The sequence below is a fragment of the Pleurodeles waltl genome, chromosome 7, assembly GCF_031143425.1.
Source record: "Pleurodeles waltl isolate 20211129_DDA chromosome 7, aPleWal1.hap1.20221129, whole genome shotgun sequence".
Taxonomy (NCBI): domain Eukaryota; kingdom Metazoa; phylum Chordata; class Amphibia; order Caudata; family Salamandridae; genus Pleurodeles; species Pleurodeles waltl.
In genome coordinates, this window is record NC_090446.1 from 106,334,501 (window position 1) to 106,911,216 (window position 576,716).

Genomic DNA, 576,716 nt, shown 5'->3' on the forward strand with positions numbered 1-576,716 from the left:
ACGTGGGTAAGGCCGTTTGTGGCCGTTTTCCCCATCAGAGCAGGAAGCGGCCGCAAGGCTGCTTCCTGCTCCGATGGGGAAATCAACATTGTAACGTCAGCGCGCCGCGACGTCACAAAGGGGCGGGTGGGGGGTGGGGGGAGACACAGAAGAGCTTCCGTGTCTCCCAGGGATAAAAAAGTAATAATAATAAATCCTCGGGTGCAACGCACCCGAGGATTTATTAACCCCCTCCCTGGTGTCGGCCACTGGTCGTGACCCGCACCAGGGAGGTAGTGTGGGCGTCAGTCAGTGGCCGACGCCCGCACTTAAGCGGTTAAAGAGCCCGCTGCAGGGTGTGGTGGTGGATTAACGGGTCCAGTATCCGTCATGGCGTGTTTGAATCAGAGTGACGGAGTGTGGGGGAATGGGATCGACGGGCGATCGGTTCTCGCCGTTGCTCCATTACTCTTGAGATGAGATCCAAGCTTCCTGGTTCTAGTCTGTAAAATCAAAGACATTTTGCAGTCGATAACAATTCTATTTGAGTACGAGAGTCTTCATAAACATCCAGTGGGTGGTCTGTCTAGTATACAAAGTATGCAATATACTAACAAAGTATACAGGAAGTGTGCCCGTGTTGTGTGTGTGTATGTATGTTTGTGTATTCGTGTTTTGCGTGAGTCCGTGTTTTATAAGTGTGTGTGCGCGTGCGCCCGTGCGTGTGCATGTGAGTGTTTGTTAGTTTTTTTGGCCTGAAAGGTAATCTTTTCATAATAGTATTAAAAGACAAAATCGTTTGCGCGTCAATGCACCCTCACTTGTTGCAATATTTCTTGAATAATGCACATTGGATAACCGTGATGCTTTGGAGGAACTGCGGAACTGGACTGCTAACAGTATATTTCAGGAATGTTGCATCATTTTTGGTGCCAGAAGTAAAAATGAAAATTTGCCGTTTTTGCACACCCTCTGCCCACAAAAAAATGTTAGGAGACGACAAAATAATCATAATAATGACTTGTTTCAATGTAGTGTTTCATATCGCGCACATGCTGTTTCTAAGCGCTGTAAGTAGCAAGTGTTACTGTTATTCAATTTAATGACACTTATGGGGAGTGATACTTCGGGGGAGTTGGTAGTAGGACAATCACTGTGGTAGTCTTGTTTACGCCACTAAGCACATGCAAACACATCAAAAAGTTCGACCTTGGAAAGAAACGCTTGTGATTCGAACTGACATAATTAAAAAGTTGGTAATCTGTATAGACCATGTAAAGACACGTGCAAACTTTGTAATTATCATGAAAATAGCACAAAATTCTAAGCTTGGGAGAGTTTGGTTATGATAAATCTATTCTGGGGTCTATACACCTACAGGTGGAAGGACTGGCAATGAATTAAGTGAACCTCAGACTGAGTCCCTCATTATGGCTTTGGAGGTCTTTTTCCAAGACTGCCAAAGCCGCCATAGACCGCCAGTGCTGGTGGTCTGCAGACCACCATATTACGACTGTTAGCAGCTTTCCGCCATTCTTCAGGTGGAAAGTCACCAGCAGTCGTGCTGGCGGTCGGTGGTGCAGAGGCGGTTCCACCGCTAGCCTTGCCTCGCCAAAAGGACTCAGCCAGCGGCATTAAGACCTGTAATACGGCCTGGCAGTGTCCTGATGGCGGGGCGCTGCTGGCAGTGGGAACGCCTGGTCCCGTCCCCTCAGGGAGGAGCACCTCGTTGCACGTGGTTAGTGTCCTATGCTAGAGTATGTGTATGGATGTGTGTGTGTGTGTATGTGTGTTATTAATAGGGGGAGTCAGAGGGAGTGTTTGTGCATGCATGTGTGTGTCTGTGTATAAATGTGGTGATGGCGATGCATGTGTGGGTGAATGTGAATGCTGGGTCGGGGTGGGTGTGTGCACGCATGTGGACATGGGTGGGGGTTGTGTGTGTGTATGTATGTTGAGGAAAGGAGGGGGTGGGGGATGGAGTGTGTATGCGTGTCAATGGGGGTGAATGAAGTGAGTGCATGTGTGAGTCGTCTATCGGCGACAGGAATGTAAATTTCTGTCACCGGTAGCCTTTCCACCATGGATTTCATGGTGGTGCTACCGCCATGAAATCCTTGGTGGAAAGGGGACTCGTAATACCGCCAGCGATCTTTGGTGGACCACCGGGTCAGAGATGCTTATCTCCGGCCCGGCGGTCCTATCGCTCTGGCGATAGGATGGGAAAGTGGAGGTTTGGCACAGGCCAAACCGTCACACCAGTAATCTAGTGGTCTTGATCCTCAGCCAGTCGGCGGTGGGACCGCCACTGCAAGCCTGGTGGTCAGTAGACCGCAAGACTCGTAATGAGGGCCTGAGTTTCTAGAACATCCGTTAATGCCCCCCAAATCAACCACCTACATAGATATGGAGTATCCATTCAAAACCATGAAATGTTAGGACTGCATAAGGTCAACTCAAACAAAGGGTCTGTTTAAATCTTTACAGACTGGGTTACTCTGTCACAAACATGCCAGATATCCCATCTGCAGTATTATGATTCCATTATATCCTATAGAAAGTGTAATACAGCAGACTGAAGATTAACCTTCACATTTGTGACAGTCACCTATCTGCCAAGATTTAAATCAGGCCCAAACTCTTGGCTGCTCAAGTTAAAGGGCCACATCAATCCAGTAATCTGGGACAGGTATCTGAGCACAGGCCCTGGGCATAGAAACCAGTTAAGGACTCATCTTGTGTCAAGTCTATGGAAGGAGGCCGAGTGCTATAAATCCTGCAAAAGAGCTGTGAAAAACCTCTTAATGTTTCCACACAATTATGGGAAATTTGATGAAAATATGCTTTTAAAACAGAATGTGGTTTGCCAATATCTCAAATGATCTTTTTTTCATGCAAGTGCACAATTCACATAACAATATCTTCTGAGTTACTGACTGAATGACTGCCAAGAAGAAAATGCGTCTCAGTGAGACATTTTCTCTCAAAACGAGTTCCCCACATACTAAAATGTGTGTGAAATGGCACAATAGGTAATTTGAACAAAAATTGTGAATTGTTTTGTAACTTTAAATTCATGGGTTCAGTGAATTTCTCCTGTTTAAAAGTATTTTGTCAAGGCGAGTGCTACGTAGTAAGACATCATTAACAATGTGTCCTGTGGCTTCCAATCTTCAGGGGTCTATTATTTCAGCTGCCTAGGAGCAGTCACACATTTTCCAGTTGCTGAGCAGTAACGCCCCTCGAGCATCCACTCAGCCAATGATAGACTAGTAGTGACTATGAACGGGGACTTTGCACCTGTGATCACACTTGACTTCAAATGTGCATATCCTCGGAACATTTTGGACTAGAGAAATTATTCAAATGGTTCTAGAAACAACGTGAGCAGCCACAGCCAACACAGAAGAACCCCAAGACAGGAAGGATGAAGAGAGAAGAACTGTTAGGGCCTCATTTACAAAGATAAACTTACATGTTCCTGTAAGGTTACTATTTTGTGGTATTCACAAAACTGCAATATAATAGTAATTGATGAATCTGGAGACTTTGCAGTCAAAGCAGAGAACTCCGTACATAAAAAGATGACAGATCTATATTTTTATGTGCGGAGTGGTCCGCCCCAAATGCAGAGTCCCTTCAGTTGTAAAGTTACTATTCGATTGAAGTTTTGTGAATACCGAAAAAGAGTAAACTTACACAAGCTTTTACGTTTATGAATCAATCCCAAAGTCCCTGTAGGCATCAATTAGTCACATATAGGCTACAGTACACTGCTGAGGTCAGAGAAATGCGGGCCCACCACAGATGATGTTCTGGAGAGTGTTTCTGCAGCTCCTCAACCTTTGGTGATGCATCCTTCCTTCTTGGTGGGTCTGGCCAGCAAGGCAACAAGTGAATCCTAATCAACTTGATCCCTTGAGGCATCATCATCACAGAGTACGATAGATTCATCACAGAGAATCAAAACACTGAGGGCCTGATTACAACTTTGGAGGAGGTGTTAATGTCCCAAATGTGACGGGTATACCACCAGCCGTATTACGAGTTCCATAGGATATAATGGACTTGTAATACGGCTGGTGGTATATCCGTCACATTAGGGACAGATTAACACCTTCCTCCAAAGTTGTAATCAGGCCCCGAGTCTTATGATGGTATTCTTTTGTAGATATTCAGAGATGAGGAAGAAGTTGATCGAAAAGTTGTAATTTTTATTAGCATTACCAGGACAGACAGTACATGGCCTGAATGCAATAAAGAGCCACCCTGGAGAATGACCACACAAAAAAAACCTTCAATATTATACTCTGAACCATAACAGAGCATGTGCTCCAGACACAGACGCTTTTGAGTAATGGAACACTAGACCCAGGAGGCAACAAAACACCCTGTCGGATCCATAAAGATAAGGACAATAGTTAAGGAATTAAGGGCCAGATGTACGAAAGGATTTTACCCATTCTGTGTCTATGGGAAAAAGCTTTCGTACATATGACCCTAAATCACCTCCCTCAGGGACAAGAAACAGGCTAGATTAACACATCTAGACAAAGACAAACATGCCCAGGTTGAAATAAAACCACAAAAATCAATACAATAAATTAACACTTAATCTTAAAGACATACTCCACCCACAAACACCATCACCTCCACTCAAGGCCAATCTGTTTTACTGTCCACTAGAGTTCATCTGCAGGTATCTTTATAAACTCGCTGCTCATCACCTGCTAACATATCTGCACTTCATGCGGAATTACATCCACTCTTTAACCTCTATAAATCACAATTTTCCCTCCCACATATTTAATTCTAATTTAATAAATAGTAATCTTATGCATATTCCACTTTTGACTACACAACCACAGGACTCATCTTTAACCAACACTGTTTCTAAAAATAAAAAAAAACTAGCTGCTCTATTGCATTTTTCTACAGTGGGCTTTCACTTTACTATCACCATACAAACCAAAAATGCTTTTATGACAATAGAATTTTCTGCTTTTGATTTCCATCCTTAACCATGTGTGGGCAGATGTTTTAAGCAATATGTGTAGACTGCAAGGCACCTCAGAACAGCCTCACATCAGAAACTGATCTCTATTCTTAAATCTTAAACTGTGATTTCATCTTCTTCCGTAAACTGATGGATAAACGGGGGTGCTGCTCTAGCGGGGGAGGATACACATCAGTTTGTAGCTCATTCTACCAGAGGTGCTCTAAACTCAAAGTAATTTTAAGCCTGGGCGAAGTTGGAGAACATACTCAGCTCTGCTAATTAGTCAAAAGTTACTACTTCCAAATCATTATACTGCAAATCGACTCAGCTTGCCGCAATGGCAGTAGTAGATATGCTTTAAATTTGTGTAATAAAGGTTCCTACCCAGTTGGTAAAAGACAGTCCACATTGTTAAAGACAAGGAGGAGACTAGTATTCCTCCTCTGACTGTGCAATCCTCCCTGGGCTTAGAATGTTAACAAGTTCTCTGTTTCTTCCTGGGTCCAGCCTCGACTACACAAATAGATTGACAAAATGACAAAGTTTATCTCTTTTATGGAGAAAAATTCACGGTGTAGATTGTTGTGTTCCATATGAAGATCATAGGAAGAAGGACGTCTTGTGGTTACTTCTGGGATTCTTTTTGTTGTTTATTTTTTTTTGTTGCTTTTTACATGGACTCTGATCATAATCATCAGGAAAATATGGAACTATATATAGGGGACAGCATTTATATGTATTTTATGATGTCCTTTTTTCTGTGTTTCTTTCGTAACGGGAGCAATATTATGATGAATGTGGCGTTACTTTGAGGTTTGTGCTACTATAATAAAACAGCAAAAGAAAGACTGCATAATATTCACCTCCTTGTCTTTAATAAAATCAGGACCCTCGTTGGCCGGCTGGATAGGAGTATCTGTAATTTCCTTGGTTTTCCTTTAGCCTTGAAATAGATTACGTTTTAAGATGAAACACTTATACATTCACAGATTTGCTGAAATTGCTCCCTTGTGAACCACTACGACAGGGGGCACCCCTAAAGTGCATCATTGTGGACATTGCGTGACAGCAGTAGGTTCAACACTGCATGCACACCTACACTGAAGCCTGCCTGGGCCTCTCTCCACAGCTTGAAAGAGGATCACTGACAACAAACGGCGAAAGTTGCAAAGCAGATGCACTGATCCGCCATGTACCAACCACCTGCTCACATCCTGTCTCGAGGTTAAGAGTGAGGTGTGTCTATGTGCAGAGCACAAGCTTCCAACATGGGCCCTCCAACATAACTGTAGAGAGTGCTGTAGTAATGATAAAAGCCTCCTCCTCACCAAAGTTCGGAAACATTGTGTAAGTAAAGATGGAACTTCTGAGTATTCTGTGGCCAGTGTACTTTTTTCTAGTCTAGGCAAAAAGTGACAATTTTCCTGGGGTTCGATTGTCTATTGATGCAGTGCAAGTCAGGGCAAACCCATTACCAAAATGATGTGGCTTGTTCACAAAGGTAAAAAGATGAAAATTGGGGTTACCCTGCAGTTCTTGGAATCCAAGTATGAATAATACAGCAGAAATGACTGTTCATTTGTCAAAAGTGGTAAAATCACATCAATTGAGCTATACCCACAGAAACTGAGTGTAATCAGTTGTCCACACCACAGTTCTTGTCAGAATGTTGAACAGCCTGCAATTGTCATTGTGATAAATGTATATTGCTCTTGATACAATCCTCAAAACATTTTTTTGATGAGTAATTTAGGTGCTAAGCCGATCAAGCAAGCTGACAGCGCAGCCCTCAGGACGACACGAACAACTTCAAGAACAATGGATTAGAGGGAAAGAGCATGTGTGGCACAATATGGATGCATCATTAATTTCATAGAGAAAATGGTAAGTGAAAGACAGACTGGTCCAAAGGCAGAGAAGTGTTTGCTGGAAGGCATTCCGTATCCACTTTTGTCAAGGTTTCAATTTGCACATTTTGGAGGTCTCTATCAGGACAAGTGGACAACCTCAAGGCAAGATGTGCAGCATCCTAATGGTAGAGCACTCAGGGTCCATCGTGTCTTCCAGAAATCAACATGTTTATTTCAGACTCAATTTTGCACCCAAAAAATTGTAACAGAAACCAGAAGAACAAACTTACTCTGGTTTCACGCTTAACAAACGGTGTGATGTAATTGTGTTTCCATTTGATTAGTGGAAGGACAACTGTCCCTCTTCACAATGTACTAGAGAGTCCCTTGTTCTTTCACTGCACTGATCACATTGTTACCACTTAAACTATGGCCAAATGTGATGTTTTTGCCCAGTCGTAGGTTCTGTTGTGTAGCCATTTCGGCTATAGCTCCATGCACGTTATTTGAGCACATTAGGCCTACCGCTGTGCACTTTCACGTAGATATATTTTATTCATCTTTGTTTATTATTTTAACAATAGCCACATTTGAGGTCTTGTTTTATTTATCTCTATCTAGCTATTCTTTGCTTATGCCAGCACTGTGTTCTTAAACAAGCACTATGTGCTTCTCTCAAGGCTACAGTAAGATAGGGTGCGGGTAAAAGTGGTAAACATTTTGTCTCTGGTATACATAGAAACACACACATCCTTACGTAGGGATATTTTCTCAGAACATCAGTTGTTTTTTTATAAAAACACTTCCCTGTCCCAAACACGTTACAGGGAGATTCCAGCCAGAGGACAACGACTGTATGTGGATTGCTGAACGCTTCACTACAGCTGCTTATGCAGACTTCAGGCCTTTGCTCAGGTATGGGGGATGATGTCTTCCCAGGGGAACCTGAAGGGCAGAACTAGAGCTTAACATGCTGTGCTCTAATGTAGCCTAGGTAGGAATTAGTCTATTGACTCTAGTGACAATATGGTAGCGTTATTTCAATGCTTTACTCTCCTTGTCACCATTTTAATCTTGTCAAGCTTTATCGTTCTGGTTATTGCAGTACATGCTTTATTGTCTAAGATGCAGTCGCTTCATTAGAACCTTATTGAAACATATACTGCCTCTGCTTGGCATTGTATATGTGAGACTAATGTAACTGAGAGAAACGGATGAGACCTGAGTAACCACAATTTTCTTGAGGAGTTAATCGTTTAATGCGCTCAGCTGCCCAATCATCCCTGCTTTTGTTTAGAGATGAGGCACTGCCAGTTAGCCGGAGCAAAACCCTGATTAGAGCGACAGGTGCCACCTGTAGTGGTTTAAGACTCAGTCTCCCACACTGCAGTCGATTCTGCCGCTCAAATCCAGTAGTCTCATTACAATAATGAGAGCCTACGCGACAGTTCGATGCTTGGTATGACTTAAGAATAAAGCTGCATCTCACAGATGAGGTCCGAAAAGCCCAAAACCATCATGGCATTGTTTATGTTCCCTTCTAAAGGGGACCTGGCTTAGAAGTTTGTCCTGAACTATTGCTGTTGGATCAGGACCAAGACTGATTTGTAAATGGCTGGTCCATAATGGTCAAAAAACAGTAGACTACAATGTGGCCTGAACATTTATCAGTGGTTTAGGTTAAATCAAGCATTCCACCCTTTATTCTCTGTTTTTCTTTGTTGTACTTTCGACAGGCGTAGTAAGTACACCACACCACTAACTACACATCATTCCTGATACATCAAGAATGTAACATCAAGGTTTAGAGAAAGTGACCCTTTTGGATCCCATAAAAGATGCAAAGTCATATCACACCATAAAATCAGGGGGGCACTCAAGTGATCTCTTGAAGGCTCCACTGGATAGTGTAACTTGTCTTGTGTTCTGCTCCCTGTTGTACACACTTTGATGGATACTACCGCAGACTTTAAAATCTATACATTGTGTGGCATTTTTCTTGATTTAGCCCTGGAATTATTAATATATAGGTATATTGTGGATGCATTGATGCATGCAACACCATGGAACGTGCATTCCTTCCCTCAACCACTGATCCCATTTCATCTCTTGAAACACAATGTGCCAATGCAGACTGTTTTGTAAAGAGACCAGGAGTCAGATCTGTGGTCTTAGGCTCCAAAGCAAATTTAATTATAGCTTAACATAGCCATTTTAATTACCGCTTAATAGATTTCCATGGTACGGTTCATCCCAGAAGAAAGTGGTCTTGGCTATTCACAGCTGCACTCTGTATGTTTATTGGATGCTTTAGTCATCCTAAATAATTTATGAGCTATTCTTTGATTAACACATTTCCACTTTAAGTGGAGATATTTAGGGACATTGTTGAAGTAATTTGATTCCATTATAAGTAATAATTTTTCGGCACTTGTTTTCTTTCCGTTCATTAACGTTCTGGAATGGTTGCATTTTATGTTAATTGGCATTCTCTGAGTTTGAAATTGAAGCTTTCTGAACATGCCTACTGATGATTCCGGGATTCTCACAGTGGGCTTGCCCCCCCCTTTCAAACACTGGACTTTTTTTGACCGGCCTCTTTCAGGCACTGGCTTGTGACTTTGTCAGTGGCATCCTGCCTTAGACCAAAAGAGTATTTTTCTCTCACTTACCCCCATATTTATACCTGCTTTGATCGGAATTTGCATCATTTTTATGCAAATTCAGCGCAAACCTAGCTCTAAATGTATACTTTGGCGCTAGGCCTGTCTAGCGCCACAGTTTTGGACTTAAAGTAAATTTTTGTTAGCTGAAAAATACCTTGTGTTGAGGAGATGCAAGGTAGACGTTTCTGGGCAAAAAATGATGATATGGCCTTCGCACCATATTTATCCCCTTTGCTAAAATCAATCATGGGGGCCTTAAATAATGGCGCTAGAGCTTTCTTAGCGCTATTATTTAACGCCTCAGTCAGGGCAGGTGTTAGGGGACCTGTGAGCCTATTTCCATGCTCAGAGACCATGGAATGGGCCCACAGGTGCCCTTCCCTAGCCTCAGGGATACCCCCACCCACACCAAAGGGATGCTAGAGGATAGGGGGGCCCCATCCCAGGTAAGTGAGGTAAGTACAAGTGAGTAGTTTCATCTTTTTAAGTGCCATAAGGGGGCCTTAACTTGAGCCCCCCCTACATGGCAATGGGCTCAATGGCAATGCCCAGGGGACATGTGGCCCCTGGGCATGGCCATTGGGGTGGTAGGCATGACTCCAGTCTTTACTAAGGCAGGAGTCATGTCCATGGGGGTCATGCGTCAAAGGACGACACTAGTCTGGTTAGAGGCCTCTAACTGGACTAGATTCATCCTTAGATGCACAACCTCCTGTTCCCCCTACAACTCCCCCACCCAGATAGCATCCCTTTTATTGACACTAGCTGGGACTTAACTCCGACTGCCGTCATTCCATAAATATGATGCCCAGCCAGCATCATGGAATGGTGCTAGCCGGCGGTATACTTTTTCATGCAAAACTGCGTTGGTGCAGTTTTGCGTGAAAAAGTATTAGGATGCCCCTAAATGTTTTTGGCTTTTTGATTGTCTCTTTCCACTGCCAATGAAGTAAATGCACTGCAAAGCATGGGGGATTATTTTATATCACCATGCATTTTCTCTGTTTAGCTTCTCCTTGCTAATGCCTGCACAGTTGCACACTTGTGCATGTCCTGAACATGTCTGGCTTGATGTGTGTTAGCACATTAAGCCCAGGCCGAATGTCTTTGCTAATGTATTTTATTGTCCTCATGTCACTAAGTACAAGATGCCAAAATGTGTCCTTAACCATCTAACCTTTCATCAGGATGATAGGTTGTATTGCAGAAAAAAACTTAGGCCAACAAGGACATCAGTGGTCCACTATCAGTCTGTAATCACTGGACTTAATGAGTCAAGGTACTGAAATCTTCTGAACCTGATGAAGCAGTGGAAGCACAATATTAGTGCCAGTGTTGTGCATTATTTCAAGGATAACCACTCCAACATCCCTGCTATCCATTTAATGAATGTGGCATGTGCATTTATTTTCTTCTGTTTTGGATGAAAGCACTTGGCAACAATATTAGATATAATAATAATTCACATTTAGCCTTCTTAAAGCCAGCATTATGTTGTGTGACCTGCAAAATAATTAACATTCTACACACCCCAACATGTTTCCTAAAATTTTACAGGTTACTTAACCAGCCTCAGAGCAGTATTTTTGAAGATCATGATCGCTGCTAAAATCGTCATCAGTATCTTCCAGACGGCATTTAGACACTTCACCAGCAGACCCGGTTGTGTATTATGTAGTCCTTTTGGGGAACAATATAATCTAACAAGCATTTGCAAAGCAATAGGTTTTGCATATTTCAAACATGTTAATCGTCATCTTTTGACAACAGCTCCAATGAGCAAAAACAAAAGAAAACATGAGAAGAAACTGAGAAAAGACGACTTGGCAAAATAACAGAAAGTTAGCATTAAAAAATAAAACTTCGCAATTTTGTGCCTGCTGGGAACATTTTTGCCAGTCACAAGCCTTCCGTTTTCAGGGCGCTCGAAGTTACAAGAACAAATAGTACCTCAATTAATTTGCACCAATTAGTGCCTGGTCCCTGCTCCACACAGAGAAACAGAGTTGATGCCAGGGGTACCCTGACGAATTACAAGGCCGTAAAGAAGAGTGCCACACAAACCAACAAATGGTGAGCGACAGGCGGGCTCCAACCCCTTTTACAGAACACAACAGAGTCTCGCAGGCAAGATGCATGTGTTAGCGCCTGCACTCGCAAGCTCGATCCTAACAATGGCACAAAAATTGACTCTTTTTATCACAGATGGCTGAACAATTCTGTGTAAATAATTTGCCCATAAAAGTGACATAATAGTATTGTTTCAGGAATTTTGCAGAAGCATAACATTAACTTCCCAAAATTACTCTAGAATATAGCAGTGAAAAAGGAATTTCACCAGGGCCTATTCCTAAGCTTGCTTGTCTCTGTCAGGACCTCTCAGGTTCCTTCAGTGGATTTTCCGACAGCCTAGACCTGAGTGAAGAGCGCAATTACACTGCACCTTGTCATGGCAAATATTGCTGAATGGCTACTAAATATTACATGCTTATTGCCCACTTTTGGAATGGTTCAGTAGGTGCCCCGTGTGAGCCTTTTGTTATATTTTGATTTTTACTGTGCAATTATGAACATCACTCATTATGCAGTTTAATGTGGCATTCTTACAAGCAGAGTTGTGCCATTCTATCATTTGAACACATCAATATCGTTTTGACAAATACTTCGACTAATTATTCACAATTTAAACAAATGGATACATCAATCATCAACTGAAAGGTGACCAGTTAAGCTTTACAAGGTGCCCGCCACCCTGTGGTTTATATGTGATGGCTTTAAGTAACCTTTGATCCATGGAGCCTGAAACAAATGTTTTCATTGAAACCTGAAAATTAGGCTGCACATTGTGGATTATGTGCCCAGTGCTGCAAATCTAGCAGTAGTTATTCATTGTCCCATGGTGTATTATCAAACTAATGTACAAAGAAGCATTGCCCGATCCAATAGGCCGGGCTCTGCCAGCCCTTGTATAGTTGTCTCTGTTTACATTAGGACTGTATGGATTACCTATGATTGATGATGATGCTGTTATATATCTCTGGGACTCCATTGCATCAGGATCCTAAACCATTAAAGAATGTCTTTGTTTTCACTTTTATACGAGTATAACTGTCTCCAGAGAAGCGCTATGACTGAATTTGTTCTCCAGGACGTCTCAGTGGAAGCACCTCCATGGAGCAGTTAACACAAGACACTCCGCAGCTTTGATGATTCTAGGAGTTGATGAAAAAGTTTGGACCTGGGAATAGTTTCTGCAATTGGTTATGTGCAGCCTGCTTCCAAAAATGTATAAACAGATTTTGTGCCATTCTCTGATTCGTTGCACATTTTCATTATTTTTTTGAGTTGATGTATTCTGTGGAAAATATCTTTGAAGTTCTTTCAAGATGTTTGGACCATGTAGAAATCCTCATTCCGGCGACTTAGGGCCAGATGTATCAAAATTCAATTTTTAATTTCCTAAATAGCGACTCCATAGAAATTGCTACTTAAGAAGTGCAAAATGATATGTATGTAATTACCGATTTCCTAATAGCGATTTCTACAAAGTAGGAATCGCTATGAGGAAACAGCAATTAGGGAAACCCATTGCACTTGTTTCAATGGGCTGGTTTTGCAATTACCAAACAGTGAGAACCTGTAAAAGGAAAAGCAGTGGTCAATGCCTAATGTTCGCACATCAGTACAAGAAATAATGGCTGATCGGTAAGTCTAAAGACTCCTAGGTTTCTCATTGGTGCTGAACCAGGTAATGATACCCACCACTAAGGGTATTTCATGCACTAGATGAAAGAAAGAACAAAGGAACTTTCATTGAACTGTATTTTTAAAGCAAAATACCAGGGCACTCCTGAAAGCAGTCCGAGGAATAAATTCCAAAATGAAAAGAAAAGTCCAGAGTTCCAAACTAGTTGTTTTCACAAATGTTTAGATTTTAATTCCTTGTGTCAATAAAACATTCCAACATTGATCCTGAATCTGAATTATCCAGAATACAGCCAACACGTGTTTCGTCCAAGGGACTTTTTCAAGGCTGCAAGAATTCAAAATCAGATTTTTCTTATAGTGATGCATCAGAGAACAGAACTAGTAAAAAAACTGAGATACACTCGTTGAACATGAAAAGACAGTTTGTTGAAGACTATGACGGAGAGTAGTAAAGAAAGAGAGAAGAAATGATAAAAGCCAGGGGCAGAAAGAATAGAATCCATACTGCTTCCATAAACCGGAAAAGATGTTGGTTCCAAAAGAAAGGAGAGACTAAAGGACGATGTTCCAGATGTATAAATAAACAGAGTGGTTGGGAACTACGTAGTTGGTAAAAAACATGCAGGATTAACAAAGTGCTCACGAGAAAAGTCACTCATGTTTACAACCAACAGAGGTGAAAAACACCACCCTAGATTAGAGAACCAAAGCAGTAACTTGAAGTATATATTGTGGCAGAATCCCATCAATGTGTGCACAAGTGTGACTAAAAAAAGATGTGAAAAAGGACGGCATCAATGGTGATGATTTTTTAAAAACGGGTATAAAAAACATACCGAAGATGCGCAAGATGCGGAATTCCTGTGTAAACGGTTACGCAATCAGGTGGTCCAGAGGCGGTCTAGTAGTAACCCCAAGTTGAATGTTCAGAATAGTCGTACTGCAGTAAACGTAGGAGTGATGGTTTCTGAAGTCATATTTTCTTATGACATTAAACGGTGAGAGGCCATGATAAACCCATCAAACTACAAAGAATAGGCAAGTTTAAAAATTGTATCACATTTTGTGATTCCCTAAAGGACCTTGTACATCTCAAAAGCCCATTTAGCATTTCTTAATGGCCCAAAATAGTGATTCAGACCACTAAGAAATGCTAAAAGGCTTCGTACATCTGGCCCTTAGGATCAGTTAATTTACATAACTATCCACATGTTTCCATGTACTCACTTACCTATTAACAATTCCTGCATTTATTAACCATATCCACCCATCAATTCAATTGTGAAGCCAATCTTTTACCATTTTTTCCCTTCTATTGATCATTCACAAAATCACGTAAACTTGCCTAAAGTACAAAATTGTTAGATCGATTGGCTTCACCAATGCGTGCTTTTTAGACAAATGAATATTAAGTGATTTGCCAAAAATCACATGTTGAGCAGAAGTTGGAATGAGAACTTGGGGTAGACAATAAACTTTGCTCTATTGGCCAAGTTCGCTGAGTTTGGGCCACTCCACATAAAGCATGTAACACGGAGTTCCAGCCAAATTCCACTGGCCATGTGTGGAGAGATTTTTCTTGAGCGTGGCTATCCAACAGTAAGTTGGTGAGTTTGAGCGAAAACTGGCACCCCCTAGAGTGGTTTTTAGGTGCTAGAAAGGGACCCAGAAAGATTTTCCCAATGTGGGTGTTCGCAACCTTTAACGTAGGAAAAATTGCCGCTCGAGGAGAAAACCTACTCAAGTGGCAGTAAAACCAGCTCGAGCACCAATGCCCTCTGGCTTGCTTTGTGGTGCTGTTTGTGTTGATTTTTTACGCAAAGAACAAGCTCCTGGTGCTAAATATCAGTGTGAAGTAACGATGTGTGCCCGCTCGCTGAACTCCATGAAAGCGTGTGGAATTTTTATGTAAATCTGTGGAATTCCACAGAGTGAAACTCTGCAAATTCCACCTAACCCTAATGAGAACCTGGCCCACTAGCTACAAAGTCCGCAGCCCTTGCCACAAATCCTCCTTTAATTTGTTCCTACAGTGATTAACAGGCATGACCAGTGAGCAGAGCCAGGAGGACTTAAACCCAACATCCCCAGAAAGTGAGCACCCTTGTCTGAAACAACTTTTATCACTGACTGGGAGGGTACACACCACCACATACACCTGACAATCATCCTGCACAACCACAAAGACTAACAAACACTTCTTTGGTTCATGCACATGGTATCCAGCACTGTAGCGACGTGCCCTTGACCAGTGTTGAGAAGTCACTTTTTCTTACTCTCATTAACGTCACTGTGCCCTGGCCAAACTTAATAAGATTTGTGCAGTTCTTGCCACTGTCTGCGGCAGAACATGAGGTCAGGAGGGATCATCACACATTAAAGGGCAAACAATGAAATGTTCCCGGAAGATACCACGGAACATGCTCAATGTCATTGATTTCTCCAAAGGGACAAGTGCTGGAGGAAACACTAGGCTTTTTATGAAGTAGTCGGCATTCTTGAGAAGGGCGATTCATCTTCTAATCTAAAAAAATATTCTGGTGGCACTTAGTGTGGCTAAGAATATTCCTCTGCTGGTTGGGATTCCCAGTGGTATTTCAAACATGCACTACTTTCCATATGGAATCGCAGTAACGGGCTAATAGTGTTTGGGGACATACTGTATGTCTAATGGCATTACTAGGAGGCAATACATAAACCACCACCAGTTAAAGTATGTTCACTTGCTGCCCCCTTAGAGCAACAGCTGCAACACGTGTTGCACCTGTTCCCAACATAGAGTCTTTCATAGGTGTGTTGCAGGCACAGTGGTGAAGCACAGGGACAGTAACAGGGCACACCATGAACGGCCAACACTTTGTTTCTTTTTAATTCGGGCCTAGAGAGGTTTAACTGTATTGTCAGCCTCAGGTTATAAAAAAGTCTACAAAAATTGATACAAATATACAGTAAGACATAAGGGGGGTTTGGTCAGCCATCTTTGTCAATTGGTCTGTTCAACTGTACTTTATATTTTGTTTCCCCCACAACTGGGTGGGACGAAGAATCTCCACTTCAGCAATTGGCCTCTTCCACTCTGATTAGTGGCATTTTCCCCTGATCACATGTGCACTTCAGAGGTACAGTTCAGTATTATGGCTGGTGGCCAATGCTTTCCTATGCCAATGCTTCTTCATTCCATTATGTATTCTTTTTTATTTATTTCAGACATTCTTGTGTTTTTAAACTATGTCTTCAAGTAACAATAATTCAAAGGCAGGAGTACCAGTTCTTTGTACCAATAGGAATCATATGATCATGAGATGTGCATTAAAGGTTAAAAAAGTGTGTGTTTACCTGTCTTAAGTACACCTGCCTGCTAAAAACATATGTATTGTTCTATTAAAAAAAATTGTGACAATTTATTTGTGGTACGTTGAAGTCCTGCTGTCAATGCTGTCATGCCTCTTGTCATATGCTGTTGTCTTGCAGCTGCTACTTGAGGTTGCTCCTACTGCTGCCATTCACATGTTCATTTGTCAAGGAACCTTGTATCTCACAGACTTGAGCTCCTGATAAACCAACAAAGGAATCTTTTATACTTGTGGTGTGAAAGTTGTGGATCGAACAGGGTGCAGTCCATTAAAACCATTTAAAAATAAAGCAGAATAAACAAAAACATAAACACTTACTGCTTTTCTTTTCTCCCTCCCTGACACCTTCTCATCTCCATTTTAACTCCTTTCCTATCAGATATTTCCTCACCCCATTCTTGTTATATCTCTGTCCGTCTTCTCGTTTTGTATTCATTCTCTCTCTTTCCGCCCTTGTCTCTATTCTGTGTTATTTAGGAAAAAATATGCGAGTTAGCTCACCATTAACACAGAGCTTCTATGCTTCAGACCAGTTTCAGAGATGCTGATGTGGTACTTGCTGGGTGCCTTACCTGGAACTGACTTTAGAGACTGTTTTTGTGTTTTAATGTATTCATTTTGCAACCTATGTCATCAATAGGCCTTTATGGTGTAGTCTGATAGCCCAGCTGTTGCCTGAAAATTATCTGGGCATCACTAGAAAGGGGCTTTGGCTCTACCCACATGTTGGCAGCCATGAGTACATGTTTTGATTAGGCAGACATTGGGGGTCATTCTGACCTCGGCGGTAAAAGCCGCTTTCCGCCGGTCAGAAGGCCGCCACAATACCGCCGCGGCCGCGGTCAGCCGCCACGGACATTCTGACCCACAACTGCAAAACCTCCGAAAATCCGCCCTCCACTGCAGTCCGCCACATCAGCGGCCAGCGGTAAACTGGAGAAGACCAAACCTCCACCGCCACGCCAACAGAAATACGCCCATCCCATTATGACCCGCAAATCGACGCGGCGGTCATTCAACCGCGGTATTCCATTGGCGGTACACACCGCCGCGGTCAAAATACACACACCTTTACAAACCCCTACCACATTGGACAATTTGAAAGGCACACACCTGAAACACATACACACACCACTCCAACACATCCAATACCATATAAAACACACACCCACATCACCCACAAACCCCTACCAACAAAAACCAGAGACGAAGGAGAGAGAGAGACACATCAGAGAACAGAGAGCCAGACACACAGAGGCACACCGCAACATCACACACACCACATAGAAGCACAAAGCACCACACACCAACACACACATCATCACATACACCACCCCACACCTCATACACACCACCCCATGGCACCACAAAGGCACCCACGCTTTTCGGACCAAGAACTCCGGGTCATGGTGGAGGAGATCATAAGAGTGGAACCCCAGCTCTTCGGCTCACAGGTCCAGCACACCACCATAGCAAGGAAGGCGGAGCTCTGGCAGCGGATCGTGGACAGGGTCAACGCGGTGGGACAGCATCCCAGAAATCGAGAGGACATCCGCAAACGATGGAACGACCTACGGGGGAAGGTGCGCTCGATGGTGTCGCGACACAACATCGCAGTGCAGAAGACTGGCGGGGGACCCCCACCCACTCCACCCGAATTCACAACATGGGAGCAAGAGGTACTCAACATCCTGCATCCCGATGGCCTCGCTGGAGTACACGGAGGAATGGACTCTGGTAAGTACAAGGCCAACCACTTCACCCCCCCCCCCCCCAGCATGCTAACCCCCACCCTCACCCCCAACCCCCCAGCACACATCCTCCCTGAGAATGTCTCCCCAGCACAACCCACCCAACACCAACCCCTGCATGCCACCCCCAAACTATGGACACCCATCACCTAAGCATGACCACTGCACATACCTATCACCCCCCCCCCCCACAAAACACCCTCACAACACCTCCCCCAAGGGAATGCCAGCACTGGGGGACAAGGGCACCCATAAAACGCAAGCTAATGCACACACAGAAACAATAACCATACCCTCTTACCCCATGCAGGACCCGAACGACAACACACCGGTCAGGAGGGACCAGAAATGTCCATCCCACCCCCGGAACAGGCCCCTAGTGATGACAGCAGCTCTGTCGACCTGGAACCTGACGACCAGCCCGGACCATCGGGGACCTCTGGGCAATCGGTTCCCCTCACCCAGACACAGGCCACTGCAGACCCAACCCCCTCTGGGAACAACAGCACAGCTCCCACCCAGCGGGCCCATGCCTCTGTCTCTAGGACAGGTCAAGCAGCGGTGTGTCTACCACTACAGGGCCCCCAGGGTAACCCACCAACCCAACAACAACAGGGACCTGGGGGCAGTGGGAGTGGGCACACCGTCCAGGGGACAGAGGCCCAGGGAAACAGGGCAACTCGGAGGGCTGCTGTGCGACAGGGGGGGAGGAGAGGCCCAGGGAACCCACTCTCCAAGAGGCCCTCACCACCATCATGGCAGCCTACCACCGCTCACAAGAGACGATGGCGACGGTACTGGCCAGGTTCCAGGAGATCCAGGCACAGCAGGAGCAACGCTACATGGGGTTCAGCGACCAACTCAGCAACATCTCAACCGCTATGGGGAGCAAAGTCCAGGCCCTGAACCGTATAGAGGACACGTTTGGGGACCATGTGGCATCACACAGGGCCCCTGTCACTAGCCAGGAACAGCCTACCACCTCCGCCGGCGCTAGTGGACAGGAGGCCCCACCACAACGACAGCCCACCAGAACCCCACCTCCTGCTGAACAACAACCGCCCCGCAAAAGGAGCCTGAGATCAAAAAAACCGACAGAGTAGGATGTCAAGTCCCCCGCCAGCATCACATACCCCCTGAAGTCCTCCCACTGTTCCACATTGCCACCCTGTCCAACCTTGAACTGCCCCTGCTCCATCCTGCCACAGGCATATGGACAATGCACCTGTGAGACTGAGAACTGGACTCCGCCATGGACATTACTCCACCCCCACCCATCACTGTTTCACTATCATGTACCAATATCTATGCACTAATAATAAATCACACATTGCACTGAAATCAATCAGGACTCAGCCTGTCTTATTTACAAATGTATGACACATTACATATCAATTACGTATAATTAACATTGTGAATTACACATACCGAGGTAACTTAGCATTAGTCCATGGGCCAACCAAGCCGAGGTCACGAAGTGGCTCATACAGCACAGAAAAGAGAAGGGAAAATCAAACATCATGTTTATAGGTCTGGGGGGAAATCGACAAAGTTGAGATGCAGGAGGCTTTCAGGAAATGTAAAATGGCATGGGTGATTATTACCTGTGTGCTACTGGAAATACTGTTCTATTACTCTGTCCCTGTTGTCTGTGTCGTCCTCTGAGTCTTCTTCCTCTTCACTCTCCGCAGGCTCCACAGCTGCTTCAACACCACCATCTGCACCATCCTCCTGCAGGAAAGGAACCTGACGTCGCAATGCCAGATTGTGAAGCATACAGCAGGCCACGATGATGTGGCACACCTTCTTTGGTGAGTACATCAGGGATCCCCCAGTCATATGCAGGCACCTAAACCTGGCCTTCAAGAGGCCAAAGGTCCTTTCAATGATCCTCCTAGTTCGCCCATGGGCCTCATTGTACCGTTCCTCTGCCCTGGTCCGGGGATTCCTTACTGGGGTCAGTAGCCAAGGCAGGTTGGGGTAACCAGAGTCACCTATTAGCCACACACGTTGTCTCTGTAGCTGCTCCATCACATAGGGGATGCTGCTATTTCGCATCACATACGCGTCATGCACTGACCCTGGGAACTTGGCATTTACATGGGAGATGTACTGGTCAGCCAAACAGACCACCTGGACATTCATCGAATTATAACTCTTCCTGTTTCTGTACACCTGCTCATCGTCTTTTGGGGGTACCAAAGCCACATGGGTCCCATCAATGGCACCAATGATGTTGGGGATATGTCCAAGGGCATAGAAATCACCCTTCACTGTAGGCAAGTCACCCTCCTCTGGGAAAATGATGTAGCTCTGCATGAGTTTCATCAGGGCAGACAACACTCTGCTCAAAATCTTAGAAAACATAGGCTGAGACATTCCAGATGACATGGCCACTGTGGTCTGGAATGACCCACTTGCCAAAAAATGGAGGACTGACAAAACCTGCACCAGAGGGGGAATCCCTGTGGGTTGGCGGATGGGGGACATCAGGGCTGGCTCCAGCTGGGCACACAGTTCATGGATAGTGGCACGATCAAGTCTGTATCGAAGTATTATATGGCGTTCTTCCATTGTCGACAGGTCCACCAGCGGTCGGTACACGTGAGGATTCCTCCTTCTCATCGCAAGTCCCAGCGGACGGTGCCTAGGAAGGACAACATGGAGCACAGAGTCAGGCAAACCACAGGTACGTACAGACAGCTTGCACAGTTAAAGAATGGCAATGGGTTGAAAGGCGTGTATGTGTGGCAATGCAAGGCCTAGGCCTGTGTGTCGCAGTCAAAATTAAGCCATGTAGGCCCTTGAAATGGCGGCTGCCTGACCTGTGAAGTGGGACAATGGGATGTGAGGTCAATGCGCTGGCGGGGCACACCGTGTCGGTAGGCGGTCGAAGACCGCGGCGCAAAGCCGCATTGGTTAACATTGAAGCCTATGGGTTTCAGGAGCCAATGACGATACGCACCGCCGTGGGCGTGACCGCCATTTTCTATCTGCTTAATCACTCGAGACCTGATCATCCACAGGAGAGGACCTATACTGCAAATGCTGCTGTGACCTCGGTCTGGAAGATACAATGGCTGCTGCGACTGGGGAAAGGGCCCCTGCCTTCACGTCTGAAGAGTTGGAGAAGCTCGTGGATGGGGTCCTCCCCCAGTATGCGCTACTCTACGGTCCTCCAGACCAACAAGTGAGTACACCGGGTGCACATGGAATGGGCTATGCCTGTGTGGATTGGGGTGGATGTAAGTTGGTGGGGTGGGGGGCGAATGAGGAGTGCAACGCACGACAGATGAGAGCATGTGCCATATGGCAAAGTTGGTGGGGGGGGCCAATCACATCTAACATGCAGGTCATTGATGATTTCCTCCTTTCCACCCTGTACATGTCAAATAGGTCAGCGCCCATCAGAAGATCGAGATTTGGCGTGCCATCGCCAAGGAAGTCCGGAACTTGGGGGTCCACAACAGACGGGGCACCCACTGCCGCAAGAGGTGGGAGGACATCCGCCGCGGATCAAGGAAGACCGCAGAAACACTGCTGGGGATGGCCTCCCAACCTAGGAGGGGTGCCAGTCGCACCATGACCCCCCTGATGTCCCGGATCCTGGCGGTGGCCTACCCTGAATTGGATGGGCGCTCTAAGACATCACAGCAGACACAAGGGTGTGAGTATCAGCACATTCTCCTATCTTTCTGCGCAGTGGAGGCATCTGGGTGGGGGAGGAGGGCTGTGGGTGACATTAGGCCAGGGCGCTTTCTGTAGTGTAGTCCTCTCCCTTAGGCATGGCCCTGTGCCCCCGGCCCCCACCTCTGTAGGGTGACAAGTACAGCCATTGAAGGTCCAGCATCTCCCATGTGCGCGTTTGACGTCTCTTGGCCTGTTGTCCTAGTCAGTAGTACTGAGTAGTGTACCCCGAATGCGTGGCTTAGTGCATTAGGCTCCTGTGTCTGTCCTCTCCGCCAACGGTGTTGACATTGCATGCACTCAACCTGGTCTTCTTTTTTCTCCCCCCACCCTTTCTCTTCATCTTCTTGTGCATGTGTGCATTAGCATCATCAGGCGGAGGAGATTTGGCATCGGAGCACGAGGGAGATGCAGGACACAAGGCCCCGGTGGGCCCAGGAACAGACACCGAGGGCACCAGTGATCCGGAGGGCGAGGGGAGCACCACGACGGGGACCGCTGGTGAGAGCAGCGACAGCGACACGTCCTCGAATGGGAGCTCCCTAGCGGTGGCGGCAACATCCGTGCCCCCCGCCTCTACAGGTACAGCTGCCACCCAGCGCACCAGCCCCGCCCTCCCAGCAGCCCCTCAGTCTTCGCTCCGTGCCCGTTCGCCCAGGAAGGCGCGTGTCTCCTTCGCCCCAGGCACCTCAGCCCCTGCCCCTGTTGCCCCTGCTGCCCTCAGTGCGGAGCTCATTGACCTGGTAAGGACGCTCATTGTTGGGCAGACGACCCTTTTGAATGCCATCCAGGGTGTGCAAAGGGAGGTGCAACAGAGCAATGCGTACCTGGAGGGCATTCATTCGGGTCAGGCTGCCCATCAACGAGCATTCACTGCTCTGGCCTCAGCACTGACGGCAGCCATTGTCCCTGTTTCCAGCCTCCCTCTTCTTACTGCCTCCAGCCTTTCTCTGTCTCCTGTTCCTCAACCTATCCCATCCACACCATCAGACCAGCCTGCACACACCTCAACACCCAAGAGCAGCTCATCCAGACACAAGCACCACAGATCCCACAAACACTCACCCAAGCAACACACAGATGCAGACATGCCAACAGCCACTGCCACCCCTGTGTCCCCCTCCTCCTCGTCTCCCTCCTCCCTCCCTGTGACGTCTACACTCACACCTGCATGCACCCCAACATCAGCCAGTGCTTCCATCACCACCTCACCCTCCAGTACAGTCCACACTCGTGCAGTCACCACCCCCACTGCCATTTACACGTCCCCTGTGTCCTCTCCCACTGTGTCTGTCACCCCCTCTTCCAAGACACACAAACGCAGGCAGCCACCCACCCAACAGCCATCCACCTCACGACAGCCTACAGCACCAGCACCTTCACCCAATGACAGCACACCTGACTCTCCTACAACCACCTCCTCTTCCTCCACTTCCATCTCCACTTCTCCTACCCTTTACCTTGGCCCTAAAAAACTTTTCCTGGCTAACCTTGACCTCTTTCCCTCCGATGAGCTCCCCCCTCCATCTTCAAAGAGTCCCAAGAGCACCGCAGCCACCACCAGCCCAGCTTCGGGTGTCACTGTTGTGCATGGGTTCTGGAGCCCACCCTTTGCCAGCAGTGACACATCGATCAGCAGCAAGGGCACGTCCAGCCCCCCCCGGCAAGAGGACCCGCAAAAACAAGGGCCGCCGTGCGAGGACCGACAGGGCTGCCCCCAAGGAGCAATGTGCGGCCACTTCACCACCCACACCATCTAGGGGATGCAAGGGCCCGAGAGCCCCATCAAAGGAGCAGAAGGGCAGCAGGAGCGCGGAGAAGGTGGACCCCACATGTCACATCCCAGCTGGGAAGGAGGACACTAAGGAGGCCAGGAGTCCGTCCCCGAAGGGTCCAGAAACGTCACGGTCCGAGGGCGACTGAGCAGGGAGTCCAGGCCAGGTCTGGCTCCCTTGACCTGCTGGATGAGCACCGCTGAACAGGGCCCGCGGGGCAGAAGAGCACCGCTGAACAGGGCCCGCCGTGGAGAAGTGCACCGCTGAACAGGGCCCCGCCGTGCAGAAGAGCACCGCTGAAGAGGGCCCGCCGTGGAGAAGAGCACCGCTGAACAGGGCCCGCCGTGGAGAAGAGCACCGCTGAACAGGGCCCGCCGTGGAGAAGAGCACCGCTGAAGAGGGCCCGCCGTGGACAAGAGGACCGCTGAACAGGGCCCGCCGTGGAGAAGAGCACCGCTGAACAGGGCCCGCCGTGGACAAGAGCACCGCTGAACAGGGCCCCGCCGTGGAGAAGAGCACCGCTGAACAGGGCCCGCCGTGGAGAAGAGCACCGCTGAACAGGGCCCACCGTGGAGAAGAGCACCGCTGAACAGGGCCCCGCCGTGGAGAAGAGCACCGCTGAACAGGGCCCGCCGTGGAGAAGAGCACCGCTGAACAGGGCCCGCCGTGGAGAAGTGCACCGCTGAACAGGGCCCCGCCGTGCAGAAGAGCACCGCTGAAGAGGGCCCGCCGTGGAGAAGAGCACCGCTGAACAGGGCCCCGCCGTGAAGATAGGCACCGCTGAAGAGGGCCCCGCCGTCTCAAGCACCGCTCCGCTGGGCCCTTCTTCTCAAGCACCGCTCCGCTGGGCCCTTCTTCTCAAGCACCGCTCCGCTGGGCCCTTCTTCTCAAGCACCGCTCCGCTGGGCCCATCTTCTCAAGCACCGCTCCGCTGGGCCCTTCTTCTCAAGCACTGCTCCGCTGGGCCCCGCCGTCTCAAGCACCGCTCCGCTGGGCCCTTCTTCTCAAGCACCGCTCCGCTGGGCCCTTCTTCTCAAGCACCGCTCCGCTGGGCCCCGCCGTCTCAAGCACCGCTCCGCTGGGCCCCGCCGTCTCAAGCACCGCTCCGCTGGGCCCTTCTTCTCAAGCACCGCTCCGCTGGGCCCCGCCGTCTCAAGCACCGCTCCACTGGGACCTTCTACTCAAGCACCGCTCCGCTGGGCCCCGCCGTCTCAAGCACCGCTCCGCTGGGCCCTTCTTCTCAAGCACCGCTCCGCTGGGCCCTTCATCTCAAGCACTGCTCCGCTGGGCACCGCCGTCTCAAGCACCGCTCCGCTGGGCCCTTCTTCTCAAGCACCGCTCCGCTGGGCCCTTCCTGTCAAACACCGCTCCGCAGGGCCCCGCCGTCTCAGGCACCGCTCCGCTGGGCCCTTCTTCTCAAGCACCGCTCCGCTGGGCCCCGCCGTCTCAAGCACCGCTCCGCTGGGCCCTTCTTCTCAAGCACCGCTCCGCTGGGCCCCGCCGTCTCAAGCACCGCTCCGCTGGGCCCTTCTTCTCAAGCACCGCTCCGCTGGGCCCTTCATCTCAAGCACCGCTCGGCTGGGCACCGCCGTCTCAAGCACCGCTCCGCTGGGCCCTTCTTCTCAAGCACCGCTCCGCTGGGCCCTTCCTGTCAAGCACCGCTCCGCTGGGCCCCGCCGTCTCAGGCACCGCTCCGCTGGGCCCTTCTTCTCAAGCACCGCTCCGCTGGGCCCCGCCGTCTCAAGCACCGCTCCGCTGGGCCCTTCTTCTCAAGCACCGCTCCGCTGGGCCCCGCCGTCTCAAGCACCGCTCCGCTGGGCCCTTCTTCTCAAGCACCGCTCCGCTGGGCCCTTCATCTCAAGCACCGCTCCGCTGGGCACCGCCGTCTCAAGCACCGCTCCGCTGGGCCCTTCTTCTCAAGCACCGCTCCGCTGGGCCCTTCTTCTCAAGCACCGCTCCGCTGGGCCCTTCTTCTCAAGCACCACTCCGCTGGGCCCCGCCGTCTCAAGCACCGCTCCGCTGGGCCCTTCTTCTCAAGCACCGCTCCGCTGGGCCCTTCATCTCAAGCACCGCTCCGCTGGGCACCGCCGTCTCAAGCACCGCTCCGCTGGGCACCGCCGTCTCAAGCACCGCTCCGCTGGGCCCTTCTTCTCAAGCACCGCTCCGCTGGGCCCTTCCTGTCAAGCACCGCTCCGCTGGGCCCCGCCGTCTCAGGCACCGCTCCGCTGGGCCCTTCTTCTCAAGCACCGCTCCGCTGGGCCCCGCCCTCTCAAGCACCGCTCCGCTGGGGCCCGCCGTCTCAAGCACCGCTCCGCTGGGCCCCGCCATCTCAATCACTGTTTATGGTTCACTGTGCCCACCATGCCTCCTCCTTGACCAGTGGAGACTGTCATCCACCTGATGGACTGTGGCTTTGCACTCCCCAGGATGGTACAGTGGGCAGCCCACCCACTGTAGAGACATTGAGGGACTGTGGCTTTGCACTCCCCAGGATGGTACAGTGGGCAGCCCACCCACTGTAGAGACATTGAGAGACTGTGGCTTTGCACTCCCCAGGATGGTACAGTGGGCAGCCCACCCACTGTAGAGACATTGAGAGACTGTGGCTTTGCACTCCCCAGGATGGTACAGTGGGCAGCCCATCCACTGTAGAGACATTGAGAGACTGTGGCTTTGCACTCCCCAGGATGGTACAGTGGGCATGGTGGCTCCTCGTGGATCTGGCGTCGTGGACTCATGTGGCTGTGGTGCCCCCCACTTCCCTTCCCCCTGAGGTGCCTGTAGTTTTTACATCTGATGCCCCTGCAGTGTTCTCTCCAAAGGACTCAGGTCTCCTGTGTGGGCTTTGCCCTTGTTTCTCAAAACTTTGGCCCACGGACATGATGAATTCGTAGGATGTGCAGGACTTGTTACTTCAGTTATACACTGATGTGTATGTCATTTGTTTTCTTGTGAATATCTTTCATGGTTGTACGATATTTTTCAGGAGCTTTTTGGTACATAAATATTTATTCCAAATTTGATTATGTCCTAGCATTTTTCAGGGGTGTTTGGGTGGTGTCACTGTGACTTGTTGCTCTGCATTGGTGTGTACATAGTTGGGGGGGGGGGGGTCGCATATGTGTGTGCCCGTAACCTTTCGTTCTCCCCCCTCCCGTGTGTCGTAGGTGCAGTACTCACTGTTGTCATCTGCGCCGGACTTCGTACTCGTGGTAGATGAGAAGGTAGACGAGAGCAGGTAGGATGTTTAATTCGGGTTCCATGCTGTCCTCCTTCCTCCTGGAGTGCGTAGTGGTGAGCGTTTTCCCGTTCGTAGTCTGTTTCCGCCGTGTTTTTATCGGCGGTGCTCCCGCCCCGGAAAAGGTGGCGGATTGGTGAGTTGTGATAGGGTGGGCGGTACATTGTCTGCCGCCTGGCTGTTGGCGGTGACCGCCGCACTGTTTGTTTGTACCGCCGTGGCGGGCGGAGTGTTAAAGTGGCTGTCTGTGTTGGCGGTTCCCGCCAGGGTCAGAATTCCATATTTTTTACCGCCAGCCTGTTGGCGGGTTGGCCGCCGCTTTAACACCGACCGCCAGGATTAGAATCACCCCCATTGTGTGCTTCCACAAATTAGTGCTTGCATCTGTCACTTGACGTTTTAACCTACATCAATATTATTTTGCAGTTCTTTGCTTCCGCACATTAAATATCTATTCCCATGCTATTTACTTGTCATGCAACACATTACCATACACCATTCCTTCATAGTCAGACCCATTAGCCTTGCCAATGCTTGTTGTTTTTGGAGTTTCTATATATTTTTAAAGCTGCACAGGTTATATGATGTCAGCCCAAAAACCATAGTCTGTGAAGCATCAGTAGAATGCTGAGTGCAGCCTGGCAGATTTGAGCAAGGGAGACCCCAAAGGATGATTTGAGATGGAAGTTGGATGCTTAATGAGGTATGGCATTCAGAACTGAATTCTATGTCAGGACCGGAGGCTTTGGATTATGCTTCTCTTTCTTTTATTGTCAACACACAGCAGCCATTGAAAAACAATGTAAACAATAAACTACAAATCCCATCAGCCTACAGCCTCTCTATGACCCCCACCAATCAGGGCCTACCATCCCTTATATTGCCCTTCAACACTATCGTTGTTCCTTTTTCTTTGAGAAGTGGCTGGGGAGGCCGCACTATTTGGGAGTCATCTACTCTCTGCCTCCAATCCCACGCACGCACACAACACAGTTTTTGGATCGGTGTGTGTGTGTGGATCATTGGCAGAGACAGGACAGGACCTGAGTTCCCTGCGGCCCCCGTTCTATGCCCGGAAGGTCTGCAATAAATTTAAAGATCCTGGCTTTAGGGGATTTGATGCTCCCTCCTCCATAGAAAATTGTTTCATACCTTCAAGGGCCCTCTGGACCCCTTTTAGCACCTAATTACAAGCAACTAATGATCTAATGACTCTTCGGATTTTTCTACCTCCGAAAAGCAGAAGGGCGAGCACAAATGTAAAACACAGCATACAGAGCAGTCAGACCCTCCTCCAAATAGGATTCTCCATTTTAATCCTGAGTATATTGTGCACCCCAGATCCAATGTCAGGAAGTAGCATCCTATGTTCAGTCATGAATTCTGAAAAGTTTCAATAAAGATGTCCGCAATACATTGCGCTCGGATTGCCCTTGCCATGCTCTTGCAGGTAAAGTTGCGGAGACCCCAGAGTTAGATCTGCACATGGTCACTTTCCTTACACAAATATGCAAGAGATCTAAAAAAAGGCATTGATAGAGCCTGGCGGGGTTGTCTGGACAAATTACTGGACATTTCAGGCCCCCTTACCAAGCTCATAGATCTCGCTGTGCAGGCTAAAGATTCACAGGAAACTGACAATCAACCCAGATGTGCTGTTAGAATGGGCCCAGAGAGCCATTTGCCTATTAGAGAATGCCAACTGTTCTATTTTAATGGAAAAGAGGAAATCTCTCCTACACATTGACCCCAAATTGGCCGAACTAGCCCCCTCAGATGCTGGCGTGGCAGCTAATGGACTTTTGTTTCGCAATAGGTTTGTCATGGACTTAACCAAATATGTGGCCACTTTCTTGGCTTTAGATAAAGCCCAAACTTCCATCAAAATGTTTTTCAACAGTAGCCTTTTTCACCTGGCTGGACGCTTCAGAGGTCGAATGTCTGGCCTGTTCAGCTCCCAGACCTCTCGACCATACCAAAGGGTCAGAGGAGACGCCAGTTCTCAGTCAAACAACAACTTCTATCCAACAAGAGGGAGCGGTTAAAGAAACCATAATCCCAGAGCACCGCATAGAGGAGGATATACAACCAGAGCAACTCTCAAACAGGAAACAATTGTTTGTCCTGGAGAAGTTCTTCTGGGGGGAAGAGTGAGTTTGTTTGTTCAAAATTGGTCGTTGATTATGCAAGATGCATGGGTCCTAGACACAATAGTAGGTTACTGCCTAGAATTTTACTCAACTCCCTGCCAGATGGAGATTCCTCCTCCTCTCAGTTTTTCCCATCAAGAGAGTGTTTTTTTGATCTAGAGGAAGAAGCCCTCCTTCAGAAAGGAGCCATTGTCCCTTCTCATCCTCACCACAGTGGGTTTATCAGTACCATTTTTCTGGTTCAGAAAAAGGGAGAAGGCTCTCGCTTGGTGCTCAACCTCTGACAATTCAACTCTTGGATTGTCTACAGGCATTTCAAGATGGAAGGGATTCACCTTCTTCAAGACCTCTTACTAGAAGGAGATTGAATGGTTCATTTGGATCTCAAAGATGCATATCTGACAATTCCTATATTTGCCCCTCACCGCAGATTCCTTCAGTTTTTTGGTGGAACCAATGTTACGAGTTCCCAGGCCTTCCATTCGGGCTCTTGTTCGCCCCTTGGTGCTTCACCAAAGTCATGCACCAAGTCATGCAATGGCTCAGGGAGAAAGGTGTGCGTCTAATAATCTACCTCGACGATTTCTGATCATGGCGCAAGGGGAGAGTTTGGTCCTTCTTCATCTCTCTTGCACAATTCAAATTCTTCAAGACCTAGGTTTCGTAATCAACAAAGAGAAGTCACAGTTGGACCCTGTCCAGAATATAGACTTGGTTTCAAGATAGACTCCTTGCTGACTCAGATAAAGCTTCCTTTGACCAAAAGTCTACATATCAAGAAGGAATTGATGAAAACATTGTCTGCTCCTTCGATTTCCGTGAAGGTACTTGCCTGATTGGTAGGTGTTTGAGCTTCATCTATCCAAGCCATTTTCCCAGTCCCTCTACATCAGTGGTTCCCAACCTGTGGTCCGGGGACCCCTGAGGGTCCGCAAAGCCTCCTCTGGGGGTCCGCGACAGCTTAGAAAATTAAACAAATATTAACAGATTAGGTCCCCAGTTTATAGTAATGACTTAGTGGGGGGTCCCCGGACTCCAATAATGAGTCAGTGGGGGTCCCCGGGTCCCAGTAATCATGAAGTGGGGGTCCACAGAAGTCAAAAGGTTGGGAACCACTGCTCTACATTTTCGAGCTCTTCAGAGGTTAAAAATTCTTCATCTCCGCACAGGCCTTGCCTATTCTGACTTGATTGTATCATCGCGGAAAGCTCTGACAAAGCTGCAATGGTGGTTGACTCATATGGATGCTTGGAATGGCAAGGCAATTTTTGCCTCAGTTCCAGAAGTGGTCATAGAGTCAGACACCAGCAGATGGGTCTGGGGAGCCAGGTGTGAATAAATGGAGATGGGGAACTTCAACTGCATATCAATTGTCTAGAGCTTCTGGTGGGCTCTTTTGCAAAAAACACTGTGTCCCCCTACAAAGCAAAATGTTGTATTCTCTTGAAGATGGGTAACATTTCCACAGTGAGGTACATCAACGAGTTGGGGGGAACACGGTCGTGCGTGCTTGCAGAGATAGCGAAGGACTTTTGGCATTTCTGTCTGGAACATCAGATTTCAATCCCAGCAGAATATATTCCGGGCAAAATAAATGTGGTAGCAGACTGGAATTCAAGGTATCTTTGGGTCGCCAGCGGTTGGTGTCTCCACCCCAGAGTATTTCAGTTTCTGAATCAGCTTTGAGGTCCAGGCAAGGTGGATCTATTTACATCCTGCCTGAATGCCCAACTTCCTCATTTCAATAGCTGGAGACCGGATCCGCAGGCTATCAGCTCGGATGCGTTCCTACAGTCCTGGACAGAGGGATTGAACTACGCATTTGCCCCTTTTTTCATGATTCATTGAGTTCACTCACAGGTCCTTCGTCAGGGAGCGGAATTAATTCTAGTAACACCTTGCTGGAAAGCGCAATCATGGTTTCTGGTGGCATTGAGCCTATGTTCTGCCACCCCGGTGCGGATCCTCACGTCAGAGGATCCGACGGGGCGTCCACATCTGCTGATTGTGGAGGAGCAATTGTCGCTCATGGCGTGGAGGATTTCAGGGAATCAGGATCTGACGCACGAACGTCGGGAGACACTAGGTTCTTCCTCTCTCAATCCTTGGTACCTAGTACACATAAGAGATATGCCTCTGCATGGAAACAACGGGTGGATTGGTAAAGTCAGAGGGGTGTGGATCTCTTGGGGACCTCAATGCAGATGATCTCAAATTGTTATCTCATTTGGCAGCTTAAGGGCTAGCCTACAGGACAATTAATAATGTTAGATCGGATATTTCAGCCAAGCACCTTCAGATCGAAGGTAAAGCAGTGGGAGAGCACCTGTTTATTTGCAAACTCCTTTGGGGAGTGTGGATGCTTCACCTTCCTTTGCCAAAATATTCGTCTCGTTGGGATGTTAATGTGATTTTAAGGTTCTTGGTGGCTTGGCCGGCCAATGAGTGACTGTCACGGAAACATATGTCAGCGAAATTAACCATTTTGCTTTGCTCGATTTCCTGCCGGAGAGTCTCTGACGTCAAAGTATTGGATATTGCAGGTAGAGTTTTTACTCCCACAGGTGTTTCTTTTCGTATTTCTAAATGCACTAAATTAAATTCAAAATGTATTAGTTATCCAAGTTTTAGAGATAATTCTAAGTTGTGTGTGCTAAACTGCTTAAAAGTATAGGAACTTGTTACTCGTGTGCTTCGCAGAAAGCATGCTGGACAACTGTTGATTTCCTTGCAAAAACCATTTGGACCTGTCTCCTCAGCGACTCTGGCGAGATGGGTCAGATGGTTGTTGCAGGAAGCGGGCATAGATACTTCCATTTTTGGGGCCCATTCTGTAAGGGGTGCTATGGCGTCCAAAGCATTTAATGCAGGGTCTAGCTTAGAGGATATAATGGCAGCGGCAGATTGGTCATCAGATTCTACTCTTAAATTGTTTTATCACAAACCCATTGTGGATGTGGCTTCACGGGTTATCGCTCAGGTTTAAACTGGCATAAGCCGAAGCCTCCGGTCCTGACATAGAATCAAAACTTTTCTAGCAATCGCAACAAGAATTTTCAATTCTATTAAGGATACGGAGGCGAGGATGAACCCGCTCAAGACATGATTTCTATTTTATTTACAGATTATATCATTGTGAATGTTTACCCTCCCGATGTTTTCTGAATCTATGTTTTCTGGGTGTGAGTTTTCTTTTTTGCAGAAGACAAAGCTACTTGAAGAGATGCCTGAAATGTAAAGGATGAACTCTCGATTCTATGTTGCACCGGCTGTGCTGATTTTCACCTCCATCATGAAGAGGAACTTGGGGACAGATGTATCAAAGCTTTTTGCATTCGCAAATGGTCCGAATGCCTGTTTGCGAATGCAAAAATCCCTTTCAGAATGTATCAATTTGCGATTTCTAAAGCACATGTATGAAGCAATTCCTTAATACGAATTGGGCATTATGGAATCGCCATTACCACCAAGTTGAACTTGGTGGTAACCATGTGCAAATTTTAAAAATGCATTTAAAATGCATTTTAAAAATGTACATGTAAAGCACACATGCCCTTTTGGCATGTGTGCACCTTACATGTGAATACAAAATGTTTTGGGGTGCAGCAGAGGGGGCCTTAGGCCCCCAGCACCCTGGACTTTGCATTTCCCAAAATTTGGGACATGCAAAATATATGCAAATATGGGCCGACAGGCCCATAGATGTGAATGGGGGCTGTATCGCAATTTGCGATTTGGTAATAGCATTTGCAATTTTTAAGAAATAGCTATTACCGAATCGCAAATATGATACATTACGTTTTGCGAATCAGAAATATGGATTTCTTAAAAATCACTATTTCCGAATCGCAAAAGGCCTTTTTCATACATCTGGCCCTTGGTTCTGTTCCGGAGTTCGTTGGACTGTGCGATGGTTCTTTATTAGGTTATCCTTAACTTTTAATGCACAAAGAAAGAGGAAGGACTATAGTGTTGAAGAACTATATAAGGCATGACAGGCCCTGATTGGGGGGTCATAGAGAGGCTGTAGGCTGATGGGATTTGTAGTTTATAGTTTATGTTGTTTTTCATTGGCTGCTGTGTGTTGACAGTAAAAGAAAGGAAAGCATAATCCTCGCCTTCATGTCCTTAATAGAATTGAAAATTCTTGTTGTGAATGCTAGACATGTTTTGATTCCCTTACAAAATCCCCTGAGGCTTTTCCTAGTGAAAGATCTGAAGGCAGTGCATGCCTAAAGAGTTATCTAGGGCGCTCTTCTGTGTCCTACGAATAGGTGGACCCTTGCTGATATGTTCATTTTTTCACATTGTCAAAAATCCGTTCAGAGTGGATTCTTGTAATCAAAGAATCACAGAAGAATTATTATAATGCCATCTTTGGAAGCCTGATACCATGATGGCCACACACTCATGACACATACCAGAAAGTTCTGTGAATGGGAGGTGTACGAACCCACGGGATGGGTTTGAGATTGGATAAAGGTTCCTGAAAAGAGAATTCATAGGTTACAATCCCTACAAATTGACATAAGCTTTGTTAACTTTTCTTTGTTCCGTTCTAAACAGCAACACGCATTCAGTCAATCCCAAGAAATATACAGCTTTGAGCATGAAGATGATCTGAGGAAAAGAGATGAAATGAAAGCAGCAATGTTTTTTATGAAAATTCAGGGGGTACTTTGTTAGCGGTTGCAGGTGGGACCCACCAGCACTCATTCTTGGGGACCGGAACACATTTGTCATCATCGGGCTTTGACCCAGAGCAAGAGGGAGAAAGGCAAAAAAGGGAGAAAGAAAGAGGAAGACATACATTTTCAAAGAGGAACATATGGAAAAAGCAGAGGTGAAAAGGACCTTGCAATAGTGAAACCGAAAGTGGCTGGTGGTGGATGAAATAGGAAGGCGGTGCATTCACGACCAGTGAGCCTCGGTACTGGGCAATGCTGGCATTTGGTAGTACCAGAAATTAGTTCCTCATAAAACCTTTGGGGCCAGATGTAGCACACAGTTTGCACGTCGCAAACAGAGAATTTCGCTGTTTGCGACGTGCAAACTGCACTTGGCAATGCACAAAACCCTTTTTGCGATTCGGTAACGGGGTTATCGAATCGCAAAACGGTTTTGCAAGTTGCAGTTAGGAAGGGGAGTCCCCTTCCTAATTGCGAGTCGCAGTGCAATGCCAGATTGCGTTGTGACCGCGAACGCGGTCGCAAACCAATCGCAGTTTGCACCCATTTCAAATGTGTGCTAACCCATTGCCAAAAAGGAAGGGGTCCACATGGGACTCCTTCCCCTTTGTGAATGGCATTAAAAACATTTTTCCAGAGCAGGTAGTGGTCCTGGAATCCCTTCTAAGCCGACTTTCATATTGATGTCTATTACGTCACTCACAAAGAACTGGCGCTCTGATTTTGCTCTCTGCAGACAATCATGCCGACTTAATGAACTGGCTGCAGTGATTTAATTATTTCGGAAGTTTTCATTGCCTACAAGTAGAAAGAAATGTTGCTGGAAAGGTTCCCAATCCCAAACCAATTAGACTGAATGGCGTGCACTGATGAAACCTTATTGCAATATAAACCTTGAAAATCAGAAACAAAGGGAAAAAGGCTACCTAGATCTATTGATACAAATGTATAAACACTGTTCTGGGACTTAAAAGAAAGCATGCATGCAAGTAACATACATTCATCAGGACGTTCAAATGTCATGGTTTTCAGACATCTGAATTTAAATGTCCCCACTAAATGATTTCACAGGTTACTAATAAAGAACCTGTGATACCAGCAAGAAATGGTTGGACAGAAAATGCCTTTCTCAATTTTACATGCCTGCTCAATTAGTCTTCTTGGTAAGAAATAGGTTAGGTAAGGGGTACATTTTAATTACGCCAGCATAGTTTGCATAATTTCAGGAATTTTGCATTATGCTTGCTACTGGATGTTCTGCCATTACCCCAATTCACCTAATTATGCAATATTCACGGTAAGAATTTGGGTCCAGATGTACAAAACTTTTTGCACGTCGCAAACAGCAAATTTTGCTGTTTGCGACGTGCAAAAAGCACATTGCGAAGCCCAATCCCCGTTTTGCGATTCGGTAATCTGGTTACTGATTCGCAAAACAGGACTCCGAGTCGCAATTAGGAAGGGGTGTTCCCCTTCCTAATTGCGAGTCGCAGCGCGATGTTGTATTGCTTTGTGACCGCTAACGCGGTCGCAAAACAATCGCAGTTAGCATCCATTTCAAATGGTTGCTAACCCATTAGCAAAATGGAATGGCATTGACAGCCAATAGGACCCCTGCCTGCTCTGAAAAAATGAAACGAAAATTTTTAATTTTTTAGTTTTGTAATGCATCTCGTTTTCCTTTAAGGAAAACAGGCTGCATTACAAAAAAAAAACAGTTTTATTTAAAAGCAGTCACAGACATGGTGGTCTGCTGTCTCCAGCAGGCCACCATCCCTGTGAGTGCCCAGTGTCTCAAGTGGGTCGCAAATTGCTACCCACCTCATTAATTTTAATGAGGTGGGCCTTTGCGATCCCCTTGCGAGTCGCAGATGGTGTCTGGGACACCATCCTACATTCTGAATTGCAACTCGCAAATTGCGAGTCTCTCTGACTCGCAATTTGCGAGTCGCAATTCAGACTCTACTTACATCTGGCCCTTACTGTGCATGGTGACATTTGTGGTATAAGTGTACTCTAAACACACAGTAAAAGCACGAGGATGCATTTCGTGCTAAAATATAGAGCATTTTGTGTAATTACCCAAATGTCACACACCTGACTACAAAATGGAGAAAAAAATGCGGACATTCAATAAAAGCTAAAAAATGAATTTCTTTGTATCTGGGCGTAGCTTGGTCAGTAAGATTGTGGGTGGGGGTCATGAGCATCAGATTTTAATGTTAAAATACAATATAGGACAAGCAGGGTGCACAAGAGGGGTTTGAGGGCAGTGGAAAGGGAGAGGAATAAGGCCGAAATGTATACTTTTTCACACAAAACTGCGCTAACACTTGAGCCATTCCAGAGCACCAGGCGGGCGTCATAGTTAAGGAATGGCTCAAGCCGGCGCAAAGTGTGGGCTAATGTCAAGGAAAATTCCGTTAGCTGGGTGGGGGTGGTGGTATGGGGGGAGGGAGGGGTTGCACTGAAAAATGACATTAGGTTGGTTAGAGTAAAATAAAATGCCTCTAACCAGCCTTGCGTAATTGCTGAACGCAAAACCTACCATACCACATGACTCCTGTCTTAGAAAAGACAGGAATCATGTCCACCACCCCAATGGCCAGCACAAGGGACAAGGGTCCCCTGGGCATGACCATTGCACCCAGTGCCATGTTGGGGGGCCCAATTCAGGGCCCCCAATGGCATTAAAACAAAGAATACAAAATACTTACCTGTGATGGGTTCCCCATTCTCCGCTGTCCCTCTGGTGTGGGTGAGGGTGTGCCTGGGGTATGGGGAGGGCTCTTTTCATGGTATTCCAACATAGAAATGGGCCCACAGGTCCCCTTATGCCTGCCCTGAACCCGGCAATAAATAATGGCGCTAAGCAAGCTGAGCGCCATTATTTAGGCCTGCCTGCCTCGCTGCTCATCATCTGCTAACATATCTGCACTTCATTCGGAATTACAACCACCCTTTAACCTCTATAAATCACAATTTTCCCTCCCACATATTTAATTCTAATTTAATAAATAGTAATCTTATGCATATTCCAATTTTGACTACACAACCACAGGACTCATCTTTAACCAACACTGTTTCTAAAAATAAAAAAAAACTAGCTGCTCTATTGCATTTTTCTACAGTGGGCTTTCACTTTACTATCACCATACAAACCAAAAATGCTTTTATGACAATAGAAATTTCTGCTTTTGATTTCCATCCTTAACCATGTGTGGGCAGATGTTTTAAGCAATATGTGTAGACTGCAAGGCACCTCAGAACAGCCTCACATCAGAAACTGATCTCTATTCTGAAATCTTAAACTCTGATTTCATCTTCTACCGTAAACTGATGGATAAACGGGGATGCTGGCCCTAGCGGGGGATGGTACACATCAGTTTGTGGCTCATTCTACCAGAGGTGCTCTAAACTCAAAAACAGTTTGAGCCTGGGCGAAGTTGGAGAACATACTCTCTGCTAATTTGTCGAAAGTTACTACTTCCAAATCATTATACTGCAAATCGACTCGGCATGCAACAATGGCAGTAGTAGATATGCTTTACATTTGTGTAATAAAGGTTCCTACCCAGTTGGTAAAAGGCAGTCCACATTGTTAAAGACAGGGAGGAGACTAGTATTCCTCCTCTGACTGTGCAATCGTCTCTGGGCTTAGAATGTTTACAAGTTCTCTAGGTCCATTCTCGACTACACAAATAGATTGACAAAACCACAAAGTTTATCTCTTTTATGGAGAGAAATTCACGATGTAACGAGGATTGTTGTGTTCCATATGAAGATCAAATGAAGAAGGACGAACTGTGGTTACTTCTGGGATTCTTTTTGTTGTTTAATTCTTTTTGCTTTTTATATGGACTCTGATCATAATAATCAGGAAAATAGGAAACTATATGTAGGGGACAGCATTTATATGTATTTTATGATGTCCTTTTTTCTGTGTTCCTTTCTTAACAGGGAGCAATATCATGATAAATGTGGCGTTACTTTGAAGTTTGTTCTACTATAATAAAACAGCAAAAGAAAGACTGAATAATATTCACCTCCTTGTCTTTCATAAAATCAGGAAGCTCGTTGTCCGGATGGATAGGTGTATCTGTAATTTCATTGGTTTTCCTTTAGCCTTGAAATTGATTACGTTTTAAGATGAAACACTTATACATTCACAGATTTGCTGAAATTGCTTCCTTGTAAACCACTACGACAGGGGGCACCCCTAAAGTGCATCATTGTGGACATTGCGTGACAGCCAAGCCTGCCTTGGCCTCTCTCCACAGCTTGAAAGAGGATCACTGACAACAAACGGCGAATGTTGCAAAGCAGATGCACTGATCCGCCATGTACCAACCACGTGCTCACATCCTGTCTCGAGGTTAAGAGTGAGGTGTGTCTGTGTGCAGAGCACAAGCTTCCAACATGGCCCCTCCAACAGAACTGTAGAGAGTGCTGTAGTAATGATAAAAGCCTCCTCCTCCTCAAAGTTCGGAAACATTGTGTAAGTAAAGATGGAACTTTTGAGTATTCTGTTGCCAGTGTACTTTTTTCTAGTCTAGGCAAAAAGTGACAATTTTCCTGGGGTCCGATTGTCTATTGATGCAGTGCAAGTCAGGGCAAACCCATTACCAAAATGATGTGGCTTGTTCACAAAGGTAAAAAGATGAAAATTGGGGTTACCCTCCCGTTCTCGGAATCCAAGTGTGAATAATACAGTAGAAATGACTGTTCATTTGTCAAAAGTGGTACAATCACATCAATTGAGCTATACCCACAGAAACTGAGTGTAATCAGTTGTCCACGCTACAGTACTTGTCAGAATGTTGAACAGCCTGCAATTGTCATTGTGAGAAATCTATATTGCTCTTGATACAATCCTCACAACATTTTTTTCATGAGTAATTTAGGTGCTAAGCCGATCAAGCAAGCTGACAGCGCAGCCCTCAGGACAACACGAACAACTTCAAGAACAATGGATTAGAGGGAAAGAGCATGTGTGGCACAATATGGATGCATCATTAATTTCATAGAGAAAATGGTAAGTGAAAGACAGACTGGTCCAAAGGCAGAGAAGTGTTTGCTGGAAGGCATTCCGGATCCACTTTTGTCAAGGTTTCAATTTGCACATTTTGGAGGTCTTTATCAGGACAAGTGGACAACCTCAAGGCAAGATGTGCAGCATCCTAATGGTAGAGCACTCAGGGTCCATCGTGTCTTCCAGAAATCAACATGTTTATTTCAGACTCAATTTTGCACCCAAAAAATTGTAACAGAAACCAGAAGAACAAACTTACTCTGGTTTCACGCTTAACAAACGGTGTGATGTAGTTGTGTTTCCATTTGATTAGTGGAAGGACAACTGTCCCTCTTCACAATGCACTAGAAAGTCCCTTGTTCTTTCACTGCACTGATCACATTGTTACCACTTAAACTATGGCCAAATGTGATGTTTTTGCCCAGTCGTAGGTTCTGTTGTGTAGCCATTTCGGCTATAGCTCCATGCACGTTATTTGAGCACATTAGGCCTACCGCTGTGCACTTTCACGTAGATATATTTTATTCAGCTTTGTTTATTATTTTAACAATAGCCACATTTGAGGTCTTGTTTTATTTATCTCTATCTAGCTATTCTTTGCTTATGCCAGCACTGTGTTCTTAAACAAGCACTCTGTGCTTCTCTCAAGGCTACAGTAAGATAGGTTGCGGATAAAAGTGGTAAACATTTTGTCTCTGGTATTCATAGAAGCACACACATCCTTACGTAGGGATATTTTCTCAGAGCATCAGTTGTTTTATTATAAAAACACTTCCCTGTCCCAAACACGTTACAGGGAGATTCCAGCCAGAGGACCACGACTGTATGCTGATTGCTGAACGCTTCACTACAGCTGCTTATATAGACTTCAGGCCTTTGCTCAGGTATGGGGGATGATGTCTTCCCAGGGGAACCTGAAGGGCAGAACTAGAGCTTAACATGCTGTGCTCTAATGTAGCCTAGGTAGGAATTAGTCTATTGACTCGAGTGACAGTATGGTAGCGTTATTTCTATGCTTTACTCTCCTTGTCACCATTTTAATTTTGTCAAGCTTTATCGCCCTGGTTATTGCAGTACATGGTTTATTGTCTAAGATGCAGTCGCTTCATTAAAACCTTATTGAAACATATACTGCCTCTGCTTGGCATTGTATATCTGAGACCAATGTAACTGAGAGAATCGGATGAGACCTGAGTAACCACGATTTTCTTGAGGAGTTAATTGTGTCATGTGCTCGGCTGCCCAATCATCCCTGCTCTTGGGTAGAGATGAGGCACTGCTAGTTAGCTGGAGCAAAACCCTGATTAGGGTGACAGGTGTCACCTGTAGTGGGTTAAGACTCAGTCTCCCACACTGCAGGAGATTCTGCCGCTCAAATCCAGTAGTCGCATTAGAATAATGAGAGCCTACTCAACAGTTCGATGCTTGGTTTGACTTAAGAATAAAGCTGCATTTCACAGATGAGGTCCGAAAAGCCCAAAACCATCATGGCATTGTTTATGTTCCCTTCTAAAGGGGACCTGGCTTAGAAGTTTGGCCTGAACTATTGCTGTTGCATCAGGACCAAGACTGATTTGTAAATGGCTGGTCCGTAATGGGCAAAAAAGAGTAGACTACAATGTGGCCCGAACATTTATGAGTGGTTTAGGTTAAATCAAGCATTCCACCCTTTATTCTCTGTTTTTCTTGTGGTACTTTCGACAGTCGTAGTAAGTACACCACACCACTAACTACACATCATTCCTCATACATCAAGAATGTAACATGAAGGTTTAGAGAAAGGGACCCTTTAGGATCCCATAAAAGATGCAAAGTCATATCACACCATAAAATCAGGGGGGCACTCAAGTGATCTCTTGAAGGCTCCACTTGATAGTGTAACTTGTCTTGTGTTCTGCTCCCTGTTTTACACACTTTGATGGATACTACCGCAGACTTTAAAATCTATACATTGTGTGGCATTTTCTTGATTTAGCTCTTGAATTATTAATATATAGGTATATTGTGGATGCATTGATGCATGCAACACCATGGAACGTGCATTCCTTCCCTCAACCACTGATCCCATTTCATCTCTTGAAACACAATGTGCCAATGCAGACTGTTTTGTAAAGAGACCAGGAGTCAGATCTGTGGTCTTAGGCTCCAAAGCAAATTTAATTACAGCTTTACATAGCCATTTTAATTACCGCTTAATAGATCTCCATGGTACAGTTCATCCCAGCAGAAAGTGGCCTCAGCTATTCACAGCTGCACTCAGTAGGTTTATTTGATGCTTTAGTCATCCTAAATAAGTTATGAGCTATTCTTTGATTAACACATTTCCACTTTAAGTGGAGATATTTAGGGACATTGTTGAAGTAATTTGACTCCATTATAAGTAATAATTTTTCGACACTTGTTTTCTTTCCGTTCATTAACGTTCTGGAATGGTTGCATTTTATGTTAATTGGCATTCTCTGAGTTTGAAATTGAAGCTATCTGAACAGACCTACTGATGATTCCGGGATTCTCACAGTGGGCTTGCCCCCCCCCTTTCAAACACTGGACTTTTTTTGACCGGCCTCTTTCAGGCACTGGCTGTGGCTTTGTCAGTGGCATCCTGCCTTAGACCAAAATAGTATTTTTCTCTCACTTACCCCCATATTTATACTTGCTTTGTTCTGAATTTGCATCATTTCTTGTATGCAAATTCGGTGCAAACCTAACTCTAAACGTATACTTTGGTCCTAGATCTGTCTAGCGCCACAGTTTTGGAGTTAAAGTCATTTTTTGCTAGCGGAAAAGTACCTTGTGTTAATGAGATGCAAGGTAGACATTCCTGGGCAAAAAATGATGATATGGCCTTCGCGCCATATTTATCCCCTCTGCTAAAATCAAGCATGGGGGCCTTAAATAATGGCGCTAAGCTTGCATGGCGCCAATATTTTACGCCTGGGTCAGGTCAGGTTTTAGGGGACCTGTGAGCCTATTTCCATGCTCAGAGACCATGGAATGGGCCCACAGGTGCCCTTCCCTAGCCTCAGGGACACCCTCACCCACACCAGAGGGACGCCAGAGAATGGGGGACCCCATCCCAGGTAAGTGAGGTAAGTACAAGTGAGTAGTTTCATTTTTTTAAGTGACGTAGGGGGCCTAACTTGCCCCCCCCCTACATGGCACTGGGCTCAATGGCCATGCCCAGGGGACATGTGTCCCCTGGGTATGGTAATTGGGTTGGTGGGCATGACTCCTGTCTTTACTAAGGCAGGAGTCATGTCCATCGGGGTTGTGCGTCAAAGGATGACGCTAGTCTGGTTAGAGGCCTCTAACTGGACTAGCATCATCCTTTGAAACACAACCTCCTGTTCCCCCTACATCTCCCCCACCCAGATAGCATCCTTTTTATTCACACTAGCCAGGCCTTAACGCCAACTGCCTTCATTCCATAAATATGACGCCCGGCCAGCGTCATGGAATGGTGCTAGCCGGCGGTATACTTTTTCACGCAAAACTGCGTTAGTGCAGTTTTGCGTGAAAAAGTATTAGGATGCCCCTAAATGTTTTTGGCTTTTTGATTGTCTACTTCCACCTCCAATGAAGTAAATGCACTGCAAATCATGGGGGACTATTTTATATCGCCATGCATTTGCTCCGTTTAGCTTCTCCTTGCTAATGCCTGCACAGTTGCACACTTGTGCATGTCCTGAACACGTCTGGCTTGATGTGTGTTAGCACGTTAAGCCCAGGCCGAATGTCTTTGCTAATGTATTTTATTGTCCTCATGTCACTAAGTACGAGATGCCAAAATGTTTCCTTAACCATCTAACCTTTCATCATGATGGTAGGTTGTATTGCAGAAAAAAACTTAGGCCAACAAGGCCATCAGTGGTCCACTATCATTCTGTAATCACTGGATTTAATGAGTCATGGTACTGAAATCTTCTGAAACTGATGAAGCAGTGGGAGCACAATATTAGTGCCAGTGTTGTGCATTATTTCAAGGATAACCACTCCAACATCGCTGCTATCCATTTAATGAATGTGGCATGTGCATTTATATTTTTCTGTTTTGGATGAAAGCACTTGGCAACAATATTAGATATAATAATAATTCACATTCAGCCTTCTTAAAGCCAGCATTATGTTGTGTGACCTGCAAAATAATTAACACCCCAACATGTTTCCTGAAAATTTTCAGGTGACTTTACCAACCTCAGAGCAGTATTTTTGAAGATCATGATCACTGCTAAAATCGTCATCAGTATCTTCCAGACAGCATTTGGACACTTCACCAGCAGACCCGGTTGTGTATTATGTAGTCCTTTTGGGGAACAATATAATCTAACAAGCATTTGCAAAGCAATAGGTTTTGCATATTTCAAACATGTTAATTGTCATCTTTTGACAACAGCTCGAATGAGCAAAAACAAAAGAAAACATGAGAAGAAACTGAGAAAAGACGACTTAGCAAAATAACAGAAAGTTAGCATTAAAAAAATAAAACTTTGCAATTTTGTGCCTGCTGGGAACATTTTTGCCAGTCACAAGCCTTCCGTTTGCAGGGCACTCGAAGTTAAGAAGAACAAATAGTACCTCAATTAATTTGCACCAATTAGTGCCTGGTCCCTGCTCCACACAGAGAAACAGAGTTGATGCCAGGAACCCTGACAAATTACAAGGCCGTAAAGAAGAGTGCCAAAACCAACAAATGGTGAGCGACAGGTGGGCTCCAACCCCTTTTACAGAACACGAGAGTCTCGCAGGCAAGATGCATGTGTTAGTGCCCGCACTTGCAAGCTCGATCCTAACAATGGCACAAAAATTGACTCTTTTTATCACAGATGGCTGAACAATTCTGTGTAAAGAATTTGCCCATAAAAGTGACATAATAGTATTGTTTCAGGAATTTTGCAGAAGCATAACATTAACTTCCCAAAATTACTCTAGAATATAGCAGTGAAAAAGGAATTTCACCAGGGCCTATTCCTAAGCTTGCTTGTCTCTGTCAGGATCTCTCAGGTTCCTTCAGTGGATTTTCCGACAGCCTAGACCTGAGTGAAGAGCGCAATTACACTGCACCTTGTCATGGCAAATATTGCTGAATGGCTACTAAATATTACATGCTTATTGCCCACTTTTGGAATGGTTCAGTAGGTGCCCCGTGTGAGCCTTTTGTTATATTTTTATTTTTATTGTGCAATTATGAACATCACTCATTATGCAGTTTAATGTGGCATTCTTACAAGCAGTGTTGTGTCATTCTATCATTTGAACACATTAATACCGTTTTGACAAATACTTCAACTCATTTTTTACAATTTAAACACATGAATACATCAATAATCAACTGAAAAGTGGCCAGTTAAGCTTTACAAGGTGCCGCCACCCTGTGGCTTATATGTGGTGGGTTTAAGTAACTTTTGATCCATGGAGCCTGAAACAGAATGTTTTCATTGAAACCTGAAAATTAAGCTGCACATTGTGGATTATGGCCCTCATTCTGACCTTGGCGGGCGGCGGAGGCCGCCCGCCAAAGTCCCGCCGTCAGGTTACCGTTCCGCGGTCGAAAGACCGCGGCGGTAATTCTGACTTTCCCGCTGGGCTGGCGGGCGGTCGCCTTCAGACCGCCAGCCAGCCCAGCGGGAATGAGGCTTCCACGATGAAGCCGGCTCGGAATCGAGCCGGCGGAGTGGAAGCTGTGCGACGGGTGCAGTTGCACCCGTCGCGTATTTCACTGTCTGCACAGCAGACAGTGAAATACATGTAGGGGCCCTCTTACGGGGGCCCCTGCAATGCCCATGCCAGTGGCATGGGCACTGCAGGGGCCCCCAGGGGCCCCGCGACCCCCCCCTACCGCCATCCGGATCTCGGCGGTCCGACCGCCGGGATCTGGATGGCGGTAGGGGGGGTCGGAATCCCCGCGGCGGTGCAGCAAGCTGCGCCGCCGCGGAGGATTCAATGGGGCCGCGGTACACTGGCGGGACCCCGCCAGTGGTGCCGGTCCGACCGCGGCTTTACCGCCGCGGTCGGAATCCCCATTGGAGCACCGCCGGCCTGTCGGCGGTGCTCCCGCGGTCCTCCGCCCTGGCGGTCAAAGACCGCCAGGGTCAGAATGACCACCTATGTGCCCAGTGCTGCAAATCCAGCAATAGTTATTCATTGTCCCATGGTGTATTATCAAACTAATGTACAACGAAGCATTGCCAGATCCAATAGGCCTGGCTTTGCCAGCCCTTGTATAGTTTTCTCTGTTTACATTAAGACTGTATGGATTACCTATGATTGATGATGATGCTGTTATATATCTCTAGGACTGCATTGCATCTGGATCCTAAACCATTAAAATATATCTTTGTTTTCACTTTTATACGAGTATAACTGTCTCCAGAGAAGTGCTATTGCTGATTTTTTCCTCCAGGACGTCTCAGGGGAAGCACCTCCATGGAGCAGTCAACACAAGACACTCTGCAGCTTAGATGATTCTGAGAGTTGATAAAAAAAGTTTGGACCTGGGAATAGTTTCTGCAATCGGTTATGTGCAGCCTGCTTCCAAAAATGTATAAACAGATTTTCTGCCATTCACTGATATGTTGCACATTTTCATGATTTTTTGGAGTTGATGTATTCTGTGGAAAATTTCTTTAAAGATCTTTCAGGATTTTTGGAATCCTCATTCCGGCGACTTAGGGCCAGATGTATCAAAATGCAATTTTTAATTTTCTAAATAGCGACTCCATAGAAATTGCTACTTAGGAAATGCAAAATAATATGTATGTAATTACCGATTTCCTAATAGCGAGTCATACAATGTAGGAATCACTATGAGGAAACTGCAATTAGGGAAACCCATTGTACTTGTTTCAATGGGCTGGTTTTGCAATTACTAAACAGTGAGAACCTATTAGGAAATCGGTGTCTTGGAAATGCAAAACCAAGGACGGCTATGGGCAATAGCCTCCCCGTGATACACCCCAAAAATAGGGGTGCACATGTAGAGCACACATATGCCGTAGGGACCTGTGTGTGCTCAATTGTACTTTAAATCAAGCATCTTTGGCTGCTTTTTTAAAATTTTACATGGTTACCATTTCCTAAATGACCATTTTGCATTTAGAAAATGCTTTGTAAATATGCATGTCCCTATTTGCCATTTCTATCTCTAAAGCCCAGTTAGCATTTCTTAGTGGCCCAAAATAGTGATTCAGACCATTAAGAAATGCTAAAAGGCTTCGTACATCTGGCCCTTAGGATCAGTTAATGTACATAATTATCCACATGTATCCATGTACTCACTTACCTATTAACAATTCCTGCATTTATTAACCATATCCACCCATCAATTCAATTGTGAAGCCAATCTTTTACCATTTTTTCCCTTCTACTGATCATTCACACAATCACGTAAACTTGCCTCAAGTACAAAATTGTTAGATCGATTGGATTCACCAATGCGTGCTTTTTAGACAAATGAATATTAAGTGATTTGCCAAAAATCACATGTTGAGCAGAAGTTGGAATGAGAACTTGGGGTAGACAATAAACTTTGCTCTATTGGCCAAGTTTGATGAGTTTTGGCCACTCCACATAAAGCATGTAACACGGAGTTCCGGCCAAATTCCACTGGCCATGCGTGCAGAGATTTTTCTTGAACGTGGCTATCCAACAGTAAGTTGGTGAGTTGAGAGAAAATTGGCATCCTCTAGAGTGGTTTTTAGGTGCTAGGAAGGGACCCTGCAAGATTTTCCCAATGAGGGTGTTTGCAACCATTCAAAAATTGCCGTTTGAGGAGAAAATCTACTCAAGTGGCAGTGAAACCAACTCGAGCACCAATGCCCTCTGGCTTGCTTTGTGGTGCTGTTTGTGTTGATTTTTCAGCATAGAACAAGCTCCTGGTGCTAAATATCAGTGTGATGTACCGATGAGTGCTCGCTCGGTGAACTCCATGGAAGCTTGTGGAATTTTTTATGTAATTCTGTGGAATTCCATCGAGTGAAACGCTGCAAATTCCACCTACCCCTAATGAGAACCTGGCCCACTAGCTACAAAGTCAGCAGCCCTTGCCACAAATCCTCCTTTAATTTGTTCCTACAGTGATTAACAGGCATGACCAGTGAGCAGAGCCAGGGGACTTAAACCCAACATCCCCAGAAAGTGAGCATCCTTGTCTGAAACAACTTTGATCACTGACTGGGAGGCTACACACCACCACATACACCTGACAATCATCCTGCACAACCACAAAGACTAACAAACACTTCTTTAGCTTCTGCACATGGTATCCAGCACTGTAGCGACGTGCCCTTGACCAGTGTTGAGAAGTCACTTTTTCTTACTCTCATTACCGTCACTGTGCCCTGGACAAACTTAATAAGATTTGTGCAGTTCCTGCCACTGTCTGCGTCAGAACATGAGGTCAGGACGGATCATCACACATTAAAGGGCAAACAGTGAAATGTTCCCGGAAGATACCACGGAACATACTCAATGTCATTGATTTCTCCAAAGGGACAAGTGCTGGAGGAAACACTAGGCTTTTTATGAAGTAGTCGGCACTCTGGAGAAGGGCGATTCATCTTCAAGAAATTATTCTGGTGGCACTTAGTGTGGCTAAGAATATTCCTTTGCTGGTTGGGATTCCCAGTGGTATTTCAAAACATGCACTGCTTTCCATGTGGAAACACAGTAACGGGCTAATAGTGTTTGGGGACATATGTCTAATGGCATTACTAGGAGGCAATACATAAACCACCACCAGTTAAAGTATGTTCACTTGGTGCCCCCTTAGAGCAACAGCTGCAACACGTGTTGCACCTGTTCCCAACATGGAGTCTTTCATAGGTGTGTTGCAGGCACAGTGGTGAAGCACAGGGACAGTAACAGGGCACACCATGAGCGGCCAACACTTTGTTTCTTTTTAATTCAGGCCTAGAGAGGTTTAACTGTATTGTCAGCCTCAGGTTATAAAAAAGTCAACAAAAATGGATACAAATATACAGTAAGACATAAGGGGGGTTTGGTCAGCCATCTTTATCAATTGGTCTGTTAACTGTACTTTCTATTTTGTTTCCCCCACAACTGGGTGGGACGAAGAATCTCCACTTCAGCAATTGGCTCTCTTCCATTCTGATTAGTGGCATTTTTACCTGATCACATGTGCACTTCAGAGGTACAGTTCAGTATTATGGCTGGTGGCCAATGCTTTCCTATGCCAATGCTTCTTCATTCCATTATGTATCCTTTTTTATTTATTTCAGACATTCTTGTGTTTTTAAACTATGTCTTCAGGTAACAATAATTCAAAGTCAGGAGCACCAGTTCTTTGTACCAATAGGAATCATATGATCATGAGATGTGCATTAAAGGTTAAAAAAGTGTGTGTTTACCTGTCTTAAGTACACCTGCCTGCTAAAAACATATGTATTGTTCTATTAAATTTGTTTGTGACACTTCATTTATTTGTGGTACATTGAAGTCCTGCTGTCAATGCTGTCATGCCCCTTGTCATATGCTGTTGTCTTGCTGCTGCTACTTGAGGTTGCTCCTACTGCTGCCATTCACATGTTCATTTGTCAAGGAACCTTGTATTTCACAGACTTGAGCTCCTGATAAACCAACAAAGGAATATTTTATACTTGTGGTGTGAAAGTTGTGGACCGAACAGGGTGCAGCCCATTAAAACCATTTAAAAATAAAGCAGAATAAACAAAAACATCAACACTTACTGCTTTTCTTTTCTCGCTCCCTGGCACCTTCTTATCTCCATTTTAACTCCTTTCCTATCAGATATTTCCTCACCCCATTCTTGTTCTATCTCTGTCCGTCTTCTTGTTTTGTATTCATTCTCTCCCTTTCCGCCATTGTCTATATTCTGTGTTATTTAGGAAAAAATATGGAAGTTAGCTCACCATTAATACAGAGCTTCTATGCTTTAAACTAGTTTCAGAGATGCTGATGTGGTACTTGCTGGGTGCCTTACCTGGAATTGACTTTAGAGACAGTTTTTGTGTTTTATTCGTTTTGCAACCTATGTCATCAGTAGGCCTTTATGGTGTAGTTTGATAGCCCAGCTGTTGCCTGAAAATTAACTGGGCATCACTAGATAGGGGCTTTGGCTCTACCCACATGTTGGCAGCCATGAGTACATGTTTTGATTAGGCAGACATTGTGTGCTCATACAAATTAGTGCCTGCATCTGTCATGCAAATGGCTCAGGGAGAAAGGTGTGCGTCTAATAATCTACCTCGACGATTTCTGATCATGGCGCAAGAGGAGAGTTTGGTCCTTCTTCGTCTCTCTTGGACAATTCAAATTCTTCAAGACCTAGGTTTCGCAATCAACAAAGAGAAGTCACAGTTGGACCCTGTCCAGAATATAGACTTCCTTGGTTTCAAGATAGACTCCTTGCTGACTCAGTTAAAGCGTCCTTTGATCAAAAGTGTACCTATAAAGAAGGAATTGAGGAAAACGTTGTCTGCTCCTTCGATTTCCTTGAAGGTACTTGCCTGATTGGTAGGTGTTTGAGCTTTATCTATCCAAGCCATTTTCCCAGGCCCTCTACATTATCGAGCTCTTCAGAGGTTAAAAATTCTTCATCTCCGCACCGGCCTTGCCTACTCGGACTTGATTGTATTATCGCTGGAAGCTCTGACAGAGCTGCAATGGTGGTTGACTCATAGGATTCTTGGAATGGTAAGGCAATTTTTGCCTCAGTTCCGGAAGTGGTCATAGAGTCGAACGCCAGCAGATGGGGTTGGAGAGCCAGGTTCGAATAAGTGGAGATGGGGAACTTCAACTGCATATCAATTGTCTAGAGCTTCTGGCGGGTCTCTTTTGCAATAAAGACTCTGTCCCCCTACAAAACAAAATGTTGTATTCTCTTGAAGATGGGTAACAGTTCCGCAGTGAGGTACATCAACAAGTTTGGGGGAACACGCTTGATCATGCTTTCAGAGATAGCGAAGGACTTTTGCCATTTCTGTCTGGAACATCAGATTTCAATCTCAGCGGAATATATTCCAGGCAAAATAAATGTGGTAGCAGACTGGAATTGGAGGTATCTTCAGGTTGCCAGCTGTTGGCGTCTCCACCCCAGAGTATTTCAGTTTCTGAATCAGCTTTGGGGTCTGTGCAAGGTGGATCTATTTGCATCCTGCCTGAATGCCCAACTTCCTCATTTCTATAGCTGGAGACCGGATCCGCAGGCTATCAGCTCGGATGCATTCCTACAGTCCTGGACAGAGGGATTGAACTACGCATTTGCCCCTTTTTTCATGATTCATTGAGTTCATTCACAGGTCCTTCGTCAGGGAGCGGAATTAATTCTAGTAACACCTTGCTGGAAAGCGCAGTCATGGTTTCTGGTGGCATTGAGCCTATGTTCTACCACCCCGGTGCGGATCCTCACGTCAGAGGATCCGATGGGTCGTCCACATCTGCTGATTGTGGAGGAGCAATTGTTGCTCATGGCGTGGAGGATTTCAGGGAATCAGGACAAGACGCAGGAATTTCGGAAGACACTAGGGGCCAGATGTAGCAAGTCGGCAATTTGCGACTAGCAAATTGCGAGTCCCTGCGACTCGCAATTTGCAAGTCGCAAATTGCTATTCAGTAAGGTGTCTCAGACACCGACTGCGACTCGCAATGGGGTCGCAATGACCCACCTCATGAATATTCATGAGGTGGGTCGCAAATTGCGGCCCCATTGCGAGTATAGGCGCTCGCTAACATGGAGGCCTGCTGTCGTCAGCAGACCTCCATGTTCGCGACCTGCTTTTCAATAAAGCATTTTTTTTTTTGAAGTGTAGCCCGTTTTCCTAACAGGAAAACGAGCTGCACTTAAAAAAAAACGAAACCTTTAGTTTCGTTTTTTTTTCAGGGCAGGGAGTGGTCCCTTGGACCACTCCCTGCCCTGAAAAAATAATTTGGGGTCCAGTCACAAACTGGAAGGGGTCCCATGGGGACCCCTTCCAATTTGCGAGTGGGTTACCATCCACTTGAAGTGGATGGTAACTGCGAGTACATTTGCGACCGCGTACGCGGTCGCAAATGGAATTGCATCCCACTGCGAGTCGCAAATAGGAAGGGAACACCCCTTCCTATTTGCGAGTCGGAAATGCATTTTGCGAGTCGGAGCCGACTCGCAAAATGCATTTCTGAATGGCAAAGTGGCTTTTGCGCCTCGCAAACGGCGATTTTCGCCGTTTGCGAGGCGCAAACACTTTGCTACATCTGGCCCTAGGTTCTTCCTCTCGCAATCCTTGGTACCTAGTACACATATGAGATATGCCTCTGCATGGAAACGATGGGTGGATTGGTACAGTCAGAGGGGTGTGGATCTCTTGGGGACCTGAATGCAGATGTTCTCAAATAGTTATCTAATTTGGCAGCTTAAGGGCTAGCCTTCAGGACAATTAATAATGTTAGATTGGCTATTTCAGCCAAGCAACCTCAGGTCGACGGTAAAGAAGTGGGAGAGCTCCAGTTAATTTGCAAACTCCTTTGGGGAGTGTGGATGCTTCACCTTCCTTTGCCAAAATATTCGTCTCGTTGAGATGTTAATGTGATTTTAAGGTTCTTGGTGGCTTGGCCGGCCAATGATTGACTGTCACGGAAACAATTGTCAGCAAAATTAACCATTTTGCTTTGCTCGATTTCCTGTCGGAGAGTCTCTGACGTCAAAGGATTGGATATTGCAGGTAGAGTTTTTACTCCTACAGGGGTTTCTTTTCATATTTCTAAATGTACTAAATCAAATTCAAAATGTATTAGTTATCCAAGTTTTAGAGAGAATTCTAAGTTGTGTGTGGTAAACTGCTTAAAAGTACAGGAACATATTACTCGTGAGCTTCGCCTAAAGCATACTGGACAACTGTTGATTTCCTTGCAAAAACCATTTGGACCTGTCGCCTCAGCGACTCTGGCGAGATGGGTCAGATGGGTGTTGCAGGAAGCGGGCATAGATACTTACATTTTTGGGGCCCATTCTGTAAGGGGTGCTATGGAGTCCAAAGCATTTAATGCAGGGTCTATTTTAGAGGATATAATGGCAGCGGCAGATTGGTAATCAGATTCTACTCTTAAATTGTTTTATCACAAACCCATTGTGGATGTGGCTTCACGGGTTATCGCTCAGCTTTAAACTGGCATATTCCGAAGCCTCCGGTCCTGACATAGAATCAAAAAATTTCTAGCAATCGCAACAAGAATTTTCAATTCTATTAAGGACACGGAGGCGAGGATTAACCCGTCCGAGATATGATTTGTATTTTATTTACATATGATATCATTATGAATGTTTACCCTCCTGATGTTTTCTGAATCTATGTTTTCTGGGTGTGTGTTTTCTTTTTTGCAGAAGACAAAGCTACTTGAAGAGATGCCTGATATGTAAAGGACGAACTCTCGATTCTATGTTGCACCGGCTGTGCTGATTTTCACCTCCATCATGAAGAGGAACTTGGGGCCAGATGTATCAAATCTTTTTGCATTCGCAAACGGTGCAAAAGCCAGTTTGCTAATGCAAAAAGCCCTTTCAGAATGTATCAAAGGCATTCTGAATGCAATTTTAAGGAATCGCTAAAAGAGCGATTCCTTAAAATTGTGACCCTGTTTAGAGAGTCGCAAATTGCGACTATCTAAATAAGAAATCGCAAATAAGGAATCCTTATTTGCGATTTCTAAAGCACATGTATGAAGCAATTCCTTAATTCGAATTGGGCATTAAGGAACCGCTATTACCACCAAGTTGAACTTGGTGGTAACCATGTGCAAATTTTAAAAATGCATTTAAAATGCATTTTTAAAATTTACATGTAAAGCACACATGCCCTTTTGGCATGTGTGCACCTTACATATGAATAAAAGGTTTTGGGGTGCAGCAGAGGGGGCCTTAGGCCCCCATCACCCTGGACTTTGCATTTCCCAAAATTGCGAATTCCAGTTAGGAATTCGCAATTTGGGACATGCAAAGTATTCGCAAATATGGGCCGACAGGCCCATAGATGCGAATAGGGGCTGTATCACAATTTGCGATTCCGTAATAACATTTGCGATTTTTAAGAAATCACTATTACCGAATCGCAAATATGATACATTGCATTTTGTGAATCAGAAATAGAAATAGCGGTTTCTTAAAAATCGCTATTTCCGAATCGCAAAAGGCCTTTTTCATACATCTGGCCCTTGGTTCTGTTCCGGAGTTCGTTGGACTGTGCGATGGTTCTTTATTAGGTTATCCTTAAATTGCAATGCACAAAGAAAGAGGAAGGACTATAGTGTTGAAGAACTATATAAGGCATGACAGGCCCTGATTGGGGGGGTCATAGAGAGGCTGTAGGCTGATGGGATTTGTAGTTTATTGTTTATGTTGATTTTCATTGGCTGCTGTGTGTTGACAGTAAAAGAAAGGAAAGCATAATCCTCACCTCCATGTCCTTAATAGAATTGAAAATTCTTGTTGAGAATTCTAGACATTTTTTGATTCCCTTACAAAAAATCCCCTGAGGCTTTTCCTGGTGAAAGATCTGAAGGCAGTGCATGCTCAAAGAGTTATCTAGGGCGCTCTTCTGTGTCCTACGTATAGGTGGACCCTGGCTGATATGTTAATTTTTTCACTTTGTCAAGAAATTGCCCCGTTCAGAGGGGATTCTTGTAATGAAAGAATCACAGAAGAATTATTATAATGCCATCTTTGGAAGCCTGATACCATGATGGCCACACACTCATGACACATATCAGAAAGAGCTGTGAATGGGAGGTGTATGAACCTAATAAGAGAATTTGAAGGTTAGAACCCCTGAAGTTGACATAAACTTTGTTAACTTTTCTCTGTTCCATTCTAAACAGCAACACGCATCCAGTCAATCCCAACAAATATACAGCTTTGAGCATGAAGATGATCTGAGGAAAAGAGATGAAATGAAAGCAGCAATGTTTTTTATGAAAATTCAGGGGGTACTTTGTTAGCGGTTGCAGGTGGGACCCACCAGCACTCATTCTTGGGGACCGGAACACATTTGTCATCATCGGGCTTTGACCCAGAGCAAGAGGGAGAAAGGCAAAAAAGGGAGAAAGAAAGAGGAAGACATACATTTTAAAAGAGGAACATATGGAAAAAGCAGAGGTGAAAAGGACCTTGCAATAGTGAAACCGGAAGTGGCTGGTGGTGGATGAAATAGGAAGGCGGTGCATTCACGACCAGTGAGCCTCGGTATTGGGCAATGCTGGCATTTGGTAGTGCCAGAAATTAGTTCCTCATAAAACCTTTGGGGCCAGATGTAGCACACAGTTTGCACGTCGCAAAAAGAGAATTTCGCTGTTTGCACGTGCAAACTGCACTTGGCAATGCACAAAACCACTTTTGCGATTCGGTAACCTGGTTACCGAATCGCAAAACGGGTTTGCGAGTCGCAGTTAGGAAGGGGAGTTCCCTTCCTAATTGCGAGTCGCAGTGCAATGCCAGATTGCTTTGCGACCGTGAACGCGGTTGCAAAGCAATCACAGTTAGCACCCATTGGAACCCCTTCGTGAATGGCATTAAAAACATTATTGTCCTATGGACCACTGCCTGCTCTGAAAAAAAGAAATGAAAACGTTTCATTTTTTTGTTTTGTAATGCGTCTCGTTTTCCTTTAAAGAAAATGGGATGCATTACAAAAAAAAAACTGCTTTATTTAAAAGCAGTCACAGACATGGTGGTCTGCTGTCTCCAGCAGGCCACCATCCCTGTGAGTGCCGCGAGTCTCAAAGGGGTCGTAGTCAGGGACACCATCCTACATTCCAATTTGCGACTCGCAAATTGCGAGTGGCTCTGACTCGCAATTTTCAAGTCGCAAAATGGAATATACCTACATCTGGCCCTTGGTGCCCTGTGCGTACACTTTATTCTTTAAAAAAGTGCGGGTAGAATCCAGCACCTGGAATCCCTTCTAAACCGACTTTCATACTGATGTCTATTACGTCACTCGCACAGAACTGGCGCTCTGATTTTACTCTCTGCAGACAATCATGCCGACTTAATGAACTGGCTGCAGTGATTTAATTATTTCGGAAGTTTTCATTGCCTACAAGTAGAAAGAAATGTTGCTGGAAAGGTTCCCAATCCCAAACCAATTAGACTGAATGGCGTGCACTGATGAAACCTTATTGCAATATAAAGCTTGAAAATCAGAAACAAAGGGAAAAAAGCTACATAGATCTATTGATACAAATGTATAAACACTGTTCTGGGACTTAAAAGAAAGCATGCATGCAAGTGACATACATTCATCAGGACGTTCAAATGTCATGGTTTTCAGACATCTGAATTTAAATGTACCCACTAAATGATTTCACAGGTTACTAATAAAGAACATACATGTGATGCCAGCAAGAGGTGGTTGGACAGAAAATGCCTTTCTCAATTTACATGCGTGCTGCAATTAGTCTTCTTGGGAAGAAATAGGTTAGGTAAGGGGTAGATTTTAATTACGCCACCAGAGTTTGCATAATTTCAGGAATTTTGCATTATGTTTGGTACTGGATGTTCTGCCATTACCCCGATTCACCTAAGGACCACTGCCTGCTCTGAAAATTGAAACGAAAAAGTTTCATTTTTTAGTTTTGTAATGCATCTCGTTTTCCTTTAAGGAAAACTGGCTGCATTACAAAAAAAAAAAAAACTGTTTTATTTAAAAGCAGTCACAGGCATGGTGGTCTGCTGTCTCCAACAGGCCACCATCCCTGTGAGTGCCGCAAGCCTCAAGTGGGTCGCAAATTGCTACCCACCTCATTAATATTAGTGAGGTGAGACTTTGCGACCCCCTTGCAAGTCGCAGATGTTGTCAGGGACACCATCCTACATTCTGACTTGCAACTCGCAAATTGCGAGTCTCTCTGACTCGCAATTTGCGAGTCGCAATTCAGGCTCTACTTACATCTGGCCCTTACTGTGCATGGTGACATTTGTGGTATATGTCTACCCTAAACACACAGTAACAGCACAAGGATGCATTTTGTGCTAAAATATAGAGCATCTCTTGAAACACAATGTGCCAATGCAGACTGTTTTGTAAAGAGACCAGGAGTCAGATCTGTGGTCTTAGGCTCCAAAGCAAATTTAATTACAGCTTTACATAGCCATTTTAATTACCGCTTAATAGATTTCCATGGTACGGTTCATCCCAGAAAAAAGTGGCCTCAGCTATTCACAGCTGCACTCAGTAGGTTTATTGGATGCTTTAGTCATCCTAAATAAGTTATGAGCTATTCTTTGATTAACACATTTCCACTTTAAGTGGAGATATTTAGGGACATTGTTGAAGTAATTTGACTCATTTATAAGTAATAATTTTTCAACACTTGTTTTCTTTCCGTTCATTAACGTTCTGGAATGGCTGCATTTTATGTTAATTGGCATTCTCTGAGTTTGAAATTGAAGCTATCTGAACAGACCTACTGATGATTCCGGGATTCTCGCTGTGGGTTTGCCCCCCCCTTTCAAACACTGGACTTTTTTTGACCGGCCTCTTTCAGGCACTGGCTGTGGCTTTGTCAGTGGCATCCTGCCTTAGACCAAAAGAGTATTTTTCTCTCACTTACCCACATATTTATACTTGCTTTGTTCCGAATTTGTATAATTTTTTGTATGCAAATTCGATGCAAACCTAACTCTAAACGTATACTTTGGCCCTAGACCTGTCTAACGCCACAGTTTTGGAGTTAACATCATTTTTTGCTAGCGGAAAAGTACCTTGTGTTAATGAGATGCAAGGTAGACATTCCTGGGCAAAAAATGATGATATGGCCTTCGCGCCATATTTATCCCCTGTGCTAAAATCAAGCATGGGGGAAGGGGACCTTAAATATTGGCGCTAAGCTTGCATTGCGCCATTATTTTACGCCTGGGTCAGGGCAGGTGTTAGGGGACCTGTGAGCCTATTTCCATGCTCAGAGACCATAGAATGGGCCCACAGGTGCCCTTCCCTAGCCTCAGGGACACCCTCACCCACACCAGAGGGACGCCAGAGAGTGGGGGACCCCATCCCAGGTAAGTGAGGTAAGTACAAGTGAGTAGTTTCATTTTTTAAGTGCCATAGGGGGCCTAACTTGCCCCCCCTACATGGCACTGGGCCCAATGGCCATGCCCAGGGGACATGTGTTCCCTGGGTATGGTCATTGGGCTGGTGGGCATGACTCCTGTCTTTACTAAGGCAGGAGTCATGTCCATGGGGGTTGTGCGTCAAAGGATGACGCTAGTCTGGTTAGAGGCCTCTAACTGGACTAGCGTCATCCTTTGAAACACAACCTCCTGTTCCCCCTACATCTCCCCCACCCAGATAGCATCCTTTTTATTCACACTAGCTGGGCCTTAACGCCGACTACCGTCATTCCATAAATATGACGCCCGGCCAGCGTCATGGAATGGTGCTAGCCGGCGGTATACTTTTTCACGCAAAAATGCGTTGGTGCAGTTTTGCGTGAAAAAGTATTAGGATGCCCCTAAATGTTTTTGGCCTTTTGATTGTCTCCTTCCACTGCCAATGAAGTAAATGCACTGCAAAGCATGGGGGACTATTTTATATCGCCATGCATTTGCTCCGTTTAGCTTCTCCTTGCTAATGCCTGCACAGTTCCACACTTGTGCATGTCCTGAACACGTCTGGCTTGATGTGTGTTAGCACATTAAGCCCAGGCCGAATGTCTTGGCTAATGTATTTTATTGTCCTCATGTCACTAAGTACGAGATGCCAAAATGTGTCCTTAACCATCTAACCTTTCATCAGGATGATAGGTTGTATTGCAGAACAAAACTTAGGCCAACAAGGCCATCAGTGGTCCACTATCAGTCTGTAATCACTGGACTTAATGAGTCAAGGTACTGAAATCTTCTGAAACTGATAAAGCAGTGGGAGCACAATATTAGTGCCAGTGTTGTGCATTATTTCAAGGATAACCACTCCAACATCGCTGCTATCCATTTAATGAATGCGGCATGTATTTTTTATTTTTTTTCTCTTTTAGATGAAAGTACTTGCCAACAATATTAGATATAATAATAATTCACATTTAGCCTTCTTAAAGCCAGCATTATGTTGTGTGACCTGCAAAATAATTAACATTCTACACACCCCAACATGTTTCCTGAAAATTTTACAGGTTACTTTACCAACCTCAGAGCAGTATTTTTGGAGGTCATGATCGCTGCTAAAATCGTCATCAGTATCTTCCAGACAGCATTTGGACACCAGCACCCGGTTGTGTATTATGTAGTCCTTTTGGGGAACAATATAATCTAACATGCATTTGCAAAGCAATAGGTTTTGCATTTTTCAAACATGTTAATTGTCATCTTTTGACAACAGCTCCAAAGAGCAAAAACAAAAGAAAACATGAGAAGAAACTGAGAAAAGACGACTTGGCAAAATAACAGAAAGTTAGCTTTAAAAAATAAAACTTTGCAATTTTGTGCCTGCTGGGAAAATTTTTGCCAGTCACAAGCCTTCCGTTTGCAGGGCACTCAAAGTTAAGAAGAACAAATAGTACCTCATTTGCATGTGTTAGCGCCCGCACTCGCAAGCTCGATCCTAAAAATGGCACAAAAATTGTCTCTTTTTAACACAGATGGCTGAACAATTCTGTGTAAAGAATTTGCCTATAAAAGTGACATAATAGTATTGTTTCAGCAATTTTGCCGAAGCAAAACATTAACTTCCCAAAATTACTCTAGAGTATAGCAGTGAAAAAGGAATTTCACCAGGGCCTATTCCTAAGCTTGCTTGTCTCTGCCAGGAACTCTCAGGTTCCTTCAGTGGATTTTCCGACAGCCTAGACCTGAGTGAAGAGCGCAATTACACTGCACCTTGTCAAGAGCTACTAAATATTACATGCTTATTGCTCATTTTTTTAATGGTTCAGTAGGTGCCCCATGTGAGCCTTTTGTTATATTTTGATTTTTACTGTGCAGTTATGAACATCACTCATTATGCAGTTTAATGTGGCATTCTTACAAGCAGTGTTGTGTCATTCTATCATTTGAACACATTAATACCGTTTTGACAAATACTTTAACTCATTTAAACAAATGAATACATCAATAATCAACTGAAAGGTGACCAGTTAAGCTTTACAAGGTGCCCGCAACCCTGTGGCTTATATGTGGTGGCTTTAAGTAACTTTTGATCCATGGAGCCTGAAACAGAATGTTTTCATTGAAACCTGAAAATTAAGCTGCACATTGTGGATTATGTGCCCAGTGCTGCAAATTTAGCAATAGTTATTCATTGTCCCATGGTGTATTATCAAACTAATGTACAAAGAAACATTGCCAGATCCAATAGGCCTGGCTTTGCCAGCCCTTGTATAGTTTTTTCTGTCTACATTAAGACTGTATGGATTACCTATGATTGATGATGATGCTGTTATATATCTCTGGGACTCCATTGCATCAGGATCCTAAACCATTAAAGAATGTCTTTGTTTTCACTTTTATACGAGTATAACTGTCTCTAGAGAAGTGCTATGGCTGAATTTTTTTCTCCAGGACGTCTCAGGGGAAGCACCTCCATGGAGCACTTAACACTGCAGCTTAGATGATTCTGGGAGTTGATGAACAAGTTTGGACCTGGGAATAGTTTCTACAATCTGTTATGTGCAGCCTGCTTCCAAAAATGTATAAACAGATTTTGTACCATTCACTGATATGTTGCACATTTTCATTACTTTTTTGAGTTGATGTATTCTGTGGAAAATATCTTTAAAGTTCTTTCAAGTTTTTTGGACCATGTAGAAATCCTCATTCCGGCGACTTAGGGCCAGATGTATCAAAATTCAATTTTTAATTTCCTAAATAGCGACTCCATAGAAATAGCTACTTAAGAAATGCAAAATGATGTGTATGTAATTACCGATTTCCTAATGGCGATTTCTAAAAAGTAGGAATCGCTATGAGGAAATTGCAATTAGGGAAACCCATTGCACTTGTTTCAATGGGCTGGTTTTGCAATTACCAAACATTGAGAACCTATTAGGAAATTGGTGTCTGGGCAATGCAAAACCAAGGATGGCTATGGGTAATAGCCCCCGTGATGCACCCCAAAAATAGGGATGCACATGTAGAGCACACATATGCCTTAGGGACCTGTGTGTGCTCAATTGCACTTTAAATCAAGCATCTTTGGCTGCTTTTTTGAAATTTTACATGGTTACCATTTCCTAAATGTCGATTTTGCATTTAGAAAATGCTTTGTAAATATGCATGTCCCTATTTGCGATTTCCTATTTGGCAATTGCAAAATTTAAGTTCCATTGGGTAGAAATCACATTTTGTGATTCCCTAAAGGACCTTGTACATCTCAAAATCCCATTTAGCATTTCTTAATTGCCCAAAATAGTGATTCAGACAATTAAGAAATGCTAAAAGGCTTCGTACATCGGGCCCTTAGGATCAGTTAATTAACATAATTATCCACATGTATCAATGTACTCACTTACTTATTAATAATTCCTGCATTTATTAACCATATCCACCCATCAATTCAATTGTGAAGCCACTCTTTTACCATTTTTTCCCTTCTACTGATCATTCACACAATCACGTAAACTTGCCTAAAGTACAAAATTGTTAGATCGATTGGCTTCACCAATGCGTGCTTTTTAGACAAATTAATATTAAATGATTTGCCAAAAATCACATGTTGATCAGAAGTTGGAATGAGAACTTGGGGTAGACAATAAACTTTGCTCTATTGGCCAAGTTCGATGAGTTTGGGCCACTCCACATAACGCATGTAACACGGAGTTCTGGCCAAATTCCACTGGCCATGCGTGGAGAGATTTTTCTTGTGCATGGCTATCCAACAGTAAGTTGGTGAGTTTGAGTGAAAATTGGCACCCCTTAGAGTGGTTTTTAGGTGCTAAGAAGGGACCCGGCAAGATTTTCCAAATGTGGGTGTTTGCAACCGTTCACGTAGGAATAATTGCCGCTCGAGGAGAAAATCTACTCAAGTGGCAGTAAAACCAACTCGAGCACCAATGCCTTCTGGCTTGCCTTGTGGTGCTGTTTGTGTTGATTTTTCAGCAAAGAACAAGCTCCTGGTGCTAAATATCAGTGTGAAGTAACATTGTGTGCCAGCTTGCTGAATTCCATGGAAGCTTGTGGAATTTTAATGTAAATCTGTGGAATTCCACAGAGTGAAACTCTGCAAATTCCACCTACCCCTAATGAGAACCTGGCCCAATAGCTACAAAGTCAGCAGCCCTTGCCACAAATCCTCCTTTAATTTGTTCCTACAGTGATGAACAGGCATGACCAGTGAGCAGAGCCAGGGGACTTAAACCCAACATCCCCAGAAAGTGAGCATCCTTGTCTGAAACAACTTTGATCACTGACTGGGAGGGTACACACCACCACATACACCTGACAATCATCCTGCACAACCACAAAGACTAACAAACACTTCTTTAGCTTCTGCACATGGTATCCAGCACTGTAGCGACGTGCCCTTGACCAGTGTTGAGAAGTCACTTTTTCTTACTCTCATTAACGTCACTGTGCCCTGGACAAACTTAATAAGATTTGTGCAGTTCCTGCCACTGTCTGCGGCAGAACATGAGGTCAGGACGGATCATCACACATTAAAGGGCAAACAGTGAAATGTTCCCGGAAGATACCATGGAACATACTCAATGTCAGTGATTTCTCCAAAGGGACAAGTGCTGGAGGACACACCAGGCTTTTTATGAAGTAGTCGGCATCCTGGAGACGGGCGATTAAGCTTCTAATCTAAGAAATTATTCTGGTGGCACTTAGTGTGGCTAAGAATATTCCTCTGCTGGTTGGGATTCCCAGTGGTATTTCAAACATGCACTACTTTCCATATGGAATCACAGTAACGGGCTAATAGTGTTTGGGGACATATGTCTAATGGCATTACTAGGAGGCAATACATAAACCACCACCAGTTAAAGTATGTTCACTTGCTGCCCTCTTAGAGCAACAGCTGCAACACGTGTTGCACCTGTTCCCAACATAGAGTCTTTCATAGGTGTGTTGCAGGCACAGTGGTGAAGCACGGGGACAGTAACAGGGCACACCATGAACGGCCAACAGTTTGTTTCTTTTTAATTCGGGCCTAGAGAGGTTTAACTGTATTCTCAGCCTCAAGTTATAAAAAAAAGTCAACAAAAATGGATACAAATATACAGTAAGACATAAGGGGGGTTTGGTCAGCCATCTTTGTCAATTGGTCTGTTCAACTGTACTTTATATTTTGTTTCCCCCACAACTGGGTGGGACGAAGAATCTCCACTTCAGCAATTGGCCTCTTCCACTCTGATTAGTGGCATTTTTCCCTGAACACATGTGCACTTCAGAGGTACAGTTCAGTATTATGGCTGGTGGCCAATGCTTTACTATGCCAATGCTTCTTCATTCCATTATGTATTCTTTTTTATTTATTTCAGACATTCTTGTGTTTTTAAACTATGTCTTCAGGTAACAATAATTCAAAGGCAGGAGTACCAGTTCTTTGTACCAATAGGAATCATATGATCATGAGATGTGCATTAAAGGTTACAAAAGTGTGTGTTTACCTGTCTTAAGTACACCTGCCTGCTAAAAACATATGTATTGTTCTATTAAAATTATTTGTGACACTTAATTTATTTGTGGTACATTGAAGTCCTGCTGTCAATGCTGTCATGCCCCTTGTCATATGCTGTTGTCTTGCAGCTGCTACTTGAGGTTGCTCCTACTGCTGCCATTCACATGTTCATTTGTCAAGGAACCTTGTATCTCACAGACTTGAGCTCTTGATAAACCAACAAAGGAATCTTTTATACTTGTGGTGTGAAAGTTGTGGACCAAACAGGGTGCAGCCCATTAAAACCAATCAAAAATAAAGCAGAATAAACAAAAACATCAACACTTACTGCTTTTCTTTTCTCGCTCCCTGGCACCTTCTTATCTCCATTTTAACTCCTTTCCTATCAGATATTTCCTCACCCCATTCTTGTTCTATCTCTGTCCGTCTTCTTGTTTTGTATTCATTCTCTCCCTTTCCACCATTGTCTATATTCTGTGTTATTTAGGAAAAAATATGCGAGTGAGCTCACCATTAATACAGAGCTTCTATGCTTTAAACTAGTTTCAGAGATGCTGATGTGGTACTTGCTGGGTGCCTTACCTGGAACTGACTTTAGAGACAGTTTTTGTGTTTTATTCATTTTGCAACCCAAGTCATCAATAGGCCTTAATGGTGTAGTTTGATAGCCCAGCTGTTGCCTAAAAATTATCTGGGCATCACTAGAAAGGGGCTTTGGCTCTACCCACATGTTGGCAGCCATGAGCACATGTTTTGATTAGGCAGACATTGTGTGCTTCCACAAATTAGTGCTTGCATCTGTCACTTGACCTTTTAACCCACATCAATATTATTTTGCAGTTCTTTGCTTCCGCACATTAAATATCTATTCCCATGCTATTTACTTGTCATGCAACACATTACCATACAGCATTCCTTCATAGTCAGACCCATTAGTCTTGCCAATGCTTGTTGGTTTTGGAGTTTCTATATATTTTAAAAGGGGACTTTGCTGCTTCACACGAAAGATAAGTGCCTTGGTTTCTGCTTAAATCTTTATTGTGTATTCCAAGAGTGTTTTGACGTGGCTTTTTGCCTTCAGGTGCCTTCCGATACTAACAGTTTCATGCATAGCGCGTCTCGTTTTACTTTAGTAATAAAATTCCGCCTGCAGCATCCGTTTTTGCCACGATCGTACTCAGGCCGGTGAGGAGTGGCTCGGAAAGCCGCACTATTTGGGAGTCATCCTCTTTCTGCCTCCAATCCCGCGCACGTCCACAACACCGTTTTTGGATCGGTGTGAGTGTGTGGATCATCGGCAGAGAAAGGACAGGACCTGAGCTCCCTGCGGTCCCCGTTCTATGCCCGGAAGGTCTGCAATAAATGTAAAGATCCTGGCTTTAGGGGATTTGGTGCTCCCTCCTCCATAGAAAATTGTTTCATACCTTCAAGGGCCCTCTGGACCCCTTTAGCACCTGGGTGTCCCCCTCTCAAACCTTGCTATGCAACAGTGGCACCTCATATTATATATATATATATATATATATATATATATATATATATATATATATATATATATATATATATATATATATATATATATATATATTTAACCATATTTCTGCACTTCAAGGACATGGCCCAATTCCCAGAGGAAGACCAGTATGGGGAATATGCTAGTGGCTTGTACAACCAGCAGATAGAAGAGCGTCTTGTGGAAGCTTTGGACTTTCACATACAGGACTCAGTGAGGAAAGCAGTGGTTAAGGCTTTACATCCTTTTGCACAACCTCTATTAAATTTTGGGTTGAGGCACTTTGGTGCAGGCTCGGGGAACCCCACCCCAATTAAGTTCAATATAAATGAACCTGGCCGGTCACAGTTTGATCACTTCAAACAGACCCTTAGGTCGGTCCTAAATGATCATGAATATGGGACCTCCCAAGATCGACACCGCCCCCTAATTACAAGCAACTAATGATCTGATGACTCTTCGGATTTTTCTACCTCCGAAAAGCAGAAGGGCGAGCACAAACGTAAAACACAGCATACGGAGCAGTCAGACCCTCCTCCGAATAGGATTCTCCATTTTAATCCTGAGTATATTGTGCACCCCAGATCCACTGTCAGGAAGTAGCATCCTATGTTCAGTCATGAATTCGGAAAAGTTTAAAAAAAGATATCCGCAATACATTGCACTCGGATTGCCCTTGCCATGCTGTTGCAGGTAAAGTTGCGGAGACCCCAGAGTTAGATCCGCACATGGTCACTTTCTTTAAAAAATATGCAAGAGATCTGAAAAAAGGCATTGAAGAGCCTGGCGGGGTTGGCAGGACAAATTACTGGACATTACCAAGCTCATAGATCTCGCTGTGCAGGCTAAAGATTCACACAAAACTGTCAACCAACCCGGATGTGCTGTTAGAATGGGCCCAGAGAGCCATTTGCCTATTAGGGAATGCCAACTGTTCTATTTTATTGGAAAAGAGGAAATCTCTCCTACACATTGACCCAAAATCGGCTGAACTGGCCTCCTCAGATGCTGGCACGGTAGCTAATGGACTTTTGTTTGGCAATAAGTTTGTCATGGACTTAGCCACTTTCTTGGCTTTAGATAAAGCCCAAACTTCCATCAAAATGATTTTCAACTGTAGCCTTTTTCACCAGGCTGGGCGCTTCAGAGGTCGAATGTCTGGCCTGTTCAGCTCCCAGACCTCTCCACCATACCAAAGGGTCAGAGGAGACGCCAGTTCTCAATCAAACGACAACTTCTATCCGACAAGAGGGACCGGTTATAGAAACCATAATCCCAGAGCACCGCATAGAGGAGGATACTACAACCAGAGCAACTCTCAAACAGCAAACAATTATTTGTCCTGGAGAAGTTTTTCTGGGGGGAAGAGTGAGTTTGTTTGTTCAAAATTGGTCGTTGATTATGCAAGGTGCATGGGTCCTAGACACAATAGTAGGTTACTGGCTAGAATTTTACTCAATTCCCTGCCAGGTGGAGATTCCTCCTCCTCTCAGTTTTTCCCATCAAGAGAGTGTTTTTTTAGATCTAGAGGTAGAAGCCCTCCTTCAGAAAGGAGCCATTGTCACTTCTCATCCTCACCACAGTGGGTCTATCAGTACCATTTTACTGGCTCTCGCTTTGTGCTCAACCTCCGACAATTCAACTCTTGGATTGTCTACAGGCATTTCAAGGTGGAAGGGATTCACCTTCTTCGAGACCTCTTACTAGAAGGAGATTGAATGGTTCATTTGGATCTCAAAGATGTATATCTGACAATTCCTATATTTGCCCCTCACCGCAGATTCCTTCAGTTTTTTGGTGGAACCAATGTTACTAGTTCCCAGGCCTTCCATTCGGGCTCTCGTCCGCCCCTTGGTGCTTCACCAAAGTCATGCACCCAGTCATGCAATGGCTCAGGGAGAAAGGTGTGCATCTAATAATCTACCTCGACAATTTCTGATCATGGCACAAGAGGAGAGTTTGGTCCTTCTTCATCTCTCTTGGACAATTCAAATTCTTCAAGACCTAGGTTTCGTAATCAACAAAGAGAAGTCACAGTTGGACCCTGTCCAGAATATAGACTTCCTTGGTTTCAAGATAGACTCCTTGCTGACTCAATTAAAGCTTCCTTTGACCAAAAGTCTACCTATCAAGAAGGAATTGAGGAAAACGTTGTCTGCTTCTTCGATTTCCTTAAAGGTACTTGCCTGATTGGTAGGTGTTTGAGCTTCATCTATCCTAGCCATTTTCCTAGGCCCTCTACATTATCAAGCTCTTCAGAGGTTAAAAATGCTTCCTCCGCACAGGCTTTGCCTACTCGGACTTGATTGTATTATCGCGGAAAGCTCTGACAGAGCTGCAATGGTGGTTGACTCATATGGATGCTTGGAATGGCAAGGCAATTTTTGCCTCAGTTCCGGAAGTGGTTATAGAGTCGAACGCCAGCAGATGGGGCTGGGGAGCCAGGTGCGAATAAATGGAGATGGGGAACTTCAACTGCATATCAATTGTCTAGAGGTTCTGGCGGGCTCTTTTGCAGTAAAGACTCTGGTGATCATTACAACCCTGGCGGACGGTGTTAAAGCGGCGGTAAGACCGCCGCCAACAGGCCGGCGGTAAAAAAATGTGAACTACGACCGTGGCGGAAACCACCAACAAAGACAGCCACTTTAACACTCCGACCACCACGGCGGTACAAACAAACAGCGCGGCGGTCACCGCCAACAGACAAGCGGAAGACAAAGTACCACCCACAGTATCACAACCTACCAATCCGCCACCTTTTCCGGGGCGGATTCACCGCGGACAAAAACACGGCAGAAACAGGACTTCAAAGGGAAAATGCTCACCTCTACACACCCCACGAGGAATCCGGATGCCATGGAGCCAGAGCTGCACATCCTGCCAGCCATTATCTTCCTGCTCCTCTACCAGGAGCACGAAGGCCGGCGGTGAAGACAACGGTGAGTACTGCACCTACGACACAGGGGAGGGGGGAGGGAAAAAACAGGGACACACACACGCAACACCCCAACCCCCACCCTCACCCACTACAACACACACCAGTACAGCATGATACATCACAGTTACACCCCCCAACCCCCCGGAAGAATGCAAAGACAAAAGCAAATGAGTGTAACCATTGTAATATATTAAAATCAAGTACGCAAAAATATATATATACACTATAAACAAAATATACACCAAGCTTAGTAGTCCAGGCAGTGCTCCAATGAAGTCCGTGGAACACAGGGCCATCACGGTATGGGCTAGGCCCACACAAGATCCCCGACCATGACGGAGAGAACACAATGCAGGGGCATCAGAGAGCAAAAAAACAGGCACCTCAGGGGGAGGGAAAGGGGGGGCACCTCAGCCGGTTGAGTGCACAATGCCAAATCCATGAGGAGGGTGGTTTGCCCACTGTGCAATCCTGGGGAGTGCAAAGCCACAGTCTCTCAAGTCTCTACAGTGGGTGGGTTGCCCACTGCTATATCCTGCAGAGTGCAAAGCCACTGTCTCTCAAGTGGATAACAGTCTCCACTGGTTCTGGAGGGGGCTTTGTGTCCAGAGTGCTTCATCCTGCTAAGGACAGAGGTAGTGGATGACAGTCTCCACTGGTTCTTGAGGGGGCTTTGTGACCAGAGTGCTTCATTCTGCTCGTGACTGACTCAGTAGTGGCAGTGCCCTTGGCGCTCATAGGCCAGCTGTGCTTGATGCGGCAGTGCCCTGCTCAGCGGTGCTTGATGTGGCGGTGCCCTGTTCATCGGTGCTTGAGGCGGCGGTGCCCTGTTCAGTGGTACTTGAGGCGGCGGTGCACTGTTCAACGGTGCTTGAAGCGGCGGTGCCCTGTTCAGCGGTGCTTGAGGCGATAATGACTCATCTGCTGGCGGTCCTCTCTAGCCCAGCGGGGCTTGTGCTGGCGGTCCTTTCTAGCCCAGCAGGACTTGTGCTGGCGGTCCTCTCTAGCCCAGCGGGGCTTGTGCTGGCGGTCCTCTGTAGCCCAGCGGGGCTTGTGCTGGCGGTGGCCTCCAGGGCAGCAGGGCAGGTGCTGGCGGTGGCCTCCTGGGCAGCGGGGATGATGGCGGTGGCCTCCTGGCCAGCGGGGATGATGGCGGTGGCCTCCTGGGCAGCGGGATGATGGCAGTCTTCTCCGCCGTGCTGCTCTTCCCAGACTTGCCGGGTTTCTTGTGGCCCTTCCCCACCTTGGAAGGTGTCGCAGCTGACTCCACACTCCCACCTGGACCCCTGGGAGCGGCTTTGGTGGCTGGAGTCTCCCCCCTCTCCCGCCGGGCACTGGCCAACATTCTGATGCTTGACAGGTGGGGGACTGTCCGTACTGTGGCTCCGTGCCACACTGGCTGCCCTGGTGGCCGGTGCACTCCATATTCTGGTGACTACAGGCACCACTGGTCCCGGAGATGTTGTGGCTGAGGTGCTAGTTCGGGACCTAGGAGATGGACGGATTGGGGGAGGTGTGGGAAAGAGGTCAAGGCTGGACAGGAAAAGTTATTTGGAGACACAGGGACGGGTAGCTGGAGGGGGTTTGGGAGTGGAGGAAGAGGTTGTGGTTGTAGGAGGTGTTCGTTTGGTGACTTTGGGTGAAGGTGCATGTGCTGGAGGCTGTAGTGAGGTGGATGGCTATTGGGTAGGTGTGTGCCTGCGTTTGTGTATCTTGGGAGGTGGCGTCACAGACCCACTGGGAGAGGACACAGGGGACGTGTGAATGGTGGTGGGGGTGGTGACTGCACGTGAACGGGGTGTAGTGGTGTGTGTGCTGGTGATGGCAGTAGTGGCTGTAGATGTAGTGCATGCAGGTGTGAGTGGAGATGAGACTGGGAGGGAGGAGGGAGTTGAAGAGGAGGGAGACACAGTGGAGGCAGTGGATGTTGGGGTGTCTGCATGTGTGTGATGCTTGCGTTAGTGCCTGTGGGATGTGTGGTGCTTATGTTTGCCTGAGCTTCCCTTGTGTGTTGACGTGTGTGCATGCTGGTCTGAAGGTGTGCTTGGGATAGGCTGGGGTACCGGGGATTGGGTCTGGGTGGAGGAAGTTGGAGGGGGAGGCTAGAGACGGGGACAATGGCTGCCATCATTGCTGAGGCCAGAGTCTGAAAAACTTGCTGAAGGGCCGCCTGACCAGAATGAATGCCCTCCAGGAATGCATTTGTTTGTTGCAACTGCCTTTCTACACCCTGGATGACATTCAAAATGGTAGACTACCCAACAGTGAGGGACCTGAGGAGGTCAATGGCCTCCTCACTAAGGGCAGCAGGGGTGACTGGGGCAGGGCATGAGGTGCCTGGGGCAAAGGTGATGCCCACCCTCCTGGGTGAGTGGGCACGGGGCAAAGGCTGAGGAGCTGCTGGGAGGGCGGTGCTGGTAGTGGGGGTGGCAGCTGTACCTGTAGAAGCGGGGGCACAGATGGTGCCAGCACCACAAGGGAGCTCCCATCAGAGGACGAGTCCGTGTCACTGGTGTCAGCTCCTGTCCCCGCCGTGGAGCTCCCCTCGCCCTCCGTCTCACTGGTGAACTCCGAGTTTGTTGTCTCGCCCTCCAGAGCCATGTGGGATGCAGCTCCCTCCTGCTCCGGTGCCACTGCTCCTCCGCCTGATGATGCTAATGCCCACAAGAACAGGGAGACCACAAAAAGGGGAGGGACAACAGAAGAAAGACATGTTGAGTGCATGCATTACCGCTACCGTTGGCGGGCACGACAGACACAGAAGCCCGCTGCACTAAGCGGCGCTCTTGGGCTCCACTGTTCAATCCCTGGGACATGGCCTACAAGGCTATGGACGACATCTGCACACATGGATGACACAGGGACATTACTAGGTGTACGTGGCACTCTACAGAGGTGGGGTGGGGAGCCACATGGCCTGCCTTTCGGAGGGACCTTGCCTACTAAACTCGCCCTGGCCTAGGGAAACCCACAGCCCACCTCCCCCACCCAGACACCTCCACTGCGCGCAAAATCAGCAGGATGAGAATGTACTCACCCCCTTGTGGCTGCTGTGATGCCCTCAAGCGCCCATCCAACTCCGGGTAAGCCACCGCCAGGATCCTGAACATCAGGGGGGTCATGGTGCGATGGGCACCCCTCCCACATTGGGAGGCCATCCCCAGCTGAGCCTCCGCCGTCTTCTTGCTCCAGCGGCGAATGCCCTTCCATCTTTTCCGGCAGTGGGTGCTCCATCTGTGGTAGACCCCCAGGGTCCGGACAGTCCTTGGCGATGGCACACCAAATATATTTTTTCTGGTGGGCGCTGACCTACATGATTTGTACAGGGGGAAGAGAAATTGTATTACCAACTGCACCGTCACAGTCATTGGCCCCCATCCCTACCCTTGCCATATGGCACATGCATTCATCATCATTTCATGTACGCCTCATTCTCCCCCCCCGATCTTTCATCCACCCCACTCGACACAGGCATAGCCCATACAGCATGCTCCCAGTGTACTTACCTGTTTGTCTGGAGGACCGTAGAGTAGCGTGTGCTGGGGGAGGACTCCATCCACGAGTCTCTCCAACTCCTCCGATGTGAAGGCAGGGGCCCTTTCCCCAGACACTCGAGCCGTTGTCTCTTCCAGACCGAGGTCACAGCAGCACTTGCAGTGTAGGTCCTCTCCTGTCGAAGATCAGGTATCGAGTGATTGAACAGATAGAAAATGGCGGTCACGTCCACGGCGGTGCGTACCGTCACCGCCGGCGTACATCGTCGTTGGCTCCTGGGACCTATAGGGTCCAATGTTAACCAATGCAGCATTGCGCCACCGTCTTCGACCGCCTACCTCGACGGTGTACAATGCCACCGCAGTTACCTCACATCCCATTGTCCCACTTTAGAGGTCAGGCAGCCGCCATTTCAGAGGGCCCACATGGCTTAATTTTTAACTTCTTCACACATACCTAGGGCTAGCCTCACCACACATACAGGCTTCTTTTCGGATTATGATTCGTGTTTTGTGTAAGCTGTGTGTTCGTACCTCTGAGTTGGTTGACTCTGTGCTCGCTGTTGTCCTTCATAGGCACCGTCCGCTGGGACATGTGAGGAGATGGCGGCATCCTCTGGTGTACAGACCGCTGGAGGACCTGTCGACAATGGAGGAAAGACATCTGATCATCACCTACAGGCTTGACCATACCACAATCCATGAACTGTGTACCCAGCTGGAGCCAGACCTCATGTCAGCTATCCGCCATCCCACAGGAATCCCCCCTCAAGTGCAGGTGCTGTCAGTACTCCATTTCCTTGCAAGTGGGTCATTTCAAACAACAGTGGCCATAGCATCAGGGATGTCCCATCCTATGTTTTCCAACGTGTTGTCCAGAGTGTTGTCTGCCCTGCTGAAACACATGCGGAGCTACATCGTTTTCCCTCAGGTGGAGGATTTGCCTACAGTGAAAGGTGATTTCTATGCCCTGGGACATATCCCCAACATCATAGGTGCCATTGATGGGACCCATGTGGCTTTGGTCCTCCCGCAGGAGTGAACAGGTGTACAGAAACCGGAAGAGTTATCATTTCATGAATGTGCAGATGGTGTGTTTCGCAGACCAGTACATCTCCCATGTGAATGCCAAGTTCCCTGGCTCAGTGCATGGCGCCTACATCCTGAGGAATAGCAGCATCCCTTATGTGATGGGTCTACTCCAGAGGCACTGTGTGTGGCTATTAGGTGAGCTCCTGGAAGCCAAAACAGTGGGAATGGTTGTCTGGGTCTGGGGATATCCCTACAGGTTAGTGTGTGTCTAACAGTTGTCCCTTGCCATTTGCAGGTGACTCCGGTTACCCCAACCTGTCATGGCTACTGACCCCAGTGAGGAATCCCAAGACAAGGGCAGAGGAACGCTACAATGAGGCCCATGGGCGAACTCGGCGGATTATAGAACAGACCTTCGGCCTCCTGAAGGCCAGGTTCCGGTGCCTCCATATGACAGGTGGATCCCTATTCTACTCACCAAAGAAGGTGTGCCAGATCATCGTGGCCTGCTGTAGGCTTCACAACTTAGCTTTGCGACGACAGGTGCCTTTTCTGCAGGAGGATGGTCCAGATGGCGGTGTTGTTGCAGCTGTGGAGCCTGTGGACAGTGAAGACGAGGAAGCAGAAGAAGAAGACATGGACAACAGGAACTCGGTGATCCTGCAATATTTCCAGTGAGATACAGGTAAAAGTACAGACCTGCCCATTACATGTACTTTAACACTACTACCCCTTTACTATCTGTCGTTTTCGGCCAGTGTATGGTCACTGAGTTGTCACTTTCCCTTACGATTTCACAGATGTGGGTCCCACTGTGTGCCATCTGCTTTGTTTCCTCATGGACTAGAGCTGTGTGACATAGGTATGCTGACATTACATTTGAAAAAGCATTTGGTCACTGTAATTGCTAATACACAATTTCGCAATCACAGATTGACTCCAGATTGTTTTGTGCTTCAAGGGTGTTTATTTAAGTGCTCAATATTGGATGGGGTTGTAAAGTGGTGAGGGGGGATGGTGGAGGAATGTCCATGGCAGAGTCCAGTCTATTAGTGTCACAGGTGCATTGCCCAAATGGGCATAGGAAGTGGAGCTGGGGCAGTTTGAGGATGGACAGGGTGACAAAGTGGGACAGAAAGATGACATTCAGGGTGGTCTCATTTCTTGGCGGGGGTCTTGGCATCGTTCTCTGTCTTTGTCCTGGATCTCAGGGACCATTTGCGGGGTGGTTCTCCCTCTGCAGGGGGTGGGGTGCTGGTGTGGTGGTCCTGTGGCGGGGCATCCTGTCCACTAGCGCCGGCGGAGGTGGTGGGCAGTTCATCGTCCATGCTAGTATTAGGGGCCCCTTGTTGTGCCTCAGTGTCCCTCCTGGTGTTGAGTACTTCCTTCTGCACCCCTACGATGGTGCTTAGGGTGGAATTGATGGTTCTTAGTTCCTCCCTGAAGCCCAAATACTGTGCCTCCTGCAGCCGCTGGGTCTCCTGAAACTTGGCCAGCACCGTTGCCATCGTCTCCTGGGAGTGGTGGTAGGCTCCCATGATGGAGGAGAGGGCCTCGTGGAGAGTGGTTTCCCTTGGCCTGTCCTTCTCCTGTCACTCAGCAGCCCTCCCAGTTCCCCTGTGTTCCTGTGCCTCCGTCCCCTGGACCGGGTGCCCAATACCACTGCCCCTAGGTCCCTGTTGTTGTTGGGGTGGTGGGTTAGCCTGGATTCCCTGTAGTGGTGGACACTGCTGATTGACGTGTCCTGGGGACAGAGGTATGGGCCCGCTGGGTGGGTGCTGTGCTGGTGTTTCCAGAGGGAGGAAGGTCTGTAGTGGCCTGTGACTGTGTGAGGGGAACCGACTGTACAGAGATCCCAGATGGGCCGGGCTGGTCATCTGGATCCAGTTGGACAGAGGTGCTGTCATCACTGTGGGCCTCTTCTGTTGGTGGTGTGGACATGTGTGGACCCTCCTGTCCGGTGACGTTGGGCAGGGGTCCTGCAGGGTTATAAAAGTATGTTTATTACATCTGTGTGTGCCATGGTGTGCAATGGGTGGGTGACCGTGTACCCCAGTGCTTGCATTCTTGTGTGTGATGGTGGTTTATGGGGTGTATGGGTATGTGCAGTGACCATGCTTTGGTGATGGGTGTCCATGCTTTGGTGTTGCATGCAGGACTTAGTGTTGGGATGGGTGGTTTGTGATATTGGGACATTTGTGAGGAGTTGGAGTGATGGGGGTGAGGGTGGGGGTCGGGGTATGTGATGGCATGCAGGTAGGGTGGGGGATGTAATAGTTAAGATTTGATATACAGAGTCCATTCCTCCATCTACTCCTGCGAGGCCCTCAGGATGCAGAATCGCCAAGACCTGCTCCTCCCATGTTGTTAGTTGTGGGGGAGGAGGTGGGGGTCCGCCGCCAGTCCGCTGAACCGCAAGGTGGTTTCTTGAGACCACGGAACGCACTTTCCCCGGTAGGTCGTTACACCTCTTCCTGATGTAATTCTGATTTCATGGGTGCTGTCCCACTGCGTTGACCCTGTCCACTATTCTTCACCATAGCTCCATCTTCCTAGCTATGGAGGTGTGCGGTACCTGTGCTCCAAATAGCTGTGGCTCTACCCGGACGATTTCCTCCACCATGACCCTGAGCTCCTCCTCAGAGAGCCTGGGGTGTCTTTGCCGTGCCATGGGGTGGTGTGGGTGATGTGTGGGGTGGTGTGTGTGGTGATAGATGTGCTGATATGTAGTGGTGTGTTGTGTGGGGTGCGTGGACGTTCTGTTGGTGATGGTATTTTGTGCCTGTGGATGCTTGGTAGTTGTTTGTGGTGTCTCTCTCTGGCCTTCCTTCGGAATTTTGGGTCGTAAGGGTTTGTGGGTGATGTGGATGTGTGTTTTATATTGTATTGGGTGTGTGGGAGTGGTGTGTGTATGTGTATCAGGTGTGTGTATTTGGACTTGTCCAATGTGGCTGTGTTTTTTATGTGTGTACGTATTTTTAGCGCGGCGGTGTGTACCGCCAATGGAACACCGCGGTTGAAAGACCGCCGCGTGGATTCATGGGTTGTGATAGTGTGGGCGTATTTCTGTTGGCGTGACGGTGGAGGTTTTGTTTTCGCCAGTTTATCACTGACCTTTGGTGTGGCGGACTTGTGTGGGTGTCTGGACTTTGGCAGATTCCGAGCTGTGGGTCGTAATAGCTGTGGTGGATTTCCGCGGCTGCGGCGGTGTGTTGGCGTCTTCTGCACGGCGGTAAGCGGCTTTTACCGCCAATGTTGTAATGACCCCCTCTATCCCCCTACAAAACAAAATGTTGTATTCTCTTGAAGATGGGTAACATTTCCGCAGTGAGGTACATCAACAAGTTGGGGGGAACACGGTTGTGCATTCTTGCAGAGATAGCGAAGGACTTTTGGCATTTCTGTCTGGAACATCAGATTTCAATCTCAGCGGAATATGTTCCGGGCAAAATAAATGTGGTAGCAGACTGGAATTCAAGGTATCTTCGGGTCACCAGCGGTTGGCGTCTCCACCCAAGAGTATTTCAGTTTCTGAATCAGCTTTGGGGTCCATGCAAAGTGGATCTATTTGCATCCTGCATGAATGCCCAACGTCCTCATTTCTATAGCTGGAGACCGGATCCGCATGCTATCAGCTCGGATGCATTCCTACAGTCCTGGACAGAGGGATTGAACACCGCATTTGCCACTTTTTCATGATTCAATGAGTTCACTCACAGGTCCTTCGTCAGGGAGCAGAATGAATTCTAGTAACACCTTACTGGAAAGCGCAGTCATGGTTTCTGGTGGCATTGAGCCTATGTTCTGCCACCCCGGTGCGGATCCTCACTTCAGAGGATCCGATGGGGCGTCCACATCTGCTGACTGTGGAGGTGCATTTGTTGCTCATGGCGTGGAGGATTTCAGGGAATCAGGACAAGACGCAGGAATTTCGGAAGACGCTAGGTTCTTCTTCTCTCAATCCTTGGTACCTAGTACATATAAGAGAAATGCCTCTGCATGGAAACGATGGGTGGATTGGTGCAGTCAGACGGGTGTGGATCTCTTGGGCACCTCAATGCAGATGATCTCAAATTGTTATCTCATTTGGCAGCTTAAGGGCTAGCCTACAGGACAATTAATAATGTTAGATCGGCTATTTCAGCCAAGCACCCTCAGGTTGACGTTAAAGCAGTGGGAGTGCACCCGTTAATTTGCAAACTCCTTTGGGGAGTGTGGATGCTTCACCTTCCTTTGCCAATATATTCGTCTCGTTGGGACAATGAGTGACTGTCACGGAAACAATTGTCAGCGAAATTAACCATTTCGCTTTACTCGATTAACTGCAGGAGAGTCTCTGACGTCAAAGGATTGGATATTGCAGGTAGTTTTTACTCCTACGGGGGTTTCTTTTCGTATTTCTAAATGCACTAAATCAAATTCAAAATGTATTAGTTATCCAAGTTTTAGAGATAATTTGTGTGTGGTAAACTGCTTAAAAGTATATAAAGATGTTACTCGCGAGCTTCGCAGAAAGCATGCTGGACAACTGTTGATTTCCTTGCAAAAGCCATTTGGACCTGTCTCCTCAGCGACTCTGGCGAGATGGGTCAGATGGTTGTTGCAGGAAGCTGGCATAGATACTTCCATTATTGGGGCCCATTCTGTAAGGGGTGCTATGGCATCCAAAGCATTTAATGCAGGGTCTAGCTTAGAGGATATAATGGCAGTGGCAGATTGGTCATCAGATTCTACTCTTAAATTGTTTTATCACAAACCCATTGTGGATGTGGCTTCACGGGTTATCGCTCAGGTTTAAACTGGCATAAGCCGAAGCCTCCGGTCCTGACATAGAATCAAAACTTTTCTAGCATTCACAACAAGAATTTTCAATTCTATTAAGAACCCAGAGGTGAGGATTAACCCGCCAGAGATATGATTTATATTTTATTTCCACATGATATTGTGAATGTTTACCCTCCCGATGTTTTCAGAATCTATGTTTTCTGGGTATGAGTTTTCTTTTTGCAGAAGACAAAGCTACTTGAAGAGATGCCTGAGATGTAAAGGACGAACTCTCGATTCTACGTTGCACCGGCTGTGCTGATTTTCGTCTCCATCATGAAGAGGAACTTGGTTCTGTTCCGGAGTTCGTTGGACTCTGCGATCGTTCTTTATTAGGTTATCCTTAACTTGCAATGCACAAAGAAAGAGGAAGGGCTATAGTGTTGAAGAACTATATAAGGGATGACAGGCCCTGATTGGGGGGTCATAGAGAGGCTGTAGGCTGATGGGATTTGTAGTTTATTGTTTTCGTTATTTTTCATTGGCTGCTGTGTGTTGACAGTAAAAGAAAGGGAAGCATAATCCTCGACTTCATGTCCTTAATAGAATTGAAAATTCTTGTTGTGAATGCTAGACATTTTTTGATTCCCTTACAAAATCCCCTGAGGCTTTTCCTAGTGAAAGATCTAAAGGCAGTGAATGCTCAAAGAGTTATCTAGGGCGCTCTTCTGTGTCCTACGAATAGGTGGACCCTGGCTAATATGTTCATTTTTCGCATTGTCAAGAAATTGCCCCGTTCAGAGGGGATTCTGGTAATGAAAGAATCACAGAATAATTATTATAATGCCATCTTTGGAAGCCTGATACCATGATGGCCACACATTCATGACACATACCAGAAAGTTCTGTGAATGGAAGGTGTATGAACCCACGGGATGGGTTTGAGGTTGGATAAAGCTTCCTGAAAGGAGAATTCGTAGGTTACAGCCCCTGTAAATTGACATAAACTTTGTTAACTTTTCTCTGTTCCGTTCTAAACAGCAACAAGCATCCAGTCAATCCCAACAAATATACAGCTTTGAGCATGAAGATGATCTGAGGAAAAGAGATGAAATGAAAGCAGCAATGTTTTTTTATGAAAATTCAGGGGGTACTTTGTTAGCGATTGCAGGTGGGACCCACCGGCACTCATTCTTGGGGACCGGAACACATTTGTCGTCATCTGGCTTTGACCCAGAGCAAGAGTGTAGGAGGCTGGACTGGCTTGTAGTGAGTACCAAGGGATACTTGCACCTTGCACCAGGCCCAGTTATCCCTTATTAGTGTATAGGGTGTCTAGCAGCTTAGGCTGATAGATAATGGTAGCTTAGCAGAGCAGCTTAGGCTGAACTAGGAGACGAGTGAAGCTCCTACAGTACCACTTAGTGTCATATGCACAATATCATAAGAAAACACAATACACAGTTATACTAAAAATAAAGGTACTTTATTTTTATGACAATATGCCAAAGTATCTTAGAGTGTACCCTCAGTGAGAGGATAGGAAATATACACAAGATATATATACACACTAGCAAAAATATGCAGTATAGTCTTAGAAAACAGTGCAAACAATGTATAGTTACAATAGGATGCAATGAGGAAACATAGGGATAGGGGCAACACAAACCATATACTCCAAAAGTGGAATGCGAACCACGAATGGACCCCAAACCTATGTGACCTTGTAGAGGGTCGCTGGGACTATTAGAAAATAGTGAGAGTTAGAAAAATAACCCTCCCCAAGACCCTGAAAAGTGAGTGCAAAGTGCACTAAAGTTCCCCTAAGGACAAAGAAGTCGTGTTAGAGGAATAATGCAGGAAAGACACAAACCAGCAATGCAACAACTGTGGATTTCCAATCTAGGGTACCTGTGGAACAAGGGGACCAAGTCCAAAAGTCACAAGCAAGTCGGAGATGGGCAGATGCCCAGGAAATGCCAGCTGCGGGTGCAAAGAAGCTTCTACTGGACAGAAGAAGCTGAGGTTTCTGCAGGAACGAAAAGGGCTAGAGACTTCCCCTTTGGTGGACGTATCCCTCTCGCCGTGGAGAGTCGTGCAGAAGTGCTTTCCCGCCGAAAGAACGCCAACAAGCCTTGCTAGCTGCAAATCGTGCGGTTAGCGTTTTTGGACGCTGCTGAGGCCCAGGAGGGACCAGGAGGTCGCAAATTGGACCAGCAGAGAGAGGGGACGTCGAGCAAGACAAGGAGCCCTCTCTGAAGCCGGTAGCACCCGGAGAAGTGCCAGAAACAGGCACTACGAGGATGTGTGAAACGGTGCTCGCCGAAGTTGCACAAAGGAGTCCCACGTCGCCGGAGACCAACTTAGAAAGTCGTGCAATGCAGGTTAGAGTGCTGTGGACCCAGGCTTGGCTGTGCACAAAGGATTTCCGCCGGAAGTGCACAGGGGCCGGAGTAGCTGCAAAAGTCGCGGTTCCCAGCAATGCAGCCCAGCGAGGTGAGGCAAGGACTTACCTCCACCAAACTTGGACTGAAGAGTCACTGGACTGTGGGGGTCACTTGGACAGAGTTGCTGGATTCGAGGGACCTCGCTCGTCGTGCTGAGAGGAGACCCAAGGGACCAGTAATGCAGCTTTTTGGTGCCTGCGGTTGCAGGGGGAAGATTCCGTCGACCCACGGGAGATTTCTTCGGAGCTTCTGGTGCAGAGAGAAGGCAGACTACCCCCATAGCATGCACAAGCAGGAAAACAGTTGAGAAGGCGGCAGGATCAGCGTTACAGAGTTGCAGTAGTCATCTTTGCTACTATGTTGCAGGTTTGCAGGCTTCCAGTGCGGTCAGCAGTCGATTCCTTATCAGAAGGTGAAGAGAGAGATGCAGAGGAACTCGGCTGAGCTCATGCATTCGTTATCTAAAGTTTCCCCAGAGACAGAGACCCTAAATAGCCAGAAAAGAGGGTTTGGCTACTTAGGAGAGAGGATAGGCTAGCAACACCTGAAGGAGCGTATCACAAGGAGTCTCTGACGTCACCTGGTGGCACTGGCCACTCAGAGCAGTCCAGTGTGCCAGCAGCACCTCTGTTTCCAAGATGGCAGAGGTCTGGAGCACACTGGAGGAGCTCTGGACACCTCCCAGGGGAGGTGCAGGTCAGGGGAGTGGTCACTCCCCTTTCCTTTGTCCAGTTTCACGCCAGAGCAGGGCTAAGGGGTCCCCTGAACCGGTGTAGACTGGCTTATGCAGAATTGGGCACATCTGTGCCCAACAAAGCATTTCCAGAGGCTGGGGGAGGCTACTCCTCCCCTGCCTTCACACCATTTTCCAAAGGGAGAGGGTGTAACACCCTATCTCAGAGGAAGTCCTTTGTTCTGCCATCCTGGGCCAGGCCTGGCTGGACCCCAGGAGGGCAGATGCCTGTCTGAGGGGTTGGCAGCAGCTGCAGTGAAACCCCAGGAAGGGCAGTTTGGCAGTACCAGGGTCTGTGCTACAGACCACTGGGATCATGGAATTGTACCAACAATGCCAGGATGGCATAGAGGGGGCAATTCCATGATCATAGACATGTTACATGGCCATATTCGGAGTTACCATTGTGAAGCTACATACAGGTAGTGACCTATATGTAGTGCACGCGTGTAATGGTGTCCCCGCACTCACAAAGTTCAGGGAATTGGCTCTGAACAATGTGGGGGCACCTTGGCTAGTGCCAGGGTGCCCTCACACTAAGTAACTTTGCACCTAACCTTTACCAGGTAAAGGTTAGACCTATAGGTGACTTATAAGTTACTTAAGTGCAGTGTAAAATGGCTGTGAAATAACGTGGACGTTATTTCACTCAGGCTGCAGTGACAGGCCTGTGTAAGAATTGTCAGAGCTCCCTATGGGTGGCAAAAGAAATGCTGCAGCCCATAGGGATCTCCTGGAACCCCAATACCCTGGGTACCTCAGTACCATATACTAGGGAATTATAAGGGTGTTCCAGTAAGCCAATGTAAAATGGTAAAATTGGTCACTAGCCTGTTAGTGACAATTTGAAATAAATGAGAGAGCATAACCACTGAGGTTCTGGTTAGCAGAGCCTCAGTGAGACAGTTAGGCACCACACAGGGAACACATACATATAGGCCACAAACTTATGAGCACTGGGGTCCTGACTAGCAGGGTCCCAGTGACACATAACAAACATACTGAAAACATAGGGTTTTCACTAGGAGCACTGGGCCCTGGCTAGCAGGATCCCAGTGAGACAGTGAAAACCCCCTGACATACACTCACAAACAGGCCAAAAGTGGGGGTAACAAGGCTAGAAAGAGGCTACTTTCTCACACAACCCCCCCCCCAAACGAAGGACAATAAGGCTAACCTTGGCCAGTTGAGACTTTATTGTCTAAGTGGTGATATGTAGAGAGTAGCTCTGCAATAGACTGGTTACTCCCTTTATCATCCACTCTATGGTTACTTCCCTGTGGGGATGTAAACCACCCTGTTTGAAGTTTTTTAGCTAAGCAACAATGTGAAGATGTATTTTCAGAGTTTCTATCAGTAAGTTTTAGTTTAGAGCAGTGGGAATTGTCCACTGAACCTATTTGTAGTGATGGAAATGCCAGACAGGGATGCTGTCTCAGAAAAGTCATAGCTGGGCAAAAACTTTGTCCATATGGCTGGAAGAGAGAACAGGGATGCTGTTTCTCTTGAGTTGGAGCAGGGCAGGGATGCTGTCCTATGAGCTCCACACTAGGGCAGGGATGCTGTCCTAAGTGTTGTGAGGCAGTGCAGGGTTTCTGCACTAAAGTTTCTCTGGGAGGGTTGGAGGGATGCTCCATGTTAACTAAAATGGTGCTCTTTTTGTCACCAATGTTAGTTATCCCACAGAGAGGTACTTCTACCTCAGGGAGTCCAGCTTTGCCAGCTGATGATTCCCTTGGAACAGGTGCCACCCCAGGAGAGGTTTCTCTCACCACAGGAATGGTATCCTGAATGGTAGGGTGGTTAGGGGATACTGTGATACCCTTTTTACCTGTTGATGGAGAGGGATCCTGAGTTTTCAGGCCTTCTCTCCTTTGCTTTTTCATTTCAGTAGAAATGAGAGGGAACAATTCCTCAGGGATGCCCAGCATGGCTGCATGGGCATAAAACTCTACATCAGCCCAACCTGAGGCCTCTAGGTCATTACCTAAGAGACAGTCTACAGGTAAGCTAGGTGATTCCACCACCTGCTTAGGGCCAGTAACTCCACCCCAACTAAACTGAATTATAGCTAAGGGAAGAAACTTAGTGGAGTTATGGACATCAATAATCTTATACTGTTGTCCAATGATGTGTTGATCAGGGTGCACTAGGTTTTCAGTCACCAAAGTGATACTGGCACCTGTGTCCCTGTAGGCCAAGGCCTCAACACCATTTATTGAAACTGTCTGCCTTTACTTATCCATTGTAAGGGGACAAGCAGCCAGTGTGGCAAGGCCAATGCCACTAGGTGTGACAGAAACTGTCTTGGGACTGACTACCCCAGTTTCTATGATGGACCCATAAGTGAACCCAACTACACCCTTTGCTTGACTGTTGCCAGCAGTCCCACCACTAGTACCACTACTGCTAGGGGCACTAGAGCTTGATGTATTAGTGGTGGTAGGCTCAGGGGGTTTACCTGGACAGGACTTATCCCCTGGCCTATGGCCTCTGTTTTTACACACAAAGCACCAAGGCTTTTTAATGTGTGCAGGTTGAGAAGAAGAGGAAGAATTAGTTTTATCCCCACCCTCTGAAGAGTGTTTAAGATTTGAAGTGGGATCTTTGGTTTTACCCTTATCCCCATGCTTATTTTGAGATTTTTCACCATCTTTCTTCTTATTGCCATCTTTGTCACCCCCTGTATGAACTTTTCTGTTCACCCTTGTTCTGACCCATTTGTCTGCCTTCTTTCCCAATTCTTGGGGAGAGGTCAGATCAGAGTCTACCAGGTACTGGTGCAACAAATCAGACACACAATTATTAAGTATATGCTCTCTCAGGATTGTGTTATACAGGCTTTCATAATCAGTAACTTTACTGCCATGTAACCACCCCTCCAAGGCCTTCACTGAATGGTCAATGAAATCAACCCAGTCTTGTGAAGACTCCTTTTTGGTCTCTCTGAACTTTATCCTGTATTGTTCAGTGGTTAAGCCATAACCATCCAGGAGTGCATTCTTAAGAACTGTAAAATTATTGGCATCACTTTCTTTCACAGTAAGGAGTCTATCCCTACCCTTTCCACTAAATGATAGCCATAGGATAGCAGCCCACTGCCTTTGAGGGACATCCTGTACAACACAGGCCCTCTCAAGTGCAGCAAACCACTTGTTAATGTCATCCCCCTCCTTATAAGGGGGAACTATCTTATGCAGAGTCCTGGAATCAAGCTCTTTTGCAGGATGACTATGGGGAATACTGCTGCTGCCACCATGGGTATCTAAACCCAACTTCTGTCTTTCCTTCTCTAATTCAAAAGACTGTCTATCCAAATCCAGCTGTTGCTTTTTAAGCTTCAGTCTGGTTTGTTCCACCCTCAACTTATTGAGTTCCCTCTCTAACATTCTGTCATCAGGGTTGGTGGGAGGGACATTCCTAGAAACAGAGGTATGATGGGAATGAACAGAAGGAGACCTGTCCCTTACAGAAGCCACCCTAACAGCTTGGCTGACAGTGTAATGTGAGAGCACATCATCTGGATGAAGTGACTCCACCTCTGGACCAACTATGCTAGATTGTCTAGTAAGGGGCAGGCTAGGAAGTTTCTTTCCTGAATCTTTTCCTGGGGGAGTCCCTGAATCAGATTGGGAACTATTAGGTACTTTTTCAACAGATGAGGCACCTATGGCCTTATCCTGTTCTCTAAGCATGTTAAGTAACAGTTCCAAGGAAGGATTCTTCCCTACACTCAAACCTCTCTCTATACAGAGACTCCTTGCTCTTTTCCAGCTAAGGTTGTCATATGCAAGTTTGGACAGATCAACATTTTGGCCTGTGCCAGACATTTTTAGAGAGAGTTAAAGTGATAGTAAAAGATAAAAAGTTTGTCAGAGCTTTTAGAAAGACAGAGAAAAAAACTTTTTAAACTTTTTAGAACTTTTTAGAAAGTTAGAAGTACTTTTCAGCACTTAGAAAAGAGTGAAAAGAGGAAATGCAAAACTTTTTGGCTATGTGTATATACACTGACCTTGTTTTGTATATTTTTCTCTTATGAAAAGTACAATGACAAGAGTGGTAAGTAGTCTCAAAGCACTTATCCCACCACTGCACAACCAATGTAGGAGGCTGGACTGGCTTGTAGTGAGTAGCAAGGGGTACTTGCACCTTGCACCAGGCCCAGTTATCCCTTATTAGTGTATAGGGTGTCTAGCAGCTTAGGCTGATAGATAATGGTACCTTAGCAGAGCAGCTTAGGCTGAACTAGGAGACGAGTGAAGCTCCTACAGTACCACTTAGTATCATATGCACAATATCATAAGAAAACACAATACACAGTTATACTAAAAATAAAGGTACTTTATTTTTATGACAATATGCCAAAGTATCTTAGAGTGTACCCTCAGTGAAAGGATAGGAAATATACACAAGATATATATACACACTAGCAAAAATATGCAGTATAGTCTTAGAAAACAGTGCAAACAATGTATAGTTACAATAGGATGCAATGGGGAAACATAGAGATAGGGGCAACACAAACCATATACTCCAAAAGTGGAATGCGAACCACGAATGGACCCCAAACCTATGTGACCTTGTAGAGGGTCGCTGGGACTATTAGAAAATAGTGAGAGTTAGAAAAATAATCCTCCCCAAGACCCTGAAAAGTGAGTGCAAAGTGCACTAAAGTTCCCCTAAGGACAAAGAAGTCGTGTTAGAGGAATAATGCAGGAAAGACACAAACCAGCAATGCAACAACTGTGGATTTCCAATCTAGGGTACCTGTGGAACAAGGGGACCAAGTCCAAAAGTCACAAGCAAGTCGGAGATGGGCAGATGCCCAGGAAATGCCAGCTGTGGGTGCAAAGAAGCTTCTACTGGACAGAAGAAGCTGAGGTTTCTGCAGGAACGAAAAGGGCTAGAGACTTCCCCTTTGGTGGACGGATCCCTCTCGCCGTGGAGAGTCGTGCAGAAGTGTTTTCCCGCCGAAAGAACGCCAACAAGCCTTGCTAGCTGCAAATCATGCGGTTAGCGTTTTTTGGACGCTGCTGAGACCCAGGAGGGACCAGGAGGTCGCAAATTGGACCAGCAGAGAGAGAAAACGTCGATCAAGACAAGGAGCCCTCTCTGAAGCCGGTAGCACCCGGAGAAGTGCCAGAAACAGGCACTACGAGGATGCGTGAAACAGTGCTCGCCGAAGTTGCACAAAGGAGTCCCACGTCGCCGGAGACCAACTTAGAAAGTCGTGCAATGCAGGTTAGAGTGCTGTGGACCCAGGCTTGGCTGTGCACAAAGGATTTCCGCCAGAAGTGCACAGGGGCCGGAGTAACTGCAAAAGTCGCGGTTCCCAGCAATGCAGCCCAGCGAGGTGAGGCAAGGACTTACCTCCACCAAACTTGGACTGAAGAGTCACTGGACTGTGGGGGTCACTTGGACAGAGTTGCTGGATTCGAGGGACCTCGCTTGTCGTGCTGAGAGGAGACCCAAGGGACCGGTAATGCAGCTTTTTGGTGCCTGCGGTTGCAGGGGGAAGATTCCGTCGACCCACGGGAGATTTCTTCGGAGCTTCTGGTGCAGAGAGGAGGCAGACTACCCCCACAGCATGCACAAGCAGGAAAACAGTCGAGAAGGCGGCAGGATCAGCGTTACAGAGTTGCAGAAGCCGTCTTTGCTACTATGTTGCAGGTTTGCAGGCTTCCAGCGCGGTCAGCAGTCGATTCCTTATCAGAAGGTGAAGAGAGAGATGCAGAGGAACTCGGCTGAGCTCATGCATTCGTTATCTAAAGTTTCCCCAGAGACAGAGATCCTAAATAGCCAGAAAAGAGGGTTTGGCTACTTAGGAGAGAGGATAGGCTAGCAACACCTGAAGGAGCCTATCACAAGGAGTCTCTGACGTCACCTGGTGGCACTGGCCACTCAGAGCAGTCCAGTGTGCCAGCAGCACCTCTGTTTCCAAGATGGCAGAGGTCTGGAGCACACTGGAGGAACTCTGGACACCTCCCAGGGGAGGTGCAGGTCAGGGGAGTGGTCACTCCCCTTTCCTTTGTCCAGTTTCGCGCCAGAGCAGGGCTAAGGGGTCCCCTGAACCGGTGTAGACTGGCTTATGCAGAATTGGGCACATCTGTGCCCAACAAAGCATTTCCAGAGGCTGGGGGAGGCTACTCCTCCCCTGCCTTCACACCATTTTCCAAAGGGAGAGGGTGTAACACCCTCTCTCAGAGGAAGTCCTTTGTTCTGCCATCCTGGGCCAGGCCTGGCTGGACCCCAGGAGGGCAGATGCCTGTCTGAGGGGTTGGCAGCAGCAGCAGCTGCAGTGAAACCCCAGGAAGGGCAGTTTGGCAGTACCAGGGTCTGTGCTACAGACCACTGGGATCATGGAATTGTACCAACAATGCCAGGATGGCATAGAGGGGGCAATTCCATGATCATAGACATGTTACATGGCCATATTCGGAGTTACCATTGTGAAGCTACATACAGGTAGTGACCTATATGTAGTGCACGCGTGTAATGGTGTCCCCGCACTCACAAAGTTCAGGGAATTGGCTCTGAACAATGTGGGGGCACCTTGGCTAGTGCCAGGGTGCCCTCACACTAAGTAACTTTGCACCTAACCTTTACCAGGTAAAGGTTAGACCTATAGGTGACTTATAAGTTACTTAAGTGCAGTGTAAAATGGCTGTGAAATAACGTGGACGTTATTTCACTCAGGCTGCAGTGGCAGGCCTGTGTAAGAATTGTCAGAGCTCCCTATGGGTGGCAAAAGAAATGGTGCAGCCCATAGGGATCTCCTGGAACCCCAATACCCTGGGTACCTCAGTACCAAATACTAGGGAATTATAGGGGTGTTCCAGTAAGCCAATGTAAATTGGTAAAATTGGTCACTAGCCTGTTAGTGACAATTTGAAATAAATGAGAGAGCATAACCACTGAGGTTCTGGTTAGCAGAGCCTCAGTGAGACAGTTAGGCACCACACAGGGAACACATACATATAGGCCACAAACTTATGAGCACTGGGGTCCTGACTAGCAGGGTCCCAGTGACACATAACAAACATACTGAAAACATAGGGTTTTCACTATGAGCACTGGGCCCTGGCTAGCAGGATCCCAGTGAGACAGTGAAAACACCCTGACATACACTCACAAACAGGCCAAAAGTGGGGGTAACAAGGCTAGAAAGAGGCTACTTTCTCACAAAGAGGGAGAATGGCAATAAAGGGAGAAAGAAAGAGGAAGACATACATTTTAAAAGAGGAACATATGGAGAAAGCAGAGGTGAAAAGGACCTTGCAAGAGTGAAACCGGAAGTGGCTGATGGTGGATGAAATAGGAAGGCGGTGCATTCAAGACCAGGGAGCCTCGGTACTGGGCAACGATGGCACGTGGGAGTGCCAGAAATGAGTTCCTCATATTATTTTTAAAAAAGTGCGGGTAGAATCCAGCACCTGGAATCCCTTCTAAACCGACTTTCATATTGATGTCTATTACGTCACTCGCACAGAACTGGCGCTCTGATTTTGCTCTCTGCAGACAATCATGCCGACTTAATGAACTGGCTGCAGTGATTTAATTATTTCGGAAGTTTTCATTGCCTCCAAGTAGAAAGAAATATTGCTGGAAAGGTTCCCAATCCCAAACCAATTAGACTGAATGGCGTGCACTGATGAAACCTTATTGCAATATAAACCTTGAAAATCAGAAACAAAGGGAAAAATAGCCACCTAGATCTATTGATACAAATGTATAAACACTGTTCTGGGACTTAAAAGAAAGCATGCATGCAAGTGACATACATTCATCAGGACGTTCAAATGTCATGGTTGTCATTTTCAGACATCTGAATTTAAATGTCCCCACTAATTGATTTCACAGGTTACTAATAAAGAACATGCGATACCAGCAAGAGATGGTTGGACAGAAAATGCCTTTCTCAATTTTACATGCCTGCTTCAATTAGTCTTCTTGGTAAGAAATAGGTCAGGTAAGAGGTACATTTTAATTACGCCAGCATAGTTTGCATAATTTCAGGAATTTTTCATTATGCTTGCTACTGGATGTTCTGCCATTACTCCACTTCACCTAATTATACACTATTCACGGTAAGAATTTACTGTGCATGGTGACATTTGTGGTATAAATGTACCCTAAACACACACAGTAACAGCACGAGGATGCATTTCGTGCTAAAATATAGAGCATTTTGTGTAATTACCCAAATGTCGCACACCTGACTACTTAATGGAGAAAAAAATGCGAACATTCAATAAAAGCGAAAAAATGAATTTCTTTGGATCTGGGCGTAGCTTGGTCAGTAAGATTGTGGGTGGGGGGTCATGAGCATCAAATTTTAATGTTAAAATGCATTATAGGGCAAGCAGGGTGCACAAAAGGGGTTTGGGGACAGTGGAAAGGGAGAGGAATAAGGCCCAAATTTATACTTTTTCACGCAAAAATGCTTGCGCAATTCCAGAGCACCAGCCGGGCATCAGAGTTAAGGAATGGCGCAAGCCGGCGCAAAGGCTGGGCTTTATGTCAAGGAAAATTACGTTAGCTGGGTGGGGTGGTGGTATGGGGGAAGGGGGGTTGCACTGAAAAATGACACTAGGTTGGTTAGAGTAAAAAAAAAAATGCCTCTAACCAGCCTAGTGTAATTTCTGAACACAAAACCTACCATACCACATGACTCCTGTCTTAGAAAAGACGGGAGTCATGCCCACCACCTCAGTGGTCAGCACAGGGGACAAGGGTCCCCTGGGCATGGCCTTTGCACCCAGTGCCATGTAGGGGGGCGCATTTCAGGGCCCCTGATGGTATTGAAAAAAATAATACAAAATACTTACCTCTACTTACCTCTAGTTACCTGTGATTGGGTCCCCCATCCTCCGCTGTAGCTCTGGTGTGGGTGAGGGTGTCCCTGGGGCCTGGGGAGGGCACCTGTGGGTTCTTTCCATGGTATTCCAACATAGAAATGGGCCCACAGGTCCCCTTATGCCTGCCCTGACCCAGGCTTTAAATAATGGTGCTAAGCAAGCTGAGCGCCATTATTTAGGCCTGCCTCCCTCCCGTGCACCATTTTTGCACAGGAGGATAAATAAGGCGACTGTGCCTTATAGTAATTTTTTGCCCGGGAATGCCTACCTTGCATCTCATTGACACAAGGTTGTTTCCCGCTAGGAAAAAATGACTTTAACTCCAAAACTTTGGTGCTAGATGGGTCTGGCGCCAAAGTATAAATTTGGAGTTAGGTTTGCGCCGAATTTGCGTAAAAAAAAATACACAAATTCAGCACAAAGCAAGTACAAATCTGGGCCTAAGTGAAACAAAGCACAATATTTTGTGAAATAACCAGCATTTTTTTTAAGTCTTTCCAAAGAGAGTGAGGGAGAGTTTGTGTGAGCGTTTTATTTTGCGTGTGTAATATTCATGGTGAAATCCGACGGACATCCCACCATACCTGACTAAAAGCCACTGTACCCAACTATTTATCACAAGGTGCATTTGTTAGTGGGGTTGTAACACCCCTCCCCCCGAAACTACGCCCCTGCAGACACTTAATAATAAAAATGTCCCCATGTGTATTGTTTTGTGACAAGTTTCCTTACTAAAAGCCTTTGTAACCAGAGGCAAGATGGAGGCATGAGAGAATATAAAGGGACAAGTGATAAATTTGCAAATGTAAATGGATAGGGCGCACACCAAGGTTTTTTTTTTCAAGTAGTCATGTTTCACCTCCGAGTGCAAGCCATTTATGCTCATTCTGTGAGAGTGCTTCACCAGTCTTCTGTCACAATCCACAGTGCTGAGTGAGTGCTAAGGGTGCAGGTCCTAAGAACCACAAAGTGCTTGTGGCCTAAGGATTAACAAAGGGGAGATGCAAAAATAATCAAGAAGCTAAACAAGTAACAAAAAGGAAAAACACTCACTGGATATGTGCTGTTGAAAAGCCAATTATAATAGGCAAAACGTATACCTCTCCCTGGGCCGTTAGAGAAATAATTTCTCGCCTGAACCAAAGTAATAGCAGCAGCGCGTGAACAATCAGTTAAAATGTGCATGTTCGCATCTCTCCATGTGTCCTGAGTCTACATCCTAAAGTGAAGTTCAATGATGCGTGTGTGTGTGTGTGGTGGTGTGGTTCGGAGGAGGGTGGGAGGGAAGAGTGGGAGAGGGGAGATTGCTGGGAAAAGGCAGATGTTATGATATCACACATAAACAATTATACTTGCTGGCTTATTTTTATGCATTCTTTTTAGTTCAAGAACACAGCTCAGTATCCTGTTGCAAAAGAACTACTGTGAGTTTGACAGAAGCTCACATGAGCTTATAGCCCACTCATTTCTTACCATTGGTTGGTTTTGTTGTCACTCTCATTTGCTTGCTTCTTATTCCATGGCTTTTCGTGATGCAGCTTGCATAGCCTCTTTACCATTGTTTCCTTTGCGTGCTCCACTGATGACTTTACGGGAATCATTTTTTCTTTTTTTATGTTAATCACTCACTGTGAGTGCAGCTGGTTTTGCATCTGTCTTCCTTGTGTGCTTTACCTCTCTAGGGTTCTCTCTTCCTCTCTCTTACCTGTGTGCTTCTCCCACATGCTGCATTCCATGTTACTCTCTCTCGCGATGGTGCTACTATTCTACCACCTGCACTGCTATGTCCCCCCATGTGTCTTCTTTGTTTTTCCCCCTGTTGTCATAATTCCCAGCTGTTAGCCAGCTCTCACATCCTGTATTGCTAAAATTCTCACCCACCCCCCTGTTGCTGCAATGCCAACCTGCCGTCCCTCTATAGATGTCACTCTCTCCATGCTCCCTTGGCCTGCTCCTGTGTTTAAAGAATTTTTAACAAAAAAAAACGTTCTTAATTACTTCACTTTCTTCTTCTCTTTCATCAATCCCACACAGAATTTGCGCTGCTGTGCAACATAGCAAAAAACATTAACAAAGTCAATATGTCATGTAAGCCCGACACAGTGGCTTTGCCAATACATTTTTAGGTCGAAGCCTGCCAGTCAGTGCAGCTGTCTGGTTTGTTAAAGACATCTTGTAAACATTCAGAAAGCTGACCTAGGAATTTATTCCGCCTCTTGCTTACCATTGTCTTTATAGTTTGTAACTCACATTTTCTGTTTTTCTATTTGCTGCCTTTATTTGCTTTAGGCTGTCTAGCTTAAGTTTGTCCCTCCGGTTGCCCAAACCTTGTTTACTGCATTCTTCCACAAACTTGGCCTCTAAATCTTGTTCTTATCTTGATACATTTGCTGTGCATTCAAAGACAGAGGTAAATGTCAAGTTCTCTCTTCTGATGGAGCTTGGTGTTCACTTTTCATTCTCTGGCTTTAAAGTGAGAGAATCTATGTGACAATCCTGCTGAGTACCTATGTGAGAAGAGAGGGTGTAGGAATTATTTTTTTTCCTTGCACACAATTACAAACATGAACTGTGCTGATGTTTCAAAACATATGTGAACTAGTACAAATGAAGCACATTTTATGTGCAATTCTGAAGTGAGGTGGAAACAAATATTTGAATAAAATCAAAACACTTCAATACACTGCGTGATGACATTTGCACACATTATTGTTTTCGTGCAGTAAACCTGTATTTCAGTGCAAATATAATGGTAATTTCAATTGAAGATGTGTGTCTGTAATGGCAATGCACTACCACACCATGATTATTCCACACTACACCACTCCATCCCATTCTATGCCCTTCCACTCTATGTCACACCACACCTTTCAACGACATTCCACTCTATGGAATGCCATGCCACTGGACTTAATGCCACTCAATCCACGGTACTCACTCAACAACACAACACATCACTCCAGTCTATGCTCTTCCACACCACACCACTTACCGAACTCCACTCTACCCTACCCCAATCTAGCCCACTTCACTTCAATCTACCCCACGCCATTCCACTCCAATGAATCCCAATCTACCCCACCCAACTCCAATTTGCTACAGTTTTCCCAATTCTACTCCACCCTTATCCCACTCCACTCCTCCCAATCAACCTCATTCCACTCCAATCTACCCAATTTTGCTCCAATTTATCATGCTCCAATCTACTCACCCAATTTACCCATCCCACTCCTTTTCACTCCAATCTCCCCATCCCACTCCAATCTAACCCACTTCAATCTACCCACTCCAACCCAATCTACCGCACTCCACTCAATCTATCCCAATCAACCCGAATCCAATCTACCTCACTCCACTTCACACTACCACACTCCACTCCACCCCAATCTACCCCACTCCACTCTAGTTTACCACACTCCACTCCATTTCAATCTGTCTTACTCCACTCTGAACTACCCCACTTCACTCCAATCTATCCCTCCACTTGATCTAACCCATTCAACCCCATCCCACTCCAATCTACCCCTTTCCACCCCAAACTACCACATTCCATTCAATTGTACCCCACTCTGCTCCAAGCTACCCCACACTACCTCACTCCAATCCACCCAATCTATCCAACTCCAATCTACCCCACTCCAGTGTGCCATAATCCATCTCCTCCACTCCAATCTACCCAACTCCACCCCAATACTCCCGAAAGTACTCTACTCCACTGCAATCCAATCCACCCAAATGAATTCAAATTTACCCCACTCCACTCCAAACTCTGCTGCAATCTATCCAACTCCTCTCTCCCTTAATCTACCCACTTCAGCCCTGTCTTCCCCACTCCACTACAATCTACCCAACTACAATCTACCCCACTCCAATCTACCACAATCTACTCTTCTCTATATACCCCACTCTAAGCTACCACCATACACCCGACTCCAAACTACCACACTCAAATCCACCCAGTCTACCCAACTTCACTCCACTCTAATCAAACTCACTCACTCTACCACATTCAACTCCAATCTACCCCATTCCGTTTCACTTCAATCTACCCCATTCCACGCCAATCTAACCCACTCCTCCTTCTTCCACCTCATTCTAATCTACCCCACCCCACTCCACCTCAATCTTCCCTACTCCAATCCATTCCTCCCATTCTACCCCACCCCAATCTATCCCACTCCAATCTACCCAATCTACTCCACTCCAGTCTAATCTACCCCACACTACCCCAATCTAAACCAGTCCAACCTACTGCACTGAAATCCACCCCACCCCACTCCACTCCACTCTACCCCTCTCCAACTCAACCCACTCTACTCCTGCTTCCCCACTCCACTCTAATCTACCCCACTTAAATCATCCCTCTTCAATCTACCCCACTCCAATGTACCCACTAAAATATCCCACACTCCATTCTACCACATTCCATCCCAATCTACACTACTCTCTTGCACCCAATCTACCCCACTCTAATGCACCTTACTCTACCGACTCCTCTCCACTCCAATCTACCCTTCTCCACTCTTCCCCAATCTATCTAACCTCACTCTAATCTTAACTCCAATCCAATCTAGCAACTTAAAAAGATGATGGATGGAGTGCTGAAATCTTTCAAACACTCACCTCCCATTCCCAGATCTAAGTTTAATCCATCATTCTTTTGCTCACTATCCCACCACAGTTTGGATCCAGCCATATGCAAATCAGTCTTGACCCTGTTCCCCACAGGAACAGTCCAGCTTGAACTGCCAGGTCCGGTCCTCCCTGGACTGGAAACAAGCATTGTGGGACTGGTTTCAGGGGATCACCATTATCAGCCAGGCTAGCTTGAATCTACAGGCACAGTGAGCATTGGGCACACGTTTGGGTTGGACTGTTTCCATGGGGAAGAGAGTCAAGATTGATTTGCATATGGCTGGGTCCAAACTGGGGTGGCATGCTGAGCAAAAGAACGATGGATTAAGCACAGATCTGTGACTGGGGGTGAGTGTTTGAAAAGTTTCAGCACTCCGTCCATCATCCTTTTGTGTTGCTAAAGTTGCCTTAAGTGGGAAGGGTATACCCAGACGTGGGGCTTGTGCTCACTGTGCCACTGTATATCAAGCTAGCCTGGTTACTGCTTTCACCCCCCACTCTTCAACATTAATTCTCCCCCACCCAGCCTCCCACTTTGATGCTTTCAACTCTGCACTACATTCTGGTGAGAAACAAGCATTGGCAAAGTCAATAGATCTCGCCGAAGTGAGAGCTATTGGATAAGTCAATTTGTTTTAGCCATTATGCACACCAGTGTGGCTGCTGTTTAGCATGGCTAAATGTTAGTGGTGTGGGGTGTGGTAGACTGGAATTTGGTAGATTGGGCTAGAGTGGAATGGGTTACATTGGTGTAGAGTGGAGAAGAGTAGATTGGCCTAGAGTTGAGTAGGGGGTAGAGAGGTGTAGGATAGAGTGGTGTGGATTGGGGTAGATTGTGGTAGAATGAAGTGGAGTTAAGTGGGGTAGATTGGAGTGGGGTAGATTGAAGTAGGGTAGATTGTGTTGAGGGAGCTGGGTAGATTAGTGTGGTAGATTTAAGTGGAGTAGATTGTACTGACATAGATTGTGTTGGAGTTGGGCAGATTGGGGTGGAGTGCAGTAGAATGGAGTGAAGTAGATTGGAGTAGACTAGAGTGGAGTAGAGTGGAGTGGAATTGGATAGATTGGAGTGGAGCACAAAAGGATGATGGACGGAGTGCTGAAACTTTTCAAACACTCATTCCAGTCACAAAACTGGGTTTAATCCATTGTTCTTTTACTCACCATGCCACCCCATTTTGGACCCAGCCACATGTAAATCAGTCTTGACCCTTGAAAGCAGTAACTGTGTAGAGTTGGGTTGAAATCTGCAATGTAGGAGCATGGTGATGGAGCTGAAAGCAGCAATGCAGGAGTGTGGGGGATGAATTGACCAGTATGGGCCTTCTTCAATCGCTGCTCATAATCTTGCAGGGATGCCATCACACCATTGCATCCCACATCAGCCATAAATCACACAAAAAGAAGGGGCAGAGCATGGCAGAGTATTTCTTCTTCTTGTGTTCTAGCTATAAAAGCACACCTCGAAGGGAGCATCACAGGGTTTCATCATACAGCCTGGAGACAGAAGCACTGCTTGCCGTTGTGACCACCTAATGCACTTCATGTATTTTTCTCGTAGTAGCTCAGCATTAAAAGAGCACACACCCTTGTTACTCCTCACGACCAGGAGACAGAACAGTGCTGAAACTAGGCATTTCAAGGGGAAAAGAATAATGAGAGATTATGAAAAGTGTGGACCAGTGGCGGCCGGCAGCTTTAGGAGGGAGGGGGGGCGGTCGGGAAGTACACATGCACTCATTCTTTCACACACACACGCACACACATCCATTAACAACACTCATAACATTCAAACATTCACGCACGCACCAAACATTCATTTTAAAAGATCACACACACACACACTCATTCTTTTCACACACACACGCACGCACATCCATTAACAACACTCATAACATTCAAACATGCACGCACGCACCAAACATTCATTTTAAAAGATCACACACACTCATTCTTTCACACAAACACACACACACGCACATCCATTAACATCACTCATAACATTCAAACATGTATGCACGCACCAAACATTCATTTTAAAAGCTCACACACACACACACACGCACTCACACACTTACCTTCAGCCTTGGAGGTCCCAGGAGGGTTGGGACGGCTGCCTTCCTCATTAGCTGACCTTAGATCCAAGCCTCGTCACAGAGTGGGATGGGGTCAGTGAGACTGCTGACCCCACCCCACTCTGTGACGAAGTGTCACTGAAAGACACTCACCCTGGGCGCTTCAGGGCATAAACCTGAAGCGCCCAGGTCAAAGTCAATGGGTGACGCTTTCCTCGTCACCCAGCGGAGGGCCTCGAGGCACCTTTGCTGAGCCGAGGAGGTCATGTCCATAGGAGCTGTGATCTCCTCATCCCAGCAAACTTCAGCTCAGGCAGCCAGGAGTCTGCGCATGTCTACTCCTGGCTGCCTGACCTGAACATGAAGAGTGTTTGTCAGGCTGACCTTTGATCAGGGGCAAAAGGTGGGGGGGCGTGGCCCCTCTGCCCTAAAGGATGGGCCGCGCCTGGTGTGGACCATGCCCACAGGGAGAAGACAGGAAAGAATTTCACATGCACAGCTTCAAATCTATCTTTTAAGTGAACACACCTATGGGAAACCTTTATGGACAGACGAAATAATGAGTTTGAAAGAACAGCTCAGAAGTAATAATAATACAGTACTGATGTCTTTGTATAGTGCCTAGCTCTAAGGTGTGGGGACTACACCTCTTCTGCGGTGTCACCAGATGTTCTTTGTCACTACTACCAGGATAGCTAAGTGCAGGAAATGACACAGCTGGCAGATCCTGTCGCTTCTGAAAGTTGTGGCGCTTGTAACATGTTAAAATAAAACAAGAATAAAAGCGCAATGGAGGTAGCAGCAGGAAGAAAGAGTGGGTGGGGGGATGAAATAGTACCTCAATCATATCAGAAGAAGCGGATGGGCACTGATTAACATGAATCAATCTGTGCTTGGTCCACATGCCACAGCAAGGAATGGAAGTGATGTTTGCCCTGTGCTGGACAATTAGAAGGCTGAAAATAAGAGTGACACCAGAGCCAACAAATGGTAAGCAAGGAGCAGGTTCCAAGCCCTCTTTGTAGACAATAGAGTCTTGCAAGCGAGATGCAGGCACTAGTGCATGCACTCATAGCTTGACCGTTAAAAAAAAGCATCAACATTGTTTTCCTTTCTTAAATTATGCTGTACAGCATCGCCAAAAAACATCGGCAAAGCCAGTATGGTTTTGCCAATGCTTGTGTATTTCTTATTTATACCTGTGTTGTATAGCGCAGATTTATCACTTGCTTATTTCAGAGAGTACACAAACGCCCCACATGAGGGGAAAATTTTGAAAGTCTTCCAAGGGAAAATATTACTGACTCTGGAAAAACATGACGGTAGACTAACAAGACAAGTTCAGGACTAAGGGAGTGATTATGAATTTGGTGGTCCTAGGACCCCCAAACCTGCAGTGGCTGTCCAACCACTGCAATCCTGGAGGTCCGACTGCCAGATTACGCACCTGGTGGTTGGACTGCCGCCACCGCCAGGATCAGGGATCCTGACAGGTTGGCGGCGGTCAAAGTCATGGTCAGACGTGGCGGTGCCGAGTTCAGCACTGCTGTGCTGATCATGACTCTCCTTTCCAACAGCCTTTTCATGGAAGGGTCCACGCTGTGAAAAGGCTGGTGGAAAGGCAGAGTGGAGGGCCACAGGGGGGCCCCGGCACTACCTATGACCATGTTGTGGGCCCCCCCTACTAGCACCCTCAGTATGCACACTGTCTGCTGTGGCAGGCAATGCGCATCCTGAGGGTGCTGTGTGGGACCGCATTGGCCTCAGCTCCCTCAGGGAGCCAAGGCCAATGCTGTCGCACTGTTTCCACCAAGCTGACCGGTGGGAACATTGTAATACAACATTTCCGCCAGTCAGCCCACTGGAAACATCGTAATCTGACAGTGGTAAAGTTGTCGGATTGACGGGCACCTCACCACAGCCGTATAGGAGTTCGGGCGGACACACCGCTCCACTCGTAATCGACCCCTAAGTTTATGAATTTTCCAGGGAGAGTTGGACCTTTGTGCTTTGGGGCTTGAGAGGTTACTTGTTAACTTGGTGTAGTAGTAGTAGAATTATGGATTTTCACAGAAAATTTTACTTCTGTGGAATGTCACTGTGATAATGAAAGGCAAAAGTTATCATAGTAGTGGTAAAGTCCATAGGCCTATGATATTGCATTGAAATGTTCGTTGATGTTGAAATGTCTATTGAGGTGTCAATCTTTTATTTTCATTTGAAAAAAGTGTGCTAAACCAAGGCATCTGTTTTTTATAAGAAATGGCACCTACTTGTTTTGCTAAGGAACATTATACGTTAGTGTTTTTATTTACATGACGCATTGCCAAAGATGGTAGGAATGAGCTGAACATTGTGAACACCCTTGCGAAAGCCAGCAGGCCTAACATTTCAATAGTGCATAACTCAGTATAGGTTGGTGTAGGTACATGCTGAGGTTGTGTTTTTAGGGGGAGGCGATTGCTGTAGCATGAACGGTCAAAGGTACCGCAGAAAAATCAGGTTTAGTCTAGGTTGACTCTGATAGCTTCCCACTAAAACCTTTCCTAGGTTGGTTTTTTTTCTAACGTTGTTTGGAGGCCTCAAGCTTTAATTGCTTTTTCTACCTGCCATTTTATAAATAGCTGAAATTTTGTATGAACTAGTTAGTTGTTCGTGTGTTAAAGTACTTTTCCCTTTCAGACAAAAAGCACCAACTGCATAAGTAGCATGATTTGAGAAATTTCCCATTACTCTTGTTATGGGAAATTACAGAAATTATGGCATTAAGCCATTTTGTGTAGTTACACGCCACTCACAGTAAAAATTTACGACAAATGTGCAGGAACAAAAAAGACAAATGACAGTTGTTTGTGATGCTTTGTTTAAATGCATCCTCATGCCTAAAATTGGCACAATCCCACATTCCATGCTAAAATATAGTGTAAAATGAGAGATTTGATTTTCTTATAGTTACCCATAATGTTTCTTAGTGAGAGATTTGATTTTGTTGTAATTACACATAGGCCCTCATTACGACTTCGGCGGTCTTACAAGAAGACCGCCAAAGCCGCGGGCACCACTATACCGCCAGTGGTGGCGGTGTATGTGGCTCCCTATTATGACTTTTCCGCTGGGCCAGCAGACGGAAACAGTGTTTCCGTACGCTGGCCCAGCAGAAAAGTCACATCAACATTGCAGCCGGCTCATAATAGAGCCAGCAGCAATGTTGATATGCAGCGGGTGCAGCAGCACCTGTCACGCATTTCACTGCCCGAAATTAGGGCAGTGAAATGCGCGATGGGGCTGTGCCTGGGGGCCCCTGCACTGCCCATGTCAAGTGCATGGACAGTGCAGGGGCCCCCAGGGGAACCCCGAGTCCCCCTTACCGCCAGCCTTTCCATGGACAGGCTGGCGGTTGGGGACTCATAATTCCCAGGGCAGCGGTGCTTGCACCCCTGCCCTGGGGATTATGACCGCCAAGCGGAAGCCTGGCGGTATGTTGGAGGGGCCGGCGGTATGGCCGTGGCTAATGCGCCATGGTCATAATATGCTGGCAGTACACCTCCAGCGTGTTGGTGGTGTTACCGCCAGCTTACCACCGGCCGCCAGGGTCGTAATGAGGCCCATAATGTCACTTAATTTTGTGGAGATTTTGTGTGATTACGCAAAGTAAATTACATACATTTTGCACACCACTATTTATAAGTTTCTATTCCACTGCACATCACAGCCTCACCTTTGGACTTCTTTGCCTCACAATCTTAATAGTCAAGTGCTTAAATGGATATTTGATTCCAGTTTGAGGTTCCGCAGTACTAGGACCTCTCATCCAAATTTTCTCATTTTTTCTGGTTTTGTGGAGGAAGAAACTGGAATATTGATGGTGATCAAAGAGTTATCCTGTGTTTTGTGCCATTTATTTGCAGTTGATGTATGTGTTTGGTGAGAGTGTAGGGTTAGGGAGTAATCTACAGTGGCGTAACTAAACTTGAGGGGACGCCCTGCAAAGTGCATGGTGGGGCTCCACCCTCCAGACTCACTCAGGAGCTCTCAGCCAGGATACCAAGCTGTGGGGGTCCTCAGGAGCTTGGGACCCCCTGCACCACAGGGTCTGCAGGGGTGTTTGTATGCCACTGGTGCTCTAACACTTATTTTAGATTTTTGGTAAATAGTTTTATGGTTCTGAGGTAAGGAGCAAATATGGGTTTGGCCCAAGATTGATGCTTGATTTAAAAACATTTTCCTGTTGTTACCCTGGTTCGCCGACCTTCCATCACTACAACTCGGAGACCCTCCACACGGTGAACACAGAATGCTCTGGTGCCTGCTATTTCACATCACCTAGGAACACTCATGGACCATTTTCTTGCCTCTACTCTCACCGCACCCTCGCCCTACAACAAGCTCCAAACCCTCCCACCACTGAGCCACTAAACACCAACCCGGAGCACCTCAGCTGTATCCTCCTCAACGTTCGATCCCTCCACAAAGACACTATAGAACTCTGGGACCTTCCAGACTCCACCCTCCCAGGCATCATCTTTCTCACGAGACATGGAAAAACCTAGCGTCAGCACTGGACATCGCCATTGCCATCCCCAGCCACTGCAAACTGCTCTGAAAAGACCGAACATTTCGCCCAGGTGGCGGCCTGGCCATTGTACACAAATCCACCCTCTACCTGACAATCAACGTGGAAGAACACTCCCTACTCATGGGGCACCTCCGTTTCCAGATTCACATCACCCCCAATTCTACCTTCCTTGGGCACCCTCATCTACAGGCCACACGGCCCCTGCTCACCCTTCAGAGACTCCATCGTCGACATCATCTCTCCTTATGTTCTCGCCTCCTCAAACTACTTCCTCCTCAGTGACCTCAACTACTATGTTGACAAGGGCAACGACACCAACATCGCTTCCCTGCTTGATAACCTCACCACAATAGGACTAACACAACTGGTCACCTCGCCAACACACGTCTCTGGGCACACATTCAACACCATCTTTTCCACCAACAATAACATCACTGTCGACAACACCTCCACTCTTCACTGGACTGACCACCACTGCATCCATTTCACCATCACCTCACCGACCATCCACCTCCGCACACTCCGAGCCCCATGCAGAAAATGGAACCAGATCACTGAGGAACAGCTCACCAACACCCTCAGCAAGTCTCCTCTCCCATCACCACAGATGCTAAAATCTCAGCAAGGAACTTCTACCAATGGATCTCTGAATGACCCAATTACCTAGCACCTCTCTGCAAGACCTCAGTCAAGCACCACCTCAAGAAGGCCAGATGGTTCTCTCCCGCACTCCAGGACTCCAGGCGCACCTGCAGATGGCTAGAGACAAAATGGACAACCAACAAGTCCCCGGAAGACTTTTAAGCCTTCAGAGCTGCTACCAAATCCCACCTCCACCTAATCAGAGTCACTAGGAAAGCTGCCCCGCTGGACCGTATCAGCACCACCGCTCACAACATGAAAAAGCTCTTTGCTGTGGTTAAGGAATTTGCCAAACCATAACCGAAAACAGCAAACATTCCTCCATCTTAAGACCTCTGCGACAGACTAGCCACCTTCTTCCACCGGAAAATAAAAGACATATACAACAGCTTCAGACCCCAAGACACTCTGAGCCCTCCTAAAACCCCCCAGCTCCGACACCCCGAACCATCGCAGATTCTGCACCACTGGACCACCCTTACCACGGACAAGACCTGCACCATCATGAGCAGCATTCACTCCGGAGCCCTTACGGACCCCTGTCCTCACTACATTCTCAGCAAAGTAAACACGTCCATATCACCCAAACTCCGCCACACCCTCAACTGCTCCATAGATACAGCCACCTTCCCAGAGGACAGGAAGCACGCCGAGATCTGCCAGCTCCAGAAGAAACCCATGGCTGACCCTCTGGATCTCAAGAATTACCGCCACTTCTCCATGCTGCCTTTCTAGCCAAGGTCATCCAAAAGGCCATCTACACTCAGATCCGCAAGCACATCGAGGACAACAACATCCTGGACATCTCCCAATCAGGTTTCAGGAGCAACCACAGCAGGGAGACTGCCCTCCTTGCCCCCACAGATGACTTCACTCCTCGTCCGTGACCACACAGCAGCCCTCATCTTACTGGACCTATTGGCCGCCTTCAACATGGTTTCACATCTCACCCTCTGCTCCAGACTCCACGCAGCCAGCGTCTGAGGAAAGGCCCTATAATGGATACATTCCTTCCTGTCTGGCAGAACCCAGAGAGTCAGACTCGTGCCTTACCTGTCAGAACCTATGGAGGTCAGCTGCGAAGTTCCACAGGGCTCATCCCTGAGCCCCACACTCTTCAACATCTACATGGCCCCGTTTGCATCCATCATCAGGATCTACTGGTTGAACATCATCTCCTATACCGACGACACCCCGCAGGCCATCTCTCTGACCGAAAACCCCACAACTGCCAAGAAGAATTTCCACAATGAGATGTAAACCGTCGCCGCCTGGAGGAAGGAGAGCTACCTGAGGCTAAGTTCTAACCAGACAGAGATCCTCATCCTGGGACCCTCTGCATCAACCTGAAGCGACTTCTGGTGGCCATCCACCCTCGGCACCCCCCCTACATGCCACACATGCAACCTCTGCTTCATCCTGGACTCATCACTCACCATGAAACGCCAAATCAATTCAGTTGCATCCTCCTGTTTTCACACTCTCAGACTGCTCTGGAAGATCTACAAATGGATCCCAAAGGACTGCTGCAGAACCATGACCCATGCCCTGGTTACTAGCAGAAATGACTATGGCAATGCCCTCTAAGCCGGCACCACCCAGAAGAAACTAAAGAAACTACAGCACATCCAAAATGTCTCCGCCAGACTCATCTTTGACAAACCGCTCTTCTCCACTCAACAAGCACTAGCCACCGTACCCCACATATGGAAGACCTCGGCTGGTGGAAGGTTCTTTGCCTTAGTCGCGGCAAAGAGCTGGAACACCCTGCCCCTGTACCTCATACAGTCACCATCGCTGCATCAGTACAGGAAGGACCTTAAAACCTGGCTCTACAACTGAATCTCAGAGGACAAACCCTGTCAGAGCCTTGAGGCCCTTACGGGTGAGTTACTGCGCTTTGATGTGATTTATTTGATTTGTTGTAGGTGGTATACATTTTTAATAGAAGTGCTTGACAGGGGTGCCTCAGCTCTATTCTTGATTTTTGTGGAATTTTGCTGTTGAAGTTGTAGAATAGTGGCACTGTACGGGGGTACCCCAAGTTTTACATAACATGCACCCTACCCTATGACCTGTTAGTCCTCATTTCGGGTGACTTATAAGTATTAAAATATTAAAAATAAAATTCAACTGAATGCACAGGCCCCAAGGGCATGCTTGTAGACACATTTGCATTGCAAGTCTAGTGAGTGGTACAATGAGTACTTGTATAATTTAATTTACAGGCCCGCTTTCACGGTCGCAAATGAAATTGAATAGCATTGCGAGTCGCAAATAGGAAGGGAACACCCCTTCCTATTTGCGAGTCGTAAATGCATTTTGCGAGTTGGATCTGACTCGCAAAATGCATTTCTGCATAGCAAAGAGGCTTTTGCGCCTCGCAAATTACGTTTTTCGCTGTTTGCTAGGCGCAAACACTTTGCTACATCTGGTCCTAACTTTGTTCTTATTTGAAGGCTATGCCACAAATCAGACAAAGACCCATGTCAGCACTGCTTTCTGTAGACATGCAGTTTTGCTGCTGCTTTGAAAAGGTTGATTGATGCATTTTGTCTTTCATGGATGATCTTGACCTGGGCACTAGTCAAACCTATGTTATGATCTGAGGACCTAGACCTTCAAAGTCAAGGGCAATAACCTTAATGGTTAATGTTCTTGACAACTGCTACTTTCCTTATCCTCACCTGTTTTTTGATTCTTCATGTAGTTGGGCTATTCTTGTGTTAAAAAGGAGGATTTATTTTTCACAATAATTAGGTACTGTTTTTATATAGGTAATAAACCTCTTAAGTATGTGGTAGGAATATCTAAAACCAAACACCTTTCTCTATCTTGTTATGGTGCTAGTATTTGGGGTATGTTAACACAGACTGTCTCCAAATTGAAGAAAACTGTTCCTGCCGGTGATTATTAGCTCTTCCGCCAAGCAGTCCTCGTTTTGCCTGTAATGAGGATTTAGGATTAGACTTCTTGGAGAACATTTTTAAGTCAGTTCATATACCCTTATGGTCACCTACTTGGTCCAAACCTGCATCTTTTCTTTCTGGGCCCAAAGAAACTTCGATCTCAATTTCTTTTATGTTTTGCCATATTTCAAAATTAAAACATCTTTATCAAGTTCTTTATAATGCCAAAGTTTTCAAGGTATTAAAAATGCATAAAAATGACAAAAGACAACTTCAGAAATGTTGCGCACCCTGCTTAGGTTTGACTAGACAGTTTTCTTATAGCCATATGTCAACTGAAGAAGGAAGAGCACATTTGGTTCATCCATCTTCACCCACTGCACGTAGAAATTGTCATTCTTTGACCCCGGCACTGGAATATTTCCCAATATGACCTTAATTCTCCTTTTCACTTTAGGGGATAACAGTCTCAGTGTCAGCTCGCTGCATTCACTATTGATGATACCAGATCCACAAGAACAGCAGTAGTACCCCCAACCAATGCTGGGAGTGGACATTAAAAATATTAGAACCTACATGAAAGAATAGCAGCATTCTTGTGGACATGCCCAGGAGAAGATAGGAATATTGTAGAGACATCTTGGTCACAATGTCACTTCTCTGTGGTCTAATGGAGTTAAAACATAGATGTGAGTTTCTGTTTAAGTGAGAAATTGCATTACAGATTAACATGAAATTGGTATTTATGTATGTAATATGGAAAAATAGAACAAAAGATCAAAACAGGTATTAGTGACTTTCATATCATCAAATAAATAGAATGCTATGCACTTATTCCAGTAAAGTGGACAGTGATTCATTGACTAAATGTTAGGATTGAAAATCAACTCCTATCGTGGTGGCATATCGATTATTACTTATGTAATGCATTAAAGTTCAGAACCGGAAACCCTGAAAATATTCTGGCATCAATAATCTATCATAGTCATATAGAAAAGGGCTGAGGTCGTCTTTGCCGCAGGAGAATCAGAGAGACCGCTTCTCCTGTAATTTTAATACGTCATCGAATGTTGTGTACATAGCATACTCCATAAAAAGGGAAATTGGGTAGTCTGTACGAATATCAATGTCATGTCTGTCACTATTTGAGTGAAATGCAACTGTTCGTTCATCTACACCAAGATGTCATATAGCTATTTAAATTTCCCTGTGACTCTTTAGAACAATAATCCTTCTTTATGTTTTTTTAAAACTAATCAGAAGGTTTCAGAGTGAGATCAGAATGGGTGCAATATGGCCTTACACTGACCACTTCTTCTCAAGATTTCCACAATCTAACACAGTTGAGTGTGAATTTTAAGGAATTCTTTGCTTCATGCTTCAGAAGCAGCAAGGCTCTCACTCCACCCAGCTAAGAAAAAGAGCAATAGATATTTTGTCACTACCTCCTTCATCTGGGGGATTGTACACATCACGTGTACATTTTTCCTTGCCATGTCATGATGAAGAAGCCTTCTCATGACACAGCTGATGCGTCTAATATTCATGCACTACTCAGATTGCCTTGCTCTGTCAATGCCCACTGTGTTGCCGGGCTTTGCGGAGTGTAAGTACATGTAAGACTGGTTAGCCAGGCTTTGACCATTTTTCTCTGATGTCAAATTGGCTTTCTGCCTACTGGGAGTTTGATTCAGAATAACCTTCCCCCCACACACATTTTCCTGTTCAAGAGGGCATAGTGACTACTGAGGCAATTATGACTGGGAGCAATGTCTCACAACCTGGAGGCCACCCCCCCTTTGTTTTTTGTTGACTATTTGCTCTGGGGCCTAGTGGTATTTTTATTCACCCCCTACCACCTGGGAGCCTGCTGAGGAGACAGAGAAATGGAAGCGCGGCACAGCGTGGAGGTATGTTTTTTTCCTGAATTTAATGTTTTTGTTCCCACAGCGCATACCACCCTGCCCCTTCAAAGATTTGCGAGCCATGACTGACTGTGGCACGATTTTCTGTGTGAAATGAAAACTATGTCTTTCTAGGAAGAGCTTTGTTGAGTTTTATGTGTACAGGTGGGTGGTGTCAAATGTCTTTCCATTTTTCTCTCAGTTTGTTTGGATCAATTGTTCAGTGCTCTGCCATAGTGCAGTGTTTCTTAAACATGTGTAATAATTCAGGTCGGTGTCCTGTGATGTGTTTTTGTGCCCCTGAGGGTGTGTTATCTTTATGCTACTATTAGCTGTGTGTTTCTAGGATTTAGGTTTATGCCCTGAATGACAATGCCCTTGAGTTTGTGGTGCGTTGGGAGTTATAAGGCTTGGTGTCGCAGAGAGAGCAGGATGGGGGGTGTTCCATCTAGTGTGGTGGGTTTTAGTACCACCATTAGCAGGTGAGTAGTGATTTGTGCCAGGTTTATCTGGAGGAGTACCCAGGGGTCATCACTCCCCAGGTCACATGATTTTTTTTTTTAGGGCCTTCAATTGTGCTGCAGCATTTATTTACAGATTTTAGACCAAAATTGCAGTAGTTATTAAGAACTAGGCCAGTGGCGAAACAAAACTTGAGGGCCCCCTTGCAAAGTACATAGAGGAGGGCCCCCCTCTCCGGCCTACCACCAGTCACTTTTGCTGACTGCACTTGCTGGAGCTTGGCCCCACACACCGTCGGGGCTTTGTGAGGTTATGTTACACCACTGAACTAGGCAGTTAACACGGCTTCTGCCGCTAAATGCTCGATCTACAAATAATATTTTTATTTTGCCTCCAGAATTTTAATTCTCGAACTTTAAATTATCAATCTCATATTGTTGCCCTGTGCCCCACCAAAACTACCGAGTTGCTTGATGTATGGTGCTGTAGGTGGAGAGGGTGAACTCTTAGAAGTCTGATTAAAGTCCAGATATGCACGGTGCATTTCAATTTCTATGCATTGTCAGCTAGTCTGAGTATATTGTTCAATAGATGGTGGCAGTGATTAGGTTGGAAAAGAATAAGTGCCAGTGAACAGAACTTTGATTAGAAGCCTGCTGCAGGTGCTACAGAATGTTGGGGGTTCAAAATACCTAAGTAGCATAGTCTTGACTTCACCTCATACCTCTTTCCTCCACCACCCTACACTCTCTAAATCTTTATCTCACTCTGGCAGGCTCCTTCTAGGGGTGGGCGGTAAACTCTGCTTTGCTGGCAGAGCTTGAAGAGTTTTTCTACTCCACGCTTTTCTTGGAGCACAGAATTTGCCAAAATCTTCGCCAACCGCAACGTGGCTGAGTTTACCTGCGCACACTGCTAGTTATTTGTTACTTACTAAGAAACACTAAATATATGTCCCATCTTTACTACAACATTTATCTTTAGTTGTTGCAGTAAAATAAAACAGGTTATCATAATGCATTGTATGATATTCTATCCTAGCTTCGCTCCATGACAGAGGTAGGTGGAAGAACTGTGTCTACTCTAGTGCTCCAGCTACACTGCTCAGACCAAGACTGTGTTGCTGACATCCAGGAGGAAAGAAGCTGTGTGTCATCAGTTTCTTGAGATATAACTTTGAATTTCCATGGTTTTGTGTATGTAAAATCAGAAACCAACTATAGCGTTCCTGTAACCTTTGGGTTTTTAGTGAATTTCTAAGGTTTTTTATGCTATTTCTTAACTATAATGTGCCTGTAACCTTTTGTTTTTTTCAGTCAAAAAAAATAAATATATATATATATCCTCCAACACTCCCTTAGATATCAGGAGAACCAGGACACCTCCAATATGAAAATTTAAATTTATTTCAGCGCAAACATCCAACGCGTTTCGGCAACAGCCTTACTCATGGATAAGTCATTGCTGGAGTGCTCCACATAAAAACCAAGTTAATCATAAACATAAAAAACAGACAAATTCTGAATTCATTCACCATGAAACACATATTGCAGCGGCCATCTTAAAGTGCATCTATACACCAATTGCACAGTAGTTCGTAACATAAACTTGCAAGTTGTTGATCCAATTCGACTCCAATATTTGTTCAAAATCTGTCATAAAAATTCCTTATGATATCATTAATCAGCAAATAAAATCTAATAGCAAAAGTACAAAATTGTAAAATCATTCATTATAATCTTAAGGTACATTAGATATAAATATTTCCAGAATTAAAAATTTAATATATTATTTCTTATAGATCTTAAATATTCATACCCATGTCTCAATTGCTAACATTGGATCCTGTAACTCCCAAGTGGGTACATAAGCATACAAAGGACTCCCTAAAATGATATCATACTACTCCAGATGTTATTCACAAATTTATCTCATATTTTGGAACTTATCTACCCAAGTGGGTAGACGTACAAGATCTTCTACTGTTAAAACCTACTAAACCCCAATAGCTCATAACTTAAATACATAAATCAAAAATATAACATATAAATCACCATCACACAAAGTGCTAATCTAATAACCGGCCGCCCTATTCCCCCAGCTCATTTGAAGAAATACATCAATTACCCTAGATGGATACTCAACTCTTCACTTGAGTTCAGCCCCACAGGTTCCAGTGTCTCAAAGTCTATTATATATTTAGACTCTAAAATATGCAACAACCTCTCTCTGTCACCACCCCTTTTACTGATCTTTACTTGATCAATGACTACAAATTTCAACAGATTTTCATTACCAAAGTGTTGTTTGAAGAAGTGTCTAGCTACAGGGTAATTTTTGTCATAGTTCTTGATAGCTCGTCTGTGTTCCAGAACTCTTTTTTTAGCATTGTGTATTGTACTGCCCACATACAACTTATCACATGGGCTCTATGAAGCACCTGCTTTCCGGGACTTGTTTGAGAGTTATTTGTTTATAAAAGCGGGAGCCCCTATATCGTATCTGCAACGGGACGGAATAATGGTTACACACGCGAGGCTGTGTTACTATGGAAGGAGTGTTCTTCGTATTTTAAATGAGGCGTCAGTAACGAGCACATGCGGGCCGGCACGGCTGTGAAAATACTGGAGAACGGTACTGTCCAGGTGCGGGACCCAGGAAAAAGCCCCACGAGTAAGGTCTTTAGTTTTGTTTACATCGAGCCGTGAGTTTGTGACATGTCTATACACCGCGTTTTAGATGCCGAAGCGGGGAATAAGTGCACGGGTGAATACGTCTGCTCCCCGAGCTCTTTAAATACACTCACTGTCTGTATACTGCATTGCTGTTTGGAGGTACACGAACGGCTGAGCTGAAACCTGTTCTAATTACGGAGAACAGACGTACAGTTGCGGCGTACTGCTGGCGCACTACGGAGGCTAAATTTAAACTATACGAGCGAATGCGTCGGATCTCCATTAAGATTGCGCTTGTGGATATAATCATAGCGCGTTACTTTGTTTGTGCATGCTAACTTGCGGCTGAGCTTGGTTATCAACATACGAGCTTTCGTGGTGAACCGGGGGGCCGAACAAAGTGCATATTGACCTGTTAGAGTCGCATGTGGTTCGAGGGGTTCTATGGAGCCTTTCTCAGGAGAGAAAAACTAAGTAAATGGGACACTGACTTAGTTAATTTAATAGACACTGCAAATATATGAGCTATAGAAATTCCTTATTTCATACAAAGAAACTGTGGTGCCTTGCTTACGTTGAACCAACTCCTGAATGATTGGAGATTATATGAGTGCCCAGGTGTGAACCTCTTCCTGGTAGTATTACGATATAGGAACAGAGTGGAAGATACATCAGATTTTGTGTTGTATAGTCCACATCCATAAGAATAGTAGTGACATTGGTGTCTATTTGACTTGATTGAAGCGTTTAATTTATCTCAGCAATTATGGCTTCCGGATGGGAAGTTCGACGAAAGGAGAAATAAAAGAAATTATTTTTTACCCAGATGGATGAGGGACCTAATGCTCAGCCCGGTCGTGGGAGTATGGAGGTGGAAGTGAAACTACAAACCCTATATGACAAAATGGAAAAATTGCACAGAAAGGAATTGTCCAAATGGTGGGAGGTCGAATCACTACAAAGATATATTGATGTAGAGCGTGTCCCAAGAGGACTGAGGATTTATACTATACCAACTTACGAGGATCCCGATCCGGAAATGCTTGAGGAGTGGGCCGAGAATTCGAAGCAGAGTTCATTGAACATGATGCGTATATTAATCAAATATGCAACAAAGGACAGGAGTAAAATCTTGGAGGAGATGGAAAAAGTTAGATTGGAGTTACTGTCACTAGTCACACAAGAATCATTTGATGATTATATAAAAAGTTTAGAGAAAAAACTCTGCAAATTAGAGGAAGAGATCACCGGCAAGAAGTAGAGAAAATTTATACGGGACTTTAAGGATTATCAAGCCGGTCGTATTCTAACCTTTCAAAGGAAATATGATCATATGTATAGTGAGGAAATCACTGAGCGGTACGTGAGAGATTCTGAACGGGCGAGTCAACCAGCTGAGGAACAGGAAGAAAGCGACATCTCGGATGGAAATCTGTCAGATGTACCAGATACAGTCCTGTCTGGGGCTCCGACATTAGACAAAGAAGTAGACAGGTTGAATTTTTTTAAACAATTCAGACTGTTGAACCAGGGAAGGATGGAACAACACAAAGGAACTCACCCCCAGAGGGGCAGAGGACGAGGAGTCAGGGGAAGAGGAAGAGGAACAGACAGGCCAAGAAGAGGGGACGCAGGAGACGATGCAAGGCCCTTGGGAGTGGTAACTCGAGCAAGCAAGTAGAAACTATGAACGTTGTAAATCTCTCCAGCAGAGTGTTGTCTGCTGTAGAAGAGGACCTCTTATCTCTGGGTCCGTCGTTCTACCCAACTGGCTGTTTTAACTATACCCAGACTAGGATTGATACTTTCAAATTCATTAGGAAATTGAAATTGAAAAAGTGGTACCATACTAAGGTTAAAAGTGACGAGAGAGTGGGGGTGAAGAAAAATGTGAGCAATCTATGCATCTCTGATATTGATGTGTTACATACAGCAATGGATCTATGTGAGGGGGTGACTGCCCATGAGGATCCTATTTTGAATTTGATGGGAACAGGTATTGCCCTGGATAGTAGTTGTCCAAGTAATTTTAAACCAAAATCCACCTTTTTACCTGCCATTCATTGTGATGCTCTTGATGTTTTTGAACGAGTAATGACTAAACAATTGAAGAAGTTGAGATATGGTGTGATGAATTTGAAACACAGTAATTTATCAGGTGAACAGTGGCAAGCTCTCCAAGAATTGAAGGAAGATCATACTATTGTTGTTAGGCAATCAGATAAGGGGGGCAATGTAGTCATTCAGGATACCATCAAATATGTGGCAGAGGGAGTGAGACAACTTAGTGACACTCAGTGTTATGAAGAAGTAAGTTGGGAAGATGTTAAATTAATGAATGAGAAATATTTTGACATGCTCACTGATTGGAGAGATCAAGGAATGTTAGAATGGGATGAATTCCTGTTTCTTAAGTGTGATCATCCAAAAATTCCAATACTATATCTCCTCCCAAAAATCCACAAGGATAGAGTGAATCTACCGGGGACACCTATAGTATCGGCTATGGAGTCTCTCTTGGAGAATACATCAAAATACATTTATTTTTTTCTACGCCCCTTTGTTGAGTCAATACCTTCCTATGTGAGAGATACCACACATTTTGTAAAAATCATTGAGGACATTGAATGGGAAGATGATTTTCTACTGTTAACCCTAGATGTGACCAGCCTCTATACAAGTATAGATCATGATTTGGGGGTAAGAGCTATCAGACACTTTCTCAGAGCGAAATCATTATCTTTCTTTTTCCATTCGGAAATGCTGTGCACTATGATTGAGTTCTGTTTTAAGAATAATTTATTCATTTTTGACAATCATCTGTACAAGCAGCTACAAGGGACAGCTATGGGCACATGTTTTGCCCCCAGCTATGCAAACTTGTTTATGGGCTGGTGGGAGGAACATGTGTCAGAAGAGATTACCCAATTTAACACCAATGTAGTCCTTTGGTGTCGTTTTATTGACGATATCTTTGTAATCTGGAGGGGAGATGAAGAAGCAGCTATGCGTTTTGTGCGTGATTTGAATACTAATGAATTCAATTTAAGATTTACCGAACATCTGGACTCTAGGTGCATTGAGTTTCTTGATGTAGAAATCTCTGTAAGGGACAGGAGGTTGATGTCCAAATTGTACAGAAAAGCAACGGCTGGCAACAGTCTGCTATGTGCTCCCAGTGCACATCCGGTGACCCTGATATGCAGCATTCCGTTTGGAGAGCTGTTGAGAGCCCGGAGAAATTGTAGCGAGGCAGCTGATTTTCAACAGGAGTGTGAAATAATGTGTGAGAGGTTTAGGAACAGAGGTTATGGGGTTAAAACTATTAACCAAGCCAGACGGAAAGTGGAGACTTTAAGTAGAGATGAGGTCCTGTATGGGACGAATAGGGGTAGGAGAAAGGAGAATGACTCCATTAGATTTATTACAACTTACAGTAACCAGTCCTATAATATACGCTCCATTTTGAGTAAGAATTGGCATATCTTATAGACTGACCCTATTCTGACCAACTGGATCGATGATAATCCTCAAATAACTTTTATGAGAAATAGATCTCTTAAGGATAGTTTATGTCGTAATGATGTAACATCGAAAGGATACATACAGAATACCAAAGTGGGGGGTTTTGTCTGTTGTATGAAATGCAAAGCCTGTAAAACCAGCAATAGCTGCAAGACATTGAGTGTTCCAGGAAGGGCAGACACCTTTGTAATTAGAGGTAATTACAACTGCAATACGTCCTATTGTGTGTATTGTTTGATTTGCCCATGTGATAAGTTGTATGTGGGCAGTACAATACACAATGCTAAAAAAAGAGTTCTGGAACACAGACGAGCTATCAAGAACTATGACAAAAATTACCCTGTAGCTAGACACTTCTTCAAACAACACTTTGGTAATGAAAATCTGTTGAAATTTGTAGTCATTGATCAAGTAAAGATCAGTAAAAGGGGTGGTGACAGAGAGAGGTTGTTGCGTATTTTAGAGTCTAAATATATAATAGACTTTGAGGCACTGGAACCTGTGGGGCTGAACTCAAGTTAAGAGTTGAGTATCCATCTAGGGTAATTGATGTATTTCTTCAAATGAGCTGGGGGAATAGGGCGGCCGGTTATTAAATTAGCACTTTGCGTGATGGTGATTTATATGTTATATTTTTGATTTATGTATTTAAGTTATGAGCTATTGGGGTTTAGTAGGTTTTAACAGTAGAAGATCTTGTATGTCTACCCACTTGGGTAGATAAGTTCCAAAATATGAGATAAATTTGTGAATAACATCTGGAGTAGTATGATATCATTTTAGTGAGTCCTTTGTATGCTTATATACCCCCTTGGGAGTTACAGGATCCAATGTTAGCAATTGAGACATGGGTATGAATATTTAAGATCTATAAGAAATAATATATTAAGTTTTAAATTCTGGAAATATTTATATCTAATGTACCTTAAGATTATAATGAATGATTTTACAATTTTGTACTTTTGCTATTAGATTTTATTTGCTGATTAATGATATCATAATGAATTTTTATGACAGATTTTGAACAAATATTGGAGTCGAATTGGATCAACATCTTGCAAGATTATGTTACGAACTACTGTGCAATTGGTGTATAGATGCACTTTAAGATGGCCGCTGCAATATGTGTTTCATGGTGAATGAATTCTGAATTTGTCTGTTTTTTATGTTTATGATTAACTTGGTTTTTATGTGGAGCACTCCAGTAATGACTTATCCATGAGTAAGGCTGTTGCCGAAACGCGTTGGATGTTTGTGATGAAATAAATTTACATTTTCACATTGGAGGTGTCCTGGTTCTCCTGATATCTAAGGGAGTGTTGGAGGATATGTTAGGGCCTCTCGGAGCCCTTCCAGGACCGCTGTATGAAGCACCTGCTTTCCGGGACTTGTTTGAGAGTTATATATATATATATAATATATATATAATATACATATATATATATATATATATATATATATATATATATATATATGCGTTTTCCCCATATATTTGCCCTTCGGGTCCTTAGACACAACTACAACCTAATCCACTGAACAGAATTACACTAAATTTGGCAGGTAGCTAGATCTTGGTGGGCAGATCGTGCTTTTTGTTATTTGGTGTAAATCTGTTCAGTAGTTTTGTGGGTATTAAAGGAAAACCAAATTTGTATATCTAGGGTCACAGAGGGTCTGCGGATCCCGAAGATCTTATCCTGAGATCTGATTGGCTGCCAATACTTCAACCAGGAAGTGTTCGCATCCATTTTCGGACTCAACTGAGAAAAAGGGGAAGAGTAGGAATACCCTGACTCCTTATCCTTGGTGCTGGGATCCCCCTGGAGCCCTGCCAGGAAATCATGGAGTATCCCCAAATCTGTCAAATCTTCTGCACTTGTTCACAGTTGAGCTTTTAGTTTGAGTAGGCCAGGTCCTGGGGGCATGTGGCATTATAAAACAAAAAGGTGTGGGGTGCACGGCCTCCTTCCTAGGTCTCTTTTGAGCCCCAGGAACCACAACCAAACCACAACCACCCTTGGGCATTTTTGACATATTGGAGGAGGTCCTTACAGAACCCTCTCCATGGGCTCCTTTGAGCCTCAGGACCACCACCTCCCTGTTGCTTTATTGCTATTATTATGTAAGGTGGCTGCGTCCTGTGGCTCTGTGGAGCCCCAGGGACCACCACCACCTCCTCAGGACTTAATTTGATTGCTTGTTGTTGGCAGTGCAGACCCCCCAAGGACATATAGAGCCCCAGGAACCATCACCTCCCTTGGGGAAGACCCTGTGATATCAAAAGAGAGGGCCATGCATTCCCCTTACTGGAACATTAATGACCGTCACCCCCCAGGGCCAGCTACTGCTATCTACCAAGGTGTTCACCCTTGGGAGATAGCAGTTTACTTTCCCTTGATGTTAGGTTTGACAGCTTGCGCCTATCGGGAGCAAACAGTAGTTCCACTCTAAGTAAGCTGGAGCAGGAAAATGGTTCCCGCTCACTGGGAGCAGTGTTTTCATCTGTTCCCTTGCCTGCTGTGAAGCAGGCAGGAAAACAGATGAAAGGATTGCACCCGCACAGGGAGCTGCATATTTAGCAGCTCCCTCTGTGCAAGGGCAATGCTGGGTGGGGCAATGTGTCCCCCATTAAGGCACTTCTCCAAATGTCAATTAGGAGACTGAAAACAGTTCATTAAATAAGGGGGCACTCAATAATTGATTTCTAGATCAATTAAATTGTAAGGGTATTATTACAAAAATCTAAATAAGCACTACAGAGTCAAAGCCATGAATGTTTTCAGAGGCAAAGTTATAGAGAGTATGTAAAAAGTCAGAAAAATATTCTAAATCTCAATGTGCAGCAAAATCATAAGAAATCGGACAGAGTCCCTCGAGGAATAGTCAGGTCTTCTAGTTCATCCCTAAAATAGAGAATTTGTATATACAGTTCATGCACAGTAAATTAGAAAGCTGCAATAGCACCGCGGTGTGGGCAACAGTATTATTTTTTTTAGCAAAACAGAATACAAGAATAATACACGTCTTTACCTCGACATATAAGCACCATCCCATTTCTAAAAACCTGTTCAACACCTCTATGCTAATGTCATCTGGATATGTTTGAACAAATATGAACAATTTAGACAATACAATCTTCTCCTAATGAAAGAACCCAGTGAAGAAACCAATGACATAGACACTTGTTGCAATTTTAAGACGGTACCATCACAAGTTCAACACTTGCAAGGCAACTGCAGTGGGAATATACCATTATGTCATCAGCTTTCTTTTTTCTGCATAGCCTGTGGGAAGAGAATGACTGGAGGTTAGGAGATTGACTGGAGGGGAAAGCAAGAGTAAGTGAGAGAGAAGGCATCCATCTTGTTTAAGATGGAGGTTTATACAGACGTGGTTTAAATGCATTTAAAACTTCATTTCTATACATCTTAAGACAATATTTATGATTGCAACTATATTAATTCACTCTGTTTTTGCTGGATCATGTGTAAATTTGTGTCTCAAAAAGTTAATATTAATGCAAAAAAAATCTTTAAAAATTCCACATATGTGAGGTACTCTTTCAGCTATATAAGGTTTGGAGACACACTATAAACATGGTGTGGTGCATTCAGCAAGAGCAGAATCTAAGATAATTTATTCAGCTCATATCACACGGATGCTTGACAAAATCCGTTAGTTACCTGTTAAAAATGGGTCAAATTTAAGATCTTTTTTCAACTGGCTTGAATATGAATATGAAACCCATTCTTTTCTGAACAGTACAATAACAGAATACCCTCCTATCCCGTTGTTGAGTGCCTCCTCAAACATATTACCACTGATACGTCATTTGCTTTTGCCGCACTTGTGCAGGTGGTCATTCATTCTCTCTGCTTGATCCTCAATTGTGGCATGCCCTCCCTGCTAATCTGAAATTAACACAAAATTATATTAATTTCCTCCAAAAATCTTAAACCAGGTTATTTGTTCAATCGTCCAATAGTGGGTCCACACACTTTCTGGGTCATGATTCTACTTTTTTCACACTGTACTGAAAATCACATAGGCTTTTCAAGGATTTACAAAATTAAACATAACAAAGAGATATTTACCAAGCGAACAAAAATCACTACATGAAAACAAACCTTACCACGCCCAACCACACAGATGTCTGTGATAATTACAGAATTGTATGCTTGTCCTAGGGTCTTTCATTCCATTAGAATTATCTGCTTAGTGAAGTCACGCATGGGATAAGCTACTACAGGTTCAATGGTCCTGATTTTTAAAGCCATTTGTCCACCTGAGATCCATTAAGTTTGTAATGGGATGATTTATGCCTAAAAATTCACATGGGCGGATTCACAAAAGGTGAATTTACACTCATAGATCAATTTAATGAAACGTAATCACATGCATTCTGACATAACACAATGGCAGAGTACATCTGTGTTTAGTGGTTGGTGGTGGGAGCTCATTATGAAGTACAACAAGAAAGTATGAATCACCCAGAAATTGGTGAGGGTGCCTTGGAAAGAGTTTCCCTTTAGGGAATAATATTTTCAACAAGAACAGATTAGTGTGTGCTACTGCGCGATTCCTAAGCATTTACACGTCAGCACGAACATTTAAGTATGTATAAATGCTCAGGCATGTAAGTACTTCTGAATGCTGCACCATCCATCTGGACCTGGAGTACTCCCTGAATTTCATAAAAAGTTACGAAATACCAGTAACTTTACTCCAAAAATATGTGTAAACCATGACTGTATGTTTATAATATTATGGGAATACTTTAAAGGGGTAATTCGGCCTTCTTGCTTTTTTATACCATTCATACAACAATTGGCCATCTTAGTCAAAAAAACAAAAAAACTCTTGCCTCCAAGGAAAGTTCCCATATAATTTACTGCAATAGGGAAATCCACATACCCTAAAGATAGCTTGAGGAGAAGGCTTGGAACAATGCAAAGTTCAGTCACATTGTGAAAATGGGCTTTGTACTGCCAGCAGACGTGTTGTACTTTCACTTCTGGGGGGTTAGGGGTTGGGGGGGGCGGTTCAGGTAAAGGAAGCCATCTTTAGTTCGAAGCATGCTAGACAGTGCAGCTGTCTGGTTTTGAGCTATTAATTGGGAACACATTACTAGCTGACCTTGAAAGCACCTTTGCCTATTACAATCCACTGGCTTTTTGCCTTGTCACTTTTATGTTCTTCCTTTCTGTTTTTTTATTTTATTTGTCTTACCCTTTCCATCTCCTGTTTGTCCCTCGAGTTGAGCATAGCCTGTTTACCATTATTCTGATTGGCTCCTTTAATCCTTCCACACGTGTCCTGCTTTAGGGAACTTTTTATTCTTTTTGTTAAGAGTGCTCAATGAGACTGCAAGAGTGTCTCCCATTCTCTTTGTTTCATACTTTTTCCACCACATACTTCAATGCTAAAAACATCAATCTCACATTTCGTACTGCTGTCAGTACAAGCCGTTTTTCTCTGAATATTTTACTTTATTATTTCATTTTTGCAAGTGTTACCTCACATTTTTGGAATCGTACTTTTTTTTAATTGTGTGAGATTTGGTGTTTAATTCTTCTAGTATGTGGTGTCTTCCTTTTTACATTTCCTAACATCTTCTAACGAGGTTTTTCTCTACTTTGTAATATCATAATATCACCACGACCTTATTCAAGTTTTACTTGCCCACACATACCTTAGAAATGCCTACAAACACAACTACAATCCTTGATTACAAAGACCATAGTTTGCATTCAGCACACGCCAAAGGCCTGTGCTTGCAAGCAGCGCTGTTAGCCATGCTAATAGTGTCTGTAGTCGTTCTCTGCTTAGAAACACATACTGCCTGTGATTAAAGACAGCACACAGACGTTTACACTGGTACAACAGAACATGCCCTATGGGTCATGCACTCAGTTCTGGTACCTCCTACGACCAGGTACGTCCAGGTTTTGATCATGTTTGCAGGTCTTGATATGATTTTTTAGTTTTCCTTTCCTTTTATTTCCTTTGCTTTGTGTTAATCTCCAGGGCCCTGTGCACAGCCTTGCCTCTGGCCGTCACCTTATTGGCAAGCAGACCCTGCCAATCCCCACATGCAACACCCAGTCACGTTTCAACCCTCAGCTCCCAGCACCAGGCCATGACACAACCAGCCGTACACTGTGAGAAGTCACAACAACACGAGAATCGGGCCAAGGAGGCCTGGTGTGGTTATGGCAGTCCACCCTGCTCTGCACTTCATTGGGAGGAAGCCAGACTGACAAAACGGCAGAATGGCTGCTCCAGCCCCAGTTTTTACACATGAACGAATAATGAGGAAGATGAAGATGTTCTCCCACGTGGTCATGCTCTCCCTCCCAACAAACACACACTTAGGAAATTCCACATTCTATCTAGGTTCGAACATTCCCACTGTTACAGCACTTCAAAATGACAAAAAGCAAACATGACATACTTTGTCTGTGATTGTTCAACACATCTAGGGTATTTCTCTCTCTGACTGACAAAGTCAGATTCAAACCAATAGGTCCTGCCTGCAGTCCATGGCATTATTCCAAGCTCTGCCTGGAAATTCCAGAGGACACAAAGCGACTATTTCTCCAGTAAAATGTGCACATCGCCAACTTCTGCGCACACCTTGACTCAGGTGGCATTAGTCAATACATTCTAAAGTGGCTGAGTTTTTCTCATTTTTATTACCATACCCTAGGAGCTCATAAGTACAAAGATGCCGTGATTACGTTTGTTTATGCAAAATTAAGGACATCTTTGGAGTAGTCTCCTAAAGCCCTGACTTCTACCCTGAATGTTCTAGTTAAACATATACCATGCATGTTCTACAGCCTGCGCCACTAAGATGCAGAATGAGTGTATAGGAGAATGATCTGACTAATTATGACTTCTAGAATACTGACTATTGCTATAACAACATGGTGCGGTGTTAGTCCACTTTCTCTCTTAAAATCTGCTACCCCTCAAATCACAAGTTGACTCTGTCTTTGTGTTGGATCCTGTAAACCACATGGCTGACTTTCAAGTAGTTTTACACTTTATAAATGCTGCATGCATGCTTACAACATGATTACTAGAAGCAGCTTAGTTACAAAGCGTTATCGAGAAATGTGCACTTGACAAGCTATGTCAGTTGGCAGCCCTGTAGTGCGACACCGTGGTGAGAGCGAAAGACACAAAGCAACTGGAGAAGCAATGGCACTCACATGTTCCATCGGTTGGTGGAGCAGTCTTAGATCACAAGGTTCACAACTCATGAAGTATGTGTTTATCAGCAATTATAGACCACAGAGTAAGCTTTCAGAATGTCACACCATGGGGTGCGTGGTATGCTTGGTGACAGATCTTCCAGGATGTAGCATCTTTACCACCTCTGCCTCCAGAAGCAGCTGCCGCCATAAAGCCAAGAAGTTTAGAGCAAGAGCATCCTTTACCTGGATAGTTGCACTCTTTACACATTCATTTTATTCCTACATTCTGAAGCTTGGCCATCATACACCCACTCTGGCTTCGCCTCATGAGATCAAATGATGTTACTTTTTTGGTCTCTACTAGGACAAGGACTGGGCAACCTGTTGCCAGCCATATTGTTAGTTCACAATAGGCTTAGAACCCACCCATTGCTGGTCACAGATTGGCTTTATTCTCACTCTCATTTTCTAGCTACTTTTTCATCATCTTCCGTGGGTTGTCTTTCTTCCTCAGATGTATGTCCTCCCCAACCCGAAGCATGGTCCCATTACTTGTCTCCTTTCACTGCTCCGTTTTCAGGTGCTACTTTTTTTGTGAAGCACTTTACGAGATAGCTGTGTGCTGCTCTTTCTCGCCTGTTTGTTTCCCCACTCACCCTCCCTCTCTCAGTTGCTGTTTGTGGTTCCTTCACCTTCTCAGACGTCCCTTTTCTTGCTTCCATCCCTCCCCCACCCTCTTTGTCTGTTTCTTTTCCTGTCACCGCCTGTTCATCAATCTCGGAATGGTAAATATAAAGACAGAAAAAGCTCACCGCATTTTGTAGACGAGGATTTGTGTTGGCATGCACTCACAGAATGACACGATAACCAGGTCATAACACTTCTATGACTAAAAATCATTGCCAATAAGTCTCATGGGCGAGACCTATTGGTTTGCCAATGCTTCTTTGAGGCAGGTCCGATCCACTCTGATCAGGAAAGGGAGAGAATGGTCAGAATACAAAAATGTAGGTAGTACTCCCCAGGACAGAAAAGTAATAGAAACAGAGTTTTGTAACTGGAGTCACGTGGCTTGTCTTTTACAAGTTATTAACTCCTTCATTTTTGAGTTATGTCTCAGGATATTTTGTGTTTGTACTGATTTCTTTGGAATCCTTCCTACTGGAAGTGCTGAAAACAGACTCACAGCAGTACTTGGGAGCATTAACTGAAGATCATTGGACCAGGGTAAAACAATGACACAGTTGTGATGGTGATACCAGGCCACAGACAAATGTCGATGGGGAAGAGTCACAAGAAGATTTTTTTTTTCATTTAGTAGTTTCCAATGGCATCAAATGCAGCAAGAAAAGATCTAGAAAAAGAGTCTTGTATGACCCCCCAGCCCCAATTATCTGGTCACACACCAAATAGATAACGATAACCATGGTCCTACCATACTGCCAAACCTCCCAGGACATCTCTCCTTTTCATAGTTGTTAAATTTAAAATAAAATGTCAATTTGTCTACCCGCTCCAACCCCAACTCTGGCTGGTAATCCCCGACTTTCTTTTAAATGTACAATTACACACTGTCACTCGGTGTTCTTCTACCCTCCGCTGCCACCTGTGTTGGTTCCATTGGTAAAGCAGGTGCAGTGGCAACGGGATCCAGAGGGCTGAAGGGGACATTGAACCATCATTATTGCTGTATTTCCCAGTTCACATCTGCGTCCAGGAGGGCCATTTCCTTCCTTCCACCAGAGCCCATGTCACACTGGCTATGCCACTGTCCCCAAATCTGCCTAGGGCTTCTCTCCTGCTCTCTTCCGAGGTGTGTTGCTCTCTTCATTTTTTTAAACCTTCGAAAAGTTTTAAAGAATACATCATAACTCTACAACCTGTGACTTTTTGCTCTGCCATGTATGAGTAGAATCTTCGTTTTACTGCAATTAATGCCATATGCATCACTTAACACTAGCACAGTGGTTCAGTTGAAAATAGGACAGAGCTGCCCAAAGGTTTTAGAACCACAACCCTATATTTAGAGCCACAAACTTCCTCGGCCCACCTAGCTTTAACAGGTATGAGGTAGGATGATCTTTTTTACGTAATCATAGACATGTTTTCAAAAATGCTGTGAATTACCAACATAGCATACTGTTTGGATTTTTCTGCGTTCCTCTCTAGCACCAATTGTTTGTAAATGTCACAAATTTGACCAAGTCCTTCAATATGTCTCTATCAGACTGACCACTGACCAAGATATGGGTCAGCCCATACAGGTGGCAAATGGTGAACTACACTGGAGCTGAAACACTTTTCAGAGCGGATGCTGGCCTGTGGCATCTGTTCCCTAAAATCACAAGACTTCTGAAAAATCTTAGTGTTAATACCAGTGATTTTTGGATATTTGACAAACCCTTCCAGCAATCTGATGGCTGGATACATTTAGGGTGAAAACCATAGTGCAAAAAAAGTAAGAGTGTCATGAATAACAGCCACTCATGCTCTGTTGTTCCTATGGATTTGCAGTACATTTTTAATACAAATGATGTGTTTGCAGTACATTTTTACCTTGAACAGCAAGTAAACACATCATTTTGAGAATTTAACAATAACTAATTAATTACAAATTACATGAATTGCACTGGTGTAATTTAAATTTCAACCAGGCCTACTAATTAAATCCTCACCTTGACCACAGGTACGCCAGAGGTGTGGAGTGCTCAGACAATAATCCTGTTAACAACATTACCATCCTAGCCACCTTCATACCAGAGTCTCAAACATGGTTGAGACACATGGAAATGTATTAATAACATTGTCACACTAAAGATGGTGAAGGCATGAAACTGAACCAATACTGTTAACACATTAACCAAATATACATGAGGGGGCAAACATGGGTGAGGCGTGAAACTGCACTAATGACATCCTGTTAGACCTGACATGCCTTAGGGTGGTCACCCCTAACTTTTTGCCTGCCTCCCTCCACTTTTTTTGGACTCTGTTTTTGCTGGCTTTTAGACTCTGCGCACTTTACCACTGCTAACCAGTGCTAAAGTGCATATGCTCTCTCCCTTTAAACATGGTAACTTTGGATCACACCCAATTGGACTATTTAATATACTTATAAGTCCCTAGTAATGTGCACTGTATGTGCCTAGGGCCTGTAGATTAAATGCTACTAGTGGGCCTGCAGTACTGGTTGAGCCACCCACTCAAGTAGCCCCTTTACCTTGTCCCAGGCCTGCCATGGCAAGGCCTGTGTGTGCAGTTTCACTGCCACTTCGACTTGGCATTTAAAAGTACTTGTCAAGCCTAAAGCTCCCCTTTTTCTCCACATAAGTCACCTCTAATGTGAGCCCTAGGTAACCCCTAGAGCAGGGTGCTGTGTGGGTAAAAGGCAGGACATGTACCTGTGTAGTTTACATGTCCTGGTAGTGTAAAACTCCTAAATTCATTTTTATACTACTGTGAGGCCTGCTCCCTTCATAGGCTAACTTTGGGGCTGCCCTCATACATTGTTGGAGTGGAAGCTGCTGTTCTGAAGGGAGTAGGAAGGTCATATTTAGTATGGCCAGAATGGTTATACAAACTCCTGCTGACTGGTGAAGTTGGATTTAATATTACTATTTTAGAAATGCCACTTTTAGAAAGTGAACATTTCTCTGCACTTAAATCTTTCTGTGCCTTACAATCCATGTCTGGCTAGGTTTAGTTGACAGCTCCTTGTGCATTCACTCAGACACACCCCAAACACAGGGTACTCAGCCTCACTTGCATACATCTGCATTTTGAATGGGTCTTCCTGGGCTGGGAGGGTGGAGGGCCTGCTCTGACACAAAGGACTGCCCCACCCCCTACTGGGACCCGGGCAGACAGGATTGAACTGAAAGGGGACCTGGTGCACTTCTAAACCACTCTTTGAAGTCTCCCCCACTTCAAAGGCACATTTGGGTATAAAACAGGGCCTCTGCCCTACCACCTCAGACACTTGCTGGAGAAGAAACCTGAACCAGAACCTGCATCCTGCCAAGAAGAACTGCCTGGACGCACAAAGGACTCACCTGTCTGCTTTCTACAAAGGACTGCTGCCTTGCTGTTGGCCTGCTGCCTTGCTGAACTCTTATCTGGCTGCCAAAGTGCTCTCCAAGGGCTTGGATAGAGCTTGCCTCCTGTTCCCTGAAGACTCAGGACCGAAAACACTTCTCTTTTTCATTTGGACTCTTCGTGCGCTGAAAAATTCGACGCACAGCTTGCTCCGCGGTGAGAAAATCGCTGCACGCTGACGCTGCCAGACGCGACGCCTACGGGGCGACCGGAACTTCGGCGCACGGCCTCGCATGGACAACACCTCCCGGCTTCCAGAGAGGAAATCGACGTGACGCCTGCCGTGAGAAAGAAAATTCCACGCACAGCCTCCCGGAACGAAGCGCAGTCGGATAACAAGCCGAGGAATCCACGCACAGGCCCTGGGACATCTGGTAATCCAGCGAACCATAGAATGAGTTGGCCCGCGTGCCGGAAAATGACGCACGTCTTCCCCGAGGGAAAAATAACGACGCAAGTCCGTGTGTGAAGGGGCGAAACCGACGCACACACCATTTTTCCACGCATCTCCTCCTCTGCGGCCCTCTGCAGAGATTTTCCACTCAAAACCAGGTACTTTGTGCTTGAAAGAGACTTTGGGGGTCATTCCGACCCTGGCGGTAAAAACCGGCAGGGCCGTGACCGGCGGAAAGCACCGCCAACAGGCTGGCGGTGCTTTCCTGCCCATTCTGACCGCGGCGGTAAAGCCGCGGTCAGAAAAGGGGATCCGGCGGTTTCCCGCCAGATTACCCCTGGCTGGGCTGAATCTCCATGGCGGCGCTGCTTGCAGCGCCGCCATGGAGATTCTGACCCCCTTCCCGCCATCCTGTTTCTGGCAGTTTTTACCGCCAGGAACAGGATGGTGGGAACGGGTGTCATGGGGCCCCTGGGGGCCCCTGCACTGCCCATGCCACTGGCATGGGCTGTGCAGGGGCCCCCTAACAGGGCCCCAGCATGATTTTCACTGTCTGCTTAGCAGACAGTGAAAATCGCGACGGGTGCAACTGCACCCGTCGCACCCCTGCAACACCGCCGGCTCCATTCGGAGCCGGCTCCTGTGTTGCAGGGCCTTTCCCGCTGGGCCGGCGGGCGCTCCCTTGGCGGGCGCCCGCCGTCCCAGCGGGAAAGTCGAAATGGCCCCCGCGGTCTTCTGACCGCGGAGCGGTCTTTTGACGGGGGAAGTTTGGCGGGCGGCAACCGCCGCCCGCCAAACTTGGAATGACCCCCTTTGTTTGCTTTTTAAAGACTTAAGACACTTTGGCCCTCATTCTGACCCTGGCGGTCGGTGATAATGCGGCGGCCAAGCCGCCAACAGGCCGGCGGTCCAAAATATGCAATTCTGACCCTGGCGGGAACCGCCAACACAGCCCGCCGCATTAACACTCCGCCCGCCACGGCGGAACAAACAAACAGCGCGGCGGTCCCCGCCAACAGCCAGGCGGCAGACAATGTACCGCCCACCCTATCACGACCCACCAATCCGCCACCTTTTCCGGGGCGGGAGCACCGCCGATAAAAACACGGCGGAAACAGACTACGAACGGGAAAACACTCACCTCTACGCACTCCACGCGAGATTCCGGCAGTATGGAACCCGAGTTGCAGGTCATCCCCGCACTCCTATACCTGCTCATATACCAGGAGCACGCCCGGCGGCGCGGAAGACATCGGTGAGTACTGCACCTACGACACAGGGGAGGGAAAAGATTACCGGCACACACCCACCCACCCATACCCACTACAACACACACATCAATGCATTCCCACAGATCACTGTCACAACCCACAAACCCCCCCTCCCGAAATAATGCAAAGACCAAAAGAAGAGATCATAAACGGGCAGATATATTGAAATATGGACACCAGTAATCCCAATAAATAAATAAACTATGTACAAAATATATACAGCTACTAAATGTAGTCCAACCACTGTCCGTGGACCACAGGGGTCCTGTGCAAAGGGGCAAGGCCCAGACCCACGACAAGAACTCCACGGAGAGAACACTGCAGGGGCATCAGAAAGAAAATAGGACAGGCACCTCAGGGGGAAGGGAAGGGGGGGCACCTCAGCCACTTGAGTACACGACGCCAGATCCACGAGGGGACTCCATGACCACTGGGCCATCCTGGGGAGTGCAAAGCCACAGTCCATACAGTCCATACAGTGGGTGGCCTGCCCACTGGGCCATCCTGGGGAGTGCAAAGCCACAGTCCATACAGTCCATACAGTGGGTGGCCTGCCCACTGGGCCATCCTGGGGAGTGCAAAGCCACAGTCCATACAGTCCATACAGTGGGTGGCCTGCCCACTGGGCCATCCTGGGGAGTGCAAAGCCACAGTCCAAACAGTCCATAACAGACCCCACTGCCACTGGAGGAGGCATGTTGGCCAGAGGACATCCTGCAGCCCTGCCCGAGATAGATCCTGCCCTGCCACGTCTGCCAAAGGGCCAGCGGTTCTTGCCTGGAAGGGCCCAGTTCAGCGCTTCTTGCCTTGAAGGGCCCAGTTCAGCGCTTCTTGCCTTGAAGGGCCCAGTTCAGCGGGTCTTGCCTTGAAGGGCCCAGTTCAGCGGTTCTTGAGACGGCGGGGCCCAGTTCAGCGGGTCTTGAGACGGCGGGGCCCAGCGGAGCAGTGCTGGAGACGGCGGGGCCCAGTTCAGCGGTTCTTGAGACGGCGGGGCCCAGCGGAGCGGTGCTGGAGACGGCGGGGCCCAGTTCAGCGGTTCTTGAGACGGCGGGGCCCAGTTCAGCGGTTCTTGAGACGGCGGGGCCCAGTTCAGCGGTTCTTGAGACGGCGGGGCCCAGCGGAGCGGTGCTGGAGACGGCGGGGCCCAGTTCAGCGGTTCTTGAGATGGCGGGGCCCAGTTCAGCGGTGCTGGAGACGGCGGGGCCCAGTTCAGCGGTGCTGGAGACGGCGGGCCCAGTTCAGCGGTTCTTGAGACGGCGGGGCCCAGTTCAGCGGTGCTGGAGACGGCGGGGCCCAGTTCAGCGGTGCTGGAGACGGCGGGGCCCAGTTCAGCGGTTCTTGAGACGGCGGGGCCCAGTTCAGCGGTTCTTGAGACGGCGGGGCCCAGCGGAGCGGTTCTTGAGACGGCGGGGCCCAGTTCAGCGGTTCTTGAGACGGCGGGGCCCAGCGGAGCGGTTCTTGAGACGGCGGGGCCCAGTTCAGCGGTTCTTGAGACGGCGGGGCCCAGCGGAGCGGTGCTTGAGACGGCGGGGCCCAGTTCAGCGGTTCTTGAGACGGCGGGGCCCAGTTCAGCGGTGCTGGAGATGGCGGGGCCCAGTTCAGCGGTGCTGGAGACGGCGGGGCCCAGTTCAGCGGTGCTGGAGACGGCGGGGCCCAGCGGAGCGGTGCTTGAGACGGCGGGGCCCAGTTCAGCGGGGCTTGAGACGGCGGCCGGTCTATGGCCAACTGCTCATTGCCTGGTGGTGCCCTCCTGGGCAGCGGGGATGGTGCTCCTTCAATGCCCACCTGGGCTGTGGGTGGTGGGGCCCTCCTGGCCAGCTGGGCTGGGTCCTCCCTGGGCAGCGGCTATGGGGGTGGTGGGCTCCTCCTGGGCAGCAGGCCTGCTGCCTGACCTCTCCGACTTGCTGCCCTTGCCCTCCTTAGTCGGGAGTCTGTGGCCCTTTCCTCCCTTTGGAGCTGTGGCTGGTGACTGTCTCTGGGTGGTGTCCGGGGGGGATGTAGAAGCCGGGCTCCTGCGGCGCCCCTTCCGCCTTCTGCTCCTCTTCCCAGGGGGTGGGCTGGCTGTCCCCTTGCTGCTGGGCGAAGATCCAGACATGCGGGCTGGTGGGCTCCAATACCCCTGCACCCTTGTCAAGGGGGCTGCAGGGCTGGTGGTGGCTGAGGTGCTCTTCTTACCCCGACGAGAAGGAGGGGGGGGCTCAGGGTCAGGAAAGAAGTTAGCAGTGGCGAGGAAGAGTTTCTTGGGACAATGGAGAGTGGTAGGTACAGTGGGAATGGGAGTGGAGGGAGAGGATGTGGTTGTAGGTGAGTCACGTTTGCTGTCTTTGGGTGCAGGTGCAGGAGGGATAGGCTGTCGTGAGGTGGATGGCTGATGGGTGGGTGGGTGGCTGCGTTTGTGTGGTGTGGAAGAGGGGGTGACAGACACAGTGGGAGAGGACACAGAGGACGTGTAAATGGCAGTGGGGGTGGTGACTGCACGTGTGCGGACTGGAGTGGAGGGTGTGCTGGTGATGGAAACACTGGCTGATGGTGAGGTGAATGGAGGTGTGAGTGTAGACGTCACAGGGAGGGAGGAGGGAGACGAGGAGGTGGGGGTCACAGAGGTGGTAGTGACTGTTGGCATGTCTGCATCGGAATGTTGCGTGTGTGAATGTCTGCGTGATCTGTGGTGCTTATGTTTGGATGAGCTTCTCTTGGGTGTTGAGGTGTGTGCAGGCTGGTCTGATGGTGTGGGTGGGACAGGCAGAGGAACAGGAGACTGGGAGGAGGGAGTTAGTAGAGGGAGGCAGGAGACAGGGACAATGGCTGCCGTCAGTGCTGAGGCCAGAGCCTGGAACGATCGCTGATGGGCAGCCTGACCCGAATGAATGCCCTCCATGTACGCATTGCTGCGATGAACCTCCCTCTCCACCCCCTGGATGGCATTCAAAAGGGTAGTCTGCCCAACAATGAGCGTTCGGAGGAGGTCAATGACCTCCTCACTGAGGGCAGCGGGGGTAACAGGGGCAGGGCCTGAGGTGCCTGGGGCGAAGGAGATGCCCGGCTTCCTGGCAGAGCGGGCACGGGGCGAACGCTGAGGGGCTGCTGGGAGGACGGAGATCGTGCGCTAGGTGGCGGCTGTACCTGTAATGGCGGGGGGCACGGATGGTGCCACCCCCGCAAGGGAGCTCCCTTCCGAGGACGTGTCCGTGTCGCTGCAGGGTCCAGTCGTCCCCGTTGTGGAGCTCCCCTCGCCCTCCGTCTCACTGGTCCAGTCTGACTCTGTGGCATGGCCCTCCTGGGCCATGTGAGATGCAGCTCCCTCCTGGCCCGATGCCACTTCTCCTCCGCCTGATGATGCTGATGCACACAAGCACAGAAAGACAAACAAAAAGGGGGGGGGAGAGAGAAATAAAGGGATATTGAGTACATGGATCTCCGGTACAGTTAGCGGACATGACAGACACAGATGCCCCCTGCACTAAGTTGCGCACTTGGGGTCCGCTACGCATTCCGTGGAACATGCCCTACACGCCTAGAGTTGACAACTGCACCCATGGATGACACGGCCCAGGGATGGCTGTACTGACAAACGACTGAGGGTGGTGGCTGGGGACACAGGGGCTTACGGGGGTGCCCAGCCTACAGATATCGCCCTGGCCTAGGGGGACCCACAGCCCTCCTCCCCCACCCAGACACCTCCACTGCGCGACAACAGAGTAGATAATGCTTGTACTCACCCCCTTGTGTCTGCTGTGCTGCCCTCACGCGCCCATCCAAATCAGGGTAGGCCACCGCCAGGATCCGGAACATCAGGGGGGTCAGTTGACGGCAGGCACCCCGCCTACGTTGGGAGGCCATCCCCAGCAGAGACTCGGCGGTCTTCTTGGTCCCGCGGCGGATGTCCTCCCACCTCTTGCGGCAGTGGGTGCCCCGTCGATGGTGGACCCCAGGGTCCGGACTTCCTTGGCGATGGCACGCCAAATCCCGATCTTCTCATGGGCGCGGACCTATGTGACACGTACAGGGAGGGAGAAATACCACGTTCAAGTTTGTCTGCATTTTCCTTGCCAGTGGCCCAACGCCCCCCATCCCCGCCAGGCCCCCCGCCATGCCCCCCACCAGGCCCAACATGCCCCCCATCCCCGCCAGGCCCCCCGCCAGCCCCAACATGCCCCCCATCCCCGCCAGGCCCCCCGCCAGGCCCCCAAGCCAGGCCCAACGCCCCCCATCCCCGCCAGGCCCCCCGCCAGGCCCCCCGCCAGCCCCAACATGCCCCCCCATCCCCGCCAGGCCCCCCGCCATGCCCCCCACCAGGCCCAACATGCCCCCCATCCCCGCCAGGCCCCCCGCCAGCCCCAACATGCCCCCCATCCCCGCCAGGCCCCCCGCCAGGCCCCCAAGCCAGGCCCAACGCCCCCCATCCCCGCCAGGCCCCCCGCCATGCCCCCCACCAGGCCCAACATGCCCCCCCATCCCCGCCAGGCCCCCCGCCAGCCCCAACATGCCCCCCCATCCCTGCCAGGCCCCCCGCCAGGCCCCCAAGCCAGCCAGTGGCCCCAAATCCAGATTGAATTAAACTCACTTGTTGGTCTGGAGGACCGTAGAGTAGCGCATACTGGGGGAGGACCCCATCCACAAGTTTCTCCAACTCCTCTCCAGTGAAGGCAGGGGCCCTTTCCCCAGGCGCAGCAGCCATTGTCCCTTCCAGACCGAGGTCACAGCAACACTTGCAGTATAGGTCCTCTCCTGTGAAAGTTCAAGTCGCAAGTGGATAAGTAGATAGAAAATGGCGGTCACGTCCGCGGCGGTACGTACCGCGGCGGTGCGTCCCGCCACCGCCGGCGCCCTTCGCCATTGGCTCCTGAAACCCATAGGCTTCAATGTTAACCAATGCGGCTTCGCTCCGCGGTCTTCGCCCGCCGCCCGCCGCGGTGTGCCACGCCAGCGCATTGACCTCACATCCCATTGTCACACTTCACAGGTCAGGCAGCCGCCATTTCCAGGGCCCACATGGCTCAATTTCAACTGCGTCACACAGGCCTAGGCCTTGCATAGCCACTCAGACACGCCATTCACTGCATAGAGAATCGTTTACTGTGCTAGCTGTGAGTACGTACCTGTGGGTTGCTTGACTGTGTGCTCCATGTTGTCCTTCCTAGGCACCGTCCGCTGGGTTTGGCGAGGAGACGGATGAATCCTCCCGTGTACCGACCGCTGGTGGACCTGTCGACAATGGAAGAACGCCACATTATCCTGACCTACCGTCTTAACCGTGCCACTATACATGAACTGTGTGCCCAGCTGGAGCCCGACCTGATGTCCCCCATCCGCCAACCCACAGGGATTCCCCCTCTGGTGCAGGTCATGTCAGTACTCCATTTCTTGGCAAGTGGTTCATTTCAGACAACAGTGGGAATTGCTTCTGGGATGTCTCAGCCCATGTTTTCGAAGGTGTTATCCAGAGTGTTGTCTGCCCTGATGAAATACGTGAGGAGCTACATCATTTTCCCTGAGGTGGGCGAATTGGCTGCAGTGAAGGGTGATTTCTACACCCTTGGACATATTCCCAACGTCATTGGTGCCATTGATAGGACCCATGTGGCTTTGGTTCCCCCAAGAGACAGGGAGCAGGTGTACAGGAACAGAAAAAGTTACCATTCAATGAACATCCAGGTGGTGTGTTTGGCTGACCAGTACATCTCGCATGTAAATGCCAAATTCCCTGGGTCAGTGCATGACGCCTACATCCTGAGGAATAGCAGCATCCCTTACGTGATGGAACAGCTAGAGAGACACCGTGTATGGCTATTGGGGGACTCTGGGTACCCCAACCTGTCGTGGCTACTGACCCCAGTAAGGAATCCCCGGACCAGGGCAGAGGAACGGTACAATGAGGCCCATGGGCGTACTAGGAGGGTGATCGAACGCACCTTTGGCCTCCTAAAGGCCAGGTTTCGGTGCCTGCATATGACAGGTGGATCCCTAATGTACTCACCTAAGAAGGTGTGTCACATCATCGTGGCCTGCTGCATGCTTCACAACCTGGCTTTGCGCCGCCAGGTGCCTTTCCTGCAGGAGGATGGTCGAGACGGTGGTGTTGTGGCAGCGGTGGAACCTGAGGAGAGTGACGAGGAGGAAGACGACGGGGCTGAAACAGACAACAGGGACAGAATCATTGAACAGTACTTCCAATAGGACACAGGTAACAATTCAAAGATAATTTAGTAAATGTGAACTACTCTCCTGCATCTCTGCTGCCTGTCTATTTGCCCCAGTGTATGATGACTGAGTTGTGGCTTTTCCCTCCCTATTTCAGATCTGGGGTCCCCACTACGAGTCCTGTGCTTCGTTTCCCCATGGACTACAGCTTTGTGGCAGCTGTTTGTTGACTTCACTATGTACAAGGACATATTTGCACTGTCATGTCAATTACAATATATTGAAATCACAGCCAGACTCCAGATAGTTTTGTGCAAAATAGGTGTTTATTTAAGTGCTCAAAATGGGATGGGTGGTTTCAAGTGGGTGGGGGCTATGGTGAAGGAATGTCCATGGCAGAGTCCAGAGTAACAGTCACACAGGTGCATTGTCCAGAGGCCTGTGGAGAGATGGAGCATGGGCAGTTCAAGGATGGACAGGGTGACAATGTGGGACAGTGGGATGACATCAGGTGGTATCCATTGCTGGCGGGGGTCTTGACATCCTACTCTGTCTTCTTGCGAGATCTCAGGGCCCTCTTGCGGGGTGGTTCTTCTCCTGCAGGAGGTGGGGGTCTGGTGGGCTGCTGCTGTGCGGGGGCCTCCTGTCCACTAGCGCCGGCGGAGGTAGTTGGCTGTTCTTGGTCCAGGCTAGTGGCAGGGGCCCTTGGGTGTTGTTGAGTGTCCGTCCTGGTGTTGACGAGGTCCTGCAGCAGCCCTACCATGGTAACCAGGGTGGAGGTGAGGGCTCTGATGTCCTCCCTGTACCCCCGATAGTGTTCCTCCTGCAGTACCTGGATCTCCTGGAACCGGGCCAGTACCGTCGCCATCGTCTCCTGGGAGCGGTTGTATGCTCCCATGATGGTGGTGAGGGCCTCGTGGAGAGTGGGTTCCCTGGGCCCGTCCCCCCCCTGTCGCACAGCTGCCCTCCGAGTTGCCCTGTTTCCCTGGGCCTCTGCCCCCTGGCCGGTGTGCCCACTACCACTTCCCCCAGGTCCCTGTTGTTGTTGGGGTGGTGGGTTATCCTGGGTGCCCTGTAGTGGTAGACACACCGCAGATTGACGCGCCCTGGAGACAGAGGCATGGGCCCGCTGGGTGGGAGCTGTGCTGGTGTTCCCAGAGGGGTTTGGGTCTGTAGTGGCCTGGGCCTGTGTGAGGGGAACCGACTGTCCAGAGGTCCCCGATGGTCCGGGCTGGTCATCGGTGTCCAGGTCGACAGAGCTGCTGTCATCGCTGACGGCCTCTTGGGTGGGGGGTGTGGAGAATTCTGGGCCCTCCGCGGCGGTGTGTTGACGGTCGGGTCCTGCAGGGGTATAGAGGTATGGTTATAGTTTCAATGTGTGGCATATGGGTGTATCTGTGGGTTCCCGTGTCCCCAAGTGCTGGCATTCGTGTGTGGGGGCTTTGGTGAGGGTGGCTTGTGGGGGGGATGTGTATATGCATTGGGCATGCTTTGGTGATGGGTGTCCATGCTTAGTGGACGCATGCAGGCCTAGGTTTTGGGATGTGTGGGTTGTGATGGTGAGACATTGGCAGGGAATAGGTGTGCTGGGGGTGGGGGTGAGGATGGTGGTGGGGGTGAGGATGGTGGTGGGGGTGAGGGTGGGGGTGAGGATGGGGGTGGGGGTGAGGGTGGGGTTCGAGGATGGGGGTGAGGGTTGGGGTATGATTTGGCATGCAGGCGGGGGGGAAGCAGTAGTGAAGCTTCAACTTACCAGTATCCATTCCTCCGCCGACTCCTGCGAGGCCGTCAGGATGCAGGATGTTCAAGACTTCCTCCTCCCATGTTGTAAATTGTGGGGGTTGAGGTGGGGGTCCTCCGCCAGTCTTCTGCACGGCGATGTTGTGCCTGGATACCATGGAACGCACCTTCCCCCGTAGGTCGTTCCATCGCTTCCTGATGTCTTCCCGATTTCTGGGGTGCTGTCCCACAGCGTTGACCCTGTCGACAATCCTCTGCCATAGCTCCGTCCTCCGGGCAATGCTGGTGTATTGTATCTGTGTGCCGAACAGCTGGGGCTCTACCCGAACGATTTCCTCCACCATGACCCTGAGTTCTTCGTCTGAGAAGCGGGGGTGTCTTTGGGGTGCCATGGGGTGGTGTGTATGATGTGTGGGGTGGAGTATGTGTAGTTAAGTGTGTTGAGTGTGGTGGTGTGTGTTGTTTTGTGTGTGGATAGTGTGTGGGTGATGGTGTGGAGTGGCTGTGGCTGCTAGTTTGTGGATGGTGGTGTCTCACTCTGGCCTTCTTTCAGAATTTTTGGGCGTAGGGGTTTGTGGGTGATGTGGGTGTGTGTTTTATATTGTATTGTGTGTGTGGGAGTGGTGTGTGTATGTGTATCAGGTGTGTGGAATTCAAATCGTCCAATGTGGCTGAGTTTTGTTCGTTTGTGTGTATTCTGACCGCGGCGGTGTGTCCCGCCAATGGAATACCGCGTTTGAATGACCGCCGCGTGGATTCGTGGGTTGTAATGGCATGGGCGTATTTCTGTTGGCGTGACGGTGGAGGTTTTGTCACCTCCACTTTTCCGCCGACCGCTGGTCTGGCGGTCTGTTGTGGCTGTCGGATTTTCGGAGGTTTGCCTTCTGCGGGTCAGAATGACCGTGGCGGGTTTCCGCGACCGCAGCGGGATTATGGAGGATTTCTGACCGGCGGTAGGCGCCTTTTACCGCCGAGGTCAGAATGACCACCTTTATATCACTTTTCAGTGATACTTCTACAAATTCTTATTGCATCTTTTATTGTGTTGATCTACAAATATCCAGATAAATATTCTATATTTTTCTAAACACTGTGTGGTGTATTTTTGGGGTGCTATATGGTGTTATTGTATGATTTATTGCACAAATACTTTACACATTGCCTTCTAAGTTAAGCCTGACTGCTCGTGCCAAGCTACCAGAGGGTGGGCACAGGATAATTTGGATTGTGTGTGACTTACCCTGACTAGAGTGAGGGTTCTTGCTTGGACAGAGGGTAACCTGACTCCCAACCAAAAACCCCATTTCCAACATTGGTGATCAGCGGTGAGGATAGGACTTGTATTTGTGTAGTGACATACAGTAGCTAAGTATTTCACTACCTACCCACAGTTGAAGGTCAACTTGATTTTTTCTGTTTTTGCAAATTTGTTTTTCCTGACAATTTTCAAAAACTAAATCCTCACTCAACATGTCTCTGGCTGGGTCTCAACTAGGAGATTTGGACCTAGCCCTGTTGGAGACATATACTGTCAAACAGCTAAAAGGGTTCTGCAGGGTGATGAGAGTACCCACCCAAGGGGCCTCCAAAAAGGAAGACTTTCAAGTGGCGCTGAGGGCCTGGGCAGAATCCCATTTAGAGGAAAGTGAGGAGGAAGAGGAGCCAGAAAATGGCCTCTCAGAGGATTTATTGCCATCAGTGGGTAATGTTACCACTGCAATTGTGCCCCCTTCCAGACCAGGGAGCAGTGTCTCTGAGCAAAGCCTGACTGCAGAGGAAAGGAGAGAAGAAAGGGAGTTCCAATTGCAAATGGCAAAACTGAAAATTGCGGCCCAACAGGAGGAAAAGAGGGCAGAGAGAGAAGCCAAACAAGCTGAGGCTGAAAGAGCAGCCAAACAGGTGGAAGCTGAAAGAGCTTTTGCTGAAAAGAAACTATTGTTGGCTCATGAACTGAGTCTCAAGGAGCTGGAGATCAAGGCGAGACAGTCTGAATCCAGCAGTAATGGTGGCAGCATACAGACAGGACCTGCTGGAGAAAAGAAGGTTTGTATACCCAAAAATGTGGTGCCCAGTTTTGTGGTGGGAGATGACATAGATAAATGGTTAGCTGCTTATGAAGTTGCACTAAGGGCTCATGAGGTTCCTGAAGGGCAATGGGGGGTAGCTATGTGGGGTTATGTGCCGCCATTGGGGAGGGACACACTTCTCACATTGGATCAACCTGATCAAAACACATACCCACTTCAGAAAGCCACTTTACTTGCCAAGTTTGGGCTGACCCCTGAGGGATACCGTCAGAGGTTCAGGGACAGCACCAAACAAACCACACAAACATGGGTAGATTTCTTTTACTTTTCCAGTAAGGCACTGAATGGATGGGTGCGGGGCAACAAAGTAGATAATTATAAAGGGTTATATGACTTGATTCTGAAAGAGCATATGCTCAATACTACTTTTACAGAGTTGCGCCAGCACTTGGTAGATAGTAAGCTGACTGATCCCAGGAAGCTTGCTGAGGAGGTGGACCTCTGGGTTAGCACCAGAGAGTCCAAAAAGGTACCTGGGGGGAACACCCACAAAGGTGGTCAGGGTTCCCAACAGAAGAAAGAGGGGGGAGATAAACGTACAGATAAGGAACTCTCCAAAGGCCCCCAAAAGAATTCCCAGGGAGGGGGTGGCAACCATTCCTTTTCCAGATTTGGGAAAAAGCCTGGGACTTATGATAAATCAGGGAGATCCAACCCCAAATGCTTAGAGTGCTACCAGCATGGTCACTATAAAGGCGACCCCCAGTGCTCCAAGAGGGCACCGTCCACTACTGGACAGACACCTGGGTTGACTAGTGTAGCGCTCGGGGGGAGATGGACCCAGATAGCTTTGGGGAGCAAGTAGAGATTTCCCTAGTGTCCCTGGGAGAAAGAGAAATGGTGCCCAAAGCCCACATCCCCCAAAATACTTCCAAGTACAGGCACTGGTCACCATTGATGGGCAAAAGGTGGAGGCTCTGTGTGACACAGGAGCCAGTATGACTACTATCAAGAGTCAGCTGGTGTCAGCAGAGCAGATAGTCCCTAATACATTCCACCAGGTCATAGTCGCTGACAATCGTGAGAGTCACCTGCCGGTGGCTCTGGTTCCCTTTGAGTGGGGAGGGGTCTCTGGTTTTCTGAAAGTAGCTGTGAGTCCTGCCATGCCTGTAGATTGTCTGTTAGGCAATGATCTTGAGCATACTGCTTGGAAAGAAGTAGAGCTCAGATCTCACCTGGAGATGTTAGGGTTACCTGAGTGGGTCTGCATGACCACACGGTCCATGGCTGCCCGGGAAGGGATTCAAGGGCGTCTGGAGCCTGGAAAAATGGCCCAGACAGCTGCAAAGAGGAAGGGCAAGAGGCACGGGAAACCCGTCTCAAATGTTCCCACGGTGGTGGACGAGGCCCTGAGGAGGAGGCCCCTGAGCCCACTGGGGAGGACATAGCTGACCTGGGTAACCTATCTGAACTTGCTGGCTGGCAAGTAGAGGGGGTCCAACCAGAGCAGAATTCTGCAAGGCGCAGAAGGAATGCCCCGCCCTTGAGGGTCTGAGGCAACAAGCCACAGCCCAAGCAGCAGGTGACGCCTCTGGCATTCACCATATTTACTGGGAGAATGATCTCCTTTACACTGAGTGTACGGTTCCAGGTCCTGGGGCAGCCCGTGTGCTGGTGGTCCCCCAGTGTTACCTGAACTTCCTACTGGGTCTGGCTGATGACATCCCCGTGGCAGGACACCTGGGCCAAGACAAGACCTTTAACAGGCTTAACACCCACTTCCATTGGCCCAGAATAAGGACAGCCTCAGATAACTTCTGCAGAGCTTGCCCCACCTGCCAGGTTAGTGGGAAGACAGGGAAACGTCTTAAAGGTCCCCTGCTCCCACTCCCAGTCGTTGGCACCCCCTTTGAAAGGGTGAGCATTGACATTGTTGTTCCCTTGGAGCCCAAAACTGCCTTGGGCAACAGGTTTATCCTGGTTTTGGTGGACCATGCCACCCGCTATCCAGAGGCAATCCCTCTGAGAACAGTGACTGCACCGGTGGTAATCAGAGCCCTGTTGGGAATATTTACCCGTGTGGGATTCCCTAAGGAGGTTGTGTCTGACAGGGGCACAAACTTCATGTCTGCATACATTAAGTCCATTGGGATGAGTGTGGGGTGACCTACCGGTTAACCACCCCTTACCATCCTCAATCCAATGGGCTTGTTGAGAGATTCAACAAGACCCTGAAAGGCATGATTAGTGGCCTGACTGAGGCCATGAGGCATAAGTGGGACGTCCTCTTACCCTGCCTGTTGTTTGCTTACAGAGAGGTGCCCCAGAAAGGGGTGGGGTTCAGCCCCTTTGAGCTTCTCTATGGTCACCCTGTCAGGGGACCCCTAAGCATTGTGAAGGAGGGCTGGGAGAAAGCTCCCAAGTCACCTCCCCAGGATGTGGTCAGCTGCATGCTGGCCCTCCGCAACCAAACCCAACGCTTCTGGAAGCAGGCCCAGAGTAACCTCGAGGCCAGTCAAGAGGTGATGAAGGAGTGGCATGACCGGAAGACCACTCTGGTTGCGTTCTCACCTGGAGACAAAGTTTGGGTGATGGAGCCAGTAGAGCCCAGGGCTCTCCAGGACCGCTGGACTGGCCCCTTTGAGATCAAGGAGCATAAAGGGGAGGCCACTTACCTAGTGGACCTCAAGACCCCTAGGCACCCCCTAATGGTCCTCCATCACAACCGGCTCAAACCTCACTTTGAGAGGTCTGAGGTCAGTATGCTCCTGGTCACAGATGAGGGCATGGAAGAGGAGAGTGAACCTCTCCCCGACCGCCTCTCTGTCAAAGAAGGGGATGGGTCAGTGGGGGGTGTCATTCTCTCTGACTCCCTGACTCCAACCCAGAGAGGAGACTGCTATGAGCTGTTAGAGCAGTTCTCCCCCCTGTTCTCCCTCACTCCTGGACTGACCCACCTCTGTGTTCATGACATTGACACAGGTGACAGTCCCCCTGTGAAGAACAAAATGTACAGGTTGTCGGATAAGGTGAAGGCCAGCATCAAGGAGGAGGTCTCCAAGATGTTGACTTTAGGGGTTATTGAGAAATCCAGTAGTCCCTGGGCCAGCCCGGTGGTATTGGTTACTAAGGCTACTGCCCCAGGTGCGAAGCCAGAACTCCGGTTCTGTGTGGACTACCAGGGTCTCAACTCAGTCACCCGGACTGATGCTCACCCCATCCCCCGAGCTGATGAGCTCGTTGACAGACTCTGTGCTGCCAAGTTCCTGAGTACGTTCGATCTTACTTCAGGGTACTGGCAGATCGGCCTGACTGAGGGGGCTAAAGAAAGATTAGCATTTTCCACCCCTGATTGCCATTACCAATTCCGGGTGATGCCATTTGGACTGAAAAATGCCCCCGCTACCTTCCAACGGTTGGTTAACGGGATCCTAGCTGGTAAAGATCCCTACTGTGCAGCTTACCTGGACGACGTAGCTGTCTACAGTTCCAGCTGGGAGGAACGCCTGCTCCACCTCAAGGAGGTGCTTCAGGCTCTGCAACAGGCAGGCCTGACTATCAAGGCTAGTAAGTGCCAGATTGGGCAGGGTTCCGTGGTGTACTTGGGACACCTAGTAGGTGGTGGCAAGGTGCAGCCACTCCAGGCCAAGATTGAAACTATCAAGGCCTGGCAACCACCTAGAACACAGACTGAGATGAGAGCCTTTTTGGGCCTCACTGGATACTACCGCAGATTTGTCAAGGGCTATGGTACCATTGTGTCCCCCTTGACAGAACTCACTTCCAAGAAACAACCTAGGTTGGTGAATTGGACAGAGGCTTGTCAGAAAGCCTTTGATTCTCTGAAGGAAGCCATGTGAACGGCCCCGTGCTCAAGGCGCCTGACTACTCCCAGGAATTTATTGTGCAGACAGACGCTTCAGAGCATGGCATAGGGGCTGTTCTAGCACAGCTAAATGAGGAGGGCTCAGACCAACCAGTAGTCTTTATTAGCAGAAGACGATTACCACAGGAACAAAGGTGGAGTGCTATTGAGAGAGAAGCATTTGCTGTGGTCTGGGCACTGAAGAAGCTAAGGTCCTACCTGTTTGGGACTCACTTCCGGGTTCAGACAGACCACAGGCCCCTCAGATGGCTCATGCAGATGAGGGGTGAGAATCCAAAACTCTTGAGGTGGTCCATTTCCCTACAGGGGATGGACTTTACGGTGGAGCATCGCCCAGGGGTTGACCACGCCACTGCTGATGGTCTCTCCAGATACTTCCGCCTTAGCGATGAGAGCTCCCAGGAGGTCGGGTAGCTCTCCCCACTTTCAGCTGGGGGGGACACATGTTAGACCTGACATGCCTTAGCTGCTGATCTGAAGGGAGTAGGAAGGTCATATTTAGTATGGCCAGAATGGTAATACAAAATCCTGCTGACTGGTGAAGTTGGATTTAATATTACTATTTTAGAAATGCCACTTTTAGAAAGTGAGCATTTCTCTGCACTTAAATCTTTCTGTGCCTTACAATCCACGTCTGGCTAGGTTTAGTTGACAGCTCCTTGTGCATTCACTCAGACACACCCCAAACACAGGGTACTCAGCCTCACTTGCATACATTTGCATTTTGAATGGGTCTTCCTGGGCTGGGAGGGTGGAGGGCCTGCTCTCACACAAAGGACTGCCACACCCCCTACTGGGACACTGGCAGACAGGATTGAACTGAAAGGGGACCTGGTGCACTTCTAAACCACTCTTTGAAGTCTCCCCCACTTCAAAGGCACATTTGGGCATAAAACAGGGCATCTGCCCTACCACCTCAGACACTTGCTGGAGAAGAAACCTGAACCAGAACCTGCATCCTGCCAAGAAGAACTGCCTGGCTGCTCAAAGGACTCACCTGTCTGCTTTCTACAAAGGACTGCTGCTTTGCTGTTGGCCTGCTGCCTTGCTGAACTCTTGTCTGGCTGCCAAAGTGCTCTCCAAGGGCTTGGATAGAGCTTGCCTCCTGTTCCCTGAAGTCTCAGGTCCAAAAAGACTTCTCTTTTTCATTTGGACTCCTCGTGTGCCGAAATATTTGCCGCACAGCTTGCTCTGCGGTGAGAAAATCGCTGCACGCCGACGCTGCCCGACGCGACACCTACGGGGCGACTGGAACTTCGACGCACGGTCTCGCATGGACAACACCGCCTGGCTTCCAGAGAGGAAATCGACGCGACGCCTGCAGTGAGAAAGAAAATTCCACGCACAGCCTCCCGGAACGACGCGCAGCCGGATAACAAGCAGAGGAATCCACGCACAGACCCTGGGACATCTGGAAATCCTGCGAACCATAGAAGGAGTCGGCCCGCGTGCCGGAAAACGACGCACGTCTTCCCCGAGTGAAAAATAACTACGCAAGTCCGTGTGTGAAGGGGCGAAACCGACGCACACACCATTTTTCTTCCTGCAGAACGATGCACGTCTCCCCGAGTGAAAAATAACGACGCAAGTCCGTGTGTGAAGGGGCGAAACTGACGCACACACCATTTTTCCACACATATCCTCCTCTGCGGCCCAATGCGGAGATTTTCCACTCCAAACCAGGTACTTTGTGCTTGAAAGAGACTTTGTTTGCTTTTTAAAGACTTAAGACACTTTGGCCCTCATTCTGACCTTGGCGGGCGGCGGAGGCCGCCCGCCAAAGTCCCGCCGTCAGGTTACCGTTCCGCGGTCGAAAGACCGCGGCGGTAATTCTGACTTTCCCGCTGGGCTGGCGGGCGGTCGCCTTCAGACCGCCAGCCAGCCCAGCGGGAAAGAGGCTTCCACGATGAAGCCGGCTCGGAATCGAGCCGGCGGAGTGGAAGCTGTGCGACGGGTGCAGTTGCACCCGTCGCGTATTTCACTGTCTGCGCAGCAGACAGTGAAATACATGTAGGGGCCCTCTTACGGGGGCCCCTGCAATGCCCATGCCAGTGGCATGGGCACTGCAGGGGCCCCCAGGGGCCCCGCGACCCCCCCCTACCGCCATCCGGATCTCGGCGGTCCGACCGCCGGGATCTGGATGGCGGTAGGGGGGGGCGGAATCCCCGCGGCGGTGCAGCAAGCTGCGCCGCCGCAGAGGATTCAATGGGGCCGCGGTACACTGGCGGGACCCCGCCAGTGGTGCCGGTCCGACCGCGGCTTTACCGCCGCGGTCGGAATCCCCATTGGAGCACCGCCGGCCTGTCGGCGGTGCTCCCGCGGTCCTCCGCCCTGGCGGTCAAAGACCGCCAGGGTCAGAATGACCACCTTTATATCACTTTTCAGTGGTACTTCTACAAATTCTTATTGCATCTTTTATTGTGTTGATCTACAAATATCCAGATAAATATTCTACATTTTTCTAAACACTGGGTGGTGTATTTTTGTGGTGCTACATGGTGATATTGTAGGATTTATTGCACAAATACTTTACACATTGCCTGCTAAGTTAAGTCTGACTGCTCGTGCCAAGCTACCAGAGGGTGGGCACAGGATAATTTGGATTGTGTGTGAATTACCCTGTCTAGAGTGAGGGTTGTTGCTTGGACAGAGGGTAACCTGACTGCCAACCAAAAACCCCATTTCTAACACATCCTCACCCACACCATGTGTATACCGGAGGTTCAAAGATGATGGATGCATATAACTGGACTAATAACATCCTCACTCTAATCACGAACAGACCGGGGACTGTATTATGCATACAGCACACTTTCCCTGTTTGCACTATGCCACACCTTTCGAAAGGTGAGCTGGTTACAAACAAGGATAGTGCGTTGTAGTAGAAAGAAGGCGCTACATCCAGGGGAGCTGCAAATTCTCACTGCATTTGGCGCAGCACATTCAAGTGAAATACGGAGTGACTGCTTCAAAGCCACTCCGTGCTTCACAGTGCAGACAGCTAGAGGTGGGTGGAATGTTTCATTCCATCCACATTCCGACTGATGTATTGGTGGAATTTGGCGAGTTCACATTACAAGAGCTCTTGTATGTTGCCATGTGGTGGATTTGTTTCCAGTAAGTGTTTAGAAATGAAATGCAAGTGAGATTTGGCATTCCATGGCTGCCATTTTCCAATTCAGACAGTCACGAGTGGTCACAAGTGGTCTCAGTCAGAGGGCTGCTTCTCGAGTAGTGTTAACACTCAAGTAGATTTTCTATTCAAGCGACAGCAAAATCAGCTTGAATGGCCGTGTACTCTAGCGCATTGCATAGTGCCATTCATGTTGATTTTTCAGCACTCTTCACGCTACTGGCGTTAAATTGCAGCTAGACGTGCATATTTCTACCCATTGGCAGAACTACATGGAATCTCGCAGAGTTTTTATGTAACTCCATGGAATTCTGCTGAGTGAAACTCAACAAGTTCTGCGCACCCTTAGTGAGGCAGCATCCTGATGGCACTTTGAAGAGGGTAGATAGATCCCCTTGCAGGCAGGTGCAGTGAGTGACTTCACTCACTTGCAAGGGGATGTCTAGGGGGTCCATGGAACCCTCTCCCCTTCCACAGAGGGCTGCCTTTAGGAGGCGCATTGAATGCTTTCAGTGAACCTCCTAAAGGCATGTTTGTCTCTGTGCCCGCATTTATAATACAGCGCGGGAGCAGAGGTAAAGTGATTCCCTCATTTGCATGGGGCCAAGCCCCCATGCAAATGAGGGAATGCCCTCGCATGATAGCACTGCCACTACATGTGCGCCAGAGATGTCAGTATTAAAGAAGGAGATACACACGCATCTGCGGCCCCTTCTATAAAACCACTGGGTCCCGAGGGCGCACAAAGAGGGAGCACACACCTGTTGTGCCCCCAAGACACAATATATAATATAGCCCATGTGGTCCAAACATGGCTGAGGCATGACATTTCACTAATAACATTAACCCCCTAACCACATGGATAGCAAACCTCTAAACACGGCTGAGACATATGAAACTGAAATAATAACAACCTCATCTACCCAGGTATATATCAGAGGTCCGAAAATGGCAGATACAAATTAAACTTCACTAAAAACATCCTCACACTCGCAAAGTGCATACCAGAGACCTAAAGATGGTGTAGGCATGAAATTGCACTGAGAAAGTTTTCATATTAAGCACGTGTGTACCAGAGGTACAAACCTTGCTGAGACATATGAGATTGCACTAATAACATTAACACCTTAATCGTTGTGAACTCTAGAGGTCCAAAGATGTTTGAGTCAATTATTATTATTATTGTAATTTTTAATATTATTATTATCATTATTATTATTACCATTTGTAAAATGCAACTGTCACCCGAATGGTGTCCTCGTGCTGCAACAGCAACAACCCACTCAGCAGACTAACAAGTGCACAACCAGGTCTTAAGAGTCTTTCTAAAACCAATCAAATCAGAAATAGAATGTATAAAAACTGTTAGATTGTTCCAAAAATTGATGGCTTGGACGGAGAACGCTCTGTCCCCAGTCTGAGAGCATTTGAATTTAGGCTGCATGAGATGATTGGCTTCTGAATAGCGCAGGCAGTGGACCGGATAATAGCGCCAGAATTTGTCCTGCAGATAGCTGGGACTGAATTGAGAAACAGGTTTGTGCAAGAGGGGCAAAGATTTTAAAAAATACTTTTAAGTACAGGAAGCCAGTGAGTTTATCTGAAACAGCAGTGGCTGATGCATGAAAAGTAAGGCTTAGAGCAAGCTGAGCAGTTGCTAACTGACATCTGCACAGGCACTTGATCAACTGATCTGGCACCCTTACAATAGAAAGTTCCTATAATTTAATCTACTTACCACAGTAGTTAATTCCACTAGAGGACGGTGATATGGTGGAAGTAACAGTAAGATTTTCTGCAATGTTTTCAATAAAGAGAAACATGTAGATGTCAACTTGTTGACTTGAGAAGTTAGGAAGAGATCCCTATCAAATTGGAATCCCAGATTCCTCACAGCTGTAGAGAAGAGGAGGGAAATTCCCCAAGAGCAGATCAGAATTCACCAGGGAGTGGCTGTGGAATCTTACTACTAGAAAAACAGAAGACCTCTGTCTTGCCTTCATTGAACTTCAGGGCATTATGATTCAGCCAGTTGGTTATTTTGTGTGTGCACTCTTGGAAATTATAATAGGAAGCAGGAGCTGATGAATCCACTGAGATGATACACCGGGTGCCATTGGCAGAACTCATGAAGGTGACAATGGTCTAAGATAAATGGCAAAGAGAGAAGGGCTTAGTGATGAACCCCAAAGGACCACTTGTCTGATGCACCTGAACTCAGAAAGGCATGATGGACGGTGGATTGCTTGAGCTCCTTTGTTGAAATTACAGTTCCCTGTAATGGTCTGACTTAGTTGTACCAAATCATTTATTGCTTTCAAGAAAATATTGTTTTTACATGTTTTTACATGATTTTAACCTGAAAAGGAAGACGTGAGATTGGTCGAATATTGCTAAGTGTGGTACGCAGTGGATTCCTTTAGCGAAGGCATCAGCATGGCTTTCTTCCACTCAGAGCATGTGAGAATATATTCTCAACCTAACTATGTGCATATCAGGAATCCAATGATGCTGCACTACTAAAATCCTCACTCTAACTATGTGTATGTCAGGAGTCCAAACAAGGTTGATATATGAACTATTAACATCCTTACCTTACAAACAAATAAACCAGAGGTCCAAAGACAACAGAGACACATGAAACTGCATTACTAACATCCTCACAATATCCATGTGTATAGCAGAGGCCCAAAAATAGCTGAGCCATGAAACTACCCCAGTAACAGTAGAACTCTAACCATGTGTGTGTACCCGAGGTTCAAACATGTCTGACACATATGAAACTGCACTCATTAATTCCTCACCACATTCATGTAAATACCAGAGGTCCAAATATGGCTGATGGACGAAACTACACTTCTAACATACTCACAGTAAACATGGTTATACCAGATGATGAAACATGCCTGAGGAAAGAAACTGCAACATCAACAGCCTCAATCTAACCATGTGTTATAAGGAGCACAAACCTGGCTGAAGCATGAAGCTGAAGCTTAATCCACTAAAACAGAATAACTATTCTTCTCTGTCAAATCCTACTACCAGCTTCCACCAGGAAGGGCTAACCTTAAGAAAATCACAGGCATCTTTACCAAGTTGGTCACAACAATCAAATCTCTTGCTGATCAAGAAATATGTTTCAAATCTACACCTAAACCAGCCAACTACTGCTCAAGAATGATTCTAAATATCAGTTGCATTCTCTCAAAAGCAGATGTGAAGGCCATCATACAGCAGTCATCTTGCATTTTTTCACATGTTTTTATTGGTGTTTTTAACAAAACATACAAAAACAACTTCTTGGTAGTTCTACCCCTCACTACTCTTACCCCCCTGCCTTCCCTTCCGTATCTGCTCCTACCATACATCCACCATGACAACTCTTTCAAGACTTCCCATATCATTGTGTGGGTTCAGAGGCCAGGTTCCGCAGTTTGATTTTGTCTGTGCTTTTCTTCATGGTTGGACTCAATGGAAGGAGTGGATGAGTCCAACACTCCGGTATCTGGCTCCTTTAAACAGTCTATCAGACGGTCCCATTTTCTTGCTGCCTCTATCGGGCTACAGCCCCTTACTGCTTCTAGATGTAGGGCCCTGCCCTCTGCTTCCCCCCATCTTAATAGTGTATCCCTTCATTTACTGAGGTGTGGTCCCCCTTGATCCTTCCAGTGTAGTGTGATCTCCCTCTTCGCTGATACTAAAGCCTGGTCAATGTATTTATTTGTGACTTTTTTGGTATTAGGGCGGGGAAATTCTCCCAGTAAATCCACTAGTGACGAGACAGGCAGCCTCCATTCTGTCATCTCTGCAATGTTTTGGAGCACTCCCTCCCAAAATTGCTTGATTCGTGAGCACCCCCCCAGCATATGTTCGAAGCCTGCTTCCTGTTCAGTGCAACAGGCACACCCACTATCTGCTGTTTCAAATATTGTGGCTAACTTCTTGGGTGTGAGGTATGCCCTGTGGAATATATAGAAACTAATCAGCTTGAAGTGGGCATTTCTAGATACTGTGTATATGTGTGATGGAATCTGGCCCAATGTTGCTCATCTATGGGTGCCTCTTTGTCCCCCCCATGCTAATCGTAAAGTATCCGATCGGAGAAATGTGTGCTTCCTCAGTGCTTTATATAAGATAGATACGGCCTTTCCCTCCATGCTAACTGTGCAGATAGCCTGACATCCCGCGTGTGTGGGTGGTTCCGTCAGTCCTAGCTTCCAATGACGTTGTATGAGGGCTATCAGTGATCTGTGAATGAGGAACAACCCGGGGAGAGCATCAAATTTTTCTATAAGGGTTTCAAAGGACAATAATATCCTGTTGTCTTACAAATCCCCATTTTAGAGATATTGTGCTCTGCAAGTCTAGATATCCCCATTAGGGCCTGGCCTCCTTGGAGTATGGAGAGACCAATAATTGGTATGTGCGGTGCATATGGCAAGGAGGTTCTAGTAGCCAACAATTACACAGTGTGTGCATGCCTAGTTGGCTCATTGGGTGTCGTCCTCCGAGGTTCAACAGGGCCCTAAATAGGTATTTTCCAGAGTTCTCTGATTGATGCCCCACATTTGGACATGGAGTCACTGTATGCATCTCCCGTGCGAGCCACTGTAACTGGCACACCAGATAGTAGAGTTCCACATCAGGCGCTGCCACCAACCCTCGTCGGTGGGCCATTGGAGATTAGTCAGGGCTACTGTGCGTCTGCCCGCCCCCCAGATGAAACCGACCATTATGAAGTTAATTTCCTGACATAGGGAGCAAGGAGGGATTAATGCTAAAGTTGCAAAGTAGTACGTTAATCTGTGCTACCATTTTAATCAGTGCAATTCTCCCCACCACCAACGATGGGAGCGCTTTCCAGAACAGGACGTCTGGTTTTAACCTGCAAATTGCCCGACCCACACTGCCCTACCGTAGGTCCTCGGGTACATGGTATATTTGTACTCCCAGATATTGAAAGGTAGAAGGTATACACATAAGACCCTATGTATTCCCCACTGGTGGAGCGTCTTTTCACAGAGGGAAAATGTGGGATTTCTGCCAGTTAATATGTAGCCCAGAGAGGTCCCCGAACTTCTCAAGCAGCTCCATTATACCTGCCAGTTTTTCCTCTGCGTTGTGTAAGAAGAGAACCATATAATTTGCATAAAGTGTTGTTCTGTGAGTCAGACCCTCGATACTTGAAGTAGTCACCCTTTCTCGCTGCTTGCGCCAAAGGCTCTATTTCTATGGCAAATAATAGGGGTGAAAGAGGGCAACTTTTTCTGGTGCCTCTGCCGACTACGTAAGGCTCTTATATCGTACAACCTGTTCAGACACAAGCCGTTGGGTTTGTGTATAGTAGTTTTGTCCACTTGATAAAGCCCTGTCCTAAACCCATCCGTTCCATCACTTGGTATAGAAAGTCCCATTGAAGACTATCAAAGGCTTTTTTATTGTCAACTGCTATGATTGCTGCTTTCTGTAAGTCCGGGGTTTGATGCTGAAGTACAGAGATCAATCATCTAATGTTGATAGCCGTGTTACGGCACGGAATCAATCCTGTCTGTACTGGACGAATCAACTTGGTCATGTGGGGCAGAAGGCGCGTGGCTAGGATCTGACTTAGTATTTTATAATCCATGTTTAGCGCGGACAAGGGGCAGTATGAACACACATCTGTTGCGGGGCGCCTGAGCTTTAGGAGTGGTATAACTACGGCTTTGTTAGTAGATGGGGGCAGTGTTCCTGTCTTCAGCACCTCTGAATAGAGTGCAATAAGTTGAGGAGCTACAAATTCAATATATGCGCTATAAATTCCATCGGGAGTCCGTCACCCCCGGTACTTTTCCCCTGGCCATTGCCTTCACAGCTGTGTTAATTGCGAGGGGAGAAATTACATCCTCCAATGCCAGACGATCTACCTCCCCTAACTTGGAGAGTTGAAGCTCCGCCAGGTTCCATAGTTGGGTGGGAGATATGTCCTCCGCCGGAGAAGCATATAATAAGGAATAATAGTTTGTAAATCTATCATTTATTTCCTCTTGCCCAAACGGCCGAACCCCCCCTCCTTGTTGTCCTCTATCTCCATCACTAAAGAGTGTTGCCGAGGACGGGTCGAGAGCCAGGCTAATAGAGCCCCTGCTTTGTCCCCCTCTGTATATATTCAGGTCATGTAGTTCTTATTATCAAAACACCTTAATCTTTCTATTGCTACTGCAACCTTTTCCTTAGCCTGTGTAATCAGAGGGGACAGTTCCGGGGCACCAGGTCTCTTCCGTTCCAGCTCTCTGAGTTTTTCTTCATTGTCCCCAATTTCTTTCTCTAGGGTCTTCTTGAGCCCCATCACCCTGGCCATGCACTGACCCCTGACTCCCATCCTCTAGGCCTCCCACTCTAAGGCACGAGAAGACGCATTTCCCCAATTGTGCTCGAAATAAGTCCGAATTGTGTTGCCAATTGACTGCCGGAAGGCGCCATCTTCAAGTGTTTCCACTCTTAGCTGCCAGTATGGTATTTGGGGGCACTCCCAGTGCCAGGCTAGGTAATGGTCTGAGACCATGTGGCAGAGGTGCTCTGCAGCAAGAGCCATGGTATTGACTTCAGGTGATGCCAAGAAGACGTCAAGTCGGGCATTTAGATTATGCAAGCTTGAATAAAAGGAGTAATCCCGCTCTTTGGGATGTAAGTGTCTCTAACAGTCTGTGAAGTCCCAGTGCTGTTAACAGTCATCTTTCATATTGAATGTGGGAGGCCCTTACTTGCTGAACTCCAAAAACATGACTTGTTCCACTTCAAGCCATATTGTCTGAGTGATCACTAGAAGTAGAAAACCCGACATTTTGTGCCAGTGCTGGGTTGTCTGAGAAAGTACCTTCACAACATTTGCAACACAGGTAGGACAGGTCACATCACCTGTACGGTGAAGCACACTGTACATAGGCACCCCAATATCTAATGAAAAGAACAGAACCCCAAGTAGGAAATGGCTTTTTTTCCTAGAGCTCCTAAAGTTTTGGACAATTCCTACTGAACACATCTTTCCCTGGGGGTGTCTCCAGGAACTGGAACTCTCTAGCAGCCTATCTCTAATGCTAACCCACTAAGGGAGGAGATCAAAAGTAAACCAAAGAGCTCATCCTGGTCTTGCCACAGTAACCCTTGAATTGTATAAGACACTTCTGTTCTGTTGAAAGCTCATACATGAGGTGATGAGCCTTAGGATCCTTCTGAGCACCTGGAGACGAAGCTAGGCCCTAAATGAGTGATTCCACAGAGAGAACTCACCTGTGTCTGTGCTCATCTAGAAGTAGTGAAGCTATTGATGGGTCCAGCCAGATACCTGGCTCCTCTTGATGTCCTCTTGGACCCCTGAGCCCAAAATGAGTCAAGCTTTCATATGGCTTGAGCTTGCCACCTGCACTGTAACCTTATGCACCAATAATTAGGAACAAACCATAATATGTGGATGTAAAACAGGAGAGAGGATAAGTGGCTGAATTGCACAATGTGAAACTAGAATATCTGCGATGAATCTCAGCTTCCACACTTCACCAAAATGGGTAATCCTAAGCAAATTCACTATTTCGCTGTACCTCTTTTTATTCATTATTACATAAGAGCACGCAGTTAAATTTATGAGTGCATGATTGTGCGCTGCACAAAACATCTGTTGTGCTACATTACATGATTATGTGGTTACTCTATTTACGTAAGAACCTAAGGAACTTATAGTATCTATCTAATAACTTACTTGCCTCCTAGTTCTCTAATAGCAGTGTTGTCAGAGTAGGGGACATGGCTGTTTCTAAAGTCATGTTTAAAGATGATCATTTTTTAATAAATGCCTCTTTATGCAGTGATATAACCTGTAATCTGAGGTACTAAGGAAAAACACTTCAGAGTCTTAAAGAAATGCACTTTTGGAACTTTGAGGAGTCCTTACCTTGTTTTCACAAGATATTTGTTGCACGATTTGCATGCCAAACATCTCCAACGTGTGCATGGGCTCTTAAGAGAAGCAAGACCCTTGGTTTGGCTGTGACCAGCTCTAATTTGTAGGTGCTCTAAACTTCATTATCAACTCTGTACAATCACCATACAGATCCTCCTTGGCATACATCACTGTTGTGTTAATCTGAATCCCTTTCATCTGTCTAATCATGATCTCCTTAAATGGACTTGATATTTTGTTTGTTTTACTGTTGAATTTTATTTTTTGTATTTCTTCTGTTGAGCTGCTTTATAGTTCCCTGGTTGTAATGTGCTCTGTCACTCTAGCTGGAGAATAGATGGTGCTGTCGAAACATTTTAAACAACATAAAACTGAGTAGCACTGCTGACACTCAGAAACACCCTTGAACACAACAACCTCCCTAGGACATAGAAATGCTTCCTAAAATGCAGAGAAGCCATGCTAGACACAGCACCTTACCTGACACACAGAATCACAATCTTTCTGGTGCACAAGGAGTTCCCTCTCATACACAAAAATATCACAGTGACGTTACCAGATATAACAAAACACTTCCCGGAGTCGCAGTTCTCCATAGGACATAAAAGCTTACAGTACATAACAGCATCTCAAGGACACAAGCCCTGACTTATATGATATATCTTTATTATTCAGAAGTATCCCACTGGCAAAGAGGAGCATAGGATGGCACACAAAACCCCTGGGACACAGAAACCCTGTCTTGGCACAAAGGAGCATCCTCAGCAGCTCCCCCTTCTGTACACCGAAACATCTTTTTGATACACAGCAGCGCAACAGCATCCAGGCACCTAGTAACATCACCACTAAAAAATAAGCATCCTGCGCTCTCATCCCTATCTGTGCCTCATTGTCTGCAGAGCAGCGTGCCTCCTAACATCTGTGCCTCATTGTCTGCAGAGCAGCGTGCCTCCTAACAGCTGTGTCTCATAGTCTGCACTCCAGTTCTATGCACCGAGTGCAGACCTAGAGATAGTATTCGTAAATGCCCTTTGTTAATTCCCAAAGTCGCAAATGTATACTTTTGGTCTAAGTTTAGCCCACATGTCTATGCTTACCTATGTGAATCGGCGCCCCCATGTGGAAATTGGGTTACAGTGAATATTTGTTATTTGTGTATCACCAACTAAAGTTTCTTGATCTGTTTTGATCCTAGTGACATCTTTGTTTCAATCACTCATTAGAGTAGAAAAAAAGTTGCTTCATTTGTGCTTTCCTGTATATTTATTTAGAACTATTTGCACAGTTCATTAATAAGTATTTACATTTTGATTGTGTAGAAGAAAATGGCAAGGAGCAGCCTTTCAGTTCACACTGAGGTGTGCTCAACAGTTCAGCTTGTTGTGGTCTGGAGTCTCCTTTCTCCTCTGGCTTTATCCAAACATGTCAACATTACAGAAGAGGAAAGTGGGAGATTAAACAAAATAATCAGTAGGATGTATTTCTCCCATGTACTTCTATGAAGGTCTGAAAATAGTCTACTGTGTAGCGTTTGGATTGGCTGGAGCACCCAGCCAGGATGCTTCTAGGCAGAGTGAAAAGCTCTGCCTGCTCTTTCCAACCCTGCAACTCAGTGCCAGGCTGGAGAGAGCCCAGTGCGCATGTGTGTTTGGCCGGCCCGAGACGGCCGGTCAAACATACATGTGCACGGAGGGGGAGTGCTGTCCACTCCCCCTCCATCCCTGTCATAGCCCATGGCCCAGCCCGTTTTACCTAGTTTATTATCATTTTATAGTAAAAGGTTTGCAGCTGCTGACAGGGGGGCAACACTCCTTTACCCTAATAAAAGAGCTGTGCCTGGGACAGCAACCCCTACATCGCTGTTCCCTCTACTGACACCCTATGTTTGGGATGTCAGTCCAGCAGCAGTAATTTAGGTGCTCAGACTCGTGCATTTTCCAGTACAGGTGTAATATAGGCCCCTACATCTTCTGTAGGACAGGAGAGTTTCCACCACCATAAATCACTACCATTTTTGAGACGTTGTCTGTCTGAATGCGTGCGACCCTGGGCTCAATATTTTAGTCTCCTTTAGCCTAGAAAGAGTAGCCGGAATCTGGGCCTTTTGTAGATTGTGCAGTTTCTGCTTGGGTTGCCAGCTTGATTGCACTTCCTTTTTTTCCCCCTTCATGGTGGTGCATTTGATCCACAGTAGGTATCATCCTTTCCTTTAAGAAGTGCATGACTACTACTCAAGTCACTAATTCCAGTTCTTGCTCATTTGGCATCCTTTTGCTCAGTTGACACTGTCTCTGACTGGCACATGTTGTCATATACGTTATTGGGTCTTCTTTTTCATGTACACACCCTGAGTATCACACTGCCTTATGACCATGTTGGTGTGTCTACCGGCCTATATGTTTCATCCATCATTACAATTATAATTTGTGTATCTTCCTCTCACATCCCTCATCCGTTGCACCACCAGGCACTGCATCCCATAGCACGATAACTGCACCTTGGTGGGCACCATGCACTATATGAAAACACTACCCACATAGGCTCAAAACAAGAAGTACAATCTTCCAACCATACACCCAACGTGGTGTGACTTTGCTGTCCTTTCTTGTAAGCACTCAGTGCTCCACATCGGGGTAGTAAGTCCTATATAATAAATGCTACTATATAATACAGCTTGTATTGCCCCCTTCTTGGGCTTTTCATGTAGGAGGGAGTGATAGGGGGTGACTCGTGCGCTAAGCTCCTGTTTTCCACACATGTACCACCTGGGATGTGTTTTTTGGTAGGAAACGAGATATTACGTTTTTGCTAGAGTTTAACAAAGTCAAGACACTGCATATTCTCAATATGAATCACAGGGAGTTCATTCATCACCTTAACAGTGTTTATTGCTGGCTGGTTGATGACCCGCTCTCTTGAAGTCTTCATCTCCGCCCCGACGCCCCTAACAGTCAGAAGAATGGAACATGCCAAGTACTCATTTGTTTAGGTCTGGCTCAGGAGATGACAATCTTGCAAACTAAGAGGAGGTTGGAACGCTGTAAGCAGCCCGAGACGATCGGGCTTCTTGGAAACCAGCATCCTCGGCGTGAAGGGATCCAATTAGTCACCGCGTCGACCTGAGAGGGATTTGAATGTTATGACAGGGGGCTGGAGGGCAGCGTGTTCGTATCATGCGCCGATGCAATCATCCACGCTGTGTTTATGTAAGGGCGGCAGAAATGCACTCTGATGACCGACTTCGTATCCGAGACCGAAATATCAGGTCAGTAGTGCATTAGGTTCTGCAGACGCTGGTGGAAAAGTTAGTTTTATTAAAGTGGAGAATCACACCTTAGCCAGACTGGTTGTTAAGGAAAGAAGCTGGGAAAAGTGGTGGATTTTAAGCACAAGCCAAGGGAAAAGTATGTGTTGGCATGAGGGACATACCAATTTAATTTAGATCATGAAAAATGCCCTTTATTGAAAGTTAATTCAGGGATTTCAAGTGCAGGTCAGCCACCTCTTACTTAAAGTCAGCCTGGGTGAAATTTAAATTACGCCAGATGAATTTGCATAATTTGGGGAATTTCGATTTACGCTTGTTATGTAAACTTGCTGAAAGTATGCCATTATGCCACTTCTCCAGATTACACGCCGTTCACAGTACATGCACAATTCATGGTGAAAATTCACTGCGGAACTCACAGCAACAAAAGAACGTGGACAGATGCAGTTTGCGGTGGTTTTGTTTAAGTCCGTCCTCCCGGCAAAAGCTGATGTGATTTTGCAGTAATATTTGGTTATTACATAAATTTAAATGACACACATTTTGCGCATCTCGAACCTAAAGGGCCTAACTTCAGGTGGAATGGGTAGGAAAATTATTTACCACATCTGGTAAATACCAGCACAGCAGGGTTCTGTGTTTACCTGGTACAGTAAGTACCTCTTATTCCCAGTTATTCCCTGATAAATGAAGGATTGCACATGGAACTTGGGGCCTCATTTATGAAGCCCTAGCGGCACACTGCCCCATCAATCAAGTAGGCAGATGAAAATAAGTGACATGGGCCCCATGTTTCTTGCCTGGTGGTGACATTCATCACTTTAATTAAAACACTCTGGTCGTTTTTACCATAAGTTCACTATTGAACCAAATGGCACATTTTCTTCTAAAAGGGAAGCTCAGGACAAGAAATGTGGGGTGGAGTCCTTGTATTTCAGATTCTTTAAAACTGGGTTGTTGGTTGAGGGGTTGTGAACCCTGCTCAAGCAACAGCCACAGTCCTTGTGCAGGTGAACCACAAAAGGCAACAAATTGACCCGTGCTTAACCCTATAGTAGCTTGGCACAAAGTCAGGTTTAACTTTGAGGGAATGTGTAGAGTATTTACGCAGTGCATAGACAGTAATAAAGAGAAAACGCAGCACAAGAAAAATCCTAAACTGATTTAGAAAAATAAGGTAAAATGTAATAAATTATTTGAGATCAAAACAACAAAAACCCAATCACTAGTAGTGGAGATTTGCAATTTTAAAGACTTAGATAAAATTAGCGCCAAATGGTGCGCAGTGCAAACTGAGGGTATCTGGTTGTGCTGAAATTGGTCAAAGTCTTAGGTTTAGGCCAAATGTGATGGAGCACAGGTCGGGCACAGGACCAAGTTTGGCATGGTGAGGATTGTACCTTATGTCTTTGGTGTGTGGTCTGCGTTGCGTTGCTTTGTGTGGCTTCACGTCATCCTGCGTTGATTTGCGAAGCTTTGCTCCATCCAGCGTATGTTCCGATGAAGCTATGTGGTGAGGCTTTTCAGGGCTTTGGATCACTCTCCATGGGTTCTGGTGAGCAGTGCCGTGAGGCTTTGCGTCACTCAGGATCAATTCCAATGAAGCTAGGCTTTGTGGAGCTTTCCGTCACCTGGCATCAGTTCCAATGAAGCTTGCAGCTGTGGAGTGAGGCTTTGCATCCTTTTGCATTGATTTTGCTGGAAACCTTCAGCTAGGCCAGGAGGATCTCCGCATGATACCAGCCAAGAGCTCAGGACCTTGGGAGGCATGACTTGAGGATCAGGAATGCACTCCAGCATAGATCAGCAATGCTCAGACAGGTCTAGTTGCAGGTCCAGAATGGTTCGTGCAGCAAGTCATCTGGGCAGTTAAAGGAAGGCCTCTGGAGCTTATTGTGTCCCTGTAGCTTAGAAAAGGTCAATCAGCTGATCCTTGGAGTCACTCAGCCTTGGCAAAAAGGAGCAGGTTCAGTGTTCCTTCTCAGCAAGCAAGGCAGGCCTCAAGCAGCAGGGCATGCTTCTTCTGTAGTATCCAAAGGTCCAGGAGTGAACTGAAGACTGGGTCTGAGGGTCATATTTTTTATACCAAATGAATTCTTTGAAGTGGGAGAAGCTTCAGGATTTTCACTCCATAGAGGTTTCTGGTATTTCCTTCCTCCCCGCCCTGGCTACAGATTGTCTGGGTCACAATAAGCTAGTGTGAAGACCTTTGTAAGAGTGCTGAAACAGCACCCTTGTAAGTGGATGTGAGGTAGGTCAGAGATGGCCCATCTGGTCAACACCTATTCCCCCTTTGTATCACTGTCTGGGAGGAATACACAAAGTCAATTTGCAGCTGCACCTAGTCATGTGACTCAGAATACATGCTGTAGGCACCAAATGGTTAGGACAAGAAATGCTAACTTTCTAAAAATGGCATTTTCAGAATTGTAACTTAAAATCTGACTTTACCATGAAAGAGTGTTTTAAATTATAATCCCTCAGACATCAAGCACACCATCCTACCTGTTCCCATACAATGTTATTCTACAGTTGAGGTCGGCCTTGTAGTAGTGAAAAATGAATTTAGGAGTTTTTCACTTCCAGGACATGTAAAACTTAAAACTTCATGTCCAACTTTTTAAACACAGTGCACCCTGCCCCACGGGCCAATTAGGGCCTACCCAAGGGGTGATATGTATTAAAAAGGAACATTTAGACCTGGCAAAAGATTTATTTTTTCAGGTCGAAATGGCAATTTAAAACTACACATACAAGCTGCAATGACAGGCCCAGGGCATGTTTTAAAAGGCTACTTAAGTGGGTGGCAGATTCAGCTGTACAGGCAAACTGGTAGTTTTTAATTTACATGTCCTTGGTACCTGTAGTACCAAGTTACTAGGACTTACTAGTAAATTAAATGTGCCAGTTGGGTGTAAGCCAATGTCACCACGTTTAAAGGATAGAGAACAAGCTCTTTTGTACTTGTAGCAATGGTAAAGTGTACAGAGTTCTAAGGAAACAAAAATGAATTCAGCAAAACAGGAACAGTGAAAGCAAACAGCTAGGAGGAAGACCATGCTAAGTCTGACAGATCTAACACAGGTCAAAGGTTAACAAAGGTTATTAAGGTTGTCTCCCTAGCTGTCTAGTTTTTGTGCTTTGGGTGATGATACTCCTCGACTCAAAAAGTCTCATGGGGGGAACAGCTTCACTTCATAAGGTTATTAACATGACTTAATGGTATGGTACCAAAATATTGTTTCCGATTTTGTCCAACATAGATATTGTGCCCTGTTAGAAATGGGGTTTTTGGTTAGCAGTCAGGTTGCCCTCTGTCCAAGCAAGAACCCTCACTCTAGTCAGGGTAAGTCACACACAATCCAAAATCAGCCTGTCCCCACCCTCTGGTAGCTTGGCACGAGCAGTCAGGCTCAACTTAGAAGGCAATGTGTAAAGCATTTGTGCAATAAATCATACAATACCATAATATAACACCACAAAAATACACCACAGAGTGTTTAGAAAAATATATAATATTTATCTGGGTATTTGCAGGTCAAAACGATAAAAGTTGCAATATGAATTTGTAAAGATATCACTGAAAAGTGATATAAAGTGTCTTAAGTCTTTAAAAAGCAAACAAAGTCTCTTTCAAGCACAAAGTACCTGGTTTCCGGTGGAAAATCTCCGCAGAGGGCCGCAGAAGAGGAGATGCGTGGAAAAATGGTGTGTGCGTCGGTTACGCACCTTCACACACGGACTTGCGTCGTTATTGTTCACTCGGGGAGACGTGCGTCGTTCTACAGGAGGAAAAATGGTGTGTGCGTCGGTTGCGCCCCTTCCCACACGGACTTGCGTCGTTATTTTTCACTCGGGGAAGACGTGCGTCGTTTTCTGGCACGCGGACCGTCTCCTTCTATGGGTCGCGGGGATTACCAGATGTCCCGGGTCTGTGTGTGGATTCCCCTGCTTGATCTCCGGCTGCGCGTCGTTCCGTGGGGCTGTGCGTCAAAATTTCACTCTCACGGCAGGCGTCGCGTCGATTTCTCGTTGGAAGTCGGGCGGCGTTGTCCTTGCGAGGCCGTGCGGCGAAGTTTCAGTCGTCCCGAAGGCGTCGCGTCGATCAGCGTCGGTGTGCAGCGTTTTTCTCGCCGCGGAACAAACTGTGCATCGAAAATTTCGACGCACGAAGCGTCCAAGTGAAAAAGAGAAGTCTTTTTGGTCCTGAGACTTCAGAGAACAGGAGGCAAGCTCTATCCAAGCCCTTGGAGAGCACTTTTACAGCCAGACAAGAGTTCAGCAAGGCAGTAGGCCAACAGCAAGGCAGCAGTCCTTTGTAGAAAAGCAGACAGGTGAGTCAGTGGGGGTGACTTCAAAAAGTGTCTAAGAAATGCACCAAGCCCCCTTTCAGTTCAATCCTGTCTGCCAGAGTCCCAGTAGGGGGTGTGGCAGTCCTTTGTGTGAGAGCAGGCCCTCCACCCTCCCAGCCCAGGAAGACCCATTCAAAATGCAGATGTATGCAAGTGAGGCTGAGTACCCTGTGTTTGGGGTGTGTCTGAGTGAATGCACAAGGAGCTGTCAACTAAACCTAGCCAGACGTGGATTGAAGGGCACAACAAGATTTTAGTGCAAAGAAATGCTCACTTTCTAAAAGTGGCATTTCTAGAATAGTAATATTAAATCCGACTTCACCAGTCAGCAGGACTTTATATTACCATTCTGGCCATACTAAATATGACCTTCCTGCTCCTTTCAGATCAGCAGCTGCCACTTCAACAGTGTATGAGGGCAGCCCCAATGTTAGCCTATGAAGGGAGCAGGCCTCACAGTAGTGTAATAATGAATTTAGGAGTTTTACACTACCAGGACATATAACTACACAGGTACATGTCCTGCCTTTTACCTACACAGCACCCTGCTCTAGGGGTTACCTAGGGCACACATTAGGGATGACTTATATGTAGAAAAAGGGGAGTTCTAGGCTTGGCAAGTACTTTTAAATGCCAAGTCGAAGTGGCAGTGAAACTGCACACCCAGGCCTTGCAATGGCAGGTTTGAGACAAGGTTAAGGGGCTACTGAAGTGGGTGGCACAACCAGTGCTGCAGGCCCACTAGTAGCATTTAATCTACAGGCCCTAGGCACATATAGTGCACTCTACTAGGGACTTATAAGTAAATTAAATAGCCAATCATGGATAAACCAATCAATAGTACAATTTACACAGAGAGCATATGCACTTTAGCACTGGTTAGCAGTGGTTAAGTGCCCAGAGGTCAAAAGCCAACAACAACAGGTCAGAAAAAAATAGGAGGAAGGAGGCAAAAAGTTTGGGGATGACCCTGTCAAAAAGCCAGGTACAACATGACACCCTACCAGCCTATAGCCAGGGGAGAAAAATCACTATCCAGATGTACTTCCCTGTTTGAGGCGACAGAACAAGGACCCAGGCCCACAACAGCAGGGGCATGCTCCAGTTCTTCGCCTTCCTGACTCCAATTGGATCCCTCTGTCCATACTCTCAGGGCTCACTAAGCCAAACCATGGGGAACCTTTCTCCTTACCTGCGGATCCCATCTGTGCAGCACCTAACCTTACTTTGCTCACAGATGTATCCCAGGAGCAGGATAGTACCACCAGGACCAACACAGTGGTGTTGCCCACTCTACCCTCGGGGTGTGACACTTGTCCCCTCCCCAGGGATAACTCTGTCCATCCGGACAGCAAGCCACAATGGTTACTGACAGCTGCCAGGGATGAGAGCCAGGCCCCAGGCCTCTCAAAGCTCTCCCACCCCTGTGGCTGTGGAGAGTGGGGGGCGGTAGCCCCAGGTGCTGGGCACCCTTTAACCACTCTCCCTTCCACCAGGTCAGGGATGACAGCCTGAACCTGGTCCTCCCCTCTGGGGCTCTGTACCCTCCCTCCTGGGGCGGTACCCCCAGAGTCCAACATGGTCAGGGTGCTTATAGAAGTCGCCCTGTACCATTCCTCCACCAGTGCAGGGCTGTTAACCTGCAACTGGCCCTCCAACCTGGGGTCTGTACCATCAGGTTGGAGTAGGGCCCGGGGTGAGGCTTCCCTCCCCCTGCCCTCCCTTCTGGGGTCCAGCACCCTCCAACTAGGAGTGGCCTCCTCAGAAGACAACATGGTATGGGCACTGTTATCAGTAGCCCCTCCCTCCAGGTCCGGGGGGACACCCTGAACCTGGCCTTCCAGCCCAGGGTCTGTACCCTCAGACTGGATCACTGCCTGGCAAACCAGGACTTTCTGGGGGGCACACCTACCCCCCACCAGGTCAGAGTTTAACCTCTGCACCTGACCATCCAACCCAGAGTCACCACCCTGAGGTTGAACAATTGCCTGGCATACCAGGACTTCCTGGGGGGCACACCTACCCCCCACTGGGTCAGAGTTTAACCTCTGAACCGGGTTCTCCAACCCAGGGTCACCACCCTGAGGTTGGGCAATTGCCTGGCACACCAGGACTTTCTGGGAGGCACACCTACCTCCCACCAGGTCAGAGTTTAACCTCTGAACCTGGTACTCCAACCCAGGGTCACCACCCTGAGGTTGAGCAGTTGCCTGGCACACCAGGGCTTTCTGGGGGGCACACCTACCCCCCACCAGGTCAGAGTTTAACCTCTGAACCTGGCCATCCAACCCAGAGTCAACACCCTGAGGTTGGACAATTGCCTGGCATACCAGGACTTTCTGGGGGGCACACCTACCCCCCACCCGGTCAGAGTTTAACCTCTGAACCTGGTTAGCCAACCCAGAGTCACCACCCTGAGGTTGAACCATTGCCTGGCATACCAGGACTTTCTGGGGGGCACACCTACCCCCCACCAGGTCAGAGTTTAACCTCTGAACCCGGTTATCCAACCCAGAGTCACCACCCTGAAGTTGAATCTTTGCCTGGCATGCCAGGACTTCCTGGGGGGCACTCTTACCCCCCAGAAGGGACACACCGTCCCCAAGGGCCACACAAGAGTCTGGTTGGCGCAGATCTCCCGACCTCTGCCCATCCGGCAGAGTCTGGGTTTCCCCAAACCAGAAACGGTTTCACCTGGGTCATTCCTGGGGGGCTCTGCTCTCAGAGCTGACCCCTGACTCTCAAGGTCCTCCACTGGGGTCTGCAACCCCCTCTCAACCCTATGTCTGGACTTTTGCACCCCCTCACTAGAAGTGGTACTGCCAGACACCAGAACTGTTGGGATGCTGGCTACAGTCACCCCCCCAAGTTCTTCTGACACTGCGGGGCTTCCCTCAAAAGGTGGCCCTATGGTACAGGCTAGGCTTCCCTCCTAGTGTTCCCCTTATGGAACCCTCTAGGACCTGGGACCTACAATCCTCTCCCACCTCACTTGGTTGGGAACCAGCTAGACCACTCCCTTCAGGAGCACCCCCAAATGCCTCTTCAGACTCTCTGGTACTCACCCAGAAGTCTGCCTCCATTGTAAGTTCCCTGGGGTCAGAGAACTCACACTCCACCTGGTGTTGGCGTAGCTCTGGAAAATAAGGACCAGACATATGCTCTCCAGCAATTACATCACTCTGCCCATCACATGTATTAACCACAGTACCCTTCACCCAACCACCCAGTAACTCAGCCTTGGAAAAGCACTCTACATCACCCTCTTGAGACTGGTGAGACAGTATCTGCCTGTCCCTGACACTCAACCCATACTCTTCTGGGATGTCTCTACACTCTATATCCAGGACTTCCACCAGGGGGAACCCTTTTCTCTGTCACTCTCTGCTAGAGTCAGTAAAGTGTCCCTCCCCCCAGTAGGAATATGACTCCCTGTGCCAGTTCCCCAATCCTTCTCAGGGACCCTGTGCATAACGGAAACTACCTCATACCCTTGAACCACCTGGGGTGTGTCAACTCCCTTCTTCAAGTTGGGCACCACATCCCTGGGCTTGTGCCCTTCTTCAGCAGTACTGGATGCAAGATTTTTGCTGCCACCATCTGAACTGGACTCAGCCCTTCCGGCCTCCAGTTTCAGCTCTTCACAGCTCAGCTCTTGAGCTGCAGTCCTTTCTTCTTCTAGGGCTAAGAGTTTTGCTGCCTCAGCCCTTTCAAGCTGCTCATCTAGCTCTTCCATCCACCGCTCTTGAGCTAGGAGCCATTCATCTCTCACTGGTTCTCTTTCCTCATCTGAGTAGTCTTCCTCCTCATTTGAGCAGTCCCCCTCCTCATCTGAGGGGTACTTAGTCATTTGTTTTTTTTCTGCCTCTCTTTCTGCCCATCTTTCTTCCCCCCAGACTATGTAGGCATGTAGCATTTCCATCTTAGTAGATCTCCTTGAGACAGGAAGGCCCCATTTTCTGCAAAGCCTCCTTAGGTCAGCCTTAGTGAGGTGGTCAGTAGGCACAAAGAGTGAGTAGGTAAGCAATCTCATTGCTGATAAGGTCTTACCAGCAAAAAACAAAATCCAAAGTCCAAAATATCAATAGCATATCCAGGAGGACATCAGAGAACCAAAAGCAAAAAGATGAAAAATCAAGTTGACCTTCAACTGTGGGTAGGTAGTGAAATACTTAGCTACTGTATATTACTGCACAAACACAAGTCCTATCCTCACCGCTGATCACCAATGTTAGAAATGGGGTTTTTGGTTGGCAGTCAGGTTGCCCTCTGTCCAAGCAAGAACCCTCACTCTAGTCAGGGTAAGTCACACACAATCCAAAATCAGCCTGTGCCCACCCTCTGGTAGCTTGGCACGAGCAGTCAGGCTTAACTTAGAAGGCAATGTGCAAAGCATTTGTGCAATAAATCATACAATACCATAATATAACACCACAAAAATACACCACACAGTGTTTAGAAAAATATATAATATTTATCTGGGTATTTGCAGGTCAAAACGATCAAAGTTGCAATATGAATTTGTAAAGATATCACTGAAAAGTGATATAAAGGCCCTCATTACGACCCTGGCGGTATAGAACCGCCAGGGCCGCGGCACGCGGGAGCACCGCCGACAGGCCGGCGGTGCCACGTGGGGCATTCTGACCGCGGCGGCTTAGCCACGGTCAGTAAAGGGAAACCGGCGGTCTCCCGCCGGTTTCCCGCTGCCCCCAGGAATCCTCCAAGCCTGCGCAGCTTGCTGCGCCGGCTTGTGGATTCCGACTCCCCCTCCCGCCATCCAGTTCCTGGCGGTTCTCCCGCCGGGAACCGGATGGCGGGAGGGGGAGTCGCGGGGCCCCTGGGGGCCCCTGCAGTGCCCATGCCAATGGCATGGGCACTGCAGGGGCCCCCGTAAGAGGGCCCCTATAAGTATTTCACTGTCTGCTTGGCAGACAGTGAAATACGCGACGGGTGCAAATGCACCCGTCGCACCTTCCCACTCCGCCGGCTCTATTACGAGCCGGCATCCTCATGGGAAGGGAGTTTTTCCCTGGGCTGGCGGGCGGTCTTTTGGAGATCGCCCGCCAGCCCAGGGAAAAACTCATAATACCCTCCGCGGTCTTCTGACCGCGGAGCGGTATTACGGAGGGCGGAATTCTGGCGGGCGGCCTCCGCCGCCCGCCAGAGTCGTAATGAGGGCCAAAGTGTCTTAAGTCTTTAAAAAGCAAACAAAGTCTCTTTCAAGCACAAAGTACCTGGTTTCTGGTGGAAAATCTCTGCAGAGGGCCGCAGAAGAGGAGATGCGTGGAAAAATGGTGTGTGCGTCGGTTACGCCCCTTCACACACGGACTTGCGTCGTTATTTTTCACGCGGGGAGACGTGCGTCGTTCTACGGGAGGACAAATGGTGTGTGCGTCGGTTGCGCCCCTTCCCACACGGACTTGCGTCGTTATTTTTCACTCGGGGAAGACGTGCGTCGTTTTCCGGCACGTGGACCGTCTCCTTCTATGGGCCGCGGGGATTACCAGATGTCCCGGGTCTGTGCGTGGATTCTCCTGCTTGATCTCCGGCTGCGTGTCGTTCCGCTGGGCTGTGCGTCGAAATTTCGCTCTCACGGCAGGCGTCGCATCGATTTCTCCTTGGAAGTCGGACAGCGTTGTCCTTGCGAGGCCGTGCGTCGAAATTTCAGTTGTCCCGAAGGCGTCGCGTCGATCAGCGTCGGTGTGCGGCGTTTTTCTCGCCGCGGAACAAGCTGTGCGTCGAAAATTTCAGCGCACGAAGCGTCCAAGTGAAAAAGAGAAGTCTTTTTGGTCCTGAGACTTCAGAGAACATGAGGCAAGCTCTATCCAAGCCCTTGAAGAGCACTTTTACAGCCAGACAAGAGTTCAGCAAGGCAGCAGGCCAACAGCAAGGCAGCAGTCCTTTGTAGAAAAGCAGACAGGTGAGTCCTTTGAGCAGCCAGGCAGTTCTTCTTGGCAGGATGTAGTTTCTGGTTCAGGTTTCTTCTCCAGCAAGTGTCTGATGAGGTAGGGCAGAGGCCCTGTTTTATACTAAGTTGTGCCTTTGAAGAGGGGGTTACTTCAAAGAGTGTCTAAGAAATGCACCAAGCCCCCTTTCAGTTCAATCCAGTCTGCCAGAGTCCCAGTAGGGGGTGTGGCAGTCCTTTGAGTGAGGGCAGGCCATCCACCCTCCCAGCCCAGGAAGACCCATTCAAAATGCAGATGTATGCAAGTGAGGCTGAGTACCCTGTGTTTGGGGTGTGTCTGAGTGAATGCACAAGGAGCTGTCAACTAAACCTAGCCAGACGTGGATTGAAGGGCACAACAAGATTTTAGTGCAAAGAAATGCTCACTTTCTAAAAGTGGCATTTCTAGAATAGTAATATTAAATCCGACTTCACCAGTCAGCAGGACTTTATATTACCATTCTGGCCATACTAAATATGACCTTCCTGCTCCTTTCAGATCAGCAGCTGCCACTTCCAACAGTGTATGAGGGCAGCCCCAATGTTAGCCTATGAAGGGAGCAGGCCTCACAGTAGTGTAAAAACGAATTTAGGAGTTTTACACTACCAGGACATATAACTACACAGGTACATGTCCTGCCTTTTACCTACACAGCACGCTGCTCTAGGGGTTACCTAGGGCACACATTAGGGATGACTTATATGTAGAAAAAGGGGAGTTCTAGGCTTGGCAAGTACTTTTAAATGCCAGGTCGAAGTGGCAGTGAAACTGCACACCCAGGCCTTGCAATGGCAGGCCTGAGACAAGGTTAAGGGGCTACTGAAGTGGGTGGCACAACCAGTGCTGCAGGCCCACTAGTAGCATTTAATCTACAGGCCCTAGGCACATATAGTGCACTCTACTAGGGACTTATAAGTAAATTAAATAGCCAATCATGGATAAACCAATCAATAGTACAATTTACACAGAGAGCATATGCACTTTAGCACTGGTTAGCAGTGGTTAAGTGCCCAGAGGTCAAAAGCCAACAACAACAGGTCAGAAAATAATAGGAGGAAGGAGGCAAAAAGTTTGGGGATGACCCTGTCAAAAAGCCAGGTACAACATGCCCTAAATATCATTTACAAAAATATTGATCCATTGAATAATTAAATCAACAAATCTTATTAAATCAACACATAATGGAATGATCTTTTTGGAAACAAAGTGAGACAATATTCCTGCACACAATATTCTGCGGGGCAATCAACTTAACATAACATGCTGCTCTAAATATTTACCTTACCTTTATCATGTATTAGTGTAATTTGACCACGATCATAGGGGCTTTGACTAGCTGCCCCCAAGAAACTGTGAGATTTTCTGTGGGCTTTAGAGGAGGGCTAATTCTTTTAGGATTAAAAAGGTCATCTATACCGGGCTGCTACAATTACAAGAAAAAACATTGGCTTAGAGCAAAAACATTTTTGGCCTCAAAAAATCACACATTACCATAGCATACATGACAGTGAAAGGAATAACTATGGGGAATATTTACAAGGCCCTACCACCTTCCTGCGTCACATTGGCATCATTTTTTTATGCTAATGTCGCGTTAGGAAGGCTTTTTTGCTGCGTCCTATTTCCAAAGTGTGCTCAATGCTCACATTGTGCCACTTTGCACCCCCTTGCTCCACATTATGCCTTTGTCAGACATAGTGTATGCAAGGGGGGGCATTCTAGCATTAGGAGGCCCGCAAAACTGGTGCAGTGAAATTACAAGATCTCTGCGGCATTTTTGCCATCATGTTTAATGCATGCTTAAAGCAGGCGTTAAAATGACGCACCCGTAGAAACCTGTGGCCCTCCTTGCACTTTCCTGCACTAGCATCAACATTTTTGCCACAGTAGCATCAAAGATTCTGACGCTATTGTCCTAACGACCGCAATGGTGCACTGTATTGTATATACCTATGGTATCGTTAGGTGGGGCAGGGGTGACGCAAGAAACTGGTGCATCAGCACTGATTTCTTGTAAATATGCCCCTTTGAGTCCTGATGCTCTCCTTGTGACAGAGCTGAATACTATTACTCATGGTGAAGTCAACCAGTGCCTGCAATCGACTGACATTTTGCAACATGCTGTGTGATGTAGTGGCCAGAAGAAAAATTTAAATGACACAACAGACCAACAAAATAAAATGGGTGACTGAAAGCCCAGTTTAGTAAGTATACTTATAAAAGACATCCCAATTCCTATTCGTTATTTAAGACTTTTGGTTGTAGTGTGGCGAGGCGCATGATCCAGAGAATTTCTCTCTGTAAGAATTTTTGTTCACAATCAACCCCTATCCCCACCCAATTGCAATTCCAGTACAATCTACCCTATCTAGTATTTCAGTAAGTTAATATTACGTCCCATCTCCTGGAAGAATGTGGCCGTTGATAATGTTGTTATGTAACTATATGTCACTTGTGTGGTTCTATAAAGATGTCTTGATTTTCCCCTCAGTTTCACTAACCTAAGCTTCCCCACACAGACTGTAGAAGCAGACGTTCGTGCCGCAATTTTCACCTTGCGGATGAGTAACAATGTTGCCTTTAATAACAGAACTGCAATGTCTACACTGCAAACCTAGGAAAGTTCCCATCTTCTATTTGTTATTCTGGATTTTAGTAAATTGCCTCTTTGTTATCTGATCCTTTATGCTCCTCCTTCTTTCGTAATCAATAAATGGTTTCCTTTTCTATAGCTCTTTCATGCTCGGATGCACCTCTATCAGCTTACATTATTTTAAGATTATTTTCTAAAACTCCAGTCTTTGTAATTCGTTAACTAGGATTAGATGTTTCCAGTTCTGTTTCTCTACTTAACTCTCTGCTTCTACAATTACTTCCAGTCTATGACCTGCTGTGAGAACTTTAGCCCCATTTATTTTATTTTTTTCACATAATACCTACAATCTGTCTGCAGGCTGCGTGATTGTGGGAGAAATGTGTAGAGTGTCTCTGGTGTGTAGGGAAGACTGAGGAACCTGGTCAGTGAGCATTCTTAACTGGCAGTGGGAGGACCATTTAAGATGCATCCGAGAAGCCATGATGGTGAGGCCGGCGTCCACCATGAAAAATGGATCAACACTTATAAGCTTTCTTATGTATTGAATGTAATTCTTCTAGAATTGTAGACCCAATGGGACATCCAAGCTTACAATATAGAACCTTCCATGAAACAGTGGTTAAGCTGTTCCCCTCATTTACCTTGTCTCCCGCAGCATCCACTGCATGTTCTTTCAACCAGAGGTCTCCACTTAGGGGTCAGCTCACAGTTTTCATGTTGCCAGAGGTTGTTGCTATCCCCAAAGCTCAGAACCTGGACTCTTTGTCCAGAACAAAGAGCCACAGTGGGTACCACAGCATTGCCAGCTCTGGAGAGCGCCTGTGAATCACACCTCAAAGTGCTGCATGGTACCACATTACTGGCAGTTTCATGCCACAGAAAGGCCTGGCTCTGATCACAGATTCCCCTTTATTAACAACACATCATATAGTTTGGGATTGGTGACCACCTTTGCTGGCACCTTTGTGCCAGAGTGAATGATACAGGATGCAAGTTTTACCCGAAAAGGAGTTGTGGAGGGGACAGCATTGAGAGTGAACTAGAAATGAAGATATCTCAATCAATTTTTGGGCCTAATATGTGGGCAGCAGCATCCAACAGGACATACTGCCCTCTTCTTTCGAAGGCAGATGGCATAACTCCCGGCGAATTGAGCTTCTCGGGTTGCCATGGGAGGGATGATAAACTCGGGGGTCTCATTGGGGGGGACAGAGGAACCTCCTGCAAATGAATCTGCAGTAGCCCATGCAGAGAGGCCATTACTGCGATACTGAGTAAAAAAAAGGCACTGTACTGTCAAAATATTAACAGGTGCTACCCAGAGAGGCGGCAGACTGGCGCCAGTGAAAAAAAGGCCATTTCGAAACGAGCTGTCACCAGCAACAGTTAATGTGTGTGCTTAGCCGTGGAGGCCGGTGGAGAACAGCTTCACCCAGGCGCAAAAAATATTTTTTATCTGTAAAAGACACATTTGCGATCTCTGCACCACTCAGGATGACGGCGCCCATCTCTCGGCAGAAAATTGATCAAGCTTGGGTGGGTACACTTTTTTTTTTACCAGTGATAGGTTCAGGGAAGCTTTTAAAACGGATTCAGCACAACTTTTAAACTAGTGAAAAATAGTCTGCACGTTGTCCTCGGCCCAGTTCTGAAAATTCTGGAGGAAACTGGATTTTAAGAACTAAGTAAAAATGAGAGTATTTGTAACAAAACAGGATTCTGCATTGTCTTGGGAAAGTTCTAGTTTTGTGCGAGGGATAAAGGCCTAGATGGAAATGCAAACTGTCGAAAAATGCAGTTGTAAATTGCACACTGAAATTTTACAACCAGTATTTTATGTTGCAACCTTGCCTCTGTACTAAGTCAGTTCAAGTCAAGTCAAGAATTAGTTTATTCGGCCTACACAAGGCTATAAATGTTCAGAATAAAAAACATACAATACGCAGATTACCATCACAATAAATATAATCCTATATCAATCACTCACAATATATATGCATTCTAATTAGCCCACATAATACATGATACATCAAAAAGTTAATAATTTTCCTTGTTAAGAAAGACATTAAAAAAAAGATTAAAATGAGCCATCATAAGGTAAAGTGCATAGTGCAATAACACGCTCAAGAAGACTCCTCCTGCACATCTTGAAGTTTCCTCAATCTCAATGAGGAGGCTAAAAAGCTTGCATCTTGAAGTAGCTGCAAGAACATAAGTGCGGGCCTCACTTGTACAAACTGGGTAAATTTCAACATTCTGTGTGGAATCTCATAAAAACTACAAAAGAACACAAAGTGCAGCAGATCTTGCAGGGAGAAATTGTCACAGGTACATAGGCCCAGGTTGTTGCTCCACAAACCAGGTTTAGCATATACCAGTAGAAAATGATACTGATCAGATCTAAACCTAGATAAAAGAAAATGTTAGTGGAGCTTAAAAGTATTAAGCAAATAAGCTTCAATAGTGGTAACATTTGCAAGCAAGGAATGCCTGTGAACCAAAGATTTCTTATGCTCAATTTGCTTCCCTCCACAATAAAAAAGTCCAAATAATTTCAGCCTTCATTATGGAGAAAGGCAACTCAAACAAAGCAGGCCTTCCTAACTTGGCAAAGGTATCCCTAATATATTTCAGCCAGCTGATCCATCTCCAACCATCACCACCCAAACATTCCTTGACAATCTCCCTTCCTTGGTGGTTTTCAGCACACACGCAGATGGCCAGTCACCCAATCAATGAGCATAGGGAAATAATGTCTGATAAAAATCGTAGCCCTAGCTCCTCGTGAACCATTTAAGCCGGTGCAGAGGAAGGAGCTGCTAATAACCACCTGCAAAAGTCATGTTCAGCTACTTGAAGATCTTTAACATTGGAATAACCTCAGACATCGCTGCCATAGGTAACCACTGAAACTGATTTGGATTAATAAATCTTCAACAGGGCCCCAAGGGGCTTACTCCCTATTTTTGCAGAAAAAGAAAACAAGGCACCAATAGTATTTGATAGTGCCAACTTCTTAGCTTTCATCAAAGACCCCCACATGATTTGATTGCCAACGCCCAAATAGGTGTAAGTTTGAATCCTGGTCAGCCTAGTGCTCTGCACATTAAAAGATCTTGACCTAGTCTTTTTGGGCCCCCCACCATCACCTGAGATTAACTATAATTAGTTGAATGATCTAAATTATTTGTATACTCTACAAACCATCAAGTAATGTTTGCAGCCTCAATGCAGTCCTTGCCAACAAGACAGCATCCTCAGCACATAAAAGAGCAGGGATCAAGCGAGAACCTACACACGGGCAATCTACAGGCTGATCAAGAAGCCTAGTCCCAAGATTGTTCACCTACAACGTGAGCAAAAACGGGGCCAGTATGCAACCTTGCCGAACTTCACTCTGCAGACCACAAGAACCAGTGCAAGCCCCATCTCCATTGTAACACACGACCACCCTCATATCCCTATGAAGGTCGGCTAGGAAACCAACAATGGCCAGATCTATACCCATAACCAAAAGGATCTGCCGTAGTTTAGACCTATTTACCTTATCAAAGGTGGAGGAAAGGCCCATATATGCAACAAAAAGCAACCAGATTTTACTACAGTATATTTGTCAATTAACATATACAAATTTAGACACGCATCACATGTGCCTAGTCCGGGTCAAAAACTGTACTGAAAATCTGACAAAATAGACCCCTCCACCCCCAGGTCATAACCCTCTCACGGATCACCCTAGCCATCACCTTCACAACAAATATATTAATGAGATGGGCTTGTAATAACTGGGAAGATGTCTAGAGCCCTTCTTATAAACAGGAACAATAATAGACTCAGGCCGCCACGAATGTGGCAACCCCGTTTGGAGGGCTAAATTAAATAATCTAGAGCCCATAAATTGGGTAATGTTTTAAAGAGATAGGCGGAAACCCCGTCCGGGCCAGGGGCCTTGTGACTAGTCATTCCCTCAATTGCTTGCTCAACCTCCTTTACATCAAGGGTTAAATTATTCTTACCATATATAACAGCCGTAACAGGAGGCACAATCAAACCAACCTCATACTCTTGCCCATAAATACCTTCAAAATGCAATTGCCTGCCTATAGGCTCTACGTCTGCTAGAAATAAGGTGACCGTCTTTGGGTTTAGCCTTCAGTGCAGACAATAGCAGATTATGACTTTGGGAACAATTTTATCAAACCACCTGGGTTTATAATTAATGAACCTTTTGGAGGGAAGTTACAATCTGTCATATACATCCGCTGTGTCTGCAAGCATGCATTTCTGCATGCGTTTGGGTCTATGTGTATGCATACAAGAACATGCATGCGTGCATGCATTTATGAATGTATGTGTGACTGCCTTACCTTCAAATACGAAACCTAATAGTCACACCCTTTTTAGAACATCTTCAGGTATACACTTTTAGACTTGCACAGAGAATCTAGACTTTAAACTTCTGCATTACCATTATCAATTTACCATGGTCCAGCTTTCTCCCTCACAGGATTTTGGGGAAGCCCCAGGGTTGCATTTAGCTCTTAGAACACAAAATGCCACAACATAGCAGACTCCTACATAACACAATATATCAGGCCATGACATAATATAGCAAAACAAATTAATGGGTAACATTTTCCACTGTGCTTAATTTGTAAATAAAAATGTGTCGTGCCCAAAGCTCTCTTCTTAAACACGCGGCTCCTGCAATGAAATATGCGAGCACTGAATACTGAGGCAGCGTAATCGTGAAGCCATCTCGGGCCTCTTTAATCCATTTACAGCCACTCCCTGCCCCTTCAGTTCACTCTTACAGTTTTGTGCTTTCTCGCTTTGTGACGCTTTTTCGTTTTTCTTTTCCTCCGTCTTTCCCATATGTGTCTTTTGTTCGCAGTAAAAGCTTGAGGCAGAAAAATAAGTTCCGGCCTTCAAAAATAAGGGCCGGTGGTCCTCCACGGAAACCACCGGCTCAAATTAAGCACTGATTTTCCAGCATCATTTGAGGCAAGAAAGAAAGTCTCCTACCTGGAATGTTTGAACTTCAATCCAAGAAGCTCCTGCTTCTCCATTAGTTGTGAAGGGGATGAACGATGTGTGTAGGAAGAGCACAAGGGCCGGCTAGGCATGTTAAAACATGATGAGTGCTGCGCTGCCTGGACGGAAACAGGATTAGGAAATATTTAATGCTCTTCTAGTGCACTCAAATCACTCCTGTTCCTTTCCCCTAAGCACAGTCTGTCTATTTCGCTTGATTTATAGAGGAGACATGAACTATTTCTGCCTTAATAATTGGAACAAATTGCTAGGAAAATAAAAGAACTTAAAATGCTGAGCTGCATTAACCGGAGGTAGCTGATGTTTCTGTACTCACTGACAGACGTTTGAGAGCATGAGCAAAGTGAGCAATAGCCCAGAGCCCCCCAACTTTCCAGAAGCCCCTGGGGAAGGGGACGATTTTCTTTATCACACTTTTGTCTATTTCTCCATCTCAACCTTTAATGTATTGTTCAATATTGTTTGGCACCATGGGGCTTCAATTAGCAGAAAATGGGTGATAAAAGTCAAGCCACAAAATACTTCTAGCCAAGAGCCCACAAATTCCTCAGGATTGCACCACTCACTGGCAGTTTTTTTTCCTGATCATCCTTTGTTGAAGGCAACCAAAATGTGTACATTTTGGGGATAGATGCTACATGAAGAGACCCCTAAATACACCAGGCGGATGTATTAAGAGATGTATAGACAGGGCTGTGATCAGAAAACTAAACCACAACACAGGAAGCCTCCACACGCCTTACATGTCTATACCTATTTCTAAAACTCTGTTGTATGTGTGTATGAAACAAATATCAGGAGCCTAGATACAGAGCAATGCAGCATTGTACACATTAGTGGTTTTATAAATGGGAGGGGGAACAGGAACACAGCATCGAGAGGGGTGACCATTTACAGCAGAGATGAGAAGGAATCTGGGGTGAAGCTTACACAGATAATCTGGGATGTGGCAAGCTGCAAGTGGGAGGGTCAAAAGAATGGGAAGGGCTGAGAGTGATAACTCTTCTGGGATGTTCCTCATCCAGGTGGACGCCTTGATATGAAGTGATGGTTGTGGACCTGATTCACAAAGGTAAACTTGCACTTTAGTGTAAGTATACACTTTTTTTGTATTCACAAACAAACAATTTAATAGTAACTTTACAAATGCAGAGAACTCTGCAGTTGGGGCGGAGAACTCCAAGCATAAAATTATGGACCAGTCCTATCCTGTCCTTCCTGTTTTCTGCCCAAAGACTGGCGATCACAAACAAATACAGAGGTGCATGTGCATTCAAAATACTGGCAATGCTATCCGATAGAAGTACAATTTCTGGCAGATTTTACAAATAAGTCCCATCACTCAAGGAGCTGTGGGCCTACTGTATTTACGAGCCAGGGGATGAGCCCAGAGATTGCAAGTGACTAAGGTGAAAGGAAAGCAATGAATGCAGAGGTGCATCTCTCCACTGCACTAAGGTTCTGGAAGATGGTGGTAGGCATATGGGAAATAAGCTGAGAGTTGGAGTAGGGGATGAGAGATGGTCAATCACAGGTCACATCGTCTGGTGGGCCTCTGGTAGGAAAACAAACAACTGTAGATGAAAGTAAGACAAGGTATGTAGTGAAACTAAAATTCCTGATGGGCTTTCCTACCCAAAGAGACCCTTCCACATAAAGAGCCCTCGTTCTACTGACTTGACAAGTCAGGAGTGTCTGCACTGCAAGTGACTCAGATGAATAGAAGTGACTGAAGGCATGGGTTCGTCTCTCCTCTTACTCATACAATGTTGCATACAGAACTGGTGATGTCCTCTGCTGCATTAGTAGGTTTGTCTTCTGCTAGTGTTGTGGGTTGGAACAATTAAGATAGCCATACTGCTCACTTACAATGTATGGACACACCACTGTCCATGCACTGCAATGACAGCACTCTTTATGTAGTTTTACACAGCTGACAGTTCAAATCCTGAGCTAGTATAGAGAGGCTTATCAACAAAAAGATTCAACCACACTCTCTCTCTCTCTCTCTCCATGTATATATATATATATATATATATATATATATATATATATATATATATATAGACTCTTTATGTCTTGATAAAAAATTGAGCTTTGTCAACAACATTGCCTTTAGCATGACCTAATTAAATATGCAAGTCCTTCTCTACTTTCTTTCTTCTTCCTGATTGTGCTCCAAATTACAGGGTTTTTTTCTGTATGTAATTGTGTCTGACTCTGCATTTGGGTGCGACTTACTCCTGAATTACCATTGGTAGATGGTTTGTACCAATGGAAAACAAGCGTTGCTAATCGGTCCATGAGGTATTTAAAAGCCAGATGGGAAAACTGTATGATGGTGCAGTGTGCGAAGAGGAGAATACTGATGATTATGCTGAGTAGTTTCAATCTGCCAGGCGGAGAGACTAAGGTAGTCATTTTATGAGTAGGCACTTATTGCTGTTTTGGAAATATGACAAAATGCTGCAGGCTACATGAGCAGATGGTGGCTTCAAGGAGTGCTGTCTATGCACACCAGTGAATCATAAATGTGTGTGCTAAGCATTTTCATTTTTTATATATATTTACGCGTACTCCGCACAACTGGTGCTGGAACAATTTTCAGAGTAAGGATATTGCCATCTATCAATGTTACATCACTGAAGTCTTGGGGACTGTGAAAACTTTAAGTGTCATACAAAAAACAATTATAGCAAATGACCCATGTCCATTTAGCAGGAGAGTGGTAAGGGTGTGGTATGTAGCCGGTGATGTATATTGGAGCATACTGTCACAAATCCATTACCAAATCATGGTGTGAAATTGCACTGTCATTTACAGACAGAACATTTTTCATTGAAATTGCCACTAAATTGAACAGAGTTACAGCTTTAGTGCTAAAACAACAATATGTGTAATATTTGGTTACAGTCAATAATTATCATTTGCACATTGCATCCTACAGCCTTGTTTTCCCACTCCCTCTACTGCTGCAATATTCATCTATAGTTTACTTTACAAAATACTCTTCACTGTTAGTGGAGAAGGAAAACTGAACATCAACCTCCATGTTAAAAGAATAAGCAACAACCTGTGAAAAGACGTAGCCTGACATTTGACCTCTGTCTTTGAAAGCACATAAACATGACAAGATAAAGACAAAACTTGTAGGCATCTTTGGTTTATTGCTCATTCCAGCATGATTATTTCAGGTGGTGCTGCAGAAATCCACACAAACCGCCTTCCATCACCTTTGGGCACAAGGGCACAGGAACCTGTACATGAGCACTAGTTACATTACACACGGTCATACTCGTTTTTTAGGCATGGTGAAGTAACAGAAAGTTGAAAATCACAAAATGTTGAGCCCACGCCAGGGTTCGAACCAAATGCCAAATTCTCTCCCAGCATTTTGCTTAAAACAAAGGTGCATTGCTACACATTTCAACACAGATAACCACAACCAACCTGGCATACCAGCCTAAAACTGGGGCAAAGGTTTGCTCATCCTCTTAATAATTAAAAGTTTCAGTGAGCATACTTCCTTGTAGAAGGAGAGGTCAGAATGACTTAGATTACTACATAAAATGACAGCAATTTGTCACAAGATTTCTTTTATTAACATATATTATGTAAAATTATTGTGTCTTTGAAAATCTAATCAAATATGAAACAAAAAAGGATCACCGCCCCATAGTAGAAATGCAAGGAGGTTGAAGATACAAAGGCACATCTATGAGGCACTGTTCTCTGGGCGGGGGCACCCACACAGGTCTGTTGAATAAGAAAATAAATTGAATCCTAGGCCCTCATTACAAGTTGCACGATACTGTTCTGAGGAAGCTCCACATCTCTAATTACCGGTACAGTGCTCTAAAACCCCAACAAAGGAAATTTCTGAGCAGACACAAATATATTTGGTGAAAATTCCATGGAATTCCTTGTTCTCTGGGGCTTAATGCTAACAATTACCACCTGCTTTATGCAGGTGGTAAATGTAACAGATGGTAAATATGAGCTGGGGTCAGGTGCTTTGAGTGGGCGAGGAGGAAGTAGAGGTTGAGTAGATAAAGGGAAGATGGAAAAGGTATCCTGCCAAAGGGGAGTGTGTAACTCCACCCTTGAAAAAAATAAAATAAAAAAAAAAGAAACTAGACAGGGAAGAAAACAGAGGTGTCAATAATGTTGCAGTCAAAGCATCAAGGGATTTAATCAGCAGGGTTTTCCAGCCAGTAAAATTGGTTCTGGTGTTCTTACATGTAGGAGAAAGGGATTCAGGAGACGTGATCACTTGTGCAGAGTGGAATTCAGCATTGAAATTCTGTTCTGCCCAACTTGTAAGTAGGGCTTAAGAGTCAAGGGAAACTGAGAGGTTCAGAAAAATTAAAAGGTGACACTCTGAGAAACATTTGCTGGTGTGAAGGTAAATAAAGGCCAACCACGTACCACTTAGAGAGACACTTAGGCCCAGATTTACTTAACAGTCACGCAGCGCAGATCAGCAAGAACTTTTGCTGCGCTGCGTGAGAGAGAAGGAGAGGGCCGGAGAGCACCATATTTACAGGAATAGGGCTCTCCCTTCCCATCTACTTCGAGCCAGCACTGATTTTAGCTGCTGAGAGCCACGCACACACCTTAGCACCATAGTGCTAGGGTGTGTGCGTGAGTCCAGCATAGATTTTGTACTGGAAGGTAAAATAATATGCGTAGACGCACTTTAAATCGTTTCCTACATTGTATGTGTTCTGCACAGTGCAGCACGCATGCAAAGTTGAAAAGCAAAGGAGAAATAAAAACATTTCTCCTTTTAATGGCGGCTTTAAGTGACATTCATTTTTGGCACTAAACCCAGTCTAATAATGTTAGTAGATAGAGTTTAGCTCAAAAAGCAGGTTGGTGGCATGGGAACGCCCATGTACACCTCTGTAACACTCCCTTGGCACTAAGCAACGCAAAGCTGTGCTTCACGCTGCTTTGCATTACTTTTAGGGTACTTTCCAGTGAAAAACATGTTCTGAAAGTAAATAGGTTAGAAACAAATTGCGCCAATTTGAGTCACTTTTGTGATGCAAACATGACGTAAACTCTCAGTAAATATACCCCTTAGAATCAAGTATTCAGAATGATCAGCCAAACACTGAAAACAGTTTTAGCTTAGCCCCTCCCAGGTTCCTTATGAGTTATTTAGCATTCATTAATTTTTGCAAGTCTCCTGCTTCCAATGCAGAGCGGTATCTATGCATATCTTTACCCTGGAACACACTCAGGTAAGCAGTGCAGTCCTGTCACTCGTTAGTGACAGCAAGGGACGTAAAGCTTAAGCATGAGTGACACCTAGTCCTATCAGGAAATGACAGCATCCATTGTAGACTCAGAAAGACCATTGTTCACTGAAAAGTCTGTGGTGGCGTCAAATTAATTGTCCTTGTCACCATGCATAAATGTCTATGCACTTGCTTATCTGTGCGTGCCCTGCACACTGACAATGTTACTCTATTTTTTATCTATGCCTCTTGGCACACCATATATAATATAAATGAGTTTTATTCAGTTTACTTATTTTTGTCGAGCAGACACGGAATTGTAATTATTTAGTCCATTATCTAGAGTTAATATTAATATTCACAGACTTCTTCTGAAGGATCATTCATCACACTTGAGATGTCTGTGGAATTAAAGTCATGCACTGCTGTGTCTTCTGCAGCCAAATAGCTTTTGTGGATAACATTTTTATTCACTTTGATCATAGTGAATATGTTTATATTTTGAAGACACAGATTGTTCCTTCTGACCAAGGCAGTTGCCACAGCTACACTGAAAAACTGCTGAGGGGATCTGCTAGATGCTAAATACTTTACTACAAACTTGCTTAATTCTGCCCCCTTTTCTTCATCATCTGCCAACAAATCAATTGGTCTCCTAGGCCTTAGCAAAAGGTTTGCAATTTCCTTTGTGAAAATCACGTATAATGTCAAACATGCAAAATTATGCATTAATGCACAAAATACAGATCTGGCATTTTCCAATATTTTTTACCATGAAATGCACCATCGTCTTTGGAGAAAAGGAAGTATTACAATCGCAAACGACAAGAACAACAGCAGCTCTTGTTCTCTTCGTTTACGTGGTTCTTGTGTTCCCCTGATAAGAGTTTTACTTGGACAAAATCTCAATTACAGGACGTGGTGTAATCTCAGGCATTTCGCGCAACTAGCGTAATGCCAGAAATTGCACGCAATTATGAAGGCATAAATTTAATTTCACCCAGGCATAGGCTCAATTTACTTGGTATTTTATTTGGTTATCCAAGTACTCTTACGACGTTCTCCATTGTAATAGCTGACATTTTCTGCCCCCGACTTTCCTACATCTGTGTACTTTGTGCGAGCCCTGGATTTAAAAACATACTCTAGAGCCCTGGAAACAGAATTGGAGAAGTGGGGACTGATGTAACGCTTAACTGACGAGATTTGAGGAATGCTGTGGAAAGGATGACAGAAAGAAAAGATAAATTAAGTCAAAGACACAGTAAAATAAATATAAAAGGCACTTCGGAAAGCAGCAGACACAACCAAAGTGGTGCTAGAAAGAGTGGAGAATGCAGAAGGATGAGCACCTCAAAGTAACCTTCACCTGATTGGCTCCCTGGAAGGAGCAGAGGGTACCCAACCAGACAAGTGTATCGATGACTGGCTCATGTTCAGAATGCCAGAGAATGGATTGTCAAACTGCTTTGTGATCGGAAGGGCTTACAGAGCCCTGACCCAGAGACAACTGCCAGGAACCCCTCCCCAACATTTGTAGCCAAGGTGTTAGACTTAAACCATAGGGTTGCTATGGTGCGAGAACAGATCCTTCCAGATATTGATATTCACGGACTATACAAAAAAATCTACCAACAACTGAAAACAAGAGAGTTAAAAAACTTGCAGGCTCTAAATCTTGAATATGGATTGATAGAAACTGCTAAACTAAATGTTATCTTCCAGGGAAGAGCACAGTTGTTGACACTCCCAAGACTGCTTGGAAATGGGCTGGAGAAAGTAAAGAACTGAGCATAGTCTGGGGTGGGGAGTAGAAGACTGAGACACTGGGTCCTAAAAAGTGGGTCAGTTTGTCAGCATGGGTACCAGAAATGAACAGACGAAGGAAAGATCCTGATCTAGGGGTAACAGAGGAGATAACCTCCTGCAAAGTGATCCACATCGGAGGAGACCGCAATCACGAAGAACAGGAATTGGTCCAGGTCCCCACACCGAGACGACGGACACTGAACTGACCAGGATGAAAAGAGACTGCTAGAAGTCCCTGAGGTGAAAGACATCGGTGGTTTTGTATTCTTACTGAAAATGCCACACACTCCAAGTAGATTAAAGTTTAAGTCTGATAGACACATAATCATGATTTACAATTAGTAGGTGCATGTGTTGTACTCCACCATGAAGTATTTATGATAGAGAGTAAAGTAAAGACAACATGTGATGGCAGTTAGCAACAATGCAGCAATGGATGTGACACTGTAAACGCCTCTAATCACAGTTTATTTATTTCATTTTCTTTCTGGTTTTACAATTCTCATCAACTCGATATTGGCACCTGTAAGGGAACCCAGTAAATGAAATGAGAACAGATTCAAGAGTCAAATATTAATTCTAGAGGGAAGACTATTGAATGGTAATATTTTTTGGGGGGTGAGGAAGTTAGGGTAATGTTACTTTGTTTTAAACAGGCAGTGGGCCTGGTGATGCAAATCATATATCTAATTCACGCCCCCATAGATACTGACAAATAAAGAGGAACCTAGATAATATAGGCATATATAGCTCAATGACACATACACTGTTATTAACACTGAATATCAATGGGCTGGGAAATAAAATTAAAAGTGGGCAGTCTCCAATGCATTGCCACATCATGAGGCTGACCCTCTTTGATTTATGAGTGGATGTGGGGAGATCACAATATTAATAACAAAATCTGTAGCTTTCCACCCCTCCCAAATAACGGTCAGAGGCGAATGGGAGATACTAGCTGTCCAGGGAGACTGAGAGGCAGAAACCATATTGTTGGTGAATGTGTACATTCTATCTAGTTTGCAGAATGACCCACTATTTACACCATTGCTAACTGACCTACCACAAGCATTGGCAGTATTAGGGAGAAAACTTCAACATGATTTTACATCTGAGTCTAGACAGACTTAGCAGTAGGCGCATATTGAGTACCCAAACTGAGAGACTGGCAAGTTTCGTTCAGACAATGGGGCTGATAGAGCGGAACGTGGTAACAATTTACCTGCGTTCGGACGCTCTGTAGGTCGATTAATCTTTTGACTAAGTGGGAACTCTCTGTACTCTTAATCGATCAATCACCTTAAATCGATAATCAATAACGAACATAAGCAACACCTTGAACAACATAACACTTAACAATTAATCCAGAATACATTTCGGCGAACCCTGACCTTTCAGCCAGGAATAACCACACCAGTTTGTTGCAAAGTTAGTGAATTTATTTCCCTATATTAACAAAGCTAGCACAATATAAATGTGTCTCAACACTAAATGATACACTTAAATGAACATTAATAGCTGTCCATATCGTCGAAACAAGTGTAATCTATGTAGCATTTGAATCACAAGGCATTCGATAGTGGCAATACAAAGCACTAATACGATAATCTGTAATGGGCTAATTGCGTACATCTAGTCAGCATAACAAGATCTCAAATTGCATCGTGCGACATATGGAATCCTCATCTAACCTCAAATTAGCATCAGCATGTGGGACTTCATGCAAAAGCAATTTAGCAACATTAATTCAGAAAACTCCTAGCTAGGGTCCTTATCAAAATCAGCAGTTGGTTACCTAAAAGAAACACAATGCAATTTTACAATTTCCTTTCATAATTACCAATTCCGATCAGCAATCAATGAATTCTTCGTCTCACAGGTATCGTTTCTCGATCAGCATAGGGCCGGGACAAAGGGGCAGGGGTGAACGGGGCAATTGCCTCACGGCGGCAAGAAAAGATTACTACTTCATGCAAAGGGGCAAATCAAAGTTAAAGTCTCTAGGGCAAGAATCATTAAGGTCTCTTTCTCTCGATTAGAGAAAGCATCGAAGTCTCTCAAAATGGCGTCACAGCAAAGTGGGCCATAATAGCTACGAAGTCAAAATGGCGGGATGTCCGAAGAAGAGAGAGAGAGCTTTCCTCTCGTGCACCTGGGTTTTATAGACAACAGTTCAAGTCCAGTAGGGTCTCCATTGGTGGGTTCATAGGTTAGCTTCAAATTGACCAAACAAAAACGACAGTTCTCAAGCTTTTACTTAAGCATACATTGTCCTTGGAGATGGGTACGTAATTTGCAACATTGTCTCTCGATTAGCTTACTCTCAGAGCCTCCATTGTCCGCACCTGCAAGTCGACCTTGAATTAAAGAGAAAATATGCCAGGCTGGCACCAACTTTAAGATAAGCATGTGAACAGTTTCTGTGGAAAAGTACAGCTTCAAGCAGAACTACACGTTTAATAGCACAGTGGAAAAATACAAACATCTAAACCGTGAGACCAGGCAACTAGGCCAAAGCCTCCGCTAAAGTAATGCTAAGCTAAAGCATTTCAAATAAGCAAATCGTAGCACACGTTTATGATTATGTCGGATTAGTGCAATTCTAATACACCACGTTATATAAAGCACGCGTATAAATGATGGTAAACTACTCTGAGGGCACATTTTGTCCCCGTACAATCTTTATTAATTCGGTTAATGTCACACATGATTATGTCAGCACTACGTTTATGCGTTAATAAATCGAAACCTTCATTTTCTGCTTCATCAATCCCTCCTCTGATGACTACTTGTCATCACACAAATTTAGCCCACAAATTTTATCCCATTAAAATTCTGTCAGCTCCCTTTTCCTTTTAGTTCCCCTAGTTTGCGCTTTGTATTCTTCTGCCATTCTTTTCATTATTTTCTCCTCCTTTCTTCTTTTAATTCTTTCCATAATCATTATTATTCCCCTTTTTATTCCCCAAATTCCAAATACACAAATTATCACTATTAATATTCCTTCTATTATTTTCAATAATATTCCATTCCAAATTCCCCCAATCCAATGTCCCACTGAAGCAAGTCCCTTTCCAACCTTTTCCCACACTCCTGGTTCTTTCAGTTCTTTCAAATCTGCACTTTCTTTGGTTAGATTAGCAAGCATAGTTTTAATTTTCACACTATTATCAGGTATATAGGTGCAGCAGTGACGTGCACCAATCATTTTGCAAACGCCTCCATCCTTTGCTAAAAGAATGTCTAAAGCAAGCCTATTTTGAAGAGTCATAGCTCTTTCCGCTGCAAGTTCAGCATCCATCAGGATTATAGCACCTGAAAACTTTGTCAACATGTTATCCACTATAGTAGACAACTTTCTTATTTTGATGGAATTCAGCACAACTCCCAATGAAGGAATCATGGCTCCAAATATGTCACCTACCACAGCAGCTGCGATCTCTCTTTTCTGGATACGATGGGATCCAGGTGTCTTTTCAATCATCGATATGTCATCCAGCTGATAAACCTTCGGAAACACTATACCCAAATAACATCTTCCCCACCATCCCTTTGGAAGACGATAATAGGCATTATGCCCACAAATGTAATACACCCCTGGAATGACAGGGTCAAGTCCGTCCATCATGAATGTCCATTTGGCCTTAAAGATAAACGTATGTTTGCATTCACTCGCTCCTACAAAAATGTTGTCATAGTAAGATTCACCTCGATATATACAAAACTTCCCTACATGCCAAGCATCTAAAGCAATTTTCCCTTGTGTCTTTATAGCAGCAAAATCATAATTATCTACTGAAGTCCTCTTATGTAGTTCTTTTTCTAATTTCGCCTTCATTTGAGCCCTTCTATCATCTGTGCGATCTAAAAAGCTTATTTCTACAGCAGAGACGGAGCAAGTAAGGTTCTCCCTATGGGCATGAGCCGTTTCAAAAGGTTGCATTGGCTCGAAAAAGTCCCTCATAATTTTGTAATCCCAATATTTTGCAGTCTCGCTTAGCTGTGCTATTATAGGGACATAAGCAAAGGTAACATCATAATTTGAGAAAAAATACTGTATATTAGATTGACCATAAAACCTAGACATTACTATACTACATGTAATCCCATATGTAAGAGGCATGTGGTGATAAGTCACCCCTTCCTTTACTGATGTCGGTATCTGGGTACACACATAACAATCTTTCGCATCCATAGTCTCAACATACTCTGTTAGTAAGCGATAGAAAACGTTATACGAAAGCTCTTTCTTATCATGCAAGAGCCTCTCATCCATTGCTAGTCTTTTCAATGGTGTTAGTTCAGTGACAGTAATAGGAACAATAGTAGAAGCAGCAATAGTTTCCTTCTCACCCTTCCCATGCATTCCAAACACAATTGCCATTATTATTAGTACACATGTTAGTACCAAGCCTATACACACGTATTTACAATATTTCTTTCTATTATTCTGCATAGCGTACCTAGGCATGATCTGTATAGAATCAGAGAGCTAGAAGCACTTATAAATGAAACTACTTAGCAATTCAGTTACAAAGCTGAACGAGCACAATGTTCACACCGTCTTCTTCAAAAGGCCAGTCACTTATCGGTTAGCAGCATTTGTCTCAATTCGGTTTAACAATGTCTCAGCTGGTTGTTTGTCTCACGCTAGATTGCAGCAAGCAATACCATTTACTACCGTTTCAATCAACAGAGTCTATGAAACTTTTCTTTTCTATTGGTATCTCTTCTTCTTCTTCGTTCTCGATGCTTAGAGATACAAACTCATCAGTCCAATCATCGTTTACTGCATATGCCCATTCAGGACCGGAATACCTCCTGTTTGGTATCCTTTTCCTTTTCAATTTTGCTTCTCTTTTCGATTCTGCTTTGCTGGCACTCTCCTCCTTCGCCAAGTCTTTTTCTTCACTTGACGATTGTTCCACGACAGTCACTTCCTTTCTTTTCTCTTTCACTTTTGGCCTTCCTCCCTCGTTCAAACCTTCTTTGCCCTTTTCTTTTATCGGTGAGATACTTAGTCTTCTTTTTGCACCGTGTCCGTTTGATGGACCTGCGATCTTTTCTGTAGAGTTTTGAGCTTTTTCGTTTTGCTCTTCTTTGTCCCCACCTTCAGAGGAATCAGTCACGGTTTCCTTTTCTTTTTCTGTATCGTCTGTTTCCGGGAAAGCCCCCTTCTGCTCAGGCTCTCCTGCCTTCTCACTCTCTTCGAGCCCTTCGTCACCGTTACTTTCTTCAGGCTCTGTATCACTTTCAGCTGCTTCAGGTTCCTTGTCACCTTCAGCTGCTTCAGGCTTTTTGCTACCCTCAGCTGCCTCAGGTTCTTTGTCACCTGCAGCTTCGTCGTCGCTGTCTGAACTTTCTCCTTGGTCTTCCCCAAGTGAGTCGGACTCTTCGTTCTCCAATAATATCTCCTTTTCTCCTGCTGTTGCTTGTTCGCTTTCAGTTCGCTTTTGTTCTGTCTCAACACTCGGCACTGTTTTATCAGGCACTGGTAATTTCAGCGCTTCAACTTCCTCATCTGTGGGACACAACACCTTCTTTGTATGACTGGCGTGAATCCAGTTGGGAACCCCCGCGCACTTCACAGCAGTAGTTGTCGTCAGGATCACTTGGAAAGGGCCTTTCCAACGGGGTTCCAGGCACGACTTCCTCACGTGCTTCTTTATCACGACCCAGTCACCTGCTTTCAGTGCGTGTCCTGGACCTTGGATCGGTGGCAAGGTGGTCGCTTCCACCTGGTGAGAGAAAGAGCGAACCACGTCAGCCAGACCTTTGCAGTAGTCTAACACCATATCATCTGTAATATTCAAAAGCATGTTTGCGGGAACTGCAGGAAGTCTCATAGCCCTGCCCATGAGAATTTCGTGCGGAGACAATCCAGTTTTTCTATCCAGAGTGTTTCTCATTGATATTAGCACTAAGGGCAATGCGTCAGGCCATTTCAAATTTGTTGATGCACATATTTTTGCCATTCTCGACTTCAGCGTACCATTCATCTGCTCCACCAGTCCTGATGCCTCAGGGCGATAGCTGCAGTGCAGCTTTTGCTCAATGTTCAGTGCTTCGCAAAGTAACTTCATCACCTCGTTATTGAAGTGACTTCCCCTATCTGATTCTAAAGAGATCGGGAATCCGAAACGTGGTATTAACTCCCTCAATAATAGCTTGGCAACTGTAAGACTGTCATTTCTACGTGTAGGGTATGCCTCAATCCAATGACTAAAAATGCACACAATCACCAACACATATCTTAAACCTCCATGCACAGGCATCTCAATGAAGTCCATCTGCATACGACTAAAAGGACCGCTTGCCCTACCAATGTGACTCGCGTTCACAACCGTCCCCTTTCCTGGGTTCATCTGTTGGCAAGTGACACATCGATGGCAAACTGCTTCTGCAGCTTGACGAAATCTGGGGTTAAACCAATCAGTTTTGAACAATCTTATCATGGCATCTCTCCCTAGGTGAGCTTGCCCATGATAGAACCGCGCAAGCTGTGATAAGAGACTATTTGGCAGAACAAATTTTCCCTCATGTGAAACCCATAGCTCGTCTTGTCTCTTTATACATTGTGATTTAATCCAGGAATCTCTTTCATCCTCCCTGACATTATTCTGTAGTGCTTTTAGTTCTTCTATTGTATCTACGACCTTCAAGGCAAATGCTTCAGCTGGTTCGAGTTCTGGTTCACTTATTGTATTCCAATCATCCCTTAGCAATATACAGTTCAAAGCGCAAAATCTTGCGACTTGATCTGCATAGGCATTTCCCAGAGACACATAATCCTGTCCTTTCGTGTGAGCACTGCACTTTACCACTGCAACTTCAGCTGGCACTTGAATGGCATGTAACAACTCCCTTATTCTCTCCCCATTTTTCACTGGGGATCCTGAAGAAGTCAGGAAACCTCTCTGTGACCACAGTTGTCCAAAGTCATGCACAATCCCAAACCCGTATTGGCTATCAGTGTAAATGGTGACTTTCATCAATGCAGACAATTGACATGCTCTAGTAAGGGCTACAAGTTCTGCTACTTGTGCAGAATAGACTCCTTGGAGCCATCCCGCTTCCAAGACCCCTGTCACAGTACATACAGCATATCCTGCTTTCAAAATTCCCACCCCATCTCTTAGACATGAACCATCAACAAAAAGAATTTGGTCATTTTCATCAAGTTTTGTATCCTTGATGTCCGGTCGGGGTTTTGTGCAAAATTCAGTCACCTGAAGGCAGTCATGCTCGACGTCTTCAGCGTTCTCAATTTCAGCATTTTCTCCAGGAAGCAAGGTAGCTGGATTCAACGTAGTGCACCTTTTCAGCTGCACATTCGGTGAGCCCAGAATAGTCGTTTCATACCTTGTGAGTCTTGCTCCAGTCATGTGCTGCGTTCGGGAGCGGGTCAAAAGTATCTCAACTGAGTGAGGGACCATGACTGTTACTGGGTGTCCCATCACTATTCCTTCACTCTGAGTGAGGCTGATACCAACTGCTGCTACGGCGCGCAAACACCCTGGGAGTGCTGCTGCAACCGGATCCAGAGTAGCTGAAAAATACGCTACTGGTCTGTTTACGCCACCATGGGCTTGAGTCAAGACAGACAAAGAACATGCATCACGTTCATGACAAAACAATGTGAAAGGCTTCGTGTAATCAGGCATACCTAAAGCTGGAGCCCTACACATGCACTCCTTTAATTCAACAAAAGCATCCATCTCATCCCCTTTCAGTTCGATCTGATCCAAGGCATCCTTCTGGGTCAATTTCAGCAAAGGCTTCGCTAGAGACGAGAAGTTGGGAATCCACTGGCGACAGTATCCCACCATTCCCAAAAACTTCCTCACCTCCTTCCTTGTTTTTGGTGGACTCATTTGAAGTACACTGGTAATTATTTCCTTCATTATTTTCCGTGACCCTTTTTCTATTTGGTGACCCAAGTATTTCACTTTCTTCTGACAGAACTGTAATTTGGAAGGAGACACCTTGTGTCCATTCCCTCCCAAATGGTTCAACAGAGCAATGGTATCGGCTGTGCAGCCACTTTCTGTCTTTGATGCAACCAGTAAGTCGTCAATGTACTGTACTAAGGTTGACTCGAATGGCAACTCTAACTCTTCCAAGTCTTTCTTTAGAACCTGATTGAATATCGACGGTGACTCAGAGAACCCTTGAGGAATTCGACACCAACTGTATACTCTGTCTAGGAATTTGAAACAAAAGAGGAATTGGCTATCCTCATGAAGAGGCACAGAAAAGAATGCTTGTGACAAATCGATGACTGAGAACCACTCAGCTTCGCAAGGGATCTGAAACATTATCACAGCCGGATTCGGTACGACAGGGCAGCACTTGATTATGATGTCATTTATTTTCCTCAAATCCTGTACAAGTCGGACTTTCCCACTTGGCTTTATTAGTCCCATTATCGGTGAATTACATGGGCTGCTTAATACTTCTTTCAGTACTCCCTGCTTCACGAATTCGTCAATAAGTTGGGCAACTTTCATGAGGGTATCTTGTGGCATGTGGTATTGTGGGGTCTGGGGAAAGATCGCATTGGGCTTTACCATCACTTTTACTGGTTCTACTCCTTTCATCAATCCCACCTCTTTCCCTGTCATGTCCCACACTTCCTTTCCGACTGTTTCCCGTAATTCTGCTGGGATATCTTCTTCAGTTATCATTGGTAAAAGACAGATCAGAGGATACTCTTCATCAACTGTTTCTATCTCATCACCCCCTTCACTGTCTCCTTCTTCCCCATCACTGCTCGTCTGTATTGTTATTCCCTCGTTCGAGCACATTATCGAACAACCCAACTTGCACAATAGGTCTCTTCCTAACAGTGCAATCGGGCTTGAGTCACATACTACAAACTGATGTACCCCTTGATAGTTACCGATGTTGACTGGTATCGGATCTGTTATGGGGTTCGTCAGATGTCTGTTTGCTACCCCCACCACTTGAACTGTCCTCCCTGAGAGTGGCAAATTTGGTACTTCACTGCTCCTAACAGTTGAACGTGTGGCTCCCGTGTCAACCAAGAATGAGACACGATGACCCATTACTCTTCCCTCTAAGTACGGACCCCTTTGATCAACTTCTAGGGATGCCGCAAGCACACAATCTCCTTCCTCTTCCGAGCTTTCACTCTCCCATACATTGTTTATTCCACTCTCACTGTGTAATGGGAACTGTTGTACTGTGCCGTTTGTGCTCATTACCTGACCCGTTACCTGCGGAGGAACCATCATTTGCTGCTGACTCATTGGTGCCAAAGGTATTTGCATTTGCTGATTAGGTACCATAGGTAACTGCTGTTGCATCGGCTGCATTTGCGTCATTTGCACACGGGGCATCTGCATCTGCTGCGGCTGCATAGGTTGTAATCCCTGCAATTGATTTATGGTCTGAAAATTTGGGTTTGAACCTCTCATTTTTGGTCCTCTCATTGTCTGAAAAGCATTGACATCATTGTTTTGCTGACCAACACCTACACCTGCACCTACACCTTCCTGCACCACCATCGGACACTCGCGTTTCCAGTGACCTACGTTTCCGCACGCGTGACACGGCATCACTTTCTTCATTGCCTGCACACCTGTCACAACAGTGTTCAAATCCGGACCATTATTCACAAAACCTCCTCTGCCTCTGCCTCTGGCCTGTGGCTGAAACGCCATGTTTCCTTGCAACTGCGGCTGCTGTTGCTGAAACACCATGTTTCCCTGCAACTGCGGCTGCTGTTGCGGTACCTGCTGTTGGAACCCTTGCATCCCTGGCAACCCTTGCAGTCCCTGCAGACCTTGCAAGCCTGTCTGAGCCGCCTTAAGCTGCATCATCATCACCTTCTCTTTCAGCTTTTTCTGTTTCACCTCAATTTCGTCGCTACAGTATTTCGCATAAGTCAAGACTTCATCAATCGGTTTCGACTGCCAGCAGATCAAATGCGATTTTATCATCTGGCTTATCTCTGGTCTCAGCCCTTCCACAAATCTGAACACAAAATGAAGCATATCTTTCGCCTCAATTGCTTCCGTGCCACTGTAATTCTTGAACGCCTTCAACAACCTCTCATAGTAACTATGAATCGATTCTTTAGCCTCTTGGGCAGTTCGATCCATTTTCTGCCAATCCACATTTTTCGCGGCAACCTTCGTCTTCAAATGCTCAATCACCTTATAGTACAGACACATCACCATAGGTGATGGTGCACCCGTCTCTCTGTCTCTCTCTGGTTCACTTGTCGGCCAACCTACAGCTCTTTTGCAATCCTCCCACAAATCTGCCGGAACCACAATCTCGAATAAAGTGTTCAGGTCTTCCCAGAGACATTTGGCAAGCTTCACAAACCTATCAGTCTGTTGATACCATTCGATCGGCTTCTCCCTCAGTTTGGGAAAATCATTCGTAAAAGACTGAATATCACTCCTGTGCCATGGTACATGTACTAATTTTCCCCCTGCTGTCTCCCTCATGGGTAACATGGTTACGGTCTCGCTGCTCTGCGGTCTTTTCTCATTGTGCTCTGTGGCACTGTCCCTCCTCTTATCCTTCCTCTTTACCCATCTGCTTTCCCACTTGTCTAAGCACCTCCACACTTGGGCACTCTGCAACAATTCTCTAAGGTGTGCCTTCATGCCTGCTGATCTCATGTGTTCAAAATCTGTGGTCCCAAAATCCAACCTATAGCTCCTGCTCAAGTGTTTCGTCTTGCCTATGTCAATCCCGTTCCTGTCTGCTACTTCCTGCAAACTTTTATGTACCTTGTTTACCTCTTTCGTGATCTTTGGACATAGATACCTCAATTCCTCTTCCGTGTAGGATTCTAACCTGTTCACACCCATATTCCCTTCCACCAATTCTTGTGCTTCCATGTTCAGCCTCATCCTGCTCAAGTAATCGTCTCCTTTCCCACTGTCTGAACTTTGTGTGGAATTTAAACTGTTGAACCACTGTGTCAGCTGTTGCGCATTTACCCCCATCAGTGTAGCATTCACATCGACTGCCATCGATGGTTGCGGCAACTTTTCAGTGTTCGATGTTAATGGTATTATCAGTGGGGGGCTCGACCTCACCAGTGTTGATTGAGCGCATACGGGACTAAACTCCATCAAGGACCCGGACCCAGTTGGCTGAGTCGCTATCGGGGTTATCCCTGGAGTATTTTCTATGCACCTTCTTTCTGTCCCATTCTGCAGCATTTGTCCCTGACTGCTCATACCTAAGTTAGGCTGACTATACAAAGGTACCACTGGACCTACAGTAATGGGCAGTGATATTGCATCTGGATTCTGTCCATTTCCCATATTCTGAGGCATGTTCATCCCCATATTATGGGTCATCATTGCCGGCATGCCCATCTGACTCCCCGTCATTTGAGAATGAGCGTTTCCTCCCTGCATCTGCTTTTGAGGCATCATAAACTGAGTTGATTCAGCTTGTGCCATTGTTGGGTTGTAACCATTCTGTACGCCCCTTACGGTTGGATCTAGAATCATTCCTCCACTATTATCACTGCTGTAGTACCCTGGCATCTGCGGCTGATAATGTTCTGCTGGTTTCAACACGGGCACATCTGGATACATTCTCCTGACCTGCGGTATCTGTGGGGTGAGCAGTAAGCTCGGATCCTTAGATCCCGATGGTACTCCTGTATTCTGCGTTTCACTGTTCTGTACCGATGCCGGAGGGGCAGAACTGGTACTTGGACCTTGTCCATTTTCTGCATAAGGCGGTGGACGGTCGTTCAGCAATTGCATTATCAACTCCTCGTCCTCTAACTCCTCTTCTCTTCTCAACTTTTCCTCGTCCTCTTTGTCCTTGGAACACTTCCTGTCTGTCTTACAGGTAGCTTTCTTACCTGTCTCCTCTTCATCTTTAGTAATTGCGGGGAACAATTTTATTCCCTGCAATACATCTGACCTCCACACCTTCTGCGCATTATCCCACCTAGCATCCGCTAGTGTCTTTTCTACCTTCCTCATCCTTGTTTCAAACTTGTTCTTCTGTTGCTGTCTAGCCATGAGTTCCCATATTGCTAGAGCCTCAAACTGTGCTGGCCTTGGAGGTACCTTCATGTCATACATCGTGAATCTCAAATTTTCTAGGACCCTTATATTGAATGTCCCATGTATCGGGAATGCTACGCTCCCATGTTTCTCTGTCCACTTGTGCCATTGCTTTAGCCAAAGACACGGAGCTACCCCTTTTTCCTCCATTACAATGTAAGCTGGTGTGCCCTCGGGCGGCGTCTCTTCCCCTACGCTCGCTTTGATGTATGACTCTCCCTTCATCGCGCTCCTGAATGCTTTAAGGAATTTCATTTTCTCGTCTTTTAATTCACAAAGTTTATAATCAATAGGTCACTTTTATTCCACAAAATTCGTAATCAATAGGTGACTTTAATTCCCGGAATACTCTTCACCTGCCTTTCCCCTTCCAATCGAGTGCCACGGACTGCGTCCAATCCGTGCGCGACCCTTCTCTCCAACCAACCTATCCCAGCGCGGCTCTTAGTGACGTCACACTCACACACACTGCGGCTGACAAAGCCTCGCGGCTAGTCCTCCTTCACTCAGTTCCTCCCGTAACAACTTTTTGCATGTATCGCGAGCTACCAAAAACTAAAACAGATCTGTCGGTTTACTACAGGAAGGGTAACGTAATCGCTTCAGGACCTTAGGGACCTTTCACTAACCTCGGCCACTATTCGATCTCTTTCACCAGCCTCGGCCGCTATTCGGTCTTTCTCAGTCCCCACATTCGCAAGCAAATCTGACCCGCAGACCTACTCTCAACTTGTCAATGATCTGTTCTAGTGCACTTAGAATCTTGTCAAAGCCCGAAGTCGAAGTTTCTATCACTCCCTAACACACTTACCCACTCGTTGACCACGCCCGATCAACCTACTAAACCGCCCAGACCACAACATGGATCAACATACTCCGGAGTCTCTTGACCTCGCAGGGCCCGTCTCAACAACAACAACCACGTGGACCTTTTTATGCACAAAGCGCCAGACGCACATGAAGTTCGACGACTTCCCTACTCTCACACTCGGAGCCGCACCTCCGCTAACTCTATGAAGTTCGACGACTTCTCTACTTCTACACTCGGAGTCGCACCTCCGCTATCCTTAAAAAGAAAATCCTCGCAACCTTTTCACACACCCTGCGGCAATAAGCTGTGCAAGCGCAAAACCCTAACCTCACTCATACCATCACTAGTACTGCCAACGCTGTTTCCACATCTCCTTTCTCTCCATTCGCAAGCTTCGAGATCCCGGGAAGGTCGCGGTGGACCTAGCCCAACATCATCTTGTCAATCCGTTTTATCCAAGAAAATCTAATTCAACTTTTCGAATGGGGTCTCAAAATGCGTAACCGTTAATTCGACACCATGTACTCTAATGGTACAGGGTCCCAAAAGACGTAACCGTCCTCTGCTACCATCTACTGATAGAGCGGAACGTGGTAACAATTTACCTGCGTTCGGACGCTCTGTAGGTCGATGAATCTTTTGACTAAGTGGGAACTCTCTGTACTCTTAATCGATCAATCACCTTAAATCGATAATCAATAACGAACATAAGCAACACCTTGAACAACATAACACTTAACAATTAATCCAGAATACATTTCGGCGAACCCTGACCTTTCAGCCAGGAATAACCACACCAGTTTGTTGCAAAGTTAGTGAATTTATTTCCCTATATTAACAAAGCTAGCACAATATAAATGTGTCTCAACACTAAATGATAAACATAAATGAACATTAATAGCTGTCCATATCGTCGAAACAAGTGTAATCTATGTAGCATTTGAATCACAAGGCATTCGATAGTGGCAATACAAAGCACTAATACGATAATCTGTAATGGGCTAATTGCGTACATCTAGTCAGCATAACAAGATCTCAAATTGCATCGTGCGACATATGGAATCCTCGTCTAACCTCAAATTAGCATCAGCATGTGGGACTTCATGCAAAAGCAATTTAGCAACATTAATTTAGAAAACTCCTAGCTAGGGTCCTTATCAAAATCAGCAGTTGGTTACCTAAAAGAAACACAATGCAATTTTACAATTTCCTTTCATAATTACCAATTCCGATCAGCAATCAATGAATTCTTCGTCTCACAGGTATCGTTTCTCGATCAGCATAGGGCCGGGACAAAGGGGCAGGGGTGAACGGGGCAATTGCCTCACGGCGGCAAGAAAAGATTACTACTTCATGCAAAGGGGCAAATCAAAGTTAAAGTCTCTAGGGCAAGAATCATTAAGGTCTCTTTCTCTCGATTAGAGAAAGCATCGAAGTCTCTCAAAATGGCGTCACAGCAAAGTGGGCCATAATAGCTACGAAGTCAAAATGGCGGGATGTCCGAAGAAGAGAGAGAGAGCTTTCCTCTCGTGCACCTGGGTTTTATAGACAACAGTTCAAGTCCAGTAGGGTCTCCATTGGTGGGTTCATAGGTTAGCTTCAAATTGACCAAACAAAAACGACAGTTCTCAAGCTTTTACTTAAGCATACATTGTCCTTGGAGATGGGTACGTAATTTGCAACATTGTCTCTCGATTAGCTTACTCTCAGAGCCTCCATTGTCCGCACCTGCAAGTCGACCTTGAATTAAAGAGAAAATATGCCAGGCTGGCACCAACTTTAAGATAAGCATGTGAACAGTTTCTGTGGAAAAGTACAGCTTCAAGCAGAACTACACGTTTAATAGCACAGTGGAAAAATACAAACATCTAAACCGTGAGACCAGGCAACTAGGCCAAAGCCTCCGCTAAAGTAATGCTAAGCTAAAGCATTTCAAATAAGCAAATCGTAGCACACGTTTATGATTATGTCGGATTAGTGCAATTCTAATACACCACGTTATATAAAGCACGCGTATAAATGATGGTAAACTACTCTGAGGGCACATTTTGTCCCCGTACAATCTTTATTAATTCGGTTAATGTCACACATGATTATGTCAGCACTACGTTTATGCGTTAATAAATCGAAACCTTCATTTTCTGCTTCATCAGGGCCATGGGACATTTGGAGGATGTTACATTGGGGAGAAGAATGCTTCTAAAATCATTCCGGAGAGCACAGACCTTACATACATGTACATTATAATTTTACACCCTAGATTAGATTGTATAGATTTGCTAGGGCAGAATCGTTGGTGAGAGAAATTTCTGATCACTACCTGCTTCTCGCTGCATTAATTACACTGAAAAAAAAGCGCAAATGGAGAATGGCAGCTTGGTGTGTGACTAACCTAGAGGGGGTAAAATAAACAGTAGGGACTGCCCTTGCAAACTTCTCAGAGAATATCGGTATGGTAGAAAGTGCAGGAACATTATGGGAGTCATACAAGGCTACAGAAAATCACATCAGGAGAAGTAGTAAATGAGAGAGAAAGGGAGTGACAAATCCCTGACATAGATCAGGAACTACTAATCTTAAAAAACAAATATACTCTACACCTCACAAAGGAAAATGAGGTACATTCTGCTAAATAAGGAGGAATACCAAACATTGGCAATCAATGTGGTGAAAATGTCCTATAGGACCAAGTAAAAAAGCCTATCTGAAGCAAGTGACAAAGCAGGAAAACTTATAATGTAGCGTAAAGGCTAGTAAGAGAACCATAGACATGATTGGGAAATCGTTACTCCAGGTTTCCATAGTATAAAGAGACCTGAAAAAAACAGAAATATATAAATTCCTACTTCAAAGGCCTTTTGGCTGTAAGTACTGGGCCTCTGACACCATATAATGAGAACACTTTTGTGCTGAGAACATTCTACCGGGAAGAAGGACTGCTGTACTGTAAGGAGGGACAGCCATTTTGCTGTTTGCTTCGCTGTGTTGGCCTGCTGCTTGCTGTTTCTTGCCTGGGAGTGAGTAGACTGGACTTAACCCTCTACATCCTGCCATCTAAAGTTTCTCCAAGTGCCTGTCAGAGCTTCCCTCCTGTTTCTGAAGTCTCAAGGACATCAAAGACTTCACCTGCCTTTTGCTACCAGCACCTGGGCTCCCTTGATGTGAGTCCTGCTCTGCCAAGTGGTGCCAAATCTAGTCCTGGGTTCTTGGAGGTGAGTGTGGTGCTGCACCCCAAGAACCCGACACATCTATCCTGGTGCGTCAATTGGAACGATGCATTGAACCCAGTGTGTTGATCAGAACAGACCCATCCCACTGCAGAAACAATGCATTGCCACTGTCTGCACCAAAGCCATGGACACCGCTCACCAACTGTGCGATGCAACAACCCCAACTTTCAATGCAACCCCGACCTGGCCGATGCAGCACCAACGCTTCAGAACCAATACTCATTGTTTCTGGATATCGATGCATCCATGACATTGCCCAATCAGGAAACAATGCATCGCCTGCAAGTGTGAAGCATCCCTTTATTTGGATCAACACTTCATCACTGAGCATCGATGCAACCAAGGTATTGTCAGTGGATCTGTGTGAGTCTTGTACACAGCCCACGCTCTTTTCGCAGTTGGACTCAACTTTTGGATTTTCCCAGGTTCAGCATGACCAGATAGCCCCGGTTGGAACGCTTGTCTTCTAAGCACTATATTTTGATGTAATCTTCGAAAATTCATAACTTGACTTCTGTATGTTGCGTTTTTGTTGTTTTGGTCTTGTTTGACTCAGATAAATATTGGCTCTTTTTCTAAATTGGTTTGGAATCCTTTGGTGGTGTTTTCACTGTGTTACTGCATGCACAAATCTTTTACAAGTTGTCTCTTTAGTTTAGCTTGACTGCTCTGTGTCAAACAACCAGAGGGTGAGCACAGGTAAACCTTTAGTGTGTATCTCACTTGCCCTGACTAGGACTGTGGTCCCTACTTGGGCAGCGTGCAAATCTGTGCCAACTAGAGATCCAATTTCTAACAATAGTGATTAAACCATTACATGACGTATACACTCAGGCGTTCCACACAGGGAAATTATCAGCAGGCCTAACAACTGCAATAATTGTGATGAATCACAAAGAAACAAAGCCTAGGGTACTAAGTGAATTATATCAACCAATATCACTATTGAATGTGAACAGTAAAATATTGGCCAACATACCAGCAAAAAGGCTACAGGTTGCAAAACTCAAGTGATCGACCTGGATTGAATTGGCTTTATGCCCCAGAAATCAACTATTCAACCTCAAGTGGCTATACAAGCTAGACGATCCTGACAACTCCGTTTGTAGACAAAAGGGCACATTTTGTCACGACTCACGCGCTGTTTACGCCTGGAATCCACAGATCGAGTGGCGTGGGTCTTGAATGTTCGGCTTTGGCCCAGATAGGGGCGACTCTTTCTGGTAGCCACGGTGCTGTAGGCAATGGAAATGCCAAGAACAGGCCGTGCCCTTCAGAAATAGCGCCAGAGGGAAAAAAACCCTGAAAAGGGGAAAAAAACTCCAAACAGATAGATTCCTGAAACAGGAACAAAAGAACAGGAATCAACAGAGGCAAAATACAGGAAATACACTGAATCGACGAGAACCAGCACAGAAAGGCAAAGAAACTGGAGCGAAGACACCATCCAAACAGAAAGTGTTGCAGCGCAAGGAGAGAAAGAATCACAGTCCTTAAATACCAACAAATAGGAAGCGACCGACAGGAAGTACAAAGACAGCATCTTAGATAGGGAAAAGATACAGAGAATAGAATGAACTAGGAACCATAGAGAGCAGGGAACAAGGAATGTTGGGAAAAGAAGGGAGATATGGGAAGGGAGAAAAAACATAAAGGAAGGCACAACAGATAGCCAGGGAAAAGCAGAGAAGAAAAGAAAAGAACAGGTGAGTGGGGAGGTTCAGACCTGCCTGTACGCGTGTGCAGAAAAGGAAAACGAGGCCCCATGCCAATTCTGGGGCCTCGGAGAATGCAGAGTAGTCTGGGGGCGCAGCTCGTCATGTGGCTGTGTTCGGCGCCCCGAGCCGAATGTTCGGCTCGAGACGCACGCGGCGGCGCGACAGTAGGTCCACCCCCGAAGATCCAGGTTTGTGAGGAAACAAGCGGTGAAAATGGCGAATCAGAAGAGGTGCGTGAACAGAAGATGCATCTTCCCAAGAGCATTCACTGAGAGGATAACCCTTCCAATGAATCAGATACTGAAGACGTTTGTGAAAGATACGAGAGTCACAAATTTCTTGTACCTCATATTCAGGTACATCATCCACTAACACAGGAGGAGGACAAGGAAACTGACGAGAGTAAGGATCAGGTACGTAAGGTTTGAGCTGGGAAACATGAAAGACCGGATGAATTTTCCATGTACGAGGCAAGTGAAGACGGACAGTGACAGGATAAATCAGCTGAAGGATATGGAAAGGACCATAGTAGCGGGGTGTGAACTTATTCTGAGAAAGGCGTAAAGGCAAGAATCTTGATGAAAGCCAGACTTTATCCTGAAGGTGATAGTCTGGAATGTCCCTACGTTTCTTGTCTGCTATTTTCTTCATATATCTCTTGATGTTCAACAAGTTAGATCGAATTAATCTATGGATCTGTAGAAGTCATCTGGAAAGGGAAGTAACAGCAGGCAGAGGAGAGGTAGACTGAGGAGAAGTAGGAAAAGAGGTAGGATGATAGCCATAAGAACAGAAAAAAGAAGTGACCTTGGAGGCACTATGGACAGTATTATTGTAGGAGAATTCAGCAATAGGGAGGCAAGTGTTCCAGTTGCTCTGGGTTGAATTACAAAAACAGCGAAGGTATTGCTCTAATCCTTGGTTAAGACGCTCAGTCTGTGCATTGGTTTGAGAATGGAAACCCGATGATAGTGCTATATTGATTTTCAGTGTCCTACAAAAATGTTTCCAAAACCGGGAAATGTAATGAGGTCCTCTGTCAGATACAATGGTATGTGGAAGTCCATGGAGACGGAAAATATGATGGATACATATCTGACTTAGTTCTTGGGACGTAGGTAACTTTTTCAGGGAAGTGAAGTGAGCCATCTTAGTAAAGGAATCGATTGTGACCATGATAACCCGGTTTCCTGCTGATGGAGGGAGCGAACACATGAAATCAGTAGAAATGGTGTGCCAGGGAGATGGTGGAACAGGTAATGGTTGTAGTAATCCTGCAGGTCTGGTACGGGGAATCTTTACTTGAGCACATATGGGACAAGCCTGAACGTATCTTTCGACATCCGACTTCCAGGTAGGCCACCAGAAAGATCGCTAGAGAAGTTCTTGCGTGGCCTTGATGCCTCTATGACCAGCAACCGGCGAATCATGGCACATTTGTAGTGCTTTTTCTCTTACTCTATTAGTAGGGAGGAGCAACAGGTTCTGGTAATAATAATATCCTTGCCTTTTACATATAAGGGGGTTTAATTTCTCTAATTCGTGATCAGACAGGTTGGAGTATTCCAGTTGTACCTCATCCAGGAAAGACTGAGATACTCCGTTGATCTTACTAGGCTCAAGTAGATACTGTGATGGGGTGGGAGTACAATCTGGATAATGGCGAGAAAGAGCATCAGCCAGAATGTTTTGGGATCCAGGAATGTAGGTGATGTAAAAATCATACTGACTGAAGAAAAAGGCCCAACTAGCCTGGCGACTATTCTGGCATAAAAAATTACTTAAACATTGTAGATTACGATGGTCTGTTCTCACCTCGAAAGGCTCCTTGGAACCCATAAGGAACTGTCTCCACTCTAGGCAGGCTGTTTTCAGAGCTAATAACTCCCTTTCTAGTACTGAGTAATGTTGTTCCGACATAGAGAGTACATGGGACAAATAGAAAACAGGATGTTCAAGACCGTCATCTTCTTGTTGTTGGAGTAAGACAGCTCCGATGGCTCTTTCGGAAGCATGGTTAACAACAATAAATTGTTTGTTGGTATCTGGGTGTCTCAAGATAGGAGCTTGAGTGAAAGCCTTCTTTAGACCTTGAAAAGCTGTTTCAGCTGCCTTAGTCCAGACAAAACCTTTCGTTAAATTTTCCTTCTTTAAAGTTTGACTTATGTGGCTGGTTTGTTTTGAAAAGTTTAAGATAAACTGCCGATAAAAATTGGCTAAACCTAGAAAACATTGTGTTTCCTTAATAGAAGAAGGAGAAGGCCAATCTGGGATGGCTTGTACCTTTTCTTGGTCCATAGCTATGCCAGAGGGACTTAAATGATAACCCAGATATTTGACTTCCGTCTTGTCAAACCCACACTTTTCTGGTTTACAAGATAGTTGATGTTCCCAGAGTCTTTGAAGGACTTGTTTCACGAGAGAGGAATGCAGTTCAGGACGTCTAGAATAAATAAGAATATCGTCTAAGTAGATGACAACCGTTTGGTTCAAAAGATCAGAAAACACAGAGTCCATAAATCTTTGGAAAATGGAGGGGGCATTAGTGAGACCAAAAGGCATAACTCTGTACTCATAGGGACCAAATGGGGTCCTGGAAGCTGTTTTCCACTCGTCTCCTTCTTTAATACATAAAAGGTGGTAGGCTCCCCGTAGATCCAGTTTGGTAAAGCGTTGAGCCCCTCTGACTGCCTCTAGTATATCCTTTATGAGGGGCAAAGGATAACGGTCCTTTATAGTTATCTTATTCAGGCCTCAAAAATACAGGCAAGGACGAAGATCCTTCGTCTTCTTGGGTACAAAAAAGAGGGGGGCCCCTGCCGGAGAGGACGATGGTACAATAAGACCGCTCTGTAAGTTTTCTTCCAGATACTCCTTTAGGACTTCCCTTTCGGGTTCCGTGAGTGAATACATCCTCCCAAAGGGAACAACAGTTCCAGGTACCAAGGGAATAGCACAATCGTAATCTCGATGTGGGGGTAACACAGGTTTGGATGGTTTTTGGAACACATCTTGAAATTCTAAATGGTGTTCAGGGACTCCTTGGACAGTATTGATGGAACGTCCGGTAGTAATTTTAGTAGGTGCCAATCTCTTAGGTGACCAATATGTGTCTGAAGCAAAGCAGTTTTCATGACAAAACTGTGAAGACAAGGAAATAGTCTGGGTTTCCTAATTCACATACGGATTATGTCTTATGAACCACGGAATTCCTAAAATGATGGTATGGTTGGGGGATGATATGATATCAAAGGAGATGTGTTCTTGATGGTTACCAAATTGTAAACTTAATGTCAGGGTGGTAGTATCGACTGGACCAGAGGATATTAAGGATCCATCCACTGTGTGCACTTGTTCTGGAATTTCTTTGGTTCATGTTGGAATTTGTTGAGTAGTGGCCCACGTCTTATCCATGTATATACCACTAGCACCACAATCTAGTAAAGCCATTGTTCTTTCTTGCCGGCCGTCAGGTAGCTGTAACATGACAGGTAACATGAACAAGGTCGTGGCATTATCCTTAAATGAACTGATGGAAGGTATAGCTGATGATCCCGTCCCCTCCCTTCTTACAGAGGACGGGAAGTGGCATTTCCCGATGGCCTTTGAGGACGCACAGGGCAGGTACGAAGCATGTGGCCAGCAGCACCACAGTACAGGCACAATCCTTTCTTACGTCTGTCTTCCCGCTCGCTAACGGAAAGTGGGCCTCGAGTGGTATCCACTTGTATAGGTTCTCCCTCTATGTCTCTAGCAGGAGGGCGAGGTTAAACCCGTGAAGTGCTTGGCTGGGAAGATCCTCTACTCTTTCTCTTCTCCAATCGTCGTTCTTAGAGACGGTATTCAATGGAAAGTGCTTGATCCATCAGACCACGAAGATCTTCAACTCGGGTGGAGTGTACTACTTCATCTTTTATTTCTTCTTTAAGTCCTCTGTGAAATAAAGTCACCAGAGTTCGTTCCACCCAGGTGGTCTCCGCCGCTAGCTGTCGAAAGCGAGTAATATATTGAAGGACATCTTGTGAGCCTTGTTGGATGTCACATAAGGCTTCTTCCGCAGAGGCCTCCAATCCTGGACGACTAAACATTTGTTTAAACCGATTCACGAAGGCGGAATAGTCCGACAATACTGGGTCGTTGGATGATACCATTGGGGTTGCCCAGGCCAAGGCAGGACCGGATAACGCACTGATAAGATATCCCACCTTTGTCCTGTCATGGGAGAATTGGGTAGGTCGGAAGGTGAAATACACAGTTAATGTATCAAGGAATTCACGCAGTTTAGTTGGTTCACCAGAGAAACGAGGAGTAGAGGCGGAGACAGTCGGAACATCGCCACTGCGGAAAGCCAAAGCCTGTCGTAACGCAGCATTCTCATTGCATAATTGTTGCAGTTCCTGAGCCTGTTGCTGAATAGTTGCCAGAAGAGATTGATCAGGATCTGCAGCAGCCGCCACTGTATCATCCATGGTGTTAGATGAAGTCGGAAGAATTTGGCGCTGCAATCTGTCACAACTCACGTGCTGCTTATGCCTGGAATCCGCAGATCGAGTGGCATGGGTCTTGAATGTTCGGCTTTGGCCCAGATAGGGGCAACTCTTTCTGGTAGCCACGGTGCTGTAGGCAATGGAAACGCCAAGAACAGACTGTGCCCTTCAGAAATAGCACCAGAGGGAAAAAAACACCTGAAAAGGGGAAAAAACCTCCAAACAGATAGATTCCTGAAACAGGAACAAAAGAACAGGAATCAACAGAGGCAAAATACACTGAATCGATGAGAACCAGCACAGAAAGGCAAAGAAACAGGAGCGAAAACACCATCCAAACAGAAAGTGTTGCAGCGCAAGGAGAGAAAGAATCACAGTCCTTAAATACCAACAAACAGGAAGCGACCGACAGGAAGTACAAAGACAGCATCTTAGATAGGGAAAAGATACAGAGAATAGAATGAACTAGGAACCATAGAGAGCAGGGAACAAGGAATGTTGGGAAAAGAAGGGAGATATGGGAAGGGAGAAAAAACATAAAGGAAGGCACAACCAGATAGCCAGGGAAAAGCAGAGAAGAAAAGAAAAGAACAGGTGTGTGGGAGGGTTCAGACCTGCCTGTACGTGTGGTGCAGAAAAGGAAAACGAGGCCCCATGCCAATTCTGGGGCCTCGGAGAATGCAGAGTAGTCTGGGGGCGCGGCGCGTCTTGTGGACGCGTTCCGCGTCCCGAGCCGAATGGTCGGCTCGAGACGCATGCGGCGGCGCGACACATTTTGGAATATTCTAGGTCGAGTATTAATTGGGAGAAACTCTTACTTTATCCAGTAGAGCCGAGGACTTTGGGTGAGGACATGCCACTGCCCCTGGGGGTAGAAACTCACCATTTTAAGACTGTAGGGTTGTGGGTTTCCCAAACTGAACAAGCACTCTATGAGGATAATTTCATCCCCTTCTGAGTAAACTAGAGGCAGATACTTTGCACTGGCATAACATTCCAGTTTTCCTGCTGGGCCAGCCATTATAAATAAAATGATTGTCTTACCCAAATTCATTTATATATTATAAATTGCTAATTAAATAATATTTAAATAGTCCGTAGAAGATACCTAAAATTTTAAATTGATCACATAACAAGGAGGTGATATGGACAGGTGGTTCACGACAAATAACATTGAAAATGCCGCGATCGACCTATGAAGGGGGAATAGCACTCCAAATATCAAAGTATAGTATGAAGCATCACAGACCTGCAATATGGAAGAATGAGCCTATGTCCCATTGCATGACCCGGTGTGCAGAATGAACCCACTAGCAATATTCAGGAAGTGGTACATGCGTATGCACCCTTTCCTAAAACAAAAGTGAAAGACAACCCCCCTGCCACAAATGCAGTAATTTTAACATATTATATTCTGGATGTAGAAATGGGATGAGAAAAAGGTTGACACCACAATCCTCCTATGGGCGGTCACACGGCTGAAAGCAGGGGCCTCATTAGCTGGATTTAGTAGTTGGGACACAATTGATATTTCATTGCTGGAAGATGTATGGGATGCAACTGGGATATTACCATTTTCCCAATTATAGATTGAGTATGAGATGTCAGCATACCAGAAATTTAAGTACTTGCAGTTGCAACATGCACTGCGATGCAGAATATCAAAAGAAGAAAACACAGAGGCCTGAAAGGGATTTCTGGATGGACGAATGACCGCAAAGCCATATCGCTCACCTATAACACATTAATGTTAAACATAAAAAAAGAACTGCAAGGGCTAAGAGGGAAAAAGACATTGACGAGTTTAGAAGATTATATCGGAAAGATGCACTCAGATTCCCAAGAGGTATCACAATAAAAGCCAACTTTAGATATACCCAGCTGGAAGTTTTTCATAGAATATACTACATTAGATCCTTAGTGCACAAAGTAGACTGAATCATCAATGATAGGTGCGTGTGTGGATGTGGGCAGAAGGGCACATTCCTGCATATGAAATGGGACAGTCCCAAAATTAAAAAAATAATGGAGGGCAGTAGCAACAAGATTGAAAATTCAACAGAAATTGTTTTTGAGAACGATGCGTCCCTTGAACTATTGGGTTTTTTGCAGAGACACAGATGCAATGAGTTACAAAATAATATGGAATTGCGGTCACAAAAAGAGATTTTTCTCGTAAATGAAGGAGTGCAGATGTGACTCGAGTGCAAGAGTGGGAGAGGAGAATGCACAAATGGTTGACCATGGAAAAAAATATATATATTCTGCAGGGGATGCCCCAAAAAGTTCAAGAAAGTATGGGGAAATTGGACACTTGACTGGGATGGAAATGTATGAGGGATGGATTCTTTAAGCATGGCATAATATCCTGGGTCCATGAGGAATAGTGCTGATGTCCCCTTGATTGCAAGCTCCCACTCTTTCCCAACCAGCTGGACTTCCTGGAATGGAATAGGGAAGAAAAGGACCAAGACTGCAATTGGGAGGTAATCTGATGAAAAAATTTAATGATAAAGTACAAAACTGCACTACTGGTTGGTGATATATTATCAATGTATATAATTATGTTATGATCAATGTAAGGGAAAAAGGGCAAATTAAGTAACTGCTGGTTTTATTTTCATGTTTAGATGTTAGATTAAAACCAACTAAAATATTATTACAATTATTTGCCCATGATAGCCTTCCTTGCTAAAGTCCCATGTGAAATTCTCAAAATGACCAAGGGGATGATTTCTAGTTTGGCAGAGAGGGTACTCCATTGCATGGTGATGTAGTACTCTCTCTGTCAAACTCTTGATCTGTCTGTCAAATTTACAGGTGGGAGGACCAATAGTATATTGATGATGGAGCCTATGCTGCCTCAGTTGAATCCACGCTCCAGCAGCCTGACTGAGTACAGGTCGTTGCAGGTAAGCCATGCAACTGTCCATGTAATTTGGAATGGGCTCTCTTATGGGTTTTTTTGCTGCCTGACTGAAAGTAAGTATAAAAAATGCTGACCTCACAACATGGAAGAACTCTCCATGGCATGAGGGCCTATAGATTTACGTTTTTTTTGTTTTTTTTTAAAAAGACTCCCCCATTGCATTTTGTTTTTGAAAAATGTAAAACTTTAGAAGAGTTTGATGGCCGACCGTCATGTTTGATGGAGTCGCCTGTCAAACTTTTCCAAAATTGAGAGGATCTGCCATGATGGCTTTTCATGCCAGTGTATAGAGTTGTTTGCAGGGCTGGTGGACGTTACTCAATTTTGTAGCTTAGATGCCCATCCATGAGACTGGAGTAGAGTACTATGTCACCCTGACTGACTTTATACCATCCGTCAAGCTCTAAATCAAGCCTTGGAATTTTGATCAGACACGGTATTAGAACCCATTTGTCAACAACCATTGACGTGGCTTTGTTAATAACTTTGGCTTTGCATTTTAGCACATATTCATTTACAGACGTCCACTGCTCATACAGGTGTTGCAGCATGTGCAGGTGGCTTTTGAGCAATTGAGAACCTCCTGGATGGGGGCCTTTACAAGGATGTTATTAGTTAACTAAATGATCCGCAAATATTTCCTGGCTCTAAAGGAGCGGCTAAAACATCCTCTAAGAGGTGAAAAATATGTTGTGGTCTACTTTTTTAAAAAGACCGCCACAATCAGACTGAGGCAATAAGACCGACACAACACTTTTTCATTAGCCATAGCTTTGAAAATGGTACTGTCATTGTCAGGGGCAACAAATTCAATCTTGACCCCCACGACTTTGAAATGTGTATAGTTTTGGTTTTCAATTATTTCAGAATGTTAGCAGCTGTTTGTCCATGGACAACCTTGCAACTAATACATACCGATGCATTTCTTGAAAAAAATAATTACTGACAGCACTGAATGACAGTTTCCACTTATCCCTCTTAAAGGCGAGCAAATGTACAGGGAGGCACATACAGTCTGCATTTTGGCAACTGATTTCACAGTAGTGAGAGCAACAGTGCTCTTCATCTTTACATCGGGAACTAAATCCAACACTTCACAGTGCAGTTTTGGGAAAATTGACATTTGAGATATAGGTGCAACTCAGAACCTTCTATTTTAGACAAAAGGCCTCCTCACAATTCAAAAGCTCTACTTGTTTCTCAAAAGAAGAGGAGGTCAAGTGCCACCAACTGGGTCATTTCCCTTTGTATAAAGGGTCACAACTATGGGTTCCGTGGTATGGTTCAGCCTTGCCAGTGGACTGTATTTTTTAATGATCACATATCTGGTGACTTCTGTGGAGGCAGGCTGCTAGATGCTTTGCGGTGACCATGAAATCCACTTTTTCATTGTGCCAAGCAGTCGTTGTACTGAACACACACTATTCACAGAAAAGTTGCTTGCCCTAACAATAATACCTTCATTATGATCATCTCCTAGCAATTTGAGTTCTGTCTCAGGGTGTATTCTCAAATGATTGATTTTCATGTGGACCAATTGGCCACCCGATAGCATGGTGTCTGTCTGGCCTCCTGCGGCACAGCAACTGCAATGCCTCCTCATTCAGAAGGATGTCCCACAATGGGAAGAAGAGGTTCCTAAAAGAATCAAACCTAGACAGACTTTACGTGAAGATGGGCTTGGTTTGCTTTTGCTTGTGGTAGGCAGGGACAAAAGTGGGAGTTGTTCATGCTTGTTATTGAAATTTTGAGAAAAAGGAAGCAGGTTGTGGTGTTACAGGAGCAGACTGAATTAAGGTGATTTGCCTTGTCTCAGTGACACTCCCTACATGAAAAATGACCAGTAAATCTTCCTACTACGAACTATGATTTCTGTGAACTTTATTTTGTCCAGTCTCTTACAGCAAATCCTTGGCATCCATCTAATGTCATTTGAAAGGGGTTTGGAGCTGACGGGTTGGAGGGATCACATTCTTGGAGGGAGAGACGGTGAGGACAATATGCAATATGAAAGAGGCGGCACAAAATTCTGCTATATTGCAAGACAAACTTCCTAAGCTGACGTAGGAGACTATTGTTAATACCCAGTTGGTTTGAGTGACTCTGTAGAAAACAATCTATTTCTGACTTACTGATCTCAGCCATGACTACAGTCATTGCAGCATGTGAGGCATATAATTTGATGACAGTATAGTTGTTGATCCAAAAGTGATCACAAATTCTTCACAGCTGGATTGGCTGGTACACTGCACTGTGCACCTTAGCAGGAAAATAAAGATGGTTTGATGTCAGTGCTCTTTCAAGTGATGGTGACAAAATACTTTCTCTCACTGACCACTCTCTTGGTATAACCCTGTGTCTTAGGATGGTATCTTCTTGACTTCTCATTGCTAGACAACGAGTAGAGAGGTCCTGGTCAGTTAATTCACAGACTTGTCTTCAGATCAGTCTTGTTCAGCTGCATGCTATAAAAATAAGCAGGAAGACTGTCATACATTGCCATTTTAATTAATGCAATACATGTCTTTGTAAGATGCAGCAATAATGCCCATATGTAAACAATTGCCAGAGAAGTTAAACAAAAATCAATGAGAAACCAATATTTAAAAAATAGTTCAAAAATATTTTTTTCAAAACTAAAATCTGCCTTGATAGTGACAGTTGGTACAATTTGTCTTACAAAAGCATTCCACTGGTGAATAAAATTCATGTAATTTGCCTTCATGTAATTCCGAGAAATATTGGCAAAATTATGCATAATTACCTGAAATGCAAATCCATCAATTAGCTTTATATTTTAGTGCAAAATGCATCTATGAATCAATTTTTCACAAAACGGTGAGGTTGGCTCTAAACCATAGCACTAAAAACAATAGTAGCATTAACAACCAACACTTCTGACATTGTAAAATGGCATTATGGATGTCATTACGACCTCGGCGGGGCCGCAGGAGACAGAATACCGCCATTGCCGGCGGTATTTCTGTCTCCCTATTATGACATTTCCGCTGGGCCAGCGGACGGTAACAGTGTTACCGTCCGCTGGCCCAGCGGAAATGTCACATCAACATTGCAGCCGGCTCGTAATAGAGGCGGCGGCAATGCTGATGTGCAGCGGGTGCAGTAGCACCCGTCGCGCATTTCACTGCCCGAAATTCGGGCAGTGAAATGCGCGACGAGGCTATGCCTGGGGGCCCCTGCACTGCCCAGGCCAAGTGCATGGGGAGTGCAGGGGCCCCCAGGGGCACCCCAAGTCCCCTTACCGCCGGCCTTTCCATGGCGGTGTGTACCGCCATGGACAGGCCGGCGGTCGGGGACTCATAATCCCCAGGGCAGCGGTGCTGGCACCGCTGCCCTGGGGATTATGACTGCCAGGCGGAATCCTGGCGGGAAAGTGGAGGGGCCAGCGGTATGGCCGTGGCAATTCCGCCACGGTCATAATTGCTGGCGGAGCACCGCCAGCCTGTTGGCGGTGTTACCGCCAACATACCGCCGGCCGCCAGGGTCGTAATGACCCCCTATGTTTTTTAATTTCATGTTACAAGCTGAAAGTCAAATTGGCCTCATTACAGAAATTACAATGCATAGTTTAATTTTTACCAGGGCATATACCAAACCAACAGAGGGCTGTGTTATACACCAGAGACAATATCTTGTGCCCTTCCAGGACCCACGGACCCAACATGAAAGTGAAAGGGAGAATTTGGTAAAAATCGATAAAATGTATAAAAAATAACAACCATTACCCAGTGGGCCATATATATATATATATATATATATATATATATATATATCCTACTGGTGGTTACCAGTAGGTAGTTATAGTTAGGACCATGTTTTCATAGGAAAAGCTTGTTTTGACTTTCTTATATTTTTGGCGCCATTTGACAGATCTTCACAAAATTGTCCAAAAAAAGTGTGCCGACAATTCTTGTTGCACACAGAAAGTTTCGGGGTAACCTGTCAAGAGAAGGCCAAGAAAAAAGGTGGGGGGGTGAAAAAAGTCAATTCCCATGTTAATTCCTGTAGGATTTTTGAACACAATTATAGCCCGAATCGCAAAATGGAATTACACCAAACTTGTCAGAAGGTAGATTTTGCTCCATAGATCATACGTTTTGTTTTTTGGTGTAAATCTATTCAGTAGTGGTTGAGAAATTTAAAGAAATCCAAATTTGGATATCCCTCCACAACGACTTTGCGAAGCCTAAAGTGATCGTCCAGGGAAATGCAGAGCTCTGATTTGCTGCCAACACGTGTACCAAGAAGTGTCGGCAGCCATCTTGGGACTCAGCTTCAGCTGAGTTTCAAACCTCAAAAGTAAGGTGAAAAACTGAAAAGGGGGCAAGGTAGGAATACTCTGACCCCCAAGCCTTCATCTTGGATCTCAGAGAGACCCTGGCAGGTCAAAAAAAGCATTTATTTAAAAAAAATGTGGAAGCAAATTTGTGAAATCGAAGGAAATATGAAAAAAACACAAACCGCAATCTCCCATACCTGTTTTTATTAAGGTCTGGGTGAGTCCCAGGGGCATTCCTCCTTTATTGAACTAATGGAGGGGACACATGTGGCCCCTCTCCATGTGCATTTGTATTCCCCAGAGACCACCACCTCCTTGGGGCCACAACATAAAAAATGCAAACCCCGGCTCCTGGGAACACCACCTCACCGGGGCCAAAATTGAGCAAAAGAAATTGAGGTGGCTGTGTAGGTCTTCCAGGCCCCGGGGACCACCACCTCCCAGGGGCCAATTCAATTTAAAAAAACTAAGAGTGGGGGTCTTCGCGGTCCCCCTCCTGGGCTACATATGGCCCCAGGGGTTACCACCTCCATGAGGCCAGCCCATGAAAACAGAAGGAGTGGTGCCACACAGCCACCCTCCTGGACCCTTTAATGGCCCTGGGGACCACCATTGCTCAGGGCCGGCTCCTGCTATGTCCCAGGGTGCCCACCCCCAGGACATAGCTGCTTGTTCCGACTTGGAGGGGAGCTTTGACAGATCCCACCATGTCAGAACAAATCCTCTGCTTCCAGCAGGCGAGAGCTGTCAAAGTGCTCCCACCCGCTGGTAATAGAGGTTTCATCTCTTAAAATGGCATTAGAGATATGGGCAAAGAAAGAGATGAAGCAATTGCCCTTGCACACAGAGAGCTGGAGAGGGGGCCTGTGCAGCCCCCTACCCGCATTGAATTGTGGTGGGCCATATGGGATGGGTCCCCAGCTGCCAAAATCGGCCCAGGGAGGTTGGCCACGCAAACCCTCCCCCATTGAATTGTGGTGAGCCCGAGGGGATAGGGTCCAAATTCAGCCCAGGATCCCTTCCTCTTCTAATAATTGGGCAGGCTTCTTTGCCCACCTTAGTAGTATGCATATGTCTCACTGCCTTTTGCCATGATGAAGGGCAGGTTACCCAGAAGCCCCATGGCACGTTTACCGCTGATTTTGATGGTGTGTTCTTGTTCCTGGGGAATATGAAGACATCTCCACAAAACAAAGAAACACTTATGTCTTATAGCTAAGCAGAAGGACCCTGGTTTGGTGGAGATTTAGGTCTTTGTTTTTATAGGAGGATTCATGTTATCACAGAATTCTGGAGAAAGATACACGAGGATCAATTACATTGCAAAATGCATACAAGCTTGCTGGAGATATTTCCTCGTGGTTCATTATGCAGCTGTAGTGTAGAATACACACTTAACATTTACCCAACAAGGTAGCACTTACTAACTAACCAGTAGAAAGTATTTCAGTTGGGTAGACATTTGTTGGAAAACTGTGGACTCTTGTTGGATAAAAGGGCAGGTGCAATTGCTTTGTGGCTGAGTCTCTCATGCAGCTAATGACACACCCACACAGACACTCACACGCCAGCTCACAGACAAACTTAGACACTCATGCACCAACTCACAGACCCAGTCAGACTCTAATGCACCCACTCATTGACCCACTTAGACATTAATGCACCCACTAAAGACCCTCTCAGACATTCATGCACCCACTCATAGACCCACTCAGGCTCATGCAGCTACTCACAGACCCACTCAAAGATTCATGCACTCACTCAAAGACCCACTCAGAAACTCATGCACTCACTCACAGCCACACTCGGAGATTCATGTACCCACTCATAGAACCTACTAAGACTCTCATGCAGCCACTCACAGATCCACCCAGATATTCTCACACCCACTCATACGCCTACCGAGACACTTATGCACTCACTCACTCACTGTCAAAGGTGTGTGACTACAGTTAAGAAATACAATTAAAAAAACCTTAGAAGTTCATGAAAAAAACAAAGGTTAAAGGGACATTACAGTTAGGAAACACCATTAAAAAAACCTTAGAAATTCACTCAAAAAACAGTGGTTACTGGGATGTTATATTTAGACTCACATTTTACCTGTACACAACCAGTGAAATTCAGCAGTTATGGTTACCTGAGCTAACTATAACTTACATCCCCGCAGTGCACTGCTTATGACTTCACACATTACATCACTGACGACATGGTCAGTGACATGGTCAGTGACATCACTGATAACACTGAGGATATCTCAAATTACATCACTGATAACATCACTGATGACATCATCCATATAAGTACTCACAGCCCATACAGCCTCTCATACACCCACTCATGCCCCCACACAACTACTCACACACCCATTCACAGACCCATACAAATACTCATACAGCCACTCACTCATCCTTACAGCCACTCACACACCCACTCACGCACTCCTACAGGCACTCACACAACCATACACTCACCCGTACAGCTATTCATACAACCAGTCACGTACCCATACAGCCACTCACAGATCCACATACTCACCCATACAGCTACATACACCCCATTTACTCGCCTATATAGCTACTCACACATCAACTTACTCATCCATATAGCCTCTCAACACAGCCACTCACTACCCATACAAGTATTCACACAGTCGCTCACACACCCACACAACCACTTGCATAACCATTCACACATCCATGCAAGCACTCACACATACTCCCACTCACTGATACATCCACTCACACAGACACTTACTCCACAATATAGCCACTCACACACCAACTCACCTAACCAAATAGCCCCTCAAGCACCCACTCACTCACCCATACAGTAACTTACAAAAACACAGTGAGCTCACTGAAGAGGTGGTAAAGAGCCATGACAAACTCACTCCATATCATAGAGAGTGAGAAGCGAAAATTATGGACTTGAATCCAGGCAAAGATCAGCTGGAGATATGTAAGCGCTGGTACGATTTAAGTACACAGGCAAAGGAGAGGGTAGAGACCAGGCTTCTGGAGGCAAGGAGCACTGGCAGAGGCTCCTCCACTCAGACACCATCCACCCCCTTGGAGGATATGGTTGAGGCAACTTTGCAACCTGAAGTTATTGATGGGATCACTGACATAGACACCTCAGCCAAACCAGGCACAGCAAAGGTAAGGACAACAATTAATGAATTACCATATGTGCAGGGAAAATTGTCTCCTCGAGAAAATCAATGCTAAAACATACTGATGAAAATAGACCATGCAACACATTACATGCAACCCAACAAGGCCTTATTGGAGTGGTAGTCCATATTCCAACAGTGAACTAAGAGCAAACATTGCAGCATTGTGCAACCTCACACAGATAGCCATGACAAATGACAAGCAGAAACACTATGTCATGGAAACTTTTTACTTCAAAATTAAACTTTGACCTGAGACATACAAAAGTAATTTGTAACTGAAATACTACTCATTGATGTTTCAGATGTCCCTGCACCACATGCAGCAGAAACAGAAACTGGGGGAATGCGGAAAGCGAGCCACGTCTGGGGTCAAAAACGTTGTGTCCATACCACTCACACCACCTGCACAACACAGATGCTGGGCAACAGTGGAACTACTCCCTGAGTTCTACTTAGAGTCAGATAACATGACAGAAGACATGCATACATCACCTTCAGAGGATAGATGCACCCACAGACGTCAGTCCCCTTTCCAGTGCCAATACACTCCCCTCAGGAGATGTAGAGCAGAAGTCAGGCAGAGCTCAGAGGAAGGTGGCGGTCTGGAGGCATCAATGTTGAAGGTGCAGCATCTTCAGTGTAAACACATGAATTCAATGCACAGGCAGTTGGTGACTCTCAAACACAACATGTGCCAGCTGAATAAAACAGTGGTGGAAGGACAGAAAGCAACAGCAGACAAATTTAAGGGAGATGACAAATGCCATTAAGGAACTCTGCACAATAATGCAGCAGGACCAGGTCACCCACTGTAGGTGCCATCACCAATTGATGGGTAGATTGCCTGGGTTTGGCAGATCTGTCCATTGCCTCACAAATGCAACTGTTTTACTGTCACAATGTGGTGTTGGTATGCAAGTGGAGATGGCACATTGCAGTGGAGATGTTGCACGGGGATTGGTGCAGGTTACCAATGCTTTGGAGAACATGCAGGCAGCCCAGATCACTGTGAAAAGTGGCCTAAGTGGTGGGAATAGTGCAGTGTTCTCTATCCTCAGTAGTATTACTGTCCCTGTGATGGAGTATAGGTGTTGCACTTCCAGACACAGTACTGTCTCAGAAGCCTCAACAAGAGATGCTGCTGAGCCCACTGCCTGTTCAAGTGGAATGCGTGGACACAAAAGTAATGGGGACATGTTCCGGGCTTGTTGTTTTGTGACATTGGAATACTTATATCATGTTTATGGGGAAGCATTTGATATAAGTACAGATAGTGCTCTTGAACTACCTATGTGGTATGCCCACATAATAGGCCCGAAGTTAAGTCAAAAATTGTGATACCTGTAACAATAAGGAACAATATGTGACCTCTTTGTTCCTTATATTAAAAATAATTGAGCGTAATTTCAGCATGTCTTTCTCTGTGTTTTGCTGCTCTTCATCCGTCTGCTGGGTGGTGAGTGGTAATGGGTCGCCATCCTCATCAGACTCAATATCTGAGGGTTCCTGGGGTATGCCTCTTTATGTTGTGATGTTTTGCAACATAGCACACATTGTCACAATCTTGCAGCACGTCTCAGGACTGTATTATAGTACCCACCACTTTTGTGCAGGCATCGAAAGGGACTCTTCAGTAGGCTGAAAGTCCTCTCAATCACACTTTGCGTTCTCCTATGGGCAGCATTGTAACACCGTTCACTTGGTGTAGCTGGATTGCGGTATGATGCGAGGATGAAGGACCGCACTGCAAATGCACTGTCGTCTACAATGACAGGAGTGAATATTGAGTCATTGCGGCCAGACTCTGTGGCCAATCCCTCGAACCTCCCAACCCCATGCTGCACATGGCCCTTTGGCTGTGTGTGACGGGAGTTGGCCGCGGTCTGTCTACCCTGGGTATGGGAATTGGTGTGAGAGGGTGTATCTGCTGGTGAGGGTGGCTGAGAGAGTGTCTATCTGGGTGTGAGAGTGGATGCATCAGTATCAGTGGGTGCATCAGTGTCTGTGTGGGTCTGTCAGTGGGTGCATGAGGGTTTCAAGGGGTCTGTGACTGGGTGTGTGAGATTCTGAGTGGGTCTGTGAATAGGTGCATGAATGTCTGAGTGGGTCTGTGAGTAGGTGCGTGAGTGGGTGTGTGAATGGGAGAAAGAAACTGAAAAAGAGAAATTGAGAGAGAGAAAGAGAGGGAGATTGAGAGTTTTTAGGCTTTGATGAATGATATACTTAGAATGAGATATTTCTAGATAAATTGAAAAAAAAATATATTCGGCAATTAAAAGGAGTGAGATCACCTTTTATTATGAAACTTGAAATTTTCAAGTTAAAAATATATTAAAGTAGGGAAAAAGACAACACCTAGACTAGAACCTTCAACTTTTAGGGTAAGGATTTGAGACTGTAACCATTATACCACAGGTGACTCATTAGTGTGCTGTGCCTTTTTTTGTTTTAGAAGTCATTACATGGAGAGACCATTGCACTGATGCTCTTCCTCTCTTCCATCCCAAAATAGGATGAAAGAGAGAGAGAGAGAGTGACAGACTAGGAGAGTAATGTTTTCATCTGTCTTCTCCGCACACATAGTTGCATGCAGGGAAAACAGATGAAAACTCCGCTTTCTATAACTAATAGCTGTTTGAAAGCTCTCACTTACAGAAAGTGAACTTTGTTTGCTTTTGATTGGTGGGAGCTGTCAGCTCTCACCAAGCAAAATCAAACAGCTATGTTCCAGAGGTGGGCACCCCAGAACATAGCAGGAGGTGGTCCTGGAAAGTGGTGGTCCCCAGGGCCATCAATGACTCCACGAGGTGGGCTGCGCTGCCACTCTCCAATGACCATTGCCCCCGGGGAAGTGGTGGTCCCCAGGGCTGCGGGGTGGGTGGTCAGGTGGCCCCTGCACTCTTTGTGATTAATGCCCCAGAAAGGTAGTGGGCCTGGTGGCTGGGGGGCTGGGCGGTTTAGGGTGGGTATGGGTTTTTGGGTGGCATGTGAAATTTTAGGGTTTAGGCTGGAAATTGGTTTTTGAGTAGCAAGGGTAATTTTAGGGTTTAGGCTGTGTATGAGTTTTTGAGTGGCAAGGATAAATTTAGGGTTTAGGCTGGGTATGGATTTCTGAGTTTTAAGGTGTTTTTAGGGTTTAGGGTGTGTATGGGCTTTTGGGTGGTAAGACGTTTTTAGGGTTTAGGATGGGTATGGGAGGTGGTTGGATTAACGTATAATACTTAAAATTACTTTACATTAAAAAAACATAGAAACTCAATGTAAAAATCAGAGGTTACAGGGACATTATAGTTAGGGAATAGAATTTAAGAAAACATAAAAATTCACTTGATGAAACACAGGGCCATATGTATACTCTGTTTGTGCCGGAATTGCGTCGTTTTTTTTAACGCAATTCCGACGCAAAACTAACTCCATATTTATACTTTGGCGTTAGACGCGTCTAGCGCCAAAGTCCATGGAGTTTGCGTCATTTTTTAGCGTGGACACCTACTTTGCGTTAATGATATGCAAGGTAGGCGTTCCCGTCTAAAAAATTGACTCCGAGGCATGTGCGCCGTATTTACACTCCCGGGCAAAATTCACGCCCGGGAGTGGGCGGGTCAAAAAAAAATGACGTCCGGCCGCTTTTGCGCCGTTTTTTAGCGCCTGGTCAGGGCAGGCGTTAAGGGACCTGTGGGCTCGGAAGGAGCCCAGAGGTGCCCTCCCAAGCCCCCAGGGACACCCCCTGCCACCCTTGCCCACCCCAGGAGGACACCCAAGGCTGGAGGGACTCATCCCAGGGACATTAAGGTAAGTTCTGGTAAGTATTTTTTTTAAAAAAAATTGTGGCATAGGGGGGCCTGATTTGTGCCCCCCTACATGCCACTATGCCCAATGACCAAGCCCAGTGGACAGAAGTCCCGTGGGCATTGCCATTGGGCAAGGGGGCATGACTCCTGTCTTTGCAAAGACAGGAGTCATTTCAATGGGGGTTGGGAGTCGAAAAAAATGGCGCAAATCGGGTTGAGGCGAAAAATTTGCCTCAGCCTGACTTGCCCTATTTTTTGGCGCCCAAGCTCCATATCCCCCTACGCCGGCGCTGCCTGGTGTACGTCGTTTTTTTTCACGCACACCAGGCAGCGCCGGCGGCTAACGCTGACTAACGTCATTGAATAAATTCGCCGCCCGCATGGCGCTTCAGAATGGCGTTAGCCGGCGCAAATTTTTTTGACGCAAAACTGCGTTAGCGCAGTTTTGCGTCAAAAAGTATAAATATGGCCCACAGTTTCTTTGAGTTCCTATGAATTTTAGGTATCAGGTACAGTACAGGCAGTTTGGGGGTGTCCTTCCATATCTTGTGAAAGAAGACCATTATTGTGCCACTCCAACAGTTCTAGATGAAAGACTTGATTAACCAATCTAGCTGAAAAAAGATCTACCTTCTCATTACATCATATGTACTCTAATTAACATAAAGCCTCTTCCATGTACATTTTTAATCGCCACAGCACTATGGTGTCTCCCTTGTCTGCAAGCTGATTTGATTATCATAAGCAGTTCTGTTGGGCATGTGCCTGCGCATCTGCTTTGCTTTTGCACTGTATAAGCGTTTTATCTCTGGGGAGACAAATTCTGCAAACTGATCTAATCCATCTTTGACAAGATTAGGAACAAATGTAGATGTCAGTTTGAAAGGTGTGAGAACTTCCTGGTCTACCACAAGATTTAATACTGAAATAACTGTGTCTTATGTTACTTCTTCAGAGAGGCCTACATTTTCATTCTCATGTGCTTGGAGTTTTGCAAGTAGTTTTATATCAGCCACTTGTAAATTCTTGTTGGCAGTCAAGTACACATTACTTTCTTGTGTTTTAGTCTGAACTTGTGTGACATAGATTTTTTTTAATTTGAGTTTTTTTTACAAATGTGTACAAGTCCACTCATAATAACGTTTTCCTGTTTTTTAATCCTTGAATTCATGGTATCTACAAATTTGTTTTTCTTGATCTTGACCTTCCTCCTGTGCCATATCCTTATTTAGTGCCCCAATCTCTCGTAAGGCGGTGTGCCTGCCACTGTCAGCATATTTAATGAGAATATGTACCAGATGCATGGGGGCTTCTATATTGCTCTGGGCCATTTCAGGATAGGGATTTTCAGAACTAGGAGCGACAAGAATGCGTAGCCCCCTGAATCCCATCCCAGCATCTACATATCACTGCAATGATTTGCTCTCCCACCATTTGTTGAATTTCGTTCTGGTGAGTTTTTGAAGTCTCTTCAGTTTGGCATCTTTGAGACCGCCTCCTCTTGTGTGGTCACTGGGAACCTGCGTGGTTTGTAATGCTTCATTAAGCACTTTCCTTGCTTTCTCTTCCCGCTCTCTTTCCATGTCAGCCGACATCATGAATTATGCAATTACTTAATGTAGTTTTTCTGACTGCAGCCACTATGCTTTATAGTTTCATAGCGCCTCTCTCCCGCAAGGCAATAATTCCTACATGAGGGAGCAAACCAGCAACTGTGCGTCTTCTGATTCTCCAACTGCCAGCATTTCACCTTCAGAAAAGTTCCATGCATGCAGAGGGGTTCCATGGTATCCTTACTCCGTAATCCACATGAAATACCAAAATGCCATAATGCCCAAGCAACGCGACCCTTATAACACAATAGCCAAAGGCCTGCTACGAAAATCACCAGCCGGACGGCGACACATCAGGACTGCATAGCGTTTATTTTTCTTGCAAGATGTCAGCAATGAAGCATTTTGGGCCTGGAAGGCATTGTTCACTTTAAAGCAAACAGCGTCAATGGTGTCCATTAACTTGCTGATGTTTTCATCTTAACCATAGACATAGAAGAAAACCTACCAGTTGAGTTTGCCTAGCACCTTTTTTCACGGAGTTCAATATAATGGGGGGGGGGGGGTAGGGGGGGGTAGGGTGTGTGTGTGTGTGTGTGTGTGTGTGTGTGTGTGTGTGTGTGTGTGTGTGTGTGTGTGTGTGTGTGTGTGTGTGTGTGTGTGTGTGTGTGTGTGTGTGTGTGTGTGTGTGTGTGTGTGTGTGTGTGTGTGTGTGTGTGTGTGTGTGTGTGTGTGTGTGTATATATATATATATATATATATATATATGGACACACAGATGAATACATGCATATATATACATCAAAACAAATCCCTTTCAGGGTTAGAGTGACGCATACATTATTTAAAAAAGAATAGAGAACTCTGGGTAGTTCCCAAGTTTAGGTGGAGAGCAGCTCTAGTAAGGAAAACCCTGCAACATCAGGGACACTCTAGATTTGCTCACCTTAAATGTCTGTTTATCTAACAAAGTTTTTCAGCATAGGATCAGCACAGTGCTATCCACGCCAAGCTAGATAGTGACAAAGTCTTTTGTCATTTATACAGCAAAGTCTTTAAGAATAGGTTTGACACAGTGTCATCCTTGCTGAGCTATAAAATGACAAAAGCCATTTACCACTCCAGGCACAGTATTACAGCTTTGGACTGGTAAAATACCGTCCAAGCCAACCTGGAATGAGTAAAAGCAACACCTGACATGTGTTTCGCTCTCATTAAAGCTCATCAGAGAGGTTTAGCTTTGTCCAGACACAAGAGAGCACCCAGTATAAGTCGAAACTAATCCCTTTCAGGGTTAGAGTGACGCATAAATTATGCAAAAAAGAATAGAGAACTCTGGGTAGTTCCCAAGTTTAGGTGGAGAGCAGCTCTAGTAAGGAGCACCCTGCAACACCAGCGATACTCTAGATTTGCTCACCTCAAATGTCTGTTTATCTAGTAAAGTTTTTAAGCATAGGATCAGCACAGTGCTATCCACGCTGAGCTAGATAGTGACAAAGTCTTTTGCCATTTATACAGCAAAGTCTTTAAGCATTTTCAAATCTCCCACCAAACGGGAGCAAACACCAAGTCTGCTCCCAGCGGGCAGGAGATTTAAAAATAAACCTGCTGGCTGAGAGCAGAACTGAGTTCTGCAAAAAATTATACATAAAAGTAATATGGTAGTTACCCGCCACTATGTAAACTATAAAACAATGTAACACACTCATTGGAGGATTTCATCAATTATATAATTTGAGATGTCATCAGAACGTCATAAATGATGTAATAGAACGTGTCATGAGTGATGCAATATTTGAGGTCATAAGCAGTGCATGGCGGGGGCACAAGGTATAATTAGCTCTGCTAACTATAACTATTGAATTTCTGATGAAGGGAGTTCAAGCGTTATTGTTGTCATTGTCACTGGCACACTCTTCACTTTAACCTTTGATTTTGTGGTGATGTAGATATAGATAGATAAATAGATAGATAGATAGATAGATAGATAGATAGATAGATAGATAGATAGATAGATTGAGGAAAAAGGAAAGGTTTAAATAAAGTTATAGTTAGGTGAATTTGTCATTAACAATGTTGTTTTGGAATTAAAAAAAATACAGAAATTCAGCAGTTATTGCATCACAAAAATGAGTTAAAAACAATATACATTTATTGTCTTCCCAATAGTTATCCCTTGGACACCTCCTCTCTAAATCTAGGTGGACAGCATGCCTTTCTGATGCCCCATAGAATTAGCTCGGTACTCCCCTCTACGCCCCTCTAGTGTATGTCACTCCACTGAACACCACTCCATTCTGCACTATTCCATTAGACAACACGCCACTGTAAACCACTCCACTGTATTATATTGCACTCTTTTCCCCTTCAGTGTATGGCAGTCCAGTGCACACTACTCTATTATAAGCTACTCTACTGTATACTACTGCACTGAATGCTTTTCCACTCAATGCCTCTCCACTGTAAAGCACTCCAATCTGTGTTAATCCACTGTATGCCACTCAACTCTACGTCAGTCCACTGTATGCTATTGCTCAGCTTGACACTCCACAGTATGCTGTTCTACTCCACACCACTCCATTATATGTTACTTCACTGTACGTCAAACAGTTCTACACCATTCTATTGTACGCTACTCCAGTCTATAGCACTCCACTGTATAAAATTCCACTTTTTCCCACTGCAATGTACGCAACTCCAGTCTATGGCACTACATTGTATGCCTCTGCACTCTATGCTACTCCATGGACTACGGTCTAGTGGAGTAGCAAACAGTGGAATTTCATATATCATAGAGTGGATTAGCAAACAGTGGAATGTCATAGAGTGGAGTGACATACACTGGAATGACAGAGTGAAGTGGTGTTCAGTGCATGGGGTAGAGTGGAGTAGCTTAGAGTGGAGTGGCGTACAAGGTGGTGGTGTACACTACAACGCTGTACAGTTGAGTAGGGTAGAGTAGAATAACATAGTGCAGTGGGGTAGAGGTGTGCAGTGGAATATTGTAGAGTGTAGTGGCGAATAGGGGAGTGGCAAAGAGTGGAGATGAGTGGCATACATTATAGTAGCGTAGAGTGGAGTGGCATAGAATGTAGTGGTGTGTAGTGGAATGGAGTACTATGGAATGGAGAGGAATATAGATGTTGATGAAATTAGGTAGGATTGAAAAATATGGTGTAATGAAGACAGATTTGTGCTACCTTGTGTTTATCCAGATTTACCAACCAATGCACTGTCATACATTGCTTTGCAAATCCCACTTAAGTATTGCATTGGCCATGCAATAATATGTGTGAAGCAAGAGTGACACTATATAAAAATAAACTTGGTGTTAGTGATACATTGTGCCATGGTATACCGTAGTACATTTGTGGCTTACCGTGGTACATGCTGATAGTAAGTTATTATATCGTTATTCCCACATTTTGGTTGTATTTTGGGTTAGGGCCATTTATTTTGGTAACTAGTGTTTTCCTATTTTTTGCTGCATATTACCACTTTATTGCTGTGTTAATAGTTGTAGAAAATAATTATTTTTCCATATATTTTTGAAAGAGTTTACGATGTAGCATGCTAGTAAGTAGTAAGTACCTGTTTATTTTTTAACACATTTTCCTCTTTCCTTTAGTTTTTTTTAACTTGTGCAATATTTTAGAGCAATCTACACAATACATTGTAATTTTTTTGTAAATACTGTTAAATCTAGAAATAACACCTGAAAACACTATGGCAGTCATTCTGACTTTGGCGGGCGGCGGAGGCCGCCCGCCAAAGTCCCGCCGTCAGAATACCGCTGCGCGGTCAAAAGACCGCCGCGGTAATTCTGAGTTTCCCGCTGGGCTGGCGGGCGACCGCCAGAAGGCCGCCCGCCAGCCCAGCGGGAAACCCCCTTCCATGAGGATGCCGGCTCCAAATGGAGCCGGCGGAGTGGAAGGGGTGCGACGGGTGCAGTTGCACCCGTCGCGATTTTCAGTGTCTGCTTGGCAGACACTGAAAATCATGGTGGGGCCCTGTTAGGGGGCCCCTGCAGTGCCCATGCCATTGGCATGGGCACTGCAGGGGCCCCCAGGGGCCCCACGACACCCGTTACTGCCAGCCAGGTTCTGGCGGTCAAAACCGCCAGAACCAGGCTGGCGGTAAGGGGGTCGGAATCCCCATGGCGGCGCTGCTTGCAGCGCCGCCATGGAGGATTCCCTTGGGCAGCGGGAAACCGGCGGGACACCGCCGGTTTCCCGTATCTGATCGCGGCTGTACCGCCGCGGTCAGAATGCCCATGGGACCACCGCCAGCCTGTTGGCGGTGCTCCCCAGGGTCAGAATGACCCCCTATATTACTTAAAAAGATAGTGTATTACATACTGTTTTACTTTTTAAACATATTTATTTCTTTTTACGTTTTTTGGTACTGCAGTACTCCCAAGGCAGTACTGCAGAACTCTGTAACATATTTTTAAAAAGTATAAAGGTAAAAACAAAAAGTATGAAACATTATAATTGTTTTTCCCTACCTATTACCACTTTAATTAAGTGATTATAGGTAGGGAAGATTATTAAACCTACTACTTACCTGTGACCCCCCCTGCATCTTATTTTAATTGTCTCCCTGGGGAGGTGGTTGTCCCTGGGGCCTGGGGTCCTTGCAGCCCCCTGCTTTATTTTATATTTGTAGCCACAAGGAGGTGGTGTTCCCCGTGGCTGGGGGCAGTGGGGTTCAAGCACCCCCCACATAATTTGTTTTAGCCACGGGGAGGTGGTTTTTCTTGGGGCCAGGAGGGTTACATACAACCCCTCACTTTATTTTGTTATTTTAGCCCGGGGGAGGTGGTGGTCCCATCCCCAGGGCCCGAGGGGGTTTACGTGCCCCCACCATAATTTGCTTTAGCCCCAGGGGAGGTGGTGGCCCTGGGGTGGTCTGAACTGCCCTGCAAAAGTGTAGTGTTGATGTCCCATGGAGGTGGTGGTATACGGAACCAGGGGGTCCATGACCCCCCCCGCACAAGAATAAATTCTAGTCTCCGGGGGCTTCAATAAGCCATAGGAAGGGGGCCCAATGTGTCTCCATTTTATAAAATATACTAAAAATCCCCTTGGTACCTTGCCTACTTGGGGGCTACATAACCAACAAGGGCAGGTGGTTGCACTCTTTTTTAAACAATAAAATCATTGAATCCGTGGCTCCAGCCGCAGATTTTTCTGAGAATTTAAAGAAAATGCTTATTAGTCTTGAGGTGTCCCACAGGAACCCCTGGATCAAGGTTATGGGTTTAGGGTATGCATACCATGGCCCTTTTTCATTTTTTTTAAACATTTTTTGGTTTCTTGTTTAAAGTGTTGGCACCTAATCAGATCTCAGTAGTGGATCTCTATGGATCAGCGGCCCTAAATATCTCAATTCCTTTTCCCATTATTATCTCAAATAATACTGAACAGATTACACCAAATAAAAACAAGCGTGATCTACAGACCAAAAGCTACCATTTTGCCAAATTGATGCAATGCCATCCCACGGTTCGGGCAGCAGGCATGTCTAAATAGTCTACAGGAAATAACATGGGAAATGCACTTTTTTTATCCCCCAATTTTCTTTTTGTCTTGGCCCCTGCTTGACAGATAATCACAAATTTTTTAGAGCACAACAAGACCCTAGAGGCCGCTTTTTTGCAGAAACTTTCATGAAGATTCGTCAAACGGTGCAAAAGATATAGGCAAGTCATGGAGACTAGATCATAACAACAACAACCTACTGGTGACTGGCTGTAGGTAAAATACACACATATATATGAAAAACCCAAAGGTTACAGGGATGTTATAGTTAGGTTCTGAATTTACTCATACAAAACCATAGAAATTCACCATTTATAGTTAGAGTTCTTTGAAAGTAACTATAACTCACACCCTAAGTTAACTATAACTTGCGACCTTGCCATGCACAGTTTTCTTATCAATAATGTTATTGCAAACGTTGCAGTGATCTCAAAGATGCCATCAATGACATAATATGTGGCGTTATTAGCTGTGCATGGAGAAGGACGCAAGTTATAGTTACTTGAATTAACTCTAAATATAACTACTGAGTTTTTATGGTTTTGTACAAGTAAATTCAGAACCTATTACTTCGCTGTAACCTTTGTTTTTTTTAGTGAATTTCTATGGTTTTTTAACATAAAGTAATTTTAATTATTATACATTATTCCAACCCCCGCTGCGCATGGCAGAAGGCCATTTGCAGCGGGGGTTGGTCGCAAGGCCTGCCCTTGCAACCAGGCCTTGCAGACTAGCCCTTGAAACTACCCAACCCTGCACCACACATGGCCTTTTGCCGTGCGCAGCGCAGGTTGGCCACAGGGCCTCTCTCTGTCAGTGGATGTGTGAGTGGGTGCGTGATCATCTGAGTGGGTCTGAATGTGGGTGTGTAAGTCTAAGAGTGGGTCTGAGTGCCTTTGTGGGTGTGTGAGTGGGCGCCTGAGCCTCTAAGTGCATATAGGAGTGAATGAATTAGTGTATGAATGAGTCTGTGGTATTTCTTTCAATATTTTCCATCATTGCAAATATTTTGCGAATAATTCATGGAAATTTGTGAAACTTTGCAAATTTTCACAAATATCATGCGCTGTGATACAAAATTATATTAAACCTATTCTTCATCCCTAAAACACAACTATATCACACCCTTGGGTCAGGGTTCCTTCAACCTGACTGCTTATGCCACTTTCAATTTGAATATTCACCCCTGGGGACCATGTCCTGTGAAATAAAATGGCGGTTGCAACTTTCTAGTCAGGTTGCAGTCAGCCAATTGCAACACTTCTTTTTGCATGTGTATGAATGAAAATTCATGAATGTTCATGAATTATCCATTAAATTATTGTGAAATATTTGCGCCCAGAGATGTAGACATTTATTTGCCCTTAAGTATCTTCGAAACTACTGAATGGATTTACACCAAATAACAAAAAGCACAATCTGCACACTGGCAGCTAGCTTTCTGCCAAATTCAGAGTAATTACGTCCAGTGGTTTGGGCTGTAGAAGCATTGACAGGTCCTAAGGGAATTAAGATTGTAAACACCACGTTTTTTAAGGCCTCTTTTTCTTGGCCCCCTCTTGACGGATCACCCCAAAACTTCAGTGTGCAACGAGAATCAATGGGCTACTTTTTTTTTTATATATTTCATGAAGAATCGTAAAAGATATAGGCAAGTCAAAAAACGCTTTTTCTATGGAAACATGGTCCTAACTATAACTACCTATATATATATATTTATAGCTTACCTAGTGGCGATATATATATATATATATATATATATATATATATATATATATATATATATATGAAAATGAAATTTCTGCCACTTCATTCAAAAGCAGAAAAAGAAAGTCACACACAAAGTGTCTACTTCTCAAGCACAAGGCTTTATTTGAAATGACAATTCAAAAAGCAATCTGACTTTAAAAAAAGCGTATATACTCCTAAAATGGCAACGCGTTTCAACACCAAAGTGTCTTCATCATGGCCGAATTGAAAAAAACCTACGCACTTTTCCCTCTGACCTTATGTTAACCCTTGTTAATAGACAAAAAGAAAATACTACTATATACAGGGTAATCCCAACTACACAACAAGGGGAAATAAATTAAATGATCAGAATAAATTAAAATAAAGCTAAAAAAACATTTTCGAGCATTTAGTATATTACTTAAATAGTATTTCCAGCATCACTATCACTTATAATGTAGATTTTCCTAGTCTATGACGGAAAGTCTTAATTTTATTAAAGACACGGAGGCGAGTATTATGCGTTCTTTTCTTGCTTTATTTAATGAGCAGCAGTCAAGAAACCACAAATCCCATGAGGCTTAACACCTGTAGCCAATGGGATTAAAAACGTAGTTCAAAACACCAGAACCAATAGACATCACGATATGCTATTATGATGTCACTTGACTGAAAGCAGCCCTCTTTTCTTGCAAATGTAGTCAGTTAGCGGTGAACAAAGGAAGTAATAAACAGAGAATAAACAGTGCCATGAGGAAAGCGAAAACATCCGAGAAAAAATCCAGGAGCTTGCAGCGGAAAAGATGGTCCGGCCAAATCGACAGAGATGATCCGAATCCTGAAGGAAGCGAAATGATTGGATGGTCCGACGAAATCCGATTAGGATGTTGTCTGAGTGGCTGAAGCCGGAACTAAAGGAAGGGAGGGATAAACAAAGTTATACAAGAGGTGGGATAATACTCGCCTCCGTGTCTTTAATAAAATTAAGACTTTCCGTCATAGACTAGGAAAATCTACATTTTATGACAAGACCGGAGGCTCCTATTATGCGAGTTTAAAGCATATTAATCACATTCAATGAAGCATTATCAATTGGTTTACAATAGAATACTTTAAAAGTATTATCATTGGACCAATCCGCAGATTTGAGAATATCCTCCAAACGAGATCCAGCCCAGAAAGCTTTGGAAGCCATAGCCCCTCTAGAGGAGTGAGCCCCGAATTTGGAAACGTCTATACCAGCCAAGGACATGATTAGTCTTACCCAACGGGCTAAAGTAGCAGAGGAAACCGGGTTATGGGGTTTCCTGAAAGATATGAGAAGCTGGGAAGAGGATGTTCTCAAATCTGCGGTCCTGTGTTCGTAAACTTTGAGACACTGTCCCACACACAATTTTGGTTGAAGCGGAAAATATGGATAAAAGACTGACGACAAATTGGTCTTGGTACGTCGTACAACCGAAAACAGCACTCCCGACGGAGTGAATTGACGGTTGGAGACGTCCAAAGCCTTAACATCTGATAAACGTTTGATAGAAACTAAGCATAGTAACATTGTTAATTTGGCAGATAAAAGCTTTAAAGATAAACTTGAATTATCTGGTAATGCAATCAAATATTTCAAAACAATATTAACGTCCCACAATTGATTGTATTTTGGTAGCGGAGGCTTGGAAAATTTTACTCCCTTTAATAATCTGCATACCAAGGGGTGTTCGCCTACCGGTTTCCCATGAACATGAATATGGTTGGAAGAGATAGCAGATCTGTAAAGATTAATAGTATGAAATGCTTTACCTTTACTGGCTTCTGAGGCTAAAAAATTTACGACAAAAATTACATCTGCTGAAAAGGGATTAATTTGTCTTCCCACACACCAGCAGTCCCATAAAGGCCAGGCTGCCTTGTAGGCTTTTTTGGTGCCTGGGGCCCAGGAGTTTGAGATATAATGGGAAGCTTCTGCCGAAATGACAGGGGAAGATTGGGGATCCCTGAGATTTTCCAAGCAGATAGGGTTAGAATATTGTTCAGGATAAGGGGATAAGAACGTTGAAGAGGGTCTAGTAGCAGATCCGGAAAGGATGAAATTAACAAGGGAAAATCTATTGACAATTCTAAAAGAGTGGGGAACCAAATTTGGGATTGCCAAAACGGGACTATGAGAGAGAGAGAGATGCGTGTTGAAGTCTGGCCTGAGCCAGAACCCTGTTGATCATTATGAAGGGGGGAAAAGCATAATTGAGGGAATGAGACCAGTCTTGAGAGAAAGCATCTGATGCTAAGGCTAAGGGATCTGGACGCCAGCTGTAAAATTGAGGGAGTTGTGTGTTGAGACGGGATGCAAAAAGGTCTATGGAGAACGGGCCCCATAAGGATTGAATGTTGTGAAACACGGAAGGATGGAGTCTCCAGTCGCTGGAATCTCGAAGGTGCCGAGAATGCCAATCCGCCACCATGTTGAGAGCTCCAGGGAGATACTCTGCATGTACCGAAAGATGGTTTGAGAGACAGAACTCCCAAAAGATCTTGGCTAGGTCTGCCAGGGGTTTGGATCTTGTACCCCCAAGATGGTTTATATATCTGACCGCAGATATATTGTCCATCCTGAGCAGGATTGCACAATGTACTTTGTGCTTTGCCAGACTTCTGATTGCAAAGGAGCCTGCAAGCATCTCTAAACAATTGATTTGCAATTTGGACTCCTCGTTTGACCATGTACCCCCAGTCGAGATGGGTCCACACCGGGCTCCCCAGCCTTGATGGCTTGCATCGGATTCTAACACAAGATCTGGGGCTGATGGAAAGATACTTTTCCCGTTCCAAGCGTCCAAATGGTCTATCCACCATTGAAGCTCTGTACGAGACTCTATGTCTAAAGGGACGAGATCGGAATACGAAAGCCCCTTTCTTAGGTGTTGAATTTTTAATCTTTGAAGAGAACGGTAGTGAAGGGGACCCTGAAAAATTGCTTGGATAGAGGAAGAGAGAAGACCTACCACTCGGGCTAGATTTCTGAGGGAAATGAGGGAATTGCGGAGAATTTGCAAAATTTCTGATTTTATGGACTTTATTTTTGACGAGGGTAGAAGAAGAGAAGCTGTAAGAGAATTGATTTGAAATCCCAGGAATTCTACGATTTGGGAGGGTATAAGCAGGGATTTTTCTTTGTTTATCATAAAACCCAAATCCTCCAACAGGGAGCAGGTTGTCTGTAAGTGGACTAGGAGAGTCTGTGAGGATTGATTTAGGATGAGGATATTGTCTAGATAAATTAATAATCTTATCCCCTGAGCTCTTAGAAAAGCTACTACGGGCTTCATGAGTTTGGTAAAGCACCAAGGAGCTGACGATAGACCGAAGGGCAGAGAGGTAAAGTGATACATTTTGTCCAACCACTGGAATTGAAGGAATTTCCTGCATTCCGCATGAACCGGAACTACCAAGTAAGCGTCTTGTAGATCCAGCCTGACCATCCAGTCGTTCTGGAGGAGAATGTCTCTGAGATGGAGAATTGTCTCCATTTTGAAATGCCGGTATACTACGAACTGGTCGAAATGTTTTAGGTTGATGACTGGACGCATCTTTTTGTTTTTCTTTTGAACAAGAAATATTGGGCTGATAAACCCCGAAGAAAGGGGAAGAGTGGGTGCAATCGCTTGTTTCTGTAACAATATGTCTACCTCTAGCGAGATAAGGTGAACCATTTCTGTGGAAAAGTGGGGAGGAGCTTGGAAAAAGGTTTGTACCGGAGTAGAATAAAGTTCTATTTTGTAGCCTAGAACCGTGTTTAACACCCAAGCATCTGTTGTTATTGCTTGCCAATTTGACAGAAAATGGGAAATACGACCCCCTGTCGGTAAAGAATCGACTAGGAGGCTTACCTGTTGGGTTGGCGGCTCTGGAATGTCTGGCGGACCTGGCACGGTATCCTCTGCCACGTTGGGGGTAAAATTGAGGTCTGAAGTCTTGTTGGTATGGACTGTAATAACCTCTGGAGCCTTGATAGGTGGATCTACGGCCGGTAAAGCGACCCCTTCCTCTACCGGCCCTGGCAAAAACCCGATTGTGAAACATTTTCCTCATTGACTGTTGGGCTTTGGTTAGAGAGGTGAACGTAGCAACATATTTGCTGAGGTCTTTTATAAAGGAGTCTCCAAAAAGTTGTCCATCTGATTGGAGCTGAGGTTGAACGGTTGCCAATTTTACGAGTTTGGGATCAAGTTTGATAAGGAGGCCTTTACGCCTCTCCTGTATAAAGGAAGAATTAGCATTTCCTAAAAGGCAGAAACAACGTTGTACCCATAAAGACAACTCCTCTGGATCCAGGAAGGAACCGTCTAGTCTGGCTGCCTCGACAAGATCAAAAATCCTAGTAAGCGGTCCCGTAACGTCTAAGAGTTTGTCCTGACAAGCGGACCACGCTTTGTCCACACCCTTGCGAGGGTCTTTACCTTGTTTGGTGAAAAACGTCAACATTTGTTCATCAATAGTAGGGGTAATGGTGGCTTTGTTGGAAAGTACGGGACGAGGACATTCGGACTTTAATTTAGATCTAGTTTGTTTGTCCAAGGGAGAGAATAATTTTTGTGCCACATATCGACCCACATGGTCAGCTGGAAACCACTCCATAGAATTGGGATGATTAATTTGAGAGGGATCAAACATAGGAAACCCTTCTGAGTCGAAAAGAGAAGGAGTAGACGAAGCAATTTTTGATTTTTTTGGAGGAGGAATAGAAAAAGAATCATCATCGTCTTTGTCAGATATGTATGAATCTGAATCTACATCAGGCATGTCTTCGTCCGAATCTTGAATAACTGGAGAAACAACAGGAGGAATATTACGTTCCTTAAATTTCCGTTTTAAAGAAGTTTTAGAGGTCATATTATTATTCTCCTTGGCAGGAGCCTTGTGAGGAACCGCGTCCTCTGGCGTGCGTGAGAAGGTCTCACCTTCCATTTGCGTCCCCATACCTGGCTTTGTTGGCGGACGCTTACTGCTTTCCCCCGCAGTCTGGGCCGATTTGGATATTAAATTAGAAAGGTTGTTCTCCAGATTTTTTGATAATTTTTGTAATGAAGAAGATACTGCCTGATGGACAGAACTTCTGATAAAATCACAGAGTTCATGTCTCATATCTTCCAATTCAGTGGAAACACCCTGTTCCATAGAAGCGCCAGGTTCCATTGTGTCCAATGTCAACAAAATATTTATATAATTTAAAATATTTGTTATGTTATTAATAAAAATAGAAATACATTTGTATAATCTACTTTGTAAAAATTAAGAGGATTAAAATAAGAAAAAATGGGGTCCTTTTAGGAAAAAAAGGGAAGGGAAGGGGTTAATAGAAGGGTAATTGTCAAAAAAATAGCAACTAAAGTTGCTCTGAATGAAGAATTTGGAATGTGCCGGAAGCGCTCTTCACCCGACGTCTTTGCCTCAGGAGCAATCCGAAAGACGGTTGCTGCCTGAGGCAAAAGAATGTTTGGAATGCGGAGCGCGCGGCGCGCGTTTAAGAAGAAAACCGATGCGAGAGCTGAAACGCTCAGCTGTAGATAACCGGAGCGCTGTACAGGGCCGGAACATTAATAAATATGCGGAAACTTGCCGCCGGTCAGAGAGGAATGCCAGGAATCCCTGAATGCGAGGCGCGCGTTAAATACACAAAGTTAAAGTGAAAACTGAAGCGCTCAGCTGAAATAACACGAGCGCTGCACCCGAGGGACCGAGTCCGAAAATAAACATGCGGCAACCTGCCGACGTACACAATAAATTCAACAATGCTGTATGTTTATAGAACAGCGATATTCAAGCAATATACAGTAAAATTAATTTGGATAAACGAAAATGCGACTTATCTCGACTGCAGCAGCAAGAAAAGAGGGCTGCTTGCAGTCAAGTGACATCATAATAGCATATCGTGATGTCTATTGTTTCTGGTGTTTTGAACTACGTTTTTAATCCCATTGGCTACAGGTGTTAAGCCTTATGGGATTTGTGGTTTCTTGACTGCTGCTCATTAAATAAAGCAAGAAAAGAACGCATAATAGGAGCCTCCGGTCTTGTCATAAAATTTATCATATCATACGTTCCAAATAAAGTTATCAAATAACAAATATAATAATTGCACTTCATAATGTTATAAAAAAGAAAAGAGAAAACATTTCACATTCCATTTATTTGGAATGTAAGATATGATCAATTATAAGTGATAGTGATTGGGAAATACTATTTAAGTAATATACTAAATGCTCGAAATTGTTTTTTTATTGTGTTTCTATCTCTCCTGCCAACCAATCTAGGTGGAGGGGAAGGCTGTTCCAGGACTTTGAGGTGAGGGAGGAGAAAGTATGGCCTCCACAGGGGCTTTGATGTGTGTGTTGCATCTGCGCAATGGTGAGAGTGGTGGAGCACAGGTTTCTCGTGGGTTGATGGAAGCTCAGACAGTGGTTGATGTGTGCTGGCCTTTGGTTGTGGAAGGCTTTTTAAGCATGTGTCAGAATCTAGAATTGGCATCATTTCTGGATAGGTACCCAGTGGAAGTTCTTGAGGTGGGGTTGGTGTGGATCTATTTGGGATGATTGAGGATGAGTCTGGCTGCTTAGTTCTGAATGAGTCTCCTCATGAGTTGGGCAGTGGTTCTTGCATACAGTGTGTTACCATAGTCCAGACGGCTGGTAACTAGGGCTTAAGTAATGGTTTTCCTTGTTTCAATGGTGAGCGATGAAGATTTTTTGGTGCATGAAAGCAGGTGGAGGAGACTAAGTTAATCTGTTGTCTCATGGTGAGCTTCCTATCTAGGAAGATGCTGAGGTTGCAGACATGGTCTGTCGATGTGGGGTTGGGACCAAGTTCGGCAGACCACAAGGTGCCGTTCCATGGGGAGGGGTTGTTCCCAAAGATCAGCACTTCGGTCTTGTCTGTGTTGAGCTCAGAAAATTGGTCTTCATCCTTTCGTGACCCTATTCATGCAGTTATAGAAGTTGGCACTCTTGGTGGAGGGGTCTGCTGAGAGCAACAGAAAGAGTTGTGTGTTGTCGGCTTAGGATATGATGTTGAGATTGTAGGTTCTGACGATGTTGGCAAGGGCAGTCATGTATCTGTTGGAGGGGTTTGGCTGAGGGATGAGCCTTGTGGGATGCCACATATGGTGCTCTTTGGTTCCAAGGTGTAGGGGGATAAGCAAATTATATAGGTTTGTCCCATGAGGAATGACATGAACCATCTGAGGGTGTCTCTCTGGATCCCAATGTGGTGTAGTCTCTTGATAAGAGTGGGGCGGGATAAAGTTTTGACTTTCACATCAAGGAGGATGTGTGTTGCCACCTCTACCCTCTCAAGGAGGGTGTAGATGTTATTAGTAGCAGCGATGAGGGTGGTCTCAGTGCTGTGGTCAGTGTGAAAGCTGGATTGGGAGGCATTGGGCAGATTGTTTTTCTCCAGGTGTTTGGTGAGCTGCTGGTTGCTAGTTTTCTTGAGGGCTTTGATGGGAAACGGGAGCAATGAGATATGGTAGTAGTTTTGGAGATCGCTGGGGTTGGCGTGGGTTTCGTGAGGAGAGGTCTGACTTCTGCATGTTTCCATGCATTGGGGAAGGTGGCTGTGGAGATGGGCACATTGAGGATGGCGACTTATCTCCTTGCTTCCAAGGTTGAAGAGGCAGTGGGGTCAAGGGTTCAGTGATGCACCTAAATAGATGGTTGTGGTGCTTTGTGTGGTGAGTTGTTTCCATGCAGTGAGCAGATGGTCTGGGTGGCATCTGCAGGAGTGAGGAGGCTGTGGAAGTCAGTGAGTTGGGATTTGAAGGTCCAGTAGATGATGGATATCTTGTTGTGGATGTGGTTTGCAAGCTTCTCACAGAGATCTTGTGAGGAAGGGATGGAGTTCTTCATGACAGTCTGACAGGAGAATTCTTTTATGATGCTGAAGAGTTCCTTGATGTCGTTAGTCCTTGCTTCTATGGGGTTTGCTAGGGCTTCTTTCCTTGTGACATTGAAGGTTGACTTGAAGGTGGCTTCTCTACTGGTGCGCCATTTTCCCTCCAGTTGTTTGCAGCTGTGTTTGATTGTTCTAAGTTCTGGTGAGTACCAGCTGGCATGTTTGGAGAGTCTGCAGGTCTTGGCAGATTTGCTGGGGATGACTTGGTCATTGCAGTTGCTAATCCAGGTGGTCAAGTTCTTGACAGCCTGGTCTAGGTTGGTTGTGGGGTCAGAGTCGGTGGTGTTGAGAGGACTTCAGTATATTGGGTCTGTGTTACTTTGCTCCAGCTGCAGAAGGCAAGGTTGGGAGGCTTGGTGGCAGTGCACAGTGGTCTTGAGATGGTGAAGTGGACGGTGGTGTGGTCAGTTCATGTGAGTTCTGCAGTGTGAATGTTTATGACTGTCGCTAGAAGTGAAGATAGGGTCAAGTGTCTCCAGTGGTGTGTGAGGGGTTGGTGACCAACTTGGCTAGGCCGATGTTGCTTATGCAGTCCAGGAGGTTGGCAGAGTTGGTGTCTTGGTGGTCGCTGAGGTGGAAGTTGAAGTCGCCAATAAAGATGTAGTTCTTGGACTTGATGGCTAGTGGGGATATGAAATCAGTGATGCCATCGCAGAAACTGTGGTGTGGTCCTGGTCATTCTGCTGTTGTCGGTGTGGAGCAGCGTTCAGGCAGGAACTGGAGCCCAAACTGCGAACTCAAGCGGAGCAACTCAAAGACGGGCAAAAACCCAAGGCAAAGTAAAGGTAAGGCAAAATAAACTCAGATTAAGTCAAAGAGCTATAAACAAAAGATAACAAAAGTTAACTGATAGCAGTGGTCAGTACCAGGCAACTTGGCAACCAGGCACACAGTGGACGTAGGCAGAGAGCTGACACGGTGAAGCTTATCAGGGATCTGCTGGGACCCATTTTGTAGTAGATGTTGCCCATTTCCTAATGGTTCCTCTTGTCCCTTCTACATTTACCCCTAGAATAGAGACCTTCCAGTTCTTTATAGTCATGTCAGAGAACTCTGACTGCTGAGTCCTCATCGGAAAACTCAGCACATAAGAGACTGGGCAAGGAAAGGCATAGACCTCCGGACGCAGATTTGTAAATAGCACTTATGAGTAGGTAAAGTAGGATTACAGGAGTAATGCTTGATGCACTCAAAATAAGCCTCCAGCCGCCACGTCCTCTTTCTTTTTGTCTCAACCTGAGGCCCAGAGCCCCTTTTTACCATTTTCATGTTGCTTCTTGTGGACATGATTTCAAAGCTTGCTTTGTACTTCAGAATATTTCTCCTTTGGAGCTCAGGGTCGAAAATAACGACCCAATTACTTGGAATACGAGTTTGCTACGGTTTTAGTACCAACGTACATATAAACCTATGATACGAATAATTCCCTTACTATTTAATTAACAAATACAAATCCAACATCACCAGAACTAATGATGGATGCAGGACGGGTCCTCGCCTCACCAATCACAAAGGACAAATCCGTAAGGGAGGACTGCAGAAACTGTCATATTTCAGGCGCTTTTTTTTCAAATCCACAATTAGCTTTACTTTTGTGAGCCTGTTTTACTTTTGGTTAATTCAGCTATCAGTTTATTAGCTGTTAAAAAATGCAAGAAAATGCGGAGTTTTTTCTTATTCAATGGAAAACTTTGCAACTTCACGCCACTGCAAAGTTTTATGAAATTCCCATTTTTGTGTAAACAGTCCTAGCATGACCAAAAGCTAAACTTGAAGAGCAAACGTATGTTGTATTTTTGAACTTGTAAAGAAATATTTTGCGCAATTTTTCATGTTGGTTGCATTTTTTAGAGTGAAAATTGACTTGATATGCTTGAGTGGTGTACCTAGTGTCCATTAACGGTTATAAAGTGATACAAGTTGGGCCTCGGACATAAGACACCAGAGTGAGGCGGACGTCGGACGTCGTGCAGCAAGCAAGGTGTTTTTTTCTTATTATTTACACACACCACTCACCTTGCATGCATGCATGCATGCACGCATGCACCAACACCACATTTGCCTGCCCCCTCCACTCTGCCTACATGCCAGCAGCTGCTGGTTTACATGAGTCTTGGGTTGACATTGATTGATATAGAAAGTTAGTAAAGCATACAAGCCCACTTAACTGGGGGATACTTATTGTTGGTTAAGCTGTTTCTGGTGTAAATTGTTGTGCCTTAGTTGACACTTTTGTGATTGATTGTTACACCTCACATCAGAATGCAAAAGGGGATTTTGGTGTCTCTGTTTTTTCTTCATGATCATATACGAAAGCACATCCAGATATGTGTACCAGTGTACAAAAATAATACTTTAAATAAGTACTTTTCAATGCAATGCTATATTTGTGCCTATTAGTGGCAAAGCTTCCACGTTTAAGAACAGTAGATGTTGTAGCACCAAGGATAAGGTTTTGCTATTTCTAAGTACTTATAAGGTCCCAAAGGCGAAACCTATAGTCTATGTCAATGCTTGACTCATTACTGTGTCTGCATACTTTCTCAAGGGCTCTGTTCCCCTGTCTAAGCTCATTTGGTCCCTGCCATACCACTTCCACAGTCATGCTGGCTCCACCCTTTACCACACATCACAGTTGCTGTCTTGTGTCAGCAGTCACGTTTTGATTTTTCTGTGCTCCGACCTCTGCCTTTCTTCATCTGCTCTCTAATCTTTTGTAGTGTTCTGACACCCAGGCCTTCACATAATTTCATGGAACACTATGGTACTTGAGGTTCCCCGGGGCCTGTTATATTCAGATAGACCTTGGTTGACCTACTGATGACTCCTGGTGGTGGGTCTGTGTATGTATATAACTGTGCACCTCTGCTTTATGTTGAATAAATACATTTAAAACCTACTGTCAGTCCCTATGTTGTTGTCACCAACATATATCACAACATTGGCGGCGAGATTAAATGAGCCCACTGGGGTACGTGGCCCAGAGAGGCTGTGAAGCAGCTGAATAATGGACATGAAAGGCACTACCACCAATGCAGAATGAAAGGAGGTGTTTTCAAGTGTTTATGGCACCACCAATGCTACGAAACACAGAAAGGTGCTCTTGTACTTGAACCTGCATCCACAGCAAAGCATTAGCTGCATCTGAACCATAGATTTTGAGGGTCAAGATGTCAAGAAACTCATCAGGATTCAGAGGCTATGCCATCGTCAAAATTAGAGTGACCTTATCCCTCCAAGCCATTGCAGAGACTGTTGCCAGTCTTGGACTTCTGTATAATAGCCGAGTGCACTCTGGTTTTTGTAATCTTGTTTTGTTACGATTCAGCTAATTAGACCAACACACTTTACATCAATGGTTTGTAGGTGAAAATACAGGGTTGGAGGCAGTATCTGTAATGAGTAGAGTGAGGTGGTCACTCTAATCAAAATACGTATAAGAAAAGCCCAGTGCAGCGCCATTGCAGCACCACTTTTCTTGCACCCCTCAGCTACCCCTACCGCCACCATGTATGCAGTATTTAAAATAAGGTGCACCATTGCGCAGGGTAAGGGGCAATAGTGTCAACATTTTGTGACGCTATTGATGTACTGTTCATGGTTAGTGCCAAAATGTTGGCACTAACCCTGAAAAGTACATAGGGGCCTATTGTAATCAATGGTGTGCCCCCTTTTAACGCCTGCTCTGAGCAGGCGTTAAAAGTAGCAGCAAAAAAGGATGCAATGGCATCTCTTAGATTCCACTGCGCCATTTTTGGGGTCCCCCTAATGGGGAAACGCTCCCTTTGCATACATTAAGCATGGCAAATACATAATGTGACGCAAAGGGTTACAAAGTGGCGCAATGCATACATTGTGCCACTTTGTGAACATGGGGCAGCAATTTTTCAAGTCTAACGCCACATTAGCATTAAAAAAAATTACGCTAATGTGGCGCAAGATCTTCATGAATCTGGGTCTTAGTTGGTTATGGAAGCAGATTTTGAAAGGAAGGGAGATGGCCAAGTTCACAAAGTGTGTGATGAGTTCTTTGGCACTTTTTGAATTGTGGAGAAAGATATTAAGATTTTTGTTCCTGTGAGACTGCACAAGAATGAACCACACTTATGTTGCTATGAAACTGTTCATGGATGACCCACAGCTTCTGTTTCCATGAGCATGTACATGTGTGAGCTACAACTATGTGACACTGGAAGCATCTGCCATGTGGCGGAGAAACTGAGTATAACCCTTGTGTTCACTTCAATTGAGGGAAGCTTTGAAACTTAATGGGAATAATCACTTCAATTATCCCAGGTATTCTACTTATTTGTTCTCCCTTTGCATTGTTCCTGGGGTGCTTACTTGAGCACTTCCATCCAGATTTACAAAAAAAAAAAAAATCAGTCAACACTACACAGTAAGTAAGGTTGCAGCGCTGCATGGCGGGAACGGGAGACACCCTCGTGTCATAATACAATGGAACCTGCATCGTAGTAAGCATCATTTTTGTACAGGAAGGTGTCCATTCCAATCCAGACTATGGTGTAAGGCTCAGAGCTTAAATTTATTGTCACATTGGACAGAATCCAGCAAGATAACACAATAATACAACATATTTGTATTTTAACAGTTGACATAAAATAAGCTTAAAAATATCAAATACAACAATAAAACAGATGTTCCCTGCCAATATTTGCAAGCAAGTTCATCTCAGAGTACCAATTCTAAATCGAATGACCCAGTCTCAAAACTCCTGATCCTATACACCAGGCTGATTCTAGAAATTTTGAGACAGCAGCTACCATGTGTGGGCAAGTATTGAATTTACATATTCTTAGTGCTTCCTTATAATGTGTCGTTCTCAGCATACTGTAGATTGATACAACCCACCAAGCTCTTTGTTTTAAACAGATAGGGCACAAAAAATGTCCTTGCTTTCTTAAGTTAATTGGGAAAGAGGAGACCTCTTAATTTCAGGGACTTTGACCTATCAACCAGGGGTAAAAGAGGCTAGCTAAAGAATTCTCAGTCTCAGTTTTAGATTCAAGAATCTGGTTATTGGAGGATAAATGTTATTTAAGAACTCTTTAAATCTGTATTCACATTTCAGTGCCAGAAATGTCCTGGACCAACTTTCCAGGGCTGAGGATATTTGTAGATTCTTCCAAAATCATAAATCATGAGACTTCCCTCCTGTACAGTTACTTACCAAATTGTATCTACCATAAATACAATTTGGTAAGTAACTGTACAGGAGGGTCATTTCTTGATTTATAATTTTTTATTTGTCCCGTCTATTCTGATTTATGTGGATAACTCTCTCTGTTACTGTAGATTCTTCCAAACACTTTGCCAAAATCTTTCTTTCACACCATTACTACTACCACAGGAGATAGAGGAGGTATTGTACCAATAGTAGGTCAGACCAAGGTCCATCAACAATGCCTTAACAAACCAGAGCCAAGGGATTTTAAGTGTGTGTTGCTTTATAACATTATCAGATTATATTATATACAATTCTAAAGGGTTCCAGCTCATCAATGGGCCATATGTAGTGTGAAGAGAAAAAGACAAAAAATGAGCCAGATATCTGAATTCCAAAGTAGTCAAATTCCACAATACTCTCCATAGCAAGGTTGACCAATAACAGTTTGTCCCTGTTTTTTAGTATTTATCTCTAAACCATAAGTACTCAAAAATGAGGAAAATATATCTAGAAGAACTCGAAGCCCTCTTTGAGGTTTGGAGGGTGCAGTCCGCAAATGGTCTAGGCTGGGTCTTTTGACCAGTCATAACAGGTGAATTGTTTTCACAACTGAGTAGATAGTCAACACAACTGTATATGAAAGGAGAAAGCAGATACCAGTATGCAGTTCTGTCAGATGCCTTTATTAACTACAATTTTCAGGCTAAGTTTCCCATTTGAGCCTCATCGTACCTGAATAAAATTCTCTATATGTAAATAAATAATTATATGTAAAAGATCAGAGGTGGGTCCTATCCCGGAGAGCACCTTCCAGAGCTCCCCACTCTGGACTATGTCAAAGGTAGGCTTTAGATCAACAAAGTCTACGTAGAGATTGCCACAGTCAGTATCTACTGTTTTCCACCTGATCATAAGAAAATGAAAAACCTGGTTGACCGTTCCAGTCCTTGATCTAAAACCTGCCTGGAAGTGGGTCAGGATCTCTTTCTCACACATCTAATCTGTCAACTTGCTGAGGGCTTGCTTAGAAAATATTTTTTAGGTATTATCTAGTAAACTGATGGAGAAGTAGTGAAAAGGCATATTATGACACTCTTTCTTGAAGATTGATGTTATCTCTGCCTCCTTCTATGGACTGCACACTATTGCAATTATCACAGCATTACAATACTGGGAGCCATATAAAAGATATTGGACGGAACAAGTCAACATTTTTAGCCCGTTTGCTTCGCCTGGTCTCTGGGCATAGGCAGTTGAAAGAGTGCCAGGCATAGAGAACATAGGCAGTATGCTTTAGGGGATGTAGAGTCACTACTGGGCATTTTTAAGAGTGAATTGATATTAGAATCTTCAGAGGAAGATTTTGTATAAAAAGCCTCAAAATGTGCCTTAAAATCTACTTACTCTGTTGAATATGTATTTCCGGTCTCAGAAGCTTAATATGAACCACATGTTTTACTAGGTGTCAGAATTTTTTTCCATCTCAAGTTTTTGCTGCTTCTTTTAGGGTCTTACATTAACCCGATTCCCGGGGATGATTTAGTTTTTCTTAGATTATGCTTATTAACTATTCTGGCTATCTTTATTCTAAATTGATTGCCTTATTTATTTGTAGCAATACGCTGGTTATTTGTTGCCCGACAGGTAATGTTGAACCATTCCTGTGCTCTATATATTCTATTCTCCACTTTCATGTTTTTAAGAAAAAATCTTTTAATTTGAAGATAGATTTTATATCCATATTGTCTCTGAAAGATAGCAATATCGGAATTAAAATTCTATAGAATGATTGTATAATCACCTGGCACTGTAGCATGTCCAACCACTTGATGCTCCTTCTATTATTGTTTGATTAATATACTACATTCTCTCCTTATAGTAGGATTACAAAAATCCCTAATCAAAGTTTTATTGAAATAGAGGAACAAAGGATCATGGTTACTCTCATACATTGTGATAATTACCATGTTGACAATTTCACCACGTAGAGGCAAATCGAGCAGAATATAGTTAATGTTGTTTCAATATGAGTCCCTCTTAAAAGTAGGTGCTGCATTGATGTCCAAAGGGAAAACTTTAAGATGTTTCCCACTTCGTATGTCTGTTGTAGAATGTAGCACAGAGGCAAAGTGAGAAAAATTAAGAGAAATTAAATGGTCCATTGATGCAAAGTAATGCAAGGCAATGCATTGCACAGATTTGCTTTACTTTTGGTTGCAATCTAATGCAAATCATGATTTATGTAGGATTGTGGCTACCACTACTGCACTTTGCATCTGGTTTGCATAAAAAAATTAACACAAACCCAACACAAAGTGTCCGTAAACCTAGGCCTTTGAATTTTGGAAACTGGTGTTGCACAAGTTTAAACCTGCTCGCAGCTCCACTCAATGCGAGCAGAGGAAGGTCGGGATCAACATGCATGGCTGCCAGGTACTTCGAACAGCGCCGGCTTTATCATCTGTGCTCACTTTCGAAGTTTTTGACAGGTCAAGGGCCACGTGTATGAAGTGTTCTTGTCTTTGTAAATGACCTGATTTGCAGAATCAGCCCATTTGCAAATGCAAAAAGGCTTTTTTAAATATACAAAGTCCTATTTGCGAGTCAGTAACCTATTACAGAATCGCAAATTGGGTTTGCAATGCATATTTACGGCCCTCCCCTTCCTAATACTGAATCGTAGTGGTATGTAAGAATGTTTTAGAATCAAAATGTGATCACAAAACATTCGCATTTTACAATCTACTTCAAGTACATGGTAACCCATTGACAAATGGAAGGGTCCCTAAGGGACCTCTTACCCTTTGTGAATGTTTGCAAAAACTCTTAAAAAATGAAAAGAACACTTTTCCTTTAAGGAAAACTGTTGCATTTCGAAAAAAAGATTGCTTCATTGAAAAGCAATCAAAGACATGGTGGTCCGCTGACCCTAGCAGGCCGCCTTCCTGTGATTTTATTGATTCCCAATGGGTTGCAAACTAAGACCTACCTCATTAATATTCATGAGGTAGATCTATCTGCAACTTACTGGAAATTGCAAAATGTATCAAAGGCACATTTGTACATTGGTATTTGCAATTATCAAATAGAGAATCACAACAAATTGCTATTAGGTAATCGCAAACGATTACCTTCGTACCTGTGGCTCCAACTTCCACGTATGCCACCGAGCATCTCCGTCTTTAGCTTCATCGTGAAGTCTGGATTCCGTGCCAGCCAGTGCTGACCTGAAATGGAACTTTGGAAAGCTGTCACTTCGGTTTCCTCATTTGATGTAAATAGTGTTCAGGTCTGAAATTTTCATTAGGTGATGTCACAGTTTAATTCATGATGCTATTTTTGACCAATAGATAGAGTCTCTCAGTCTTTAGAAAATATATATTTGTGTCTTCAATACATACAGGTTTGTTTTGTGACATGTATGTGAAGAATTGAAGTTGGGGTGTTTAACGTAATGACTCAGAACTCGAGAGCCTGTCACAGTGTCCAACGCAGTGTACAGGTTACATTTTATATATATATATATATATCAGCGTTTTAAAACAAGAAAAGAAAACAACAAGAAAGTATACAATGGATTAATGCAGCCTGTGTTCTTGCAACCTGCATGCCAGTTCTGTATGACATAAAATCAAATTTTGGGATTTTAATTTCCTCCAACCATTACTTCATCTTTTATGGAAAATGCTTACCTTTTCTTCCAGATTTGTTTTTCTGCTTTTGTTCTTTCTTTTTTTTTAATGGGGGAAGAAGAGTATAAAATACATCACAACTAAATACCATAGACTTCCATGTTACTTCCCAAGGTTCATTATAATACATTTGAATTCTTCATCATCACCATAGTTACTATTATTCCCTCCTTGGCTTCAAAAGTGCCCAAATCTATCCCATAACCTTTTTTCCTAAATGCATTTTGTTTATTTTGCTGAAAGTGTAAACTTACATTGCTGCAAAGACAATTAACAGTGGCTGAACATAAACAAAGAGAAGAAATTAGCAAAAAATGAAAAACATCCCTCCCGTAATGTATACCCCCCCCCACTGCACAATACTAGGTTGCAGGTTCTCAGCTAAAACTGCATACTAATCACAATTAACATCCACAAGATCAAGGTAGTGCAATGGTGCACATCTTTCTTTATCAGTCTGCCATGCGGGACTCTCCCTCTGGCCTAGACAAACAAATTCAGTGCACTTAATTTTGAAGGGCGGTGGTTTGGAAATGACGAAGGAGTGTCGCCCCTCTGGCTAGAAGCCAGGAGCTGTCAAATAAAACAATATTGAATTCTTGTTTTATTTTACAGTTGGCTGAGCCAGCAGCTGTAATTGTAATTTCAGGGAGGGGCAGAGCTGGGCCATGGGAAGGGGAGAGGAAAGGGGGAGTGGAGTCTCTGCACTTTAAGTGCGCATGTATGTTTGGCCGGCCGTCTTAGGCGGCCCAAACACACATGAGCACTTAGTTTTCTCAAATCCAGCTGTGTTTAACAGCCAGGCTGAAGAAACTGCACAGATCCCAGGGCTGTGACTGAGTAGCAGTCCAAGCTGCTCAGACCAATCCTGACGCCACTTTCATGCTAGCTTTAGCCCCAAAGGAAGAAGGTCTGATTTAGAATGATTCATTTTGTACCCCAAGAGGTCTCCTTATTAGTTAGGAATTTGAATCAGTGGGGTTAAAATGTATCAGGATGACTCAATTAAGAAAAGCACACCGCCCACAAACAAAAAGATCTTATGGTCCACACCTCCAAAGAGGATGACCTTCACTTCTGGAGACTGACAAATATTCAAAGCCAGGGGTTCTGTGACCAGCATATTTAGGAGGGGGAAGAGGGGAAGCCCTGTCAGGTACCTTGTTGTAAATGGTCATTCTTAGAGAACGATCCATTAACCAAGATTTTGGCCATAGGTGGCTGATAGGCCACCATGAACATACAAATAAAAGTCTCACCCAATCCGCATTAAACTGCCTCTAAAAAGTGTCAGTCCACCCTGCTAACAGGCTTTTTCAGTGCTTATTCGACCAGGTCAACTATGCATCAAATGTTACCAAAGTTTTGCCTCCCTGCCACAAAGTCCAATTAATCTTCATGAATAAGGTAAGGGAAAACAGGGGTCAGTCAGGTAGAAAACACTTTCATGTATATCTTGATGTTTATGTTCAATAGGGTTATTGGTCAGTATGCTGTGCAATCTGTGTGGTGCTTACCTGGTTTGAGAAGCACTATTGTGGCTTCCTCCATGAATGAGATGATAGCTCAGAAGTAGTTAAAAATCTCTTTTAGTAGTGGTGTCAGCCTATCTTCATAAATTTTGTGAAATTCTACCTATAACCAACCAGCCCGGGGATGGGTGTTATTGCTTTAAGGGTTTTAATGGCTGCTCTAATTTCATCCTCTTCAATAGAGGAGTCCAAATTCTTTATCCTCAAGAGTGGGAGGTTGCATAAATACTATTGTATTGCCAATTGAACTCTCAGACCTGAAGTGCTTTTTTTGTTTTCCATGCTTTCAGCTTGTTTGCTAAACAGTGGTGTGTCTTGTCTCCTACCGCATAGTCCTTACTTTTCAGGGCACAAAGGGCCTGTTCTGCATTGTTGACCTGTAGCATTCAAGGTTGGCCTCTGATAGTCATTACTGCTTTAAGATCAGGTTTAGACCATGTTTGCTTGTATTTGTCTTCAGCCTGTTTCAACATTTTCTCCAGGCTAAAGGCAACCTACTCACATTCCTTTTAAGCAGAGGCCACCATCGAGATAAGTATTCCCCCACAACACAACTTTAAAGGCACCCCCGTATGTACTAGGGGAGGTGTCAGTCATTTGATTATTTGACCTAATAAACAGTGGGTCTCCAATCAGAGTGGGTGAGAACGTGGTCAGTGGTCCTGTCATAAGGTGGGGGCCATTATTTGGTCTCTGAATCATTCTCTCAGTGTCCTGCATGGAAGAGGCAATCCTCCAGGGCAGTGCTGCAGAATACTATGTGTTTCAAAGCACCATAGGCCTTTCAGTGCAACTCTCACTGCCTTGAGTTCCTATACGCTGACAGCAGCCTTGTGTCTCCCGCCTCCCATCCTGTGGGGCTGCCACATCCTGGGAGCATGCCGCAGGGGGTGAGAGGTTGGTCCTCGCAGCAGTACTGTGAGTATGCCCTTAAAATCTGCTCTGGGATAGGCCATGGGATGTATAAACAATACACACAGCCTGAAATGTGCATCTAAGTGAAGTCCCTATCCAGTATGCAGCCTTGGCAACCTTTAAGTTAACCGTTTGAAAAATTCAGGGTCAAAACATCTGAGTAGTGCACACTTAAGAGTCGTTACAAAGTTCATCTGAATTATTTTCAATATCTACATTCGGTCTGCTATAGAACTTGTTTTTTAGAACAGCAGTCGAATAATAAGGTTTGAAGTCAGGTGGGGCCCATCACCCTCTACCTTGTGGCAGATCGTAAACTTTTAATGAGTTCGGAAAAAACAGAGGAATTGACCGAAACACATATAAAGATGTTGGGGAAAGGCATTACACAATATTGCATGTAACCACAAATGTGTGTGTTCATTTCTTCCATGCCTAAGTAGATGCCTCCTTCACAATGTGATAGTCGGTTTTTTATTGTAAATACGTTTTCTCAGTATTAACTTATACACGGATGCATAGCCAAACTGTTCTGTATATTTTAAATTAACTTAATTACCTCTTAAAGTCTTGGGAATTTTTTGCCATACCGTTTCCGTTCACAGAAATCTTAAACTGCACCCCATTTAATAGCACTGGCTGGAGCTTCTGATAGTACTTTTGAAATTATTTTTCTATCAGCATTAATTAAAGAAATTAGTCAATATGAGCCACATTTGTTAGCCAGTTTGCTTTTATATAAGAATATTTCTAAATTAAGGAGATTCCATGATGGTGCTACCTCCTCGCCACCATCAAACCCAGCTGCTATCAAACCATAATGGGTAATAAAGGAATCCAAAAATGTGTTGTAAAATTTAAAGGGCAAGCCATCTTCCCCAGAGGCTTTTCCAGATTATAGGGACTTTATTGCATATTGAATTTCTTCTATGGTCATCTTATTAGACAGCTCGCTCTTCATGCCACTATGTAATTCTGGTAGACAGCTCTCTTGAAGATGCACATCCAAAATATTCTATGAGTTTCGATCACCTCTGTATATAATTTCTCATGAAATATCCTGAATTTATTAGGTATCTAATCAGGTTCCCTAATCAAACTGCCTTGCACATACTCTATTTCCTATTTTATATTTGAGTTATTTCAAGTCTTATTATATACAGAAAGACAGCCAATAGACTCACCTTATTCTAGCTCCTTTCCACTTTACTGTATACATTTAGCTGCTGCTTTCTTCCTTACTTCACCTCCAACGTCTCCCAATGATACTAACTGTTGATGAATATTTTCTTCTTTATCTGTAGATTCTTGAATTGCTGTGGCATATTCTCTTTCCAAATTTTAAATTTTATGGCATTTTACTTGTTTCCTCTGTGTATCCTGTCGTGCTTTTTAGGCTACAAAGTGAATGGCACACCATCTGATTGAATACTTTAAAACATCCCAGATGATGCCTAACCCAACTTTACCTATATTGTTGTTCATATATTCGATTATAGATGATTTAGAAATTCAATTCTAGAGTTCAGGAGTGACCTATGAAGTGTCCATTTAAAGAGCCTAGCAGAGTAATATAAATTTTCAAGCCATCCCTTAATGGATATAAGATTGTGATCAGGAAACATCATTGGTCCAAGTTGAATTTGAGTGACTTAATATTCTACAGTAAGCAAAAATCATGTCTATCTGTGAATATTGCTTATGTACATTTGAACAGAATGTAAAGCCTGGGCCTTTAGGATTCACATATCGGCAAAAACCCACTAAGCTTAATTCTAAGCTAATTCTTTCAATTCTGTTTCTAACTCTAGACATGCACTGGGGTACCTTACTATTTATGGTATATAGTTTAGAATTCATAATGCAAATAAAATCACCCAATAGAATCATTTTCCCTTCACGTCTACTTATTCCAGGGCAAATGCATTTAAAATTGTAGTATCATTTTCATTAAGCCAGTAAACCACACAAATATTGACTATTGTTCGTTGAACTTGTATCTGGGCAAGATACCAGCTGCCATGTACATCGGTTTTAGTCCTAATTATTTTGACTTTTGTTCCCCCCTTTCCAAGTATGGCAACACCCTATTATTGATAGTGGTTGTGCCATATGTGTGACAACATTACATTCTAATTGCCTAAGTCATGTCAGGGTTATTGAGCCCACAGACATTCTATGTCAGTTGTTCCCAACCTTTCGACTTCTGTGGACCCCAGATACCCCTCACTGACTGCTGGGAACCTAATCTGTTAATTGTATCTAATTTTCCAAGCAGTTGCGGACCACCTGAGGAGGCTTTGTGGACCCCCAGGGGTCCTCAGACCACATGTAGGGAATCAGTGTTCTATGTATGAAGAGTTAGATCTGCCATAGATGATTTCTATCTTTCTAGTAGGAGCAAAGTCTAATATGCCTAACATCAGTGTTTCCAAAAACTTTGGAGTTCATATTCCTAAACATTTTTTAAGTTTTTCCCAACTTATCAACCACGTTTCTTCTTCTCCATTTGTGATGCATTGGTTCCTTTTCTTTTCCACTCCCCCAGAGACAGTCTTAGCCAAGTCTTTTACATGCTGGATTCAACAAAAGGAAAATCAACCCCACCTGTGCCATTGACCCACTCCAAAGGGCCATGGAACTAGCCACCCCGTCCCACCACCTGTTCACACCGGAGAAACCCCTCCTAATAGCTGCCATAGTCTAACTTAATTCAACGTAGATCATAACTGTACTAATCAAGTGGAATCACCATTTTACCATCATTGTGACAGATCTTTAAAAAAGTATATGCATTTTAATGATGCAACACTGTATATTCAATCCCTAAACAAGCAGTGATTTGTCTTTTTTTTATAGAGCAATCCTACTCTATTTCACTCAGGTTATTGAAAGTAATATTCTTGTGTTAGAGATTATATTAATTTTTTCAGCAAGTACTGAACTTTAGCCTCATTATTTATAAAATATTAATTTAATGATATAAGGGACCAGAATCAAATTACAAAGCCGGTTCAGCATCAGTATTTTGATGGCCACTCTTCCAGTTATTTTCAGGACTTTGATGGTAAACAAGCAGAGAAATGGGTTCAGACCGACTACCAAAGAAAACACAAATATAGCTAACAAAAAGCTGAAACAAGTTAAGAGACTGAAAGCAGTGAAAACGCTGAAGAATAGGGTTGGTCTTTAAATCTCAGTTTAAAAAGAAGAAAGTGGCAGCACTTTCTATGGAACATGCCTCATCCACTAGAAATACTTCTGCTGTACCGGACTTCGGCAAGACAGTGCAATAGAAGTAACAATAGTGCATCAGACTCTCCAGGGGTTTCTGGTGGGAGTCTAACTTATAGTTTCAGACAGATTGAGACTAGAGATAAATCATGTAAATCCTTCTGATAGGATTTATGATTTAGATGTATAGATTGAGGGGATATATCACACACCATTTTTTTTTTTTTTTTTTGTAAACAGATTTTATTAAGGAAAAGAAAGAAAAGGCAGATATAGAAAACAGTAAACAAAATAGGGCATGGCGCCTCATAATGCATAACAGGATTATTAACAGTAGATCATTTCTTTACAGAACTGCAATCACTGCAATCACAGCAGCTGTGTTCAATAATAATTTCCATCCACCACTGTAGAAACTGTTAGGGTTGCTATCCCTTCTATCAGTGTTAAGGTCGGGCTGGTCTGCTGCACTCGCCAGGTGAGTATATGTATGTTCGAGGAGTGGTGGCGAGATCGAGATGCGTCTAACAACTAAAACTGTGCTTATCTATTGAGAGTGCGTATTGCTCGGCCTATGTGTTGATATCCCCCTCCCTCCCCCCTCAGCTTGCCTCCTGTAGTGGCGATGTATCATGCCTAGTCGTGCGTGGCCGCAAAGTATCCTAATCGCCTTGCTCGGGGATCCGCTCTGTCTGTGTTGGATGCAATTTGACCTCTGTGAGGGTATCAGTCTTCAGGTGCGTTGGCCTGTGTGGGGCTGCCCCTGCCCGTGTCCAAGTGCTCCCTCTCTCTATGATAACCTGATCCCAAGCCTCCTTCATCTCAGAGGGACCCCGATCCCCTTCTTAGTTCTGTGTGCAATGCCGTTCCCTCACTATCTGCCCATTTCCTAAGCTCCCTTTGCCGGTCTCTGAGCTGTGGGCCCCTGGGGTTCTTCCAGTTCCTTGTCAGCTCTCTCTTTGCTAAGATAAATGCAAGGTCTTGGAATCTTCTATTAGCCTTGTTTTTGGGTGTGTGAGGGAACCAATGAAGTAGGTACCTAGCGGGTGTGCGGGCAATCTCAGTCTCAATAATGTTTGCCACCTCCACAATCATTGTGTCCCAGTAAAATTCCAACCGGGGACAGGACCACAACATGTGGAGAAAATCCGCTGCCTCCGTGCCGCACCGGGGGCATTCCGCTCCTCTTACTCCGAAGTGATCTCGCAATCTAAGTGGGGCTAGGTAAGCCCTGTGGAGCACATAAAACTCTATGAGCTGGGACCTAGCGTTCCTGGACACCTTGGGTGTTCTTTCTAGTATGCGCTCCCAGTTAACATCCGGTATCTTAGTCCCCAGGTCATGCTCCCACTTCTGCTTAAGGCTAATCAGGGGAGTCCCCTCCTCTGCCCCAACCACCCTGTAGAGTATGGTAACTGCTTATGTGTGTATCCTGTAGCTAGTAAATAAGTGCTGAGGCCACATTGAGGCGGTTCAGTAGCTCCCGTCCCCCAGTGCCACCCAACAGATCACGTGAGAGCCTGGTGTAGTAGGAAGCAGCCCTGTGGAAGATTGTGTTCTTGCCATAAATCCTCAAAGGGTAGCAAATTGCCCTCTCTATACAGGTCCCCCATCTGCGTAACCCCTGCCTCTATCCACGTGAGTAGACCCCTCCGCTCCCCCGCCCTAGGTAGACAGCGAAGCCAAGATAATGGAATGTCAGGAGAGTACGGCGTGTCCAGTCCCGCCCTACCGAGGCGTTGCCTCCAGCACTTATGAATAACGGCAGCCTCAGCAGGCAAAGTCGGACCTCCCCCTGCTGTATTAAAAAGGAGTCCGGCCAGCTCAGCAGCGGGGGGAACCACCAGGCCCTCAACATTCTCTCCAGCACCGCCTTCCCCCATCTATCGCGCTAGCCATTGCAGCTGTGCAGCGAGGTAATAGGCTGCAAAATCAGGCACCGCCATTCCGCCCCCTGCACTGGGTCTCTTCAGGGTCGCCTGCGCCACTCTGCGTCTCCCCCCCATATAACCACGGTGATCGCTGTGTCTAGCTCTCTAAACAGGGCATTCGGCACCCAGAGTGGTAATGCCGCAAAATAGTACATCAGTCGGGGAAGCACCACCATCTTGAGGAGGGCAACCCGTCCGGCCACTGATAGCGGGAGCGATAACAAAGAATCAAAGCTCGACCTTAGAGCCCCAATCGCCCTTCCGATGTTGCCATCTAGAATATCTGTCTGGGAGTGATATATTCTCACCCTAAGGTGCGTGATAAAACACGACTCCCATGTCACTCCGCCCAGCACCGCTGGTGGCGCAGCCCCAATCGCCATCGGAAATAGAAATGATTTTTGCCAATTGACCCGCATTCCAGCTAACTGTCCGAAGAGTGCCAGTAGGGCCTGCACCTCCTCTCTTTCCGAGCCAGTGTCTCGTAAGAATAAGAGTAGGTCGTCTGCGTACATCGCGATCACGTATCGCCGGTCACGCCTGGTCAGGCCTTGGTACCAGGTGGCCGTCCTGGCCTGAGCAGCCAACGGCTCCATCACCAGAGCAAACAGCAGTGGCGATAGCGGACACCCCTGTCTGGTGCACCTGCCAACCGAGTACTGTGCCGAGATGAATGTGCCGTCTTAACCCTAGCCTTGTGGTCTGCATAGAGCAGCTTTGTCCATTTAATGAAGCCTTCCCCGAGGCCCATGTGTGCGAGCACCATTTATAGGTAATCCCACTCCAGGCTATCAAACGCCTTATCTATATCTATGGCGAGGACTGCGGACCCCATCTCCGAGGAGGCTGCTGACTCCATAAGAGATAGTAGCCGGCGTACATTCTGGGCAGTGCCCCTAATAGGGATGAATCCCGCTGGGTCTGGGTGAACCTACTGTGTCATGTAGGGCAGTAATCTCGTTGCTAGTACCCGACTCAAAATTTTATAGTCCGAGTTAAGCATGGAGAGGGGCCTATAAGCCCTACTATCGTCAGGAGGCTTGCCCGGTTTGAGCAATGGTACAATTAAGGCTTCACCCGTTGAGGCCAGAAGGTGGCCGGTCGCACGTGCCTTGTTATACAACTTCGCCAACTTGGGGGTGAGTGTCCTTACATAAATTGCATAGAACTCGATGGGCAGTCCTTCCATTCCAGCAGTTTTCCCGCAAGCTAGACCCGCTATAGCAGTCCCGATCTCCGATACCTCGATGTCCCCGCCCAGGACTCCGCGTGCCTCCTCGGTTCAGAACACGTGGCGGCAGCACCGACAAGAAATCCTGCAGCTCCGCTCTTGTCCCAAGGCACGAGTTGGTGTAAAGGGTAGTGTAATAGTCACGGAAGTACGAGTTTATGTCGGCTTGGTGATAAAGCTTTTCACCCAGTGGGGTAGTGATCTCTACCATGGAAGTTCCTCTCTTGGCGGGGTTAGCCAACCATGCCGGCAGCGCCCCTGACTTATCCCTTTCAGAGTGGGCCCTTGCGGTGTACTGATTATAGTCGATGCACCTTAGCGTCTCGGTGTGCTCTGCTCCTTTTTCCCTCGCCGCGCGCTCCTCCCCTCGCCTCTCCGGGTGATCCAGTGAGAATTTCTCCAGCAATCTAAGTTCTTTTTCTGCTACAAGGATATCTTGCAGCAAGGACCCTCTAATCCCAATGGAAGCTGCCATGCAGCAACCACGCACCACCACCTTGAATGCTTCCCAGAGTCTCAGTGGTGAAGGGGTGGTGGATTCATTGTCCTCGAAGTAGTGGGTTACATGTTCTCTAATCTGTTCTCGGAAAGCGGGGTCCAGCAGCGAGTCAGGCTTAAGCCTCCAGGTAGGTATGCACGTGGCAACTCGTGTCCCCAACAAGTGCAGTAGGATCGGGTTATGATCAGAAATGGTTTTCCCCAGATATTCTGCTCCTGCACCTGTGAGTGCACCTCTGGGGTGTTCAAGAAGGTGGCAAGCCGCACAGGGAGATCATGGGCAGCCGAGTAATAGGAATATTCTCTGGCCATAGGGTTAAGAGTTCTCCATATATCTACCAAATGCCACTCTGCCTGTCACTCAGTGAACTTTTTAGCAAGCGCATTAATCGGGGATTCCCGCAGCGGTGGGTGGACTCTATCTATGCAAGGGTTAGCTACGCAGTTAAAGTCTCCCCTGATCAACGGCGAGTGCAGCATGTGAGGCACCAGCATGGTTGATAATTGGTTAAGGAACTAACCCTGTTCTATGTTAGGAGCATATACGTTGATCAGTGTTATATCTCGCCCACCCAGGTGGCCAGTGGTCACTACATATCGCCAGCCAGGGTCCGTTAGTGTTTTAGTAACCTGGAACGGGACCCCCGCCCTGATCCATATCAAGGTGCCCTCGCGTATGCAGAGTAAGTGATGTAAAATAGTTGACCCCTCCACCTCTTGTGCAGGGCTGCGCCCTCGGCAGCCATCAGGTGGGTCTCGTGTAACATTGCTATATGTGCCCCTCTTCTACATAAATAGAATATACCTTGTACCGCTTGGTCATATTATGCATCCCTCCTATATTCCAGGAGATCACCTTATATTCCTGCAGATCACCCACTGCAGAAGCCCTCCGACCAACCCCCCTCACGCAAACGCCACCCGACCAGGGGACCCAGACCAGCACTTCTCGTGAGCATTGTCCCACTACAGATAAAGCTGATAACATTTCCCTCTATAAACAACCAATAGTTCCTCAACCCCCCTTCCCCAGGAGGTAAAACAGTTCCCCATCCAAACTGTTTCAATCATAAGTCAGTTCTAGGTGGGCAGGCGGAAGAGATCTCTCAAGCCAACCAAGGAATCAAGCCCATGGCCCGGGGTTAGTTTCTATATCTTGCTGCCTGCCTCGTCATTCGCGTGGCCCGCGAGCCAGGAGACCTATGAAAGTTAGAATGCCAGATGCCAATTGCAAGGGCTGACCATCATATAATGCAGTCCGAGGTTCCTGGTGTCACTACCGGTAGTTCCAGGCTTGTTGCAGCCGAGCCTGCAGACTCCGCCTCTGAGTCCGATCCTCCGGTTCCCCTCGTCGTGCCAGTCGAGCGCGGGCTGCCACCTCCCTGGCTGAAGGAGGCCACCGCCGCCTCGGCTCGGTTTCTCTCCACCTGTGCTTCCTCCTGCGTGGGCGCCACGGTTCTCCGCCTGTTTCCTTTCACATCTCGGCGTCTGCTGCGGGGTCTGGGTTCTCGGGTGGCCCCCGCCTACATCGGGTCCCCACGTTCCTCCAACCAGTCTCTCTCCTCCTGTGGTGTGCGAAAAAAACGCGCTCCCCGGCAATCCGCCACTATCAGTGTGGAAGGGAACAACATTGTGTAGGAGATATTCAGTGGTCGGAGGCGCTTCTTAATTTCAGAGTACGTTGCCCTTTGTCTCTGCACCTCTCTGGAGAAATCAGGAAAGATACGGATCAGGGAATTCTCAATCTTTATTTCTCCAGCCTTTCTGGCCTGGGCGAGTATGTGGTCCCGGTCTCTGTAATGCAGTAGGCGGGCCATCACCGGCAGTGGTGCAGCCCCCGGAGGGGGAGCCCATGCAGGGACCCTATGCGCCCTCTCAAGGGCGAAAAAGTGCAAAAGGTCCTCTGGCACAACAGTTTCCGAGATTCAACGCTCCAAGAATTCTGGGAGGTTGCGCTGGCTGATTTCTTCAGGGAGGCCTATTGTGCGGTTATTTTTTCTCCTGGATCAGTTTTCCTCATCTTTGGCTCGGGCCATGAGGATCTCTGTTTGCTTCTCCAGTTTAGTTATTCAAACTTCCACTGCACTCAGCCCGGGACTGAGGGCGCCCAGCGACCGCTCCGTCGTCATCACTCTCTCCATAAGGCGACGCTGGTCCTCCTGGAGCAGACCTACGTCAACTGCCAAGGAATCAATCTTTGTCTCAAGGCTCTCCCTGGAGAATGCGATGGCCTGCATGATATTTCCCAACGAGGGACCCCCAGGCAGGTCCCCGTCTTCACCAAATCGCCGCGTCTCAGCAGGGGAGGACGAAGCGCAGACCCGTCGCACATCTGCTTCGCTCATCGTGTCCTTCTTCTTCCCTGTCTTGCCCATTCTGTGTGGGAGTGGGGGACGCAATTCTGGGTCAATGGCACTGTACACCCCAGCTAAAGTTGCTAGATAAAGTTGCGCAGCTCACCAATTTGCGCCGTCGTCGGGCGAAGCAACACAAGTCTCCTGGCTCAGTCCCGCGTCTATTCTCAGTCCGCCACTTTCTTCCATCGCAAGATCAGCGACCTCCACGACAGCTTCGGACACCAGACCCAACCTAACACCACCGAACCCACATCCCGACCATCACCCTCAACAACTGGACCCACATCAGCACGGAAGAAACCAAATCCATCATGAACTCTATCCACTCCGGCGCCCCTTCGGACCCCTGCCCGCACTTCATCTTTAACAAAGCCGACAACATCATCGCCCCGCACCTCCAGACCGTCATCAACTCTTCTTTTTCTTCTGCTACCTTCCCCGAATGCTGGAAACACGCCGAAGTCAACGCCCTACTAAAGAAACCTACGGCTGACCCGAGCGACCTGAAAAACTTCCGCCCCATCTCCCTTCTGCCTTTCCCAGCCAAAGTAATAGAGAAGACCGTCAACAAACAGCTGACCACCTTCCTGGAAGACAACAACCTGCTCGACCCCTCACAGACCGGATTCCGAACCAACCACAGCACTGAAACCGCCCTCATCTCAGTCACAGACGACATCAGAACCCTGATGGACAACGGTGAAACAGTCGCCCTCATTCTTCTCGACCTCTCGGCTGCCTTTGACACCGTCTGTCACCGTACCCTAATCACCCGCCTCCGCTCCACCGGGATCCAAGACCAGGCCCTGGACTGGATCGCCTCCTTCCTCGTAAACCGCTCCCAAAGAGTCTACCTCCCTCCTTTTCGCTCAGAACCCACTGAGATCATCTGCGGCGTACCTCAAGGCTCATCACTCAGCCCGACACTCTTCAATGTCTACATGAGCCCCCTCGCTAACATCGTACGCAAGCACGACATCATCATCACCTCCTACGCCGACGGCACCCAACTTATACTCTCCCTCACCAAGGACCCCGCCAGCGCCAAGACCAACCTACAAGAGGGTATGAAGGACGTCGCAGATTGGATGAGGCTCAGCCGCCTAAAGCTGAACTCTGAAAAAACTGAAGTCCTCATCCTCGGCAACACCCCGTCCGCCTGGGACGACTCCTGGTGGCCCACGGCCCTCGGCACCGCACCGACCCCCGCAGACCACGCCCGCAACCTCGGCTTCATCTTGGACCCCCTTCTCACCATGACCAAGCAAGTCAACGCCGTGTCCTCCGCCTGCTTCCTCACCCTCCGCATGCTCCGCAAGATCTTCCGCTGGATCCCCGCCGACACCAGAAAAACCATGACCCACGCCCTCGTCACGAGCCGCCTGGACTACGGCAACACCCTCTACGCTGGGACCACCACCAAACTCCAAAATCGCCTGCAACGCATTCAAAACGCCTCAGCCCGCCTCATCCTCGACGTACCCCGCAACAGCCACATCTCCGCACACCTGAGACACCTGCATTGGCTCCCAGTCAGCAAAAGGATCACCTTCCGACTTCTCACCCACGCACACAAAGCCCTCCACGACAAGGGACCGGAATACCTCAACAGACGGCTCAACTTCTACGTCCCCACCCGCCCCCTCCGCTCCTCTGGCCTCGCACTCGCCGCCGTCCTTCGCATCCGACGCTCCACGGCGGGTGGGAGATCTTTCTCCTTCCTGGCGGCCAAGACCTGGAACTCCCTCCCCACCAGCCTCAGGACCACCCAGGACCACTCCGCTTTCCGGAGACTCCTAAAGACCTGGCTGTTCGAGCAGCGATAACCACCCCCTTTGTCCCTAGCGCCTTGAGACCCGCACGGGTGAGTAGCGCGCTTTATAAATGCTAATGATTTGATTTGATTTGATTCTGGCCTCGGTCCCCCCCATGGCCACAGGCTGGCACCCAGAGTCCCCCCAACCTGCAGGGCTTGCCCCCCAGTGACTATGGGGGGGAGGCTGTGTCTCCCAGGGGCCCCACGATCCACCAGGCCGCAGGATGCACCCCACTCGCTCCTCTGCAGGCAGACTGCTCCTCAGGGCCCCCTGCGGTTGTGCTGGTCCCCCAGCACCAGCAAGACGGTCCCGGTATGTATTTTGGGGCTAAGGTCAGCCCAGTCCGCTCCTCGCCGATTAGGCCACGCCCCGCACCGATTCTCCGGTGCCCGGTGAGGCAGCCAATTTAGGGACAAGTGGCTCCAGGCCTCTGCCGCCTCCGTCCCCGTCCAGCACTCCCCGCTGCTCAGGAGTCACCCCAGCTTCAGTGGCCTCAATAGCAGACTTCCCCTTCGCCAGGTGCCCGACCAGCATGAGTCCACCCGGGGGTAGAGTCCTCTTAGTGCAGCGCAGCCGCCATCTTAGGGTCAGGCGGTGCGCTTTCAGCTCGGTCGGCTCGCTCCAAGCCCCGTTTTCCAGGCTGGAGACCTCTAAAAACTCGGGCTCCTGCCCTCCGAGACTCCGCTGACAGGAGGTGCTGCCGGTACCTCAGGCAGCGCAGTCAGGATGGGCTGCAAACGGAGGTCCCGGGCCGGAGCTCTCCCTTGTGGCTGCTCACTCCATGAGCGCCAAACCACGCCCCTATATCACACACCATTAAAACAGTAATCTGACCATATTTACCTGAAAAAATAGATTATATTAGTGGAAGATGAATGGCCTCCAGTCCTCTTTAGAGAATCACCCTGGGGTGAGGAGATAAGAGTTGCCCTTTCCTCCATAGTACCTGAGAATATCACAGAAATTATCACCAGTAAGTGGACTGTCTAAAAGGTTCCAGCCTTATACTGGAACCAAGTGGGGTGGGATAAAAACGTAAAACAAGTCCCTAATGCTCTGAACCCCAGATACAGGCAGATTACCCCTTGAAGCCAGAAGCGAAGCACTATATAAAAGCAAAAGTAAATCAGTTGCAATATAAGGCCATATTATTGCCCTGTCTTTCAGCGATGAATACTCCTCTTTTTCCTGTCTCAAAACCAGAGGGATCCTATAGAATAGTTTTAGATTATAGAAAACTAAATGCCCATGTACCAGTGGTCTCCAAACTTTTTAATGATGCCCCCCCCATTTGAAAAATAAAAATCACTGGGCCCCCCTCACAATTTTTCACCAATATTATTTAAAGATGGAAATGTTTAAATATGTCTAGACATATTTAAACATTGCAGTTAAGTACTGTTACCTTTTTAAAAATACAATAACATGTTTCTGATTTTTTTTTAAAACACTGTTATCTGTGTAATGCTTCTTTTGACCAGAGCCTGGCGCCCCCCCTGGGGTCGCTTGAGGCTCCCTAGGGGGGCCCGCCCCCCAGTTTGAAGACCGCTGCCATGTACAAACGTACAAAGTGAAAAATCCCCCAGCATAGATTAAATACTAAACCTAGTATGACAAATTACAAAACAGCAATGGGCATCATTAATGGGTATTTCATTCAGAATATAGCACCGAAAGCAAATATCTAACTGCCTTTAGTTTTGATAAAGTGCAAAACTTGCTAAAATGTTTGCCTAAGGGGCATAAGAATAGTCCTGGCCTATTCTCGGCATGCATAATGGAGGCCTTACAGTAAGGTCCCGAGGTACTATTATATATTATTGACATCTATCTCACTGATGATGATTTAGATACACATCTAACTAGGGTGCAGTGGATAGTAACAATACTAACGGTTAAAATATTAACTTTAAAAAGTCTTGAACATCCTACCTGATGGTGACTTTTCCTGAAAAGGATTTATCCATTGAAGGCAAGGGATTGGCATCTGATGTCCTTCAGAAGTGTGATACCCTTCAGCCTCCCGATAGACTAAAAACACTACAGTTGATTTTATTTTTGCTCTTCAAACAACGCAATACTGTCCAGCCTATTTATTTTGACTTAAACTGACTACATCAGGGTTGTAAATGAGCATATAAATATACCCATGAAAAACTGTAATAAACAGAAAAACATTTTTTACAACATCCACAACATGACAACAAAAAAACATTTTAAACAGAACAACATTACGGCTCCACACACCCACCTAATTCACATAAAACATGCTACAATATTTAGCTATACTTCATGTATTACACTCTTTGTCAATTATTTCTGTAGTGTGAAAAAACATACAAATAATCAACAATAATAAAAATCATTCCTGGAGAACAATTGAAGGAAGAAATGATCTGTTCAAAATAGTTCCCACTTTTTAAAGCTCTTGTCTATTCAGGCTCTCCCACAGAGTCCATTCACCATGGTGGTTGGACTGTCTAGGAGATTTCATGTGTTGGAGTTGTCATGTGTAGATGCTGTAAAAGCAAATATTTGTATTTTTTAATATATTTTTATGAGTATATTTATATGTTCATTTACAACCCTAATGAAGTCAGTTTACGACGAAAAGCATTAACTGGGCTGGATTGCGTTGTGTGAAGAACAATAATAAAATTTATTGTAATTTTTTCAGTCTGTCAGGAGACTGCAAGGTAGCACATTTCTGATAGAAACTAGGCGCCAGTCCCTTGTCAACCTGGGCTGGGTTGCATTGTTTGAAGAGCAATAATAAAATCAATTCAACAACGTATTATGGCCCCTGCCTTATGATGGACTCAAGAAGATTTTTGTAACTGTGATGTGTATATAATTGAACCAAATTTGGCAAGGAAAATTGTCTTCTCTTGAGTGTTTCCTTGATGTTACATTTTTTTTAATGATTAATAGTTCCCAAGAAGTGACACCATAAGAGGTTGAGTGCTAACTTATTACTTGGAACTATTGACACTTGTGCAGCCATTTGAGGCCATCACGGCCCTTCTGCATAAAGATTGAAATGCTACAATCCCTGTTAGGGGTTTCTTAACTTTGGACACATTTACTTACCACATTATGCTAACAGAGTGAAACCCTTGTACGACTTAATTTCTTCCATGTTTTCTGCAAACAGTGGACAATGAAACACACTGACATCTTGAATGCGCTATTGGCAGACATGCTAAAGATAAAATATTTACAGATTAGGGATAACAAGATGAACCTCATATTAAAAGTCATACCAAGCAACTGAGGCTACACATATGTACTCTACATTGATGGACAGGCGTTCCCAGAGCACTTGAATTCTCCAGCTGAAGCACGTTTTTCTTCCATCAAGAAAATTCTTGCAGCTGTCAAACAGCTAATTTGAAAGAGCGCCCCTTGGCTCAGGAAAAATTAATAATTGTAGTTTCACACATACTGGCACTAGAAACAGCCATGAAGGTAAACATTCCAAATACTCAAGGTCCACACCCGAGATGGGCCCAAGGAGGCTTTTTATTGAGTTCAGTGGATGTGAAGTTTTCCTACAATGTGAACAGAATCTCACTCCAACTCCAAGAGCCTTATCCATGGAGTCATAGCAGAGCACGTTCTAGATGGATGGCTCTGCACAACCTATGGTAGGGACCAAACAGAAAAACTCCACAGCCCGTGCATCGGTTTGTAGTGAAAGATGGTGAGTTCCCCCCACAGCAAATCAACACCAAAATCCGAGGTGATAGCACCACACAGCATTATATGAAGGCTGTTCCATCAGTTCCCCACTCTAAGGGTTCGATTCATCCTCTGTGTGCAAGGTTACAATGTAGATTTAAAACATTGGCACCTAAATGGATTAAAAGATTTGAAAGGAAAACCTATTAGGAATAAACAGTTCCAAGGAAAGCTAGCTGTATTACATGGAAATCTTCCATCGGTCCAAGTGACACATACTTTGGGCACTCAGCGTAGTGGGATTCACACCAAGAGGAACTGTGCAGATGTCATTGCTGCAAAGGCTGCAGTATAGACTGTCAAGATATCAGTCTTAACCAGATGTGAAACAAAGATTGGCACAGATATACTAGCATAGATGCAGGCAAGTACAAAGAGTGAAATGCTTCCAGCTGGAATTCCTCAGTTATTCCTACACCCTTGATTCAGATAGCACTCCTGTAATTACTATCACCAGTGTGGAAGTTAGTATAATCCCTAGATGTCCAGATTAAACTTAATCACAGCAGCCCCGGAGGGGATGGCCTCTACCCATGTTATGATAAATGCAACTATAGTAATGCTAGCTACTAGTGGCTACATATTGGTGGTAATCGATTAATGTAATCGATTCCTATGGGTGTAACCTCAGAGAAATGCAGGTGCACGTGCAGTCATAAAGGATTTGAAGTGTTTGAGATTAAAGACAGTAGCCCGTTCCTTTCATTCAGAGAATGGTCCTGCATTTGCCTCCAAGGCTTGCAGAAATGCTATGTCTGTTCTAGGACTATGCCTGCAATACAGCAATCCATTTCAAGTAATGGATGAATTGACCATTGTGGAGTGTTGGAAGGCTGCGGTAATGCATGTACATTGACCACGTTAAGAAGCACTATGCAGCCAATTTTGTACAAAAGACCCTCCTGAGCACCAAGAACAATTCAGACTGGAACAAATCAGTTTCTCCCTATTCTGGATGAAATACCCCTAGAAGAGTGTGGTAACATCACTAGGTTGAGTATCCACCCAGCAATATTCAAGCCTACTGCATCTCCAGCTTTACACTGAGCAATGCATTTCATGGATGAATCTGATGATACCATCATTGCAGTTGCAAATGTTCCAAGCAACACCAAGGTTTGCTATGAACCTCCACATGTCTCCACATCTATTGAGATGATGCCTTTTTAAGAAAGAACACTTTATGAGAATAACTCTGATTTCTACACAGAGGACTTTTCATCACGCTCCATTGTTACTCTGTGCCATTTATTTCTTCTTGCTTGTCACTGGTTTCGTGACAGCTGCCTGAGACCACCATGGTCCTATGTTTGGATTGAAACAGGAGTGTTTCTTTTCATCATGTGGCTAACAACACTGATCGTCATTCTACTATTGAATGAATGTTGAATCCTTGAGAGAACTGTTCCACTGCCCATGGTTCAAGAACTTTGACTGCATCTCTCATCCCATAAATCTTGACAGGGTCTCTAAGCTGCAAACATCACACCTTATCTTGTGTCTGAAGGCATAGTTCTGGAAAGGGTTCCTTATCCGATGTGGGACCGACTGAGACATTAAAATTGACATGTGTGCTGAAAAGTTTGATGAAAGATGTGATTACAGACATATACCACTTTGACCAATGAGGATCCTAATTTGAATGTATTGAATTATAAAGAAATATATTGTTTTCATCACTATGCACACTATTGCATACATAGAACTAGTTATCTTAGAGATATATACAATTACACTCAACAGGAGAATTGTGAAAGTCTACCCCTGATTTGACATCCAAATTTCTTAAAGAAATGTCGATGTTTCCAGACTGAGGACAGGTTACATCCCTCAGCTTTCTATTTTTCACAACATCCACGACAACTCCTGAAGAATTTAATTACTACCAATATGTTTATTTAGACATAGGAATTTAGTAAGAGTGTGGCTATACAAGGATATAAGTGGAAACAAAATGTAAATGAGAAAAGTATTTGAGGGGACCAAATATTTGTATATTTGGGGTAAAGACGCCCTGTTTAGTTCATGCATAATACCTAAAGAAATGATTTTTCTAAACGAAACTATCCAGCAGACTACCTGTCTAAAATGTGAGAACCATGAAATAACTTAAAAAGCCCTCTATGGCAATGGTTAATTCCACACTATTCACCAATTGACAAACACAAATAAACATGACAGACTGTGTCTTATATGATACGATTCAGAAATGAAACTTATAATTCCTCCCAAGTCCCTTCTGAAGGTTTGTCATTATGGTCCTATGATCCCAACACATGCATGCATTTTTTGCTTTCAAACACCCCTGGTCCAAAACCAATTGCTCTGATCCACAATATGACAGCAGCATAACTGTAATATAATGCACCACATATAGGCCCTCATTCTGACCTTGGCGGTCTTTTCGCGAGACCGCCGAGTTACCGCCGCGGTGAAGACCGCCGACCGCGGCGGTATGCCGCTGTGCGCATTCCGACCGCTGGGAGCGTTCCGCCGGGAAACCGCCAGCAGCCACACTGGCGGTCGGCGGAAAAGTGGAGACTGGTCAACCTCCACCGCCACGCCAGCAGAACACCGCCCACAGAATTACGACCCACATATCTGTGTGGCGGTCTTCTGTTGGCGGTGTTCTGTTGGCGGTCACCTCCCCATGGCTCCCGTCGCCTCCCGGAGGACCAACGCACAAGGTAAGTTGACCGTCCGTGAGGGGAGGGGGAGGGGGGGTGTTGTGTGATGTGGGCGTGCATGGGGGTGTGCGTGTGAGTGTGTAGAGGGGGTGTGTGAGTGCGTGTATGCGGTCGGGGGTGCTGCTGTGTCTATGGGTAATGTGTGCTGTTCGGCAGGTGCGCATGTCTGCATGTATGTGTGCGGGTATGTGTCCCCGTTGTGTATGTGTGTGTAGGGGGTGTGTATATGTGCATGTTGGGGGTGTGTGCATGTCGGGGTGCATGTATGTGCATGTAGGGGTGGGGGTGGGGAGGGGGTTCGTACCACCTCTGGGGGGTGGCAGGGGGGTGGAGGGTGTGGGGGGAGGACTCGGGTGGGTAGTGGGGGGTGGGGGAGACCCCTATCAGTGCCAGGGAAGGAATTCCCTGGCCCCGATAGTGCTTACCGCCATGGTTCGCATGGCAGTTCCCGACCGCCAGAAACCGCGGCGGTAGGCAGGGTCATGATACCGTTGGCGGTCTTCGGACGACCGCCGGGCCGGAGTGCGCAAACTCCAGCCCGGCGGTCATGACCGCCGTGGCGGTCGGAGTGGGGAAGTGGCGGTCGATCGCGGCGGTGACCGCCGCGGTCAGAATGCCATTTTTCTGACCGCCTGTCTGTTCGCGGTCCGACCGCCGCCTCTCCGCCGACCGCCAAGGTCAGAATGAGGGCCATAGTGTGCACAAGCCGTGTCAACATTGGATAGCACATTTGAATCAAACACATTCCCCTCTTCCAACTATCAAGGAGCATTTGTCCCTAATTAAAGAAAACATGGATTTTTTATTTCCTCCTGGGACCATGGCCATGCCCCACTAGAATGATTTATAATGACATTGATTTTTGCCATCTCCAATGTATCAAACAAGTACTAAGACAGGGAAGCAGTGGGCAGTATTCCGCAGAGAGATAAATAGAACCTGCAAGCTGTTTCTAAAATGATAGACAATACATTGCACACACTTTCCAAAAGAGTGCAACCCTTACCAACATCATGTCTTCAGCATTAGATCTCCTTCGAGGAGATCTAGGTCTTCTTCAGCATGATCAGCCTCAGTTAAGGGCTGTGATACAATTATATTAGGCTTTACATTTTTTCCAGTCCGGTTATGGGCCCTGACACCTTTTGAATGAAACAGCCATTTTTGGGCAACACAATTTAACAGTGACACAGAAAACAGTGGCTAAAAAAATCCTCTTACAGTTCACTTTGGTAAGTAGAAAACAACTGGAAGAAACACTATTTTCATTTAGTTAAAGTTCATGTGTTGCAAGGCTAATGCAAGAACTTAATTCCATGTCCATTACAACTTTTCATTTTCATGATTATCAAAAGTACAAATCATTGGTCTGCTACAAAAAAAAATGAATTTTTCACATCTGTCTTCTATTCTTCAGGCTAAACACTACTAATTGATTCAATCAGTTATTTGTTCTCTCTTCTTCCAATCTTTCATTCCATAGATTGGAGCTCCCACCTTTGCTTATAACAAAACTCAAAGCTTAAGCCCTATCTATGGTAAAATGACCCATCCACATGCAGACCTTTTTAACATGTTGGTGCATATACAGTTTTACACATGCCATTTTTATCAGAGTCTTCAGTTTAGCAGAAATGTTAAAAATGTAATAATTACCTGTTTCAGTGGTGCTTACTTTGTTCGCTCCAGAAAAACGAAAGGCTGAATTATCAGCAAAGTTCCTCAAACCTACGACCTGCAAGTTACCCTCCCTTTACTGGAGAAGGGAACCTTAACCACTGACCTATCCTATAATATATATCTGCTGGTTTATTGTGCCTGCTGTAAAAACGTTTGTGGGTTAAGTTTCCTACTGCAGAGATGCATGTGAATCCAGGAGGTCACAGAGTATAAAACTGTAGCTGGAGTCATTAATGCACTTGAACCATATATCAAGGTTTATTCAGTAACATTTCATGGGGGTTTATCTCTTAGCCAGCCTGTCATCTGGGCATCTTTTATATTCCTAAGTCCAAAGTCGTCGGTGTCAACTGAAAGCCAGACAACAGAACTGGTGTCTAGGTGTTTGTGGAATTCATGTAATTTGCTTTCATGCAATTAAGTGAAACTTTTGAAAAATGCTGCAAAGTTGTATACAATTATGCGAAATGCGACTGTCATTAACGCTATATTTTTTCGCGAAATGCCCCCTTGCCACTTTTTTAAAATATTAGTATGAAAAACACAAGTTGCTCAAACAACGGCGACAAATTGATTTTTTAAATATTTTTAGGCATGGTGCCATTAAGTCATATGCCCAGAACCACAGAATGTTGAGCTAAGCCTGGTTTTCCAGTTTCAAAGACGAAAGTTAACACCACTTCAGGTTTAGGCCGAGCTTTTCTGGATAACAATTCATGGGTGTGTAGTATCTGATCTGCCTCCCGAAACATACTTCATAATTGTCTGTTGAGTTCACCCGTTTTCTATTTAAAAACATTTTATTAGGTTTTCTTGAATTAAGGGTACAAAATGAAAAGAGAAGGGGCAATAACAAAGAGTTGTATTGAATACAATACACAAAGGGATTTGAGGCCACATCTTATGATATGATATAATGCAGTCTAGCGTCAAAGAAGATAGGGATCCACACTGCGACTATATACATTAGGGGCCAGATTTAAGTAAAGTGCCACTGCACTCTGTGCACCGCCACTTTTCTTGCGCCCCTTAGAGCCCTCCTAATGCCACCGTGTGTGCGCTGTATCTAAGATACGGCGCGCCATGGCAGTAGTTAGGGAACTAGCGTCATAATTTGTGACACTAGTTCGGAGCTTTGAAGGATTAGCGTAAAAAATGTTGACGCTAATCCTGAAAATCCCATTAAAAACAATGTTGTGCCTCCTTTTAACACCTGCTCTGAGCAGGCATTAAAAGTGCCCAAAAAATTGCGCAATGAAATCTCTTAGATTTCTTTGCGCCATTTTTTATGCCCCCTTAACAGGGGAACGCCCCTTTTGCATACATTGGCCCTCATTCCTACTTCTGCCCGCCAAGCAGGAACCGCCAGAAGACCGTACCGCGGTCAAAAGACCGCGGCGGTCATTCTGACTTTCCCGCGGGGCTGGCGGGCGACCGCCAAAAGGCCGCCCGCCCGCCCGCCCAGCGGGAAAGCACCAGCAAAGAGGAAGCCGGCTCCGAATGGAGCCGGTGGAGTTGCTGGTGTGCGACAGGTGCAGTTGCACCCGTCGCGATTTTCAGTGTCTGCCAAGCAGACACTGAAAATCAATGTGGGGCCTTGTTAGGGGGCCCCTGCAGTGCCCATGCCAGGCTGGCGGTGAAAACCGCCAGAACCAGGCTGGCGGGAAGGGGGTCGGAATCTCCATGGTGGCGCTGCTTGCAGCGCCACCGTGGAGGATTCACAGGGGCAGCGGGAAACCGGCGGGAATCCGCCGGCTTCCCTTTTCTGACCGCGGCTTTACCGCCACGGTCAGAATAGCCCCAGAAGCACCGCCAGCCTGTTGGCGGTGCTTCCTCCGTCCCCTACCCTGGCGGTCTTGGACCGCCAGGGTAGGAATGACCCCCATTATGCCTGACGCAGGCAAAATGTACCACAAAGGTTAGAAAGTGGAGCAATGCATGCATTGCACCAGTTTGTAATTTGGTGCAGCAATTTTGGCCTCGTTGGTCCACATTAGTGTGAAAAAAATGAAGCTAATGTGGCACAGGGAGGCGCTAGGCTCTCTTAAACCTTCCCCTAGATCTTATAAACCCTGAAAGAAGAAGGATAAGATAGGGGGTAGGGGCGAGGGGAGAGACATGTGCGTGCCCCGGGGGAAAGGGAAGATAGAAGTCAGAGGGATGGATAGAGATAGATGTCAGAGTTAAAGGCAAGTCAGTGAGTGGATGGTCTTGAATGTATTGTTGTGGGGTCTGAGAAGTGGGTTAGATAAGGTAAATGACTCAGTTTTGCAATAGATATTCCCCATTTTTCATATAGTCTGAATAGTCCCTTTTACATTTACACCTAAAGTCAAGACCTTCACATGCAGTTCTCTGTACTCATGGCAGAGAACCCTACATGCTGAGTCTTCATAACTTGTGGTGGAGAATTCTGCGCATAAGAGGTAGGGGGTGCGTCTGAAGATTTGTAAATAACAGACCATATTTAAGAAAAAGAGGCGCATCAGAGCTCATCGACTACTTTATCTATGTCCCTCTAACTGGTACCTAATGACACCATGGCTGCGCCGTATTTATGATACGGCGCACCATGGTGGTCATTAGTACAATAGCGTCAACATTTTTGATGTTACTGTGGCACTTTGCTACTCTAGCGTCAAAAACGTTGACACTAATGTAGCAAAGTGCAAGGAGTCCCATAGGTTTCTATAGGAGCGTCTCAGAGTGGGCATTGAAAATGAAGCCAAAAATGGCACAGTGAAATCTGTTAAATTTAGTTGTGCCATTCCTGTACCGGAACACCCCCTTTGCATACATTGTGCCTGGCGCAGGCATAATGTGGTGTAAGAGTTTACAAAGTGGCACAATGCATGCATTGCACCACTTTGTAAATATGGCATGCTTGCTTTATATTTCAGGATATTTCCCCTTGGGAGCTCAGGGCCGAATATAACGACCCAATTACTTCTAAAAAACCTCAATAGCAAACAAAATCTACCACATTTAATTAACAAATACAAATTCCAAATCACCAGAACTAATGATGGATGCAGAACGGGTCCTCGACCTCACCAATCACAAAGGACAAGTACATAGTTTTTGGTGTATTTTTCTTTCTAATCCACAATTAGATAAACATTTTGCAAGACTGATGCCTAATTAGCTGACCTATAGCAGTTGTGAAAAATAAACGAATATGTGCATTTTATTTTGGTTGATCAGAAAATTTTGTAGCTTCACGACATTGAAAAGTTTCAAGCATTGCACAAAAAACAATTGTGCAGAGCAAAGCTATGTATATATTTGTAAATGTGTGTAGAAAACACCTTCAAAGGTGAACTTGTAAAGAAACATTTAACATCATTTACGATCTTGGCTGAGTTTTCTTTACAGGGACAATAGACTTGACATGGATTGGAAATTTGAGTTTAATAGATACTTAACACAGGGTCAACCTTTATCAGTGTTTTATACATGACCAGCTTGTGTTGTTTGCCTGGCTTCCCACAAAGGTTATGAAGCAAACGAGGTTTGGCAGGAGACATACTAGAACTATAAAGGTCCGTGAATTGTAAAAAAAAAAAAAAAATCTCCCTACACAGAAATTTAACAGTAGTGCAAAAAAAATCAAGGATCGTCTATTTTCAGGCTGTTTCTGCAATGGATAGTAGAGCAACCTGACCTCCTGGTCAGCGTCTGCTGCCCTCCCCAGCTCCTCTGGCTGCTGCCTCTGCCTTTTGCTGAATCGAACTGAGAGTCTCCTGACTCTCAGTTCGAGGCTCGCCTCCACCCGCAGACTCATCCCTGCGCCTCATCCCTGGTGGTCTAGTGGCCATCACATGTAAGTATCTCCTTCTCGCTGTTGCTCTTTCATTCTTGCTTATTCTGCCTATTTTGCCTTTTTTCTCTAATTTCACCTTTATTCCTTTTCACCTCCCCCTGCACCTCAGACAAAGCCCGTCGCTCACCATTTTCAGGAAGAACCTCAAAACGTGGCTCTTCGGATGAGGCCCCTCCCTCCCCCCAGTGCCTTGAGACCCTCATGGGTTTGTAGCCATGCTCTACAAATATTGATTGGTGATTGACTGATTGAGAGCAAAGAGCAATTGCACCAGGGCAAACTAGGAACAAACTTATTTTGCGTTATTTATGCATGATTTATATAATAAGAAGTGAAACGTTCAAAACAAGAAGATGGGACTACGTTTGATTCAAACCGAGCCTGTTCATTTTGTTTTTTATTAAATACTGGTAAAATTAATGCAAGCTTTTTTTCAAAAATGGTCAAGGACTAGAGACTCTCTGTGAAAATCTCTAAAATACCTGTAAAATGGTTTATAAACAACACATACCTTAGGCATATTTAGCAAAGGACCGACAGTCCATGTTTATTACATTTTTGCCCTCGAACAAAAACCTTTCTGCAATATTCCTGGGAATATTTGCCTGCTCCATTCTAAATCAACCACATGTCAAAAAACAATGCATTTCAATTGTGGCCTAGTTTTGGCATCAGTTGCCAACTTTCTCTAATATGCACACATTCGTTTTGATGAGGAATGTGTTACCTCACTTTTGTACGAAAATAAAACATGTTAACTGACGGGCAAGCATTTATAAACAACCTGTGGATTATTAAAATCCTAGGAAGTTCTCCAGGGATTCGAACCTTTCCAATGCAAATGGAACAAAAATTAAAGCAGTAATGGCTTATACCACAAAGCTATCTTCTGGCAATGTCGAACTTGCATTTTTTATTTGCCTGTCAATTCGCAGAGTGATGAGGAAGAGATGGGGATTGAACATCTGCCTACTATGAAAGCAGTGCAGTGCCTTACTATTAGCCGATTGTGAGCTATATAAGTGCCAAATAATGGCAATAACTACTTTTGTCTAAACCTACTTTATCATGCCTTAAATTGAAATGTGGCTTAGATGCTCCCGAGATGGTTTAATTATATGGGAGCTGCAGTCATTGAAAGCAAAAGTGAGCAATCCTGATGCAACCTCGTTATAGTCAGAGGCATGCAGGGCATCCGGTTTATGGACGGAGAGGAGATACAGTATCCATCTCTTGCCCCCCTCTGACTCCTTCATTATTGATCAAACATATTTAGATGTAGTTTTTTTCAAAATATTTGACTAGATTCTATGTATGTGACAATGCTGCCTCAATTGTCCATGTTAAAATTAAATTTGCACATCACATGCAAACCTCATTTGTCCTGGAGTCAACTGCTCTTGCACAGAGAGTACAGAGAGATGAATGGACAGCACCCACTCTGTCAGGTCCACTCTCTTTTAGGTCTCTTCCACTGTCATTCCTGCCATAGTCTGGACCTCTCTTTAATCCTCATTTAGATACCAGACTAACTCGGTTTCTGACCTCTTTTATTTCTGCCGATCATCTTCAGGTGGTCATCACTTTGGTTTCCATATCTTAACTTTTGGATCTGCCAAGCTGTTCCCACATTCAAATTAAGTTTTGTGTTAGACCTTCAGAAGCCGTGGGAAGCTAATGTGATCCCTGATGGCCAACAACTGACCTAACTTGTGCTGTTCCTCAGTGACCAGCACGGAGGCTCCTCGTAAAAGCCTGCAGGCTGCCTCCTCTCTCCTTCACAGTGTCTGCTTCCCATTCACCCACTGGATCAGCTACTACCTTTTCATTTTCTTATTATTGTGGATTCCTTGTGGTGACAGCATACTTTTTCAGTTGCTCTATTCCCCTGTCTAGGCTCATCTGTTCCCTGCCATATCACCGCCAGCGTCAGGCTGTCTCCACCCTTTCTCGCACACCACAGTTGTCATCTTGTGTCGGTAGTCACATTTTGCTTTTTCTGTTTTCCGTCCTCTGCCTTTCCTTATCTGCCCTCTAACTTTACGTAGTGTCCTGTCACCCAGGCCATCACATCATTTCATGGAACACTTTGGTACTTGAGGGACACCTGCTCCCGGTAGGGTCTATATCTCCATACATTTGGACGTATCTACCTTATGTTAAACAAATCTATTTGAAACCTACTGTCAACCAGTATGTTCTTGCCACCAGTATGTGTCACAACATTGGCGATAAGACTAAATGAGCCCTCTGGCGTATGTGGTCCAGAGAGACTTAGAAGCAGCTGAATGATGGAAATGTATGGCACTACCTCCAAGGCAGAATTAAACAAGAGGTGCTGCTTTCATGTATTTAAGGACCCACCAATGCCAGGAAGAACAGAGAGCTGAACCTGCACTTGAACCTGTGTCCAAAGGAATGTATTAGCTGCACCAATACATTTGGGGTGTCAAGATACTGTCTCATTAGCATCCAGAGGGCTATGTCGTTGTCAAAATTATCATGACCACTTCCCCCCAGACCATTTCGAACAGAGTGATCTCTGTTTTCTGTTGGACTCCTGTGTGATAGTTCAGTGCATTTTGGATTTTGTATTCTTGTTTTGCCTCCATTTGACTAATGTTGTTTTGTTCTGTTCTCTTATGTTATGTTATGCTATGTTATGTTATATTGATTTGTATGGTGCAACTTATCATCCTTGAGGGTATCCAGGCACATGAGAAGAAATGTAGGCCATGGAGAGCTCCTTGTTGAACAGCCAGGCCTTCAGTTTCTTGCAGAAGATGATTAGCGAATGAGCTTGCCTTGATGTGCTGGGTAAGTTCATTCCAGTTCTTTGCAGAGATGAAGGAGAAGGAGCGTCCTCTTGACTTGCTTCTGCGGATGCAGGGTTCCTGGGCAAGGGTAAGAGAGGTATGCTGTTTTACGACTAAGGCGCCTGACACCAATGATTTGCAGGCAAAATGCAGGGTTGGAGACAGTGAGGGTCATTCTGACCCTGGCGGCCGGTGGCCGCCAGGGCCACCGACCACGGGAGCACCGCTAACAGGCTGGCGGTGCTCCAACGAGCTGAACCGCCGCGGTCAGAAGCGGAAAGTCAGCGGTCTCCCGCTGACTTTCTGCTGCTCGTGTGAATCCTCCATGGCTGCGGAGCGTGCTCCGCAGCCATGAGGATTCTGACCCCCCCACCGCCATCCTGTTCATGGCGGGAAAGCCGCCATGAACAGGATGGCGGTAGGGGGGGTCGCGGGGCCCCTGGGGGCCCCTGCCGTGCCCATGCCAATGGCATGGGCACGGCAGGGGCCCCCGTAAGAGGGCCCCGCAAAGTATTTCAGTGTCTGCCTTGCAGACACTGAAATACGCGACGGGTGCCACTGCACCCGTCGCACCTTCCCACTCCGCCGGCTCGATTACGAGCCGGCATCCTCGTGGGAAGGTCGTTTTCCCCTGGGCTGGTGGGCGGTTTTTCAGCAACCGCCCGCCAGCCCAGGGGAAAACTTGTAATACCCGCCGCGGTCTTTTGACCGCGGCGCGGTATTTTGGAGGGCGGCATCCTGGCGGGCGGCCTCCGCCGCCCGCCAGGGTCATAATGAGGCCCAGTATCTGTAATGACCTGAAGTGAGAAGCTCACCTTAGCCATAAAAGTAGCTTTTGAACGGAAGAAAGTTGGATAAGTTCACAAAGCATATGATGATTCCTGTGGCAATGCATGCGAGTTCTGAAGATTGGAGAAAGCCATTAGCCATGTGTGAGACTGCACAAGTATCAACCACAGATTCTGTTTCTATGAAACTGTACATGGATGAACTAAAGTTTCTGTTTCTATGAGCAAGGATGTACTGGCCGTAGCTTGCATCAAATGTTTCTCAGGGAGGCTGTGAGAGTGGGGGGTGCTTTTGTTAATGGGGGGGCGGATTTGTAGCATTGCAACAGTTTTAAAAGCACTACAGAGTTCCTTGTAAATTCAACATTTTAAGACAGCAATAAAAGTAACAAGATAACTCTGGTAACTAATGCACTTGCATGAGAGAGACTGGAGTTCTGCTTTTATAGCATTTTTTACTCATCTACGGTAACACAGAGGTTAATATTCGTGATGCAAAGAAAATGTACTATGCAGATCACAGAACAGTAATTTATATGCATAGTGTTAGACTTGGCATTCTTGGCGTGGTCTCCCCTAACTTTTTGTCTCTGTTTCCCAGTTTGTTTCTGTGTGCTGGACTCTGTTTTTGATGTTTTTTATACTCTGGGCACTTTACCATTGCTATCCAGTGCTAAAGTGCAAGTGGTCCTATGTAAAATGTGTGTGTAATTGGCTTTCCATCATTGGCATATTAGATTTACTAGTAACTCCCCAGTACAGTGCACTAGAGGTGCCCAGGGCCTGCAAATCAAATGCTACTAGTGGGCCTGCAGCACTGGTTGTGCCACCCACATCAGTAGCCCTGTAAACATGGCTCAGACCTGCCACTGCAGTGTCTGTGAGTGCAGTTTTAAAGTGCCAATTCGTCTTGGCAAGCCTTTTTATACATGTAAGGCAACCCTGAGGTAGGCCCTAGGTAGCCCCATGGGCAGGCTGCAGTGTATGTTAGAGGTGGGACATGTACTTATGTGTTTTACATGTCCTGACAGTAAAATACTGCAGAATTCGGTGTTCACTGTTACAAGGCCTATCTCTCTCATAGGTTAACTTGGGGTCTGCCTTTAAGAGCAGATTCCCTTTGGAAGCAGATAGATATTTGGAGTTTGGGGTCTTTGAACTCACAATCTAAAAATACATCTTTTAGTGAAGTTGGTTTTTAGATTGTGTGTCTGAAAATCCCACTTTTAGAAAGTAGGCATTTTCTTGCTTAAACTACTCTGTTTCTCTGCTTGTTTATGGATTCCCTGACTGGGTCAGATTGACAGTTGGGCTGTTTGCACCTCTCCTCTAGACAGTGACACAAAGGGAGCTGGGGTGTAGCCTGCATATCCTGATGGGCCATTAAGGCTGAAGGGAGTTGAGGAGTGGTCACTTACACCTGAAAGGGCTGTGCCTGCCCTCACACAATGCAGTCTCCAACCCCCAGTTGTGTGTCTGGGGTCTTGCCTGGGCAAGGCAGGATCTTGAAAACAACAGAGTCTACTCTTTGAAGTAATCCTACTTCAAAGGCAGAAAGGGGTATAAGAAGAGCACCCAAAACCCCTGAAGATCAGATAACTTCTGGATTCAAGAGGAATCGCTGCCAATGAGAAGAGGAGAAATGCTGCCCCTGCCTGTGACTTTGTTTTGTTGGGCTATCCTGTAGTTGCTGCTTCTGCCAGTGAAAAGGGGACAAAGACAGGACTTTGCTGTACATTCCTGCTTGAAGAAGAATCTCTAAGGGCTTGAACTGAACTTGCCTCCTGTTGTTGAAGTCTCAGGGCCCTCAAAGACTTCCCCTGCCAGCACCTGGACTCACTGCTGAGACTCCCGCCCTGCCAAATGGTGCCCTATCCAGTTCCTGGGACCTTCAAAGGTGAAGCTGGCAGACAAAGACTGAAAATCCACGCACAGACCACAATGCGGGGAAATTTTCGATGCGCCTTCCGTGACGTAGCTGATGGACGACACGCGCCGGCTTAGCGGCTGAAATAAACGCTCCCCCTGCATCGCGGCTGGAAGATCGACACGTAACACCTGCTAATGGAGGCTGATAAAGACGCAAATCCCACGTAGCGCGGTTTTGTGATATCGTGCCACCGGATTTTCAACGCAACATCGCTGGGCGTGGAAAAACAACGCAAAGCCTGCCCGGACCCGAGGTGCCCGTCCGGATTGACGCATCGTTCTCTTGTGGGAGAGAAGAAACAATGCACGCCGACCCGACCGGAGGAGGAACAGCGCACGTTCTTGCTTGGGAATAAGAAATTGACGCAGCGCTGGCCTTTTCCAACATGTGCTCACCCGTGCGGCTACATTTTGACGTTACCCAGGTACTTTTATACGCTAACAACATTTTCACTGTTTTCTAAAGGATTTAAGACTCTTTTGCTTTTTAAGTTTATAACTTGACTGGTGAATGTTGGATTTTGGTCGTTTTGGTCTTGTTTTGTTTGGATAAATATTACCTATTTTTCTAAACCTGTGTTCTGTCATTTTGTAGTGTCTTCACCGAGCTACGTTAGTACGAATAATTTACACATCGCTTCTGAAGGTAAGCCTGCCTGCTTGTGCCAAGCTACCAAGGGGCTTAGAAGGGGTTAACTGAGGGTGATTCTCCTTTACCCTGACTAGAGTGAGGGTCCTTGCTTGGACAGGGGGTAACCTGACTGCCAACCAAAGACCCCATTTCTAACACAAAGCTCTGTGGCTTACTGCTTTTGTCACAGAGAACATTTTGTTACTGTGCAGTTCATAAGTTACAATCGTAATCTAGCACAATGAGCTACGAACAGCCATCGATGAGTTACATGCAAACTGCATGGTAGAGTTTAGAAAGTTATGTTTTTCCCCAGTCTTTGATTATCTTAAATTTTCTAAAAAGAGTTTGTTTGGGTAAAAATATTGTTTTATTAGTAAATCAACTCTAACCTCAGTGTTATGTTCTGAATCCTGAGTTTATGCTTCCCCGAACCAAGCACTCATAAAAAAATGCCTTCCAGTATAGATGAGATGTGAACCTACACCTTGTCGTACCCTTTGTCTTATGTAACATTTTCTATACACTGAGTTACACACATATGATTCAATATTCTATACACTGATTTACACACGCATGATTAATTATCTCTGTATTGAGTATGATGTAAAGTGCCCCACCACTCTATGCTGGTAAGAGAAGTGTTATAAGGCAAATGAACTACATGTGAGAGAGGGGGCCATAAAGAGATGAAAAGCACTGTTAGAGGGTGATGATGGGGGAATCATTGGACGAACCCCAATTAAAACTGTCATTTCCTGGTGCACTGTAAAGTCATCAATTACTATACTTTAAAAACAAATGCAATAGAATATATAATGAAAAATGTGTTGTAAAATGCACTGTCTTTGTCATTTTTCCCAAATGTTCTTGTGGGGAGAAACCCCCGAACCCCATTGTAGTGGTCAGGCTCACTCACTATGCACCATAAGGGGCTGGTCTAACAAATTTTGCCAGGGCCGCTTTGGGTTCCCCGTCTGGCCCTATTCACGAGCCTGTCATGTGTAAAATACAACTCAGTGGCATTCAATCGTCTGGCATGCGGCAGGGTATAACACTGTTGTTTACTCCATTTAAGGGAAGCTTTAAACGTCAATGGCATTAACTCCACCTATTATCCCAGGTATTCTCTGTATTTATATCATGGTTTTCGATTCATCAAAATGCCAGGGGTAACGGAAGTGACATCATATGACCTTAAACCCTCATGACATCTCCATAATTTCACTCACTTTTACCCTATGTCACTCATTCTCACTCTCTTGCTCACTCTTACTCTGACCCACCTATACATTCTCACTCACTCACCATCACACATGCGCACTATCCCACATACTAACATACATGCTCACACATACACACTCTCACACAAACTCTCTCACACCCACATGCACGAATCTAAAATATACTGAAAAATATTTTAATTCACTTATCTAAGATGCCAGTGGGGGTTCCACTCCAGGTCCTGCTGTTCCACTTTTGTGTTACATTAATAGTGAATGAGCGATTATTAATCACTAATAATGTAATAAAAATGAGCAGAAAAGGAGGCTGGAGTCTGACCTGGTAATGCAAGCTACCACTGTGTTTTTGGCACTCATATTGCCACCTATGAGACCACAAAGGGCAAGCCAAGGGTCGCAGCTGCGACCCCTGGCAACCTCTAAATGGAGTCCATGTTTATAATTTATTTGTTATTCCTTTGCATTGCTCCAGGGGCGCTTACTTAAGCACTTCGAATTTTGACAATTGCCGTGGGGCAAGTTTAAACTGCTCCCAATTTAAAACTACGTGGGGTGACCACCCGTCCGTAAATTTCACAGACCGTTCGTTTTTTTGGTATCATGCCCGTTGTCCATTATCATTCCTTTTATGGACGCCTTTTGTCTGTAATTTTGGGGACTGCAGAAAGTGGTGTTGTTTCCCCGAGAGAATACCCGTGAGTTTTAAAGCACTCACTGTTGGGACCAGCTGGCACTTCTTTTTTTAAATCCAGAGGCTGCAGCAGCCCCTCCCCGACCTCACACAGATTGTGGACTGGCCCATTGTCATTCTGCCTGCGGCTGATTGTCACATAGAGAATGCCAATGGGCCCTATCATAGTTACAGCATGGGGTGTGACTTCTCCTGCATCTGCCTAAGGCAGTGGTTCCCAACCTTTTGATTTATGTGGACCCCCACTTTAACATTAATGGAACCCAGGGACCCCCACTGAATCATCATTGGAATCCGGGGACTCCCTCCTGAGTCATTAATGGAGGCTGGGGACCTAATTTGTCAATATTTGTTGATATTTTTTAGTTTTCTAAGCAGTTGCGGACCCCCTAAGAAGGCTTTGCGGACCCCCAGGGGTCCCCGGACCACAGGTTGGGAACCACTGGCCTAAGGCACGGCATTCTGCTTTTGTCCAGGAGTCATGTCGGTGGACTGTGCTGCATATTGAAATATCCGGCAGAGATAAAGGCAAAGACTTCTGAGTTCTTTGCATGCCTCTAATTTTCAGGCCATAACAAAAATGTAAATTTAACTCATGCAAAGCACAGTGTAACATACAAATCTAAAAATTAACTTGACTAATAATAAATATTTATTAGTAAGGACAATCCCAACCACTATGTTATGTCTTAAATCCAGAGTTTCTTTTTCTCTGGGTCAAGCACTGGACATATAGTCAGGGCCACTGGAATTATGAAATTGTGTGGCCCAGCACTTTTGGAATAATTATGCGGCATTTGCCACATAATCCATCATCTGCTGCATAACCTGAAGATTCATATTGAAAAAAGAATAGTTTCTAGCTCAAAAGGTTCAGAAGTTACCAAAAACGCAATCACGTGTTGCAAAGGTCCATTACAAAGGTTAACTGGTCACCATTGTTTTACATAATGCTATATTTGGGTATTACACTGGTAGTAATGAGGTGCAACATATGCCCAGAAATGTTAACAAGTGTTAAATGAGAAAATAAAGTAATAATACTATCAAAAAAATTGTGGCATTATTATGCATAATTTCCATTTTCTTGCACATAATTTAGTCAACCCTACAGCATAATTTGGCTCTCCCCGCAGCATAATTCCAGTGGCCCTGCATAACGTGATATGTGACTCCTACACCGTGCAGCCCTCATTGTCGTAAGTAACAATTCCTATACATTCACTTACACGCTTGATTGAGTCATTGTCTCTGAATAATATGTGTGAGGTATAGGCTCTTGACACCTTACACTGGGATGAGTAGCACTTTAAAAGAAATGAAATACACATGAGAGAGGGTCTATGTAGAAATGAGGGGCAGAATTGGTGATTGATAGTGAGGGAGTCTGTGCCGAAGGAGGTCTTTGGTGCCCGGCATAGTGAAGGCCCTCGTAGCCCCTGTAGTGCAGGGAGGGCGCAACCATCAAGCGAACCACTAACTTTCAGGAGCCCCCCATACAGCTCAAGGATAATGTATTTCAGTAAGATATGGGAGACTCAGGGGCCCCTCATCTCATTCTGCAGAGGACCCCCCCTTCATTTTGTGTCACACCACTGCTTTCGTGGGAGGGTGTACCAACAAAGATTGCCACGCCGGGTGCCACCAGCACTAAAGCTGGCCGGGACAGGGTCGTAGCTATTATTTCTGCATCTTGTGCTGTGCCCCAGGCACTGAGATAAAAGCACTTCTTAGTTGATTGTGGAACGGACTAGTAAGAAAGCATAGCCTATAAACAGAGGGATTTTATTTTGTTATAACCTGTGTTTCTGTTCAGTTTTTATTTCAACATTTCCAATTAATGGTCAACAATGAGCACAATTAGAAACGGGTATGTTAACAAAGCTGGTGTTCACTCATGTCAAAATCTTCTAGTGCCACAGCTGGAGCGTTGGATACATTTGTCTCTCATTCTTTGAAAAATAGCTTTTCCTGAACAAGCTGTGATGTTCTATCTGTATGTATGTATATCTTATTTCTGTATTGTGAACCTAGCCAAAAAGACAGCGGAGCGCTGACAAAGGCCCAGACCAAGTGTATGTCTGAACACCTGTGCCAAATCTCTGATGGGGATATTTACTAACGTTTCATGAAAGTGAACAACCGAAGTTGCTGCACTCTGTCACCTGAAATGGAAAGAGCACAACAGCACTGTACTTTCAAAGATATGATGCAGTTCTGCTCTCTTCTACCTCTGGCAAACTTGTGACTGCCTTGTGCCAAAATATTGTGGCAGGTAAGTTTTATTGTGCAGGAAGGTAAAACTATATTTTGCAGCTGTTTCCTCTTTTTATGTGTGCTACAAAATGCATCACACGTGCAAAGAGGAAGGAACAAGAAAAATTAAATATATTTCTCCTCGTTATACCTGACTCAGTTAGGCACACCACTTTGGCACAAACCAATGTCTACCAGGCCTGGTAAATGTGGGTTTAAATCAAGACACATGGGTAGGTGCATGGGAACACCCATGCAACACCTCTCTACCTTCTATCTGACAGAAGTGAATGGAAGGCGGTATAGTGCACTGCATTGTGTTTCTGTTTTACAAAACCACACTAATCAGGAATGGCACTAGAGTGTGCTAGAAATGCTTAAACTAGCAAGATCAGGTCTACCTGCCTCATTCTTGAGACAGCTTAGCTTGAGAACTGAAAACAACTTTGTCATAGACTGCTGTAAAGAAACACTGATTGGAGGAAGGGGCCACCCTTCAGAGACCCCTTATTCAGTTGAAGGTCTATGAATATCTGTGAGATGTGGGATGCTTAGGGGCCCTTACCATCTACTGTGGGTGGGGGGGGTATCATTTTCACTTTCTCATCTGGAGCATTGTATTCTGGTACATGTGGTTCAGTGTAGTTTTGCTTTTGGATATAACTAGAGGTGTCACATATGACATGCATGTACTTTGCAATTGCAATCTTCATATATCTGTTGGCAGTACTCTCTTAAGTGGTAACAATTTTAAGTTTTGAAAAGATGAGTTGGCCCTGCCAGAGTCCAAACTGTGACCTAACATTTCCACCGAAATGTGTGCAACAGACACTTACATCATTCAGGGATTTTTGCATGCATGCTTAATAACTCCTCTAACCTAGGAAACCTGTTTTATTCAGACGGGAAGAGTCTTGTTTTCTAGTATACCTGACTGCATATATTAGGTTTTTGTGAAGTTTACTTCAGACCTTCAAATGGGATGATGCAATTCTAACTCGTGGCCTCTCTCAGAGACTTCATTGACTTGAAAAGGGGTCTTAGGAAGCTTCCAATTGCACGCAACCAACTGTAAGGGGTAGATGACGGAATCTATCAGATCCCGCAGCCCCCTTCTGAGATTGCACACAGTCTGAGTTCCTGAAGCACTACTGCACTTGGGGGATAAGCAAAAGCTATTTTTATGCAGTGGAGTGTTATTTTAGTCACTACCTGGGAAGTGAGGAAAAGTAAACCTGGAGTATCTTTTCAGTAAACAGTGTCAATATGGTGCATGTGCACATGTCAGTAACCAGGACGGTCAGTGATATGCATTGTGCATAGGAACTTCGGGACAGGAAAGAGAGGAGGAGCTTTAATGACCTGCATTTGAGCAGTAGCCCCAGGGACTGAAGGCAAAGAGATGCCTCAGGGACCTTAGATTAAGGTTAAGCAGAGAGTGCAGGACCCTTTTGGATCTAATGGGTTAGCAGGAGCCTCTGGGAGCTCGTTCAGGCCTGAGTGGAAGCTGGAGCCTTGAGGATCTACATTGAGCATGGCATAAGCCGGGAACCTAAGAATGAGCATGTGGGGCTTAGGGCATCGACCGGAGCTCTGGAAAATCTAGTGGTGAGTTGGAACCCCAGGGCCTTCATGTTTGAAGAGTAGTGGGAGAGCTGGGAGTAAACAGAAGCGTTGGGGAATTCCATGATGAATATGGTCTTTTCTGACTGAGGATAAGCAGGAGCTTCCAGGTAAGAGTGAGCAAGAGATACAGGGACTAGTTGTGAACTGGGATCTAAGCGGAACTAATGTTGAGCAGGATTCCAGGACACCAAGAAGTGAACACAATTGCAAGGACACCTAAAAGTGAACAGAAGCCTCTTGGGTTTTCTGTGTGAGCAGAATCCTCAGGGATGTCTCTGAACATGAGTCTCAGAGGACCAGAGAGAGGAAATGAGTTTAATGGTCCTGAGCATCCGTGGATAGTTTTAGGACCAACTGATGATGAGCAAGAGCCTCACTGTCTTAGGTACTTCACAGTGAATAGAAGATGGACCAAATGGTGAACATTACCCTCCTGGGGCCTGTAGGTCAGTGGACAGTGACCCCCATGAATGAGAAGATGTTTCAGGGCCTAAGAACAGAAAGGAGATGCAAGGATGTGCGGGTGAGCAAGGGCAAAGTGAGATTCATTGGCTTGCAGATGAGTGTCTGTAGGCCAGCAGGTAGGATGCAGTGAAACATTGAGAATTCAGTCCTACCAAATGTTACTGGCCTACGGGTTACACAAAAGGTTGTAATCCAAAAATGTGGGCCACATTAATGTGGTGCTTATAAATGGATTTCAGGCAGCTGGCGAACCCAAAGAGAAAATGGTGGCAAGGAAGTGCAAGCATCACACACAGGAGTGAGCAACACTGGGAGCCAGGAGAGAAACAAACAAGAAATGAAGAACACAGCATAGAGGTCAGGGGAGAGAAGAACACAGAGCTCAGTAAGCAAGAAAGTGAAAAGCACCCATAAGTGACAGCATCAAAAGCAGGAGCAGAGATGCACACGTGGGCGAGAACACAGAGTAAGATGGGGGTGGGTGAGAAGTACACAAGAGAGAAACCCAGCACAGGGGTGGGCATTTGGGGGGAGCACACAGAGGCGAGAAGGAAAGAGCTTAAAAAAACGCACGCACTCTCATGGAGTGCTTATCCCAAAAGGAAAAATGTTTCCTAAATGTGATCAGTGGAAGGATAGAAGCCAGACAATAAGAGAGATAGTAAGCAGGCTGTTCCAAAGGGGGGACAGACACAAGATGAACAAGCTAGGACAATGAAAACCAATGAAATAGAAGCAGGCAAATGAGACTGACAACACAGGAAACTAAAGGTTGGAAATGTAAGCCCCTGTAAGTTCTTGAACTGTCTAGTAAGCTCAACCTATAAGTATATTTCACACAGTATAAGACAGTCTCCCTAGCAGCTTTTGGACTTGCTGATTAACTATCTGCATATGTTTATATTTTTTCAGGTAACAGCCACCCTGGAGAAAAGTCTTGTTTCTTCTTTAGCTGTCTGTCCCTCCACTTGATTCACACCATAGGAGACCTCTCTTTCATGTTCAGCCTGAGGCTACTGAAGATCAAGGTTAACGGTTCAAGAGTAGTTGTTTTTAACTACAATTATGGGATTTGTTTTGGTAAAATGAAGAAAGCTTGAGAATGTCATTCCCAGTACATACTGTCCACCATCAAGCAGAATTCTGCACAGATATCAGCAACATGTGTACCATCCCTCTCAACTCCCCCAGCAAAGTGTAATATTTGGATTGAAAGCTCTGACATGCAGGTTACAAACTGAATTCTCACTTGATCTCTCTGCCCACTTCCTGTTCAACCCCTTTCTCTCTCTTTTCCCTTTTCTCTGTTCCCTCGTCTCCTGTATCTTGCAATTCATCTCTGCCTCTCTCATTCTCCCACATGCTTTCTCTCTGCTCCCTCTACCTCACCTTTTATACTCCCCTCCACTTTTTTACTCCTTTCAGCCTTCTCTCAGTCACCCTCATCATCATTCTGTATCTGTTTTCTGTTCCTTTCTCTGCCCCATCTTCGCCTGTGATCCTCTATCTCTTCATCATCAGTTCACTGTTCCAACCTTCTTTCAGCCTCTGCGTATACCCTTCTCTTCTCCTTTCTCACCATAGGTTTTCTGTCAGTTTCACACTCTCTAGTGTTGCTACTGTCTGTGAACTTTAAGGCTACCTTCAGTAGCACAGCGCTGCTTCTAGCACTATCATTCATGGTTGGTTGTGAGATTCTGCTTGGAGTGCATATTTAAAAACGTCCAATTATATAAGAATGTTTACTCAATACTCCAATATTTAATACAACTGAAGAACATAAACCTATTTTAGTTTGTACTTCTGCCAACTGTCTGTTTTATGTTCGTGCCAATAAAAATATCAGGTTGTCCTTAATTTTTGTCTTGTACTTTGACCCTATTTCCTGATTTTTTTTCCCAAAGGACCCTTTGTCCTGAATTTTTACTGTCAATGTCCAGAAGTCGCCTTCTTGCCAGGTGGTCACCCTAAGACTAGGCAAGGAAGGCTGAGTGAGTGTAGAAGCGTTCTTATCACGTGACCCTGTGAGCGCCACCTTCAGGCGTGCTCCCTCCCAAGCTCTTTACACCTCGCCTTCCACAAAAGCCACCTGGCAGCTCGCGCTTCAGCTTCTTCATGCAGTCTGTCTTCAGCGCCGTCCGCTGTTGACCAGAAATGGAACTTTGGAGAGCGTGTGACTTCCGTTTCCTCCTGTGGCACAAATAGCGTTCAGATGAGAATTTTTCATTAGACGGATCATTACACAGTAATTAATAGGGCTGAAGTCCAGTGTCAAAAGACCTTCAGAAATACCTGTGCTGGTCTATTCCATCTCTGGTCTCATGCTCATAGTGTTACACAATGAAATAAGAAGCATCCAGGCAGAAGGGAGTTTCTACTGCTGGGTCTTGTGCTATAATGCCCACTCCATATCTAACCAGTGTCGTAAGGAACTTGAGAAGCCCCCAACCCCCACCCCCTGCATAGTACATGGAGGGGTCCCCTTCCGGACTCATTCCGGAGCTCTCAGGACAGGTTACTGTGCCAAGGACTTCCCCCCACCTGGAGCTCGGGGCCCTACCCCCACCGCATCTGCGGGGGGCTTTGGTATTGGTATCTAATTGTAAGGTCACTGTCTCTACTCTCTGATTCCTCCCAAACATTTCTGACTTCTAAGGACTCCCAAACATGCCTTCAGGACTCTTACCTCTTGTTATTCAGTTTATCCCACTAACACACATGCCCACCACTCCAATAGCATTACACACCTTCCATCTAACAATCAACTTCAATTAATCTACCCTTATTCAGAACACAAGAGTGACATCTCAAGAACACAAATTTAACAACCTTAACACAATTAATTCTGTCGGAAAAAGGAAACACAGATTACTAACCTATTTCTCTCTAACCCTAGGTTCCAGAGTAACGTGCTACTGCCACAAAGCTCTCTAAACGCTTTGTAGGGAGTTGTACGCGCTATTTAAATACAATTTACAATTACTTAGGTTAGATGCTGTCATGGTTTACTGCATGACGCTGCACTGGAATGTGAGGTAGACTCTCAGTTTAAAAATAATTCTACCTTTAATACTTCCTCGTATTTTGCGACATTCATGTGAATGAATTGAAGTTGAATTGTGCGGTATAATGTGGTAGTATGGACAATGGAGGGTTGCTTTAATCTAGACAAGGAGATCAGTGAGGTAACGAAAATTGAGGAGGCCCTCCTGCAAAGTACTTTGAACCCCTCTCAGACTCACTCAGAAGCTCTCAGGCCAGAGTAGTGTTCTGAGGGTGGGACCCAGAAGCTCTCTCCCCCTTAGCGCGGGGGCTGCAGGGGCCTTTGTTACGCCACTAAAGGATTGTATTTCTCTGCTGCCTCGCGTCTAGTGGCACGCTGCATCGTATGTGGTCTTCTTCTTGGTTGTCCCTTGATGTCTTTGAACCATCTCTGTGTCTGCCTCACTGCTGACGTCAGGCTGTGATTCAGGTTGGAGGCTTCCCTGCTTGTGGGCTCTTGTGGTACCGCTCCGACTGCTCGCAGAAACGTGATGGCGATCATGATGAGCGTTTTGTGCTCGGAGTTCCCCCACTATCTCTTTAAATAACCCCAGACGTCAAACCCCTTTTTCATTATTTTTCAACAACTTTATTATTAGTTTGCTCTGAAAATCGTTTAAAATCATTTACCATTAATTTAGCAGGGCAAAATTACAGCATCTACACCATGAGTGGATTCTCAGAGGTGTGCCCGTGGCGGTCCCACCCAGACCCATAAGTTGATCATTGTACCACCACCCGCAGCGTGACATCGATGCAGTATGGCTGGTCTCACCAGCAACATAGACTATGAAAGCAACCAGAATCAGCAACAGCGTTTTAATATCATCCCGCTCCAAATAGACTCTATTTTTGGGCCACGAAGGGTGGTGACCACTAATCAATTGACCATTAAGTCCTCGTGTGCATGCAACAGAGTTTGAAGGTCCCACTGTGTTCATGTGTATCGACCCTTAATCCTTATATGTGCCTGCCCTGCATGGCTGCCTCCACCCTTGCCATTCTTTGGCATTCTCTGTCTCTTGGATCTGGTGTTCTCACTGGCGCAAGGAGAGGTTTCTCTGCAGAACCCCAGATTTATGCATTGATGTTGACTAGGGATGGGGAAGAATTCTGCTGTACGGAGTTTCGAAAAACTCTGCGAAGTGACGTGGAGAGGAGTTTTTTCTCTCATGCAGCTTGCCAATGTTAAGTTGGTGAGTCGAGAGAGAGAAATTGCTCTGCTGGCGAGTGAGATTTCTGAACGCAGGTGGTCGCGGCAGGTTGCGCCCGCCGTGTTGAGAAAGCTGCTGCTCGCATGGAGGAAGCTGCTGCTTGCGTAGAAAATCGACTCCAGTGGCAGAAAGAATTTAGCACCCTCTGGCCTGCTGCGTGATGCAGTCTGTGCCGATTTTACAGCGCTAGAGAAACGCCTGGAGCTGGAATTCAGCACAAACATCGCAACTTACCCATACTCCGCCGCTCACAGAACTCCGTGAGGCACTGCAGAGTTTTTCCGGCACTTTGAGGAGTTCCATAGCAGAACTCTGTGAATTCCGTCCAGGCCTAATCTTGGCTCTTAAGCACTCCACAGTTAAACTCATGACCATGTTTCTCCTAGGAAAAGTCTTTGTAGCAATAGGAAGGCCAAGAATGTACAGGATTGAGATTTGTGGAGCTCTGGGCGAGAATTCATGGTGCACATCCATGGACTATGATTCGCTGAAATGACAGGGTTTCAAAACTGCAATTAGGCACCCTTTGACTCCCAAAGGCAACCTTGGATCAATCCCTTATCCTACCCTTACCCCTTAAAGAGGGAAAATTACAAACAAAAAGTAACTCTTACCCCCAATGTGAAAGACTGCTCTGAGGTGTGAGGTTTTCATTGTATGAGTGACAATACATTAAGGTTTCGGACCTATACCACAAATTTGAGATCAAAGACTGGAACTCTCACAAAATGTGCACAACTGTACACCAAGACCTGATACTTGAACTCAATGACAAACAGACTGTACACAAAATTGTTGGCCTACAACCAGACGTACGAGTGAGCTGTCACAAGGAAATGAGCCTGATGAAATGAATATGACTGTGCTGCAGCATGTACGTTACACAACTAGTTAGTGAGACTGTTTCTTAAGATGTGAGCCTCACACCTAAATTAGGAAAAACCCGGATTGGGCAACACATCACACAAGGACCTGGGAAAGGTGGCAGGAATGCCACCCACATTCCAAATGATGGAATTTATAAACCCTTACATATAAGAAAGAACAAGTCCCAGCATGCAAAGTGAGATCAATGAAGAAGCTAGTACTTGATTTAGGCGTCACACATGACGCATCACCTGGTGAGCTACCAAACAGTAGTATCAGGGATACGCAGGGAAGGAGACACTGGTGCGGGTGGGACTGCAAGCCTCAGAAGCCCCGCTAGTGACAGGGAGGGGAGTGATTCATCGCTGGCTGGACGATTGAAAAAAAGCGTATTTTTCTCTAGAGTCACTGGATGCATGGAGAAGGAGACGCTAGTGTAGGGCAGGACTGCATACCCCAGAAGTCCTGTTGGTGAGAGGGCAGGGAGTGCTTCAGCGCCAGTCAGGGGCTTGAAAAAGTTTTCCCATGCCGACAAAGCCCGGCCCAAGAGCGCGTCCATCTGCACCCTTCACAGCCTGGAAGAGGCTCAGCTGGGCCACCCCTCTTGGCCTCAACCGTCATTTTGTAAAGGTAAATATAACCAACTGTGCTAACAGTGCCTATAATGAAAAAAATATGGGGACAAGAAATGCTTTGCAACCTGCTAATTCGATTGCTAACTTTCTATCCAATGCTATGAGGCAATCGAAAATGAGCAGGATGCAGTTACAGTGCAGTGCGGATAAATATTGTTACAGAGGCTAATGTAGGGACACCTGGGGCTAGTACAGGAAAAAGGGTTAAGACCCCCCTGATTCCACTTCCTGTCGTTGGCACCCCCTTTGAAAGGGTGGGCATCAACATTGTTGGTCCATTGGACCACAAAACTGCCCTAGGCAACAGGTTCATCCTGGTTTTGGTGGACCATGCCACCCGTTACGCAGAGGCAATCCCTCTGAGGACCGTAACTGCACTGGTGGTGTCCAGAACTCTGAAGGGGATATTTACCCGTGTGGGATTCCCAAAGGCGATAGGGGGTCATTCCAACCTCAGCGGTAAAACGCGCTTACCGCCAGACAGAAGACCGCCATAACACCGCCGCGGTCGCGGTAAACCGCCACGGTCATTCTGACCCACAACAGGCAAAACACCAAAATACCGACAACCACAAAAGTCCGCCACACCAAAGGTCAGCGATAAACTGGCGATGACCAAACCTCCACCGTCACGCCAACAGAAATACGCCCATGCCATTACGACCCACGAATCCATGCGGCGGTCTTTCAACCGCGGTATTCTATTGGCGGTACACACCGCCGCGGTCGAAATACACATACTCGTACAAAACACTACCACATTGGCCAATTTGAAATACACACACCTGATACACATACACACACCACTCCCACACACCCAATACAATGTAAAACACACACCCACATCACCCACAAACTTCCACTCCTAGAGATTCGTGAACACGCACCGAGAAAAGACATCCGAGCACCCAGACGCCCAATTCACTGTCACCCTGCAATATTAGCACGCACTTCACACAACACAACAATACACATCACCACACTTAGCACCACACAATCCATCCCACACATCACCCACACCACCCCATGGCACCTCAAAGACACCCCAGGTTCTCAGATGATGAACTCAGGGTCATGGTGGAGGAAATTGTACGAGTAGAGCCGCAGCTGTTCGGGACACAGGTGCAGCACACCACCATTGCCAGGAAGATGGAGCTATGGAGCAGAATAGTCGACAGGGTCAACGCTGTGGGACAGCACCCAAGAAATAGGGACAACCTCAGGAAGAGGTGGAACGACCTACGGGGGAAGGTGCGTTCCATGGTATCAAGGCACAACATCGCGGTACAGCGGACTGTCGGCGGACCCCCACCTCCTCCCCCAGAATTTACAACATGGGAGGAGCAAGTCTTGAACATCCTGCATCCTGAGGGCCTCGCAGGAGTCGGTGGAGGAATGGACTCCGGTAAGTCTCATCTTCACTACTTCATCCCCCCCACCCCACCTGCATGCCAACTCATACCCCCACCCTCACCCCCACCCCCATCACAACTACCCCTTGCAAATGCCTCACCATCACAACCCACCCATCCCAAAACTTAGCCCTGCATGCGGCCCCAAAGCATGGACACCCATCACCAAAGCATGCCCAATGCACATACCCATCCCCCCCCCCCCAAAACACCGTCACAACAGCCCCCACAAAGGAATGCCAGCACTGGGGTACACGAGCACCCACCCATTGCACGCCATTGGCACACACAGAAGCAATAACCATACTTTTATACCCCTGCAGGACCCGAACGCCAGGTCACCGCGCAGGAGGGTCCACAAATGTCCACTCCACCCCCAGAAGAGGCCCACAGTGAGGACAGCAGCTCTGTCTCCCTGGATCTAGATGACCAGCCCGGTCCATCGGGGACCTCGGGACAGTCGGTTCCCCTCAGACAGTCACAGGCCACAGCAGACCTTCCCCCCTCTGGGAACACCAGCACAGCACCCACCCAGCGGGCCCATACCTCTGTCCCCAGGACACGTCAATCAGCGGTGTGTCCACCACTACAGGGAACCCAGGTTAACCCACCACCCCAACAACAACAGGGACCTGGGGGCAGTGGTAGTGGGCACACGGTCCAGGGGACGGAGGCCCAGGGAAACAGGGCAACTGGGAGGGCTGCTGTGCGACAGGGGGGGGGACAGGCCAAGGGAACCCACTCTCCACGAGGGCCTCTCCTCCATCATGGGAGCATACCACCGCCCCCTGGAGACAATGGCGACGGTCCTGGCCAGGTTTCAGGAAATCCAGATTCTGCAGGAGCAACAGTATATGGGGTTCAGGGAGGAACTAAGAAACATCAGTTCCGCCATGGGTACCATCGTAGTGGCCCTGAATGAGTTAATCACCACATTGCGGAACACTGTGGCACCTCAAAGGGCCCCTGTCACTAGCATGGACCAAGAACTGGCTACCACCTCCGCCGGTGCTAGTGGACAGGAGGCCCCGACACAAGACCAACAGGCCACCAGAACCCCACCCCCTGCAGAAGGAGAACCACCCCGCAAGCGGACCCTGAGATCCAGGAAGAAGACAGAGTAACATGTCAAGACCCCCGCCAGCAAAAGATACCGCCCTGATTGTCATCCCACTGTCCCACATTGTCACCCTGTCCAACTTTAAACTGCCCCTGCTCCACTTTCCACAGGCATTTGGACAATGCACCTGTGATACTGATAGTGACAATCCTCCACCATCACCCCTCACCGATTTGCAACCACCCATCCAAATTAGAGCAATTGAATAAACACACTTATTGCACATAAACAATCTGGAGTCTGTCTGTGATTTTAACAAATGTATTAGACATGACAGTGCCAAAATGTTTATTCACATTGTGATGCCAACAAACCGCTGTCACACAGCTGTAGTCCATGGGGAAACAAAGCAGATGTCACGCAGTGGGGCCCACAGCTCTGAAATCGGAAGGGAAAGTCACAACACTGTTACCATACACTGGGGGAAAAAGTCAGACAGTAGAGAGGTAGGAGTCTTTAGGTAAATGTAATATGCCGGTGCCTACTCTTACCTGTGTGTCATTGAAAATACTGCTCTATTACTGTGTTCCTGTTGTCTATGTCGTCCTCTTCGGCTTCCTCCTCTTCACTCTCCACAGGCTCCACAGCTGCTACAACACCACCATCTGGACCATCCTCCTGCAGAAAAGGCACCTGGCGTCGCAAAGCCAGGTTGTGAAGCATACAGCAGGCCACGATGATCTGGCACACCTTCTTTGGTGAGTACATTAGGGATCCACCTGTCATATGGAGGCACCTGAACCTGGCCTTCAGGAGGCCAAAGGTGCGTTCGATAACCCTCCTAGTCCGCCCATGGGCCTCATTGTAGCGTTCCTCTGCCCTGGTCCTGGGATTCCTCACTGGGATCAGTAGCCAGGACAGGTTGGGGTAACCAGAGTCCCCTAATAGCCACACCCGGTGCCTCTGGAGTTGACCCATCACATACGGGATGCTGCTATTCCGCAGGATGTAGGCGTCATGCACTGACCCAGGGAACTTGGCATTAACATGGGAGATGTACTGGTCAGCCAAACACACCATCTGGACATTCATGGAATGATAACTTTTCCTGTTCCTGTACACCTGTTCACTCCTGCTGGGGGGTACCAAAGCCACATGTGTCCCATCAATGGCACCTATGATGTTGGGGATATGTCCAAGGGCATAGAAATCACCCTTCACTGTAGGCAAATCCCCCACCTCAGGGAACATGATGTAGCTCCGCATGTGTTTGAGCAGGGCAGACAACACTCTGGACAACACCTTGGAAAACATGGGCTGGGACATCCCTGATGCTATGGCCACTGTTGTTTGAAATGACCCACTTGCTAAGAAATGGAGTACTGACAGCACCTGCACTAGAGGGGGGATCCCTGTGGGTTGGCAGATGGGTGACATCAGGTCTGCCTCCAGCTGGGCACACAGTTCATGTATAGTGGCTCGGTCAAGCCTGTATGTCAGAATGACATGTCGTTCCTCCATTGTCGACAGGTCCACCAGCGGTCTGTACACGGGAAGATTCCTCCATCTCCTCGCATGTCCCAGCGGACGGTGCCTAGGAAGGACAACAGCGAGCACAGAGTCAATCAACCCACAGGTACGTTCCCACAGCTTGCACACAACACGATTCACTATGCATTGAATGGTTTGTATGAGTGTTGAGGAAAGGCCTAGGTATGTGTGACGCAGTAGAAATTAAGCCATGTGGGCCCTTGAAATGGCGGCTGTCTGACCTGTGAAGTGTGACAATGGGATGTGAGGTCAATGCGCTGGCGTGGCACACCGTGGCGGAAGGCGGTCGAAGACCGCGGCGCAAAGCCGCATTGGTTAACATTGAAGCCTATGGGTTTCACGAGCCAATGATGATGTGCGCCGGCGGTCGCGGTACGCACCGCCGCGGTACGCACCGCCGCGGGCATGACTGCCATTTTCTATCAGCTTAATCACTCGATACCTGATCTTCCACAGGAGAGGACCTACACTGCAAGTGCTGCTGTGACCTCGGTCTGGAAGAGACAATGGCTGCTGCGACTGGGGAAAGGGCCCCTGCCTTCACTTCTGAAGAATTGGAGAAACTTGTGGATGGGGTCCTGCCCCAGTATGCGCTACTCTACGGTCCTCCAGACCAACAGGTAAGTACACTGGACCATGCTTTGTGGCCAATGCCTGGGTTGAGTCGGGTGGATGAAAGATGGTGGGGAGGGGAGCGATTGAGGCATGCATCAGACGACAGATGAGAGCATGTGCCACATGGCAAGGGTGGGGATGGGGGGCCACTCACATCGAGCATGCAGAAGGTGATGACAATTTTTCTCTCCCTGTACATGTCACATAGGTCAGCGCCCACCAGAAAGTCGCGATTTGGCGTGCCATCGCCAAGGACGTCCGGACCCTGGGGGTCCACAACAGACGGGGCACCCACTGCCGGAAGAGGTGGGAGGACATCCAACGCGGGAGCAGGAAGACGGCGGAGGCTCTGCTGGGAATGGCCTCCCAACGTAGGAGGGGTGCCAGTCGTCAATTGACCCCCCTGATGTCCCGGATCCTGGCGGTGCCCTACCCCGATTTGGATGGGCGCGTGAGGACGTCACAGCAGACACAAGGGGGTGAGTACAAATACATTCTGCTGACTTTGCGCGCAGTGGAGGTGTCTGGGTGGGGGAGGAGGGCTGTAGGTACCCCTAGGCCACGGCGATTTCTGTAGGCTAGGCCCCTCCGTAAGGCATGGCCCTGTGCCCCCACCCCCCACCTCTGTAGGGTGCCAAGTACAGGTATCCATGGCCCTGTGTCATCTATGTGTGCAGTTGTCGTCCATAGGCTTGTAGGCCATGTCCCACGGATTGCATAGTGGACCCCAAGTGCGCGGCGTAGTGCAGGGGGCTTCTGTGTCTGTCTTGTCCGCCAACGTTAGCGGTAATCCATGCACTCAACATGTCTTTATTTCTCCTCCCCCCCTTTTTTGTGGTCTTCCTGTTCATGTGTGCATTAGCATCATCAGGCGGAGGAGAAGTGGCATCGGAGCACGAGGGAGCTGCATCCCACATGGCCCTGGAGGGCCATGCAACGGACTCTGAGTACACCAGTGGGACGGAGGGCGAGGGGAGCTCCACAGCGGGGACTCGTGCTGATGTCAGTGGCAGCGACTCGTCCTTTGAAGGCTGCTCCCTTGTGGTGGTGGCAACATACGTGCCCCCCGCAACAACAGGTACAGCCGCCACCCAGCGCACCAGTACCGCCCTCCCAGCAGCCCCTCAGCGTTTGCCCCGTGCCCGCTCACCCAGGAAGGGGGGCATCTCCTTCGCCCCAGGCACCTCAGGCCCTGCCCTTGTCACCCCTGCTGCCCTCAGTGAGGAGGTCATTGACCTCCTGAGGACCATCATTGTTGGGCAGTCTACCCTTTTGAATGCCATCCAGGGTGTAGAAAGGGAGGTGCACCGGAGTAATGCATACCTGGAGGGCATTCATTCGGGTCAGGCTGCCCATCAGTGATCGTTCAACGCTCTGGCCTCAGCACTGACGGCAGCAATTGTCCCTGTCTCTAGCCTCCCCCCTCCAACTTCCTCCACCCAGATCCAATCCCCTGTACCTCTGTCTATCCCAGACACACCTACAGACCAGCCTGCACACACCTCAACACCCAAGGGAAGCTCATCCAGACATAAGCACCACACATCACACAAGCATTCACACAAGCAACATCCACATGCAGACACACCAACACCCACTGCCTCCACTGTGTCCCCCTCCTCCTCGTCTCCCTCCTCCCTCCCTGTGACGTCTCCACTCACACTTGCATGCACAACATCTTCAGCCACTACGTCCATCACCAGCACACCCACCAAAACACTCTGCACACGTGCAGTCACCAGCCCCACTACCATTTACACGTCCCCTGTGTCCTCTCCCAGTGTGTCTGTCACCCCCTCTTCCAAACCACACAAACGCAGGCAGCCACCCACCCAACAGCCATCCACCTCATGACAGCCTCCAGCCCAAGCACCTGCACCCAAAGACACCAGACTTCACACTCCTACAACCACATCCTCTTCCTCCACTCCCATACCCACTACACCTACCCGTCCCTCTCTTGCCAAATTGATTGTCCTTTCCAAACTTGACCTCTTTCCAACAACTCCCCCACCCTGTCCATCTCATAAGACTGCAATCAGCACCTCAGCCACCACCAAACCAGGACCGATCAAGACTGTTGTCCAAGGACTGTGGAGTCCCCCACCCTCAAGGGCAACTAGTTCTGCTAGGAGCCAAGGCACGGCCAGCCCACCCCCGGAAAAACACCCAAAGATAACCAGTGCCCGGCGCGAGAGGCCAAGGACACCAGGGACCAAAATCCCTACCCTGGCTCCGGCTGGAAGTGGGGTGCCACCTGGCACACCGCCAAAGGTGGGAAAGGGCCACAGACGACCAGGGAAGGGTGGGAAGGGCAGCACGCCCGACAAGTCCGGCAGCAGCCCAGCTGCCCAGGAGGGCCCCACCAGCCGCATCCCAGGTGTGCACGAGGACACCCAGAGGCCCGGTACGGCAGCCCAGGAGGGCCCCGCAAGCCAACACACAGATGGGCAGGAAGGCCCCGCCAGCCACATGTCAGGTGGCGAGTGACATCCATGCCTGGGCCGGAACCGCTGCACTGGACACTCATCTCAAGCACCGCTGCACTGGGCCCTTCATCTCAAGCACCGCTCCGCTGGGCACCGCCGTCTCAAGCACCGCTGAACAGGGCCCTTCATCTCAAGCACCGCTCCGCTGGGCACCGCCGTCTCAAGCACCGCTGCACTGGGCCCTTCATCTCAAGCACCGCTGAACAGGGCACCGCCGTCTCAAGCACCGCTGCACTGGGCCCTTCATCTCAAGCACCGCTCCGCTGGGCACCGCCGTCTCAAGCACCGTTGAACTGGGCCATTCATCTCAAGCACCGCTCCACAGGGCACCGCCGTCTCAAGCACCGCTGAACTGGGCCCTTCATCTCAAGCACCGCTCCTCTGGGCACCGCCGTCTCAAGCACCGCTGAACTGGGCCCTTCATCTCAAGCACCGCTGAACAGGGCACCGCCGTCTCAAGCACCGCTGAACTGGGCCCTTCATCTCAAGCACCGCTCCGCTGGGCACCGCCGTCTCAAGCACTGCTGAACTGGGCCCTTCATCTCAAGCACCGCTCCGCTGGGCACCGCCGTCTCAAGCACCGCTGCACTGGGCCCTTCATCTCAAGCACCGCTGAACAGGGCACTGCCGTCTCAAGCACCGCTGAACAGGGCCCTTCATCTCAAGCACCGCTGAACAGGGCACCGCCGTCTCAAGCACCGCTGAACAGGGCCCTTCATCTCAAGCACCGCTGAACAGGGCCCTTCATCTCAAGCACCGCTCCGCTGGGCACCGCCGTCTCAAGCACCGCTGCACTGGGCCCTTCATCTCAAGCACCGCTCCGCTGGGCACCGCCGTCTCAAGCACCGCTGAACTGGGCCCTTCATCTCAAGCACCGCTGAACAGGGCACTGCCGTCTCAAGCACCGCTGAACAGGGCCCTTCATCTCAAGCACCGCTCCGCTGGGCACTGCCGTCTCAAGCACCGCTGCACTGGGCCCTTCATCTCAAGCACCGCTCCACTGGGCACCGCCGTCTCAAGCACCGCTGCACTGGGCCCTTCATCTCAAGCACCGCTCCACAGGGCACCGCCGTCTCAAGCACCGCTGAACAGGGCCCTTCATCTCAAGCACCGCTAAACAGGGCCCTTCATCTCAAGCACTGCTCCGCTGGGCACCGCCGTCTCAAGCACCGCTGAACTGGGCCATTCATCTCAAGCACCGCTGAACAGGGCACCGCCGTCTCAAGCACCGCTGAACAGGGCCCTTCATCTCAAGCACCGCTCCACTGGGCACCGCCGTCTCAAGCACCGCTGCACTGGGCCCTTCATCTCAAGCTCCGCTCCGCTGGGCACCGCCGTCTCAAGCACCGCTGCACTGGGCCCTTCATCTCAAGCACCGCTGAACAGGGCACCGCCGTCTCAAGCACCGCTGAACAGGGCCCTTCATCTCAAGCACCGCTGAACACGGCCCTTCATCTCAAGCACCGCTCCGCTGGGCACCGCCGTCTCAAGCACCGCTGCACTGGGCCCTTCATCTCAAGCACCGCTCCGCTGGGCACCGCCGTCTCAAGCACCGCTGCACTGGGCCCTTCATCTCAAACACCGCAGAACAGGGCACCGCCGTCTCAAGCACCGCTGAACTGGGCCCTTCATCTCAAGCACCGCTCCGCTGGGCACCGCCGTCTCAAGCACCGCTGCCCTGGGCCCTTCATCTCAAGTACCACTGAACAGGGCACCGCCGTCTCAAGCACCGCTGCACTGGGCCCTTCATCTCAAGCACCGCTGAACAGGGCACCGCCGTCTCAAGCACCGCTGAACAGGGCCCTTCATCTCATGCACCGCTGAACAGGGCCCTTCATCTCAAGCACCGCTCCGCTGGGCACCGCCGTCTCAAGCACCGCTGCACTGGGCCCTTCATCTCAAGCACCGCTCCGCTGGGCACCGCTGTCTCAAGCACCGCTGCACTGGGCCCTTCATCTCAAGCACCACTGAACAGGGCACCGCCGTCTCAAGCACCGCTGCACTGGGCCCTTCATCTCAAGCACCGCTGAACAGGGCACCGCCGTCTCAAGCACCGCTGAACTGGGCCCTTCATCTCAAGCACCGCTGGCCCATTGGCGGAAGGGGCAGTGCCGCATCTGTGTCGGGCAGGGCTGCACGAAGCACTCTGGGCACCAGTCCCCCTCCAGAACCAGTGGACTCTGTCATCCACTTGAGAGACTGTGGCTTTGCACTCCCCAGGATGGTACAGCGGGCAAGCCACCCACTGTATGAACTTGAGAGACTGTGGCTTTGCACTCCCCAGGATGGTACAGTGGGCAAACCACCCACTGTAGAGACTTGAGAGACTGTGGCTTTGCACTCCCCAGGATGGTACAGTGGGCAAGCCACCCACTGTATGGACTTGAGAGACTGTGGCTTTGCACTCCCCAGGATGCTACAGTGGGCAAACCACCCACTGTATGGACTTGAGAGACTGTGGCTTTGCACTCCCCAGGATGGGACAGTGGCCATGGAGGCCCCTCGTGGATCTGGCGTCGTGTACTCATGTGGCAGAGGTGCCCACCCTTCCCTTCCCCCTGAGGTGCCTGTAGTTTTTCTATCTGATGGCCCTGCAGTGTTCTCTCCGTAGGTGTCAGGTATCCTGTGTGGGCCTTGCCCATGTGATTTGGGCCAAGTGGTCCACGGGCAATGACTGCTAAAAGTATCGGACTTTTAATATTTATGTATATATTAGTTTTAAATGTGTGATATTTTTATATGCCAATAATACAATATATTCGACTGTTTATGTTCATTTCATTTTGTCTTTGCATTCTTCCGGGGGGTTTGGGGGTTGTAACAGTGATGTATTGCTATGCATTGATGTGTGTGTTGTAGTGGGTGAGGGTGGTGGTGGGTGTGTAGCGTATGTGTGCCCGTAATATTTTCTCCTCCCCCCTCCCCTGTGTCGTAGGTGCAGTACTCACCGTAGTCTTCTGCGCCGGCGTTCGTGCTCCTGGTAGAGGAGCAGGAATACAATAGCTGGTAGGATGTGTAGTTCGGGTTCCATGCTGTCCAGATTCCTCGTGGGGTGTATGGAGGTGAGCGTTTTCCGTTTGAAATGTCTGTTTCCGCCGTGTTTTTATCGGCGGGGCTACCGCCCCGGAAAAGGTGGCGGATTGGTGGGTTGTGATAGGGTGGGCGGTACATTGACTCCCGCCTGTCTGTTGGCGGTGACCGCTGCGCTGTTTGTTTGTCCCGCCATGGCGGTCGGAGTGTTAATGTGGCGGTCTCTGTTGGCAGTTTCCGCCAGGGTCAGAATTCCATTTTTTTGACCGCCAGCCTGTTGGCGGGTTAGCCGCCGCTTTAACATCGACCGCCAGGGTTGGAATGACCCCCATAGTGTCTGACAGAGGCACTAACTTCATGTCTGCGTGGGATGCGTGTGGTGTAACCTACAAGTTCACCACACCCTATCACCCCCAATCTAATAGTCTTGTGGAGAGATTCAACAAGACCTTGAAAGGCATGATTGGTGGCCTCCCTGAGGCCCTGAGGTGTAAGTGGGACGTCCTCTTACCATGCCTTCTCTTTGCTTACAGAGAGGTACCCCAGAAGGGGGTAGGGTTCAGTCCCTTTGAGCTTCTCTATGGGTACCCTGTCAGGGGACCCTTAAGCATTGTCAAGGAGGGGTTGGAGAAAGCTCCAAAGGCACCCCCTCAGGATGTGGTCAGCTACATGTTGGCCCTCCACAACCAGATGACCTGCTTCTGGAAAGAGGCCAAAAGTAACCTTGAGGCCAGTCAAGAGGTAATGAAACGCTGGTATGACCAGAAGGCCACCTTGGTAGAGTTTCAACCTGGAGACAAAGTGTGGGTAATGGAGCCAGTAGAGCCTAGAGCTCTCCATGACCGCTGGTCTGGCCCATTTGAAGTAAAGGAGCAGAAAGGGGAGGCCACTTACCTAGTGGACCTCCAAATCCCTAGGAACCCCCTAAGGGTGCTCCATGTCAACCGAGTGAAGCCTCATTTTGAGAGGTCTGAAATCAACATGCTTCTGGTCACAGATGAAGGAATGGAAGAGGATAGTGAACCTCTCCCCGACCTCCTCTCTGCCCAAGAAGGTGATGGGTCAGTGAAAGGTGTCATTCTATCTGACTCCCTGACTCTAAACCAGAGAGGAGACTGCTATGAGCTGTTGGAGCAGTTCTCCCCACTGTTCTCCCTCACTCCTGGACTGACCCACCTCTGTGTTCATGCCATTGACACAGGTGACAGTCTCCCTGTGAAGAACAAAATTTACAGGTTATCGGATAAGGTGAAGGCCAGCATCAAGGAGGAGGTCTCCAAGATGTTAGCTTTAAGGGTTATCGAGAAATCCAGTAGTCCCTGGGCCAGCCCGGTGGTGTTGGTCCCTAAGGCTACTGCCCCAGGTGCAAAGCCAGAACTCCGGTTCTGTGTGGACTACCGGGGTTTCAACTCAATCACACAGACTGATGCTCACCCCTTCCCCGAGCTGATGAGCTCGTTGACAGACTGGGCGCTGCCAAGTTCCTGAGTACGTTTGATCTTACTTCAGGGTACTGGCAGATTGCCCTGACTGAGGGGGCTAAAGAGAGATCCGCATTTTCCACCCGTGATGGCCATTACCAGTTCCGGGTGATGCCATTTGGGTTGAAAAATGCCTCCGCTACCTTCCAACGGTTGGTTAACGGGGTCCTAGCTGGCAAGGATGCCTTCTGTGCAGCCTACCTGGACGACATAGCTGTCTACAGTTCCAGCTGGGAGGAACACCTGCTCCACCTCAAGGAGGTGCTTCAGGCCCTGCAACAGGCAGACCTGACCATCAAGGCTAGTAAGTGCCAGATTGGGCAGGGTTCTGTGGTGTACTTGGGACACATAGTGGGTGGTGGCAAGGTGCAGCCACTCCAGGCCAAGATTGAAACTATCAAGGTCTGGCAACCACCTAGAACACAGACTGAGGTGAGAGCCTTTTTAGGCCTCACAGGATACTACCGCAGATTTGTCAAGCGCTATGGTACCATTGTGTCACCCTTGACAGAACTCACTTCCAAGAAACAACCTAGGTTGGTGAATTGGACAGAGGCTTGTCAGAAACCCTTTGACTCTCTGAAGGAAGCCATGTGCACGGCCCCTGTGCTCAAGGCCCCTGACTACTCCCAGGAATTTATTGTGCAGACAGACGCTTCAGAGCATGGCATAGGGGCGGTCCTAGCACAGCTAAATGAGGAGGGCCTAGACCAACCAGTAGTCTTTATTAGCAGAAGGCTATTACCACGGGAACAGAGGTGGAGTGCTATTGAGAGAGAAGCTTTTGCTGTGGTCTGCGCACTGAAGAAGCTGAGGCCATACCTGTTTGGGACACACTTCCGGGTTCAGACAGACCACAGGCCCCTCAGATGGCTCATGCAGATGAGGGGTGAAAATCCTAAACTTTTGAGGTGGTCCATTTCCCTACAGGGGATGGACTTTACGGTGGAGCATCGCCCAGGGGTTGACCACGCCAATGCTGATGGTCTCTCCAGATACTTCTGCCTTAGCGATGAGAGCTCCCAAGAGGTCGGGTAGCTCTCCCCACTTTCAGCTGGGGGGACACATGTTAGACCTGACATCCTTAGGGTGGTCACCCCTAACTTTTTGCCTGCCTCCCTCCACTTTTTGGACACTGTTTTTGCTGGCTTTTAGACTCTGCGCACTTTATCACTGCTAACCAGTGCTAAAGTGCATATGCTCTCTCCCTTTAAACATGGTAACCTTGGATCATACCTAATTGGACTATTTAATTTACTTATAAGACCCTAGTAATGTGCACTATATGTGCCTAGGCCTGTAGATTAAATGCTACTAGGGGCCAGCAGCACTGGTTGTGCCACCCACTTAAGTAGCCCCTTTACCTTGTCTCAGGCCTGCCATTGCAAGGCCTGTGTGTGCAGTTTCACTGTCACCTCGACTTGGCATTTAAAAGTACTTGCCAAGCCTAAACCTCCCCTTTCTCCACACATAAGTCACCTCTAATGTGTGCCCTAGGTAACCCCTAGAGCAGGGTGCTGTGTGGGTGAAAGGCAGGACATGTACCTGTGTAGTTTACATGTCCTGGTAGTGTAAAACTCCTAAATTCGTTTTTGCACTACTGTGAGGCCTGCTCCCTTCATAGGCTAACATTGGGGCTGCCCTCATGCAGTATTGAAGTGGTAGCTGCTGATCTGAAAGGAGTAGGAAGGTCATATTTAGTATGGGCAGAATGGTAATACCAAATCCTGCTGACTGGTGAAGTTGGATTTAATATTACTATTCTAGAAATGCCACTTTTAGAAAGTGAGCATTTCTTTGCACTTAAATCTTAAATCCACGTCTGGCTGGGCTTAGTTGACAGCTCCTAGTGCAGTCACTCAGACACACCCCAAACACAGGGTACTCAGCCTCACTTGCCTACATCTGCATTTTGAATGGGTCTTCCTGGGCTGGGAGGGTGGAGGGCCTGCTCTCACACAAAGGACTGCCACCCCCCCTACTGGGACCCTGGCAGACAGGATTGAACTGAAAGGGGACCTGGTGCACTTCTTAGCCACTCTTTGAAGTCTCCCCCACTTCAAAGGCACATTTGGGTATAAAACAGGGCCTCTGCCCTACCTCATCAGACACTTGCTGGAGAAGAAACCAGAACCTGCATCCTGCCAAGAAGAACTGCCTGGCTGCCTAAAGGACTCACCTGACTGCTTTCTACAAAGGACTGCTGCCTTGCTGTTGCCCTGCTGCCTTGCTGAACTCTTGTCTGGCTGTAAAAGTGCTCTCCAAGGGCTGGGATAGAGCTTGCCTCCTGTTCCCTGAAGTCTCAGGACCAAAAAGACTTCTCTTTTTCATTTGGACTCTTCGTGCGCTGAAAATTTAGACGCACAGCTTGCTCCGCGGTGAGAAAATCGCCGCACACCGACGCTGATCGCGCGACACCTTCAGGGCGACCGGAACTTCGACGCACGGCCTCGCAAGGACAACGCCGCCCAACTTCCAGAGGGGAAATCGACGTGACACCTGCCGTGAGACCGAGAATTCCACGCACAGCCTCCCAGAACGACGCGCAGCCGGAAAGCAAGCCGAAGAATCCATGCACAGACCCCGGGACATCTGGTAATCCCGCAACCCACAGAAAGAGACTGTCCACGCACAGGAAAACGACGCACGACTTCACCGCGTGAAAAATAACGACGCAAGTCCGTGTGTGCAGGGGAGAAATCGACGCACACACCATTTTTCCACGTATCTCTTCTTCTACGGCCCTTTGGGGAGATTTTCCACTTTAAACCAGGTACTTTGTAATTGAAAGAGACTTTGTTTGCTTTTTAAAGACTTAAGACACTTTATATCACTTTTCAGTGATATCTCTACAATTTCACATTTTATCTTTATTCGTTTTGACCTACAATTATCCTGAGAAATATTATATATTTTTCTAAACACTGTATGGTGTATTTTTGTGGTGCTATATTGTGTTATTGTATGAGTTATTGCACAAATACTTTACACATTGCCTTCTAAGTTAAGCCTGACTGCTCGTGCCAAGCTACCAGAGGGTGGGCACAGGATAATTTTGGATTGTGTGTGACTTACCCTGACTAGAGTGAGGGTTCTTGCTTGGGCAGAGGGTAACCTGACTGCCAACCAAAAAAACCATTTCTAACAGTCACTGACTGGTTCAAATCATAGCTGAAGGGTACCTCTACTTTACGCAGAGGCATGAACATGGTATAAAGATGTGCATGCACTGGCAGCAGACCTAAATTAGATATCCATGATTGTGTCATTGTCAACTTTTTGTGTCAATAGTCAGAAGCATCCTCTTGATATTTTTTAACAGCAGGGAGTCCCATAATGGAGCAGTAGCTGTTCCACTGGGGTATTTCTACAGACCAAAACACATCCAGGACCCACAGCCCAAATCCAGGAGTTGTTACGTCTACTCACTATCTTCCTCTTTCTAAAAGATTAGTCACACTTGCTCAGTGTGATTCTGTGGATTGACAAGCAACAAACTGTTCTGTTCCTATTATAATGTTGCCATGTGACATCATGGATAGATATATTGACAGTGATACCAACGTTTGTGACCAAAATTCCTCTGAAGACTGTTTTTCCGTCCTGGGTAACAGTGTGGCTTCTGAATAAAAGCCCAGAGGGAAAATGAAATGTGGCTGGTTTGAGATACAAAATTTACAATTCCCATTGGTTAGATGTTATTCATAGTCATGACATTATTGCACTTCAAGAGACAGGGACAGTCAATCCTTGCTACAAAGCTACATGTCCTATTTTACACCATCAATCCCTGTGTTTTTTGGTAGTGGCAAGGGTGGCTTACTAACCTTGATATCAACTGCATTTCCTGGATGAATTACCAGAGCGGATTTGAACTTTAGCAACTTCAAACTTTTATGGTTGGACTATTACTTGACAAAGCCTTTGCTTATTCTTCATTATAACACTTTTTTTGCTTCTCATAATTGTTCTATCATTAACTCAGTGAGAAGAGAGCTGGAGGGTTTTCCCACACATTTGTGGGTCTGCTTTTCTATTTTATGGATGGGTGATTTTAATATTTGCTGCTGCAACCGAGCTGGTACAGAGCCTTGTGGTTTAAGTGATATTTAGGGTGAACCATTAATGTACTTTACTCAAAACCCCTATGGGGATGCCTTAACGCGCTTGTAGCCAAGTATCAATTGCATTTCGCTGTTGATTCAATTGTTGAGTGATCTGTTTTAAAGCCAACTTATTTCTTAGGAGGGATTGCTACTGTATAATTGATTCTATGCTATTTTCAGATGATTTGTCAGGATTTCTTACCGAGTATGATGTTGAAGGCAATGTTTTTAGTGACCACAAGTTACCTGCTGTGTTCCTTTTAGGCTACATATGTCATATGAATAACTATGAGGTACCCGCCCCTTTAGGTGCCACTAAGAACAAAGGGGTTCTACAGAAATGGGGCAAAACTGACGGGATGCAGCTGTTTAACAGTCTTGTGAAGAACAATAGAGACATTCCATACATGCTTACATATTGATGGGCACCCCCTAAAATCATAACATGCTTTGACTCTCTCTGTACCTCCGTTAAGGAGATGCTCACCATCAGGTTGTGAACCGCCTGTTAGGGAGCTTTATCTTAATTGTTCTAAAGTGCACACAGCCCTTGTATGGGCTTTAAAATGGTCCCAGAAGATGCTGAACTTGTTAGGCTGCAGGTCCACTAAGTTAGTATTAGAGTCAAGAAAGAGTGTGATTAGTTTCGAGGCCTATGAGACCTTGATAGTTGCCGTCAGTTTGAAGGACTCTCAGTTCCAGTTTTGGAAAGTGATAAATAACGTTTTTTTAAAAAAGACGATCCTGTAGCACAATTTGCCTCGGTTCTTAACCACGATAGCTGGGTTGAGCCTTTGAAACACGTTTTATTATACACTCAACTCACTAATACATCTCAGGAGTCCTAAGGTAGGAGAATCAGTGGTTTCTAATAAAGGAATGATCATTGAATTGAAGGAAGTTATAGTGGCCACAGAGAGATGCCCTATAAGAAAGGCACATCACCCTGATTGGGTTCCTTCTGATTTATTCAAAGATAACATTGATTTTGGGGCACTACTCCTGATTATCGTTTTGACTGTATCCAGGAATTGACTGCTTAAGTCCTGGTTTCACTCTGTCATTATGCGAATCTACAAGAAAAGAGACAGAGGCAGCCTTAAATACTATCAGCCCATCTCATTGATTAACTCAACAGCAAAAATTATGGGGAGAGTTAATTTGGGCAAGTTAGAGGCCTGAGCCCAGGAAAACAATATTGTGTCTGATTTTCGATATGGTTTCAGGGTGGGGGCGAGGCACTGTGGAACAATGTCTAAGTTTACAGCTAATAATTTAGTCAGGGCAGGTTTCCTTAGCCTTCATAAGCTTAAAGCCCAAATTCAACCACGTAAATCGTACTAAGCTTTGGAGTATCATGGTGGATGTGGAGTGGAGGCAGATATTGTCAACTTTATCAGGGAACTCCATAGTGAGGTTTCAGCCAGTGTAAGATATGGCTGTATGGGGAAATCCACTGAAAATGTTCTACTTTCTGGGGGTGTCCGACAGGTCTAGAATATCATTGGGCCAACTTAAAAGCTGACTTATTTATCTCGGCAAAAGCCTTGTAAAAAAGGAAAAACCTGCAGAATTTTGGGTGCTAAAATGGATTATGCATGCTATATTTCATTTTCATACCAAGACTCAGAAAAGGAGGAATTTATCACATACAGAACATATGTCACACTGATGTCATGGTATTTGTCTCATGAAGTAAATACCTCGCCCTATTCCTCCCACCATGAATTATGGCTTCAGTGTTCTTTCATTCCTGTATGTTAATTATATTCCTTTTGTCTGTGAGACATATTGCTGACAAAATATTAATTTAAATTTTTTCAGAAAAAGGTAAATTAATGGCATATAGAATAGCAATTTCCGGCGATAAGGTGTCTTCATCCAAATTGGCTATAATAAATGTCATCTTAGAATGAACTACTGGAAACAATATTCGTGTGTGTTTCAATTTTCTGTTTTTTGTTTTCAAATATTTTAGTTGTAGAAGAAATTTATCAGCATTCAGTGTCACAAAAGGTGAGTTAACTTCATCAAATCACAAATTTGTTACTCAGAAAGATACGTAAATTGTAGTGGTGTGTATGCCGAGTCACCTATAACCTATGAAAAATAAAAGATATGAGAGAGAAATCCAGAGAAAAGAAAGGAAAAGAATGAAGAGAGAAAAAAAGGTTTTAACTCGGAAAGGAATGTCCCACTTATTTGTCTGGTTTTCTCAATATATTTTGAAAGATCTTTCGAACTTCCTGTTCTGTCTTATTTAATGCAATATACTATTTGTTCCCTGCAATAAGTCTACCAGCTCTAAAGATGGCTCATCTTCCCTTCAGGCTTTCTTAACGTGAATGCTTAATTCTATATGGCACATTAAGGGCCTCACTTACAAGGCCTTCGCCACAGTTGCATAACTTTTTTCACGCAGCTGTGGTGCTAGCAGTGCTTTACACTTCTCCAAATTTACAAACTGATGCACTGGGCCCAATGCGTCAATTTGTAAAGCTCTGCGTTACATTATACCTGTGGCAGGTATAATGTATGCAGGGTAGGCGTTCCCACAGAAAATGCCACGCGTAACTGACGCAGTGAAATGTACATTACTTCACTGCATCACCATTTTACCGCCTGCTCAGAGCAGGCGTAACTATGACAGTGGGCTTTTCTCTATGGGAGCCTCTTTGAATTGCTGGAGTAGCATCATTTCTTTTACGCTAGTCCAGCAGTGCGTGAGTTTAGCGTCAACAGATGTGCAGAATTTCTGACGCATCTGTGAAAACGTGCGCCATGGAGCTCTGTATTGTAAATACAATGCATCCATGGGGTTGTTAGGGGACCGTAGGGCAGCGCTAGAAATCTGACACATCAGGGCTGATGCATCAGATTCTTGTAAATGAGGCCCTAAATGTCTTGCTGTATTGAGCCAAAAATAAGTGCTTAAAAAGAAAGTCTATACATTTCTCTGTCTGGTGGCTCTCGGTGAATGTACTGAAGGACCTTTACTCTTTTGTGGTTCTTGTCAGGGATGTGCCCATTTTGAATTTTCTGCCAACCATATTTCCCCTTCCTTTTGTGGTGTAGATACCGTCCACACCAGACCCCCAACCCCTCCCCATGACCCTCTGTATTATTGTTCTCAATTTCCCTCAGTGGACAGAAATGCCTGTACATTTCTCCATTTTTTTTTAACCCTGATGTGAAACCCAGCAGTGGCTGCTCTCGGGATGGAAAAGGGGCGGGGCGGTGTGTGGCAGAGGGGGAAGGCAACAAAAAAAAATATAATAATAAAAAAAAACTTACCTTATGCGTCACTCCAATCCGCGTCGCTCCTCTCCTCTCTTCCCCTGCAGGCACAGGCTCCCAGCCTGCCTTGCATCCAATCCTAACGCTGCTTTCATGCTGCTAGTCTAAGACAATGAGGCAATACCCTCTAACCCTTTTGACCAGGGTAAAGAACAAAAGTAAATAATGTACGGTCAATGCAAGGGGGAAGTACTCCTAGACTTCCACGGTAAGCTAATGATTAGACAATTACGTATATCCAATCTATGTTACATTAATTATGCTTTATTACTTTAAACTTCTTTTGAGCGATTTAGCAGCATGTATTGTACATTTTTTAAGACAAGAGAAGATTTTACTTGTGATGATAGGTGCTCCTAATTGTAAAAACACAGTGAAAGTGAATATTGTGAAAGGAAGTCATGGTGTTATGTACAATATATACAAAAGGTGGTTTAAGAACAATATGGACTTCTAAAGGCTTCGTCAATCCAGGAAGCCCTGAAGTCACATAGAATTTCTTTACAATTTTAATCCACATTCAATATCATGTTGACGTTTCGACCCTATATGTAGACATAAATCAATAGTGGGTCATCATCAGGACTGGGGATATTTTCTGTTCGGTAGCACCTAGGGATTTCAGTGAAGGATTATGGTCTTCTGATCAGAGACGTCTTCATAATCAGTAGTCTCTGCCTGCTGTCTCTAACCCAGCAATGCAATGCCTGTTTTGCTGGGTTGGAGAGAGCCCAGTGCGCATGTATGTTTGGCCGGCTTGAGACGGCCAGCCAAACATCCATGCGCACTGAGAGGGGAGTGCTGTGCTCATCACAGCCCGTGTCCCCACCCCTTTTACAAGAAAACGATAATAAACATAGTTTATTATCGTTTTCTTGTAAACATAGTTTATTGTCCTGTTCTTGTAAAAGATTTGCAGCAGCTGCTGCTAGCTGGTGGGGGGAAGGGAGCTCCTCCGCCATAGCAGAGGAGACGCCCCTGAAACCCTGTGAACCTTTTCTGTATTTTGACCTTGTTGTGGGCCTGGTTTCTCTCCTGTTGCTGCAGTGCAGACACTGCCTACTTGCACTCTCACGCTTGGGGTCACTTCTAGGTTGGCAGTGCTCACCTTGCTTTACCCAGACGTCTCCCTATCAGGATGATTTCTGCATTTCGTGCCAGCACTGTTTCCGCAACATACTTGTCCTTGGTACATCACTGCATTTACCGCTGTAGGTTAGCGGCGTGCCCTGCCTTACGATCCATTCAGGACTCCTAAATGAAACTCCCTTCAAAATTAATGGACGATCCTTTCACGGTTTCTGATTGCGGAGGACACCTTCATCAGTCCCTGCTATAAATTCATGTTAAGGGCCAGCAGGGTAAAACATAATTGTCAAATTATTGTTTCTGTTAAAAGAAGGCGAATGTCTGCCCGCTCCAAGAAGTGTCGGCTTTTCTAACTCGAGGCTCCATGTTGCCTGTTTTTTTACCTTTCACAGGGCTGGTCAAAAGGTGTCTCACTCCCACTTATGCCCTGGTCACTGCCAATGATGCCAAAAATACGGCGCACTAGACGATTTTCATGTTTCACAACGTCATGTAAACAGAAGTCCCTCATCTTGACAGCATCTCACACCTTTTTAGGTCTGGCGTAACCAAGAGCTTTCAAATTTACTAAAGGCAGTGCTTTAAATGGAAAAATAGAAGTGCAGGTACTCTGTACCAGAGTACCTGCTTGTTTCTGAGAAGTGCCGGTACTCTCCAATTAAAAGTATTACGTTTTTCTTGAGATGTGCCGGTACTCTCGCTCTCAAAATAAAAAAGTGCTGGTACTCAGTACCGGAGAGTACCGGCCCATTTAAAGCACTGACTAAAGGTAATTATACACATTGTTATTGCAGGGACCTTCAGCCAGCTCTCTTCACACATTGGTCAGTAGCTGTGTCACTCATATATTTTGCCAGTAAATCACCGCAGGAAGCAATTGGTCAGCCGACTTCAGCCACTTGCTAACTTCACTTCACTGTGGGTGAGAGGATTCAGCTCTTTCACAGAGAGAACATCGCACGCAAAGTAGCCCCCTTCAGTGCCAGGGACCAATATGGTAATAAGTTCTTTCTGAAACCAAGAAAATATTTTTTGCTTTTAGCCAATGTTGTTTTTCCTAAGTGTAAGGTCTTGCTAGTTTGTGCAATTATAATGTTTTACAAAACCACGAGAAAACAAAACGAGCACTGACAAAACCAAATGGCTAAAAGCCAACCCTAGAACTATTGCTTTGCGAGTGCTTATTTTGTATTCTCTCCAGTTCTCCATTATATTCTTCTTTTGGCTGTTGATCGTTCATCATCAGATACTGTTATTATCCAACTTTGCAGGGATCCATGGGACTGCACACAATACTGCTACAAAAACTGAGAGTATATTGGTCAAATGGAGCATTTCCCACAAATTTGTGGCTACCTATTAGTCAGCAACTCTTATCCCTGCCTCATTTACGTTCAAATTTAAGAAGGGTCTAGCACCAACTATCGCCACATTAGCGTCATTTTTTTCGCTAATGTGGCGACGGTGTGGCAAAAATGCTGCATCATATTTACAAAGTGGCGCAATGCTTCCATTGCGCCACCTTATAAACCCTTGCGCCACATTATGGCTCTGCCAGGCATAATGTATGCAAGGGGGCATTCGCCAATTAGGGGGCTCACAAAAATGTCACCGTGGAATCATTGAGATTCCACTGCACTTTTTTAGTGGCATTTTCAACACCTGCACAGAGCAGGATTAAAGGAAGGCACATCATTATTTTTAATGGGCCCCTATGTACTTTGCAGGACTAGCGCCAACACTTTTGGAGCTAATCCTGCAAAGTAGAACAATAGCATCAAAAATTATGACGCTATTGTCCCTAACCTCTCGCCATGGTGCACCGTATGTTAAATACGGCGCACACATGGTGGCGTTAGAGGGGCACAATGGGCCGCAAGAAAAGTGGCGCTTCATGTCATGAACCGCCACTTTTTTAAAAATCTGGGCTTTAGAGTGAAGGGACAGAGGGTCTCCCAAAGTCAGAGATGCTGCTGGCTTTGCCATCAGAAGAACCCTCACGGTGGGAGAGTTGCTGTTATTTTGGACAGACATAATGTTAGAAATGATGCTCTATTTAGGGCAGGAATTGCAATACCAGGTCTACCTGGTGTCCGCATTTGTCTAATGACTGCTGTGATATTGTATGCTCCGAATCTGGTTTTTGTGCAGCACTTATTTTTAATAATTAGTAGCTTGTCTGATTTCCATATCTGGGCATCCTTCGCTGTAGCCAGTAATTAGTCTTTATGCAATTTTTTAACTCAGCACATTCGCCAAAGAGCAATACACCACACTCAGTGAATTCTCAAAGGAGCATTAGAAAAGCCAACAGAGCACATCTTCGAGACCTTGTGGCTTTGTCAATGGTTTTTAATGGTGCTGTACATCATCCTGTTGCTGTGCATCATGGCTAAATAAGAAAAGGAAGTCTGTGACATGGATGGCCACATCGTTTTATAGGGGTGAGCACCAAACATGTGCAACCTGCAAAATAATGCAGCCTCTTTTTTTCATTTTATTTGCTGATCCGAGTTGGACCTGCAAATAACAGAAAACAGCATAGAAAGCATTTTTAGGTGCTGGTTGGGGGAGCAATATGAGAACATGGGAGTATGGAACACAGGGCAAGGACTGGCTGCACCGTGCATCAGGCATTTCCCCTAGAGGCTGGAAGGGCAGGGGCAGGTTTTGTTACCCTGGCCTGGCTTTGCAATGGTGCTGTGTTAGAAATGGGGTCTTTGGTTGGCAGTCAGGTTACCCCCTGTTCAAGCAAGGACCCTCACTCTAGTCAGGGTAAAAGAGAATCACCCTCAGCTAACCCCTGCTTACCCCCTTGGTAGCTTGGCAGAGCAGCAGGCTTAACTTCAGAGTGCTAGGTGTAAAGTATTTGTACCAACACACACAGTAACTTAATGAAAACACTACAAAATGACACAACACCAGTTTAGAAAAATAGGAAATATTTATCTAAACAAAACAAGACCAAAACGACAAAAATCTACAATACACAAGTCAAGATATCAATAAAAATAAAAGTTAAGGAGACCATGCCAAGGATGAAAAGTCTAACATGCTTCAATATCGGCCCCCAGTAATAAAAGCAGCAAGGCAGCATATTCCACTCACTCTCACTGACAGCCTCTGTGCAGGGGCAGGTTTGGCAAAACTGACAGGGCTTCTTTGGGTTCCCAGTCCAGCCCTGGTGGAACACTGCATGGGTGGGGAAGGGAAGAGGTGAGTGACTGACCAGGGGGGTGAATGGATGTAGAAGCAACCCAGAGGTCAGTGGGCTCAAGCAAAAAGCGTGGCAGGGAGAAGGAACAACAGGTTCAAAAAAGGGCATATCTTAGGACCTGTGCAAGGGGCCCCCCAACCCTCCAGCAGGCTCCAACCCTTCAGTGGTGGCCCCATTCAGCATAAGGCCAATAAGTATCTCTGAGATATTGGGCATTCAGGCCCATTGTCCCATTCTGAAAGGGGGGCTCATCTTTTGGTGTTACACCACTGGCCAGATAGCAATGTGGAGTGGGTGGGGAAAAGTATATGGTCGAGAAAGCAACAGGGCAACACAAGAGTGAGTGCAACATGGAAGGGGCACAGAGAAGCACATGGGTGACAGTGAGCAACATCAAACACAGGGGAAGAGAGCTACATGAGGGATAGATGTAGTAAACATGCACTCTTGTGGAGTGTTTAACCGAAAAGGAAAAAGTAGTGCTTGAAAAGCAAGTAGTAGAAGTATAGGAGCCTGCAAATCAAAAGAGATGGTAAAGGAGGACAAACGTAAGACCGACAAGCTGATACACAAAAAAAAGTAGGTAAATGAGAATGAAAGAAAAGCCCATCAATATTAAGCAATGGCCAGGCTCCAAGCCCCTATATATATATGCAAGTCCAGATATGTCTTTCAGAACCGGATAGCTGTGCTGTCTGATGGGCTTGATCTGAAACATTTTAACAGCTGAATAGCATGGACGTCATTTAGGGGGTCGCCTGGGGTCACAGCTGCAACAGATAACTTGCCACTTGCAACCCCTGGCACTGCCTTTGTGACCACTGGCCTCAGAGATGGCAAAATGAGTGCCAAGAGCGGAGAAGTATCGCACATTTCCAGTGTCTGACTCAAAACTCGTTTTCTGCTCATTTTTATTACACTAATAGTGAATAGTCTATTATTCACTATTAGTATAGTAAAAAGTGAAGCAGCAGGACCTGTAATGGATCTCCACTGGCGTTTAAGGTAAGAAAAATAAAATGGCTTTAAATTTATATTGTGTGCATGCACGTGGGTGAGTGACTTTGTCTGATAGAGTGTGTAAATGTGAGAGCATTTATGTTTGTACATGGGTCGCATGTGTGGGAGTGAGTAAATAGAAGAGGGTAGGAGTGAGTGAGACAATGCAAATGAGTGAGTCAGGGTAAGAGTGAGTGGAATAGACAGAGTGGAAATGAAGTGGTGCAAGTGAGACTGAGCAAGACTGTGTGTGAGTGAATGAGTGTAAGTGAATGTAAGTAAGCATATGTGAGAATGGGTTATGCTTCCAAGTCTGATGTTGGACCTGGAATGCTTCTAGGCCTGCAGAAACACCATTGTAAAAATGCTATCACTGGCATATGGGAGACAATAATTGCATATGGAATACCCACGGCAAAATGCTAGCGCTTCCCATACTATAGGTCAATTTTGGAATGGGGCACCCAACGAAAAATGTCAGCACTGGCATACTGAAGAAAACTCTTGGCATTGTTGACACTTGTGGCAAATTGCTGATGCTGGCACACTGGAAAAAATTATTGGCATATGAGAGGACAGCGTGGCATATGTCAGGAGACCGTGCATGACAAAACGTGGTCCTCAACGTACTAGACATAAATTTTACATAAGGGCCCTCCATAGTACAAGAATAGCAGAATTAGCAAAATTGTGTCACTGGCATATTGTATGTATTGATTCAGTAAAAGGGGTGCCAATAGCAAAATGCTAGCCCTAGCATTGGAGGTAATTTTTGACATATGAGGCACGGATGTTTTCAAAACATAATTTGTTTAAGCACTGAGACTGTCAGATTTCAGTAGCTTGGCACACCATAAAAGGGAATTGAAATGCCATATTAGAACCCATTTTTTAAAAACTCTTACCAGGTGAGGGAAACCTCGAGCCTCCACTAGAAGATATCAGACTCACTTTGCTTGCTTACTACAATTCAGGTAACTGTTACTTTAACCTATTACATTAGCAACCTTACATAGATGATATCCAAAAATAGACATTTGTTTGTGTTCTATTTAATCACGCTATGATTATGGAACTTCACCAGTGTTAATTATTATGATGTCATCAGGATTAAGATCCTGTAACCTCAGTGCCTAGAAAGATTTAAAGTCACAGCTCGTTAAAAAGTGACTTCCTGTGACATCATTAACATCAAAGGGTATATGATGTCACTTCCACTACCACTAGCATTTTGGTGAATTGACGTCCTTGCGGATAACTGCTTCAGAGTCACCCTGAAAGACTAATACAAAAGTCTATTTTAACCACTCTTTCTGCACGTTTGGTTTCCTGACTCTGACTAACAGCCACATTTGACTCAGAATAAACCCCTATCACCTAGTGCAAGTTATTTGACTTGCAAAATACTGTCCTAATTTGCAAAATAGGGTCTCCATTTTTGGATACCTGGTTCGTTAACCAGGGCCACTTTTGATTTGGTGCCTGTGATTATATTTTTGTCTGGGTCCAACACTGAATAACACAAGTTTATAACGCGAAAGTCCCTTAGCTATATTTTCATTACTATTATGAAGCATTACCACAATATTGAGTTTTCAAGTAAAAATAAAAATATCTGACATTTATATTTTTAAAATATTTATAAGACAATACTGTAATTGCAATTGCTCTTAATGATTACATGCAGGGGGTTAAAATGGGGGTTAAAAAGTCAAATAATATTGATAGGAGGTCTGTACATTGTTATTCACTTTGCTGCATTTTTGTTGACTTGTAAACAAGAGCTCTACATTCTAAAAGCCAGAGTTGACCTTAGCACCCACCCTGCGTTTCGCATTGATGATATGATCTTATTGATTGACAAGAGGCTACAGTGACCTAAAGGGGGAGCAAACATTGATAAGTAGACCCCCAAACTTTCAGTTTTGATTCTGACTGGGTTGGGTTCGTTTACTGTGGGCCCTTTCAATAGGGGCTTCATTTTTCTGGAGAGCAGGAGTCCAGAACGGAAAGTGACCCATATAGGTGCCATTTGACATTGTGTTTAGTTAATTCTATGGCTTCCCCGACTGTTTCTATTCCCGTCAAATTAAACTTTGTGTTGCAAACTGCTCCCTGCTAGTCTTGCTAAACCCAGATTTGTTTTTTACGCTTCAACGAAGGTCTGCTTCCGGGGCGCTGAGTGCACTCCGGGGGACAGTGAAGCCTTTTTGTTCAGCTGGAGCTGGGCTGGAGAAGTAGAGTTTGAGGGTGATGCTGAGTGACAGTTAGGGTCCATTTGTAGTGAGTAGTGACATAGTGTTTGGTAGCAGGCAGTCAGTTTCTTGTGCTTTAGTATGGTTAGTCCCTGGTAGATAAGACATAGTTTAGTCGGAGAAGGTAGAGAGGGTATAGTGAGCTTAACGAACGTGAGTGAATGTCTAGACAGCTCCAGGTTAATGCGGAGCAAAGGATGGAGTGTGACGTGGGAGATGCAGAGGCCCAGATGGTCTTGAAGGCCCCAGGTAGAGAAGACTTGTTGGCACCAGGGGTGCTGCTGGAGCTGGGGCTAGCAGGCCCTGCTCTCTTGGTCGGTGCTCGGCTGAAGGCACGGTAGCAGCACGGATAGCTTTCTAGCCTCAATGCTCGAAAGTGAGGAGGAAAAAGTCAGGTGAGCTGGGGGTAGGAAAGTGTTTTGAGGTAGTGAAAGGGCTGTGTCTGTGGCAGCTGAGGCACGGGGGGGGCATGGGGAGTAGTGAACCCCTACCTTGTTTTGGAGCAGTTGCGTTAAGACTGCAAGGGAAGGGGACCCACATGTCAGGCTGTGGTGGCAGGTGTACACCACCAGGGGAAATCAGAACTTTTGGAGCTTCCTACCCCACAGCCAAAGCTTCCCAGAAATAGCAGGCCCACTAGAAGCAGGGCATCAGCTGTTACAGCCATGATGCTTGAAAGGAGCAAGGGGAGGGTGAAAGGGGGCAAGGAGTGGCCCGGAGAGTTTAGATGTGGAGCTGGCTTACACAAGTGAGAGGATGAGGAAGAACCTCCTGAAAGTGTATGGCAAAAAAGCTAAAATGAGGTTAATGGAGGTGTGGGGAGGGGCCGAGAGGAGTTCAGGAGTGGGAATATGGGATACCACAGGGGAAGTGAATAAGGGGGCAGCGGGCAGACAGGGGAACTGAGCGTGGGTACCACCTAACATGTAGTGAGTGACCTCAACACACTACTCTTCTCCATTTCTTCACCACATTTTCCAATGAAACAGCAACCTGGTAGGGGAGGTGTTAGTGTAGCCCCAAAACCCTGAAACAAAGTGAAGGCATGGTCAATGGCAGCTGGCCAGATTGCGAGGGTGGACCGGACACAGGAATGTAGGAGAACATCTTGTGGGCAACCCCCTCGTTACAAACCGCTTGGCAGGCACATTTGGATTGGAAGCACGGAGGGGTTAGTAATGGGGAGATATTGGGCATGGGTGGGGCAGGAACAGGGGAAAGGTTGTAGATGTTCTTTTTGGATCATGAGGAGGAGGAGAAGTTGGAGGAAGAGGAAGTAGGGGAAAAGGGAGTAGGAGGTGAGTGGAGATGAATGGCGTTGGTGGGAAGATGATTTTGCACAGCAGGGGGCAAAAGGGTGGAATAAAGGGGTGGAGATTGGTGTGTTGCAGGCACACAGTGCCAAGAACAGCCGAGGAAACAGGAAATGCAAAAGCGCTGGAGGCAGACCTCTGGCAGGATGGTAGGCTTCAGGGTGGACCCTGACTCTCAGGCTACCTAAAAGGTTTGAAGTCAGTGCAAGGTCTGAAATGATGTCAAAGAGGGTGAGAGCCTGGGGGAGTGAAGGGATGGCTGGTAGAGAGATGAGGCTGTATAAAGGTAAGTATGAATTTGACCAAGATGTGGGTACAGAAGGGGAGCAGGAGAAAAACATGGGAGCCGAAGTAAACAAAAATGGCTGGAAAGACCAGGTGGACCTACAGGATAAGGAGAAACAAGGAGAGGCATGGGAAAGAGGAGGATGAAGATGGTAAGTGGGAGGAAACAAACAATGATTTGTTGCTCCATACCATGGCCCCTACTAGACTAGCACCAACAGTTTTATTAACAGTGGTCTTCCGGTAGTGTATCAGCCCGTTCAGAGCTATCTGATACAGGAAGTTGTGGGTTCAGCTGGGCGAGGGCAGCAAGGGCAAGAGAGTGCATGTTGGGCCTTGCATCGGGTCTTTTGCAAAAGAGAATTTTGAAAATTTCACCACAAGTGTGTAAGGATGTCTCAGAATGTCTCAGATTTTCTATTTTGTGCACTAAATATGTTGATTAATGGTTTCTGCTACTTATGAATTCGCATATATAAGCTGAATTAATATGTTTGCAATTGAAACACATTTTCTACAACATGTACAAATGGATTTATTGGTTTGTTTTAGGTTTGTCACATTTCTGGGTGAAGCACCATCTTAGACTAGAATGATTTCATCTCTTTCAATCACTCCTGTTTTCCCCTCTCTCGCATGCATCCTCTCCTCACAGACTTCGCAGAGCACAGGCAAACCGAGGTTTAATGCTTTACCCTAATGTTATGATTAAATTGCTTTAAATTAGCTGTTTTTGCACAAGACCGGTCAGTATCTGAAAGTCCCATTGACAGAGATTCCATATTTGTTAGAACATCCCCCGATGACATTAGTACAGAGGGTGTTGAAAATGAATATGGAAAAATGGAACGGTTCTTGTCTGTTAAGGTAATGATGTGTATTTTAGTCATGTTCTGATTTGCTAAAGAAATTATATTTTTGCTCACACCATGCTGATTTTGCTGTTTTACTAATTTGTTATGCAAGAATTGTGTATAAGAACCCCTTGATTTTAGGGGTGAACCCAAGAGATTTCTGATAACTTTCCTGTTCTACTAGGAACGCTGCCCGATTCTTTTCTGATTTTGCTGCTTATTTGGAACTTAGAATAAGTTTCTGATTTTTACTATACTGTATAAATTTGCATCTGAGATTCCCTATGGGGCTAATTCGGTACTGCTTTTTTAAAATGTTGCAATAAAACCCTTTAACTTGCCAGAAATTTTGAGCTCAATTATTGAGTCAACCCCATTCAATTTGAACTGATTACGCTGCTAATTGTTGTTGAGGAGTAGCCTTGATGTGATATATTAACCTATGGGAGAACCGCACACGGTAAAGAAATTTGGGGTGTCTACATTTTTGGGTAAGGTTTTGCTCCCACAAATGCCCAAAATATGGGGTTAGACACCCAGTCATACACTTCAGAATTAAAAAATTGAGGGGCAGGATCAGCAGAGAGGAAACTGGCAGCAGCAAAGCCCATGGCACGGGAATGAAGGGCCCTGGAAAAGGGCAGATAGGTGGCACAGACTTGCATAGTGTTCCCATGATGTGGGAACAAGGTAAACGTTAAGTTGTGGCTACAGGGTTTCAAGGTGAGTTTAAATTGAAGCCTGAAGTGAGGGAAAGGAAGTGGGCCGAAACTTGAAATTGGCCAAGAAACACCCCGAGTTAGTGAGAAGTAAATCACAGAAGGATGTACAAGATGGAAGGATGGGAGGCCTCTTTAGGGATTAGCCACAGGATAACATCATAATTTCTCCATTGGTGTATTACCTAAATAGGAGGAGGGGCAGTCTCTTGATCTGACACTTGTCATGGCCGGAGAGAAGCTCAGTGAATGACTTCATTGTGAAGACTTAGCTTCGATCCCATATTCTTTGGTGGATGTGGCAAATGAGTTGGTGACGGAAGTAGGAGTTGGGGTCTAGATGGCTAAGAGTGATATTAAGGTGGCTTTCCACCTTTTGCCAGTCCCCCAAGGATTTAAAATTGCCGGAGATTCAAAATCAGGGTGAGTGGTTTCTGGACAAAGCATTGCTTGTGGGGCGTTCAGTGTCTTGTGTCTTGTTGAGAAATGTATCTTCTTTCTACAGTAATTGTTGAGACGGGGTACAGGTTAGTTGCACATTATCTGGATGACTTTTACTTCGTAGGGGTGGCTGCTTCAGAGGGGTGTGACAGAATGCTGAGCAGTTTTAAGGTGCTAATGAAAAGTGTAGAAGTTCCTTTGGTAGAAAAAGAAAACTGTGGGGTCAGAAATGGTGTTGTCTTTACTTGGAATAGAAATTTAATCTCTGTTAAGATGGAAGCAAGACTACCCGAAGATAAAAATATGCTACATTGGACTTATCCAGTAGGATGTTGGCAAAGATAGAAGTACAAGTTAGAGAAGAACAAGTTCTGCTAGGCCGTTTGAGATTCACATGTAGAGCTACGCGGGCAGGCGGGACATTCTGCAGGAGATTAGGCTTCGCATTGTTGGGCTTGTTGCCTTGACATCATAAAATCAGGCTCTCATATGATGTGGGGGAGGATGGAGAAGACATCCTTGAAGTGCTTCAATGGTACATCATTGGTGGGGCTAGGGGAAGAGCTGGAATGGGACATTGACATTTTCTGATCTAGCAGAAGGCGCAGGTTTTAGTCTTTTTAGGCAAGGCAAATGGTGGACGGAACAATGGCTCGAGGTATGGAAATATGGGGGCGCAGCATTGCATTTGCAGTGTTTTCATCACCTAGTTGTGGCACTACTGCTACAGTGGCAAGGTTTTTGAACAAGAAGATGCTCTTAAATGTGACAACACTGCAGTTGTAAGCATTGTGAAGAGATAGTCGGCAAAAGTTTTGAAAGTATAGCACATGTCTATACTGTGCTGTTTACAGCATAACATTGTGTTTCGGGCACTGCATGTCCCAGTAATTGACAATTGAATTGTGGATGCTTTGTTTCCTTGGCAGTCGAGGTCATTCCATGGGCTTGCTTTAGGCGCAGACCAGGAGAAAACGAAGATGCCACTGGAATTGTGGAGCATGGGCATGTGAGAATGCTGGAGTTGGTACAAGGTTCCTTGGCACCATCAATGCACAGAATGTATGTGCAAGCCTGTAAGGAATTTCTGGAATCAGGAAATAAGAGAAGAAGTGAAGAATATGATTATTTCACAAGGCGGTAAGATGTGGTTCCGTTTATTATGGCTCTAATTGAAAATGGAAAACAAAGTTTTGTCATGGTTAACCAATGCATGTAAGTTTGCCGGGATTGCATTTTATGGTAAGATGTTTTCGGGCTTTGGGCCTATTGCGGGGGTGTTGGGCGCAGTATTCAAGAGGGTTGAGCGAGGGAGAAATGTAACTGGGCAAGGGTGTGGAAGCCATTATTGCTGCCAGGCTTATGGAGGGTTTTAGGAGTTTTTCGATTATAGTTCTGAGTTAACCATACTTTTGTTGTTGATGTTATAGATGTTTTTTGGAGCTTACAGAGTAGCGCATTTGTTGAGCATGGTAAAAGCTCAAGTGGCAGCAAGGGATATGGAAAGCGTGGAGGACATACTGTTGAAGGACAGGAAGTCAAAAACCAATCAAAGAGCAAAAGGAGTGAGTTTGTGCCTCAGAGCGTATCCAGTCACACGTTTGTGCCCGGTCCATTGCTGAAAGCGGTATCAGAGAGAGGCAGGTGGCAAGGGTCAGTGGATCTTCTTGCATAGGTGTGGGTCGCATGTAAGTTATTAGCTGTGCTGTAAAAAGTTCTGAAGGATATAGTGCTGAAGGTTGAGTAGTATGACACACACTCCTTCATGATTGGGGCAGGGACAGAGGCGCAAAAATAGGAATGGTCGGCAGCCCATATTTAGGAGTTTGGGAAGATGGTTGGAGTTCTAGAAGACCCATGTTTGTGGAGACTTAGAAGAATGTTAAAGTGTGGTTAACATTTGTTTGTTAGTTGTTTTTCAGGTTATATTCCAGTCCCTGTGAGGGACGACATGTCCCTTTGGATTTGTGGACACTCATTCGTTAAATGGGTGGACAAGCAGGTGGTGACACGCCGGCATGGGAAGCAAAGGTCTTGATGAGTTGCTGATAGACGTTCAGTGGTTTGAGATGGGGGGCATGAGGTGGCACCGAATTGTTACCTGCCTGAATCAAAATGTTGGGTAAGGATGGTTGTCCGGATGTGCTAATACTGCACTTAGGTGCGAAAGACTTGGCTCCTATGTAAGGTTTGGGCCTTATTAAGGCAATGAAGAAAGATCTGAAGGAAGAGAGGATCAGTTGTTTTGGCACCTATGACCTGTGGACTGAGATGATACCTAGAAGAGTGTGGACAGGTGAAAATATGTTGGTGGCGATCGATAAAGGACAGAGAAATTTCAACGGGGAGGAGAGGAATTTCTGCAGGGAGGAAGGGCAGGTGGACTCAGGCATCCTGAGGTACGGTCTGAGGAGGAAGTGTTCCTCTGGTGCAATGGGGCCCATTTGTCAGCGATGGGTATGGATTTATACCTCATGCAATTGAGGGAAGCTTTGGATGAGTCACTGGGGGCCAGAATTTGGAAAGGATAAGACACAGTGAGCTAAAGGGGTTAAGTGGGGGTGACAGAAAAACTCCTGCTAGGCGGGGTTTTTCTGGGTGGCGGTGTTACTCGACATTTATGCAGAAAAAAATGTTTAATTACTAGTTGGGTGGTACAGCAGCTTGAAGGTGGGGTTTAGGGGACTGGGGTAAAGTTGACCTTTCAGTTATAGACTGGAAGTATAATGTTTGCAGTTTTAGGAGTTTAAGGGAAGTTCAGGTGGTAGGCAAAGGTGAGGTGAAGCACACTTGTGTTGGAGAGGGTTGTTGGGCTGGTTGTTTAGGGGTGGGGCTAAGCACGATTATAGATAAAATCAATGTTTATTGTTGCATGTTTTAGTGTGAAAGACCAAAAGCCAAGGGTGATGTTTGTAACGTGCACCTGCTCCATTAGATCAGCCCTTTCCACACAAACAGTGGTCGAGTAGTCTTTGACTGCTCGGTCTTGCCCGAGGGTGAGTTACTGTTTGATGTTTGAGTTTTCCTAACCAGGTAAACAAATGTCTGTGCGCTGGCGACGGAGAGCTTGCAGGATGCCAAGTGAATTAAGCATCACTCTGAGGGAGGATGAAAGCGCGCCCCCCGCTGGGCCACACAAAACCTGGATGGCATGAACCAGAGACAAAGGCACCGCCTGCAAAACTGTGGCCTTCTCAGAAGTCTTTGCCCCCGACTCCATCAAGTCCAGCAAGGAACTTGGAACGGCCATATTTCGGGAGTTTGGACATCAGAAGATGAACCCTTCTTCCATCAGTGCTTCGTGGTCTGCCAAGAGGTAGTCTTGGCAGTGGCAATGCTCATATTTGGCACAGGTGTCACCTACCGTATTCCTTTCTATCTCTCTGACGCTTTGGCATTCAACAAAGGCAGAGATGCATCTATAGTTATAAAACCTGTCGTCATTAGACGGTGCCTCAGCAGGGCTTTAAGGAAGGCTGGTCCGTTGAGGTCTGAGCACTGCCATTCATTATCAGGGGTGGCTAAACCGGGGCCCTCTCCATATTTAGGGACAGATTTAAGGACTGTGGCACTGCACTCAGTGCAGCACCACTCTCCTTGCTCCCCTTAGAGCCCCTCTGCCGCCACCATTTGTGCCGTATCTAAGATACGGTGCACCATGGCGCAGAGTAGGAGGCAATAGTGTCAACATGTTTTACACTGTCGATGTGCTGTTCAGGGTTAGCGCCACCATTTTGGCGCTAACCCTGAACAGTACAAAGGGGCCCATTGTAAACAATGGTGTGCCCGCTTTTAACGCCTGCTCTAAGCAGGCGTTAAAAGTGCCAAAAAAACTGACGCAAAAAAATCTCTTAGATTTCTATGTGCCATTTTTTTGACCCCCCAATGGAGGAACGCTCCCTTCGCATACATTATGCATGCATGCATTGAACACCTTTGTAAATCTGGTGCCGGGAAAAGGCCACCTTAGCGTCCAAAAAATGACGCTAAGGCGGCGCCAACGTGGCGCTAGGCCCTCCTAAATCTGTGCCTCAGCCTTTTAGTTTACCGAGCCAAAATAAAGAACTCTATTTGAAAGCTCAGCAATGCTAGGTGTGATAGGGAGAAGAGTACTGGAAATCAATGCCATTTTTTAGGTCGAGCATAGCAGTGCGCATGCGCTGCTTTTCCAATGTGGTGTTATGTATCTGGGCTTTTAACCTCGCCCACCGCATGCCCATCACTATCACTCGTTCATGGGCTTGCCTGTCAAAAATCTTTTATTTTCATGGGTAACTGCTTTACATTTGTCCCTCCTTGGGGCGCTTTAGTTACCGCCTTGGACATCGCCCCGGTACATGGCTAATTGCACTTTTGCCAATAGGTTTGACTACGAGCGAACTTCTTTTTACTTTTGTGTACTGCTTCACGCTGATGCCGTGGCACTTTGAATCAGCTTGTTTATGTGAAACTGTATTACTTTACATTTTCAATTCATGTGGCAAGAAAAGTAGGGTTAGGAGTTTACAACGCAAATAGCTCTAACTCGAGCAAATGCGAGACCCATTTCATTGCAAATGCTTGTTTATTGTATGTTTTCCTTTCCCACTGCCTGAGGCAGGAACTGGGCTGAGTCTCAAAAACAAAGCGCCAAATGTGAACCGTAATATTCCTCAAATGTTAGAGGCTGCTTTGTCTCTCGGACCCCTAGCTGGATTTTCTTTCATCCTTGTGGTCACTTACTGGTCTGTGCACTGATGTCCTTGCCCCTTCCAGTGTCTCAGGCAGCATGCTGTGTTTAATAATTTTTGAGTCACAGAATTCTAAATTCACTTGCTTTACGACACACCCTTAATTAAATAGGCCACGCCCTTGTAATGGACTCCTGGTCACATCTTTTTAGCCACGTCCCTTTTAGAGACAATGCCCTCAGTTATTTATCCCACTGAAAGCTCTGCTCCCCGTTATCTCACTTGGAGATTGCCCCAATCCCCAGCTCCCTGTATAAACTATGCAAAGAGAAGAGGAAGCGAGCTAGGCAGATTATTGCTTTTATAGTGTGTTTTGCAAGCGCTGCTTAAAGACGTCCTCTGCTCAACAACCTGCTGTAGGGACCACCTGCAAGCCTAGGTCTAGCTTTGGAGGATCAGTCACCCAGTGGGGACCCAACCAGTGGCGGTTCCTCAGTGGAGCGGAGGCGCGTCGCCCCCCGCACTGCTGTACAGGAAGCGTAAAAAATAAAATGGTACTGAAATTATTTTATTACCATTTTATTTTTGACGCTTTCTGCCAGCAAACAGAGTGAAAGTGCAGGGTATGGCCAAAGCATCACTCACTGCTGCCAATGACTGGCAGAAGTGAGGAGTGACCACTTCAGTTTGAAATGTGCATGTAGGTTTTGCCAGCTAAATTGCTACAGCCAAACTGACATGCGCAATTCAAACCTCTCCAACCGAACAGGCACAGGCATACAGTGCCTTTTGGAGCGTGGAGCCGTCCCGCTCCAACCAATCAAGATGCTTTTTTCATGCTGCTTAACAGCATGAAAACAGCACCTTGATTGAACCAGGGAGTTGGCTGTGGGTTCGCCCTCATGGGGGGTGCTGCAGAAGAATAGGGACGTTCTGAAGAACATGGAGTAAGGTAAAGTTTTTTTTATATATTTATATTGGTTTGTATGTTATGTGTGTATCCTATGTGGGTATGTTATGTGTGTATTTTTTTTGTGTGTGTTTTGCACAGTGCTTAATTTATAAATAAAAAGGTGCCGCTGCCCAAAGCCCTCCTGTTAAATATACGGCTGCTGTAATTAAAGGTTCGAGCATGGGATACTTCAGCAGCGTAATCCTGAAGCCATCTCGGGCCTCTTCAATCCATATAAAGTCGCTCCCTGCCCCTGCAGCTCACTCTAGTAGCTTTCTACTTTCTCCCTTTGTGATGCTTTTTCGCTTTTCTCTTCCTCCGTCTTTCCCATATGTATATTTTGCTCACAGCAAATGCTTGAGGCAGAAGAATAAGCCCCGGCCCTCAAAAATAAGTGTCGGTGCTCAGCACTGGAAACAACAAGTACAAATTAAGCACTGGTTTTGCACGCCTCCAATTTAATTTGCTACCAACCGCCAGTGGACCCAACAACAGGAGACCTGTTCTTTGCTGAAAGCGTTCGATCCAGCAGGCATGACCAGAACCTGACAACCCCAATCCACTGCACCACCTGCACTCCCAATCAGTGAGAAATATTTTTTTCATAATTCATTTTACTGAACAGCATAAATCTTTGAAATTAAATTCACTTTTACATGGAAAAAGTTTCGACTGTTTTTTTTTCAAACGCTACTATTGCTCTTGTCTTTTTGTAGATGGACAGGTGGTAAATCCATTGACAATTATTAAACGACTCCCTAGAGAAGTGTGATTCTGAAAGGCGGATGCCAGCATTTTGTTTAAGATGCTCTTGGGCAGAGTCCCAATGTAAACCTTTTTAATTCTTATTTATTCTGAGATTAGTGGTATTTTAAGAGCGCCTTGGTCCCATTAATCATTCCTGACGTAAACAAGTCATCGAAGTTATTTTTAGTACTAAAAAATAACTTTTAAAAAAACTGAATCGAGGCTGAGCTGTTTCCTTCTTTGAGATTGGGCCACACTGTGTTGGCCTATATTTTACATTTACCGGCCAAATGGCCAAATGTATGAAAGCATTTTGCATTCGCAAACGGTGCGAATGCCCGTTTGCGAATGCAAAATGCCAGTTCAGTATGTATGAAATACATTCTGAATGCAATTTTAAGGAATCGCTAAAATAGCGATTCCTTAACATTGAGACCCTGTTTAGAGAGTCGCAAATTTTGACTCTCTAAATTAGAAATCGCAAATAAGGATTCCTTATTTGCGATATCTTAGCACATGTATGAAGCGATTCCTAAATGCGATTTTGGCATTTAGGAATCGCTAATTACCACCAAGTTGAACTTGGTGGTAACCATGTGCAAAATTTAAAAATGCATTTAAAATGCATTTTTAAATTGTACATGTAAAGCACACATGCCCTTTTGTGATACATGGCACTTTGCGAGTTGGAAATAGCGATTTCTTAAAAATCGCTATTTTCGAATCGCCCTATGTCTTGAGAGCACGTGCCTTGAGCTTCACAGGCTGCCAACTGTCCACCAAGGAATTTACGGAGTTTTACTGTGTCTGTGGCACCGGGCAGACCTGGATTACTGGACTCAAAAGAAACTACGATCAGCTGTGTGCAAACAGTTTTTATTTTTTGCTAGCCAAATTTTGTCCAATTCTTAGATTATTTCCTTCATGCAGGCTGCAAAGATTCCTCTTTTACCTTTGCCTCTGTGCAGTTTTTCTCTCCAATGCAAAATTATTTTAATCACATAGCGAAATAATGTTCACTCCATCCAAAAACATCTGATCTGGTGATATTTATAACTATTGGTCGGCAAGTTTACCCTCCCTAAAGCTTTCTGTGTACATTCGCCACTGTTTGCAAATTCTTTCTCTTCAGGTTTACCTTTTGTGATTTTTTTTATTCACTGTGGCACTGCGCTGGAACAGTTTTCTACCAAGTACCTCTCATGCAGACCCTCTTGGTTAGAGTTCAGTATGGATATGTGTGACATAAACTGATTTAAAGTGGAGGGCAACGGAAAAGCGAAATGCTTTATAATGTCTCACACACACAGTAAATAATTATCTGTGTTTCCCTCGCAGGTACAGGCGGGGACATTCCTGACACCTCACAATATTCTCAATCCAAGTACATTAGGGACCGATTTAAAACGCAACAGACGGGTTACTATGTCACAACGGTGACAGATTTTTAGTCCCCTGAAACCTAAATCCCATAGGAAATAATGGTATTTAGATTTTGGCGGACGGGATATCCATCACCCATGTGACCCAGTAACCTCTCTGCCGAGTTCTAAATCAGGGCCTTAATCTGATATCACAAGAACTGTATCCTCTGTAATATGAATATTCAATCTTCTATACATCCAAATTGCCTTCTCAATAAAGTATAAGGATATTACGTGGAGTGTTGCTTTAAGGAGCAAAAAATGTATTAAGAAGGGTCGGATGTACCTTGCATAATATGCAATAGAATAATTGCACAGAACTACAGCAAAACTACACAAGATTATGGTGAATTAAGAGAGGAGTGTAACTCAGTATTTCATGCAACGTCCTGAATGGATCCAGGATAAATTTTGCACTAACAAAATAGTGCTAAATGCAACAAAACACTGACAACAGTGGCCGCTCACACTCTGTCCTTGTGCTCTTGTCGTAGGCATTTTTACCCCAAATTACTCTTAATTATGTGAGTGAACACAATAGCACAGTTTTCAAAAGCAGGAAAATTACTGAAATTACTCCAATTACTCCAGAGTAATTAAAATTTTACTTATGGTTTACTAAGATATATTCATGTTGTCAAAAAGATTTTGAAAGGATTGAACATGAATGCTGCTGTCGTGCCCTGTGGCTTGTTACCTATTAAACGGGTGGGGAGTGGTGTTGAGACACTAAGGCCTCAGTAGCAGCAACAGTGGAAGTCCCACTAGCGACAGTAGGGAACACCAGTTCCCTCCTAAAACATCCGCTGAAGGAATGTGGAGAGTTCCTGCGATACTGTTCCTGCTAAATTTGGCGAAGCCCTTCAGATCTTGAGCTAACAGGCCTTTGGAAATCATGATGATATCTGTGGATAAACCCAATATAGAGAGCACTGATTTAAAGCCACTCAAATAAGTCCCATGCAGCTCCTGTTAATCAACTCTTGCAAATGGGTGACAGCCGTTGTGTCCATACTACGTTTCAGAAAAAGGGTGTTGGAAAATGGTGACGGCCAACATGGTATTATCAAGTCACTTTTTTCAGATTGGACATAACAGGGGATTTTTCCAAGGGCTCAATCAGTTCTAAATGGAACAAATTGGTCAGCTATAACACAGACAGAACCATCAACAAAGAAGAAGCCATGATAGGTAGGAGATTTACATTGCATGTAGTCACTTTCACCCCATGGATAAGACCCAGGAGAGCAAACTGCACAAAGTTATCCACTCAGAAGGTTGGAATCTACATCAAGCCTAAGGTAGAAGAAAAATGTTGGTAAAGGGAATACAAAGGAAAACACATGCTTTTGTTCTGCCGCTCCATTCCATGAGAACTTTACTCACTTTCTTTCCACAGTGCATAAATTCTTTGTTGTGTGTCCCACCTGAGGTTTGCCAGATGTTCCAGATGAACTAAGGGTCACAATCACACTTCACAATAATAATTGCAAAGGGTTTTTGTTTTCAGTTTCTTTGTGTTGTGATTCCACCAGTGTTCACAAATCATGGGTTACTGGTGTTTAATCTTTTTTTGTGCCATAAAAAATGACAAGGAAGGTGCGTTTTTGCTGCTTTCAGATAATTTTTGTATTGTTACCGTTTTCTTTGCACACAAGCAAAGCATAGTGTATATAGAATGAATGAGGTTGAATTAAAAAATGTTGTCTTACTAAAAATGATAAAAATCTTACCTAGTGCTGCTGCTTTCCTTAGTTTAACATTTAGTAGGTGTGTATTTTATGAGGTCACAAATAGTGCATTTGGGGGTAGTTCTTAGTGGTTTCATGGTCAGGGTGTAAGTTATAGTTTACGAACATTGAGAGGAAAGGGAAATAAGTGAGAGTCTACTGCAGATGCCCCCATGTAGTGCATGCTTATTTTTTCTATTTTTTGTTGCATTGGATTATCCATTTTTTACTCTGGAAATCTCACTGAATTACCATATATTCAGCACTGGTGTACACACATTTGACATTCACCTTTTTTCTAACGAAGAAACAGGAGGTGTGGTCAATAGCTAATGGCGCTCACAGATTCACACTAAGGCAATTAAGCATCGAAGTACATATGCGGTGCCCCTGGAGAAGAGGAGATCCACCCAACTCCTCTGTAATCTTAATCATGAGATTGACGCAAGTATAAATTCAAAACCAAAGTATACACCTGGAGTATTACAAAGTCCATGAAGTGTTTAAGGAAGTTCTTATTTCTTGGTTTATTGTCGAAGATATCCCTTCTGGTGATCCACCGATTCAGCCAATCCACCCATTCACCCAACACGTGTTTCGTCACAGGGGACTAACACTATGACTTTGTCAGGGCTGTTTCATGTACCATCCTTATATAATCAATATCTTTAAAGACAAATATGCCAGCTACTAAAAGTTTCATTAGGTTCCAATATCAAGGATGCAGTGTAATATCTAGAATGGTCCAGACTAATGTTGCAAGATGATTGCATTTGGACTTCATTCCTAAATACAAAATGAACCAGAGCGAGTACACCCCATCGGCGTCCACATTTTGGATAATGTCACTGAAATTGATGTATTAAAATTCATCTAACAACAAAAATGGTGCCAAATGATAGTAATGCTGCTATGCCATTAAAATTTGGCAAACCTTCATTCAGTAGTTTCATACCTCCACATGATGAAACTTTGTTATGGAAAACCTCATGGTAAAATCAAAAGTGAAACGTTGTCGTTTTCACCATCTCTTATAAAGTTTAAACCATATTACGCAGTTTCATTTTTTATATTGCATGTTTATTTTGCAGCAAGTACCTTGGAAATTGTGTTTTATAAATCAGGGCAATGTTCTTTGGTTAAAGTAAGTAAAACATTAAACCCTAATGTTTGGTTGTCTTTAGAAAGAGAACGAGGGGAGTGCCTAAGTATATAGTTAAGCCTTAACATGAAGACTAGCGCCCTCTGCTGTGATAAAAGCGCTTTCTCTCTGGCTACCGCAGAGACTGTTGAACATGGTGGGTTCCCAGTCTTTTGTACGTCAAGGACCTTTGGTGATCACCTGCAATGCACCCTGTCTCTGTCTGATATTAAGGGTCAGATGTACGACCCATCGTTTTGCAACTCGCAATTTGCGACTCATTTGTGAGTCACAAATTGCGAGTCAAAAACCATATGTACAACAGTGTACTTCACACTGTTTGCGATTCCCAATTGGGTCACAAATAACCTACCTCTTTAATATTCTTGAGACAGGTCGCAATTTGCGACCCCACTGGGAATGGCTGCACCCACAGAGATGGTGGCCTTTGTTTTTTTTTTTTTTATGCAGCCCGTTTTCCTTAAAGGAAAACGGGTTGAATTTCAAAAACAAAAATGAAAAGTTTTCTTTTCATTTTTTCAGAGAAGGCAATGGTCGGTGGGACCACTGCCTGCTCTGAAAAAATATTTTCGCTACCATTCACCAAGGGGAAGGGGTCCCATGGGGACCCCTTCCCATTATCGCAGGGGTTAGCACCAATTTGAAATTGGTACTAACCGTGATTGTTTTGTGACTGCATTCGTGGTCAAAAAACAATCCTACATCCCCCTACAACTCGCAATTAGGAAGGGAACGCCCCTTCCTAATTGCGACTCGCAAACCTATTTTGCGATTGGGTAAATAAATTACCGAATCGCAAAATAGGGTTTGTACATACCAAAATTCCTTTTTCTTGTCGCAAACGGCCCAATTCTGCGAATCGGGCCATTTGCGACAAGAAAAAAGCTAGGTACATGTGGCCGAAAATCTCTCTCATGCAAGGATGCCAGAAAGGGCCTTGCAGCATCATATTAAAAATTACATAACACACACATATCTATTCCAGAAGAAAGAATATCCTTTCAGCTCTATCCTTCGAAAGTCAGAAGCACATGTTGTGGAACCACAGGGGTTTAATCATCTCAATGACGTTTAAGATCTAAACTTTAGGCACAAATGTAAGATCTGTATTGACACAATAGCCGGTGGCACAGACATCCTGTCACACTGCATTAGAATTCCAGGTAAAGTTTGACCTGGAGAATAGACTAAGGGCCTGATTTATAGTTTGGCTGACGGGATTGTCTGTCACAAACGCATTACAAGTGCCATAGGATATAATGCACTAGTATTGCGGCAGACGTGATATCTGCAATGTTTGTAACTGAGTATCCTGTCTGCCGGACTCTAAATCAGGCCTAAAGGTGCTAAACAGAATTGTGGCTCACTGAGATGTGTTTTTTAAGGCTTTAATTATTTATTGGCCAGCATCGGGTCAATCCTGATGAGATAAGGTGAAATGCAGGGATAAGATAATGAATTTTCGTGCTTGGCAGAGGGCCTTGCAACTCAATGCTTGATTTGAGCTCCTATGTAGAGCAATAAAATATTTGCTGCAGGTTTCAGGCAATTTTATATTGTGAAATTGCCTACTGAGTATTTAGTTCATTTAACACATGGAAAGTTTGTATGTGCGTAGTTAATGCATGTGATTTTAGTGTGTGAAGCTAGTGCATGTAATAAAGTTGAATTTTTGCCTAGGGATTTGTACCAGTTAATTCACAGACCTGGGTATTTTTCATAGTTCCCAAAAAATGAATTTCAATCCGGCCTGGGATTTTCCATTTTCAACTAAGTACAGGAGCTTGTCCCCTGCATAGTGCAAGACTCGCTCCCATCTTGTTGCTCAATGCCATCCTCTCTCCTGGGCATCCGACCTTTTCACATATTCAAGCAGCTACTCTATCAATGCACAAAGCATCAGGGACAGAGGACAGCCAAAAGTCTTAGATTGTTTTCTGTTGACTCATGCTCTGGCCATTGGATTGCTATAAAGTATTCTGGCCCATTACAGAAAGTTGGGACTAGAGCTCATCCAACGCAGCACACACTGCTTGAATTGTATTTCTATTGAATCAAACTCTTTATTAGCCTCTAACAACACAAACACTATTGACTGCATCACTGACACTATGAACGCTAAGTTGCTTTAGAGTAAGTGCAAGTTTAGTTGGGTGGACCTAAAAACCATGAACATGAGCTGATCCTGGTGCATCAAATCTTAAAATACAGAATCTAGTCTGCCGGGTAGCACCTTCACTAACACCCTTCTCTCACTGAATTAGAAGGTAAAACCCACAAAGCTCCTTTAGTTTCCCATCCTTAAGTGTCTCAAATCTCCAAGGACACTGCCCTCCACCAGGATGGAAGAAACATGTTTCAAATTAATTTGGCTAGTTTATCAGCCTGTGTTTGTTGGCATTTAATTGGTGGTCCATTTGGACCAGGCGTCTTTCCAGATTGCAATCAAAAGATTATGGGGGTCATTACAACCCTGGCGGTCTTTGACTGTCAGGGCTGTTCCGACGGAAGCACCGCCAACAGGCTGGCGGTGCTTCTCATGGTATTACGATCGCGGCGGAAGTGCCGCGGTGGCACCGCCGGGACCGGCGGTTTACCGCCACTTCAGTCCCGGCGGTTTTAATCCGCCAGGGCAGTGCTGCCCAGGGGATTAAGAGTCCCCCTACCGCCAGCCTTGGTGGTACGGGGAGTCACTGGCATGGGCAGTGCAGGGGCCCCCTGACACGGCCCAGTGCAGCTTTTCACTGTCTGCTATGCAGACAGTGAAAAGCGCGACGGGTGCAACTGCAGCCGTCGCACAGCCGCAACACTGCCGGCTCCATTTGGAGCCGGCTCCTGTGTTGCGGCTGTGATCCCTGCTGGGCCGGCGGGCGGAAACCAGGTTTCCGCCCGCCGGCCCAGCGGGGATCTCAAAATGACTGCGGCGGGAGTGCGACCGCATTGGCGGCCGCCCGGGGGTCCAAAGTTGTAATGAGGGCCCATATCACTAACCTCTTCAAATGTAAGTTCCTCTTCTACATCATGCCTACATCGTCAGCTTACATGTCGACCTGCCCAGTACAAAGATCTCCAATACAGTGTCACAATAGTCCACCTTGGTGACATAGAAGGTATGAAAGTAGTCTGCAAATCCCTTCACCACTGCACGGTCACTCTCTATAGTTGGTTCTGCATCCATGACCAAATGTTCTATGTCTCTCTGGCCTTTTTCTCTTCTATTTAGTCAGGCTGATAGTTTCCTTGCTCTATTCCTAAATTTTGTACAGTCTGATTTTTTGCCCTAATTAGTATGCTTGTGCAATATTGTAAGAAACTGTGTTAATGATTGATGGGGTGAAACCCTACTTAAGCAGCAAGCACAATCCTTATCAGGGTGAAGCACAAGCATACCCCAAATTAAGTTGTGCTCAACCCTCTGGTACTCTTGCGCAAAGTAATACAGCTCAATTTAGATGCAATGTGTGTAGTATTTATGTAGCACTTCAAACAGTAATAAGTTGAAAACTAACCACAGAAGGATCCCACACCAATTTGGAAGATAGAGATAGTTTTAATAAATAAAACTAGACCATAACTACAAAAATCCAATAAGTAGATCTAGAGATATGCAATTTTAAAGATTTCAGTTAAAAGTGTGCCAAAAACCACAAAGTACCAACTGTGGATATGTGATCTCATCAGAGCGTGAGCTGGCTACAGGGACCCAGTTACGCCTGCTGACCGAGAATACTCTAACTGCCAGTTGCGGAGTGAGGTGATACGCCGGTTTGGAAGTGCTGTCAGGCTGGAAGCGAGATCCTGCGTCATTTTCGAGGATCCTGTTGGAAAGGGATTACAATGTGAAGTCAGGCGTCAAGAATGAGTAACAGAATTGAAGCAATAAGTCAGTTCAGCGGAGATGTGAGGCTGCAACTTGTGTCATCATCGAGGCTGCCATAGATGAGAGATTTTTGATGTGAGTGCCTGTGTCTGAATATTTTCGCACAGGCAGGGGCTCCGATGCAGGCTGCAGGGTACATGCGGAATCCTTGTGGATTGTGCTGCACAGAAGAAGAGATGAGCAGTTATGCTGGGTCCACAATGGGCTGGCAGTGCAACTTCAGGCCCACTTCCAAGGGCCCTGGACTGGAGTGGCACCACTCCCTCCAGACTAACTACAAGGGGCATGCAGCCCTTTGTGTGGAGCCAGGACACAGTCTATTCAAGTGTAAGTAGGGCTGTGCCCAGCTCTGCTCTTCCATCCTACCAGTGAGGGCCCACCCAGGCACACTTAAGCTTTCTGTTGTGTGTGGCTGTCTAGGAGGAATACACAAAGCCCAACCGTCAGCCACACTGAGACATGACCAGAGACAGACTACAGGCATGAAATGGCTAAGGCAGGAAAATACAAGCTTTCTAAAAGTGGCATTTTCATAATTGCAATTTAAAATCCGACTTCATCATAGAATCAGATTTCATTAGAATTTAAAGGCATAAAATATGAACTGGTTACCTGCTCCCATTTGGAAATGATCACTTATTAGATGTAATAAGGTAACTCTAATGCTAGCCTATGGGATAAGTAGGACTTTTAGGGCCTCATTACAACCCTGGCGGTCAACGACTGCCAGGGTTGAAGTGGCGATCGTACAGCCAACAGGTGGTAGCGCCGCGGTCACACCGCCGGGACCGGCGACTTACCGCCATGGTTGTCCCAGTGGTCTAAATCAATTGACTCTCCTTCCCGCCAGTCTGTCCATGGCGGTAGAGACCACCATGGAAAGGCTGGCAGGAAGGAGAGTCGCGGGGCCCCTGGGGGCCCCTGAACTGCCCATGCACTTGGAATCACCAGAGGGGATGTCCAAATGCGGCCGGCGGGTTTCCGGTCACACGGGCGGCTGACTGGCAGTACAACCTTGGCGGTCGGCCTCGTCCGACCACCAAGGTTGTAATGAGGGCCTTAGTACTGAAAAACAAATGTAAGATTTATTCACTACCAGACATGTAGAACTTAAATTTACATGGCATACTTTTTAAATGCATTGCTCCCTGCACTGTGGGCTGGTTAGGGCCCACCCTAGGGGTGACATATATGTATGAAAAAGGGAAGTTTGAGCCTGGCAAAAGGTTTATTTCGGCAGGTTGAAAGGGAAGTATATAACTGCACACACAGGCTGCAATGACAGGCCGGAGATGTTTAAAGGGCTACTTAAGTGGATGGTACAATCAGTGCTTCAAGCCAACTAGTAGCATTTACATTACAGGTCCTTGGCACATATAGTACCATTTTCTTAGAGGCTTACAACTAAATTAAATATGCCAATTGAATATTGGTTAATGTGTCATGTTTAGCGGCAAGACCAAAAGCACTTTAACTTAGATAACAGTGATAAAGTGCACTGAGTCCTAAGGTCAGCAAAAAATAATTCAGCAAAAAAATAGAGTGTAAAGGCAAACAGTTTGTGGGTACCTTGCAGAGAGGGCCAGGTCTAATAATCGCTACTTAGTAGCATCTTATACTCCTCTTATCATCCTATTGGCTCTCAATTACTGTAACCTGAGGACATAGTTTACACACACACACAAGGCTGACAAAGTATGTAACATTTTAAAGAGTTGAAAGGAAAAAGGAATGTCCCTGGCTCTCAAGTGCACTTCGTTTTTGAAAGATGTGCATGTGTGATCAAGCAAAATGATGACATTCACAGTACAAAGCAGCCAATGAATGCAGTGTGGTGAATCACGGCTCTGTGCTCTATGCTGCAGTGGGCGGAAGCACAATGTGAAGGTCTGGTAAACAGACTAATGTGTGAGGAATGCTGACCCAAAGTCCCATTATGTATGTTTATATTTGTGTACTTTTACTGATTTTCTTTTTTATTACACGAGGGTTGTAAAGTGCTGAGCTCTCTCTAGTCCACACCTAATGATGTATTTGAACAAAGCAGTCACTTCTATGGTTAGCAAGCTGCTCATTCTTTACAAGTGATCATAAATCAAAACATTTTAACAATCATAAGGAGTAAATCAAGCAAATAGCATAGTTCATATTCAATAAAGGGTCCATATTTATTAATGTCAGTGGGTGTGACCTCTATTATTTTTTTGTATTTTCTTTTCTGGGAATCTCACTGTGATTTATCAAAATATTTTCTCTTTAGTTGTGCACTTGGTTGCAATAACATAAATTGTTGTGATGTCATTAGGAACAAGGTCTTATAGCATAATTTACTGAGATTTAGGTTGAAATATGAGGTCAATTCATCATCATCATCTTCAAATACTTTATTCAGTTATCGAAACCATCAAAGTAATACAATACATAAATCACATCCTTAAAACAGAACATATCACTTTTTGCACAAAATGTGTGTAATAAAATCCCGTCATTAAAACAATATATAAAACTTTGTGTACAAAGTTGTAGAATAAATAGTGTAGGAATAAAAGATGCACATGCATAAATCGCATCCTGAGATTAATAAATAAGACATCGTAACAAAAAAATTGTATTGGGGAGTCACATCAATAATCTTAACAATAAAGAAACAAGATGTAAAACTCTTGAGCAACGATCATTGAAATATCAAAACAAAATCAAAGAATATACAACTTAAGTGATGTCACTTCCTGTAAGGTCAAAGCGTGTGTGATGTCACTTTCACTACCATCAGTACTTTGGTGAATCGAGGTTCATGTCGAACGCATTCATTATTCCACTAAAAAAAATATGGAAAACTCTTAAACACTGAAGAAATCTGCCTTGTTTTAAAGGTGATGTACTGCTCAGAAACTTAATGAAACTTGAAAGGCTTTCTATAGACTTTTATAAAGTTTGTGAAAGGAAAATCTCACAAGACTACTCTTGCCCAACCCTTGGTTACCCTGCAGGTGTGCAAAGTTGTAAAGTGAATCAATTTCTTTTTTTTTTAAACTTATGCAAGCTTCACAAAGTTTAACAAATTAAACCAGCATTCCCTGCTTCTGTATCCTTTCTAAGTAGTGAAAAACTGTTCTTTCTAAGTAGTGAAAAACTGTTCCTACTGTACCACAGCAATGTGCTGCACAGGGCAGCAGGTGGACAGCCACAGCTATCTGTGTCACAGCCAACAACCCAAGAACATCTTTGCACCACCATCAATCACTGAACCGTCCTCCGGTCAATTTGCTTGATCCTCCAACCTTTGGAGGTTAAATGGGTTTCTCCTAGCTTGCTATGCAGCAGTCCCTGGAGTACCCATGAAGAAAGCATCAGGAACAGAAAGTGCATGGTGCTTCATGAGCTGTTTTTACTTTCCATGGTGCCTTCTCTTCAGTATTGTCCTAGCCCCTCTGCGGAGGATAGGAGGTTGTTGAAGGTTTATTTGTAGGGATAAGAGTCAACTCTGTGGTCTCATCAGAATTCAATGGATGCCTGATGATACCTGGGCTCCCCTTTGGCATTTTGGTGAATTAACTTCAATGCTCCTTCCCCAGAAAATGTCTGTTTGTTTCCCATTCACTATTCGCCGACATTTATCCCTATCATGTCCCAGTTTCCTGGTGTTCACGAATAGGACACCCTGAAGCTGGATACCTGCCCAATGCTGGCGGTGGGAGAGTAAACTTTGCCTTGGTGAAGTTGGAAAACTTTGTCCATACATAGGTGATGTTTTCGACTTTGCCAGACTTCACAGGAGAAGAAAAAATCTTCACTCTAGTTTGTTCTCTACAGGAATGCAGATGTGCATGAAGTCCTAACCTTACTCTTCTTTCATCCAGTGCATGCTTCTTTTCACTTTCAGCTTTCCTTATGGAATTTGCTTAAACCATGCACAATTATATCTGATCTGTCTCAGTCCCAGTCTACCTATCTGGAGAAGTGGGGTCCTACAAATCGGCGGAAAACAAAAAATTTTCATCTTTAAAGGTTGAATGGAGTGCTTGCCGCCGCACACTTCCACCTTAAAGGCGGCATCCTCTCCTTTCAGCTTCGAGGACCAGCATCATCCATGGCTTGTTTGAAGACACTGTGTGATGTCGTCTCAATACTTCCCTTCACACAGCGGTGGCCCTGCCTCCCGACACCTTTCTCCTTTTTCATTAAAGATCACAGATCATTAAATTGCTCGATTGCCTCAGTCTCCTCCAGTCTCTGCCGAGGAGCCCTTTTAACTCCTCTCTGCATCCAACCTGCTCTTCTGCTCTCAGCAGAACTCCCAGGTCAGGTGAAAGAGTGAACACATAAAAGACAACTATTGACAGCTCAAAATGGAGTCAGTGGGGGACATTAGCAAAGAAAGAACTAAATGGAGGCAAACGCAAGGCACGGATTTCAATTGAGCAACCTGGGGTCTGCATGGTTGATCTTGTAAGCCCTCTGCATTTTGGTGAATAGCATTTTTGCAAAGTAAGTTCTTATATTACTCATGCATCACCGACAATCTTGCAGTAAATAGTGCTTATCCGCAATAGTTTTTGGTAAATTTTATCACATGAAGATGTTTCTATTGTTCCTCGATTTATAGTATTATAGATTATTTTTTATTATTATTTATGAAAATTACATTATTTTTCACATTCCTCAGTTGGCCTCTCCCTCGTAAGATTTTTTTGGGGGCTTTATAAATAGGAAAAAGCACTGATCTCAGCCAGCAATTATTAAAAAAAATAAAAAAAAGTAAAACCTGCTTTGGGATTTTTTTTCCACCAAGCGCACCGCTTGGCCACACTAGTTTATTTCCCCTTTTATTATCTGTTAAAGGTAATCTGTCCTCTCCGGCGTTTACAATGCATACACAATGTTTAGATAGCTGCTGGGAGAACCTAACGTTTAAGCAGGTAAATTAAACAAACTATGTCAAAGCCAATAGGTCTTGCCTCTGTGAGAGCTGTTGGTTTAGTCTATTCTAGCTGTGTTGCACAGAAGTGTGGATGTACAGTAAGTTTAAAAATGTATTATAGACTACTATGAAACAGCCATTGTTTCGTTATTTATGAAGGCTCGAGTGATAGTGTGAGTTAAGAATAAAAATGTAAAGAGTGCAGTAAGCAGAGTGGTATGGAGTAGAGTGGCGTAGACTGGCGTGGTGCGGGTTGAGTGCAGTGGCACTGAGTGCTTTGGCATAGAGTAGAGTGGTGCAGAGTAGAGTGGTGCAGAGTTTAGTGGCACACAGTAGAGTGGCCCAAAGTGCAGAATGATGCACTAAATCAAAATTAATTATTGTCCCTCAACATTAAGCACACACTGTAATTTGTACACTTTGTGGGTTAATTAAAGTATCAAGATCATTCTATAAAATACAGGCAACTACGTAATGGGACCTGTATACCGCTTTTCAACGAAAATATCTCCAAATGTCTGTTTGGATGATAGATTTTCTTTTTATTATTTTCTGAGTATAGAACATTCTGAAGTTTCATATAATGCACTATTTAAAAATCAATTAATGCAGAAAGAGAGTTTATCCGGCAGCATAAATAATAGAAAATGAGGTCATAGTTCATCTATGCTGTTAATTAAGACAGTACCCAATCACGGACTGTGCAAGTTATAGTTAGAATTCATTGAAAGATTGAAAAGACTTTATTGCTGATTTAGGGATGTCATATGCAATCTGAACCTTTCCCTTTAGTGAAAGCACACTAATTCAAGATAAACTAATACTGAAAAGAAACTCTAGGAGCAGTGTGTTCTTGGTGTGAAAGAGCCTTTTCTGGTTTCCAAGGTGTTTGTGCTGTGTTTATTTGTATTAAAAATTAATCAAGATGAAATCATAGTATATTGTGTACTAATGTAGCTTTTTGTGTACTGTATAAATTTTGACAAACTGACTGAAATTGTGTAGCGTGGACTACAATTTTGTGGAGATACAATATATGGTGTGAAGTGGAATTGTGTGGCGTATAGTGGAATTATGTGGTGTTGAATTGTGTGAAGTGGTGTGGAATTGTGTGGCGTTGTTTTGTGTTGTGTTGTGTAGAATAATATGTTGTGGAATTCGGGGCAAAGTGGAATCAAGTTGCATGGAGTGTATTCATGTTGCCTGGAGTCGAATTATGTGGGGTGAAGCGGAATTATGCAGTTGAGTGGAGTTATGTGGCATGGAGAGAAGTGGCATTAATTGGCATGGAATTATGCATCATGGAATTGTGTTGAGTGGAGTGGAATTATGTGGCATGGATTATGTTGGCATTATGTAGAATGGAAAGGAATTAAGGGGGTCATTATGACCCTGGCGGCCGGCGGTAAGCTGGCGCTAACACCGCCAACAGGCTGGCGGTGTTCCGCCAGCTATTATGACCGTGGCGCAATAGCCACAGCCATACCGCCGGCCCCTCCAACATACCTGCCCTGGGGATTATGAGTCCCCGACCGCCAGCCTGTCCGTGGTGGTAAACACCGCCATGGAAAGGCTGGCGGTAAGGGGACTTGGGGTACCCCTGGGGGCCCCTGCACTGCCCATGCACTTGGCATGGGCAGTGCAGGGGCCCCCAGGCATAGCCCCGTTGCGCATTTCACTGCCCGAATTTTGGGCAGTGAAATGTGCGACGGGTGCTACTGCACCCGCTGCACATCAGCATTGCCGCCGGCTCTATTACGAGCCGGCAGCAATGTTGATGTGACTTTTCCGCTGGGCCAGCGGCCGGTAACACTGTTACCGTCCGTTGGCCCAGCGGAAATGTCATAATAGGGAGCCAGGAATACCGCCGGCAATGGCGTTTTCTGGCTCCCGCAGCCTCGGCGGTCTTTTTGTAAGACCGCCGAGGTTGTAATGAGGCCCTAAGTGTTTACATAAAAAACAAAGATGAAAGCTTGGTTGATTGTGTACAAGTGTGGCTGTATATTGTATGTGGAAAATGTTTAATTTGACATATTGACTGCAAACATGTGGCATCGACTGCAATTATGTGGAGATAAATTATGCAGTATGCTGGAATTGTGTTGTATGGAATTGTGCTGTATTGCATGAAATTATGTGTTGTGAAGTTGAATTATGTTGCTTGGAATGGAATTGTGTAGACCAGAGTGGAATTACATGTAGTGGAATGGATTTATTTGTAGTGTTGTCAAATTATGTATAGTGGTGTGGGATTATGTGGTATGGTGACAAGTAGAATTATTTGGCATGGAACTACTTGCAGTGTAGTGAAATTATGTGCCATGGAATTATTTGGCATGGAATTGTATGGCACTTCATGGAATTGTTCGGCGTGGACCTGTGTGGCGTGGAATTCTCTTGGGTGGAGTGGCATTATGTGGAGTGGGATTATGTAGCATTATCTTGTGTGTTGCAGTTAAAGTATGATAAAGTATTTTACCCTTAACCCAAACGTCAAAGCACTGACTCCCATCCATGACCTTTTTAACATATGGAATGACTTGGTAGGTGCTTCCGTTGGACTTTTAGAACATTGATAACCATACACTTAAGGCATGAAACATCCTGGCAGGTGTCACCCTGGATACACACATTGCTTCAAAATTCCAGCATGGGGCGAGTGCAAAATGACCCCTTGGGGGGTCTGATTTGCATATTGCACTTTTCTTTTAATGAAATGGTGGCACTCTGAGTGAATTTGCTTTTAAATGTTTTGTATCATGGTTAGTTCTTTTTTATATTTGCCTGATTTTTAAGTATTGATTTCCATCCATGGCACTTTAAATATATGCAACACATTTATTGGGTGCTTCTACATTCTTAAGGCATGAAACTTTCTGGTAGGTACCACCATGGACATATTAATTGCTTCAAACTGCCAGCATGGGGTGAATGCACAGTAGTCCCTTGGGGTTTCTGTATTGCACACTGCACTTTTTACAAAACTGTATTACTCTCTAAGTGAAATTGCTTTGTAAAGTTTTGCATCATGGTTGGTTCTTTTTATGTTTGCCTTGATTTTAAAGTATCGGTTTCCATCCATGACACTATTAATGTATGTAACGAGTTGGTATGTGCTTCTGTCAGACTCTAGAATACTGATTGCCATATGTGACACTCTTAAGGCAGGTGCGACCATGGATATATGAATTGCTTCAAAACGTCAGCTTAGAGCGAATGCAAAATATCCCCTTTGGGTTTTGGTATTTCGCATTGCACATTTTACGAAACTGTAGTGCACTCGCGGTGAAATTGCATTAAAATGCCTGAAATCACGGTTTGCTTTCATATATTTGTTTTAACAAGATGCACTGAAAATACTTTTTATGTGTTGTAACAATATTGAGAAGCGTTTAAATAATCATACAATAAATTTAATAATAATAATAAATGTAGCCTGGAATGTAGTAGAATTACGTTGAACAGAATGGAATTGTGTGTTTGTATAAAAACACTAAGATGAAAGCATAGTTGCTTGTGTACTAGTTTAACTGTATACTGTATGTGGAAAACGTTGAATTATGATAAATTGTCATTGTGTGGTGTGGACTGCAAATATGTGGACATACATGATATAGTGTGGAGTGGAATTATCTGGCATGGTGTGGATGTAGGTGGCATAGTATGGAATTATGTGGATGTAGTGGTGTTAGGTGGAGTTGAGTGAAATTATGCAATGTGGTGTGAAATTGTGTGGATTGGGAATGTGTTGTGTAGTATTATGTGTCATGAAGTTGTATTATGTGTAGGAGTGGGATTATGTGACATCAAGTGAATTTGTGTGTAGTCAAGAGGAATTATGTGGCAAGGATTTGAGTGGATATTTGTGTCATGAAGTACAAGCAGTGGAGTGGAATTATGTGGCATTGAGTGGATTTGTTTGGTGTGGAATTGTGCTACTTAGGGTGGAATTGTGTGGTGCATTCTGCAGCACACACTGGAGTGCCAAATCGCTATTAGTGATTGTTTATGTGCAGGAAGGAACACCTTCCCACACATAAACAATCAAACCCCTCAAGGCAGACATCCTTGCACGATGGTGCAAGGATGCCTGAGTTGACGATAGGCAGCTCAATTTAGCGCTAGCTTAGGGGACAACACAGGTGTGCGCCATATTCAATTAAATACGACACATCCCTGCGTTGTGAAAATGATGGAACGCAGCGCTGCTAATTTTGGCGCAGCATCGAGCTCTGTCATTTTCCATTAAACATAAGGATATCTTAATTTAGGATAGCCTCAATCTATCAGGTCAGGCAAGTGGTGGGGGATGTCAAAGTTTTCAAGCTAACCAATATGTACACTCGCACCATGCCCCCATAAACTGCACACATTGATACATTTTAAGATGGGTCTTCCTGTCCTTGTTTTTAATACTTATGTTTAGTTGTTTTGACTAGACACTATAGTACCAAAATTGTCACATGCAGTGCTGTTATGTCTTTGATAATCTTTATAACAATTACAAGCCTTAACGCAGGTTAACATTGTATTTGTGTGTTGAATTTTTTATTGTGTGGTACTTAGCACTGGATGAAATATTATTTACATTGGCGTAATTTCACATCATTTCCATCTTTTTGCATTACGCTTGTTATGCAAAATGCTGAGATTGCAACATTACCCCATGTCGCTTAATTGAGATTTCATTCGGGTAAACATCCTATTGCCAGACCACAGCAATAATGAGAGTGAACATAATGTGAGAAGCTATTGTTTATTACTTGTGACATTGCACTATTTATTTTTAGTGTGAAATGTGTGCTAATTTCCAAAAAAGACACAATAATGCAGTCGTGGCTTGCGATGCTCGGGAGGGACGGTGCGGCGCGCAAAGGGGGGGGGAATAAGCATCAAATCATTTTTTTTTTTAAACCACTTACCTGAAAGCCACGCTCCACTCCTCCATCTCCTCTGCCTCATCGCTGCAGACACAGGCTCCCAGCCTGCCCTGCGGCCAATCCTGACTCAGCTCATAGAAGTGTCAGGATTGCCTGCCGTGCACAGCCAGGGCGCTCCCAGCCAGACAGGGAGCCTGTGCATGCTCTATCCAGCCCGGCAACTGTGTTGCTGGGCTGAAGAGAGCCTACTGCGCATGCATGTTTGGCCAGCCCAAGACACCCGGCCAAACATACATGTGCAGTGAGGTGAAGTGCTGTGCACTCCCCTCACTGCTTGTCACACCAGTTTATTATCGTTTTCTGGTAAAGGATTTGCAGCTGCCGCTGCTGGTGGGGTAGGGAGGTGGTGAATCTTCTCCGCCCTAATGAGGAGCCGCACGTGCAATAATGTATTTCGTGCTAAAAAATAACACATTATACTGGACCGGAATTTCATATGATAATGTGTAATTTAACAAATTCATTTTGTCAATTCACAAAAGTTCCACTAAGGGAGATATGTTCATTTCTTTCAGGCCCAGTGTTCTCTTAACGTAAATAAACCTTGCCTGATAAATCAAGCTGTCAAATAATTGTTATTTGCCTTATTTTGGCACGCTGATAGAGTATCTTATGAGTGCAAATTTAACACGTCTTCTGCTGTATGTTGCCTGAGCTCAGGGGAAGTTTTCCATTTTCCTGTTGGATATTAGCATTGGCTGGAAGGCAAAACTATTTTGCAAACTTTCCTTGCAACAGATAACTTTTTCCAGGGTAACGGGGTTCAGATGTAACAATAACTTTGGGCCCGATTTAGATATTGGTGGATGGGTTACTCTGTCAGAACAGTGACGGATATCCCATCTACCGAAATGTAAATCCCTTAGAACCTAATGGGATTTAGATTTAGACGGACGAAATATCCATCACCATTATGACGGAGTAACCCGTCCGCCAAATTCTAAGTCAGGCCCTAACATTTCTGCCATTCCAAATGCTTTGAATGAAAAAAAATATTTTAAGCGAATGTTGCAAATATGGTTTCCCATGCAAGCAAACCCCTTCTACACCACAGAACCACTAAGGTTGAAAAGGTATATAAACTTTCCCAAATTACAAAGGGGTCGAGAGATACTGACTAGGGTATTGAAGAAGTAAATAATAATAAGATGCCAAAAATGCAATTATGGAATTTTAGAAGAACTGTTTAGGATTAGGTAGTATGTTTTATTAGCTCTAATAATATTTATTATTTCTGAGATATTTATTATTATGATGTTAATGCCTATTTAAGGGAGTGCGAAAGTTGTCTAAAATGCTTTCTCATAACTACGCAATTTTTTTTATAAATTTCATCAAATTATGAATGATTACACAAAATGCAAACAAGTGATTTTGACACATATTATTCTTCAAACTGTATCCTTACATTAATTTTCGGCGCAAGGATGCATTTGAACAAATCACCACGAACAACAGTTGCTTGCAGGCTGTTGTTTGCATGAGCTCATGGTAATTTTTTATTTATGAATAGTGCATTTCGCGGTAAATTCTCGCTGCAAATGGCACTTAATTAGGTAATGGCATAATTTTTAGGATTTTGCATAATAAGTGCAATGTAAAATATTCAAAATTCTGCAAATTCCCCGTGTCATTTAAGTTTTACCTAGACCTGTCCATATTCACAACATTTACAAAAGATTAGCAAATAATAAGTAGTAGTTATTATAAAATCCCAAGGTGTGTGTGGCTGATTACAGTGGCTCAAGGTGGGGTTCCTTATTTGTACCCTGTGCGATTAGGATCACAGGTTTGCTGGATTGTAAGCATCCCTTTTGTGAAAGTATAAGCAGTGGTGGCTGGCATCTATGGAGGAGGGCGCAGCGGTCATATGAGTTTAAATTGTTTAAAACAAAAAAAACATTTACCGAATCGCAAGTCAAATACCTTACACATTGTCTCTGGGTTAAGCCTTTCTTCTCGTGCCAAGCTACCAAGGGGGTGACCGGGGGTTAACCAGGTGTGTTTCTCCTTTGCCCTGACTAGAGTGAGGGTGTTTTTTTTTACACAGGGGGTAACCTGACTGCCAACTAAAGACCCCATATCTAACAGTGGGCCTTCAGCTATTGTTTAAAAGTGAAATGATTTGTGTCCAACATTATATTCACCAATAGAGCATGCTAGAGGGGAGCAACTTGAACAGAGATGGACCGGACACCTGATTGAGGTTTCCTGAACTTGAAAGTTGTAATTACCTTTGTCTAGCTTTATATTCAAAAGTAAATGATTGTAGAGTCAAGCTGTGTTGACGCAGAGATACAAGCCATCTGCTTATTCTGAACTTGAACACTACTAGGTAGGAATGGGCATTAGGTATCTATTCATCCCAAGATAAGCACCTTTAGTAAGGTAGCACAAACGCCAAGAAAGCCAGACTTCTGTTAGTTAAGTTAAAGATAGAAAGATAATTTTGATTTTCCAAAGGTGGTAAATACAGGTTTATTAAAATGAAAAACTAGGAAGGTGACCAGGCAAGTCACATAATAGCGAGCTCTGTTACAATGCGATTAATCCTGGAAACTGAGCCAGTGATTGGCGGAGGTAAAACATTACTCTTCTCCTCCTCGAAGGAAACTTGGACTTGGTTGGAAACCAAGGGAGATAGCTCACCTATGGATGCCGGGGACACAGGTGCACGTTGTAGGGGGTAGTGGTGTAGGAACAGAGAAGCTGAAAAACTCGGCAGCCGTCCCTCTAAAGAACAGGCAGCAAATGAAAGGGCACAGGTAAATGAAATTGAAAGAGTAGGCACGATGGGATCAGATGCTAAAGCCGAGATTCCGAAGGAACTTCACTGGGACTCACAGATCACCCCAAAGACAGTGGGCCTTTGACTCTGATAGTATCCTTGCTGTATTCTTTGTGTAGACACCTGATTCAACCTGAGCTACAAATGAATAGGCTGTGGGTCGGACCAGCAGGGGAGGGGATTCCACACCAGGAACGGCGTGGGAGAGCGTCCTCTTGTTTTCTACAAGAATGTGCTTTACTGAATGTGTGTGACAACCCCCCTCCCCCCCCCCCCCACGCACTTCGGACTGACTTTTAATGGTTGATTGAATTATTTTCTGTTTTGGCTGTGTAGGTCACGGTTGTGCCCCAAACAGGGAGTGGGATTTTGTAGGATCTGTTTTAGGTTATTTATGTTTATTTGTTGCTGCATGCAAGCATCTGCCCAACACCTCCACATTAGATGTGACACCTGGATAAGTAGTCGTACAATGACTACTCAGACTTGTAGGATACTCACCTGGAATGTGAGAGGTCTGAGCACATACACTTAAAGGTATAGGATACATGGGTATCTCAGTAGGCATAATTTACATTTCGCATACCTCGAAGAAACACATCTCACAACAGGGTAACTTGACAAATTATGCCTACAATGGTGGAGGGATCTCTTTGGCAAGGCCTAGGCTAGGTATGCTAAAGGGACCCTCATATGGTTTCTTCCGGGGGTCCCCTACACTGTACTACATATCCAAATAAGCACAGAGGGTCTGTGATGCTGAAGGGAATACTAAATGAATGATATTCTGCTGTCCCTAGGGGCTGTACATGCACCCAACACTCGGCAGTCAGCCTATTTGGCCTACCTCATACCTGTCCTCTTACAGGGCACTCTAACATTGATGGTACAGTGATTTCCATTGTGTCCCATATTTGACACTGGATATGTGCACCCCTCCACTGGTGGGCACATAGCCTGGCCTTGCCTCTCAGTGACTCCGACAATGGGGTCATACGATGCAGGTGGAGGATATTTGGCATCTGTTGCTCCCAGAGGGGAGGGAGGACTCCTACTACTCGATGATGAATGCATGATATTCTCATTTGGACTTGATGTACTGCACAACTGACTTGGCACATAGGCTCACACATGCAGAATATTTGGGAGGCACTTCATCTGACCACAACCCATTGATGGTCATCTTGGATTGGGGATGCCCCATCTAAAAATCCCTACTTGGTGACTGGCAATGTCGAAACTGATCGATGAGATGTTCTGCTCGCAGATAGGCGAGTTGTTTGACCAATACTTCACAGAAAACAAAGGCAGGGAAGCTGAAGAGATTGTGGAATAGGATGTATTAATGTTGTGTTGTGAGAGATGTGCATGAAAACGACACAGTGGACAAAAAAAGCAGTGCAGGGGGTGGTCCTGGGAGTGGAGAATCATATTAAGATCCTAGAAGATGCATGTATGGTGTGACCTGAAAGGATAGCAGAGTTGGTTCAACTGAGGAAAGACTGTAGGATGGCCTTGTTCAAACTTTTGAGTATCGACTATAGGGAGCACTTGAAGCGGCAGCATGAGCTAGGTGACATGTCTGGTAATTTACTGGCCTGGTTGTTGAGAGAAGAGACTCCCCACATGTCCATAATGGCTATCTATTCTGGAACGGGATGAATAGTGAACTCTCAACAACAAATCAATGAGGTCTTCAAAACTTACTACCATAGGGGGTTTTATGGGGACATTATGGGGATAACTCAGGAGGCAGCTCTGGCACACTTACAACAGATAAAAAAAAACTTCTATTGACCCCTTGTAGAAGCAGGAACTGGAGGCTGTCCTCAAACTTCAAGAGTTAAAAATGGAGATCACACAGTCTGCAAGGGGGAAAACTCCAGGGACTGATGGATTCCCGGTTGAGTTTAATTTTAAGTATCAGGCACAGTTTGCACCTTGGATACTGAAAGTGTACAAGACAGCCACAAGAAGAGGTTTTCTATTGGACTCCATGAGAGAAGCCTTAATCGTGGTACTCTCAAAGCTGACACGAGACCACCTGCTGGTTTCATCCTATCACCCACAGGGGCGTAGCTTGGTCAGTAAGACAGGGTTGGGTGAGCTTCAGATTTCCCAACAATCACGCTGGGGTATCTTATTAATATACATTATGTGAGAAGCAAGACATGAGGACGGCTTAAGATGAAGTGAAAAGAGGGAGGAATGGGCATTTTAAGGGTCCTTAAAATACAATATTTTTCAAACTAATAATTTTTAAGGCTTTTAAAACAGAGACAAGAGTGTGTATGTGTGTGTGTGTGTGTGTGTGTGTGTGTGTGTGTGCATGTTTTTGTCGGTGTGAGCATGTAAAAATCCCAGGTGAAATCCGACAGACACTTCACTATATCTGACTGAAAGCACTTGTACCCAACTATTTACCATATAATACATTTTTAGGGGGTGTAACACCCCAAACACCCACCCCAAAGCTACACTCTTGATCACTCATTATCATTAATAAATTTAGGTTATAAGGTGCTAAATAAGATGCTTGTCTTCATTAATCGCCACAGTGGTATACCCAGACCAGAATGGAATTATCTCAGAGTAAAGCACTTTGCTGAACTTGCCGGCTATTGGGCTGGGTGCGATGTATAGAGATGCCTTGTTGGGTTGCCTCCTTAGACATGGAAAAGGAGTTTGATACACTAGGGTGGCTAAATCTTATGGTGGTTTATATGTTGTGTGTCATTATAGGCTGAACCAGTGGCTGAACCAGTGGCACCTGTGTGAATAGAAGGGGTTATATCAGACCTGTTTCTGATCAGCTGAGGAACAAAATAAGGATGCGCCTTATCTCCCCTCTTATTTGCTTTGTCCATGGAACCATTGCCATGCTTACTGCGCTCACGGGCACCCCAATGGGCATTGTAATAGAACAGACCCTACACATTGTGTCACTGTATGCTGATGATTCTTTAATTTATCTCAGGACCGACCCGGCGGTGTTGCTACAGGTGACCTCGCCATTTGATGAGTTTGGGCGGCACTCAAAAAGAGGACCTCCCTAGAGGGGTGCTATCGACCATTGCCTCTGATGGGAAGGGTGGCTATATCCAGAATGTTCATACTTCCTCAACAACTTTATTACTTCACAGCCATCCCAGGCCTTTCTTCAGAAACCTGCAACTAATACTGTCAACAGTAGTGTGGGGGGATGGTGGACACCATGTCGCACTCAACAAGTTGTATGTCCCATTGGTGAGAGGTGGTCTCAGGGCCTCTAACTACGAGCTATACTATGCTGCAGCACAGCTACAATGGCCGATGCAAGGTCTAGGTCAGGCACTACCTCACTTCACGGGAACAATAGCATAACCCCATATGCTCTGAGGCTCCCCATATGGGCAATACCACAGTGTGATACTATTTGCACATCACATTTATTAGGGGACTAGACGGATGCAGGGATTCAGGTCTTGGCAGATGTAACGCAGATGGCAAACTAATGTCTTTTGAGGAATGGCAGTTATGTACGGCTTCGGACCAGGGGACTTTCTACTATATTCTGCCCTGAAGCAAATAATGATGGCCGTGTGGGTACGAACCAGAACATGCCCCCCACAGTGGCACCACTAGAAACAATATTAACTAATGGTGAGACTACAAGGGCCATAACGTGCATTCATGAGGCATTGCAGGATCATCACATGAGAGGCAACTCAAGAATGAAGGAGTGGTTGGGCAGTGCTCTGCATAGTGATATTGTGAACAAGATGAGGCACCAGTGTTTACATTGAACTAACCAAGTTTTGAGGAATGCAAGATTTAAAATTGTTCAATTTAATTTTATCCATCATGCTTATCTGACCAAGGAGAGAGAAGGGAAGATGTACCCGGAGTCACAGATCTGATGCCCAGGCTGCAAAACAGACACCGCAGACATTATGCATATGGTGTCATCCTGCCGGATGAGTGTTCAATTTTGGTCACAGATGGTGCAGTGCCTATCAGAGGCGAGCTTGCCTGTTTTCCCTTTGGACCCTCTTCAATGTTTGTTGTGTGGCCTGTAGGTGAGAGAAAATAGGGCTCGTGAGGTTCCAAAGCTTGGCCCGAGCCAAACAAAATGTTCTATAGCCATGCACTGGAAATCTGAGGCAGCGCTGCCTCTGTATCGCTGGCTCACCGACTTGGTAAAGTGATCTAGGGCAGAACTAACCATTTAGAACATATTACCATCTGGCGGGGGGCACAGACTGTCTGGGGCTCTGGGACTGTTATTTAGACCAACTAGACATCAAAACTGATGAACGTTCCCAGTGCTTAATTTGTAAATAAAAAGGTGGCGGTGCTCAAAGCCCTCCTCTTAAACACGCGGCTGCTGCAACTAAAAGTGCGCGCACATACTACTGAGGCAGTGTGATCCTGAAGCCACCTCGGGCCTCTTCAATCCATTTACAGCCACTCCCTCCCCTCAGCTCACTATTGCGCTTTCTGCTTTCTCCCTTTCTGACGCTTTTTCGTTTTTCCCTTCCTCCGTCTCCCACGTGTCTTTTGCTCGCAGTAAATGCTTGCGCCTGAAAACTAAGCGCCGGCCCTCAGAAATAAGTGCTGGTGCTCTGCACCGAAAACAACAAGCACAAATTAACCACTGAACGTTCCCCTATGGAAAGGATGCGATACGTTCGGCACTGACCATACTGCGAGTGCTGGGGAGAAGGGTTACCATGGGAGACCCCAGAGTGGTGAGATGTGATCAGCTGTGGGAAGTCAGAGATCCACTGAGTAGGTGGATACATTGTTAGTGGGGGGGTCACATCCCATAGTATGAATGCATGTGGGAAATGGAGACACACGCAACAAGACTCAAGTAGGTTTCGAGGTTGAAATTCTTGGATTCTTTTTTTCTCTTGTGTCTGGAATGCAATGATGTCTCACTGACCCCCTCCCCCCACCGCCCCCTCAAAACACCAATGACCTACTTTTGCGGGCTGGGTATTGGGGAAATGATGTCCTGAGAGATTTAAGTACCGTCAAGCTCCTTTCGTGATGTTTTTGACTGTGAAACCGAAAGTAGCCATTCATCTGGTCTAGCAGGTGGATGGCAGTGTATTGCTGTGGAAGAATTACTAATAAAGATGTGTGAAAACACATTAGAAACTTGGGTTGCAATAGTGAAATGAGTATTTGTAATACGTCCATTGGTTTCTACGTAAATGACCGTTTTAGGAGGTTTGAACATTTGAGAATTTATTTACCAATCACTAGGGCTACCTAACAGCAGAGCAGAACCGGGGTAAACCACATAGGGCTTGATTTAAGGAAAGTGGCGCTGCACACTTTCCTTGCGCCCGATAGCGCCCCCCTAACGCCACCATGTGTGCGCTGTATCTAAGATACGGCGCACCATGGCGGTAGTTAGGGAAACTAGCGTCAACATTTTTTACGTTGGTTCCGAGCTTTGCAGGACTAGCTTAAAAAATATTGGCGCTAATCCTGCAAAGCCCATTGAGGCCCATTGAAAACAATGGTGTGCTTCCTTTTAACGCCTGCTCTGAGCAGGCATTAAAAATACCGAAAAAATTACGCAAAGAAATTTCGTAGATTTCTTTGCACCATTTTTTCGCCCCCCCTAACTGGGGGATGCCCCCTTTGCAAACATCATGCATGGCGCAGGCATAATGTAGCGCAAATGGTTACAAAGTGACGCAATGCATGCATTGCACCACTTTGTAAATCTGGTGCCGTGATTTTGGCCTCATTGGGCTACATTAGCGTAAAAATAAAATGACGCTAATCTGGCGCAATGAGGCACTAGGGGCCCTTAAATTAGCCCCATAGTTTTAAAAACAGTGGGGCATATTTATAGTCTGTTTGCGCTGGATTTGCGTCTTTATTTTAGGCATATCCGGCGCAAACTGAACTCCATATTTATATTTTGGTGCCAGACAATTCCTGGGTTAGGGCAGGCGTTGGGGGACCTGTGGGCCCATTTCCATGGTGGAACACCATGGAATAAGCCCACACGTGCCCTCCCCAGGCCCCAGGGACACCTCCACCCACACCAAAGGGACAGCGAAGGATGAGGGACCCCATCCCAGGTAAGTACAGGTAAGTAAAGGTAAGCATTTACCTTTTTTTCCTTAAGGTGCCCTAGGGGGCCAAGAAATGGATCCCCATACATGGCACTGTGTGCAATGGCCATGCCCAGGGGACCCTTGTCCCCTGTGCTGGCCATTGGGTGGTGGGCATGACTCCTGTCTTATAAGACAGGAGTCTTGTGGTATGGTAGGGTTAGCATCAATAAATGACGTTAGGCTGGTTAGAGTCATCCTTTTTTTACTCTAACCAGCTTAACGTAATTTTTTAATGCTAAACCCACTACTCCCATGCCGCCACCCCCACCCGGCTAACGTCATTTTTCATGACGTTAGCCCACCCTTTGCGCCAGATTGCGCCATTTCATAAATAAAAAGCCCAGCAGGCGTCTTGGAATGGCGCTAGCCGGAGGTATACTTTTTGACACTAACCTGCGTTAGCGCATTTTAGCGTCAAAGAGTATAAATCAGGGCCAGTAGTTCTTAAGACAAACAAATAGACTAAGGACATCCTCCTCAGAGGACTGTCATGCAGTAGATAAATCAATGGCCAATACGGTGAGTTGGATTTAAATTCGAGAGAATTCATGCAATATATATGCAAATAGGGCAGATACTTAAGTACTTATGTGGAGGGAATCATGAAAGATCTTTTCTTTGTGGATCCAGGTGTGAAAGTTCATAAAATGCTATTCATTTAGATAGAAAGATTATAATTTCGCTTTAGCGTGAACAATATTTAAAACAATGAAGAATGTGGATGAACACATGAAACTTTCACAATGTATGTGCCTTCTTTATGTAGTAAAACAAATTTGATTATCTTATCACCACCGATACTGTTTTCCAACGCTGTTAAAATTGATCTCGTCACTAAGTACAACTGTATTTGCATTTTTTGTGTTTCCTCTGATTTTTGTGAGCATTTTCCTGTGTCATTTCTAAACGATCAAAAGATCTGGGAAGGTTGTACATTCTCTCATGTTATTGTTTTTCTGTAGTTGTCATAATGATAGATAAGTTCATGCCATCTACCAATTCCACTCTATTTCCAGGCTGTCAGTACAATTATCTCATTTTAAATAGCACATAGACCCTCATTATGACATTGGCGGTAAAAACCGCCTACTGCCGCGACGACGGCCACCAAAAGACAGTCGCCACGGCTACCAGCCGTCCGCTGTACTACGCCCACAGCTGGATTTCTGCCAGAAGGATGGCAGAAATCCGGCGGATGGCGGTAAGGTGGCGCTGCTGCCAGCAGCAGCGCCACGCCAGTAGACCGGCGCCAGCCGTATTATGACCAATAATATGGCTTGGTGGTGTTCTGCTGGCGGATGCTGCTGCTGGCAGCAGCGCCCCATCCCGTCTCCTGCCAAAGGACCCCCTGAACACAGGTAAGTGGGTGCTCTGACAGGGGAGGGGGTGTTGTGTGTGTGTGTGGGGGGGGGTGAATGTTTGTGCCTGCGTGTATGCAGGTGTGTGTTGCGTGTTGAATGTGTGTGCATGAATGGAGGTGTGAGTGCATGTATGTTGTGAGATGTGAATGCGTGTCTGCGTGTATGAATGAAAGTGTGTGCGGATGTGTGTGTGAATGGATGTATGCATGCGTGGATGCATATGGGAATGGGTATGTGTGTGTGTGAAGGGGGGCCGTGAATGTAGGGGGGTTTGGAGAGGAATGGGTGGAGTGGTATCTGGAGAGGGGGGGTGGGGAAGACTTCTATCAGTGACAGGGAAGGGATTCCCTGTCACGATAGTGCCTACCGCCATGGTTTTCGTGGCAGTAAGGAAGCCACGGAAACTATGGCAGTAGGCGGGGTCATAATCCCGCAGGTGGTACAGTGACGGCCGCCAGGCTGGAAATTGAAATCTCTAGCCCGGTGGCTGTTACCGCCGTGGCAGTCGGTGCGGTACATTGGCGGTTTGTCATAATATGGTGGAAAGTACCGCCAGCCTGTTGGTAGTACTTTCCACCATATTACCGCCGACCGCCGGGGTCATAATGAGGGACATATTGTTTATATTGCATTGATACAAAAACATAATCGTCTGGCTGTCTGCAACTATGATGTGCACTATGATAATAATCACAGTTGGACCTGATGGTTGAAGTGTTTTTATTTGTTTTTGATTCTAATAAAAAGTCCCATAAATGAGTGTTCCTCAGATTCAGTTGTGTTTAAAACAAGACTTCCAGTTTTGAAGACTCAGAAATAGTCTCACAGTGACTGGTGTCTACTTTTATTCTCTGCCTAAACCCTACCCTCCAGTTCTTCCATCCCACAAACCCATTGGTTGTCATTCCTTTGGCTTTCCTCTCTGAACTGGAATGTGTGGTAGAGGCGGATTCAGTCGAACTCGCCCCTGACTACGGACTTCTGTTTTTTAGGTCGAGCGCGCAAGCTCTTTGACCTGTTGTAAGTCTCTTAACCACGCCCATCACTTTCACTTGTTAATGGGCTTGCCTTTCAAAAATCCTTTGTTATCATTGGTAAATGCTTTACATTTGTCCCTCCTTGTTTGTTATGGATTCATTAGTTCAAAAATGTTAGTCATAGGAGTATGTCAGACTTTCGGAAGTGGAATGGCTTCTAAAGTTTTTCCATGGAATTTTCTCTTTATAGAAGTGAACAGAAGCTCCTGGCCTAATTATTTACTCGCTCTCTCTTCTCTACAATGCTTGTGTGCTCCCCATTTGAAAGTTTTCCATCGCACCTTTCTTTAAACCCCTCTGCAGACATGTAGTAGGATTAGAAGAAAGTACTGTTTTTTAGTTGCTCTGATGTAACAGTAGCTGTGTTGTGATCGTCTCTTGAAAAACCTAGGATGGCAGTCATGCTTCTTCCACAATTCAGAAAAACAAACATTTTCTCCAAGGGCTGGGAATGTCCCTTTTTAATATATTAAAATTGTTTTCCAGTTATTTTTCTTGTTGATGAGTAACTACCTGTGGTTCGCATTTGTAGGGTGTGAACGATGGACCTGAGGTCAAGGCGTCCTGTCCAGGTGACGATTTTGCTTCTTTTTTGCCGGTGTATATCTAGTAATACTGCTGACCAATGAAACTGTTTACAAGTAACAGAAAAAGAAAACATAGGGCCATATATCCAAGAAAGTGTCCAGCGGTCCTGATGCACCACTTTTCTTACATCGGCCCTGTCCCGCCTAAAGACTCCATGGTTGCACCGTATTTACAAAATGGCACACCATGGCGGTCGTTAGGACAATAGCATCAACATTTTTGACAATATTGTCGTACTTTGCAGGACTAGCCTCAAACATTTTGAAGGTAGTGCAGCAACGCACAGGAAGGCCCATTGATTAAAATGGTGCGTCATTTTAACACCCGTTCTGAGCAGGCTTTAAAAATGACGGGAAAAAATGGTGCAGTGAAATATTGCACATTTCACTGCATCATTTTGTCAGGCCTCCCTGCGTCGGAACGCCCCCCTCCCCTTGCATACATTATACCTAACATACATTATGCAAGCATTGTGACACTTTGTAAATACCGCACAGGAGAAAGGCCGCGTAAAAATAAAATGACACTAGGGCACTGCAAGGTGGCGCTAGGGGCTTGCAATATGCCCCATAGTGCCAAATGACTCCATACTTTTTCACGGTGCAGGCATTATTGAACATGACAATGAACTGTTATATTGTATTTTATACAAAATACAGCAAAAGGTTCATTTAGTGTACATTCAGAAGCTAGGATGGAGCTTTCTTAATGCCTAATTTCAGAAGACCTCTGATGGCCTGGCATTATCCCTCCTGCTGAGCCTATCGCACCTCCGTGGACCAATCGAGAGGGTGAATTTTGGAGAACTATCTGGCAATCAGTCGATGGCACAGCGCCAAGTTGGCTGCTGAGGTTTACCTACGTCTGATTTTCTAATACCTGTCTGGCTTTCGCAATTTGTGCAGTATGCTGGCAGCCCAGTCTTGGCATCAGCGCGCTTATATTAGGACATGGTGCCCAGGCTGGGCTTCAGACATGTGGCAGTACGTCCTCAGCTTCTGTTTTTATCCATCAGTGCCTGGCAATTCTGAAATAAAAGAGTGCCAGCTTTGTCAAAACATAAACTGGCATCACCCTTTAACCCAACATGCAGTGGCAGCATTGCAGTATAATTGCTAACATTTCCCCACATTTATTACCTTCAGCCTCGGCAAGTAGCCACCTTCCTAGATTAAAAGGACAAGCAGTCTTTGTACTCATCATTATGGCATATAGATGATGCTTAATTAGGACCCTGGATGCAGGTGGTTGGCAACTGCACACATTTCAGGGAACTGGTACTTATTGTTCATTATTAGACATTGAACCAGAGCAAGAGAGAAAAATGCAGGAAAGGGAAAAAGAAGGAGGGCGAACAAGTTATGAAAACATTGAGCAAGTAAGAACCAGGTGGGGAAAAATAACCTGAAAGAGTGAAACAGAGACGGGTGGTGGAATGAAAAGGCGTGAGGTAGAATATAAAAAAAGGCAACCCAGTTGTCCCATTGTTTGGCACTGGCAGTGGTGGGGTTCCCAAAACCCCTGAGGTGTTAGATAGAGATAGAGACAAGAAGTGAAGCGTGGTGAAATAAGATGGCATGAGTTGGAATCCAAGACAAGGCAGAGATGGGACTCAGCAATGCCAGGCTTGGGCGACCCCAGCATTTGGCACTGCCACCGATGGGCTACTTAGAACAACTTTGTACCAATGCACTTGTTTTTTTGTTATTTATTTATTTATCTACTTATTCATTTATTTATTTTTACAAATAAACCACTCGAAATAGGGTTTGCTTCAAATATAAGCTCTGCTTCCATTCAGCGAGTCCAGAATATATAAGAGGCAACTGTCCAGTGCTTAATTTGTCAATAAAAACCTGCTGTTGCCCAAAGTCCTCCTCTTAAGCACGCGGCTGCTGCAATTAAATGTGCAAGCATGTTTTACTGAGGCAGTGTGATCCTGAAGTCATCTCGGGCCTCCTTAATCAAATTACAGCCACTCGCTGCCCCTTCAGCTCACTGGTGCAGCTTCCTGCTTTCTCCCATTGTGACGCTTTTTCGTTTTTCTCTTCCTCCATTTTTCCCTTATGTGTCTTTGGTCGCAGTGAATGCTTGAGGCAGAAACATAAGCGCCGGCCTGCAAAAATAAGTGCTGGTGCTCCGCACCGGAAATAACAAGCACAAATTAAGCACTGCAACTGTCTAAGGTGGTCTTCTGGCACTACAACAATGGTGTCATGGTGTTGGTACATGCCATGGTGAAATATTCCTCTGTAATAATGTGGTCAGTCTTCTTTTTTTTCAAAACTCGTATATTGGAAGTCGAAGGAGGCGGTCATCCTAGTGGCTCACTTTATTAGTGAGTTCAGCATGTTCTGGCCCTGGGCACATACATGGACCGGCAGCCATCTTGCTGATGGCCGCCGGTTTGTGTAATGAAGCTGTAATCTTCAGTTAAGTGAAGGGATCGGGTGAGCTGAAGGGCTCACAGATGAAGGGAAGTAGGGATTAGGCTGTGGAGTCTTAAAGTGGTTCAGGTCAGCACACCCGCCTTTCATTTTTGCACCCACCAGTGCTGTTCAAAAGAGACATTTCAGGTTGGAGTTTTCCAGTATACTGAAGGGGTCTAAGCTAAAGGGCATATTTTAGACTCTGAGGGGCAGATTTAAGAGCCCCATTAGCATATTTCTTTTTACGCTAATGTGGCCCAATTAGGCCAAAATCACAACGCCAAATTTACAAAGTGGCACAATGAATGCATTTCGTCACTCTGTAACCCTTTGATGTACATTAAGCCTGCGCCAGGCATAATGTATGCAAAGAGGACATCTACCTATTAGGGAGGTGCCGAAAAAATGGTACGAAGGAATCTAAGAGATTTGCTTCGAGCAGGCGTTAAAAGGAGGCAGACCACTGTTTACAATGGGCCTCAATGGGCTTTTCAGAATTAGCGTCAACATTTTTTATGCTAATCCTTCAACGCTCCGAACTAGCATCAACAATCTGGACGCTAGTTCCCTAACTACCACCATGGTGTGCTATACCTTACATATGGCACACAGATGGTGCCATTAGGGTGGTGCTAAGGGGTGCACTACCACCATCCTTATATCAGATCCTGAGATTCGTAAGGTAGGAGTATGAGATTTTCCAATAACCTTAGGGATGGTCCAAACTAAAATATATTGTGCAACAAGCGTGGCAGCTGTTGAGATGGTGTCACCTGCAGTCCACAGACTGCAGTGTCAGTGAGGCTACTTGTTTTCTAAAGTGACCTGTGTAAAATCTTCAAGTCGCTGTTCCACGGCCACAAATCTTGGTGGGTTAATGCACTTGCCGCACAAGGGAGTTCAGGTGGTTGTGTGCTTTTCTCATCTAAAGTTCATTTTTTATTTTTTTCTGATGTATGTAACGTTGCAATAGCTGTTAAGGAAAGTAACTACTATTCAGGGAACATGCTTATGTCATTAGGAACATCTGAAGATTGGGGTCTGTTAAGCTAGAAGAACTTGTCTCTTTGAAGTTTATCTGAAATCACAGTACAACGAACATTTGCAAAGCCAAAAGGTCTCGCCTATTCAAGAGCTATTGGCTTTGCCAATGTGTTTTAGCCATGTTGTACACCAGTGTGGCTGCTGTTCAGCATGGCTAAAAGTTAGTGGCACAGTGGAGAGCGGTGTGGAGTGTTATAGAATGGAATGGCAAAGAGTGGAGTAGGGTATTTTAGAGTGGAGTGACATAGAGTGTTGTGTATTGGAATGGCTTAATGTGGAATTGTGTACAGTGGTGTACAGTGGAGTGGCGTACAATAGACTAGAGGGGCTGGTGTATAGTGCATTAGCCTAGAGTGTTGTTGAGTATAGTGGCGTATACTGTAGCTGCTTCGAATTAAATGGCATACAATGCAGTGTTGTAGAATGCAGTGGCATAGATTAGAGTGTTGCATAGTAGAGTGCAGTGGCACAAAATGCAGTGGTGCAGAGAAGAGTCCATAGAGTACAGTGGTGTAGAGTGCAGTGGTGGAGTGTAGAGTAGAATGGCACAGAGTGCAGTGGCTTAAAGTGGTGCAGAGTAGAGTAGCATAACGTGCTGCAGAGTAGAGTATGGTGCTGTAGAGTACAGTGGAATAGAGTACAGTGGTGCAGACTGGAGTGCTGCAAGGTGGAGTGGCGTAGAGTGGAGTGATGCAGAGAAGAGGGGCAGAGAGTGCAGAGGTGAAGGGGGCATTGGCATAGAATGCAGTATTGCAGAGTAGAGTGGTCTGCAGTGCAGTGTTGCAGAGTAGAGAGGCATAGAGCGCAGTGGTGTAGATTCCAGTGGCTTGAAGTACAGTAGTGTTGAGTAGAGTTTAGTGGCTTAGAGTGTACAGGCATAGAGTGCTGTGGCGTAGAGTAGAGTGGCATGGAGTTCAGTGGCATAGAGTAGAGTGGTGCAGAGTAGAGTGGAGTGCAAAGACATAGAGTGGCATAAAGTGGAATAAAGTGGTGTAGAGTAGGATGAACTGGTGTAGAGTGCATTTCCGTAGAGTGTTGCCAGGTATAGTTTGTAAAGTGCAGTGGCATAGAGTGCCGCAGCATAGAATTCAGTGGCATACATTGCAGTGGTGTAGAATGCATAGATTAGAGTGGTGCAAAGTAGAATCCAGTGGTGTATAGTGCAGCAGTGCAGAGTGGACTGGTGCAGAGTAGAGTGGCATAACGTGCTCTGGTGTAGAGCACAGTGACGTAGAGTACAGTGATGTAGAGTACAAAAGAGTGGCATGTAGTGAAGTGGCATTCAGTGGTGCTGAGAAAAGTGGCATAGAGAGCAGTGGTATAGACTGGTGCAGAGAAGAGTGGTGTAGAGTGGAGTGGCCTAGAGTGGAGTGCTGCAGAGTGAAGTGGCGTAGAGTGCAGTGATGCAGAGAGGAGTGGTGTAGAATGCATTGGCATAGTGTGCAGAAGTGTAGAGTGGCAGAGAGTTCAGTGGTGGAGAGTGCAGTGCTTCAGAGTAGAGTGTTGTAGAGTCCCGTGGTGTTTAATAGTGTAGAGTGCATTGTGTGGATTAGAGTGGCATAGAGACAAGTGGCATAGAATACAGCGGTATTCAGTGGAGTGAAGTGGCATAGAGTGCACTGGTGTAGAGTAGATGGGCACAGAGTGCAGTGGTTTTGAATAGAGTGGTGTAGAGTACAGTGGCATAGAGTGCAGTGGAATAGAGTAGATTGTTTCAGAGTAGAGAGAAGTGCCATAGAATGGAGTGGTGCAGGGTACAGTGTGTGTCACCATAAATGCAGTAATCACAAAATATCACCATAAAAATCATCAGTAATAAGCCCAAGAAGATACAGAAACCCTTGCACCTCTGTTAGCGGGGTTATGGGAAGCTTTGGGAGCCTTGGTGTACTGCGTATCTGTAGGCATAAAGACGTTGGGCTAGATTCACAAAGGTAAACTTAGATGTTTGGTCTAAAATTTGAGTTTGGGAATTCACAAAGGACATTTACGAGTAGTATCTTTAGGTCTGAACTTGGGGTAGAGATCTGTCCCGAGTGCAGACGTAAACATACTACTCGTAAATACCCTTTGTGATTTCAAAAAGTCATAAACTTAGATGTTTTGTCCAAGTTTAGACTAAACGTCTAAGTTTACTTTTGTGATTTGGGCCCATAGCCCTCAGGAGCACCTGCATGCCTATTACAAGTGAAATGGTAATTTAGGAGACAACTCTTCCCAAGGGCAACCTGTTCCGTCTCAGGGGCTTCTGTTGAGGTTCCCTCCCACCCCTGAGAACTACAGCGATTCCAGTGCCAGCAAGCAGAATTGTGCCAAACCCCCTTTGGGGCTACTTGGCCAGCCAATAGAAGAGTTTAGCGCTATCCACGGGAGTAGTGCAGGATGGATGGGTGGTGTTTCTGGAGAGCCCCCTCCATCCCTGCATACTCCCAGTATTTGCAACAGGGTAGGGTGAGCCTGTACTGCCACCAGGGGCAGTCTCCTTGGCATGCTGACTCCGGGGGTTGTCTCTTCAACTCAATTGGCTCTGTGTCCAAATTGCTGCATCTTCCTTGGTCGGAGGGACAGCTCTGGGGGACTCCCTTGGCGATGAATGGAGGCGAGCTTCTGCTAATGAGGGACAGCCGCTGAGGCATTCCTTCAGTGTACATCTTCCCCTTGGTGCGGTTACTTAAACACAGGGATGGACCTCACAGAGAGCGTTCCCTTGGGGTGGAGGCACAGGGTAAAGCACATGCTACTCTCCTCTTGGTGTCTAGAACTGGCACTTGACACGTACTTTGGCGAAAAACGCTCACATGCGCTAAATGGAACAACTATAGTGACGAGTGCTTACCGTGTGCTATAATTAGGGCTCCCGGTTTCATGGTATTTACTTTTTTAACATTTCTGTCTGTATTTATCCATAGTTATTTTTAGGCCATCTTATCAGTATTTATCCATATTTATTTTGTGTTCTGTGAATCAATGAAGATGTAAAATGGTATATTTCCACATTTATTTAAGTAATAAACATGCGATTAAACTTTGACGCCTGTTGTGTTTTAGCAAATTATGCAGCCAAATGTAACATAACAATCCACCCGCAGGTAAATATTAGCATTATTCTACAAATGCATGTTGACATATGTTGCAATGTAAGGAAATCTCATCTTGTTTTTAACTCTCCATGCCACCCATTCTGTCCCAGTGTTTGGCTTGGAAATGATGTAAAAAGTATGAAAAGGCACTCAAAAGAAACAGATGTTTCAGTATTTTTCCATTTTTTAAAATAAATACAGACATGAAACACTTTGTTTTCTTTTTGCATGTATCTTTAAAAATCAATAAAAACGGAAAACATGGAGGCTTAGCTATAATGGCCCAAGTAAAGTTACAATATACAACACTCACCAGGTGCTATAGTTGCAGGGACAACAACCAACGTTCACCATGTGCTGAGCCCCTAGGAGAACACTTGAGGAGGAAACTAGGCTGGCAGACGAGCACAACCAGACCCTCAGTCTTAAGGGTGATCTCTCCTTACAGTGCCACAGTGTTCTTGTAGAACAGAGTCAGCGAGCAGCTGGCAGCAGGGCAACACGCAGAAAAGCAATCCAGCAAGTCCTTTAGGCCACCCAGCAAATGGCAGGTAGCAGGGCAACAGCAGAAGAGCAGTCCAGATGAGTCCTTTGTTCAGCGCAGCAGTCTTTCTGACAGAGGTTCAGTTCAGTTTCAGTACTTTGAAAACATGGGGTCAGAGCCCCTGTACTTATACTCAAAAATGTCTTTGTTCAAGGGGTAACTTCAAAAGAATCCTTTCAAGTGTAATACAACGCCTTTCAACCCAGCCCTGGCTCAGACATAATTAGGGGGTAAATCAGCCCTTTGTATGAGGACATGACACATGCTATTGACACCTCGCCTCCCTCAATCCCAGCCCAGGATGACTATTAGTATGAAGATGGATGCAGATGCCTCTCTCGTCACACCCAGCCCCTCCTGTGTTTTGGCTATCTGGAAAGTATGCACAAAGTGTAGCTGTCACTCTGCCCTAGACGTGGAATGGTGTCAGGCTGCAAAACACTAGAGTTATAAGCACAAAGAAATGCACACTTTCTAAAAGTGGCATTCCAAAAATAGTAATGTAAAAATCCAACTACACCAGTAAGCAGGATTTCTAAATACCATTCCAAACATACCAAACATGCCCAAACTACTCCTTTCAGATCAGAAATGGCCACTTAAAAATATATAAGGGAATTCTTACGGCTGACCTAGGATAGCAGCAGCCATCACAGTAGTGAAAAATTAAATAGACTTTTTGTCACTACTAGGACATGTAAAACATAAAAGTACATGTCCTACCTTTTACATACACAGCACCCTGCCAATAGGGCTACCTAGGGCCTACCTAGGAGGTGGATTTTTGTGTAGCAAAAAGGGAGTTTAGGCCTTGGTAAGTAGTTTGAAATGCCAAGACAGTGTAGCAGTGAACTGTGCACTCAGGTACTGATATAGCTGCCTCAGACAGATTTCAAAGCCTACTTTTGTGGGTGGTGCAATCAGCATTGCAGACCCACAAAAGCATTTAATTTACAGGTTCTTAGTATATGGTGTACAATTTTACAAGGGAAATACAGGTAAATTAAATATGCCAAAAAGTTGTAAGCCAATTTTACCATGTTGAGGGGAGAGAGCACAAGCACTTTAGCACTGATTAGTAGTGGTAAAGTGCCCAGAGTCCTAAAGCCAAGAAAAAGAAGGTCGGGAAAATAGGAGGAGAAAGGCAAAAGGCTTGAGGATAAACCTGCAGAAAGGGCCATTTTTCGGCAAGGAGTATGACACCACATTTGGATGGTGGTACAATGAGGAGCAAAATCAGCATGAACATAGAACTCCTTTTGAACGCAATTCACTTTTTTTATGTGAATAATCACATTTAGGTGCAAACTCATTTTCAGGTGCAAATTACCCTTGCAGCAGCAGGAACATGAGCTTGGTGACATTCGCAGGTGCACAAATATGTTTGGGTGAAACTGTAACATGAGTGTGGATACACTTGAGGTGCAAAAACATAATTAGGTGCAAAACTTAGCACGTTTTAGGTGTAGGCACAACACTGATGAAAAATCAATAAGGGTGTGGTATCATATTTGGACGCAAAAGAAAAACATGCCCAATCTTTCGAGATAAAAAGGCCCAACGTTGTCAAAATGAGCTCACTCATCCATCATTTTATGCCAAAATTATGTGAAGCCCTCAATAAAAAAAAATGCAAGTTAAGACTGCGTCCTATGGAGTCAAATCAGAATAAATGTAACACCCTTTTAAAAATACAAAAATATTTTTCTGACATTTTTCTTTCCTAAATGCTCTACAATCCTTATAAAAACGTGGTTGATGATGCAATCCCTAACAAATTGTACCATTTTAAAATTACACTTCAGTAACAGTGGGAAAACACTTTCAGGAGCAGAAATTATATCGATGAGCACAAAATTATGTAGGTGCTAATTCACAATTATGTGGAAAACCACCTTTTTGTCCATCATTCATTGAAAGAAGAAACACGTTTAGAGGCATGCATCATGTTTAAGAGTAAAATCATATTTGGGTGTAAAATAAGTACTTGATTTGTAAAAATAAAAAAGTGCTGGTTCCCAGAAAGTTTTATTTTTTCTCTGTATACAGCAAGAGGAGTTAGTGAGGGATAGGAAGGCAAAGCTTACCTTCTCCGATTAGCTGCACTAAACTCCAGGACAAGCTGGGGCTAGATGCTGACCCATAGGCGCCCCAATCAAACTGACCAGTCAGCAGCATGCAACAACATGCAGACTGACGAGGAATGTGAGCAACAGCCCCTTATGGATGTCTATTGAGCCACTGTATTGGCTGCCCTTCTTCTCTGCTCTTTCCATAAAACTTAGTGCAAACGAAAGAGGTGTTGGGCTGCACATCTGGACTGGAGAAGAACTGGAGGCAGCAAACATTCTGGTCCCCTAAACAAGTGCTGGTGCCGCCCACTGAAACAAACTGGGTATAGGTTTAAAAGCATATTTGATGCAAAATCAAAGTGACAGTGAAAGCACGTTAGAAATTGGGTTAGGGCCATTTCCGAAAACATATGAAGGAACAGAATTAACATTCCAGTGCAAAAACATATTTAGGTGCACAATCATGTTTAGTCAGGGAAAACACTTGGTGCACCATGAAAATTTGTGTGAAGTCAGCATTAGATGAAAAACAAATTTAGGGGAAAAATTAGGGCCATAGTGCCATAGAAACGAACACATTTTCCCACAGACACAGAATAAACAAAACCATTTGATACATCTGGCCCATAAATACAAATATATGCAAAATTACTTTTTGTGTAAAGCAAAATGTCAATGAGAGGAAAGATAGGTGTGCAGGTGTATGACACCGCATTTGGATGACAGTACAATGAGGTGCAAAATCACCATGAATGCAGAAATCCTTTTGGACCATCAATCACATCTATGTGGAAAATCACATTTAGTTGCAGAATCATTTTTTGTAGTAAAATGACCTTTCTGCCGCAGTAACATGAATGATACAACACTTGTTGGAGCAAGGACAAGTTTTGAGGAAACCTTAACTTGAGCGTGGATTCACTTTTAAGTGCAAGAACACAATTAGGTGCAAATTGGGTGACGTCTAAGTGTAGGCACAGAATTTATGTAAAATCAATGAAGCGTGGTATCATATTTAGATGCAAAAGAAAAACAAGTCCACTTTGTCAAAATAAGCTTGTCATCAACCAATTTAAGCCCAAACTATGTGAAGACCGCCCTAAAAAAACATAGGATGAGCCTGTGTCCCTTGAAAAAATACAGAAAAAATAGAATTCCCTAATAAAATATACAAATCGGGGCCTCATTTATTAGGAAATGATGCAGTGCAATGCCACAAGCAATATTGCTCCACTGAGCTGCATTATTTCCGAAACGTATTTACAAGAATACAGTGCATCTCTGTCTTTCCCCTGCTCTAGCCCTAAATCAGCTGCCTAGCGACAATGAGGCCACCCTTGCGCCATGATGCAAGGATGTCTGCGTTGTGGGGTGATTGTTTATGAGCCGGAAGGGACACCTTCCTACACATAAACAATCTTTAATGGTGACTTGCTCCTTCTATAAGTGTTGCAGAATGCAGCACACATAGAAAGAGCAAAAATGAGAAGAAATAAAAGTATTTCTCCTCGTTGCGCCACTCTAATGCCACCCCCAGGGTGGCGTTAGTTTGTGGCGCTACTTCAGGTTTAAGATTACTCATAAATCTGGGGCATCATCAAAAAGCAATGGGTGTTGCATGGGTACACCCACAGCGACTTCCATTGCATGGACCTTTGCCATAGAAAACTGCGTGGGGCGGCCCATATGTAAAAGGCAGCGTTAAGCCATGAACACTGCCTTGTAAATATGGAGCAAGGCACTGCGCCACCAGAGCGTCGCTAAAAAGCGCTACGGTGGAGCAAGGGCCTCGTAAATGAGGCCCAAAGTTTTCTGACAATCTGCTTTCCAAAATGCTCTACCATCTTTGGAAAAAATGTGGTTGATGATGCAGTCCCTAACAGGTGGTACATTTTAAGATCGCTAAATGAAGCACTGATGTGGTCAACTGAGTCTTGGTTCTACAATGCTCGTACATTAGGGAGGGAGTCTAACAGAAGTTACATGAAATGCAATGAGGGTCTAAAGGTGCCCATGTGAACATACAAAGAGGCTAAAAAGTGATGGGTGCTGAAACATTTTTAAAAAATGCAAGCTACGTAAGCAACAACCTTACACTTGAAGAATGATCCGCATAAATATATAAAAGCAGGGTAATGCTTCCTAGTAATTTTTCAATAAAGTCATGTTTTGCATAGAAATATGATCTACTGAACACGCCTGCCAAATATAACATTAAATTTACATATCATGCTACTAATATGTTGTATTTACATATTGCAGTTACCCTTTTAGATTATTTGTGAAGTGACTATTTATCACATTTCATGTGTTGCTTTTAGAGGAAAAAAATTATTTTCAATATGTCTTCGGCATTCACCTAGTAGGCAATGAAGCTATTGCTGCTCCTGAAAACAATGCACCCTGGCATTGCAATGGAAACGCTTCCTAGGAGGTAGAAAACTGCACCTAATAGTCAACAGCAAGACCATGAGTTAGTAATACTTCTCTGAAGTGATCAAATATGTGAATAACATTGCCTATTATTACTATAGAGTCCACCCAAAGAAGTCTATGGCAAAAATAGTCTCAGGCTATTTGCTTGAAACATAAGGTGTTGGCTAACTAGATCTAAAAATAGACAGCACATGTTCGGACTGATATAAATCATACACCAAATAAGGGAGTAATTTATAACATGACAAAAGAGGGTGGGTTCACAAAGCAGTTCTGTGTGTGATGGGGCCAAATCCAGAAAGTCACCTCAAAAAGAGACTACTAATGTGGTACAAAATCAAAGTGATAGGGGGAAAAGTAGAAAATAAAAATTGTTATGCCTGCATACAACATCGTAATGCGGGATAGTTGAGAGGAAGGACTGATTGCAAGTTCAAGGGCAGATGTCTTTCTGCTTAATTCTGAATTCTATACTAGAGTTTCTGAAAAGTCACTATTTCCAAAGATGATGATGACACAGCCATTTTCCACTTTCCGGTTGACATGGGCTCTTTGATTTCTCCTCTGATAATGTAGCTAAACAAATCCCGGGCCGGCCTTATCTTTCGACCAGGCCAAGACCTTGCTCTAGAGAGCCTCCTACATTTCTGAACCTCGATGATAGGCGCTTTTATAACAATACTGCTCCATTTTTAGGGTCGAGCCTGCGTATCATGCGCTTGCGCATGCGTTTCGCTTGCGAGGTGCTTTAGGAGTTAGAAAGGGGCTCGGAGCCCCGTTCACGTCACGTCAGTGTCTTTCATTGGTTTGTGGGCTTGCCTATCACAATCTGCTTGCTTCCATTAGTGGAAGGCACGCATACGTCATGCCTTTTCCGGTGGTTAGCCCTCCTCGAGCGCAGCGACCAAGTACTGAACACATGCGAGGCTCGCAGTTTCCCGTCAGGTTTGTGGACTACTTTTTATCTTTTATTCACAGCACAATCTCGCTTGGCAGAAGTCGAGCACTTTGCATACCATCGACCCTGTTACATAGTTAATTGCACTTTTGCCAGTCACGTAGATAATTGCACTTTTGCCGATAGGTTTCATTACGAGTGAACTGTAGAAGTGCGATCACGCTGTTTTTTTTCTTTCAATGTGGAAAGTAAAATCCGGTTGTTACGAGTGAACTGTAGCAGCTCAATTGCGCAGTTTTTTTCTTTCAATGTGGAAAGAAAAATCCGGTTGGGAGTTTACAACTGCTAATAGCTGTAACTCGGAGAAATGCGAGACCCTAGTGCACTGCAAACGCTTGTTTAGTATAGTTGTTATTATAAGAATCATCAATGCCGCATGTGCCTCTTGGAATTCAGGAAGCTACCAGTGCCCTTAGTCATCTTAAAGTGAGAGAGAGGAGCTGAAACTGTAGTGGTCTCTTTTTTGCTTCTGTGAGATTTTACTGGAAGTTCTGGAAACACTAAATTCAGTGAAGGACATTTTGGAGCTTATATATGTGGGTCAGAGAAAGCAGATTGGGTGCTAATTTCTGGTCGTGTGGTGGAAGATTGGGTGTCATCCTGGTTAGTCAATATAAGAAATTGGGTAATAGTCTGTTTGGTTTGTCCAAAGGAAACTTTGGTGTCAGTTTGTAGTCTTTGGACAGGAAAACATAATGATTGTGTCATGACCCTAAAATCTGAAGCTCTGACGCTGGGGATGGGCACATCATGGCTAGAATCCATGTAACTAACAGTTACGTTAGCTGCCACTAGCTCAGCCAGCTCGAGCCTGCCGGGAGCTGCTGTCACTCCAGCTTAGTTTAGTCAGCATCTGTTTTAATATGTTGAAGGTGGTTAGCGAGGGATATTAATATTTAACTCTTGTACGGATGGATATATTCATAATAACTTTTTTTTTAGGAGGCTGGACAGTTCCATATGACAACCACTCTAATGAATGAAAAAATAAACCTTACACTTTACATTCTCCTACTTCTACTCCCATGGAAGTGCATTTGAACATGATATTTTAATATCTGTCAACAATTGAAGGTGATTAGACAAGGAACGTCAGACACGGTGACTCCCATTTTAAATGTCTATTATCAACATCTAGTGGGGATATCCTGCACGAAATAATGAATTATTTCATAATAATCATAAATAAAATGTTAGCTTCAGAGCAGTTAAAAAAAAACATAGACATGAGGATGCTACCTTGTCAGCAATAGATTCAAAACCTTTCAATGGTTACTTTTGTCCTAAAACACAGGACTTGTGTTCTAGTACCCGAGTAGAATTACTCGATAAACACCCAGATGCATACCAGTTAGTAACTGCAAATGTACAACCAGATAGTTCCTGCCAGGTTCTTCATATGAGATCTAGCATTGCTGACTTGAGCTGTGGATCTTTGGTCTTGTGGTCCAGAGTTGGACACTCAAGCAAAGTGCAGGTATCATCTATGGTTCTCTGGTTTCAGCTCAGCTGTATTCTATTCGGCTCCACATCTTCTAAGGCAATATTTTAAATAGGAGATTTGTCCACTAATTTTGGATGAACTCCCTTGGTTGAGCTCAAGTTACAATGCTGTCACCTTAAGGTCCCAGTAATCAGGTGAGAAATGATGTCATCTAATTATATGTAGATCTAAACAGTATAAAACCTCCTTTACCGATACAGACATCATCATCACATAATACAGCTCAAATTCTAGATAAGACCCAGACATGTTTTGTTGAGGTGTTGAACTACTGCCGTGAGTTACACCTGTATTATGTACACACCTTTAATAAATCACACTATGTAAGGATGCCTTTTGTACTGAAGATGCTTTCAGCATATGCCCTTCTACAAGACTTTGGTAGGCACCCTGCTTGTATTTGAATATCAGACTCTGACTATCAGCCAAGGCACCTTGAATAGCAGCCAAGGCACTGACCAAGCCTTCAAAGAATAAAGCAGTGAGAATTTAAGTAATCAGGGGCAATGGAATTAACTGGAATGGAAAATCCTTCTTTTAATGACATTAAAGACGCTAATGTCTTATTTGAAAATGGGCCTGCTTCCAGTTCCTCGGGGAAACACGTGAGCCTTTTAATATTCAGACCACAGTACAAGTGGCATACAGTCTCCTCAACCAAGGTCAATTCTTAGACATCTTGTGAGGCTTTCAATCTTGTGATGCATCAGGCTGATGAAGGCAGAGTTTACATGCAGGATAAAGTGGCAGCAGTATGGTGCAGCTAATGGATTACATTGACCCAACACTTTCTATGAATTGATCGAGTCTACTTGCATTGAATTAATTACGTGCCCTGACACAGATCAGGACTTGTAATACTCTTCATTGTAAAATTGTCGGCTACGTGCGAAAACACAGCACAGTATGTATGACAAAATAGAGGCTTAGTTGGGCACTTTTGTAGGTCACGTTGAAGGATGATTGGGGGCAAAACATAATTAAACCGTAATAAACTATATTACATAAAACATATATTCAAATTAAGGGGTAGTGGTTAGCATTTCATGGAGCACAGGACTGGTTTTGAGATGAACTTGACTTCATAGGAGCTCAGTCATGTTGAGCCTCAATTTGAAGAAGATGGGTTTGCAAAGTCATGTTATCTGCAGAGAGAGAAGGCGGAGTTTGCTTGGGTCTCATTTTCAGTAGTGAGACCAAATAGGTTGAAGGATGTAAACCAGGATGAAGCACAGATCCGTTTTGAGTTGTAGTTGGAGCAGCATAGATGAGAGATGGTGATGTATAGGAGAGGTTGGCTGTAAACACGGACAACAATGGTGTAGACAACCCTATTTTTGCTCATAGGCATCCTGGTGATTGTAGATAAGAAAAATGTGGTGGGTAGCTTGTGAAGTTCAAAGGACTGAAGTACCAAAGTTTATCACATAGTACACAGGTAGAAAGTGTGCTATGATAGTCTGAGTAGAATGCTTCTATAACAACTGAATGTTTTAATTACTACAGTGTTCATAAGAAATGGAGCTCTATGGTAGGCAAGGTGGGAGAGCATGTTTATGATTTTTAGAACCTGATACTAGACTGTAAGGGCTGGAGATGGAGGGACTAATATAAAGTGGCATTAACATATATACACTTCAGTCAACTTCTATGTATGAAATTGTGTGTCTGGGGATGTTTTAGATCTTACTATTTACAAAGATGTTGTAAAAAAGGACCTGGTACTCCTGGTGCCGGAAAGAAGATGGAATAGTTTGAGCTTGGAAACTGACACCTCCATATCAACCCCTGGAGAGTGGCATATGAATGACTGACCTCCTGACACTGAAATATGAAACATTTATAATCAAATGTAAGCAACATAGATAAGACCTTTTCGTCAACCTCCAAAAGAGTAAATGCAGATGTCTTACCCGAAAGTAATGAAATCCTGCACAGGGGAACTATACCAGAATGTAACTAACCAGTCAGTGATGAACAAACAAGTCTATTAAACCTGCTTAGCCGTCGCCATGCCAGCAACCTAGATGACTAACCCGCTACAAAGTTCCGGAGGCTACCTTTAGCCAGATTTCCGGCCTCTCTCATCATCTAGCACCATCGGGACAGCAAGACTGAATGAAATAACTACAGCAACACCAGTTGCTGCCTTCTGTTCAGATGCCACAGCTGTGGGGTGATTAAACCACAGGTGGGTTAGTGATGTCCCAGCTCACACTTTGGAGGCCCTGTGGTGACAGGGACCTTGCGTGATCCTAAGGTAGGGGCTATTGAGCCCCGCTTCGATACATGGCCAACCTCCTTTGGTGTCCCAGAAGATGCTGAGATTACTCCCGCAGCCACTGCCATGAAGGCTGAGAGATGGAACTGTGGTGGTTAGGAGTGTGAGGTGGCCGTGGTTTGTGTAACCACGCCACAATCTCTGGCTGGAGTCCTAATATCACAGGGAGAGCGAGTGAGAGCTGCATGAATCGTCACTATTGCCACGGCCGTTGGTGACACAGCCCTAGTGCTGCAGGGCCATAGAAACCCCTACCAGTGACCTTGACCCTGTGACGGCTGCACATCGGGGCCAAACCCACAAATTGGCCAACTTTGCTCTTTGCATCCTACATTGACATTGAGGGTAAGGTGACCACCTGTCACTGAGGCAAATTCTGGACAGGACTGTAAAAAATTCAGGACAAAAATTCAGGACAAAAATTCAGGACAAAGGGTCAAAATTCAGGACAAAAATTCAAGAACAAACGTCAGTTTTACAGACACGCAAGAGAGGCCATGCCTCACTATGTTGTCAATGCATTTATTTACTCTTTTTTAACATAGCACTATTTATTCACTGTGGACCTTTTGTGATTGCCTCCTGGTGTGCTACATTCAGGTGTCACATTACGTCCTTGTTCAGTAGTAAATTAATGCCCTTCACGGCAAGGCCATCACCCCTACCCAAATCTACCCGATCTTTCCTGAAGAGAAAGTAACAGCAAAATTTTGATTAAGTTTCTGAAAATTTCAAAACCCCTGGCAAACAGTTTGGGAAACATTAAGGTAATTAACCTTATGCTAGTTTAAACAAATTGAACAAAAACATCTGGCTTACCCCAACCGCCCATGGACTTTCAACCTAATTTTTTTAAAAGAGGCAGGGCAGATGGTGTGGGTGACAGTCTCACATCTAATGACAGGATGTGTACCCATAACTTGTCTGTAGTCTCACTGCACTAGAGTGTATGTTTGGGACTCTACATTTATCTCAGAAATGGGAGCCCGGACTACCAATCAAAGATAATAAAAGAGTAGGATGAAATCGAGATCAAATGGGAGATCCACAGCAAGTAATTCAAAGGGTTGTTGCTAACAACTGGATAAGTAAAGAAGAGAAGAACAAGGTGGGACAATTCCTAAAATCAGACAAGATGGGTTCACCAAGACTATTTGAAGGTATTGGGAACTTGGGGAGTTGTTTGCACACAGGAGCGAAACAGAAGGGGCACTGTCAAGTGGTTGAACAATCAACACCCATCCACCTTGGCAAACTCTTCTGGTGCAATGGTTCGCTGTTAGTGCTTGTGAAGGGTGAGCAGGGGCCAGACCCCTTGCAAGGTTGTGCAAGGCAATTGCCCACTTAGTCCATGTCTTTATATGGTTTTGAAATTGAGCAAAAGCCAAACTAGAGATCTGGGTTATCCCTAAGTGTCAAGTACACATAGAATCTTCAAAATATTTGGGATGTAAAGTGCACAAACAAAATTTAAATTTTTTAAAATGTAATTAGTGTTTCTTTAACATATGGCACTGTTTTCGCCTTCATACACAATTAGATCTCAGATTGAACTGGGGACCAGTTACCTTTTGATACCTAGTGATTAATATCTACCATTCTTACACTGATTTCCAGGATAAAAATCTTGGCAGGGCGAACGGTCCCTCCAAGCCCAGTTTGCTTTTTGGTCTTCTCTTCTGCTTTCTGTAGAGGCCATGTGGCACTAGCGAAGATGGTGTGCTACCCCAATGATAGTATTATTTTGCAAACCTTCCCCTGCTCGTCCTTCATTCCTTCTTCAGACAGGCCACACATCTGATTTGGTCGCTGCGGCGCCATCGGGAGCTCTTTCCACTCTAAAGCTACCTGTGACTGCCGGTGGATTAGGTCTTCTGGACTTAGAATGCTTTTATTCAGCTGCAGCTGTCCAATGGGTGGCTCACTGGCTTTCTGCCCACCTCCCTGCATGAGATGGGGTTTACGAGTAAAGACTTTTAAGGAAGGCTTAATGTACTGATCATTGTTTCCTACTGACCATTCTACCGATCACCATCTGGGGTTATCATGCACGGCTTTCTCTTGCCTTGCCGGAACCTGTAAACTCACTGACACGAAGAAACCCTGTGCCCCTGCACTACCTTTGCTAAGCCTTCCAACTCGCACAGGATGGCTGTGCTCAGAGCAATTCGATCAGTGGCATGTTGCAGGTGTCTTAAAATTGGGGACTTTGTTTCTGAACAGTGAGCTACTAAATTTCCAAACCCTTGTGGCAGACTACCATCTTCACCCCGGTCAACTCCTTACTTACAACCACCTTAAATAATAATGAAATGCCCTATTTCATGTCTGCTACCTAGCACTAACCCTACAAGAGGTGTGCCAGAAGCTCTACACCATAGGGACTGGTGACAAACTGATAGAATGGGTGTACAGACCTATCCTGCAACATGGAAACCACTCCAGGTCTTCTCGTCATACTACCTGGGTGATTCATGTAGCCAAACCTCTGCAAGATATGGACTAAAATACTGGACTTTCCTCACAAAGTATCCCACAGCTGTCACTTTAAGTAAATTCATAGTGCTTCCTTGTGAATGCATTCTGCCAGTTGCTTGCTATTGGCCTTGTGGTTTGTAACTCACAATTTGTTGCTTTCAATTTGCTTGCTTTATTTGTTTAAGGCTATGCAGCTTGAATTCGTCCCTTCCCAAAACCTCATTTACAGTATCCTGCCGAGTGCTCCCTTTCTGTAAACAGGCCTGTAAATCTTGTTCTTATCTTATCATATTTGCTGTGCATTCAAAGAACAAAGTCAAATGTCAGGCTCTGTCTTCGGTGGGAACTTAGTGTTTACTTTCCTTTCTCTGACTTCAAAGTGAGAGGATTTATGCGACAATCTTGCTGGATACTGGGGTTAGGAAAGAGTTTTTTCTATCACATGACAACATTTAAATAGACTTCAGAATATCTCAGAATTAGAAGTACAAATCAAACACATTTTTGTTAATTCTGAACTGTGCTGGAAACAAATACCTTTACATGATTAAAACAGATCATTGCATTAGGTGATGCAATTTCCACACATCATCGTCTGTGCACAATATAGTTTGATTTGAAAAACTGTATATCTGTCCAAATGTAATGGTCATTTCAATCAAAAATGTGTTGTCTGTAATGGCAGTGTGTTACCACACCATGCATGCTCCACTCCACTCTGCTCTGCACCACTCCACACCACTGCACCCTACTCTGTATCACTCCACTTTACGCCACTCCATGCCACTGCACTCTTCTCCATTCGGAACCACTCCACATTATGCCACTGCTCTCTATGCTACTTCACACTATGCCTCTCTACTCTACTCTGTACTACTCTACGCCACTGCACTTTACGCCTCTCTACACCACTGCGCTCTGCTCGTCTGCACGCCATACCACTCCAGCCTAGGCAACACCAATCTAATCCGCACAACTCCACTCTCTGCCGCTCTGCAACGCTGCACTGTAAGCCACTGCACTCTAAGCTAATACACTCTCTGCTAATGCACTTTACTCTGTAACACTCAACTCTATGCCCCTGCACTCTACATCAATACACTGTACATCATTCTAATCTACTCTGCACCTCTGCACTCTACACTACTTTACTCTATGCCATCACACTCTATGCCACTTTATGCAACTCCATTCTAACCTGCACTTCTCCACTCTAAGCCACCTCACTCTACTGTGAAATAATCTACTTTATGCCACTGCACTCTGTGCCACTGCACTCTACCCTGCACCTCTCCACTCTATGCAACTGCACTCTACTCTGAAACAATCTATTCTATGCCACTGTACTCTATACCACTCTGACCACTGCACTCTAGTTCAATGCCCTCTACACCACTGCAAGCTGACACTCTGCAACACTGCACTGGCCGCCACTATACTCTACACCACTCTGCTCTGTACTACTGCATTCTGCACCAATATACTCTATTCCACTGCATTCTATGCCACTCTACTCTGCCCAATGTCACTCTATGCAACTGCACTCTACACCAGTGTACTCTAAACAACTGCACTGCCCTTTACTCTGCACCACTGTACTCTATGCCACTGTTCTCTATACCACTCTATACCACTGCACTGACACTCTACTCTGCAACTCTGCACTCTACACCACTCTACTCTATGCCACTGCACTCTAGGCACTATACTCAACACCACTCTACAATACTCCACTCTGCACCACTCTACACCACTACACTCTATGCCACATGAGTCTACTCTGCAATCTATGCCACTGCACCACTCTACACTACTGCTCTCTCTGCCACTCTATTGTATGCCACTCTACTCCACTGCACTCTATGCCACTCTACTCTGTCCCATGCCACTCCATGCCACTGCACTCTAAACCACTGCACTCTACGCTAACGCACTCTAAACAACTGCACTGTACCCCACTGCACTGTACTTTGCACCACTGGGCTCTACGCCACTGCTCCTATGCTACTCTACTCCACTCCACATCACTATGCCACTAGCTTTAAGCCATGCTGAACAGCAGCTACTCTGGTGTATAACATGGCTAATGGCTAAAACACATTAGCAAAGCCAATAACTCTCTCGTAGATGAGACCTATTGCTTTGCCAGTGTTTGTTAGTACTATGAGGTACCGAAGTACCTGAAAGAACTGTAAAAAATACAGTTACATCATAATAAAGGCTGGTACAAAATGCGCAAATACATTTCGGTTAAATAAATAAAAAAGTGCTTCTCAAATACAGATTTGAATAATATACAGTTTATACCTAGTGCTAAAAAAATGTATAACACTACATTAAAACCACACACTCCACAGCTCACCTTGGAACACCATTACAATACCTCTCTGAAAGAAATATCTTTGCCACCAGAAAACTTCAAGTGACTCCTTTTAGTAAAGTCCATGCAGGTTTTCAAGCCCCTTTGTATTTGCAGATTTACCAGTTGCCCACATTTGCATGTCTTTAGGGAAGGAGACCCCCTGGCAAGAAGGCCTTTTCTTATCTGTGTGTCCCTCCCTCAGAGCACAGGAGAACCCCTGCCTTCCAGCCCAGCTGGGGAAACTCCTCTGCCCGTAATTTCGCCCTGCCTCCGTTGCTCTTTAGGTGAAAGGCTAAAATTACGGACAAATGCCGTCCGTGAAAGCTTTCATCACGGACAACGGACGGCAGGGCGAAATTACGGACAGTCCGTGAAATTTACGGACGGGTGGTCACCCTAATTGAGGGACACCATGATACTATACTGCCTGCTGGAGACCCACTAACCTCCTCCCCCTCTTTTTCCTCCCAGCTGTGCATGTGCTTTGCCTGTTTTGCAGCTGGCCAATAATCTGAGGACAGGCCTGGAGGATTGTGAGCAACCCATCATAGCTTGCAGCTTGCAGGTGCAAGGCAGTACACAGATGGCATACAGAGGACACAGAGCCTGCCTGAACAATCTCTCTTCCGTCCCAGGACTTCTAATACCTACCACCTAATACAAGCCTTCATAGCAGCGACAGCCAGCAGCTTCATCAGAGGCACGCCTCTCAAAGCCAGATAACTCCTTCATACAGCAACCACCCACACTGCGTTCCCTTTGCACCTAGTGAGGGACCCCACCCCGTAACAAGATGGGCCCGGGTGACCCCAAACAACACAAACTGCACTTTGAGCAGCCCAAGGCAACCAGACACCAGAACTCCTTACCGACTGCGGAGGATGGTGTAATCTTGGACACTGGACCGAAACCCCCAAATGGCACCACAGCCATCATGGCAGAGCTCTGAGGAGGATTCCACTCAATTGATGCCAGATTTGATGCCCTCACCAGTTGGCTCAACCACATGGGCGAACAATTGGACTGCCAATCCACCATATTAGAAGGCGCTGAGAAGCGCATCTCAGACCTGGAGGATTGGGCTGGCTCTGACCTTCTTAAGGCATTTGCCGCCAAACTCATTTGCCTCCTCTTTGGGGGACAACCATTTTTTCCATGGCCCATTGATAGACTACACAGGCTCTACTATGTGTGGTGAACCATGGGCTCTACCGTCCTCTGAGGCATTGTTCATAATTATGATTTAACTAGTGCTTGAAGGATGTGCCACGCTACCCTCTCAGACTACACATTCTACTCTGCCCCTTATGGAGTCTGGACTTGTACCAATTATTGTTTCATTTCCGCACACGCGGCCATCTGGCTGTAAGATGTAGCCCACCTGCTACATGCATTATCAGACTACTCTTCAGGGTGAATGACAATAAAGGTGCCTTGCGGGGATGGCCAGGAGCGTCAGTGATGTTTCCCAAGCAATGCTCTTCATGTTGAGGTGTTCCGGATGGACCTCTGTGACTCTGTTGTGGAATACTTCATACTCAACACAGGCTCGGTTGCACGGCAGACCATTCTTTGGGACGCCTTTAAGGCATCTATGCGGGGTATGTATTTCAAAGCACCCTGGTGTACGGAGGGACATACACACCTGCCTTACCAGAATAGAAACTGAACTACGTGACATTGACAGTGAGGACGCTCAGGGTGCAGCAGACCTTAGTTCCCCTGCCGATCAGACATGCTGGATGAGTTCCAAGAACAGGCCAACAGGGAGACATCATACTTGGGCGACATGCGAGGGCCAGAAGGTATGGTAAGGAGGAACTCCCAGATCGCATCTTGACGTGACTACTTCGCCCCAATAGACAAACTGTTTATATCACTAAGTTGCGGGTTGATGGTGACGAATGGATAACTGACAGTGACAGTATTAGGAAGGCGGCTACAGGCAGCTGCACTCCTCTCAGTTGGCCGCTGACTCAAATGCAATAGCAGATTACCTGGCTGAGATTGCAATGGTCTGGATCACAGATGGACAGCGACAATTCTTGAGTGATCCCATCTCCTGTGAAAAGATAATCCAGTCGATAGATGCACGTGATAAATCTAAAGCCCCAGGCTTAAATGGACTCACAGGCACCTTTTACAAGAGATGCAAACATATTCTCGTTCCACATCTTTTAGAGATGTATACCAAGGCTGTGGATACCTTAGTTCGCCCTCCTTCATTACGTAAAGCGGTAATCATGCTGTTACTGAAACCCAGTAAGGAACCTCACTTATACTCTCCATACAACCACCTCTCACTGCTCAGTCTCAACAATAAAATCCTGGCTAAGGTCATTGCAACAAGACTGTCCCTTCTGATGGAACAGATTAAATTGCCCATCCAAACAAACTTTGTCCCCCAAAGATTCAACTCCTTAAACTTACGTACATTGGTTGCAACAGGATATCCCCAGACGTCCCTGCAGTGGGTGCCTTTCTAGATGCTGAAAAGGTATCTGATTCATTAGAATGGCCCTTCCTGAAAGCAATGCTGCAAATGTTGGGACTGCCCCATGGGTACACTGCTTTCATCATGCTGCTCTGATCGAACTCCATGACCCGATTGAGGGTCAATGACATCCCTACAGAGCCCTTCCCAGTGACTAGGGGGACCAAGCAGGGATGCCTGTTGTCGCAGCTCCTTTTTATTATACCCATGGACCCCCTGGTCTGCCATCTAAAGGAAAAACACCCTCACTGAGGCCCCCAATTTAGCCATAGCCCTCTGCTACTGTCTATGTAAGCGAATGGCATTATGCTTTTTTAATACAGCACTCCAAACTCATTATATGGGAAATTACCAGATTTGGCTGTCTCTCTGGCCACAATATTAACTGTGCTAAATCAGAGCTCTTTCCTCTCACAGACATCACATCACTATTGGCTATGGAATACCCCCGACCTGATGCGACAGGTTGACCAGATACCTGGGAATCATGTTTCACCATGAGAAGGAACAAGTGATCCGGCTGAACTATGGTACAGCCAATGACAAGCTACCTACACAGATTTAGAGATGGATTAAACTTCCCCTCTCCATGGTGGGGCGTATCCCAACCATCAAAATAGTAATTCTCCTTCGTTTTGTGTATCTGTTATTGAATACTGCAATCCTCTGAAATAACAACTTCTATGCTGACCTTTGGCTCGTATGGAATGGACATAGACCATTGATCAAATGGGACACGTTGTTACTTCCCCATGAGCAAGGAGGGTTCGAGGCACCTGACTTTCAATTATATTTCCTTTATGTCAATTTGCATACCATTGGCACCATGCAGCTGTTCGCCTACCCTACACTTAGCCTGAAAAGGACAAAGCAGGTCATGTCCCATCCCCCCCATACTACCTAGAGGTATGCAGATGGATCCCACCGATACCAAGATATTATTCACTACAAGTTGGTCGTGGAGAAAATGTTGTTGACTTCTCGGTGGGGGCGCCTTCTATTCATCTGCTCTCCCACAAGCAAATAACCCCAGGCTTCCCCTTACACAGGAGAGAATGGTCCAATTCTCCCTACTGCATTACACTCTACATATGATTGAGGACCTTTTCAAAGACGGTCATGTCCTTACACATTCAGACACTATTCATTTTGGAGATGCTACATATATGGACCATTTTATAACCTGACAACTACAAAACATACTACACACTCGTGTCCCATCCTACCCAATAGTTCCAGATGATTTCCCCCCCCTTGATGTTAGTTATCACTGACACAGGGGGAAAGAGACTGATTTCTAGACTATATCAGGCCAGTATAGCCACGAAACCTGAGCAGACTGGGAGGGTTAGAACAGCCTGTGACACAACCAGTGAAGTATATGTTAGACTAAAGCCTCCTTCTGGCAGACCCAAGGAAATATGGCAGCCACTTCAGGATTACCTATTGACAAATGACTCCTCAACAGCAGATGATATCACCAATGCTGCCACGCATGCCCAATCCCCAATGGATCAGTAGACACTATTGCCATGCTCCAATGTATGACCACCAACTCCTCCTCCCCTCCCCCCCACTATTCATTCCCTGCTGCTTGTACCTGGTGAAATGCTTCACAATGGTACTCACCAGACTGCTAATATGTAAATGCTACTTGATCACGTCCGCACTTGCATGGGAATTGTTGTGATGTGTTGTGACGATGAATAAGAAGACAAAGGTTTTTTTTTTTTTAAAGGTCGAATAAACCCATACCTATGTGAGCCTTTCATGCATGCAGATGAAGGGAAAATTATTGCTAAAGCCAATCGGTCTGACTTTAATATGGCACCAGATGCTGACACAAGCAGGCAAAAGCAAACAAAGAGTAATTGTGCTGAGGCTTTGTGACACCTGCCTCTTTCTGTGCCTCCTGTGGTCGTGCCATAGTTTTATTCCACAAGGTGTCATATCAGCAGGAGTGTTTTTTCTGTTTTATAGAAGCACAAGCCATATTTGTATGCGAAATCTCATTTAGGTGAAATATCATCTGTTCGTTCAAACTAAGCTGGACTATGCTATAACATTTAAGGGAAAAATCACCCTTGATGTGACAGAAGCAGCAGAGTGGAAACACCTTTAGAAGCGTGAATTACATAGAGAAGCAAAAAATAATGTAAGTGCTAAATCACAATTAGGAGCAACATCACCTTTGGTCCATCATTCAAAGAGAGTGGAAACACTTTTATGTTCACTGTTGGACTTTTTTGCTTATGCAGGGTCATCCCCAATCTTTTTGCCTCCTGCCTCCTATTTTTTTCTGACCTGTTGCTGCTGGCCTTTGAACTCTGAGCACTTTACCACTGCTAACCAGTGCTAAAGTGCATATGCTCTCTGTGTAAATTGTATGTAATTGGTTTATCCATGATTGGCATATTTGATTACTAGTAAGTCCCTAGTAAAGTGCACTAGAGGTGCCAGGGCCTGTAAATCAAATGCTACTAGTGGGCCTGCAGCACTGGTTGTGCCACCCACATAAGTAGTTCTGTAATCATGTCTCAGACCTGCCATTGCAGTGTCTGTGTGCGCAGTTTTAACTGTAAGTTTGACTTGGCAAGTGTACCCACTTGCCAGGCCTAAACCTTCCCTTTTCCTACATGTCAGACACCCCTAAGGTAGGCCCTAGGTAGCCCCAAGGGCAGGGTGCAGTGTATGGTTAAGGTAGGACATATAGTAATGTGTTTTATATGTCCTGACAGTGAAATATTGCTAAATTCGTTTTTCACTGTTGCAAGGCCTGTCCCTCTCATAGGTTAACATGGGGGCTACCTTTAAATCTGATTAAAGTGTAGATTCCCTTTGGGAGCGGATGGACATTGGAGTTTGGGGTCTCTGGGCTCACAATTTAAAAATACATCTTTTAGTAAAGTTGATTTTAAGATTGTGCGTTTGAAAATGCCACTTTTAGAAAGTGAGCATTTTCTTGCTTATACCATTTCTGTGACTCTGCCTGTTTGTGGATTCCCTGTCTGGGTCAGTTTGACAGTTGTCGAATAGGGGGGTGATTAGTGAGTAACAGGCGCTCCCACTCCAAATCTGTAAAGATAAACCACACTATAATACATGGTGCAAAAAACTGGGGTCACACCCTCTAAATCCCCAAAAATGACAACATAACGTTATCTAAATTATAAATTTACACAATTGCACACATGACTATTAAAGAGAGAACATTTCTAGTTTCATAAAGTGTTCAAATCTATTATATACAGAGTATTAACAAAACATAAATTAGAATAGTACAATTCATTATTTAATTAAATTCTTCCTGAAATATAGGTTCCCAAAAATTCAGTCCCGTTATTCAACAGATTCCACGTTCATTATATATTCTCCTCCACAGTCCGAAAATAATATCCACAAGTCCAATATGTATATCCTACGTGATTGATCCCAAAGTTACCAATTCAGTCCAGCATCTTCGTCCGTCAACACGTGTTTCATCTGGAGAGTACCCCTGGATTTCATCAGGACCTCCTATAATAACATTTCCATACATGGTGTTACATAATATGAATATTATGTGTTCAAAACACTTGCAAATGTATTTTAATGTGACATAGTGAGATATATGGCAGTGGTAATCTTATAAAAATCTATTATCAATAATTGTGACAGGTCAAAACTGACAATCCAGAAATCCAAAACCGATTATTAAATGTGACATGAGTGACTGATTCCTACAAATATACATGCACATCCCTTATACAAACCACCGTGTTCATGAACAAATCAAACAAATCCAAAAATGTGTGATCTATAATCCAAATAATCATACCTCCAAAATATACTTGATTGTTAAATACGCTCCATTGTATCCTCTATGGCTGTCCAGTCTATTAATATGTCCTACTCAAACACAAGTAAAATATCACAAATATTTGATAACAATTTCCTTCCAAACATCATCTTAAACTGTTCTTGTTGTAGTATACGCGTGTATCACACTCACCCAATTCGTCAGTATCTCCCATAAAGCTCCAAATGTTTTTTAGTGTTCTATATGTCCCTGTAAAATTGCATTGGAAATGTAGTAATCATAAATCCTTATTCTTGTACCTAGTCATCCCCACAGTATAAAGCTTTAAATATAACAGTTCCCCTTAATTTTTGTGCTTACCGGCTGATCTAGTTCCTACGAGCAAGTACGCTTCCGATAATTAAACCGAGGCTCTGTGACCTTCGACTATTTAGCGTCTCTCTTAGTAGTAAAAAGAGAAGACGGACTGCACAGAATACCATCCCCATTTCCGGGATGGTAGGAATCAACGACGGACTACATTTCTGTACTTGTACCCTAGCCGGTACATTTCCCTTTATTGTAGATTGGGGCTATAATTCCCCGATCCACTATAGCGCTCTCTATAGTGTAATGAGAGAAACTGATTGTAAATATCACCTTCTCTATTCTCAATTAACATGTGAGTAGAGCGAATGAACACATTAACTAACCAAACTCCTAGTTTTCTGAATTTATCTGAATCTATATAATGAGCCATTATCTTTGATGAGTTTCTAAAATGTGAACAGTGCAAGTGTGTCCCTTATGATTCACTATGTTATATTATTGTAAAACAGACAGAATATATCTACATAAGTGTGTTACACTTCTTAGGACAAATCTCAAATATTCGTGGGTGTCTCATAAGGTGGGATCTTGTCCTTACTATATTGGGCTATTTGTCCCCTAGAAAATATTCCATTTCGTATTCTGTGTTTAAACCCTGTTCCACTGCTCCCAATCTCATAATCCATTTAGATTCTCTTCTCCGTAAGGCCAACTCTCTATTGCACCCTCGTGTATTTATCTCACAGTGATCAAAACCTATAAACTTAAACACTTTATGGACGCCCTGTGCTTTACATACTTTCATATGGGATGCTATAGGATAACGTTCATCCTCTTGGTTAATCGCCCTCCAGTGTTCTAAAATCCTAACTTTCAAGGGATGAATCGTACTGCCAATATATATTTTATCACAAGTACATATGAGCATATAGACAACATATTTTGTATTACAATCTATGTGTGATCTTATGGGCACTTTATTACCCCTTATATCTTCCAATTCCTTTTTGGGTTGCCATGCCCATTTACAAACTGTGCATGACCCACACTTATAGAAGCCCAAATTTCGCTTAGTAAGCCAATTCTTTTAAGTCTCATCTGCCAGATAACTCGGACTAAGAATATTATTAAGGGTGTTTCCTTTTCTATATACCACTTCTGGTCTTTTGCCTAGGAATTTCTTGAGTTTCTCATCCCGACTCAATATGGACAAGTGCTTACTCATGATATTAATTAGTTTTTGAGAGTTTTCCGTGTAGTCTAAAATAATTCTAATTTTGTTGTCCCTATTCCGAAAATTATCCTTCCTCTTACGTATACCTGGATCCAATGTCTGCCTACGAGGCATATTCCTCACCTTATGGAGAGATTTACGTACAAGTGTCTCTGAATAGCCTCTGGCTATAAATCTTTGTCCCATATCTTTAATTTGTTCACAAAATTCTCCATTCTTACTGCAATTTCTCCTGGCTCTTATCATCTCTCCCAATGGTATAGCCTCAATCTGATGTCTGGGGTGAGCGCTTGTAGCGTGTAGCAAAGTATTACAGGCAGTTGGTTTACGATATAATCTACTTTCAATTTTATCATCCTCCACATATAATTCCACATCTAGGAATTCCAAATGAGTCTCAATGTATTAGTATGTGAACTTAATATTCACTTCATTCGCATTGAGATATTTGCAAAACTCATGTAATGTTGATTCATCTCCTGTCCACAGCATGAAACAATCATCAATGTATCGTCCCCAGTATAAGATATGTGTATGCCATCTCGCTGCACCCGGGCCCCATAGCCACGTTTCTTCCAACCACCCCATAAACAAATTAGCGTACAGTTTGACAGTTGGGCTGGTTGCACCTCACACTAGACAGTGACACAAAGGGAGCTGGGGTGTAGTCTGCATTTCCTGATGAGCCATCTGTGCTAGGAGGGAGGGGAGGAGTGGTCACTAACACCTGAAAGGGCTGTTCCTGTCCTCACACAATGCAGTATCCGACCCCCTGGTGAGTGTCTGGGGCCTGGCCTGGGCAAGGCAGGATTTCACATTCACAAGAGACTTTACTTTGAAGTAGGCCTACTTCAAAGGAGAAATTGGGTATAAGAAGGGCACCCAAAACCACAGACTTTAGAAAGACTTCTGGAACCAAGAGGAACCTCTGCCTGGAGAAGAGCTGAATAGCTGAGGAAGAAGAGCTGCCCTGCCTGTGACTGTGCTTTGTGGAGCTATCCTGCAGTTGCTGCTTCTGCCAGAGGAAGAGGGCAAAGACTGGACTTTGTGTGCCTTCCATCTTGAAAAGAAATCTCTAAGGGCTTGATCTAGAGCTTGCCTCCTGTTGTTTGAAGTCTCAGGGACAGCAAAGACTTCTCTCTGCCAGCACCTGGAGTCTCTGGAGAGATTCCTGCTCTGACAAGTGGTGCCCTATCCAGTCCCTGGGCCCTTGAAAGGAAAGCTGGTGGAAATCCAAGGAAATCGACTTCGGACGACTCCGGACCGACTCCGCTGCTGAATCCGGGGACGCCGCCTGCACCCGACGCCGTGACCTTTGCTGGAATGCGATGCTCTTCGCAGGCCCGACGCCGCTGCAGCCCCGCTGAAGTCCGCAACTCCGTTGAAGTCACCGCACCACGTCATGACCGACGCCGTTCAAAGTGCGCGGATTCAATGCTTCGCACAGACGCCGCGATCCCCGACTTCGCGCATCGACTTGTTTTCACTCTTCACCAAAGGTACTGTACTTGGGGGTCTACGCGACTCCATGTCCGGCGCCGCTGGTGTCGGCTTGTTGGGAACGACTCCGTCACGACGCCGTGATAACACCTCATCGAACCATTTTTGTTTCTAAGCGCTATTTTTGAGTTTAATCTTTAAAAATTCATAACTTGACTTGTGTATGTTGAATTTTTGTCGTTTTGGTCTTGTTTTGTTTAGATAAATACTTCCTATTTTTCTAAACTGGTGTTGTGTCATTTTGTAGTGTTTTCATTAAGTTACTGTGTGTGTTGGTACAAATACTTTACACCTAGCACTCTGAAGTTAAGCCTACTGCTCTGCCAAGCTACCAAGGGGGTATGCAGGGGTTAGCTGAGGGTGATTCTCTTTTACCCTGACTAGAGTGAGGGTCCTTGCTTGAACAGGGGGTAACCTGACTGTCAACCAAAGACCCCATTTCTAACATTGGTGATCAGCGATTGGGATTTGGACTTGTATTTGTACTTGACATACAGTGATTAAGTGTACACTACTGTTTGAGTTCAGACCACTACGTGACCACATACTACTTGTTTGGTGATCTTTTGCTTTTTCTCTTAAGGACTCCCTTTTGTTCTGCTTCCATGATTTTGCTGATCCCTTGACTGATTATTTTCACTTCATTGGGAACTTGTTTTCTGCTGTTGGAACTTTGCACTTGTTGCCATCATGTCTCAATCTGGAGATGCAACAGCTTGAGCTGTGTTTGAATTAAGGAAACTGAAGAGGTACTCAGTTGCTCAATTGAAACAGTTCTGTGAAGATCTTGCCTGTCCCGTTAAGAGCTCCGCCAGGAAGGGGGAGCTGCAAGAGGCATTGAGGGCCTGGGTGGCAGCCAAGGAAGCTGGGGGGCACACAGAAGATATGGATGGGAAAGTGCAGAGTCTACACCGTGGTGTAGTAGAGGTACCTGTTACACCTGGGGGAGGGTCTCCAGGAGTGGTAGAAGTAGGTCCTTTAAGGTTCCGACTCCTAAAGATGTGCAGGACAGACAGGCAGAAAGGGCTCGCCAGTTGGAGGCAGAAAAGTTGAGGATGCAAAGGGAGTTCAACGAGTGGAAAAGGGACTTAGAGATAAAAAGGATGATTTATGCTTACAAGCTTAAATTGAAAGAGCTGGAAGTCATGAGGGCTGAGTCCAGCAGGAATGGTGGCAGCAACAATTGTATTTCCAGTGCTGCTGAAGAAGTGCACATGCCCAGAGACGTGGTGCCCTACTTGAAGGAGGGAGTTAACACACACCAGGAGGTTCAGGGGTATGAGATAGCTCCAGTGGCGCACAGGGTCCCTGAGGAGGATTGGGGAACTGGCATGGGGAGTCATATTCCTACTGGCGGGAGGGACACTCTACTGACTCTAGGTGAGAGTGACAGGGAGCGGGGTTCCCCCAGGTAGAAGTCCTGGTTATGGAGTGTGAAGACATCCCAGAAGAGTGTGGGTTGAGTGTCAGGGACAGTCAGGTACTGTCTCACCAGTCTCAGGAGGGTGATGTGGGGTGCTTTTTCAAAGCAGAGTCACTGGATGGTTGGGCGAAGGGTACTTTGGTTAATTCATGTGAGGGGCTGAGTGATGTAATTGCTGGAGAGCATATGTCTAGTCCTTATTTTCCAGAGCTACGCCAACACCAGGTGGAGTGTGAGTTCTCTGACCCCAGGGATCTTACAATGGAGGCAGACTTCTGGGTGAGTACCAGAGAGTCTGAAGAGGCATTTGGGGGTGCTCCTGAGAGGAGTGGTCTAGGTAGTTCCCAACCAGATGAGGTAGGGAAGGATTGTAGTGTCCCAGGTAGGTCCCAGGGTGGTGGGATGGGTGAGGGACCTCATTTCCAGTCTCAGAGGAGAGGGAATGGGGATGGGTTGAGGCCCAAGGTGCCCGAGATCTGGTCCCCGGTCCTGGAGGGTTCCATGAGGGAACACCAGGAGGGGAGCCTAGCCTGTACCATAGGGCCATCTGTTGAGGGAGACCCCACAGTGTCAGGAGAACTTGGGGGGGGCGGCTGTAGCCAGCGTCCCACCAGTTCAGGTGTCTGGCAGTACCACTCCTAGTGAGGGGGTGCAGAAGTCCAGACAGAGGGTTGAGAGGGGGTTGCGGACCCCAGTGGAGAACCTGGAGGGTCAGGGGTCAGCTCTGAGAGCAGAGCCCCCATGAATGACCTTGGTGAGACCATTTCTGGGTTGGGGGGAATCCAGACTCTGTCAGATGGGCAGAGGTCAGGAGACCTGCGCCAGCCAGACTCTTGTGTGGCCCTTGGGGACGGTGTGTCCCTTAAGGGGGGTAAGTGTGCCCCCCTAGAAGTCCTGGTGTGCCAGGCAATGGTTCAACTGCAGGGTGGTGACTCTGGGTTGAATGATCAGGTTCAGGGGGTAAACTCTGACCTGATGGGGGGGTAGGTGTGCTCCCAAGGATGTCCTGGTGCGCCAGGCAGTGGTTCAACTGCAGGGTGGTGACTCTGGGTTGGATGACCAGGTTCAGAGGGTAAACTCTGACCTGGTGGGGGGTAGGTATGCCCCCCAGAAAGTCCTGGGTTGCCAGGCGGTGGTCCAGTCTGTGGGTACAGACCCTGGACTGGAGGATCAGGTTCAGGGTGTCCCCACTGACCTGGAGGAAGGGGCTACTGCTAACAGTGCCCATCCCATGTTGTCTTCTGAGGGGGCCACTCCTAGTTGGGGGGTGCAGGACCCCAGAATGGAGGGCAGGGGGAGGGAAGCCTCACCCCTGGCCCTGGTCCAACCTGAAGGTACAGACCCCAGGTTGGCGGTCCAGTTGCAGGTTAACAGCCCTGCACTGGTGGAAGAATTGTGCAGGTCTGCTTCTACAAGCACCCTGACAGTTTTTGACTCTGGGGGTGCCGCTTCTGCAGGGAGGGTACAGAGCCCCAGAGGGGAGGACCAGGGTCAGGTAATCATCCCTGACCTGGTGGAAGAGAGAGTGGTCAAAGGGTGCCAGGCACCTGGGGCTACCGCCCCCCACTATCCGCAGTCACAGTGGTTGGAGAGGCCTGAGGTCGGGCTCTCATCCCTGACAGTTGTCCGGGGCCACCGTGGCTTGCTGTCCTGGTGGACAGAGTTGCCCCTGGGGGGGGACGAGAGTCACACCCCGGGGGTGGCGTGGGCAACACCACTGTGTTGGCCCTGGTGGTACTATCTGCCCATTGATATACATCTGTGAGCAAAGTAAAGTTAGGTGCTGCACAGATGGTGTCTGCCGATGTGGAGAACGGTTCCCCATGGGTTAGCTTAGTGGGCCCTGAGAGTATGGACAGAGGGATCCAACTGGAGTCAGGAAGGTGTAGAACTGGAACATGCCCCTGCTGTTGTGGGCCTGGGTCCTTGTTCTATCGCCCCAATCAGGGAAGTACATCAAGGTATTGATTGTTCTCCCCTGGCTTTAGGCTGGTAGGGGGTCGTGTTGGAATTTTTTGCTTATGCAGGGTCATCCCCAATCTTTTTGCCTCCTGCCTCCTATTTTTTTCTGACCTGTTGCTGTTGGCTTTTGAACTCTGAGCACTTTACCACTGCTAACCAGTGCTAACGTGCATATGCTCTCTGTGAAAATTGTATGTAATTGGTTTATCCATGATTGGCATATTTGATTGCTGGTAAGTCCCTAGTAAATCAAATGCTACTAGTGGGCCTGCAGCACTGGTTGTGCCACCCACATAAGTAGTTCTGTAATCATGTCTCAGACCTGCCATTGCAGTGTCTGTGTGCGCAGTTTTAACTGTAAGTTCGACTTGGCAAGTGTACCCACTTGCCAGGCCTAAACCTTCCCTTTTCCTACATGTCAGACACCCCTAAGGTAGGCCCTAGGTAGCCCCAAGGGCAGGGTGCAGTGTATGGTTAAGGTAGGACATATAGTAATGTGTTTTAAATGTCCTGACAGTGAAATATTGTTAAATTCGTTTTTCACTGTTGCAAGGCATGTCCCTCTCATAGGTTAACATAGGGGCTACCTTTAAATCTGATTAAAGTGTAGATTCCCTTTGGGAGCGGATGGGCATGTGGAGTTTGGGGTCTCTGAGCTCACAATTTAAAAATACATCTTTTAGTAAAGTTGATTTTAAGATTGTGCATTGGAAAATGCCACTTTTAGAAAGTGAGCATTTTCTTGCTTATACCATTTCTGTGACTCTGCCTGTTTGTGGATTCCCTGTCTGGGTCAGTTTGACAGTTGGGCTGGTTGCACCTCACACTAGACAGTGACAGAAAGGGAGCTGGGGTGTAGTCTGCATTTGTTGATGAGCCATCTGTGCTAGGAGGGAGGGGAGGAGTGGTCACTTACACCTGAAAGGGCTGTGCCTGTCCTCACACAATTCAGTCTCCGACCCCCTAGTGAGTGTCTGGGGCCTGGCCTGGGCAAGGCAGGATTTCACATTCACAAGAGACTTTACTTTGAAGTAGGCCTACTTCAAAGGAGAAATTGGGTATAGGAAGGGCACCCAAAACCACAGACTTTAGAAACACTTCTGGAACCAAGAGGAACCTCTGCCTGGAGAAGAGCTGAATAGCTGAGGAAGAAGAGCTGCCCTGCCTGTGACTGTGCTTTGTGGAGCTATCCTGCAGTTGCTGCTTCTGCCAGAGGAAGAGGGCAAAGACTGGACTTTGTGTGCATTCCATCTTGAGAAGAAATCTCCAAGGGCTTGATCTAGAGCTTGCGTCCTGTTGTTTGAAGTCTCAGGGACAGCAAAGACTTCTCTCTGCCAGCACCTGGAGTCTCTGGAGAGACTCCTGCTCTGACAAGTGGTGCCCTATCCAGTCCCTGGGCCCTTGAAAGGAAAGCTGGTGGAAATCCAAGGAAATCGACTTCGGACGACTCCGGACAGATGCCGCTGCTGAATCCGGGGACGCCGCCTGCACCCGACGCCGTGACCTTCGCTGGAATGCGACGCTCTTCGCAGGCCCGACGCCGCTGTAGCCCCGCTGAAGTCCGCAACTCCGTTGAAGTCGCCGCACCACGTCATGACCGACGCCGTTCGAAGTGCGCGGATTCAACGCTTCGCACAGACGCCGCGATCCCCGACTTCGCGCATCGACTTGTTTTTACTCTTCACCAAAGGTACTGTACTTGGGGGTCTACGCGACTCCGTGTCCGGCGCCGCTGGTGTCGGCTTGTTGGGAACGACTCCGTCACGACGCCGTGATAACACCTCATCGAAGCATTTTTGTTTCTAAGCGCTATTTTTGAGTTTAATCTTTAAAAATTCATAACTTGACTTGTGTATGTTGGATATTTGTCATTTTGGTCTTGTTTTGTTTAGATAAATACTTCCTATTTTTCTAAACTGGTGTTGTGTCATTTTGTAGTGTTTTCATTAAGTTACTGTGTGTGTTGGTACAAATACTTTACAACTAGCACTCTGAAGTTAAGCCTACTGCTCTGCCAAGCTACCAAGGGGGAAAGTAGGGGTTAGCTGAGGGTGATTCTCTTTTACCCTGACTAGAGTGAGGGTCCTTGCTTGAGCAGGGGGTAACCTGACTGTCAACCAAAGACCCCATTTCTAACATTCATGAATAACATTTAAGAGTAAAATCACATTTAGTTGTAAAATCAGTGCTTAATTTGTTAAGTAAAAAAAAGTGCTGGCCCAAAAAAATAAAATCCCCGGAAGCTGCAAGAGGAGGGGCATATGGTATAGGAAGACAAGGTTTACCTTCCTTGGTCCTGGATGAGCTGCACCAAACACCCCTGCAATCTGGAGCTTGCTACCCACCCATTGGCTCTCCTATCAGACTGACCGAACAGCAGAATGCAACATGCAGACTGTCCAGGACTGTGAGCAACGGCCCTTTATTGATTTTTATTGAGACTCTGCTTTAGCTGCTCTTCTCAGCTCTTTCCGTGAACCTTAGTGCAAATGTAAGAGAGGCTGAGCTGCACATCTGGACCGGAGAAGAACTGGAGGCAGCAAATAAGTGTGGCACTTTGGTCCCCTCGAACAAGTGTTGGTGCTGCCCACTGGCACAACTTGAGTTTAAGTATAAAAACAACTTTAGTGCAAAATCAATGGAACAGTGAAAGCACATGGAAGAGCAGAAATCATGTTCCGCTGCAAAAACATATTTAGAAGCGAAATCATGTTTAGTGCAACATGAAAAGGCGTGTGAAGTCACCATTGGGTGAAAAATCATATTTATGATCAAAAATCACAATTCGGTCCGTAAATACAATTATGTGCAAAATTACCTTTCATATAAGTCACCATGTCAATGTAAGGTAGGACAGAAGTGCAGGAGTATGACAACACATTTGCATGATAGTACAGTGAGGTGCAAAGTCATCATAAATTTAGAAATTCTTTCAAAACACTGCAAAATTACCATTGCTGCAGCACCATCAAGAGTGATAAAACATATAGGAACAGGGACACGTTTTGGTGATATATTAACACGAGTTCGTATACCCTTTTGGGTGCAAGAGCATAGATAGATACAAAGTGAGTGACTTCTAGATGTAAAGATGTGAAATCAATAAGACTATGGTATGATATTTAGATGTAAGGGAAAAACAAGTCCGATTTTGCTATATAAAAAGCCCAACTTTTTCAAAATACGCTCAGTCTTCCATCAGTTTAAGCTCAAATTATGTGAAGCCACCCAACAAAAAGGAGTCCAAGTTCAGCCTGTTTGCTATGGAAAAAAGAATGAATACAACACCCTATAAATTATACAAACCATGTTTTTGATACTTTGCTTTCCAAAATGCTCTACTATCCTTAGAAACAAAACATGGTTGGTGATGGAGTCCTTAACAAAAGGTACCATGTTGGGACAGCTACATGAAGGACTGGTGTGGTCCCCTCAGTCTTGGTTGTGCTCTGGGGGTACATCGAGGAGGGAGCTTAAAAGAGGTTACATGAAATGAAATGAGGACGAAAGGAGTCCATGTGAACATACAGAGAGGCTAGGAAAGTCAATTGGCGCTGAAACATAAGAAAACTATTTAAGCTAAGTAAGTAAGAAACGCTGACGTTGAAGAATCGTGTTCTTAAACATTTAAATGTACAGTAGTACTTCTCATTAATTTTTCAATAATGTCAGGGGTATCATATTTTCATGTAGTATTTTTTACATTGATAAAATTATTTTGTTGAAAACACCTGCCAAATATTATTTTACATTTACTTATTATGATACTATTATGTTGTATTTAATTATTGGATATACGTATTTAGTCAGTTGTGCAGTAATTATTTATCACACTGAATGAATGAATGGGATGTGTTGTTTCAATTACTCAAACTAGTACGATTTCATGAACAAAGTTATGCATCAAGATATGCCAAATTTCTATTTAGAAATGGATATAAAGGGAATCCAATTTTTAAAACAAATGATCTCGTCAGTAATAGCCAAGGTACTGCTCAATTAATGATACGTTTATTTCATTTGCTTAATACCCATTCTTTTGTTAAGTCGTAGGTTTCCTCTTGATTTATAAGAATTAAATATTATGTTTATATACTTGCCAAATCAGGCTAAATTGGTGAGAGTGCTGAGTCTCAAACAGAAGTCCGAAGCTTTTCCATGTTGAAATCTTATACTTTAAAAACATTGGTTGCAATAAAGTGTGACATGCTGGTAGAAATTCTGGGAAGCACCAAAGCAGGTGTAACACGGAGAGCCGGAACCTGTTACTTCAAAATGGCTTTTAGGCCTGAGGATGAAATCGGAGCAGCCATTATTGTTTTCAAATGCACATTTGAGTTCTTAGTCTCAGCTCTTAAGTATGAGGATCAGCGATTGTCTGTTTTATTAAAAACTTTCGCGAAGGGCAGCTTTATGGAACCTGTTTTGCTGGAGATAATGAATAACAGTATTTAACAAATGATGCCTTGCATACTCGCTCCAGCCCTGTCAGGCCAAACTCGAGGCATAGCAAGGATCTGTGAGTGTGCTTTGGCAGCAAAAAGCCTTCTGTATGTCAGTCACTGAAGTTTATCCGGCACTGGGGGATACTTCCCAGGGTATTCTTGGTGCCCATCAGAGATTGTCAGTAAAAGGTCTGCTGGTGTATGGTAGCTTCTGCTGATGGGCTGTGTAAATGTCTGTTTAGTTTACACAGTTTATTTATCATACTGCATGTGATGAGTTTAGTAGTAAAACATTATTTTCAATATCGCTTTTTCATTCAACAAACAGCCAACGCCAGCTAATGCTGCTCCTATAAACAATGCACCTGGGCATTACCATGGAAACACTTCATACAAGGTGGAAACTGCATCTAATAGTCAGTAGCAGGTACCATGAGACAGCAGCTCTACATTAGGCTGATACAAGATGTGATGTGAATAACACTGCCAATTACTACTATGGAGTTCTCCCAAAGTCTAAAGGCAACGCAAGTCTAACTCTAACCGGATGCTCTGGGTATTTGCTCAGAATATAAGCTCCTGGCTACACTAAATCTAAAGGACAACATATAATTAGATTGGCATAAGTCATGCACCAAATAAGGAAGTAACAAAAATATTGAAACAAAATGACAAAAATAGGATAGATGCGAAAAGCAGTGTGGTATATGATGTGGCCAAACACAGGGGGGCTCATTATGAGTTTGGCGGAGGGGATTAGTATGCAACTTCTAATTTGGAGGACGAGATATCTATTACATTTGTGATGGAATAATCCCCTCCGCCAAACTCGTAATGAGGCCCAGAGTAATCTAAATAAAAGACTACTAATGGGACATGCAATCAAGACGCAGAAGGAAAAGCAGAATACAAAACTCCTATGCCTCCATACAACCCTGTAGTGTTGGAAAGTTGAGAGGAAGCATTGCCTACAAGTTCAAGTCTGGAGGACTTCCTGCTTAATTCTGAATTCTACACTAGAGGTCTACAATTCACACTAGAATCCTACACTAGAGTTTTTCTTGTGTAGTTCTTATGGTAGCTTCTGCTGATAGGCATATGTAAATGTCTGCTTAGTTTGCACAGTTTATTTGTCATGCAACGTGCTGATTTTAATAGAAAAAAACGTATTTTAAATGTGACCTGTGCGTTCACCAAATAACCAATGCAACCTAATGCTGCTCCTGAAAACAATACACATGGACATTAAAATAGAAGTACTTCCTAAAAGGTGAAAAGGTGCACCTGATTGGCTATAGCATTACCATGAGATAGCAGCTCTGCATTGGACTGATACAGGATGTGAATAATATTGCATTTTACCATTATGAATTTCACCCAAAGAAAATAAAGGCAAAAAAGGTCTGACTCTAAGCAAACTCTGAGTATTTGCTCAGAACATAAGGCCCTGGCTACATTAGATCTAAAGGACAACACATACTTACATTGATATAAATCATGCCCAAATAAAGGAAGTAATTCACAACAAATGACAAAAAGAGGAGAGATGCAAAAAGCAGGGTTGTATTGGATGTGCCAAACACAGAGTCATCTAAAAATAAATTATTAATATGACATGCAATCAAAGACATAGAAGGTAAATCAGAATATAAAACTGATATGTCTGCATACAACACTGTAGTGTGGGAAGGTTGAGAGGAAGAATTGTCTACAAGTTCAAGGTTCGAGGACTTCCTGCCTAATTCTTGATACTGTACTAGAATTTCTGTAAAATCAGTATTTCCACAGATGATGACACAACCATTTCCACTTCCCCTTAGTTGATATGGACTGTTTGTTTCCCACTCTGATAATGTAGGTAAACAAATCACGGGCTGGCCTTCTCTATCAACCTGGCAAAGACCCTGTTCTAGAAATCCTCCTAAATGTCAGAGCTAAACCTGCATCTTAAGTCTTGTGGTCCAGAGCTGGACACTCAAGTAAAGTGCAGGCATCAGCTTTGCTACTCTGGCTTCAGTCCAGCAGCAATCTTTTCAGCTTCAGATCTTTTCAGACAAGGATTTAAATAAGGCACTTGTCCACTAACGCTAATTATGGATGGACACCCTCCAGGTATTCCAAATGGCTGAGTTCAAGTTACAATGACCTCACCGTAAGGTCTGAGTAACATGATGAGAGATGATCACATCTCTGATTATGTGCAGATCTGAAAAGAATAAAAAGCTTTTTTTACTAATAAAAGACATCATCATCATCATACAATGCATTTCAAATTGCGGCTAGGACCCGGGCAAGTTAGGTGTGATGTGTTTAACCACTGCAAGCAGTCACACTTGTAGTGTGCACACGCTTGGAGTAATTACAAGATGTAAAGCTGGCCTTGCACTGAAGATGCTCTCAGCGTACGCCTTTTCCCGGACATTGGTAGACACTGTGCTTGTATTTGAATGGCAGCCAAAAGCAGCTGTGACTATCAGCCAAGGCACATTGACTATGAGCCAAGGCACTGAGCAAGCCTTGAAAGAATAAAGCAGTGGGATCCGAGCTTGTGGTTCAAGCAATGCAATGCACGCAGTGAGACTCGAGAAGCTTGGTTACGCATTCTGAATTGCTTCTTGTTCTGAATAATCACTTTCCATTATTGATTTATCCACACAACTTAGAAGGTTAGTAGAAAACACCTCATACATTAGGAAAAGGATAAAGCTCACTGCTCGACAGTTTGCTAACAGAGTAAGCTTCACCATACAAGAACGTTGTCACTGGGATGCTAATTTTCACTACATTTGTCTGTTGGTCTGTGTGTTGGTAGGGCCAGTGGTTGTATCCTGATGTCAACTTGTTAGCCAGTCAAAACAGACCTTAGCAGAACATGCCTACCCAGTCGTAGTTTGTATTTCATAGAGGCATGGGCTGGCCAAAATGGGTTGGTTTTTGGATTTGAGATGGACTCTTCTCTTGTTCTAGTCTAGCCACAGAACAGTTATTGGTGATTTCCAAAAACAAACCACGGTCTGTGGATGGAGTAACATAAAGGGCAGATTCTGCTCTAGACATCATTTCAGTGGAACGTGTTGTCCACACCCACCTGGTACACGGCGCATACACCACCCCTGTCCTCTCAGATTAAGAACGGAGAGGACCACATCTCTTTTAGAATGATGTCATTTTCCTTAAAACACATCTGGAACTCAAGGTACCCCCCTGAAAGAAGTGTGGCGTCCAAAACCCCCACTATATAGTTACTATTGCGTTCATGTTCCTGGTAAGGTGTGAACATAAACATTCATGTTTCACAATCAGAAAAGATACAACTGTTTTCAAAATGTGGCACCACGGAGTACATAGGTGTGATCACCGCCATTTAAACTAGCTACTCAGTGAAAATGTGCTTGTCCAAAGAAGTTAAAGGTGGAAAGAATAAAAGGGTCAACTAATCACGATAAAAAACATAATCATATATTGATTTGAGAATTCTTTTCAAATGTTACTTCCAAGTGATGCACTTAAATCATCAAGGATGCTTTAATACTTATTCACAGACATGAAGACCCGAGAAACATTCACTGCCCATTACCTGTGACAAAGATGCTTAAAAAAAGTTAATAGCCTGTAATAATGAATGGCCTTCGAGTGTTAGTATCTGTAAAGATTCATGCCTTGTAGAATCATTCCATTATTTCCCGATTATCTTGACACAAATACAATGTTCTACTAAGCAAAAAAAAAAAAATCTATAGAAAACCTTATGGAAGAGGAGTTTACAGTTGGTTTGAAGGAATGGAAGCATTTGGAATATCTATACTGGTTAAAGAGATTGATATCAAGCTCTTGAAAGGAATGTATGGATTTGTTCATATGAACTTCACAATGATAAACTCAGATGTATGTTATGCTATATTGATTTGTATAGGACACTAATCAACCGAGTGGGTATCCAGGCACTTGAATGCATGAAATGTATTTTGTATTTACTTATTTCAGACTTTGTGAGGTCTTTCGAACGGATGCAAAGCAAGGAAATTAAGAAAAGTGACATGCAGATATTTTGTGGCACAAAACACGTGCTACCTAAACAACTTGCAGTCTTTCAACATTTCACCCCATTGAAACAATAGCATAGCTTTCACAAATGCCTCAGCGCTCCGATATTCCTTAACTGTAAGGTAAAAAATGTCTATGCTAAATGTTAACCTTTCTGGAACAATAGCACTTTTTAAAATCGGTGATCACGTCAGGCTTTCCAAACTGAATGTCATCTTTACAAAGGTTTATTATGAATCTTCCACAAAGGAGATATTCTTGGAAGATGGATCTTTGTGAAGGCAAGTGTCTATCAGCTGACAGATTATACAGTGAATGTTAACAGGAGTATTTTGCACCCAGGGGTTCTAGAAGATATGCTTGGATTTGCAGAGTCGATTACAAAAACAAAAACGTTTTAACTAAAAAGTGAATCAACTGTACACTGCTACCTGCATGTATGGTACAAAACCATCTCAAATGGCTTAGAATGAGCGCCACAAGCAGTGACTTGAAATACCCTAATGGTAGGTGACTAAACAGACGTGCAAATAGACCGTCTGCTGTGCAGAAAGAATGTGTAATGTTGCAGAACTCAGATAGAGCCAATGTCCAATGCCACTTAAAGCATAGGCAAGATAACATTTAACCCTTTCCAGTCTTCCTCCTAGATCATCTCAAAGTTCTGAAATTTTAACCAAACAGTCAAGGAACCACCCCATTTACAGGCCAACTTTATTTAAACTGAGGCCCATATTTAAAAAAAAGTAGTGCCGCATTTGCACCATTTTATGACACAAAAGTGGTGCAAACATACAAAATACAATTAGATTTTGTACCTTTGCGCCGCTTTTGTGTAAAAAATTACCCAAATGCAGTGCTAAAAAAGTTTAATTATGGGCCTAAGTGCTCAGCCAGACACATAGGTGGTCATTACGTTTTTGGCCAGATGCCCTGCCGCCAACCATGCCGGAGATCAATGAAAGACCGCCAGTGTTGGCGGCCGGCATCCCGCCAAATAATGATGCATGCAGCCTCACCGCTATTGATGGTGTTGAGGGATGCCATGTGCCATGCTGGCGGTCGGTTGCGGGGGTGGATGCTGCTCCACCCTCACCGCCACGTCAGACCATGCCCGCCACGTCTATAATGAAGTAGTTATAGGCGTGGCAGTGTATGGAGAGGTGGCGATGGCGGTGGAGCAGCATCCAGGGAGCCCGTTCCCTTCCGGAGCAGCGCGAAAGAAGAGGAAGTTCTGTCCGAGAGGGAAGGGGGGAGGGGTGTATGAGTGCATGGGGGTGTGCGTGAGTGTATGTGGACGGGATGCGTGTCTGAGTGCATGTATGCGTGTGTGCATGTAAGTGAATGTGTGCATGTGGATGTGGGGGGTTGGGGTTTGGGGGGAACTGTATGTAGGGGAGGGGGTGATGAGTGTCGGGTTGGGGGGACCTACATGGGGTTTGGGGGGTGGAGGGTTGGGGGGGTCGGTTTTCAGGGTTCAGGGGGTGGGGCCTGTTCCAAGGGCTTGGGGAGGTGGGTAAGTGTAGTGGAAAGGGGGAAGTGGCTTGGCATGTCATATACAGGTGACAGGAATGATTATTCCTGTTGTCCGTATGATTTCTGCCAGGGATTACCTTGCAGGGTAAATTGCCAGGGAATCCCTTGTGGAAACTGGATCATAATCCCACCACCTGTCCAGCCTCCACCGCCAGGTCGAATGTGCCCACAGTCGGCCCGGTGGTCGAATCTAGCCTGACGGTGGGTCGTTCTGAACTGGCTGTTTTGCAGCCAGTTCACTACTGTGTTCAGAATATGGCGGTCTGGACCGCCATTCCGTTGGCGGTAATGACCGACGGTGTGGCGGTCCAGACCTCCATGTTCATAGTGACCACCATAGTATTCAAAAGCTAAGTGCTTATCCAGACACCTAATATGAGAAAGCTCCTTTTTGAGACGGTCGGATAGAAGACCCGCCATGCTAATACAATTCTTAACCAACTTCTCCAACCCAACAAACATCTACTAACATAGACTAATCAGAAACAAGAAGAACGTGGTGCGTGGAGTTCTGCGAGCGGCGGAGTTTGGATAATTCGTGCTGTTCTTGCTGATTTCCAGCTCCAGGATTTTCTCCTGCACTGTAAAATCAGTGCGAACAGCATCAAGCAGAGTGCCTAGAGGGCTCTTACTTCTTTCTGCCTCTGGAGTAGATTTTCTACTGGAGTGGCTTCTTCCTCAATACGAGTGGCAGCATTCTCATCGTGAGAAGTCATGGTCTTCAGCGACTGTTCACATTCAGAAATCTTGTTTGCCAACTTTGCAATTTCTCTCACTCGCCAACCTAATTTCAGTGAGCGAGAGAAAAAAGTCTGGACCGTATCACTTTGTGGAGTTTTTCAGAACTCCACGCTCCGCGAACTCCACCAGTGTAGCAGAATTTTTCGCTCACCCCTAAAGCTTAGCAGATATCCACTTCAAGGTCCGGTAAATGAGGTTGAAATCTCTTCTGCTATAGACAAATACACAGCGAGAAATAACATTTCAGAATTTTCCTAAGGACATTCTAGGATGCCTTTATGGAGGCCTTGGGTTAAAACATTGGCTATAGCAGCTGCAGCCAAAAGAGACAGGGCATTAAGTGATCTGAATGTGGAAACAGAACTGAAAGAAGAAGGGAAAAATGACACTAGAAATATGACTCTAAAGCAGACATTAAAAGACTGTCCAACGTGAGGGGTCAGCTGAGATTTTTGCAAATTATTAGGGAAGAAAGACTCTCTTGTTCATAAAAGACCAGAGTGCATTAGACTGGGGCACAAGCCCACCGCAAATTGAAGAATATTGTGGAGAGTGCAAGAAGGAAAAGAAAGATGAAGGACTTATGAGAGTTAGGAAGGCTGCACATTAATAATTGGATACAATGGCCCTCATTACGAACATTGCGGTTCAGACCGCCATGCCAGCTGTGGAAGAAAATACCACCACTGGCACGGCGGTCTGAACCGACATATTCTGAACAAGGGAGGGCCGCCACAGGCAGGCCTTCCGCCACCGCCAGGCTACCGCCGACAGGCAGCCTGACGATGGCAGATTACTTTATCCGAAGCAGCGCTGCCCTCTGGATAAACAACCCTTGTTCCTCCAGCCCTTTCCTGGTGGGTTCCACTGCCAGGGAAAGGCTGGCAGAAGGGGTGCACTAGGCATGGGCAGTGCAGGGGCCTCCGTGCAGTGCCCCGTCGCGCAGGTCACTGCTGCGCAACGGGTGCTGCTGCACCCGCCACACAGCAGCATTGACGATGGCTTTATGTGGAGCCGTCGGCAATGTCCCGACCCAGCAGAATGTATATTATTCAGCAGGCGGGGTCTCAAGGGGGCTGGCGGTCTGTGATAAGACCACCAGCATAAACACAGTGGGGTTTCCCACCATGTTCATAATACCCCCCATGTTTGATGGATTAAAAATCAGTGTTTAATTTGAGCAGGTGGTTTCTGTAGCGGGGCACCAGCACTTATTTTTCTGTATCAACCATTTACTGTGAGCAAAAGACAAACATGGGGAGGACGGAGGAAGAGAAAAACGAGAAGATGTCACAATGGGAGAAAGCAGAAATCTGCAAGTGAGTTGAAGGGGCAGGGAGTGGTTGTAAATGGATTAAAGAGGCCCGAGATGGCTTTAGGAATAACTGCTTAAGTATTCCGTGCTTGCACATTTAATTGCAGCAGCCGCAGGTTTCAGAGGAGAACTTTGGGCAACTGCCCTTATTTTTTTTTACGAATTAAGCACTAGTAAAAATGTAGTGTTTTTGGTAACTGTGTTTGAACTTGTGTTTTCAGAAAACACCTTTCCATGCACTACCACAGTCTGTAATGAGATAGGAGGGAGTTTGATGTAACTAATAGGGATTATTGCTCATGTTTGCACATAAACCACCCTTAAAAGTGGGGAACTCAGAGGCCAGAAGGCTAAAATCAAGGCAGAAACTTTAGGAATCAGGGGGAGCACAGAACCCACAATAGATAAAAGGAAGCCCCATTAGTAACAGAGAGGAGCTCGAGGGACAAGGAGGAAAACCGTGTGTTGCAAATATGAACATGCATGGACGTACTTTACTAAGAAAGGTTTGCACCAAGAGGGGCGTAAAGGTGTGCACCCTTGTACTGAAGCAGGCATGCAGAGGGATGCCTGCAGAGAGGGCTGTGCATATACACACTGACATAAGCATGCTCTTGTTTATAGGGACAGTGAACTACAGGGAAACAAACACATGGGCGCATGCGCAGAGAAAACGTATGGCCTACAGCAGGTAGAGTGATCCAATCGTAGAGAAGCACGGGGACATGCACAGAGGGAACATCACATATAAGCAGGATAACTGGAGGTTGCAAAAAGAGTCCCGTGGCGAGAAAAGCACTGATGGAATTTCATAATAGGTTGCCCACACAGAGCAGTGGGGCTGATATGTGATACAGACACCTTGATGACAAAGGAGATCAGCAGGGCAATGGCAATACTGAGGCCTTATAGGTACTTATTTCTTGCAAAATACTGTGTCTGTTCAGTATCAGCAGAATCAGTGTCACACCTCTTTAGGAAGTGTTTCTTATTATTCTAACATGATTACATATGTCTGGTTGAAAAGTGATGGTCTATTGCAACTTGACTTTATGACACTCTTGACTGCAGCCAGGAAAGGCTAAAAGGAATTGACATATGAGTGTTAAAGGATTCTCATCATAAAAAGATGTAATAAGAATACCAAATTGTTCCCTTTCATCTAACTTTACGCATATTTGTGGAACTGTATGTGGAAAGGAGGCACGTATTCTGCAAGTGCTGAAGTGCGACGTCAACAGGTCTTTCTTACAGGCTACACTAACATTGTGTGATGCTTAAAAGACAGTAAAAAAACATGCAAGTCATCATGCTAGAAGAAACTACCAACGTTGCAGATTCTGAAATGGTTTAATATTGTGACGTAATTTGTAATGTAAATATTTGAATGCCATAAACATGTATTATCTCAACTAATGTATGTTTTGGTGTTTAAACATTGTAATCTTGGAACATTCCAATATTTTGGTGTATAACATGGTATTCTGTGCTATGCTTAGTTATGCTATCCTTTGATAGGTTTTGTTATGTTATTGGAGCAGACTTTTATGTGTGTTATTCATTTTTCTCTGTGAGTGGTATAGTGGGGTCTGCACAGTAGGCACATAACCCCACTTGTTTTTTAACCCCGACTATCAGACTGAAAATATGTGTAGCGCGTTCGAGCAAAAAAGTCCTCAGGGCAGTTTATGTGATTTAGTCAATCTAAGTTACTGAAGTAAGGGCCAGGAATTTTGCGCTTAAAAATTTAAAACACTTTTAGAAATGATAGAAAACCAAATGAAATCATTATTCTAATATTTGGTGGGAAAAATTAAATAAATCTTCTATGCAGATGCTAGGTAACTATAAATTGACAATTTTTAAATCTATGATGGATTTCCTAAACTCAGGATTGTGCCCCTCGCAGAAAGATACATAAAATAAATTATATGAAGTCAACACACTGTTCACGTAGATTTATTTTGTTGGGGTGATAGTGCTCTGAGGGAAAGTAAGAGACGTTTGGGGGGTCATACCTTCTTCACAAAGTAAGGGATCTTCCACTGTTTTCAGCAGTGGCAGTGGTTTTTAAAGAAAGCAAACAACAATCAGACTGATAAGAGGTTTGCTTGATGAGGCTAAAATGAATTGGGGGTACAATCCAGAAAATTACTTTGCCAAAATTTAGGACTGTGAAATAGCACAAGGCACAGAATCTTACTCTTTTTACACCAGCCAATACTTTCAACTGGGACCACAAGCCACAACCTCAGGCCCTGCATCTATAATTGCCTATTTGTTGACCATGGTTTCCAGAAACCTTGGGTCCAATCCTTGTTTCAGCATCTGAATGAATGATACATATAACCATGGTTATATTACTTAAAATATGAATATGTGTAATGTAAAAGTGCACAGAAATATAACCGTACAGAATTGTGACTTGTATTGATCAGTGTACTCATGCTCACTTAATCCCCCATTAAGTCCTGGTTTCAGTGATGTATGAGAATTACAAAAAACATAAAACGTTAAAAAATACAGGAGGAAACCAAATTTTGGAAACATTATTTTAAGGAAGGGCAATTTCCAGGAAATACAAAACAACCCGAAATGTTTATGAAACATTTTCAAGGAAAGATAACTTTAATAATAATGAGTGGAGTTTGCAGGTTTATAGGGATGGTTGGAGTTTCAGAATGTTGAGGAATTTTGGGGGTTCATGGATAGGTAGAGTTATGGCTGTGGGGGGCTGAGTTTGAGGTGCTGAAAGGTTTTTAGGTTTCAGGAATGGGTGGCGTTTACAGGTGGTGAGGGTTTTAGAGGTCAGGGATGGTGGATTTTATGGCCACAAAGAGTTTTAGGACCAAAGAACGGATGGAGTTTAGAGTGGTGAGAGATTTTAAGGGTTCAGGAATGCATGCAGTTGAGAAGTGAAAAGGATTGTTAGAGTTCAAGGATGGTTGGAGTCTAGGGTTAGTGAGAATTGTAAGGTTCAGGGATGGTTGGGGTTTAAGGGTAGAAAGGGATTTTAGAGTTCGGAGATGGGTGTAGGTTAGGGGTCAGGAGTGGATGCAGTTCAGGCACGGTAAGGGTTTTTTATGAGTTCCGGAATGGGTGGAGTTTAGGGGTAGAAAGGGCCTTTAATTAGGATTGGGTGGAGTTTAGGGATCTGACATGGGTGTAGTTTAAGGGTTCCGAAAGGTTTTAGGGGGTAGGGATGGTTGGTGTTTAGGAGTTGTGAGGTGGTCTGGAATTGATGGTGTTTACGGGTGGTGTGGGGTTGGCGAATTGAAAGCATCCAAAATAATTGCTTGACAATCTACAACCATACATATCAGAAGTAATGTCTCCTAAAGTAAAGCACTGGACTAAACTCTGCCAAAATGTTTCTGAAAGTAATATCTGCAACCATTTCACTTACACCTTAAAAATAAGAATACACAAGCTAATTTTAAAAAGGACAGTCTATGAATTGGTTTCTATGAAATGGTAAATTCCATTCATCCTCAAAATTTCCATTAAACAGTTTAGGTGAAAAGGTTTTTAAGTAATGGTATTCCATTAAATCAGTTTTCTATGAAATCACATACAACTGTCTTGTGTTTTCTAGTCTCAACAGATTCCCACACACTTTCCTCGTCTAGGAACTTCACCCCGTGTTTGAGATGTGTCTGGCACATCACAAATTTTCTATAGGGAGCACTAGACTTCTCCTTGTGACAAGTTTCAGGCAATGTACAGTTCTTAATAAGTCTCTGTTATTAGGAGCATAAATTAGAGACTCTGGTAGTTAGCATGAGCAGAACTCTGAATGAGTCTGCTTTATCAGGGCCACTGCAACTTTGTTTCAAGGGAAGACCACATTTCTGGGTTGACCAAAGTATTGTGGCATGAAAAGGCAAAATAAGCAATGTAATATGGCACATTTTGGATTAGCATTACTTCATAATTTTGTCATTTCTACATGTTTACACTGACTAGTAAAAGCATTGGCCTTAATAGTGCCAATCTAGCACTCGAATATAGCAATAAGCAACTGAGAGATGACCAGTCAATATTTTCTTAGGGGCCTTCTAGTGCGCAGGAACTTGTGCACCGTGTTTTTGGTAACTTTTGATCTGTTTGAGCTACAAACATTTTTGTGAAAATGTGCAGATTATGCAGGAGATGATGGATAATGTGACAAATGGCAGCAATTCATAATTATGTTGAAACCCCCACCGCCGCAGAATTGCAGAATTGCACAATTGCAGTGGCACTGGCTATTAGCAAAAACAATGTGTTCAGTCCATTCAGATGTCAACAAAACCAGAACTCCAGTGATATCTTGTGGTAATAACAGCAAGTGGGCGTGGATTGAATCTTGCTATTATAAAGCACATTATTGTAGAAGGAATCTGGGTAATACAGAGAATAGTCAATCGGAATGAGGTTGACTGAGAGGAGGCACCTAGGTAACTAAAGCACATCAATGAGAGAATGAATGAGGGTATCATTAAAAGCAGAGTTTTGTGTGACTTTTGATATCTTTTATAGCGACTTCTGAATGAGTTTGGGAGTGATACAAACTTGGGTCCTGTGTTCCAAAAGGGCACAGACTTTTTTCTGGAACATACATTTTTCTGAGCTGTGCCGCAACAATGCATCTGGTGTACAGTGGACAATTGTGGTGTTTTGACTAAATTGATATGACCCACATGAAAAACCCTATTACAAAAAGAACACCTGGCAAACCTGTATGCAGCATTTTTGCTGCTCATGCAGCAGTGAATGGTGTGAAGGGACTTTTCTCCAAAAAAAATACCTGCACCAGGGTAAAATAAGTGCTCATAATTATTCAAATTGCAAAGATGGTGCTATGTTTATAAGAAATCAAAGTTCTCCATGTATAAATTGTGAGAGCATCACAAATAAAGCAAAGCCATATTTTTAATAGGTTATTCACTGACTTTTATTTGTTGGAATCTTGATTAGTCCTAATTGTAAATCAGTGGTTGTTGCTGGTGATTTATTAGTACACAAGACCAATTAAGAGGAAAATGTGCTCACTATAAATCATTCACTATGATACCATATGTGTATGATATCAAAATATATTTATGAATATGTGCTTCAAAATGTAGACTGTGTCCTGTGCTTTATAAAAGATGAAATGTGCTGGATCAAAAACTATGGTCAGAAACCCCTGGTCAGTGCTATCATAGGTCAGTACCAAGGCTGTATAGTTTTATTTTCACCTCATACTTCTTTTTTCCACCACCAGAATCTCCCTGTCACTTTACCTCACTCTTGCATTTACTTTTTCATCTCCACTTTCTCCTTTTGTCATTGTTTTTCACCTTTGACTCCCACTCGTATATTTTTTTCATTATCTTGCCCTGGACCAACGTTTGATGAGAACAAAATAAGTGCAAGTCCCCAAAGATGAGTGTGGGTGGGCTCCATCTGCAAATTAAGCACTGACTGGGTCCTATTTTGGTATCGTCTAACAGCACACTTCGTTGGTGCTGTGAGGTATATTGTATTCAGTAAAGGTTTTGAGTCTGCCCATTCCTTACCATTTCGTGGCTTGATTGTCATTCTTTTTAGCTGCCTCCCAATTAGCTACCGTGTGCCTCACGTCACTTCCTTTTATTTCTTCAGAGCATCGGTCAACTTCTAATAGATTCAATTTGATTAGTGTCCTTCCATTGCTTGCTCTGGGACTTTTGTTCTCCTTTTTCTAGCCATCATTTCCATTTACTCCATTTACATGCTGCAATTTTGGCTTGCTTTTAACTTCGGTCCTACCGGTTTGTTTAGTTTTGCTTTAATTTGTTGGAATAATGCCCTTTCTTTTACAGCACCAAACAAATGTCACAGACTATTAAAGCAATTTGTGACTTTAGTTTACAGTTCAGTGCTTCTTTTTATACCACCAAACAAATGACACAGACTATTACAGCAGTCCGTGTGAATGCATATGCCTGTAAGTTGTGCCTCTTCTCTGCGCATACAAAGTATGTGTCTTTTTAAAGCATATACTAGCCTGAAACCAGACAGCCACAATCTTTCCAGACAATCAGTCCAGTCACATGTTTCAAGCCAGGCTGCTACTAAGAAACACAAATATTTTGAACCCATCTGTGCCTTGTCAAACACAGAGTATGTGGCTTTTTAGTTACCCTTAATTTTGGGCAGCATAGCATTTCATTCAATTCTCCACCTGTGCACTCCTCCTCATTCTCAAATGCATTCTACTGCAAGTGCTTTCAGATATATAGCCTAACCACCAGAGCTAGAGTCCACTCCATCCCAATCTATCTCACTCCACTCCAATGTAACACAATCTTCTCCAATACAATCTACTCCACTCTATCCCGCTCCACTCCAATCTACCTCAGTCTACCTAGCAACCCTACTTCACCTTAATCTTTCCCACTCCCCTCCAAATGACACCACTCCACTCCAGTCTAACTCAATCTACCCCAATCCACTCAACTCCAATCTACCTCAATCTACCCCTCTGACACCAATTGATCTCACTCCACCCCAATCTATCCAACTCTAACTTCAATCTATTCCAATCTACCCTGATCCACTGTCTCCAATCTACCACACTCCACTCCAATATACTCCACCCCATTTCAACCTTCCCCACTCCACTCCAATCTACCCCACTTAATTTCAAGCTGCCCAACTCCAACCCAATCTACCCCAATCTACCCCACTTCACTCCTATCCACCCAGTCTATCCCACTCCAATCAATCCCACTGCAGTCTACCCCAGGCCACTCCAATCTACCCTAATCCACTCCATTTGATCCTAATCTACTCAACTCCAATCTACCACACTCTACTTCAATCAAATCTACCCCACTCCATTCCAATCTACACAAATCTACACCACTCCACTCCAATCTACCCCGCCCCACTCCAATCTACCCCAATCCACTCCAATCCACCCCATTCCAACCTACCACAATCCAATCTACTCAACTCCATTTCAATCTATTCCACTTCACTCCAGTCTTCCCCACTCATCTCCAATCCACCCCAATCCACTCCAGTCTACCCTGACATCCAATCTACCCCTCTCCAGTCTATGACAACCGACCCCACTCCAATTTACCCCAACCTAACCCACACCAATTTAGCCTAATCTACCCACTCCAATCCACACCAATCTACCTCAATCCACCACTCCAATCAGCCACAGTTCATTTCATCCCAAACTACCCCACTCCACTGCAATCTACCACACCCCACTCCCATCTACCCCAATCTACACCACTTAACTCCAATCTACCACACTCCATGCCAATCCATCTCAATGTACCCCATCCACCCCACTTCACCCCAATACACGCACTGCACCCCACTCCAATCTACCCCACTCCACTCTTTCGCACTTCAATCTACCCCATTCCAATCTATCCTTCCCCACTCTACCCCACTCCAATCTAAACCAATCTACCCCATTCAACTCTACTCTACCCTAATTACCCCATTCCACACCACTCTACCCCAATGTGCTCCACGCCAATCCACCCCACTCCAATCTACACTACTCCACTCCATCTACCCCACTCCATTCCAATCTACCCCAATCAAACTCACTCCAATTTCCCCATATCCACCCCAAATCTACCTCAAAGTACCCCAATCCACCCAAACCACCCCAACCTACCCCACTTAAACAACCCCACCCCACTCTACCTCACTCCAATCCACCTCATTCAGACTACCCCAGTCTACCCCATTGTACTCCAATCTACCCCACTTCATTCCAATCTACCCCCACTCCAATCAACCCCACTACAATCTGCCTCAATCTACCCCACCCTAATCTACCCCACTCCACCCAATGTACAGCACTCCACTCCAACATACCCCACTCCACTTCATACCAGTCTACCCCACTCCACTCCAATTTACTCTACTCCAGTCTACCCCAATCTGTTCCACTCCACTTTAATCTACCCCACTCAAATCTACCCCACTCCATTCCAATCTACCCTAACCTACCCCAATCCACTTCATTCTGCCCCCATTTTACCCCACTGCACTCCAATCTACCCCACCTAACTCAAATCCACCCCAATCTATTCTGTTCTAATTCAATTTACCCCACTCAATTCTAATCTACCCCAACCCACTAAAATCTACCCCACTTTACGCCACTCCAATCCACCCTGATCTACCTCACTCCACTCCACTTCCCTCCACTCTACACCAATCTACTCCACTCAAGTCCACCCAATTACTCTCCAATCTCCACTCCACTCCAATATACTTCAATTAATCTTACTCCAATCTACCCCTATCACCCCACTCAAATCTACCCCAATCTACCACACTCCACTCTGCTCTACTCCACTCCATTCCACCCCAATCTACCTCACTCCAATCTACCCCACCTCACTCTGTTTGACCCCAATGTACCCAACTTCACACCAATCCACCCCACTCCACTCCAATCTACCCCACTCCACTTCACTCTAATCTACTCCAATCTACCCCACTCTACTCCAATCTACCTCACTCCACCCATATCTACCCCAATCCACCCAATGCCCCCAAATCACCCCATCTGACCCCACTCCAATCTACCCAATCCCAGTTCACCCCACTTTGACCTACCCCTTTTCTGTTTACCACAACCCACACAGCACTGGACACTCCAGTCTATCCCACTCCAATCTAGAGCACTCATACTACCCCACTGAACCTACCTAACTCCAACATATTTCACTCCAATGTACCCCAATCTACCCCACTCCTCTCCAATCTACTCCATACATCCAATCCACCCCACTCCACCCCGATCCACCTCACGCCAATCTAACCCACCCCACTTTACCCCACTCCAATCTACCCCACTTCAAGCTACATCACTCAATCTACTCCACTCCAAAACACCCCAATCTAATCCACTCCACTCAAATCTACCCCAGTTCACTTTACTCAAATCTACCCTTATCCACCCCACTTGACCCCAATCTACCGCTTCCACTTGACTCCATCAACCTCAATCCATCCAAATCCATCCAAATCCATCCCAATCATTCCCATTCTACTCAACTCCAATCTAACTCCCTCCCTTCTTCCAATCTACCACAATTTAGCCCACTCCAATCCACTCCACTCCAGTCTACTCCATTCTACTCCAATCTCCACTCCACTCCATTCTATAACTCTCCACTCCAATCTACCCCACTGAATTCCTATCTCCCCCACTCAAATCTACCACAATCTAACACATTTCAATCTACCTCACTCCATTCCACTCTACTTTACCCCAATCTACCCCACTCCACTACAATCCACCCCAATCTACTCCATCCTACTCCTTTCTTCCCAGTCCACCCTGCCCTACCTCAATGAACCTCAATTTAATCCACTCCAACCTACCCTACACCACTACATCTAACTCCACTCCACCCACTCCACTCCACTCCGGACTACCACAATCTAGCCCACTCAACTCTAATCTACCCCACTCTTCTCCACTCCAACCTACTTCAATCTACCACACTCCAATCTACCCCTCTCCACTCCCTACAAACTACCCCAATCTACCCCCTCCAGAGTACCCCACTCCAATTCAATCAACCCCATTCCACCCCAGTCTACCCAACTCCACGCCTCTTCACTCCACTTCGATCTGCCCACTCTACCCCACTCTACCCCAATGTATCCCACTCCACTCAATCCACCATGTTCCAATCCACCTACTACTAATCTACCCTATTCCAATATACTCAGCTCCACTCCACACCAATCTACCCCACTCCACACCAACCTACCCACTCCACTCCAATCTACACCACTCCAATCTACCCACTCCACTCCAGTGTACCTCAATCTACCCCACCCCAAGCTGCTCAAATGCATTCCACTTCACTCCAATCTACCACACTCCACTCCACTCCAATCTAACCCCCTCAACTCTAATCTACCCCAGCCCACCCCACTCCACCTCAATATACCCCACTACACTACACTCCAATATAACTCAATCTACCCCTCTCTAATGTACCCCAATGCACTTCAATCCATCCCATTCCACCCCACTCCAATCTATTCCACCACACTCCACCCCATCCAAATCTATCCAATTCCAATCAAGTCCACTCTACCACACTCCAATATATCCCACTCCACTCCAGCGTGCTCCACCTTACTCCATTCCAATCTACCACAATCTACCCTAATCCAATATACCCAAATCCAAACCACTCCAATCTACTCCACTCTACTCTACCCCAGTGTATCCCACTTTACCACAATCAACTAAACTCCACAACAATCTAACCCACATATTCCACTCCAGTTCACCCCACTTCAATCCAATCTACCCCAGACCACCTCAATCTACACCACTCTACTCCAAACTACCCCACTCCACTCCATTCTATCCCAGTTTACACCACTTCACTCCACTCCAATCCATCACAGTCAAACTCACTCAACTCCAGTCCCTCAATCTACCCTAATCTACCTCACTCCTCTCTAGTCTACCCCACTTCACTCCACTCCAATCTTCCCTTATCCATCCCATTTTTATCCAATTTACCCCACTCTACTCTACTCCAATCCACCCAATACAATCCCAGGGCCTGATTCACAAAGGTAAATGTAGACATTTTGTCTAAATTTAGAAAAAAGGTCTACGTTTACGACTTTTGGGAATTCGCAAAGGGCATTTACGAGTAGTATCTTTGCATCTGCACTCGTAGCGGAGATCCAATCTCCCACACTTCACCCCAATCTAACCCACTGCACCCCATTCAAAATCGCTCCATCCCAATCTATGCCACTTCACTGCAAACCGCCCCAACCCACTCATATCTATCCCAATCCACTCTACTACCCTTCAATCTACCCCACTCCACCCAATCTAGCCCATTCAACTCCAGTCTATCCACACCAATCTATTCCACTCCAGTCTAACCCATTCTATCCCACTCCTCTCTAATCTACCCCCAATCTACTCCACTCAAATCTACCCCAGTTAACTCCAATCTACCCCACTCCACTCTACTCTTGCTCACTCCACTCCTATTCAATCTACCCCACTCAACTTCACTCTACCCCAATCCACCCAACTCCAATCTACTCAAATGTACCCCAATCTAACCCACTCCACTTCAATCTAACCCAATCTAGCACATTCCACTCTAATCTACTACAATCAACCCACTCCACCCCAATCTACCAGAATTTACCCCACTCCAATCTACCTTACTCCACTCCACCCCACTCCACTCTACTCCACTGTATCCCAATCAACCCCTCTCTACCCTACTCAACTCCAGTCTACCCCACTCCTCTCCATTCCAATCTATGTCACTCTACCACACTCCAATTTACCTATATCCACTCCCTACAACCTACCTCAGTCTACCCCACTCAATCTACCCCACTTTACTCCAATCTACCTCACCCCAATGTATCCCAATCCACTCCAATCTAACTCAATCTACTCTACTTCACTCCAATATATCCCAGCCTACTCAACTCCACTCTAATCTAGCCCACTCCACTCCAATCTAGCCCACTCTACTCCACTACAATCTACCCTAATCTACTCCACCCCAATGTGCCCCCTCCACCCAATTCACACTGCTCAAACACACCCACTCTAATCTACCCCTCTCTCCACTATACCCAATCTACCCCCTTCCACTCCAATCTACCCCACTCTAATCTACTCACTTCACTTCAATGTACATCATTCTACCACACTCCAGGCTACCTCAGTCTACTCCACTCCAACCTACCCCACTCCACTCCAAACTACCCCACTCCACTCCATTCCAGTCTATCCCAATCTACTCCACTCCAATCTATCCCAATTGACCCACTACATTCCAATCTACCTCACTCCAATCTACCCTACACCATTCCAGTCCAACCCAATCTACCTCATTCCAATCAACAACAAACTACTCCACTCCAGTCTACTCCACTCCACTCCAGTCTACCGAGTCCACTGTAATCTAGCCCACTCCTCTCCAATCTGCCTCACTTCACTACTCATCAATCCGCCCAAATCTATCCCACTCTACCCCAATCTACTGCACTCCACCCCAATCCACCAATGCCAATCCACCCCACTCCAGTCGACCCCTCTCAAATCTGCCCAACTCCACTGCACCCCAATCTACCCTATGTCACTCCGATCTGTCCCACTCCACTCCACTCCAATCCACCCCACTCCACTTCACTCCAGTCCAATCTACCTCAACCTACCCCACTCCAATGTACCCCAATCGACTTCACTCCACCCTAATCTACCCTTCTCCAGTCCACTCCAATCTACCCCATTCCAATCCAATCTACCACACTTCATTCCAATCTACACCAATCTCCTCCACTTCAACCTACCCTAATCTACCCCACTCAACCCAATCTACCCTACTCCACTTAACTCCAATATGTCCCCAATCCATTCTTCCCTAATCCACCCAACTCAACTCCACTCCAATTAACCCTAATCTTCCTGCTTCACTCCAAGCTAACCCAATCTACTCCACTCCACTCCAATCTACCCAAATATACCTAATCCACCCCACTCCAAATCTACCTCAATGGAGCACACTCCAATCTACCCCACTACACCTCACTCTACCACACTTCACCCCATTCCAGTCTACCCAGTCTACCCCACTATACCCCACTCCTCTTGACTTCAATCTACCCCTATCTACAACACTCCAATCAACCCCTCTCTACTCCAGCATGATATACCCCAGTCTACCCCACTTCAAATTACCCCACTCCACTCCAGTCCACTCCACTCCCATCTACCCCATGCCATGGCAATCTAACCCACTCCACCCAATCTACTCCACTCCACTTCAATCTACCCTACTTCACTCCAATCCCACCCAATTCACTCCACTCTAGCTCATTCTACTCCAACCTACCCCTCTCCACTTCAATCTGTCTACCTCACTCCAACACAATCTACTCCACTCCAGTACACCCTAAACCAGTCTACCCTACTCCAATCTACCCAACTCCACTCCACCTCAGCCTACCCCACTCTACTCCAATGTACCCAACTCCACTCCATTCTACCCAACTCCACTGCTCTCCAATCTACCTCAATCTACCCCCTCTCCTCTCTACCCAAATCGTCTCCACTCCAGTCCATCCCACTCTACTACAGTCTACCTCACTCCACTCCATTTCAATCTACCCTAATCAACCCCACTCCAATCTGCACCAACCTACCCCATTCAAACCCGATCAATCAATCAATGTTTATAAAGTGCGGCTACTTACCCGTGAGGGTCTCAAGGCGCTGGTGGGGGGGGAGGGCAAGGGCCTCATCCGAAGAGCCATGTTTTGAGGTTCTCCATGAAGATAGTGAGTGATGGGCTTTGTCTGAGGTGCAGGGGGAGGTTGTTCCAGCTCTTTGCTGCAGTGTAGGTAAAAGATCGTCCTTCGGCGGTGGTTTTGCGAATGCGAGGGACGGTGGCCAAGGCCATCTGGGTGGAGCAGAGGGATCTGGCGGGGTGTGGAAGGAGACGTGGTGGTTCAGGTAGGCTGGTCCTGCGTTGTGTATGGCCTTGTACCTGTGGGTGAGAAGCTTGAAGGTGATTCGTTTCTCGACCGGTAGCCAGTGGAGGGTCCTCAGGTGTTGAGAGATGTGTTCTCTGTGATGGAGGTCCAGGATGAGTCTGGCGGCGGCAATCTTCCACACTCCACTCAATTCTACTCCAATGTACCCCACTCCACCACAATCTACACTAATCTACCCCACTCTAGCCCATTCAACTCCAATACACCCACTCCAATCTACCCAACTCTACTTCACCCTAGTCTACTCCACTCCAATATACCTCATTCCAGTCTACCCAATTCCACTCCAATCTTTACTCCAGTCCAATCTACACCACTCCTCTCCAATCTACCCCACTCCACTCTAATCTACACCACTCCAGTCTACTAAAATGTACCCCAATCACCCCCTCCAATCTAACCCAATCTACCACACTCTACTCCAATCCACTCCACCCGATTCCACCCCAATCTACCCCACTCCAATCTACTCCACCCCATCCACTCCTGTCTATCCCACTCTACCCTACATCACTCCACTCCAATCCACCCCACTCCAATCTCTCCCACTCCAGTCTACCCCAACCCACTTCCATTTTACCCACACCTCTTTACTCTAATCTACCCCATGCCACTCCAATCTACTCAATCCCTTCCTATCCAACCCTCTCCACCCGATCCACTTTATGCCAATCTACCCCACCCCACCTTGTCCCACTCCAGTCTACCCCAACTCACTCTACCCCACTTCAAGCTACCCCACTCCAAGTCACCCCACTCAATCAACTCCACTCCAAGCAGCACCAATCACCCCACTCCACTCCAGCCCCCCAATCTACCCCACTTTGATCTACCCAAATCTAAGCAACTATGATCAAATCTACCCTACTTCACTCCACTCCAATCCACCGTAATCCTAACCTAGTCAGCCCCACTCCACTCTACTCCAATCTACCCCCAATCCATCCAACTTCATCCCAATCTTTTCCACTCAAATCAACTCCAAACTACCCCCTCCCTTTTAATCTATCACAATTTACATAACTCCTTCTACTCCACTCCAATCTACTCCATTCTACTCCAACCTCCACTCCACTCCACTCTAACCTATACCACTCACTCTAGTCTACCCCACTGAAATCAAATCTACCCCACTCCAATCTACCATAATCTACCACACTCCAGTGTACCCCACTCCATTTCACTCCAATCTACCCTACATCATTCCAATCTGTCCCAATCTATCCCACTCCAATCTAGCCCAATCTACTCACCTTATCCCACTCCACCCCAATCCTCAATTTACCCCATTTGACTCTACCCCAATCCACTTCACCTCACTCCACCCCATTTTACTCAATTCTACTCTAGTCTAACACAATCTACCTCACTTTACCCCACTGAACTACAATCTACCCTATTGCTCGCCACTCTAATCTACCCCACTCTAACCCACTCCCATATTCCACTCCCTAAAATGTATCCCAATCTACCTCACTCCAGTCTACCCCACTCCACTTCAATCAACCCCAATCCACTCCAAACTACCCCACTCCACTCCAATCTACCCCACTTCACTCCACTAAAATCTACTCCTATCTACCCCACTCCATCCTATTCACCCCTACTCCAATCCACCCACTCCAATATACCTCAATTAATCCCACTCCAATCTACCCACTCTAATCTATCCAACGCTACTTCACCCCAATCTATTCCACTCCACTCCAATCTGCCCTACTACACTTCAATCTACCCCACTCCCATCCACCCTACTCCTCTCCTCTCTATCTCAATTTATCACACTCCAATTTACTCCACTCCTCTCTACTCCAGTCTGACCCAATCTACCCCAGTCCACTTCAATCTACTCCAGTCTGCCAACTCCATTCCAATCCACTCCACTCCAATCCAACCTGCCCTTATCTTCCCATTCCACTCCAATCTATCCCACTCAAACTCAATCCATCTCACTCCAATCCACCCCACTCCAATCTACCCCACTTTAATCTACCCAAATCCTCTGCACCCACATCTACCACACTCCACTCTAGTCTACCTCACTCCACTCCCATCTACCCCACTCAAAACTGCCCTACTCCACTCCACTCCAATCTAGTTTAGTCTACCCCACTCCAGTCTAACCCAATCCAGTTCACTCCCCTCCACTCCAATCTACCCTACTCCACTGCACTGCAATCTACCCTACTCCACTTCAATCTACTCCACTCCACTCCATTCCAATATAACCCAATTGAACCTACTCTAAACTATCCTAATCTACCCCACTCCACCACCAAACTACCACACTCCACTCCAGGTCAATATACCCCACTCCACATCACTGCAGTCTACACCACTCCACTCAACTGTACCACAATTCCCCCCTCCACTCCACTACAATTTTTCCCAGTCTATCCCACTCCAATCTAACCCAATTTAACTCACACCACTCCAATCTACCCAAATATACCCCACTCCACCCCAGCCTACCTATTTTTTGCCCACCCCAATCTACCCCACTCGACCCCACCCAAAGCAACTCCACTCCAATGTACCCCATGCTATCTCAATCCACCCCACTCCAATCTCTCCCTCTCCATTACAATCTACCCCAATCTACCCCACTTCAACTCCACTCCAATCTTCCCTACTCCCATCTACCTCACTTCCATCTTCCTTCTTCAGCTCCACCCCAGTCTAATATTGTCTAATCCACTCCACTCCAATCTATCACAAACTACTCCACTCCTATCTAGCCAACTCCACTCCAATCTACCCCACTCCGCTCCAATATAGTCCACTCAGCTCAAATATACTCCACTCCAATCCAATCTACCCCACTTCACTCAAGGCCAATCTGCCCCAATCTACCTCACTTCACTTCCAACTACAGCACTCCCACCCATGTCCACCCCACTCCAATATATTCCACTCTAATCAACCCCACTCCACACCAATATACCCCACACCAATCTACACCACTCCACTCCAATCTACCTCAAACTACCACACTCCAATCTACCCCAATCTATCCCACGTCCACCCAATCGACCCCACTCCCCTCCAGTTCAAACAACCCCAATCTACTCTTCTCCACCACAATCTAACCCAGTCCACTATAATCTACCCCATGCCTCTGCAGTCCAATCTACCTCAATCTACCCCACTCCAATCTACCCCAATCCACCCCAATCCACCCCACTCTACTCCAATCTACTCTACTCCACTCAAACCAAATCTACCCCAATCTACACAACTCCAGTCTACCCAATGTACCACACTCCTTCCCAATCTACCCTACTCCACACCACTCAAATCTTCCCCGCTCCAATCCAGCCCAATCTACTGTCTCCACTTCACACCAATCTGTTGTACTCCCCTCCTCTCTATCCCAATCCACTACAATTTACCCAAATCTAAACTATTCCACTCCAATCTACCCAACTCCACTCCAATCTATCCCAGCCTCCCCACTCCACTCCACTCCAATCTGCTGCACTCCTTCCCAATCTACCCTATCCCACTCCACCCCACCCCAATCTACCCCACTCCACTTCATTCCAATTTCCTCCACTTGAACTGCACTCTACCCCATTTCAGTCCTCTCCAATTTGCCCAAATCTACCTTACTCCAATTTATCTCAATCACGCTACTTCATCCACTCCACCTCAATATACCTCAATTTACCCCACTCTAATCTACCCCACTCCACTCCAACCCACTCCATTCTACCCCAATCTACCCCACTGTATCCTCTCAACTCCAGTCTACCCCGCTCCTCTCCACTCTAATCTACCCCACTCTACCCAAATCCAATATACCCCACTTCACTCCATTCCAATCTGCTCCTCCTCATTCCAGCCAATATACCCCACTTCAATCTTCCCCACTCTACTCTACCCCAATCTCCTCCACTTTAATCCACCCCCCACTCCAAACTATTGCACTCCAACCTACCCCAATCTACTCCACTCCGGTCTACCTCACTCCAGCTTTATCTAGCCCAATCCCTCCAAATCCCCATATCCATTTCTCCCTACCCCACTCCAATCTACCCAACCCCATTTCACCCCACCCACCTCACAATACCCTATTTCAAACTACCAGAACCCACTCCACTCCACTGATCCCACTTCAAACTACACCACTGAATCTACCCCACTCCAATCCATCCCACAGCAGTCTACCTCACTCCAAGCTACCCCAAACCACTGCACTTTAATCTATCCCACGTCACTCCAATCTGCTCAATCCATCCCAATCCAAACCACTCTACCCGATCCACCTTATTCCAATCTACGCCACCTAACTCCCCTCTACTTCAACTCACTCTGCCTCATCCAATTCACCCCACTGCAAGCCACCCCACTCGATCAACATCACTCCAATCTAACCCACTCCAATCACCCAATCTACCCCACTTCAAACTACTCTAATCTAACCCACTCCTCTCCAATCTACCCTACTTACTCCACTCCAATCAACCTTTATCTACCCCTATGACCCCATTCCATCCCACTCCAATCCAACCCACCCCAATCTCCCCAACCCAATCCATCCCATTTTACCCCAATCCACCTCCCTCAATCCACCCCACTCCAAACTACCCCACTCCACTGCACCCCAATCTATCCCACTCCACTCCAACCTACCACATTTCACTCCAATTTACCCCACTCCAATCTACCTTAATCAACCCAACTCCAGTCTACCCCAATCTACTTCACTCCACTCCAATATATCCTAATCCACTCTACTACAATCTACCCTCTCCACTTCAATCTGTTTTGATTCACTCCATTCCAATGTATCCCATTCAAACCCACATCATTCTACCCCAATTCCACACAAAATCTAACCCACTCCACTCAAAAGTATTCCATTCCACTTCAATCTACTCCACTCCATTCCAATCTATCCCAATCAAACCCACTCCAAGCTATCCAAATCTACCTCACTCCAACCCCAATCTACCACACTCCACTCAAATCTACCCCACTCCACTCCAGGTCAATCTCTCCCCACTTCACATCACTTTAATCCACCCCACTACACTCAACTCTACCACAATTCCCCCTCCACTACAATTTGGCCCAGTCTATCCCACTCCAATGTATTCTACCCCACTCTACCCCACTCCACTTCAATATACAAACATCTACCTCACTCCATCCTTGCCTAGCTCAATTTAGCCCACTTCAATCTACCCCACTCCACTCCACCCCGGTCTACCCCACTCCACTTCACTCTAGTCTACCCCACTACACTCTACCCCAATCGACGACTCTCCAATGCATCCCAATCTAACCCAGTCCAGTACAATCTACCCCACCCCACTACAGTTACCCCAGTCTGCCCCTCTCTGACCCACTCCACTCTAATCTGCCTCAATTTACACCACTCCTATCTAGCCCCCTCCACTCCTCCCTACTTCAGTCTACTCTACCTCACTCCACTCAACCCAATCCACCCCCTCTACTCCAGTTTACCGCAATCACCCTACTTTATCCCACTCCACCTCAATCTACCTCAATTTACCCTACTCCAATCTACCTCACTCCACTCCTCCCCACTCCATTTCACTCCACTCTACCCCAATCTATCTTTCTCAACTCTAAACTACCCAACTCCTCACCACTTTAATCTATCCTACTCACCTCACTCTAATCTACCCTGCTCCACTTCACTCCAATCTACCCTGCTCCACTTCACTCCAATCTACCCCACTCTACAGCATTCCAATCTACCCCACTCTATCCCACTCTACTCATTCTACCTCACTCAATCCCTCTCCACTCTACTCCAATCTACCACACTCCAATCTACCACACCCCACCTCTGCCCACCCCTTTGTATCCTACTCCACCCCACTAACAATTAGCCATGCTGAACAGGAGCCACATGTGCACATATGGCCAAAACATTGCCAAACCAATAGCTCTCACTAACTAATGGTTTTGCGAGTGCTTGTTACAAAAACGGTTTACGAGGCCTTATACAATTCCCTCACTGAAAGAGTTTTGCTAATGTGTTACTCTCATTTGTTCACCTTCACCGGGGTTTCTCAAAATGTTGTTGACTTAGAGATTTAATGCTACTGACCAACACCCCCAGTTTGAATATTGTCACAGAACCACTGAATCAGAGGGCAGAGAGTTGCACATAGAAATGCACAATGGAGATGTGAAGAGGAGGAGTGTAAGGGGAGACAGAGAAGGAGGATGCATTGCACACAGAAGGACAAGATGGAGAAGCGCAAAGGGACCGGCTCACTAATGAAAAGTGCCAGCTTCGGAATGGGAACGGGGACATAGGGCGATGGGCCGGTGCACGAGGGTCGATTGTGGGCTGGTTCTTTGTGCTGTGCGATGGTAAATTTGTGTGCAGTTTTGCACTGTGCACCTTCACCAAAGGTCAGTATGGCGGCCTCAGCCCCACTGCAGTATAAGGACTGGCCTAAACACTTGCACTAAAAGGAAGGGTCAGAGTTTAATGGGTCCTCCTGGGGGAAAAAATATAACTGCTCATGGTTTGTGGCCTTCCCCTACCAGCCAGGTGGGCACACTGAGCACAGGTGGGGTTGGGAATGGCTGAGAAACCTCTCCGGAGACCAAAAGCAGAGACCAGGTAGGTCCTTGTCACTTCTGCTCCCTGTTGACCCGGTTCATTAGTGGACAAGCCAGGCGGTGTGGTCAAACTGTGTCCTTAGTTCCTTCTTTGTGCTAGGGCGGACCACAAGACCAGGCCGCTACAGGAACCCACACGGAGGAGAGGTCGGACATTTGAAATCACTGATCTCTTTCTCAACATGCAAGAACCCTTAGTAGTCGAGGCCACTGATGTAGGCCGTATTACATCTCACACGTTTTATTTGCGTTTTCCAGCTGCAATTCTCTAGTTTCGTTTTTCAAGCAACCAGGGCCACTGGAGTTAAGTGAATCTGTTGCTGCATTTCTGCATAATTGTGAATTTGCCACTCTTTTCACATAGTTAATCATCTCCTGTATAATTTACAGATCAAATATTACTAAAAACGTTATAATGTGTTACAGCACAGTGGAAGGCCTTCTGTCGCACAGGAGGTCATCTTTCAGTTGCTAATAGAAGTATTTAGGTGATTACCTTGGACCATAAAGTGTTTCCATATGTAAAAATGAAAAATACTGAAGCCTTCCTGCTTCAAAATGCACCGCATTATGCCACATAATTTTGTTTCTCTTGCCACATAGTTTAGTGATCCGTGTCACATAGTTTGATCCTTCCCTGTCGCTTATTTTGGTGGCCCTGCCTACAACTCTTCATAGCGTATTCTGTCAACTGCATGAGTTCAGATTGGTGGGTGTCCAAGACAGTGCACGATTCATAACTCTAGAGATGAGTGAAGGTGGTGAGTGTTTTTCGTAGCGCTTCTTAGTGGGTCATAAAGGTGCTACACTCATCCAAATCTTGGCCTCTCTGCGGAGAGCATAGAGCAATAGCTATATATTTGTCAATGATAATTACCATTTCTTTATATGTGTGTGTGTAATAGAGGGATGGAGAAGTGGAGGCGAAAAAAGAAAGTATGCGTAGGGAGAAAGTGAAAAGAAAGTGCAGAAGGGTGAAGTGTGAGACCTGCAGATAGAGATAGACGTCAGACAGAGATATGGCAAGAAAAGGGTATAAGCAACTAACTCAGAGTTGGAGACTGCAGTGGAAAGAGATGTGAAGGGTAGAATACTCATTTATAATATATTCAATACAAAACAGTGCTAACAAGCACTGCTAAAGTCAAATAGCCTGACTTGGTTGATGTGTTCCTTCTGTGATGTATTTGGATTCACTAACAGCAGAGGCATTCAAATACTGATCAGGTGGCATGCCCGGAAAACACAGGATCTCAGCTCAGGTCACAGGCCAGATCAGTAGCTCATGGGCAATTTAAAATAGTACAATTTTGAGCTCTGTTATGCTGCACACTTCTCGGCTATCAAACTATGTCAGTAGGCCCAAGAGATAGCTCAGTGAGATGAAAGCTGGTCGTGTGATCAAACCGATTATTGGCAGGTTATTTATTTACCCTACAAATCTCCCACAGTTAACATTGTGACACTGACCAGCAAATGTTTGCGAAAGGATGCCAACGGTGAATGGGAACAACTTTTTTGCGGGTGCGCGGGCCTACTTTTGCTCCTAATCCGACCCTGAAAAGAGCGATGCTGACGCTGCTGTCGAGGACAGCCGGAACAAGAAAATAGACGTGATGACAATTTCTGTGATGTCATCAAAAATGCTTTTTACGTCTCACTCCTAAAACGTTCAAAGACTTGAAAGCTCTGCTTCAGGGTCAGTATGCTGGATCGCATAGAAATCCTGTTTTCTCCAGCTTCAGAGGGTTCATAGATATAAATGATCTCACGAAGAAAGGCGACGCCTCAAGCGTGGATTACGAGGGACGGTAGACTAATGCAGCTCTGAGGGCAGGAGCTGGCGGTTCATTAAAGGAGCCCATTCACAAAACCGAGAGCACCTGGCAACTGAGACGAGAGCGCGCGCGCGCAGCACAGTGGCGGCATTCCCTGATTGCCTCTCCACGAGCCGGTTCGCCCCGCTGCCTCGTATGCAAATGAGAGAAAATGCAATGTAATTAGCCCCAGCGCCCAGCAAGGGCCTTCCTGCCTCGTGGCGGTGGCCGACAGAGGTTAGCATGAGTCATGTCTCGTGAAATTGGTTACTATGCCTGATTGAGTAGAAAGCAAGTGGAGTGCACGGGGCGAGTCTATTTATGTCATTGTCGTCGAATAGTGTGTTTTACTTTAGATGTATTTGCGTTATCACTGTCATGCCTCGTTTGGTAGTTTAGAGGCACTTGAGCGCGCGCACTGCATTTATCCAAAAATACATTGGCAATAACACAAACAACAGAAAGAGAAAATTAACTAAAACGTTTTTTTTGTATTGGAGGGTGTACAAGGGCAGAGAGCGATGGGTCAAGAACTTACGTTTTAGGGTACTCAGTTACGTCCTCAATTTGCAGGTATTCATTTTAAATGATGGAAGATAAAGCCCACCAAGCAAAACAAGCCGTTTGTCCTAAAAAATAGTGGGAGGACTCAGTAGCCTAAGTGATTCATGGTGACATTACATTGAGTGGCGTCACAGGAAGTGATGCAACAGCCGTATCAAATCCTTCATTTTAATGGGAATGGACATCCCCCCCCCCCTTTCTTGTCACAGCCACCTCCTTTGAAGCCACCCGAGCTTCATTAAGACAAATCCTGAAGCCACGGTTATGTCTTTGGCACAAGGCCAAGCTGGAATTATGTGGTGTGCTGGCATTCAGTAACCTCTGTGAAAAAATTAATAAGATAATGTCTGACTTTAGTGTATTTTTCTTGCAAGTGGATGAGCTGCTGCAAATTATACTGACCTAATAAGTTATTGTCACATGTGCAGCTGGAAGACTAAAGAACCAGCACAAAGTCGAGCAGCTAAATAGCCACGATCACCTTGAAGTCACCAGTTTCTTTAAATCCACGGTGCCACACAGTAATTGCTACAAGGACAGCATCTGGAAGTCCTCCAGGTTGACAATGCCTAAGCTCACATTGCTGATTTGTTTTTTTCATCAGTGTAAGGCTGTAAAATGATCATTAAACACGTGCCATAGTGATAGGCAACATAAGAAACACTGTCATCCTAGTCATTTGAGGAATATGTGTGTGTGAGTGATAGAGTAACAGTGAAAGTGCATTTGAGAAGCAATGGATAAGAAAAAGAATGAGCATGAAAGTGAAAAGGCGGGGGTAGGGGGAAAATTAAGGTCTGTCAGAGATGGGGAGGAGGAGGGTGCATGAGAGTGGTTACAATCGAAAGGTGGATTTGAGAGAAGCAGGATATATGTGTGAGGTGAACGTTTTAGTGACATGTAGATGTGAGGGCATGTATGAGAGACAGTCAGAGACATATATATAGGCCCCTCGCGCCACCTTAATGTCATTTATTCTGATGTTAATGTGGGCCAACGAGGCCAAAATCCCTGTGCCGTATTTACGGGGTGGCACAATGCATGCATTGCACCACCCTGAAAACCTTTGCGCTACATTATGCCTGCACCAGGCATAATGTATGCAAAGGGGGCGTTCCCCCATTAGGGGAGCCAAAAAAATGGCATAAGGAAATCTATGAGATTTCCATACACCATTTTTTACAGCACTTTTAATGCATTCTTTAGAATGGGGTCCTATGTATTCTCGAGGAGCAGCGCCTAGCGCCAATTTTTTGGCGCTACTCCTGCAGAATACATCAATAGCATCATGAAAGATGACACTATTTTCCTCTACCCTGCGCCATGGTGTAATTACGGCGCACACATGGTGGCGGTAGGGGAGTGCTAAGGGGCACTCAGTGCAGCGCCACTTTCCATAAATCTGCCCCCCAATCTCTAAGAGGAGTGTGTAGGAGAGATGATAATTTTAAGGATGGAACATTCTGATGCCTAGGAGTCCTTCAGCGGAAATGCCATATTACTAATACAAGCAGCAAATGTGTCACAATTATTAGAGGAAGTGGCAGAGGAAAAATATATTTTCTACTAAGATGATACAATTCTTGCATTTATCGTTGGCTGTCAAGTGGAAGATAGAAATAAGAGAAGCAAGTAACATGAGGTATTTTTACATCCAATGCTGGCTTTCATGTACTGCTCTCAGTTGAAGGCAGTTGGATCCATTTCTCTTGCCTTGAGCTCCTCCTCAGTTCATTGGGCTGGGAGCAGTTCTTTAAATGGGCAAGCGCTGTCCGGTACTCAGTGCCTGCACTTCTTTATTTTGAAAGGGAGAGTACCAGCACTTCTCAGCACTGCTGCAATACACTTAATGGGAGAGTACCGGAACTTCTCAGGAGCAAACAGGTACTCTAGGTAGTACATGCACTTCTGTATTTCCATTTAAAGCACTGGCTGGGAGAAAGTTCCCCCAGGTGAGCCAACATCATATTATCGTCGGCCCTAGCCAGGCTGGTACCTTAGACTTGAACTGGTGACTTCAAGATGAATACTGCTATTTAGCTGTTTATAAATATATCTAAAAAAACTCTCACAGGGCAATATGGGTCATGTTTACGTAGAGGAGGGAACAACAAACGAGTGGCTTCTCCTGCTGCTCATTTAATATTCTTTTCTTATATATATTTTTGTGGGTGTCCGGTCCCACCCAGGCCACCAGCACTTATAATAACTTTGGGGCTGCGGGGGGAGCCTCTAGACTTTTGCGGCCTCTGCTAGCTCTGTAGCCATCACTCATCATAGATACCAGTGGGAGCCAGCAATTATTTATACAGGATGTCCCGGTGCCCACCTTGGACACCCACAACATGCTCAAATGTTATGTGCCATGGGGAAGCCAAAGGCCCCAGCAGGCCCTGCGGGCTCACCAGTCAGCCCCCATCCTCGGTAAAGCAGGAGCCAGCTCCAGTGCTTTGCTCCTGCCTGGGCTGAAACAAAGTTGTGTTCCCTACTCAGGAGAGTGCCAGCATGGAATTCAATTTGCATTCCCTGCTTGCACTCTTCCTGGTACGGAAGAGCAGTGTCCTGTGGGATGTGGTCCCTGGGATACTGCTTTGTTTGGGCCCTAGTGGATGGGGCTGGACACACCCCTCCATAAAATGATTAGTTTGGCCCCTGGGTATGGGGTCCCAGGTGCACTACAGAGGCTTGAAGAGGTGGGCACCCTCCCCCCAAAAGGAATCATAGGCCCCTGGGGATGGGGCCCCTGTGGCCTTACATAGTCTAGGGGGTGGGGGGACCGCACACCCTCCCTCCAAACCTAATTAATAGTTCTTGGAGGATGGGGTCCCTGGGCCTTTGCAGAGGCTCTTGGGGGGAGGGGTCTCATGTCCCCCTCCACCCAAAAATAGATTGGTGAGCCCCCGGACCCCATCAAACCGTGGGGTGCATATTTTTTAAAAGGCAGGAGCCCATTTTTTTAACAGCTTCACAGATGCTCGGTGGATCTGTGGTATCCCTAAGAGAAAAAAAAAAGGGTTTTGTCTCCAAGTGCCCCCTCCATGCACTGCTTATTACCTCACATATGACATGGTCTTTGACAGACATGGGACCTGAAATTACATAATTGATGACAACCCTGTGTGTAGTAGGGAGCGAGATACAGTTACTTGAAATAACTATAACTGGAAAACGTCAGTGATTTTTACATTTGAAATGTTACATTTAAACTGACATTTTATCTAACTATTGCATCATTTTTTTTTCCAGTGACTTTCTGAGGTGGTTTAATGCAAAGTAAGATTTTGTTACCATACCTTATTATAACGACATTTTGGCTTTTTTCAATAGTTATATATGGTACTCTTTGTTCTTTGCTCTTAAACTGTTCACAGTCATTCACCAAAAACACATATTCTTCTTTGACTGTCGAATACATGATTTTCTCCCCTTTATCTTTTGCCTCGAGCCTCCTTTTCTTCATCAGTCCTGATAACGCTTCTGTTCTACCGTCTGCTGTTTCAACCGCATATTCTCACTCTGTTTTCATTATTTTGTTTTAAGATGTCATGCTGGTTTGTTTAATGCGTCTTTCAGCCCTTCCTTTTCCCGGGTTGCTAGGTTTGCTAGTTTAATGCTCTTTGCAATAAAAAGTAAATAGTTCCTTCTGCCACTTCCCCCGTTAAGGTATTGCTATTAACTTTTCCACTCGTGTAATTTTCTTTCTCGCCTGATGACACCCCATCTCTCTTAACTCTACGCAGTCTAGCTGTCTGCCCTCAAGCAGTAGAGCTCATTTTAAGCATCTTACCCAGATGTTCAAAGCTATGCATGGCCTACTTAGTCCTATAAGGCTGAGCCTTATACAGCCCCCCTCGCCCCCACACTGGCGCACCGTGATCCACACATTGCCACATTCCTATGGAGCTGACGCGCCTTTGTGTCCAGTCTGGATTCTGCTCATTCGCTGTGCGTGACCTTTTCACGGGAATATACCGGCCATCCCTTCAGTGACAACGTGCAGGGCTGCACCGAAACCCCACCTCCACCTGATACCCACTGATGTCGTTTCACCACAGTGACAGGGACAGCAAAAGTGCACCCTTCCACCCACACAGGGGTCCCGATCGACTAACGCTCGTGCAGCAGTTTGTGAAAATTAGGAGCACTGTGTTGCACAAGTGGCAAAAACGCGCACGCGGCCAGATCAAACGCATGCAGTTATGTCACCTGCACAACATTGGCCAAATGGTGACTGAACATTCCTTGCTTAGGTCTGTCCTTAAAGTAAACACTCCAATACAAATCCCATTGCATGGACAGCTCCCTAAATATAAACTGTGTGAGAGATGCAATTATGCAGCATTTACACACCTTGCACATAGGGCCATCACGCAATATTCAGCATGTCACTTGCTTGCACCGGTTGTCCTCCGGCGTTACTATTTTGATCAAAGCAAGGTCATGCAAATTTTTATTTTTTTGCTTTGGCTTTGCACCAAAACCTATGGGTGTTTGCCCTGTATCCGTTCCATTGTGCTCTCTTTGTACAAATTACTTTCAGGCTAGTACTCTGTTATGGAGCGGAATTTTGGCGCAGTGCTTAATCAACTTTTAGGGCAAAAAATGGTTTTAATTCACTGCTTAATTTGAGCCGGTGGTTTCAGGTGCGGGGCACCTGCACTTATTTTTGTGGGCCGGCACTTATTTTTCTGCCTCAGCATTTACTGACAGCAAAACACATACGGGGAAGACGGAGAAAGAGAAAACGAAAAAGCTTCACAAAGGGAGAAATCAGAAAGCTGCAGGATTGAGCTGAAGGAGCAGGGAGTGACTGCAAATGGATTAAAGAGGCCCGAGGCGGTTTCAGGATTACGCTACCTCAGTATTCTGTGCTCACACATTGAATTGCAGCAGCCTCATGCTTCAAAGGAGAGCTTTGGGCTCCGGCACATGTTTATTTACAAATTAAGTACTGCTTTAAATGTGATCGTTGATCTGCAGTGTAATTTGCATCGTGAAGTGCTGCCTTGCATTGCACGAGTGCTGGTGTGAATGAATAGCAAATCAGGGTCTGGATGATATAACAAGATTGTCCCACTCTTAGCCGTGCAGCGGTCTTCTTGTCCCCGCGGGTTTGGAGTGGGTCCTTGCAGCCCGGCTTACCTTTTTATTCCTTCCTCTGCCCCTGAACTCCCTGGGCCAGTGTAGCAAACAGAGGTCCAGGGGTTCTAAAGGACAAAGGAATGGTAGCAGCTTCCAGCCCTGGTTAAAGTGACGTCTATGGTAACTCGCAAACCAAGGTCATCCACCCCAAATAGATCTCTTTATCTTTAAATGTATTCACTCCCTCTAATTTACCATCTGTTCAGATTTTGTTTTGTCTGAATTTGTCCTTGTCCTTATTCACACCCATCACATTTCTCTCGAATCACCGTTAATGGCTACTTTTCTCATTTGCCTATGTGCCTATTCTCATTGGGATTGAAAGGTTCATCTTGTTCTAGCACTGATGTAAAGAAATAACAGAAATTGGCATTAAAACACTCAGGGTCATATGTTTGAACACATTTTCCCATAGACACAGAATGGATAAAACCCTTTGATGCATCTGGCCCTCAGTTCTTTTTGAGTGACTTGTTTGCAGTGTGCCATTATCCACCTATTGAGAGTTGGCTGAGATGCTGGAGGGAAACAGAAGAAGACTGAGGAGCAGAGGTGAAGGTGGAAAGCAAAGCAGAAGAGGACAGACTAGGGAGGGAGTTCAAAGCACAGTGAGGAAGAGGTGGAGGCTGGGAGAGGCGAACAGCAGTTGATAAATTCTAGTTAAGTGGAAGAGAGAGGGGAGGAAAGAAATGGGGAGACAAGAGGAAAGGCAAGCATGAGTTTGAGGGAGGGAGACTTGGGTGCAAGGGTGTGTCAAATAAAAGATGCAGAATGTGGGATAAAGGGGCCAGCTTGAGTGTAAGGATGCACTAGAGGCCTTGTGGCTGAACAGAAAAGAATTAAAACAGAGGAGAGTGAGAGGATCGATGCATGGGTGGATGGCCAAAGGGAGAGCAATGGGAGGAAAGAGCGGGCTGGTTTGAGCATTTTTACCAGGGCTCCTCTTGGTTCCTAGTCTGGCCCCGATGTGGTAAAGGGAAAGTGGAACAGTGAACTTAAGGAAGAACACCAGGCTCCGAGGAGGCACGGGGGTGGGAGAAGAGAGCAAGCGAGTGTGGAGGGATTGGGTCTCAATTAGTGGTGGGTGAAGGATTTCACTCAGCTGGCAGAGTCTGCAGAGATTTCTCCACAGAGCACTCTGCGCTCCCGGCGGAGTTCCAAAAAAATGTGCAAAGCAAGTTTTTTTTCTCTCGGGCTACTTGCCAATGTTAAGTTGGTGGGCGCGAGAAAGAGAAATCGCTTAGCAGGCGAGCAAGATTTCTGAACGCGGGCGGTCAGAGCAGGTCGGTACCGCTCGTGTTGAGAAAGCTGCTGCTTGCATTCAAGAAGCTGCTGCTTGAGAAGTGAATCTGCTCGAGCGGCAAAAAGAAGTTAGCACCCTCTGGTGCTCCGCGGGATGCCCTTCGTGCTGATTTTACAGCGCAGAAAAAGGCCTTGGCACTGAAAATCAGCACAAAAGTGCGACTCACCTAAACTCCACTGCTCGGTGGTGGAGGGGTCAGCCAAAAGCACTGAGCTTTATTTGCATCAGTAGACTCAGATGGTTGCTAATTTTTTTCTAGCAGGATTTTACTGCCAACGAGTGGAAGCAGCAGGTGAAGAAGCCCACCTAAAAGCTTAAACATTTTAGTGACAGAAGCCATGTCCATGCAAGAGAAGGGAAGCAAAGAATGTTGGCCCATTACCTCATCTTCATTCACATTAGCCCTCACTCACCTGGTGTCACAGTATCTTCCCAATAGCTGAATCTCCCCTGAATCTCAATTCATAGCTCTTCTGATCTGGTCTGTGAGCCACCTGGAGGATTAAAGAGCAAAACCCAACCAAAAAGCATAAAAAATGTGAAGAACTAAATAGCAGATATTATGACAAAGCGCTGCCCCAGTCGGGGTGGCGCAGCGCTTAGAACCCGGGGCCTCTGTGGCCCCGACCCTATGCGCTGATCTAGCACTGACTGGCCATGTACTTCTGCCCTCTCGCCTCGAAAGCTGGGAGTCGAGCAGGAGGCGTGTCACTTCCAGCCACCGTCGTGGCATCCGTTGGTGGGTATTTAAGTACCCCACAGATCAGGCCCCTGCCTTTTCTGTGCATGCGGCATCAGCAGCTGGAGCAGTGATCTGTGAAATTAATCACCCTCCCATCCCTTGGATATGAGATTGTGAGATGAGATACTAAGTTCACCCTAAGCAACAGAGAGGTCCCCAAGGCAGGAATCCTGCAGTCCTGAACCAACCGGCAGATGTACACACCAGCTTAGGGAGCTAGGGTGCTCAGATTGCTGGGGTGGGCACGGGGCTCCGCTCCTGGCCATCCCGTTGCACCTCCATATTAGATTGGTGTTTGGGGGTGGTGGAACCCTGAGCACGAGGACAAGGGATGGCGAGGTGTTGGGAATCCCCCCCCCCCACGGATACAGGGGAAGTACGGTTCACCTGTGTGGTCCAATGGAGTTCGAGAATGGTGTTGTGGGTGTTATCATGATTTATGACCGGATGGAAATTTCCTTTGTCTGATATGTTTAATTATAATTTAAATAATTCTGCACAGTGTTGTTTTAAATTCTAGTGTCATTTATAAATAAACTCTTCCAATGTCACAGTCAATCAGGATTTGTCGGTTTTCGTTGGGTGGGTGTTTGGGCTGGGGCCAACTGAGGGCATCCCGGTCCTAAACAACAGACAATATATTTATGAGTGGTTACCCTAGCTCAGATTAATAAGGGTGTACTGATCTCCCTTTACAGAGTAAGAAGGGACCACCTCCTTAAAAGGACCACACATTGAGTGGAGGGACTGGTGCAGGAATATACTTCTGCAATGCAGTTCGCAGTTCATTCAAAATGTGGCAAAAACAAGGGATGAAATTTCAGACCTCTCACAGAATCAAAACTTTCTAAATGTTCAAGAGAGAAAGTTTCTTTCTGTTATCACAAATTTTGAGATGAGTAAAAGCAGCCGTGCAAAGTGTTTGAATTGAGCCATATATTACAAAAAATAAGTGTGCTTGCAGCTAAACCCAACCTTTTCCTTGGAAGTTTGGCGATTGGAGGTTATTATCCCTCTAAGAACATTTTGGAAAGTGCCACAAGTAGTGCATTTTAAAAATATAGGTGGTCATTCCAACCCTGGCGGTCCATGACCGCCGGGTTGGAGGACCGCGGGAGCACCGCCGACAGGCCGGCGGTGCTCCAATGGGCATTCCGACCGCGGCGGTAAAGCCGCGGTCGGACCGGCAACACTGGCGGTCTCCCGCCAGTGTACCGCCGCCCATTGGAATCCTCCAAGGCGGCGCAGCTAGCTGCGCCGCCGAGGGGATTCCGACCCCCCCTACCGCCATCCAGTTCCCGGCGGTCCGCCCGCCGGGAACCGGATGGCGGTAGGGGGGGTCGCGGGGCCCCTGGGGGCCCCTGCAGTGCCCATGCCACTGGCATGGGCACTGCAGGGGCCCCCGTAAGTGAGCCCCTAAATGTATTTCACTGTCTGCTGCGCAGACAGTGAAATACGTGACGGGTGCAACTGCACCCGTCGCACAGCTTCCACTCCGCCGGCTCGATTCCGAGCCGGCTTCATCGTGGAAGCCTCTTTCCCGCTGGGCTGGCGGGCGGCCTGAAGGCGGCCGCCCGCCAGCCCAGCGGGAATGTCAGAATTACCGCCGCGGTCTTTCGACCGCGGAACGGTAACCTGACGGCGGGACTTTGGCGGGCGGCGGGCCATAATTTGGCTACAAGACAATAGTCTGTACAGTCAGTTCTAAAATAGAACTCATAGCATATTTGAATATTCAGCTTGAGTGTTCAGATGTAATATTTACCCATAGCAGAAAATAATAAGTGAGCCTTATGCCAAGTGTGTGTTTGCATTGGAAGACTGACAGCACGCAAATATTTGGGCCACCGAAGAGGCATTGCCCACCTGATAAACTGTGATCCACCGGAAAAAATGGCCATTGAAATGCCTATGCCAAAGGAACTAACTCCACTTGTAAATAATTTATAAGAACATGATGCCCACCACTCTTTTGCAAGTAATAGCACATCAAAATGTGTGTCCCAGGATAAAAAATACAATCAGAAACTATGCTACCAGGTGCCAGAATGCTGACATCATATTAAGGGCCTTGTTTACAAGAATCTCATGCATCAGCTGCAATGCGTCAGATTTCTTGCGTTGCCCTACGACCCCCTAACGATACTATGGATGCGCTGTATTTACAATACAGAGCTCCATGGCGCATATTTTCACAGGTGCGCCCGAAATTCTGGTGCATCTATGGCACTAAACTGGCGCATTGCTGGACCAGCGTAAAAAAAAATAACGCTTCTCCAGCAATGCAAGGAAGACTCTCATAGAGAAAAGCCCTGCATCAGTTTAACGCCTGTTCTAAGCAGACATTAAAATTCTGACGCAGTGAAGTTGCAGGACGACGCAGGGAAATGTAAATTTCACTGTGTCAGTCCTGCGTGGCTTTTTACAAGGGAATTCCTACCTTGCATACATTATACCTGGCACAGCTGTTATTTGACGCAAGGCTTGACAAACTGATGTATTGTGCCCAATGTGTCAGTTTGTAAATGTGGGGCAGTGTAAAGCACTGCTTGCAGCACCATTGCGTAAAAAAATGACTCAACGGTGATGCAAAGGCCTTGTAAATGAGGCCCTAAGTGTACTCACAATGCACTTATGGCAGGGCTGTTGAAACATTTCAGTGGGTCATCAGTTACATTAGTGTGCAGCATTAGCGTTCCATGGTGCTGGTCTGTTTTATTTAGTTAATGTATTTATGTGAGAGTTTTGTATGGTGCGTACATTACCCAACGGTATCAGTGCACTCTTTAGTATACACATGATGACCACCAAATATTTTTGGTTACAAAACACAAGGGGTTCCAGACATTGTCAACCATAGCAAAGGTGGGTTACAGAGCTAGAAGATTATATGAGGACAAACAATAACGGAAGGCAAGGTGATTACTTGCCCTGTACAGCTTTCTGATTGTGCCTCTAGCTGTCATGTAGTAAAACTAAGACTGTAACTTTATTTTCTGGATGGGCCTGCTGCAGTCTGGGCAGTAGGTGTTTTTCTCGCTGTAATGATTTGATGCTTCTCCTGATAGATGGGTTTGCGTGTATCTCTGGTGGAAGGAAGTTCCAGAATCTAGGAGTATTTACAGTGAAGGGGCATGCATATGGTCTTTCTTTCTTGCCTCTAGGCAGTTCCAGTAGTAGAACATCTGGGCTATGCAATGTGCGATTTCCTCCTGGCCTGGTCCATTTTTTCACCATGTATTTCGGAGTCCCAAGGTTGAAGCACTTTGAGCCTGATTTATACTTTTTTAGCACCACATTTGCGTAATTTTTTTTACGCAAAAGCGGCACAAACTTACAAAATATAATTGAATTTTGTAAGTTTGCGCCGCTTTTGTGTAAAAAAAATGACGCAAATGTGGCGCTCAAAAAGTATAAATCAGGCCCTTCGTGTGTAATGCAGGCTGTCTTGAAAATACATTTTGCTGTGCTTGGGAGCCATTCTAGTCTAGTGGTTGTGGGGCTGATGTGATCTGAGCGTTGTGCTGCTGAGCAGAGATGAGCTGCTGCATTGAACGTGGTCTTCATGTGAGGTAGGTGAGCCTCCGGGTGCTGGGGAGAGTCGGATTAACATAGTCCAGTCTAAGGATTGTATCACATTTTTGGGGCATTCTCTGGGACAAAGGGATTGTCGTTTTTGGGGAGCCTCAGATTGTAGAAGGCATTTCTCAGAGTGGAACTGATGTGAGCAGTCATGCTAAGTTTCTTGTCTAGCGTGATTCCCAGCATTTCGCTGCAGGCAGTGATTAGAGGTTTGAAGTTGAGGGCCTCAAGGTGAATGATCCAGTCATGGATTGGCAGGGGGTTGCACTGTGGAGAGATTAGGTGGAATTCTGTCTTCTGGGGGGTTGAGCTTTAGGCAAATGATAGATAACCAGTGTTGTGCCTCATTTCGGGTTACCTCTTTTCAGCTTTGATTTAGCTGAAGGACATCACTGAGAGATTTTTAGGTAGAGTTGAATGTCATCTGCATATGGTGACATGTAAGGTCAGTATATTGTAGTTTTGTGGCCAGGGGATCCATGTAGAGATTGAAAAGAGTAGATGGTAATATTGAGCCATGGGGGGCTACTTGATTTGTTGGTGTTGGTTTTGAGAGTGAGTTTTTTAATTTGATTGGCTGCAAGGATTTGCAGAAGAATGAGGAGATCCAGTTTAAAGCTGAGCTACTGATACCAATGTATCGTTTGAAGGTGTTTATGAGCATGCCGTGCTGGCCTTTTCACTGGAGAAGTAGTAGAGTACGGGTAGGGATGAGTCCATGGTATCCAACATTCTGAAGATGTTATCAGGAACGTTGAGGATGGCTGTTTCCATACTGCAGGATGCCCTGCAACCTAATTGAAAGATGTTGACTAGGTTGAGTAGGTTGTGGGCTTCAATGTTAGCTGTGTTGCAGCAGTACATATTTTTTGAGGACCTTTGGCAGGAAGGGTATGTTAGTTACCAGAAGGAAGTTGTTCAAATCTTTAGGATAAAAAATGTGATGCTCAAAGTGGCATATTGCACGGTACCTATGCTCAATATTTTCCCATTGCAGCAAATTCTGTATGAGTCTCTAAGAAAATTGTGTTCACAAGTGGAAACAGAGGCAGAAGGCAAATATTAGGGTAACAGAAAAGGCATTAAGGATCAAGAGTTCCATTGTGGTCCTCCATAGATGATGTGGTTCTCAGTTCACAATACTGCATTTTAAGCATCCACAATATTTCTCCATACTGTTCAATTGTTCATACATGTGCCAAAGCTCTATTTAATATAATAGCTTTTCAAAGATGATACTGATTATTATGTGGTCCAGACATGCTCATTGTGCCAGAGGTGCTGTCACTGTGCCAAAGCTTCTGTCCAGGATGCAGGGAATGAGGCAGGTTGATTAATACCATTAGGGTACTGATTTCAGCGGTTCAAGGGCTTAGTTCTCACACAATAGAGTTATTTATCAAAATAAAGATATTCATGTAATATCAGTTTCCATATTTCCATAACATGTAAATGTTGAGAAGCTTTACAGAATGATGCCATTTTTAAAGCCCCATTGTCAACTAGTTTGCCTATTCCTTGAAGGTGCACCCGTGCCATGTCATTTTGCATATTACATGAATAGAAAGTGCAACTGGCACGCTAGTTTACACATTAGACAGTATGTAAAGCACTTTTGCAATGGCGTTTACCTTGTTGGCAAGACAGAATATTTTCCCAGTATATAAGACACCATTGCTGAGAAACTTTGCAAATGTTCTTATGGCTGAATTTAAGAAAAGTGGCACTTCAGTCAATGCAGCGCCACTTTTCTTGCGCCCCTCTATTTATGATACGGTGCATTATGGTGGTATTAGGAACAATAGCGTCAAACTTTTTTATGTTATTGTGGTGCTTTGCTCCACTAGTGTCAAAAAGTTTCACACTAGTGGAGCAAAGTGCAAGGGGGCACTTGATTACAATGGGTACATCCCACACCCAAAATGGCACACTGAAACCCTGTAAATTTATTTGCGGCATTTTTGCGGGCCTCCTTGCGCTGGAACGCCCCCTTTACATACATTATGCATGGCGCATGTATAATGTGGCACAATGGGTGGCGAAGTGGTGCAATGCATGCATTGCACCACTTTAAGTATAGCACATCAATTTTGCAAGCCTATCGCCACATTGGCATCAACAAATGACAGTAATGCGGTTCTCGGCCTTCTTAAAACATCATCATCAAACCCGTTTCTAAATTGCCCTGGTGTACATTATTGTCATGCCTGTATCCATATTTAATATTTAATTCCTTTTGTGTATCAGTGATTGGTACGACCCTTGTGGCAGGCTGCCTACTCTCTGTCACAATGGATTATTACTAGACTGGTGATTTAGAAAAGTCAGTCTTTAATTACTAAAACACAAAGGGGGTCATCCTGACCCTGGCGGTAAAATCCGCCAGGGCCAACGACCGCGGGAGCACCGCCAACAGGCTGGCGGTGCTCCCATGGGCATTCTGACCGCGGCAGTGAAGCCGCGGTCAGAAACGGTGTACCGCCGGTTTCCCGCTGCCCTGGGGAATCCTCCATGGCGGCCCAGCTTGCTGCGCCGCCATGGGGATTCCGACCCCATAACGCCATCCTGTTCCTGGCGGTTTTGGCCGCCGGGAACAGAATGGCGGTATGGGGTGTCGTGGGGCCCCCGTAACAGGGCCCCACAAAGATTTTCAGTGTCTGCCATGCACCCGTCGCACCCCTTCCACTCCGCCGGCTCCATTCGGAGCCGGCATCCTCATGGAAGGGTGTTTCCCGCTGGGCTGGCGGGCAGCCTTCTGGCGGTCGACCGCCAGCCCAGTGGGAAACGCAGAATACCCGCGGCGGTCTTTTGACCGCACAGCGGTATTCTGGTGGTCCCCGCCAGGCCAGCGGCTTCCGCCGCCGGCCGGGGTCAGAATGACCCCCAAAGAATGGTTGTGAACATCTTCAATAGCTGGTGTTTTATAAAATGACAGACACATCTTCTAATCCCATTTTCGGGGCAGCATGCTTGGTGGTGGTATTTGTTTTGAATGGCTTGGCTTTAGTACATCTAAAGCAAATATTTAATTGATTAGTTTCGCTTTATACAATATTGCTGTGGTGAGTTTTGATCCTGTCTGCACTTCCATTGAACAATCTTTAAATAGGCCAGTAAACCCCAATAGATTCATCCACCAGTATTCCCTGTGCTGAGACCTATACCAAGATTCTGCCAATAAAGCATCAGAGGTTAGAGTTGACACACCCACTCGGAGATAAACAAGTCCACTCCATCAGGGCAGTGCCAGACCATTTAGCCTCACTTGGGTGTGATGCAACACTTTTCACCGTGCAAATTTTAGTGCAACTCAAGTTCAAGCTGCACTCATGCAGATGGATTTTTATTTCCGACTGAGACTGAAATTACAATTTATATAATCAATAACATGAAGCACATTGGGCTCAAAAATCGAACACAGAGTATTGGATTTGCACATCACGATGGTTTATTACAGGATTATCAAAGTTACATACTCAAGTCATCATATTTGGTTGTGCGTCGAGAGCCAATACACTAATGGGTTAGTCAATATAATTCACAGGAATTCAAAATCAAAAATGCAGAAATGAACTGTTATAAAGTTGTACCAAACTAAATCAAGGCCGACTCAATATCCCATCAAGGGAAACCCTACTCCGTTAAAAGCTAATTAAAGGTGGAAAGATGAGGACAAGTAAGGAAGAAGGTGACAGCACTGAAAGCCTCTGAAAGGCAGTAGCTATGAAACAAGTAAAGCTTCTGGCAAGTGAGGAAGGCATCTTGGAACTAACTCTGCACTGCATTAGTTAAAATATTTATTTTGTGCATTTTGCTACACAAATGCCAAGAAGGGGACTGCTCAGATTAAAGTATATGTTGAAGACGTCAGATTCATTATTTTCACAAACTAAATAAAGCACATTAACCCCTTCGCTGCCAGGCCTTTCCCCCCTCAGGTGCCAGGCCTATTTTTGGCTATTTGGGGCAGTTTGCGCTTAGTCCCTCATAACTTTTTGACCACATAAGCTACCCACGCCAAATTTGCGTCCTTTTTTTCCAACATCATAGGGATTCTAGAGGCACCCAGAGTTTGTGGGTCCCCTGAAGAAGCAATTAGCCAAAATATAGTGAAAAGTTAGTTTTTTTTTAAAATGGGAAAAAAGGACTGCAAAAGAAGGCTTGTGTTTTTTCCCCCGAAAATGGCATCAACAAAGGGTTTGTGGTGCTATAATCACCAGCTTCCCAGCTTTCAGGAACAAGCAGACTTGAATCAGAAAGCCCCATTTTTCAACACAATTTTGCCATTTAACTGGGACATACCCTATTTTTACTTTTTTTTTGTTCTTTCAGCCTCCTTCCAGTTAGTGACAGAAATGGGTATGAAACCAATGCTGGATCCCAGAAAGCTAAACATTTCTGAAAAGTAGACAAAAATTCTTAATTCAGCAAGGGGTAATTTGTGTAGATCCTTAAAGGTTTTCCTACAGAAAATAACAGCTGAATTAAAAAGTATTGAAATTGAGGTGAACAAACTAGCCATTTTCCTCTGTAACTTTTTCGTGCCATGTCAGACTTTTTAAAGCAATATACCGTTACATCCGGTGGACTCTTCTGGTTGCGGGGATATATAGGGCTTGTAGATTCATCAAGAACCCTAGGTACCCAGAGCCAATAAATGAGCTGCACCCTGCAGTGGGTTTTCATTCTATACGGGGTATACAGCAATTCATTTGCTGAAATATAAAGAGTGAAAAATAGGTATCAAGAAAACCTTTGTATTTCCAAAATGGGCACAAGATAAGGTGTTGAGAGGCAGTGGTTATTTGCACATCTCTGAATTCCGGGGTGCCCATACTAGAATGTGAATTACAGGGCATTTCTAAAATGCGTCTTTTTTACACACTGTCTTACATTTGGAAGAACAAAATGTAGAGAAAGACAAGGGGCAATAACACTTGTTTGGCTATTCTGTGTTCCCCCAAGTCTCCCGATAAAAATGGTACCTCACTTGCATGGGTAGGCCTAATCCTCATGACAGGAAATGCAACATGATTGCATGATATTTTTACATTGAAGTCTGACGTATTTTTAGCAAAGTGCCAAGCTGTGGATTTTGGCCTCTAGCTGAGCCAGAACCTAGGGAAACCTACCAAGCCTGTGCATTTTTAAAAACTAGACACCTAGGGGAATCCAGGATGGGGTGACTTGTGGGGCTTTCACCAGGTTCCGTTACCCAGAATCCTTTGCAAACCTCAAAATTTGGCCAAAAAAACACTTTTTCCTCACATTTCAGTGACAAAAAGTTCTGGAATGAGAGAGGAGCCACAAATTTCCTTCCACCCAGCGTCCCCCCAAGTCTGCCGATAAAAATTGTATCCCACTTGTGTGGGTAGGCCTAGTGCCTGTGAAAGGAAATGCCCCAAAACACTATCTGGACACATCAAAATGATCAAATACAAAACTACCTGTTTTTGCGGGGGTGTGGGAGCGGGGGAGTTTTTGGTCCTGGGCTCAGCAGCCATACAGAGAAACCTACCAAATCCAGACATTTCTGAAAACTAGACACCCGAGGGAGTCCAGGGTGATGTGACTTGCGTGGCTCCCCCAATGTTTTCTTACCTAAAACCCTCAGCAAACCTCACATTTAGCTAAAAAAATCACATTTTTCCCACATTTCTGTGTGGGATCACCGCACCGGGACACATTTCCTACCACCCAACGTTCTCCTCAGCCTCCCGGTAAAAAGCATACCTCACTTGTGTAGGTGGACCAAGTACCTGTGAAAGGGAAGAGCCAAAAACATGTTGAAATTGAGGGGGAACCAAAGCGGGTCCCAAAAGGCAGTTTGAAAAAAAATTTTTTTAGGCTGACAAGTGGTGCAGAATTTTTATCGGTATAGATGAGACAATGCTGGGTGGTAGGAATTTTGTGGATTCCTATAAATTCCGGAAGGATCCATCACAAAAATGTGGGCAAAATGTGTGATTTCCAGAAAAGTTGGAGGTTTGCAGGGCATTGTGGGTAAGAAAATGGTGCGGGGTGCATGTGAAGCACACCACCCTGGACTTACCCAGATGTTTAGTTTTCAGTTGTGTCTAGGTTTTGTGGATTTTTCTACGTGGCAGCGTCCCAAAGTCCAAAAAGTGCAGCCCTCACCATTCCAAGTGGGATGATTTTGAGAGTTAGCCAAGCTCTCATGGCCCAAATGTAAAACCAAAACCCAAAATAATCAAATGTCCTCTTGCTTGCCATGGGATAAGATGTTTTAGTGTGCGGGGGAAGAGCTGAAAGACTGTTACCCCCTTCAGTTGGGGTGGGGGTGTAACCATGCCAATAATTGTTGGTAGGCACCTCCACACAATTTTTTTTTTTAATTCCCTGGTATCTAGTAGACTTTCTGCCCCAGAACAACTTTGGCCCCATTTATTTGGGGTGGAGGTATGGCTATACCCCCACCCTCTTTTTTTTAAAACAAAATCTTCCCTGGTCTCTGGTGGGCTTTCTGCCCCCCTTCGGGGCAGATGGGCCTTCCAAAAATAGGCTGATCTGCCCCCAAGAGGGGCAGATATGGCCAAAAGGAATGTGCCCCCATAGGAAGCGAACCTTGCCTAAGGGGCTGCCCCCCCACACAAAACACACACATACACACACACACCAATCTCTGGTGCCCAAGGGGGGCAGAAATGGTCTAAAAACAATTTTGGCCCCCGGGGAGCGACCTTCGCCTAAGGGGTCGGTCCCCTTGCATGAAATTGACTAAAAAAAAAAAACACCCTGGTGTCTAGTAGTTTGGCCTAATAAAAATAGGCCAATCTGCCCCTAAGGGGGGCAGAAATGCCCTAAATACAATTTGCCCCCCGGTGGAGCAACCCCATATATAAAAAATAAAGTAAACAAAAAAAAAAGATTCCTGGTGTCTAGGGGTTTCTGCCCCCCCGGGGGTTGATCGGCCTAATTATAATAGGTTGATCTGCCCCCATTGGGGGGCAGAAAAGGCCTAAAAGTAATTTTGTCCCCCGGGAGCGACCTTCGCCTAAGGGGTCACTCCTCAAACATAAAAAAATAAAATAAACAAACAAAATAATCATCCCTGGTGTCTTGTGATCGGCCTAATTATAATAGGCCGAAATGGCTTAAAAATAATTTGCCCCCTGGGGAGCAGCGCTTGCCCAAGGGGCCGCTCCCCTCATTCAATAATATAAAAAAAAACTCCCTGGTGTCTAGTGGGTATTTTTGCAGCAGAAATGCAGAGAGAGACTTCAAAGGAAAGGAAAGGCGTGACCGGAGGAGAAATGCTTTTGCTTCCAGCGTGGAGGGGTAGGCCTCTGATGTGGTCAGCGCGCAATGGCGCGCTAACGTCATCAAACGCCACAGGGTGGTGGAAGGGGAAACAATTCTCCTTCTATCCCTGCCCAGGGGAGGGGGGTGCTTGGCCATCGGGGGGAGCAAGCAGGACGAGCTGGTTACATTTCTCTCAGTGTCCTGCACATTTTAGTTATCTGCAACATAAGAAGATATATTTATTCTAAGATGTTCTCTTGCAGTTGTTCATTACTGCATGATCTGAGGACTAAATAAACTTAAACATCCACATGAAAATAATAACAAATGTGTACAGGTTATCTCCGGAAAATAAAAAAAAGATGCACAACAAGAAGCAACAGGACATCCTAAAGTTGGCCATTTTAACTTGAGGGTTATGTTAACTACAGTTAGTTAAATATATAAAATGCACAATAAATACATTTGCATGTAGCATGTTAATATTGTTATGTGTGCAAAATACTTATGAAAATATCAATCAGATGCAAAGTCAGAAATTGGGTACCAGCGTAGAAATAAACACCCAAGTTTTTCACAAGCAATTTGCACCAGACCTTACAGGAAGAAGACTGTGCAGACAAAACAGTGCGTTGGGGGTAATACATGTACAAAGGCAGCCGTAAATACTGTTAGAACCCAGATGCCATCAGACGGCTCTAGCCCCAACACCTGCCACACGTAGACCAATAAAGACTGTCTGTCTTGCATTGGAAGGATTTTATTTACAAAATTGGCATTAAAAACACAGTTCATTTCAATTAAAAATTACGTCATATCATGTCAATCAAAATTCAATCAATCAAGTCATGAATCTTGCTAACATCCAGGCATCTAATGGATCCTTCCGCGTCCCGAACTTCCGTTGGACCATACAGATGAACCGTACCTCACCTGTATCCATGGGGAGGGGCGGTTCCCCACACCTCATCATCCTTTATCCTTGTGCTCCGGGTTCCGCCCCCTCCCCAAAAACACCAATCCGCTGTGGGGGAGTAACAGGGTGCCCAGGAGCGGGAGCCCCATGCCCACCCCAGCGATGAGGGCTCCCTAACCCCCAAGCTGGTGTGTACATCCGCTGGTTGGTTCAGGACTGCAGGATCCTACCTTCAGTGTTATCCAGGGGACCCTGCCTAGGGGTCCCTTCTGTTGCTTAGGGTGACTTCAGTATTTTGTCTCCTGCCAACCTCTAAACCTAAAACCATGGGATGGGAGGCTGGGTTAGGCCGTTCCCACGTGGCATCCACAAAAAGGCTAAGGCCTTCTCTGGGGGGCACTTAATGACCCCCCCATCGGATGTGGCATTGGCGGCCGGACCCCGAAATGACACGGCCAGTGCGACTCTGGGATCATGCCCTCTCTCCCTCTCAAATCGTGAGGCGTGGGATATTCCACAAGCAGCCTGGACCAGGACACAACCTTGTCATTTCTGCGTTGAGTTGTCATACGGACACATTCATAGTCCTAGATTTAGTGTTGAGATCCCAGTTGCGATGGGGTACCATATGTGACCATGCAATGGCAGCGTTTGAGAATTCCTTGGATAACAGGGTTATTTCTGCTAAAATTGCTTCTCTGAGTGCTTTGCGCCCAGGTCGAACCAGGTCATTTCCTCCTATATGTATGACGATGAGGTCTGGGAACTGGAGTCCCTCGCACCCTTTCGCCATTTTCACCAGTTGCTGCAGCTGAGTGACTCCAAGACCACCAATCCCACACCACTGAAAGGATACGTCACAAATTGGTGCCAGCTTAGGCTTATGGAGCAGTTGAAACCTGTACGCTGCCCGCCGGACAAAGGAGTGCCCGAGCACCCAAATCACATGAGACGGTATAATACTGAAAAGACAGAAACCAGCATGAATATCCTGCTCATAAAGAATCAAAATCAGGCATGCGTATCACTTGTCATTGCAACTCAGGCCGGATGTAACGTTTATAGCAATTGGAAGACCATCTACCAATTGTCTTCACTTCTGCAGGTGAGATCCCTGCACTTGCCGCTAGAGTAGATGCCCCAATCCGAAATGAATGTGGTGAGTAACCCTTTGGATCTACCACAGCAGCCTCTAGTGCTGCTACCATTACTGCTGAGAACTGATACTGGGTTAAGTACTCCCCATTCATATGAAGGAACAATGCGGGGGCCCCAGTAGCTGGGTGAACCGCTAGGTAGGAGCCAAAGCGATCTACTGGGCACAAGGGGGAGCCGTGCGCTGCCTTAAGTTTAATGGCCGACCCTCTCCCTTGTTGATCTGTCTTGGATCTTTGCAACCAAATCGTTACGCAACCTGAGCCCATACGTACATCGGCCCACTGGAGACCCCCTGTAAAATCACCGTTAAATGACCCCACCAGTTTGCCCATGGGGAATGCACCATAAAAGGCCCTAGAGAATGCTGCTGCAAACAGTGTCACCTCCAATGGGGAAGAACAAACCTTATTGATGCTGGCGAGGAGAATCCCCAAGACGTGAACCGCTAGGGAGCGCCTAGTGTCCTTCTTTGCGCCATCTAGGCGAGCCCATCCAGCCACCGCTGTCCTAATGATAAATGCATTTAGGTGGGTCTCCTTATTATGTAATTTTGCGAAGGAGCGAATAGCGGCAAAGTGAGCCCTTGCACAAGAAACTGTTTTTACTTGTTCCCTAAGATTACTTAAAAAGAGGCAGATGGTCCGTGTTGAAAACCATTCAGAGATATGTAGAGTGCTTACAAATGTTCTATTTTGCTTAAATGATTTCTCGTAAGACCCCTGGGTGTGGGTTGCTAAGGACACAGCTACTAATTCATGGAGGGCGGGCCTCCAATCTTCCACAGATATGCTGGGAATTCCGTCATCTTCTCAGCCGCCTGTGGGTGGAACCTCTGACAATCCTGCATCAATGAGCGAGATAAGGCATCAGCGGCATTGTTATGAACACCAGGGACATGTCTCGCACGGAATGTAATATTGAGTTTCAGACACAATAAGACTAAGGGGGTCATTCTGACCCTGGCGGCCGGTGACCGCCAGGGTCACCGACCACGGGAGCACCGCCAACAGGCTGGCGGTGCTCCCAAGGGCATTCTGACCGCGGCGGTTCAGCCGCGGTCAGAAAGGGTAAACCGGCGGTCTCCCGCCGGTTTACCGCTGCCCCATTGAATCCTCCATGCTCCGCCGCCATGGGGATTTAGACACCCCCTACCGCCATCCTGTTCATGGCGGGAAACCCGCCATGAACAGGATGGCGGTAGGGGGTGCCGCGGGGCCCCTGGGGGCCCCTGCAGTGCCCAAGCCAATGGCATGGGCACTGCAGGGGCCCCCGTAAGAGGGCCCCACAAAGTATTTCAGTGTCTGCTTTGCAGACACTGAAATACGCGACGGGTGCAACTGCACCCGTCGCACCCCTGCAACTACGCCGGCTCAATTCTGAGCCGGCGTCCTCGTTGCAGGGGCATTTCCCCTGGGCCGGCGGGCGCTCTTGTGGAGAGCGCCCGCCGGCCCAGCGGAAATGTTTGAATGGCCGCCGCGGTCTTTTGACCGCGGTGTGGTCATTTGTCGGCGGTACCTTGGCGGACAGCCTCCGCCGTCCGCCAAGGTCTGAATGACCCCCTAAATGTTTCAGTAATTGCAACACAAACCTGCAAGAAGCACCCTGCCTATTAATGGCCTCCACCACTGTCATGCTCTCAAACCAGAATGTCACTGATCTATCTTTGAACACTAGGGCCCAGATCGTTACCGCAACCACAGTGGGAAATAACTCCAAGAATGCCACATTCTTTCTAAAACCAATGTCATGCCGCTCGGCCGGCCATTCTCGTCTACACCAATCAGGGACAAGGATAGCCTCAAAACCAATACTACCAACTGCGTCGGTAAAGAGACCTAACTTAGTACTAGACACCGGGCAGGACGGACAAATGACAACCCCATTGAAGTGTCGCAGAAAGGAAGCCCAGATCAGGAGGTCCACTTTGACCTCCAAAGAAAGCCTGGTGTGATGATGCTTCTCGTTCAGCCCAACCATAGCCAACCAATGGACCGAGAAAAGGGGCGAGCCATGGGAATAATTCTTAAGGCGAAGTTGAGTTGCCCTAACAAAACCTGCAGCTGATGAAGGGTGACTTTTTTCTGTGCAAAGACTGCGTCAATAGAACTTCTAAAGGCCACTAAAGGCGACACAAACCAACAGCCGTATCTACCCCAATCCCAAGAAATGTAAGGCAGGTTGTGTGCCCGCCATCTTGTATGAGGCTATAGGAACACCGAATTCCTAAAACTGTGGGCTGACAATAAATTACTGCAATGAGGGATAGGGGCCACCCTGAGGGCAGGAATCCTGAAACCAAAAAAGAAGCCTTTGTACAATAAGTCTGCAGTGTCTTTATTTGGATATGACTGCAACCCTGGAAAGAATGTTTGCAGTCACGGCTGATGACTTGGTAAAGGGGCAGGGGGAATAAAACAAAAAAATATATAAATAAATAAAAAAACTTACCTGAACGTCACCGCCGCTCTCCGCTGCACTGCAGGAACACCACCCTGTCCTGCGGCCAATCATGATGCTGCTCAAAGCAACGTTATGATTGTCTGGTGCGCCCCGGCTGGGTGCTCCAATGCAGACTGGGAGCCTGGGACGGATCTCTCCAACGCCGCAACACAGTGCCGGGTTGGAGAGACCCCTTGTGCGCATGTGTGTTTGGCGGCCGATACGGCCAGCCAAACATACATACGCACTGAGAGGAGTGCTCTGTGCACTCGCCTCACTGCTTGTCAACCCTGTGGCCTGGCCCCCTTTAAAAATAAAACAATAAAACAATAATAAACATAGTTTAATTTAAAGGTTTGCAGCTCCTGCTGCTGGTGGGGGGATACGCTCCTTCGCCATAGCAGAGGAGCTGCCCTGCCTATGTGTCCTTACACTGCAGTTTCTGACTGATGCAACAGTCTGAGACTGCTGCTATTATCCACATTAACACTTTCACTGCTAGGCCTTTTCACCCCCAGTGCTAAGCCTTTGTTTTGTCTATTTGGGATAGTTCTTGCTTAGGCCTTTTTTCCAGCATCTCGGGGATTCTAAAGCTAACCAGGGTTTGTAGATTCCCTGGAAGGGACAGAAAATTGGTAGGGAAAAAAAACGTCCATTTGTGACAACGTTTTCATGTGTAACTTTTCATCAGGATGGCTGATACACAAAAGCAATATGCCATTGCATTTGCTAGACCTTTCAGGTTGTCGGGATATATAGGGATTATCCGTTTTACAAATACTTGAGGTAGCCAGAACCAATACCTGACTTGCACCTTACGATGGTTTTTCATTGTGAACCAGGTATAGAGCAATTTATCTGGTAAAAAAAAAAAAAGAGTGAAAGATAGATATCAAGGAAACCTATATGTTTTCACAATAGGTACAAGGGTTTTGAGTTTAGAAGCAGTGGTTACTTGCACATACCTGAATTTGTGGGCACCCTTACTAGAATGTGAATTAGAAGGCATTTCTCAAAATATCTTCTTTCTTACAAACTGGCTTACATTTGGAAGGCACATATGTGGGGCAATACAATAAGTAATAACACTTATTCTATTACTCTGTATTCCCCTAAGTCTCCCCTAAGTCTTCCAATAAAAATTATACCTCGCTTATGTGGGTAAGTCTAGTGGCCGCAACATGAAAGGCACCAAAACGCAACATGGAGAACATGCACAGGCTCCCACTCCTTGTCTGAGCGCCGAACTAGGCCACTCAGACTAATCAATATGCTGCTGTCATGCTGATGATAGCAGCGTTGTGATTGGCTTAGGGGAGTCTTGGAGCTTGTGTGCTGTGGGGAATCAAGAAGAGGACGAGGACAGAGGAGAGACGGAACCCATCCCCTGAAATGGCAGGTAAGTGTTCTTTTTTTTCTCCCCCTCCCTGCCACCCCGGCTCAGTAGCAGCCACCACTGTAAAAAAATAGTCCTCTACAAAGTTCCCACACAAGTTTCTCACTGACTCCAAAGGAGATCGACAACCAGTGGGGCAACAGAACAATCCCTACCAGTTTACTCAGTGACACTATAGACATATCCAGTACTGCTCTCAGACAGCATGTACATCTTAGTTCCATAGCATGACCGCTTGCTAGGAATGTACCAAACAGTCCTTGAACAGGACCAAAGACTCATCCATAGCAATTTCTTTCTCTGGAACTTAGATCAATGAAAAGTAACGTACACAATGATCAAGGACAGGCCAAATCTTGAAGAGACAGTCACAATAAGGGTGATCCCATGGTAATGCTAAAGCATTATCAACAAAATGAACCATCTGAAGCAGAAGCAAATACTACTCACAGCTCATGGTTGCAGGAAATATAACAGTTGCCATCAAGGGACTAGTGGACCAATATGACGACAGTGACAGCTTCCTTTTGAATCGTATCAGCAAAGTTAAACCCTAGAACTTCTTAACCTCATGCAGACCGGCTTGCTCTAGACTAGGGCTTAGGACCGGCATTGGTAATGTTTAGCATACAAAATAGTCTGGGTAACAATCTCATCCAAAGAACATCATCTATAAACAACTGAAAGAAATGTATAAGCAAAACGTTTTCAGAATTGACCTTACACCCTGTGATACCGCTAAAGGTAGGCAAGATAGACTGCACCATGTTTGAGGCCACCCAGAGTTCAGCACTCCCAATGGGAAGCCTTCAAGCCCCAGGCTGGAGTCCTTATTCATCTTGCTGTAATATTGGCATATCAGTGTCCTCCTCAAAAGCAATTACTGCCTTAGCACTGAGAGTGGCTTCATCATCAGATGATTCCTCTCAAGCAGAAAATTCACAGCTCAAATGCAGAGTCAGTCTCAGAGTCTGCTAAGCGGTAATCCCACAGTTAGCCATAATTCTCACTAATAAAAGTAACACAACAAATAAATGAACAATAACCAACACTGTGTAAGATAAGTAATAAACAAACAGTGGCGTTATCAAACAGAAAGTAAAACTACTTGCATATAGTATTCTGGAAGGAAAAGTAAATAAGTACAGAGCACACAAAGACCTATATACTCAAAAACGATACCACTCACTTGCCAGAGACAGCTAGACTGAGGATCACTTGCACACTCTGCACAGACACAGCAAGCACCAATGATATCCCACAAAAAAGAAAAGACAAAAGAAAAATAGACAGAAGACAACACAATACACATATTTTACAAATCCAAAGAGAATTTGACAGGCAATAAAACAGAATCTAAATATGCTGCAATTATTACACCATTTAAAAAAAAACATTCATGCAGGGCAATGATGGTCATTTGAAGTAAAGAGTACACAAAACGTTTTCTTGTCAAACACATGCAATTACACAAACTACAGATCTGTGCTGAAACCACAAGAAAGAGTCACCACCGAGGAAATCAGAAGCTTTGCACTAGAATAAAAAGGAAAAATAAAACATTAAGATCACAAATGCAAATGACGACAAGAAATAAAACAGTTAACATTATTAAACACTATGAATTCTGTCCTTGAAAGCAGATCTGCATCACACACGGCTGATCTGCCCCCAAGAGGGGCACAAAGCAAACGACTAGAGGGGAGTGAATCTTAGACCCCTGTCACTTCTTGACATCTAAAAGGAATATCCCTGGTGTCTAGATAGGCCTAAAATATGGCTGATCTACCCCAAGGGGGGCGGGGGGGAATATAGCCAAAATTATGCCCCAGTAATGGGGAGTGACCCTTGCCTAAAAGGCCACTCCCGCATAAATAGAATATCCCTGTTGCCTGTTGGGTGCAATCCTGCTGCGCAATAGCAGTCCGACCTGCAATCCCACAGCAGGAATGCACAGCAGAGAGACACTGAGGGAAAGCAATTACTTTTTACTTTCCCTCAGTGCCTCTCTGCCCTCCCGATCCCTCCCAGGAAAACAAGCATTTGCAATGCAGTGAGTCTCGGATTGCTCCAGTTAGAGCTGTTAACGTTGTAAATTCCTAACTGGACTTTTCTTGCCACTTAAATTGAAAATGAAAAGTAAAACAGTTGACATAAGCAAGCCGATTCATAGCCCCACGGCCTCGTCATGAGCATGAGCGCAAAGGACAGGCACAAAAAGAAAAAGAAGTTTGCTTCCAGTCAAATGTATCAGCAAATGGTAAATGTGCAATTATCCATGTAACTAAACCACCCCAAGGAGGAACAAACGTAAAACATTTACCAATGATAACAAAAGATTTTTGAAAGGCAAGCCCACGAACGAGTAATAGTGATGGGCATGCAGTGGTCGTGGTTAAAAGGCCACAGATAGATTACAACAGGTCAGAGCGCTTGTGAGCTCGACCTAAAAAAACTATCTCTTTCCTTGACGTCCTGGAAGGAAATGGCTTTGGTGCATGGCGTGTGCGCTAATGTCATCAGATTACTGGGTGAGGGGGTCAGCGGTGGCATGCGGCAGGAGGCTAGCTAGACTAGAGGGCTGGTGCTTACCCTGGGGGTGGGTTCTAGGATGGTACAGAGCTGTTCTCTGCACATGCCTACCATGTCAGAGGACAGCTCCACTGTGCCCGAAGCACCGAAAGGATCAATGCACGATGTGTATGTTCTTTACATCCCAGGTCCCGACTGCTGCACCAGTGAGAGGCTGCTGCTAGAGTTCATATTACTGCACTACCTGTGCGTTCCTTAAGCTGCGTGCAACGATGGGTGCACCAGGGAGAGTCTGCTGCTACAGATCATATTAATGCACTACCTGTGCATTCCTTACACCCTTGGGTGTAGGAAGTGTGGGGGACACGGGGGGTGTATCCCCCAGATTTTGGTGTGTGGGGGACACGGGGGACAAGGGTGGGGGGGACAAGGTGACAAAATAATTTCCCCTTTTACTTCTGTCATATGTCGGGCCATTAGCATGCACAAGCGCTACTTAGAATGGCCCTGCGTGCTGATTGCTCTCTGCATCCTGCCATCTTCAGCCCTACCCCCACCTGCCGCCTTGAAGACGAACCCTGCAGGGCATATGAGGAAGATAAAAAGAGGGAACAGAGTCCCACTCAGCCTGAATCCTGCGGGCTAGACAGGAGACTGTGAAATACAGTATTTTCAAGTTGGTGGCCCCAGTAAAATATGACAAATTTGTCCTGATGTAGCAGGACATTTGCAGTATCGCCTGCACACACTTTCTGAAGCAATTTCATTCGTTCTGGGCAGCATGGGAGAGGGCTTTCTGATTCTAAATTCCAGCTGGCCCAGGACAAAGGTTGAAATTTAGGGGCCATCAGGCCTCCTTTTGTTTGTTTATTCTAGTTGGAAGCCGCCTGGAGCCTCACACCTAGCTGCTATGGAGGAAAAAACATGGCACACAGCTTGCTATTACTTCACAGGTACCTAAGAGAGCCATTGTTTTCACTTTGTTCAATCCCTGCATATAAGAGATATGTATGCACTGTGAGAATGTCTGATGTGTTGGTCTGCCTCAGAATTGACACAAATAACAATACAAATACCACTATTTTGCTTTATTTCTTATAAGGCGCTACTCATCCCACTGCAGGGTGTCTAAGTGCTTTACATCATACATAAACATTATTATAATTATTGTTCCCTGAGATATACTGGGCACACAAAGATCTTTTCAGCAGGTACCTTAACCCCCACAAGATATTTTAAAATGCAGACTTTGCAACCAATTATGCAGAACTGATTTACTGCCACATTTCTCCTTAATGCCAATTTCTTTGTGGCTGAGCCTCTAAAAAATAAATTTAAGCCCAGAAATTGAGGCCCAGATTTTGTGTCAAGGTTGCATACCTTTTTTGGCACAGCCTTAAAGCAAAATCTAATTTATTAAATATAGTAATGTGCTCATGATAGACCTGCTAAACATATGCCTGAAGTGTCTGAAGTGTCAGATCTGATGCCACTTCCTGTGAGGTCATGGGTTGTGATGCTAAGTGCAATGTCACACGCTATGATATTATGCGCTGTGATGTCACTTGCATACTGCTTACTTGGTTTGTCCCCCACTTCTTTTTTCAGGACTTGTGCCCTGAGTATTTGTATTTGCATAGGATAACACCATTTGGTGTAACGGAAGGCGAGATTTTACTTTTTCACACCATACAATTTAGCTACTAGAAGGGTATCTCTTTCTAAAATTTACACAAAATGTTTTTTTAACTAAGTAATGACTAGTTGGATTACAGCGTGGCTAACGGGGAGAAGCCACGTTTCATTTTGGGCAGTTTTTCCTAGCGTTATCAGTTATGTTGTTGTTTTTGTTACATACTTAAGCATATTGCAGTATTTTGAGGTATATTTTCTTTTCTGTTTTTAACATTCTGGTTTTACTTGTATTATATTTTTTTTAATTAATTTTCTTTTTTTATGAGTAGAGACAGAAACAAATTGCAAATAAAGAATGACAGTTACATGAAGATACATTTGTGATAATCAGGGCCACTAGAATTATGCGACAGGAGAGGGTCAAATTAGGTGGCAGGTTTGACTAAGTTATGCAGTGGGAAGAGGTAAATTATGTGGCATATTGTAACACATTTTGTGAGAGTATTTCATTATTCTGTCATTTTTAGACTTGTTAATACTCTCTGGGCTTAGGTTGCACTTCATTAGTATCAGGTTAACACCTAGATATAGCAACAAGAAAAAGAAAGGTTAGTAGTCAACTTTTGCAAAGGGGCCTTCCACGGTGCACCAACATGTGCTGCTGCGCTTTTAGTAATTTTTGAACCGCTTGAGCTAGAAACAATTATTTTTTGTTTAAATCTGCAGATTACGCAGCAGATGATGGATTTTGTGGCAAATGCTGCAAATCCATAACTATGCGATAAACACTGCTGCGAACAATTGCATAATTCCAGTGGCCCTGCGGATAGCCAACTAAGGCATCAGCAATACAGAGTTTGTATCAATGCATTTGCATAAATCTGCACATATTTCATAATGTTACAGGAAAACACAGTGAGTGCAGTCCATGCCCATAGGAGAGTGTGTCAAAGGCACTAAATAGCAAGATACAGTTTGACTGCTGCAGTGTTTAGATGGCATATTGTATTCTAGTCTGCCAGACCTCTGAGCAGTGGCAGCATTTATTTCATGGGCATAGAATCCTTACTCTGATGTGTGGGTTAGGCCAGAGGAGGTCGATGGTTGAACATCCTCGTCTTCAGCAACGTGGAATAAAAAGGTACATGGAGGTTCACTGTGAAGCCTCACCAAGCTTTGCATGAGGTTATAACTTTCAGTACACAGTTCTTAATATAAAGCAGTGATACGGTGCGGGGACCGCATGCGGCTCTCCTGACCTTTACATGCGGCCCCTTGGTCAAAAGCAGCACTCGGCTGCTGTTTACTCGACTCAGCACTAAGATTAAAAGAACTAAAAATAAACAGGAACACCTTCTTTTAAATGTTAATTGAAGGTAAAGAAAGGAAGTAACTAGGTTGTCATGCACCCTTAACTTTGGGAACACCTTTATTTTATTTTTTATTTTAAAGACATATTGCAGCAAAAGTGTAAAAATATAAGGTCTCCTCAAAATTTTTAAAAAAAGTGTATTTCATTACCATGTAAAGATGTTTCATCTTAGTACATCAGGTTATGTCAGTGCATTGTGAAGTATTTTCTTTTTAAGTGATAGTTTTCAAACATAAATTCAGAAATATTGATTCTCTCCCCCCCATCCTGTAAAAAATGCCAATAGTGAACTAAGAAGCAAATCCGTTGTTATGTGCACTCTTTGGTTGGCCTGGGTTCCTTTTATAAATGAACAGCAATATAGTTTATTAAAGTAAACACAGGATAAGGTTTTGTACAGCGCAAATCCTGAAGTCATGTATTTTGAGGTTCTATTACATGCACTATTGAAGAAAAAGGAGGAGAAGGGAAATAAAACAATTGCCTAGGATCCCATATTTTGGAGAAGTGGGGGAAGCCAGGATTAATCCCAGGTTTTCTGGTTCCAAATTGTGCAATAGATGTATATGCTTCATTTCCCTCACACTCACCATACTGTCACTCCCCCACCACCCTCCAGCACTCCCCCAAACTCTCCCCTGGTAGTCTGCTAGCATCAATGTGCCCCTTGGTCCCATCACAAACCAAACTTTGTGGCACCTGGGAAAATGTATGCGTGTACCCATGATATAAGGGATAAAGTACCCCCTGCTGTACAGTAAAAGGATATTGCAAGTCACAGAGGAGTTCTATAAATATATAGAGGAAAAAAGCTGAAGGCTAGGTTCATTAGGTGGAAGCCTGTCTGGTTTGCTAAAAAACATTTAGGGCACATTTGGAAAGCTTCCCTTGGAATGTATTCCACCCATTGCTTACCTTTGACTTTGTGGTTTGTAACTCACATTTGTTTGGTGTCTACTTGTTAGCTGTATTTGTTTTAGGCTGTCCTGTCCAGCTTGAGTTTGTCCCTCCCATAGAGCAACCTTTGTTTACTCTATACTTCCACCGGTGTTTGATTTCTGTAAACAGGCCTTTAAATCTTGTTCTTATCTTTGTTTCACTTGCTGTGCATTCAAAAACCAAGGTTAAATGGCAGCAGGCTCTGTCTTCCTCTGGAGCTTGGTGTTTATGTTTCTTTTTCTGTCTTCAAAGTGAGGGGACATATATGACAATCATGCTGGCTACTGAGGGTGTGGTGAAGGAAGGCTTTATGATGCTATTTATTTCCACCACACAACACACTTTAAATGTCTGTAAATGAAATGTGCAGGTACTTAAGAATATAACTGTGGGGGAAACAAATATTTTAAGATGATCAAAACAAATCAATACACTTGGTAATGACCTTTCCACACATAAACACCTGTATGCTTTATATTTGTATCAGTAAAACTGTATGTCTGTGTAAATGTAATGGTCATTTCAATTCAAGATTTGTATCCTGTAATGGCAGTGTGCTACAACGTTATGCACACTCCACTTTATGTCACTTGTCTCCACTCTACTCTACACCACTCTATTATATACCACTATACTTTACTGCAGCGCTCTAATCTACACCTCTGGACAGTATGCCACTCTATTCTACTCTGCACCGCTGCACTCTACACCACTGCACTCTACGACCCTCTGCTCTGCAACACTGCTTACTACGCCACTCTTTTCTACTCTGTACCACTGCACTCTAAACCACTCTATGCCACTGCACTCTAGGCCAGTGCACTCTATGCCACTCAACTCTACACCACTGTCCTTTATGAAGTTCTACTCTGCAACACTGCACTTTGCCTCTGAACACTGCGCCACTCTACCATGCACCACTGCACTCTACTTGCCAACGTACAACTCTGTGCCACTCTACTGCACTCTGCACCAATGCACTCTATGCCACTACACTCTATGCCACTCTACTCTGCATCACTGCACTCTAGGCCACTCTATCTTGCACCACTCCACTCTACCATGCACCACATCACCTACGACACAGCTCTCTGCACCACTGCACTCTGCGCCCTGCAATCTATGCTGTGCCACTCCACTCTGCGTCCCTCTACTCTTCACCACTAGAGTAGTGCACTCTACTCTAAAACAATGCACTCTACACCACTTTACTACAAAACAATGCACTCTATGGCAATCTACTCTGCACAACTGTACTCGGCACCACTTCACTCGACCACTCTGCAACACTTCACTCTAAAACATTACACTCATGATACTCCACTCTTACACTCCACTCCATGAAACTTTACTCCACTCTGTGCTTCTCTACATCACTTTACCCAACTCTGTAATTCTCTACACAACTACCTCTATGCCACTCCCTGCCACTTTACTCCACTCTGTTCTATGACACACTGCTCCACGCTATGCCACGCCATGCCATTCTATGCCACTCAATCTATGATAATCTACTCCACTCTACGACACTCCATGACACTCCACTGTATGACAATGTACGATGCTCAACGACACCCTATTCAACTCTCTACAACCCTCCACATTACTTTACTACACTCTACGTCACTCCACTCTTCTTTATGCCTCTCCACTCTCTGACACTCTACTCCACTCTATGACACTACTCCACTTTATGACACGTTACTCACTCCTCGACACTCTATGCCACACCAGTCGACAGTACTCTATGACACATCATTCTCCTTTATGCCATTAACTTATAGCCATGCTGAACAGTAGCCATGCTAGTTTACAACATAGCTAACACACATTGGCAAAGCCAATAGCACTGCATAGGTGAGACCTATTGGCTTTACGAATGCTTGTTTATAAAGTATGGAACTTCAAGGTGACCTGCAGTATCCTTATCATCTATGCCAGGGGGGTACAATAGCCCATATTATACATGGCAACACCATCAACTTTAGCGCAACCCACTTAAAACCTTAGTGCAGCGGTTACCAACATGTGGTCTGAGGCCCCCCAGGGGTCCATGACATTCCCAGGGGATTCGCAGGCCTGGGCCAGCAGGAAGACACTTCTCCAGCTGGGGCCTCTAGAAACACGTGCATTTTTATATTCATTACTTCCTTTGTGCAGCAGTTTTAAAAGCACTGCAAAGTTCCTTGTATATCCAGCAGCTTTTGGGTAAAAAAAAAAAAAAAGCCTCTTGATAACTGCATCAGTAACTGATACTTGGATTCATTTACCTACTGTGAAGAGATTGAAGTTTTACCTAGTGGCAGTTTTGACTCACCTAAGGTAGTGCAGATGGTTAATATGCCTGCTGCAAGGAACATGTATCATGCAAAGTAAAGTATTTTATGTGCATAGCACAGTGGGTTACTACTTCTGTCACACAGATTATTTTGTTACAGTGCAGTTAATAAATTACAATCATAATCTAGCACAGTAACCAATGAACTGCTGTCAAAGAACTGCATGGCACAAATTAGAAAGTTATGTTTTTTTCCCAGTCTTTCATTTTCCTTTTACTGCTAAAAAGGTTTACCTGTGTAGAAATGCATTCTTATTATTAAAGTCAATGCTAACTACTGTGTGATGTTCTGAATCATGAGTTTGTGCTTCTCCAGACCAAGGACTATTAGAAAATGCCTACCATTGTGGATGACATGTGAATCCTACACCTTGTAGTCCCCTGTAAAGTTCCCTGACACCCTACACTGTTATGAGAGGTGCTATAAAAACAAATGAATTGCATGTGACAAAGAGGCTTTGGAGAGATGAGAGGCCCTTATGGTTTTACTTCCTCTCCCCACCATATATTTATGTGAAAAAAGCCTCCTCATATTTTACGTACCTAAAAAATATATATATATAAAATGCTTGGGAAATACAGAATCTGACCAGAGGATTCAGCTTTCCTAAATAAGACCAAACATTGAAACGTTAGTCACCTGAGATGCAGTGCCAACCTTCCCATTAACATTTTTTTCTCCATATTTTTTTAATATAAAATAATTATATCTTTAGTAATTTGAGTATTTGTTTGGTGTAAACTTGTTTGTGTATTTTTTGTGAATTACTGTTTTAATGTTTGAAATTTAAATCGTACAAATTGTGTGGGGTTTCCCAGCTTCCAGTAGTGATTCAATGGGGTCCTCAGGAGGCAAAAGGTTGGGAACCACTGCCTTAGTGTAGCTTCCATAACTATAAGATATTAAAATAGAGCAGTAGAAAGAGATGGATTTGTTGCTTTAAACAGCTGCTTTAATTATTCTCTGTGACCTGACCTGCCTTTTACCTTGGCTGCAAGCTTTGTCAGAAGGCATTGTGAGTCAGAACTCGACTGTGATAACCTAATAAAAGTTGAGTTCTAACGTCTTTTATTTATTTATAATCGGTGACTTATTGCCTGCGTTTGTACAGGGATTACAGAATCCTATGCATTAAATAGCCTGTAACACCAAGAGCTTCTTCAGTGTAAATGCTTCCAGTTTTGACAGATGTGGAGCAGAGCTGCTCAAGATGGCACAGAGGAGTAGAAGTGTTATTAAGTTTCAGGGCACAGTTTACAATTATTGTACCTGATCGCTTTTGATATCTCCAGCTTGGTTTCAATTTGCATGAGGCGAGGGGCATGATCAGTGCCGAGCCCAAAGGGTATGTTTTTCCTTTTCTCCCTCCCACTTGTATTTGCTTGGTGCATGAAGATGCAAGGTTAATCAACATTTTTTTTCGTATTTGGTCTAAATACTTTGTGAATGTAAATAACAATAAAACGTATTTTCAAAATGTGTCAAAATACCTTCCTTCCTCCCTATTTCACGTCCAAACTATGGGATTGTGCACATATATCGAAGCCTGCAGTTCGTAAACAACTGGCGATTTGTATAGGTTCAATTGGAAAGTCCACAAGGCTGTCCCTGTCCCCTCCAGAAATGTATTGTCTCCTACGCCCCTGCTTAAACCGTATGTACTGACCGGTGCACCGGTTAGGGGCTGCCGCTATAGATCGCGTTACTGCACTACCTGCGTGTGCCTTACACCCAGTGCTTAATTTGTGCTTGTTGTTTCCGGTGCGGGGCACCAGTACTTATTTATGAGGGCCGGACCTTAGTTTTCTGCATCAGGCATTTACTGCCAGCAAAAGACACATATGGGAAAGGCGGAGGAGGAGTACATTCGAAAAAGCGTTCAAAGGGAGAGACCAGAAGGCTGCAATTGTGAGCTGAGGGGCAGGGAATGGCTGTAAATGGATTGAAGAGGCCCAAGAAGGCTTCAGGATTATGCTGCCTCAGTATTTCATGTTCGCACATTTAATTGCACCAGCTGCGTGTTTCACAAGAGAGCGTTGAGCACCGGCACGTTTTTATTTACAAATTAAGCACTGCTTACACCGCCTGTACCGACCGATGCACCAGGGAGAGTCTGCTACTACGATTCATATTAACGCACTCCCCGTGCGTTCCTTATACCGCATGCACTGAGTGCTGTGGCAGTGAGAGACAGCTGATACAAGTCATATTACTGCACTCCCGTGCGTTCCTTACACCGCATGCACTGAGTGCTGTGGCAGTGAGAGACAGCTGATACAAGTCATATTACTGCACTCCCGTGCGTTCCTTACACCGCATGTAACGACAGGTGCATCAGTGAGAGACAGCTGCTACGAATCATATTACTGCACTCCCGTGCGTTCCTTACACCGCATGCACTGAGAGGTGTGACAGTGAGAGACTGCTGCTACAAGTCATATTACTGCACTCCCGTGCGTTCCTTACACCGCATGCACTGAGAGGTGTGACAGTGAGAGACTGCTGCTACAAGTCATATTACTGCACTGCCCCTGCGTTCCTACAGGTGGGGCAGTCAGAGACAGCTGCTACCAATCATATGTATGCTTTACCCTTGCGTTCCTTACACCGCATGCACGTGGTGCACGGCACCAGTACGAGACGGCTTCTACAAGTCATATGAATGCAGTCCCCGCGCGTTCCCTACACCTCGAGCCGGCTGCTGCATCTTCGCTTGGCCTCGCCGAGGCGGCTGGCACTCTACAAATTACTTCCCTTGTTGAATATAAAAATGATGAATGAACTCAGATCAGCAGAAGCGACTTCCTCGCTTACAAGATAGGACAGAAGCGCTGCTCGTGGTTTTATAGCACAAAGCTTACATTTTTTCATCGGGAAAAGTACAGCTATCCCCCCGAACCAACCCCCCTCCCCCCTAAACCTGCTTTCTCCCTCGTTCCCTCCTTAAGTGAAATATTCGTTCTCCGCTATCATCTCTGCAGAGGCCCCAGAGGAGACGCATGCGGGACGCAGATAAGGGTGACTGAGCACCCCCGCCCCACTCCACCTGTAATGCAGAGACTCCTCAAAAGAAGCCCTGAAATCCCCTTTGAGCTCCGGCGACGCTCTAATGACATTTAGAGACTGACATGTTTATCGGAGCCTCGAGCCCTCAGCAGTGAAATGGTTTTTCGCGCGTTTTATTGCCGCTGCGGGGTGTAAAACTCTTAAGGGAACGCGTGATCTGGTGGGATGATAGGTCTGGGCTGTGATTCCTGATTCATACCCCTCCCCGTCACAATGCTGATAGTTATTTGAATTCTTTGGAGTAAGTTCACATTTACTTTACTATGCTACAATATTAGTCATCATCTGATAAGATCAGTACAGTGAAATGATTTTCGGAGTAACAGGTAAAAAATAATTTTGCCAACTGGGGCGCTCCCCAAGCACTGAAAAAGGTATTTTTCATTTCTTTTAAGTAATGGGCGTCACCAAAAGGTGGTGCGGATAGGCTGTTTTTACTCTCTCTATCTCTGTCACCTACTCCCAGCCAGGACATGAGTGTCAACAAGATGTTATCAATGGCCCCTTAAAGTGTGACTCAGGCCTCTCTGTTTTCTTTCACTAAAACATGGCACTGTTTTCAGCATGGAATTGTCTCTGTTTCCCATGAACATAACAAGTGCTCCCGTTGGAAAATCCATTAAGGCTCCCCACTGGGGCCCGCCCCCAGTTTCAAAACCTCTGGTTTACCGGACAAGAGTGTAGATCCTACCAATTCTAGAAAAAGTTTATCTACAATTCAGTAGCCTTGGCTGTCAAACAGAATGATCATATTTTGAGAACCAAAACCCATAGCCCAGATTTACTAATCTTTCACACACTTTTACAAGGAAACTTGCATGACCTACTTACTTGAACGGGAGAGAGCAAGAGCACTTGTGGCTGCCTAGCGCCGATGCAGACTCCCTAGCGCTATGATGCAAAGGTGCCTGCGTTGTGTTCAGGATTTATTTGAGCAGGAAGGGATACCCTCCTGCTACTGCTTTAAATGGGCCGGTACTGTCGGGTACTGAGTGCCAGCACTTTTTTTTCTTTTGAGAGGGAGAGTACCAGCACACCTCAAGAAAGACGCAACACTTTTAATTGGAGAGTACCGGCACTTCTCAGAAACAAGCAGGTACTCTGGCACTGAGTACCTGCACTTTTATTTTTCAATTTCAAGCACTGCTTCCTGCACAGAAACTATCCTTTGAGGCGTATTCTTCTTTGTTTGTGTACTGATTCTGTACCACACATACAAAGAGGAAGTAACACGTAGAAATAAATATATCTCTCCCTATTACACCAGCCTCGCTAGGAGAACCATTTTGGCACAAACATAGATTTACTGAAATTAGTAAATTAGGGTTTTATATCAAAATAGATAGATCAGATGCAAGGCAACGTCCATGCTCCAACTGTGTGACTCTTACCTCAAGAAAGGTAATGCAAGGCAGTGGCATGCACTATCTTATGGGAGAAATGTGATGCAAAGTCACGCAAACCTAGATTTGGTGCCTTTGTAAATTCCGACTGACATTATGCATCATTGCTGCACCAAAAAAGTGGTGCAACCTCAACTCAAAATGTTACTAAATCTGGGTCCAGATGAGCACAGAGTAAAGGAAGATTAAATGTTTGCACCACCCATCAACACAGGAGGAATACAATTCAGCTCCCACTAACATAGAAGGACTACACTTCAGCTTCGAACAAATCTATGAAAAAGACTACATCTAACAAAGACATATGAGACCAGGGCTTTACAGAGTGTGCAATTTCAAAAAGTCTATTTCAATAAGCTTATCTAACTGTGGAAAAAGAACAGAGATCCCAGGTTGCCTCATGTCACACAAGAACAGATCTATTAGTCCAGTTTTCTTTGTATTCTAGAACTCATATGCCCATATTTATGAAAATTTAGTGCCGCAATAGCACCTTTTTTTTTACACAAAAGCGGCGCTAACCCAGCGGCATATTTACAAAGTACCACTAGACCAGTCTAGTGGCACTTTTCTTGAGTTAGCGACAGTTTTTAGGAGCGTCGCTAAGCCTTGCATCACTCCTAAAAAATGATGCTAGGCAGTTAGCACCATATTTATGTCCCATCAGCAAAAATGACGCACACCTAAAATTGCATACCAAACATGTTGCTAGCTGTGGTTAGTGTCAAAATGTAAACGTCCTGTCAGACCAGGCATTAAAATCATGCACAGACGTACGTATAAAAGCTACAGAAGGAACTCTGGCAACCAAATGGACAACATGGACCTGTTACTGCTACAGCTTAGCACCCGGAGACAATGACAGCAATGAAACCAAGTGCCACCAGCACCACTGCAGCACCCTCAACCACCACAACAGCAGCCACAAATGCAGCGCAGAAGGAGTAATGATACAACAACAGGGATTTTAAGAAGAAAAGGGAGCGCTCAAGGTTGTTCCCCTAAACAACCTTGAAATGGAAAGCCAAAAGGCTGTCCCTAACACAATACATCAACGGAAGCATTCAAGTCCTATAGTAATGTTAATGAAAGCCAAAATCAAAGTCCATAGTTCCATTAGGAGTGTCCATCATCTTCTTTAATATTTTCCTTTTAGCAGCCACATCCAAGCCAACACGTGTTTCGTCTGGGTAAGCATCTCCCCACAGACTTCCTCAGGGCTTCTCTTAACTGTTAATAATACATGGTATCTAATTAATCCAATATTCAAACTCTTAATACATCCAGAATATTAATGATTATCTTATTTCCTATACGCCCAGTGATACGTAATTATATTCTATATGGTGGAAATCTATTACAAAGTGATGTTATTTCATCCCAATATTGGTGATTTTTATATAGGCAAACTCACGTGCACCAACAAGTGACGCACCCAATATCAGAAGAACCCGTGTGTAACCATCCAGTTGCAAAAAGTAAATAAAAACTATTAGTTTTACCTGATGTAAATGCTCCGTTAATATCTCTATATCAAAATCTAGATTTATCGTATCTGTAGATACAAACGAATTAGAAATGAGAGAAGTTCAAACACTTTCTCCTATGTCGTTTTTAACCATATTTAAAAATGTATACTGTCTGTATCTATTACTGTACTTACGCCAAGTTGTTTATGTCTATAATTAACAAGAGTATCTCTTACGTCCCTCTGTAAAGAGAAAGAAACACTCCCTTAAGCACATAAAAATTACGTGACACTTCAGTTGTGCAATATCGCGTTTTTAAAATTAAATATTACCTTTATAACTGGAATGTCATAGATGTCGTCTCAAAACATCTTCAAGTACGCCGTCACGCCACCTCAAATATATTTTTGACAGTAGTATCAGAGTGTCGAGACCTCTTCCCCACCGCAAGCAGCGCAGAAGGAGGGAGAGAATATTCCATCCGCGCACATCCATCCTTTGCCCCAAAGAACAAGATGTCATCAGACTCTACCGCCTGAAGCGGAAGTCCATTGTACGGCTGCTCCACCACATTGCTCCAGACATCACTATAAGAGTGCAAAGTCCGACAACCATACCACCCATGACCAAGCTCCCATCCGTGTGCCACATGCTGGCCTCTGGCGCATTCCAGACCACTGCAGCACAGTGGGTGGGATCTCCCAACCATCCTCTTCTGCCTTCCTCGCTATTGTACTGCACGCCATAATCTGCCACACTCCCCACCACATCCTGTTCCCCAACACCCAGCAACTGTAGCAGCACACAAAACAAGGATTTTACCAAATTGCTGGGCTCCCGCTTGTGCTTGGTGCAATGGACTGGACACACGTCCAGCTTGTCCCTCCTGCTGCAACGGAACACCTCTTCAGGAACAGGAAACACACCCACTCAATTAATGGGCAGGCCATTGTGGACCATCACAGGATATTCACAAACATCCTTGCAAAATTTCCAGGCAGCGTGCATGTTTCATACCTCTTCCAACAATCAATAATCAACCAAGGATGGACAATATGGTAATGGCCTACTTGTAGGTAAGCAAGCATAATCAACATCATAGCTACAACATTCTAAACATCTGGGACAAACAATGCACACACCACACACATGGACAGGAAACCACAGATGACCGCTCAACAACATATATGCAACATGTAGCACTCGCCTTCACATATTGCCACATGTAGAAGTCCCTTGCTTCAATGGACTGTCACATTTAATGATACTCTGGTGGAGCAATGCCCTTTCTGCATTTCAGAGGCGGTGTCAAGACTTCACATGTGTCCTAACACTACATCAAAAAGATGGCCCTTTCACACCTACCACTTAGTGTGGAAGTGTTCAGCAATCGGTTTGGCATTGGGCATGCCACCTTAAAAAAAATTGCATATTGTCACTGCCACACATTTACTTTAGTCTTGAAGCCTGAGGTAACACCATCAAATAATGTCACCCTAGGGGTGACCCCACCATTGTTCCATAAAGTCAAATAACTGATACTCTCATTTTGTATACATTTACCATGTGTGGTGCACAGTGCAGCACACATTCAAACTGGAACTTGCCATCATTGATTGTTCATGTGTAGGAAGGGACAACTTACTGCACAGAAACAATCAAATATGCAAAGCACCCATCTCCCATTTTACAAAGATGCTTTCAGTGGAATTTGGTAGCTGGACTCCTCCCAGTGCAGTGGATGAGGTCAGAAGTCCAACATATCATGGAGACAGGGAACATTGTTGAACTTTACTGGTGATGCAGGGCAGTGCAGGAAAACAGCTCATTCCCTGCCCCGTGCCACAGGTGTATGTAAACTTGTCACATACATGGCAAGACATCTCCACCTACTCTGACACACTGTGCCTGATTTCCACAAATACACATGCATACTAGCAAGAAAATAGCTATAACAGCTCTGTGTGCATGGAGGAGTACCATATCCAAGGGGGTCGGGGCACATGTAACACACAGTGTACAGCACAAGTCTCATGGCAGACAACACCCAAAATTGGTACAAATGTACACAACATGGCTTTTTTGCAGGTCAAAAGTCATGGGACTGAGAGATAATTAACTTATACATCACAAATATCCTGCATGGGTGAACTGACATGCCAGACAAATCCCACAGTCACCATGCTCCTGAGGCTCAACCCGTGACTGGAAAGTGCATCACCATACAGAAATACAACCATGCATGCAAACAGGAACACACACAATGCCAGATGCAAGCCTGATCATCCACTCCACTGACAGATATGTTAGCTGGTCAGTTTGTAAAAACACATACATGGAAGACTGACACTGTATCTCCCCTTCCATTGTAGTGGCCCAAGGTTACGGGATCCGGCCACAGGTCAAGACCCCATATGGTAACCCATAGACGGAGGTCGAGAAGGCATACAATGACGCCCACAAATGGACCAGAAATGTGGTGGAGAGGACTTTTGGCATCCTCAAATCGGGGTTCAGGTGCCTAGATCTATCTGGCAGAAGACTATTATGTGCACCACCCCTTGGGTGCAAAATCATACTAGTATTCCAATTTTGCACAGCATTTGTGTACGCACCAATGTGCCCTGGAAGAAACAGGCTGAGGTCCCCAGGGATGAGGATGAGGACAATGATGCACAAGTGGTGGATGAGGAAGTACAAAATACTGCTGCCGGAGCACGCAGATGGGAGCACATTGTGCACTACTTCTTCACCTAGGGACTATATTGCAATAATCACTGAGCACAAATTTTGCAAATAAATCACTTAAACACAGATTTGTCTTGTAGTACTTCTTTTCACATTCACATACTTTATCAACTCACCCACATCTTGGAAAGCATGACTAGGCCACAACATTTGGAAAACAAGTAGGAACACACTCAGGAACAACAAACAACTACACATGTTGCACACAAAATGAACATGTGTGTGTGTGTGAAATGTATGCATAGCCTATTGTAGAAATATCTTACATTGCAACACACACATCATACAAGTGTGACTAATTGACATTTGAAAGAAGACACACACAATAATATATGTGGAGACTGCTGTTCAGATGTTTGTTCTAGGTAGAACAAGAGTAGCCAGTAACAGGAACTGTCAGAGTCTGCTGGGTAACTAATCAATGTCTGAATGTCACAATCACAGGTGACAACTTCAAGCATTCCCCTCAGTGGCACTCACATGTATGACTCACAAAGAGTTAACTAAAGAGTTAAAAATACCTGAATGTCTTGGTCTGTGCAGTCCAGTTGCCATCGTGCATTCATGTCAAGCAATGTCAAATCCATCTTCAAACCCTTGACAATATCCACATGTGAGTATGTAGACAGACATCCCGAGACATGCATGTTCTACTCATAGCTGTCTGGAGTATTTACACAATCCAAACACACTTATAGTGCATGCGACAATGACAGGTGAATAAAGCTCTGTGTGAGTGCACATGCCAAACAAACAGATGTATAAGGGCAGCTGAGACATTCCTAAACATACCTTTGCCAGCCAACAAGTGCTGTGGCTGATGTAAAGAGATGTTTGGGGGTCAGTCATCTCAAATTGCAAAAATGCAAATGTAATAGCACATATTGCATAGCCTGTAGAAGAAGCAATAGCCTTCTGTAAAGTTCACAAGTATATATAACCATGACTTGCATGAAGGATGGGACAGTGAGGCTAAGGAAGATGAATAACATGGAAAATCTCCAGAAATTGTGCCAGCAAATATACACCTAGAAGCCCACCTCACACAGTCTGGCTTCATTGTGTGGCAATGATCACACACTGTCAAATATTCACTGTACAAAAAATACTGTGGAGACATGTAAGTCCAGGCACATATCTACACACATTGTGCAGGACAGGAAATATACCAGTCTCATTTCCATTAACTATGCCTGTGTGCATGGCCAGCACAAGCAAGTTTCACTGATGCATGTGGCAACTGACACCATCTATACCCTGGGTCTGCAGAAACCCTGTTCCAGTACGTACAAAGGATCTAACATTGCATAAGAGGATCAAGTATCACAACATACACATAGGGGGTCATTCTGACCCTGGCGGTCATTGACCGCCAGGGTCAACGACCGCGAGAGCACCGCCAACAGGCTGGCGGTGCTCTCAAGGGCATTCTGACCGCGGCGGTTTGGCCGCGGTCAGAAAGGGAAAACCGGCGGTCTCCCGCCGGTTTTCCGCTGCCCTCAGGAATCCTCCATGGCGGCGCAGCTTGCTGCGCCGCCATGGGGATTCCGACACCCCATACCGCCATCCTGTTCCTGGCGGTTCGCCCGCCAGGAACAGGATGGCGGTATGGGGTGTCGTAGGGCCCCTGAGGGCCCCTGCAGTGCCCATGCCAAAGGCATGGGCACTGCAGGGGCCCCCGTAAGAGGGCCCCACAAAGAATTTCAGTGTCTGCTTAGCAGACACTGAAATTCGCGACGGGTGCAACTGCACCCGTCGCACCTTCCCACTCCGCCACCTCCATTCGGAGCCGGCCTCCTCGTGGGAAGAGGTTTCCCGCTGGGCTGGCGGGCGGCCTTCTGGCGGTCGCCCGCCAGCCCAGCGGGAAAGCCAGAATGGCCTCCACGGTCTTTCGACCGCGGAGCGGCCATATGGCGGTTCCCGCCAGGCGGGCGGCGACCGCCGCCCGCTTGCCTCAGAATAAGGCCCATAGTCATTTTAATTCTGAGAAAATGATAATACAAGTCCAACAACAATCAACCTAAAAGTCCCTAGAAAATAATAGGGCCGGGCTAACACCAACGACCTGTAACTTGCTAGTACATAATAGGGCAAGGCTGACACCAACAACTTGTGAGCCCCAGTACATAATGGGGCAGGGGACTTTAGGTATGCTGTTGGATTTCTTGACCTTAATGTGCACTGCATTGCTGATAAGTCACTTGCGGATGAAAGATTCAATCACACAAAATCTCCAGAGGGTATTCCATATATATCTGTACATAGTCAGGGGCGTGTGAACTGTGCCGAGAGATACCCTGATCTTGGTCCCACACTAGAAACAATGGGGCTGTGGAGGTTTTGAAAAAGCCACTGTTGCGCTGATGAGTCGACTGCAATCCCTGCATCACAGCAGGCCTGCCATGCAGCTTGTATTACTAAAGGGAAGTCTTTGCAAGACTATATGTACAGTAACTGTGCAGTCAAAGTGTATGCATCAAAACTTTTTACTCTACAGTAATTGCCACATGTCCACCCTTAGTGCATGGACAGATGAAAACAGGCAACATAGAGCATACTGTGTGAGTAAAATGCAACACTTAACTTGTAGATACATTGTGCATGTATCTGCATAGTGAAATATGTCAAACATTGTTTTGAGTACCGTTTTTTGCTACAATGCCCCTTTACCCATAAATAACTGCAAAGTTAGTAGATGATTTCTGATCACACATGAATGACATATTCCAATCACTAACATATCACATGAATACCAAGCATTACACATATCACTCCAACATATCTAGAATTTTGCATGCATGGCAAACTGGTTCTTACTCATGTTGCATTACATCATGATGTCAGGCCCTTGGTACACACCATACAGTGTCACACACCTGCACCTACATATCTCTGTGTCAGCAGATCACATACCAGTTTGAGTCAGCAGCATCCCCAGGTATACTGTTTTCAAGGGTAACATGCGCATGAACATGTTTCACACATGGGCCATGTTAGAAATGGGATTTCTGGTTGGCTAGGGTATGCACCTAAGCCAGGCAGAACACACCCATTCACGTCTGGGAGCTACACACCCAAGATAACCCTTGCTCACCCCCTTGGTAGCTTGGCACGAGCAGTCAGGCCTATCCCAGAGGCAATGTGTAAAGCGATTGAACAACACACACAACACACGTGACGCACTATCCCCACCATAAAGGAAACACAACACCAAGTTATATAAAAATAAACTATATTGTACACAACATCATTAGACCAAACCCAAGATGTCAGTAATACCCTGCTTCCCAAGTATTCGTCAGACCATTACACAGTACTATTACTCTGCAAAAGCTAACAGTAGTCACATATCATGCCTAGGTTACTGGTTATCCGGCAACATAAGCAGTAGTCAGGTAAACATTGCTAAAATAATGCACATATCATAGTAAACATAAATGCACCTAAAAAAGGGACAGCAGAAAACACATGGCAAGTCATGAAGACACCTCATCAGAAATACATTTGGCATAACTGCACAGGTCACGGCGACCGTACTACCATGAATGCCTAGGCAACAATATGAATGAACATGAGGGGAAACATCCACCAATAGACATAGGTCGGAATTATCATATTACCATAATAGCGAAGACATGATCATAGCAGCACCTGCACTTACATCATACGTGGGCCAGTAATCCCAGATTCATGCGTGGAACATCTGGAGCTCCTGTGCTCCTAGTACGGAAAACAGTGCAGGGGAAGGGCGATCCCACTCCTCACTCAAGGGCCACCTTGTCTTCTTTGTGTCTCAGCTGAGTGGGGGCTCTCTTACCTGCCGGCGTAGGCGAGAGTGCACTGACCAGCGCTTCGCTCTTCAATAGGACCCGGGAGGGAAGACAAAACAGCAAGTGAAGCCCGCACCCTCGAGCCAAACAGGGGATACCTCTTGGGTTCTCCTCCCATGGTGGGAGTGCAACTGGCAGCCGCCCGCATCCTTGTGGCATGACTGCTAACTCCGGGGCCCCTTCTCCGGTGATCGTTGGCGGCTCTCCAGCCTCTGCCCGGGGGAACCGGGTTTCTCCTCCACAGGGCCGCACCAAACCCAAGCTGCGGAAGTGGATGCCTGCTTGTGACCCCGGGGCATTCCTCAAAGCGCTCTAGTCCCCCGGGGTACACAATCACTACAGAATCCCTCCTGTCTTCATCTGCCTGTGCCCTGGGGGCACAAAACACAGCACACTTCAGATGAGCTTCTGCAAATACGGGTCGTGGCTGTGATCCTCCCTCACAGAAACAAGGAAAGCGCTCTCCAGGTGCTTTAGAAAATAAAACAAGGTACTCTCATGGGGCTGTAGCAATTGCCAATAAGGTGCTCTGGCTTTGAGACACAGGCATCAAGCAGAGCATTACTCCATTGGATAAAAGGAAGCACTCCTCATGCTGAAAACCCACAGGTTGCAGATGGCAGGACCCACACCACCCAGCCTCTGGGGACACAAGGGAAGCACAGGGCGACAGGGCCCAATAACAGGCCAGCACAAGGGGGATGCAGTCAGTGGCAGTTTCTCCTTGTAACCCAGCAGATCACAGGTCAGCACAACAGCAGCACTCCAAGGCGGTTCCTGGTGAGTGCCTCCAGCAGCATTCTGTGTCCATTTCCTTAAAATGTTTCTTGTGGACCTTTTCATGGCAAAAATCCCCAGTACTTATACTCCGTTTTGCAAAGCATTTTCAAAGAGGGGGAGAAGAGGTTCCAACTAGTTACAACTGGTTCTAGGGGTGTCCCCTCTCTTCTCCAGCACAGGCTCCAGACATCAGTTGGTGGTAAACAAGCCTTTTGCTTGAGACCAGGGCACAGCCTTTACAAATGCAGGTGTGCCCCGCCTCCCCTTCTCTCAATGTGCAAATGCAACTCTATGACATCTCCATCCTCCCTGTGTGCCAGCTGTCTGAAAAGTATGCACAAAGCCCAGTTGTCACTCTGCCCCAGACGTGTATGGGAGTCAAGCTGCAAAACACCAGACTCGTAAGCACAAAGAAATGTTCACTTTCTAGAAGTGACATTTATATAATAGTAATAAAAAATCCACCTAAACAAGTTAGGAGTATTTCTCATTACCATTATAACCATACCAAACATGCCTACGCTACCCCTCATAAATCAGACAATACCCCCTAGTCATAAGGCATTCCATTTCCAATCCAATCCTATAAACAAGGCAGCACTCACAGCAGTGAGAAACCAAACAGGCTGCTTGTCACTACCAGGACAGGCCACACAACCAGGCACATGTTCTGCCTTCTACATACATAGCACTCTGCCCATAGGGCTAGCTAGGTCCTACATTAATGGTGACATACATGTAGTAAAAGGGGAGTTCTGTGCTTGGCAAGTAAAGTTAGATGCCAGATCCCTGTGGCAGTAAACTGCGCATGCAGGCCTTGCGCTAGCAGGCCTGAGACAGGTTTGAAAGGCTACTTCTGTGGGTGGCGCAAGCAGCGCTGCAGGCCCACTAGTAGTATTTAATTTACAGGCCCTGGGTATAGGGACACCACTGCACACTGGACTTACAGATAAATTAAATGTGCTAATTAGGTGTAAGCCAATCCTACCAACTTTAGAAGGGAGAGCACCTGCACTGTAGCACTGATCAGCAGTGCTAAAGTGCTCAGAGTCCTAGATCCAACAGCTAGAGGTCAGAAAAAATAGGAGGAAGGAGGCAAAAAGTTTGGGGATGACCCTGCAAAAAGGACCAGATTCAACAGGCCACCTATCACATGCTGTGTGGTGAAACAAACAGTGGACAGGTACAAACTTCATTGTGTACGACCAACAATTCAAGTTTCCTCACAAATGTCCACTCACAGTACACACATTGTGCACATGTGGATACATGCATGTGGGAAATTATATCAAGCACATGTACACCTGCACTCAATATCACTTCGCCCATGCATCCCACAGACCAACATATATGATGAAACACATTTTCCTGTTTGCGTAAAAAAAAAACAATGCATTCGTTCATTTTGATCAAAAGCGTTAAAAAAAAAAATAAGGCATTGCACATGTGTGTGTCAAAATTGAAATGTTATGCCCTGTCAGCCATTCATCAAAAAACACACGCAGGGCCATCATGCGTCCAAAAATACGACACATGAACTCAAAACGTGACTCACATACACAGGAAGGGATGCAATTGAACTTCCTTGCTAGACACATGGAAAAGTTAAGTTACTTTCACTTCCCATTTACAGTCTTTTAGTCTGTGCTGGGAGAGTTTGTGTGGTGCAAGCAGTGGTGGTTATTGAGACCTTTTGTGCTGTCTGCTGTCTCTGTGGTATCCTGAAAGTGTTGTTTTGCAGTGTTTATTCTCATTTTGTCATCTCTTTTACTGTGTATTGTTGGGTGTTTGTCTCTGAGGTAGGTATGTTTATTGGGATAGATGGGTTTAGTTGGGGTTAGTTTTTTGTTGGGTGTTATAATTTGTGCACAGTATTTTGGGTGCAGCATGTCTGGAAAGGGAAGGGCAAAGAAAATGAGTCCACATGAACTGGGAAGGTTCATCTGGGTAGTCATACAGGGCTACCGGACGGAGGCACTGAAGCTGTACTGGGGCAAGGTGCTGGCCCAGTCGTCCAGGATCTTTGATGTACTGCAGACAGACCCCCGATGATGCACAGGTGGGCAGACCTGATTTCCCGGGAACAGAACTTCCTGGATCACCTGGGAGTAGAGGTTGGTGGAACTGTTGGTAAGTACAGCTCATATGTTCCTCAGCAAAACTTTGCTTTTGCATTAACGTAGAGTATAGGAGCAACTTTCCCAGGTCATGACAAAGATCAAGGTTGCCAGTAGAGTATCTGCGCCAACCCTCATCCATGAGAAGGTCAGCAATGTCAGTCACAAAAGTGGCATAATCCTGTCTTTGTCACCTGTGTTTCGACAGGTGATTTTGAAGTGATACAAAGCCAACTCACATGTTTCATGGTGCTAGGGTGCATGGCTACCAGTCACAACTGTCTATGTTAATCAAGGGCTTAACCACTGTGTTATGTTGCTTAGTCATATACATGTTATGGAAAACATGACGCATGAGTATAGGTTGTAATGTATGAGAGTGCCCTGAGTCATGCATGTGCAGGGTAACACAACAATCTTCTAGGCTTATTAAAAATTGTCAGTGGACTGTCCTCTACAATACGTTACCAGTGTAACTGAAACATGTACGTATAGTTAGTGTACACATCTGTACATGTTTGCCTGGCATACTGATGGTGGTCAAATAGACATGCTGTAGGGCTCACTTGAATATACCCTAACCTGTCTCTCCTAAGTCCTTCTGAAAAACATCTGTGATGGGTAATTTGTGTACATGGTGTGCCTATGACAACATTCATGCTGCTATATCTCATGACATGTCTTGCAGGTGGACCTGTCCCATACACCATCGGTGAAGTTGCAAGATTTGTGGACCCCGATACTACCAGTAAGTGTCATCCTGCATGTATACTGTGTACTGCAAGGGTTGAGTGTAAGTCGTACAATGTGTATATTTTCATTGTCACATTTGAAGGTGTAACAATTTGGATGCCATTATCCGTCCTTGGATATTGATAGTATATCAGATGTCATGTAGAGGATGTGAAGTACAACAAAGTGATGAATTAGTGGCATTGTGTGCTGCAAGGGTTTTGTGATTGTTAGAATAGGTATATATGCAGACACTGTGATGACAGTCAGGACATGTGCCTGAAGTGTTGGTTTAGCTACATGTATGTAGGGTGCCTATATGTGGCTCACAGTACATTAGCTAGCCCTGTGTGTCACACAAAGCACATTGTAACTAAGGTCCTGTAATAAATAGGACTATTTGAATTTGTCGCTAAGGGGCTCATCACTGCACCCCTTCTGCTGCCGGTGCTTCACTTTTCCCCCTATGAAAAGTGACACACTGCCAGTGCAAGTGGCTCATAAGTAAACACTTCCGATGTTCAGGACACAGGTCATCGAACCACATGTGAACACTGATTTTGACTTGCACACACATGTTATTTACACCCCATGCACTATGTTTGATGTGGCAACTTAGATAATCGATGTTATCCTCATTGCACTTGACTTATGCGCATGACATGAGGGCTCTCCATACAACATTCTCATATAGCATGCAGTAACTCAGTACATTCTCAAAATTTCAAAAAGTTAAAGTCCTGAGAATGTCCAATGACGTCATGCAAACAGCTCCACACAATGAGCAGTACCACCCAGTGCTGTTGCTAGATCAGTGTCCAGATAAGATGTGGGGCATGCATGCACCTACATATGAGATGGTGCAGCTGAATTTTGTTGTGCAACACGCTGACCTGAACCTATTGACACATATACAGACATTGGGCAGCATAGTGTCACACATCAAGTTGCATTGGGACTATGCATTTTGTCATGGCACAGCCCATCATGTAATGAGCTGAGTGGATGGAGAGGATCCATATATCTTAGTGTCACACGAGTGAGTAATCCACCCTACATTCATACATACAATGCATGTCACATGTAGATTCAATGTAGCAGTGTGTTCAGACATCTTTCCATGCCTGATCACGCACATAAGGGCTTCCTTTCAAGGCCATTGCGCTGTTTGTGCATCTCTTTTTATATGGGAAACAGTGACATACCAGTGGTGCAAGGGCCTTGTGAATTAGCACCATAGTTTTTGAGTCCACAAATAAGTTGCAGACCTTGTTCTGATGAGTGTGCTACCGATCTGGGGATCATAGGTAAATGATGTGTGCAATAGCAAAATCATGTGCTATTCAGCATGATGTTTGTGACTGACCATGGTGAGAAAAATTGTGTATCGGATGAGCATTGTGAATGTTTACCTGGTACTTTGGAGATGTTAAAAGCATGCCCACTGGTAGTGTGCAACATTGGTTAGCTTTGACACCTTGGACATGAGGAATCTGAAGAAGATGGTTGTGTTGATCTAGGCCTTCAGGATGGTATTGTGTTTTGTTTTGGCTAATATATGTCATCTGAAGATGCTGTTCTTTTTGCATGCTTGCTCTCCCTCTGCCAAATGCACATTTCTATAACATGCTCCCTCCATGTTTCATCAGCCTCCATGACAGCAGCACAGAAGCTGGCCTTTGAGAAAAGATGGGAACGTTACAGGCACATCCGTGCTGTAGATGAGGCCTACCGGAGAATGGGCTGCAGATACAACCAGGAGAAAGCATCGAGGTCCTGGCGAGCATTTGCTCATGGAGGGCCACCAAAAGAGCCTGAGACCAGCAGGCACACAGCATGGCGCTCCAAGAAGAAGGACAGGGTTGGCTCCAAAGCTTCCGCACCCTCAACCTCGAAAGTCCAAACTGTAGCACCATCACATCCCCAGCCTAGAGGTCCAATCATAGCCAAAAACTTTGAACAAGAAATGCGCCAGGATATGGCAAATGTGAAATTGAGACTGGACAAGTTGGAGGCAAGGCAGGAGAAGTCCTACAGGGTGTAAACATACCATAGTTTAGAAAACTATGGTATGTTTTTAGCCTTCCGGCTCACCTTCCCTTCCCCATGTTTTATGGGTTTGTTTCATGCAGAAGGAGTTTTAGCTTGTTAGGCCTAGTGCAGTTAGTGTAGGGTAGGTTAGTATTAGATCCTAGTTTTAAATCTTAGGGGAGTGGGTTTGTGGTTTTTGATTGTTTTTGAATATTTTCAGGGGGTGGGTCATGTTTGGATATGTGTTATTTAAAAAAAAAAAATACAGAAAAAAAATACAAAACTTATATATTTGTTTATCCTATATGTTTAGCCAGTCAATGTTTAGGTCTAGTCACTTTTGTCGTTGTTTACTGATGTCTCTTAAGGGAGGGTAGGATTGATGTTTATCGTGTGGCATTACATGTTTAGTATAAGTTTAGATTAGATAAGTTGAGGTAAAAGTAAAGTTGAGATAGTATAGGTTAGGTTATTGTAGGTTAGTCTGTAGTTAAGAAATTTTTAGGATACTAAATGTTAGATGTCATTATATTTTGTTATTTAACACACTATGGTCTCCTTCCTGCTTTGATATCTGGGTAGTTTCATGTTTGCACAGATTATGTTAGACAAAAACATTTGGTTTTGCATCCAGTCCCACTTTACATGTGTGACTACGTGTATCCCACATGTCCAAGTAGCTGTCAGGTTGGCAACCATATGAAATCAGCTACTCAAGATAGTTATCAGCACTGTAAGTGACACTCTGGTTGTGCATGTATAGACATCCCAACAAAAGGTTCCTTTGTATTGGTAAGAACTGAGACTTTCAGTGTTTAGAGAGTGATGTCAGTGCACTCACCCAAAATTGGAAAATTGTTAATGGAACACACATGTAGTAAATCATGCACGCCACAGTAAAAATTGTATCCTACCTGTTGCATGACATGTTTGGGAGGCTCGGAATTTACTTGCCAGTCCACATTACTATCAGTCAGCTTCATCATGTTTCAGTCATTGTGTGTGGCTTGGTGTGCGACACAATGCCAGGCATTTCCTGTTGTTAAGTACTCAGTGTATTGATTTCACACAATGCATACAGGTCATACAGTTCCTGCATCAGACACAATATCAACAAAATTGTAACTTTAGTATAATTATTTACATGTGCACGTTTGGTTTCTGATGATGTACATTGTACAGGAGGTTTACCACATGATGGATTGCAAAGCATTGGATGTCCAGAGTTCGGGGAGGAGGGGGGACATGCCGTGAGGTATGTGTAGGAGAGGAGTGCATCAGTCAGGAGGTTTACAAATTGGCAATTGGGAGGATTTGCCACAATGACAGTCGATGTGTGATAGGTCAACAGTGGGAGAGTGAAGAGGGGATGTTTAAAGGTGTTACAACACTGGCATGATCTTCAGCACAGAACTGAGGAGATACTGTCCATGTGCCACAGACTGTAGCTACTGGGTGGTTTTTCAGGTGAATGATGTTCCTTCCACATCTTCATCCTCCGATGTGTGCAGTGCCTCCCGTTCCATGTGGGGTGCTGGTGTTGAAGTTGAGGGAGGCACACACCCATCAGGGGCTGGAGATGAGGATTCAAAGCTCCTGGCAGCTGCCATCTGTGGAAAGATGTAAGGCATCACTGCAGCAAGGAGTAACTATTAGTTTTGCAGCACAGCATCTACATCACGGTGGTAGGCAGCCAGGTTGTCAGTGAGGGAGCCCAGCATCCGCTGCATGGACTCCAGGCAGTTAGGATAGCCCCCAGCGTGTTGTCATTCATGCTGATGGCACCTTTGGAGGGGATTTGTTCAATCCTCTGCCTCAGGAGACACCTGCTATGTCGGCTAGCGACTTCTGGAGTCCATGTAGCGGACAGTGGGTGCCTTTGATGGCAGCAAAGTTGTCCTTAGTGGGACCGCAACACCTTTGTATTCCCTCTAGGCCGCCCCCCACAGTCCGAATCCCCACTAGCACATGCTGTGCCAGCTAGACTCCTACCACTGGATTTTGGAAGGGTAAACCTGGGTCCTGGGACTCCTGGGCTGTTGTTGAGCTGGCCGGTAGTGTGTGTTGGGTGGGTCACATGGAGACCCCACAACGCTGTGTGTCCTGCCTGCGACCGGAGATTGTGTCCAGAGGGCACCCTGGACATCCTGGAGAGTGCCCTCATTGATGGTCAGCAGCTGATCATCCAAATCATCAGAGAATTCCAGGACAGGCAGCTTGGTAGGAGGTAAGGCACCATCATCTGCAATGGGAAACTTGGACTGTAGAATCTGTTGACATAAGACATGATTTTCTAGATCCTGGGACCTTAGTGACATGGTCTATAGCCACACATCAAGGCCCTCGTTTATGTGCTCCTAGTGGCACACTGTGCCACCAGAGTGTCATTTTTAGTTAAGCTCTATTGGCACAATCTGCCAATCCCCATTTCCCAGTCTGTTACACCGACCTTGCATAAATTATCATGGAGTTCCTCATATGTACCCCTTCAGCTCCAGTGGTTTTGTTTTTACTTTATAATAACTTTAATGTTGCTTTTGTGTAGAGCTGATGTGATAGCAGGGCACTTCTCTTGCTCATTCCATTCCATCTTTATCATGCCCCTCCTCCTGCTAATGCTATTGTAAATTACTTTTCAAGTTGGAGAGCTTTTCCGCCTGGTGCTATTCCACAGCACACCATTTGTGTTCATTTGAAACTATTCTGTATTGTTATCCTCCTTTTCCTTTCTTTCTTTCTTTCTTTCTTTCTTTCTTTCTTTCTTTCTTTCTTTCTTTCTTTCTTTATCTTCCTTCCTTCCCTTTCCTTCTCTATTTTTTGTTCTTTCCCCTTCCCTTCTCTCTTTTTTTCCTTCTCACTTCCATTCCTTTTTTCTTTCTCTCTTTTTCCTTTATTAGCCCACTTCAGCCATTGGTTGACTTCACTATACGTTACAGTATGCAACCCTTTCACAAGGAACACATCCACATACAAAGTAGTTCCCTTCAGTGCCAGGGAGTGCTATGGTAATGTGTTTGTATCAATTGATATGTATCAATTTTTGTCAGATTGATGAGGGCCCAGGATATACCCAAACAAAATAGTTTCACAAAAACCATGACAAAACAAAAATTGCCAGAAGGCTGGCAGCCAACGCCAGACATGTTGGCTTTTCCCGTGCTTGTTTTTACTTAAAAAGAGGTGCTAGTGATGTGTGTGTCTCACATGATATGTTTAACATGCTATGTAAAACTTTCTGACATGCCTGCTGAAGGCTCTGCACGATACAAATTATTATTATGGTACCAGGCAAAGGTCAACATATGCTGTCTGGAAAACGAGGAAATCCATTGAGCTTGCTCGTCGGTGTTTTTGTTCAGATAGTGAATACAGTTTAGGGACATCACCAATGGCTGTGGGTCTCTTTTTGACTAGAATGACCACTGACTAACAAATGGACTGAGGCCTGTCAATTCAATTCGGACAACCAAATGAAGACACCAAAACACGCTTATGAATAACAATATCTATGGCTATTGAATGTTTTCAACCTGCAGCACAGAGGTCCTGATTCGAGTTTGTCAGTAGCAGGCACTGTTTATCACACTTGATAAATAACAATATCACAGGGATACGGTATTTATCTGGTGCGATAATCAGTGCCTAATCCAACTTTTTGGGGAATCACATGCAGATGGTTCGGTAAATACCGCAGACTTTTGCCCTGTTAAATTCCAACACGTTTGATTTAATGAAATTTTATGAAGTGTCCGATATTTAATGCACCAGGTGATTACCCGGTATTTTAATCATCACCCAACAGTGGTGTAGCGTGGGGGGTGCAGTGGGGGCCGGCCGCACGGGGCGCAACATCTGGGGGGGGCGCGCTCGCACTCGCGAGTGCTAAAATCCACGGGTTAGGGGGCGCAAATTACTTGCCTTGCCCCGGGTGCTGACAACCCACGCTATGCCACTGTCACCCAAGTCAGAATTCCGACTACTATGGAATCAGGGAATTGTGCAGGGGTCGGAAAACACAAGGGGTGAGCGGTGAACTCTACTTCACTTGCGGACTTTGTGAAGTTTTCCGACTCTGCGCTCCGCTTAGAGTGCGGAGTTCTGAAAAACTCCTCATAGCAGAGTTTTTCTTTCCTCGTTCATGCTCACCAACGTTAAGTTGGCAAGTACCAGCGAGGAAAATCTTACTCCAGACCACCTCTCAGTGAGATTTCTCAACGCAAATGGTAGAAGATGGTCGCTAAGGCTTGCATTGAGAAACCTTCTGTTCGCTCGGAGGAAGCTGCTGCTCGAGTAGAAAACCTGCTCGAGCGGCAAAAAAGAGCAGCACCCTCTCGTGCCAAGTGTGATGCCGCTCGAGCACCAAACACCCGGGACTAAAAATCAGTGTGAACAGCGCAAACTAATGCACTCTGCCTGTTGTAGAACTCCACATAGTGTATTTTTTTGGTCACTTTGCAGAGTTTTGCATAGCAGAACTCCGCAAACTCTGCCCAGGCCTACAAAACACTGACCTAATAGTAATCAGGGCCAAGGTAAGAATGATGGGAGGATGCTGAAGAGAGTGCGACCTGCTTTTTTAGGTTATTATGAGATTGAGTCCTGACAGACCAGACTATTGCTTGCAATCTTCCAGGTCGCGGGTAAATTAAGAACAGTAAGTTGGTTAAAAATAACATCTTTTGATAACGGGGCTTAGAAAATTGTGCAATCAATCAGATTTGTTATTAAAATGATTGAAATAGAATAATCAGCGCCCAAAGGTCATGATGATCGTCATTAAAAAAGGCTGGTGTAATTACAAATATAATATTTAAAAGATCTTTCTAAAACGGGATATTACATACTAGGTTAGCAAATGCCTCATCCACACGATAGGACCAGTGGTTTAAATGGGCCGGTACTAACCGGCACTTTTTATTTTGAGAGGGAGAGTACCTGCACTTCTCAAGAAGAACGTAATACTTTTAATTGGAGAGCATCGACACTTCTCAGAAACAAGCAGGTACTTGGTACAGAGTATTTGCACTTCTATTTTTCAATTTCAAGCACTGGATAGGACCCAGATTTACTAACAATCACACAGTACAGCAGTGAGTGAAAGGAGAAAAATAAATGCAGCACCATTCGTATTAAGAGTTGCACACCAATAAAGCATAGGCTGCACCAGTACACACACACTTGCACAATGCTAAGCACCGCACTACATTACAAAGGCAGATAATGCTATGCTGTATGAGATTTGTACTCAAGGTACAACCTTCAGTACACATTTCAACTTAAGCACAACCACCCAGGAGTAGGCTGCAGAAATTACATATTTTGGGGCTCATTAACAAGCCCCTTGCACCTTCTTAGCGTCATTTTTTGTTTTTTCTACGCTAAGGTGTCACAAAACAGTCCCCGACTCCACACCATATTTACAAACTGGTGCAATGGGACCATTATGTCAATTTGTAAAGCATTGTTCCACATTATACCTGTGCCAGGATTAATGTTTGCAGGGTAGGTGTTCCCCCGTAAAAAGCCCCGAAGAAATGGCACAGTGAAATCTACAAGATTTAACCGCGCCATGCTGCGTCTGCATAGCGTCGTATTTTAACACCTGCTCAGGGCAGGCGTTAAAAGTGAGGTTGTACTGTTTGCTATGGGGCCTCCTTAGCATTGCTAGACTATCGTCAAAGTTTTGCCGCTAGTCCGGCAATTTTAAGGGTAAGCGCCATTACAGCTTCAGAGTACCTGAAGCTGTTGTGGACACTTCTGTACCATGGAGCACTGCCTTGTAAATACAGTGCTCCCATGGCGTTGTTAGGGGGCCGCAGGGCGAAGCCAGAAAAGTGGCGCATCACAGATGATGCACCACTTTCTTGTAAATACGCCTCTTTGCGTGTACGAATATCACGCTTGTCCCCTGTTTGCTTCTGGTTTCATTTAGTGCTAGCCCTTATCAAGCACAGCCAGGTCATGATCTTTTGGTGGAAGATCTGGGTTTATGTCAAGACCTGTGGGTGATTGCACCGTACTCTCTGCTTTTAGGCTTCCTTTGCAGAGATCATGAAGGGCTGGGATTGGAGGAGCTCCTGAAGTGAAGCCATTTTGAGATGTGCTCGTGTCAACTTCTCAGTGCAAAAAATATTTGGTGTCAGAAGGTTCTCTGACACCTTTTGGTGCTGTAACGGCCTGTGTTAAATAATAGTAAACCAGGGCCTCTGAGTGAAACTTCCTAAGATACTGTCTAGATGGGTGTAGTGTGAGCCTACAAACATAAAACAAACCCCTCCATATATTCAGACTAAAAAACAATAGATGTAAAAGGCCACTGCGCTTTACAAAAAGATATTCACACAGACACACCTTGAGCCAGCCTATCTAGCCATAGGCATGGTTAACAATGGTATGGATTCAATATTGCAACGTAAAAACAAGTTATTATTGCTAAAAGCTTAGCAGTAGTTTGTCAAACTGCTGTGTCTCCGAGTCCTCAATATCTTTCGACAGGTATCTCATCAGGAATGCCTTTGCAATGCAGTGGCAATGAGGTCTGCCCATTTGCAGCATCTTTGAAGGACCACCACACAACCACTGCTTGCACTGGCAGAGTGGAGAAACCCTTGCAGTCTCGATTGTCTGCTCTTATTCTTTACATGGCCGCCGCCCTGTTTTTATTCACTTAGTTACTCTATTTTCTGTAGCGCCAATTAGGGTGCATTATGCCCCCTTAAGATGGACAACGTACTTAGTACCACTTTTTGTGGGTGAGTGAGAAAGTTATAGTTCAAATCTATTGTTCTTCCTTTTTAACAGTGGACCTATGCGTTCACCTACATCCAATGGCCGGTGAGGCCAAGTGTTAACAAGAACACACTGGGGGTCGGGCTGCAGGAAAAAATGAAGAGAAACTAAAAACGGGGAGTGCACTGAGCAGGGGTTCTGGGGAGGAAGGGTTGACTTTGGAGGCGGGACGGTGTGCTCTCCAACACCTTGGAATTACTCCACATATGGATCAATGTAACTGAGTGGGGAAATCACACGGATGATTGGGCTAATGAGGTGAAGTTAAACAATTACTTGTTTTGTGTGGGATGCAACACTCGCACACACACATATACAGTGCAAGGTGCCCAACAGCAGGGTCCTGCAAAGGGTTGTATGTACGGGTGTGCAAAATTTGTAATTTGCTTTTGCAAAGTCACGCTCAATTTAATCTAAATTACACAAAATATAAAACTGCCACTTCAAGGATTAAATGGTGAACAACTGAGAAAAAGCTGACCAGGGGCAGGATTGCAGGACAGTCCTTGCAACATAAGAACTTATGGTCCTAAAACTGGAAGACAATATTTTTGTCCATGCAAAAAGCTTTATGTTCAGCCAGAATTGTATGCCCTTACTTACCAGCAATCAGTAGTCTACCTCAAGAGTAGCCGTGGCCAATTTGTGTCCATTTGAGAGGACAAAGAGCTCCAGATGGCGCCTCATCAATGAGTATTTCTTCCTATCAATATCTTTGTTTGTGTTCTTTGAACTTACTTAATAGACATTACAGTCTTACGATTCTTTACTTGGAGGAGTCATGGCCTCACCTGCCATACTAAGCAAGTGCAGTCATTGCATACCTTTATGACTGGCCAAAGCTAACACCTTAGCAGCCACTTCTCAGATTTTGGAAGTTCTCAGTTTCTCAGGATCGGAATGCAGCGAGTAAAGATTCATTCAGTTGTAGAGAGGCGTACCTGAGCTGTCTGTGTTACTCTAGACTCATATCATCTATGGCACACAAGTCATCCCACTATATAATAACACATTCTTGTGAATGCCGTAGTTCTTTGAGGGATGAGTCATGTCGTGTTGAATTTCATGATGAAGTACAAGCCTTCTGGACAGCACTGAGAGGGGCACTCACAATGAGTGGAACTGTTGAGGAACAGTTTAATGAGAAGGATCCTGAGATGGGACATCAGCGGTGAACAGGGCAAGCTCTTGTACAGGTAAGTTAGGCTCAACCTTCTTTTTATTGTAGTTGGCCAAACCTTCCTAAAATCTTCATTTCTTATCATATTTACTCTTCTTGTGGGAGACTGTTGGACTTTTGCTTTTGCAGGGTCATCCCCAGACTTTTTTGCCTCCTGCCTCCTATATTTTTCTGACATGTTGCTGTTGGCTTTTCAACTCTGAGCACTTTACCACTGCTAACCAGTGCTAAAGTGCATATGCTCTCCTGTTTAAATTGTATGTAAGTGGTTTATCCATGATTGGCATATTTGATTTACTAGTAAGTCCCTAGTAAGGTGCACTAGAGGTGCCAGGGCCTGTAAATCAAATGCTACTAGTGGGCCTGCAGCACTGGTTGTGCCACCCACATAAGTAGCTCTGTAATCATGTCTCAGACCTGCCACTGCAGTGTCTGTATGTGTATTCTTACACTGTAAATTCGACTTGGCAAGTGTACCCACTTGCCAGGCCTAAACCTTCCCTTTCCTTACATGTAAGGCACCCCTAAGGTAGGCCCTAGGCAGCCCCAAGGGCAGGGTGCAGTGTATGGATAAGGTAGGACATATAGTAATGTGGTTTATATGTCCTGACAGTGAAATACTGCCAATTTCGTTTTCACTGTTGCAAGGTCTGTCTCTCTCATAGGATAATATGGGGGCTACCTTTAAATATGATTAAAGTGTAGATTCCCCTAGAGAGTAGATGGACAGGTGGAGTTTGGGATCCCTGAACTCACAATTTAAAAATACATCTTTTAGTAAAGTTGATTTTGAGATTGTGAGTTTGGAAATGCCACTTTTAGAAAGTGAGCATTTTCTTGCTTAAACCATTCTGTGACTCTGCCTTGTTTGTGGATTCCCTGTCTGGGTCAGTTTGACAGTTGGGTTGTTTTTCATCTCACACCAGACAGTGACACAAAGGGAGCTGGGGTGTGATCTGCATTTCCTGATTAGCCATCTCTGCTAGGAGGGAGGGGTGGAGTGGTCACTCTCATCTGAAAGGACTGTGCCTGCCTCTGACAATGCTGTCTCCAGCCCCCTGGTGTGTGTCTGAGGCCTTGCCTGGGCAAGGCAGGATTTCACAAGAAGGTGTGAGTCCCCTTTGAAGGAAGGTGACTTCAAAGACTAAAATGGGTATAAGAAGGGCACCCAAACTTACAAACTTTAGAAACACTTCTGGAATCAAGGGGAACCTCTGCCTGGAGAAGAGCTGATCGCTGAGGAACAAGTGCTGCCCTGCCTGTGACTGTGCTTTGTGGAGCTTTCCTGCAGTGCTGCTTCTGCCAGAGTAAGAGGGCAAAGACTGGACTTTGTGTGCCTTCCATCTTGAAGAAGAAATCTCCAAGGGCTTGATGTAGAGCTTGCCTCCTGTTGTTGAAGTCTCAGGGATAGCAAAGACTTCTTCCTGCCAGCACCTGGAGTCTCTGGAGAGACCCCTACTCTGCTCTGTGGTGCCCTTCCAGTTCCTGGGACCCTGAAAGGAGAGGCTGGCAGCCTAAGGACAAAAATACACGCACCGAGCACCGTGCGGAGAAAAGATCGACGCGAATCCGATCGCGGCTGAGAAAACGACGCGACGCCGGCTCCGCAGCTGAGAAACGACGCCGCTGGAAACGCGACCGGAGAATCGACGCCCGGAGCAGGAGAAACGACGCGCAGCATCGCTGACGAAGGCTGAGAGATCGCAACCAGCGCCGCGGGACTTCGGACCGTCGCGTGGCTGGCTTTTTCGACGCGCCTCGCCGAGCCGAGCTGTTTTCGACGCATATACCCGTGCCGGGTTATTTTCGACGCACACCGCCCGTGCGGGGTTATTTTTGCCGCAAACCAGGTACATTTTCACGCTAGCAGCGCTAGTGTGGTGTTACAACTACCTAAAGACTCTTTTTATTTTAAACCTTTAAAAAATCATAACTTGACTTGTGTATGTTGGATTTTTGTCGTTTTGGTCTTGTTTTGTCTAGATAAATATTTCCTATTTTTCTAAACTGGTGTTGTGTCATTTTGTAGTGTTTTCATTAAGTTACTGTGTGTGTTGGTACAAATACTTTACGCCCAGCACTCTGAGGTTAAGCCTACTGCTCTGCCAAGCTACCAAGGGGGTAAGCAGGGGTTAGCTGAGGGTGATTCTCTTTTATCCTAACTAGAGTGAGGGTCCTTGCTTGAACAGGGGGTAACCTGACTGTCAACCAAAGACCCCATTTCTAACATTGGTGACCAGCGGTCGGGATTTGGACTTGTATTTGTACTTGACATACAGTAATTAAGTGTACACTACTGTTTTGATCTCAGACCACTACGTGACCACATACTACTTGTCTTGTGATTCTGCTTTTTGTTCTCTGATGTCCTCCTGGAAGTATTGATAATATTTTTGGACTTTGTTTTTTGGTTGTGAAGCCTTTGCAGAAATGGAAGTCAATTTCTGGCACCTATCTATGTATAAAAAGTGGCAGCTTAAAGCATTCTGCATGGAAAGGGGACTGGCTGTGAACAAGGAATCCAGAAGGGAGGATCTTGAGTCAGCCCTGTTTCAGGATGAATTGAAACGTTGTCAGGCAACACCACCAAATGAGTCTGAGGAGGATAACTACTCTGAGGAGGAGGATTACTCCAAAGAGGAGGGCAGTGGCCCTGAGGAGGGAACAGAAAGAGATGATAGGCTCCTAGCTCGAATCCGGAGTCTGGAAGAGTTTAAGAGGGCCGAGGAGAAGAGAGCCTTAGCCCTGGCAGAAAGGAGGAGGGACTTAGAGATTAAAAAAATGATTTATGCTTACGAGCTTAAATTGAAAGAGCTGGAAGTCATGAGGGCTGAGTCCAGCTGGAATGGTGGCAGCAACAATTGTATATCCAGTGATGCTGCAGAAGTACACATGCCCAGAGAGGTGGTGCCCTACTTGAAGGAGGGAGTTAACACACGCCAGGAGGTTCAGGGGTATGAGGTAGCTCCAGTGATGCACAGGGTCCCTGAGGTGGATTGGGGAACTGGCATGGGGAGTCATATTCCTACTGGTGGGAGGGACACTCTACTGACTCTAGTTGAGAGTGACAGGGAGAGGGGTTCCCCCCAGGTAGAAGTCCTGGTTATGGAGTGTGAAGACATCCCAGAAGAGTGTGGGTTGAGTGTCAGGGACAGTCAGGTACTGTCTCACCAGTCTCAGGAGGGTGATGTGGGGTGCTTTTTCAAAGCAGAGTCACTGGATGGTTGGGTGAAGGGTACTTTGGTTAATTCATGTGAGGGGCTGAGTGATGTAATTGCTGGAGAGCATATGTCTAGTCCTTATTTTCCAGAGCTATGCCAACACCAGGTGGAGTGTGAGTTCTCTGACCCCAGGGAGCTTACAATGGAGGCAGACTTCTGGGTGAGTACCAGAGAGTCTAAAGAGGCATTCGGGGGTGCTCCTGAGAGGAGTGGTCTAGGTAGTTCCCAACCAGGTGAGGTAGGGAAGGATTGTAGTGTCCCAGGTAGGTCCCAGTGTAGTGGGATGGGTGAGGGACCCCATGTCCAGTCTCAGAGGAGAGGGAATGGGGATGGGTTGAGGCCCAAGGTGCCCGAGATCCGGTCCCAGGTCCTGGAGGGTTCCCTGCGGGAACCCCAGGAGGGGAGCCTAGCCTGTACCATAGGGCCATCTGTTGAGGGAGACCCCACAGTGTCAGGAGAACTTGGGGGGGCGGCTGTAGCCAGCGTCCCACCAGTTCTGGTGTCTGGCAGTACCACTCCTAGTGAGGGGTTGCAGAAGTCCAGACAGAGGGTTGAGAGGGGGTTGCGGACCCCAGTGGAGAACCTGGAGGGTCAGGGGTCAGCTCTGAGTGCAGAGCCCCCCAGGAATGACCTTGGTGAGACCATTTCTGGGCTGGGGGGAATCCAGACTCTGTCAGATGGGCAGAGGTCAGGAGACCTGCGCCAGCCAGACTCTTGTATGGCCCTTGGGGAAAGTGTTTCCCTTGTGGGGGGTAGGTGTGCCCCCCAGGAAGTCCTGGTGCGCCAGGCAATGATTCAACCGCAGGATGGTGACTCTGGGTTGGATGATCAGGTTCAGGGGGTAAACTCTGACCTGATGGGGGGTAAATGTGCTCCCATGGAAGTCCTGGTGTGCCAGGCAGTGGTTCAACCGCAGGGTAGTGACTCTGGGTTGGATTGCCAGATTCAGGGGGTAAGCTCTGATCTGGTAGGGGGTAGGTGTGCTCCCCTGGAAGTCCTGGTGTGCCAGGCAATGGTTCAACCGCAGGGTGGTGACTCTGGGTTGAATCATCAGGTTCAGGGGGTAAACTCTGACCTGATGGGGGGTAAATGTGCTCCCAAGGAAGTCCTGGTGTGCCAGGCAGTGGTTCAACCGCAGGGTGGTGACCCTGGGTTGGATGACCAGGTTCAGAGGGTAAACTCTGACCTGGTAGGGGGTAGGTATGCCCCCCAGGAAGTCCTGGGTTGCCAGGCAGTGATCCAGTCTGTGGGTACAGACCCTGGATTGGGAGGCCAGGTTAAGGGTGTCCCCCCTGACCTGGAGGAAGGGGCTACTACTAACAGTACCCCTACCAGGTTGTCTTCTGGGGGGGCCGCTCCTAGTTGGGTGGTTCAGGACCCCAGAAGAGAGGGCAGGGGGAGGGAAGCCTCACCCCTGGCCCTGGTCCAACCTGAAGGTACAGACCCCAGGTTGGAGGATCAGTTGCAGGTTAACATCCCTGCACTGATGGAAGAATTGTGCAGGACTGCTTCTACAAGCACCCTGACAGTTTTGGACTCTGGGGGTGCCGCTTCTGCAGGGAGGGTACAGAGCCCCAGAGGGGAGGACCAGGGTCAGGTTGTCATCCCTGACCTGGTGGAAGAGAGAGTGGTCAAAGGGTGCCAGGCACCTGGGGCTACCACCCCCCACTCTCCACAGTCACAGTGGTTAGAGAGGCCTGAGGTCGGGCTCTCATCCATGACAGTTGTCTGGGGCCACTGTGGCTTGCTGTCCTGGTGGACAGAGTTGCCCCTGGGGGGGGAAGGGCGAAAGTCACACCCCAGGGGTGGAGTGGGCAACACCATTGTGTTGGCCCTGGTGGTACTATCTGCCCATTGCAATACATCTGTGAGCAAAGTAAAGTTAGGTGTTGCACAGATGGTGTCTGTAGATGTGGAGAAGGGTTCCCCATGGGTTAGCTTAGTGGGCCCTGAGAGTATGGACAGAGGGATCCAACTGGAGTCAGGAAGGCGTAGAACTGGAACATGCCCCTGCTGTTGTGGGCCTGGGTCCCTGTTCTATCGCCCCAATCAGGGAAGTACATCAAGGTATTGATTGTTCTCCCCTGGCTTTAGGCTGGTAGGGGGTCGTGTTGGACTTTTGCTTTTGCAGGGTCATCCCCAGACTTTTTTGCCTCCTGCCTCCTATATTTTTCTGACATGTTGCTGTTGGCTTTTCAACTCTGAGCACTTTACCACTGCTAACCAGTGCTAAAGTGCATATGCTCTCCTGTTTAAATTGTATGTAAGTGGTTTATCCATGATTGGCATATTTGATTTACTAGTAAGTCCCTAGTAAGGTGCACTAGAGGTGCCAGGGCCTGTAAATCAAATGCTACTAGTGGGCCTGCAGCACTGGTTGTGCCACCCACATAAGTAGCTCTGTAATCATGTCTCAGACCTGCCACTGCAGTGTCTGTATGTGTATTCTTACACTGTAAATTCGACTTGGCAAGTGTACCCACTTGCCAGGCCTAAACCTTCCCTTTCCTTACATGTAAGGCACCCCTAAGGTAGGCCCTAGGCAGCCCCAAGGGCAGGGTGCAGTGTATGGATAAGGTAGGACATATAGTAATGTGGTTTATATGTCCTGACAGTGAAATACTGCCAATTTCGTTTTCACTGTTGCAAGGTCTGTCTCTCTCATAGGATAATATGGGGGCTACCTTTAAATATGATTAAAGTGTAGATTCCCCTAGAGAGTAGATGGACAGGTGGAGTTTGGGATCCCTGAACTCACAATTTAAAAATACATCTTTTAGTAAAGTTGATTTTGAGATTGTGAGTTTGGAAATGCCACTTTTAGAAAGTGAGCATTTTCTTGCTTAAACCATTCTGTGACTCTGCCTTGTTTGTGGATTCCCTGTCTGGGTCAGTTTGACAGTTGGGTTGTTTTTCACCTCACACCAGACAGTGACACAAAGGGAGCTGGGGTGTGATCTGCATTTCCTGATTAGCCATCTCTGCTAGGAGGGAGGGGTGGAGTGGTCACTCTCATCTGAAAGGACTGTGCCTGCCTCTGACAATGCTGTCTCCAGCCCCCTGGTGTGTGTCTGAGGCCTTGCCTGGGCAAGGCAGGATTTCACAAGAAGGTGTGAGTCCCCTTTGAAGGAAGGTGACTTCAAAGACTAAAATGGGTATAAGAAGGGCACCCAAACTTACAAACTTTAGAAACACTTCTGGAATCAAGGGGAACCTCTGCCTGGAGAAGAGCTGATCGCTGAGGAACAAGTGCTGCCCTGCCTGTGACTGTGCTTTGTGGAGCTTTCCTGCAGTGCTGCTTCTGCCAGAGTAAGAGGGCAAAGACTGGACTTTGTGTGCCTTCCATCTTGAAGAAGAAATCTCCAAGGGCTTGATGTAGAGCTTGCCTCCTGTTGTTGAAGTCTCAGGGATAGCAAAGACTTCTTCCTGCCAGCACCTGGAGTCTCTGGAGAGACCCCTACTCTGCTCTGTGGTGCCCTTCCAGTTCCTGGGACCCTGAAAGGAGAGGCTGGCAGCCTAAGGACAAAAATACACGCACCGAGCACCGTGCGGAGAAAAGATCGACGCGAATCCGATCGCGGCTGAGAAAACGACGCGACGCCGGCTCCGCAGCTGAGAAACGACGCCGCTGGAAACGCGACCGGAGAATCGACGCCCGGAGCAGGAGAAACGACGCGCAGCATCGCTGACGAAGGCTGAGAGATCGCAACCAGCGCCGCGGGACTTCGGACAGTCGCGTGGCTGGCTTTTTCGACGCGCCTCGCCGAGCCGAGCTGTTTTCGACGCATATACCCGTGCCGGGTTATTTTCGACGCACACCGCCCGTGCGGGGTTATTTTTGCCGCAAACCAGGTACATTTTCACGCTAGCAGCGCTAGTGTGGTGTTACAACTACCTAAAGACTCTTTTTATTTTAAACCTTTAAAAAATCATAACTTGACTTGTGTATGTTGGATTTTTGTCGTTTTGGTCTTGTTTTGTCTAGATAAATATTTCCTATTTTTCTAAACTGGTGTTGTGTCATTTTGTAGTGTTTTCATTAAGTTACTGTGTGTGTTGGTACAAATACTTTACGCCCAGCACTCTGAGGTTAAGCCTACTGCTCTGCCAAGCTACCAAGGGGGTAAGCAGGGGTTAGCTGAGGGTGATTCTCTTTTATCCTAACTAGAGTGAGGGTCCTTGCTTGAACAGGGGGTAACCTGACTGTCAACCAAAGACCCCATTTCTAACAGAGACCCTGCAATTCTTCCTAAATGTCTTTAAAATCTATGCTACTTGGATCTTTGCCTTAACTGAAATGTGCTTGAAAGATGCACCACTCCACACTGTTTTTTTTCTAACGAAAGGCATTTACATCATGATTCCAAAATGTCTTAAGAAAATACCAGTTGCCCTCGTTTCTTTAAAACCTTTATTCAGACACCACTTTCACTCCTTCTGGAATACTGTCCTTGTTTCTGTGCCTTCAGTACATTTGCTAAGGACTAGGGTCTGTTGTGCATGATTGTAACCTTCCACCAAAGACCAAACCCTGAACTGCAACGCATGGATCCTGAAATAGCTAGTGTTTTTATTTTAGTGCTAACCGTGCAAACATGTGAGGCAGTGCTTTTTCCACTTATGGGGGCCACCAGTTGCAGTTTATCACTCAGAGATCATTTTTGTAAACCGGTCGCCATACTGTACGTCTGCCTACTTTTAACTTGTCTTCCGTGGCAGCTAAAATTGAGCCCCTAAGAGGTTCCTGCGCACATGGCAAGAACAACTTCTGGATAAAAACTGTGTGAGCATGCAGACATAGCAGACCTGTTAACATTTTGGATATTTTTTAAAGACAAACACCTAAAATAAGGGTTACACCTCCAGAAACAAACATAACCCGTGTCCCACAACTTGTTGGAGGCATTTTAGTTTTTTTTGTATCCATAAATGCCAAACAATACAATACCCTGGACAGATCTGATGCAAAGGCTGCCCTCAATTAGGGCACCCGCATGCCATTTGAGCTGGCATCAAGTACATCATAGGGGTTTTATGTCAGAATATCGTTAAAAAAAATCTTCTTACATAAACATCGTATCCTAAACATTGTTTAATAATTATCACCCCATTGGGTAGAATTCTTACTGTTAACTACAATATGGTGATACTTGTGTAGACCATATTTGGGATTCAATATTTTTGTGAGATGATATTAATTCAACAATAGTTTGGTATCATATCACTGCGAGGGCGTTGCCAATGGCAACCTGGTGGCACCTCTGCAATTTGGAGCTCCTTCTTTACCTGCACGCTGAATGAGGTGTAGAATAGAGGGTGGCAGTGCTTTGTTTGTGAAAGACTGAGTGCTAGAGCCCAACATTTTGTTCAGAGGTCTCCAGCTATTGAACACAAGGGTCCAAATAAGAAGACTGTGTCGTCTTGATTCCATCTGATGCCACTTTCGTCCACCACCAGACACTCACTACCCCTTTATCTCACTCTTGCAGGTTCTTTTTCATCCCTGCCTTTTCCTTTTGTCTCAGTTTTTATTTTTCTTCCTTCTTCTTGGCTTCAACTGTCAGTGTTTAAAGGCTGACCCAGTTCATGGCTGAGGTGCTTTTAAAATAAATAGCTTTTCCTCAACTTCGAAGTCTCTGCGGATCTTGTATGGTGTGAGACTTTACACAAATGTATGAGATGTGACAATTTGAATCAGCCTTTTCTTCCCTTTTCTGTCAAAATCTAGAAAAGTTGGAAACTGGGAAATCCCACCAGGGCCACTCTGAGGTGCTTCGCAAATGATTCCACTCATAACCACTAAATGCACGGTGAATCGGGATACATATTCATATGAACAAATAAAGGGCCTCTCCGCCGCCCGCCAGGATCCCGCCCTCCAAATTACCGCGCCGCGGTCAAAAGACCGCGGCGGGTATTACGAGTTTTCCCCTGGGCTGGCGGGCGGTTCCAGTTAAACCGCCCGCCAGCCCAGGGGAAAACGACCTTCCCACGAGGATGCCGGCTCGTAATCGAGCCGGCGGAGTGGGAAGGTGCGACGGGTGCTACTGCACCCGTCGCGTATTTCACTGTCTGCAAGGCAGACAGTGAAATACATTTTGGGGCCCTCTTACGGGGGCCCCTGCCGTGCCCATGCCATTGGCATGGGCACGGCAGGGGCCCCCAGGGGCCCCGCGACCCCCCCTACCGCCATCCTGTTCATGGCGGCTTTCCCGCCATGAACTGGATGGCGGTAGGGGGGGTCAGAATCCTCATGGCTGCGGAGCGCGCTCCGCAGCCATGGAGGATTCCAATGAGCAGCGGAAAGTCAGCGGGAGACCGCTGACTTTCCGCTTCTGACCGCGGCTGAACCGCCGCGGTCAGAATGCCATTGGAGCACCGCCAGCCTGTCGCCGGTGCTCCCGTGGTCGGTGGCCCTGGCGGCCACCGGCCGCCAGGGTCAGAATGACCCTCAAAGTGTTTATGCATTGTTCATGCTATATATGTTAAAAACACAAAAGGGGTGTCATTGCTGCCATTATTTTTATTTATTAATTAGCAGAAGTATATAGAGTGAACATAACCCAATCATTTGCAAACGCTTTACAAATGGGGTGGCCGCCTCACTTCATGTCACCAGGGACACTGTTCAGAGTCCTGGGCTTCACACCTAAAAATCATTTTTAACACCTTTCTTAGTATATATATTGGCTAAATGTGAGGGAGTTGGCCTCAGGGCCTGGAAGCAGGTCAGGCCTTGTGACCAACCCCCCACAGTGCACACCCGAAAGCCGTGTGCAGAATGGGATTGGCTGCATGCGAGGGGTTGGCTTCACGGCCAGGACATGTAGCCAACCCCCTGCTGTGCACGACCTGAGGCTAAGTGCGCTAGAGCGTTGGATTTACATATTGTAATTAATTATTATTTAAAAACTTTAGAATTTCATTGAAAAAAAACAAAGATTAAGTAATGTTATAGTTAAATAAAATGCTCAGTGACAAGGTAACGTTTTTAAACTAAAAAAGCCACAGAAATTCACCAGTTTAGTTATAGTTGTCTCAAGTAACTATAACTCGTACCCTAAGGTAACCATAACTCGCGCCCTCGACATGCACAGCTAATTACCTCACATACTGCATCACTCATGACATCTTCTGTCACATCATTGATAATTTCACTGAAACATTTGCTGTCAAATTATTGATGAGAAAACTGTGCATGGCGGGGCACGTCTTATTCCTTAGGGCAGGACACTCTGAGAGATAGAGTCCCATATCATAGGAGCACTGCCAGAGAACGACAGCTTTTACGTTTTCTTTTTCTTCTTTAATTCTGGTGTTTCAATAATCAGGTTAATGATGCTCAACTGCTACAATATGTCCTAATAACTTTTTCCACACTAGCAATTATTTTCTAACTCGGCACTGAATATCTTGCTTCCACATATCTTTGTAGTCAGTGTCTTTCTTCGGTATTGTAGGAGTCTCTCTTCCCACAGTAGCGAGGACTGGTGATTTATTAAGCTTTTTGTCAATGACAAATTTTGTTTTCTTTTGCCATTTTCTCACTTTCGGTCTGCTGGATGCCAAAAGACGTTTCACTATCCATCTTTTGGTGTTTTCTTTCTTACTCTGAGTTCCGGCAGGACCTAGAGAATGATGATACATTTCTGTAGCGCTAATGAGCGTCCACACCAGGCACTAGCTGATATTTATGCACTGCGCGCCATGGACAGAAGCATAAATCTCACCCTAGGGTTTGAGTGCTGTGTATCTATCTTACAAAATGAATACATGAATGAATAATGCTATAAATCAATAAATGCATCTAGCCTTTTGCTTAGATATAGTACCAGTAGGAGTCATTTCCCCATATTCCCAGTCTATACACAATTCTATTTTAATTATAATTATGGACAACGTTTCCTATAAAGCACAGGCTACAAACATTGACACTTGGGACTCTGGACATGATCTGTGTCCATGATCCTTCGCTCACTGATGCTTGCACGTCTGTTTTTTCATGTCTTTTCTGAGTTGAGCTAACAGATTCTGTGTTATCTTTCCTGATATGTTTATGAATGTGGAGAGCATATGAAGATTGCATTGCCAAGTGTGCAATGTTGTTACCTCTGTCCTCTCTGAGTCTGCCTGTATGGACTGTATGCTCGAGTGGCAGAGGAGTGATAAAAGGATTTCTAAGATGACTGAGAGTCTGGTCAAACCTGGGGATGCTCAGAGCGCCTACGTGGGTGTTTGAGTGGCATCGCTTGAGGGTTTGGGCCGGATGGGTCCCTGCCCCAGCAGTATTTGTCCTGCCCCTCTACTCCTTGGTGCTCCTCCACCAACTCTGTTGAATGTGCCCAGAGGCAACCCAGAAAAACAGACATTACACCATGACATGCTCACTCTTGTTTGTCTATCAACACTTCTCTGCAAAGCAATGTTTGAGGCAATACTCCAGCCTATTTGTTTGCTTAAAATGATTAAAATCAGACCATCTATTTATGTGTTTCTGTATCTATATCTATATGTGCATTCAGAGAAAGAGACATAAAACTGCATTCTGCAGCACACTTACAAAAAGGACAGTGTCTCTAAGGATTGTTTTTGTGCAGGAAGGTGCCACGCAGCCTTGCCCCATGGTGCGACGGGGCCTACAGTTGGTGCTAGGCAGCATTTGGTTCACCAGAGCAGGAAAGCACGGTGTAATGTTTTTTTTTTTAAACTTCTGTTTTATTGTTATCAGCACAGGTATACAGCAATGAATGCAGCTAATAAAGCATCAGGATACCTGCTAATCTGTATTAACATAATAACATAACAACAAACTAGGTCTAGATCCAAATAACAGGATTTACATTCTTCAATAAACAACTGTATCAAGAGTTCTTGGTGTTACTGCAATCTTTAACTTTTTAATGGAGTTCACTGTCCTCCTTTCCGACCTTCGTGTGCTGGTGGGTTGTGTTGTAATGACGCATGTTCTTCGTGAGTTCTGGATGTTTGTTTGTTTTGGGGCGTGCAAGTTTTGATTTGTCATCTATCCTGTCCGTCATTATGAATGCGTGACCCTGTGATATTATTGGGTGTGTCGGCAGTCCCAATTCAGCTTTATTGTTTAGCCCTTACTTTGTACTGATCCAACATCGGTTTCCCTGTGCGCTCTCACTGGTTGCGTTTTGTGTGGTTGCCTCTGTATGTACATGGAAGGGTGCCCGGGAGTCCCCACATTCCTGGACACTTGTGCAATTATCAAGCTGTAAGGTGAGAGATCAAATAATGTAAAAGGTAAGTGCATGTCGCGCAATCAGAATACCCTCCCCAATGCTCGTGGTCCGTGCTGTCAGATTCAAGGCGGGCGTTCATCATTCTTAACCTCTAACCTAGCGACAAATGTTTCCCAAGCGTCACTTCCCATGTGGATCTGGCCTCTGTCTCGCAGGCTGCGCAGCACTTGATGCTCCGTGCGCACCCAGCGTAGTGTCAGTGCATGCCACGACTTTAGTTCTGGTGCTTTGGGGGCCTTCCAGTTCCTTGCAATCAATCTTTTGTACATTGTGAGTGCTAGGTCGGCAAATCTATGAATGTATATGTATTTTTTGTTCTGGATTCTAACACCCAGTAAGCAGGATCTAGGTTCTAGCGGGAATAAATGATCAGTAATTTCTGAAATATCAGCTACTACTTCCCGCCACAATTCCTCTAGGGGACCGCACTCCCATACCATATGAAAGAAGTGGGATGACGGGGAGCCACAGCGGGGGCATAGAGGATTAGACGCAGGGAACATGCGTTCAAACGGGACGGTGATAGGTACATCTGATGTACATAATTGAATTGAGTGTAGTGAAACCGGCGGTTCCTCAACACCTGTCGGGTGTGACCAAGGGCCTGCGAACAATCCTCAGGGGATAACTGGTTCATCGTTCCATCGCCCTCTTGCATTTTCCAAACCAGTTTTGGGAGATCTGTTTAAGACTTTATAGAGATTTGTTATGACTTTAGTTTGACTGTCATACAACAACATGTGGTGTAGTGCAGGGGAAATGTCTGGTTGTTGGTCATCTGACATCCACGCCCTCTTGATTAGATGGCATATGGAGTAGTATGCCAAAAATTGACCTGACCCCACCGACGTAAGGTCTCATACAGCCTCAAATGTCATCAAGGCACCGTCCTCAAAACAGTCTCCTACTGTTAATATACCTGCCTCTGCCCAAGTGGCAGTGGAGTACGTTCTGGTCATGTTGGCCCTTCCCGGAAGTTGTTCCAAGGGGATAAGGGGAGAGTACGGGGACTTTGTGCAGCTTTTTTGTACATACAGTTTCCAGCATTCGTGTGCAGCTATCATTAAGGGGTTACCAGTGGCACCCTTCGCCAGGCCGTTCGATAGCCATGTGAGCAACGGCACTACGTGTAGCTGTGTGTTAATCCACGCAGATTCTTCCGATTTCGGCCTGTGTATCCAGTTCAGTACCCATTGCAGTTGCGCAGAAGCAAAATAAAGTTCGAAGTTGGGGGCGCCGAGCCCTTCCTCATTTAATGGCCAGTGTAGGGTGGTAAGTGCAACTCGAGTCCTGCCTTTTCCCCATATGAGTCCCAGTAGTAGTTTGTTCAATTCGCGAAAAAAGCTTTTGGGTACTGCGACCGGTAATGGCGCGAAATAGTAAAGAAGATGGGGAAGTAGTAACATATTCGCCACCGCTACTCTGCCCAACGGTGACAAGGGGAGTGAGCACCAAAAGTGCAGAGATCGTTTCATGGAGTTCAGTGCTCGGCCCAAGTTACCATCCCTCAGATCTCCAGATTTATGATAGATATGGACTCGTAAGTACTTGAATGTGTTAAAACACCACCTCAATCGCCCTGCTGGAGCATCTTCCCTCGCGCCGGAAGCCAAGCAGTCAAGGGGAATAAGCAAGATTGGTCCCAGTTGACCACCAGTCCCGATGTGCTCCCATAATCATCCTACAGGGATATCACCAATGGCAGTGTCTCGCTCCCCCTTTCCAGATATATCAGTGCATCGTCCGCATAAAGAGAAATAATGTGATGCATTCCAGATCTGCACACCCTCCACTGCCTCTCCACAGCACGTAACCTAACCGCCAATGGTTCCATCGCAATGGCGAACAGCAGGGAAGATAGTGGGCATCCCATTCCTCTGCTAATGGGAAAGCTATCGGATATGATGCCACCCGTTTTCACTCTAGCCCTGGGTTCAGCATATAGTGACTGTACCCAGCGTATGAAGCCGGGGCCAAACCCCATATCGTGCATGGTGGCAAACAGAAAGTCCCTACCAAACGTATCAAATGCCTTCTCAATGTCTAGTCACATCGCCACCTTATCATATGCCTCCGGCGGAGTGTCCCCAATGACGCTGAGTAATCTGCGGATATTTAGGAATGTATTACGTTTTGGGATAAAGCCATTCTGGTCTTCATGTATTAAAGTGTGTATTATGGGGGCGAGTCTATCTGCCAATACTTTGTCCAAGATTTTGCAATCTAGGTTAAGAAGAGAGAGCGGTCTGTATGACCTAACATCTATAAGATCTCGGCCCTTTTTAGGAAGGACCACTATCAACTCCTCTCTTTGCGATGGTGGGAGTAGACTGCGAGACCACGCCTCCTCAAACACTGCCAATAAGTGGTGTTTCAAATGTTTCGAATAAGTGATGTAGTACTCTATTGGCAAGCCACCCATCCCTGGTGCCTTATTACGGGACATCTGTGCCACGGCCACCTCCAACTCTTCCCCTGTAAGAGGAGCCTCTAATGTCATCCTATCTGGCTGTGACAACCGTGCTAGGGGCGCCCCCCCCAAGAAAGGTCCCCAATTGTTGAGTGCCTCATGTGGTTTTCCCCTTGTACAAGCCTGTGTAGTAGTCCTTAAAAGCTTTATTGATCGCTTCCTGGTTGGTGGCCATAGTTCTATCAGCCAAGCGTATAGCCCCTATGGGAGTCTGTTGATGGTCCTCACGAAGGAGCCGTGCCAGCAGTCTCCCCTATCTGTCACCTTCTGTTTGTAAACGCACCAAGTGATAGTTATAATCTTGCCGGCAGAGTCGTAGGTCCGCCTCTTCGTACTTCGTCTGCTGAGCCCTAAGCTCTGTAAATGGTACCTCATTTTGAGCCACCGCAACCTCCAAAGCCCTCATTTCTTTCTCTAGCCTGGCGACCTCCACCTGGAGGGTACGCCGCACTTCCCAAGTGGCCGATAGGCAATGACCCCGCACGATAACCTTATGTGTATCCCATTCCATTGCTCTTGTTTCTGTAGAACCACTATTCGTTTCCCAGTACTGTCTTATTATTGTGTTCAATTCTTCTTTAAATGCCTGATCCTGGAGAGCTTCCACCTGCAGGCGCCAAGTAGGGACTGCGGGGCGTCTCTTACCCCATCGCATTGTCATCTTTAGCTGGGAGTGATCAGAGAGTGTCTTGGCCAAGTAGCCAGACTCCTTAATTAGAGAGGATATATCTGGAGTCCCCATAAAAAATCTATACTGGTGTGTAGCTTGTGGGGTATGGAGTAGAATGAGTATTCCCTATGCGTCGGGTGTCTAATGCGCCAAATGTTGTGTAGTCTCATGTCACCTGCCCAGGTCAATAGTGGACTAGTGTCACGCCTATGTGTCAGCCTCCCTGGGGGTGGTCTCGATCGATCCATCAATATATCTGGTGTACTATTAAAATCGTCCTCCCAAACTGCAGGCGCAGCGGGGTTCAACAGTAGTGCTGGCGACAGTGTGCATAGAAATTCGGTCAATGCGTTGTTAGGGGCGTAAATCCCTACTATTGTGAGTTGTTTGCCGTCTAGCTGTCCCTCTGTCACCACATATCTGCCCCCCTGGTCTATCCTATGTGTATGTTGGACGTACGCCACCCACTGTGCTATCCACACCATTACCCCCCTTGCATAGGCCGAAAATGACGTGCCCACAATCTGGCCCCCCCAGTGGCCTCTTAGCTCCCTCAAATCAGCCTCCAACAGGTGTGTCTCCTGCAGGATAGCAATATGTATTCTTTGGCATTTGAGATAAGTGTACATTCAGTGCCTCTTGCCCTGCGCAGCCATACCTCGTACGTTCCACGTAGATATATTATATTCATGCATAACGCGGAATACACACTGAACCGTGTCCTGTTGTAAAATATTTGTGTGTGTGTTGTGTTCCAGGTTCTAGCTCCACTAAGTGTTGTACCACTCCATTTCTGAGAGTTACTGTGAACTAACAGCTGTGAGGATATACTTTGCAATCTAGATAGACCTAGTAAACATAAACTAAACCATTCCCAACCCCCACACACCCCCTCAACCCCCCGAAAACTGTGGCATAATTGCACTTTTCTGACTGCCAACCACAATAGCAAAAAACACAGCACACTTCTGACATGAATAAACTGTATCCCTGTGGATACCACCTGGGGAGCCATGGTAACAATTGGAGGTGGCCCTTGTAAGGGGCCCTCAACATTGAAGCAAAGATTGAGCGTATCGGCACTCCCAAGGTTCATAGCCGCCTAGTCCCCCAGGGCTCGAGGCAATGTACTACGGGTGTAAAGGAAGAGACTGATCGACTGATACTTATATGTAAAAGCAATGACATTCCTATCTTACTGAGCCCTATGACCTCAAGGCTCCACTGCAGGGCCATAAAACACAAAAAAGACAGAGCAATCACAGTACGTCTGCAGATCTGGGAGTGAACGTCGGGCCCCTCAGCACCTCCAAGACCGTTGATTTGAAGCTACCAGAGTCCGAGTCCATGTGTTCACTTAGATTAGTCTGTAGCACTCCGAAGGAGTTTTGTGTGTGCAAAGTCGTCTCCTTCAACACTTTTGCTCTCTCGGTCGCAGCTTGCGTTTCTGTGGGTTGCACCTTTAAGCGCTTCCTTGGTCTCCTCCGTGCCGGCGATGTGAGCCATGCATCACCATCTTCTGTTGCCCCCTCCTGGGTCTGTGCTATGCCCTTGGCGTGCATCCATGTCTATCCGTCTGCCCGGGTGGTGAACACGTGGGTTCGATCATCCGAGATCACTCTCAGTTTAGCAGGAAACATCAGGGCATATTTAATATTGTGCTCACGGAGGCGTTGTTTAATTTTCAATTAAGAGTGGCGTTGCAGCTGTACTTCCTGGGTGAAGTCCGGGTAGGCAGTGATAGAGGTCCCCTCATATTGGATTGGTCCTATCCTGCGAAAGTGTTGAAGTATCGCATCTCGATCTCTGTAATTAAGGAATCGTGCAATTAACGGTCTAGGGGGTAGTCCTGGAGCCAGTTGTCTCCCCGGGACTTTGTGTGCCCTTTCCACTGAGAAGAACTTTGACAGTGCACCATGTAGTACCTCCTTGATCAGCCATTGCCCCAGGAATAACTCAGAGGTTTGCCCTTCCGATCTTTCAGGAAATCCCAAAAAGCAAACATTATTGCGACGCGACCTGCCCTCAGCTTCCTCTGCACGTCTCCAAAGGACTTTTACTTCAGAGCCCAAGCGTTGAATTTGTTTCTGGTTCTCTGAGACCAGTGCGCCATCCCTTCCAGCGTGACCTCCAATGTTCCTACTCTCCCCGCCAGGTTACGATGATCCACCCTTAGCAAGTTGAGATCTTGAGATACTGTGTCGATTCTATTTTCTAGTGAAGATTTAGGTCCGTATTTACACTTTTTTAGCGCCGCATTTGCGTCATTTTCTGACGCAAAATCGACGCAAACTTACAAAATACAATTGTATTTTGTAAGTTTGCGCCGCATTTGCGTCTGAAAACGACGCAAATGCGGCTCAAAAAAAGTATAAATATGGGCCTTAGTGTCCATGATCGCTTGTAGGATTATCTCAAATTGGGCCAAGTGGGATTGTTGCGTGTTTTCCAGTGATTGCAAACCAGGCACCGTCTGCTGCCCACCCAGGATCACTATGGGGGCAGGACGCTCCTGGGCCTTAGCTGCCTTGGATTTCCCCGCCATATTAACCGGACAGGATTTTTCCTTTATATTCTAAGTTTCTACTCCAGTACGTGGTCTGCGCATCAAGCTTCTCCTAGGGATCAACACCCACCACACAGTGGGAGTCCATACAGTCCGGGCCAGGCCAACCCGAACTACCAGCAGTCACCACAAGTAAGACAACATGGTATTGTGGTAGTCAGTCGCGAGGCCGGTAAAACTGCCAAAGCGGCCTAGTCTTTCTCAATGTTTTTATAATGTTTGGGGCATTCCAATGTCCAAATCAGGCAGTCATATGGACCTCTCCATTTCCTTTGTGGCCCGAAATCTGGACTCCATTCGGTTGTTTATGGAGGAGTGGCTCACCACAAACAGGGCTTTGGTCTCCCTGGTGCTCTCCTTTCATCAGTGTAATATCAAGGAGGGGGGGAGGAAACCCCCGTTGCATTGGTTTAATCTGTCTCATTAGCTGCAGTGGCGCCTTCTTTCGGCCTGTTGCCTTTCCATTCAGTTCGATGTCGCAGGGCACCAGGGGGGGAGGAGGGGCAAAAGGAGGAAGGATCCTCTGGCTGGTATCAGCCCCCCTCTCTGGCGTCCCCCCAGCCACTCACGGCACCCTCCTGCTTCCGATCACCTCGATCGGGGTTCGCCTCAAGGCCCCGCCCCACCGCGTCTCTTCCGCACTCGAGGCACGGGCTCCGTCAGCCGATAAGGCCTCAGCCGTGTCAGAGGTCCGCTAGGACACGGCAGCCTCTCTGCATCACTTTTTTGTATGCTCTCCGATTCCTGGAGGATTTCGCCGGTCAGCGCTGCGGTTTTCTGCATCCCCGGAAGCGTCGATCAGGATGTTTTGCTGGGCCTGGGATGGAGCCTACATTTTAGGTGTCTGCCGCGGCCGCCATCTTTGCCACGCCCCAGCACTGTGTAATGTTAACTATGATGCATTCCTGCCCTCTCTCTTTCAAGCAGCTCAGTGCAGAGAGGTGGCTTGCTGAATTGAGTTGCGTGGAATATTGATAAATATGGGCCCATGTATATTTGATGGTTTCAGGTTCTTCCTGCTGCACAGTCATTTATGTGAACTGTACCCATCCACTAGCATATCACTAGTAGTGGTACAGTCCAGAGAAAATTCATATAACTCGTGCTTGCGCACACACACACAGACACACACACACAAATAAAATAAACAAGAGAGAAAAGGCAGGTGCAACAGCTTACCTGATGCCTGAACCTCACCAATGAGCAAACGTTCATCAAGTTTCCTTGGTAATCACTGGGTGTTTACAGAAACAAAATACGAGTGTGAATAAAATAAAAAACGAAGACACGTGTTCAATTATTATTTTTTAATCAGAATAAATCTCAGAGAGAATGAGCCCAGTGGGATCCTTTCTCATATTGATTGAATATTCTATTAGAAACAAACGTTCACAGCAAGACCTAGAGAATTGAAAGGCAATATAATGCCTTTCCTCGCAAGCTCAGTTTAACAGCCAATGTCTCAACTTCCTTGTTCATTGATGTGGCCCTACTCTGCACCGGGCACAGGGTAGCGCAGAATACCTTAGGCTCTTCCTGCACAGTGTCCTGTGCCCACAACTGTTTACTGAGGCAAGCCTTGCAAAGCTGTCTTGGCACTCATCAGTACAATTACTGACAATGGGATAACCCTGTATTGCTCAGGACCTGGGAATTGTATATGTGCAACAATGGCTTTGTCAGATTGATATTTATATTGAAGCAAAAAAATATTCTTGCAATTGCATACATGCTCCAAAGATAAACAGAAACAATTGGCATGAATCTCAAAAACAGGTAGGACTGAACAGAGCAATTAAAACAATCAGTGCTATAGTTCAGTAATAACAGAGTGACAATGAATAATAAAACATGAACACATGGTGTGCCATAATAGATAAGTGCTAAAGTGTTTGTGCAGTGCATTAAAAAAGTGATTGTACAGGTACGTAACAAATACAAAATTGCAATCCTCTTTGGCAAGTCAGCTCGCTGTAGCACAATTTGTATTCTCTCTCCCGTGGGCTAGTGTTTATATGGCCTTTACTGCCCGGAAGAGAAAATTACAGTGCAGACAACAACAGCAATCGTTGATGTTCTTAAAAGGTATGTAATTGTAAGACCTGGTCAGTGAACTGCTCTGCCACTGCTTCGCTCCACTGGCAAGTGAAGCCCTTCTGCCCCTGAACTCTGACCTCTGTCAATAGTTCTAGGCCCTCCTGCACTCACAGGTTACTGCCTGCGCCTCACCCCAGGTGTCTATGGGAAAGCTTCTGCTTCTGCTGGGCTGCCCTCTGCCTCTTTTCTCCTCGTTTTTTTTCTTTTGTGTGCTGTTTTTTGTGCCTTTTGCTTTCTGCACCATCCTGTATCTTTTCCTCATTTTTTCCTCACTCCTCTCTTTCTCGCATCTCTCTCTCTCTCCCCTCAAACTCCCTGCCGCTGCTGCCCCCACCCCCCTTTTTCACGCCGTTTCCCACTCCCTCCTCCCGGCTGTCCTCTCCTCACCTCCTCCCTACTTATTGTCGTCCACGCCGAAGGTGCGCCAAAGGCAAGCCCGTCTGCACCCGTCCGAGACCCGACCAGTGCCAGGACCCCTGGTCCTACCACCCGCCGTCTCTACACATCAGCAGCACTCACCGCACTCAATCCAGGATGCAACAACAACTGCAAGCAAGCATCACCAGCTAACACCCACAGTCCCTTCAGCTGCCTCTGTTGCCACCACCAAGACCTTGGACCCAGCACAACCACCTGCACTACACTCCAACCCCGAAAACTCTGAAGTGCATTATCCTCAATGTCCGCTCCCTCTGTAAACACGCTACCAAAATCTGGGACCTCCTTGACAGCACCACCCCGGACGTCGCGTTCCTCACTGAGACCTGGACCATCACCACCTCAGGCCTGGATTGCCATTGCCATCCCCCAGGCATACAAGATCACCTGGAAAGACCACCCCAGCCCCCCTGGGGTGGGGGAAATCTCGATCAGCCACAGGTCCAACCTCTGCCTGAACCCACACTCCAAAGACTCTGAAGAATCCACAAGCCTGATGGAACACCTCCACTTCAAGCTACATACAAGCCTGACATCTACCATCAGGAGAACCCTCGTCTACCGCCCTCCTGGACCACGTATTCCATCCCCGACTCCATCATGGACTGCATCTCTGACCAAGCCATTGCAGCCACTAACTACATCCTACTGGGAGACCTCAACTTCCAACTCGAAAACCTACAAGACCCCAACACCGCATCCCTCCTTAACAAGATCCATAACATAGGACTCCGACAGATCGTGATGGAGCCAGCACACTCAGAGGACACACCCTTGATCCCATCTTCACAACAGGAACCTCCGTCACCTTCAGTCACACCACAGAACTCCCATGGATAGACCACCGATGCAGCCATTTCAACTTCAACACACCCATCAGACCCCAACACCAACCCTCACATAGAAACTGGACAAGAATAACCGACCATCAGCTTACCGTCACCCTCACCATTGCCACCCCCACCATCGCACACAACGACAACCCAAACACCGCAGCACGCACCTTCCAGAAATGGATCGCCAACTGCGCCAATACCATAGCCCCCCTCAAAAAGAACAACAGCACACACACAAAGAAAGCCAGCTGATTCACCCCAGAACTCCGAGAATCTAGGCGCACATGTCGCTGCCTCGAGAAAATCTGGAGAAACACCAGATCCACAGAAGCCCATAGCAACTTCAGAGCCGCCACCACCAACTCATCAGAAACACCAGAAAAAAAGCTATACAAGGCAGAATCTCTTCACACGCACACAACAGCAAAGAACTCTTTAGCATCATCAACGAGTTTGCCCAACCCAACAGTGAAACAACGGACATCCCACCCTCACAGGACCTCTGTGACAGGCCCAACACCTACGTCCACCACAAAATCAAGACCACCTACGACAGTTTCAGCAAGGACAACCTTAGCGCAGAACCCCCTCCACCCAAACCCAACACCAACAAACCAACAGTCACCACCTGGACCCCCTTCACCACCGAAGATACGCTGAGGACAATGAGGTCCATACACTCCGGGGGCCCCCACGGACCAATGCCCCCCTCAGATTTTCAACAGAGCCACAGACACCATCGCCCCCAAGCTTTGCCTCACCATCAACTGCTTGCCGACAACTGGAAACACGCTGATATCAACCCCCTCCTCAAAAAACCCTTGGCAGACCCCACTGACGTCAAAACATCAGGCCCATCTCCCTACTCCCATTTCCTGCAAAAGTCATCGAAAAAGCAGTCAACAGCCAACTTGCCACACTCATAGAAGACCACAACATCCTCGACATCTCCCAATCCGGATTCAGGAAAATCCATAGCACCGAAACAGCCCTCCTGGCCACAACAGACGACATCCGCTCCCTGCTGGACAAGGGAGAGACGACGGCACTCATCTTACGAGACCTCTCGGCGGCCTTCGACACAGTCTCCCATCACACCCTGATAAGAAGACTCCACGAAGCCGGCATCAGAGACAAGGCCCTCAACTGAATCCAATCCTTCTTCTCTGGCAGTACTCTTCCTTGCAGACCCCGCACCTACCACCTGCAGAGTGCCCCAAGGATCCTCCCTCAACCTTACGTTGTTTAATGTCTACATGGCCCCGCTAGCCACCCTCGTCAGAAGCTACGGAATCAACATCATCTCCTACACCGACAACACCCAACTCATCCTCTCCCTATTCAATGAACCCAACAAAGCCAGACACAACTTCCATGAAGGCATGGAAGCAGTTCCCAACTGGGTGAGAAACAGCTGCCTTCAACTCAACGCAAACAAAACAGAAGTACTCATCATGGGCCCTCAACCCAATGCATGGAACAACTCCTGGTGGCCACCCACCCTCGGAAACCCACCCACCCCCACCAGCCAAGCCCGCAACCTTGGAAACAACAAGGACTCCAACCTCAGCGTGAACCATCAAATCAACTCAGTCACCTCCACCTGCTTAGGCACCCTCCACCTCCTACACAAGTCCTTCAAGTGGATCCCCCTTGAACATAGAAAGACCATCACAAATGCCCTCATCACCAGCAGAATGGACTATGGCAACGCACTCTATGCCGGAATCAACAAGAAACTCACCTGCTAACTACAAAACATCCAGAACGCCGCCGCCGCCAGACTGGTCCTCAACCTACCTCGACATTGCCACATCTCGCAACACCTGCGTACACTGCACTGGTTTCCCACACAGAAAAGCCTCACCTTCAAGATCCTCACCCACGCACACAAAGCCCTCCACAACACCGGACCAGCCTACCTGAACCAGAGTTTCAACTTCCAGGTACCCCACAGGACCCTACGCTCGGCCCAACTCTCTCTCACAGTAGTACCCCGCATCGGGGAAAACCAGAACAAGAGGGCGCTTCTTTTCCTACCTCGCAGCCACCGCTTGGACTGCCCTCCCTCGCCACATCAGATAAACCACCTCCCTCCTCAGCTTCACGAAGGAACTGAAGACGTGGCTTTTTTAGGAACCACCTCACCGGTAAATGCTACACTTGCCCCCCGTGCCTTGAGACCATAACGGGTGAGTAGTTGCGCTTTACAAGCACTGCTTGATTGATTGAATGATAATTCCATTACATCTACTGGGTGTTTTCATCAGGACTGGGTGTGGAAGAACCTAGAGTCACAGGGATGTTTTTAAAACCTTCAGAAGCCACAGCGTGTCCCTCTAGGGAATTAGAAAATGTAATCAAAAAGGGTATCCAAAAATGACAGACCCAAGTTGATTTCCTCTGATTATTTCCATTGCCTAAGAATTGAGCCAATCTGGGATGTGACTGACTTAAGTGACGCACATCAAGTGGTATATCTGGAAGACATCCTTCTGGGGGATCACCACCAAAGACACTGAAATTAATGTCTAGGGCCAAGAGCATGCCAACAGACAGTGTCACAGCTGGGCGAAGAGTGCAGCAGAACAGTGCCCAAGGAGAAAAACGAAAGTAATGGGTTATATATGCTAACACACTCTCAATTAATGTTTACTCAGTGTGTTTCATACAAAGCTGAAAGGAAAAACAATTCTTCTTGGGCTTGAAAAAACTTTAAGAGAATCTCACTGAAACGGAGAGTTTCACTCACAAAAGAGGTAAGCAGGACGGATCGTGTAGAAAGCAGTTTCAGAAATGTCCTTTTATGTTTACAGATGCGAATAGGTAGGAAAATGAAGACATGCAGTGAATATGCCCAAGACTAGCCAGGACCTACCCAAAGCTGTTAATGCAACCTGCCCTGTCCAGCAGTTGACAGATTGAGACAATTGTCATTCTACTGTTGGGTATTAAACATATGGCGCATTGGGGTGAGTGAAATTAGCATACTGTGCTTTCATATAAATGCATTAAATTCCAGGAAAATAATAGGAAATTACACAGAATTTCATTACATGCAAATTCTGTTGTAATTACACTTTAACATGAAATGCGTCCTGGCGTTTATATATAATGCAAGGATGCATTCGCAGTAAAAAAACGTGCGAATAACACAATAGATGTGAGCAATAGCTGCTTGCTACTGACCGATCAACGTGAATCAATGGCGTAATTTCAGTTTCGCAGAAGTGTAACATAAAATTCCCTAAATTACACCAAATATGTCAGCGTAATTAAAATTTCGCCCAGTGGTAGCAGGGACCCACATATCATGAAAACGGTGATGCTGTGGGTGGATGCCATGGGTGGTTTGGACTACTGGGGCATGGCCGTATGGACCATATTCTGGACCAGATTCCAGGCTACAAAAACGTCCTTCGTAGTAGAAAACATGCCATTTGTTGCCGCACTGGCGCAGAACCCAGGAAAAGACGAAGGCGTGACAAAGACATTTTAAAATCGTTCTGAAAGCTGATTAGGGAAAACGGGAGCAATCAGTAAAACGACCACCTTGTGACAATCCCCGTCAAAGGCCGCGCGTAATTCCCGCTCCAAGAAGTCGGCGCTGCCCTGTCGCCCCCCGCGCGGCGCTATTCACAAAGCCCGTCCACTACTCGAAGTCGGGGACACTTCATCTACTCGCAGAGCGCGTGTTTCTTTCACAAATAACGCTGCCTGGGTAGGTCCCCAGTACTTAACCTTCAGCAGTGTGTTGCTATGGCAGTAATTCTCGGTACCCAACACAGAGACGTGGGGACGGTAAGAAGTTTCAGTCTGAACTGTTAATTTACATCTCTGCCTCCCCAGGGAGACAGGGCTCCAATACGCAGAGCTGCCAGCCCTTGACCTGTAGAATTGTATACAAAGTAATAGAAAAGTGCCCTGGTAACGAACTGCTAACGGCGAGGCATTGTGTGTTTACGCGAGAAATGGGTTAGGGAGTCTATGACATGCATTTCATAACCAAATTACATCTAAATTGAATTATTGCCTTTTTTATTTCCCATGTAATGTTTTCAACATTGCAAGTTTGATCGTGGTGGGATCTGCTGTCTCATCAAGCTATAATCTGCATGTGATGCGAATGCGTAATAGGAGGAATGACGTTCGTCGCTGCAAATCAAAAGTCAAAAAAAGGGATTGTTGGCGATTTCAAAACATGATGAATCCAGTATTGTAAGTGGGCAGGTATTGTCAGATACTGGGTACCTGCACTGCTTTAATTTGGATACACGACTACAGTGGAAGAGTACTGTCAACTTTTGGTAGCAAACAGGTGCTATGCATCTCTGATATAGTGAGTACCACCACTTCTAGGTTTCCAGTTCAAGCACTGGATGACTCAGTGCAAAAGCATTCACCTAGCAAAGCAGAAACCTGGCTGTTCCCATAGATATATTACTGAATAGCACAGCTTTTAACTCGGCACCAGACATGGACACACCCTTGGCGCATATTTCCAATAGGATGCCATCGACTGCCAACCAATCTACAAAAGTGACTGATCTTTAATGAACAAAATCAGCCTCCAACTACTGCAGCCCGCAGTGGCACTTACAGCACTCCTATGCAAGACCATCACTGTCCCCTCTATGAAGCTTGAGCACGAGCACATGCCAAACACGTCAACCTACCAGTACATACACAGTGCGATGCATACTACATATGTAAGCACCGTAAACCACGCAAGCACAGGTACAACCAAAGCGTATATTTCATAAGCAGCTTGAGAGAAAGAAATCACACAACCTGAACCACCCACACAAGCCAATCAGTACTATCAGAGTTTCCTTGATTCTGTATTTTTTCTTCTGGCTTCCTAGGTGTTCTTACTTGGGTTTCCAAAGACAATAACACTTTAACAAACACTCTAAAATTTAATATGTTGAATAATTAGAAAATTGCTCCCAGTCTCTTGAATCAAGTCCTAATTGCTCAAGACCTTGCCAAGAAAGCAACATCAGGGATATTCTCCTTTGTAGCACTATTTCTGGTTCCTGTCCCATGGTTCATTTCTAAGGAATGCTTCTCTTAAAAACAGTGTACTAATGTTAGCCTATGGAAGTTCAGCACCATAGTTGGTTTTAAAGTGATCTAAGGCTCTGCCTTAGGAGTTTGGTGAATAAATGACACAGTCTTTGGCTACTTTTGGGGGACCCAGTGCTTATATTCTCTTATAACATACACCATTTAGAGTTGTTTTTTTTAGAAAAAAGCCACAGCCTAAAAGGTTAAATACTAGTTGGATAAAAATCCAATTATCGTGCCTCTGTTCAAAGTCAAAATATTTTAGACTACTTAGAGCTCTATGCTCTCTGGAACTTTGTGTTTGGGCTTAAAGACAAATAGCAGTCAAAACAGTAAAAGTAAAGAGCAATAAACATCCTGCTGCTCACAACCACACCCGCCCTACAACCCAGGCGCTGAATGCTCCCGATCTCGGAAGCACTAAGCAGGGTTGGACCTCGTTGGTAGTACTAAGCAGGCCATGCTTAGCATTTCTGAGATCGGGCGCATTCAGGCCAGGGTATGACAAAACTGCAGCAAAAGCTGCAGCTTCAGACCTCTTTTGCTGACACAACCCACAGGCCTGGAGCCTGCTGCTCTCAACCACACCTGCATGACACTCGCCGTCACCAATTGCCCTCCTTCACAAACATGCTTCAGAGGGCCAAGCACACCCACTGTCTTGCACCAAACGTGCAATTGCTTCATCTGTACTTACTTACAGCCTCAGACCACCCTTTCTTTAGGGCCCAGCTCTAGCAGCAGCAAACAGCTCACCACCAGCAGCCTGGTATTTTCACCAAGTGCATAGCCTTGTTTGCCACTGAGCTTTCAGTCACTCTCTCAGGCCACACACATCTCTATCTGGCAGTGGCTGCCGGGCTACCACTCAGCAGCTGATACTTCCCCGGTCTCCAGCTCTCCCTGCTGGCCTCAGCACCGCATCCCAAAACACCACTTCCTTTCCCAGGGACTCTGGAGAGACAGGTTCTTTTCAAGTGGAGCTCTGACTGCAAGTTGCCTTTATTCCAAGCACAGACCCCTCCACTCCTTCATATGCAAAAAATGTCCATGCCCAGTGCCGGCACCTATGTGCACATAGTAGAGAAAGTGAAAAAAGGGTCTTACCTGGGTCCAGGTTGACTCCAGGATCCCCGTTGCCAACTAGGCTGCTGAGGACAGTGAAAGGAAGGAGGCGTGGATCCAGTGTTGACGCTGGGGCAGCCCTTCACCAGCACTCCAGCAGCTTGCAGCACCACCATGCCTGGCATCCGCTGATGTCTTTGGGCTGAGTGCACACAGTGTAGCCCAGTGTGATGATATTATTTGTGTTTGACCAATGACTTTGTGTTTCACTACTGTGCATATTAGTTGCTCAATGTTCACCAGTAGCACATTGTATGTTTTGTTCAGTTTAGCCGCCTATTGGCTTTGACATGGCATTAGCCATTACTTTCTGTATTCAATTTAACCGCCTATTGGCTTTGACATTGCATTAGCCATTACATTCTGTATTCTGCCTATTGGCTTTGACATGATATTATACATTACATTTTGTATTCAGCGCAGCTGCCTATTGGCTTTGTCATGATATTAGACATTACATTTTGTATTCAGCTCAGCTGCCTATTGGCTTTGACATGACATTAGACATTACATTTGATATTTAGGTTAGCTGCCTATTGCCTTTAACGTGGAGTTAGACATTGCAGTTGAGAATCCAAGCTGTATTTTTCCAAGCTGTGTTTTTCCACAAGATGAACCAAGCTGTTTTCTTCGCACAACAGACTAGACATGATAAGAGAGAGTACATTTGGTGTTTTCCTTTCTGCTCAGGCTTGGGAAGAGGAGAAGTCTAGGAGATCTGTCCAGTCTCCAAAGGCTTGCATAGTTTTCCCGAATCTGAGAGGAGGGGGCACGCTTTTGTAAGGATGACTCGGGGCTTCAGAGATTTAGATTCGAATCTGCCTGACTTCGGACTGGAAATTGGTGCCAGTTGCCAGTCTCCCGTGTGGGTAGATAATCTCTTTCTCGCAGTTGACCGGAGTCATCAACTTGCAGACCCCAGAAAGATGAAGCTGTAAATAGTTTCTCACACGGTGAAGTATTTGTTTTGCTTTGCATTATATATATAACCTGCTGTGTACATTGCAACTGAGAAGTACTGTGATATATTTTGTTTTAATTGCTGCAATACTTTTACTCATTTAAACGTGTGCTTGAAATCTATTAATTCGTCTCTCACGAACTTGTGGGTGGGGAAGAATTAAGAACAATATAGGTCTTCTTTGAACTCAGAAGTGCATTCCAGATATGTTCTGTAAGCTCTGATACGAGATAAGAAGGAAAGCAGAACACCCAGTTATGGGCCACACAGCCCAAGCGCATACTGTCTGTGCTTGCACTGTGTGGGCCATAACTGGGCTGCAGTGAGCAGGTGGTGAGCTCCACTCCGCTGCCGGGGCCAGCACAGTTTTTGGCCGAACTCAGAGTAACTCCGCCAGCAGCGCAGAGCTCACTCTCACCATCCACCCTACTTGTGGTCTTCTTGGATGTGCCAGCACAACAGCCTTAGGCATATTGACCATCAAAGACTTAATTCTATGTCAAGACCCGGAGGTGAGGATTAGGCTTTTACTTTCTCCACCTTTATTTCCAGCAGCCACAAACATTATAAAGGTTCAAAACTACATTTCCCATGGGACCTTTGAAAAGAAAAAAACATTTCATCCAGTCTGAACAGTACAGTATCCAATAATAGCCACAGAAGACCGTCTATCCCCCTCTTTCTTCGCTGCTCTGGAAGCCTGAGATAAGTGACTATGCTCTTCTCCGTTTGTTTATTGTCTGTCACAATGGCACTGGGCAAACCCTGAATTGCTCGCTGTGGTGCTCGCCGCTGTTGTGCTTAGTTCCTATTTGCCTCCCTGCATGGCCACAGGATTGTTTTTCGCTCCTACGAGCCGCTTCAGTGATTGCCCGATGATTGTGTACGGTGCAGTCTACTGACCGCTGGGGGGCCTGCACACTTAATTACACTCACGCTCTGCACGACTTGACCTCCAGTCAGCCAGCGCCCTTCTCTCACTCGTTTGTAGAGGAAAGAAGCGTACAACCACAAAAAAGATGTATTTGTTCATCTGGGGCAAAGATCATTATAGAGAGAGCCACCGCCTGGAGACACTACACCTGTGATGTGGGTAAAATCATCCTCTGATTTCACTGGGACATGTCCCAGGCGGCCTATTACCCAAAATAAAATAGGGTAGTAGTCCCAGGCCCCTTACAGCACCCGTATTCTGTGGCCTGCAACTAGCAAAATTCCTCACATATTCTGGGCCCTGCCCTTTATTATTGCTCTCTTGAAGTCTGCCTCTGCCTAACCTTGTCACTCCCGATACATTCTAGTGCTCTTTTCAGTAGTCAGTACTATTGTCCCTGGCAATATTATGGAGGGCTTTGATGACTCTGAGACATATATGGAGGAGGAGGACATTACTTACCTGCCAATTGACAATCAATTCTGCCAGGTGATGGACACTTTTATCTTCAAGGTAGTTACTCAGCTGGAGCCACACTTGGGAAAGAAAATAGTTCAACTACAGGCGCAATGCCAAAAACACATCGGTTGGAGAGAAGGCACTAGTGGGCCCTTGGTCTCTAAACCTCCAGGGCAGCTGGCCACCTCAAACCCAGAGGCCATATGCAAACACTCAGACGGTCCAGGGGTTGATAGAGATGCCTTTGCATTCCTTAAAAAGGCCTTTATTGCCTCTCAATTCCCCACTTTCGAACCTGAGCATCCTAGCACCTCAGGGGCCCCTTCTTCTACTCCTTCTCCCAATGCTCCTACAGATGGGGAGGATTGCCCTAATGCCTCAGATGGAGATGTGGAATCTAGCAAACCTTGGCGCCCGTCCACCAAACCCTCAACACCAGATAATGACCATCAAGGGACCCCTAATCCAGTTTCCCCCAATTCTGACATGTTGGCCCCAGAAGACTGCTACATCCATGTTCTGTGGAATGGTGCTCGGCACCTAAGGTAGCCTCTTATGTAGCAGCCGGACTGCGAAATCCCCTTGATAAAGAGTTAAGGAGCTGTCTCCAATATGAATGTCCCACTCCTTCTTTGGAAGGTAAAGTTATCCTTACCCCCCAAATCAACACCAATATGGACAGTTTCTTGGCAAAGTTTAGCCGGGACCCCCCCCCCAAAAAAAGGGATAGATCACTCCTGGTGCTCAAACCAGGATAAGCTCCTGGACATGGCAGGGCAGGTTCTTTAACAAAGATCCTTGACATGGCAGAAGATGCCAAGGTGTCTGGCTCTCTAATACCCCCTGAAGCATTGTCCAACTGGGCTCAGAGAGCTATCATTTTCCTAGGGAATGCAAATTGTGCGATCTCAATAGAGCTCTGGAGGTCACTCCTAATAAAAATGTACCCAAAAGTGGGTGAGTTATCTACCTCGGAGGCGGGCCCTATTGCCCAAGGAAATCTCTTTGGTGACTCTTTTGCCTGAGAAGAAGGCAAGTTTGTGAATACATTCACTTCATTAGATTAGGCCCAGTCTTCTATAAAAAGAATGTTTACACCACATGTTTTTGTCTCAGCCGGTTGTGGTAGGGGGCACTTGACGTGCTGCACATTTCACCAAGCCGATTCCTGTCGGACATTAGAAAGACCCCTCTAGGTTTGGGAATTTCTACCCAACAGGAAGCTACCCCCATTGTCGGGATGCCAGAGATAGTTCCAGAGGTATGGGCACCTACAACACTCCTCAAGGTAAGAGTACAGAACTCAGAGGGGCTACAATTTGGGGTCAGGTTGGCGCAATTCTTACATACTTGGGAGGCCCTTACATCAGTTGCTTTGGTCCTTCAAACTGTCAAAGGTTTCCAAATAGAGTTCTTTGGGGCTCTTTTTCAACATCAGAGACCAACACCCCTGACCTTTCCTCTGGAACAATTGGGATTGGTGGAGCAGGAAACAGCGCAGCTCTTAAAGAAGGGCACGGTTGTCCCTACCTCCTTACATCCATCGGGCTTCCTCAGCAATCTTTTCCTGGTGGAAAAGAAAGATGACGGTCAACGCCCGATCATCAATTAAAAGGAATTCAATGAGTGGCTCATTTACAGCCCCTCAAGATGGAGGGAATTCATCTTCTCAGAGACCTCTTGCAGGTAAACAACTGTATGGTCCGCCTGGATCTGAAAGACTTGACAATGCCCATCTTTCCTCCTCACATGTGCTTTTTACAGTTCCAGTGGGGGTCTCAAATATCCATATTCACGTCCAATCCTTTCAGGCTATCTTCCGCTCCATGGTGTTTCACCAAAATGCTAAAACCAGCTGTCGAACACAAGAGATCGGGCGTGCGTTTTATTGCCTAACTATATGATTTGCTTCTCATGAACCAATGTCCGGTGCGTCTGACCCAACATGTGCAGGGAACTATCCACCTGCTGGAATCTCTCAGATTTGTAGTCAATGAAAATAAATCTTCACTTTACCCTGCCCAAACTCTACATTTCCTGGGGCTCATGGTAGATTCTGCGGAGGCTACCCTCAGACTCCCATCACACAAACTGACCATGATACGTCAGGAGCTGAAGCACACCCTGTCCAAAACATGGATTTTATTGCATCATCTAGCACAAATTTTGGGGATCCTTTCATCCTCCATCCACACCATCTTTCCAGGCTACCTCACTTATCAGGAGTTGCAGCACCTCTAGATTTCCCACCTGCAACGGGGTCTTGCCAACTCCCAGTATATTCCTCTCCCTGCGGAAGTGAGAGATGAATTACAATGGCGGATTTCACATATGGAAGCCTGGAACGGTCAAGCAATTTTTGGGTCCCAGCCAGATCTTGTGATAGAGTCAGATACCAGCAGCTCGAGTTGGGGAGCTCGTTGTGGAGAATATTCCTCAGGCAGAGAGTGGTCATCCGCAGAGCAGGCTCTGCACATACATTGTCTGAAACTAATGGCAGGTTCCTTCTCTATATTTATAATACAGCGCACCATGGCGCTTGTTTCCACAATGGCGTCATAATTTATGATGCTATTGTGACGCTTTACTGAATTAGCGCCATAAATTATGGTGCCAGTGCGGCAAGGCACTAGGGAGGCCCATAGGCTACAATGGGCCTGTCATTCTAACGCCTGCCCCGAGCAGGCGTTAAAAATGATGGAAAAAATGTCACAGTGAAATTATGTAGATTTCACTGCGCCATTTGGCTTCTCTGCTGGGAATGCCCCCTTGCATACATTATACCTGGCGCAGGTATAATGTAGTGCAATGGGTTACAAAGTGGTGCAATGTTAGCATTGCACCACTTTGTAAATATGGCAAAGGAGAATGGCCTCAACACTACATTACCGTAAAAAAAAAAATGAGGCTATTGTGGTGATAAGAGGTGCTAGAGTCTTGTAAATCTGGCCCAAAGAGCACAGATTTCAATAAAAAAATGTGTGCCCTCTCTGGCACAATCATAAAATGTAACTTACCAGCATATATACAGCATACTGGAGGGAGCTGTTCCACCTCCCTCCCATCTCACTGTATGGTGTGACTAGGGTGGAGGGGGCTACTGTAACAGTTCCTGGCAGCAGCGCTGTAGGGGCGATGTGGGGGAGAGGGGGAGAAACTTGAAAAAAGGTGACGGGGACAGAAAAATGTTAAAGAGCAAAAGAGGGCAAGATTGGAAAAGGCCAGTTGGAGGATGATCCGGGGGGTGCAGTTGCGTGAGGGGAGGGCAACAAGTGACTTGGGAAAAGGGCAGAAAGCACCTGTGCAAAGTTAGTACATCATCCCCTGAGTGATATAGTTCATTTTACAGATCAACAAACACAGCATGTCATATTCTTATCTTCAGGTTTCCACAGAAGTTGAACACCTCAGAAAGAATGGTGATATAGTTGATCAATGGTGGTCTGGTTGGCATTATCAGAAATAAACTAACTAGGTAAAAATGAGTGATTTGACTGTGATAGTAGCAATGAGATATGTTTTAATTGGGGTGACAAGGAGTTGTCTTTTTTGATGCCTCTTGGTGTAGTCTAAGAGATCAGAAGTACTTTTGAGTACTTGGAGTATTAACAATAACCTTGATTTAGTACTTGAGGTGTACCCTTGACAGGAATAAAGCAAGGTGGACTCGGATATTTGAAAGATCTTGTTTGTATTTTGAGGCGTGGCTAAGTTGTAGTTTTCAATAGGCCTGGGCGAAATGTAAATTACGGCGACAACGTAATTATGAACATTTCATGATACACTAGTTACAGGAAATTTCTCAATGTATGCATTTATGTTACTTCACATAGTTACATTAAAATTGACAGAAAACGCATGGGAACAACAGAACATAAGTGCCTGTCGTTTGCAGTGGTTTCGTTTGCACTGTTATTTAGCACAAAAGTTTGTCCTCACATCAGTTTTTGATGCGAGGGTGAATTTCATGCTGAAATATAGAACTAAATGACAGATTTCCATTTCACATAAATATGCAGAAGTAAATTCTGAAAATCTTGCCAGCCCTAGCCGTGACCATACAACTGATTGTATGCAGTCATCTGATTGTGGCAATGAGGTTTGGATCCTGGGAGAATGAATGTGATGTTGCTTCTTGTCAAAATTATAACTACAACATTACAGCTGGAGCATAGGCCCATTGAAACAGTCCTAGCAGGTCCCTTTAAACAACCCCCAGAAGGGCCTGCCTTACACAGATATATGTCCTCTCTTGGCAGGCAGCAAAAGACCTATAAAACTCATAGCACCGTTTTGCTGCTTTGTTCTGATAAAATCTTTTGTTGCTGAAGCACAAAAGAAGAGAAATGAGATTACTCAGAGATATATGAGGATGAAGGACTATAGGACAGATTTACAAGACCCTAGTGCTGCCTTAACGCCACCTTAGCGTCATTTTTATGGCACTAAGGCAGAGTTAAGATGGCCATTCTGCTGCATCATATTTACAAAGTGGTGCAATGCGTGCATTGTGCCACTTTGCAACCCTTTGCGCCACATTATGCCCGTGTCACGCATAATGTATGCAACAGGGGTGTTCCCCTCAGGGAGTCCCGAAAAAATGGTGCAGTGAAATTTACAAGATTTCACTGCACCATTATTTCCATCATTTTCAACGCCTGCTCAAGGCAGGCATTAAAGTGACACACCCTTAATAGTCCATGGGCCTCCCTGTGCCTTGCTGCACTAGCATCAACATGTTTTAAGCTAGTGCACAAAAGCACCACAACAGTGTCAAAAATGTTGACGCTGTTGTGGTAACGACTGCCGTGGTGCGCTGCATTCTAAATACAGAGCAACCATGGTGTTGTAAGGGGGGTAAGATTGCACATCAGGACCAATGCACCACTTTCTTGTAAATCTGCCCCTAAGTATTTCTCGGCAATGATGGATTATGCCTCCCTACAAATAATGTCACCCTTGCATTAGAAGGCTTCTTTCCTTTCCCTGCATGGTTCCATTAAGTCATTGACAATCTCTGGGATAGCTCTTCATTCTTACAAGAATCTGCTCAAAGGGATGATTAATGCTATTTAAAGGCTGAAGCTTTAGGAGCATGTTGTCCACAGCAGATGGTATATTATCTTAAGTACCATGCAGACTGGTAACCATTTTTTCCATGCAAAGGAAAAGCAGTGGATAATTATCTAGCAAAAGCTTCTGGGCTACAAGAAGCACCTTTCAGTTTAACCCACTAGTTCTCTAAAAAGTATGTGTAAAGCTGCTGAAATGGAGAGCTGGCTTCTTTCATCCATTGTGTGCTATACAGTGGCTGATTCTGTGTGAACATTCAAGTCTCTTGGCTGATGATACAACTATGACTGATAGCGGTGATGGAGGCCTACACTGCTCCCTCTGCTAATGTGTGTACTTTCAGGAATGTCACATTATGCTTGTTAGACAAAATTCCTGAGATGACACAATTATGCCTCATAGCATAAGTACACTCTTTTTATGGAAACAATTTACTGCATATGTGTAGCAATAATAAAGCAGACAGCCAGGAACATGAGCTGTTGTTGCTCTCACCACATTGTTTTTACGCTATTTTTTCAAATTGTGAAATGCGTCATCCTATCAAGCGTTGATGCAGGGACATATTTCACACTAAAATATAGCGCTAAATGACGTCTTTGCATTTTGCATAATTTCACATAATTGCTCGGAAAATTTCACGTAATTATGCGAAAGCAAATTACAAGAACTTCGCACATCCTTAGCTAGTGGCTATCTCTATGGTGGTTTGCTACAGTGATTATTACATGCAGGTGCTTTTTGATAAATATAACGTTTCAAAATTCGTGCAAATATCTTCAAATTTGTGCAGAAAATAATGCAAAATATATGAAAACGATTAAATATTTTGATGATGAAGGCCAACAAGAAAGAGAAAAATATCTTAATCTGAACCCCATGTATTTATGTTTTTATGTTCCTGAATGTTAGGAAAGAAAGCTACATCTTTTCTTACCTCTCTGTTCAGCTACAATTTGTGAGTAGGGCTATAAACAACTTAAGCTACCTCTGTGGCCCCGCACACATCTCTCGGCAGTCTCTCTGTACTCTAATGCCAGGGAATCATCCCTCTCACACACCTTTTCCCACGACCTTCTTTTCAAGTGTAATTCAGTGGGAGATTTTACTACAAAAACTGACTATGCAGATGTCCACTGCCGAGCCCAACCTGCATCTCAACTAAACTGCTATTAAAATTAATGAGCATCTCTCGCTGTGCATGCAGTGTTATTAGATTGCGGTGCCCACTTCACCCCAGTCAAACCTCCTTCTTTTTCATGTTTTTTCAGCACGTCCTCTCTACTTGTAAATTTATGCAGCGATAGAAGTAAGCAGCTAATTTCTGTAAATTAAAAATATCTACGGAACATTGCAAAGGGTCCAGGGAGGTAAGAAATGTGAAGACTGCTATGAAATATGTTTCTTTCAATACAAAATGATGCTCTGTAGTTTTGGGCTACCTCTAGTTCTTAGTGTCTTGCAGAATTATATGAGATTTCTTGCAGACCTGATGGTGGGATGTGGTGCATTCCATCCTGTGGGTCACTTGACAAACATTTGATCTATATCTTCCTTTTTGCAACAAGCATCTGCTATCCTCTGTTTGGATAGGTTTTGGAGATTTTACTCTGCAGTATCGAAGCTGATCCTCTTATGTTTGGTGGTTTGCTGTGGGGATTTTTGTAGTGGGGCAGCAGCTGTGAATTTGAAAGTTTAATCTTTTAGCCAATGTTCTTCGTTGAAGATTGGGGTTGTTTGTGGCTACTGTGCTGGCAATTTGTACTTCTGTGGTCAGGCAATGAATTTCCATTACTAGCAATCATGACCACTAGTTGCCAATCTGTCAATGTCAGCCTTCATGAAGTGCACTGATTCTTCTCTAAGGTCTCATCAGATTCTGGGACTATTTTTCACATATTTCGCCTTCATCTGCACTCCCATTGGATGAGGCCACATTCTCATTCTAGGATGCCATCCATTCATGGCAAATATAACTATTTGTTTTCCAGACGAGCTACCCCTGGTAGTGTGGTTGCGTGTACAGTCTAGCCAGCATGAAGCCCACGGCTTCAGAACACCAGGCATTTGTACATAACTGAGTGCAGCACCATAAAACATCTCACATTGTACGTGCTTGGGCAAGGTGGACCTCCTGGAAAATAATATTTTAAAATTTCAGCGAACCCAGAACATGGGCGTTCATCTGGAATTTGACTTCCACAAACAGGACAATGTCTCCAAGGCTTGACTTTTAGGTGTCTACACAAACCATTGCTTTATGACTACTCGAGTTTCTAATGCTGTACTCACCCTGCTGGACTTTAACTAGTGGCATTCAAATAGTCTGCCTCTGTGCCTCACAGACAGATGACAGTATACTTCACGGCAACAGGGAACAGACCAATGAAAGAGGCCTGAGCGAAAGTGGCGAGCCAGTGCCGGAGAGCCCTCCCCCCTGTGAACCGCTTTCATGGAGTGGCTACAATGAAGCACTGATCTCGATGATTCGAGGAGAAAGAATGGTCCACATCCAACATTTTGATTACCAACCTTTTCTTTTCTTGTGTTTTATCTGGGAAGTTTGGGGGGACAGGTTCTTCGGAGTTGGAATTAAGGGGAGGTGGGATGTTGGGGGGGTTGAGACTTTTACTAAACAGATGTTTTATGTCTCTGTTTTGCTACGCACACTCAGGAATGTTCCCCAAGCACCACAACTGAGACCTTTAAAAACTCCCACTGACCCCACAGGTTATTTAAGCCCCCACTACGACTACTCTTGATGCCACAGAAACCCCCAACACCTATGCTCAGTGGGTCTCCCGTGGACCACACAATTGTGACATGGAACGTAAACAGGCTCTTAGACTGAGTTAAAAGAATGACTGTACTTCACGCCATTCTTTGCTCCTACTACAATAAACTCACCTGATGGGTTCTGATTACACCTTCTTGAAATGTTTTTTTTATGACAGGGTCTTCCACACTAGTTTCACATTTGGCACAATGGGGGCTGCTATATTAATACATAAATTCTTCTCGCCCACCGTCCTGAATGCCATACATGACCCACTAGGCAGACACATCAGGGTAGAGGGCCTTGTAGAGGGCAAACACTACAACATTCAAAGTGTGAATATCCCCACACACTTAACGTCTCCACGCTCATGTGGCCCTCACCGGGGAAATTACACAATACCCTGCAGGACTGACTCTTACAGGAGAAAACTTTAATGCCACCTTTGGCACCATCGACATACAGGCTGATGAGGGCCAAACAACTAAAGAATTGGGTAGACTCCCTAGGTCACATTGATATTTGGTGGACCTGGCATCTCACAGACAGAATTTATACACACACCTCATCAGTACACAATACAGTGTTGCATATTGACCTCTTTCTGACTCCTGCAAGTGACACCACATGCTTTGCTCAAAGGGCTAAGTGGCATTCTCCCAAGAAGTATCTCAGACCACTCGCCAGTGGAAGCCTGGATCACCAACCCACGCCCTCCTCCACACCTACCAGATGGCTCAATGCTTGGTTTCTCCAAGACGGGAAATGCGTAGGGCTCCTAGCCACCAAAATACCATTGCATTTTGACATCACTACGGGCTTTGTAACCTCTGCCAGCACTCTGTGGGCTGCTGGTAAGGTGACTGTCTGTGGAGTGGCCAGGGAGGTTGTGTGATGTGCCGAAAACAACCACTTGTGCAAGATGACGATCTTGGGGCACATATACTCCAAATGGAGAAACAACACAACAACAAAGACTCTGAAGTATTGCAACAAGAGGTAGGGAATGCTAGAGTCGCTCTCCACCAAACTGCCTTGGAGGAGTTCCGCCAATGCTGGTGAGCATCCATGCTGAGAATGTATTAGCACGGGGATAAAGCTGGCAAGCTGCTCTATGGTTGGCAGCCACTAGAATAATCCTCAAACTTCTGGACAAAACAGGTTCCCACAAATGCACCTCATGAAATCACCAAGACATTTGCTGACTACTATAGCGCGCTGTATGAATGCCGCCCCGATCGCCTTGTGAGAAGGACACCCTATCCTGGTGGACAAACTGCACCCATGGATGCTCTGTGTGGAGCGTGACCTCCTTGATGAGCCCATCACCCTGGAAGAAATCCAAGATCCGATTCCTGACTTGAAGTCTGAGAGGACGCGCGGTGCGGGCAAATACAGCCCAGAGTACTACAAGAACTTCCAAGAGCTCCTCTTACCCCACCTCCTTAACCTATCTCTGGAGGAAGCCTGGGAGGGTCACTTCCCCCCAGAGTTGTACATCACCACCATAGTAGTCCTTCTCAAGCCTGGCCAACAGCCCCTTCACTATAGCTCCTATAAGCCTATTTCCCTTATTAATGAAGAAGTCAAGCTCTTTGCAAAGATCCTCACTAACAGGCCTGCGAGAGTACTACTAACCCTGATCCATATGGTCCAGGGTGGCTTCATTCCTAAATGAGGTAAGCAATACTGCATCATCCAGCTTCACATGGCACTTTTCCGAGCCCACGAGCTGCTCGACCATTTGACTCCATAGACTAGAACTTTCTGAAGGCAGTCCTGGAAAAGATGGGCTTCAGCCCCCACCTGTGGTTATAGTGACTTTCTCTACTTTTAACCGCAGGTCTACAAACTATCTAACGCAGCACTATCAGACCTCTTCTGCATTCAGTGGCGCACTGCACAGGGCTGTCCCCTCTCCCTACTCCTTTTTGCCCTTAGAATAGAACTCGTGGCCAGCCTAGTGTGATGCAATGCCCAGACACATGGCTGGCAATTGGAAAACTCCATTATATATATTTATCAATAGGTGTGCCTACCTGCTACGATTACATTTCAATTCTGATCCTCATGAATGACACCAAAAACACTTCCCATTTAAGCTACTGTCTGTAACTCAGGGCAACTGCTTGCTTTTCCCTGCCCAGGACCACAGAAGGGTCACCCACTAACAGTCGGGGTGACCCTCTGTGTGAGCTGGTGATTCAGTGGCAGATTGGCTGCCATTGCAAGGGGTTCAAGTGGTAGAGGCAGCTGGGGTTCCACAGGTGGAAAGCTTGCAGTTTACACACATCTAATTGGGACATAAGAACTGCAACGTCGACGGATAGGGCATCTTCCAATTTTAACATATACTTATCTCTAAATAAAGTCCTTTGTCTTTAGCCTCTTAAAAAGTTCAATCAGAAGAACTTTCATTGAAAAGAACCTATATATTTTTATGTTGTGTAAAATTGGAATGATGCACATTAATTGGCAAAAATTTGGCCTGGCGAGATAAAACATCTTGAATTCAAATTAAAAAAAAGAAATAAGGAAGATCCTGTAAGGGCGCCAGGGACATAATTTTTCCTATTTAAAGACAGACAACACTTGTGGAATGCTGTCTGGCTTCTCACACAGGTTTTAGGAGCTACATTTATACATTACTGAAAGCTATATCCTGGCCAAATTAAATAGATAACAATGCCGTATATAAAAAAATGTTGTAGGCTGTGGAATAGTCGACCAATGACCAACCTCCAACACAAAATTGCAAAGTTCTCTCAGTGCAGTCATTCATAGACATAAGACATTACAAAGACTTTTAGAAAGCTCAAGCTCATCCTACATTACATTAATCATCACAAACCCCTACTATACGAGGTATTCAAAGAATCTCAACCAAACATACACAACGTATCCACTGGTTTCACAGAACCATAATAAAATGGAGCTCAGGTTAGAAGAACATTCTTTGGTTCCACTTTTATGGTGCAATGAACTGACCTTGGGGTGTCCTGTGTCCACCTTACTTACAGCGAGACTAGATCCATGGCAAATTGTCAGGATAGCCATCAACTACATCAATTAATTTCACCATAGGTCTTGTAGGGCAGGGATCCAGCTCGTGGTTATCCCTCTGCTATACAATTGCTGCTAACAGATATAACTTGTTATAGCCTGTAATGGGAAATCTTTCACTGGATAGCTTTATGTCAGAGAGGTTTGAGTGTAACTTTTTCCTGCTTATGTGGGTCATATAAGGCCTGATTCTTAAGAGTCTGAAACCACTCTAGGGATAGGCACGCACCTACAACTTGTGAAGATTTCTGGATTTGATCTGATCCACAACAATGGAAACCTTTGGTGCCAAAACTGATTTTCGTAGTTTCCCCTTGAGTCTGTATGACGGTAATAGGCCAATTTACATATGTGTAAAAACAGCTGTAAAGATCCCTGGTGCAAATAAAATTTTTGTGCTGTAGATGGTATTTGGGACAGATTTCCACCTATGTGTATATGAATGGAGAATGTAAAAGTAAAAGCAGTGCTATTTTAAAAACATTATTGCTGTATGCACAGAGGATACTATGAGAAATTACCACCTGTTTTAACTAGGGGTGGGCAGAGCTCACGAAGTTCTACTCTGTGAAATTCCTCTGAGTTGGTAAAAAAACTCAGTGGAATTCCACTGAGTTCCTGGTGCATTCGAGTGCTGCTTGCCCCACCACCCCGGTGCTCAATGTGCCCGATGTTGAATGCGCTAAGCAGGGTCGGGCCTGGTTAGTAGTACTAACTGCTTAGTGTTTCCGAGATCTGCTGCTTTCAGGCCAGAGAAAGCCAAAACGGCAGCAAAAGCTCCAGTTTCAGGCCTCTTGTCCTGACACAGCCCACTGGCCTGGAGCCTGCTGCTCTCAACAACACCTTCACACTTCCCTTCACCAACTGCCCTCCTTCACAAACTTGTTTTGGAGTGCCAAGCACACACCCTGTCTTGCACCACCCTTGCAATTGCTATGTCTGCACTTACACTCAGTCTCAGACCGCCCTTTCTTTAAGGCCCAGCACTAGCAGCTGCAAATAAGCCCACCACCAGCAGCCTGGTATTTTCACAAAGTTCCTAACCTTGCTTGCCACTGGGCTCTAAGGCACTCTCTCAGGCCACACACATCTCTCTCTGGTGGGGGCTGTCATTCTACCACTCAGCAGCTGATGCTACCCTGGTCTCCAGCTCTCCCTGTTGGCCTCACGATGTACCCCATAACACCACTTCCTTTCCCAGGGACTCTGGGGAGACAGGCTCTTTTCAAATGGAGCTCTGACTGCAAGTTTCCTTTTTACCAAGCACAGCCCCCCCCCATATGCAAATCCTGTCCATGCCCAGTGCTGGCCCCTGTGTGCTCATAAAGGAGAAAGTGAAACAAGGGTCTTACTTGGCTCCAGGACTCCACGGGTCCTGATGCCTGCAGCATGGCACTCTGCCTCCCTCTGCGCCCTGCTCCTGCTCTGCTGAGGACAGTGAAAGGAGAGAGGCTTGGAACCGGTGCTGGCGCTGGTGCAGCCCCTTAACAGCAGCTTACAGCAGCTCCATGGTCATGCCCAGCTGCCACCGACATCTTTGGGCCAAGTCCGCACTACAGCCCAGTTATGGGCCACACCGCTGTGTGGCCCATAACTGGGCTGCAGTGCGCATGCAGTGAGCCCCGCTCCTCTGTCAGGCCTATCAGAGGTTTTGGCCGAACTCTGCGCTCCAAGTGACATCTAGAGGCGAGTAAAATTATGTATATGTTCCATGCATAAGATGATTAATTCTCCTGTGAGAGACAGGTTTGTAAGTGGATTGCACTTGTATTTCCTGACGAGAGGCATAGCTGTTTCACTCAAGCTCCAAGGTTGCTGTACTAACTACCAACTCCACATGACAGGTTAAGGACTAGTTAGCCGGGTAGATCTGTCTACCTACCAAGTGGGACTACCGACATCCTACTTTGGAGATAGAGATGACTGCTCAGAAGGGGCTTTGAAGGTGCCTTCGCATGAAGATGCTGCTCAGAAGGGGAGTCTGCAGGAAGCTCATTTGAGGGGAAGCAATCCCACCACTAAAACACACTGAACCAACCTGTAATGACAAACACAGGGGATAGGATGTGTCTCTTGAGGAGGGATGGCATTAACATGTGTCTGAGGGTGTCCCAGAATTAGACCGGATGTTACTTTCTTTCTGTGATACAGCGTCATGAAGCACAAAAGCACGAGGAAAACCATAGCCATCAGTGGTGGTCAGCCTCACAAGAAGCTTCAAGTAGGAAGAGAAGACCTAGATGATTGTTACTATCAAGTGTCACTGCTGCTACTTGAGGTGGGCCACAACTGGTTTGGAAGGCAGGGTTTGTGGTTGGGCCCATTAAAGAACCAAGCAACAAGATTTTTGTGACCACAAGCTCTCTAAAATGTTCAGAATAGTTATGACTGACCGGTGATACTTCGACTTACCCGAAGTTGAGGGTGCTAGCACATAAGCATGAAGAGTGACATGCGCCAGCTGAGATGATGCCAAAAGCACAGCATCCTTGCTTGGTGCGCAGTGCCAGGCGCAAACTCCTCAAGCTGCTCTTCCTCTACTGACCTTGGAACCTGCCGGCGCTACCAGTCGCAGAACCTTCACAAAATCTGTACCCAAGACATGAAATGCAACATGACATTGCTCAATGAAGGTAGCAGGAGGGAAGACAGCACACTAGAGTGGGGAACGAGGAAATATGCGTTGTGGCTAGAGTGTTAAAACAATGTAAAGTACTCCAAGAAGGAACACTGAGATTGCCTTTGCAGGAACAAAGGCCAATGCACCTCACCAGTAAAGCCTATTCCTCCCAGACTACTATGAATGATGTTTCCCAACCACCCACTGTTAAATTGTGCAAAGTAGAACTCGTTTGTTAGCTTAAAGTCACTTTTCTTTCTTTTTAAAACCAAAGAACAGGCTGGACAGTGATTTATTTCTTATCACCTGATGTCTGATGAGTTCTGAGCGAGCCTCTAACCCCACACCACCTCTCTGAGCAAGCCTTGGACTGCATTTCTTCAGTCTACCATTGGAGTCAAGTGCTAACAGGGTGTGCTTGGCTCACGCGCCAGGACACGAACGGTGAAACGCTCTGACTCTTCCTACTGAGACCAGTAACCCCCGATTGCCCCAGGGACTCCTGAATAGGGTGACCACCTGACCGTAAACTTCATGAACTGCCCGTAGTTTCGCCCTGCCGTCCGTTGTCCATGATGAAAGGCTTGACGGACGGCATTTGTCCGTAATTTTAGCCTTTCACCTAAAAGACAACGGAGACAGGGAGAAATTACGGGCAGGTGAGTTTTCCCAGATGGTTTCCCTCCTGTGCTCTGAGGGAGGGAGGGACAGACAGATAAGAAAGAGACCTTCTAGACCTTCTTGCCAGGGGGTCTCCTTCCCTAAAGAAATGCAAATATGGACAACTAGTGGATCTGCAAATGCAAAGGAGCATGAAAACCTGCATTGACTTTAATCAAAGGAGTCACTTGAAGCTCTCTGAGGATATTTTCTTTTAGAGGTACTGTAACGGTGTACCACGGTGCGCAGTGGAGTGTGTGGTTTTAATGGACTGTTATAAAAATGTTAGTACTAGGTATAAACTGTATATTATTCAAATCTGTATTTTAGGACTTTTTTTTTAACCAAAATGTATTTGCGCATTTTGTAGCAGCCTATATTATGATGTAATTGTATTTATATAGCGCTTACTACCCCTAACGAGGCGTCAAATTAATGTTTATAATAAGGACTTACACATTCACAGTTCTTTCAGGGACCTTGGTACCTCATAGTACTAACAGACATTGGCAAAGCCAATAGGTCTCGTCTAACCAAGAGTTATTGGCCTTACCAATGTGTTTTAGCCATGTTATACACCAGAGTAGCTGCTGTTCAGCATGGCTAAAGTTAGTGGCATAGTAGTGTGGAGTGGAGTAGAGTGGCATAGGAGCAGTGGCGTAGAGCCCAGTGGTGCAGAGTACAGTGCATAGGGTACAGTGCAGTTGTTTAGAGTGCATAGGCATAGAGTGCAGTGGTTTAGAGTGCAGTGGCATGGAGTGGCATTGGGTAGAGTAGAGTGGCATAGAGTAGAAGAGAGTGCAGTAGTGTAGAGTGGTGCAGTAGTATTGAGTGCAGAGTAGGCTCGCATGGCATAGAGTGCAGTGGCATAGAGGAATGTATGTTGCAACAACGCATGCTGGAACCACGGGTGCCTAAACAACGCGGTCGGAACAACGACCGCGTTGTTACCACTACGGCCTTTACCACGAATGCCTTAACAAAGATTTTTCATTGTAAAGGCATTCCCAAAAAAGGCATTAGTGAACGGCATGCATGGTTCCTGCATGCGACCCCCTTGGCCCCCCCACCCCTAAACATTACCCCGAACGCCCCCTGAAACCTAAAACCACCCCAACCCCCACCCCACCCCTTAAACCTAAGACCACCCCAAGCCCCCACCCCGCCCCTTAAACCTAAAACCACCCCAACCCCCACCCGCTGCTAAAATTACCGCGACCCCGCCCCTAAAACCTAAAACCACCCCAACCCCCCACCCTTGCCTCTAAAACCTAAACTACCCCAACCCGCCACCCCAAAAAGTTAAAATACCCTGGACCCCCCCACCCTTAAAACTAAAAATACCCCACCCTCCCACACTGCCCCTAAAACTAAAAATATCCAACCCCTCCTCCCCCGCCCCTAAACCTAAACCCCCTCACCCCGCCCCTAAAACTAAAAATACCCCGACCCCTCGCCCCTGCCCCTAAAACAGCCCCAGTCCCACCCCACTTACCTGATCACATCATCCTCCTCAGTCGACTCCCTTCTTCTGGCCCCCCCACCCCTAAACATTACCCTGACCCCCCCCCCACTCCCAGCACACGCGTAGTTAAGGCACTGAACAAGGAAGTTGTGGTTAACGAAAGCGTTGTTCCGCTTTTGTTGTCCACGACTTCGTTGTTCATGAGTCGTGGTTAAGGCTGCTTCCCGGCATAGAGTGGTGCAGAGTGGAGAAGTGTAGAGTGGTGCAGAGTAGAGTAGAGTGGCGTAGAGTGCATTGGCATGGATTGGCGTTGGGCAGAGTAGAGTGGCATAGAGTGCAGTAGAGAAAAGTGGCATACAGTAGAGTGCAGTAGTGTACAGTGGTGCAGTGGCATAGAATGCAGAGTATGCTTGCGTGGTATAGAGTGCAGTGGTGTAGAGCGGAGTAGTGAGTACTGTGAGACCTGAATGTAGCATACCAGGAGGCAATCACAAAAAGACCGCAGTGAATAAATAGTGCTATGTTAAAAAAGAATAAATAAATGCACTGACAACATAGTGAGGCATGGCCTCTCTTGGGTGTGTCTGTAAAACTGACGTTTGATCTGTCCTGAATTGTGATCCTTTGTCCTGAATATTTTACAGTCTTGTCCAGAATTTGCCTCAATACCATGTGGTCACCCTACTCCTGAAAGAATCCCCCCACTTCATACAGCCAATTCTAAAAATAATGACTTTGCATTTCTAAAATATACATGCAAATTCGATACCTTTTTGAGGCGCATACGACACTTAAATATGGAAAAGCTTTGTAAATCGTGCCCGTCGGGATGGCTACAGTTTTAGGAAGCTTTCGTTTGTGAGGGAGGTGATAAAAGCCATTACAAAAATGCAGGGGCAGTCCAAGCATTATAGCTCCAAGTGCGGGTCCGATCAGCAGCCTCAATCAGTATCGCCTTGGCCTTGAACCGGCCGAGGTTGGAGGTGTTTCCTACCAGACCTTCGACAGACTCGCTCCATTGACTTCCATTCATGGGTGCCGCGAATGGCGTACTTGCGTAATTAGTCCACCCTCAGATGCGTAATATTAACTCAGCCTGGCTCGGCACCGATTTCATCAGAATGCACAGACACGTAACATCTTCCCATCAGTAGACCAACGTGAAAAAATGCTATTAATCGGAATACTTTTATGCATCGTTAGGCAAAATAATTAAATATAAATCGGAACATGAATGTTTTTCCATGTCCATGAAGCAGCCTGATTAAGGCATTAATGCCGTGCACACGTTTATGATATGTTTACATGCCATGCACAAATTAGAGTATATATTTCGTAATTACTTTGATGGAAATCTAGGCCTCCATCCGTAAAGCATGGGTATCCGACTCCCTGCTGCCACGCTGCAGATATTATGACAAATGTCACTGATGTAGCAGGAGGCGCCTTTGCAGAGCTTTTGTGCGACCCTGCTCCACGCTGTGTTGTTCCTGGTAATTAATTAATAAGTCACATTACACATCCTCCAAGGGGATGTAAGTGGCCCTTTACCAGAAATGAGTTTCTGATTTTAAATCCTATATTATCCTATTAAGTGTTGAACAATATTAATAATACACATTTGGAATAAATTAATCCCCATCCTGTCGAGCTGCGCACAGGCTTCGCGAGAGGCAAGCATGCAGATTAAGGAAGTGGGCGTGCGGCTGGCAACATTGATGGCGCCAATGTATAATTTTCGGCGCCAGGCGTTGGGGGAAGGTATAGAGCTAAGGAAAGGATGAGGGGACAGGGTGTACGAGCACTGAATGCTGAGATTGAAACAAGCATTGGCAAAGCCAATAGGTCTCGACAATCGGAGAGCTATAGGCGTTGACAATGTTAATGCATTTGTGTATAACAATAAAAACATCCCCACACCTTTTGGCCTTGCCAATGCTTGTTATTTGATAGATGTTGCCAATAGCCAATAACCTCACTGGCTTAATAGCGCAGGTGCTTAGACTGTGTTTACGAAGCAAGCATAGCAGCTTGTAGGGCCAAATGAGGTCCTTTTCTTACCTCACTGAATAAAAGTATAAACTCTTGCCATCTACCAATGATAAAGGCTTGGTTTTTTTTTTTCATAAGCACGTCTGACAAAACGAGGGAGGGTACACGAGGGCTTCAGAAACACTGGAACCTAGCCTCCAACCACAAGAGAGAAAGTGCGTGGGCCAGGGAGGTGCAGCCGGACTGATGAGGGGCCCCTGACAGGCCCCTAATGAGGGTCGGGAGCCAGAAAGGAGAAGACCAAGCCTGTGAAAAAATGCAGAGGCTGGAGTGGCCAGCATGTGTTGAAATGGCCTATCAGCGGGGCCCCCATGTGGCAGTGCCAGGTTAAATGGCCAGGGCGGTCCCAAAGGATGTCCCAAAGGATCATACGCCTTTGCTGCTGGACAAACTGTCGTCGCTGGAGCCGCCGCCTTGGGAAATACACCTCGCTGCCAGAAGCTGAAGTCACTGCTTTGGACTCATGCCTCCCCCCATTAATCTGTCGCCGAGGGACTTGGTCACCAGCTGAGGAGTGGAGGCTCTGCTGTGTAAGCACCGAAGTACGGAATACGCTGACGGGCACTGCACAGCTCATGTCTGGACCGAGGCCAGAGCAACACAAGCAGGCTCAACCGCTGGTGCGGCGAGGGAAGCACGCAGTCGCTCCATTGGATGGGCCCGCGGGAAGCAGGAGCAACGCTCTAGTCTTCCCGCGGGCTCTTTCGGGAAGGAAGTGACGGCGCAGGACCAGGATTGGGGCAACAGGTAAGTGGGGGTGGGCCTACTGGGTGGGGATAAAAGGGGTGTGGGGTGGAGGGACCGGCCTCTTTCCGCGCAGCCTATTGCGCGGTTAGTTTGGCCGGTCCCCGGTGGCACTTCTTAAGAAACTCAGGCAGGTGTGGGGGGAGGCAGCGTTCTTAGGCCTTTTTTGTGTGCAGCGGCAGCGCACGTGTAAACGCGTGGGCGGTGCAGCAAGGAGAGGGCGGCGGAGCTCCATTGTTTGAGCTGCCGCCCCCAGGGAGCACGTGTGCGTTGCCGGGCCACGTCAGCGGCGCCACGGCAACCATTGATTTTGTTTCTGGCAGGCGCTCGGAGGCGCGCTGGGCCCAGCACGCCGACAATTCCCTTCAGGCATTTTTCCCCATCGGCGGTGCAGCTGGAAGTACGCGCTGACCGCGTAAAGTGAGTTTTTTCTAAAAATAAAATAAAAAAAATAATTACTATACATTGCTTATTAATGAAGGATATCAAAAAATTATAAAAAAAAAAGGGAAAATAATACCCTAACTCATTTCCCTTGGGGGCAGGGCAAGGGCCTAATAGGGGCACACAACTAGCCACGCGTTTTCGCGCGAGCAGGCCACGAGGCCTGGTAGATCCCCTGGACGAGCCTTTCCCGGCCATAGTTGAGGGGGCAGACAGACAAGGCCAGCAGGATCTCCCGCCCCGGCGCCATGGCTACCAGCCACGACTCGGATGCGGTACAGGCCGCGCTTCGCATACTCGGCGAAGCTGGCCGGGCTGACCTCCTCAGGCCTGGGGTGCTGGACCAGGCCTGCATGGGGATGGTGCGTCCGACGCTCACCGCGTCCGGCCGGGTAGCGGCGGTAGTAGCCACATGCACATCCCCGGAGAGGGCCAAAAAGCCCAAAAAAGCAGCAGCGGGTCGGGCGCGGGGCACAACCTCCCCCTCCAGCCAGTTGGGGGACGGGGAGGGCCCCTCGAGCGACCCAGGGCCTTTTGTAGCCGAGACAGCACCAGATCAGCAGACGGGGGCCCTTGAGTTACACCAGGAACAGAATTTGGCGGAAGGGGCCCCAGTGCAAGAAGTAGTGATACAGGAGCTCCCCGCCCCTATTATAGAGGTGACGCCCATGGACCTGTCGCTACCCAAGGACGGTGCCAACTCGGCTGGGGTCAGCAATGCAATAAAAAAGAAAGGGAAAGGACCCAGACAAACAGGTGGGAAGGGCAAGGCCAACAAGGGACAGCCCAAGGAAGCCGGGGAGGCAGGGGGGCCCGAGTTTTTCCCAGGCCGTGGGCAGAGTGGCCCCAGGGCAGGCAGGCTAGATGTGGGCGAAGCATGGGACTTAGAGGCCAGGATCCGGGAGCAACGCCGCATAGTGGCGGAAACTGAGGACAGGTGGGCCCAATTGTGCATGGAGCGAGAGATGGCCGCGCCATACGGCCGGCAGCTAAAGAGGCCAGCGGAAAACATAGGGAACGTAGGTAACATGCCACAAGAAGCTGGCAAGGGTAGCTGGGTTTGGGTTCCGAGCGGTAGGGGTCAGGAGGCTGGTGCGGCCTGTGGGTTAGGTAGCGCGATGGGTGTCAGTGGCAGAGGTCGGCAGAAAGAAGTCGATGCCAACGGGGCATAACACGGCCCCTGCACGTTGGTCCGAAGCGATAGAGGGGTCTTCGGCGGCCTTCTCTACTCCGCAGGATCGGGGACAACACAGAGATGGTGGGCGCCATGTGGGTCAGGATGAGATCACAGCGAACTACACGATGATGAGTGGGAGTGTGGATAAGAGGATGGATGTGGGCGAAGAAGATGTTCTTGAACTTGACTATGAAGAAGAGCTGGATGATTGGGAAGAAGGGGAGAATAGGGAGACAGAGGTACACAGCATGAGGGAGAGGGGAAGAGGACGCAGGAGCGGCGCAACCCCTCTTTCCGCTTCTATTTTTCAGAATCACGATACCAGCGGAGGTTTACATGAAAGAAGGCAAGAACAAGCATGTGGCCGAGGGGCCCAGAAGGTTTCGCAACCTGTGGGAACACAAGCAAGAGGTAAAGGGCAATGGTGGTCGGTTTGGGGGGATGGCGCAAGGGTGGGGGACGTTCCGGTTTGTAGATCCGTTGGGGTAGGTGACGGTTCAATATTTGACCCATTACCAACTAAAGACACACAGGGCAGTGAGACAGGGAAACTGAAGACGAGAGCGGGGACAAGGTGACAGGAGAGAAGTCAGGGACGGAGGAGAAAGAAGGGGGTGATCACAAAAAGAGGCTTCCCTACATGGGTTTGGCTATGCCATTGGGCTCACATGTAGCGGAAAAAACAAAGGCTAGAATATGGAGACATGAGTATGTAGATGTTTTTAAACTCCTACATAGGGACATACAAGCCAAGGAAGATTCCAAGGAGGAAGAGTGGGAATTGGCCTGAAGGCCGAGGGTGCCAATTAATATGGATAATTGGACGTCAGCGTTTTTGATTTTCGCAAGCATCTATTGCGAGAAATACTCTGACAGGGCCATAGCGCTATTTAAATATATGGACATCATTCGGAAAGTACAAATGCACTTCGGGGGGTTTGCCTGGTTGAGTTATGATGAGGAGTTCAGAGCCCGAGTGAGTATCAACCCTGAGAAGCCGTGGGAAGACGTAGACCCAGAGTTATGGATGCAATGGATGGCGTTGTCGCAATCCGCGGCATCCACCCACACGGCCAGTGGTTTGCCGGTGGTTTATAAGCCGTTTCATGCACGTCCCGCCCCGGGAGGGGCGGGCGTGGGACAGAGAACAACTTCTAACACGACGGGAGCTTGCTGGAACTTTAACAAAGGGTTCTGGTCCAGACATCCTTGCAAATTTAAACACGATTGCTCCAAATGCGGGGGCCGTCAGCCAGTCACGCAATGTTTTTCGCTTTCCAGTCCAGCCGAACAATGGAGAGCAACAAAAGGCAGAGGGACTCAGGGTGCTCCTGCTCCAAAGGGGGCCTACGCCAGTTAGCCTAGACTTCATTCTACCATGGCTGCACAAATACCCGGATAGGGCAGCAGCGATTAAGTTAGCAGAGGCTTTTCGAGAGGGTTTCAGGGTGAGCTACCAAGGTCCACAGAGGAGGTGCTGGGCAGACAATTTGCGGTCTGCAAAAGAACTACCACAGGTGGTGAGGAAAAAGCTGGATAAGGAATTGTCCTTGGGCAGAATTGCGGGGCCATTTTATGAGTGGCCGAGCCAAAATTTGATGATATCCCCACTGGGAGTCGTGCCGAAGAAGGCCCCGGGTGAGTTCAGGCTGATACATCACCTGTCATGGCCGGAGGGCACATCTGTTAACGATTTCATTGCGGCAGAAGACACCAGAGTAGTTTATGCATCGGTAGATGATGCCATAAAATTGGTCAGGGCTTGTGGTTACGGGGCAGAACTGGCAAAATGCGACATACAATCAGCCTTCAGACTATTGCCGATACACCTTGGGGATTTTGAGTTACTGGGGATGCAGTTTGAAGGGGCAATCTACGTGGACAGGGTCCTGCCCATGGGTTGCGCGATTTCATGCGCTCTGTTCGAGGCCTTTAGCACCTTCATGCAGTGTTTTTTTTGTCAAGATCAGTGGGCATTATACGGTGACCCATTGTTTGGATGATTTCCTGTTTGTGGGGAATAAGGATTCCGGGGATTAAAGGAAGGCTTTAGCAACTTTTCAGGACATGGCACACCAGATGGGGGTCCCGCTGGCACCCGAAAAGACTGAAGGTCACTTGTCGGTTCTCACCTTCCTGGGCATCGAGTTAGATTCCATTACACTGATAGCTAGATTACCGGCACAAAAAGTAAAAGACATGCTGGATTTCTTGGGTAGAGTGAAGGAGGCACGGAAAATCGATTTGCGAACAGCTCAGAAGTTGTTGGGGTACCTGAATTTTGCTTGTAGGGCAGTCACAGGGGGGAGGACTTTTTGCAGGAGATTGGGGCTGGCTATGTCAGGAGCGGTGATGCCACATCACAGAATAAGAGTTTCAATGGGCCTTAGAGAAGACGTTAGGGTATGGGAAACATTCCTGAGACATTTCAATGGGGTATCCATGTTTTTCTGTGAGGAAGAGACAGTATGGCAGGTACAGATATTTTCAGATGCGGCAGGAGAAAACGGTTTTGGGATCTTTTGGGATGGCATGTTGTGCGCAGAGGCGTGGCCTGCATCTTGGTTGCAGCAAGGGAGGAGTATTGCCTTCTTGGAATTTTTCCCCCTTCTTTTAGCAATGGCAATATGGGGGCAGGAGTTAGCAAATAGGACAGTTTTGTTCAGAATCGACAATAAGATAGTCGTGGAGCTGGTTAACAGACAGAAGGCAAGGGACCTGAGGGTTTTGTGCTTGTTGCGTCGTTTTATGCTGCAGTGTTTATCTTTGAATGTGATCTTTAAAGCTGTCCATATACCAGGAGTTTTCAATGAGATTGCGGATTGCCTGTCTCGTTCACAGTGGCAGCGTTTTCGCAACCTGGCGCCAGGAGCAGAACAGACCAAGACAGCAGTCCCGGCAGACATTTGGGAGTGGGGGGCATGATGATCACGGGGCTGGTGGAGATGTCTTTAGCGGAATCCACTCGGCGAAGTTACCGGCTGGCCTGGTTGGATTTTCAATCCTTTGAGCGGTTTGCTGGAAATTTTGGGGAGCAGAGGGGAAAGCAGCTAGAGCATTGTGCTTTGCGCTTCGTGCTGTACATGATACAGAAAGGTTTATCAGCGGCAACTATCGGGGGGAAACTGGCAGGTGTATAATTTTACGGGAAATTGTTTTTTGATCACGACCCGGCTAGAAATGATTTGTTGGGGAGGATGTTAAAAGGTTGGGGCAGGATTAGAGCAGCAGAGGGTAGAATGGCCAGAGAACCCATCGATTTTGAGTTGTTATTGGAATTGTTGCATGCACTGCTGGTGTGCTGCGCAGACGGATACGAGCTAGCACTGTTCCGCTTATGTATGGTGTGGATGTTTTTTGGAGTATTTCGTGTGGCGGAGTTGTTGGGTGTTGGGGCAGCAGTTGGGATACGCTACAGGGAGGTGTGCGTACATGGTGATTGATTGGGCACCTGGCTTAGACGATCTAAAACTGACCAGCTAGGCAGGGGAAAGTGGGTATGGTTGGATAAAGGGGGCAACGGGTTGGCTTGCCCAGTAACGGAATGGAGGAATTTTCAAGCCTCATGAATGTCGAGCAGGGACGCCAGGGTTTTTGTGCACAGGTCAGGGTCCAAGCTCACCAGTTTTCAGTTTTTACGCATTTGAGGATAGTGCTGGGACGGACGGGCCGCCGGCCCATGGATTTTGGTACACATTCGTTCAGAATTAGGGCAGCTATGACCGCGGAGCATTTGGGTTGGGATTGGGCGAAGATCATGGCGATAGGCCGCTGGAAATCAAGGTGTTGTGAACGATATGTGAGGCCCTGAGAGGCGAGGAATGACAGCTGAAGGGTTTGAAAGGGGGGTGGGGGGGGGGGGGGGGGTTTACATAATAAACACACATGTTACAGTTATTTTTCCATTGCAGGAGATGCGTTTGGTCCATCGCAGGGCAAGATGGGGACATGGCTGGTATGTCATTCATTTATCCACTGGGCAGCGAAGTTCGTGGAGAAACAGATATATGGTCGGGCCCTGGGAATGTCCAGCAGACGGCACGAGGTGTTATGGTGGGGAAAGAGCAGCATGCGGTGGGGTAACCTGCTTCCTTTCATCACATCTAACTTATTGAACTGGGGATATCCGGATTTGTTAATCATCCACTTGGGGGAGAATGATCTGGTGAAATTTTCGGGACTCACGCTCCTGCAACACATGCAGAGAGACTTGGAGATTATCAAACAAAAACTGCATGGTACATGCTTGGTGTGGACAGAATTTGTTCCCTGTAGAGTGTGGAGAGGGGCAGTCAAATATGGAGCCATGGAGCCGGCTCGCAGGAAGCTTAACAGAGCGATGAGGGTTTTTTGCTAGGCACAGGTGATAAAAATACTGAAACATGAGGACATTACAGAACAAGATGTAGCATTATTCAGAGACGACGGTGTTCACCTGTCCACACTATGGAATGCATACTATCTGACGGATCTGAGACTGTTGGTTGAGGAGTTGTGGGGATGAGGAGTCCTGGTTGCAGTAGCGTGGTTTTGGGGGGGGGGGGGGCAGCAAAACGCCAAATGGGTTTGTGCTGGTTGGCAGTAGATGGGGGAGTGTGGTGAGTCAGATGTGGGCTTGGCCACCCTTCCAGGGAATAAACAAGCAGGTGAAGGCTCTGAGTGGGGGTGCGCACGAACCAAATGGGGCATGAAAGGAAAAGGGGAGTGCGTAGGGGAATGGAAACGAAATAAGGGTTTGGAGGGGAAGGATGAGCGAGGAGATGTTAAAGGGAGGGCGTTATTAAAGTTACGGTTTACGTTTAAAAGTTAAGGTTATGTTGCTTATGCAATCCTGTCCTAATAAATTACCTTTTACACTAAATCAGCTGTCACTGAATTATTTCCCGATGGAGGGGCCCGCGGGAAGCAGGGGCAACGCTCTAGTCTTCCCGCGGGCTCTTTCGGGAAGGAAGTGACGGCGCGGAACCAGGATTGGGGCAATAGGTAAGTGGGGGTGGGCCTACTGGGTGGGGATAAAAGGGGTGTCGGGTGGAGGGACCGGCCTCTTTCCGCGCAGCCCATCGTGCGGTTAGTTTGGCCTCCCACCCACCCGGCAAGTAGAAGAGATTGGAAGGATGGAAGTTAGAGTCGAACATCAAAGGGGGGGAGGGAAATCGTCAGTTAGGGCAGGTTGCAGGAGTGAGAGGGCAGTAGATGGGGGAGGGTGGTGAGTCAGATGCGGGCTTGGCCACCCTTCCAGGGAATAAACAAGCAGGTGAAGGCTCTGAGTGGGGGTACGCACAAACCAAATGGGGCATGAAAGGAAAAGGGAAGTGCGTAGGGGAATGGAAACAAAATAAAGGTTTGGAGGGGAAGGATGAGCGAGGAGATGTTAAAGGGAGGGTGTTATTAAAGTTACGGTTTACGTTTAAAAGTTAAGGTTATGTTGCTTATGCAATCCTGTCCTAATAAATTAGATTTTACACTAAAACAGCTGTCACTGAATTATTTCTCGATCAGCTGCATTTGCCACGGCTGTGTAGTTTCACGCCCCGTGACGCAACAGCGGCGCACCAAGGGAGGTGTCATTGTAATGGCACGTCGGGGTGTAAAAGGAGACACACTGCGCTGCTGACCCTGGTGGGAGAGACCCTGGGTCAGCGAATGTGCTGAATAAAAGGTGCGACCCGAGAGGGCGGGCGGTCATTGCGGCCCACCGGAGCGCAAGTTCTCAAGCACTCCTCATGTGGTCTCTGAATTTATTGTCAGCTCTGATAGCCTCGCAAAGTAGAAATCATCCGGCTGCACGCACCAGGGAGCACCAGGGAGCAGATCACGGGGCATAGAGTGGCCAGTTTGGCCACTGACAACAGTACAAATTGGCAACGAAGTGGGGATGGCCTACCACTCGACTTATCAGACCACGTGGGCGGCAACACGCGGCCCCGGAAATACAGGCCGCATCGGAAGCCGAGGAAAACACAGAAATTAACACATGAAAGGAGGGGAAGCAGAACCAAATATCCCAGCAGAACCCTGCAGTAGCCCCACCACATGCAAGGAATGAAAAGAAAAGCAACAGAAAGGCCCAAAAGCCAACAACCTGCAGCAAAATGGTAGGTCACCATCCCTGGGGGCAGTCAAAAAAAAGAAAACGACAAACAAAACAACAAAGGCCAGGCAAGGCACAATACCTACCTGCACCAGCAACAATACCTACTTGCACCAGCACACAAGTGCACAAGGGTGACAAACAAGGCAGGGGCAGTACATCAAGACAAACGTAAAGGAAGGGGGAAGCACAACGCGTGAAGAAATATGGCCAACATACCCCCCATAGAGCCATTCATCATAGAAGGGGCCCATCAGCACAGGCCTCCAGGTGGAGAGACTGGGTAGAGAGAGTGACTCTGTGCTTCGACGCAATGAAGATAAAAAATTATAGAAAGAGGGCCATGCTCCTGCATCTGGGAGGTAAGGAGCTGCATAGGATATCCAAAACACTCCCAGAGGCAGACCCCAGGACACATGCAACCCTAATAACCTCGCTCAGTGCATACTTCGCATCCATGGTGAACCGGGACTACAAGCGATTCATCTTTCGACAAGCCAGACAGCAAGAGAGTGAGGCCCTCAACATGTTCCACACCCGCCTTAAGGAGCTAGCGAGCACATGTGGCTTCACAGACGAGAGTGAAGAGATAAGAGGCCAGATTATCCAGGGCTGTGCCTCCGCCAAGCTAAGGGAGCGCATTCTGGAGGAACCAGGCAAGTCTCTTGCCGTCATTCTGACGATGGGGAGAAACAAGGAGCTCTCCAAAGCCAGAGCCTCGCACATGGATGCTACCCTCATCAAACCCATCATGACGGAAGCCATAAACGCCATCATGTCAGACAAACCCAGGAAGACGCCCATGAAGACAGAAACACCACAGAAGTCGTGTGGATACTGCGGGGTCCCCCTCACCGCATGGCGAGTTGCCCGGCAAAAGGAAAAAAGTGTGCAGCCTGCAGCAAATATAATCACTTCGCCAAAGTCTGCCGATCGAAGGAAAAGGGAGCCACCCCAACCTGTGTCAACACAGTAGTAGATCAACAAAGCGACATGGACGATGATAAGTTTAAACACACTATCCATGCTGTATTCACAGTAGGCAGGAAGATAAAAGAGCACCCACATCTCCCACAATGTCATCTACAAGTGGCCACCCAGAAAGTGTTGGCAACAGTAGACACAGGGGCCTCCATCAACCTGCTGTCCAAGGAAATATACGACAGCTTACGCCCTCTTCCACTGCTACACAAGACAATGGTAAAAGTCTTTGCGTATGGACAAAGTCAACCTCTGCACATCCACAGGAAGTTCTGTACATCCATCACCCACAAATCAGAAGTATGCAACTCAACCAACAATGTCACAGGAGAAGGACAGGGGTACCAAACAGCTGAAGCCCTGAAAATAGTCACCTTTGCTCTCAGGGTACATCAGGGACCAGTCACGCACATTCTCGATGACTTCCCTGATGTATTCAAAGGAATCGGGTGGCTAAGAGGGAAAGGAGTGACCCTCCACCTTGACCCGACAGTGAAACCAGTAGCCCTAAGGCACCGACGGATTGCGTTCCACCTGAGACCTCAAGTTGAAAGAGAACTAGCCAAACTTGAAAAAGAAGGAATCATGAGAGAGTGGAGGGTCACACTCCATGGGTATCCCCCACAGTAGTGACAAGGAAACAGAAACAGCCAGGGGAGGTCCACATATGTGTGGTCATGAGATTACTCAATGTAGCCATCAAACGAGAACAACATCTCACACCCACCGTTGATGACCTCCTCTCAGAGTTGTACAGCGCCTGCTAGTTTACTAAAGTGGACCTTCTCTCAGGATACCATCAGATCACCCTGGCTGAAGAATCAAGGTATGTCACTACCTTTTCGATGCACTAAGGACTTCAATGATATCGCCGGCTGAACTTCGGCATTTCCAGTGCAGCTGAAGTTTTTCAAAACACAATTCGAGAGATCCTTGGAGGACTGCCAGGGGCCCTCAATGTCAGTGATGACATCTTGATATACGCCAAATCAATCCTTGAGCATAGTAATCGACTTCGGGGAGTACTCCAGCGCTTACAAGAATCAGGGCTCACGCCACACCAAGCCAAGTGTGAAGTTTTGACTCAATGGATCAGCTTCTTTGGATACACCTTTTCAGCTGAAGGGATCGCCCCTGACCCCGAAAAAGTCAGAGACATCAAAGAAGCTGCCGCACCTACCACCGTGTAGGAAGTCCGCAGTTTCCTGGGGATGGTGAACTACTGCGGACGATTCATCCCAGACCTGACATCGCTAACTCAACCCATGCAAGATCTGATCAGAACTGCCACCCCTTGGCAATGGGGTCCCGCTCAACAACAGGCGGTTGAAGCCACCAAAGCAGCCTTTTCAGTAGATACCACCCTGCTATACTATGACCCCCCAGAAGGAAACTACACTCGCCGTTGACGTGGGACAGTAAGGTTTGGGTGCTGTGTTGATGCAACAACCGATCGATAGAGAATGGGCCCCGGTGGCATTTGCAAGCAGATCGCTCACAGGTTCGGAGCAGCGGCATTCTCAAATTGAAAAAGAGGCCATAGTGGTCCACTGGGGATGCCAGCATTTCCACCTCTCCATTTATGGCCGGCCCTTCGTAGTCACTACTGACCACAAGCCACTAATACCGCTCTTTCAGGGGACTGTGTCAAAACCACCCCCCAGGATAGAAAAGTGGCTGCTTCACTTGCATGAATACAATTGTCAAGTGGAGTACTGACCAGGGTCTAGTAACCCAGCAGACAATCTGTCCCGACACCCTTGTGCGGCCACCCCTGCTGAAGAAGATGAGGCCCAAGAGACTGAAGAATACGTCCGCAATATTGAAGACCGATGTCACCCTCTTCCTTTGTCATTAGAACAGATACAGCAAACCACAGCCCAAGATGAGTGCCTGCAGCAAGCCTTGAAAGCAATAGAGACCAACCAGTGGCACAAATTCAAGGAAAGCTGGGCCCAGAAAACTCTTGGGTCCTGACTCCTGCTTGAGAGCCTATATCATGTTCGGCAGGAACTAGTGGCGGATTCGGGAGGATGCTTAATGAGAGGCCCTTGGTTAGTCATCCCGGCTAGTCTACACTTACAAGTAGTACAACTAGCCCATGCCGGTCACCAGAGCGTGGTGAAAACCAAGAATAGACTGCAGACAAAGGTGTGGTTCCCCTTGATGGACGAGCAAATAGAAATTCTTGTTCGAATGTGTCTATGGTGCCAGGTCACCGGAGCGCCCTCTCATCCAGAGCCCGTGATTACAGAAGAAGGGCCGCAACAGTCGTGGTTATGTGCCAGTCTTGACTTCGGCAGCCTTCCAGATGGGAGGCACACCATGGTGGTCATTGACGACTATTCCAAAAACCTGGAAGTGGAGATCCTAACATGTCTCTCTGCCCAAGAGGTGTTACCCAAGCTAGAAAAAATAATGGCCATCCATGGACTACTCAAAGAACTGAGAACCGACAACGGACCTCCATTTCATAGTCACACAGTAGCTGACTATTTAAAGTCCTGGAACATTCGCTACAGACGCATCAGTCCCCGCTGGCCACAGGCAAACGGAGAAGTGGAGAGGATTATGCGTACCATCAATAAAGTGATCAGGATCGCTCATGCCAATCTCCAGCCATATGAGTGGACCATATATGCTTTCCTACCGGAATATAGACAGACACCTCATTCCACGACTGGTCAAGCCCCTGGACATATGTTGATGGGTCGAGTAGTGCATGACTCAATTCCCCATCACCCTGACTGGACGCCTGCCCCCATGGACCTGATGAGATCTTTTGCTCAGCGCCAGAAGTCAAACCGCAGAGTTAGCCACTATCACAAGGCTCGGCCGTCGAGACTCCAAGTATGGGATGCCGTGCTCCTGAAATGTCGAAACCCAGGCAGTAAGTTTCAGCTGCCTTTTGAATGGTCTCCATGGACCATTGTCCACATTCATGGCACTGAAGTGACTGTGAGGCGAGGTGAGGAGGAAGTGTCCCGGAACATTTCACACGTCAAGTAATTCCATGGACCTTTGCCACCACCAGAGGAGGGAGAGAGTGCTAAGCAGAGCAGTGAGCCTGGGGACATCACATCCCCAGGAGATCCCTCCAAAGGAACCAGGCCTTACGTGACGAGGAAGTCCGGATCTAGCTGAAGTGATGTCAGCTGCCGAAAAGAGTACCAGTCCGGTGACCAGAGGACCGAGGGAGAAGAACCGTTATAATCTGAGGGCCAACCCTACACCGTCATCAATGCTGCAACATCACGTAATGTATGATTGACTTTAGATGTGCAGCTGTAGTGAACTACGCAGTGTGTGACAGGTCTGTTTTGAAATGTTTTCACCATTGTTACATTTAGGGAGGAATGTAGTGTTGCTACACGTGACGCAATAGCGGCGCACCACGGGAGGCGTCATTGTAATGACATGTCGGGGGTGTTAAAGGAGACACGCCTGCACTGCTGTCCCAGGTGGGAGAGACCCTGGGTCAGCGAACGTGTTGAATAAAAGGCGTGACCCGAGGGGACAAGGGGTCATTGCTGCCCGCCGGAGCACACGTTCTAAAGCGCTCCTCCTGTGGTCTCTGAATTTATTGTCAGCTCTGATCGCCTCACAAAGTATAAATCATCTGGCTGCATGCGCAGCACCAGGGAGCAGATCACGGGGCACAGAGTGGCCAGTGTGGCCACTGACAACAGTACAGGCCGCATGCTAGGCTACTGCAGCCCCGCTCAGGTATCAGCAACAATGGGGTAGTGTGCCAACCCCTAATTCAACAAAGGTGGCCCTAATTGGAATTGCTGCGCAAGCCATCTTCGGGGGCACATTGCAGTATAACTCCAGGGCTAGCAAACTCAGTCAGGACAGCAGTACCTCAAGACCTCTGCTAGACCAGACTTGACCACGTTCATGGAGAATGTCCTAGCTCCTAAGACTGCTGCGAAATACTTTAAGTGCTGGGGGAAGTTTTAGGAGATAACTAACACGCCAGGGTTTGACAAGTTGTCCAGCAGAGAGGTCGAACTTTTTATTGATTAGGCCTCTCTAAGGGTAAGACGAGGTCATAGGCACTGAATCACATCAATGCAATTTCCTATTCTGCAAAGCTGGTGGGGATAAAGGACCTGGCCAACACCCTTTAAAGCCAGGCAGCAACGAAGGGGTGGGGGTGCTGTCAGCCAAAACAGAAAGATAGGCGACACCTAATAAGTGTTGACACCTTGCAAGCATTATTCAAAGGACTTATGACCATTTGCAGGCAGGCACATGAGGTGGTACTCTTTAAGGCTGCCTTTTCGCTGGTGTTCTTGAGGGCGCGTAGAGTTAGAAAACTAGTAGCTCCCATTAGGTTCAATCCAGGGTCATCTTACCTGAAAAGTAGGGATCTGCACAACTTCAGTCAAGTTTGTATTCACAAAAACACTTTTTGGGGCGCCGAGGTCTGGCACTCATGTAAAGTCTTGTGGCACTGTTGGTGACCATAATTAAGTGCACTTTTAAAGTCTCTATTGCAAATCAAGTGTAATTTCATTTCTCAAAATGACTCCTTGAAAAATACGAGCATTAAAGTACCTCTTGAGCGCATGGGAAGAATCAGATAATGGCTGAGCACGCCATGTACAGGAAGAATCAAATAATTGTTGAGAACTGTGTAATGCTGGATTATGTTCATTCGGTGCTCCTAGCGTGACGGATCAGTCACCCATTTTCAAAATATAAAAAAGTAGTCCCAAAACCAATCAGGATGCTGCGTATGGTTGCTGCATATGGTTAAAAGAAGTTGGGTTGTGCTCTCGGGGAGGACTACACACTGGAAGCAGCATAGCGTACGCATTCCCTTGACAAATGGGGAGCACGCAAAATAGAGCAATGATGGTGCCAGCCAATGGCAAGCCTATGGGCAGGGCTGAAGCTCACGATGAAGATACAGCATGTCTCGGTCTAGAGCCGAGACCTAAAGAGTGCACTATCAACCTGCTTTGTAAATCCAGCATGTCCTTTACAGTGTAGGTACACAAAAAAGAGTGTTCAATGCTCAACTCTCACATAAGCTGCTGATGGGAAACCAGTAAGAGAAAAGCACGAAGAGAATGTGGAAGCAGGAAGTGCCTTTATGAGAGAGAAAGGGCCATTGATCTTAATAACAGAGCAGGTACTGTGGCACCTTGGTCTTGTGGTATACGCAACCCACTACATCACAATTATGGCTGTGTTATGCCTTCAAATATTAAAGTCAACTTTTGTGGCTTGAATTTTGTCCCAGAGCATCCTTGATACTTCCCTGTACAGCGAGATGGTGTTCAAAACATCTGGCAATGATCATTTCTGCCCCAACATACATGATAGACCACAACTTGGATAATGTGTTTGCTCATGAAAAGTTGGTCTCATTAATAGGGCTCTCTGTTTTTTTTAAAAATATGTTATTGCAAAATGTTGAGATAAACAAAACAAAGCCCACCCCACCCCAACACAAAAGAGTGAACATAAATCAAATATAATATTATAAACGCTGAATGTTATTGAGACTTTTGTATATATGATTCCACAGGTTCCAACATTCATATTGATATAGAAATTACAATGAATAAAATGCATAAAGCAGCTGAAATCAATTGCACTAGAGTTTCCCTAGTCGGGGCAGTAAAACGCCCTACCCAGCGCCCTCCACCTGTCTCTCCTTCTGGCACAGAATCAAATCAGAAAGCGGAGCTCAGATCCTGAGCACCCTCTTCCTTGCCTTTTTACCATTCCACCAGTATAAGGCATTCTCAAGCATATAAATAGCCAGCAATCGGGTCAGCCTTTGCCCAAAAGAAGGGGACTCAGAATCGAGTCAAGCTGGAATCCAAGCAACAGAAGTTGGGGAGTGTTAGACCTGACAGCATTAGGGTGGTCACCCCTAACTTTTTGCCTGCCTCCCTCCACTGTTTAGATACTGTTTTTGCTGGTTTTATGACTTTGCACCCTTTACCATTGCTAACCAGTGCTAAAGTGCAAATGCTCTCTCTTTAATTTACTTATAAGTCCCTGGTAGAGTGCACCATATGTGCCCAGGGCCTGTAGATTAAATGCTCCTAGTGGGCCTGCAGCACTGATTGTGCCACCAACTTAGGTAGCCCCTTAACCCTGTCTCAGGCCTGCCATTGCAAGGCCTATGTGTGCAGTTTCACTGCCAATTCGACTTGGCATTTAAAAGTACTTGCCAAGCCTAGAACTCCCCCTTTTCTACATATAAGACACCCCTAAGAGATGCCCTAGGTAGCCCACAGGGCAGGGTGCTGTGTAGACAAAAGGCAGGACATGTACCTGTGTAGTTTACATGTCCTGGTAGTGTAAAAACTCCTAAATTCATTTTTGCACTGCTGTGAGGCCTGCTCCCTTCATAGGTTAATATTGGAGCTGCCCTCATACATTGTTTGAGTGGTAGTTGCTGATCTGAAAGGAGTAGGAAGGTCATATTTAGTATGGCCAGAATGGTGATACAAAATCCTGCTGACTGGTAAAGTTGGATTTAATATTACTATTTTAGAAATGCCACTTTTAGAAAGTGAGCCTTTCTCTGCACTTAAATCCTTCTGTGCCTTACAATCCACGTCTGGCTGGGTTTAGTTGACAGCTTCCTTGTGCATTCACTCAGACACACCCCAAACACAGGATACACAGCCTCACTTGCATACATCTGCATTTTGAATGGGTCTTCCTGGGCTGGGAGGGTGGAGGGCCTGACACTTGCATGTCAAAGGACAGTAGCCTGCCCTCACACAATGGACCTCCACACCCCCTACTAGGACCCTGGCAGACAGGATTGAACTGAAAGGGGACCTGGTGCACTTCTCAGCCATTCTTTGAAGTCTCCCTCCCTTCAAATGCACATTTGGGTATTTAAACAGGGCCTCTGCCCCTACCAACTCAGACACTTCCTGGAGAAGAGAACCTGAACCAGAACCTGCATCCTGCCAAGAAGACCTGTCTGGCTGCTCAAAGGACTCACCTCTCTGCTTTCTGTGAAGGACTGCTGCCTTGCTATTGCCCTGCTGCCTTGCTGCTCTCTGGCTGTGGTGAAGAAGTGCTCACCAAGGGCTTGGATAGAGCTTGCCTCCTGTTCCCTGAAGTCTCAGGACCAAAAAGACTTCATCTCTACAAAGAGGACTCCTTGTGCGGTGAAATTCAACGCACAGCCTGCCAGAAACGACGCACAACCTGCACCTTGGTGAAAATTTCACCGCACGCCGAACCGGAACAACGCAACCCGACTTTGCATCGAGAAGATCAATGCAGCACCAGCGCAGTGACCCAAAATTCAACGCACGGGCCACCGGATCAACGCACAGCCGAGCCAGAACGACGCAGCCCGACTTCCAGAGAGGAATCGGCGCAGGGTCTGCCGCGCAATAGAAAATTCAGCGCAGCGCCCACTGAATCGATTCAGCTCCTGTGACTTCGTCCTGCTAGAGTAGGAAATCCACGCATCGTCCCTAGGGCGTCTGAAAACCCCGCAACCCAAAGAGGATCCAAGACGGAGCGCCAGCAATCGAAGCACAGCAGTCCCTGCGTGAAAACTAAACTACGCATTGCTGTGTGCGGCACGAGAAATCAACACACCCCTTTGTTTCCACGCATCTCCTCCTCTGCCGTTCTTTGTGGAGATTTTGCACGTGAACCAGGTACTTTGTGCTTGAAAGAGACTCTGTTTGCTTTTAAATGACTTAAGACACTTTATATCACTTTTACAGTGATATCTGAACATATACTTATTGCATTTCAATCCTTTTGACCTCCATCTTATCAGATAAATATTATATATATTTTTCTAAACACTTTGTGCTGCATTTTTGTGGTGCTATATGGTGTTATTATATGATTTATTGCACAAATACTTTACACATTGCCTTCTAAGTTAAGCCTGACTGCTCAGTGCCAAGCTACCAGAGGGTGGGCACAGGATCATTTGGATTGTGTGTGACTTACCCTGACTAGAGTGAGGGTCTTTGCTTGGACAGGGGGTAACCTGACTGCCAACCAATGATCGCATTTCTAACAGGGAGTTAGAGAGATTCCCAGCTTAAGCTTCCTTTCAAGGAAATCCAAAATTTCAGCGATGGTTTCAGTGAGCCCCAGGCAGCCGGCGAACATGTGAATTAAATCTTCCCCACAGAAATGACATCTTGGACACCGTGACCCCTTGTCTCCACCCCAATGCACGATCTTCCCAAGCCTTTATACAAATTAAAACAGGTTTTATAATGTTGGTGTAATAAATTTTCAGAAAGAAAGAAAGACAGAACAAGCAAGGCGAAGAGACTCCAAGAGCATAGAGTTAGGAGTGGAGAATTTCTCCTGCCATTTCTCAGAGTGTTTATTCAAATCGTCCTTCAGAAGCTGGTTCAATAAAACATATATTTCCCTGATTGGACGAAGTCTTGCACTAAGTAAGTCCACTAAGTTCATTTGGAGAAATCCAGCAGGGCCACCTCCCTTCCGGCTAAGGAAATTCCTAATTTGTAGCAATTCAAAAAATTACCTATTCCCAACCGAATTGTCCCTAAAAAGATCCTCAAAAGACACTAAACCTGTTTAGGAGAAAAACTACCCCAGCCTAGTGAGCCGTAGTCCCATCCAGCGGGAAATAGAGGGATCCTGGAATATGTCTGGTAATAAAGGATTATTAGACATAGCTGTATAATAGTTCAATTGGCCGACACCCAGATGTTTACGCACAGCTGCCCATTCCTTAAAGCACCCAGCAGAGGCTTGAATCAAACCTTTACAAAATATCCAAATTCAACTTGCCTCCAGAGGCAACACCAAGGCTCTATCTCAAGTACAAGCATGTATGGCAAGGGATCATTACTTATGGTCTGCAAGTCTGGATTATTTTCCTGAAGCAAGATTGGACTTTGTTGAAGAGTAGTCGCCCAGTTATATAATTTAAGATTTGGTACTGCCCACTCCTCTCTCCCATGGGAGCGTCAAGAACCTCAAAGATCCTCTGGTCAGACTGTAGGACCATAAACATCTTGTCATCATGTCCTCCAATCTTTTAAACCAAAGATTCTATAAGTCTAATGGAATAGCGTGAAAGAAGTATAACATTTTCAGGGGAGCAACATTTTAAGGATGTTACATCGACTGGCCAAAGAGAGATGTAAGTCATTCATTCCGGGATAAGTCCTTACTGGTTATCACTATTAAGGGCTCAAGGTTAGAGCCTGTATACGGTTGACATAGGCCAAAATATTAACCCTTGAATATATTCCACTGTCCACCACATGTGAATTGCTCAACGAGACATATCAAATAACCACCACTTGCATCATATCGTCATTGAGCCGGTAACCTGAGAACCTCCTGAACCGAATACCCTCTCTTTCTTTCTCTTCCAAAGCAGTCTTGGGATGCAGGATACTCAGTGCCACATCGTTGGCTTATGCCAAGGTCTTAGTAGCCCATCTATTAAAGTGCAATGGCCTAATCACGGGGTTAGCGTGAAGTCTCTGTACATATGGATTAATATATATGGTAAAGAGTAAAGGGGAACAAGGACATACCTGTTTTATTCCCCTTTGTATCTCAATTGGATCTGAATACCCCCACTTTACAATGACCCTGGCCATGGGATCTTGATATAAAGTGCCAATGGCCTTAATGAATCCTGACCCAGTGCTCACTTTTTGCATGGCATCCCACAGGTGCCTCCAGGAGACCCTATTAATCACCTCGATCAGAATGACTTGGGCCCGCTGAGCGACACCGGGGAGTCGGTCTTCTGTACTCCACATTTTCAATGCCCACCACCGGGCGGGGATTCGGCGCGTGCCTCTTCCCTTTTCATTAGTCGTTAGTGGGGGAATCCTGGTTAGTTTCTATTCCTCCGCTTAGTAATATGCTTAAATTCAGCAGGTCGACACTTCTGATCTGAGGTCATTAATAGAGCTCTTTGAACGTACTCAGATCAATCATAGGGGTTTTCTTTTTAGAAAGATAAGGAAAATGTACCCTGATGCACAAGCATTTGGTAATGTGACAAACGTGACACAGCACTTTAATTTATGGACTAAGGCCCTATATCTTACCACTCCTCTCAAGTAAATACGGTCCTTTGACTCCAGGCTACCATGATAATCTTCATTTAGCAATAAGGTGCTGCAAGAAGTTGGAATGACAATGGATCTTACCTGTTGCCCATCTGCTAGACAAGACTATAAAACTGAACTGCACAGCTATAAAAAACTAATCAGGCAAGCTAGAACAGAATACCACCACACCCAGATTTCCAACTCAAACAATTTTGCCTAGGATATGTTCTCAATTGTTCAGTCCCTTGCACATCCCAAGGCCCTTTTTACTTCACACTCTCCCAGCATTACTTTGTAATAGACTCTCGACTTTTTCCACAACAAATTAGCCAATTTATCCCATGACATACTTCTTGTCAGGATGAAGGAGATAGGCATGGAGGAAACAGTGGTATGTTGAGTTGGCTTCTTTTTGAGCGACCAAAAGGCCATTTAATTGGCCGCATCACACTCCACCTTTAAGCCAGTCACATGTGGTGTTCCCCAGGGATCATCCCTAAGTATTACAATTTTCAACCTCTACGTTGTACCACTTTCAAACATTGTAGCATCCTTTAGACTTTTTTATGTATATGCAGATGACTGCAAAATGATATTAAATATTAAAACTCCCTTTTGGAAACCCAGACACAAGCACAATCCTGCCTGGAATTAGCCACTTGGATGCAGAACATTTCACTATGGTTAAACACTGAGAAGATGGAAAGATGGAAGTACCAGTGTTCGGTACACCTGATTTGTGGTCCTCAAGTTAGTGGCCCAGCTCCTTTAGTACCCATAAACCCATTACAATTGGATCAACCCGAATCTAGGAGTTATTTTTGATTCTAGCCATAGTGTTAGAACCCACATCTCTAAACTCTCATCAATCAGTTTTTTATGTTGAAAGATTTGAGCAATTTCTCCTTTACCCTTTCAGTAAAGAAAGATTCTAGTTCTATCCTTGATACTAAATAGAGCTGAACATTGCAGCTATTTAGATGCAGGCCTTTCCACCTCACTGATCAATAAACCTTCAATTCATACAAAACACTACTGCATATCTGAATCATTACACACCTACATTTGTACATGTAACAGCACTTCAGTCTCTACCCTGATTACCAATTTCTCAATTAATCAATTTCAAAGTTCTCTGTATTTGTTACAAGGCTATGGTTCCAAATCAGTTCAAATATTACATGATGACTCTTTTTGCCTTTTACAAATCTACCAAGCCCCCCCCCAACTCTGGACCCACCTACATCAACCAGCGCCTCAAGTTCCACCAGCCCACCAGAGATCTCTGCTCGCCTTCCCTCACACTCGTCCACATCCCCAGCATCCGATGTGAATGCCTCAGAGGACTTTCCTTCTCCCACCTCGCCGCCAAATCCTGGAATGACCTTCCCACCCACCCCATCCCTGAAAGACTTCAGGCAGCAACTCATGGCTTGGGTTTTCAACCACCACCACCAGAGGGACCAACCCCAAAGCACCAAACATGTGCCTGGAGACCCCTCCGGGGGTGAAAAGCCTGTGCTCTCTAAGAACCTACTGATTGATTGATTGACTCAATCTTAGGTCTTGTCATTGTTTTTCAGTAATCGTCCCTTATTTTAAAAAATCACAGATGTGTGGACAAGCTTTTTCTACAATCAGTTCTTTTAGCTGGAACATTTCCCCCTTCGACTTATGTTCTCAATCTAATCTATTCATTTACAAGAACCACTGAAGACTTACCTTTAGTCTTTGAAATCTGATTTAAATCTCTGGTGATTGCTGTTTCTTTTAGCGGCAGGACACCTTTAGGTAATTCCGCAGTTTATAAATAAATGCAGCAAAACATGGAGGAAGAGAAGGAGAGCTCAATTTCCCAGGACCTTTTGGAACCTAAGGACATCTGGGGAATCGCTGTACCACGCACTGCTTGTTTTTAACAAAACTGAAGGAGCCGAATGTTATTGTGACCTCACTGATTGGCCAAGTACCTAATTTTTCAGCTTTGACTTTCATGAGGTAGCTAGGTGGAACAGCCAGGTATTATTACTGGAGGGTCCTGAAGATGGGAAGACCAGATACAGGTAACATCAACATATTAAGCAATATGCGTACTGTCCAGCGTTGAACCTTTACGCACAATTGAATATCAAAAATGATCTTCTAAGTTATATAGAGCAGTTATGATGAACCAAACCGTGCAGAATAATGTCCGGTGTTACTCCGCGTGACTATCTCATGCCAGCAGGCGCATCACCCGCATAATATTCCCTCCTAAGCATGGTGAAAGAGTATTTTAAGGGGACCGGTCTCAGTAGGATCCAGACCCACAGGTTTCTTGATATCCTTCATCACTCATCTGTCGGCCAAAGGGAAGTCAGTGATTACTTGTAGAGAGACCAGGAGAAGCCAGGAAACATGCACTATTCCAACTCTCTTGTCTTGGCAACTCCTTGTAGACAGAAGTCCTCACAGCAGCAGGTGCCTCAGCTGCACTTCTTAATCTTTCGTGAATAAGAAAGGCTTTTATCATGTAAGGCTACCAACTTCCTCCTTCCCTTCAGGGTCCAGTACGGCTCAATCCTGTAGTAAGTAGTCTGTTCCTTCAGGGGAGACCGACAATCTCCCTGCTTCTTGTCTAATCATTTCTTCTGAATTCTATACAGAGATCCTTACAGAAGAATGTGAACCTGATGCCTCTAAGTGATTTCACAGAGCAAAAAAAATGTTTCATCAACTACTGCTACAAACAATTTTAACTAAAATGTTTATTGGAAATTTTCAAGATAAATGACATACAAACCAATTCATAGAATGCTTATATTTGAGACAGTCTTTTGCATGTTGCTATGTGTTTTTCTGAAAACCAAAACCTTTTTTTCTACCTTAGAACGGAGAATAATGTACTAATAGCACTTTCCAAACTGCACAAACTCAGGATTTGAGCTATTTGCCTGCACACTTTGTGCACAGTTGTGTCTGAAAAATAATGTGTGTGCAAATACGTAGTGGGTGCACAATTACTAAACCAATTGGAAAACTCTTTTTGGGTGGAGACGTGGTACTTAGAATGATGCCTTTGTAGATTAGGATTCCAGGTGAACGGGGTCAAATGATTAATTTTACAATCATGATCTCCTGCAGTAAATCACAACAGATGGCACATAGTCCTGCCAGTACCTTCATGGGACATATGTAATTAACTTTGGCTCAGTGAATTGGCACACATCAATTCCTATAATCAAGCAAAAGAGGAAGGGTGCTACAGCAACAGGGCTCTAGCTCCAGGACCAGATGGGATCCCTGTTGACCTTCAAGGATAATTTGGCAGTATGGTCCACTATACTAGTGAATGTACTTCAGAGTGCTTGATGTGCTGATCAAACTAAATCCTGGTCTAGGGCAATCATAGTCCCAATTTTCAAAAAAGAGGATAGGAGCGACCCCCATTGCTACAGGCTAATATCATTAACCAATACCATGGCAAAGGTCCTGGGCAGAGTTTAGTTGAGGCATCTTGAAGATTGGGCAGGAGAGAGGCCTATTCTTACATTAGCCCAGTATGGTTTTGGACAGTGCCTAGGGACTGTAAATCAATGCTTACATTTACAAGTAGTAATGGGTAAATATGTGACTGTGAAAGAGGGATGCCTTTTTGGCATTTATGGATCTCATGGCAGCTTGATAATGTAGCTGTGGAATATGTTGATAAATAAAGATGCCAATCCCAAGATCATTCAGGTGCTATCTCAGCAGCATGTGGATGTAGAAGCCAGTGTCAGGTTCAGGGCAAATGGGGAATGTACTCCTTGCATAAAGATCAAAAAGGGGGTCAGGCAAGGTTGTGTCTGGGCCCCTTTGCTCTTTAGCCTTTACATCAATGACCTAGATAACATCTTGATAAACGCTGCAGCCGATCCACCTAGAATCAGGACCAGACAGTTACCCGTACTTGAGTACGAGACAACTGTGTGCTTATAGCTACGACAGGGATGGGACTTCAGAAAGTGATAGATAGCTGTGTGGCATTTATGTCTGAGCTGGGCATCTCTATGAATAAATCTAAATCTTTTGCCATGGTATGTGGACACCCCCAGAGTAGGCTTACACCTTTCCTTATTGGGGGTACTGCCTTAAGGTGTGTACCCACATTTACCTACCTGAGCATCACGTTAGACAAAATAAGTACTTGGATGCACTTGAGAAATGTTAGGGTAACACAGTTTGAACAAGCTATAGCTTCTCTTTTTAGACTTGCTGCTAAACTAGTGTCTATGCCCTTGGACGCTGCTGTCACTATGTATAAAGCTAGCCCCAAATCGAATGCCACTTATGGTGTTGGGGTATGGGAATACACTGACTGTTCTCAGCTGCAAACTATTGAAAATAGTTTCCTGCAAAGACTGTTGTCACTGCCACTGAGTGTTCCCTCCCTAATAGTGCATGACAAAGTCGACCTTATTTATCTGGGAGATGTAATCAAGCTACCACCTACTTTGTTGTGGCTATCAGTGTGTTCAAGGCCAGAAGCAGAACTTAGAGAAATGGTGATAACAGATTGTCTAACTCTCTCAGGGGTCCATAAAGTGAATTGTCTCTTGTATGTAAAAGAGGACCTTCATGCAATCAATAGGCAGGAACTGTTTGAAAAAACGGCATGTAAATTGACCAAATAATTGTTTAAAAGTGAATCAATTAGGTTTCTGGAGGATGAGCTCTGGAAAAGGTTGGTGAAGCTGCATCTCCATTGTGTACAACCACTAGTTTTGAGCCTTACCTGCTGAAGGTTCGCAGCCACCAGAGATTCTACCTAATAAGATTCAGGCTCAGTTTGGCCCACTTTCTGGTGTCTTGTCCCTTAAATGTGTCCATGGCTAAAGACCTGATATTGTGCCCTTGCAACTCGTTAGAGCCTCAGTCTCACTTACACATGTTATTTTTTGTTTGTTGTGTAAAGATCACAGAATACGAACAAGGAGACCTCTCTTGAGGCAGCTAAAATTCAGGGTATGGAAAGAGCCTCAGGAGCACCTGTAGTTGCTCCAAAGTGATGTGGTATGTCAAACTGTATATAGAGTTATCACCTCTATGATCAAATGTAGGAGAATAGTTGGGAAATAGAGGAACCCTAAAGAGTGTCGAAATTGGAATAATGTACTGTTTGTAATTTTGTGAGCCACGCCATTTATTATTATGACAAGCCATTTGATGATATTATTTGACAGAAAATGTTATTATTAACTGTACTGTCTGCTTTTAGCTTCTTTTTTAACTAGATCACTTTATTTATTAGATGGTATCTCATTGGACTGTGTGATTGATACTGTTTTTAAGAGATTGTTCTTTTTTTTAATGTTTTGAATTTATATGTGTGCTTTTATGACTGAGGTGTAGGATTCTTCCCTATTATCAATCCTATTTGCTTGCATGTTGAGGCCATGTCATACCTCTGCTGTAATAGCTAGAATTGGATTAAAACGTTTAACTGCCTAGGGATCAGCTTGCTTTATGTTCTATGAATAATTAGTTCTCAGAACTGACCATCACCTCCCATCCACTACTAGACCTAATGGTATGCACTTGAAGTGTGACCACAAATTCAACATAGATCTGAAACAACTGACAAAATTGCAAATGAGAAAACAATGTCACTCACCAAGAACCTCTTAAATTAAATAATAAAACCAAGACTTGAAATGCTTTCTTATTTAGGTCATATTATATTTTCATCTGACAGATATTTGAACTAAACATAGTTCAAACACCACCATAAAATACTCTGACACAGAGTAAGGTGATATTCAGCTCACAAGGTCCAGCAATAGACCCTGAAATACAGTGGGGTTGATCAAAATTGGGCTGGAAAATAAAAATGGGTACAAGCAGTGCTTAATTTGTGCTTGTTGTTTCCGGTGCTGAGCACCAGCACTTATTTTTGAGGGCCGGGGCTTATTCTTCTGCCTCAAGCATTTGCTGCGAGCAAAAGACACAAATGGGACACACGGAGGAAGGGAGAAACGAAAAAGCGTCCCAAAGGGAGACATTAGAAAGCTGCAAGAGTGAGCTGATGGGGCAGGGATTGGCTTTATATGGATTGAAGAGGCCCGAGATGGCTTCAGGATTACGCCGCCTCAGTAGTTCCTGCGTGCACATTTAATTGCAGCAGCCGCGCGTTTAGGAGGAGGGCTTTGGGCACCGGCACCTTTTTATTTACAAATTAAGCACTGGGTAAAAGAAATACTATCATGTCTGCAATCCAGCCCAGCATCCAAGTTTATCTGACTGTGCGCTGAATAACACAGAATTGTTATGTGCATGATAGCTTCCTGTTTAAAGGCTGCCGTGCAGGACAACCCAATTGAGAAAATAATTTGTAAGATTGCCACATTAGCCACCCCAATTTATACCCAGTGTTAAATATGTGAAGAAAGGATAGCTATGAATCTTGGCCATTAAGCCAAATGTGTCCGTAAATAGAAGGGATCAGTGCCTCCAGCCCGGTACTTCATGATCTCCGTTCCACATCTACATCATACCTATTTAAATGTTACCGTTTCAGCAAAAGGGACTTTTAGTCAGGTCTGTTGCACCTTGTGGATCATTTGACATAGCTGAACTCCGTAAAGTACACACACACACACACGAATAATCTTTCTACTTTTTCTACTGAATGTGCATGGGGGTAATGTTAAAGGCAGGATCTCAATGTTTGCAATGCATTGTTTAATTGAACTTCCATGAGAATACTAGCGATCCAAACTTACCGTAGCATTTAAAATAGCTTCCCTTGAAAAAATTCAGCAGTTTTTGGGGAAACCCTGTTTGCTGAATTTATGAACTGTTTCACAACACTACAGTTGAACGAAAAATTAAATCTTATTGGAGATACTTTTTTTGTTTCCTTCTACTAATTTCGGAAATGGCATGCTTAGTGTGTGAAACTCGTTTTTTTCAATATATTTCTTTATAAGGACGGAAGGAAGCAGATAAAATGGAAATAAACAAAAAACATATACAATATAATTATTTCAGTAAGGATCAATCTGTGGGAAGAGAGAAATATCAAATCCAAATAAAATGTCAGAAGAATGGGTTTTGCTATACAACTGATGGGAGCCGCGTTTAATTTGCACAGACACTATACATTCTCTATGAACAAATATCCCAGAAGACATGCCTCTACACAAAGACAATCCGAATCTGATGAAATGGAAGGGGAAATTAATTTCAGTCCAAACCGCTTTCAAGAACACCCAATTCACCACATAAAACGCCTTTCCTGCATCAAAGAATAGTTCTGCCAGTGGGTTCATCTTTTGCTACACTAGTAACATCAAAATATTCAAAATTGGTAATAACCTTCTGAGGTTACAAATAGTTAATTCTGGATGATTTCATCAAGTTGCTTTTATATGACACTAGTCACAGATGGTATTACTGTATGGTGCTGTGGTAATTAATGTCATTCATTCAAGGCAGACTAGAGATGGGATGTGGTCAATTTTAAAATGGCTTATTGAAGCCCCTGCAACATACATGCCTTCTCCCAAAAGAAAAAGATCTTATTTTGCAGTAAGCACTTTCATATTTATAATACTCAGTAAATTAATTGATGATGATTTTATTTATTTATAGGAAGCAAACTAGTCACCGGTTGTTCAAAATTATTAATTTTATGGCTTAACAAATGCAAATTTACTTACTGGTAATGTCAATCCTAATAACTAACTAATCAAGCATTTAGACCTTTTCTTATCTTGCTTGAATAAAAACAAAATCTTTTATGGATTTGAAGAAAAACATCCTTGGCGTAGTCTCTCCTAACTTTTTGCCTCTACTTCCCAGGTTTTTGCTGTGTGCTGGACTCTGATTGTGCTGTTTTTGTTACTCTGTACACTGCTGACTAGTGCTAAAGTGCAAGTGCTCCCTATGTGAAATTGTATGTGTACTAGGCTTTTCCATAATTGGCACATGTGATTTACTAGTAAGTCCCTAGTAAAGTGCACTAGAGATGGTCAGGGCCTGTAAATCAAATGCTACTAGTGGGCTTGCAGCACTGGTTGTGCCACCCACATAAGTAACCCTGTAAACATTGCTCATTCCTGCCACTGCAGAGTCTGTGTGTGCAGTTTTAAACTGCCTATACGACCTGGCAAGTGTACCCACTTGCTAGGCCCAAAACCTTCCCTTTTTGTACATGTAAGGCAAACCTAAGGTATGCCCTAGGTAGCCCCATAGAGAGTGTGTAGTGTATGTTAAAGGTGGGACATGTAATGGTGTGTTTTACAGTGGAATACTGCCAAATTCGTTTTTCACTGTTGCAAGGCCTATCTCTCTCATAGGTTAACGTGGGGGCTGCCTTTAAATAAACCTAAAGTGTAGTTTCTTTTTGAGAGCAGATAGAAATATGGAGTTTGGGGTCTCTGAACTCACAATTTAAAAATACACCTTTAAGTGAAGGTGATTTTTAGATTGTTATTTGGAAAATGCCACTTTTAGAAAGTGGGCATTTTCTTGCTTAAACCATTCTGCCTGTGTGTGGATTCCTTGTCTGTGACAGACTGACAGTTGGGCTGTTTATGCATCTCCACTGTACAGTGATACAAGGGGTGCTGGTGTGTAACCTGCATATCCTGTTGGGCCATGTGGGCTAGGCTGAAGAGAGGAGTGGTCACTTACACCTGAAAGTGCTGTGCCTGCCCTCACACAAAGCAGTCTTCAACCCCCTGGTGTGCGCCTGGAGCCTGGCCTGGGAAAGGCAGGATCATATAAACAACAGAGACTTTTTATTTGAAGTTAGGCAACTTCAAAGGCAGAAAGGGGTCTAAGTATTGGACCCAAAACCCCAGACTTTAGATTACTTGAAGGATTCAAGAGGAACCGCTGCCAGGAGATGAGCTGAGGAGAAGTGTTGTTCCTGTCTGTGACTGTGCTTTGTTGGGCTATCCTGCAGTTGCTGCTTCTGCCTGTTGAAGGGGACAAAGACTGGACTTTGTTGTGCATTCCTGCTTGAGAGGTATCTCCAAGGGCTTACATTGAGCTTACCTCCTGTTTTTGAAGCCACAGGGACAGCAAAGGCTTCACCAACCAGTCTTTGAGTATGCATGCTGCAGACTCTAGCTGGCCAGAGGGTGCCATTCCAGTTCCTGGGCCCCTGGAAGTGAATTTCTGGTGAAACTCCTGTGAAATGACACCGGACAACTCCGTGCAACTTTGCTAAGGACACACCTACATGAAGCCCGCAACGCCACCTTCACCTGAATCGTGGACCTCGCCCAGGCGCGACAGCCCCACCGTCAACGTGGGCTTGACGTTGCTGCAGCAGCTGATGTCCGCACGAACTCGTGAATTGGAGTATTGTACACCCGACGTTCATGACACCAGACTCTGTCGCAGTACCTGTGACTCTGTGGCGTGATCATGACCCCGTGAGGTCACCCCCGCAGCATCATGACTTCGCTGGACTTCGACTTTGCCGGAGGTGCCACAGGACCGACTCCTCGCAACGGACGCCACCTCACCTCCTCCGTTCCTTCACCCTGCAGGACCAGAACCGACACCGCATCAGATCCAGCGAAGCCTGGCTCCCCGACTCTGGGCACCAGCCTGTTTTCCATACATTATGCTAAGGTACCATACCTGGGGGTCAGCATGACTTCATAAATGGCACCAGTGGCATCGCATTGTGGGAAACAACTCCGTCACGACAACACTTTAACATCAGATTTCAGCATTTGTGCCTCTAGGCAATATTTTGTTGTTTTTAATTGCTAAAGTCATATTTTTGATTGTGTATGGTGGATTTTTATTGTTATTGGGTCTTGTTTTATTTAGATAAATATTTACTATTTTTCTAAACCTCTGTGGTATCAATTTTGTAGTGTTTCACTGTACTACTGTGTGTGTTGGTACAAATACTTTACACATTGCCTCTGGTTTAAGACTTTCTGCTTATGCCAAGCTACCAGGGGGGGTGAGGGGGGATTAACCAGGTGTGTTTCTCTTTTGCCCTGACTAGAGTGAGGGTTCTTGCTTGGATAGGGGCAACCCAACTGCCAACCAATGACCCCATTTCTAACATGCAATGATTGGTAATATGTTTTCAATTGGTTCATGAGAAACTCTGAACTAGATATATAATGTTTCATATTTTATGATACAAATCTGGGATACAGTAAGTCTTTGGTCATCTTTCTGCATTTCACATGGAACATGGTTGTTGTTTCCCTGCTTTTTAGGGGCACACTAGGTAGATCTCCAAAGCCCCAAGACAAAAAGGATTGTATCACACTCTCTTTGGCAAATAGGTGAACTGGTAGGAGTCTCTCACTTCTCTTCCTAACAAGTTATACTCTTTTATATAGGAATTATTTGGAATCAGACAATTCCGACAGGGATCTCCTATAAGCCGTGGGTATAGTGAATACAGAGTCCCACCCTAGTTCCGGCAACCAGACAACACACACAACGGCTGATATTTTACTATATAAAGTCATTTAGCATGCTTTATTTGTCTGCACGTCATGTGCATATGAACAGGTATAATTGTAATGAAAATTTCAGCTGTCATTACAAAAATCAAATCAATTGTTAGAAAAGTCCTAAACATAAAACTCAACACATGCCTACTCAGTTAGCCTAATCCCTATTCTTTTAGTCTAGTCCCTGCCTAATTTTTGCATATGCTTCCAGCCGTCTTATTTAGCTGGGGTTCATTATTATATTTAATTATTTCAAGCCATGAAAATGTCCCCATATATATCTCAAAACTGTTGGATCTGCAGCTGGATATCAGCTCTCCGGCATATCCATGCATGTCGTGAGAGGCAACAACAGCTCCTCTTCTGTGCTGCCTCTCCTAATTCTTGCATCAGTTGAAACCTTTGCCTCCAATGACTTCTTATAGAGGGGAGCTCTTGTACAAAACTGATGTTACTGCTTCGAAACACTAACAATGTCCCTTATGCAATAGTGCACACAAAGCAAGCAAATGTAACCTTTTCTGTTTCCGTCCAAATCAGAAATCACAAGACAAGATGGTCCTTTGGCTGTAATCATTGCACACAGCTCTGGAGCTTTCAGAGAGTAGAAATTTTACATTTCTCAGTTTTTAAACATGACTCATGCCAAAATGCAGTTCTCAATAAAATATGTTGAATGAGCACATATTTGTAATCATTATCACTCAAACAGTTAGTTGCTTTCTAGGCCATTAGCCTGTCTCCCTCGCTCTCTCACACACACCCACACACACGCACACGTGAGCTCATGTTGGCTTACAATCAAGACTGGCTTGTATGTAACATGTATTTATTACCAGGCAAGCCCTAACATACAAGCGGACGGCACAAAACTGGCACCACAATTTCAGATAGTACTAGGCTTTACCAACCAGTTTGTCAATTTTGGGATGGTATAAGTGAAGCCGAATCAGTTTTAGGTCTCACCTGAAACAGCGCATGTGCTGTGTCTTGCAAAGTCTCTTGTTTCTTAGCAAAAAAATAAATAAAAAAGGCTTTCGCTCCACTTATTACTTTGGCTTCATTGTCACTCTTATTTTCCTGCTTTTCGTTGGTGACTGTGTGTAAGCATGTGTTATCTTTCAATTTGTCTCCTAGTGTTTGTGTCTTCCCTGAAGCATGGACCAAATACTGATTGATTTCTAGTTTAGCGTTCTTCCATGCTATTTTCACTCAGATTGTGGTCCTTTTATTTTGTTTTGCTTGCAAGACCATTTGTATATTTTTTTGTTTTACTTGCAAAGCAACTTAGTTACAGGTTGGTGAGAATTTGTAGTGTCAGCCTTAGATTCCTTTACCTCTCCCCACCCCAAGACCATAAAATCACCCTTACTTCCCTTTCCTTCTTTTACCCCTGAACCCTAACTTCACACTTACTTCTCTTTACCTCTAATCATCCTAAACCCTAAATTCATCCTTACCTCCTTTTACCTCTACCCAACCTAAATCCTAAAATCACCCTTACCTCCCATTATCTCTACCCAACCTAAACCCTGATATCACCCTTACCTCCGTTTACCTCTACTCTCCGCTGAACACTAAAATCACCCATACTTCCCTTTACCTCTACCCTTAAACCATAAAAAAATATAAATTTCACCCTTACCTCTCTTTACCTTTTCCCGCCCATAAACCCTAAAATCAGCCTCATTTCCTGTTACCGCTACCCACCCCTAAACCCTAAGTTCAAAGTTACCTCCATTTACCTCTATCGAACCCTGAACCCCAAAGTCACCATTTAACCCTTTACCTCCACCAGCCCCTGAACACTAAAGTCACCCTCACCTCCTTTTTCCTCTACCCACCCCAGAATCCTAAATTCACCCACACCTCTCTTTAGTGTTACTCACTCCTGAAAACTAAAAGCATCCTACGTCCCCTTACCTCTACCCACCCCTGAAACATAAAATCACTCATACCTTTCTTCACCTCTACCCACCCAGAAATCACCCATATCTCCCTTTTCTTCTACCCCACTTGGAAATCCTAAAATCACCCCTAACCTGCTTAACCGCTACCCATCCCTGAACCCCAAAATCACCCTTACCTCCCTTTACCCCTCCCACCTCTGAACCCTAAATTCACCCCTATCTTCCTTCACTTCTATCCATCCCTAAACCATAAAAGCACCCTTCTCTTGCTTTACCTTTAACCACCGTAAACATTTACATCATCCTTACCTCCCAATACCACTACCTATCCCTGAACCCTGAAAGTACCCCTATCTCCCTTTACCTCTCCCTCCCCATGAACCCTAAAAGGAACCTTTTGTCCCTTTTCCTAGAGTCTAACCCATAAAATCACCCATTCCTCCCTTTACCTCCACCCATAACAAACTCTAAAATCACCTTTTTTAAATATAATAAAATGTGTGTTATTTAAAAAAAATTCTTAGCCACGCAGTGCAGGGTAAAGGTACAAATACTTTCATGTCTGGTACTTACCTGCGTGTTATAGACTGTTTGGTAAAGGCCTTGTGTGGTAAAGACTGCGTGGTAAAGACTGTTTTCCCTGAGGCAGGAAAAATCCCCGCCACCACTACGAACACTCTTCAGCCTTCACTCTAGCACCCCTAAATGTTTTGGCGGCACTGTCAATTATTTTATGCCCTTTGGAATATTTGGTGGGTTTCTTTGTCTCATCAACAGTTTGTTCCCGTCCTAACCCCTAGACCCTATGCTGTAGATCTCTTCTGAGCCAGCGCATGTGAAGTCGCTTGCAAGATATTTTGGCCCATATTTATACTTTTTTAGCGCTGCATTTGCGCCGCTTTTTGATGCAAAACGGTGCAAACTTTCACAATACAACTGTATTTTGCAAGTTTGTTCTGTTTTTGCGTAAAAAAATTACGCAAATGCTGCGCTAAAAAAGTATAAATATGGGCCTTTGTTTACTTACAGGGATTTTGAGCCATTCCTTTGCTTTCTTTTGATTGGCTTCATCCTCACTGTCATTTTCTTGCTTCTCTTTGATCAGCGAGTCTCGGTTTCACTTCCTCTTAGTGTGTTTCTCTCTGTCCTGGTGCACGGCAAAAGTACTGCTTCCCTTGGCAAGTGTCGTTCCACTGCTCACTGTTTTCAAAAGTACCTTTTTCCCTTTTACTTGCACCCTCTTCCTCCCTGCCCCCTCCTGCATTGTTGGAATCCCTCCCCATCCACCTCCTGCATTGTTGCTTGTCTCATCCTCTCCCTTCCCTGCTTCTTGCCCCATCTGCCCACCACTCCTCACCTTCCTGTTTGGTTGCTTGCCCCCTCTCCTCCAGCCAGAAAAAAAGCACCCAAAAGTCGTGCCCTTGGGTTTTGAGATGCAACAAAGATTTAGACAGTGCTGCGCTCCCTGCTCTGCATGTACTTTTGGTGCTGTCGTCATTCGGGCCAACACAGCAAACTGCAGCTCAAGGTAAGATAATGAAACAAATTAGATTTTTTTCCTTGAGTGCCTTTTATGTATTTGTGAGTTTCGGACATCCCAGCCATGCCAAGATCCTTCTCACTTTAGAGAACTTTCAACTGCTTTAAGTAGATTGCAGCCCTCTCACCAGTATATGGAGGATGGCTATCACTTATTTTATTATTGCTTCATTTATGTTTTGCCCTTCACCCTCAGCCTTTGGCTCACATTCGCTGCCCCCAATAAAAAAGATTGATGCATAAATACGTATTTACATTTTTTGTTGGTTTATGGTTGCTGACAATGTTTTGTTTTTTTTGTTCGTATAGTGGCAGAGAATAATCCCATACTAAGAAAACAAACCACTACCCCTAGTCGTCAGCACTGGTCATGTTAAAACACTTTGGGGGTCATTACAACATTGGTGGTAAAAGCTGCTTATCGCCGTGCAGAAGACCGCCAACACACCGCCGCGGCAGCAGAATTCCACCATGGTCATTATGACCCACAGCTCGGAATCCGCCAAAATCGAGACACCCACACAAGTCCGCCACACCAAAGGTCAGTGATAAACTGGCGAAAACAAAACCTCCACCGTCACGGCAACAGAAATACGCCCTCACTATCACGACCCATGAATCCACGCGGTGGTCTTTCAACCGCGGTATTCCATTGGCGGTACACACCGCTGTGCTCAAAATACACACACTCTTACAAAACACTACCACATTGGACAATTCGAAATACACACTACTGATACACACACCACACCCACACACCCAATACAATATAAAACACACACCCACATCACCCACAAATCCCTACGACCACAATTGCGACAGAAGGCCAGAGAGAGACACTACAATCTACAACCAAGCATCCACAGGCACACAATACCATCACCCACATAACATCCACGCTCCTCACACAACACACCTCTAAATATCACCCCACATATCACAACACACACCACCCCACACATCACCCACACCACCCCATGGCACGGCAAAGACACCCCAGGTTCTCTGAGGAGGAGCTCAGGGTCATGGTGGAGGAAATCATCCGGGTAGAGCCACAGCTATTCGGATCACAGGTGCAGCACACCTCCATAGCTAGGAAGATGGAGCTATGGCGAAGAATAGTGGACAGGGTCAACGCAGTGGGACAGCACCCAAGAAATAGGGATGACATCAGGAAGAGGTGGAATAACCTACGGGGGAAGGTGCGTTCCGTGGTCTCAAGACACCACCTTGCGGTTCAGAGGACTGGCGGCGGACCCCCACCTCCTCCCACACAACTAACAACATGGGAGGAGCAAGTCTTGGCTATTCTGCATCCTGAGGGCCTCGAAGGAGAAGCTGGAGGAATGGGCTTTGGTAAGTCAAACTTTAACTACTATATCCCCCACTCTACCTGCATGCCATCACATACCCCCACCCTCGCCCTCACACCCATCACTCCTACTCCTCACAAATGTCCCAATATCACAAACCACACATCCCAACACCAAGTCTTGCATGCAACAACAAGGCATGGACACCCATCACCAATGCATGGCCACTGCACATACCCATACAACCCCCTAAACCATCATCACACAAGGTCCCACACAGCAATGCAAGCACTGGGGTACACGGTTACCCACCCATTGCACACCATGGTACACCCAGATGCAATAATCATGCTTTTATACCCCTGCGGGACCTCTACCCAATGTCACGGCACAGGAGGGCCCACACATGTCCACACCACCAACAGAAGAGGCCCACAGTGATGACAGCAGCTCTGTCCAACTGGATCTAGACGACAAGCCCGGCCCATCTGGGACCTCGGGACAGTCGGTTCCCCTCACACTGGCACAGGCCACTTCAGAGCTTGCCCCCTCTGGAAACACCAGCACAGCACCCACCCAGCGGGCCAATACCTCTGTCTCCAGGACACGTCCAGCAGCAGTGTGTCCACCACTACAGGGAACCCAGGCTAACCCACCACCCCAACAACAACAGGGACCTGGGGGCAGTGGCAGTGGGCACACCGTTCAGGGGAAAGAGGCCCAGGGAAACAGGGGAACTGGGAGGGCTGCTGTGCGACAGGGGGGACAGGCCCAGGGAACCCACTCTCCATGAGGCCCTGTCCAACATCATGGGAGCCTACCACCATTCCCAGGAGACGATGGCAACGGTACTGGCCAAGTTTCAGGAGACCCAGCGGCTGCAGGAGGAACAGTATTTGGGCTTCAGGGAGGAACTCAGATCCATCAATTCCACCCTGGGCACCATCGTAGGGATGCTGAAGGAAGTCCTCAACACCAGGAGGGACACTGTGGCACAACAAGGGGCCCCTGACACTAGCCTGGACGATGAACAGCCCACCACCTCCACCGGCGCTAGTGGACAGGAGGCACCGCCACAGGACCACCACACCAGCACCCCACCCCCTGCAGAGGGAGAACCACCCCGCAAACGGTCCCTGAGATCCAGGACAAAGCCAGAGAACGATGCCAAGACCCCCGCCAAGAAATGAGACCACCCTGAATGTCATCCTTTTGTCCCACCTTGTCTCCCTGTCCATCCTCAAACTGCCCCAGCTCCACTTCCTATGCCCCTTTGGACAATGCACCTGTGAGACTAATAGCTTGGACTCTGCCATGGACATTCCTCCACCATCACCCCTCACCATTTTACAACCCCCTCCAATATTGAGCACTTAAATAAACACCCTTAAAGCACAAAACAATCTGGAGTCTGTCTGTGATTTCGAAATAGTGTATTAGCAATTACAGTGACAAAATCCTCTTTCAATTGTAATGTCAACATACCTATGTCACACAGCTCTAGTCCATGAGGAAACAAAGCAGATGTCACACAGTGGGACCCACATCTGTGAAATCGTAAGGGAAAGTGACAACTCAGTGACCATACACTGGGTGAAAAGGACAGACAGTAGAGAGGTAGTAGTGTTAAAGTACATGTAGTAGGCAGGTTTGTATTCTTACCTGTGTCTCACTGGAAGTACTGTTGGATCAAAGAGTTCCTGTTGTCGATGTCCTCTTCTTCTGCTTCCTCGTGTTCGCTGTCCACAGGCTCCACAGCTGCCACAACACCTCCATCTGGACCATCCTCCAGCAGAAAAGGCACCTGTCGTCGCAAAGCTAAGTTGTGAAGCATACAGAAGGCCACGATGATCTGGCACACCTTCTTTGGTGAGTAGAATAGGAAACCACCTGTCATATGGATGCACCGGAACCTGGCCTTCAGGAGGCCGAAGGTCCGCTCTATAATCCTCCTAGTTCACCCATGTGCCTCATTGTAGCGTTCCTCTGCCCTTGTCCTGGGATTCCTCACTGGGGTCAGTAGCCATGACAGGTTGGGGTACCCAGAGTCACCTGCAAATGGCGAGGGACAACTGTTAGACACACACTAACTCGTAGGGACATCTCCAGACCCAGACACCTAGTCACAATGTATTGGGTCCATGTCCTCACCTAATAGCCACACACGGTGCCTCTGGAGTTGCCCCATCACATAAGGGATGCTGCTATTCCGCAGGATGTAAGCGTCATGCACTGAGCCAGGGAATTTGGCATTAACATGGGAGATGTACTGGTCGGCCAAACACACCATCTGCACATTCATCAAATTGTAACTCTTCCGGTTTCTGTACACCTGTTCACTCCTGCGGGGGGGGGGAACAAGGCCACATGTGTCCCATCAATGGCACCTATGATGTTGAGGATATGTCCAAGGGCATAGAAGTCACCTTTCACTGTAGGCAAATCCTCCACCTGAGGGAACACGATGTAGCTCCGCATGTGTTTCAGCAGGGCAGACAACACTCTGGCCAACACGTTGGAAAACATAGGCTGGGACATCCCTGATGCTATGGCCACTGTAGTTTGAAAAGACCCACTTGCAAGGAAATGGAGTACTAACAGCACCTGCACTTGAGGGGGGATTCCTGTGGGAAGCTGACATCAGTTCTGGCTCCAACTGGGCACACAGTTCCAGGATTGTGGCACGATCAAGCCTGTAGGTGATGATTACATGTCTTTCCTCCATTGTCGACAGGTCCACCAGCGGTCTGTACACTGGAGGATGCCGCCATCTCCTCACATGTCCCAGCGGACGGTGCCTATGAAGGACAACAGCAAGCACAGAGTCAACCAACTCAGAGGTACGTAAACACAGCTTACTCAGAAAACCATTCATAACCCAAATTTTGCCTGCATCAGTGTTGAGGCAAGGCCTAGGTATGTGTGACACGTTAAAAATAAAGCCATGTGGGCCCCTGAAATGGCGGCTGCCTGACCTGTAAAGTGGGACAGTGGGATGTGAGGTAACTGCGCTGGCGCTGTACACCGTCGTGGCAGGCGGTCGAAGACCGCGGCGCAATTCTGCATTGGTTAACATTGGACACTAAGGGTCCCAGGAGTCAATGACGATGTACGCCGGCGGTGACGGTACGCACTGCCGCGGACGTGACTGCCATTTTCTATCTGTTCAATCACTCGATACCTGATCTTCGACAGGAGAGGACCTACACTGCAAGTGCTGCTGTGACCTCAGTCTGAAAGAGACAATGGCTCGTGCATCTGGGGAAAGGGCCCCTGCCTTCAGCATGGAGGAGTTGGAGAAACTCGTGGATGGGGTCCTCCCCCAGTACACGCTACTCTACGGTCCTCCAGACAAACAGGTAAGTACACCCTGAGCATTCAGTATGGGCAATGCCTGTGTGGAGTGATGTGGATGAAAGATAGTGGGGGGGAGAATGATGTGTACATGAAACGACGGTGAGTGCATGTGCCACATGGCAAGGATAGGGATGCGGGCCAATGACTGTGATGGTGCAGTTGGTAATAACTTCTCTTTTTCCCCTGTACAATTCATGTAGGTCAGCGCCCACCAGAACAAGGATATTTGGCGTGCCATCGCCAAGGACGTCCGGACCCTGGGAGGTCTATCACAGACAGAGCATCCACTGCCGTAAAAGATGGGAGGACATTCGCAGCTGGAGCAAGAAGACAGCAGAGGCCCAGCTGGGGATAGTGGGAGGGGTGCCCGTCGCACCATGACCCCCCAGATGTTCAGGATAATGGCGGTGGCGTACCCGGAGTTGGATGGGCGCTTGAGGGCATCACAGCAGCAACAAGGGGGTGAGTACACTCTCATTCTGCTGATTCAGTGCGCAGTGGAGGTGTCTGGGTGGGGGAGGTGGGCTGTGGGTTTCCCTAGGCCAGGGCGAGTGTGCTAGTTAAGTCCCCTTTTTCAGGCAGACCCTGTGGCACTCCACCCCACCCAGGTACAGTGCCAACTACACCTAGTCAGGCTCCTGTGACATCCATGTGTGCAGATATCGGCCATAGCCTTGTAGGCCATGTCCCAGGGATTGAATAGTGGACCCCAAGTGCGTGGCGTAGTGCAGGGGGCTTCTATGTCTGTCGTGTCTGCCAACGGTAGCGGTAATGCATGCACTCAACATGTCTTTCTTCTGTCTTCCCCCCTTTTTGTGGTCTCCCTGTACATGTGTGCATTAGCATCATCAGGTGGAAGAGCAGTGGCACCGGAGCAGGAGGGAGCTGCATCCCACATGGCCCTGGAGGGCGACACTACGGAGTCCGATTTCACCAGTGGGACGGAGGGCGAGGGGAGCTCCACGTCGGGGACAGGAGCTGACACCAGTGATACGGACTTGTCCTCTGATGGGAGCTCCCTTGTGGTGGCGGCCCCCTCTGTGCCCCCGCATCTACAGGTACAGCCACCACCCCCCCTCCAGCACCGCCCTCCCAGCAGCCCCTCAGCCTTTGCCCCATGCCTGCTCACCCAGGAGGGTGGGCATCTCCTTCGCCACAGGCACCTCAGCCCCTGCCCCAGTCACCCCTGCTGCCCTCAGTGAGGAGGCCATTGACCTCCTCAGGTCCCTCACTGTTGGGCAGTCTACCATTTTGAATGCCATCCAGGGTGTATGGAAACAGTTGCAACAAACCAATGCATTCCTGGAGGGCATTCATTCTAGTCAGGCAGCCCTTCAGCGAGCTTTTCAGACTCGGGCCTCAGCACTGATGGCAGCCATTGTCCCTGTCTCTAGCCTCCCCCCTCCAACTTCCTCCACCCAGACCCAATCCCCTGTACCTCAGCCTACCCCAAGCACACCATCAGACCAGCATGCACACACCTCAACACACAAAGGCAGCTCAGGCAAACATAAGCACCACACATCCCACAGGCACTCACGCAAGCCTCACACACATGCAGACATAGCAACATCCACTGCCTCCAATGTGTCCCCCTCCTCCTCGTCTCCCTCCTCCCTCCCAGTCTCGTCTCCACTCACACCTGCATGCACTACATCTACAGCCACTACTTCCATCACCAGCACACCCACCACCACACCCCGCTCACGTGCAGTCACCACCCCCACTACCATTTACACATCCTCTGTGTCCTTACCCAGTGTGTCTGTGACGCCACCTCCCAAGGTACACAAACACAGGCACACACCAACCCAACAGCCATCCACCTCATGACAGCATCCAGCGCATGCACCTTCACCCAAAGTCACCAAACGTACACCTCCTACAACCACAACCTCTTCCTCCACTCCCAAACCCCCTCTAGCTACCCGTCCCAGTGTTCCTAAGAAACTTTTCCTGTCCACCCTTGACCTCTTTCCCTCTCCTCCCCCACCCCGTCAGTCTCCTTGGACCCGACTCTCCAGGTCCCAACCTAGCACCTCAGCCACAACATCGGCGGGACCAGTGGTGCCAGTAGTCACCAGATTCTGGAGTGCACCAGGCAGCAGGGCAGCCAGTGTGGCAAGGAGCCAGAGCACGGACAGTCCCCCACCTGTCAAGCATCAAAAGTTGGCCAGTTCCCGGTGGGAGAGTGGGAAGACACCAGCCAGCAAACCCGCTTCCAGGGGTACAGGTGGGAGTGTGGAGTCAGCTGTGACACCTTCCAAGGTGGGGAAGGGGCACAAGAAACCCGGCAAGTCTGGGAAGATCAGCACAGTGGAGAAGACCGCCATCAGCCCCGTGGCCTAGGAGCCGGCCAGCAGCAGCCCCGCTGGCCCAGACAGGACGGCCAGCATCAGCCCCGCTGCCCAGGAGGCGACCGCCAGCATCAGCCCCGCTGGCCCAGACAGGATCGCCAGCATCAGCCTTGCTGCCCAGGAGGCGACCGCCAGCAGCCCCGCTGGCCCAGACAGGACCGCCAGCATCAGCCCCGCTGCCCAGGAGGTGACCGCAAGCAGCAGCCCGCTGGCCCAGACAGGACCGCCAGCATCAGCCCCGTTGCCCAGGAGGCGACCGCCAGCAGCAGCCCCTCTGGCCAGGAGGCGACCGCCAGCATCAGCCCCGCTGCCCAGGAGGCGACCACCAGCATCAGCCCCGCTGGCCAGGAGGCGACCGCCAGCATCAGCCCCGCTGCCCAGGAGGCGACCGCCAGCAGCAGCCCCGCTGCCCAAGACAGGACCGCCAGCAGCTGAAGCGCTGCCAAGGACACCGCCGCCACAATCACCGCTGCCAAGGACACCGCCGCCACAAGCACCGCTGCCAAAGACACCGCCGCCACAAGCACCGCTGCCAAGGACACCGCCGCCACAAGCACCGCTGCCAATGACACCTCCGCCACAAGCACCGCAGGCCCATGAGCGCCAAAAACAGTGACGCTACTGAGGCCGCCACGAGCAGGATGAAGCACTTTGGGCACCAAGCCCCCTCCAGAACCAGTGGAGTATCACATCCACTACCTCTGTCCTTGGCAGGATGAAGCACTTCTGGGCACCAAGCCCCCTCCAGAACCAGTGGAGTATCACATCCACTACCTCTGTCCTTGGCAGGATGAAGCACTCTGGACACCAAGCCCCCTCCAGAACCAGTGGAGATTTACATCCACTACCTCTGTCCTTGGCAGGATGAAGCACTCTGGGCACCAAGCCCCCTCTAGAACAAGTGGAGTATCACATCCACGACCTCTGTCCTTGGCAGGATGAAGCACTGTGGGCACCAAGCCCCCTCCAGAACCAGTGGAGTATCACATCCACTACCTCTGTCCTTGGCAGGATGAAGCACTCTGGGCACCAAGCCCCCTCCAGAACCATTGGAGATTTACATCCACTACCTCTGTCCTTGGCAGGATGAAGCACTCTGGGCACCAAGCCCCCTCCAGAACCAGTGGAGTACCACATCCACTACCTCTGTCCTTGGCAGGATGAAGCACTCTGGGCACCAAGCCCACTCCAGAACCAGTGGAGACTGTTATCCACTTGAGAGACTGTGGCTTTGCACTCCCCAGGATTGAACAGTGGGCAAACCACCCACTGTAGAGACTTGTGAGACTGTGGCTTTGCACTCCCCAGGATTGAACAGTGGGCAACCCACCCACTGTAGAGACTTGTGAGACTGTGGCTTTGCACTCCCCAGGATTGAACAGTGGGCAAACCACCCACTGTATAGACTTGTGGGACTGTGGCTTTGCACTCCCCAGGATTGAACAGTGGGCAACCCACCCACTGTAGAGACTTGAGAGACTGTGGCTTTGCACTCCCCAGGATTGAACAGTGGGCAAACCACCCACTGTAGAGACTTGTGAGACTGTGGCTTTGCACTCCCCAGGATTGAACAGTGGGCATGGGGCCCCCTCGTGGATTTGGCGTCGTGCACTCAACCGGCTGAGGTGCCCCCCCTTTCCCTTCCCCCTGAGGTGCCTGTTTTATTTCTATCTGACGCCCCTGCAGTGTTCTCTCCGTCATGTTCGGGTATCTTGTGTGGGCCTCGCCCATGCATTTGGGGCCCAGTGGTCCACGGACTTTAAGGGTGGAATACCCTGGACTAATATTCGTGGTGTATATATTTGTAAATAGTGTATGTAAATTATTTGACAACTGAATTTTAATATATTACAATCATTCACCTAATTTCCTTTTGTCTTTGCATTCTTCCGGGGGGGTTGGGGAGTGTAACTGTAATGTATCATGCTGTATTAGTGTGTGTGTTGTCGTGGGTGAGGGTGGGGGTGGGGGTGTTGCGTGTTGCGTGTGTGTGTCACTGTTTTTCCCCTCCCTCCCTCCCCCCTCCCCTGTGTCGTAGGTGCAGTACTCACTGTGGTCTTCGCTGCCGGCATTCGTGCTCCTGGTAGAGGAGAAATAAGATAAAGGCTGGTAAAATGTGGAGCTCGGGTTCCAAGGCGTCCTGGTTCCTCGTGGGGTGTGCAGAGGTGAGCGTTTTCCCATCGAAGTCCTGTTTCCGCCGTGTTTTTGTTCGCAGTGAATCCGCCCCGGAAAAGGTGGCGGATTGGTAGGTTGTGATACTGTGGGTGGTACATTGTCTCCCGCCTGTCTGTTGGCAGTGACCTCTGCGCTGTTTGTTTGTACCGCCGTGGCGGTCGGAGTGTTAAAGTGGCTGTCTTTGTTGGTGGTTTCCGCCACAGTCATAATTCAATTTTTTTTTTTCACCAGCCTGTTGACGGTCTTACCGCCGCTTTAACACCGACCGCCAGGGTTGTAATGACCACCTTTATTTTCTAACTTTTAGCCCTACTGCACTGCAGCTGCATTGTTGTACAAGAATAAAAGACAGGCCTGGCTTTAGACCAGTGTGGCAAGTGCTGCCGCACCAGGAGGGGAGCACAGAACTCAGGGGAGGGCAATGAGTTGAACAACAATTTACGATTTGAAAGCACCTGCTGCAGGGTTCCTTGAGCTCCAGCTTTCAGGCAGCAATACAAATGTCAGGACAACTCTTGTGATTAATGCTCCAGCTAGAGTAAGGGAGAGATTAGTGTTTTGTCTAGTGGCAGTTTTGACTTGCCATAAAGTAGAACAGAGGGTTAATATGCCTGCTGCAAAGAACAGATCTGTATTTCATGTGGTTAGCTGAATGAATTAGTTAAACCAACCTTTACCAGCACTTCAAAACAAATGCAACATATGTGAGAGATGCAAAGGACTAATTAAGGGCCCATATGCTGGGCGATAGTGAGGGAGTCTGAGAAGGCCTGTCATGGGTGGGGGACCATAAAAAATATAGTCGCACTGGATGCCACCAGCGCTAAAGCAGCTCTGCTAAAAACCAGCAGCTTGCATAGGCGAGACTCATTGGCTTAACCTATGCCTGTTGACCATGCTGCTGCACTCATTAGAACAGCTTATGGCTGGTGGCAGATGAGATGAACAATACAAATGAAAGCATTTTTTGTTGGACTCTCAACAGTTGTAAGCACATAAATAAGCGCATCATTTTTATGGTTGTTACACTCAGTGCTAAACTGCAGATGAGGCATTAGTCGTCACTGAGCTGAAGCAGCAGGTGAGAACTCCCCATGGAACAGAGGTCTTCAAACCAGGGGGGCGGGCCACACCCGAGGGGGGGCCTCAAGTGATCCCAGGGGGAGGTGGGGGGGGCACCAGACACTGGCCACAAGAAGCATTATACAGATAACAAGCCTTTTATTAAGCAGAGTCATGTTATTGCATTTTTAAAAAGGTAACAGTGCTTGACTGCAGTTTTTAAATAGGTCTAGACATATTTAAACATTACCATCTTCATAAAACAATTGTGAAATATTCTGAGGAGGGGACCCAATGACTTTTTATTTTTTCAACTGGGGGGGGGGCTCGGCATTAAGATGTTTGGAGACCACTGCCATAGAAGGAGTGTTTGTGTATTGGGTGGGGGAGGGGCTCAAATTGAGATTTTTAAATTTTATTAATCAGTTTGGTGAATAAACAGTTGTACAGAGGAAGAGCAAGACTTCCATTAAACTGATATTTATAACAGGAGTGCGTCATATTTACTCTTTTATTCTCAAAAGAGGTATTTGACTAAGAGATTTCATCTGCCAAAAAGTATATAAGGCATATTCTCCTTTAAAACAAGCGTAATCTTTGTGTTTGGAACTGGAATTGTCCCTCAAAAACTGTGTCTGGCACAATAACATCGAAAGACCTTTCCAATCCCACTCTGCCACACACACAACTATTTTTGTTCCATTCTTGTGACTCTGCCAGGTACCTGAGTGTGATGAGAGCAGAGAAATGTAGTCTAGCCCTTAAGATGAAGTCTTCAGAAACATCCGAATGCTGGCTACTCCAACTTCATAAAACTCAGCGAATTACTTCCTTTTCATTATTGGAATGCCTACATTTAATTAATTTTTTAGTGTGATCTATATTATAATTTTTTTAATAAGTACATCTGTTAGTGATGAGGTAGCCGTAGACTTAAGAGCAAGTACCAGGAGAAAATTATTGGTTTATAATTGTGTTCTACACAGCCGCAGCCCGTCCTCTGGGGCTGAGTGGCCACATCCCCTCACCTTTTGCCCCTCATGAAGAGTGCCTGTTAGGCTGAGCAAAGGTCAGCCTGACAGTCACTCTTCATTTGCAGGTAAGGCAGCCAGGAGCTAGACATGCGCTATTTGCGCTTCTGGCTGTCTGAGCTGAACTTTGCTGGGCTGAAGAGGTCACGGCTCCTATGGGTGTGACCTCCTCAGCTCAGTAAAGGTGCTTTGAGGTCCTCCCCCTCGGTGACGAGGGAAGCGTCACCCATTGACTCTGACCTGGACGCTTCAGTTTTAAGCCCTGAAGCCCCCAGGGTGAGTGTCAATCAGTGGCACCTTGTCACAGAGTGGGGTCAGCAGTCTCACTGACCTTTTCCCACTCTGTGACGAAGTTGAGATTGCTTCCTTCCCTCATTGGCTGACCAAAGGTCAGCCAATGAGGGAAGGCAGCAGTCCCAACCCTCCTGCGACCTTAGAAGCTGAGCTGAAGGTAAGTGTGTGTGTGTGTGTGTTTTTAAATGAATGGTGTATGTATGTTTGAAGGTTTGATAATGAGTGTTGTGAATGGATGTGCAAGTGTGTGAATGAGCGAGTGTGAGTGTGTATGTGCGTCCCAACCATCCCCCTCCCTCCTAAAATTACCGGCGGCCACTGGTTCTACATTAATGGTCTGGTTTTGACACGACCAGTGTGAATGTAACAAGGGGGTGAAAGAATATCATTATTTTGACTCAGTCCGATAATGAATAAAACTGGAATCCTGCTTTGAAACAACACAACTAGTGATTTCCAGTAGATAGACTTATCACAAGCATTCATTCCATCACCTTTGTGTGATTGATGCAACTCCCTAAGTGGTCAAGTGTATGAACAGATTTAGGAGTGCTCACTGGGCCACTGGAACCAAACTACACCCAGTCCACTGAGGCAGAAACTGGTTTGGGGGGTTCCTTGTCTTCTGGTTCAGAGAAGAACTGGCTTGGCAGTTCGGGGTGGACAGTTCTTGGAGCAGCAGCTTAATGCTAGCATACTCAGTTAAATATATCTCTTGTAAGCTATAGCATTAAGTGGGTAAAAACAGGAATATGACTGAGACCAGTAAAGCATGACCCAGTGTAAGGCAGTATAATCCTACCACAGAAGAAAAAACAGGACTTGTGTGAGGAAAGCCCTCTTTTTACACTATCAGGATGGGGAGGAGAATATCTAGGGCATGATGCTAAAAGTTGACTCTCCACTGGGTGAACTTGTGTGGTTGGATATATAAATGATATCTGTGCTACTATGGAAAACTCCATTTAGTTAGGACAGGGACGAAGAAGTCTATGACTCGGAGTAACGAGTATTACTGGTAAGAAGTCAGGTCAATAACCACAAAGAGCTATTAATAATGATTTGTTACAGTCACTTTAATAAAGCCATGAATACCTTTGCAGATGTTAATATGAGTACTCTTCCTCTAGGAAATGGCAGAAGTTAAGCGCCAAGGGGACAGCCTACATTAGAAAGATGGAATCACTGATGCAGAGAGTAAATATACTATAACTATAATGTTAGACCAAGAGGTGGGTTATGTAATGGTGGTGCACCACAGAGAGGGAGTGAGCCAGCTATTCCTGAACCCTCCATTCTACCACTGTCAATGCTAATGTCAACTCAGGAGGAGGTGGTTTTCTTCTGTAAGAGGGAAGATACTACAGTATTATAGGCATTAACCAACCAGGGGCCATATCACACGGCACATTTTCCTTGTTTGCAGCCAGTGCACCTTTTAAAATGAAACAAGGAAAATGCGGCATATTAGCATGAATGCGTTCCCCTGAGGACAGCCGCGAACTACCACTACTCTGGGAGCAGTGCCAGCAGTACAACTCCTGTGAATGGCGGAGAGGCTGCTTTAATTTGCTCCATGTTTCACTGTGTGGACCGCATCCCGCCTGGACTTTTAAGGGGATTAGAGATCCCCTTGCAGGCGGGTGGAGTGAGTAACTGCACCCGTCTGCAAGGGGATGTGTGGGGGATCCATGGGGCCCCCCTTTTCCCCTTCCAGTGGGCTGCCATCCTGGGGTGCCCCGCCTTTTAGGTGGGGCACTGTCAGTGCTCCTCCTGACAGCTTCTTTGCCTCTGTGCCTGCATCTATAATGCGGTGTGGGAGCAGAGGCAAAGAGATTCCTCGTTTGCAAGGGGCCACACCACCATGCAAATGAGGGAACACCCTCTGGTGACCTTCTGTAATACCAATAGCACTGGTGCTATCCGTATTAGAGAAGGTGCCGCACAGGCATCTGCAGCCCCTTCTGTAATACCAAAGCGCCCCTGGGGCACGCAAAGTGGGACCACATGCCCATTGCACCCTCAGGACACTTCTACAATATGGCTCCTGGTGCCACCAACCAAGTATGACACAGTAGTCAGAGAGATCGAGAGGGCATGTCCTCCAATTTTGTTCAGGCACTGAAATCAGTGTTCTGCAGTGTGTATTCAGCAATTAAGAGTGAGCGGGTGATAGAGCAGATTGTGGGACCTATTAAGCTGTTCAACAGCAGTGTCAAGGATCACAAAGTCAAGTGAAAAGCTCAGCAGTGCCTCCAAGTCATCCTGCATCACTACACACTGCAACAGGTTTAGGCCAGTCTGAAGCTGGCCATCATGCACTTGGCTAAGGATTGTACTAATGAATATGGACCCCCCCCCCCCATAATGTCGTAGTACAAGCAGTGCTTTAAATGGGCCGGTACTCTCTGGTACTGAGTACCGGCACTTTTTCATTTTGCGAGGGAGAGTACCGGCATACCTCAAGAAAAAAGTAATACTTTTAATTGGAGAGTACCGGCACTTCTCAGAAACAAGCAGGTACTCTGGTACAGAGTACCTGCACTTCTATTTTTCCATTTAAAGCACTGAGTACAAGAGCATCGAGGACAGAATATCAAGGCACAAAATATCGAAAGACACATGCACATAGTTTACTAGTACTAGCTCCAGAATGGACGTACCTTGAAGATATGTGCATCTCGTAATATATATGGAGCTAGTTATAGAAAATCTAGACTTGTTGACATTTAGGGCCAGATTCTGTAATTGCGATTTTTAAGAAATCGCAATTACCGACTCGCAAAGGGCCATGTATCACATTTGCGATTCGGTAATTGCGATTTCTTAAAAATCGCAAATGCAATTACCGAATCGCAAATTGCGATACTGGCCCCATTCGTAGCTATGGGCCTATTGGCCCATAGCTGCGAATTTTTTGCATTTCGCAAATTGCGATTTCTGAAACAGAAATCGCAATTTGGGAAAAGCAAAGGGCCAGGGTGCTGGGGGCCTAAGGCCCCCTCTCCTGCACCCCATTTTTTTTTTCCACATGTAAAGTACACACATGCCAAAAGGGCATGGGTGCTTTACATATCAAATTAAAAAATGCAGTTTTACTGCATTTTTAAATTTTGCACCAGGTTACCACCTGGTTGCAGGTCATGGTATTTTGCACTTGCAAAATACCATTCTGCGAAAAATCGCAATTTGTGATTTTTCGCAGAATAGCCTTGCGACCTGGATTTTCCGAATCGCAAATTGCGATTCGCAAAATCCAGGTCGCAATGCAGAAAATCGCAATTTTTGCAATTTTCAGTTTTTGGTCTGCGAATGCAGTTGAGGCATTGCAGACCCCGATTTTGCACTCGCAAACGGCCGATTTCTCTGTTTGCGAGTGCAAAATCAGATGATACATGTGGCCCTTTGTTCGATATTTTGTCCTTAATATTGTGTCCAATATTTATTCTGGGGCCGATGATCCGGGAGCCCCACCTCTTCCTTCTTTTTCTTTTACTCTGAACTTCCTTCCGTCCTAATAATTCAGTAGGCAGAATTTTCTGCCCTTCATCACCCCCTGCACAGGTAGCCACTCACTGTCAAGACACATTGTTTTCTCTTGTCGTAATACAATACTACGCCCCTTTTCGTTCTCAAGCTTCACTACTGACTTCTTCTTTCCCCTCCTCCTTGCACAGCCATTCATCCCCCCATCTTCCTGTTAATATTTCTTCATCACGACCTAATCCTCCATTTCTTCGTCTCTTCCGTTACATTTATCTCCTCCGAGATTCGTTCACTGCGGTGGTTTAATTTAAGCGAGTGTTTGCCAGCTCTTAGCATCGGGAATAATTATGTGCCCGGTAGTTATTTTGGGACACTGCGTGCATTTTGGTTTCTCTCGTGTTTTCCAAACATGGCAGTTTTTAGGACTGAGAGTCCCAGCATGCCTCTCGTTGCCCAGGTACCATATGGTGCTGTGTGTTTCTCTGATGCCGCCATTGATAGCCCAAGTACCCCATGACAGCACGCAAGAGAGTGGTCCCCCGCTATTCGCCATTTTAGAGCTGAATGAGTGTGTCACTCCTTCTCAGGTATAGGGAAAAAACATGTGAACTGCAGTGCATGTGCTCAGGGCAGGTTGACCTTGGTGGCCTTCCAAATCCAGGCAACTGACTCACTACCCTTTTCTGGCCACCATTTGCAGTCCAGGCATTTTGTGGAGGCTAGAAAGAGGGGGCTGTGCCAGCCGATCTTCATCATGTACTGCGGCTTCCATGCCCACCACCACCCTGTAGAGAGTCCTAAAGAAATGCGCCATTGATTAGTCAAGAGATCAGATGCTCATTCAATCACCAGGCACTGAAAACGGCACATTTTTAAGGCCTCATTTACAAGGAACTGGAGCATCGCTCACAATGCACCAGTTTGCTTGCGCCACCCAGTGCCCCCCTAGCGACACCATGGTTGTGCTGTATTTGCAATACAGCACACTATGGCACTCGTTATTACATTAGCATCAGAATTTCTGATGAAGTTGTAGTGCTTTGCTGGACTAGCGTCAAAAATAATCCAGCAAAACGCAGAGAGGCCCAAAGAACAAAGCACCGCGCCACTTTAATGCCTGCCCTGAGCAGGCATTAAAATATGACGCTAGAAAGAGTAAAATCTTGTAGATTTTTCTGCACCATTCCTAAGGGCCTCCTTGCGGGGGAACACCTCACTTGCATACCAGGGGCTTGTAAATATGCCCCATAGTATTGCATTGGGAATCTGTAACTGTTCCTGTTTACATTCTTTCAGGGGGAAGGAACAAAAAAGCAACAAATATATCACAAAGTAATATACACTACTGAATGTGACATCATGCTAAAATGAATGGCATATGTATAAAACTAGCAGCCAGGGAATCGCTTAATGTACTGCCCCTACCCAAGAAACCCATGACCAAACTGGACACATCCCAGAAAAAGATAAAACAATGGGCAACCCACTGATAGGGCTATAAGGCCTGGACCATCAGCAGTTCAGCCACTCCCATGACCACCTGTAACATAAAACCACCCATACCGCTGAGGTATGGCTGGAAGACTTGGACCACTGGAAGGTCAGCCCTCCTAAGCAGTCCAAAACCCACCTGAAACTCTCATAAAGTGATTTGAGATTCCTGGCTCTAGTTCCATAGTTATATTTTTTTGGCATTGTTTCTGCTCACACTCGATCAAATCTGAAACAATTAGTGGGTCAGGAGCGTGGGTTTCCATACGATAAGCAAACTCTAAGGGAACGGGGAAAGCATACCACTCATTGCTTTCAAAAACATGGGAACAAGGGCACCCCACTGAGTGGAATTCTGTGAAGCAAACTCAAAACATGTCAATCTTATCCTCCTCGATGCATGTTTGTGAAACCCTGGCCATCAGTGGTAGCACCATAAATGATATAAATCTCAAACATTGGAGGAAAAGATGTTTTCTATCCATGACCTAGAACGCCCAGAGGCAGAGAGAAGAGGAATAGAGGTCAGAGGTGCTTTCACAAAATTGTTCCATCATGTAGATTAGGATTCGTAAGGAACTAAGGGCCAGATGTATCATCACGGCCCTTTGCGATTCGGAAATAGCGATTTTTAAGAACTCGCTATTTCCGACTCGCAAAGTGCCATGTGTCACATTTGCGATTCGGTAATAGCGATTTCTTAAAAATCGCAAATGCTATTACCGAATCGCAAATTGCGCTACCGGCCCCATTCGCAGCTATGGGCCTGTTGGCCCATATCTGCAAATTTTTTGCATTTCCAAAATTGCGATTTCTGAACCAGAAATCGCAATTTTGGAAATGCTAAACCACAGGGTGCTGGGGAGCTAAGGCCCCCTCTGCTGCACCCCAATTTTTTTGGTGGGGATATGTAAGGTGCACACATGCCAAAAGGGCATGTGTGCTTTACATGTACAATTTAAAAATGCATTTTAAATGCATTTTTTAATTTTGCACATGGTTACCACCAAGTTCAACTTGGTGGTAATTAGCGATTCCTAAATGCCAAAATCGCATTTAGGAATTGCTTCATACATGTGCTAAGAAATCGCAAATAAGGAATCCTTATTTGCGATTTCTGATTTAGAGAGTAGCAATTTGCGACTCTCTAAACAAGGTCGCAATTTTAAGGAATCGCTATTTTAGCGATTCCTTAAAGTTGCGTTCAGAATGTATTTCATACATTCTGAACTTGCATTTTGCATTCGCAAACAGGCATTCGCACCGTTTGCGAATGCAAAATGCTTTCATACATCTGGCCCTAAGAGGGTGCACTAGTGGCTACATTTTGAACAAACACTGTTTTGATACGTATTCATATCCTATAGTACTTGTTTCAGGAGTTGAGCCAAATA